This window comes from Ornithorhynchus anatinus, chromosome 4 (genome assembly GCF_004115215.2).
Source record: "Ornithorhynchus anatinus isolate Pmale09 chromosome 4, mOrnAna1.pri.v4, whole genome shotgun sequence".
Classification (NCBI taxonomy): Eukaryota; Metazoa; Chordata; class Mammalia; order Monotremata; family Ornithorhynchidae; genus Ornithorhynchus; species Ornithorhynchus anatinus.
In genome coordinates this window covers 94044320-94621035 of record NC_041731.1, presented here as the reverse complement: position 1 = coordinate 94621035, position 576716 = coordinate 94044320, and the positions used below count along the sequence as shown (strand labels likewise).

At 48.0% G+C, this 576716-nt stretch overlaps 5 protein-coding genes, 1 long non-coding RNA gene and 1 other non-coding gene across 11 annotated transcripts; 3 read left to right on the top strand and 4 right to left on the bottom strand.

Moving 5' to 3' along the window:
• The first annotated feature begins 16223 nt into the window (after window positions 1–16223).
• LOC103168566 lies at window positions 16224–28111 on the top strand. Of its 2 annotated transcripts, none has more exons than XR_003758905.2 (4): window positions 16224–16624; window positions 23760–23792; window positions 24505–24569; window positions 27641–28111. It is a non-coding gene; the product is annotated as an uncharacterized LOC103168566 (long non-coding RNA). The 2 variants fall into 2 exon arrangements; XR_003758906.2 differs by lacking the exon at window positions 27641–28111 and adding an exon at window positions 25063–25584.
• A 2922-nt stretch (window positions 28112–31033) lies between these two features.
• Window positions 31034–31118, top strand: TRNAR-UCU. Its single transcript is given in 2 exon segments — window positions 31034–31070; window positions 31083–31118. It is a non-coding gene; the product is annotated as a tRNA-Arg (tRNA).
• Window positions 31119–43840: 12722 nt separating this feature from the next.
• Window positions 43841–68749, bottom strand: DNTTIP2 (deoxynucleotidyltransferase terminal interacting protein 2). The gene is made up of 7 exons (XM_029063516.1): window positions 68637–68749; window positions 61379–63006; window positions 53548–53686; window positions 50408–50503; window positions 47432–47596; window positions 46501–46610; window positions 43841–44392 (listed from the first exon to the last, which is right to left on the bottom strand). Exons 1-7 carry the CDS (start codon window positions 68679–68681, stop codon window positions 44299–44301), a joined length of 2277 nt encoding a protein of 758 aa, XP_028919349.1. The 5' UTR covers window positions 68682–68749; the 3' UTR covers window positions 43841–44298.
• A 7417-nt stretch (window positions 68750–76166) lies between these two features.
• GCLM (glutamate-cysteine ligase modifier subunit) lies at window positions 76167–104604 on the bottom strand. Of its 2 annotated transcripts, XM_029063020.2 has the most exons (8): window positions 104447–104604; window positions 95933–95998; window positions 95040–95138; window positions 92286–92370; window positions 91258–91314; window positions 88990–89192; window positions 82107–82221; window positions 76167–78873 (listed from the first exon to the last, which is right to left on the bottom strand). In XM_029063020.2, exons 1-8 carry the CDS (start codon window positions 104570–104572, stop codon window positions 78704–78706), a joined length of 921 nt encoding a protein of 306 aa, XP_028918853.1. In that variant the 5' UTR covers window positions 104573–104604; the 3' UTR covers window positions 76167–78703. The 2 variants fall into 2 exon arrangements, with proteins under 2 accessions (XP_028918853.1, XP_028918854.1); XM_029063021.2 differs by lacking the exon at window positions 95040–95138 and having other exon boundaries at window positions 104447–104599.
• Window positions 104605–132316: 27712 nt separating this feature from the next.
• On the top strand, window positions 132317–202597 carry LOC100080249 (very-long-chain enoyl-CoA reductase-like). Of its 2 annotated transcripts, none has more exons than XM_039911860.1 (13): window positions 132317–132416; window positions 171726–171776; window positions 172859–172910; window positions 174629–174673; window positions 176458–176561; window positions 178541–178656; window positions 178790–178895; window positions 198351–198423; window positions 198527–198570; window positions 200024–200081; window positions 201094–201182; window positions 201678–201723; window positions 201899–202597. In XM_039911860.1, exons 3-13 carry the CDS (start codon window positions 172895–172897, stop codon window positions 202006–202008), a joined length of 807 nt encoding a protein of 268 aa, XP_039767794.1. In that variant the 5' UTR covers window positions 132317–132416; window positions 171726–171776; window positions 172859–172894; the 3' UTR covers window positions 202009–202597. The 2 variants fall into 2 exon arrangements, with proteins under 2 accessions (XP_039767794.1, XP_028919180.1); XM_029063347.1 differs by having other exon boundaries at window positions 201867–202597.
• Window positions 202598–203341: 744 nt separating this feature from the next.
• On the bottom strand, window positions 203342–427612 carry ABCA4 (ATP binding cassette subfamily A member 4). The gene is made up of 51 exons (XM_029063580.2): window positions 427547–427612; window positions 418136–418229; window positions 414960–415101; window positions 412810–412949; window positions 408819–408946; window positions 397180–397377; window positions 370665–370754; window positions 364848–365088; window positions 357995–358134; window positions 354179–354295; window positions 349930–350127; window positions 340955–341160; window positions 337893–337954; window positions 336623–336797; window positions 333439–333661; window positions 326132–326353; window positions 317266–317470; window positions 314451–314516; window positions 307904–307993; window positions 305701–305875; window positions 301778–301909; window positions 299739–299878; window positions 295943–296080; window positions 292618–292811; window positions 289977–290061; window positions 283723–283928; window positions 281726–281774; window positions 275442–275698; window positions 273202–273326; window positions 272639–272737; window positions 262251–262437; window positions 258583–258677; window positions 255007–255039; window positions 251714–251819; window positions 251520–251594; window positions 248346–248515; window positions 245479–245656; window positions 241092–241207; window positions 237790–237937; window positions 232698–232821; window positions 231156–231285; window positions 230278–230398; window positions 227767–227829; window positions 224341–224447; window positions 220504–220645; window positions 216831–216965; window positions 214644–214747; window positions 214052–214144; window positions 207545–207809; window positions 205640–205726; window positions 203342–203689 (listed from the first exon to the last, which is right to left on the bottom strand). The coding sequence occupies exons 1-51, from the start codon at window positions 427610–427612 to the stop codon at window positions 203681–203683; spliced, it is 6891 nt and encodes a 2296-aa protein (XP_028919413.1). The 3' UTR covers window positions 203342–203680.
• Window positions 427613–446770: 19158 nt separating this feature from the next.
• Window positions 446771–554640, bottom strand: ARHGAP29 (Rho GTPase activating protein 29). 2 transcript variants are annotated; one of them, XM_007667459.3, is made up of 24 exons: window positions 554517–554640; window positions 545105–545450; window positions 490908–491054; window positions 479967–480063; window positions 479041–479113; window positions 473955–474015; window positions 473342–473479; window positions 473030–473094; window positions 471602–471712; window positions 471389–471469; window positions 471021–471209; window positions 469600–469737; window positions 468162–468358; window positions 460640–460809; window positions 459250–459378; window positions 457571–457669; window positions 456385–456548; window positions 455707–455895; window positions 454866–455003; window positions 451820–452052; window positions 450602–450911; window positions 450141–450237; window positions 449729–449848; window positions 446771–448822 (listed from the first exon to the last, which is right to left on the bottom strand). In XM_007667459.3, exons 2-24 carry the CDS (start codon window positions 545364–545366, stop codon window positions 447960–447962), a joined length of 4071 nt encoding a protein of 1356 aa, XP_007665649.1. In that variant the 5' UTR covers window positions 545367–545450; window positions 554517–554640; the 3' UTR covers window positions 446771–447959. The 2 variants fall into 2 exon arrangements, with proteins under 2 accessions (XP_007665649.1, XP_007665650.1); XM_007667460.3 differs by having other exon boundaries at window positions 459250–459375.
• Window positions 554641–576716: the final 22076 nt, after the last annotated feature.

The window sequence follows — 576716 nt, the reverse complement described above, 5'->3', positions numbered from 1 at the left end:
ACTGTATATATTTTCATCACCCTATTTATTTATTTTGTTAATGAAATGTACATCGCCTCGATTCTATTTAGTCGCCATTGTTTTTACGAGATGTTCTTCCCCTTGACTCTATTTATTGCCGTCGTTCTTGTCTGTCTGTCTCCCCCGATTAGACTGTAAGCCCGTCAAAGGGCAGGGACTGTCTCTATCTGTTGCCGACTTGTTCATTCCAAGCACTTAGTACAGTGCTCTGCACATAGTAAGCGCTCAATAAATATTATTGAATGAATGAATGAAAGTGACTCACCCAAAGTCGCACAGCAGGTAAGTGGCAGAGCCGGGATTAGAACCCAGGGCCTCTCACTCCTAGGCCTGGACTCTTTCAACTAGGCCACACTGCTTCAGCTGAATGGAGACTGGCTCTTAATGGAACAATTTAGCCACCAAAAGTAAACAGATTTGGACTCTTTCCTAGGCTTCGGATACGACTTTGATATGTCGGTTTAATTCTCTGAGCCTCTCGGTGCCTTCATTTGTTTTCTAAGAAGCATAAGTGCCTGGCAGGATTAATAAATTAATGTTGTAGATATTTAAAAGAATCTTAGATGAAAGGCACCATATAACTTCAAAGCACCGATGTTATAATGCTTATTAACTATAGGTATCTGTTGCCTAGAAAAGTCTCAAAAGATCGGGATTTCAATAAAATTTTAAACTTCTTAATATTTTCAGTGATCTGAATAATCCGAGAAAGGGCAAAAATTGTAACAAACTGAAATAAGGGGGCTACTGAAGTTTGTAGTTCTTTGGTGGGTTTGTCACAGAAGGTGTCTTTGACTCCCATTAAGCCCGTGATTAGACTGTAAGCCCGTCAAAGGGCAGGAACTGTCTCTATCTGTTACCAGTTTACACTCCAAGCGCTTAGTACAGTGCTCTGCACGTAGTAAGCGCTCAATAAATACTATTGAATGAGTATTTACTGAAGGCTTACTGTGTGAAGAGCACTGTACTAAACACCTGGGATATCAACCCACTTTCCCCCACTCTCAGAGGGGAGGGTTTGCTTCTTATGTCTTAACCCTCTTAAAAGCCAACCTTTCCAGCTGGATATTTGCTGTTGATATTTACATTAAAATGCTCTTGGTATTTCCTCACTCTGGCCAGGGAAAAGCAATCTTTTTGAAAGAGAGTAATTTCTTAAAGCATCAGAATCGATGCTGAGGATCTGACGGAAGACAGATTAAAGGTTAAAGGAAAAGAAGGTGGAGGGAGGAGAATATAGAGGAAGGAATGAAAACTCAAGGGTGGAGGGCATTTCACCACATGAAAACAAACAAATGTAAAATTATTGCTAATTTTTTTTTGAGAATATACATCTATGTGGTTTATGCTAGAAGGGCTTGTTTTTCATGGTAAGAGGTGCTGGGAAGAGAAGAAATTTTAAGCAATCTCCAGAGGCAAAATTATTTATGTCTTCCAATCTTGTGGTTGGGGATTAGAGAGTCAAGAACTGTTACAGAATTGGGTTGTCAAAAATTGTGGAGGTGGTCAAATACAGGATTGGCAGAAGTCTAGGATTGGGAAGGAGTTCGGTATAGTAGCAAGAACACGGGTCTGGGAGTCACAGGACCTGGTTTCTAATCTCGGCTCTGCCACTTGTCTTCTGTGTGACCTTGGATAAGCTATTTAACATCTCTGTGCCTCAGTTCTCTCATCTGTAAAGTGGGAATTAAGACTGTGAGCCCCATGTGGGACTGGGACTGTGTTCAATCCCATTATCTAGTATCTATCCCAGCATTCAGTACACGGCCTGGCACATAGTAAGCATTTAAATGTCATTAAGAAAAGGTCTATTATGCCAATAATGATTTGCTTTGGAATCAAAATTAATTTCTGCCACTGCATATATTGTCGAGTATCTGCACATTCTACAGAATTTGTGAGCTTTTTGGGGTTGGCAATCCGTGGCAAGAAACTGCTGAAGGTATTTAAATGATTCCCCGCTGTGCTCTTCATTAATGATGTCGAAATAGCAACTATGTCTCTTGCAGAGAAAGTCAGGAATGAGGGGGGAAAGACCTGACTATAATTATAAAAACAGGTGCAAACGTGTTCTGCTGAGGTCGTGAAGATACCTTCAGGGCAAGTAAAAAAAAACGGCAGAGTGAAGATTATCCCCCAACTCCTCAAAAAGTGCATATACATCTTATGACAGAAGCTTTCCCTCAGCAGCTGGCGAAAGCTGTACTTTATCTGCATTGTTCAATAACATTTATGCTTACGCCATCTGTTTTCCTACTCTCTGAACATCCTGTTTATATTTTTAAACTCAGAGTATCCTGATAAGATGACTTTGGGCTATCCTGTGGTACTGGAACTTATATTTTCTACCCTCCCTGTCACACTGCCACAGTCTTTTTTATTAATTTAGTGGTCAGTGGGGCCTCATGGTCAACGGAACTGACAAGACGTCGAGTAAAGCCGGCCCAGGGAGAAGTAAGTCGATCCGTGTGCAGGACATTGTACTGAGTGCTGGGGAGAACACAGTTGGTAGACACGTTCCCTGTCCTCGAGGAGTTTATGGTTAACAGAGGGAGACAGACATTAAAGTAAACTCTAGATAGGGGAATGGCAGCGTATAATAATATGTACATAAGTGCTGTTGGGCTGAGGGTGGGGTATCAAGTACTTAAGGAGTACAGGAGAAGCAGCGTGGCCTAGTGGATAGAGCACAGGCCTGGGAGTCAGAAGGTCTTGGGTTCTAACCCCGGCACCGCACTTGTCTTCTGTGTGACTTTGAGCCAGTCATTTCACTCCTCTGCAACTCAGTCACCTCATCTGTAAAATGGGGATTAAGGCTGCGAGCTCCGGACAGGACAGGGACTCTGCCTAACCCACTTTGCTTGTATTCACCCCGGCACTTAGTTCAGGGCCTTGCATGAAGTAAGCACTTAACAAATACCATTATTATTATTTTTACAGATCCAAATGCATAGAATGGAGGGTCAGGGAAATGAGGACTTAGCCTGGGAAGACCTCATGGAGGAGAAGCAGCGTGGCTCAGTGGAAAGAGCACGGGCCCACAAGTCAGAAGGATGTGGGTTCTAATCCCAACTCGACCATTTGTCTGTTGCATGATGTTGGGCAAGTCCCTTAACTTCTCTGTGCCTCAGTTACCTCATCTATAAAATGTGGATTAAGAGTGTGGGACGTGGACTGTGTTCATTCATTCATTCAGTCGTATTTATTGAGTGCTTACTGGGTGCAGAGCACTGTACTAAGCACTTGGAATGTAGAATTTGGCAACAGATAGAGACAATCCCTGCCCAACAACGGGCTGACAGTCTAAAAGTAACCCCGTCAGTGGGCAGGGATTGGCTCTACCTGTTGCCGAATTGTACGTTCCAAGTGCTTAGTACAGTGCTCTGCACATAGTAAGCGCTCAATAAATACTATTGAATGAATGAATAAAAGTGTTCTACCTGATAAACTTGTATCTACCCCAGGGCTCCACTTGTCAGCTGTGTGACTGTGGGCAAGTCACTTAGCTTTTCTGTGCCTCAGTTACCTCATCTGTAAAATGGGGATAAAGACTGTGAGCCTCATGTGGGACAATCTGATTACCCTGTATCTACCCCAGCGCTTAGAACAGTGCTGTGCACATAGTAAGCGCTTAACAAATACCATCATTATTATTACAGAGCGAGGCGCATAGTAAGCACTTAAATACCATCCAAAAAAAAAAATCTCCAATAGTTGCCCAATCTTCATTAAACAGAAACTCCTCACCCCTGGATTTAAGACGCTCAGTCAGCTTTCTCCCATCTGCCTTACTTTGCTGATCCCACTACTATAACTGAACTCACACACTTTGCTCCTCTAACGCCAACGTTCTCTCTGCACCTCGAACTTATCTATCCTGCCACCGACCCCTTGTCCACATCCTCCCTCAGGCCTGGAACTCTCTTTCCTTTGTGGGCAGGGAACCAACTCTGTTGCACTGTACTCTCCCAAGCACTTAGCACAGTACCCTGTGCTTAGAGAAGCAGCGTGGCTCAGTGGAAAGAGCCCGGGCTTGGGAGTCAGAGGTCATGGGCTCGAATCCCAGCTCCGCCACTTGTCAGCTGTGACTATGGGCAAGTCACTTCACTTCTCTGTGCCTCAGTTCCCTCATCTGTAAAATGGGGATGGAGACTGTGAGCCTCACGTGGGACAACCTGTATCTACCCCAGCGCTTAGAACAGTGCTCAGCACATAGTAAGCGCTTAACAAATATCAAAATTATTATTATTATTATTACACAGTAAGCACTCAGAATATACCACTGATCGACTGATTGACATCCACTCCCCCCACATTCACAACCCTCCTAAAATCATATAGAAAATGCAAGGTCTAGTGGCTAGAGCATAGGCCTGGGAGTCAGAAGGTCGTGGGTTCTAATCCTGACCCCGTCACTTGTCTGCTGTGTGGCCTTGGGCCAGTCACTTTACTTCTCTGGGCCTCAGTTGTCTCATCTGGAAAATGGGGATTAAGACTACGAGCTCTATGTGGGTCAGGGACTCTGTCTGACCTGATTACCTCATGTCTACCACAGGGCTTAGAACCGTGCTTGGCACATTGAAGTGCTTAACAAATACCATAATTATTACTAATAATGTTGGTATTTGTTAAACGATTACTATGTGCCGAGCACTGTTCTAAGCGCTGGGGTAGATGCGGCGTAGTCAGGTTGTCTCACGTGAGGCTCACAGTCTTAATCCCCATTTTACAGATGAGGTAACTGAGGCACCGAGAAGTTAAGCGACTTGCCCAAAGTCACACAGCTGACAGGTGGCGGAGCCGGGATTAGAACCCATGACCTCTGACTCTTAAGCCCGTGCTCTGAAATTTCCTGGTATCCCCTGCCTTCATGCTCTGATGAGATCTGATTCACTGTGCTGGTTGATGTTAGGGAGATTTATTTGCTACTATTTCTTTCCAGTCCAGTGCAGCATAAGAAGGCTGAAAAGCACCAGGGTGAAGTCACGCAGCAGATAATTCCTTTTTTTCTTCGGCCCTGCTGTTGACCAATAGGCAGCTGGTGTCTGCCGTTGTTGGCATCTCCTGGCTACCCCCTCATTGGTCTCAGACTCTAAGGACAGTCCTGAGGATATTCATTCATTCATTCAATAGTATTTATTGAGCGCTTACTATGTGCAGAGCACTGTACTAAGCACTTGGACTGTACAGATCGGCTACAGGGTGGAGGATGGAAAAGAGAGAAAGACCGTCCCTCCGTGAGAAGCAGCGTGACCTAATGGACAGAGCACGGGCCTGGAAGTCAGAAGGGTTCTAACCCTGGCTCTGCCACTTGTCTGCTGAGTGACCTTGGGCAAGTCATTTCCCTACTCTGGGCCTCAGTTACCTCATCTGGAAAAAGGGGATGAAGATTGTGAGTCCCATGTAGGACAGGGACTCTGTCCACCCCGGTTTGCTTATATCCATACCAGCATTTAGTAAGCAAGCACTAAACAAATACCCCAATTATTATTATTAGGAGAGCAGGCTGGCATCAGCCTACCAGGTGGGTACGGGGGGGGGGGGGGTTACTAGAACCACCTGCCTGTCTTTGGATTACAATCCCCACTAAAGTTTAATTGACACTTAATCGCTCAACTTTGAGGGGGGTTCTTGACATTAGCTTTGCCTATTCACATTCAGGCCCTGAGTGGAATTCATGCATTCATTCATTCAGTCACATTTTTTGAGCGCTTATTATGTGCAGAGCCCTTACCACGTGGGCTCTGCTCCCTCTACCCCCCCCCCTTCACCTCTCCGCAGCTAAACCCTCTTCTCCCCCCTTTCCCTCTGCTCCTCCCCCTCTCCCGTCCCACCCCCTCAGCACTGTACTCGTCCGCTCAACTGTATATATCTTCATCACCCTATTTAATGAGATGTACATCACCCTGATTCTATTTGCCATTGTTTTAATGAGATGTTCTTCCCCTTGACTCTATTTATTGCCATTGTTCTCGTCTGCCCGTCTCCCCCGATTAGACCGTAAGCCCATCAAAGGGCAGGGACTGTCTCTATCTGTTGCCGATTTGTACATTCCAAGCGCTTAGTATAGTGCTCTGCACATAGTAAGCGCTCAATACATACTATTGAATGAATGAATGTACTTTCTTTCATACTGTAATTCCTTCCACAGATTATGCCTGGCCCATGTAAAGGGTGGTGAGAAGTCCAGTATTATACAGAATAGACTGGTTTTCAGTTGCCCAGTCTCCTGACCCCTTCCAATAGGGTACCAAAGGATTTTATTTCCATTTTTCTAATTTTCTGGAACTGAACCAACCTCCATCTGAGGGCTCACCAGTGAGTTCTGCAGCTCAGAAGCCCGCCTAAAGGTCCTTTGGGCCTGGGAAGGGAAAGCAGAGGTGGGCAACAATGAGGAGGATCCGGCTATCCCAGAGAAATACTTTAGAGTCAGGCTCATTTGGGTCAAAGTCAGAGGATTTCTACAACATGATGGCCGTGTGATATCATCACAATCAATCAACAGAATTTATTGAGTAGTAATAGTAGTAGTAAATTTATTAAGGGTTTACTGGGCGCAGAGCATTCTGAGAAACCACATGTCTAAAACTGAGCTCCTTATCTTCCCTCTCAAACCCCGTCCTCTCCCTGACTTCTCTGTCACTGTGGATGGTATGACCATCCTTCTGGTCTCACAGCCCGCAACCTTGACTGTAAGCCCATCAAAGGGCAGGGACTGTCTCTATCTGTTACCGATTTGTACATTCCAAGCGCTTAGTACAGTGCTCTGCACATAGTAAGCACTCAATAAATACTATTGAATGAATAAATCCTTGACTCTGCTCTCTCATTCACCCCACACATTCAATCCGTCACCAACACCTGCTGGTCTCACCTTCACAACATCGCCAAGATCCACCCTTTCCTTTCTGTCCAAACGGCTACCGTGCTGGTACAAACTCTCATAATATCCCAACTGGATTATTGCATCAGACTCCTCTCTGATCTCCCTTCCTCCTGTCTCTCCCCTCTCCAGTCTATTCTTCATTCTGCTGTCCGGATCATCTTCCCACAGAAATGCTCTGGGCCTGTCACTCCCCTCCTCAAAGACCTCCAGTAGTTGCCTATTAACCTTTGCACGAAACAAAAACTCCTCACTCTTGGCTTCAAAGCTCTCCATCACTTTGCCCCCTCCTACCTCACCTCCCTTCTCTCTTTCTACTGCCCACCCTGCACGCTCCGCTCCTCTGCCGCTCACCTCCTCACCGTCCCCCGTTCATGCCTGTGCCGCTGCTGTCCTGGATTGCCCTCCCTCCTCACCTCCGTCAAACTAACTCTCTTCCCCTCTTCAAAGCCCTACTGAGAGCTCACCTCCTCCAGGAGGCCTTCCCAGACTGACCCCCCCTTTTCCTCTGCTCCCCTCCCCTCCCCTTCTCCCTACCCTCTGGTCTTTCCCCTTCCCCTCCCCCAGCACTGTGCTCATTTGCATATATTGTTTATTACCCAATTTATTTTGTTTGAATCTCCTTGATTCTATTTATCTTGATGATGTTGTCTTGTTTTTGCCATGTTCCATTTTGCTTTGCTGTCTGTCTCCCCCATTTAGACTGTGAGCCCGTCATTGGGCTGGGATTGTCTCTATCTGTTGCCCAGTTGTACATTCCAAGCATTTAGTGCAGTGCTCTGCACATAGTAGGCACTCAATAAATACTATTGAATGAATGAATGGATAGAGGAAAGAGAATCAGCCTGGGAATTAGGAGACCTGGTTCTAATCCTAGTCTAGGCATTTGCCAGGTGGGTGACCTGGAGCAAACCACAACTTCTTTGTGCCACGGTTTCCTCATGTGTAAAATGGAGATTTAATATTTGTTCTCCCTCCTCCTTAGACTGTGAATGCCATGTGGGACAGAGACTGTGTCTAATTATTCTGTATCTGCCCCAGCACTTAGTACTGAGCTTAGTACGTCCGAAGTGCTTAACAAATATTATTATTGTTATTATTATCATCATCATTATTATTAGAGGAGCAAAACCACGTGTCTTTTGGCCTAGTGTTGTTACTGGCCACTCTCCCCTTGCACACATAATAATAATAACAGTAATTTTAAAGATGAAGAAACTCAGGCACCGGGAAGTTCAATGGCTCGCCTTAGGTCACTCAACAGGCAGGTGGTGGAGTCGGACTTAGAACCCAGGTCTTCTGACATCTGTCTGTCCCTCCTAACTACCCCACCATACTGCAAAATGCTCGATACAGTGCTCTGCAGACAGCAAGCTCTCAATTAAGAGAAATGAATGATTGATTAATAGCTATTATGGAGAAAAGAAATTGGGAATCGCTTTTTGCTAGAACAACCCAGTGTCGGTAGGAAACTCTTTAGTGGCCTAAGAGGAACCGTCTTCAAGCACAGTTGACTAAACACTTTTGTTTTTTGGTAGAAAGGAGGGGGGGTGTTATTTTCAATAATAAAGGACCAGGCCCTCCTCTCCTCCAATCAGCATGGGCCAGCTTGAAGTTTTTCCGGAGTTCCTTTTGAAGTCCAAGGGAGATTTGAACAGAGAGGTGAACTGGGGCTCCACGGCAGAGCCCAGGAGCTGGCCTTTTATCTCTTCATCCAACAGATAAGATGCGGCTGGTGAATGCTTTGAACAAACCCTCCTCCGCTGAATTTCCAACTCCAGATTCGTTGATAGAGAGAACTGTGACGCACAGGGCACTGGGGTACTAGTTTCAAAAAGCACTACTGCACCGTACGATGTACTTAAGGTATCGATTTGGGGTTTTTAGAATATAGCCTGGGGATAATTAATTGGGTTTTACTTTTATGTTTTAAATTTGCAGGTTTAAATTTTATTTTCATTTTAAAAATAATGAATTTCATTTTGTCTTTCTTAAGGATTTGAGCCCCCCACATCCCTCCGTGGATCTCACACCTCAAACCCTCACCCCTGGATCATCATTGCTCCTTCTGCTCCTCGCTCGTGCCATTGAATGCCGCGGGCAGAAATCCAGATATCAGGCTGACCTCTGCCTCCTTTCATTCATTCATTCAATCGTATTTACTGAGCGCTTACTTTGTGCGGAGCACTGTACTAAGGGCTTGGAATGTACAATTCGGCAACAGATAGAGACAATCCTTGCCCAATAACAGGCTCACAGTCTAAACGGGAGAGACAGAAAGCAAAGCAGAACAGAACGAAGCAAAAGAAGTACTCTGGCGACTACTCAAGTTCATCTTCCTTTCCCCTGCCCAGCAACAACACTTCTTCCTTATCCCCCTACTGCCCATTGCCCACTCCAACTCTTCCATACCCGTAACTCCCTCTAGAAATCTCCAATGTCCCCACCTTCTCCCTCTCTCTCCCCCGATGACCTAGCCAACTACTCCCTCGGTGTCTCATTATAGTAATGATAATAATGGTATTTATTAAGCACTTACTTATGTGGGTTATCAGGTTGGATACAGTCCCTGTCCCATATGGGGCTCCCAGTCTTAGGCCCCATTTTCCGGATGAGGTAACGGAGGCCCGAAGAAGTGAAGTGACTCGCCCAAGGTCACACAGCAGACAAGTGGCAGAGCTGGGATTAAAACCCATGACCTTCTGACTCCCAGGCCCGTGCTCTATCCACTACACTACGCTGCTTCTCTACAATATGCTCGAGGCTTAAAAATAAACCCGAAACCTGGGCCAGGGCCAGCTCCCAAACAAGAATTCTCTGGGGAGTTAAAAGAGTATTTTGCCTGAAACACGGTTTGGCTTCCGAACCTGCCAATTCAGCAGACTGAAGCCCTGAGGTCATTCATTCATTCATTCAGTAGTATTTATTGAGTGCTTACTATGTGCAGAGCACTGTACTAAGCGCTTGGAATGTACAATTCGGCAACAGTTAGAGACAATCCCTGCCCACTGATGGGCTTACAATCTAATTGAAGTCTCCGGAGATCTATGGCCCCTTCTGCTCCAAAGGGTAACTCTATCAGGGCCGTGGTGGAAGTCTGGGTGCCCCCTCCCCACAGGCCTGGGTGATTTTAAACCTCTTCCATAATTACAGCCCTCCCCCATGATAATTGTGGGGTCTGCTAAAGGCTTACTAGGAGCCAAGCCCTGGACTAAGCTCTGGGGATCGATAAAAGATAATCAAGTCAGATACAGTCCCTTGTCCCCCATGCGATTCTCAATTTCTAAAGAGGATTGAGACAAGTATTTCATCTCCATTTTACAGATGAGGAAACTGAGTCTGTAAACTCTATGTGGGCAGGGAATTTGTCTACCAACTCTGTTGTTTTGGACTCAGTAAGCGCTCAGTAAAAACCCGACTGATTGAGGCAGACAGAAGTTACGTGACTTGCCTAAGGTCACACACCAGGCAGAGAAGTAGTGTGGCCTAATGGAAAGAGCACCGGCCTGGTAGTCAGAGGACCTGGGTTCTAGTGTTGTTTCTGCCTTTTGTCTGCTGTGTGACTGTGGGCAAGTCACTGCCCTGTACCTCAGTCTCCTCAACTGTAAAATGGAGATTTAATATCTGTTTTCCCCCTCCTACTTAGACTGTGAGCCCCATGTGGGACTGGGACAATGCTCATCTTGATAACCTTATACCTCCCCCAGACCTTAGAACAGTGCTTGGCATATAGTAAGCATTCAAGAAATACCAAAATAATTGCTATCATTAAAGTGGTAGCCAGGATTAGAACTCACAACCCCTGACTCCCAGTCCCATGCTCTTTCCACTAGGTTATACTGCTCCTCCTCCTCATTATAATAATAATGATGATATTTGTTAAGCGCTTACCAGGTGCCAAGCACTGTTCTAAGCACTGGGGTAGATACAAGGTAATCAGGTTGTCGCACTTGAGGCTCACAGTCTTAATCCCCATTTTGCAGATGAGGTAACTGAGGCACAGAGATCCCCTTCCTTGAATCTTACTATGCACGGAGATGTCAGAAGCAGAGGACTTTTAGGAGCATTTTCACCTCCCAGATGGGCACTTCACATACTCCAGGCCTAATCTCCCTTCTTTTCCTGATTTCCTCTCCAAAACTCTCCTTCGCTCTCTCACTACATCCATCAGGACCCTCCTTTATGACTGTAGTAATTGGGGTCCAGCTGGGCCACCCTGGCCTAGGAGCCAGCCTGGGCAGTAATTGGGGGAGGGAGCTCCAGAGAGGATCGGTCCCTCCAGGGGAGGACCGAGCCTTACCCATCTGCGGAAAGTCCAAATCAATCCGCTGATTTGGAGTAAATCCATCTGTGTGGGACACCCTAATCCTCCAATGTCACTGGAGAAGCAACGTGGTCTCGTGGATAGAGCACAGGCCCGGGAATCAGAAGGAGCTGGCTTTTAATCCCGGCTCCGCCACTTGTCTGCTGTGTGACCTTAGGCAAATCGCTTCACTTCTCTGGGCCTCAATTGCCTCATCTGTAAAATGGGGATTAAGCCTTGCGAAACTCATGTGGGATAGGGATTGTGTCCAACCCGATTTGCTTGTATCCAGTGCTTAATACAGTGCCTTGCACACAGGACAGCGTGGCATAGTGGAAAGAACACGGCCTTGGGAGTCAGAGATTGTGGGTTCTAATCCTTGGTTATGCCACTGATCGGCTGGGTGATTTTGGCAAGTCACTTGACTTTTCTGTGCCTCAGTTCCCTCATCTGTAAAATGGGGATTAATAATAATTATGGTATCTGTTAAGCGCTTACTATGCGCAAAGCACTTTTCTAAGCACCGGGGTGGATACAAGGTAATGTGGTTGTCCCACGTGGGGCTCACAGTCTTACTCCCCATTTTACAGATGAGGTAACTGAGGCACAGAGAAGTTAAGCGACTTGCCCAAAATCCCTCAGCTGACAAGCGGCGGAGTCGGGATTAGAACCCACGACCTCTGACTCCCAAGCCTGGGCTCTTTCCACTGAGCCACGCTGCTTCTCAAGACTGTGAGCCCCACGTGGGACGACCTGATTACCTTGTATCTACCCTAGCACTTAGAACAGTGCTCGGCACATAGTAGGCGCTTAACAAATGCTATCATTATTATACTAAATGCTTAACAAAGAAATGATGATGATTGTTATTATTATTATTATTATTAAGTGGTCCCTGGGATAGATACAATGAAAACAGATCACTCCTTTCCTCCCACGCTTCCTTGGCTTGCTGAACTCCATATCTCATTAATGCCCTCGTTGACCCACTCCTCGTATTGTACACCTCCCTCAGGGACAGCCTATCTTTCCATCTCTCCCCAGTTCACCTGGGGCACAATACATGGGATTTATACCAGGGAAAGAATCACGTTCTTAAAATCCATCCTTAGGCTCTGGAGTGGCGGATAAGGAGAGGGGGCCAGTAGGCCCCTGTGACTGGGGCCAAGCTGGGCTTTCTGGGCTAGAAGTAGGACCTGGGAGGTGGGAACACAAGATGGTGCATTCCCAGCTGCACTGGAAGCTCCCGTTACCCTGCCGTGGGTTCTAATCCAGGCTCTGCCACTTGCCTGCTGTGTGACCTTGGACAAGTCATTTCACTTCCTCTGGGCCTCAGTTACCTCATCTGGAAAATGGGGATTAAGACTGTGAGCCGCACGTGGAACGATCAGTTTACTTGTATCCGCCCCAGCGCTTAGAACAGTGCCTGGCACATAGTAAGCACTTAGCGAATACCATTATTATTGTTATTATTATGAGCCTTATTCAATAGAAGACAGGAAAACAACGTTTCCTGATTACGTTGATGTCGCTAAAGTTCGGCGAGCAGAAATCAGACATAGGTGAGATGGTCTTGCCATTTGGATTTTGTTAATGAAATGTACATCGCCTCGATTCTATTTAGTTGCCATTGTTTTTACGAGATGTTCTTCCCCTCGACTCTATTTATCGCCATCGTTCTCGTCTGTCCGTCTCCCCCGATTAGACCGTAAGCCCGTCAAAGGGCAGGGACCGTCTCTATCTGTTGCCGACTTGTTCGTTCCAAGCGCTTAGTACGGTGCTCTGCACATAGTAAGCGCTCAATAAATACTATTGAATGAATGAAAGAGCATGTCTTACCACCCACCAGATAAAAACAATAATAATAACAAATAATAATAATAATCGTATTTGCTAAGTACTTACTATGTGCCAGGCACTGTACTAAGTACTGGGGTAGATACAAGCAAATCGGGTTGGACGGTCCCTGTCCCACAAGGGGCTCACAGTCTCAATCCCATTTTCCAGATGAGGTAAGTGAGGCCCAGAGAAGTGAAGTGACTTGCTCAAGGCCGCACAGCAGACAAGCGGCAGAGCCGGGATTAGGGTAACGGGAGCTTCCAGTGCTGCTGGGAATGCGTCATCTTGTGTTCCCACCTCCCACGTCCCACTTCTAGCCCAGAATGCCCAGCTTGGCCCCAGTCATAGGGGCCTACTGGTCCCCTCTCCAGCCCTTCGCCCCCCCACCACACCTCGCCCCTCACCACTGACTGTCTCCCACCATTGCCGTTTGCTGCTGCTGTTTGTTCTGCCGGCTTCCCCTCAGTCAGTCAGTCTTACCTAGTGAGCACTTACCGTGTGCAGAGCACTGTACTAAGCACTTGAGAGAGTACAGTATAACAATAAACAGATACATTCCCTGCCCCCAACGAGCTTACGGTCTAGAGGGAGAGACAGATGCTCATCACTGAGTGTAGCTGCTAGTTTCAGGCAGCAGCAGGGTCTGAGGGGGGCGGAGGAAGATGGAGAGAGGAGGAGGAAGGGGAGGGGAGGAAGAGAAAACAGCTACTGCTAGCTCCCCATTGCCTCTCTCCTCATTTGTCTAATTCTATTTATTGCTATCTTGATTCTATTTATTGCTATTGTTCTTGTCTGTCCGTCTCCCCCGTTTAGACTGTAAGCTCGTCAAAGGACAGGGACCGTCTCTGTTACCAATTTGTACATTCCAAGCGCTTAGTACAGTGCTCTGCGCATAGTGAGCACTCAATAAATACTATTGAATGAATGAATCTCTCTTTTCTCCCCATTTCTTTATCTCTCTTTCCTTTCTTTCTCTCCTCCTTTACTTTCTTCCACTTCTTCTCCCTTCTTCTCTCTTTCTCTCCATCTCCTCTTCGGTCAGGTCCACCGTAGGCGCTAGGCCTCCCAGACCTTGCTCTCAATCCTCTTTGACCTGCCCCCCCCCCCCCAGATCTGATCATCAACTCCATTGAATTGTGAAAAATTCCTCAATCACATCACCAAAGGGAATGATACCCATCTGGATCGGGGGGGACAAGTTAATTGACTTTTAAGTCCTTGGAATGAACATCACCACATTTCTTGAGGAAAAATCCCAGCCATTTTCTTTTTATGTGGTACTTCTTAGGCACTTACTGTATGCCAGACACTGTACTAAGCCCTGGGGTAGATACAAGGTTGTCAGGTTGGACACAGTCCCTGCCCCACATGGGGCTCACAGTCTTAATCCCCATTTGACAGATGAAGAAACGGAGACACAGAGACGTGCAGTGTCTTGCCCAGTCACACAGCAGACAAGTGGCGGAGCCGGTATTAGAACCCAGATCCTTCTGACTCCCAGGCCCGCGATCTTTCCAGTGGGCCATGCTGCTTAGAGCATTCGTTCATTCAATCGTATTTACCGAGCGCTTACTGTGTTGAGAGCACTGTAGTAAGCGCCTGGGAGACTACAATATAACAATAAACAGACGCATTCCCTGCCCACGATGAGCTCGCAGTCAGGATCGCTCATCTTTCCCACTGAAGTGTTGGCTCTGAAGTTATTTTCTGTCTCTCCAGGACCTTTCCTCAACAATATACCTCGATGGGGCAGATTCTCTGAGGTTTGGGATTGTGGATGTGCTCGTTCCACCAGAACCATCCTCATGCCAGTCCTTTAAAGGGGCAGAGAGCGTGGCATGTATTGGCAAGGCAAAACTTACACACAGTAAGTGCTTAATAAATACGATTGAATGAATCCACGACAAACCTCTTGATCTTTGAAGGTTAATAATAATAATAATAATAATAATAATGTTGGTATTTGTTAAGCACTTACTATGTGCCAAACACTGTTTTAGGCGCTGGGGTAGATACAAGATAATCAAGTTGTCCCACGTAGGGCTCCCAGTCTCCATCCCCATTTTACAGATGAGGTTAGCGAGTAAGTGTGTACTAGCGTGGGTTGCAGTGTGTTCCCCTCCCCCCCCGGCCACCCCTGTCCATTCATTCACTTATTCATTCAATTTGTTTACTCACTGATTCATTCAATAGTATTTATTGAGTACTTACTGTGTGCTGAGCATGTACTAAGCGCTTGGGAGAGTACAATACAACAATAAACAAACACATTCCTGCCACCCTTTGCCACTCGACTCCGACTTTCTGGGACACGGTAGGTGGAGAAGCAGCGTAGGACAGAGCACAGGCCTGGGAGTCAGAAGAACCTGCGTTCTAATCCCGGCTCCGCCACTTGTCCTCTGTGTGACCTTGGGCAAGCCACTTCTCTTCTCTGTGCCTTAGTTACCTCATCTATAAAATGGAAATTTAGACTGTGAGCCCCATGTGGGACAGGGACTGTGTCCAAACTGATTCCCAGGCCCGTGCTCTACCCACTACGTTAGGCTGCTTTTCTACATAAATAAAAAACAGAAATGGCTCCCCGGCCTTGAAAATACAGGAAGAAAGAGTTGGGGTTGGGGAGGGGGTGTCAAAGTTATCACATAAGAGAAAAGAAACTTTGCATCCTCAACTGAGCCCATACCCCAAGTGTCACAAGAACCCACCACCTTCACAATAGCGAACCCCAGCGCTTAGTACAGTGCCTGGCACATAGTAAGTGCTTATCAAATACCACAATTATTATTATTATTGGCAGACTCCAGGTGGCCCAGGAGCCCTCTCCGTGTCTCCCCCTCTAGAATGAAACCTCTCTGCGGGCAGGGGATGTGTCCGTTACGGTGATGTATTGTACTCTCCCCAGTGCTTAGTACAACGCTCGGCACCCAGTATTTGCTCAAGAGAGCATAGCACAGAGCTATCAGTACACCGTAAGAACTCAATAAATATGATTGTATGAATGAATAAATACTGACTGACTGACTCCACAGTGGCAAGGCATTGCCCTCCAGCCTCGGACTCCGGGACCCTCAGTCCTTGAGACCTTGGGCAGACCTCCGGGCTCGTCTCCAGTGGCAGCTGGGAGCCCACGCGGGCTCCTTCCTCTCTGCAGACTCGCCCGGCATGCTCTGCGAAGAGACGCGCTTGCTCCTGCAAAACGCAGCAATTGAGACAGCTCAAATTGGGATGCCTTCCACAAAAAAAGAGCTCCACAGGCTCCCCTGGCAGGAGCTAATAATATTCCCTTTATTAAGCAAACACCGCCCTCGCTCCCCATCTCCCTCCACCCGCTGCAACCCTTTCGCTTGGAGGAAAGAGGAAGGAGCCAGGAGCGGGATGGCACGCTCGGACCACCGGGCCCCCTCGCTGCACTGCACCATAGCCTTCCCGGCCCTGCCGGGGCCGACCGACGGCAGACGGCGAGCGGACGGTTCCCCTAGCTCCTTGGACATGGGGAGAGGAGTGGAGGAGGAGGACGACGACGAGGCCAGGAGCACAGGAGGAGACAGAGAACAGGCGTTTCAAATCTCCCCTGGCAGGTAAGGCTTTGTTCTGGCCGTTGCTTATAACCAGTCAGTCGGTCAATCGTATTTATTGAGCGCTTACGGTGTGCAGAGGACGGTATAATGCGATTGTGAAGGTGGTGGGTCCTTGTGAGATTTAGGGTAGGGGCTCAGTGGAGGATGCAAAGTTTCTTTTCCCTTATGGGATAACTTTGACCCCCCCACACACACCTCTTTCTTCCTGTATTTTTAAGGCTGGGGAGCCATTGCTGTTTTTTATTTATGTAGAAAAGCAGGCTGGCATAGTGCATAGAGCTCGGGCCCGGGAATCAGAAAGTCATGGGTTCTTGTCCCGGCTCTGCCACTTGCCTGCTGGGTGACCTTGGGCCGGTCACTTCACTTCTCTGGGCCTCAGTCACCTCATCTGTAAAACGGGGATTCAGACTGTGAGCCTCATGTGGGACAGGGACTGTGTCCAACCCGATTTGCTTGTATCCACCCCGGTGCTTAGTACAGTGCTTGGAACATAGTAAGCACTTTACAGATAAAACAATAGAAATAATAATAATAATAATACTTCCCCAGTCTGCAGCTCCAGGGCAATCCCTTACAGCCTACTTGCCCCCCATCTTCTCTTCACACCCTCATGCCTGGCAGTTTTGTGGAATGGTGAGAAATGGCGGGGGGCTGCTGGTCTGCCTGGCACCAGTGGGAAGGGGGTTATACCGTGCCAGGGAGAGGCTGGCCTGGGATAATCTAGTCAGTCGTTTGTATTTTTATTGAGCTCCTACCGTGTGCATGGTACTGTACTAAGTGCTTGGGAGAGCACAAGATAACACTGTAACAGACACATTCCCTGTCCACAATGAGCTTACAGTCTCGAGGAGGAGACAGACATTAATATAAATAAATAACATTACGGATATGTACGTAAGTGCTGTGGGGCTGGGAGGGGGGAAGAGTAAAGAAGCAAGTCAGGGAGATGCAGAAGGGAGTGGGAGATGAGGAAAAGTGGGGCTTAGTCTGGGAAGGCCTCTTGGAGGAGATGGGCATTCAGCAGCGTGGCTCAGTGGAAAGAGCACGGGTTTTGGAATCAGAGGTCATGGGTTCGAATCCCGGCTCGGCCACTTGTCAGCTGTGTGATTTTGGACAAGTCACTTGACTTCTCGGTGCCTCAGTCACCTCATCTGTAAAATGGGGATTAAGACTGTGAGCCCCACGTGGGACAGGCTGATTCCCCTATGTCTACCCCAGCGCTTAGAACAGTGCTCGGCACATAGTAGTGCTTAACAAATACCAACATTATTATTATTATAAGGCTTTGAAGAGAGGGAGAGTAATTGTCTGTCAGAGTTGAGGAGGGAGGGCCTTCCAGGCCAGAGGCAGGACGTGGGCAAGAGTGAGATCCTCCTCTAGACTGTAAGCTTGTTATGGGCAGGGAACATGTCTATCAGCTCTGTTATATTGGACTCTTCCAAGCACTTAGTACAGTGCTCTGCGTTCAGTAAGCATTCAATAAATACCTTTGATTGATTTGACTGATTATCTGTGAGCACTCTGCCAGCTTCCAGGGAGGAGGGCTTAGCAGGAGTGGGGAAAGGGATGCAGGGGAGGGGGGCTGAAGAGCCCCCCAGGACCCATCCCTTATCCCACGACCTCCCCCAACCTCCCCTGCAGAACCCAAACCAGGGTAGATTCATGCATTCATTCATTCAATCGTATTTCTTGAGCGTTTACTGTGTGCAGATCACTGTACTAAGCGCTTGGAATGTACAATTCAGCAACAGATAGAGACGATCCCTGCCCAACAAAGGGCTCACATGAGATCAATAAAATCAACTGTATTTAGTGAGCACTTACTACGTAGAGAGCACTGTACTAAGTGTTGGGGAGAGTACAATATAAGAGAGTTGGTGGATTTGTTCCCTGCCCACAAGGGGCCTTAGTTTAGAGGAGATCATCTTCTCTGGGCTCCCAGGAGGCACTGCCCACAGAGGTCAACTGAGGCACCCAAGTCCTCAGGGCATTTCTTACCCTGCTCTTCAGTTCCCACAGGAGAGCTGCCCTCCCCCTTTGCAGGAAGGGACAGCTCTCCACGCAGGTTGTGCGGCAGAAAGTGGGTAAATCTGATAAACCAGGGATGCTCTACCCCCAAAACAAATGACTCTGGACCATCTCCAGGGCTTAGCGCAGTGCCTGGCACGTAGTAAGCGCTTAACAGACACCACTATTATTATTATTATTATCTTCTGCACGATGCCCAGAAGGGAGCCGAGCTAGAGTAACAGCTAGCCGGAAGCCACCAACTCCTACGAATCGAAGAACCAGGGCCGTCCAAGCTTCTCAAGGAGTTACCATCACATATGCGCACCCACATACTCACGGCTCTGCAGGCTGCCTGGCAACAAGGCAAGAACTATGTCGATCCCTCCCGTTGGGAAGGATTTTCCACAGGACAGGAAGCATCCCTGTGCCTGGATGTGTTTTCTGGCCCGAGCGGCATAACTGCGTCAAGCCGGCAGAGGTTTGCTGGGGGACAGGTCAGGCTGCCTGCGCGGCTTCTGACCTGTGGCTCTCTGAAGATGGGGATCAGAGATCATAAGGCCTAATTAAGGGCGCCTTCTTCCCTGCTCTGCCTCTTCCCCCGGCCCTGGGCACAGGTCTAAGCCACGGGAAGCAGCGTGGCCTAGGGATAGAGCAAGGGCCTGGGGTGTCAGAAGGACCTGAGTTCTAATCCCGGCTCTGCCGCGTCTGCTGTGTGATCTTGGATAAGTCACTTCTCTTCTCTAGGTTTCAGTTACTCCATCTTTAAAAGGGGAATTAAGACTGTGAGCTCCATGTGGGATTAGTCTGTATCTACCCCAGCGCTTAGTATTGGCTCAGTGGAAAGAGCACGGGCTTGGGAGTCAGAGGTCACGGGTTCTAATCCCGGCTCTGCCGCTGCTCAGCTGTGTGACCTTGGGCAAGTCACTTAACTTCTCCGTGCCTCAGTTACCTCATCTGTCAAATGGGGATTAAAAAACTGTGAGCCCCACGTGGGACCACCTGATCACCTTGTATCCCCCAGCGCTTAGAACAATGCTTTGCACTTAGTAAGCGCTTAACAAATACCACAATTGATTTTTATTTATGGTTCCTGGCATATAGCAAATGCTTATCAAATACCATTAAAAAAAATGCAGCCAAACCCAGAAGTGACTGAGCCATCATCCATCCACACTGAGTATCCTAGCAACTGGCCAGCAGGGAGGAGCTGGAACGGAATCGAGCAGAGTAGCTAACAGAGACCCCTAAATTTAGCTTTCTTAAAAAAAAAGAGACCATCTTATTGCCAAACATGGTGATAATAATTGTGATATTTGTGAAGCACTTACTCTGTGCCAGGCACTGTAATAAGCACTGGGGTGGATACAGACAAATCGGGTTGGATACAGTCCCTGTCCCACATGGGGTTCACAGCCTCAATCCCCGTTATATAGATGAGAGAACCGAGACCCAGAGAAGTGAAGTGACCTGCCCGTGATCACCCAGGAGACGAGTGGCAGAGTCAGGATTAGAACCCACGACCTTCTGACTTCCAGGTCCATGCTCTATCCACTAGGCCATGCTGTTGCTTTGGTAAGTTGTCGGTACCTGCCTCTTTCAGCTCACAAAGGATGGGGATCCATTCATGGACAGAAAGCTCTTAGGGTTAGAAGTTCGGGGAATTAGAGGTCCAGCCCCGTCTGCATTGTCGAATGCCAGGGTGGCCCCCTTTTCACTCCCTGGGTGGAGGTAGGGTAATAATAATAATAATAATTGTGGTATTTGTTAAGCTCTTACTATGTGCCAGACACTGTTCTAAATGGGCAGGATGCACCTCTGGTCTGATCCTATAATCAGTTTGCTTTGGGCCCCTTTCATGAAACCCAGTTTGGCGATTTTACTGAACTGGTGTTTGGGTTGTCTTTATGGATTTCAATCCGGTGGAAGCCTTGGAAGCCTAGTGTAGTCTAGTTAGAAAGAGCACGGACCCGGGAGTTAGTGGATCTGGGTTCTAATCCCGTTTTTGCCGCTTGTGTGCTCTGTGACCTGGGGCAAGTCACTTCACGTCTCTGGGCCTCAGTTTCCTCATCTGCACAATGGGGATTAAGACTGTGAGCCCCATGAGGGACAGGGACTGCGACCAACCTGATTGTCTTGCATCTACTCCAGCGCCTAGTACAGTGCCTGGCACAAAGTAAGTGCTTAACACACAGTACAATTACAAATGCAGAGTAGCCTCAAGTGACAGTGAACGAAAGGGTTGTGAGGGTGCTCACCTTCTCACTGTGCCTCGGTCTCTCCTGCCTCACTGCCGACCCTCGCCCACGTCCTGCCTCTGGCCTAGAACGCTCTCCCTCCTCGAATCCAACGGACAATGACTCTCCCCCTCTTCGAAGCCTTACTGGACGCCCATCTCCTCCAAGAAGCCTTCCCAGACTAAGCCCCACTTTTCCTCATCTCCCACTCCCTTCTCTATCGCCCTGACTTTCTCACTTTGCTCTTCCCCCACTCCCAGCCCCCCAGCACTTAGGTACGGATCAGTAATTTTATTTATTTGTTCTAATGTCTGCCTCCCCGTCTCTCGACTGGAAGCTCGTCGTGGGCAGGGAATGTCACTCTTTATTGTTGTGTCGTACTTTCCCAAGTGCTTAGTTCAGTGCTCTGCACATAGTGAGTGCTCAATAAATACGATTGAATGAATGAATGAGTGAGGGAGAGAAGAAAGGAACGAGGGCATGGAGTTCCAGGGGCTGGGCCCACCGGGGGGCTGATTGCTCACCAACATGCAAGGGATTTGAGAGGCGGGGTGCTGGATGTTATCACTGTCATCTGGAAGTGGAAGTGGAATGGTCAGTACAAGATAATAATAATAATTATGTGCAGAGCACTGTTCTAAGTGCTGGGGTAGATACAGGGGAATCAGATTGTCCCTCGTGGGGCTCACATTTTTTAATCCCCATTTTTACAGATGAGGTAACTGAGGCACAGGGAAGTTAAGTGACTTGCCCAAGGTCACACAGTAGACAGGTGGCGGAGCCAGGATTAGAACCCATGACCTCTGACTCCCAAGCCCGTGCTCTTTCCACTAAGCCACGCTGCTTCTCTATCCTTGACTATGTCTGGAAGAAATGGCTAAGGGGGGGGTCCCAGGCAGCTCTCAGACATCCGGACAAACACCATCCCCTGGAAATGGAATGGTCAGGACAAGATAGAGAAGCAGCGCGGCTCGGTGGAAAGAGCACGGCCTTGGGAGTCAGAGGTCATGAGTTTGAATCCCAGCTCTGCCGCTTGTCAGCTGTGTGACTGTGGGCAGATCACTTCACTTCTCTGGGCCTCAGTTCCCTCATCTGTAAAATGGGGATTAACTGTGAGCCTCACGTGGGACAACCTGATTACCCTGTATCTACTCCAGCGCTTAGAACAGTGCTCTGCCCATAGTAAACGCTTAACAAATTCCAACATTATTATTATTATTAAGATGCCTAAGGAGTCTCAGTCAGTGCTCAGACATCTGGACAACAGCCCTACTTCCTGGGAAAATATGAAGAAGTGTGGCCCGGGCAGTGAGTAAAATACTGCTGCTGACCAAAGGGTGGATGTGGAAGCATCTCTGACCAACCAAGAACAGATTTCTGCCACATCCAAAGACACACAGTTAGTTGCATGACAAACTCCAGTGAGGTAAGAAGCTTCTCTGTTAGTAATAATAGTATTTGTTAAGCGCTTTCAATCTGCCAAGCACTGGGGTAGACACGAGATAATCAGGTCCCACATGGGGCTCACAGTCTAAGTAGGAGGGAGAACAGTTATTGAATCCCCATTCTGCAGATGAGGAAACTGAGGCACAGAGAAGTTAAGTAACTTGCCCAAGATCACAAAATAGGTACATGGGTTGGGTTGAGGAGCAGCGTGTCTAGTGAAAAGAGTACAGGCTTGGGAATCAGAGGATCGGGGTTCGAATTTGCCTGCCGCGTGACCTGGGACGTCACTTAATTTCTCGGTGCCTCAGTTTCCTCAGCTCAACTCAATCCTTGTTCCCCTTCCTAGTTAGGTTGTGAGCCCTGTGTGGAACAGGTTTTGGGTCCAACCTGATTATGTTGTCTCTACTCCAACATTTAGCACAGTACTTGACAGATAATAACCACTTTTTTATGCTATTTGATAAGCGCTCATTACGTACCAGGTACTGATTTATGCACTGGGGTAGATGCAAGCTAATCAGGTTGGACACAGTCCCACATAGGGCTCACAGTCTTAATCCCCATTTTACAGATGAGGAAACTGAGGCACAGAGAATTGAAATGACTCACCTAAGGTCACGCAGCAGACGAGTGGCGGAGTCGGGATTCAAACCCAGATCCGCTGACTCCCGGGCCTGTGCTCTTTCCACTTAACAAATACCCTTCTTCTTCTTCTTCTTCTTCTTCTTCTTCTAACTCTCCCAAGTGCTTAGTACATTGCTCCGCACATGGTAAGCGCCCAAGAGAGACCACTGATAATTGATAATAAGAGGACGAGCAGCCCATGATAGCCGACAAAGATGGAAAATAATACCGCTGGAGAAAGGTCCCGTTGGGTCTCTTCTCTGAATGAGCTCCCACTTCTGTTCCTTCAGAGCTGTGGCGAACTGTTGGTTGGCCTTGTGTGCTTTTCCAAATGGACAAGTGTATTTGTTAAGCGCTTACTATGTGCAGAGCACTGTTCTAAGTGCTGGGGTAGATACAGGGTAATGTGGGCCCTGTATCTACCCCAGCGCTTAGAACAGTGCTCTGCACATAGTAGGCGCTTAACCAATACCAACATTATTATTATTATTGCCTCCAAATTTCAGACCAGCCCAACTGTGCCCCTGGAATACGGCTCCCAGATAATAGCCAAAACTAAGCGGTTCCAAAGTGACAAGTGCCTTCCCCACATCCCCATGAATTTCTCCAAAGATAGTTTTCTTCCACAGCTTCAAAAACTAAAAGGAGGCTGTAGAAATAGGAATTTTAATCAGTCAATCGATGGTATTTATTGAGCGCTTACTGCGTTTTAAAGCGGCACAAAATTGAAGAAGGAATTACGGTATGCATGAAATGAAATAAATGCCAGTTGAAATGATTGGATCATTCCCCACTAAATGCCCTCTTTGTTTTGCGTTCAGGATTGTTGGTGCCCATGGCCAGTGATGGATATGGTAAGTGTTACACTGGACTTAGAAGTGTAAAGTGACAAAATTCCTGAAGGTCTAAATTGCTTGAAAACCTGCGGGCTCACCCGTTTCTAAAGCAACTCCAAATGGGGATAATACTCTGATTAAGCGCAGGTTGGGGGGAAAATATGCATCTTTAACTTAATAATGTTGGTATTTGTTAAGCGCTTACTATGTGCAGAGCACTGTTCTAAGCGCTGGGGTAAACACAGGGGAATCAGGTTGTCCCACGTGGGGCTCACAGTCTTAATCCCCATTTTTACAGATGAGGGAACTGAGGCCCAGAGAAGTGAAGTGACTCGCCCACAGTCACACAGCTGACAAGTGGCAGAGCTGGGATTCGAACTCATGAGCCCTGACTCCAAAGCCCGTGCTCTTTCCACTGCGCCACGCAACTTGCCCCCTTCCCTCTTCCCCCATTTACCCATTAAATGTGCTTCTTGTTGATTATCGTTGGAACAGGATAAGATCCTTCGCCTTGTTAGCCAACGAGAAGCAAAGGACTCGGGGGGGGGGGGGGGGGGCAGTAAACCAGATGTTCCCTTCCCCTTGGGGCCACTCAGACATTCTCCATTCGGTGGCAACATCCCAGACCCTGAAAACTGATGGATCCTGAGAGTTTTGCCCATCACAATCCCTTATGGAAAGGAAATTAAATGCCCAACCATACTCAACTGATTAAATTCTCAATTACTAGAAAATATGACCACTTAATAGATGGATGTCCAGCGTGGAAGAAGTGATGCTCTTTCTACACTTCAGGTAAGTGAAGAAAGTAAGCTCGCTGTGGGCAGCGAATGTGTCCACCGACATTGTTGTGCTGTACTCTCCCAAGCAGTGAGTATGGTGCTCTGCACACAGTAAGTGCTCAATAAACAATAATAATCATGTTGCTTGTTAAATGTATACTATGTGCCAAGCTCTGTTCCAAGTGACAGAGGCAGGATTAGAACCCACGCCCTCTGACTCCCAAGCCCTTACCACTAAGCCACGCTGCTTCTCAGGTTGCACATATAAAGCCCTCCATATATAAGGGAGAACAACGTTTTGGAGTTTTTCCCTGTGAGCAGAGAATGAAGCGGCACTTGGAACAGTGCCCAGCACTTAGAGCAGTGCTCGGCACGTAGTAATCGCTTAACGAAACCATTCCTGTCATTTTAAACACACAATCAAAACCATGCGGGGCTTCCCTGTCCAAGAGGCGCATGTTGTGGATGGACAGAGACCAACACGGTTTTTTTCCACATCGTTATAGCTAATGCATTGCTGTCATCTGCTGGCCTCAAAAGGAAAAGGCCACTTTCTTGGAGAACAGGAAGTTTTCATCAGTCGTTGCTGTTAGAATACGGTAGAAATGTATATTCATGTGTTGAGTGGGGACGTCCGGACAACGCTACCATCCTCCCTGCCTCCGAAATCCACAGCCTTGGCATTATCGCCGACTCGTCCCTCTCTTTCAAACTCCATATGCAAACCGTTGCCAAATCCTTCCGGAATCTGCCCCTTCTTCTCCATTCAGAAGGCCAAGACCTGGTCAGGTTTTGATTTCATTACTTCAATAGTCATCGCCGAGCTGTATTTTTGTCCTGAAGAGTTTAATGTGAAAATGTGAAGTATCAATGACCTGAGAATGGGGTTTATGATAGTAATACACTTTAAAGATGGTGTGGGAATTGAAATACCTGTTACCAAAAGGTATTAATGAACATTTGAGAAAGAACATTTTATTTCTGAGTCTGAAAACGCTGGGAAAAATTAACAAGCTGATCACAAAGTCTCTCTCTCGCTCTCCTTCTGGTTTCTTCCTAAACATCTTTCGAGACTTACACCTTGAAAGCTGCAGCAGTCACGAGTCCAAAAGTGAGCAGGGCTTCATATTCCCCTGCTCAGAAGCTACTCCGTAATGTTGCTATTTATTGAGCACTTACTGTGCACCAAGCATGGGCTAGACACACGAACCCTGCTTCACGCTGGGGAAGCAGCGTGGCTCAGTGGAAAGAGCCTGAGCTTCGGAATCAGAGGTCGTGAGTTCGACTCCCGGCTCTGCCACTTGTCAGCTGTGTGACTGTGGGCAAGTCACTTCACTTCCTCTGTGCCTCAGTTACCTCATCTCTAAAATGGGGATTAACTGTGATCCTCACATGGGGCAACCTGATTGCCCTCTATCTACCCCAGTGCTTAGAACGGTGCTCTGCACATAGTAAGCGCTTAACAAATACCAACATTATTATTCACAAGAAACTAAGAACTGAAGAGATGAGGAGACCACATATTTTATCCCTCCATCTTACAGGTGGGGAAAATAAGACACAGAGAAGCTAAGAGACTTGTTCAAGGTGATCCAGCAAACCAGTAACAGCCCCATGTTGTGTCCACTAGGCCACACTGACTCCTCTAGTCCCTGCTCCGGCTACCTCACCAGAATAGAAGATCAACAAGGGTGAAGTCTGGCCAAATATGGAACCAAATAAACTTCTCCTCATTGGCTTTAAAGCATTTAATCATCACCTTGCCCCCTCCTACCTCCCCTCGCTACTCTCCTCATACAACCCCGCTCACTCACTTCGCTCCTCTAATGCTCAGCTTCTCGTTATATCTCGATCTCACCTATCTGGCCACCAACCTCTTGCCCACATCCTACCTCTGGCTTGGAACGCCCTCCCTTCTCATATCAGACGGATTATTGCTCTCCCCAACTTCAAGGATTTACCGAAGGCACATCTCCTCCAAAAAGTCTCCCCTGACTAAGCCCTCCTCTCCTCCCACTCCCTTCTGCGCTGCTCTTTCTTGCTCCTTCATTCATCCTCCCTCCCATTCCTATAGAACATATGAATGTATCTATCATTTATTTATTTATTTCTATTAATGACCATCTCCTCCTCTAGACTGTGAGTTTACTGTGGGCAGGAATGTGACTGTTGTTATGCTGTACACTCCCAGGCGCTTAATACAGTGCTGTACCCATAGTAAATCCTCGATAAAAACGATTGAATGAATGAACGAATACCTGAACGAGGGCCTGTAGCGTGAACTTCAGGGTGAGAAGCTCAAAACAAACAAAAGGAAACACCGAAAATCACGTCTCCTCCAAGGCGCCTTTCCCGACTAAGCCATGTTTCCCCTTCAGCACTTGAATCTGTAACTCGAACGCACTCGATATTCCTCTCGCCCCCAGCCCCACTGCACTTATGTACAAATCCTTATACTCTGTCATTCCCCCCGTCTGGAATTTCTTTTAATGGCTACCTCCCTGTAGACTGTAAGCTCCTTGTGGGCAGGGAAGGTGTCTACCAACCCTGTCATGCAGTACTCTCCCAACCGCTCAGTATAGTGCTCTCCACACAGAAAGCGCTCGGTAGATACCACGGATCGATGGCTAGAACAAGAAGCCGCGTAGGCCGAAAATATCCACGGATCCGAGAAGGGTCTGAGCAAAGTAGTGGATGAGTGGCCCGTGATGGGTTTTTAGAGGGGAAGAGTGAGGAATGTTCATAATCTATCTCTCCTCCATTTGAGGGTGGCTCTCGAGGAGGGTAGCCATCTCATGGCTCCTCCAAGAAGCTTTGTAGCCGCTGTTGGCCCGAGAATGCTGGGCTGGATTGATGGAGAAAGGGCATTTCTTGCATTCCTCCAGCCTCGACTAAAGGGCTTCGCCTCCCGCAGTTTCTTCCTGAAATCTGCGGTAAACAAGGGACTTGGGCGCTGATAAGGCAGAAATCACACCCACAGAGCCAAGACGGCGAGGTTTTCAGATTCCTGCAGAATCACCCCACAGAATGCCCATTTTAAATCATGCTGCTGTGCTACCCTTTTCTCTTTTCTCACAACCACAGTGGATTGAGGATTTCTGCCTGGGGGATCGTCTCAGAAAATGCAACCGAAAGGCATCCAGAGTTGAACCAAGCAGAAAAAGAAGGGGGAAGAAAAGCAAACAAACAGGGGGACAGGTTCCCTTAACGGTCTTGTGATCATCACCCTCTTGCTAAGCCCCCCAGCTGTCCGGTTCGGAGTGACGCCGGGACAGCCACCGGGGACTATTCGACTGATTGATCGATTTCCTATGCTAGCAGGAACAACGAGGGGTGTCAGCTCTATGAGGTGCCGAGACCAGACCCCTGGTCAACGCCAACGGCTCTGGGCAACGCCAGGATTTTTCGCTTCCAGGATTCCTTCCTTAATCTGTTTGTTCCGATTTCGGCTCCCGGTCTGAGGTTTTCGCCCCACTGCAGCAGGCGGGAAGGCTGCGGGTTGGGGAGACTCAGTGATGGGAAGAGATGGGATGAGATAGGATGGGGTGGAGATGGGACGGGGGTGGGGATGGGATGGGATAGGGTGCGAGACTTCAGAGAAGCAGCATGGTGTAGGGGATAGACCACGGGCCCGGGAATCAGAGGGACCTGGGTTCTAATCCCAGCTCCGCCACTTGTCTGCTGTGTGACTTTGGACAGGTAACTTCACTTCTCTGGGCCTCAGTTCCCTCGTCTGTAAAATGGGGATTGAGACTGTGACCCCTACATGGGACAGGGACTGCGTTCAACTCAATTTGCTTGTATCCACCCCAGCGCTTAGTACAGTGCCTGGCACCTAGTAAGCACTTAACAAACACCATAACAAATACCATAATCACGGGGTGGGATGGGATGGGAGGGGGTGGGAAGTATCCAACCCAATTTGCTTGTGTCCCCCCTATTACTTAGTACAGTCCCTGCCACACATAGCCCGTCAAACGGCAGGGACCGTCTCTATCTGTTGCCGACTTGTTCATTCCAAGCGCTTAGTACAGTGCTCTGCACATAGTAAGCGCTCAATAAATACTATTGAATGCACATAGTAAGCACTTAACAAACACCATAACAAATCCCACTGTCATGGGATGGGGTGGGGATGAGATGGGGTGGGTTGGAGTGGGAAAGGGTGGGGAGGAGGCCGTTCCTTTTTCTGCTGGAATCATGAAAAGTGGAAAGATCCACAATTGGCACGATCAAACCCCGGGCCGCGGCGGGATCGACCTTTCCAAGATTCCCAGGAGGAGGAGGAGGAGAAGGATGATCTTTCTACGGAAATGCTCTGGGCATGTCACGCCCCTCCTCAAAAACCTCCAGTGGTTGCTTATTATCCTTTGTATGAAGCAAAAACTCCTCACTCTCGGCTTCAAAGCCGTCCAGCCCCTCGCTCCCTCCTACCTCACCTCCCTTCTCTCCTCCTCCATCCCAGCCTGCACACTCCGCTCCTCCACCACCGCTCACCTCCTCACTGGGCCTCTTTCCCGCCTGGCCCACGGTCGAATCCCGGCCCACATCCTACCCCTGGCCTGGAATGCCCTCCCTCCTCAAAACCGACAAACTAGCTCTCTTTCCCCCCTTCAAAGCCCTACTGCGAGCTCACCTCCTCCGGGAGGCCTTCCCTGACTGACCCCTCCCTCTCCCTCTGCTCCTCCCCTCCCCATTCCCCCTACTCCACCCCCTTCCCCTCCCCACAGCACTTGTGTCTATTTGTATATATTATCTGTGACTATTTTTTAATGATGTGTATATATCTGTGATTCTATTCATTTTGATGGTAATGATGCCCGACTACTTGTTTTGTTTTGCTGTCAGTCTTCCCCTTTTAGACTGTGAGCCTCTTGTTGGGTAGGGATTCTCTCTCTCTGTTGCCCAACTGTACAATCCAAGCGCTTAGTACAGTGCTCTGCACACAGTAAGCGTTCAATAAATAAGAGAAGCAGCGTGGCTCAGTGGAAAGAGCACGGGCTTGGGAGTCAGAGGTCATGGGTTCTTATCCCGGCTCCGCCACTCGTCAGCGGTGTGACTTTGGGCAAGTCACTTAACTTTTCTGGGCCTCAGTTCCCTCATCTGTAAAATGGGGATGAAGACTGTGAGCCCCCTGAGGGACAACCTGATCACCTCGTATCCCCCCAGCGCTTAGAACAGTGCTTTGCACATAGTAAGCGCTTAACAAATACCAACATGATGAATAAATACGGTTGACTGAATGAATGGAGGAGGAGGAGAAGGAGGGAGGGGGAGGAGGAGAGGAAGTGCAGGGGGGGGGGGGAAGGGGAGGAGGAGGAGAAGAAGAGGAGGAGGAAGGGGAGGAGAAGGAGAAGAGGAGGAAGGGGGGAGGAGGAATAATAATAATAGTGTTGGTATTCGTTAAGCACAGAGCACTGTTCTAAGCACTGGGGTAGATCAGGTAAGAACCAGGCTAATCAGGTTGTCCCACATGAGGCTCACGGTCGATCCCCATTTTACAGAGGAGGTAACTGAGGCACAGAGAAGTGAAGTGACAACCCAACTGACAAGTGGCAGAGTCAGGATTCGAACCCTCGGCCTCTGACTCCCAAGCCCAGGCTCTTTCCACTGAGCCACGCTGCGGGGGGAGGAGTAGGAGGAGAAGAAGAAAAGGAGGAGGAAGGGGAGGGGAGGTGGAGAAGGAGGAGGAGTAGAAGAAGAGGAGGAGGAAGGGGAGGAGGAGAAAAAGAAGAGGAGGAGGAGAAAAAGGGGGGAAGGGGGAGAAGGAGGAGAAGAGGAGGAGGAAGGGGAGGAGGAGGGGGGTGGAAGGGGGAGGAGGTGGAGAAGGAGGAAAGGGAGGAGGAGGAGGAGGAGAAGAAGAGGACGAGGAGAGGGGAGGAGGAGGAGGAGGAGGAGAAGTGGAGGAGAAGGGGGAGGAGGAAAACGGGGAGGAGAAGGAGAAGAGGAGGAGAAAGGAAGAGGAGGGGGAGGAGGAGAAGAGGAGCAGGAGGAAAGGGGAGAAGGAGGAGGAGGAGGAGAAGAGGAAGAGGTGGAAGGGGGAGAAGGAGGGGCGGGAAGGAGGAGAAGAGGAAAAGGAGGAAGGGAGAAAAGGAGGGGCAGGGAGGAGGAGGAGAAGGGAAGAGGAGGAAGGAGGAGGGGGAGGAGAAGAGGAAAAGGAGGAAGGGGGAAAAGGAGGGGCAGGAAGGAGGAGGAGGAGAAGAGGAGGAAGGGGGAGAAGGCGGGTCAGGGACGAGGAGGGAGGAGGAGGGAGGAGGAGCAGGAGGGCGGGAGGGTCCCGGGGTGTGCGTTGTGTGCTGGGGCGGGTGGCCGGAGCTGTTCCCCCGCGGGGTCACAGTGTGCGGGGTCCGGGGGTCCGGGGGTCCGGGGGTCCGGGGGTCCGGGGGTCCTTTCCCGGGTGTGCTAGTGGGCTCGGTGCGCGGAGTGCGGCGAGCGGCGTCGGGCTGATGGAGGCGCGTCCGGGGCCGTCCAACAGGTGGCTCCGTGGCGCAATGGATAGCGCATTGGACTTCTAGAGGGGGAAGCCATTCAAAGGTTCCGGGTTCGAGTCCCGGCGGAGTCGCGGACGATTTTTGGGGCGGGGGGTGGGGGGTTTTTTTTCTCCGCCCGCCGAAATTTTCCTCCGGGCGCCGCCGCCCTGCTCCCGGGACCCGGCGGGGGCCGCTCTCTGTCCCCGCCTTGCTGCATCCCCTTGCGGCCCCCGGCGGCTCCTTGCCCCCTACCCCAGCCTCGCTGCAGCCCCCTGGCCCCTCCCCGCTGCAGCTACCAGCCCCGGGCCTCGTCGCCTCCCCTTGCCCCTGCAGCCCCCGCCCCAGCTGCAGCCCCCAGCCCTTGCTGCCTGCGGCCCCCCGCCCCCGCCCCCCTTCAGCTCCCTGCCTTGCTGCAGCCCCCCGCCCAGCCTTGCTGCAGCAGCTCCCTCCCCTTGCCCCTGCACTCCGCAGCCTTCTGCCCCTGCCCTGCTGCAGCCCCCGCCCTTGCCTCAGCCCCCTGCCCGGCCTTGCTGCAGCTCCCTCCCCTTGCCCCTGCACCCTGCAGCCCCTGGATCCTGCAGCCCTCTGCCCAGCCTTGCTGCAGCAGCTCCCTCCCCTTGCCCCTGCACTCTGCAGCCCTCTGCCCCTGCCCAACCTTGCTGCAGCTCCCTGCCTCTTCCTTCCTACGGCCCCCTGCCTTGCTGCAGCCTCCTGCCCCTGCAGCCCCTTGCCCCTGCACCCCCCTGCCCCGCTGCAGCCATTTGCACCTCCCCCCCCCCCCCCGCCCAGCCTTGCTGCAGCTCCCTGCCCCTACCCAGCCTTGCTGCAGCCCCCTGCCCCTGCAGCCCCCTGCAGCCATTTGCACCCCCCTGCCCCTGCTCAGCCTTGCTGCAGTTCCCTACCCTTGCCCCTGCAGCCCCTTGCCCCTGCCCCAGCCTTGCTGCAGCCCCCTGCCCCTGCCCAGGCAGGAAAATCTTCCAAGCCGGGCCGCACGACGGGGCCTCGGGCCCATCCCGGCGAATTGTACCGTTGCCCCCGCTTCACACCTTTGCCTCGGTAGATTCACCTCCACTTCGAGTCATTCATTCAATCGTATTTAATGAGCCCTAACTGTGTGCAGAGCACTGGACTAAGCGCTTGGAATGGACAATTCCACGGTAGAGTCGATCCCTGCCCAGCAACAGGCTCGCAGTCGAGAAGGGGGGAGACGGGCCTCAGAACGAAAAATCGGGCATCGGTAGCGTCAGTAGAAATATTCAGTGGTATTTATGGAGCGCTGACTGTGCGCGGAGCGCTGGGCTAAGCGCTCGGAAAGTACCATTTGGCCACAGAGACGATCCCTGCCCGACAACGGGCTTGCCGTCGAAAAGCGGGGAGACGGGCCTCGAAACAACTAAACGGGCATCGGTCGCCTCGACAGAAATAGTCAGTGATATTTGCTGAGGGCTTTCTGTGTGCGGAGCACCGTACTAAGCGCTTGGGAAGTGTAATACGGGGAAGCGGCGTGGCTTAGCGGCAAGAGCCCGGGCTTGCGAGTCGGAGGACGTGGGTTCTAATCCCGGCTCCGCCACTTGTCTGCTGGGTGTCCTTGGGTAAGGCGCTTCGCTTCTCCGGCCCTCAGTGGCCTCATCTGTAAAATGGGGATGAAGACTGGGAGCCCCACGTGGGACAACCTGATCACCTTGTACCAACCCTCCGATGCTTAGAACGGTGCTTTGCACATAGTAAGCGCTTAACGAATACCATCGTCGTCATCCTCCTCTGTGCTTCAGTGACCTCCTCTGTAAAATGAGGATTAAGACTGTGAGCCCCTCGGGGGACAACCTGATTACCTTGTGTCTCCCCCAGTGCTTAGAACAGTGCGCGGCACATAGTAAGCGCTGAATAAATACCATCACTATCATTATTATTATTATTATAGCAGAAAAGAGACAATCCCTGCCTACAATAGGTTTACAATCTGGAGCGGGTTGGGGGGAAGCTGATGACAAAACAAGTAAACAGGCCTTAGTATAAATAAATAGAATGAGAGATATATATATATATCTATCTATGGATATGTATGTGTATGTATAGGTTTATATATGTACACAGACAGCATATATAAACCTATACATACACATATATCTCCATACACACGCACACACACACAAATAACTGTTTCTATTTCCATTACCTTATTTATTTTGTTAATGAGATGTACATCGCCTCGATTCTATTTAGTGGCCATGGTTTTTACGAGACGTTCTTCCCCTCCACTCTATTTATCGCCATCGCTCTCGTCCGTCCGTCTCCCCCGATCAGACCGTGAGCCCGTCAGACGGCAGGGACCGGCTCTATCTGTTGCCGATTTGTAAGTTCCAAGCGCTCAGTACAGTGCTCTGCACATAGTAAGCGCTCAATAAAGACTATTGAATGAATGAATATGTATGTATATGTTTATATATGTACATATACAACGTATATAAACATATACATACGCATAAGTGCTGTGGGGCACACAGAATTACAGTCTAATCGAAGTGACTTGCCCAAGGTCACACAGCTAAGTGGCAGAGCTGGGATTAGAACCCAAGTCCTCTGACTCTCAAGCCCGGGCTCTTGCCACTAAGCCACGCCGCTTCGCTATTGAATCTACATTTTAAAGATGAGGAAATTGAAGCACAGAGAGGTTAAGCGACTTACCCAAGGTCACACAGCAGACTAGAACCCAGACCCTCCAACTCCTACCCCACACCCCTTTCCATTAGGCTTTTAGTGACTTTCTTCTCCTTTAGACTGTAAGGTCCTTCAAGGCAGGGATCTTGTCTACCGTCTCCCTAGCGGGGCACTCTGTGTGACCTTGGGTGAGTCACTTCACTAAGCCTCAGTTCCCTCATCTGTAAAATGGGGATTAAGACCGTGAGCCGCACGTGGGACAACCAGATTCCCCTGTATCTACCCCAGCGCTTAGAACAGTGCTCTGCACATAGGAAGCGCTTAACAAATACCATCGTTATTATTATTACTCCCAAGAGCGCAGAGCTCTTCACAGAGTCTGTGCTTAACGACTGATTGACTGATCCCAGCTCTGCCACTCGTCAGCCGTGTGACTGTGGGCAAGTCACTTCACTTCTCTGTGCCTCAGTTCCCTCATCTGTAAAATGGGGATGAAGACTATGAGCCTCACGTGGGACAACCCGATGACCCTCCATCTCCCCCAGCGCTTAGAACAGTGCTCGGCACATGGTAGGCGCTTAACGAACACCGACATTATCATCATTATGACTCTGTACAAAGTTTGTGTTATTGATTGACTGGCTGAAGCCTCTCCACAGGGGTGTAAAGTTTGTAATATTGAAATGTAACACTGATTAAAAATCTCCTTTTTTAAAATGGTATCTGTTAAGCTCTCACTATAGCCCCGGCACTGTTAAGCACTGGGGTAAATACAAATTAATCAGGTTGGACGCTGTCTATATCCCACACGAGGCTCACGGTCTCAATCCCCATTTTACCGATGAGGTAACTGAGGCCCAGACGAATGAAGCGACTTGCCCGAGGTCACACAGCAGACAAGCGACAGTGCTGGGATTAGAACCCGTGCTCTGAGGTGACTGGGGGCAATATCCTCGTGTCGCTAATATTGGAAATTTAAAACTAGGAAGCCATGATGTACGTGCTTTAGCGAAAATACAGTAAATGTGCCCACCTAATGAGCCGATGCTCTGAATCCTCAGGGACAGGACTATGGCAGGTGAACTGGGGACAGAACCAAGGCTCTCTGTGCCTCAGTTTCCTCACCTGTGAAATGGGGAGCAGCGTGGCTCAGCGGAAAGAGCCCGGGCTTGGGAGTCAGAGGTCGTGAGTTCGAATCCCAGCTTGTCAGCTGTGTGACTTTGGGCAAGTCACTTCACTTCTCTGGGCCTCAGTTCCCTCATCCGTAAAATGGGGATGAAGACTGTGAGCCTCACGTGGGACAACCCGATTACCCTGTATCTACCCCAGCGCTTAGAACAGTGCTCTGCACATAGGAAGCGTAATAATGTGGGCAACATTATTATTAAGACTGTGAACTCTATGAAGGAGAGGGACTGCGTCCAACCTGATTACCTTGTAAAATAATGTTAATAAGAATGTTGGTATTTGTTAAGCGCTTACTATGTGCAGAGCAGTGTTCTAAGCACGGGGGGGGGGGGGGGGAGATACAAGGTGATCGGGTTGTCCCACGTGGGGCTCACAGTCTTCATCCCCATTTTCCAGATGAGGTAACTGAGGCCCAGAAAAGTTAAGTGATTTGCCCAAAGTCACACAGCTGACAAGCGGCGGATCCGGGATTAGAACCCATGACCTCTGACTCCCAAGCCCGGGTTCTTTCCACTGAGCCACGCTGCTTCTACCCCAGCACTTAGAGTAGTGCCTGGCACACAGTAAGTGCCTTAAAAAAAATTATCATTATTAATAGTAGTAATAATGTTGGTATCTGTTAAGCGCTTACTATGTGCAGAGCACTGTTCCAAGCGCTGGGGGAGAGACAGGGTCATCGGGTTGTCCCACGTGAGGCTCACAGTCCTAATCCCCATTTTCCAGATGAGGGAACTGAGGCCCAGAGAAGTGAAGTGACTTGCCCAAAGTCACACAGCTGGCAAGTGCAGAGCTGGGATTAGAACCCATGACCTCTGACTCCCAAGCCCGGGCTCTTTCCATTAAGTGATCAAGTTGTCCCACATGGGGCTCACAATCTTAATCCCCCTTTTACAGATGAGGGAACTGAGGCCCAGAGAAGTGAAGTGACTTGCCCACAGTCACACGGCTGACAAGTGGCAGAGGAATTAAGGCAGTTAATTGGGACATCCTTCAGAACTCTTTCCCTCTCTGCCTCCGCAATCAATCAGTCAATCGATGGTACTTACTGAGTGTTTACTGTGTGCGAGCACTGTACTAAGTACACCGTTCCTACCCACAAGGAGGTTACGGTCTAGAGGGGAAGACAGATATTAAAAAAAAAATCTGAACAGGTATGTAATTGTCCCTTGCGTGGCTTAATGGAAAGAGGCCGGGCTTGGGAGTCAGAGGTCACGGGTTCAAATCCCAGCTCTGCACTTGCCAGCTGTGTGACTTTGGGCAAGTCACTTAACTTCTCTGGGCCTCAGTTACCTCATCTGTAAAAGGGGGATTAAGACTGTGAGCCCCATGTGGGACAACTTGATCACTTTGTATCCCCCCAGCGCTTAGAACAGTGCTTTGCACATAGTAAGCGCTTAACAAATACCATGATGATGATGATGATGATATGGTGGGGTGAATACAAGCGCTTAGTACAGTGCTCTGCACATAGTAAGAGCTCAATAAATACATTTGAATGAATGAATGAATATCGAGGGTGGGGATCCAAGGGCCTAGGGACACAGGAAAGAAAGGGAGTAGGGGAAATGAGGGTTGAATCAGGAAGGCCTTCTGGAGGGGATGGGATTTTCAGCGTGGCTCAGTGGGAAGAGCCCGGGCTTGAGTCAGAGGTCATGGGTTCGAATCCCAGCTCCGCCACTTGTCAGCTGTGTGACTGTGGGCGAGTCACTTCACTTCTCGGTGCCTCAGTGACCTCATCTGTAAAATGGGGATTAACTGTGAGCCTCACGTGGGACGACCCGATGACCCCGTATCTCCCCCAAGCGCTTGGCACAGTGCTCTGCGCATAGTAAGCGCTTAACAAATACCAACATTATTATTATTAGAATCAGGATTAGAAGCCGTGACCTTCTGAAGCTAATCAGGTTGGACACAGTCCATGTTCCATATGGGGCTCAGAGTCTTAATCCCTATTTTACAGGTGAGGTAACTGAGGCCCGGAGAAGTGTAGTGACTTGCTCAAGTGCACACAGCAGACGGGAACCGGGATTAGAACCCAGGGCCTTCTGACTCCTACGCCCATGCTCTATCCACGCTGCTTCTCTGTTTGTCCTCGGTAATCATTGCCAACAGTGGAGACCGGCTTCAGGACTTTGCACCCTGACATGCTCTTCAACTGAGGGGTTCAAGGTTCTGTAGGATTGTTAATCATTAAGTCTCATAATAATGGTGCAGGCAGATGGATTCTGGTTTAACTGACATCTGTAACCCCATCCAAGTCACCCCCATTAGCTAATTCATGGGGAAAATCGTGTGGTTACATTCAAGTCCCTCCCGGAACTCTTTTCAGAAGGCTACATTCATTCAGTCGTATTTATGGAGCACTTACTGTGTGCAGAGCACTGTACTAAGCGCCTGGAAAGTACAATTCGGGGACCCAGAAAGACGATCTCTACCCAACAACGGGCTCACAGTCGAGGAGGGGGAGCTGTACCGTAAGCTTGTATACTTGTAAACTGTAAGCTTGTTATGGGCAGGGAACAAGTTGCCTAATTCGGTTGTGTTGTACTCTCCCAAGTGCTTGGTACAGTGCTCTGCACACAGTAAACGCTCAACAAAATAAATGAAAAAAAAAAAAGTCTGCTCTAAAAGCAGACCTCAATGACCTGGAGAAATTTCCATTTGCACAGTTTACCTTTTACCCATCTGGTCTCCCCCAGAATTCCAGCTGCAAGAAATATTCTCTTTATTACACACCCTAAACCAAGGGAGGCTCACTTCACTGGTTGTGGGCGGGGAACGTAGCGTGGCTCAGTGGAAAGAGCCCGGGCTTCGGAGGCAGAGGTCATGGGTTCGACTCCCGGCTCTGCCACTCGTCGGCTGGGTGACCGTGGGCGAGTCGCTTCACTTCTCTGTGCCTCGGTGACCTCATCTGTAAAATGGGGGTTAAGACTGTGAGCCCCACGTGGGACAACCCGATGACCCTGTGTCTACCCCAGCGCTTAGAACGGTGCTCGGCACATAGTAAGCGCTTAACAAATACCAACATTATTATTATTATTATTATTATTAACGTATTGGCTAACGATATGGTCTTGTACCCTCCCAAGCATTTTAGTGCTGTGCTCTGCCCATAGTAAGCGCTCAATAAATGCCACTGATTCATTCAGAGTTTTCACCCAAATGCTCAATTTTCACCACAGAAAAAAAATCTTAACGTGAATGCGTCTCGGTAATGACACCTTTAAACTGGACACGTGACTCACCAGGTAGCTGCCGCAACGACAACAATAATAACTGTGGTATTTGTTAAATGCTTGCTATGTGCCGAGCACCGTTCTAAGCGCTGGGGGAGATACAAGGTCATCAGGTTGTCCCACGTGGGGCTCACAGTACCTTGTATCTCCCCCAGCGCTTAGAACGGTGCTGGGCACGTAGTGAGTGATTAACGAATACCAACATCATTATTATAATCCCCATTTTCCAGATGAGGTAACCGAAGCACAGAGAAGGGAAGTGGCTTGCCCAAGGTCACAGAGCAGACTAATGGCAGAGGAGAGATTAGAACCCACGTCCCCCGACTCCCGAGCTCTTTCCACTAATCCCAGCTGAATCTTCCTCTCTCCTTCACTTGACTCTCTGAACTACTGGCTGAGGCTCCAATTCGATCAACCGGTGGTGTTTACTGAGCAGCAGCACGGCTTGGTGGACAGAGCCCGGCTCGGGGGTCAGAGGTCACGGGTTCTAATCCTGCCTCCGCCACTTGTCTGCTGTGTGACCGGGGGCAAGTCACTTCCCTCCTCTGTGCCTCAGTTACCTCATCTGGAAAAATGGGGATTAAAAAATGTGAGCCCCACGTGGGACAATCTGATGACCCTCTATCTACCCCAGCGCTTCGAACGGCGCTCCGCACACGGTAAGTGCTTAACGCATACCATAATTATTATTATTTCCTTGGTGCAGGAGAGCACTGTACTGAGATCTGGGGAGAGCGCGATAGTTTTAGTAGCCACAATCCCTGCTCTCAAGGAGCTGACGGTCCAATGAGGAACTGACAGTCTTAACGGTATCCATTCCCTCATCGCTTACATATACCTCTAACAGGTGAACAAACCAACCGATCAAGACAGTGCTCTGCCTCCTCTTCGCTCTGCTTGTTCCGACCCTGCAAAAGATCACCTCTCCTCTGTCAAACACCACTTATTGTCCCCCCCGCCCCCGCCCCCGCCCCAAATCCGATAACTCCTTTCGCCCACATTCGTTGGCACCTGGTGTCAGGCAGAAAGTCACGTGAATAGATTTTCCCATTAGGCCTTAATAATAATAATAATGTAGGTAGCTGTTAAGCGCTTCCTATGTGCAGAGCACCGCGCTAAGCGCTGGGGTAGACACAGGGGAATCGGGTTGTCCCACGTGAGGCTCACAGTCTTCATCCCCATTTTACAGATGAGGTCACCGAGGCCCAGAGCAGTGAAGCGACTCGCCCGCCGTCACACAGCTGCCAAGTGGCAGAGCCGGGAGTCGAACCCATGACTCCCAAGCCCGGGGCTCTTTCCACCGAGCCACGCCGCTTCCCCGAATATCCTTAAATATCCTTAATAGCCTTAAGTATCCTCGTTCCCGCAACCTCGCGCACGACGACGAGATGAGCCGTAAATCCTGGCAGCGTGGCCGAGTGGATAGAGCAGGGGCCTGGGAGTCAGAAGGACCTGGGTTCTAATCCCAACTCTGCCACTTATCTGTTGGGTGACCTTGGACAAGTCACCTACCTTCTCTGTGCCTGTTATCTGTAAAATGGGGATTAAAACTGTGAGCCCCGTGTGGGATAGGGACCGGGTCCAACCACAATTTACTTGTATCCAACCCAGTGCTCAGTACAGTGCCCGGCACATAGTAAGCACTTACTAAATACCACAATGATTATTATTGGTAATAATAAGAACAGCAGTGTCCGAAAACCTCTTTGAGAACTAAACACGCCAACATCCTCAGAGAGATTTTTGCGGGGCATTAGAGGGAAAGATGAAAAACTAGAGAAATCACCACTGCCCAGACGGCGTGGCTCAGCGGAAAGAGCCCGGGTTTGGGAGTCGGAGGTCGTGGGTTCTAATCCCGGCTCCCCCACCTGTCAGCTGTGTGACTTTGGGCAACTCGCTTCACTTCTCTGGGGGAGCTACGGAGTAATCAGGTTGTCCCGCGTGGGGCTCAGTCTTCATTTTACAGATGAGGCAACAGGCCCAGAGAAATTAAGTGACTTGCCCAGAGTCACACAACTGACAAGTGGCGGAGTCGGGATTAGAACCCATGACCTCCGACTTCCAGGCCCGGGCTCTTTCCACTAAGCCACGCTGCTTCTAAGCATGGGAAGCATGGCCTAGTGGAAAGAGCAGGGGCCTCGGAGTCGGAGGACCTTGGGTTCTAATCCCAGCTCCGCCACTCGTCTGGCTGCGTTACCTCGGGCAAGTCACCTAACTTCTCTGTGCCTCAGTTACCCTACCTGTAAAATGGGATTTCAGACTGTGAGCCCGGTGGGGGACAGAAACTGTGCCCAGCCCTATTTTCTTATATCAAACCGACTGTCCAGTACGGTGCCTGGTACATAGAAGTAGATACCAATAAAAAAAGATGCTTTGCTTCAGTTGAATTCTCCCAATTGAACAGTGGTATTTATTGAGCGCTTACTGTGTTCAGAGCACCGTAATGATAATGATAATGATGGCATTTAAGCGCTTACTATGTGCCAAGCACCGTTCTAAGCGCTGGAGAGGATACAAGGCGATCAGGTTGTCCCACGTGGGGCTCACAGTCTTCATCCCCATTTTCCAGATGAGGGGAGAGGAGCAGCGTGGCTCAGTGGAAGGAGACCGGCCTTGGGAGTCTGAGGTCATGGGTTCGAATCCCAGCTCTGCCACTCGACGGCTGTGGGACTGTGGGCAGGTCACAACTTCTCTGGGCCTCAGTGACCTCCTCTGTAAAATGGGGATTAAGACTGAGAGCCTCACGTGGGACAACCTGATTACCTCGTATCTATCCCAGCACTTAAAGCAGTGCTTGGCACACAGTAAGCGCTTAACAAACACCATCACCTTCATTATTATTAAGTGACTTGCCCACTGAGCCGGGATTAGAACCCATGACCTCTGACTCCCAAGCCCGGGCTCTTTCCACCGAGCCACGCCGCTTCTACTTAGCGGTTGGGTGACTCCGAGTTGGTGGACACATTCCCTGCCCACGAGCTTACGGTCTAGAGGACTGTAGTTCTTGGCGCTCAGTACAGTGTCTGCCCTCCATAGGCACTCAGTAATTTACCGGCGATCGACCGGTTGAGGCCCGAGAGGTTTGACCAAGCTTTGGAAGTTGGGCGGTGTGGTTGTAAGCCGGGTCAACTTGTTTCCAGGCTGGCGAGATTGACGCCGGACTAGACAACCTTTTGTGACGCAAATCTGATTGGGTTCTTCCCTGTCCCGGCAAGTTTTTTGCACCTCAATTTTTGGTCTGTTCATTCACTAGTATTTATTGAGCGCCTACTATGGGCAGAGCACTGTACTAAGCGCTTGGAATGGACAAATTGGTGACAGGTAGAGACGGTCCCTGCCCTTTCATTCAATAGTTTTTATTGAGCGCTTACTATGGGCAGAGCACTGTACTAAGCGCTTGGAATGAACAAGTCGGCAACAGACAGAGACGGTCCCTGCCGTTTGACGGGCTTACGGTCTGATCGGGGGAGACGGGCGGACGAGAACGATGGCAATAAAGCCTTTGACGGGCTTACAGTCTGTTAGCCGCCTGTCCTCTCAGTTGATAAGGGGACAATTTAAATAATAATATTAATAATATTGGTATTTGTTAAGCGCTTACTACGTGCAGAGCACTGTTCTAAGCGCTGGGGGAGATACAGGGGAATCAGGTCGTCCCACGTGAGGCTCACGGTCTTCATCCCCATTTTACAGATGAGGGAACTGAGGCCCAGAGAAGTGACTTGCCCACAGTCACACAGCTGACGAGTGGCAGAGCCGGGAGTCGAACCCCTGACCTCTGACCCCGAAGCCCGGGCTCTTTCCACTGAGCCACGCTGCTTCCCTAAACTGGAGAGGTGGGTAGTTGAAGAAAGGGAAAACCCCTGGGGTCGAATACGATTTGTGGGCTATATTTTTGATCTCACTCTGATTGTGTGAAGCACAACTGTCGTACCAATTAAAATGTGCTTCCTTGAGAGGGGCACAGGCCCATCTTCTCGATCTGGGGAAGCGGTGCGGCCTAGGGGAACGTGCATGGGCCTGGGATTCGTAGGACCTGGGTTCTAATCCCAGCTCTCCACCTGCCTGCCGTGGGACTTTGCTTCTCCGTGCCTCCTCTGCAGAACGGGGATTCAATGCCCGTCAGACTGTGAGCCCCGTGTGGGACCTGATTGTCCCGTATCTACCCCAGCGCTTCGTACAGCGCTCGACGCTTAGTAAGCGCTTAAGGAACAGCACGATTATTTTTATTATTATTGATCCGATGTGACCGAGTCGTAGCTGAGCAGTGCGATTACATGAGTGAACATCCACCGCGAGGGAACCGTCACCATATGCAATCACACTGTTCTAACCTGCTCCTTTCATTCATTCATTTTTATTTATTGAGCGCGTACCGTGTGCAGAGCACTGTACTGAGCACTTGGGAGAGTACAACGGAACAAGAAACAGACACACTCCCTGCCCACAACGAGCCTTCCCTCCCTATCGTTTATTATGAATTATTTATTCATATTAATGCCCGTCTCCCCTTCTAGACTGTAAACTCCATTAAGGGCAGGGAACGTGTCCGCTTATTCTCTTGTATTGTACTCTCCCAAGGGTTTAGAACAGTGCTCTGCACACGGTAATCAATACACACCGTCGACTGATTGATCACACCCCACCGAGGAAGCAGCGAGGCCTCGTGGATACGGCCCGGGCCCGGGGGGTCCAAAGGATCTGGGTTCTAATCCCGGCCCTGCCACTCATCGCCTGTGTGATCCCGGGCAAGTTGTTTTATTTCCTCTGTGCCTCGGTTACTTCATCTGTAAAATGGGGATTAAGAATGTGAGCCCCACGAAGGACTCATGAACTGTGTTCGACTTTGTATCTGCCCCGGCGCATAACACAGTGCCTGGCACTTAACGAATACCATAACGAAACAAAAAACAAAACAAAAAACCAACCAAGTCAACGACAAAAAAATCCCAAAGAACTAAGCAAAAAGCCTCCGACAGATAAACAAAACCAACGAAACCCCACGAAAAACCAAACCAACCAGCAGGCGGAATGAGAACTAAGGGGCATCCGTGTCTGGTTTGGGAGGAGGCCCAGCCAAACCAAGTCCTTACGAAGTGGGGAATTCATCCATTCAATCGTATTTACTGAGCGCTTACGATGTGCAGAGCACTGTACTAAGCGCTTGGAATGTGCAATTCGACAACAGACAGAGACAATCCCTGCCCAATGACGGGCTCACGGTCTAAATCGGGGGGAACGTCCCACCTTATGCAGAGCGCTAATGCTAACCTAAAGTCATACATTCAAGGAGACTATGAACTGGAACCCTTGGGTATTAGATACTCACCCCACCCTCAGTCCCAACACCACTTACGTACATATCTATAAATTACACATTATAAGTTATTGATTTACCTTAACGTACGTCTCACTGTGGACCGGAGTGGGGAGAGACTGTAAGCTCACGGTGGGCAGGGCACGTGTCTACCAACTCCGTTGTTCTGTACTCTCCCAGGCGCTTAGTAAGCGTGCACTACACACACGAAGTGCTCGATAAATACCACTGACCCATCACTACGGTAGAAGCTTAGAGTGTGTTAGCCCAGCACTAACCCACAGTGCCTCTTCCTGTGGAAAAGAAGTTAGATTCCTAAAGCAGGAGCTCTGACAGTATCGATTTATAATTTATCATTTAAGTTCCTGGGGACGAAAACAAGTCCTCTTATCCTCTAGAGAAAGAGTATCTCAAATTCACTCCATCAGTTGTGCGCTTTAATATAGATTGCTAAAACAGATCAGTAATTCATTAGGACTACCAGACCCCTTCACGATGCCCTGTGAAAAAGGAGTCCTGGACATAGCGTTTTGTACCGATCGAATATTTTTTAGAGTCTAGGCTAGTTATTTATATAGAAAAGTCCCCCTTATTCTTTTTTTTTATATAACATGTTAATATCATTTTTTTTGGCCCAGATCCACCCGATTTTCTTCCCGCTTCCTTCGCGTGACCGCGTCCGCCCGACGTGGCCCAAGTGGCCTAGAGAGAAAAATCTCATTCTCTCTCAAATCGACTTCCTTCGAAGGCAAACACGAGGCAAAAATGGGGCCGGCCCTATTCCGCATCAATATGCTATTTTTAGTCTTCATTCGACTTGAATGAACGGTTCCGAAAAGATGGACGTGAAGGGTTGGGTGTCTCGCGCCAGTCTTAGTTGCGAAATTTCTTTTTCTTCCTATTCTTCTTGCCCTCTGCGTTAGCCGCCCTCTCGATCATGATCTCCCGGTACTTCTTTTTGTTGTAACTGACAGAAACATTAAAACATTACATGAGAAATATGACAGAACATGAGGTATTCAAATAAAGCAGGCGGGAAGACAATAAAACAATCGCTCTCTCCTAAGTAGCAAACTTTTGCTACTTAGAATCAGAAAAATCTTAGGCATGTAAGAAGACACCGCCTGTGAAACATTACAGAGAAAAAAGGACTCTCGGGTGACAATCACAAATGCAGTATACTGTTGTCAGAATAATTCCTTTTAACACAACAGAGTCATTCATTCAATCGTATTTACTGAGCGCTGACTGTACACGGAGCACTGTATTAAGCGCTTGGTAAGAAGCGTAGCTCGGTGGAAAGAGCCCGGGCTTGGGAATCAGCGGTCGTGGGTTCTAATCCCCGCTCCGCCACTTGTCAGCTGTGTGACTCTGGGCAAGTCACTTCACTTCTCTGTGGCTCAGTTACCTCATCTGTAAAATGGGGATTAAGACCGGGTGCCCCACGAGGGACAACCTGATTACGTTGTAACCCCTCCAGCGCTTAGAACACTGCTTGGCGCATAGTAAGCGCTTAACAAATACCATTATCATTATAATTATTATTACAACACAACAATAAACAGGCACATTCCCCGGCCACTCTAAGACAACTGTCATGATAAAAATCCATTTTAGGGACGGCAACGTGGCCGGGTGGGAAGAAATCGGGCCTGAGAGTTGGGAGACACGGATTTAAGTCGCAACCTCGGCCCCCGGCCTGGTCTACAGCCTTGGGCAACGCACTTTACCTATGCCCCATTGGATATCCGCGAAATGAGACTGACGCTTCCTCTCCTGAACTATTAGGGATGCTCTGTGGAGAATCTGAGCTAATTGAGTGTAAAAGTCCTCCGGAAAAATAGAAAAGCACCATTCAAACGCGTGGCATCGTTCCGTCGGATTTCAAAATCCCAAAAGACGGGCTTGCTAATTCTAGTAATGGTTCGTTTCGGTATCGGTCCTGGAAAATTCGGCCAAAGCTCAGGTGCAAACACATAGCTTTTCACAACCGAATATTTTGTTGTCGATACTGCCGAACATCATTAAATAGGGTTAGTTGTACGGAGATGAATAATTCCATGAGCTCGTAACTCCTTTCTTCTAAAATGCTCACAGCCAACCAACTGCCTCAGTGATGACGTTGATGATGATGGTGTTTGTTAAGCGCTTACTATGTGCGAAGCACTGTTCTAAGCGCTTGGGGGGATACAAGGTGATCAGTTTGTCCCACGTGGGGCTACAGTCTTCACCCCCATTTTCCAGATGAGGTCGCTGAGGCCCAGGGAAGTGAAGTGACTTGCCCAAAGTCACACCGCTGACAGGTGGCGGAGCCGGGATTAGAACCCATGACCTCTGACTCCCAAGCCTGGGCTCTTTCCTCTGTACCACGCTGCTTCTGTCAGTATCCCAGGGAGACAGCCATTTAGCGCAGCATAAGGAGAAGGAACTCGGCCACTGTCCCGGCAAGTCAGAGGCAGAGCCAGAGAGAATCCCAGCGGCTGCATTACGATTAAGTTCATCGGATCTTAGAGAAAACATCTGAACAAGTGCACATTTTCTGTACACCATATTCTCCTCCGTAGCTTTTTATCCCTGAAACATCTATTGAAATGTCACTGCGTTTCAAACATTCAAGCACGTTGTCTTCCCCGCTCACCCATTAGCCCAGACGAGAAATCATCCCTGAGGAAATTCTCCAGGACTTCTGATAATAATGATAATAATATTGGCATTTGTTAAGCGCTTACTATGTGCCGAGCACTGTTCTAAGCGCTGGGGCAGATATAGGGAAATCAGGTGGTACCACGTGGGGCGCACAGACTTAATCCCCATTTTACAGATGAGGTAACTGAGGCACCGAGAAGTCAAGTGACCTGCCCAAAGTCACACAGCTGACGGGTGGCGGAGCCGGGATTAGAACCCATGACCTCTGACTCCTAAGCCGTGCTCTTTCCACTGAGCCACGCTGCTTCTGATGATCTGAACGTTTTAAGCGATCACTCCCCAGTCCTGTCACGTAAAGAAGACCGGCTTGTACCAGCTCCACAGATGCCCCTCTTTTCTAGTGAGGAGATGATAAGCATTTTCCTTTACCTTCTGAACTCAGAATCAGCCAGCAACTCTTCCACGATCGTCCTCTTCCTCTGCTTCTTCGGAATCCGTGCGTGATAGAAGTCAATGGGATTATCGACCACGGTACCAACCTGTGGTAAAAAAAAAAAAAAAAACCAAAACCGGGCTGAAGCGACTTGTCCTGTCGTTCCACGATCTCTGCAATTTTCACAGGGAATTGGAAAAACGAGGCCGAAACCCCTCGATGTAAATGTGATGAGAAAAGCAAATTAGACAGGGCGTGTCTTTTTTTCCTGGGTTTCTGTCTCAAACCACGCTGCTTCTCTACACGATCTGGTCACTGAGGCTTTCATTTACAACTGGAGGGCCAAAGCCTCATACTATACAGATCAAATCACTCAATCAATAGCATTTATTGAGTGCGGGGCACTGTATTCGGGAGAGGACGTAACAATTGTGTTGATAGAAACAATCCCTGTATGAGGAGCTGACCAGAAACCTGCCTTTCTCTGGAGAGGAAGGGTAGATATGCCAAGAAACATAGATAATTTGGCATAAAATTATTCGCTACATCTCAATAGTGACAGACCTAGATTTTGAAAACGTTTCTCAAAAATTAGCCATTTGAAAGCACGGGCGAAACGTACGTTCCGTAGACTTAGGAACTCAATCGAGGCCAAGACGAGGCGAGCTCTGTCCTTGAGATATAATAATAATAATGATGATTACGGTATCTGTTAAGCGCTTACTATGTGCCAAGCACCGTTCTGAGCGCTGGTCCCGAAGGTGACACCTCTGTAATGAGAAGCGGCCCATTTTTAGAGAGATTTGCCCTGGAGATATAATAATGATAATTACGGTATCTGTTAAGCGCTTACTATGTGCCAAGCACCGTTCTGAGCGCTGGTCCCGAAGGCGACGCCTCTGTAAACGAGAAGCGGCCCATTTTTACCTGGAAGTATTTGGGGAAGCCATCTCTATCGTTCTTCTTGTAAAAGCGTTTAGGGTCCATACTCCCTCTCAGCTTCAGGGCTTGCAGGTCGTTTTTCAGTTCAGTTGTCAGCTCGGGGGCTTTCATGCCGTACCAGCCGTCTCCTGCCGTTTTTTCTCGTTCTTGCTGGAGGACAGAATGGAGGAGGACTGTGAGTAGAGCTCCGACGAGTGGATGATGTAGAACACATACGAGATCCTTTTGCGAATCGGCCCCAAGAAGTAGAGCAAGGGGTGGTTAAAGGGAGTCTGGGGCTCTTCGCCCTAGGAACGTACACAACACAGGGCAAAACGGACGCTCGCCTTGAATTCGTCATGTGACAGATGAGGGCATTTTGAATGCTGGACAGTTACCAGAGCAACGGCCTTTGGAGAACGACAGAAAAGGCTGCTACCTGTACCCTTTATCTGCACATGGAAAAAAACCCCCAAATCACCCCCAGGCAACATGTGGATTAGAGAGTCTCGGAAACGAAATCGCTCTAGCTTTGATCAATCACTGCTTTGGGAGCATTTTCTGTGGGCGGAGCACTGTACCGAGCGCTTTGGAGAGGACAAAATGATAAAGTTGGTAGACGTGATCCCTGCCTACGGTCTAGAGGGGGAGACGGACATTTAAATAAATTCCAGCAACGTACCTAAGCGCTGTGGGGCTGAGGGGGGAGTGAATATCAAGTGCTTAAAGGTAACAGATCCAAGTACGGAAGGAAAGCGGATGGGAGAGGGAGTAGGGGAAATGAGAGCTTCGTTGGGGAAGCTGATTTTAATCAGGATTTGAAGGTGAGGAGATGGGTAGCTAGGCATATGTGAAGGGGGAGGGGGTTCTAAAATAGAGAGAGGGCAAGGGGTCAGTGGCGTCGTCTGGTTTTCGTTTCGTTCTGTTTTGCTTTGCTGTCTGTCTCCCCCGATTATTCATTCATTCAATAGTATTTACTGAGCGCTTACTATGTGCAGAGCACTGTACTAAGCGCTTGGAACGGACAAGTCGGCAACAGATAGAGACGGTCCCTGCCCTCTGACGGGTTCACGGTCTAATCGGGGGAGACGGACGGACGAGGACGATGGCGATAAATAGAATCGAGGGGAAGAGCATCTCCTCAAAACCGTAGCAGATAAAACTATTAGACTGTTACTAAAAAACAGTCTAAAAAACGATTAGACTGTGAGCCCGTCAGTGGGCAGGGATGGTCTCTATCTGTTGCCCGACTGTCCATCCCAAGCGCTTGGTACAGTGCTCTGCACAGAGTAAGCGCTCGACAAATACGACCGGACGAATGAGACGGATAAAACCGAGTGGGTACGGCGGGTTGGGCCGCAGTAGGAAGTCAGGAGGGGAAGGCGGGAGGCGGAGAGCTGACCGACAGCTTTAAAGTCGATGGTAAGGAGTCTGATGCAGAGATGGAGGGCCCTTCCCCCTCACAGCCGCGGGACGATCTCTCTCCCCAGCTTCCAAACCTTATTAAAACACGTCTCCTCCAGGAGGCCTTCCCTGATTAAGCCCTTCTCCCACTCCCTCAGGCACGGATTTGCACCCTGTATTCACCCATCCCTGAGCCCCACAGCACTTATGTACACAGCTCTAATTCATTTATATTAACATCTGCCTCCCAATCCAGTCCGTAAACCCACTGTGAGCAGGGAACATGCCTACTAACCCTGTGATATCGCAGTCCCCCAGGGTCTGCACATGAGAAGAGCTCAATAAACACGACTGTTCGAAGCCAAGGGAGAAGCAGCGTGGCACAGTGGAAAGAGCTCGGGAGTCAGAGTTCACGGGTTCGAATCCCGGCTGGGCCGCTGGCCAGCTGTGCGACTGTGGGCAAGTCACTTCTCTGTGCCTCAGTTCCCTCATCTGTAAAATGGGGACTAAAACCGTGAGCCCCACGTGGGACAACCTGATCTCCTTGCCTCCACCGGCGCTCAGAACAGCGCTTTGCACACAGTGAGCGCTTAACGAACCCCACCATTTATAATGTTTCTAGAAGTGGGGGTGGTTCCCAGTGTCAACGGCAAGTTGAGACGGGGACGGTGAGGACGGAGCGGAAGCCGCTGGATTTGGCAAAGAGGTCACCGGTGACCTTAAGGGGACGGTTCGGACCGTGAGCCCGTCGGCGGGCAGGGATCGTCTCTACCCGTTGCCCGACTGTCCATTCCAAGCGCTTGGTACGGTGCTCGGCTCATAGTAAGCGCTCGATAAATACCACCGGACGAACGAATGAGGGAAGGGGGTAGAAACCAGAGCGGAGGGGTCAAGGAGTGCATCGGAGGGGAGGAGGCGGAGGCGGAGGGGGCTGAAAATTCGCCCGGGGAGTTTGGAGAGGAATGGTAGGAGGCGGGGTTGGAGTGATGAGCGGAGGGGGATATGGAGGGTTTCTTTCGGCTAGGGAATAGATGAACGTGCCAGAAGGCAGTGGGGAAGGCGTCGCCCGGAAATGAACGGTTGAAGATGACGGCCGGGGAGGGCAGAAGGGAAGGAGCAAACGTTCTGATAAAGCACGAAGGGACGGGGTCAGAAGCGCAGGTGGAGGGGGTGGATTTTTCAAAGGAAGCAGACGTCCTCCAACTACGCCGGGACCCTGCTGGATCGACTGAGTTCTTTGTACCCGAGTGAGAAACACAGAAGCGATTCAAAAGCTGCTAGCCGTCTGAAAAAAACGGATCGATCTGTACTGTCGACAGGTCTCTGTGTACTTTGCTTTGAACTGGCAGTGGAATTTTCACCTTCTTTTGAGGGGACTTTTTTTTGGATTTTGAATGCTGACTCAAATTTGCCCATAATGGGATAATAGAACTTTTTTTAAAAAAACAAAACTAGAAGCCGGCCCCTGCCCAAGAAGGGGGGGGAAAAAAAAATCCCAATCTCCAAAAACAAAAACTTGTGTCATTCCAAAAGATTTTTACCCACAATACCGTCGAAGGCCAATAGTTCTCAACTTACCCTGCGCTTTTTCTTCAGTTGAACCTTTGACTCCTTGTACGGTGGGACACAGTCTTTTTTTTCAAAATCGGGGCTCACGATACACTTCTCCAAGAGCTGGAAAGGAAGTTGGAATTTGTTTTTAAATGTCGCGACGTTACATTTACATTTTACATTTACTTCTGACACATGGGAAGCATCCTCAGAGGGGAGGGAATGCCCAACATTCACTGCCATACGTCTAATTCGACCCTATCAGCTGAAGTGGGTTTTCCAGAAGAACTGGTCTCTGAGTAGGGCAAACTTCAACGAGTTTTCTTTTTCAAGGAGCCGTTGGCTACCATAAAAATATTCAAATGCGATGAATCACCAAGGAATACCAGTCCTGCTACCAACGACTGTTATTCTGGCAAGACAAGAAGCAATGTAGTCTAGTGGAAAGAGCAAGGGTCTGGGAGTCGGAGGATCCGGGTTCCAATCCCGGGTCTGACATCCCCTCCTGGGACCTTGGGCAAGTCATTTTATTCTGTGCCCGTTTCCTCACCAGCAAAATGGAGATTCAGTGCACGTGAGAAGCGGCGCGGCTCAGTGGAAAGAGCCCGGGCTCGGGAGTCAGAGGTCATGGGTTCTAATCCCGGCTCTGCCGCCTGTCAGCTGTGTGACCCCGGGCAAGTCACTTAACTTCTCTTGGCCTCAGTTCCCTCATCTGTCAAACGGGGATTGAGACTGTGAGCCTCCCGTGGGACAACCTGATCACCTTGTATCTACCCCAGCGCTTCGAACAGTGCCTGGCGCAGAGTAAGCGCTTAACAAATACCAACCCTATTATTACTATGTTCTTCTTTCCCCTTAGACTGAGAGCTCCACGTGGGACGGGGACTGTGCCTGACCTAAGATGGATCTACCCCAGCGCTCAGTATAGTGTTTGGCATATAGTAAGCACCTTACCGATGCCACGGTTCTTATCTGTTTAAAATAAAACCCTGCCTAAAATGGAATAAGGACTTTATTGTGGGCAGGTAACCGTACACTGCTACACTGTACTCTTCCGAGTGCTCAGTCCGGTGCTCCGCACACAGTAAGCCCTCAGTAAATATGACAACGAATGAGAGCCTGGAGAGTTTCCAGTACTTCACCAGTCTCGGCTACGGGAGGGAGAGTCGAGCAGAGGCCCGTCCGTTCCATTCCTAGCTCGGCCGGCGGCTAGCGAGTGGCGGGCCGTCGGCTACAGGTCGAAACTCACCCGTGCCGGGCGGCAGCGGCACGGGAGAGAGTCGAGGGCGGGGACTCGAGTTGACTGCGCGGAAGGAGGCGACGGTACACCGCTTCCGGATTTTTCCCGAGAAAACTCCCCCGGATCCACTACCAGAACGACTGCAGACGGAGGAGGGGCGATCTGGGAGAGATGTGTCCGTGGCGGCGCTATGGGTCGGACACGACTCGACGGCATAAGGCAGGACAAGACCACGGGAAGCTGGCGGGCTAAATCTATCGCTACGTGGAGCTTGGACACATTCACGGATGAGTGTGTCGTTCACAGTCACGGTCGTTTAGACCGTGAGCCCGTCACCGGGCGGGGATCGTCGCTATCTGCTGCCGAACTGTCCATCCCGAGCGCTTAGTACAGTGCTCTGCACGGAGTAAGCGCTCAATAAATACCACTGAATGAGTGGTCCACGATGGGTTACCCGGGACAGTCCCGATTAGCGATTCCCCGGCCCGCCTTGGTAGCAGCGTGGGTCTGGGTCCAGTGGATCCACCCCGGGCCCGGGCGCCAGAAGGACCTAGGTTCCACTCCTGACTCTGCCACGCGCCTGTGTGACCTTGGGCAAGTCACCGTACTTCTCTGGGCCTCGGGTATCTCATCTGTAAAATAGGGATTAAGACCGTGAGCCCAACGTGGGACAGGGCCTTGTGTCCAACCCAGTGACTCTGCATCTACCCCAGCATTTAGTTCGGGGCCCGGCACATCGTAAGCACTTAAATAACCGATTGTCATCATCATGGTCATCCTAAAATTTAGGGAGGCATCTTTCCGTGGTTCCTCCGGCCTCTCCCACTCGGAGGTAAACGTCTCCACTTCCGGCTCCGGGAAGGGGTTATCGGCATTAATGGGAATGTGGTATTTGTTAAGCGCTTACTATGTGCAGAGCACCGTTCTAAGCGCTGGGGGAGATACAGGGTCATCGGGTCGTCCCACGTGAGGCTCGCAGTTAATCCCCATTTTACAGATGAGGGAACCGAGGCCCAGAGAAGGGAAGTGCCTCGCCCACGGTCACCCAGCTGACAAGTGGCAGAGCCGGGAGTCGAACCCACGACCTCGGACTCGGAAGCCCAGGCTCTTTCCACCGAGCCACGCTTTGTAAAGCGCTTACTCTGTGCCTAGCGCTGTTCTGAGGGCTGGGGTAAATACAAGGTAATCAGGTTGTCCCACGTGGGGCTCACGGTCTTAATCCCCATTTTACAGATGAGGTAATAGGCACAGCGAAGTGACTCGCCCCAAGGTCACACAGCAGACGAGCGGCGGAGCCGGGATTAGAACCCACGTCCTCTGACTCCCAAGCCTGGGCTCTTTCCACTGAGCCCCGCTGCTTCTCTTCCTTCTCCACGGTCTAGAAGCGATGGATAATAACCACCTCTTACGTGCTGCGCGCCGGGGTAGATACCAGGTAAATCAGATCACACAGAATCTCTTATCCCCTCCCGGGGTTCACGCCCTAGCGGATCCCCATTAAGAGCCCGGGCCTGGGAGTCAGAGGTCGCGGGTTCGAATCCCGGATCTGCCACTTGTCAGCTGTGGGACTGCGGGCGAGTCACTTCACTTCTCTGGGCCTCAGCTACCCCGTCTGTAAAATGGGGATGAAGACTGGGAGCCTCATGTGGGACGACCTGATTGCCCCGCATACTATGCTCTGCCCAGAGTAAGCGCTTAACAAATACCGACGTCATCCTCATCACTATAATACAAACGAGGCAACTGAGGTAGGTTCAGAAAGGTTAGGTGGCTCGCCCAAAGTCACCCGGCGGCTCACAGCCAGTGCTGGGATTCGAACCTGGGACTCCCGACTGTCTCCCGCACTGTCCACTAAGCCACCCTGACTGTGGGTTTTGGGGGATCTTTTGGGGTCAGAGATGGGAAAGCCGGGCAACGCCCAACTTACCTCTTTTCTCTTTTTCTCCTTAATCTGCGTAAGGGTCTTTTTGTTAGTCACGGCTTCGTCTGCATCAAGATTAACGTACAAGCCTCCGAGTTGCTTGATACTGAGACCGGGGTCTATGGAACTGCTCGACAGCTTCAGCCTGAAATAAAGAGAGACAGTCTTAGAAATGCGGCCCGTGCCGTATTCTGAAAGCGTACACGCAAGTTCCGTTAGACGAGCGTTAACTAAAAGAGGTCAAACAAATCCGAAGCAAACCCAATATACGCAGAAGGAAATTACCCTCTCCAGATATCGGTAACTAAAAAAGGCGTTATTTATACCAGTTTGGAAGAACGATCTCTTCGTGACCAAGAGTCCCACACAAGATTAGAGGAGCAGCGTGGCTCGGTGGAAAGAGCCCGGGCTTGGGAGTCGGGGGCCGTGGCTTCTAATCCCGGCTCTGCCACTTGTCGGCTGCGTGACCTTGGCCGGGTCACTTAACCTCTCCGTGCCCCGGTCACCTCATCCGTGAAATGGGGATTGAGACTGTGAGCCCCACGTGGGACCACCCGATCACCTTGCATCCCCTTCGGCGCTTAGAACACACAGTGAGCGCTCAACAAATGCCATCGTTACCATTATTACGTGCTCCTCCCCACCTACCCTGTTCCTCTTTCTCCGATGCCTCTCCCCACGTTCCCCCATCTCTCCTTTTTTAATCCTCTATCTCCCTCTCCTTTCCGTCCTCCTCCATCACGCGCTCTCACTTCCCGCCTTCCCCGGTTCGACCCTCTTTTTTCCTCGACCCCCAATTCCCTTCTGCGGGGCCGAGGCACTTGGATCCGCATTCTCTTGGCACACGATATCCGCCCCTCCCTCTGCCCCGCGGCACTGACGGACACAACCGCAGTTTATTTATTCAGACTGACGTCTCACTACACCTGTGGGCTAAGGTCCTTCTGTGCAGGGAACGTGCCTACCGACCCTGTCGCGTGACGCTCTCCCCAGCGCTAAGTACGGTGCTCTGCGCCCAGTAAGCGTTCAATAAATACCACTGACTTGACCGATTTCCGCCAAGCAGGGGAAGGCCTGCGACCGGCCAGTCCGGATTGCCGGCGGAGCCTTCCCCGTTCCCACGGCCCTGCCAAATACGGTTTAGGAGCACCGATCTCTCCTTTGCTGGGGGCTTCGCAGGGCGGGAGGAATCGGGAAGCCCAATGAGCACTTCGAAACCATGATGGTTTTTTTCAAATGGCATTTGTGAAGCATCTACTAAGCACTCTGCTATTTATCTTATTTATAAATATTCTATCTGCTACTGCTTTAATGGGACGTTCATCCCCTTGATGCTATTTATTTCTATTCATCGCCATCGTTCTCGTCTGTCCGTCTCCCCCGAGTAGACCGTAAGCCGGTCAAAGGGCAGGGACTGTCTCTGTTACCGACCTGTCCATTCCAAGCGCTCGGTACGGTGCTCTGCCCGTAGTAAGTGCACAATAAATACTATCGAATCAATGAGTACCAGAAGCAGCGTGGCTCAGGGGAAAGAGCCCGGGCTTTGGAGTCCGAGGTCATGGGTTCGAAGCCCGGCTCCGCCGCCTGTCAGCTGTGCGACTGTGGGCGAGTCACTTCACTTCTCTGGGCCTCAGTTACCTCATCTGGAAAATGGGGATGAAGACTGTGAGCCCCACGTGGGACAACCTGATGACCCTGTATCTCCCCCAGTGCTTACAGCAGCGCCATGCACATAGTAAGCGCTTAACGAATACCAACATTATTATTATTATTAGAAGCTAATCAGATTGGACACAGTCCCCGTCCCGCAAAGGGCTCACGGTCTCAAGCCCCATTTTTACGGACGAGGCACTGAGGCCCGGAGAGGTCAGTGATAACGCTGGTATTCGTTAAGCGCTTACTCCGTGCAGAGCACCGTTCTAAGCGCTGGGGTAGACACGGGGTGTCATCAGGTCGTCCCACGTGAGGCTCACGGTTAATCCCCATTTTCCAGATGAGGGAACTGAGGCCCAGAGCAGTGAAGTGACTCGCCCACCGTCCCACGGCTGACGAGTGGCAGAGCTGGGATTCGAACCCGTGACCTCCGACTCCCAAGACCGGGCCCTTTCCACTGAGCCACGCGGCTTCCCCCAGTACACTCGACCAAGGTCACACTAGTGGCCAAGCAGCAGAGCTGGGATTAGGATCCAAGTACTTCGGACTCCCGGGCCCATGTTCTACCCGCTGGACCACGCTGCTTCTACGCCGGTCACTATTGAAAGAGTCACAGAAGAAAAGGGGGAAGTGAAAACCGGGGTGAGACTGAGTAAAAGTGCAGATTTAGCTTTCTTTTCCGGCTATTTTTGTGCGGTGGACACTCCCAGCACCTCAGGTACAGAAAAGCCAAGGGAGGTTGGCCACTTGAGAGGATGGCATTAGCCCGAATACCTCCGATCAGCAACCGGGAACGTGAGCGAATGTGAATTCTACCTTGTCGCAATCGAGACGGTGGCTAACTCAGAGATGACAGTTGAGTTTCTCATCCGCAATGAGCTCCGGCAACGTTCATTCATTCATTCATTCAATGGTGTTTACTGAGCGCTTGCTATGCGCAGAGCACTGTACTGAGCGCTTGGAACGGACAAATCGGCAACAGATGGAGACGATCCCCGCCCCCTGACGGGCTCACGGTCCAGTCGGGGGAGACGGGCGGCCAAAAACAAGACAACTTAATAGCAATAGATATTTCAGTGCTTACTGTGCGCCAAGCTCCGGGGTGGACACAGGCAAATCGAGTTGAACGCAGTCCCTGTACCACGGGGGGCTCGCGGTCTCGTCAACGAATGAGGTGAACGATAACGATAACGATGGTCTCTGTTAAGTGCTTACCATGTGCCAAGGACCCTTCTAAGCGCTGGAATAGATAACAATTAATCGGGTTGTCCCGCACGGCGCTCACAGTCTCAATCCCCATTTTACAGGCGAGGTCACTGAGGCACGGGGAAGTGAAGTGGCTTGCCCGAGGTCACGCAGCAGACGAACGGCGGAGGTGGGATTGGAAAGAGCACGGGCTTTGGAGTCGGGGCTCACGAGTTCGAATCCCGGCTCTGCCACTTGTCGGCCGTGTGACTGTGGGCGAGTCACTTCACTTCTCTGCGCCTCAGCGACCTCCTCTGTAAAATGGGGATGAAGACTGTGAGCCCCACGTGGGACAACCCGATTCCCCTATGTCTACCCCAGCGCTTAGAACGGTGCTCGGCGCACAGTGAGCGCTTAACAAATACCAACATTATTATTATTATTATTATTATTAACCCACGTCCTTCTGACTCCCGTGCTCTTTCCACTGAGCCACGCTGCTTCTCTGGTTAAAATCGTTCTACATTTGGGCCCCACCCTATTTCCAGAGATTTTTCAAGGAGCCGCTACTAGTTAGAATAGAACGAGACGAAACGGTTTACACTGGGAAGTGATTATTCACCAGGAATGAAGCCATTTTTTAAAAACGGTACTGGTCAAGCGCTTACTACGTGCTAAGGGGGAGACGAACACGGTCCACGTCCCACGTGGGGCTCACAGTCTTAGCCCCCGTTTTACAGACGAGGTCGCTGAGGCCCAGAGAAGTGACCTGCCCAAGGTCACGCGGCGGAGCCGGGATTAGAACCCGGGTCCTTCTGACCCCCAGGCCCGGGCTCTATCCGCGGGGCCTTTCACGTTAAAAAAGCAGCTTCGAATTCAGGAGCAGAAGAATCTTCCCCAAGTGCGACCCTAATTGGTAAATTAGCAGAAGCAGCGTGGCTCAGTGGAAAGAGCACGGGCTTTGGAGTCGGGGCTCATGAGTTCGAATCCCGGCTCCGCCACTTGTCGGCCGTGTGACTGTGGGCAAGTCACTTCACTTCTCTGGGCCTCGGTTCCCTCATCTGTAAATGGGGATTAAGACCGTGAGCCCCACGTGGGACGACCCGATTCCCCTGCGTCCACCCCGGCGCTTAGAACGGTGCTCGGCACATAGTAAGCGCTTAACCGATACCAACATTATTATTATTATTATTATTAAATGGGTGCAGACCTGGGGGAGACCCCCAGTCCACAGCTATTCCCGCCTGGAATCGGGTGACGAGCCCGGGAAAACCGCAACTTGCACGTCCCTCTTTAAAGTGACCCTGGAGTGGTTTTCCTGGAAAGCCACGCGGGAGCAGAAGAAAAGGGAAGAAAGGAGCAGGGCACCCACGCTGCTGCTGCTGATGGCACCTGATGAGCGCTTCCTAGGTGCTAAGCACTGTTGCGAGCGCTGGCGAGACACGAGGTCATCGGGTTGTCCCACGTGGGGCTCGCGGTCTTCACCCCCGTTTTCCAGATGAGGTCACCGAGGCCCAGAGAATAATAATGTTGGTATCTGTTAAGCGCTTACTATGTGCAGAGCACTGTTCTAAGCGCTGGGGGAGATCCGGGTCATCGGGCTGTCCCACGTGGGGCTCCCAGTTAATCCCCATTTTAATCATAATAATAATAATCTGGGCATTTGTTAAGCGCTTACTGCGTGCCGGGCACTGCTGTAAGCACTGGGGTAGACAGAGGGGAATCAGGATGTCCCACGTGGGGCTCACAGTCAATCCCCATTTTCCAGATGAGGTAACTGAGGCCCAGAGAAGTGAAGTGACTCGCCCATAGTCACCCAGCTGCCAAGTGGCAGAGCTGGGATTCGAACCCATGCCCTCTGACTCCCAGGCCCGTGCTCCTTCCACTGAGCCACGCTGCTTCTCATTTTGCAGACGAGGGAACTGAGGCACAGAGAAGTGAAGTGACTTGGCCACGGTCACACGGCCGACGAGTGGCAGAGCAGGGATTCGAACCCATGACCTCGGGCTCCAAAGCCCAGGCTCTTGCCACTGAGCCACGCTGCTTGTGAAGTGACCTGCCCAGGGTCACACAGCAGACAGGTGGCAGAGCCGGGATTAGGACCCATGCCCTCCGACTCCCAAGCCCGGGCTCCTTCCACTGAGCCACGCTGCTTCTCAAAAAAGGACACCGCTTATCTTGAACCCAGAGCCTGAGTTCCCTGCATCTCTCTCCCTCCTCCCTGGGTAGCCCCACCCGGAAGGAGCGTGGCTCACTGGGAAGAGCCCGGGTTGGGGAGTCAGAGGTCGTGGGTTCTAATCCCGGCTCCGCCGCCTGTCAGCTGTGCGACCTCGGGCAAGTCTCTGGGCCTCAGTTACCTCCTCTGCAAAATGGGGATTACAAAGTGTGATTAAAAGCGGGGGACAACCCGATTACCTTTTATCTCCCCCAGCGCTTGGAACAGTGCTTGGCACATAGTAAGCGCTTAACAAATACCAACATTATTATTATTATTATTATTATTAATTGTCAGCAAGAAGACTCCCAGAAGCCCTTGAGACCGCCTCGCCCGCAGAGATCGGCCTTCAGAAGACGGCACCCTCGATTTTTGAGCCGGGCATAAATGTACGATTGAATGTTTCTATTCCTATGGATTAGGCTTGATGTTACCAAATTATTACTATGATTATAGTTATTATAGAACAGCATTAAATAATAATAATAACGATGGCATTTAAGTGCTTACTAGGCGCCAAGCGCCGTTCTGATGATAACTAGGGTATTTGTTAAGCGCTTACTATGTGCCGAGCCCCGTTCTAAGCGCCGGGGTTGAGACAGGGTGATCGGGTTGTCCCACGTGGGGCTCCCGGTCTTAATCCCCATTTTCCAGACGAGGGAACTGAAGCCCAGAGAAGTCAAGTGACTCGCCCCAAGTCACACAGCTGGCAAGTGGCGGCGTCGGGATTAGAACCCATGACCTCTGGCTCCCAAGCCGGTGCTCTTTCCACTGAGCCACGCTGCTTCTAAGCGCCGGCGCCGTTCTAAGCTCTTATATCCTATTAATCAATTATATACTATTAAGATTACATAATATATTATTATACCATATGCCAAGCACTGTACTAAGCGCTAGGGAAGATGCAAGATGATCTCCTGGAACACCGTCCCTGTCTCACATGGGAACACTCGGTTTAAGGAGGGAGTAGGATTTAAGCCTCATTTTACAAATGGGGGAATCGGAGGCCCAGAGAGGTGAAGCGACCGGCCCGGGGTCACACGGCAGACGCGTGGCGGAGCCGTCATTAGTAATAATTTTGTTGGTCTCTGTTAAGCGCTTACTATGTGCAGAGCACTGTTCTAAGCGCCGGGGGGGGGGGGGGGGGGACGGGACGACACAGGGGAATCGGGTCGTCCCACGTGAGGCTCACGGTCTTCATCCCCCTTTTACGGATGAGGGAACTGAGGCCCAGGGAAGTGAAGTGACTCGCCCACGGTCACGCAGCTGACAGGCGGCAGAGCCGGGAGTCGAACCCACGACCTCTGACTCCCGAGCCCGGGCTCTTTCCACTGAGCCACCTCGCTCCCCTAAATAATCCACCCCGTCTAACAGAATACCTGGCGTCAACGCTTAAGCGCTCGCCCGATGGTTTAATAAGCGAGCAGCGAACCAAGAGTCCGTGGGTGAGGAAAAAAGGAAAATACAAAGGAACGGGCTGGCAGATGGGAGTGTTGCCTAGGAGACGGAGCCCAGGGCCGGGAGTCAAGAGGATCTGAGTTCTAACCCCGCTTCTGCCACTTTCTTGCCGGGCGACTCTCTCTACGCTTCAGTTCGTTCCGTGCATTCATTCGATCGTATTTATGGAGCGCTTACTATGTGCAGGGCACCGGACTAAGCGCTCGCAACGGACAATTCGGCGACAGACGGAGACGGGTCCCTGCCCAACGACCGGCTCGCGGTCCGATCGGGGGAGACGGACACCGAGAGAGCGCGGGCTTAGGAGTCGGAGGTCGTGGGTTCCGATCCCGGCCCCGCCGCCCGTGCGACTTTGGGCGAGTCGTTTCCCTTCTCGGTGCCCCAGCGACCGCATCTGGAAAACGGGGATGAAGACTGGGAGCCTCACGGGGGACGACCCGATCACCCGGTATCCATTCATTCACTCATTCATTCGTTCGTATTTATTGAGCGCTTACTCGGTGCAGAGCACCGTACTGAGCGCTTGGGATGAACAAGTCGGCAACAGACGGAGACGGTCCCCGCCGTCCGACGGGCTCTCGGTCCGATCGGGGGAGACGGACGGACGAGGACGATGGCGATAAATAGACCCGGCCCTTACAACAGTGCTCGGCACCTAGTAAGCGCTTACAGACACCAACGTTATTATTATTATTCGTCCGGCGTCGAGATCGTCGAGATGAACAGAATCACAGGCGAATAGGAGGCTCCCTTACCCGCAGATGGGAATCCAATTCCTGTTCCCCCTCCCCCTTAGACGGTAAACTCCACATCCAACGGGGACCGCGTCCGACCTGCATTATCTTACGTCCACCTCAGTCTTCGGCACGGTGCTCGGCGCGTAGGAAGCACTTAAAATCCAGCATTGCTATCAAGACTATTATCACTAGTATCGATCACTCTTGAGAAGCAGCGTGGCTCAGCGGCAAGAGCCCGGGCTTGGGAGTCGGAGGTCGCGGGGTCAAATCCCGGCTCTGCCGCCTGTCGGCCGTGGGACTGGGGGCCGGTCACTTCCCTTCTCTGGGCCTCCGCTGCCCCATCTGTAAAACGGGGGTGAAGAGCGGGAACCTCACGTGGGACGACCTGATCCCCGGGGCTCGGAACGGTACTCGGCACGTAGTAAGCGCTTAATTAACAAATGCCATCGTCACGACACGGAGAGCGGAGGTGGAAACCCCCCCCCCCCCCCCCACCAAGCTCACTTGGTGATTTATCTTTGGTCATTTTAAAGACACTTCAGATACACGACGTACCGCTCTAACCTCTCAAAATAATCGCGGGACTTACAGGCTCATCTTTGTATCTTTAAATATGCTTTCATCTTCGTCTACAAAGTCGTCTTCCGCTTCTTCACGATCTGATGGTTCCTCCTCCTCCTCCTCTTCCTCCTCCTCTTCTTCTTCCACCACTTTCTCCTCCTCCTCCTCCTCCATCTTCTCCTCCTCTTCCTCCTCCTCTTCCGCCCCCTCCACTTCGACCTCGCTCTCGCTCCCGTCATCTAAGTAATATTTCCGATCGGCGCGCAACCCCGGAGCGGTGTCGACGACGAAGAGGGCGTCCGGGTGGGAAGCGTCGCCTTCCGAGCCCTCGCCCGAAGACGGGGGCTCCCCGTGACTTTCAACGGAACACGGCGCATCCCCTTCGGCCTCACTGTCTTCGCATTCCCGGTCGTCATCGCTAGCGAGGACTAACCGGAGACCATCCCGCTCATCCCGCGTTGGGCGAAAGCCAGGCGAGCGCGGATGGGCGCCGTTCTCTAAATCTTCTCCTTCCCGGTTTCGGCGACTAGGGGTTTCGCCGTCCGCTTCCGTTTCTCCACCTCCACGGGCGACGGGAGGGCTGCCCGTCTTTTCAGGTCGCCTGTCCGCTTCCAGAAGGTCCACTTCACGGGCCGACGGGTTCGTTACTCCATCGTCGGCATCGAAAACGGATCGATTTCTGTCCGGGGCCGACCGCCTCGGGGACGTCGACGCCTTTCGCGGGCCGCTCCCTTTAGACGGAGAGACTCTCGACCGGAATTCATCCTCCTTTGAGTCGGAACCCTCCCCCGCAACGCGAGGACGCGTCTCCTTCGCCGCCCCTTCACGAGGGGACGCGCCGGCTGAGTTTCTCCCCCTGGCCGTGGATAAAAAGCGGGCGATGGCTTCGCTCAGGATTTCATCCCCGGGGTCCCGCCGGGTTGCATCCGGACCCCTCGGCGAGGGGGCCTTTCCAGGTGAGTTGGAAGCGGCGGCTTCCTCCTCCGCCTCCCCCGGTTGGGGGAACCCGCCGGTGGCGTCCGGCCGGAGGGGGGCGGCGCCTCCCGCCCGCTTCCCGTTCCCGGCCGCGCGTCCCCCCCGCCCCCCCGTGTCGCTCCGCGGCTTTTCCCGGGCGGTCCTCCCGGCCGAGAAGCCCGAGCACCACGATTCGGCGTCGGAAAGGTCTCCCTCCCGGGACTCGGAGTCCGGGTCGGGGAGCCGGCGGGCCCCCCGCCCTCCGGCCGCCCCGGCAGCGCGGGATTCCGCCTCGGAGGCTCCGTCCTCGTGGGATCGGACCGACTCGCTCTGGGAGACGGTCTTCCGTCGGACGCGGGGCCGGGCTTCGGGCGGCTGGACGACGACGATCCGCCGCCTCCTCGTCACCCTGACCGTAGTGATCCCCTGAAACCCGGACGCGGAAGAACAGTTGGACTCCGTCTCGGAGATCTCTCCCTCCGGGGGAGGTTCGACCGTTCCCGGGCCCGCATTTCTACTCCGGCCGTTGGCTCTTTTCGCTTTGGGGAGATCCTTCTCCGGGGAGACGGGGAGATCCTTCTTCGGAAGGACGCCTGGCCCGGAGCCTTCCCCTTCGACGCCCTGCGTCGCGTCGGAGCCGGGTTTTCCCTGCCGTTTCCTTTTGCTCCTCGTCACCCTGGGCCCATCGAGCTCCAGCGAGTTCTGAAAAAAGCGGCAGCGAAAGAAGGGAATCCATCAAGGCGGCTCACGGCAAGACGCGAGGAGCAGCGCGGCTCCGCGGCAAGAGCCCGGGCTCGGGAGCCGGAGGTCGCGGGTTCTAATCCCGGCCCCGCCGCGGGACCCCGGGCGCCTCACGTCGCTTCTCTGGGCCTCAGGGACCTCATCTGGAGAATGGGGGTGAAGACCGCGAGCCCCACGTGGGACCCCCCGATGACCTCGCGTCCCCCACGGCGCTTCGGACGGTGCCCGGCACGTAGTAAGCGCTTAAATACCAGCGTTGTCGCGATCGCGCCGCGCCGCGGGTGCCGAAGTGGGTCTCCCCTCCCCTTTCCAGTCCGAGGCCACCGAATCCCACCCCTGCCCCCCCGAAGAGGATGCCGGCACCCGACCTGAGAAGTAGCGAGGGCTGGTGGGTAGAGCACGGGCCCGGGAGTAAGAAGGACCCGGGTTCTAATTCAGCCTCCGCCAGTCTGCCGGGTGACGGCTCGGCCTCGGTCACCTCCTCTGCAAAATGGGGATTAAGGCGGCAGAACGATTAGGAAGGAAGGGGGCCTCGCTCTCGGGCCCGGCCCGAGAAGCGGCGTGGCTCTGCGGCGGGGGCCCGGGCCTGGGAGTCAGAGGTCGTGGGTTCTAATCCCGGATCCGCCACCCGTCCGCCGGGTGACCTGGGGCAAGCCACTTCGGTTCCCGGTGCCTCAGTTTCCTCATCTGTAAAATGACGATTAGGACTGTGAGCCCCCCCCGGGCGACGAGGACCGGATCCAACCCGACACCCCAGTGACTACCCTGTGTCTACCTCAGCTCTCAGAACGGTGCTTGGCGCGTAAGCACTCGACAGATACTTTATTATTACCATTATTATTTTAATGGGGATGAAGCCTGTGAGCCCCACGTGGGACCACCCGATGACCTCGCATCTCGCCCAGCGCTTAGACCAGCGCTTGGCACATAGTAAGCGCTTAACAAAAGCACTACCAGTATTAGTTGTTATTATTATTAAAAGAGGGACGAAGCCTGTGAGCCCCACGGAGGACAACCCGATTCCCCTGCATCTCCCCCAGCGCTTACAACGGTGCTCGGCACATCGTAAGCGCTTAACGAACACCCCCGTTATGATTATAGTTTTTATTATTGAAATGGGGATTAAAAGCGTGAGCCCACGTGGGCCAACCCGATGACCTGGTAATAATAACGCCGGTATCCGTCAAGCGCTGACTATGTGCCGAGCACCGTTCTAAGCGCTGGGGGAGATACGGGGTGATCGGGTTGTCCCCCGTGAGGCTCACCGTCTTCATCCCCATTTGACAGATGAGGGAACTGAGGCACAGAGAAGCGAAGTCACTTGCCCACAGTCACACAGCCGACAAGTGGCATCTCCCCCGGCGCTTAGCACATAGTAAACGCTTAGCAAATACCATCATCATCATCATTAAAATGGGGATGAAGACCGTGAGCTCCCCGCGGGACGACCTCATCACGGTATTTGTGGAGCGCTTACTATGTGCCAAGCACTGTGCTAAGCGCTGGGGGAGATCCAGGGGAATCGGGTCGGCCCACGCGGGGCTCACGGGCGTCATCCCCGTCTCCCAGACGAGGGAACTGAGGCCCAGAGAAGCGACGGGCCCAAGGACACGCAGCGGACAGGCGGCGGAGCCGGGACCGGCACCCGACGACCTGGTGTCTGCCCCCAGCGCTGAGCACGGTGCTTGGCCCATGATAAGCGCTTATCAGATATATTATCGCTGTTATTATTATTATTATTATTAAAATGGGGGTGAAGCCTGGGAGCCCCACGTGGGCCCCACGATGACCTGGTGTCTCCCCCGGCGCTCAGCACAGTGCTCGGCGCAGGATCAGCGCTGAAGAAACACTAGCATGATCGTTATAGTTATTATTACTATTGTTATTAAAAGGGGGATGAAGACTATAAGCCCCACGTGGGCCAACCTGAGGACCTGGCATCCGCTCCCAGCGCTCAGCACAGCGCTTGGCCCGTACTAAGCGATTCTCAAATATGCTATCGACATCACAGTCATTATCGTCACTATTAAAATGGGGGTGAAGACCGTGAGCCCCACGTGGGCCGACCCGATGACCCGGGATCTGCCCCCAGCGCCGAGCACGGTGTTCGGCCCGTAATAAGCGCTTATCAAATACCCCATCGTTATCATAGTCGTTATCAGGATTATTAAAAGGGGGATGAAGCCTGCGGGCCCCACGTGGGCCAACCGAGGCCCTGGCGTCTCCCTCCCAGCGCTTGGCGCAGAGGGAGCGCTTGACCAATCCCCTCCTGATTATTATAGTTATCGTCATGATTATTCAAAGGGGGATGAAGCCCGGGGGCCCCACGTGGGCCAGCTGAGGACCCGGCTTCTCCCCGCAGCGCTTAACACAATGTTTGGCGCAGAGTAAGCGCTTAAATAATACCATCATTGTTATTATAGTTATTATTATGATCGTTAAAAGGGGGGATGAAGCCTTTGGGCCCCACGTGGGCCAACTGAGGACCTGGCGTCTCCCTCCCGGCGCTCAGCACAGGGCTTGGCGCAGAGTGAGCGCTTGATCAACACCATCGCTGTTATTACAGTTATTGTTATATTTATAATATAATATGATTATTATAATAATGAAAATTATACATTATTTATAGCATTCTAGGATTATTACAGTTATTATTATGATCATTAAAAGGGGGGATGAAGCCTTTGGGCCCCACGTGGACCAACTGAGGCCCTGGCGTCTCCCTCCCGGCGCTCAGCACAGGGCTTGGCGCAGAGTGAGCGCTTGATTAACTCCATCGCGGTTACTACAGTTATTATTACATTTATATTATATGATCGTCATTATAATAATGAATAATTGATAATTCTTATATATGGCTTATAGTACTATAGGATTATTATAGTTATGGTTACGATTATTAAAAGGGGGGATGAAGCCTCTGGGCCCCAAATGGGCCAACTGAGGCCCTGGCCTCTCCCTCCCAGCGCTTAGCATGGCGCTTGGCGCAGAATAAGCGCTTTAACACCATCACTGTTTATTATATGTATAAATTGTATGATTATCATGATAATAACGAATAATTAATAACACCTAGATCATTTATATTATACTATTATTATGGTTATGATTATTAAAAGGGGGGGATGAAGCCTCTGGGCCCCAAATGGGCCAACTGAGGCCCTGGCGTCTCCCTCCCAGCGCTTAGCACGGGGCTTGGCGCAGAGTGAGCGCTTAACACTATTACAGTTATTATTGTATTTGTGATATTATATCATTATTATAATAATGGAAAATTATACATTATTTATACCATTCTAGGATTACTATAGTTATTATTATGATTATTAAAAGGGGGGATGAAGCCTCTGTTTATATGTATATATTACATGATTTTTATAATTCATATATATACTATATATATAAAAATATACCATACTATATATATATAAGTATACCATATTTATAATATTACACGATTATCATGATACTAAGGGGATGAAGCCTTTATTTGTTTATATTTATATATTACCTGGTTTCTATAATTCATATATACTATATATATAAATATACTATACTATATATAAATATAGTATATTTATAACATTACACGATCATGATAATAAGGAATAATTAATAACAATTATATATCATTTATGATATTATGCGATTGGAGAAGCAGCGTGGCTCAGTGGAAAGAGCACGGGCTTTGGAGTCAGGGCTCATGAGTTCGAATCCCAGCTCTGCCACTTGTCGGCTGTGTGACTGTGGGCGAGTCACTTCACTTCTCTGTGCCTCAGTTCCCTCATCTGTAAAATGGGGATGAAGACTGTGAGCCCCACGTGGGACAACCTGATTCCCCTATGTCTACCCCAGCGCTTAGAACAGTGCTCTGCACATAGTAAGCGCTTAACAAATACCAACATTATTATTATTATTATAGTTATTATTACGATTATTAAAAGGGGGTGAAGCCTTTGTTTATAATATTTATCTATTACATGATTTTTATAATTCATATATATACTATATATAAAAATATACTATACCATATATACGATATTTATAATATCACACCATTATCATAATAATGAATAATTAATAACAATTCTATATCATTTATGATATGATGCGATGATTATGGTTATTATTATGATTATTGAAAGGGGGATGGAGCCTTTGTTTATAATAGAGGAGCAGCGTGGCTCAGTGGAAAGAGCCCGGGCTTGGGAGTCAGAGGTCATGGGTTCGACTCCCGGCTCTGCCACTTGTCAGCTGTGTGACTGTGGGCGAGTCACTTCACTTCTCTGGGCCTCAGTTACCCCATCTGTAAAATGGGGATTAACTGTGAGCCCCACGTGGGACAACCTGATTCCCCTGTGTCTACCCCAGCGCTTAGAACAGTGCTCTGCACATAGTAAGCGCTTAACAAATACCAACATTATTATTATTATTATAGTTACTATTACGATTATTAAAAGGGGGTGAAGCCTTTGTTTATAATATTTATCTATTACATGATTTTTATAATTCATATATATACTATATATAAAAATATACTATACCATATATACGATATTTATAATATCACACCATTATCATAATAATGAATAATTAATAACAATTCTATATCATTTATGATATGATGCGATGATTATGGTTATTATTATGATTATTGAAAGGGGGATGGAGCCTTTGTTTATAATAGAGGAGCAGCGTGGCTCAGTGGAAAGAGCCCGGGCTTGGGAGTCAGAGGTCATGGGTTCGACTCCCGGCTCTGCCACTTGTCAGCTGTGTGACTGTGGGCGAGTCACTTCACTTCTCTGGGCCTCAGTTACCCCATCTGTAAAATGGGGATTAACTGTGAGCCCCACGTGGGACAACCTGATTCCCCTGTGTCTACCCCAGCGCTTAGAACAGTGCTCGGCACATAGTAAGCGCTTCACAAATACCAACATTATTATTATAATGTTTACATATTACATGATTTTTATAATTCATATATACTATATATAAAATATACTATACTATATACACTATACTTATAATATTACACGATGATCATAATAAGGAACAATTAATAATAATGTTGGTATTTGTTAAGCGCTTACTAGGTGCCGAGCACTGTTCTAAGCGCTGGGGTAGACACAGGGGAATCAGGTTGTCCCCCGTGGGGCTCCCAGTCTTCATCCCCATTTTCCAGATGAGGGAACTGAGGCCCAGAGAAGTGAAGTGACTTGCCCACAGTCACCCGGCCGACAAGTGGCAGAGCCGGGATTCGAACTCATGAGCCCCGACTCCAAAGCCCGTGCTCTTTCCACTGAGCCACGCTGCTTCACAGTTAATTAATAATATAATTAATTATAATTAACAATTAATAACGATTCTATTTCATTTATGATATTATGCGATGATTATAGTTATGATGATTATTAAAAGGGGGGGGGTGAAGCCTTTGGGCCCCACGTGGGGCAGCTGCGGCCCTGGCGTCCCCTCCCCCTCCTTCCCTCCCTCCCCCCGGCCCGAGCGCTGAGCGCAGCGCTTGGCGCAGAGTGAGCGCCGGGCAAACGCCGCCGTGACCGTGGTGATGAAGACGGCACCGCGGAGCCCACCTGGTCCCGGGTGGCGGCCCCGGCTCCGCTGCGGGTGGCCACCATCTTGTCGTTGCCGGCCGAGTGACGGCCCCCGCCGCCAATCGCCGCCGCCCTAGGGGGCGGGACCGGAAGTGACGACTGCCTCCCCCGAGGGGGAGGGCGGAAGCCGGCTTCACGCACTTCCGGTCTCCCTCCCCCCCCGGGGGAACTTCCGGTTCTGGGGGCGGGGCCGCGGCTGCGCACTGCCGGTCCCGCCCCTTCCCAACCCCCCCCCGCGCGGCCGCTGAGGAGGAGGGGGAAGGGAGCGGGCGGCCTCGGCATTCATTCATTCCTTCCTTCCTTCCTTCCTCCATTCATCCATTCGGCCGTGGCTCAGTGGCAAGAGGCCGGGCTGGGGAGTCAGAGGTCACGGGTTCGAATCCCGGCTCCGCCACTTGGCCGCTGGGGGACTGTGGGCGAGTCACCTCACTTCTCTGGGCCTCAGTGACCCCGTCTGGAAAATGGGGATGAAGACTGGGAGCCCCACGTGGGACCACCTCCTTCCCCTGGATCTACCTCAGCGCTTAGAACAGTGCTCTGCACATAGGAAGCGCTTAACAAATACCAACGTTATTATTATTATCATTATTTTTATTTTTCATTCATCCATCCATCCATTCATTGTCCATCCTTTCGTTCATTCTTTCATCCAGCCACCCTTCATTCATTCATCCATTCTTTCATTCATTTATTCATCCATCCAACCATTCATTCATTCATCTAGCCAACCGTTCATTCGTTCATTCCTTCATTCAATCATTCGTCCATCCATCCATCCATCCATCCATCCATCCATCCATCCATCCATCCATCCATCCATCCGTCCATCCGTCCACCCACCCACCCATCCATTCATCCATCCCTTAGTGGAAAGAGCCCGGGCTTGGGAGTCAGAGGTCATGGGTTCGAATCCCCGCTCTGCCTCTTGGCAGCTGTTTGACTTTGGGCAAGTCACTTCACTTCTCTGGGCCTCAGTGACCTCATCTGGAAAATGGGGATTCAGACCGTGAGCCCCACGTGGGACAACTTGATCACCTTGTATCCCCCCAGCGCTTAGAACAGTGCTTGGCACATAGTAAGCGCTTAACAAATATGATTACTATTCATCCATCCATCCATCCATCCATCCATCCATCCATCCATCCATCCATCCATTCATTCATTCACTCCTTCCTGTGTTCAAGTACTAGGCGCTTGGAAAATACAATGCACAATATTCATTCATTCATTCAATCGTATTTACTGAGCGCTTACTGTGTGCAGAGCACTGGACTGAGCACTTGGAAATTACAATACACAATATTCATTCATTCGTTCAATCAATCGTATTTACTGAGCGCTTACTCTGTGCAGAGCACTGGACTGAGCACTTGGAAATTACAATACACAATATTCATTCATTCGTTCAATCAATCGTATTTACTGAGCGCTTACTCTGTGCAGAGCACTGGACTGAGCACTTGGAAATGACAATACACAATATTCATTCTTTCATCCAATCGTATTTACTGAGCGCTTACTCTGTGCAGAGCACTGGACTGAGCACTTGGAAATGACCATACACAATATTCATTCTTTCATCCAATCGTATTTACTGAGCACTTACTGTGTGCAGAGCACTGGACTGAGCACTTGGAAATGACCATACACAATATTCATTCTTTCATCCAATCGTATTTACTGAGCGCTTACTGTGTGCAGAGCACTGGACTGAGCACTTGGAAATTACAATACACAATATTCATTCTTTCATCCAATCGTATTTACTGAGCACTTACTGTGTGCAGAGCACTGGACTGAGCACTTGGAAATTACAATACACAATATTCATTCTTTCATCCAATCGTATTTACTGAGCGCTTACTCTGTGCAGAGCACTGGACTGAGCACTTGGAAATTACAATACACAATATTCATTCTTTCATCCAATCGTATTTACTGAGCACTGTGTGCAGAGCACTGGACTGAGCACTTGGAAATGACAATACACAATATTCATTCTTTCATCCAATCGTATTTACTGAGCGCTTACTGTGTGCAGAGCACTGGACTGAGCACTTGGAAATGACCATACACAATATTCATTCTTTCATCCAATCGTATTTACTGAGCGCTTACTCTGTGCAGAGCACTGGACTGAACTCTTGGAATGTACAATACACAACATTCATTCATTTTTTCATTCATTCATTCGTATTTATGGAGCGCTTACTATGTGCAGAGCACTGTACTAAGCGCTCGGAATGGACAATTCGGTAACAGATAGAGACGGTCCCTGCCCTCTGACGGGCTCACGGTCTAATCGGGGGAGACGGACGGACGAGAGCGATGGCGATAAATAGAATCGAGGGGATGGACATCTCATTAACAAAATAAATAGGGTAATGAAAATATATACAAACGAGCGGACGAGCACGGTGCCGAGGGGAGGGGAAGGGAGAGGGGGAGGAGCAGAGGGAAAGGGGGGAAAAGAGGGTTTAGCTGAGGAGAGGTGAAGGGGGAGCAGAGAGGGAGCAGAGGGAAAAGGGGAGCTCAGTCTGGGAAGGCCTCTCGGAGGAGGTGAGATTTAAGTAGGGTTTTGAAGAGGGGAACGGAGTGACCACTGACAGTACAACTGGGCAACGGAGAGAGACGATCCCTGCCCAACAACGGGCTCGCAGTCTAAACGGGGGAGACGGACAGCAAAACAGAACAAGTAGTCTGGCATCGACACCAACGAAATAGATAATAATAATAATAATGTTGGTATCTGTTAAGCGCTTCCTGTGGGCCGAGCACCGTTCTAAGCGCTGGGGTAGACACGGGGGAATCGGGTTGTCCCACGTGGGGCTCCCAGTCTTCATCCCCATTTTACAGTTGAGGTCACTGAGGCCCAGAGAAGTGAAGCGACTTGCCCACAGTCACCCAGCTGACAAGTGGCAGAGCCGGGATTCGAACTCATGAGCCCCGACTCCCAAGCCCGTGCTCTTTCCACTGAGCCACGCTGCTTCTCTAAATAGAGATAAATAGATATATACACCTCATTAACAAAATAAATAGGGTGATAAATAATATATACAGGTATACCCAGGTGCTGTGGGGAGGGGAAGAGCAGAGGGTGGGAGAAGGGGGAACGGGGAGGGGAGGAGGGGCAGAGGGAAAAGGGAGGGCTCAGTCTGGAAGGCCTCCTGGAGGAGGTGAGTTTTAAGTAGGGTTTTGAAGAGGGAAAGAGAATGAGTTTGGCGGAGGGGAGGAGGGAGGGCGTTCCGGGACCGCGGGAGGACGTGGCCCGGGGGTCGACGACAGGATGGGCGAGACCGAGGGAAGGTGAGGAGGTGGGCGGCAGAGGAGCGGAGCGTGCGGGGTGGACGGTAGAAAGAGAGAAGGGAGGAGAGGTAGGAAGGGGCGAGGTGATGGAGAGCCTCGAAGCCTAGAGTGAGGAGTGAGTCAATGAAGAGAGACAATCCCGCTACAGGGTCGAGAAGCGTAGTGGAAAGAGCCCGGGCTTGGGGGGTCAGAGGTCGTGGGTTCTAATCCCGGCTCTGCCACTTGTCTGCTGTGTGACCGGGGGCAGGTCATTTCTCCTGTAGTACAGGCCTGGGAGTGCGATGGTCCTGGGTTCTAATCCCGCTCCACCACTTCATTCATTCATTCATTTCACTCGTGTGTGTTGAGCGCTCACTGCGTGCCCAACACCGTATTAAGCCCTTGGGAAAGTACGATACAGACAATCCCTGCCCGCAACGAGCTCACGCTTGTCTGTTGTGTGACCCTGGGCGAGAAGCAGCTTGGCATAACGGAAAGAGAACAGGATTGGGAGTCAGAGGATGCAGATTCTAATCCCGACTCCGCCACTTGTCTGCTGTGTGACTTTGGGCAAGTCACTTTACTTCTCTGTGCCTCAGTCCCCTCATCTGTAAAATGGGGAAGAAGACTGTGAGCCCCACGTGGGACAACCTGATGGCCCTGTATCTACCCCAGAGGTGAGAACAGTGCTCTGCACATAGTAAGCGCTTCACGAATGCCATCGTTATTATTATTAATAATCAATGGTATTTATTGAGCACTTACTATGTGCAGAGCACTGTACTAAGCACTTGGGAGATTAATAATAATAATGTTGGTATTTGTGAAGCGCTCACTATGTGCAGAGCACTGTTCTAAGCGCTGGGATAGATCCGGGGTAATCAGGTTGTCCCACGTGAGGCTCACAGTTAATCCCCATTTTACAGATGAGGTAACAGAGGCACAGAGAAGTGAAGTGATTTGCCCACAGTCACATAGCAGACAGGTGGCAGAGTCGGCATTCGAATCCATGACCTGTGACTCCCAAGCCCGGGCTCTCTCCACTCAGCCACGCTGCTTTTCTATATATTATAGGCTACCCTATAATAGAGTTGGTAGACAGGTTCCCGGCCCACGAGCCAAAAGTCTAGAGGGGGAAAAAGACAGTAATATCAGTAAATAAATTAGGGATATGTACCTAAGGGCCGTGGGGGCTAAGGGGAGGGGGGCGAATAAAGGGATAAAATCAGGATTAAAAAGGGATAAATCGGGGCGACGCAGAGGGATGTAGGAGGAGAAGAAGGCACGACAGTTATTGTTCACGTGGCATCGCAGAGAAGTAATCCTTAAACTATCAGAATGTCTTAAATTCCGGGTCCGTAGTTTGGTCTTCATCCGGGGGGGCAGAGACTTAGTAGAAAAAGGGAAATAGGCACCTAAAACAGTACCTGCAAAAGTTGGTTCTGACTGCCTTGATAGGTTCCCGAACAGAAGCGGGCTCTTCTAACTCCGTTTCACTCTCTTAAGTACTTAGTACGGTGCCCTGCGGAATAAGCATTCAATAAATAATATTGATTCATTGCTTAATTATGATATTCCCGCCACAGAATAACCAGCACCCGGATAAAGGTTTGCGTCAGTGAGAATTCGGAATCTGCCATGGAGAGTCACGGGTATCTATCAGCCCTGACGTTGCAGGACCAAGAAGTCGTGAGAAGGAATTGATTCCGGCATTCGTATTTTGTGCTGTGTCAATCACCCTCTCTCTTCCCTGCCAGGAATATTCCCGCCGAAAGGAATAATGCCGGGATTTATTGTGGTCGAACTTGCCGCTTTGTGCCATGCCCTGTACCGGTTCAGCGGAAGGAACCCGGGCTTTGGAGTCGGGGCTCACGAGTTCGAATCCCGGCTCTGCCACTTGTCGGCTGTGGGACTGTGGGCGAGTCACTTCACTTCTCTGGGCCTCAGTTCCCTCCTCTGTAAAATGGGGATGAAGACTGTGAGCCCCACGTGGGACAACCCGATCCCCCTATGTCTACCCCAGCGCTTAGAACGGTGCTCGGCACACAGTGAGCGCTTAACAAATACCAACATTATTATTATTATTACCAGGCCCTTGGGAGACACGGAACGGAGAAGTGACGTGCTCCCCGCCACAAGGGACTCGCGCTCTTTCCGAAAATATAAATCACTCGTATTTACTGCAGGATTACTGTGTGCAGAGCACTGTACTAAGAGCTTGGGAGAGTGCGGTTGGTAAACCGCGTGGCTGAGTGGAAAGAGCCCGGGCTTGGGGGTCAGAGGTCCTGGCTTCAAATTCCGGCTCTGCCACGCGTCAGCTGTGTGACCGTGGGCAAGTCACTTCACTTCTCTGGGCCTCAGTTCCCTCGTCTGTCAAATGGGGATGAAGACCGTGAGCCTCACGTGGGACAACCTGAATACCCTGTATCTACCCCAGCGCTTACAACGGTGCTCTGCACCTGGTAAGCGCTTAACAAATACCAACATTACTAAACGTGTTTATAGTTTATAGTCTAGTGGGGAAGGCAGACATTTATATACATAAAACAAAGCCCAACATAATTGCCGTGGGTGGGGCGTACTAGATAGGGCCCGGGCCTGAGTCAGAAGGTCACGGGTTCTAATCCCCGTCTTGCCTCTCGTCTGCTGTGACGTTGGGCAAGTCACTTCGCTTCTCTGAGCCTCAGTTACCTCATCTGTAAAATGGGGACTGGGACTGTGAGCCCCACGTGGGACAGGGACTATGGTCAAACCGATTTACTTGTGTCCACGCACATACTAAGCATTTAAATACCACAGTTATTTTTATTATTGAGAGTTTAACGGGTACAGAGAAGCGACACGGCCTAGTGGAAGAAGCCCGGGCCTGGCTATCAGAGGAACTGGGTTCTAATCCTGACTCTATCGCCTGTCTGCTGTATGACCTGGGGCCAGCCAATTTCTCTGGGCTTCAGTTCCCTCATGTGCAAAACGGCGATTCAGTAACTGTTCTTTCTCCTATTTAGATTGTGAGTCCCATGTGGGACAGGGATTAAGTCCATCCTGAGTGTCTAGCATCTACCCCAGCGCTTAGTACAGAGCTTGGCACCTAGTAAGCACTTAAAGAAAACCATTATTACCGGAATTACGGAGCTAAGTGTATCAGCATTGTGGAAGGGAGAGGAAGTTGGGGAAAAGCTGTGGGAAAGCCTCTAGGTGACCCGCCCTGAACGTTTCTGTAGAAAGATAATCCGAGTGAAGCACGGACTGAAGTGGGGAGAGGCGGGAGGTTGGGGGGGGTCAGAAAGGAGGCTGATGCAGAAATCCAGTCGGGGTAGGATGAGAGATTCTACCGACAAGTTAGCGGTTTGGATGGAGAGGAAAGGGCGGATCTTGGTGATGTTGTGAAGGCGAGACCGGCAGGATTTGGTGACAGATTGGATGTGTGGGGGAAAGAGAGGGCGGAGTCGAGGAGGACACCGAGGTTACGGGCTTGTGAGGCGGGAAGGAATGTCGTGCCGTCCACGGTGACGGGAAAGTGCAGGAGAGGACAGGGTGCTTACTACCTGTCAGGCCCTGTACTAAGAGCTGGGGTGAGGTATAAGATAATCAGGTTGGGCACGGTCCCTGTCTCGCATGGGGCTCAGTCGAAGGAGGGAGTTGGATTGAATCCCTTTTTTACAGATGAAATAGCTGAGGTTCAGAGACGCTGAAATGACTTGGCCAAGGTCACAAAGCAGGCGAGGAGCAGAGCCAGGGTTAGAACCCAGGCCGTCTGACTCCCAGGACGTGCTCTTTCAACTAGGATGCACTGCTTCCCAAAGAGCAACCCTTCCTTTGGAATTTGGACAATTTTACGGTCTTTCTTCTGCAAGTTTCACCCTGCATGCTCCACTTAATTCTCCTCTCCTACTTCCATTTGCTCCTTCTCGCCCAAACAGGTTAGGATATTTCAACAAAATATTTTTTTTTTGTGGTGTTAGAAACAAGAGGGCACATTCAAAATATAATCGGTGGACATATGAACTTCCCGAGTTTTGGGGGGGAATACCACTCGTTACTTGAATAAGCCACATGTAAACCAGAGTTTGTTGTATTAAGGACTTAAAAAAAAAATGTACGCTTGAAATATCTGGAAGCATCGTCTGTTTAGAATTATCTAAAACTCTGAGACCTAGGCAAAGGTAGTTTAATGCCATCACTGGCTCTGAGGAAGGAAAGTTCTGAAAAAGGAAACGGCAAGACTCAGGACACAAGCTCACATTTTATTCGAATGGATTAGTGGCAGGGAAAATTATAATATATAAATTTTGTTAATGAATATTTAGCAGTTTGCATTTATTTATATCTCGAGTGAAACGACTCCAAGAAGTGGATGCTTATTTAAAAAATAATAATAATAATAATAAATCACATTTTCCTCTCCTAACAGTAGATTTTTGGGACCTTGAATTTACAAAGTCGGGAAATTCAGAGAGCCAAATTTCTCTCTTTCATTTTAGAATTCCGACGGAAAAAGAGTGACACGTTTTGAAGCGTTAGGCAGTTAACGGTAAACGGAAAAGTTCAGAATAAAAAGCGAATTGTTCCGAGTTTCTCTAAATCTTTCTAGACGGAGAGGAGTTCTTTATCAATACGCCATTCGGTATTAACACATCAGCTGCCGGCATCACTCGTGTGGAAACAGGTGACGGAGGAAATGCTAAAAGCAGATGTTATGAATACACTTAAATACACTTAAGTCATCAGAATTTTTGAAAAAAACACTCAGTACAATCAATGTCAGTCACAATTAGGCACTGAATCAGAAGTCGGATGAGCCATCCACACAAAACAAACGAGGCCTTTGAGACGCTCCGTTCAATCATTACAATTTACTAATAAAACAAGTCTTCCGGTGGCTTTACTTGAAATAGGGACTCTGACTTTTACACGGGAATCTCGGCCCGTCACAGTTAACTTCCACTTCTTTTATAGAAGGAACGGAATAACTTCAGTCATTACTGACCAACAAGTAGCCTTCACCAGAGATTGTTTTATCAATAAAGCACATACGATTTTAGCCAGTAAAAAAAACAGGGTGAATGATAAAAATTCACTTGTAAAATGACATTCATCTTTACCCTTATGGATTTCTATTCTTTGGGGCAATTAAATAAAAAATTGAAGGCAAAGTACAAACAGAATTTGGCATAAGCATTATCAGCCTAAGACTTTTCTCTTTTCCTACCAAAACTTCCTATAAATGCCAGTAATTTCAAGTTTCATTTGAAAAAGTCAACATTTTAGATGTTTAGATTGCTAGAGTGAAAGCTGATTAACTTGTAAACTTTTTTAAAGACTCAAAATTCTAAGAACACAGAGCATTCTCCGAAGTCAAAGAAGCTGTTTATGTGAAAACACCGTAGAAAGTCCATATAAAAATGCTTTCAGCTTCGACAAGCTCAGCGTCTAAATCAAATTAAGATTACACCTTTACTAAGAAAACTAAGTGGCTAAAACCACCTCCACAGTTCCTATCAGATTTCCGATCAGCTTCAAAGTCCATCTGAAACAGGAAAAGCAAACCCTGAAATTTAGAAATATCCTTCCTCATTCTTTTCTCAGTTAAGGGAAAGCCTGTTTTTCTTCCTCTGGACCCAGGGATCAAAAATGCTTGCATATATGCATTGCTGAAGACAACCATTTACCCTCCTTGCGCCTCTTTCTTCATCATCTGTAAAATCTCTACACCTGCTGTCTCTTCCTACCTCAGAGAGATACTGGGATGATAAAAATGAGGGAGGCTTTGAATTCTATGGAACAAAGGCGCTTTATAAAGCCATGATGGTCCTTCTGTCACTTGGAACGAGGCTTAACAGGCCCAGAAGTCTTTAACATGATCTAAAGTGGACACTGACAACTGTTTTTTATAATTTTTGCTTCGATTCTTCAGGTAGTCTTCGCTTCAGAACACTCGGAATACACGTGAAAGGAATGGGAACACTTTCTGGCTATTCAGGGATTCTTTTCACCCCTGCTCGGCTTTTACTTGCTTCAAAAAAAATCCAACACGATATTTAGTGATTTCAAGTTCTCTCTGTTTGTCCACCTATTTTACCCAGCAAGAGGTGAATGCCCGGGAGCCACGGGGCAAACATCTGCAGCTACATTTCAAGAATACATTAAGAGATCACGAGGTCCACGAAAGAGTCAAATTTCCACGCAAGGATTTCAGGACTAATTTTGTCTGTACTGCTTCAAGCGGATTTATCTTAACTTCGCGATGTAACTTTCACTAGTGAATAAAAACCCTAAACTCTGTTCCAGTGTTTGAAGTTCTAAGAACGGTAATTAAACAATCTTTAGTAGTATCAGGGAGCCAAGAAACAATTCATGAAAAAATACTTTTGCAAATCAAAATGAGGGTGCTTAATCCGGCATATGACGAATAAGTGGACACTTATTACTCTGATGCCTGCAGCCCAAATTTATCTAGCAACAATTTTCTCGACTTACTCATAAAAATAAGGAGGAAATAAATTCCAAGTATTTTTTATAGGCAATCTCAATTAGAAAATAATAGCTTCCCCAAAACAATACATTTTATACAATAGAGAACTGGTCTTGAGGCAAGAAAGGATGTATTTAGTACTTGACTACATCCTGCCCGATTCACCTGCAAAAATCTTGCCCTCACGTGTCACTTGTAAAGTTTTGGTCTTGACAGTTTCTGGATTTTCACTTCTTTTGCTCCCCCCACCAAAAAAAGTTACTTTTCCAAAACATGACACCAGAAAGCATTAAGTCCCCCTTCTTTTAGCTTGCAAAATGTAGCCTTTGGATTTGATAATCCCTCTGCTTTTCACAATGACGGAATACCGTAGAAGCCACAGCGGTATCCACTCGTTTGCTTGAATGTCTGGGAAACTTTCCTGAAGAGTTGCTTGGAAATTTGTTTCAGAAAGAAGTTCTGGGGGGAAAAAAAGTTAAAGATAGTCACATAACATTCCGGTATAATCCAAATTTTATGCCGAAGATGTTTTGGCCCATTTGACAGGGGCCAGACTCAGAACCTTACGCTAAGAATGCAAAACAGCCTTAGTGAGTGAGAATATAAGAAAGGCCTAGCCACTGTGGATCAATCAATTGTATTTATTAATCCTACTACTACTACTACTACTGCTAATTACGATGTTCTTTGTTAAGCGCTTACTATATGCCAAGCTGTTCTCAGCACTGGGATAGATACAAGGTAATCAGATTGCCCCACTGGGGGGTTCACAGTCTTAATCCCCATTTTATAGATGAAATAACGGAGGCTCAGAGAAGTGAAACGACTTGCCCGAGGTCACAGAGCGGACAAGTGGCAGAGCCGGGAATAGAACCCACGTCCTCTGACTCCCAAGCCCGTGCTCTTTCCACTAAGCCACGTTGGTGAACGCTTACTATATGCAGAGCACTGTACTAAACATTTGGGAGCGCACAATATAGCGGAATTAGCAAACTCCCTGCCCACAACCAGCTTACACTCTAGAGGGGAAGACAAACACTTTTCTTTGAAAAACTGATCATCCAATAATCCTGGCTCAAGACTTTATTTTTTCCACTAACTGTGCTCTTCGGGAAATTCCACCGAGAGCAAAACCTGCAAAGGAGTGAGGCTTAAAGTGGATTAAAAATAACTGACCGATCTTCTAAGATGCTCATGACAAAATAAATAAGGCAGGGAGGTTAGAATACAGAGAGGAAGATAAGCCATCTGGTAATGTGTTGTAAGGGTACGGTGGGAAAGGAATAGTAAAAAATGATTGAAAAGACAAAAATTAGGGTCTTGTTCTCCTCCTCCACAGTCACAGTATTAGTCAGTTCTCGGATCATGATTTAAGTTGATAAGAGTTGACTGTTTTGCCATTCCGCCTCTAATAGAGTGAACTGAAGGGTAATCAAACTGTAAGCTGTTAAACTAGGGTAAATTCATCTCTAGACTGTAAGCTCGTTGCAGGCAGGGAATGTGTCTCCTACACTGTATTCTTCTTACCGGAGGTAAGTGTTCTGCACTTAGTAAGCGTTCAATAAATACAACTAAAAAAAAAAAAAATCTCCCTCCAAAAGATGGGGTGTGGAAATTGCCTTTGTGTTGGACAGTTCTCAGAGACTCATCTATCAGATACTCATGGGACCAAAATCTTTGCACCTCGTGAATTGGTCACATTATTTCTTCACATAATGGCTTACCCTTTTCTATTGAATTGCGTTCTCTAGTGAGCTACCTCAAAACCAGCAGACAACCCCCTGCCTTATGAATGAACTGCACCCCACCACAGAGCAGATGCGGGCTCAAAGGCACATAGTGAGCCCTTAATAAATGCCATTATTTTTATTATTTATCTTTAAATGGGCCAGAGTGGGTGCACATATGCCCCTAAGTGGCACTGCCAAGGCTGAGGCTTTTGTGGTTGTTGGACTGAGGTCTGCCACAGTCAAGGGGCTCAGCAGGACCTGGGGCCCCCCCAAAAAACCAAACCTCCACCTGTAGCTGTGAGACAGCTGAGTTCCAGGCCCCTAAAATCCAGAAAATCAAATACGGCACTGCAGATTCAGGAGGGCAGCTACGAGCTGACAAAAGGGGCATGAGCAGCCCTGGACAGCTACTTTCTGTGGCCCACCAGAGACCGCCTATGCCCCGTTTAAAAATCAAAATAACCACAGGGGTATCCGCCCGATCGTGGCAACGTTTGGTATGCGTCACCGTCACGACGGACTATTAAATCGCCGAATAAACAGCAGTCGGATGAAATGATCCCCAAATCGAAGCCCAGGCTCAAGTGTTAGGCTTCTTTGGCTGGGCGGGCAGGAATCCTCAAAGAGGGAGAGGGGGATCAGGGTTAACCCCAACCAGAACAGCTCATCTCTGCAACGATTGCCCGGGACGATTCCAGCTAGATAGGTGCTCTTAAGAAGGAAACAAACCTTGTACCTTACACAGGGGCAAATTTGGCAAGGAGGAGGTCATCGGTGACCTCACGTAGGGCAGCCTCTGTGGCGTGAAGGAGGCGGAAGCCGGAACGGAGGAGGTCAAGCAGAGACTCGGGGGAGAGGGGGTGGAAGCAGCTGATGTAGCCAACTCCCTCAAGGAGTTTTGAGGGGAATGGTAGGAGGGAGATGGGGTGATAACTGGAGGATTATTTTTTTTCAGGATAGGGGATACATGAGATACTCATCGTAACCCGACTGGATTACTGCATCAGCATCCTTTCCGGTCTCCCATAATAATAATGTTGGTATTTGTTAAGCGCTTACTATGTGCCGAGCACTGTTCTAAGCGCTGCGGTAGACACAGGGGAATCAGGTTGTCCCACGTGGGGCTCACAGTCTTAATCCCCATTTTACAGATGAGGTAACTGAGGCACTGAGAAGTTAAGTGACTTGCCCACAGTCACACAGCTGACAAGTGGTAGAGCCGGGGTTCGAACCCATGACCTCTGACTCCAAAGCCCGTGCTCTTTCCAGTGAGCCACGCTGCTTCCCATCCTCTTCTCTCTCCCCACTTGAGTCTATACTTCCTTCTGCTGCCCGGATTATCTTTCTACAGAAACGTTCTGGGCACGTCACCCCCCTCCTCGAAAATCTCCAGTCGTTGCCTGTCGACCTCCATATCCAGCAAAAACTCCTCACTCTTGGCTTCCGAGCTCTCCATCCCCTCGCCCCCTCCTACCTCTCCTCCCTTCTCTCTTTCCGCCGCCCACCCCGCACGCTCCGCTCCTCCGCCGCCCACCTCCTCGCCGTCCCCCGTTCTCGCCTGTCCCGCCGTCGACCCCGGCCCACGTCCTCCCGCTGTCCCGGAACGCCCTCCCTCCTCACCTCCGCCAAACTAACTCTCTTCCCCGCTTCAAAGCCCTACTGAGGGCTCGCCTCCTCCAGGAGGCCTTCCCGGACTGAGCCCCCCTTTCCCTCTGCTCCCTCTCCCCTTATCTGTAATTTTTTTTTCACGTCTCTCTCCCCCGTAGAAATTCAGCTCCGTTGTGGGCAGGGATCACGTCTACTACTTATACTGTACCGTACTTTGTCCACACACAACAAGCGCGCAATAAAAGCCACTGCTTGATGGATCACGGTCCAAAAGCCTGTTCTTAACTTTGAAAACGCCACTCTTTACGAGTGGAGATTCTTGCCAGTCGTATTTAAGGGAATGCTCAGTCTCACCTTTGGGATCGTTGTGAGTCAGCAGCTGAATGTCAAACTCTTTAGCAAATGCTGTCAGATCAGGAGGCATCACACAACAAGAAGCAAGGTTAACCTGATTACTGCTCGGCTTTACCTAAAAGAAAGGGAAAAGAACAAGATGCTCGCAAAACTATAAGCACAAAATCTCTAGTTTTGGCACACGCCAACTTGGATATCATCTCGGCATCGTCAATGGTATTTGCTAGGCACCTATTAAGTACAAAGCACCGCAAGTCACTTCCCTTCTCCGTGCCTCAGTTCCCTCATCTGTAAAATGGGGATTAACCGTGAGCCTCACGTGGGACAACCTGATGACCCTGTATCTACCCCAGCGCTTAGAACAGTGCTCGGCACGTAGCAAGCGCTTAACAAATACCAACATTATGTATTCAGCATTTGGGAGAGTTCGAACAGAACCAATCACTGCCCTCCAGGAGTTTCTACAGCCTTCCAGACCGTAAGCTCACTGTGGGCCGGGAACGTGTCTACCAACTCGGGTGCACTGTGCTCTCCCAAGCGCGCGCTTAGCACAGTGCTCTGCACAGAGTAAGTGCTCGAGAGGTTCCACTGACGTCGACAACGGGGTGACCAGACAGACAAAAGTTATTACAAACTGCAGAAGCAAGAGGAAGCACAATTTAACAGAAAATGGGGCAAATCCATCACAGTGAAAGGAGCGAATTGAATATGCAATTAGAAACACTCGATGCTGAGCATAAGATAAACTATGTATGTGCTGGGATTAATTTCAGCCGTCGTAAAGATGATCACTGTAACGGGATAAGAACACTTACAACTGATTTGTCAACCCGTCACCAGTCATTTAGAATCCATCACTGTCTCAAGAATGAAACAAAATGATCTAGCATTACAATAAATTTGAGTCAGAGATCATGGGTTCGAATCCCCGCTCTGCCACTCGTCAGCTGTGTGACTTTGGGCCAGTCACTTCACTTCTCTGTGCCTCAGTTCCCTCATCGGTAAAATGGGGATTAAGACCGTGAGCCCCACGTGGGACAACCTGATTCCCCTGTGTCTACCCCAGCGCTTAGAACAGTGCTCTGCACATAGTAAGCGCTTAACAAATACCAACATTATTAGTATTATTGTTATTATTAAATTTGGTAATGTTCCAACTCTGACTATCGAATCCACAAGCCGAAACCCTCTCCATCTCTAAAGCAGATTATCCGGAGTTTCAATTCTGGTATGATGGCGTCTCACGAATCAGATGGGAAATACAAGCACGTCACGTAAGCGGGGACGGGCTATTTCTACCAAAAGCCACGACGAGTTGCAAGTGTGAGTAGAGGACTAGAATTCACGGCATCATGAAAGGCACGGGGAAGAAGCCAAAATTTAACTTTCAGAAAAAAAGAGTAACTGGAGTAAATAATAATAATAATGTTGGTATTTGTTAAGCGCCTACTACGTGCAGAGCACCGTTCTAAGCGCTGGGGGAGATACAGGGTCATCAGGTTGTCCCACGTGAGGCTCACGGTCTTCATCCCCATTTTACAGATGAGGTAACTGAGGCCCAGAGAAGTGAAGTGACTTGCCCACAGTCACAAAGCTGACAGGTGGCAGAGTCGGGATTCGAACCCATGACCTCTGACTCCCAAGCCTGGCCTCTTTCCACTGAGCCACGCTGCTTCTCTAAAAGGTAACAGGAATGGAAAAAGCAGCGTGGCCTAGTGGATAGAGCACGGGCCTGGTAGTCAGAAGGACCTATGGGGACTAGGCGCTTAGTACAGTGCTCTGCACACAGTAAGCGCTCAATAAATACGACTGAATAAAACTGTGAGCTCCACTGGGGACATGAACGGTGTCCACCCTCATTTGCTTGTCTGGCACATAATATGTGCCAGATAATTCTATATCTAGAATAGTTAAATCAACATTTTTGATAACCCAGCAGCCAAGTCTGCGTAGGGCCAGTCTAATGGTGCACTGGAAAAGGATCTATAATTTTTCCTTAATAACCCTATTCATATGTGGTACAGTGTCTGGCACATGATATGTGCTTAACAAATACCATAAAAAAAGACAAATATACATCGTTACAGGCTTAGCTTTGGAGCACTTTGGCAACAAGGTGCACTTTTTCGAGAATAAGCTGTATTTTTTATTTAACTCTTTCAACGTCAATTTATTGCTTATAAAAATGGGATTCAAAATAAGCAAGCAGGAAAATGGTATTTCCTGACCAAAGTGAATTTTATTAAACACATTAAACAAGGGGTATTCCAGTTATTACCATAATCACCGTATCCAGAGCTCACTCTAGATGCTTGTCTATCCAGTACTGAATATATACATTGGCGAAATAAATGTATTTTGCTGTCTACTAAAGCATCTATATCGAACTCGTCCCATGCATCTTTGAGAAGCAGCGTGGCTCAGTGGAAAGAGCCCAGGCTTGGGAGTCAGAGGTCATGGGTTCGAATTCCGGCTCTGCCACTTCTCAGCTATGTGACTTTGGACAAGTCAATTAACTTCTCTGGGCCTCAGTTACCTCACCTCCTCTGTAAAATGGGGATTAAGACTGTGAGCCTCAGTGGGACAACCTGACCACCCTGTATCTACCCCAGCGCTTAGAACAGTGCTCTGCACATAGTAAGCGCTTAACAAATACCAGCATTATTATTATTAATAAAAGTTTTGGTTCATAATGCCTTACATCTGTAGAGCATTTACGCACCAATCACCTCATTTTCCCCTCACTATTCTTTGTGAATTAGGAGGAGGCAGGCATTATCGTCCCCACTTCACGGCGGGAAAAACTGAGGCGCAGAAGAGTTAAGTGACTTGCCCAAGATAGCAAGTAGGCAAGTGGTAGATTTGGGATCTGAAGCTGTGCGTGCCAGCTCTCGGCCCCTTTACACCAGACCACGCTGACTCCTCACAAAATTACATTTTCAGCAGCAGCTTTTAATATTGGAAGAATGAACATCAATTTGGCACACGGGTGAAAAGAAAAACAAAAAAAACTATTGCTTCCTTAATGTCGGTGGAGAAATTCAATCCTTTGACTACAATTACAAAATTAAAACACTTTGCCTATCCAGATATGGGGCCTTTCAACACACATTTTTCTATTTCACCCAATTACAAAGCCTCAGTGCAGCTGGGCACAGAGAAGCGAGGCGTCATTCCAAGAATATTTCCTAATGGGCAATGTTTCCTGCATCAGTGACTCTATATCTGGAACAGTTAAATCAACATTTTTGACAACCCAGCAGCTTAGGGCCAGTCTGATGGTGCACTGGAAAAATAAAATGAGACGGGATCTATATTTTTTCCTTAATAACCCTAATGATAATTAGCACGCTACCCAGTGAGCTGCAAAAAGATTTGACACCAGTATTTTGGGGGGCAATTTTGCCCGGCAGAAGTCGTGTTGAGACCGGGCTGGCGAGGGTGACCTTTGAGACGAGGTCGGACCCTCGTGCAGGACCTCTGATCGACCTAGGCGTCCGCCTCATTGACGGCCGATAGCCGGGGGTGCCGGCAGCTCCGCGTCGCGCCCCGAGACCCGAGGGCGGCAGAGAGGAAGACGGCCGAGCGCAGCCCTCAGTGCCCTCGGTTACTCAGGTGAATACGCCGACACCAGGGTTTCCGGGGTCACGTGGCTGCGGAAGGATAGACCTCACTGCAGTTTGCAATCTCAACTAATATTTGTCGGGTACGATGTTCAGTTTGCTTTCTGCGGACTGGTCAGAAAGACAAATACGATAAAAAAAAAAAAAACAAAACCCACCCTAAAACCTAAACTCTATCAATGATATATTGAGAGCACTGCCTGCAGAGCACTGCGCTACGCACTTGGGAAAAGTACAAGACTAGAGAGTCCGTAGACACGTTCCCTGCCCACCAAGAACTTACCGTCTAGAAGGAGAGACAGATATCCAAAAAAATGACAGATAAAAAATGTTGGTATTTGTTAAGCGCCATGTGCAGAGCACTGTTCTCAGCGCTGGGGTAATAATAATAATAATAATGTTGGTATTTGTTAAGCGCTTACTATGTGCCGAGCACTGTTCTAAGCGCTGGGGTGGATACAGAGTCATCAGGTTGCCTCACGTAGGGCTCGCAGTCATCCCCCATTTGACAGATGAGGTAACTGAGGCACCGAGAAGGGAAGTGACTCGCCCACAGTCACACAGCTGACAAGTGGGAGAGCCGGGATTCGAACTCATGACCTCTGACTCCCAAGCCCGGGCTCTTTCCACCGAGCCACGTTGATGTTGTGGGACTGAGGGCGGACATCAAGTGCTACTTATTTATTGTTCTAATTATTCTATTTTATTAATGATGTGCATATATTTATAAGTCTATTTATTTACACTGACGCTACCCATGCCTGACCACTTGTTTGGTTGTCTCTCCGCTCCCTTCTAGACCGTGAGCCCGTTGGGTAGGGATTTTCTCAATATGTTGCCGAATTCTACTTTCCAAGCGCTCAGTACAGTGCTCTGCACACAGTAAGCGCTCAAGAGATACCATCAAACGAATGAACCAGGATACAGATCCAAGTGCAACGGTGGAACAGAATGGAGAGGGGATTGGGGCAGTAAGGGGTGAGCGGGGCAGTGTGATTTTAGAAGTGTTTTTATCTGAAGGTGGGGAGAGTGGTGGGCTGTAGGATACGAAAGGGGAGGGAGTTGCACGCCGGAGAGAGGACTTGGGCAAAGGGTTAGTGATTTAATCATAATGTTGGTATTTGTTAAGCGCTTACTATGTGCGGAGCACTTTTCTAAGTGCTGGGGGAGATATAGGATAATCAGGTTGCCCCACGTGAGGCTCACAGTCTTAATCCCCATTTTACAGAGGAGGTCACTGAGGCACCGAGAAGCGAAGTGACTCGCCCACAGTCACCCAGCTGACGGGTGGCAGAGCCGGGATTCGAACCCACGACCCCTGACGCCCAAGCCCGGGCTCTTTCCACTGGGCTGTGCTGCTTCTCTAGGGAGCAGGTTGGTATTAGAGGAGAGAAGTGGGTGGGCTGGATTCTAACAGGAAATCGGTGCGGTAAGGTAGGAGGGGGTGAGCTGATCGAGGGCTTTAAAGCTGATGAAAAGGAGTTTGTTCGATGCTGAGGTGGTTGGGAAGCCACTGGAGGTTCTTGAGTCGGGAGACGTGGAATGAACAGTATTTTAGAAAAAGGAACCTCAGTACCGCGGCACTTAGATATGTATATTTTAATAATGATGTTGGTATTTGTTAAGCGCTTACTACGTGCAGAGCACTGTTCTAAGCGCTGGGGTAGGTACAGGGTCATCAGGTTGTCCCACGTGAGGCTCACCGTTAATCCCCATTTTACAGATGAGGGAACTGAGGCACGGAGAAGGGAAGTGACTCGCCCACCGTCACACAGCTGACAAGTGGCAGAGCCGGGAGTCGAACCCATGACCTCTGACTCCCAAGCCCAGGCTCTTTCCACTGAGCCACGCTGCTTCCCCAGTGCCTGTCTCCCCTTCTAGACTGTGAGCTCCCTGTGGGCAGGGAACGCGTCTACCAATTCTATCGTATCTCCCAGCACTTAGTAGTAGTAATAATAATAATAATAATAATGATAATGATGATGATGGTATTTGTTAAGCGCTTACTATATACCAAGCACCGTTCTAAGCGCTGGGGTAGATACAAGGTCAGCAGCTTGTCCCACATGGAGTTCACAGTCTTCATCCCCATTTTATAGACGAGGTAACTGAGGCACAGAGAAGTGAAGTGACTTGCCCAAAGTCACACAGCTGACAAGTGGCAGAGCCGGGATTAGAATTTACAACCCCTGACTCCCAAGCCCGGGCTCTTTTGATTCTATTTATCGCCATCGCTCTCGTCTGTCCGTCTCCCCCGATCAGACCGTGAGCCCGTCAAAGGGCAGGGACCGTCTCTATCTGTCACCGATTTGTCCATTCCAAGCGCTTAGTACAGTGCTCTGCACACAGTAAGCGCTCAATAAATACTACTGAATGAATGAAACGAACTATACCATACTGCTTCTCTTAAGACAGTGCTCCGCACATAGTAAGCGCTCAATAAACACCATTTTCATTGACCGGAGAGGGGAGAAACAGGAAGGTAAGGAGGCTGAGGCGGAATATGATAAATCCTTGGATCGGCACAGTAGCAGTTCGGATGGGCAGGAGAGGGTGAATTCGACAGACAGGATCCGGTGACAGACCGAACTCGTGGGTTGAATGAGAGGAGTGGAGGATAAGGATAACGTTACGGGCTTGTGAGATGAGGGGGCTGCGTGTACGGGGACCGGAAAAGTCCGTCGGAAGACAGGGTTTGGGCGGGAAGATGAGGAGTTTATTCATTCAATCGTATTTATTCAGCGCTTACTATGTGCAGAGCACTGTACGAAGCGCTTGGAAAGGACAATTCGGCAACAGATAGAGACGGTCCCTGCCCTTTGACGGGCTCGCGGTCTCGTCGGGGGAGACGGATGGACAAAAACAAGGCACCTTAATAGCAATAAACAGAATCAAGGGGATGGACACCTCATTAACAAAATAAATACGGTAGTAAAAATATATACAAATGAGCACAGTACGGAGGGGAAGGGAGAGAGGGAGGAGCAGAGGGAAAGGGGGGGAAAAGGGGGCGGGTAGAGAGGGAGCAGAAGGGAAAAGGGGAAGCTCAGTCGGGGAAGGCCTCTTGAGCTAAAGCGTCGGCCGGACACCCGAGTAGAGATGTCCTGCAGGCGGGCGGAGACGCGAGACCGCAGAGGAGAGAGGTCGGGGCTGGCCTTCCTCAGGCAGGCCTTGGCACGGCGTGTCTGCCAGTGGCCGCTGAGGGCGGAAACAACAACTCGGAAGGCAGTGTCCCCCCGTTGAACCGTTCCCGTCCTTACCTGGGCCCACTGGTACAGTTCCTCCAATTGTGTTTTGTCTAGGTCGGAGGTCCCTATAGTAACAATCTTTTTGTTCTGAACTAGGTTTTCCAGTTCCTCCCAGTACGGCTGCAAGTGTTCCAGGGAGAGACTAACTCCATCTTCGACGGGAGGTGAAGCTACGATTACAGAGTCAAGCTGGGCGATCCCCAGGACAGAGCAGGCTGCGGAGAGAAAGGGGAAAACAGGGTGGTCTGTATCGGGTTCGGAACACGCGCTTCGCTCGCTCGGAAGCTGGGCCACCTAATGAAGCCCACGTCGTTCCCGGTCTGAAAGAAGCTTTTCCTCCACCCTCCTTTGGCGTCCGTTTCCGTGAACCCGCCAGGCAAGTCCGGTGGAGGCTGAGCTCGCTCACAAGCCTGGACTGCGGCAGTCGGAGGGCATTTCTCAAGTTCCCCGTCAGGCTTGGAGAAGCAGGGTGGCCTAGTGGACGGAGCTCAGGCCCGGGAGTCAGAAGGACCTGGGTTCTAATCCCGGCTCTGCCACTTGTCAGCTGTGTGACTTGGGGCGGGGCGCTTAGCTTCTCTGTGCCTCAGTTCCCTCCTCTGTAAAATGGGGATGAAGACCGTGAGCCTCACGTGGGACAACGTGATTACCCTGTATCTCCTCCAGAGCTTAGAACGGTGCTCTGCACCTAGTAAGCGCTTCACAAATACCAACGTTATTCTTACTGTCTCCTGTGGGACTGGGGCCAAGCTGCTTCGCTTCTCTGGGCCTCAGTTACCTCATCTGTGAGATGGGGACTAAGGCCGGGAGCCTCGTGTGGGACGTGGACCGTGACGGACCTTATTAGCTTGTACCTACGCCGGCGCTCGATACAGGGTCTGGCATAGAGTAAGCGCTTAGCAGACACGGTTAAAAAAGAAAATAATCATACTAATGAGGATGGTATTTGTTAAGTGCTTTCTGTGTGTCAAGCACTGTTCTAAATCCAAGGTAATCTGGTTGTCTCTGCTGCCTGCTGCCCCATGGCAGAATTAGAGAGGCACGTCCCCCTCCTCTGACTCCCGAATCTCCGATCCGCTCGGCTTTCCCAGCTCTACTATCTTTCCCAGAGGTCGGGAGAAGACCCAGCTCCTCGCTGCCAGCTCACGGGTGGATCTCGGAGGCCACCGAGGCTGCTGGCTGGACCCAACTTCTCCACCCCTTCCGAATCTCAGCAGGAAGGCTGAGTTGGAGACCTGGTTAAGTAAATTCACTTCTGGCAGTTACACACCTAACCTAGGTTTGTCGGTTAACTATCGTGCGTAGCTTTCGTACGGGTATATTTTCAAATGACAGTTTATTCCCACGCAAGAGATAAACAATCAGTGAATTAAAAAGAAAAACCAAAACCCCAACGAACCACTCAAGTTGGGAGTCAAACTTTAAGAGCATTATAAAATAACGACTCACCGGATTGTACTTCTGGCTAACTGGCAATCAGAAGAAAACCGGGGGGAAAATTAAGCAGGCCAGAGCATATAACAATAATAATAATAATAACTGTGGCCTTTGTTAAACACTATGTGCCAGGCGCTGTACTAAGCGTTGGGGTGGAAACAAAGTGGGTTGGACACAGTCCCTGTCCCGCATGGGGCTCATAGTCTCGATCCCCATTTTACAGATGAGGTAACCGAGGCACAGAGAAGGGAAGTGACTTGCTCAAGGTCACAGAGCAGACAAGTGGCGGAGCCAGGTTTAGAACCCATGACCTTCTGACTCTCAGGCCCATGCTCTCTTCACTACATCATGCTGCTTCTCATAGTAAATGGTTATTTATTGAGAAATTGATACTGGTAAATGCAACATGTAAACTGAATTGGATAAATCAAATTTGGGAAATTATTTTTTCCTCTATACCAAATATATTTTCAAGACAAGACAATAGTCACTTGTTACGAAATTAAGGAGACAAATGTACGAAGTGGCGTTCTTAAAAATGGGACACTAATTCATTATTATTTCTTTGAAACTTCTAAGTGTTTGACTAAATACAAATACTCGGCCTCGAAGACGAGTTCTAAAGATCTCCTGGCCATCAAAATATTCACTAGCCCTTAGTGTTACAGTAATATATCCATTAACTGCAGAGTCAGTAACCTAAGGGAGTTGGGAACCACACTCGTTTATTAAAATTCTTTTCATCTCCCGTTCTTTCAGGTTCTATCAATGAGTGCTAAGTTACTTAGCCGCATTTACTTAAAATTCCATATATCAACGATCAGAGTATCTCAGTTTTGTGCTTACCAATGTCAACTGAATCTTTGATGGATGAAGTATTAGATCCCACAATGAACAGTTTTGCTGGGCACATGGAAAAAACAAAAACAAAAAAAAACCAAAAAAGAATCTGTAAGAATCAACATCTACTACAAAAAGGTAGAGGAATGCACAGAGCATTTCTGACACAATTAGATTTAAATACTACTTCACGTGCTCCACGAGCATCAGTACGAAAGCAGAACGTTAAATGATCCACAGAAACTATTACGTGCTTTTCCTATCCATCCTTCTTCGCGGGTATTTTAAAATACCGAAGGGAAGAATATTTTCCCCTTCATTCTGCTATGAAATTATTCATCATCATGTCGATTTAAAAAAGTTGCGACAAATGTTAATAAAAAACCAAAACATTACACCGTTAACGGAAGTGAAATAATGGAACAGTCCGTTTCTCCGATGTTTCTCAGACTGAGGTCCATCGTCCTTCGGTGGCAGAAGGGGAGTTTTCGGTGGTCCCGGCTCACACCCCCGCCACGCCTGAAGATCTATCTTTTGGGGAGTGGGGTACCCCCTTCCCTTCCCACTGGCACTTGCCCACTCTTCTTCATCTCCAGCTTTTCTTACCTCACAGCTTACGGAGACTCTTAGTTCTTGTGAGCATGGCATCATGCAGGGAACTTTTCCGCTTTTAGAACAAAGCTGCTGCTGGGCATTCCCTTTCTTTCCTTCCTTCATTCATTCAATCGTATTTACTGAACGCTTACTGTGTGCACAGCATTCATTCAATCGTATTTATTTAGCGCTTACTGTGTGCAGAGCACTGGACTAAGCGCTTGGAATGGACAATTCAGCAACAGAGACAATCCCTGCCCAACAATGGGCTCACAGTCTAAAAGTATTCTAAACAATACTTTATATATCATAGACACATTGTTACATCCAACCTAATTATCTTGTCTCTACCCCAGCACTTAATTTCACACACAAATACGATTAGATTTTCTACACGCGCATATACACAATATCATGGGACAGTATACAGATCACTTTACCGGTAACTTTCATCTCTTCTCTCTCGTCGGGATTTATTTTTTCTACTGCCTGAGAAACGGTACATTCCAAGGCATCTGGCAACTCCTATAATGAAAAGACGATGTTTAAAGATATAAGTGAATGTTTCCAAAGAGTTCGATTTAATTCTTCTTCACAGATACCAGTTACTTTACAGGCAGAACAATACAAACCCCACTTGACCTACAAGTGCCAAACTGAAAGTTGCCCCAAGAAACACATTATTTTCAGAGAAAATGAAAATATGCAGACCAAAAAATTCAACGTTTTAAATTCTTCAAAATGAATTAAACCATTACTATGCTGGATAGGGACAGTTGTTGAAATTAGATACATAACTGTCACAATTTAAAAGGTCATTTTATGAAGTAGGATCACTACCTACGACTGAAACCTCCTATGACAGTGACATATATTAGAAAATAGCCAATTTAACCACATTCCCTCATGATAAATTCATGGTATGTACTGAGCGCTTACTGTGTGCAGAGAACTGCACTAAGTGCTTGGAAGAGTACCAAGTTGGCAGTCACGTTCCCTGCCCGCACAGAATTGACGAACTAGAAGGGGAGACAAACATTAAACAGTGATTTGGACATTGTAAGCGCTTAACAAATGCCATCATTATTATTATTATAAATTCAGATATGTACTTAAGTGCTGTGGGGTTGAAGGTAGGGTAAAGAGAGCCAAGTGAATACGCGACGGAGAAGGGACACTTTCCCATCAAAGCCTTATTGAAGGCCCACCTCCTCCAAGAGGTCTTCCCTGACTAATTCCTCCTTTCCTCTTCTCCCACTCCCTTCCGCATCACCCCTGCCCGGGGATTTCATTCATTTATTCATTCAAAAGTATTTATTGAGCGCTTACTATGTGCAGAGCACTGTACTAAGCGCTTGGAATGTACAAATCGACAACAGATAGAGACAGTCCCTGCCGTCTGACGGGCTTACGGTCTAATCGGGGGAGACGGACAGACGAGAACAATGGCAATAGAGTCAAGGGGAAGAACATCTCATAAAAACAATGGCAAATAAATAGATCAGGGTGATGTATAGCTCATTAAACAAAATAAATAGGGATTTGCACCCCTAATTCTCCCCATTCATCCTCAGCCCCACACCACTTATGTACATATCTGTAATTTATTTATATCAATGTCTTCCCCTCTAGACTGTGAGCTCCCTGTGGGCAGGTAACCTGTCTACCAACTCTGTTACACTGCACTCTTCCGCACAGAATAGCGTTCGGCACACATTAAGCGCTCGATAAATGACTGATTGACGGACCGATTGAGAGGGAGAAGGGGAAAAGGGGGATTAAACAGGGACGGCCTCTTGTCCTGTATGTAATCTTTTTTCTATGCTATTTAAGTACTTGCTCTGTGCCAGGCAATGCCTCCAGGTAGATATGAGATAATCAGGTTGGACGCAGATCCCGTCCCACCTGGGGTTCACAGTCTAAACTGAAGGGGGATGGATTTAATCCCCATTTTACAGATGACGCACAGAGAAATTAAGGGACTTGCCCACGGTCACCCCCTCGATTCTATTTATGGCCATTGCTCTTGTCTGTCCGTCTCCCCCGATTAGACCGTAAGCCCGTCAAAGGGCAGGGACCGTCTCTATCTGTTACCGATTTCTCCATTCCAAGCCCTTAGTCCAGTGCTCTGCACATAGTAAGCGCTCAGTAAATACTATTGAATGAATGAATGAATGAAAAGAGGCCGAACCGGGATTAGAACTCAGGTTCTCTGATTCCCAGGCCTGTGCTCTTCCCACTAGGCCACACCGCTCCCCCAGATAAGCCTCAAACAATAAGTCATATATAAAGTAAATGTCATTCTCGGGGTCGAAAGAAAAAGACATCATATAAATAGGGTATTCCAACCACTAAGCTACCAGAATGCAGGTAATCCAGATACGTAGCAGCATGGCCTAGGGGAAAGGGCACAGGCCTGGGAGGCAGAAGGCCTGGGTTCTAATCCTGACACTGCCACTTGTCTGCTGTGCGACCTAGGGCGAGTCGCTTAAATTCCCTGTGCCTCAATTCCCTCGTCTGTAAAATGGGGATTAAGACTGTGAGCCCTATGTGACACACGGACTGGGCCCAACCTGATTATCCTGTATCTCCCTCAGCACTTAGTTCAGTGCCCGGCACATACTAAAGTGCTTCACAAATACAATTTAAAAAAAAAAAAAAAATCACCCCCTTACCAACAAGGGCATGGCATTTTGTAACGTGTGCTATTTATATATAGAGAGAGAAGCAGCGTGGCTCAGTGGAACAAGCCCGGGCTTGGGAGTCAGAGGTCACGGGTTCGAATCCCGGCTTTGCCACTTGTCAGCTGGGTGACTGTGGGCGAGTCACTTCACTTCTCTGTGCCTCAGTTCCCTCATCTGTAAAATGGAGATTAAGACTGTGAGCCTCACGTGGGACAACTTGATTACCCTGTATCTTCCCCAGCGCTTAGAACAGTGCTCTGCACATAGTAGGTGCTTAACAAATACCAACAATATATAAATATATATACATATATATAAATATACGCATATAAGCTTATATTTATTTATAAACAATATATAATTTATTATAATTTATTATATATTTACATATATATATATATATATATATATATATATACACTGAATGCCTTACCATGGCTGGATGATGATCAGCATCTTTCACCAGTTAGTTATACTTATACACAGTTCCCACACCTCAGATTTCTTTACCTCTGTGTTTGCCTTAACTGCTTGATGACTATCAGTACACCTCTGCCTTTCCTGTTCCGTTTGCTCTTTACACTTCTCTTTCCTTGATGACCTTTTCACCTGGTTTACAAGCATATTTCCATCACTCAACAGCACTCACCGAGTGCTTTACCTGTGCAGAGCACAAAATACAACACCGCCACCCAAGAAAATACAATATAACTGAGTTGGGGAAGCCCACAAGGGGCTTACAATTTACAGGGGCAGACTGAACCCTGTTCTTTCATTCAAGCGCATTTATGGAGCGCTTACTGTGCGCTGAGAGCTCTGTCCTAAGCGCTCGGGAAGGTACAATGTTGCCTGATACAGTTGAAACACGATACGTTGTTAAACTGTGTTCTTCTAGAAAGTTATGAAGGAAACCAGAGCAAGGAGAAGCCAGGAAGCTGGTGGAGGGCCACAGTCCAAGCCAAGTCGAGCTGGTCTACTCATCCTTCTGTCTGTCTCGTCTGTCCGTCCCCCCCGATTACGCTGTAAGCCCGTCAAAGGGCAGGGACTGTCTCTGTTACCGATTTGTCCATTCCAAGCGCTTAGTACAGTACTCTGCACGTAGTAAGCGCTCAATAAATACTATTGAATGAATCCTTCGCTCAGCCTATTGAGCCAAACGGTCTTGTCCTGACAATTTCCTACCTAAAGAGATGTGTTGAGGATTCCTTCGATGTCCGTTGTAACAAAAAATGATGATCTCTTCGCCATTTCGCTTCACGGTATTGTTGATCTGTTCCCCCCCCCCCCGTCCTTACCGTACTCCCCACTCCTCCAAAAAAAAAAAAAAAAAATCCAGCAAAATTGAATTTGGGTCACCCTGCTCTTGCTACTCTTTTAAAGACAAAAACATATTATTTACTCACCTGCAGTAGCTCTGGGCTGATTTGGGAACTCCATTCATTCAACGTCTTCTGAATACAATCTCGTAGCTGTAAAGTAATGTCCTTGCATTAAAATGAGTGTATTTACAATACTAGACATGCTAAGATTGCCCACTACTGGGTCACTCATTCATTCAGTCGCATTTACTGAGCGCTTACTGTGTGCAGAGCACTGTACTAAGCGCTTGGGATGTACAATTGGGCCACAATCCCTGCCCGTCGACGGGCTCACAGTCTAGAAGGTGGGGGGGACAGACAACAAAACGAAACAAGTAGACAGGCATCACTACCGCCAAAATAGAGAAATAGAACCATAGATAAATGCACATCATTAATAAAGAGAGCAATAAATATATACAAATATACACAAGGGCTGTGAGGAGGGGCAGGGGGGAGAGCAGAGGGAGGGAGTCGGGGCGATGGGGAGGGGAGGAGGAGCAGAGGGAAAGGGAGGGCTCAGTCTGGGAAGGCCTCCTGGAGGAGGTGAGCTCGCAGTAGGGCTTTGAAGAGGGCTTTTATTGGTAGACGATACCAATACAAATAAATCCCGTTACTCTTTTGAAGTTATGTTTCAATGGGAAGATGAGAAAATTCTGGATTTTCCAACAAGAGAAACTCTCCAGGATGTTCTACCCACTTTTACGTGTAGCTCGCCTGGAAAAAATCCTGAAACCCTCTCATAGGGGGAAGCGGCATGGCCCCGTGAAGAGAGCACAGGCCTGGGAGTCAGGAGGATTTGGGTTCTAATCCTGTCCGCTGTGTGACCTCAGGTAAGTCACTTCCATTCTCTGCGCCTCATTTACCTCAACTGTAAAATGGGAACTGACACTGTGAGCCCCAAGTGGGACATGGCCTGTGTCCAACCTGATTAACTTTTATCTACCCCAACACCCAACACTTAGTACAGTGCTTGGCACATAGGAAGCACTTAAATGCCATAAAAAGAAAAAAAAAGTGTCTGTCATAACTAAAGCTTTTAGCACCAAATTATATAGAGATTTAGGAAGGCACTCGACTTCACTTTGACTAAATTATATAAAAATTTAGGAAGGCACTTGACCTCACTATGACTACAGATAATAAACATAAATAATAAACGAGAAGCAGTGTGGCACAGTGGAAAGAGCACGGGCTTTGGAGTCAGGGCTCATGAGTTCGAATCCCAGCTCTGCCGCTTGTCAGCTGGGTGACTGTGGGCAAGTCACTTCACTTCTCTGTGCCTCAGTGACCTCATCTGTAAAATGGGGATTAAGACTGTGAGCCCCACGTGGGACAACCTGATTCCCGTCTGTCTACCCCAGCGCTTAGAACAGTGCTCTGCACATAGTAAGCGCTTAACAAATACCAACATTATTATTAAATATAATAATAATGTTATTTGTTAAATGCTTACTATGTGCCAGGCACTGTACTAAGCATTGGAGTGGATATAGAGAAGATATATATATCGCAGTGGAAAGATCCTGGGCTTGGGAGTCAGAGGTCATGGGTTCGAATCCCCGCTCTGCCACTTGTCAGCTGTGTGACGGTGGGCAAGTCACTTCACTTCTCTGTGCCTCAGTTCCCTCATCTGTAAAATGGGGATTCAGACTGTGAGCCTCACGTGGGATAACCTGACGACCCTGGATCTCCCCCAGCGCTTAGAACAGTGCTCTGCACATAGTCAGCGCTTAACAAATACCAACATTATTATGATTATAAGCATATCGAGATAAATGCAGTCCCTGTCCCACATGGGGCTCGCAGTCTTAATCCTCCTTTTAAGGATGAGGGAACTGAGGAACAGAGAAGTTAAGTGACTTGCCCGTGGTCACGGCAGACAAGTGGCGGAGCCGAGATTAGAACCCAGGTCCTTCTGACTCCCAGGCCCGTGCTCTACCCACTAAAGGAATCGAGGAATTATAAAAAAAAAAAATTCAAGCTTTCCAGGCATAAATTTTTTCTAAGTATCCAGATTTGATGCCGAACTAGGATCTTGGTTTACCGTCACAATCAAAAGGAATTCAAACGGCAGTGCATCGTTCAACTTCAAGAACACAATAGTTACGAGTCATTCACTCATAGGTGGGAAGAATCAATTAACGGTATTTATCGCGTGCTTACTTTATACAGGGCACTGTGCTAAGCACCTGGGAAAGTCTAACTCTAGAGAGTTGGCACCCACGTTACTTGCCCATCGTGAGCTTACAATCTAGTGGAGGAGGCAGATATTAACATTTTATATTAATATAACATTAATCAACACAATATATTTTATATTTTAATAGGTTATTTACATTAATATAGATACATAGGCCACTAGTGTGGCCTAGTGGGAAGCTTTCATTTATATATAAATATAAATGATATGCAAATATACATTGATATATTAATATAAATTAATATATTAATTTAAATTCTAGATATGTGCCCAGGGTGGAGTGAATATCACGAGCTTGGGGGACACAAATCCAAGTTCAAGGGTAATGTAGAAGGCGAAGGAGAAATGAGGGTTGAGTCAGGGAAGGCCTCTTGGGGGGAGATGTGATTTTAATGTGATTTAATGGGATTGTGGAAGACGGAGCGAGTGGTGACCTATAATAATAATAATGTTGGTATTTGTTAAGCGCTTACTATGTGCCGAGCACTGTTCTAAGCGCTGGGGTAGACACAGGGTCATCAGGTTGTGCCACGTGAGGCTCACAGTTCATCCCCATTTTCCAGATGAGCTGAGGCCCAGAGAAGTGAAGTGACTTGCCCGCAGTCACACAGCTGACAAGTGGCAGAGCTGGGATTCGAACTCATGACCCCTGACTCCAAAGCCCGGGCTCTTTCCACTGAGCCACACCGCCTCTCTAAAATATTTTCAGGGTTGGTCCACGGCGTCCAAGGCGGCCGAGGGGTGGAGGAGGATCAGGAGGGCGAAGAGACTGTTGGAAACGACGAGACGGAGGTCACTGGTGATCTCGGAAAGGACGCTTTCTGTGGCGCGAAGGGGAGAGGAAGCCAGATTACCCTATTTATTTTGTTAATGAGATGTCCATCCCCTTGATCCTATTTATTGCTACTGTTTTTGTCCGTCCGTCTCCCCCGATTAGACTGTGAGCCCGTCAATGGGCAGGGATTGTCTCTATCTGTTGCCCCGTTGTCCGTTCCAAGCGCTCAGTACAGCACTCTGCACATAGTAAGCGCTCAATAAATACTATTGAATGAATGAAAGGGAGAGGAAATGGAAGCAGCACACATAGACAAGCTGCTCAAGGAGTTGGAGAGGTCATCCTTTCTTTTCCCGTGGGTTTTTTTTAAAAAAATACATTCTTACACCTTAAAATTACACCGTCCATAGTCTGCTAGAGTCGCTGAAAATACCATCGCCGAACACCTGAACTCGGAAGGAATCCGGGAAACGGTAGGCTAGCCACGGACTAGGTTTCACATTTCGATTCTTGGGGTGCTCTGCACATAGTAAGCGCTCAATAAATACTATTTGAATGAATGAATGAATGGGATGGTAACCTCATCGAGGGCTGGGATCATGCTTTATTTTTTTATTGTCCTCTCCTACGCCTATTTTAATTGTACACCGTAGTAGCGCCGTTGGTATTTACTGGGCACCTAAGTGGTAGAGCCATCGCTCTGTAGTAAGCTCTTAGGAAATCCAGAATAAGATGCACACGGCGCTCAATAAATAACGTTCTTTTTACATTCAGAGTACCAGGACAGCCACGAAGGAGAGCCGGCCGGTCCGAGTCGGGTAAGATGTATTATCGTCTAGAGTTTATAAGACGCCTGCACGATCGGCGCGCACACAAAAAAAAACACCCCAAACCACACGCCCTTCTGTCAACACGTGTTTTTCCAATAACTGCTTTGGCTAAGACGCTACTAGGGAATTAGGGAATAGTCGGCTAACCAAAAAAAAAGCTTCAGCTCCCCACGTGGCATCAGTCGACGAAATGTAATAATAATAATAATAATAATAATGATGTTGGTATTTGTTAAGCGCTTCCTAGGTGCAGAGCACCGTTCTAAGCGCTGGGGGAGATCCAGGGTCATCAGGTTGTCCCCCGTGAGGCTCACAATCTTAGCCCCCCATTTTACGGAGGAGGTCGCTGAGGCCCAGAGAAGCGAAGTGACTTGCCCCCGGTCACACAGCTGACAAGCGGCAGGGCGGGGATTCGAACCCGTGACCTCTGACTCCCAAGCCCGGGCTCTTCCCACTGAGCCACGCTGCTTCTCTAGGGAGGGAGTATACACCAGGACACCGGGACAGACTAACTACTATAGTAACTAAGTTACTTAGTAACTTAGCCACGGGGAAGCGGCGTGGCTCAGTGGGAAAGAGCCTGGGCTGCGGAGTCAGAGGTCATGAGTTCGACTCCCGGCTCTGCCGCTTGTCAGCTGTGGGACTGTGGGCGAGTCACTTCGCTTCTCTGGGCCTCGGTTACCTCATCTGTAACACGGAGATTAACCGTAGGCCTCACGTGGGACGACCTGATGACCCTGCATCTCCCCCTGCGCTTAGAACAGTGCTCGGCACCTAGTGAGCGCTTAACAAATACCCACGTTACTATTATTATTACTAACTACTAACTACCTAACTAGCGTGGCTCAGTGGAAAGAACCCGGGCTTTGGAGTCAGGGGTCATGGGTCCGAATTCCGGCTCGGCCACTCGTCGGCTGTGTGACTGTGGGCCAGTCACTTCACTTCTCGGTGCCTCAGTGACCTCATCTGTCAAATGGGGATGAAGACCGTGAGCCCCACGTGGGACGACCTGATCCCCCCGTGTCTCCCCCAGCGCTCGGAACAAGTGCTCGGCTCATAGTAAGCGCTTAACAAATACCAACATCATTAACCGACGCGGGCACCGCGGCCGTGAAGGGCAACGCGACTCCTTCTTCACGACGGGATAACTGCCAGAGCCGCTTTTAGGCGCTTCGGGATCGGGTGAACTCTTTCTACTAATGTTTATCAAGCGCTCATTACAGCGCACAGCGCTGGAAAGGAAAGAAAACCAGGCCTCGCCCACAAAGGGCAGGGCTTATCACAACCCCAACGATAAAAAGAAAATCCCACAGTCCAAAATATCAACGGTGAGGCTTCGGATCTCCACTCTGCTGGGCGGGGTAAGTCTTCAGGGTTGGCACTCCGGGCCAACGGCCCTCGCCCGGGGTTCGAATGTTCCGTCATTCGCCCGATCGTATTTATTGAGCGCTTACTACGTGCACAGCACTGTACTAGGCGCTTGGAACGGACAATCCGGCAACAGAGAGAGAGACGGTCCCCGCCCATCGACGGGCTCACGGTCTCATCGGGGGAGAATGGGGCGGGGGGCTCCTAGATCCACCGAGTCCTCCTTCCTGCTTGAAGGGGGGGAGAAAAAGAGGCTCCTGATTATCTGTTAAGCGCGTCGTATGCGCCAAGCATTGGGCTAAGTGCTAGGCTACGTGGCTCGGTGGGAAAAGCCCGGGCTTGGGAGTCAGAGGTCATGGGTTCGAATCCCCACTCTGCCACTGGTCAGCTGTGTGACTGGGCAAGTCACTTCACTTCTCTGGGCCTCGGTTACCTCGTCTGCAAAATGGGGATGAAGACTGTGAGCCTCACGTGGGACACCCTGATGACCCTGGATCTACCCCAGCGCTTAGAACAGTGCTCGGCACATAGTAAGCGCTTAGCAAATACCCACATTATTATTATTATGGGGATGAAGCCTTTGAGCCCTATGAGGGACCAACTGATGACCTTGGATCCCCCACCCCAGCGCTTAGAACAGCGCTTGGCCCCTAGCAAGAGGGGCTTGGGAGTCCGAGGTCGTGGGTTCTAATCCCGGCCCTGCCAATCATCGGCTGTGTGACTTTGGGCAAATCACTTCCCTTCTCTGGGCCCCAGTTCTCTCATCTGTAAAAATGGGGATTTAAAAGCTGCGAGCCCCACGTGGGACAAGCTGAGGACCCTGCATCCCCCCCCCCAGCGCTTAGAAGAGTGCTCGGCACATAGTAAGCGCCTAAGAAACACCATTATTATTATTATTATTATTATGGGGATGAAGCCTGTGAGCCCCATGGGGGTCAACCTAATGACCTTGGATCTCCCCCAGGGCTTAGAACAGTGCTTGGCCCCTAGTAAGTGCTTCACAAATCCATCGTCATCATTATTATTATTATTTTTATAGGGATGAAGCCAGTGAGCCCCACGGGGACAACCTGAGGACCTTGTATCTCCCCTCCCCCAGCGCTGAGAACAGTGCTTGGCCCATAGGAAGCACTTAACAAATGCCATCATTATTAATTATTATTATTATTATGGGGATGAAGCCTGCGAGCTTCCCGGGGGACCACCTGATGACCTTGGATCTCCCCCAGTGTTTAGAACAGTGCTTGGCCCATAGTAAGCCCTTAAATATATCATTATTGTGCCTCAGTGACCTCATCTGTAAAATGGGGATGAAGACTGTGAGCCTCACGTGGGACAACCCGATGACCCTGTATCTCCCCCAGCGCTTAGAACAGTGCTCTGCACATAGTAAGCGCTTAACAAATACCATTATTATTATTATTATGGGGATGAAGCCTGTGAGCCCCATGGGGGTCAACCTGATGACCTTATACCCCCCCCCGCCCCGGTGCTTAGAACAGTGCTTGGCCCATAGTAAGCCCTTAAATACCATTATTATTCTTATTATTCTTATTATTATCACTATGGGGATGAAGACTGTGAGCCCCACGGGGGCCCACCCGATGACCTTGTATCTACCCCAGGGCTTAGCACAGTGCTTGGCCCATAGGAAGCACTTAACTAATACCATCATTATTTCAGAGAAGCAATAGAAGCAGAGAAGCAGAGAAGCTCAGTGGAAAGAGCCCGCGCTTTGGAGTCAGAGATCATGGGTTCGAATCCCGGCTCCGCCGCTCGCCGGCTGTGTGACTGTGAGCAAGTCACTTCTCTGTGCCTCAGTTCCCTCATCTGTAAAATGGGGATTAAGGCTGTGCGCCCCACGTGGGACAACCTCATTCCCTTGTGTCTACCCCAGCGCTTAGAACAGTGCCCTGCACATAGTAAGCGCTTAACAAAGACCAACATTATTTCGTGGGACCACCTGATGACCCTGTATCCCCCCGCTCCCAGCGCTTAGAACAGTGCTTGACACATAGTGAGCACTTAAATACCGTTATTATTATTATTAGGAGGGACCACCCGTTGACCTTGTATCTCCCCCAGCGCTTAGCACATAGGAAGTGTTTAACAAGTGCCATCATTACTATTATTAGGGGGGACCACCCGATGACCTTGTATCCCCCCCAGTGCTCAGAGCAGCGCTTGGCCCATAGTGAGCACTTACATACCACCATTATTAGTATTAGGTGGGACCCCCTAATGACCTCGTATCTCCCCCAGCGCTTCGCCCATACTGAGCACTTAAATACCATAATTATTAGTATTAAGTGGGACCCCCCTAATGACCTCGTTTCTCCCCCCAGCGCTTAGCCCATAGTGAGCCCTTAAATACCATAATTATCAGTATTAAGTGGGACCCCCAATGACCTCGTATCTCTCCCAGCGCTTAGCCCATAATGAGCCCTTAAATGCCACCATTATTAGTATTAAGTGGGACCCCCTAATGACCTCTTATCTCTCCCAGCGCTTAGCCCATAATGAGCACTTAAATACCATCATTATTATCATTAGGTGGGACCCCCTAATGACCTCGTATCTCTCCCAGCGCTTAGCCCATAATGAGCCCTTAAATGCCACCATTATTAGTATTAAGTGGGACCCCCTAATGACCTTGTTTCTCCCCCAGCGCTTAGCCCATAGTAAGCCCTTAAATACCATCATTATTAGTATTAGGTGGGACCCCCTAATGACCTCGTATCTCTCCCAGCGCTTAGCCCACAGTGAGCCCTTAAATACCATAATTATTAGTATTAGGTGGGACCCCCTAATGACCTCGTTGCTCCCCCAGCGCTTAGCCCATAATGAGCACTTAAAATACCATCATTATTAGTATTAAGTGGGACCCCTTAATGACCTCTTATCTCTCCCAGCGCTTAGCCCATAATGAGCACTTAAATACCATCATTATTATCATTAGGTGGGACCCCCTAATGACCTCGTTGCTCCCCCAGCGCTTAGCCCACAGTGAGCCCTTAAATACCATCATTATTAGTATTAGGTTGGGACCCCCTAATGACCTCGTTGCTCCCCCAGCGCTTAGCCCATAATGAGCACTTCAAATACCATCATTATTAGTATTAAGTGGGACCCCCTAATGACCTCTTATCTCTCCCAGCGCTTAGCCCATAGTGAGCCCTTAAATACCATCATTATTAGTATTAGGTGGGACCCCCTAATGACCTCGTTCCTCCCCCCAGCGCTTAGCCCACAGTGAGCACTTAAAGGCCCGGCCGTATCCTCGCCCCCGGCCCCGGCCCCAGCGCTTAGCGCAGCGCTGGCGTGAGAGGGAGCAACGGAGAGACACGTCGTGAGGCCGAAGGCGGGGGGAGGGTCTGACTGACCTCGTCGCTGTGGGATCCGGGGGCCTTGTTCCTCAGGCGGCCCCAGTTGAGCAGGTTGCCGGTGTGGAGGAGCAGGGCGGCGGCCCGCCGCAGGAGGCCCCCGCCGGCGCCGCTCGCCGGGCCCATCGGACGCCCGAAACGCCGGCCGGACGCTGACTCGGCACAAACGCCGCCCAGAAAAACGCTGCGTCACCGGCGGGGGGCGGGCGCGCGGGGCCGAGGGGGGAGCGAGGGCGGGGCCGGAAGTCGGGGGCGCGGGGGCGGGGAGGGGCGGGGCCGAGGGGGAGGGGGGAAGCGAGGTCGGGGGAGGGGAAGGTCCCGTGGGCGGGGAGGGGCGGGGCAGGTGCGCGCGGGGGCGGGGCTGAGGGGGGAGCGGGGCGGGGGAGGAGGGCGGGGCCGGAGGTCGGGGGAGGAGCGCGGGGGCGGGGCGCGTGGTCGCGGGGGGGGCGGGGCCGAGGGGGGGAGCGAGGTCGGGGGAGGGGAAGGTCACGTGGGCGGGGAAGGGCGGGGCAGGGGCGCGCGGGGGCGGGGCTGAGGGGGGAGAGGGGCGGGGGAGGAGGGCGGGGCCGGAAGTCGGGGGAGGAGCGCGGGGGCGGGGCGCGTGGTCGCGGGGGGGGGCGGGGCCGAGGGGGGGAGCGAGGTCGGGGGAGGGGAAGGTCACGTGGGCGGGGAGGGGCGGGGCAGGTGCGCGCGGGGGCGGGGCTGAGGGGGGAGCGGGGCGGGGGAGAAGGGCGGGGCCGGAAGTCGGGGGGAGGAGCGCGTGGGCGGGGCGCGTGGTCGCGGGGGGGCGGGGCCGAGGGGGGGAGCGAGATCGGGGGAGGGGAAGGTCACGTGGGCGGGCAAGGGCGGGGCAAGGGCGCGCGGGGGCGGGGCTGAGGGGGGAGCGGGGCGGGGGAGGAGGGCGGGGCCGGAAGTCGGGGGAGGAGCGCGGGGGCGGTGCGCGTGGTCGCGGGGGGGGGCGGGGCCGAGGGGGGGGAGCGAGGGAGGGAGAGGAAGGTCCCGTGGGCGGGGAGGGGCGGGGCAAGGGCGCGCGGGGGCGGGGCTGAGGAGGGAGAGGGGCGGGGCCGGAAGTCGGGGGCGGGGCACGTGGGCGGGGCGCGTGGTCCGGGAGGGGCGGGGCACGTGCGCGCGGGGGGCGGGGCTCGGAGGGAGGGGGCACGTGGTCAGGGGCAGTGGGGAGGGAGAAGACTGATTTATTCTGTTAATGAGGTGTCCATCCCCTCCATTCTGTTATCGTGATTGAGTTCACTTGTTTTTTGCCCCCCGATTAATAATGATCATGTTGGTATTTGTTAAGCGCTTACTACGTGCAGAGCACTGTTCTAAGCGCTGGGGGAGATACAGAGTCATCGGGTTGTCCCACGTGAGGCTCACAGTTAATCCCCCTTTTACAGATGAGGTCACGGAGGCCCAGAGAAGTGAAGTGACTTGCCCAAAGTCACACAGCTGACAAGCCGTGGGGCAGGGATTAGAACCCATGACCTCCGACTCCCAAGCCCGGGCTCTTTCCACTGAGCCACGCTGTTTCTCCCTGCGAGCCCGTCAAAGGGCAGGCATTGTCTCTATCTGTTGCCGAATTGTCCATTCCGAGCGCTTAGTACAGTGCTCTGCACATAGTAAGCGCTCAATAAATGCTGTTGAATGAATGCATGAATAAATACGTTTGAATGAATGAAACGTCTCTGTTGCCGAACTGTACCTTCCCAAGCGCTTAGTACAGTGCTCTGCACATAGCAAGAACTCGATAAATACGATTGAATGAACTGAATGAATGAATAATCGCTCCATAAAAATGAATGAATGAACGAACGAACGCGGGGTGGGGCACGTGGTCTGGGGGCGGGGCTTGAGAGCCGGCGGGTGACGTAAGCAAAGGGGCGGGGCCGGAAGAGGGTTGGGTCACGTGGTCCGGGGGCGGGGGCTGGGACACCGGCGTGTGACGTAAGCATAGGGGGCGGGGCTTGTAGAGAGTTGGGTCACGCGCCCCGGGGCGGGGCTTGAGAATCGGCGGGTGACGTGCACAGAGGGGGCGGGGCTTGTAGAGGGTTGGGTCACGTGGTCTGGGGCGGGGCTTGAAAAATCGGAGGATGACGTAAAGAGGGGGGCGGGGCTTTGTAGACAGTCGGGTCACGTGGTCTGGGGCGGGGGCTTGGACCGGGTGGGTGACGTAAGAGGAGGGGGCGGGGCTTGTAGAGAGTTGGGTCACGTGGTCTGGGGGCGGGGCTTGGACCGGGTGGGTGACGTAAGAGGGGCGGGGCTCGAGGGTGGGTCACGTGGGCGGGGGCCGAAGGAGGTGGTGGCAGGATTAGAACCCACGTCCTCTGGCCCCCAAGCCCGGGCTCTTGCCACTGAGCCACGCTGGATTATCATTGTTTCTGTACCCACCCCAACAATTAGAAGAGTGCTTGGCCCTTAGCTTAACTTAATTTAGCTTAACAAATACCATTATTATTATTATTATCACATGGGATAAGGACTGTTTCCAACCTGATTAGCTTGTATCCACCCCAGTGCTTTGAACAGTGCTTGGCCCATAGTAAGCGCTTAACAAATACCATTATTATTATTATTATTATCACATGGGATAGGGACTGTTTCCAACCTGATTAGCTTGTATCTTTGAACAGTGCTTGGCCCATAGTAAGCGCTTACTGAATACCATAATTATTATTATCATTTTAGTATGGAGCACACTGTGCTAAACTCTTGCGAGAGAACAATAATCCATCAGTCAGTCGTATTTATTAAAGACTGTACTAAGGGCTTGGGAGAGTACAATCTAACAATATAACAGACACATTCCCCATCCACAACCAAAAGATAGATATAAATGAATAATAATAATAATAATGTTGGTATTTGTTAAGCGCTTACTATGTGCCGAGCACTGTTCTAAGCGCTGGGGTAGATACAGGGTAATCAGGTTGTCCCACGTGAGGCTCACAGTTAATCCCCATTTTACAGATGAGGCCACTGAGGCCCAGAGAAGTGAAGTGACTCGCCCACAGTCACCCAGCTGACAAGTGGCAGAGCCTGGGATTCGAACCCATGACCTCCGACTCCCGAGCCCGGGCTCTATCCACTGAGCCACGATTAAAATGATTATTATGGTATTTGTTAAGCACTTAACTATGCGCTAGGCACTGTACTAAGCGCTGCGTTGGAGACCAGCAGATCGGGTTGGACACAGTCCCTGTCCCACGTGGGGCTCACAGTCTCAATTCTCATTTTACAGATTCATTCATTCATTCATTCATTCATTCATTCATTCATTCATTCATTCATTCATTCATTCATTCATATTTACTGAGCAGAGCGCTCTAGTATTTACGTGCAGAGCACTGTACTAAGCGCTTGGAACGTACAATTGGGCAACAGATAGAGACAATCCCTGCCCACTGACGGGTTCACAGTCTAATCGGGGGAGACAGACGGCAAAGCAAAACAGAACAAAACAAAAAAGCCAGCACCATCAAGATAAATAGAATCATAGAGCTATACATATCATTAACAAAATAAATAGAGTAATAAATAATTTATATAAATATGCACAGTGCTGAGGGGAGGGGAAGGGGGAAGAGCAGAGGGAGGGAGAAGGGGGAATGGGGAGGGGAGGAGGAGCAGAGGGGAAGGGCAGGGGGGCTCAGAGGTGAGGAAACTGAGGCCCAGAGAAGTGAAGTGATTCACCCAAGGTCACCCAGCAGACAAGTGGTGGAGGTGGAATTTGAACCCGTGACCTTCTGACTCCCAGGCTCTATCCACTATTCATTCATTCATTCCTTCAATAGTATTTATTGAGCGCTTACTATGTGCAGAGCACTGTACTAAGCGCTCGGGATGGACAAATGGACAACAGATAGAGACGGTCCCTGCCCTCTGACGGGCTCACGGTCTAATCGGGGGAGACGGACGGACGAGAACGATGGCGATAAATAGAATCGAGGGGAAGAGCATCTCATTAAAACAATAGCAGATAAAGAGAATCAAGGTGACGTACATCTCATCAACAAAATAAATAGGGTGATGAAGATCTATGCAGTTGAGCGGACGAGTACAGTGCTGAGGGGAGGGGAAGGGAGAGGGGGAGGAGCAGAGGGAAAGGGGGGAGAAGAGGATACTCCATCCTACTTCTGACACCCGTTACAGATCTGTACATAAGTGCCGTGGGGCTGGGAGAGGGGATGAATAAAGGCAGCACGTCAGAGTAATGCAGAAGGGAGTTGAAGAAAAGAAAGCTAATAATAGTAATAATAACGTTGGTATTTGTTAAGGCTCATGAGTTCGAATCCCAGCTCTGCCACTTGTCGGCTGTGTGACTGTGGGCAAGTCACTTCACTTCTCTGGGCCTCAGTTCCCTCCTCTGTAAAATGGGGATTAAGACTGTGAGCTCCACGTGGGACAACCTGATTATTATATCTATAATTCTATATAGTCATATTAATGCCTGTTTCCTTGCATTGATGTCCGTCTCCCCACCTCTAGACTGCCAGTGCACCCCAAGATTCAGATCAACCTCTGCCACCATGCCAGCTCTTGAAACCATCCCCTCAAAAAAACACAAGAAGCAATCGGGTTTCCACACTCTGGTCCTGCTCTAAACTGAAGCCAGTTGTCAGCTGTGTGACTGTGGGCAAGTCACTTCACTTCTCTGTGCCTCAGTGACCTCCTCTGTAAAATGGGGATGAAGACTGTGAGCCCCACGTGGGACAACCTGATTCCCCTATGTCTACCCCAGCGCTTAGAACAGTGCTCGGCACATAGTAAGCGCTTAACCAATACCAACGTTATTATTATTATTATTAAGCGCCTTGCTATGTGCCGAGCACTGTTCTAAGCACCGGGGTCGATCCAGGGTCGTCAGGTTGTCCCACGTGAGGCTCACAGTCTTAATCCCCATTTTACAGATGAGGGAACTGAGGCCCAGAGAAGTCACAAGTGACTTGCCCAAAGTCACACAACTGACAAATGACAGAGGGTTAGTCAGGGAAGGCCTCTGGGAGGAGGTGTGTCTTCAGTAAGACTCTGAAGGAAGGGAGAGTCATCGTCTGCCAGCCATGAGGAGGGAGGGCGTTCAGGCCGGAGGCCCGAGGTCGTGAGGCGACTTGTTCTGTTTCGTTGTCTGTCTCCCCCCTCTCGGCGTGGCTCAGTGGAAAGAGCACGGGCTTTGGAGTCAGAGGTCATGGGTTCGAATCCCGGCTCAGCCACTCATCAACTGTGTGACTTTGGGCAAGTCACTTCACTTCTCGGTGCCTCAGTGACCTCCTCTGTAAAATGGGGATGAAGACTGTGAGCCCCACGTGGGACAACCCGATTCCCCTGTGTCTACCCCAGCGCTTAGAACAGTGCTCGGCACATAGTAAGCGCTTTACGAATACCAACGTTATTAACATTATTATTAGACTGTGAGCCCGTTGTTGAGCAGGGATTGTCTCTATCTGTTGCCCAGTTGTACTTTCCAAGCGCTTAGTACGGTGCTCTGCACCCAGTAAGCGCTCAATAAATAGGATTGAATGAAGGAATGAATGTCCCCCCGGCACGTTTCCGAGGAGTGAAACCGCCTGAGAAAGTTCTCCCTCTGTTTCTTGTCGGGTTAGCGCTTCGGACAGGTCGGTGAGGGAGCAGGTGGGTGAGATAGGCGACGAAAGCGTCCGGTTGTTCCTGAGAAATTAATAATAATAATAATAATGGTGGTATTTGTTAAGCGCTTACTATGTGCAGAGCACTGTTCTAAGCGCTGGGGGAGATACAGATTAGATTCTCACATCTCTGCCTTAACAACATTTAGGTGGGCAGAACTTCATTCATTCATTGATCGTATTTATTGAGCGCTTCCCGGGTGCAGAACACTGCACTGGGCACTTGGGAGAGTACGCTATAACAATAAAAGGACGCACTCCCTGCCGACGACAAGCCTAACCTCACGGTGATGACCAGCCGTGATAGTTACTGAGAGTTTTCTACGTGCAGAGCCCTGTGCTAAGCGCTTGAGAGAGTGCGGCACGACGGAGACACATTCCCGGCCCACCGCGAGTTTTCAGTTTATGCTCTTTTCATTCTTGGTCCTCGAGATCAGATCTTCACGATACAGCATAGACCGTAAATGCCCATTTTACATTCTACATTATCGTCGTCTGGAAAATCTCAACCCTTGGCGTTTTTTTTCGGCTTTCCGCCATCGTCCGTGCCAGGGCCTTTGTCATTTTGGTCTTTGGCTCATATTTTTTAATATAGTAATGTTTCTTCCGATTTAAGTTTCTCTCTTTGTTTCTCCCACTCAGCTAAATGAAATGTGGTCTTTGCAAAATCTGTGGAGAAGACACCGATGCTTTCGCTCACAATTACTCAAGCGAGTGCATCCTCCTTTTTGCAAATGCAGCGATTCGGCTCCCTTCATTTTTCATAATGCAGCAACAGCCTCGGGATGTCCAAGAACCTCGGTCCCTCCGCTGGATGGAAATTCACTTTTGTGACGGTGTAAAGAAATAGGGGGAGGCAGGGAAAATTGGGGAAGGAGAAATTCTTCATTAAACCTCACTGTGCAAAGTTCCCTTGCAAGTAAGCCCAAGAATATTAGCGGTCTACAGCTCAGGAGAAAAATCAGCATTTTTTTATTATTCAGCTGGCAGGATTGACATTTGGAATAAGTGAAAGAGCGAGCCAGTTCTCCTCCTCCTCCCTTACCTCGTAGGTTTCCTACTACAGGCTCAGTGGAAAGAGCCCGGGCTTGGGAGTCAGAGGTCATGGGTTCTAATCCCGGCTCCGCCGCTTGCCAGCTGGGTGACTGTGGGCAAGTCACTTCACTTCTCTGGGCCTCAGTTCCCTCATCTGTAAAAGGGGGATTAAAACTACGAGCCCCACGTGGGACATCCTGATCAGCTTGCATCCCCCCAGCGCTTAGAACAGTGCTTTGCACATAGTGAGCGCTTAACAAATACCACCATTATTATTACTACAAACCAACCTGCACATTTCTCTCCTCTGACGCTAACCTACTCTCTGAATCTCATTCTTGTCTAACTCTCCACTCACCCCTCGCCCACAAGCTCCCTCTGGCCTGGAACTCTCTCCCCCACCTCGTATCATTCATTCAATCCTATTTATGGAGCGCTTACTATGTGCAGAGCACTGTACTAAGCGCTTGGAATTGACAATTAGGCAACAGATGGAGACGATCCCTGCCCAATAACGGGCTCACGGTCTAATCTTAGAGAGCCCCACTGTCCCCATCTTCAAAACCCTCCTAAAATCACATCTCCTCCAAGAGGCCGCGGTCCCTGACTACCATCCTTCCCCTCTGTGTCGCCTATGCACTGAGATCTCTCCTGTCCACCCCAGTGCTCAGTACAGTGCCTGGCACACAGTAAGCGCTTAACAAATACCATCATTATTATTACCTGTACTCTTTAAGCGCTTGCTATTGACCCCACCCTCAGCCCCGTTGATTTTATAATTGATTTTATCGTCCGCCCCCCCTCAGTAGGTCGCAGGTTTCTCGTGGGCAGCGATCGTGCCTACCGACTATACTGTATTGTGCTTTCCCAAGCACCTAGAACAGTGCTCTGCACACGTTAACGTTCAATAAGTACCACTGATCGATTCGCTTTTGAAAAGGTATAAGAGAGTTAGGTTGGATGGTTACTACATCTAACATGTTTGCTGTAGGGCCACGGTTCCAGCTGCTGTCTCTCCTTGAGCCTCTGTGACATTCAGTCCTAGAAAGGTCTGTATTTGATGTCTTTGATAATAATAATAATGATGTTGGTATTTGTTAAGCGCTTACTATGTGCCGAGCACTGTTCTAAGCACTGGGTAGATACACTTGTCAGCTGTGTGACTGTGGGCGAGTCACTTCACTTCTCTGTGCCTCAGTGACCTCCTCTGTAAAATGGGGATGAAGACTGTGAGCCCCACGTGGGACGACCTGATTCCCCTGTGTCTACCCCAGCGCTTAGAACAGTGCTCTGCACATAGTAAGCGCTTAACAAATACCAACATTATTATTATTATTACAGGGTCATCAGGTTGTCCCACGTGAGGCTCACAGTTAATCCCCGTTTTACAGATGAGGTAACTGAGGCCCAGAGAAGTGAAGTGACTTGCCCACAGTCACCCAGCTGACGAGTGGCAGAGCCGGGATTCCAACCCATGACCTCTGACTCCCGAGCCCGGGCTCTTTCCACTGAGCCACGCTGCTTGCAAAATTGCAACGTTGAGTTCCCATTTTTATTTCCTTCCTGGTTAGGGTTAGCGAGCCCGACGGAAGGCTCACCTCCTCCCAGAGGCCTTCCCAGACTAAGCCCCCCTTTCCCTCAGCTCCCCCTTCCTTCCGCGTCGCCTCCACTGGCTCCCTTTCCTCTTACCCCCATCTCCCCTCCCCTCAGCACTTACGTATCTGTTCCTATATCTATAATTCTATTTATTTATACTGAGGCCTGTTTACTTGTTTTGATTGCCTGACTCTTTGGTTTTGGTTTTGGTTTGTTGTGTTGCCTGTCTTCCCCTTTTAGACTGTGAGATTGTCTCTATTCATTCAATCGTATTTAGCGAGCGCTTACTATGTGCAGAGCACTGTACTAAGCGCTTGGAATGTACAGATCGGCAACAGATAGAGACGGTCCCTGCCCTTCGACGGGTTTACAGTCTAATCTATCTGTTGCCGAATCGTACATCCCTGCCCAACAACGGGCTCACAGTCTAAAAGGGAGGGACAGACAAAAAACAAAACAAGTACTCAGGCATCAATCCCATCCAGATAAATAGAATCATAGATATATACACATCATTAACAAAATTAATAGAGTAATAAATAATCTATACAAATACGCACCAGTGCTGTGGGGAGGGGAAAGAGGTAAGCAGAGGGAGGGAGTAGGAGGAATAGGGAGGGGAAGAGGGGCAGAGGAAAAGGGAGGGCTCAGTCTGGGAAGGCCCTCCAGTGATTCAAAATCCCAGAAGGTTATGACCTAGAAAGTGAAACTTCTACGTATTCACAGATTCCCTGAGCGCGAGGAATACAGTTTTTGTTTTTAGCCTCACTTTTCAAGACCTAAAGCGGCGACATAGATGGGATATTCACATTAGCACGTTCGTGTTGAGGGAGTGCTTTTCCTAAAATAAAAATAAATGGTGGTATTAGTTAAGCAGCGAAGAATAGAGAAGCAGCGTGGCTCAGTGGAAAGAGCACGGGCTTTGGAGTCAGAGGTCATGAGTTTGAATCCTAGCTCTGCCTCTTGTCAGCTGTGTGACTGTGGGCAAGTCACTTAACTTCTCTGTGCCTCAGTTACCTCATCTGTAAAATAGGGATTAAGACTGTGAGCCCCACGTGGGACAACCCGATTCCCCTGTGTCCACCCCAGCGCTTAGAACAGTGCTCGGCACATAGTAAGCGCTTAACAAATAGCAACATTATTATTATTATTATTATTAAGCCCTTACTATGTGCCAAGAACTGTTCTAAGCGTTGGGGGATAGAAGATGATCAGGTTGTCCCACGTGGGGCTCACAGTCTTCATCCCCATTTTACAGATGAGGTCACTGCGGGCCAGAGAAGTTAAGTGACTTGCCCAAAGTCTCCCAGCTGGCAAGCGGCAGAGCCGGGATTAGAACCGACGACCTCTGACTCCCAAGCTCGGGCTCTTTCCACCGAGCCTCACTGCTTCTCTATTCACAGAAGGATCTGACAGCCCTTATAATAATAATAATAATGTTGGTATTTGTAAAGCGCTTACTACGTGCAGAGCACTGTTCTAAGCGCTGGGGTAGATACAGGGTAATCACAGTGTCCTCTGGAGGCTACCAATTTTCCAAGCAGCGTGGTCCCTAGGGTAAGGCAACTGGGGACCTAAGAGTTGTTTTACCACCTGGTGAGTGGGAGTAATAATAATAATAATTGTGACAGTCGTTAAACACTTACTTGGTGCCAGGCACCGAACTAAGCGCTGGGGTAGATACAGGATAATTAGGTTGAGCACATCCCTGTCCCACAGAGGGCTCCCTGTCTCGATCCCCATTTTACAGATGAGGTAACTGAGGCCCAGAGAAGTTAAGTGACTTGCTCGAGTTCACGCAGGAGACAAGTGCTGGAGCCGGGATTAGAACCCAGATTCTTCTGACTTCCAGGCCTGTGATCTAAAACTGTCACTTCAGGGAACACTTTGTGAGAGGGTGGAGGTTAAAGACATGCAGATCCAAATTTTACTTGACCCAACCCACGGGTAGAGAGGCAGCGTGGCCTAGCAGATAAGTGCACGGGCCTGGGAGTCAGAAGGACCTGGGTTCTAATCTTGGCTCTACCATATGTCTGCTGTGTGACCCTGGGCAAGTCACTTCTATTTATTCACCCCCTTCCCAGCCCCACAGCACTTAGGTAGAGATCTGTAATTTCTGTATTTGTATTAATATCTGTCTCCCGCTCTACAGGCTTGTTAGAGAAGCAGTCTGGCTCAGTGGAAAGACCACGGGCTTAGGAGTCAGAGGTCATGGGTTCCAATCCCCGCTCCGCCACCTGTCAGCTGTGTGACTTTGGACAAGTCACTTAACTTCTCGGTGACTCAGTTACCTCATCTGTAAAATGGGGATAAAGACTGTGAGCCTCATGTGGGACAACCTAATTACCTTGTAGAGAAGCAGCCTGGCTCCGTGGAAAGAGCCCGGGCTTGGGAGTCAGAGGTCATGGCTTCGAATCCCTCTCTGCCACTTGTCAGCTGGGTGACTGTGGGCAAGTCACTTCACTTCTCTGGGCCTCGGTGACCTCATCGGTAAAATGGGGATGAAGACTGTGAGCCTCACGTGGGACAACCTGATTCCCCTGTATCTCCCCCAGCGCTTAGAACAGTGCTCTGCACATAGTAAGCGCTTAACAAATACCAACATTATTATTATTATTATTATTGTTGTGGTCAGGGAATATTGCCGTTTAATGTTAAATTGTACCCTCCCAAGCGCTTAGTACAGTGCTCCGCACACAGTAAGCTCTCAATAAATATGATTAATTGACTGAGCACCTCATTCAGTCAATGAATGCAATTAAGACGGCGAGCCCCACGTGGGACAGGGACTGTGTCCAACCTGAGTTTTTTACATCCATGCCAGCACTTAGAACAGTGCTGACACGTAGTAAGTGCTTAGCAAATGCCGCAGTTCTTATTAATTATTATTATTACCTGCAGCAGAATTGCAAACTGGATCAGACAGGGTCCAGAGGCCAATCTGGGCTAAAGTCGGTGGCCCCGCGTCAGATAAATTGTAAGCCCGTCAAACGGCAGGGACTGTCTCTATCTGTTGCCGACTTGTTCATCCCAAGCGCTTAGTACAGTGCTCTGCACATAGTAAGCGCTCAATAAATACTATTGAATGAATAAATGTGTTAAGGAGTAACTCCCGCTCTTGCCATGAAGATGCCCCGCCTTTTCCTCCATTTTGCCCCTTTCTCCATCCCATTCCAGTCCCGCCCCGGCCTCATCTCATCTCCCCCGAGGAGAGAACGGCAAAGCCATCGTCCGTGTAGCTTCCCGTGGCAAGATTACAGCTGTACGCGGCAGCCACGGCCGCCCTCCGTTCACCAAGAAGCCTCTCTGCCTTCTTCCACCTGGATGTCGACAGCGCGTTTGTGGGCAGAGCAGGGGAAGGAGACTTTCTGTGTGGGTTCGGAGAGGGGTTGGGTTGGTCTGAGGGCCTAGTACTAGGCGAGAACGAGACTTTCCCATCATCTCTAGTGGAGAGAGCTCGGGCTCGGGAGACAAGAGGATCTGGGTTCTAGTTCTGGCTCCGCTGCTTGTGGGCTGTATTGGGAGTTGCTTTGGCTCTCTATGTCTCAGTTACCTCATCTGTTAAAGGGAGATTAAGACCGTGAGACCTACGTGAAGAGCTCTACTCCACCCTAATCCTCCTCGACCTCTCAGCTGTCTTCGACGCTGTCGACCGCCCCCGTCTCCTGGAGGCATTATCCCAACTCTGTCTCCCCCGATCAGACCGTAAGCCCGTCCCAGGGCGGGGACCGTCTCCATCTGTTACCGATTTGTCCATTCCGAGCGCTTAGTACAGTGCTCTGCACACAGTAAGCGCTCAGGAAATACTGCTGAATGAATGAATGAACTCGGCTTCGCGGACACTTTCTTCTTCCGGTTCTCCTTCTGTCTATGAGAAGCGGCGTGGCTCAGTGGAAAGAGCACGGGCTTTGGAGTCAGGGGTGATGGGTTCGAATCCCTGCTCCGCCACTTGTCAGCTGTGTGACTGTGGGCGAGTCACTTCACTTCTCTGGGCCTCAGTGACCTCATCTATGAAATGGGGATGTAGACTGTGAGCCCCACGTGGGACAACCTGATTCCCCTATGTCTACCCCAGCGCTTAGAACAGTGCTCTGCACATAGTAAGCGCTTAACAAACAAATACCAACATTATCTCTGCAGCGTGGCTCAGTGGAAGGAGCCCGGGCTTGGGAGTCAGAGGTCATGGGTTTGAATCCCAGCTCTGCCACTTGTCAGCTGTGTGATCGTGGGCAAGTCACTTCACTGTGCCTCAGTTCCCTCATCTGTAAAATGGGGATTAAGACTGTGAGCCTCACGTGGGACAACCTGATCACCCCGTATCTACCCCAGCGCTTAGAACAGCGCTCGACACATAGTGAGCGCTTAACAAATACCAACATTATTATCTCTCTGATGGCTCATTCTCCGTCTCTTTCGCAGGCTCTTTCTCCGCCTCCCCCCCCGTGAGGGCACCTCAAGGTTCAGTTTTGAATCCTTTTCTATTCTCCATCTACACCCACTCCCTTAGTAAACTCATTCACTTCCATGGCTTCCATTACCACCTCTATGCGGATGAATCCCAAATCTACATCTCCTGCCCCGAATTCTCTCCCTCTCTGCAGTCTCGCATTTCCTCCTGCCTTCAAGACATCTCTACTTAGATGTCCTCCTGTCACCTCAAGCTTAACATGCCCAAAACAGAGCTCCTTATCTTCCCACTCAAACCCTGTCCTCCTCCTGACTTTCCCATCACCATCCTTCCTGTCTCTCAAACCCATCACCGTGGCGTTATCCTTGATTCCAAACCCTCATTCAAGAAAGAGCACGGGCTTGAGACTCAGAGTCTCAGAGTCTCAGAGTCTCCGCCACTTAGTCTGCTGTGTGACCCTGGGCAGGTCACTTAACTTCTCTGCCCCTCCGTTCCCTCATCTGTAAAATGGGGAATAATAATAATAATGTTGGTATTTGTTAAGCGCTTACTATGTGCAGAGCACTGTTCTAAGCGCTGGGGGAGATACAGGGCGATCAGGTTGTCCCACGTGGGGCTCACCGTTTTAATCCCCGTTTTCCAGATGAGGGAACTGAGGCACCGAGAAGTGAAGTGACTTGCCCACAGTCACCCAGCTGACAAGTGGCAGAGCCGGAATTCGAGCCTATGACCCCCGACTCCCAAGCCTGGCGTCTTTCCGCTGAGCCACGTGTGAGCCTCACGTGGGACAACCCGATGACCTTGTATCTACCCCGACGCTTAGGACAGTGCTTGGCACATAGTAAGCGCTTAACAAATGCCATCATTCTTCTTATTATATTCAATCCATCACTAAATCCTGTCAGTTCCACCTTCACAGCATCGCTAAAATCCACCCTCTCCTCTCCGTCCAAATTGCTGCCACATTAATCCAATCACTTATCCCACTTTGATTACTCAATCAGCCTCCCTGCTGATCTCCCTGCCTCCTGTCTCTTCACTCCGCTGCCCGGATCATTTTTCTACGAAAACGTCTGGCCATGCTTCCCCACTCCTCAAGGACCTCCAGGGGTTGCCCACCCACCTCTGCGTCAAACAGAAACTCCTCATCCTTGGGTTTAAAGCAGTCAGTCACCTTGCCCCCTCCTATCTCACCTCGCCACTCTCCTACTACGACTCGGTTCGCGCACTTTGCTCCTCTAATGCCAACCTACTTACTGTCCCGCAATCTCTATCTCGCCGCCGACCTCTCGCCTACATCCTGCCTCTGGCCTGGAACGCCCTCCCTCCTCATATCTGATGGCTGATTACTCTTCCCCCCCCCCTTCAAAGTCTTACTGAAAGCACAACTCCTCCGAAAGGCCTTCCTTAACTCCCTTCTGGGTCTCCCTGACTTACTTCCTTTATTATTGTCAGCTGTACTAAGTTCTGGGGTAGACAGAAGGTGATCGGGTTGTCCCACGTGGGCTCGCAGTCTTAAGCCCCATTTTACAGATGAGGTAACTGAGGCCCAGAGAAGTTAAGTCAATTGCCCAAAGTCGCACAACTGACAATTGGCGGAGCCAGGATTAGAACCCATGGCTTCTGACTCCCAGGCCCGGGCTCTATCCGCTAAACCGCGCTGCTTCTACTTCGTGCCAAGCACTGTACTAAGCACTTGGACGAATACAAGATAATCGGGTCGGACATAGCCCCCGTCCCACCTGGGCCTCACGGGCTAAGGGGAAGGGAGAACAGGCATTGAATTCCCAATTTACAGATGAAGAAATCGAGACCCAGAGAAGTTAAGCCACTCACCCGAGGTCACGTAGCAAGCAATCCCAACTCTGCCACTTGTGTGACTGTGGGCAAGTCACTTAACTTCTCTGTGCCTCAGTTCCCTCATCTGGAAAATGGGGATTAACCGGGAGTCTCACGTGGGACAACCTGATGACCCTGTATCTACCCCAGCGCTTAGAACAGTGCTCGGCACCTAGTAGGCGCTTAACAAATACCAACGGAAGTCACAGGACCTGGATTAGAACCCAGGGCCTTCGACTCCCCGGCCGGTGTTCTTTCCCTCAGGCCACGCGGCTTTGCTTATTGTGCAAACCAGTACGGGTTCCTCGGGGGAAGTTACTGAAGAGCGTCTCACACAACCGCTCTTCCCTTTCACCGTAAAGAGCAACTCAGCCTCCCTCTTAGCCCGTTTCCCGTATCCGTTTCAATTAAGGATCTCGGCTCTGCTGTTTCGTTTAGTCATTCAGTGGTACTTATTGAGCGCTTACTATGTGCAGAGCACCGTTTACGGGGGTGAGACCCAAATCCGGGACCGGCGAGGAGAAGGCAAATGAACCGAAATGAGGAGGCAGGATTTCAGGAGAAGCGTCGTAGGAGGGAGCCATCTATTCCACTCCAGAGAGTTTTGGTGGCTCTCCGAGAGGCAGAAAAGAAGCGTAATCAAGAATCAGCTCCACTGTGCTCTTGGCTCCAGGGTCAGAAAATATTCGAGATCTGATACCATTCCCTTTAAGGAAAACAAAATAGAGAATAGTCCAGAGGGGCAAGTCAAGGAGACACTAAACACAGTAATTACATCCTTTTGTCTCTTAATTTACTATTCCGTTTCCATAGCGATGTGTCCGGGAATCTAGAGAAGCGGCGTGGCTCAGCGGAAAGCGCCCCCCGGCTTGGGAGGCGGAGGTCATGAGTTCGAACCCCGACTCTGCCACTTGTCAGCTGGGTGACCTTGGGCGAGTCGCTTCACGTCTCTGTGCCTCGGTTCCCTCATCTGGAAAATGGGGTTTAACTGGGAGCCTCACGTGGGACGACCCGATTGCCAGTGCTCGGCACATAGTAAGCGCTTAACAAATACCAACGTTATTATTAATATTGAAAAGCCCAGCATTTCTTCCTGGTTAGCCTTTCCGGTTTCAGATGAAAATCGTATTATGGCATTCTCTATCCTTTCTCCACGTTCTCACCTATGGTTTCCTAGATGAGGCGTGAGGGCGGGGAGGAAGGAGTAGAAGAAGTACAGTTTTTTTTCTCTCCACAGCTCCACGGCCATTTTATTAAGCACTTTACTACATGCCGGGCACCGTACTAAGCCCTGGGGTAGATACGGGCTAATCGTATCGGACACAGTCCGTGTCCCACGTGGGGCTCACGGTCTTAATCCCCATTTTACAGAACCGGGGCCCAGAGAAGTTAAGTGGCTGCCCCAAGGTCACACAGCAGACTAGCGGCAGAGAGCCCAGGTCCTCTGACTCCCAGACCCCGCCTCTTTTCACTAGGCCCTGCTGCTTTATTTAACGACTGTGAGCCCGTCATTGTGCAGGGATTGTCACTACCCGTTGCCGACTTGCCCGTTCCAAGCGCTTAGTACAGTGCTCCGCACATAGTAAGCGCTCAATAAATACTTTTGAATGAATGAACGATCCCTTCAGAACTAGGTAAGGGAGGGCGGGCTCTCTAAGCCTTTCCTTGATTTTCTGATCACGGACCAACGGGAAGCACTCCGCATAGGTAGGTAGTGTGCTCAGTGGAAAGAGCCCGGGCTTGGGAGTCAGAGGTCATGGGTTCGAATCCCGGCTCTGCCGCTTGTCAGCTGTGTGACCTTGGGCAAGTCGCTTCGCTTCTCTGTGCCTCAGTGACCTCATCTGTAACATGGGGGTGAAGACTGTGAGCCCTACGTGGGACAACCCGATTACCTTGTATCCACCCCGGCGCTTAGCCCAGTGCTTGGCACCCCTAAGCGCTTAACAAATACCAACGTTATTATGATGATGATTATTATTAGTGGCCCATTGTCCCCCCTTCCCTGCCGCATCAGAGTACTTTGGGCCGGTTGACAGCTCAGACCTGACAAGGAGAAGCCTGCCTTAGATCCTTGGGCATCCCAGGGGGGATCTGGAATGATTCTGGAGACCAGGATGATTCCAGGAAACTTTTCTCTAGTCCTCCCCGACCTGTCCGCCACGGAGCTGTTTGAACTGCATGCCCAGCAGTGAAGGCCCGTAGGTTTTACAGACGGACGTGGGTTCTAACCCTGGCTCCGGGACATGTCTGCTGTGTGACCTTGGACAAATCACTTCACTTCTCTGTGCCTCATCTGTAAAAAATGGGGATGGCTAATTATTGATTTCCTGTAACCCCGTTATTTGGACAGTGAACCCCTTATGGGACGCGGACTGTGTCCAACCTAACTTGTATCTATCCCAGTGCTTGGTACATAGTAAGCACTTCTCATGCACCAGAGAAGCAGCGCGGCTCAGTGGAAAGAGCCCGGGCTTTGGAGTCAGAGGTCATGGGTTCGGATCCCAGCTCGGCCACTTGTCTGCTGTGTGACTGTGGGCGAGTCACTTAACTTCTCTGCGCCTCAGTTCCCTCATCTGTAAAATGGGGATGAAGACTGTGAGCCCCACGTGGGACAACCTGATTCCCCTGTGTCTACCCCAGCGCTTAGAACAGTGCTCTGCACAGAGTAAGTGCTTAACAAATAGAAACATTATTATTATTAATTATTATTTACACGTCTCCAGGCCAGGTACCAGACCTTTCACTCTTACGGTATGCTCTTAAATGCCTACTGCGTTGACTTAGCCGAGGTCACATAGCTGACGTGGCGGGGCCGAGATTAGAACTCAGATCCAACTGTATAAAGTAGCCGCTTGATAATGCCTTGATGATGAAAGCAGCCTCTTCAGGGAGAAGCACAGTTCAGTTGAGCAGTGGTATATAATAGATGCCTCCTGTATATCAAAAGCTGTAGAGAAGCAGCGTGGCTCAGTGGAAAAAGCACTGACTTGAGAGTCAGAGGTCATGGGTTCGAATCCCGGCTCTGTCACTTGTCAGCTGTGTGACTGCGGGCAAGTCACTTCCCTTCTCTGGGCCTCAGTTCCCTCATCTGCAAAATGGGGATGAAGACTGTGAGCCTCACGTGGGGCAACCTGATTCCCCTGTATCTCCCCCAGCGCTTAGAACAGTGCTCTGCCCATAGTAAGCGCTTAACAAATACCAACATTATTATTACTATACGCTTGGGAGAGCACAGTAGAATTGGTGGAAATGATCCCTGCCCTCTACTAACGTACGCTTTAATAGGGAAATAGATAACAGATATGGGAAGAAAGGAATGTCCTTTTTTATGGTATCTGTTAAGCGCTTACTATGCATCAAACACTGTTCTAAGCGCTGAGATAGGTACAAGTTGATTAGGTTAATTAATCGCAGCAACCTGGCGCTGTGGAGAGGAAAAAAAAAATAATGATGGTATCTGTTAAGCGCTCACTATGTGCCAAGCACTGTTCTCAGGGCTGGATGTACTCTTCTAATCCTTCCTCACTGCCCTCAAGCCTCAACGAGGAAACCAGGAATGCTGTAACGCGACCTTCATTTGAAACTCACTGTCGTCGTCTTATGCCGTCGAGTCGTGTCCGACCCATAGCGACGCCACGGACACATCTCTCCCAGACGCCCCATTTCCATCTACAATCGCTCTGGTAGTGGATCCAGAGAGTTTTCTCGGGAAAAATCCGGAAGCGTTTCACCACCTTCTTCCGCGCAGTAAACGAGTCTCCGCCCTCGACTCTCTCCCGTGCCGCTGCTGCCCGGCACAGGGGAGTTTTGACTTGTAGCCGACGGCCTTCCATCGCTAGCCGCTGGCCGAGCTAGGAATGGAACGGACAGGCCCCTGCTTGACTCTCCCTCCCGTAGCCGAGACTGGTAGAGGACTGGAAACTCTCCGGGTGCGACCGGGGTTTGGCCTTCCAAACTGGTTAAAAAGGAAGAAATTCTGGTCTTTTCAACACAAGCCCCAGTCCCACGTGGGGCTCACAGTCTAAGTGATAGGGTATGTAAGGTACGTACTACATAAGAGAAGCAGCGTGGTTTCTTGACTCTTGAGACTTCTTGACTCTATTTATTACCCTTGACTCTATTTATCGCCATCGTCCTCGTCTGTCCGTCTCCCCCGATCAGACCGTAAGCCCGTCAAACGGCAGGGACCGTCTCTATCTGTTGCCGACTTGTTCATCCCAAGTGCTTAGTACAGTGCTCTGCACATAGTAAGCGCTCAATAAATACTATTGAAGGAATAGTAAGCGCTTAACAAACACCAACATTATTATTATTATTATTATTATTGTTATAATAGGGAGGTGAACCTGGAGCCTGAACGGTGCAGTGGGAAAACTGTCCTCTTTTCCTTAAAGGTGGAGAGGATCTGGGTTCTAATCCTGGCTCTGCCGCATGTCTGCAGTGTGGCCTTGGGCAAGTCACTTAACCTCTCTGTGCCTCAGTTATCTGTAAAAAATGGGGAGAAGAGTGTGAGCCCCATGTGGGGATCACGTGTGGGCAACTCCCTGACTATCTTATACCTACCCCAGCGTGGTTCAGTGGAAAGAGCCCGGGCTTTGGAGGCAGAGGTCATGGGTTCGAATCCCAGCTCTGCCACTTGTCAGCTGTGTGACTGTGGGCAAGTCACTTCACTTCTCGGTGCCTCAGTTACCTCATCTGTAAAATGGGGATTAACTGTGAGCCTCATGTGGGACGACCTGATTACCCTGTATCTACCCCAGCGTTTAGAACAGTCCTCTGCAAATGGTAAGCGCTTAACAAATACCAACATTATTATTATTATTATTATTACCCCAGTGCTTAGCACATAGTAAGTGCCAAACAAATACTATTGCTATTATTATGATTATTAAACAAGAGCACTTACAGCTGATGGCTTCGGAGTTTTACTAGCACCTCTTTAAGGATTTTTTTTAAAAATAGTGTTTATTAGATGCTTTCTATGTGACAGGCACTGTACTAAGTTCTGGGGTAGATATAAGATTATCAGGTTGGACACAGTCCTTGTCCCACGTGGGCCTCCCAGCCTTAATCTCCGTTTTACAGAGGAGATAACTGAGGCACGGCGAAGTTAAGTGACTCGTCCAAGGTCACAGAGCAGGGAATCAGGATTAGCACCCAGCTCTTTCTGATTCCCAGGTGTGGGCTCTATCCATTAGGCCCCGCTGCTTCTCTTGGTTAAGTATTTTGTTAAGTGCTCACTATGTGCCAGGCACTGTTCTAAGCACTGGGGTAGATAGATACAGGATCATCAGGCTGGATACAGTCCGTGTCCCACGTGGGGCTCACAGTCGTGATCACCATTTTACAGATGAGGGAACTGAGGCCCAGAGCAGTGAAGTGACTTGCCCAGGATCACACAGAGGACGAATGGCGGAACTGGGATTAAAACCCAGGTCTTCTGACTGCCGGGACTATGCTCTAGCCACTAGGCCATCCTGCTTCCCACCCTCACCTTTTCCAGCCTCTTCGTCTCTCCTTGCCTCCTTTTCTTTCCCTGTTACGGTCCAACTTGCTCACACGCTAAATGTCACTGAATCTTGAAAGCGGATATTAACGCTGCCTCTGCCGCTGTTGGGCTAGTTGGTGCGTGACCAAATAGAAGAAAAGAAACCTTCGTCAATTCCTATTTGTGCTTTCTGGGGCAGAATACCTTCAGATATCTCACAAGGGTGTTTTATCAAGGCAGCTGACATAGGTCCTGTTGGCAGCAGAGTTTCTGAAGACAGAAACTAGGCGAACTGCCCTACCAAGAGTGTTGATTTAAGTATGTTAAAAATAATTCAAAAACCGGCCTTCTCTCTCTTGGGTTCTTGTTTCCACACAAATTCCAAACGGCCTCGCGTGGCCTAGCAGCGTGGCCTGGGGAAAGAGCACGGGCCTGGGAGTCAGAGGACCCGGGTTCTATTTGCGGCTCCGCCGCTCGTCTGCTGTGTGACCCTGGGCAAGTCACTTCACTTCCCCGGGACCTCGGAAAATTGGGGATTGAACCCTACTCCCCCATTCTTAGAGTGTGAGCCCTACGTGAGGCAGGGACTTTGTCCACCCTGATTAACTTGTATCTACCCCCGTGCTTAGTACAGTGCTTGGCACCATTAGAGAAGCAGCGTGGCTCAGTGGAAAGGGCCTGGGCTTCGGAGTCAGAGGTCATGGGTTCGACTCCCGGCTCTGCCACCTGTCAGCTGTGTGACTGTGGGCGAGTCACTTCACTTCTCTGGGCCTCAGTGACCTCATCTGTAAAATGGGGATGAACTGTGAGCCTCACGCGGGACGACCTGATCGCCCTGTATCTACCCCAGCACTTAGAACAGTGCTCTGCACGTAGTAAGCGCTTAACAAATGCCAACATTATTATTAAAAAGAGGGGAGATTGTTAAAGTCTGTGTGTTTGGTGGGTTTTGAAGGTTGCTTGATCAATTGCTGGGCTCTCAGCGTGCCATGGCTCAGGCAGTTCAAAGGTAAAATACTCAACAGAGAGAATTCCCTGCTGGCACTGAAGAGCAAGGAATATTTGACATTTGTCTCTGTGCTAGAATGATATTTAATGAGTACAACGAGATGAAATTCCTAGACCGGTGTACGAATCAAACACGACTGAAAAAAGTCTGCTATCTTCGGGGTGCTTCTAAGTGGATGAATTCGTGTACTCTGTCAATTCTTTTCCGATCAAAGAGACACAACATATTGGCATAGAAGGCTGTCGTGGCCTAGTGGAAAGAGCACGGGCTTGGGGGACAGAGGACGTGAGTTCAAATCCCGGCTCCGCCCCATGTCTGCTGCGTGACCTTGGGCAAGTCACTCATCTGCTCTGTGCCTCAGTTCCCTCATCTGGAAAATGGGGAGGAAGACTGGGAGCCCCATGTGGGACAGAGACTGTGTCCGATCCATTTTGCTCTGGACCCACCCCAGCATTTAGTACCGTGCCTGGCACATAGTAAGCGCTTAACCAATACCATAATTATTGTTCTCATTATTATTATTAATAATAACAATGTTGGTATTGGTTAAGCGCTTACCACGTGTAGAACACTGTTCTAAACGTTGGGGTAGATAGAGGATAATCAGATTGTCCCACATGAGGCTCACAGTCTTAATCCCCATTTTACAGATGAGGTAACTGAGGCACAGAGAAGTGAAGTGGCTTGCCCACAGTCACACAGCTGACAGGTGGCAGAGCCAGGATTCGAACCCATGACCTCTGACTCCCAAGCCCGGGCTCTTTCCACTGAGCCACGCTGCTTCTCTATTACTAAGTTGAAAATAGTGTAGTGATGTTCAACACACAGATTTGATTCGCATCTCTGGTACTTGCATTCCTATGGGGAAAGATCTTTTATATACTGATAACCCTAATGTGGAATAAATTATTTCCACATAGAAAAGAGAGAGTATGAGGATGACAGGACCAAGGAATCCCTTTAATTCATTTTCTGCCTTAACTGCGGAACCCTCTCTAATTGCCGTTACATGATATTTAGAGGATTTCTCCTCATTCTTTCTTATGAAGTTCATAGTCATTCTACCTTCTTCATGTGCCATTCCCAGTCCACTTGGGAATACTAGCTTTTGTAAGAAATGATCCTGTAATGTATTCAAAACTTCTAAATACTGCGCTACTTATTAAAATCTAATTACACAACGAAGCCGACTTTGGGTTTTCACTAAATGGCCCAACGTTAATTTGGATAAAAAGATTTTGTTTCCTTCAGTCCAGGGTCTTTATTCATTTCACCGAAGCCTACACTGTCGCTCTTTCCTGAGGTTGTTGGCGGGTAATGGAATTATATGTCACCAGCTCTCCCTTTCCCTTTTCACATTTGAGGTCTATTTTAATTCCTTGCCATCTAAAAGACCTTTTGTTCCCCAGGGAGCCTCTGACGGGAGTCTTCAGAAAAAACAGCAGAGAAATGGAAAACCTACTAGGGCTACGACAACGGCTGGTACTATCACCGTTCCCGGCCTACATACGTACACGATGCGAAAACGACCGGCAGACTCATAAACCCGTGAATAACAGCACTATTAAAAGCAACGGCAGCATCGACGGCAGTAGTGCTTGGAGGCTTGCGCTCTCTTGCCGTTAAGCTTGGGAAAACCAAAAGACGCCCGTAGGCCAGGCCGAAACCGTTAACAGGCTCGACCGTAGCGGGTTTGGGACAGGACCCTGCCCGTATGTAAGATGCCCCCCACCCCTCATCCCTTTCCCTTCCTCCCCTCCCTCTCCACCTCGCCCCCCTCAATCCCCTCCCACACAAGGGAGCCGGAGGCAGAGGAATAATAACAATAATAATAATAATGATGGCATTTGTTAAGCGCTTACTACACGCAAAGCACTATTCTAAGCGCTGGTGATCAGGTGGTCCCACCTGGGGCTCACCGTCTTTATCCCCATTTTACAAATGAGGTAACTGAGGCCCAGAGACGTTAAGTGACCGCTCAAAGCCGGCAGCTGACAAGTGGCGGAGCCGGGATTAGAACCCCTGACCTCTGACTCCCAAGCCCGGGCTCTCTCCACCGAGCCACGCTGCTTCTCTAAGCGAGAGGGCGAGAAGCGAGAGGGCGATGGCGACGGGGGCTTGTTTACGCATCAACCCCTGCCCTCCCCCAAACTGCCCTGCCTGCACAGTACCATCGCACCGAGGAGGAGGTCCTCCTGTAATCTAATCCTGACTAGGCCCCTACCTTGCTGTTGAGACCTTAGGTAAGTCACTTAACTTCTCTGTGCCTCAGTTCCCTCAGCTGCAAAATGGGGATTCTAAGCCCGGTGTCCCTCCTACTTAGATCGTGAGCCCCATGTGGGACCTGATCAACCTGTGTCTGCCCCGGCATTTACTACCGGGGTTGGTACCTCTTGTCGTACGCTGTGAGTCGTCTCCGACCCGTAGCGACGCCATGGACGCATCTCTCCCAGAACCCCCCACCTCCGTCTACAATCGTTCTGCTAGTGGATCCGGAGAGTTTTCGAGGTCAAAATCCAGAAGTGGTTTACCGTCGCCACCTTCCACACGGTCAACTTGAGTCTCCGCCCTCTAATCTCACTCCCGTGCCGCTGCTGCCCGGCACCGGTGACTTTTGACTTGTAGCAGACGGCCTGCCACTCGCTAGCCACTGCCCAAGCTGGGAATGGAACGGGTAGTCCTCTGCTTGACTCTCCCTCTCGTAGTCGAGACCGGTAGAGGACTGGAAACTCCGGTGCGACCCCGAGAGGGGGCTTGGCACATAACGAGAGCTTAATAAACGTATTATTATTATTATTATTGTCATCATCATCAGTCTAGAGGCCAGGGGCTCACTGGCTAGGGACACAGAGCCCACCAAGCTTTCAACAGCAACGGCAGCAATGACATCTTCCCAACTGTCCCTATCCTAAGGACTCTTTTGCTCCCGGCCTAACCCGGAAGTCTGGAGACAGAGAAAGGGCAGATCCCACCCCCACCGGCAACACCTTAAGGATCCGACACCAGCTGCCTCCCTTCTCATCTCTTAGAACTGGGAAGCTCCAGTCCCTGAACAACTGGGACATCACCACGTCCTTCCCATCCCCACTCAGCTCAACACATCCTTGTTTTCCTCTGTCACCTCCAACCAAATGACCCATCCCGCAACTCACCCCGTATAATAAGGTTAATGATAATAATAATGATGATGTTGGTATTTGTTAAGCACTTACTATGTGCAGAGCACTGTTCTAAGCGCTGGGGGAGATACAGGGGAATCAGGTTGTCCCACGTGAGGCTCACGCTTAATCCCCATTTTACAGATGAGGGAACTGAGGCCCAGAGAAGTGAAGTGACTCGCCCACAGTCACACAGCTGCCAAGTGGCAGAGCCGGGATTCGAACCCCTGACCTCTGACTCCGAAGCCCAGGCTCTTTCCACTGAGCCACGCCGCTTCCCATAAATGCAGTATCTGTTATAAGCACTTACTCTGTGCCCACCACTGTACTAAGCAGTGGGATAGATACAAAATCATCGGGACCCACATGGGGTTCGCAATCTAAGTAGGAGGGAGAACAGGCGTTGGATCCCCATTTTGCAGATGAGGCAACTGAGACGCAGAGAAGTGAAATGCCTTTCCCGAGGACACACAGCAGACAAGTGGTGAAGCCGGAATTAAAACCCAGGTCCCTTGACTCCCAACCCGTGCTCTTTCCCTGTGTTTCTCTCTCTATATTACTATTAATAAGGTATTAATAAGGTTGGAAACCCTCCGTCCTCAATTGAGATATTTTGACGGAAACTATTCATGGGGCAAGAACAGAAGGGGCTGAAATATCTGGTGAACTGAAGCTAACATGTAATTTAGGCTCTAACTATCAGGTACTTGTTAATATAACTGTGACTTCAGAGTCAAAATTAAGCAATAACGGTAGAGGCGTTATTTTTCAAATCTTAATCTAGTTCTTTCAGCCTGTTTTACCTTAGGTGGGGCTATGCAAAAATGAGATAATGTGAGAGAGTTTGGGGAATCAAATATCGGTGGTATTTTTTGAGCATTTACTGTGTACAGAGGATGTACTGTGAGTACAAGAGTACTCTTGCAAGAAGAAATGATCCCTGACCACAAGGACCTTAGAGACTAGCGGGGGAGACAGATATTATACGTAGTATATTCTGTGAGCTCACTGGGAGCCGGGAATGTCTTGTTTGTACTTTCCCAAGAGCTTAGTACAGTCCTCTGCACACAGTAAGCACCCAATAAATACAACTAAATGAATACAGTGCTCTGCATTCATTCATTCAATCATATTTATTGAGCGCTTACTCTGTGCAGAGCGCTGTGCTAAGCGCTTGGAAAGCACTATTTGGCAACAGAGACAATCCCTATCCTCTGCACACAGTAAGCCCTCAATAAATTTGACTGAATGAACATAAGTGCTGTGCGGATTGGTGAAAATCAAAGTGCTTAAGAGGTACAGACCCAAATGAAAAAATTCTGCGGAAGGGAGGGCAACTAGGTGAAGAGAACGCTTAGTCAGGGAGGCTTCTTGGCGACGCGATTTTAGTAGGGTCCTGAAAATAGGGGGAGATCGTGGTCTGTCGTATACGGAGGAGGAGGGAGTTCTGAGTCAGAGGAAGGACGCGGGCAAGGGGATGTTGCTGAGATAGGCAAGATTGAAGTACGGTGAGTAGATTGGCGATAGAAGTGTGCGGGCTGAGTTGTAGGAAATCGGCAAGGTGCGGAAGGAGGGGGAGAGCCGATTGAGTGCTTTAAAACCAGTGGTAGGGAGTTCCTGTTTGACGAGGAGGCTTTTGATCAGTGGAGAGACACAGACTAGAAAAAAAGAATCCCCATTTTACAGATGAGGAAACTGGGGCGCAGAGACGTTAAGTGATTTGCCCAAATCCATCCAGTAGTAAGTGACGGAGCAGGGATCTGAACCCAAGCCTTCCGACTCCTGGGCCCGTGCCCTTTTCATTGGGCCTGACCCAGGACCCCCTCTACCCAGTTTCAGGAGAGGTCAGGTAGCTCGGCCCAGCTGAAGGGAGAGATCGAGAACAAGAGTTCCAACTCTTGAGATCAAGAGATCCAAGGCCCCGGTGTGACCAGGCTCAGAATGGATCTGCAGTGAAATCAGCTTCCCGCGTAGTCCATAATACAAACTTACATAAAAACAAAGATATTATGATTATTCCAAGAATCCAGATCCTCAAGTGTCCAGGCCAAGAGTTCAGGTCCCCGGGCATAACTGGGAAAGGGACATAGGTTTGGACCATTTCCAAAGACCCAGTGGGAAAATGCATGGATACCACTGCATCTTTACTCTGATTTTCCCTCTCTCCGGGTTCTGCTAATTTGGAGAAAAACCCTTTCCTTGCCCTTACACAGCCTTGGCAAAGGATGAAGACGCACTCTGAGGTGGGTACGGTCTCCCCTAGGGACATTCTATATCCTAATGGGAAGAGTAGGCGTGTCCACAGAGGGATCTATAAGGGGTAAAATGAACCCAAGGCAAGCTCGGAGGATCTTTGCCTGTTTACTTGTTTTGCTGTCTGTCTCCCCCCTTCTAATAATAATAATAACGTTGGTATTTGTTAAGCGCTTACTATGTGCAGAGCACTGTTCTAAGCTCTGGGGTAGATACAGGGTAATCAGGTTGTCCTACATGAGGCTCACAGTCTTAATCCCCATTTTACAGTTGAGGTCACTGAGGCACAGAGAAGTGAAGTGACTTGCCCACAGTCACACGGCTGACCAGTGGCAGAGCCTGGAATTGAACCCATGATCTCTGACTCCCAAGCCTGGGCTCTTTCCGCTGAGCCACGCTGCTTCTCACGCTGCTTCTAGACCGTGAGCCCGTTGTTGGGTAGGGATGGGCTCTATCTGTTGCCGAACTGTACTTCCCAAGCGCTTAGCACAGTGCTCCGCGCACGGTAAGCTCTCAATAAATAGGTCCCAACGAATAAATGAATGACAAGCCCGCGACGGGCCTCAGTCCCACTAGCGGCTGGAGAGGTGGGCTCGTCGTCGCCGTCAGCAGCAACGGCAGCGGCCTCGATGGCATCGGCATCGCGGCGTGGCTTAGCGGAAAGGGCCCGGGCTTGGGAGTCAGAGGCCGTGGGTTCTAATCCCGCCTCTGCCACTTGCCTGCTGGGCGACCTTGGGCAAGTCACTTCATTTCTCTGGGCCTCAGTGACCTCATCTGGAAACAAAATGGGGATGAAAAAATGTGAGCATCTGATTTCTCTGTATCTATCCCAGTGCTTAGAACGGTGCTCAGCACATAGTAAGCGCTTAAAAAATACACCATCATCATTATTATTAGCATCGGCGGCATCGGTAGCATCAGCAGTTGGTAACATCAGCATCAGCAGTATCAAGAGCATCAGCATCAATCATCAGCATCAGTAGCATCGGCAGCATCAATCATCACCATCAGCAGCATCAGCAGCATCAATAGCAGCAGCATCAGCAGCAGCAGCATCGACAGCATCAGCAGCATCAATAGCATCAGCAGCAGCAGCGGCATCAATCAGCGGCATCGATAGCATCAGCAGCATCAGCAGCATCAACAGCAACAACATCAATAGCATCAGCAGCATCAATAGCATCAGCCGCATCAATCATCAGCACCAGCAGCATCAATAGCTTCAGCTGCATCAGCAGCATCCGTCAGCAGCATCAGCAGCATCAACAGCATCAGCAGCATCAATAGCATCAGCATCAGTATCAGCAGCATCAACAGCATCAGCAGCATCAATAGCATCAAGGCATCGGCAACATCGATAGCATCAGCAGCATCAACGCATCGGCAGCATCAGCAGCATCAAGAGCATCAGCATCAAGAGCATCAGCAGCATCAGTCGTCAGCATCAGCAGCATCAAGACCATCAGCAGCATCAATCATCGGCATCATCAGCAGTAGCATCGGCATCGTCCACAGCGGCGCGGTCAGACTCCCCGGCTACTCGCTGACGTACGAGCTTTGGTGATGTGGGTGAGGGAGGGTTGCGTGGGTCCCCCCCCCCCCCACACCATTTCCCGCCCCTTCCCCCCCGCCCTTTCCCTTCCCCTCCCATCCTCGGGCACCCGGGCCGCAGGTCTTCAGTACCAGAGGGAGGGAACAGCCGTTCCCATGGAAACCGGATTCGGCTGGGCTGATGGGTGATGGATGGTGGTCCAGGGGTCCGCAGCTCCCGGGGTTCAAATGCGGGTGCCTCTCCTTCTTGGGGCTCCTCATCCGGGGGGGGGGGGTGGGGAGGGAGTGGGACTGGAGGAGGAGGAGGAGGAGGAGGGGGTGGCTGAAAGGGGAGGGGGGCTTGGCCTCCTGACTGGCTGCAGCAAAGCAGCACCGTGCTGGCTGAAGAGGTGGAGGGGGGTGTCCGAGGCAGGGGGCTTCCCAACTTGAAGGGCAGAGGCGCTCAGCTGGGGGAGGAGGAGGAGGAGGAGGAGGAAGAGGAGGAAGAGGAGGAGGAGGAGAAGGAGGCTCCTCCCGTTGGGCTCCGTCAAGCTGAGGAGGGCGCAGCCAAAATGAGCAGCAGAGTGACTTTCTTCGAGGTGGGTAGGTGCATGGCACTTCTCTCTCTCTTTCTTTCTCTCTCTCTTTTTTTTTTTTTTGAGTTGGGAAGGGATGCCCGAAGCAAAGTTGAGCCCTTTCTGTGGGGAGGGGGGTCGGACGGGCAGAGGGAGCCCTGCTGTCGATAGGGATGGACAGGGAGTGGGCAGCTGCCCCTTGGCATCAGAAGGGGCAGAAGCAGGGGCAGCCTGGGCAACCTGGGCAGCCTGGGCAGGGGCCGAAGAGGACGCCTCTGCCCTCGCTCTCCGGCGCCTCCGCACTGGGGATGGTTGGATGGATGGACGGATGGACGGAGCCCCTGGTAGCCACCGCACTGTCCCTCTCGAGCATCTCTGCCTTCACTGGCCCGGAGAACTCCAAAGTGCCCAGAAGGGAAGGCTGAGGAGGGGAACGGATTTCTTTGGTTATTTTCCTTATAAACCACCACCCCTGCCCTCTGCCAAAGCAACAAATCTGTCTGTCTCTCTCTTTCCCTTCTCCCCTCGCCCCTGAGGAAGGCCCCCTTGATGGCTGCAGTTCTCCATCGTTGGACAGGGGCTGGGCAGAGGCAGGGCAGGTTTTTGGCAGAGGCTGGGCAGAGGCTGGGCAAGGGCTGGGCAGGGGCTGGATGGGTTGGCAGGGGTTGGCAGGGGCTGGGCAGGAGCTGGAAAGGGTTGGGAGGGGCTGGGCAGGAGCTGACGGGCTGGCAGGGGTTGGCAGGGGCTGGGCAGGGATGGAAGGGTTGCCCAGGAGATGGCTTATCCCTGGTGTCTTCCTGCAAGGCCACCCATCTCACGGCCGTGGGACCTGGGGAAGGCCCGTGTCCTGGGGTGGAGGCTCCCGGGCCTTTAGTCACTCTGGGTCTAATTTCACCCTGGGGAGTACCAGGGACGCAGGGGTGGGGAGGGTTCGGGGTGATCAGAGAGGCCCGTTTCCATCCCCCCTCCTCCCTCACCCCTTGGCTACACGGGGAGCTGGCCCTTAAGGACCAAAGGACAAGCTCCCACTCGACTCCGTCCCTTCGCTCTCAAAGGTTAGGCACTAAAGAGAAAAATTCCAAAGCCCATCAAGTTCTTGGAAGAGTTTGGAAATTGCCAACTGCTTGGCTGCATGTGGCAGGTCAATACTTTCTTGAAAAAAAAAAGCGAACCTCAACGGACTTGTCCACCGGACGCGTAGTTTATACAGAGTTTGACTCCTGACCTGGGCATTGCTCCGCCAAGGTGAAATTCTCTCTCTTCACTCTGTCGCTTTCCCCCTGAAAGTGCTGTTAAAGATGCGTGTGTGGTTGTGTGCATTACAGGTATATGAACAAAGCGGACAGATAGTCTGTTATTAGAAGCGGAAAATATAAATTTACCGGGGAAGAGTGGGGTTTTGAACTTGTTAAATTCTCTGAAGCATTTTGGAAGGATGGGGATTTTAGTTTCACACAACCCTAACGGAAAATTATCAGGCACAATACGCTACTCCCTTTCACACGCACAAAAAGGACTTCTGTGAGTTAATAAACAAAGTGCTAAATTGGCCCTTTAGCTTCTGTTGTCCAAGTTCTGGAGAAATAATGCAATTGATTTGTTATTCTTTCTTGTTCCATTCACTCATTTACTTGTTCCACTCTAGATCTACAACAGGTGGGAACTCACTGAATCTCATATCTGGTTATTTATTTACTTATCCATCCATCTGTATATTTAGAATCTGAGGTGTCTTTTTGGAAGGCTGAGAGAGAAAAGACTGGAAAAAGCACCATAAAGAAGGAGATTAGGACCTTTAATTCACTATATATATATGTATATATATATGCACATAAAAAAAATTTCCATTGCCAGAATTTTCTAGATTCTCTCAAAGGTAAATGAAGGATGATGTTGGTTTGAAGAAGTAAATTAAGCTTCATGGACCAAATAAACAGAGATCACAAAGGGAAAGATATTGTTTGAAAGGCAAACCTTAAAAATGCAGCTATTCTTTCTTTGCATCTGCCTTGCTGGGCAGTTTCCACTATGTTTCTCCAGACTCCAAGGCAGGATGGGAGGAACACCTCTGATGTGTAATGACATTCCCACGCTCTTGGGATTTTGCAGCAAAAAGGAATCTTGGAACACAAAGCCAAAGAATTAGGACTGGAACTCAAATTATGCAAAAAAAAGGGGTGCAATTATGAGTACAAATATGCAAATAAGTCAATGAGGCAGGGCAAAAAGTAATCAATCAAACCACTTTCACCACTTGGGGATCAGAGTGTAACCTTTTATTAGCAGGTAGATTAAGCTATTTCATTCCTTCTTAGACTTGATCACAGCAATGTGCCGGTGGAGCTTAGAATTGTGAGCAAAAGGAATGGCCACCAAAGAAAAGCTACAGTGAAGATTGTGTGACTGTTATATTGTTATATTGTACTCTCCCAAGCATGTAGTGACAGTGCTCGGCTCACAGTGAACCGGGATTAGAATCCATGACCTGTGACTCTCGGGACCGTGACCTCTCAGTTGTATGTGTGCTCTGAAGACCAATGTTTAGGAGGGAAAGTTAAACGATGGAAAGTTAAACTTCCTGGATTTCTTTCCTTATCTTGCCATCACTTTCCCAGGTGATGTTCCCAGTGTTCCCAGTCCTCTGTGAGGAGGGGCTGGTGCAGCCCCAGCGTTATCACTTTGTTTTAATAAGTTTTCCCCTGATGTCTCAGCTTGTACCGTACATAATAAAATAAACCACGACCCCAGGATTTTTGCTACATCCTGGACCGAAGTGGCCAGACACGGGACTAACTGAAAGGTGGATTCGGTGGTCAGTTCCCCACCGAGGGGCAATCAATCAATGGTATTTACTGAGCGCTTATTTTGTGCAGACCATTTTAGTCAGCGCTCGAAAGAGTACAATGCAACAGAATTAAAAGCCATGTTTCCAGCCCACAGAGAGCTTACAGTCTAGATGGGGAGATAGACATTAACGGAAATAAATACATTTTAAGGGTATGTACAGAAGTCCTGTGAGGCCGCGGGGGGATGAATATCGAGCGATTAAAGGGCACAGGTCCAAGTGCATTGGTGATGCAGAAAGGAGAGGGAGTAGGGGAAAGGAGCTTTTAATCAAGGAAGGTCCCTTGGAGGAGATGTGATTTTAATAAGACTGTGATTTTAATATGATGCAGTGTGCACACTTGCTTTCTGATTGACACATGCTTCAGTTGAGGCTTCTGTAGCTCATCTTCCAACTTACATTAACTGAGTGCCTTCTAGGTAATTAGCACCGTTCAGATGTTGTGGAAGTTTACATTATCTAACCTTGACTTTACTGACACTGCCCGCTCGGTTCTCCTCCTATCTCTCTGACTGTACATTCTGCCCCTTTCGCGGGCTTCTTTTCAGCGTCTCTCCCTCCAACTGTGGGTGTCCCTCAAGATTCAGTTCTGGGGCCCCTTCTATTCTCCATCTACACCCACTCCCTCGGAGAACTCATTCGCTCCCATGGCTTCAACCACCACCTCTACACAGTTGATTCCCAAATCTACCTCTCCAGCTCTGACCTCTCTCCTTCTCTACACTGACACCTCAGATGCTACATATCCAAAGCAGAACTATCATCTTTCCACCCAAACTGCTCCCTGAACTTCCTGTCACTGTAGCCAGCACCTCCATCCTTCCTGTGTCACAAACCCATAACCTGGGCATTATCCTCAACTCATCTCTCGTCTCCCAAGCCCCGCAGCGCTTAGGTACATATCTGTAATTTATTTATTCATTTATTCTTGTCTGTCTGTCTCCCCAACTAGACCGTAAGCTCGTTGTGAGCAGGGGATGTGTCCATTTATTGCTATATTGCATTCCCCCAAGCACGGTCCTCTGCACACAGAAGGCCCTCAATAAATATGATTAACTGAATGAATTCAATCCACACATTCAATATGTTAGGAAATCCTGTTGGTTCCACCTGCACGGCATCTCTAGAATCAAGCAGTCAATAGATTCTATTTATTGAGTGTGGAACACTGTACTAAGTGCTTGGGAGAGTGCAATATAACAGAATTGGTAGACACGTTCCCTGCCCACAGCGAACTTACAGTCTAGAGGGGGAGACAGGTGTTAATATAAATAAATAGATTACAGCTACATACATAAGTACTGTGAGGCTGAGGGAGGGGTGAATAAAGGGTGCAAATCTGAGTGCCAGGATGGCGCAGAAAGGAGTGGGAGAAGAGGAAATGAGGGCTCCGTCAGAGGAGGCCTCTTGGAGGAGATGGGCCTTCAGTACGGCTTGGAAGAGGGGGAGAGTGATCGTCTGTCGGAAGTCTGTTGGACAGAGAGGAAGGACAATCCGGGCCAGAGGCAGGATGTGGGCGAGGAGTCGGGGGTGAGATAGGCGAGATCGAGGTACAGTGAGTAGGCTGGCATTAGAGGACCAAAGTGTGAGCCCTGGGTGGTAGGAGGAGAGTAGCGAGGTGAGGTAGGAGGGGGCAAGGGGATTGACTGCTTTAAAGCCGATGGTGAGGAGTTTCTGTTTGATGCGGAGGTGGATGGGCCTTTCCTCTCCAACCAAACTGCTAGCACTCTGATCCAAGCACTCATTCCTTCCCTCCTTGACTACTGCATCAGCCTCGTCGCTGACCTTCCTGTAGGTTAGAGGTCTCCCTCCACCCCCAAGCCCTCCTCCCGTCCCAGACTGTATGCTCGTTATGGGCAGGGAGCAGGGAATGTGTCAGTTTATTGTTGTATTGTACTCTCTCAAGCGCTTAGTACAGTGCTCTGCACGCAGTAAGCACTCAATAAATATGATTGAACGAATGAATAAATCCTCTCTCCCCACTTTCCAGTCCACACTCTGTTGCCCAGATCATTTTTTTGAAAAAGCATTCAGTCCTCGTCTCCTCACTCCTCTAAAACCTGCAGGGGTTGTCCATCCACCTTTGCATCAAACAGAAACACTTTACCACTTTAAGGCACTTAATAAGCTCCCTCCCCACTTACCTTGCCTCATTTATCTCCTACTTCAACCCAACCCACACACTTCACTTCTCTAACACCAACCTACTTTTTGTCCCTCGATCTCATCTATCTCGCCACTGACATCTTGTCCCTATTTTCCTTGGGCCCGGAACTCCCTCCCCTTGATATCCACCACTCTCCCTATCTCCATTACCCTCTTCAAAGTCACATCTCCTCCAAGAGGCTCTCACAGATTAAACTCTTCATTTCCTCTATCCACCCTCCCCTCTGCGTCAATTATGAACTTGACTGTGTATCCCTCAAGCACTTAGATACTCACCCCAGCCCCATGATATAAATACCATAAAAATACCTATGAAAGCATTCTGATACACTATTTCCCTTACCTATGATCTGTTTAAAATGTCCATCTCCCCTGTAGACAGGAAATGTAGGCAGGAAATGTGTTTACCAACTCTGTTGTACTTTCCAAAGTGTTGAATATAGTGCTCTGCACACAGTCACCGCACAATAAATACTATCGATGGATCCATTGATAGAGAGTTGTTTTAAAAGTTTGGAGCCAAGCATTTTTTTGTTGCCATTATGGATCGTTACCTGGTGATCAGAATCACTGTTCTCTCCCCCTCTAACCACAAGATGAACCATCAAAAAACTCAAATGAATCAAACTTAATTAACAGGAACTTTTCAAACAACCTTGGACAACTCACTCCACTTCTCTATGCTTCGGTTACCTCGTCTGTAAAATGGAGATTAAGTCGGTGATCCCCATGCGGGACACGGATTGTGTCCAACCTGATTAACTTACTACAGTGCTTAGAACGGTGCCTGGCACATAGCAAGAGCTTAACAAATACCATTAAAAACTTAACTCTCTGTTACCACTGACCCACTTGGGTATCAGGAGACTGTCACGGTTAATGATAATAACTGCGGTGTTCGTTAAGCGCTTACTATGTGCCGGGCACTGTACTAAGTACCGGGGTGGTTACAAGCAAATCGGATTGGACACAGTCCCCGTGCCATGTGGTGCTCACAGTCTCAATCCCCATTTTACAGATGAGGTAACTGAGGCCCAGAGAAGTGAAGTGACTTGCCCAGGGTCACACTGCAGACAAGTGGTGGAGCCGGGACTAGAACCCATGACCTTCTGATTCCCAGGCCTGTGCTCTACCCCAAATGCCATGCTGCTTCTCTAAGCAGTTGGTGGCCATTACCCAAGGGAGCCCACCTGGAGATTGTGACTCAAGATGGATCTTTCTAATAAAGAGCCTAACTGGCCCCATGGGCCAAGGTGCCCCATCCCAGCCCAGTTCTGAGAGATGCCCATCTTAGCGGCCAAGGTTTGGGCCTCTTCTATTTTAAGAAACCTCAAATCAATCAATCGATCCTATTTATGGAGCGTTTACTGTGCACAGAGCACTTTACTCTCCACCCAAACTGCTACTGTGCTATTCCAATCCCTCATCCTATACTATCTTGATAACTCTATCGAACTCCTTGCTGACCTCCCTGCCTCCTGTGTCTCCCCACTCCAGTCCATTCTTCACTGGACTGGATCATTTTTCTACAGAAACATTCAGCCCATGCTTCCCCACTCCTCAAGAAATTCCAGTGGTTGTCCATCCACCTCCTCATCCTATCCTGCCTAGATTACTGCATCAGCCTCCTTGCTGACCTCCCAATCTCCTGCCTCTCCCCACTCCAGTCCATACTTCACTCCGCTGCCTGGATCATCTTTTTACAGAAAAGTTCAGGATGTCACCTCCACCCCCGCAACCTCAAAAATCTCCAGCGGTTGCCTATCCGCCTCCGTATCAAACAAAACCTCCTCACCTATGGCTTTAAGGCAGTCCGTCACCTCACCCCCTCCTACCTCACCTCACTTCTCTCTTTCTACGACTCAACCCCCACACTCCAGTCCTCTGGTGCCAACCTTCTCACTGTGTCTCCGTCTCGCTGCCGACCCCTGGACCACGTCCTACCTCTGCCCTGGAGCGCCCTCCCTTCTCAAATCCAACAGACGATCACGCTCCCCTCCTTCAAAGCCTTACTTAAAGAACATCTCCTGCAAGAGGTCTTTCCAGACTAAGCCCCACTTTTCTTCATCTCCCACGCCCTTCTGAGTTGCCCTGACTTGCTCCCTTTGCTCTTCCCCCACCTCCCAGCCCCATAGCACTTTTGTATATATCTGTAATTTAATGTATTCGTTTTAATGTCTATTTGTACTGATGTCTCTCTTCCCCCCTCTAGACCGTGAGCTGGTTATGGGCAGGGATTGTCACTCTTTATTGTCGTACTGTACTTTCCCAAGCGATTAGTACGGTGCTCTGCACACGGTAAGCGCTTAATAAACACAATTGAATTGAAACAAATTAAACATCAAACAGAAACTCCTCACCACTGGCTTTAAAGCACTCAATCACCTTGTCCCCTCTTACCTCACCTAACTATTCTCCTACTACAACCCAGCCCACACACTTCACTCCTCAAATGCCACAGTCTCTTCTATCTCACCACCCACCTCTCGCCCATGTCCTGCTTTTGGCCTGGAACATTCTCCCTCCCCATATCCAGTTACTTTTCCCCACCTTCAAACCCTTGTTGAAGACACATCGCTTCCAAGAAACCTTCTTTAACTTAAGCCCTCCTTTCCTCTTCTCCCATCCCCTTCTGCATTGCCCTGCCTCGTTCCCTTTATTGATCACCCCCCACCCCGCCCAGCTCCACAGCACTTGTGTACATACCTGTAATTTATTTATTTATATCACTGTCTGCCTTTCTCTCTTTCTCTGTGCCAATTACTTGCTGGGTGATCTCGGGCAAGTCACTTCACTTCTCTGGTCTTCAGTTTCCTCAACTATAAGCAATGAGAATTAAATACCCTGTTCCCCCTCCTAGTTAGACTGTGAGCCCCATGTGGGACAGGGACTGCTCTTAGCCTAATTAACTTTTACCTACCCAGTGTCTGACACATAGTAAGTTAGTCAGTCAATTTTTTTTAATGGTATTTGTTAAACGCTTACTATGTACCAGTCATCATTCTAAGCAACGGGGTAGAGACAAGGTCATTCGTTCAAGTGTATTTATTGAGTGCTTACTGTGTGCAGAGCACTGTGTTAACCACTTGGGAGAGTACAATAGAGCAATAAACAGATACATTCCCTACCCACAGTGTATTCAGGATGAACAGTTTAGTTCCCTCATGGGGCTCAGGAACATGTTTATTGCATGCTTACTGTGTGCAGAGCACTGTAGAAAGCACTTTGGAGAGTACAATATAACAATATAAGGGCTTAACAGATACCATAAAAAGGTCTCTGAGAAGTCCCTAGTTGTTTTTTAAGTAGGGTTAATAATTACCCCCTGGTTTTTCCCTGGTTCTAACCCGGGTGGTAATGTTGATGGATGAATTGCCTGTAGTCAGAGTCAGCCCAGAAAGCACCTAATAGGTAGAACTGACTGACCTAACTCATGGGTACCTTTTTAAAAAAATGATATTTGTTACGAGCTTTCTCTGTGCCAGGCACAGAGCTAAGGGGGAGATACAGGATAGTCAGGTTGGCCACGGTCCCTGTCCCACACGGGACTCACAGTCTTATTCCCCATTTTACAGATGAGACAACTGAGGCACAGATAAGTGAAGTGACTTGCTCAAGGTTACACAGAAAAAAAGCTTTGGAGCTAGGATTAGAACCCGAGTCCTCTGACTCCCAGGCCCCTGCTCTAACCACTAGACCACTTTGCTTCTCATGCTCCTGCACTGAGGACTGCCCAAGTGGCAAAAAAGAAACCCCAAAGGGGGAGAAGACAGAGTCCTGAGTGGCTCCAACCTGGGATAATCCAGTCCAGGATAATCCAAGGCCCTCTGGGGAGTTCAGAGTAGACTCACCCCCAGCCTGATTTCCTTTAAGGCCTGGTCCTATGGTGTTATCATCAGTCCTTCCCACCTGCCCCCACTCCACCCTCTTGTAAAAAGGTATAAAAAGAATGGGGTCAGAAGTGCAGGTGGAAAGGGTAGATTTCGAGAGGAGGTGAGTGATTTCATGATGAATTGCTGCAGGGAATACAGGGAGAATTGAAGAGGGGGGGATCGGAAAGCAGCAGGGGCGATTTTAGGGATTTCAAGCCTGATAGCTTCAATTTTGTTGATGAAATGTGTCATTAGGGGAAAGAGGTGATGGGCGTGGGGGGACAGGAGGTTTGAAAAGGGAGTTAAATGTCCCAGTACTTTTCCACTCAGGAATCCCAAAGCACCTTACAACAACCTGATTAACCTAATCTTGAACCCTTGCCTAGGGAGAGAGATGTGGATGTCTTTGTTTCCTTTAAAGAGCAGGCTAGTTGATTCATGGCGTGTCATCCAGAAAAGCAGTGATGGAGTCAGAAATGGAATCCAGGAGTCTTGGGTGCCTTCAACATCCTCTCTAACCCCCAGAACCCTTCAACTTCCCTCTTAGTACCAGCTCCTTCGTGCCAGAGATCTTGTAATTACCCTTTTGAGTCTGTGGTGCAAATGGCTAACATTCTTCGATCGGTATGCGTATGTCCCTGGGCAAGGGGAATGAATTCCAAAGTCCAGGGATTCCAAAGTCCAAACCTCTCTTTGGAAATCATTGGACAAGACTGTTAAAAGGCAGTGTAAAATGATGTAAAAGTCTTCCCCACTGCCAGTTATTCAGTCAAGCTGAGGGAGGAAAAATCGGATTTTATGGCATCAGGAGAGCTAAACCACTGTCAGTTCAGGAATTAGGTCAGAGGATGAGGGTGGAAAAAGAAAATCGGGGGCTGGCAGTTTTTTTTTTTCTTTTCAATTGAATCTCATTGGGATTGAACTAAGACCCTCAGCCCTGCAGCAACTGAAGAAAAGAAAGCCAATGTGGTGGGAGTGATGAGGATGATGATGATGGTATTTGTAAAGCGCTTACCATGTGCCAAGCACTGTTCTAAGCGCTGGGGTAGATACAAGATAATCAGGTTGTCCCACAGTCTTAATCCCCATTTTAGAGATGAGGTAACTAGGGCACTGAGAAGTAAAGTGACGTGCCCAAAGTCACACAGCTGATAAGTGGTGGAGCTGGGATTAGAACCCATGACCTCTGACTCCCAAGCTCGGGCTCTTTCTACAAAGCCATGCTGCTCCTCTGATGAACAGGAATAGCTCAGAAGCAGTGGTGCCTAGTGGAAAGAACACGGATCTGGGAATCAGGTGATTTGGGCTCTCATCTCAGCCTGTTGTGTGACCTCAGGCAAGTAAATTTCACTTCTCTGGGCCTGAATTTTCTTATCCGTATAATAGGAATGTGATGACTGTGAGTCCCATGTGGGACAGGGATTGTGTTGGACATGGTTATATTGTATTTACCCCACCACTTAGTACAGTGCCTGCCTTGTAGTAAATGCTTAAGAAATATTATTATTCATGAAACCTCGCTATTTCTGGTAAGCTTGCATGGTTCAAATCAATCTTTAAGAGTTTACGTCGATCCTGTAGCTACCTTTCTTTAGTACAATATAATACATTTTACTTTTTCAAAAAAAGGGGATGTCTGCTTGTCTGTATTCTGAGAACCCACACGTTACCATTAAAAAGGGATTAATTAAGCCCTTATTATGTGCCAAATACTGTACTAAGCTCTAGGTAGATACAAGATAATCAAGTTGGACACAGTTCTTGCCCAACATAAGCTGGGACGGAGTAGGATTTAATTCCCATTTTACAGATGAGGTAATTGAGGCCAAGAGAAGTAAAGTGACAAAAGTTACATAGTAGACAAGTGGCAGAGCTGGAGTTAGAACCCAGGTCCTCTGACGCCCAGGCCCTCCCTCCAAATAATAATAATGTTGGTATTTGTTAAGCTCTTATTATATGCAGAGCACTGTTCTAAGCGCTGGGGTAGATACAGGGTAATCAGGTTGCCCCACGTGAGGCTCACAGTCTTCCTCCCCATTTTCCAGATGAGGGAACTGAGGCACAGAGAAGTGAAGTGACTTGCCCACAGTCACACAGCTGACAACTGGCTTCAGTTTAGAGCAGGACCAGAGTGTGGAAACCCGATTGCTTCTTGTGTTTTTTGAGGGGATGGTTTCAAGAGCTGGCATGGTGGCAGAGGTTGATCTGAATCTTGGGGTGCACTGGCAGTCTAGAGGTGGGGAGACGGACATCAATGCAAGGAAACAGGCATTAATATGACTATATAGAATTATAGATATAAGCATATAAATAAGTGCTGTGGGGCGGGGAGGGGAGGAAAGAGCAAAGGGAGTCAGTCAAAATTAAACAGACAACCCAGCTCTGCCACTTGTCAGCTGGGTGACTGTGGGCAAGTCACTTAACTTCTCTGGGCCTCAGTTACCTCATCTGTAAAATGGCAATTAAGACTGTGAGTCCCACGTGGGACAACCTGATTCCCCTGTGTCTACCCCAGCGCTTAGAATAGTGCTTTGCACATAGTAAGCGCTTAACAAATGCTAACATTATTATTATTATTATTAATATGACTAAATAGAATTATAGATATAAGCATATATATAAGTGCTGTGGGGCAGGGAGGGGAGGAAAGAGCAAAGGGAGTCAGTCAGGGGGTGGGAGATGAGGAAAAGTGGAGCTTAGTCTGGGAAGACCTCCTGGAGGAGGTACACCTTCAGGAGGGCTTTGAAGAGAGAAGCAGCGTGGCTCAGTGGAAAGAGCACGGGCTTTGAAGTCAGAGGTCATGAGTTCGAATCCCAGCTCTGCCACTTGTCAGCTGTGTAACTGTGGGCAAGTCACTTAACTTCTCTGTGCCTCAGTTCCCTCATCTGTAAAATGGGGATTAAGACTGTGAGCCCCACGTGGGACAACCCGATTCCCCTGTGTCTACCCCAGCGCTTAGAACAGTGCTGTGCACATAGTAAGCGCTTAACAAATACCAACATTATTATTATTATTAAGAGGGGGAGAGCGATTGTCTGGAGGATTTGAGGAGGGTGGGTGTTCCGGGCCAGAGGTAGGACCGGTGCCAGGAGTCGGCGGCCAGATTAAGCGAGAACGAAGCACGGCGAGAAGGTTAGCGCCAGAGGAGCGGAGTGTGCAGGCTGGGATGGAGAAGGAGAGAAGGAAGGTGAGGTAGGAGGGGGCAAGGTGGTGGAGAGCTTTAAAGTCAATAGTGAGGAGTTTTTGTTTGACAACCAGATTAGTTGGTATCTCTCTTAACACTTAAGACGGTGCTTAACACATAGTAGGTGCTTAAATTCTGTGATGATGAAGCCTCATCTAATAATAATTATAGTATTTGTTAAGCGCCTACTATGTGCCAGGCACTGTACAAAGCACGGGGGTGGATACAAGCAAACCAGGTTGAGAACAGCTCCTGTCCCATGTAGGGCTTACAATCTTGATCCCCATTCTACAGATGAGGTAACTGAGGCCCAGAGAATAATAATGATAATGATAATGTTGGTATTCGTTTGGCGCTTACTACGTGCAGAGCACTGTTCTGAGCGCTGGGGTAGATACAGGGTAATCAGGTTGTCCCTCGTGAAGCTCACAGTCTTCATCCCCATTTTCCAGATGAGGGAACTGAGGCCCAGAGAAGTGAAGTGACTTGCCCAAGGTCACACAGCAGACAAGTGGTGGAACTGGGATTAGAACCCATGACCTTCTGACTCCCAGGCCTGTGTTCTAGCCACGACGCCTGGCTGCTCTTCCTGGAGTTTTTCTGGCTGCAGGTTACAGGGGAGCAACTAACTAGTTATCCTTAACACCCCGGGGGGGGAGAAGCAAGCCAAATCATCAGGATTTGGATTCAGAGGTGGGACGGAGGATGATGCTGGGAAATCTTCTTAAACTTCACTTTCTTCCTTTCTAAGTGACCGAGTTGGACGGAGCATAGGGAGAGAGACTATCGGAGAGGTGATTAGACTGTAAGCCCCCCGATTAGACCGTAAGCCCGTCAAACGGCAGGGACCGTCTCTATCTGTTGCCGACTTGTTCATTCCAAGCGCTTAGTACAGTGCTCTGCACATAGTAAGCGCTCAATAAATACTATTGAATGAATGAGAGGTGCCACTCTCCAATTACAGTGAACCTGGATTAAGGATTCCTCCACTGAAAAAGCCCATCAAGAAAATGCCTTTCGCTCCCCCGAAGAATGGGCATGAAAGATCACCGGTAACTAATGATAATAATAATGTTGGTATTTGTTAAGCGCTTACTATGTGCAGAGCACTGTTCTAAGCGCTGGGGTAGACACAGGGGAATCGGGTTGTCCCACGTGGGGCTCACAGTCTTCATCCCCATTTTACAGACGAGGTAACTGAGGCACAGAGAAGTGAAGTGACTTGCCCACAGTCATACAGCTGACAAGTGGCAGACCTGGGATTCGAACCCTTGACCTCTGACTCCAAAGCCCGTGCTCTTTCCACTGAGCCACGCTGCTTCTAGTGCCGTACTGAAGTGGAGGCCACCAGGAACTCTGGTCCCAAGTAAGAAAAAGTTTCCGGGTGAGCTGCGGGGAGGGGGCATGTAGCCCAGACCCTTGGAGAAGCGGCTTGGCTTAGTGGATAGAGCACGGGCCTGGGGGTCAGAGGGACCTGGGTTCTAATCCCGTCTCTGCCGCTTGTCTGCTGTGTGACCTTGGGCAAGTCAGTGGAAAGAGCCTGGACTTGGGAGTCGGAGGTCATGGGTTCTAATCCCGGCTCCGCCTCTTGTCAGCTTCTCTGGGCCTCAGTGACCTCATCTGTAAAATGGGGGAGACTGTGAGCCTATGTGGGACAACCTGATTACCTTGTATCTACCCCAGTGCTTAGAACAGTGCTTGGCACATAGTAAGCACTTAACAAATACCAACATTATTATTATTATTGTTATTTAACTACTCTGTGCCTGTTATCTCATTTGGAAAATGGGGATTTGGAGTGTGAGCCCCATTTGGGACAGAGACCGTGTCCAACCTGATTAACTTATCCTTACCCCAGCACTTAGTGCTTGGCACATAGTAAGTGCTTAACAAGTATCATTTTGATTCCGCTTCACTCATCCCCGAGGCTCAGGGCCGTGTGCCTGGCATTAGCTTTGCCGGCCGGCTAACTGTCTGCTGGCCACTGACCGAGTCCTACGGCGTCGTAAGAGGACCAGGAAGACACAGCAGAATTCGTGCTTCCAAGTCAAGTTCCGGCCGATCCACCCCAAGCTTGCCTTCTGCTTCCCCGTCTCCCCCTTCCCCTCCCAATCCCCTTCTCGCCACACACAAATTCCCCGACTCCAAGCTGCCTAGCTCACCACGTTGTTACTTCCACCATCCCTCTCCCCTAAAAGCCCACTCATCCCCAGTGTTCCTGTTGGAAATGGGTTTTTAAAGATTTGATTTTACTTTTAGCACTGGTTTTAGCATCGCTGTTAAACACCCCAGGGGGCGGGGACGTCGCTGCCGGCAAATATTTGGTGGAGACAAGTTGCATCCGCGATGCAGGGTGATTATCTCGTAGCCACCCCCGAGCTTGGCACGGAATAAGCGCTTTAATAAATGACCTTGTTAGTCCGGCTATAGTTATCTCGGAGTCCGGTGGTGCCGCGAGACATTTTTGAGGTTCTCTGCCCCTCTTCTAAAAGGTGCGGGTGCCTCTTTGATTCCACTCTACATGACAGCTGGTTGCTATTGATAGCCGGAGATCGGGAGAAGTGGCCACGATGTGGAGAGGGACATCATCCCCTCTGTGACTTCTGCTTGCGCGATTATATAGGGGTATCTCGGAGAAGCGGTAAAGAAAAACTCTTCCAACGGATGTGGAGTTTCAGGCTGCATCTGCTCTTGAGATTGACACAGCTGCAGTAAAGCCTGGGAAGCCTGTTTTGTAGCTCAGCGGCATAGTGGATTGTAAAATGGTCAGACTCTTAAACTCCGTCCTCGCCATCTGGGTAATCCGAAGTGAATACTGATCCGAGATGACCTACGTAGCACATCCCTGTAAACTCCTTGAGGACGGGGATCCTGTCTACCAGCTTGATTGTACTGGAGCAGCGTGGCTCGGTGGAAAGAGCATGGGCGAGGGAGTCAGAGGTCGTGGGTTCTAATGCCGGCTCTGCCACTTATCGGTTGTGTGACTTTGGCAAGTCACTTTATTCATTCATTCATTCAATAGTATTTATTGAGCGCTTACTATGTGCAGAGCACTGCACTAAGCGCTTGGAATGGACCAAATCGGTAACAGATAGAGACGGTCCCTGCCCTTTGATGGGCTTACGGTCTAATCGGGGGAGATGGACAGACAAGAACAATAGCAATACTTTACTTCTCTGTGCCTCAGTTACTTTATCTGTAAAATGGGGATTAAGACTGTGAGCCCCACGTGGGACAACCTGATTACCCTGTGTCTACCCCAGTGCTTAGAACAGTGCTTGGTACATAGTGCTTACAAATACCATAATTATTATTAATATTTCCTAAGCACTTAGTACAGTGCTCTGCACACATGAAGTGCTAAATATATACCTTTGATTGATTGCCACCCAGAAACAGAATTGTCCCAAAGGACCCTCTTCTGTGTGCTCACCTACTCTTCTCTCACACACAAGTAAACACAGTTTTAAAACTCCCATCCTCATCTAGATTCCTCCGAATTTGGTGACCTCATTCTCTAATGGATCACACCTCTGGCCCATTGACAGAATCTGGGTTGGATACAACATCAACATCATCTTGAGTGTACACTGTGTCCAGCGCACCGTACTAATTGCTTAGGAGAGTACAATACAACAGGAACCTGGGTGTCAGAAGGATCTGGGTTCTAATCCCAGCTCTGCCACTTGTCTGCTGTGTGACCTTGGGCAAATCACTTAACTTCTCTGTGCCTGTCACCTCATCTGTAAAATGGGGATTAATACCTGGAGCCCCATGTGGGACATGGACTGTGTCCAACTTGATTAGCTTATATCTATCCCAGCGCTTAATTCAGTGCCTGGCTCATAGTAAGTCCTTAGCGAATGCCATAAAACAAAAACAAAAAGCAGAGTTGATAGACACATTCCCCACCCACAATGAGATACGGAGAAAATACGACTCTTGCCAATTAAATACCAATGGGCTTCACCGTGGGTAATGCAGCTCTAGCTGTATAAAATGAGTCACTGCATAATAGCCTGCGGGTGGGAGATTATTCTGTTTTGAAAAGCACAAATAGGAATGTAGAGAGCGGGACTTCTCCATTTCACCGGGCCCATTGCTAATTTCCTACCATTAGATCCAAACCATCCGATCACATTTGTCAGAATTTGTCTGAATTGCTTCTGCCAACAATATAGTTACCTGAAAATTGGCAGGTACAAAAACATTTCCCCAAATCTCAACCTCCAGTAATTTAAAGTATGGTTCAGTGGACACAGATCAATCGATTAATCAATCATGGGCAGGGAACGTGTCCGTTATAGTGTTGTATCGAACTCTCCCAAGCGCTTAGTACAGCCTTTGCACACAGTAAACAGTCAATAAATACATCTGACTGACTGATTTATTGAGCACTCACTGTGTACCAAGCACTAAGCGCCTGGGAAAGTACAAAACAACAGAATTAGCAGACGTGTTCCCTGCTCGTATCTGGAAATCATTTTTGGAGTTTAGGATGTTAGGTATATGAATTTACAACAAAAACTGAACTTATATTTCCAAAACAATGCATTATTTGTTAACCTTTTATCTAGCATGCCATTATATTTGTATTTTGCTGAATTTCTTTTACGTAGCGATTAGCGGGTTACTGCACTTGGAAGAAAAACAAGAATTTAAAGATGACGGCTTTGCTGTGTTCTGCATTTTATAATGCTTTAAAGACAAATTATAGCTTTCAATTGCAGAAGAATATCGCTCTAAAGAGCTTTTGAAGCACCATATAATTAGGATGTTTTAGAACGAGAGTGGGTTTCTGATACCTCATGGCAATAAACACAACCTGAAGAAAGTCTGGAATGCAGAGGTATGGCCTAAACGGAACTTGAAGATGAGTTAGAAAAAATGTTCATGAAAGTACATTATAATTATATACCACTCAGGTTAATTATGTGATGTTCGAATGTTTTTGATCACCCCAAACAAGGAATTTCAGGGATTCCTGATCCTTCGTTCTTCTCTGAGTAAAAGATGAAGGAGAAAGATTTGTCGGAGACTTCTCTTCTTAGGCTTTTGATCCTTTTATCTGGAAGTAAAAGGCCAAATGCCAAAACCTGTGCCTCAAGTATAGTCATGGAACATAGACATAATAATGATAATAACTATGGTATTTGTTAAGCACTTACTATGTGCCGGACACTGTACTAAGCACCTGGGTAGGTAGATACAAGATAATCGGGTCAGACACAGTCCCTGCTCCACATAGGGCTCAGAGTCTTCATCCCCATTTTACAGATGAGGTAACTGAGGCAGAGAGAAGTTGGGACTAGCTCAAGGTCATGCAGGAGGCAAGAGGCAGAGGCAGAATTAGAACCCAGCTCCTCTGACTCCCAGGGCAATGCTGGGACATGCTGTGGTTTACCATTTCAGTAATTACAGTAATTATCTCATCAGAAGATTTTCAGGCATTGCTATGAAACGATTGGCTATGTTAAGGACCTGAGGTTTACCCAGGAGCTAACTTTTGGTGACTACAATCCTTTTTCATTCATTTTTAAATTACTTTTTAATAAGTATTTTGGACAAATGTGTTTTTAATAACTTCTATCCCTACCTAGAATAATAATTTTCCATGAGTCCCCGCTGAGTTTTGGAAGTTTACCCATCCAAGGATAAGTATGCAGAAAAAAAGAAAGTATCAGAGGAGGTTGTAAAGTTATTCAGACGGAATATAGCCAATTAGGCAAATCATGTGGCTGTGTGGAACTTCTTTTTTAATGGTATTTCATTCATTCATATTTACTGAGCGCTTACCGTGTACAGAATTAAGCACTTTAATTAATTAACAATGCCAGGCATTGTTCTAAATGCTGGGGTACAGACAAAGTAATCAGTTCAGACATAGTTCATGCCCCACATGGGGTTCACAGTCTTAATCCCCATTTTACGGATGAGGCACAGAGAAGTGAAGTGACTTGCCCGAGATCACATAGCCGAGAGTGGCAGAGCTGGGATTAGAACCCACAACCTTCTGACTCCCAGGCTCATGCTCTATCCACTAGGCCACGGTGCTTCTCTACTATTTAGGAGTTTCCTATGTACTAAGAGCAATCAAGAAGTGGTTTTAATATTTAAAATTTCTAGTAAAGGGATCTTTGGTACACCAAGCATCTAATAATTGGTCTCCATTATTACAGGAACAGAGCCGGTGAGCTATCTCACTGCTGATCCCTCGCCCACGTCCTGCCTCCGGGCCCGAATGCCCTCTCACCTCCTATCTGACAGGCAATTACTGTCTCCCTTTCAAAGCCTTAATGAAGGCACACCTCCTCCAAGAGGCCTTCCCTGATTAAGCCCTTCTTACTTCTTTCTCTCCCTTTAGAGTCACCCTGATTTGCTCCCTTTATTTCATCTCCCCTCCCAGCCCCACGGCACTTATGTACAGATCTGTCATTTATTTATATCAACGGCTGTCTCCCCCTCTAGACAGTAAACTCATGGTGGGCAGGGAATGTGTCTATTGTAATAATAATGATGGTATTTGTTAAGCGTTTACTATGTGCCAGGCACTGATCTAAACATCGGGGACTGTTCTAGGCGCTGGATTCTCTCCCAAGTGCTTAGTCCAGTGCTCGGTACAGAGTAAGCACTCAATAAATACAATCGAACGAATGAATCTAACGTGGACTGCCGGTAAAAAAAAAAAAAGGAGTTGAGAACGAGTTAGATCTTTCGGAGCTGGGGATCGTGTCTCCTCTTCCCAGTGCACTGGAATTTTTCAGAGTCCAGTTTGGCTCAATCATTAACATCGGATATGGCATTTATTGAGCCCTTGCTGGGCCCTGAGCCCTGGAAACCCCAAGGACAGCACAACTGAGAAAGAGATGATGTTCCTGCCCTTAAAATTGAACAGGAGAGACTGACAGGAACAAGCCCATGCCCCAACTGGATGAGAAAGAAAGAAAAGGCATTTATTAAGCACTTACTATGTGCCAGGCACTGTAGTCAGTCGGTTGTATTTATTAAACACTGTACTAAAAGCTTAGACCCCCTCTCGGGGTCACACCGGGAGAGTTTCCAGGACTCTACCAGTCTCGGCTACGGGAGGGAGAGTCAAGCAGAGACCTGTCCGTTCCATTCCTAGCTCGGCCAGTGGCTAGCGAGTGGCGGGCCATCGGCTACAGGTCAAAACTCACCCGTGCTGTGTGACCTTGGGCAAATCACTTAACCTCTCTGGGCCTCGGTTACCTCATCTGTAAAATGGAGATTAAGACTGTGAGCCCCGCATGGGACAACCTGATTATCTTGTATCTACCCCGGCGCTTAGAACGGTGCCTGGCACATAGCGTTTAACACGTACCATTGTTGTTATTAATACGGTGGGGAGAGTGTTTGTCTGTCGGCTATGAGGAGGGAGGGTGTTCCAGGCCAGAGGCAGGATGTGGGCGAGGGGTCAGCGTCGAGATAGACGAGATTAAGGTACAGTGGGAAGGTTGGCATTAGAGGAGCGAAGTGTGTGGGCTGGGTTGTAGTGGGAGAGCACCAAGGAAACGCCTCGCTCTTGGCTTCAAAGCCGTCCATCCCCTTGCCCTCTCCTACCTCACCTCCCTTCTCTCCTTCTCCAGCCCAGCCCGCACACTCCGCTCCGCTGCCGCCTCTCACCTCCTCACGGGGCCTCCTTCTCGCCTGTCCCGCCGTGGACCCCTGGCCCACGTCCTCCCGCGGTCCCGGAACGCCCTCCCTCCTCACCTCCGCCAAACTAACTCTTCCCCTCTTCAAAGCCTTACTGAGAGCTCACCTCCTCCAGGAGGCCTTCCCACACTGAGCCCTCCCTTTCCCTCCGCTCTTCCTCCCCTCCCCATTCCCCCTTCTCCTTCCCTCTGCTCTTCCCCCTTCCCCTCCCCACAGCGCTTGTGCATATTTGTATATATTATTTATGACTATTTATTTAGTTAATGATGTGTACGGATCTATGATTCTATTTATCTTGATGATATTGACGCCCGACTACTTGTTCTGTTTTGTTTTGTTGTCTGACTCCCCCGTTTAGACTCTGAGCCCATTGTTGGGCAGGGATCATCTCTGTTGCTAAATTGTACATTCCAAGTGCTTAGTACAGTGCTCGACACCTAGTAGGCACTCGATAAATACAATTGAATGAATGAAAGAAGGGAAAGGCGACTGTGTGCTTTAAAGCTAACGGTGAAAAGTTTCTGTTCGACGCGGAGGCGGATGGGCAACCACCGGAAGTTCTTGAGGAGCGGAGAAACGCTTTATTATGCGCTGGAACCGTGCTACAGTTATTGTTAACAGAAGTGTACGAGAATAAGGATCGATATCTCAAATTGAGTGCCAAAGACATCTCCTGGATGGAATGACCTGGTTGGTATTTGTTAAGCGCTTACTATGTGCAGAGCACTGTTCTAAGCGCTGGGGTAGATTCAGGGTATTCAGGTTGGCCCACGTGAGGCTCACAGTCTTCATCCCCATTTGACAGATGAGGGAACTGAGGCACAGAGAAGTGAAGTGACTTGCCCACGGTCACACAGCTGACAAGTGGCGGAGCCGGAATTTGAACCCATGACCTCTGACTCCCAAGCCCGGGCTCTTTCCACTGAGCCACGCTGACCTGGTGAAGGGCTATCAGATGGGGAGACGCTTCCAGTTGGCCTAGTGGATAGAGCACGGGCTTGGGAGTTAGAAGGTCATGGGTTCTAATCCCAGCTCCACCACTCGTCTGCTGTGTGACCTCGGGCAAGTCACTTCACTTCTCTGGGCTTCAGTTACCTCATCTGTAAAATGGGAATTGAGACTGTGAGTCCCACATGGGATAAAGGGACTATTTTCAACCCGATTTGCTTATATCCATCCCAGCACTTAGTACCGTGCCTGGCACATAGTCAGTGCTTAATAAATACAATTATAATTGAGAAGCAGCAAGGCCAGAGAAGCACTGTGGCCTAGTGGATAGAGCACAGGTCTGGGAGTCAGAAGAACCTGAGTTCTAAACCTGACTCTGCCACCTGTCTGTTGTGTGACCTTGGACAAGTCACTTCACTTCTCTGTGCTTCAGTTACCTCTTCTGTAAAACGGCGATTTAGACAGTGAGCCCTATGTGGGACAGGGACTGTGTCTAACCTGATTATCTTCTATCTACCCCAGAGCTTTGAACAGTGCACTTGACCAATATCGTTCTTATTATTATTGTTATGATTCAGTGTGGCTCAGTGGAAAGAGCCCGGGCTTGGGAATCAGAGGTCATGGCTTTGAATCCCGACTCTGCCACTTGTCAGCTGTGGGACTGTGGGCGAATCACTTCCCTTCTCTGTGCTTCAGTTACCTCATCTGTAAAATGGGGATTAAATATGAGTCTCATATGGGACAACCTGATAACTCTGTAACGCCCCCAGCGTTTAGAACAGTGTTCTGCACATAGGGAAGCAGCATGGCTCAGTGGAGAGAGCATGGGCTTGGGAGTCAGAGGTCATGGGTTCTAATCCCAGCTCTGCCGCTTGTCAGCTGTGTGACTTTGGGCAAGTCACTTTACTTCTCTTCTCTGTGCCTCAGTTCCCTCATCTGTAAAATGGGGATTAAGACTGTGAGCCCCACGTGGGACAACCTGATTCCCCTATGTCTACCCCAGCGCTTAGAACAGTGCTCAGCACATAGTAAGCGCTTAACAAATACCAACATTATTATTATTATTCTCTGTGCCTCAGTTACCTCATCTGTAAAATGGGGATTAAGACTGGGAGCCCCGCACGGGACAACCTGATCACCATGTATCCCCCCCCCCCCAGCAGAACAGTGGTTTGCACAGAGTAAGTGCTTAACAAATGCCATTATTATTATTTCCCCCGATTAGACTGTAAGCCCATCAGAGGGCAGGGACTGTCTCTATCTGTTACCGATTTGTACATTCCAAGCGCTTAGGACAGCGTCCTGCACCTAATAAGTGCTCAATAAATACTGTTGAATGAATGAATAGTAAGCGCTTAACAAACGCCGACATTATTATTATTATAATTCACTTTTGCTCAGGTTAGGTTCAGTTCCATAAGGGTTCCGTAGTAGGGGTCATGAAAACTCACATCAAAATGCGGATCCCGGTGAATTGGAAGCAGCTTATCTTTTGGCAATGTGGAGACCTGCCCTTGAACAATGTGCTTATCTCCTCGAGAAGTGCAGAGCTTATTCTTCAACAATAACATCTTACCCGTGATCAGAAGGCCCATTAGGGTAGGCTTCAGCTAAGCTAGTTTTTTGAAGTTCATATTGGCTCCCCTCCTCCTGGGCAGCAAATTCGATTTTCCCAATCTTTTCGAAAAACCTCAAGTTACCGGGAAAGCTCCGTTTGTTTCCAACTGACCCCCTGCTATCTGGATTTTGGGAATGCAGGGCTGATTTTGCTCACAGCTCCTTGTGGACAGGGAACATGTCTACCAATTCTGTTGTACTGTACTCTTCCTCTGCTCTTAGTACAGGGCTCTGCGCACAGTAAGCGCTCAATAAATACCGTTGATGGATTCAGTGCGCTGTAGGAGTGTTGTGCCGGTTACGTGGATCGTGATGAAGTAACTTGCTTTTTTGTGGTTTTAGCCAAGCAGACATAAGCGGGGACAACATTCGCTTTCTGTTCATGATCTCTCTGCCTCTCTTATAGCTCAATACAAGAGAGTTGGTGCCCTTTTATCTGAAAAGCAAGGCGGTGATCACCAAGTCCTCATTTGTCATGGGCTGTTGTCCCAGTTACTCATGAAGGGAACAAGAGATATTGTCCAACGATCAGGAAAGAGTAATAGAAGCAGCTGCAAGGAAACATAAAATGCTTAGATTTATGCCGGGTCACTGCCTGTGACTTGTAAAATCCTTGGCATAAGAAGAGGTGACAATTGATTTAAATAATGTAGGTAGAATTAAATATTTAATGGAACCAACAGGCTTGCATTAGACCCTGTAGTGACTTTAGAGTCTGTGGGAACAGTAGAATATTCTGGATTCGGATCAGGGAGGAGAATTAGGACTGGGTGGTGGATTCTACTTCCTTGTTCAGAAGTAATAATAGCAATTATAATAGAAGTAGTGGTTAGTAGTTGTAATAATAATAATGATGGCATCTGTTAAGCGCTTACTATGTGCAAAGCACTGTTCTAAGCGCTGGGGGGGATGCAAGGTGATCAGGTTGTCCCAAGTGGGGCTCACAGTTTTAATCCCCATTTTACAGATGAGGTAACGGAGGCACAGAGAAGCGAAGTGACTTGCCCAAAGTCACACAGCTGATCAGTGGCGGAGCCGGGATTAGAACCCATGACCTCTGACTCCCAAGCCCGGGCTCGTTCCACTGAGCCAGAGTAACAGTAGTACGAGAAGTGACGTGGCTGTGAGAAGCGGCAAGGCTTAGTGGCTAGAGCATAGGCCTGGGAGTCAGAAGGACCTGGGTTCTAATCCACCTCCACCACATGTCTGCTAGTTGACCATGGCAAGTCACTTCACTTCTCTGCTTCAGTTACCTCAACTGTAAAATGGGGATGAAGACCGTGAGCCCCGTGTGGGACAGGGACTGTGTCCAACCTGATTGACTGAGATCTACTCCAGCTCATCAAACAGTGCTTGGCACATAGTAAGTGCTTAACAAGTCCCGTCTTACGCCGAGTGGTCTCCGACCCATAGTGACACCATAGATGCATCTCTCCCAGAACGGCCCACTCTCCATCTGCAGTCGTTCTGGTAGTGGATCCACAGAGTTTTCTTTGTAAAAATAGGGAAGGGGTTTACCATCGCCTCCTTCTGCGCGATAAGCTTGAGTCTCCACCTTCGCCTCTTTCCCGTGCCGTTGCTGCCCGGCAAGGGTGAGTTTTGACTTGTAGCCCATGGCCCGCCACTCGCTAGCCACTGGCCAATGGAATGGATACTCCGAGACCGGCGGAGTACTGGAAAATCTCCAGGTGCAACCCTAAGAAGGGAGCTTAACAAGTACCATAATTATTATTATCATTATTGTTAGTAGTAGTAGTCATAGTATCAATAAGAATAGCCGTAATATTAGCACTTATTAAGCTTATAAGCTCTTAATACAGTGCTCTGCACACAGTAAGTGCTCAATAAATACGATCAAATGAATAGTATTCGTAGTCATCATTGTCGTAGTCATCGTAGCCAAATTTAGACTCCCCCGTTTCGACTGTGAGCCCGTCATTGGGCAGGGATGGTCTCTATCTGTTGCCGAATTGTACATCCCAAGTGCTTAGTTCAGTGCTCTGCACATAGTAAGCGCTCGATAAATACTTTTGAATGAATGAATACGCTCCCACTCCCCTCGCCATCATCCCAACTCGCTCCCTCTGCTCTACCCCCCTCTCCGGCCCACAGCACTTGTGTATATATGTACCTATATATAATTATAATTCTATTTCTTTTTTATTAATGATGTGTATATATCTCTAATTCTATTTATTCATAATGATGCTACTGAAGCCTGTTTACTTCTTTTGCTGTCTGTCTCCCCTACTTCTAGACTGTGAGTCCGCTGGGGGCAGGGATTGTCTCTATTTGTTGCTGAATTGTACTTCCCAAGCGCTTGGTACAGTGCCCTGCACACAGTAAGGGCTCAATAAATTCAATCGGATGAATTGTAGAAGACATAGTGGCAGCAGTAACAGTCGTTGTCGTAGCAAAAGGTGTTATAAAGATTATGGTATTGGTTAAGCGCTTACTATGTGCTGAGCACTCTTCTGAACGTTGGGGTAGATACAAGGTAAACAGTTTGTCCCACGTGAGGCTCACAGCTTTCAACCCCATTTTACAGATGAGGGAACTGAGGCCCAGAGAAATGAAGTGACTTGCCCAAGGTCACACAGCTGACAAGTGGCAGAGGCGGGATTAGAACCCATGACCTCTGACTCCCAAACCCGGGCTCTTTCCACTAAGCCACGCTGCTTCATAGTAGTAGGAATAGTCATGGTAGTCATGTAATAATAATAATAATGATGATGATGATGATGGTATTTGTTAAGCGCTTACTATGTGCAAAGCACCGTTCTGAGCACTGGGGGGGTATACGAGATGATCGGGTTGTCCCACATGGGGCTCACAGTTTTAATCCTCATTTTACAGATGAGATAGCTGAGGCACAGAGAAGTGAAATGACTCACCCAAAGTCACACAACTGATCAGTGGCAGAGCCGGGAATAGAACCCATGACCTCTGACTCCCAAGCCCGGGCTCTTTCCAATGAGCCACGCTGCTTCTTGATTTCATAATAGCAATGGTGATATTTATTGAGCACTCACTAGTTAGAATACTAAGCCTTTGGGAGGTGCCAAATAAAGAAGCGACATGATCCCCGCCTCGCATCAATCAATCGTATTTATCGAGGACTTACTGTGTGCAGAGCAGTAAACTGAGCGCTTGGGAGAGAACAGTATAACGGAGTTGGTAGACCGTTCCCTGTTGGAGAGATAGACATGACATGAAAATATTTACCGTTAGAAGATTCAAAATAACTGAACGAGCAATTGACAAAATCTGTTTCCCCCCTTCTAGACTGTGAGCCCGTTGTAGGCAGGGATGTCTCTACTTGTCGCTGAATTGTACTTCCCTAGGGCTTAGTACCGTGCTCGGCACACAGTAAGTGCTCAATAAATACGATCGAATGAATAAATGAATGAATGCTGAGTAGAAATTAGTACATGATGGCTGGTGTACTTGGAGTTCGGGGAATTAGAAAAGCACGGTGGAAGAGGTAGAATATGGCGAGGGCCCTGGTCTGTCAAATTTGGACTCGGAAAGAGAGTTTCAAGTCGGGGGAAGAATGGGAGTGAGAGGACAGCAGGCCTGGGGCAGAGCCAGAATTAGAACACAGGTATGCTGACTCCCAGGCCCGTGCTCCATTCATTCACTAGTATTTACTGAGCGCTTACTATGTGCAGAGCACTGTACTAAGAGCTTGGATTGTACAATTCGGCAAGAGATAGAGACAAACCCTGCCCAATGACGGGCTTACAGTCTAATCGGGGGAGACGGATGGACAAAAACAAGACAACTTCATCACGATAAAAAGAATGAAGGGGATGTACACCTCATTAATAAAATAAATAAGGTAATAAAAATCTATACAATGAGCACAGTGCTGAGGGAAGGGAGAGGGGGAGGAGCAGAGGGAAAGGGGGCTTAGCTGAGGAGAGGTGAAGGGGAGAAGGGCAGAGGGGGAGCAGAGACGGAGCAGAGGGAGCAGACTCTACCCACTAGGCTACACTGCTTGTAGCTGCGGGGTGACCGAGCGTTTCCATGCTTTTCGGTGTCTCACTCTGAAAAATGAGGAAATGCCTGACACTGAGGTGGATTAACCCCACAGCGCAAGGATGGTGAGATTAATGCATCCGTGTGCAAGAACATGGAAGAAAGGCTTAATTAAGGCCTCAGTTTTCTGACTTCATTGGGGTCCTCTGAAATTCAAGAATCCTTTCCTGTAAGACGCTCTATTAGTGGCCTGGATTATGGCTAAAGATGGAATTCCAAAAGTAGACAAGATCAGACAGGTGTTTTAAGGCATGTGAAGCAAAGAATTTAGGCAGCAACGTCCTTAGCTTTTTCATGCCTTGGTAAGAAGAGTGATATCGGGAAGAGAATGTAGCCGGAACTTGTTGGAGTAAAATAAATCAGAAGTTTCACGATGCAGTTCAGACAGGCAAAGAAACTTATACAAGCTGCTAAAAGCCCGTAAAATATGCTTTTAAGTTTAACGAGCAAAAGTAATAAAAGTACATGACAAGATTTCATGGTCAAAAGGAATGCTCACACACATTTTTTGACTCTGCTTACCAATTTTCATTTTTGTTTAATTACTAGGTATTAGATTGGATATTTTCCTGGAAAATCAGCAATCGTTTCATTCCCAGTGGAGAGAACACTTCTTAAATTTGGAACCAGTAATGGAACAAAGTGATTGCTCGAGGGTGATAAACAGCTGCCTGATCGGTGTTCTGGGACTAGCGGTCCTATAATTGCTAGAGGCCCAGCAGAGTGGGTCACTGGGGGTCTTGGTTACCCCTTCATCCTTCTTTTTTTAGTTGGGTGAGTCTCCTCCTCTCAGGGCCATTCTCCTTGGGGGGGCAGAAAGAGAAAAATCAATAATTGGTCCTTCATCTTGTCTATCTCAGCACTGACCCCTCACCCACGTCTTGCCTCTGGCCTGGAATGCCCTTCCTCCTCATATCTGCCAGACAATTACGCTCCCCCAGTCCTTCAGAGCCTTATTTGAAAGCCTATCTCCTCCAAGAGGCCTTCCCTGACTAAGCCCCCCTTTCCTCTTCTCCCACTTCCTTCTGCATCTCCCTGACCTGCTTCCTTTGTTCATCCTCCCTCTCAGCCTCTCGGCACTTTTGTAGAGATCTGTAATTTATTTATTCATATTAATGTCTGTCTCCCCCTCTCTAGATTCTAAGCTCATTGTGGGCAGCTAATGTGTCTGTTTATTGATGTATTGTACTCTCCCAAGTGCTTAGTACAGTGCTCTGCACACAGTAAGTGCTCAATAAATACGATTCAATGAAATGCATTTCAATATGAGGATCATTTAAGAGTTGACTGCAGAGTCCCAGGGAGCCAAAATGAAGTTACTGTTTCAGGTCTGGTCCTCCTGATTTTTTTTAATTCATTCAGTCATATTTACTGGGCGCTTACTGTGTGCAGAGCGCTGTATTAAGCACTTGGAAAGTACAATTCAGCAACAAAGAGAGACAATCCCTACCCAACAACGGGGACACAGTCTAGAAGGTTTCTTACACACTCTCACAGGTCCTGAGAACATCTGAGGGAAGATCCGAGCTCAGGGACCTAAATTGACTCTAGCAGAAATGACCACCCTCCTCAAAACCAGCGCAGAGGCTCCACAGGGCCAAGGTGGGGGCCATTGCCTCTATGGGATTGATATGTCAAACATGAAGCCATTAGCTATGTTCCCACAAAGAGGAAACAGCGTGGCCCAGTGGAAAGGGCACGGGCCTGGGAGTGGGAGAACCTGGGTTCTACTTCCGGCTCCGCCATTTGTCTGCTGTGTGACTTTGAGCAAGTCATTTTACTTCTCTGTGTCTCAGTTCCCTCAGCTGTAAAATGGGGATTAAGACCCTGTGCCCATGTGGCTCAGGGACTGTGTCCGACCTGATAAACTCATATCTAACCTAGCACATAGTACATTGCCTAACAGATAGTGAATGATCAACAAATACCATAAAAGAAAAAGAAAACGGGCGATTTCATCTGCTCAACATCCTATCTTGAAGTCTCTCCCAAGGAAGGAGGAAGAGGAGGTATCGGCAGGGAGAAGGGCCAGATGGAAGGCCATTAAGTGGATAATTGGACCTGTCCAAGCATTGAATTTGAAGTTCTCAATGTCCCCTGCCAGAATCCATTCCCAAATTTTGGCTTACACACGATCCAGTCAAGCTCCAATTTTTCCTTCTGTCCAGTAAACTGGGCCTGGTAGTTCACTGGCTACAGTACCTTGTCAGGCTTTGGGGTGATTTGGCGGCATGCGGTTGGCATTTGCGTTTACTCTGTCTCCCTCGTTTCTAATCTTGAGTCTTTTCCCTCCGATTCTCATTTTTGTGTCCTCTCTTTATATGAACTAAGCCTGCAGTCAGTCATTCAGTCAGTCGCATTTATCGAGCACTTACTTTGTGCGGAGCACTGACCTAAGTGCTTGAGAGAGCACAATATAACGGCAAACACATTCCCTGCCCACAACGAGCTTACAATTATTAGCGGATTGATCAGCCACCATTACTTCCTCTTGCTTATGCACCAGAACTGGAATTTGAATCCCTCCTTGGCGTTGGTCCTGGGACAGAGAAATCCATCCAATGTTGCAAATCACAGTGCGTGGCCGAAACGGAGTTGTGTGTGTTCAAACTGTAGCCCTCTTTTCCCCAAATCCCTCTCCCTTCTGCATTATCTTTGCACTTCGATCTTTACCCTTTAAGCCCTTGATATTTACCCCATCCTCGGCCCCACAGCATTTATGTACATATCCGTAGCTTATTTATTTGTATTAATGGTTGTCTCCCTTTCTAGATTGTAAGCTCATGTGGATAGGGAATGCATCTACCAACTCGGTTGTATTGTACTCTCCCCTTAGTTCGGTACCCTGCGTGCAGTAAATGCCCAATAAATACCATTGATTGATTGATTGTAGGTCATCGCCATCGTCGATGGTATTTATTAAGCGCTCACTATGAGCGGAACACTATGCTAAGCACTTGGGAGAATACAATGCAGCAGAGTCGGCAGACACGTTTCCTGCCCACAACGGGCTTACAGTCTGGAGAAGGAAGTACCCCTCCACCTCTGTAGAGAGCCTAAAAAGCTCAAATAAATGAAGGTACTGCTTCATTCGCTGAGAAAATCCTGGTGTACCCGATGCCACTTTCATCTCTCATATATTTGGATGAAATCCTCTGCAGCCAGGGATGAAAGCTAAGCGGAAATGTATAAACAAAACCTCCTGGAAAGATTACACCCGAACCTTGTGCTCCAAAAGTGTTTCTTTAAATTGAAGAAATCCGGGACATCTGGTTTTCTAGATTGAGATTCACGATCTCATCAGAGGCATGTGAGAACAGGCCAAAAAATGGCTAGGAAAATCTTGAGATTTGGGTTGGCCCCACAGTCCCCTGGCCCTGCTTTTCTGTGCTCTTCAGGGTAGGTGAACTGCATGAAGAGTCTATGGCATTTATTAAGGAACTTTTCTGGATTTCTCTGTTAGCTTCTGAAAGAAGTTTGACTTCATGTGGGTTGGGAGGGAAGGGTTAGGGATGGAGAAAAGTGGGGAGGAAAAGAACAGTAGTAGAGTTTTAATGGCGGTGTTCCTAGAGGCTGTAATCAATCATTCGATCAATCACATTTACTGAGCACTTACTGTGTGCAGAGCACTGTTCTAAACTCTTGGAAGAGTACAATAAGTGGCTCAGTGGAAAGAGCCTGGGTTTGGGAGTCAGAGGTCATGGGTTCTAATCCCTACTCTGCCACTCGTCAGCTGTGTGACTGTGGGCAAGTCACTTAACTTCTCTGTGGCTCAGTTACCTCATCTGTAAAATGGGGATTAACTGTGAGCCTCACGTGGGACAACCTGATTACCCTGTATCTCCCCAGTGTTTAGAACAGTGCTCTGCACATAGTAAGCACTTAACAAATGCTAACATTATTATTATTGTTACAATATAACAGAGTTGGTAGACCAGTTCCACAGCAAGCTTACAGCCTAGAGGGACAGACATTAATTTAAAGAAATAAATTACAGACATGTACATAAGTGCACATGTACATAAGTGCTGTGGGGGTGTGGGAGGAGTGAATAAAGGGTGCAAATCCAAATGTGATGGAATAACAATGGAACTTATTGAGCACCCACTGAATGCCATGCACTCGCTTAACTTTTCCGTGCCTCAGTAGTCTTGTCTTACACTGTCGAGTCATCTCCGACCCATAGCAACTCTATGGACACATTGTCTCCCAGAACGCCCCACCTCCATCGGCGACCAAACTGGTAGTGTATCCATAGAGTTTTCTTGGTAAAAATACAGAAGGGGTTTACCATTGTCTTCTTCCGTGCAGTAAACTTGAGTTTCCGCCCTCGACTCTCCCCCATGCCGCTGCTGCCCAGCACGGGTGAGTTTTGACTTGTAGCAGATGGCCTGCCACTCGCTAGCCACTGGCCAAACTAGGAATGGAATGAACAGACCTTTGCTTGATTCTTCCTCCCCTAGCCGAGACCGATAGAGGACTGGAAACTCTCCAGGTGCCATCCGGAAAGGGGTGTGCCTCCGTTACCTCATCTGCAAAATGGGAGTGAGACACTGAGCCCCACGTGGCCGGGGACTGCGTCCAACCCAATTTGCTTGTATCTACCCCTGCTCTTAGTACAGTGCCTGGCACATAGTAAGTACTTAACGAACACCACAATTATTATATTAAATCTGTTCCCTGCTCACAAGGAGCTCACACCAGTATCGGAGTGACATACCAAAAGAATTTACAAATAATGGAATCGGAATCCATAACTGTATATTGAACTGAACAGGTGTATATGAATACTGAGGTTGGGTGGGAATATATAAGTGCAAGAGAAGCAGTGTGGCCTAATGCAAGGAATGTGAGTCTGGGAATCAGAGGATCTGCATTCTAATCCTGGCTCTGCCATTTGTCTGCTGTAGGACCTGGGGCAACTTATTTCTCTCTACCTCAGTTTCCTCATCTGTAAAATGGGGATTCAATATGTGTTCTCCCTTCCCTTAGACTGTGAGTTCCATGTGGGACAGGGACTGTGTCTGACCCGACCATCTTATATTCACCCTTGTGATGAGTACAGTGCTTGGCATAGAATAAGCACTTAAAGATTACAATTATTATCATTATCATTATAATTATTATCAGGTGGCGATTGGGTTGATGCAACTCAAGATTTGGGGGATATACTGGGGGGAGGTTGTTGGATGTAGGGTTTGGGGAGGGCTTTGGCTTTAGAGAGGGCTAAGGTCAAAGAATTTGTGGGTGAGAACTAGAGGAGATTCATTTTATTCGTAAATCTGAAGAAAAGGATTCATGTTCCTCGTTCTGGCAGGAGATCGAGTGTTTTCCTTGGTGTGAAATAGAAGGATTAGAAGAGAGACTTGGGACAACAGAAAAGAAAATAAGCTCAAAATGAATTGCCTTACTTTTCAAATCTACTTTTCTAAAAATGTGCTGACCTCTTTTTAGTTAGTACTAGAGCAGTGAGAAAACAAATCTATATTGGCTTGAAGTCAGGTATTATTAAGGATGATTAAAATGACCAAGGTTAAAACTTTGGGGTAATAACGTAAAGTCATAGTCATTTAACTGGGCAGCTGAACTGAGAACGAACACCTTATTATACTTGCCGAGGAGGTGTTTCATTAGAAAGTGGGTCAGTGAGGCCCAAGTGGAAAGAAGCATGTTTGCCTATTTCCTTTACTTGCTGCAACTGAGCTTTCATATTGCTCTAATATTGTTCTTACTTTCTCCTTTGAAATAATCAACAACTCTTGTTTATATATATATATATTTACATACATAAATATATGCACATATGTATAGATATGTATAAATCTATTTTATGGTATTTGTTAGGCACTTACTATGTGCCAGGCACTGTACTAAGCATTGAGGTAAATACAAGCTAATCAGGTCGGCCAGAGTGTACGTGCCTCGTGGGGCTCAGTCTTAATCCTCATTTTACAGATGAGGTGACCCAGGCAAAGAGAAGTTAAGTGACTTGCCCAAGGTCATTGCAACAGACAAGTGGTGGAGCTGGGGTTAGAACCCAGGTCCTTATGACTCCCAGGCCTGTGCTTTGACTACTAGGCCCTGCTGCTTCTCTAATTCCTAAGAGATCCATTCACAAAAATTCCCAAATCCAAATTCTTACCTCTTTCCTCTTTAAATGTAATAATAATAATGTTGGCATTTGTTAAGCACTTACTATGTGTAAAGCACTGTTCTAAGCCTGGGGGATACAAGGTGATCAGATTGTCCCACATGGGGCTCACAGTCTTAATCCCCATTTTGCACTCCTCATCCAGACCTTATTTTGCTGGGTGTTTAATTCTGCTCTAACCTAAAGGCACTCTTTACTAGCCATTGAGCATTTTGTCAATCAGTAGTATTTACTGAGCACTTACTGTGTGCAGGGTATGGTACTGAACACTTAGGAGAGTACAGTACAATTGAATTGAAAGACATGATCACTGAGCACAAGGAGTTTACAGTCTAGTAAAGGTTTGGTCACTAAAATGAATTTCATCAAGCAAGAGAGTTGAAAGATATGTACATAAATGCTGTTTTGGGAAGGGAGGGATGAATTCTCTTAAGTGTTTAGGGGGTAAGGACTCAAGTGCAAAGTGATGCAGCGATATTGGTTGAAGGAAGATTAGGATGGAGTAGAGTCTGTTAGATTTGGAGAGAAGGTCATTGGTGACTTTCTTTTCAAATGGTATTTATTAAGCACTTACTATGTGGCAGACACTTTTCTAATCTCTGGGGTAGATACAAGTTGATCAAGTTGGACACAGTCCTTGTCCCACATGGGGCTCATAAACTTAATCTTCATTTTACAAATGAGAAAACTGAGGCCCAGAGAAGTAAAATGACTTGCCCAAGGTCACCCAACAGACAAGTGGAGAGCCGGGATTAGAACCCAGGTCCTTCTGACTTTCAGGCCTGGGCTCTCCCCATTTGGCCACACTGCCTCCTTTGCAGAGCAAAGTTTCAACGGAGTGGAGCCGGCTGAAGCGGCTTTGTAGAGGGTTGAGAAGGGAGTTGGAGCAGAAGAGGCAGCGGGTGTAAACAACCTGTTCCAGGAGTTTCGACAAGAAGGAAAGGAAGGAGGTGGGGGTGATCGCTGGATGGAGCAGTAGGGTCTGGAGGGTTTGGGGAAGGAGTATTAACTCTGTCAGAAACATTAGGAGAACACTTACTGTACCGCTAAAAGTACAAATACAATCAATCCATCAATGATTAAGAGCTTTCTGTGGACTGAGCATACATAAGAAAAAGCCCCCTGAGTGGTTTAACTTGATATTACGGGTATAATCATCATCATCATCATCACAATCCTGCGATTTTTCAAGCGCTTACTATGTACCAAGTATTGTACTAAAGCTGAGGTAGGTATAATATTGGACACCGTCCCTACCCTATATGGGTTCAAAGTCTAAATGGGGGGAGTAGGATTTAATCCCCATTTTACAGATGAGGAAGCCGAGGCCCGGAGAAGTGAAATGGTTTGCCCAAGGTCACACAGCAGACAAGTGGCGGAGCCGGGATTAGAACCCAGGGCTTCTGACCCTAGGCCTGTCCTCTGTCCACTAGGTGCTCTTGCACCTTCCGCTGTAAGGTGGTCTGATTATCCGTAAAAGTACCGTGGTGTGAGCGAGTAATAGATTCCCTCTCAGCTACATTTGCAGTCAGAGGTATGATCGTACCGTGAAGTGTCATCCTCGAATTGAAGAACAAATTTATTTTACCTTTAGGCACAGGGACAACTGCCCCTTAGAGGATAATACTAGGGAGGACAGTACACTGAGATGGGTTCTCTCTGAGAAGGTGTAATGCAGAGTAATTAATAATAATAATAATAATAATAATGTTGGTATTTGTTAAGCGCTTACTATGTGCAGAGCACTGTTCTAAGGGGAGATACAGGGTAATCAGGTGGTCCCACATGAGGCTCACAATCTTAGCCCCCATTTTACAGATGAGGTAACTGAGGCACCGAGAAGTGAAGTGACTTGCCCACAGTCACCCAGCTGACAAGTAGTAGAGTCGGGATTCGAACCCATGACCTCTGACTCCAAAGTCCGGGCTCTTTCCACTAAGCCACGCTGCTTCTCGAAAGAAGCTATGCACAGAGCACTGTTCTAAGCGCCGGGGCAGATACAGGGTCATCAGGTTGTCCCACGTGAGGTTCACAGTTAATCCCCATTTTACAGATGAGGTAACTGAGGCACAGAGAAGTGAAGTGACTTGCCCACAGTCACACTGGTGACAAGTGGCAGAGGCAACACCTACTCTGGGCAGAGCACAAGGTAAGGTGGACAGACCACGGGCCTGGGAGTCAGAACGGCCTGGGTTCTAATCCTGGCTCTGCCACTTGTCTGCTATGTGACTTTGGGCGAGTCACTTCATTTCTCTATGCCTCAGTTACTTCATCTGTAAAATGGAGATTGAGGTCGTGAGCCCCAGGTGGGACAGGGCCTGTATCCAACCCGATTTGCTTGTATCCCCCAGTGCTTAGTTCAGTGCCTGGCACATAGTAAGCAGTTAACAAATACCATAATAATAATTAGTAGTAGTAGTAACCGCTGGGAAAGTAGGACCTGGGTGAGATAGAGAAGAGATATAGATGAGCTAGAGAGATATAGATGAGAAGCAGTGTGGCTTAGCGGCAAGAACATGGGTTTTGGGGGTCAGAGGTTGTGGATTCTAATCCCGGCTCCGCCACTTGTCAGCTGTGTGACTTTGAGCAAGTCACTTCACTTCTTTGGGCCTCAATTACCTCAACTGTAAAATGGGGATGAAGACTGTGAGCCCCACGTGGGACAACCTGATGACCTTACATCTACCCCAGCGCTTGGAACAGTGCTCGGCACCTAGTAAGTGCTTAACAGATACCATCATTATTAATTATATTATTATATAGACACGCTTCCTGGTCCCTAAGGGGCTCACAGTCTGAGAATAAGGATCGGAGAGGGGTGGGAGGCCCTTGGTGACAGACGCACAGGAAAGATGAAAGATGAAAAATATAAAACATAGGGATGATGGTAAATATGATAGAAGCAGCAGGATTTCTCGTTGTGGAGAAGGAACGGGTCTATCACCCCCCTTATGCTGTACTCTATGGGCAAGTCGCTTCACTTCTCTTTGCCTCAGTTACCTCATCTGTAAAATGGGGATGAAGACTGCGCGTCTCACATGGGGCAACCTGATGACCCTGGATCTCCCCCAGCGCTTAGAACAGTGCTCTGCACATAGTTAGCGCTTAACAAATACCAACATTATTATTATTACTCTCCCAAGTACTTAATAAAGTGCTCTGCATACAGTAAGAACTCAATAAATACCACCGATTGATTGACTTCAGTCTCCTCACAGCTGAGATGAAGTCATGGTCATCATGACAGTGGCCACCTTCCCAACCTTCTAAACGTTGAGATGGCCTCATGCTGTCGCGGAATTCTTCCTTGGCTGGAGCAGATGGGAGTCCCGAGGCAGCGGGATGGGGCGGCCTCTTTCCCAAGGGAAGGGCCCTGGAGGCCGGAGGTCAGGGGAGCGGCGGACAGCGGATGCCTCTGCTGACCCAGTGACTGACCTTATGTACAATCTCTTAGACTCGGGTGCCATCGTTTTGCACACAGAGTTCAAAAAGGTTATCCTTAGATGGCAAGAACTGGCTCATTAATTGCTTCCTGACAAGCCCAATTGCTGAACCAGTGATGGGCAGATTTCCTGCTCGTTCCAGTACGGAACTGGAGTATATATGTGTTCTTTGCCTGCAGACGGGTCTCTAGCCTGCGGCTGGCAGGACTCCGTTACGCTATTTCACAAAAGATGTTGTTGAGGTATTTTCAGTGGCTTCCAATTGTCGTGGCTATTTTGGTGTCGGTCAGGCCATGCAAGCACCAAGGCGCTGTTCCCAAGTTTGGAGCTTACTTTTATTTTAGAAGTAAAAGAACTCCGAGATGGAGTAGTAAGAAAAAGTGTGGTCTAGTGTACCAATAGTCTCTTCCCCAAAGGAGAGTCTTCTTTTCCCTATGTTCTCCCAAATCTGCTAGAGGTATGGATAATTGGGACTTAGAGGACTGGCGTCCCAATCCTGACTTTGCTAGCTGCCTGCTGTGTGACCTTGGGCAAATCACTTAACATCTCTGTACCTCAGTTATTTGTAAATCTGTTTTGCCTCCTATTTTAGACTGTGGATCTGGGACAGGGATGATAGCCAACTTAATTATCTTGTATGTACCCCAGTGCTCAGTACTGTGGTATTTGTTAAGCTTGTCAAACACTGTTCTTTGTGCTGGGGAAGATACTAAATAGATCAGACACAGGGGTCACAATCTAAGTAGGAAGGAGAACATGTTACAGATGAGGTAACTGATGCCCAGAGAAATTAAACGACTGGCCCAAGGTCACCCAGCAGGCATGTGGTGGAGCTGAGATTAGACACTCAGGCTCCTGTTCTTTCCTCTAGGCCTCGCTCCTTCTCTCAGTAGGGTGCGTGGCACGTAGTAAATCCTTAACAAATACCATCACAGTAGTAAGAAAAACCAGCAGTAAGGTAAGTCTGACGTCTCGGGTGTAAGTTGAGAGAGGTCAGATGGGGAAGCTTGATGCTCTCTGTCTGGCAGTTCTAGAATGTCTAGAATGACAAGACATTCTTGTCTAGAATGACAAGACATCTGTATTTTAAGGAAACAGAGCTTCTCGAGTTAAGCTCTGCCTGTTGTTCCATATATATATCTGTGGCTCAGTGGAAAGAGCACGGGCTCGGGAGTCAGAGGTCATGGGTTCAAATCCTGACTCCACCACCTGTCAGCTGTGTGACTGTGGGCAAGTCACTTCACTTCTCTGTGCCTCAGTTCCCTCATCTGTAAAATGGGGGTTAAGACTGTGAACCTCATATGGGACAACCTGATTACCCTGTACCTACCCCAGCGATTAGAACAATGCTCAGCACATAGTAAGCGCTTAACAAATACCAACATTATTATTATTATTATTATTAAGCTCTTACTATATGCCAGGCATTGTACTAAGCCTAGAGGTAGCTACAAACTAATCAGTTTAGACAAAGTCCGTGTCCTATGTGGGGCTTACAGTCTTAATAACAGGTATTGTTAAGGGCTTACTATTCATTCGTTCAATAGTATTTATTGGGCGCTTACTATGTGCAGAGCACTGTTACTATGTGTTAGGTGCTGTTCTAAATGCTGAGGTGGTTACAAGCAAATCGGGTTGGACGCAGTCCCTTTCCCATATGAGGCTCACAGTCTTAATCCTCAGTTTACAAATGATGTAACTGAGGCACAAAGAAGTGAAGTGACTTGCCCACGGTCACACAGCAGGCAATTGGCAGAGCCAGGATTAGATCCCTGGTCCTCTGACTCCCAGCTCTGTGTTCTTTCCACTAGGCCATGTCGCTTCACTCAGTACGTGCTAGGCACATAGTAAGTGCTCAGCAAATACCATCATAGTAATAAGAAAGACAGCAGTATGGTGAGTCTGAAATGCCGGGTAAAAGTTGAGATCAGTCAGATGAGGAAGCTTGATGCTCTCTATCTGGCAGTTCAACTGAACGACGGGACAGTTGTATATTATGGAAACAGAGTTCCTTGAGTTCAGCTCTGCTTGTTGTTCCTTATGGCCCAGTGTTGTCAAGTGAGGGAGAAGCTGATGCACCAGTAAAAACTCATCACTTCTTCTTCTTCTTTTTATATATTATTATTATTATATTATTATATTGTACTCTTCCAAACACTTAATACGGGGAATTTATATTAATGTCGGTCTCCCCTTCTAGACTGCAAGCTTGTCGAGGGCAGAGAACATGTCTGTTATGTTGTTACATTGTACTCCCAAGCGCTTAGTACAGTGTTCTGCATGCAGTAAGCTCTCAATAAGTAGGACTGACTCCTATTTCTCCTATAACCTGGGGTAGACCTCTGCTGCCCCTTTTACCCCCCCTCACCTCCCCTCAGCTAAGCCCTCTTTTCCCCCCTTTCCCTCTGCTCCTCCCCCTCTCCCTTCCCCGCCTCTCAGCACCGTGCTTGTCCGCTCAATTGTATATATTTTTATTACCCTATTTATTTTGTTAATGATGTGTACATCACCTTGATTCTATTTATTGCTATTGTTTTAATGAGACGTACGTCCCCTTGATTCTATTTATTGCCATTGTTTTTGTCTGTCCGTCTCCCCCGATTAGACTGTAAGCCCGTCAATGGGCAGAGACTGTCTCTATCTGTTGCCGATTTGTACATTCCAAGCACTTAGTACAGTGCTCTGCACATAGTAAGCGCTCAATAAATACTAATGAATGAATGAATATTATTCCTCTTGGTACAGAATATCCTAGCTGAGAGGATGTGAGCTAGACAGCAATAATGAACAGGGGCTTTTTGTTCCCTACAGGTGGAAATTCTCGACTACAAGACGAAGAAACAGCTCTGCTTCTTGGATAAGGTAAACCTGAGCGTTTATGCCCATTTCCCTGTGTATAGTACTAGGAAAAGAAGACAGTTTTGTGTAAAGGTCCAGGTTTGACTGCCTAGGAGACTTCAGAGGCTTGTTTGCCCAGTTTGTCCTGTCCAAGCCCCCCATCCTTCCTCTGGAGGCACCAGCTGAAGCCCAGGCGTCCCGATCTGCTCAGACTTTAATCTCTCTCTGGGACCTCCAGCTCTGTGGATACCTAAGCAGGTCTCCCTTAAGAAATGTGACTGACAGTTCTGGGCTTCTGCCGGGCCACCCAGAAAGGCAAGACTTAGTAGGCAAGCTCAGAAGCAGAGGAGAGGAGTAGAAGAGAGTCTGCCTAGCCTTCGCCTCCTCCTCCTCCTCTCCTTTCTCTTTGTCCTCCTCCTCCTTCTCCTTCTCCTCCCCCTCCTCCTCTTCTTTCTCCTCCTTCTCTTCCCCCTACTCTTTCTCCTCCTCTTTCTCTTCCTCCTCCTCTTTCTCCCGCTCTTTTTTCCTCCTCCTCCTCCTTGGTAATACTAGCCACTGCTCATCCTGCTCCCATAGTCACAGTTGGACTCTCCCTATCTGGGCTATTTCTTTGAGTTTTTAGCCTGGCTTAAATGCTAAGAAACATCTGGATAGAGCCATTTAGCCAGGGTTATTACTGCTGCCAGAATTTCTATTGCCCTTAGGGCCAGACTTGGCCCAGTGGGTACTGCTGGCCGGTGGCCAGTCACAGCCTCCCTTCCTCCACTCACAACAACGCCACTTGCCCGTTTCTCCTTCTCTCCCTCCTTCTCTCCCCTGTCTCTCTACCCTTCTCTGTGGCCCTGTCCAACCTCACCTGGTACCCCAAACAACCTGGTCACTGTAACCCAAGAGGCCTAGCCAACTACATGGTGGTGAGCTAAAGTTATTTCCTTTCAGGACAGGGATTGAAGGCCCATAAAGAAGGAGTTTCCTCATATCCAACCCACTCCTTCAGCCACCTGAGCCCCTTGGATGCAGAATATTTTAGTCATATTGCAGAAAACTACTCATCTCCCTTCATCTTCGCATGCTCTATTCTAATTTGAAATACTTTTGCTACCCAGGTCGAACCTCATGCCTCAATTAATGATATTAGATTGATGTTCCACAAATTTTGTAAGTAACAGGTGCATTTTCTATTCTATGATAATATAATAATAATAACTGTGGTATTTAAGCTCTTACTACATGGCAAACATTGAACTAGTCACTGGGGTAGAAGCAAGAGAATCAGGTCATACATAGTCCCTGTTCCAAATGGTACTTACAGGGAGAAAGAAAACAGGAATTGAATCCCCAATTAACAAATGAGAAACCTGAGACACAGAGAAATGAAGTGACCTGTGCAAGTTCATATCCCAGGCAAATGGCGGAGCCGGGATTAGAAATCGGGTTCCCTGCCTCCCAGTCTCGAGCTCTTTCCACTAGTCCAGGCTGCTTCTCTTTTCAGATTTTTCTGAGAAGGTCACCGAGTGACTGACCGTCCATTTCCCATTACCTGCTCATAAATAATAATAATAATTGTGGTATTTGTTAAGCACTTACAATGTAGCAAGCACTGTACTAAGCACTGGAGTATATACAAGATAATTAGGTCCCACTTGGAGCTCACTGTCTAAGTAGGAGGGAGAAAGCATTGATCCCCCATTTTGCGGATGAGGGAACTGAAGCAGAGAGAAGTTAAGTGATTTGCCTAGGGTCACACAGCACACAAGTGACGTTGCTTCCCTTTTCAGGTTTGGCGGAGAAGGCCCTTGCGTGACTGACCGTCCAATTCCCATTATGTGCACAAAAAGACAATTTCCTGCTGGGCTGACGTGTTAGTTGGGGTTGCCGTGCAACCCAGCCCACACACTTTGCTCCTCTACTGCCAACCTACTCACCACACCTTAGTCTTCTCTATCTCACGCTGACCTCTCACTCGCCTCCTGCCTCTGGCCTGGAAAACCCTCTCTCTGCATAGCTGACAATCACTCTCCCCACCTTCAAAGTCTTAATGAAGGCACATCTCTTCCAAGAGCCCTTCCCTGACTAAGCCCTCTTTTTCCTTTTCTTCTTCTCCCTTCTGCATCTGTCTGACTTGCTCCCTTTATTCACCATCCCCTCAGCCCCGCGGCTGAAATTACATATCCGTAATTTGCTTATTCTTATTATCGTCTGTCGCCCCATAGACTGTTAGCTCATTGCGGATGGGGAATACGTCCATTATATTGTTATAATGTATTTCCCCAATCACTTAGTACAGCGTTCTGCACACAGTAAGCACTCAATAAATACTACTGATTGATTGATCGATTGATAACCTCTGCTTTCAAGATGACTTGGGGCATGCTGATATTTGCAGAGCCTCTTCTTCGGGAGAGCAGTCTCTCTCTTTCTAGCTGCCCACCGGACTGGTCTATTGGCTTTGGTCACCTCCCAATTCCTGCTTCATGTCACTGGAGGCTGTGCCGCTCTTTGGTCTTTAAATAACTTGTTCTTCTCTCCCTGTTTCTCTTTTTTAAAACGGCATTTTTAAAACACTTACTATGTGCCAGGCAATGTATTAACCACTGGGGTAGATACAAGTTAGTCAAGTTGGACACAGTCCTGTCCCACATGGGGCTCATGGTCTTAATCCCCCTTTTACCGATGAGAGAACCAAGGCGAAGAGAAGTGAAGTGTTTTGCCTAAGGTCACACAGCAGACAAGTGGCATAGCCTTGGTTAGACCTAGGTCCTACTAATTCCCAAGCCCGTGCTCTATCCACTTGGCCACACTGCTTCTCCGCTTGCCAGCAGTGGATAGGAGTGTTTGGAATAGGTGAGTGTGATTAATTTTGGCTTTTCTTTCAGATCCCCAGTGGTATCCAGCAAGACAATCGATCAGGCTCGACCCCAGTAAGTGACATTCCTGTCTGGATTCAAGATACCAGGGAAGGGGGCTTGACATTGAAGAAGAGGGGGATAAACCCGCCAGGTGGGAGGAGTCTTTAGGAAGGGAGAGGTCAGCTGTGGGGCATGTTACGGTGGGCAGGTTGGTTTCTGGGGGTGCTTGCTGCTTGAATGTGACCTGCCTATCCTCAGATTCACCCCATCCGCTCCAAGAACACAGATGCTGCAGCCGAACCAGACAGGACATGCTCCTCCCGGCTCAGGATTATGTCTCTCACAGTAACAATTAGGTTGCTTAGCCCATCTTGGAGAAGTAGTGTGGTCTAGTGGATAGAGCATGGACCTGGGAGTCAGAAGTACTTAGGTTCTAGTCCCGGATCTGCCACTTTTCTGCTTTTTGACCTCAGGCAAGTCACTTCACTTTTCTGTGCTTCGGTTACCTCATCTGTAAAATGGGGTTTGAAACTGTGAGCCCCACAGGGACGGGGAGTGTGTCCAACCCGATTTGTTTGTATCCACCCCAGCTGTTAGAACAGTGCCTGAAACATAGTAAGAGGTTAACAAACACGATACAAAATAAATAGCTGTGGGTTGGCTGCTCTCCTTGACACTCATCCTGATGTTTAAGGATGATCCAGCTGACATTCCTGACTTTTCATCTGCATGTCTCTAACTTACCCCCTAGAGACCTCATCAATGACTTTATTCGAACCCCACTTGCCCCTACTGATGTTTTTTGACTACTCTTATCTGGTACTGGGGGGAGTTGGTTTCCAAACAAAGCAGTTGCTTTTCGGCTGTCCCCTGTATGAAAACCGAGGCCATATTTCCAATCCCAGCTCCCTCCACCCTTCTACCAGAGGTTCTAACTTTAAAGAGAAACCTTCTCCCTCCCTCACCAAAGTACACTTAAATGTGAGGGGTATGCCGTTCCACCACAGTATAAAAGAAGGGGCTGGACTAAACAAACATACTAAAGTGTTTCCCCTCTGTTGGAACTAAATTCAGATTTTGTTGGCAAACTGACACCAACTGTTTTCTGTTTTCTGGGGACTGTACCCAAGATGGTTTTGAGAGCTGGAATAGGCAGAGAGATGAGGAGAATAGTCTAGAACACCCAGTCAGGGTTTCAGTCATCCAAAATGCTTTTCCTGACTCAATGTCCAAATCCCGCCAAAACTCGCTGGGTGAGTTTCCTGGGAAATGTTTGAGCAGTGGATTTTTTTTTTTTTGCAAGGCCATAGTAGTCTTGAGTCTAGTCAGCCATATGGGGGCGGGGAATCAGCTGAAAAATGGCATATGGGTGGAGAATCAGCTTGCGGATTAATAGTAATAATAATAATAGATGTGGTACTTGTTAAGTGCTTACTTGTGTCAAGCACTGTTCTAAGCACTGAGATGGATGCAAGATAATCAAGTCGGACACAGTCCCTGTCCTCCATGGGGCTCACAGTCTGAGAAGGAGGGATTAGGATTTAATGGAATCTGGATCGTCAATTAAATGGCCACTTGAAAAGGAAGGCAGTATTCCCCTCTAGGAGAAGGATAGGGCAAACACATCTTTTTGGTTTTTAAACAAAATGAAAGATGATTTTCCCCCCCAAATAGAGAAGTGTGTGATTATACAGATCACACATTGACAGCCTGCAGTTTCCCAAATAAGCCTGAGAAGAATAAAGGGTTTCTGTGGAGTAAACAAGGATCTTCAGAGTGATTTCGGGGATCAGCAGTATGTTCCTGGCCTGTTTTTCTTTAATACTGTTCTCCATGTAAACAATTTTTCTTCTCAGAAGGAAAATCCTTGCGGAATGAGGAAATCCTGCAAAGGCTTCCTGTTGGCACAACGGCTACCCTCTATTTTAAAGATTTGGGGCCACAAATAGGTTGGACAATGGTGAGCTACGCGGTGGGTTTGAGCTTGTTTGTCTTTTCCGCTCGAGTCCGCTCCCGTTGCACTGTTGTGGGCTGGATTCTAATGGGCTGCACAAAGGAGAGTCACGCAGCAGGAGTCTCGCTCAGTGTCTTACCCAAGAAACCAGGAAAAAGCTCAGTGGGGCAGCAGTAACAACGGCAGAGAGCTGCATTTTCTGCAGATTGATGGGAGTGATGCTTCCAGTTCAGAAAGATGGAGAAGATCGATGGGGAGTGACCATTCTGGTCCAGAAGGGTCACAGGAAGGGTCATCATCATCAGTGGAATTTATACCATTGATTAAATGCTTACTGTGTGCAGAGCTCAGTCAGTCAGTCGATTGTATTTACTGAGCACTTACTATGTGCAGAGCACTGTACTAAGCGCTTGTAAAATACAATTTGGCAACAGACACCATCCCTACCCAACAGTGGGCTCACAGTCTAGAAGCGGGGAGACAGATAACAAAACAAAACAAGTAGACAGGTGTCAGGCATAAATACACAAGTAGATAGACACACGGTCCCTGCCCAGGGTGAAGTTAGAGTCTAGATGGTAGAAAGGGGATTAATGTGTATGACTCTTCCAGGCCAGAAAGATTGCCATCATCAGTGTTATTGATTGAGTACTTACTGTGTGCAGAGCACTGTGCTAAGTGCTCAGGAGAGTAAATACAGCAGAGTTGGTAGGCACGTTCCCTGCCCACAACGAGCTTACAGTCCAGAAGGAAGAAAGGAGACTGATGTGGATGACCCTTTCCGACCTGGTTGGATGGCGGGCACGGGGTGCAGGAAGAAGGTGCAGGGAGGGATGGGCAGTTGGTCATTTTACAGAGCACCTAAACGGAGGGTCCACTGAAGGTCTTGGGTCTGGTTCTCAGCCCGAAGTATAGAACTGGAGTCAACAGAGAGACGAAAGCGCTGATCCAGGAATTCGGACAGCGATGAATCAACCAATCAGTCAATTCCATTTATTCAGCTTTTACTCCGAGGAGAGCACTGTATTAAGCACTTGAAAGAGGATAATAGAGATCCCTGGTACTTGGTTTTGAACCTTTAATTCACCCCACCTTCAGCCCCACAGCACTTATTCTTTTACCGCTAATCTCCCCCTCTGGACTGTGAACTTCTTATGGGCAAGGAATGTGTCTCCCTATTGTTACAACTGTACTCTCCCCAGGGCTCACTACGGTCCTCAGCACACAGTAAGCACTCGATAAATACGATTGATATTTATTATACTATGCTCTCCCAGGTGCTTAGTAAGTGCTCCACACACAGATAGTGCTCAATAAATGTGCTTGATTGATTGGCAAGAGTAGGTGGATATGAACCCTGCCCTCACGGAGTGTTCTTGGATGTGTGGTGAGATGCCCTTATTCCCAAAGAAACTCTCCTCGAAACTATGCCCGGGAGGTGGTTTCTCCACTCCCCCGCCCCCCAACTTGTCCTTGCTGCTGGGGTCCAACAGGGCAGGATGTTGGCTCTGCTGGGCCTCTGAACATACCCATTCATTCTTTCATCGGGATTTGTAAAGCGCTTACTGTGTGCAGAGCACTGTACTAAGCACAGCCATGACTGAATCTGCTCATTCTCGCTTTCCTCCCCAAGTCTGTTATTGCTAAGCTGGGCTTTAATGATTAGGAATAAAGATACAGGATCACTCCCTACTCTGACCTCCGGAGAGAAATTTCCAAAACTCTCTTCCCTGTGCTGACCTAAGCAAAGTCTTCTACCTTAAAAGGAGCCGCGCGGCGAGGCTGGGAGAGCCTACATGTATCTGAAGTCTAATTAAGCAACCATTACAAAAGATCTGGGGCTCCCTCTCCCATTCATTCAGTAGTATTTATTGTGCGCTTACAGTGTGCGAAGCAGTGTACTAAGTGCTTGGGCGAGTACACTACAGACACTTTCCTGCACACATCGAGCTCAGGCCTCTAGTGACGCCGTTTGTCTTTTGCAGGTTTTTTTGATAGAGTACACTGGTCCGCTCGTCGTCTATCTCCTATTTTACCTCCGCATGCCTTTCGTCTACAGCCTGGACAAGAAGTTTATGTCGCAATCCCACGCCGTTGTGAAGTGAGTCTCCTTCTAAGCCTTGCACCGACGATCTCGTTAGCGGCCTGATTTTTTTTTTTTTTTTTTTACTCCAAATGTCTTACCCTACCTGTTACTTTAGTCTCCTGAAACCCTTTTGTCTTGCTGTTTCCAGCCTGGCATGTGTCTGCCATTCTTTCCACTACATCAAAAGGTTGATTGAAACAATATTTGTTCATCGATTCTCCCATGGGACTATGCCACTGAGGAGTATTGTGAAGGTAAATTGTCACCTGCCCCGTCTCAGCAGCGCTCACCCCTCTCACCGCCGCCCACCCACCCCTGCCCCGGCCCGGACATTACACACGCCCTCGGTGTGGCTGGCTTTGGGGGTAGGGCCCAGGAGTTCCACAGCTTTTGCAAGCCCTTGTTCGTCCTCCACCCCCTAGCAGAGTCTGGGCCCTAAACTCCCCCATAGTTGGACTTTCCCTGGAACACTTTCCCCTTTGATGTACTAAGCCTTGCGAAGTATCTCATCTCTTCAGTGTCCACTCCCCTTCTCTCTCAGCTCTCTGGATTTAATGTCCGAACCAACGGCCTATATGTGGCGTTCCTCTTCTACTTTATCGGTCCTGTCTGCGGCGCCGTTATCGTTTGTGATGAAAAAGGGGGGTGAGGTCTAACGGTCTGAAAGACCGGTCTCGGCGGCCAAGACCTGAGCTTCCCCTGCTGGCCTTGGGCAGGTCCCCTTTAAATCTTTTCATATCTCCGGGGTCCAACTGAGGCTTGGTGGTGGCTTCTCGGGGGTGTGCTGCACTGGCACGGGGGGCTAAGTGCTAATGGGATATCCTTTGGGTATCCACTCTTTGCCGAACCGCTGTTTCCACCGAGCAAATTCGGGTCTCTCCCTAGCCCTCCTCCCCACCTCAGAGGCCACGCTTCCTGGATGCTCTGCTGTCTGGCTGAGTGTTCAGAGCAAACATAACCAGGTGTTCTCGACACAGACCGGCGGGGCTCCCCCCTAACCCCCGGCTTCCTGTCTCACCTGTGCTTCCTGTTAGCTGAACCCCATCGGTACAGAAGGAAAAGACCAGCACCACATGGTCATCCAGGTGGTCATGCATTTACTGTAGCTGTTTAAAAAAAAAATTGAATGTCAATCCCGGGAAAACGCAGGACTGAAGACTGGTGCTTGGCAGCTGAGATGCTTCTGGGCAGCTGGGTAACCGTATAATAATAATAATATTTGTTAAACACTTATTGTATGTCAAGCACCACTCTAAGCACTGTGGTAGGTATGAGTTAATCAATCAGAGCCTCTTCCACATTCATTCATTCAATCGTATTTATTGAGCACTTACTGTGTGCAGAGCACTGTCCTGAGTGCTTATGGGAGTATAATACAACAATAAGCAGACACATTCCTTGCCCACAACTTGCTTTCAGCTTACAAGGGGGCTTCACACGACCCCTCAAGGCCTAGATTGATCAGGCATCTCTACCCACCCCATTAACCCTGCGGAGGTGAGGAAGGTCCAGTTCTAACACCTCGGTTTTCCTGAGTGCCGGGAATCCCGACCAGGGGTATGGTTGGAGAAACAACTGAAGGTGCTATTTGGCCACCCAGTATGCCCAGTGTGATCTGAGTTCCCTATTAATGGGTAAGCTATGTCCCAGCTAGTGGTATTAATAATAATAATAATGACATTCGTTAAGCGCTTACTTTGTGCAAAGCACTGTTTTAAGCGCTGGGGGGTGGGTACAGTGGTCGGTACAATGCTTTGGACAGAGTAAGTACATTTGTCTCTCATCCTTTTTCTCCATTTATATTCTCAGTGGCAAAAGCATGGGTTTGGGAGTCAGAGGACGTGGGGTCTAATCCCGGCTCTGCCACTTGTCTGCTATGTGACTATGTCACCTTGGGCAAGTCACTTCATGTCTCTTCATCTGTAAAATGGGGATTAAGACTGTGAGTTCCATGTGGGTCAACCTGATTACCTTGTAACCCAGTGCTTAGAACAGTGCTTGCACATAGTAAGCGCTTAACAAATACCATTATTATTATTATTATTGTAAGCCCTCAGAGGCACAGGAACCGTGTCTAATTCCCTCATGTATTCTCTCCCAGTTTTAGTACAGGATTCTACCCACTGTAAGCATTTAATGAATACTATTGCTTCTTTGGCCACTACTAAGTACTCAGTAAATACTATAGACTGGCAGATTGAATAGGACTTTCCAGCAGGGTCAGAAGCCTGAGGCTCAAGTTGTGACTTGTTGCGGTCATGATGGCCGCTGGCATTAGAAAGGAAAAGGAGGAGGTGGAAGAGACTACAAAAATCATGGTGGCTCTGTCCAAAGCAGGAAGAGATGAGGATAGCCGAGTCAGTCTTGGGTGTGGGAAAACACCTGCGGACCTGTATTTAGGGCTGGTGACTCCCGAAGCTCCAGAAGTCTCGCCGCCTTTCCTCTATGAGATCGTACTCTCCCAAGCTCTTAGTACAGTGCTGTGCACACAGTAAGCGCTCAATAAATACCACTGAATGAATGCAAGAGAATGTGTTGACCAGGGCACACTTGGAGAGCCAAACTCCCAAAGCGATTTGCACCTTTAGTTCAATAGGTTGTGTCCTACCGTGAGAGTGTGTGTAGGTAGGAGTGAAAACTCCACCCCACTGCCTTGGTAGGAGGGCTCTCTGAGAACCTCCAATTGTCCACGGTGGCACAGGGATGACTTGGAGAGGAGCAGGGGGCTTGTCTGGGGGTTTTTAGCCCTAAGTCCAGGCCAAAAGAACCCCCAGAGTCCCTTTAGGACTGCCGGAACTCTGGTCAGCCTCCACTCGGTACTTGAGCTCTCCAGTTCTCCCGTTCTTCCACCGTGGGTTTTGGGGCTGCTCTTCAAGTCCCTGATTCTCTATGGCTCCCCTCACCCAACCAGGTCTAGCTGAAGGAAGTCCGCAGATAAAGCATTCCCACCCATGGCTCCTCAGGTCACAGCTCTCCCCGACACCTGGAGCTTCTCTTCCAGCCCCTACCACGGAAAGACACCGACATCTGGGATCCTTACAATATTTAATACGTTCTTAAGATGAATGAAAACAGTTTCGATTTAAGCCGCCTTTCCCTGGATCTGCAGCTTCTCCCTCCAGGACCCTTTGTACTTCCCCATAGGCCCGCTGGGCCTCACGTTCTTCTCCCCCTTCCTTCTCCTCAAGGTCAGGAGCCTCCTTCTTCTGAGTCCTAGCTCCTAGACTCTGAACCTCCGAGGATCCTCTCTGATCCCTCCCTGTGTTCAGTGTTTGTCCAAGGGCCACAGCATGAACTTTCCCACGTCCTGTGGCTCATCTCCCCTCACCTTGAGATGGCCAAGACTCTTCTTTCCTCTAACCTGGCTCTATTCCTCCCCAGACTCTCTGATTCATTCGGCCAAGTGATCGGTTGCCTCACAGTCCCCCACAGTTAGGAGAGGAGGGGAAGAAGTCAGGAGAGTCACTTCATGGTGCCCCTTCCCCACCTCCTAAGGGTGGGTGGACAATGAGGCATCGTTCTGCTTCCAGCTCCCGGGTTTCACGCTCTTCCTGCTTGGCCTGTGCCTTCCAGACTTCTCCTCTAATTCGACAACACGTCCTGGCTTCAGAGCGACCCGCTAAAATAGGCCCCGGGGGAAACAGCGTGCCTCTTGTTAAAATGAATAGGGTTAGTTCATGCAGGGGACAGATGGGAAAGGGCTTGTCTTTTGGCAAAGTTCCGAGTCTTGGTGGAGGTCCGGGTGAGCTTCCCGTTCCCCCTGGAGAACAGAGAAATGAGCACAAGTTCAAACTTGACTGGGTACCTTCCACCGGGTTGGGTAAGATCAACTCCTTGGCCGCAGTGAATTGTGGAAGGAAGTTTGGGGCTTCAGGTTTGTTGCCAGGGTTATCTGTTTCTGGCCAGTCTCACCTCGGGCCCTGTCTAGCTCTGGCAGTGAAAGCTGGTGACCTCAGCAGCACCTTTTACATGATGCTAATCCGGTAAATATCAGGTGCCGCCACATAGCCGGGAGGTGTTGGTTTCCAGAACGGATGATGGTGATGTATTTGGCCAGTGCCCGCAGATTAGATTTGTCTGAGAAGCTTCAGTGGGGAAGCAGCAAGGCGAGGTGGAGAGAGCACGGGCCTGGGAGTCAGAAGGTAATGGGTTCTAACGCCGGCTCTGCCACTTGTCTGCTGTGTGACCTTGGGCAAGTTACTATACTTCTCTGGGCCTCAGTTACCTCATCTGGAAAATGGGGATTGAGACTGTGAACGCTGTGAGGGAAAGGGACTGTGTCCAATCTGATTTACCTGTGTCCATCCAAGTGCTTAGTTCAGTGCCTGGCCCACAGGAAGTGCTGAACAAATGTCACAATTAATTAAAAGGAAAACAACACAGTGCCATACAGATTAAAGACCACAGCTCATTGGGTGCTGTGTGAGACAGGGGACACCTGGTCTATTCCCCAAGCTCAATGAGGACAGCTTTTCCTACCACAGATGCCTTCCCCACTACCCGTAATCCACCCCTGCCCTCCGAACCCTGCCCCTCTGCCCCAATCAGCTTGTCTCCTCCACATCTATTATCCTGAATTCTCTCTTTTTCTCCTGCTTTCCAGCCCAACCTGTCCCATGATGTTTTCTTGCTGCCCCACAGCTTTCCCTTCCTCCCTTTCTTCTGACTTGGTCCCACTCTTCCAGCCCAAAGGGATTTATAGGAAGCCTGGAGGGCTTCTGGAGAACTCACATCAGTCCATCAATCAATCATATTTATTGAGCACTCACTCTATGCCGAACACTGTACTAAGCATTTGGGAGAGTACGATATAGCAGAGTTTGTATTTTTTTTATGGGGTTTGTTAAGACCTGACTGTATGCCAGGCACTGTACTAAGCATTGGGGTAGATACAAGCTAATCAGGTTGGATACAGTTCATGTTCCATATGGGGTTCACGGTCTTAATACCCATTTCATTGAGGCACAGAGAAGTGAAGTGACTTCCCCAAGTCACACACAGCACACAAATGGCAGAACAGGGATTAGAACCCAGGTCCTTCTGACTCCTGTGCCCAAGCAGAGTAGGTAGACATCTTCCCTGCCCACAGCAAGCTTATAGTTTAGAGGGAATACCCATGGCAATCAATCAATCAATCACTGACTTTTACTGAACACTTACTGTGAGCAGAGCACTGTACCAGACACTTGTGAGAGAACAGTACATTCTGTGGACATAGTTCCAGGCTTCCCAGAGTTTAGAGTCTAGTGGGAAAAACAAGTAGAGGAAACGATGGAGTATAAGGATGTGTGCGCAAATGTTGTGGGAGTGGGAAGTGCTAGCAGAAGGCAGTAGAGTGGGCGAATAGGGTGGGAAGGTGGGGGATTAGTCAGGGAAGGCTTCCTGAAGGAGATGAGATTTTAGGAGGGCTTCAGAGATGGGGAGAGTGGCCACCTGTCATAAATGAAGGGAGAAGGAGTTCCTAAGCCTAAGGGGTCAATCTATCAATCAATCAATCAATGCAATTTATTGAGTGCTCACTATGTGCAGAACCCTGTACTAAGAACTTGGGAGAGTGTGCTACAACAGAAATAGCAGATTTTTTTCTTTGACCATAACAAGCTTACAGTCTTGAGGGTCTATGGTGAAAGATTCCCTCCCCCTATTGCTGGGGTGGGAGAAGCAGATGGGGGAGGATGGAGGGAGGGAAGAGGTTCTCTGAGGGGAAGCCAGCTCTTCCCGCTTGGGTTTAGAAAGTGAAGAATTGATCTCCTTATTTCCCCTTACTGTACCCGAACCACAGACAGGAGGGATAAGGTGGAGGTGGGGAGCCGTGGCGGCCTATCTTGCGTCTTGGGTTCCAACGGCAACCGCATGGTAGGTCCTGGTGATCTCTCCTGGTAATTGCTCCTCTCCGGGAGAGGTCGGAGGAGAGAGGTGGCGGAGCGGTTGGGGAAGCCCACTCTGGGGTGACAGAGGATGTGGGAGAGAGCAGGAGCTAAGGTGGAAATTGTTCAGGGAGGAGGACCACTGACAAGGATGGAGATGGAGAAGTGGGGAGGGGCAGCTAATAATAATTATGGTATTTTTAAGCACTTACTATGTGTCTAATAATAATAATAATTACGGTATTTGTTAAGCACTTACTATGTGCCAGGCGCTCTACTAAGCATTGGGGTGGATAAAGCAAATTGGGTTGGACACAGTCCCTGTCTCACTTGGGGCTCACAATCTCAATTCTCATTTTACGGATGAGGTCCCTGAGACACAGAGAAGTGAAGTGACTTGCTCAAAGTCACATGGCGGACACACGACAGGATCGGGATTAGTGTCCCTGACCTCCTAATTCCTAGGCCCGTGTTCTAGCCACGACGCCACGCTGCCTCAGCTGGACGTAGACCAGATATGGCAACGTTCCTCACAGGGGAAGCAACATGGCCTAGTGGAAAGAGCAGTGACCTGGGAATGAGAGGACCTGGGTTCTAATCCCAGCTCCAACAATTATTGCTCTGAGAACTTTTCATTCATTCATTCAATAGTATTTATTGAGCGCTTACTATGTGCAGAGCACTGTACTAAGCGCTTGGAACGAACAAGTCGGCAACAGATAGAGACGGTCCCTGCCGTCTGACGGGCTCACGGTCTAATCGGGGGAGACGGACAGACGAGGACGATGGCGATGAATAGAGTCGAGGGGAAGAACATCTCGTAAAAACAATGGCGACTAAATAGAATCGAGGCGATGTACATTTCATTAACTAAATAAATAGGGTAATGGAAATATATACAGTTGAGTGGACGAATACAGTGCTGTGGGGATGGGAAGGGAGAGGTGGAGGAGCAGAGGGAAAAGGGGAAAATGAGGCTTTAGCTGCGGAGAGGTAAAGGGGGGATGGCAGAGGGAGTAGAGGGGGAAGAGGAGCTCAGTCTGGGAAGGCCTCTTGGAGGAGGTGATTTTTAAGTAAGGTTTTGAAGAGGGAAAGAGAATCAGTTTGGCGGAGGTGAGGAGGGAGGGTGTTCCGGGACCGCGGGAGGACGTGACCCGGGGGTCGACGGTGGGATGGGCGAGACCCAGGGACGGCGAGGAGGTGGGCGGCGGAGGAGCGGAGCGTGCGGGGTGGGCGGTAGAAAGAGAGAAGGGAGGAGAGGTAGGAAGGGGCAAGGTGATGGAGAGCCTCGAAGCCTAGAGGGAGGAGTTTTTGTTTGGAGCGGAGGTTGGTAGGCAAGCACTGGAGGTGTTTAAGAAGGGGAGTGACAGGCCCAGAGCGTTTCTGCAGGAAGAAGAGCCGGGCAGCGGAGTGAAGAATAGACTGGAGCGGGGCGAGAGAGGAAGAAGGGAGATCGGAGAGAAGGCCGACACGGTAGTCTAGCCGGGACATAACGAGAGCCCGTAGCGGTAAGGTAGCCGTTTGGGTGGAGAGGAAAGGGTGGATCTTGGTGATATTGTAAAGAACTTGGGCAAGTCACTTCACTTCTTTGTACCTCAGTTCCCTGAAGCAGCGTGGTTTAATGGAAAGAGCAAGGGCTTGGGAGTCAGAGGTTGTGGGTTCTAATCCCAGCTCCGCCCCTTATCATCTGTGTGACTTTGGGCAAGTCACTTCTCTGTACCTCAGTTACCTCAACTGTAAAATGGGGATTATGACTGTGAGCCCCACGTGGGACAACCTGATTACTTTATGTCTATCCCAGCGCTTAGAACAGTGCTCGGCACAGAGTAAGCGCTTAACAAATACCATTGTTATAATTATTCCTTCATCTGCATAATGGGGCTTCAAAATCTGTTCTCCCTCCTATTTAGGCTGTGAGCCCCTTGTGGGACCTGGTTATCTGGTATCTACCTCAGTGCTTAGTACAGTAGTTGGCATATAGTAAACACCACAATTATAGAGAGCACTGGGCGTGGGAGGGCAGGGAGGAGATGACTATTAAACAAAGCAAAATGCCTTTTTGCTTTCTTCTGAATAGTTCCCATCTGTTTCCAAGAACTGCTGGAGGATTCTTTTTCATCCCTCCTCCTTGACTGTTGCCAACTCCTCTTGATAACTCTTTATAAATCCCTGGCGCAGGTAACAGCCTGCCTGCCTGGCCAGGAATTTATGCTTCCCTCCACTAGTAGTATTTTTTTTTTTTAAGTGGTATTTTTCAAACTCTTACTATGTGTCAGAAACTGTATTAAGCAAGACAGTCAAGTGGACACAGTCCATGTGCCACAAAAGGTTCACACATTTTCCATCGATTGAGGATCAGCTACAGAAGTTATACCTTCTCTCCCCTCCTCCCATGTCCAACTTGGTCTGGCTTACTTAGCTTTGGCCTCCCTTAGTAATAATAATGATAATAATAATAATAGTATCTGTTAAGTGCTTATGATATGTCAAGTCCTCAACTAAGGACTGAGGTAAATACAAGATAATCAGGCCAGACACAGTTTCTGTCCCACTTGGGATTCACAGTCTCAATCAGAGAGAGAACAGATACTTAATCCCCATTTTCCAGATGAGGAGACTGAGCTCAGAGTCGTCAAGTGACTTACCCAAGGTCACCAAGCCAGCTAGTGGCGAAATCAGGATTAAAATCCTGATCTCCTCACTTCTAGTCCTGTGCTCTTTCAGCTAAGCTGCTCTGCTTCCCTGCCTCCTTACTGGGATCCTGAGGAGAAGGGTGGAGGAAATGAAAGTGCCCAGGGTAAACACAGAGCAAATCAGGCAACTGGCCTTAGGGAAGCCAAGAAGACTGAAGCAGCGTGATCTAGTGGGAAGAGCATGGGCCTGGGATCCAGAGGACCTGATTATCTGTTTACCTTGTATTTTCCCAGTGTTTAGACAGTGCTTGGCACACAGTAAATGCTTTACAAGTACCACAATTGTTATTATTATTTTATTTTAATCATTATTATGTTATTATTACCTGGGTTCTAATTGCTCTGCCAAGTGCTGGCTGTGTGACCTTGGACAAGTCATTACCTCAGTTTCCTCAACTGTAAAATGGGGAATCAATACCTGTTCTCCCTTCCATTTCAAACCTTGGGTTCCACGCAGGAAAGAGACTGTGTCCAACCTAATTGACTCTTATCTTTCCCAGTGTTTAGAACAGTGTTTGGCACATAGTACTTAACAGTCAGTCAATCATATTTATTAAGCGCTTACTGTGTGCAGAGCACTGTACTAAATGCTTGGGGGAGTAAACTATAACAATAAACGCTTAAGAAGTACCTTCAAGCAAACAAACATACGAACTCTGTCTCTCTTTCCTGGTTCCCTCCGACCTGCTTTCGATGAGAATCTGTCTCTGGAAATTGTGAGTGTCTGGGAACTGGCCAAAAGTAGATGTTTCTTTGATGAATCAATAGTACTTACTGAGCAGTTACTGTAGGCAGAACACTGTACTAAACCCTTGGGAGAGTTGAACAGCTGCTGCCCTCAAGGGGTACACAGACTAAAGGAGAGACAGTAGGCAGGGCTAAATATGGGTCAAGGTGCATGGCCTAGTGGATAGAGCCTGGACCTGAGAGTCAGAAGGCCATGGGTTCTAATCCCACTTCTTCCACTTGTCTGCTGTGTGACCTTGGGAAAGTCCCTTAACTTCGCTTTGTCCCAGTTTACCTCATCTGGATAATGGAGATTAAGACCGTGAGCCCCACATGGGTCAAGAGAGGCAGTGTCCAACCTGATTAAATTGTAGCAACCTCAGCGGTTACTACAGTGCCTGGCACCTAGTTAGTGCTTAACAGTCAGTCAGTCGTATTTAATGAGCACTTACTGTGTATAGAGCAATGTACTAAATGCTTGGGGGAGTAAACTATAATGATAGATGGACACATTTACTACCCTCATTGAGCTTACAGTCTAGGGAGGAGACAGAGATCAATATAAACAAAAAAAAAATTACAGATTTGGACATAAGTGCTCTGGGGCTGGGAGAGGGGAAGAATAAAGGGAGCAAGTCAGGGTGACGCAGAAGGGAGCAGGAGAAGAGGAAATGAAGGCTTAGTTAGGAAAATCCTTCTGGAGGAGATGTGCCCTCAACAAGGCTTTGAAAGTGGGGAGAGTGATTGTAAAATATGAAAAGGGAGACTGTTCCAGGTCAGAGGCAGAAAGTGGGTGATAATTCATGGTGAGACTGATGAGATCGAGGCACAGTGAGAAGGTTGGCATTAGAGGAACAAAGTGTGAGGGCTGGGTTGTAGTAAGAGAGTAATGAGGTGAGGTAGGAGGAGGCAAGGTGATTAAATGCTTTAAAGCCTGTGGTGAGGAGTTTCTGTTTGATGTGAAGGTGAGATTCTTGAGGAGTGGGGAAACGTGTCCTGAGCATTTTTGTAGAAAAATTATCCAGTCAGCAGTGTGAAGTATGCACTGGAATAGGTAGAGACAGGAGACAGGGAGGTCAACAAGGAGGCTGTTACAATAATCAAGTTGGGATAGGATAAATGCTTGGATTAATGAATATGAATTAATGAATGAGACAGTTTGAATAGAAAAGAAATTGTGGATTTTAGTGATGTTGTGAAGGTGGAACCCACAGGATTTAGTAATGGATTGAATATGTGGGTTGAATGAGAGAGAGGAGTCAAGGATAACACCAAGGTTATGGGCTTGAGTGACCGGAAGGATGGTGATGTCAACTACAGTAATGCGAAAGTCAGAGGGAGAACAGGGTTTGGGTGGGAAGATAAGTTCTGTTTTAGACATGGTAAATGGTATTTTAACAAATACCATTTTTAAAAAAATAGAAAGAGGCTGGAATGCTAAGAGGAGTGTCAGGGGAAAGTGAGACTGGGATCAATGTACATTTGGGGGTGTCTAGGAAGCTCTTCACCTCTCAGGGTAGCACCTGGAGAGTTTCCAGTACCTTACTGGTCTCGGCTACGGGAGGGATAGTCAAGCGGAGGCCTATCCAATTCCTTTCCTAGCTTGAGGAGTGGCTAATGAGTGGCAGGCCATCTGCTCCCCTGTGCTGGGCAGCAGCTGCATGGGAGAGAGTCGAGGGAGGAGACTCAGGTTTACTGCGGAGAAGGAGGCACTGGTAAGCCACTTCTGTATTTTTCTCAAGAGAAATTTGGGGATCCACTACCAGAACGATTGCAGATAGAGGTGGGGCGTTCTGGAAGAGATGTGTCCATGGCGTCGCTATGGGTTGGACATGACTCGACAGCATAAGACAGCAACAACAAGGAAGCTCTTAATTCACTAGGCACCCAGGCTGACAAAAAGCTTTCCAAAGGACTCTCTGAAAAAGCAGGGAAGAAGACTGGGGCTTTTTTGTACCTGAAAAATCATATTTCCTCCTTTGTGCTGCTCCCTCTAGACTCTGAGCTTGCTGTGGGCAGAAAACGTGTCTGCTGACTCTGTTGTACTGTACTCTCCTAAGCACTTAGTACAGACTCTGCACATAGTAAGTGCTCAGTAAATGCCACTGATTGATTGCTTCTCTTTCATAGTGGAAGCAAATGAAATGTGATAATGTCCGTTCTTCTTAGGTTATGGTCTGGTGGGATGGTGTCTACCAACTCTATTCTATGTACTCTCCAAAGAGCTTAGTACAGTGCTCTGCAAACAGTGAGTGCTCAATAAATACCATCGATTGATCCAAAGACCTGGGCCATGGCGAAGGTAGCAGCGGGAGGTTGAGAAAGCTGGAAATGAAGTGTTCTGCGGCACAGAGAACGCACCAATCCTGGCAATAAGTTCTTCTGAATGAGCTCTTCATTGATCTAGATACTCAGTAATTCTTTATAATAAGAAGGACGTGGTAGATGTTATTAAGTCAACACTTGTTGACATGTTAGAAGCAGCGTGGCCTAGTGGAAAGAGCATGGATCTGGGTTCCAGGGGAACTGGGTTCTAATCCAGGGTCCACCATTGCCTGCTGTGTGACCTTGGTCAAGTCACTTAACTTTTCTGTGCCTCAGTTCCCTCATCTGTAAAGTGAGGATTAAGACTGTGCGCCCCATGTGGGACATGGACTGTGTTCAGCCTGATTAGCTGGTATCTACCCCATTGCTTAGTTCAGTTCCTGGAACAAAGTAAGTGCTTAATGAAACAGTACAAAAAAACTCAAGAAACCCTTGTAGGTAGGCTGTTCCAAATCACTGCCTTATGACCAGCCTCACTGTGACCTAGGCTCAAACCATCCTCAATTAAGCAATGGGGAGGATGGAAATAGTGGAAAATCCATTAGCCTTAATGTGAAAAGATGCATCTGTGCAACTGAAGAACAGAACAGGTTCCCTCCCAAACTTGCAACAGTCTCTATTCCTTCCTTTTCTGATTCCATTGGGTAGCTTCTAGGATTCTGAGTTGTTCTTTCTTCATATGCTTCTCCTCTGGAATCCCCTAAACTCAACCACCACCTTCTTCAACCAAGGATGAGATGTGCAGGTTTGAAGCTGTGAAAAATGACTTAACTCTTTATACATTTGAATTACGGATTCAAACCCCCAAACAATTAGAAGGGAATGGATTCAATAAGACACGTTACAAGACATTAATTAGCCCAGCTCTGCTGCTGAGATGCCAGCTTTCTTCCGAGGAGACGTGTACTTAGCAGTGCAATCTGCTGTCAAAGCATTTTACTTGTCCCCAAAGTCAGGCAGAGGAAGAAATCGGGGCCGGGAGCAGCAGGGAATTCAGGTTGCCATGCTCAGAGCCTGGGTCAGCCTGAGGGGTCGGGGAATTTTTTTTTAATGGTATTTGTTAAATTCTTACTTTTTGCCAGGCTCTGTACAAACCACTGGGGGTAGATACAAGCTAATCAGGTTGAACACCGCCCTTGTCCCCGGTCTTAATCCCCATTTTATTCATTCGTTTATTCAATCGTATTTATTGAGTGCTTACTATGTGCAGAGCACTGTACTATGTGTTTGGAATGTACAATTTGGCAACAGAGACAATCCCTGCCCAATAACGGGCTCCCAGTCTAAATGGGGGAGACAGACAGCAAAGCAAAACAGAACAAAACAAAACAACATCAATCAGGATAACTAGAATCATGGAGATATACACCTCATAACAAAATAAATAGGGTAATAATATATACAAATAAGCACAGTGCTGAGGGGAGGGGGAAGAGCAGAGGGTGGAGGGGAAGAAGAGGGGAGGAGGAGCAGAGGGAAAGAGGGGCTCAGTCTGGGAAGGCCTCCTGGAGGAGGTGAGCTCTCAGTAGGGCTTTCAAGAGGGGAAGAGAGTTAGTTTGGCGGAGGTGAGGAGGGAGGGCGTTCCAGGACAGCGGGAGGACGTGGCCCGGGGGTTGACGGCGGGTTAGGCGAGAACGGGGGATGGAGAGGAGGTGGGCGGCAGAGGAGCGGAGCGTGCGGGGTGGGTGGTAGAAAGAGAGAAGGGAGGTGAGGTAGGAGGAGGCAAGGGGATGGAGAGCCTTGAAGCCCAGAGTGAGGAGTTTTTGTTTCGTGCAAAGGTTGATAGGCAACCACTGAAGGTTTTTGAGCAGGGGAATGACATGTCCAGAGCATTTCTGCAGGAAGATGATCCGGGCAGTGGAATATAGAATAGACTGGAGTGTGGAATGAAGAATAGACTGGAGTGGGGAGAGACAGGAGGAAGGGAGATTAGAGAGGAGGCTGACACAATAATTCAGGTGAGATATTTTTTACAGGTGGGATAACTGAGGCACAGAGAAGTGAAGTGACTTGCCCAAAGTCCTAGAGCAGATAGGTGGCAGAGCCGAGTTTAGAACTCAGATCCTTCTGACTCCCAGGCCTTTGGTCTATCCATTAGGCCATGCTGCTTTTGTAGATTGCAGCTGGAACCTGAAACCTGTGGTGTTTAAGACTTTTTTCACTCTTTGGAAGCATTCTTGGGATAAGAAAAAGAGGGTAATTCTTCCCGTTCACCACAGAAGCTTAGTGGACAAGCAAGTGTATGCCTCCACAGTAGTTGTCAATCAATCTAAATCACTGAATCGTACTTATTGAGCATTTACTGTGTGCAGAACACTGTAATAATAATGATGGTATTTGTTAAGCGCTTACTATGTGCCAAGCACTGTTCTAAGCCCCGGGTAGATACAAGGTAATCAGGTTGTCCCACGCGGGGCTCACGGTCTTAATCCCCATTTTCCCGATGAGGTAACTGAGGCAGAGAAGTGAAGTGATTTGCCCAAAGTCACACAGCTGACAAGCGGCGGAGCTAGGATTAGAACCCACGACCTCTGACTCCCAAACCCGGGCTCTTTCCACTAAGCCACACAAGCACTTGGGAGAGTACAATGTAACAGAGTTGGTAGGCATGCTTACTTCCCACAGTGAGTTTAGGGGGGCAGACATTAATATAAATAAATGAATAACGGGATGTGCATAAGTGTCGAGGGGCAGAGGGAGGGGTGACTAAAGTTCGCAAATTCAAGCGCAAGGGCGACGCAGAAGGGAATGGGAGAAGAGGAAATGAGATGCCAAGGGTGTTCAAACTGCGACCCAAGCTGCCCAAATCCCTGGTGTCTGGAAGCCATCTGGATGGCCAGGACCTTCTGCCCGACAGGAGTGAACACTGCCGCTTTCTAAAACAATTCTTTTTTCTCTCCACCCCCTCCAGGCCCCAGGCCCGATTGGATGGAACAAATCAGCCCAGACAGTGGCGTTAGAGAGACGGCATGGCGTAGGGAAGCAGCGTGGCTCAGTGGAAAGAGCCCGGGCTCTGGAGTCAGAGGTCATGGGTTCGAATCCCAGCTCTGCCACTTGTCAGCTGTGTGACCGTGGGCAAGTCACTTAACTTCTCTGTGCCTCAGTTCCCTCATCTGTAAAATGGGGATTAAGACTGTGAGCCCCATGTGGGACAACCTCATTCCCCTGTGTCTACCCCAGCGCTTAGAACAGTGCTTGGCACATAGTAAGCACTTAACAAACACCAACAGTATTATTATTATTAGTGGATAGAGCACAGGCCTGGGAGTCAGAAGGTCACAGGTTCTAATCCTGGGCTCTGCCACAAATCTGCTGTGCGACCCCGGCCAAGTCACTTAACTTCTCTGGATCTCGGTTCCCTCATTTGTAAAATGAAGATTAAGACCGTGAGCCCGATGTGGGACGGGGACTTTGTCCAATCTGCTTATGTTATATCTACCCCAGTGCTTAGAACGGTGCCTGGCACATGATAAACGCTTAACAAATACCATCATTATCATTATTATTATTATTATCAGAGCCATCCCAGGAGCAGGGGGAAGCAGCCCCGACATTTTTCTCAGACTGGCTGCCTGCATGAGTTCACTTATTTGCTGTCTGAGTGCTGAACAGGAGCAAGGTTGCTGTCTTTTTTTAATCATGATATTTGTTAAGCCCTTACTGTGTGCCAGGCACTGTACTAAGCGCTGGGAAAGATACAAGCTAATCAGGTTGGACACATTCATTCATTCAATCAATCGACTGGAGTTATCGAGCGCTTATGTGCAGAGCACTGTACCAAGCACTTGGGAGCGTACACTACAACAAGAAACAGGCACAATCCCAGTCTTCACTAGCAAAGAGTTTACAGTCTAATGGGTGAAAGACACAGAAAACATTCTCATTCATTGAGAAGCAGCAGAAAGAGCCTGGGCTTGGGAGTCAGAGGTCATGGGTTCTAATCCTAGCTCCACCGCTTGTCAGCAATATAACAGACACATGCCCTGGGCACAACAAGTTTACAGTCTAGAGGGGGAGGCAGGCAGTCACATAAATAAATAAATTACGGATATGTACGTAAGTGCTGTGGGGCTGAGGGGTGAATAAAGGGAGCAAATCAGGATGATGTAGAAGGGAGGGGAGAAAAGCAAAGGAGGGTTTAATCAAGGAAGGCCTCCTGGGGGAAATGCGCCTTCAATAAGGCTTTGAAGGTGGGGAGAGTGATAGTCTGTTGGATATGAGGAGGGAGGGTGTTCCAGGCCAGAGGCAGATGTGGGTGAGAAGTCAGTGGAGAGATAGACAAGAACAAGATGGAGAGAATAGATTGGCATTAGAGGAGTAAAGTTTGTAGGCTGGATTGTAGTAAGAGAGTAGTGAGGTGAGGTAGGAGAAGGCAGGGTGATCGAGGGCTTCAAAGCTGACGGTGAGGAGTTTATGTTTTGATGTGGATGTGGATGGGCAACTACTGGAGGTTCTTGAGGAGTGGGGAGACATGTCCTGAATGTGTTTGCAGATGAATGATCCAGGCAGCAGACTGAAGTATGGACTGGAGTGGGGAAAGAGAGAAGGCAGGAAGGTCAGCAAGGAGGCTGATGCAGTCTTCAAGGCGGGGCAGATTGAGTGGATTTACATGGCAGCGGTCTGGATGGAGAGGAAGGAGTGAATTTTAACAATGCTGTGGAGGTTGAACCAACATGATTTAGTGATAGACTGAATATGTGAGTTGAATGAAAGAGATGAATCAAGGATAAAATTTATTCATTCAGTCGTATTCACTGAGCACTTAGTATACACAAAGCACTGCACTAAGCTCTTGGGAAAGCACAAAATAACAATAAACAGGCACATTCCCTGCCCACAATGATCTTTTAGTCTAGAGGGGAAGAAAGACATTAATATAAATAAACTACAGATATGTACATAAGTGATGTGGGGCTGGGAGGGCATGTGAATAAAGAGAACAAGTCAGGCTGAAGCAGAAGAGAGTGGGAGAAGAGGAAAGGAGGGCTCAGTCAGGGAAGCCCTCTTGGAGGAGATGTGCCTTCAATAAGACTTTGAAGGTGGAGAGAGTAATTTTCTGTCGGAGTTGAGGAGGGAGGGCGTTTCGGGCTAGAAGCAGGATGTGAGCGAGGGGTTGGTGGTGAGATAGATGAGATGGAGGTACAGTGAGAAGGTTACCATTAGCGGAGCGAAGTGAGCAGGCTGGGTTGTAGTAGGAGAGTAGTGAGGTGAGGTAGGAGGGAACAAGGTGATTGAGTACTTTGAAGCCAATGGTGAGGGGTTTCTGTTTGATATGGTGTTGGATGGGCAACCGCTGGAGTTTCTTGAAGAATGGGGAAACATGTCCTGAACGTTTTTGTAGAAAAAAGATCCATGCAGCAGAGTGAAGTATGGACTGGAGTAGGGAGAGATAGGAGGCTGGGAGGTCAGCAAGGAGGCTGATACAGTACCCAAGGCGAGATAGGATAAGTGATTGCATTAAAGTGGTAGCAATTTGGATGGGGTGGAACTGAGAGGATTTAGTGATGCATTGAATATGGGGATTGAATGAGAGAGGAGGTCAAGGATAACACCAAGGTTATGGGCTTGTGAGAAAGGAAGGATGGTGATACCATCTAAAATAATAATAATGTTGGTATTTGTTAAGAGCTTACTATGTGCAGAGCACTGTTCTAAGCGCTGGGGTAGATACAGGCTAATCAGGTTGTCCCGTGTGAGGCTCACAGTTAATCCCCATTTTACAGATGAGGTAACTGAGGCCCAGAGAAGTAAAGTGCCTTGCCCACAGTCACCCAGCTGACAAGCGGCGGAGCCGGGATTCGAACCCATGACCTCTGACTCCCAAGCTCGGGATCTTTCCACTGAGCCACGCTGCTATGGGAAAGTGATAGGGAGCACAGGGTTTGGTGGGAAGATAAGGAGTTCTGTTTGGTCCATGTTAAGGTTGAGGTGACGGGAGGACATCCAACTAGAGATGGCTTGAAAGCAGGAGGAAAAATGAAACTACAGAGAGGCAGAGAAGTCAGGGCTGGAGATGTAGATTCGGGTACCATCTACAAAGAGATGGTAGTTGAAACCTTGGGAGTGAATGAGTTCTACTAGGGAGTGGGTGCAGTTGGAGAATTAGAAGAGGACCCAGAACTGAATCTTGAGAGATGCCCCACAGTTAGGGAGTGGGAGGCAGAGGATGAGCCGGCAAAGGAGACTGAAAATCAGCGGCCAGAGAAATGAGGAGAATCGGGAGAGGTCCGTGCCAGTGAAGCCGATGTTGGATAACGTTTCCAAGAGGAGGGGGTGGTCGACAGTGTTGAAGTCACCTGAGAGGTCGAAGAGAATTAGGATGGAGTAGAGGCCGTTGGATTTCACTGGTGACCTTTGAGAGGGTGGTTTCTGTGGAGTGAAGGGGATGGAAGGCAGAATGGAAGGTGTCAAGGAGAGAACTGGAGGAGAGGATTTTGAGACAGCAGGTGTAGATGGCTCACTCAAGGAGTTTGGGGAGGAATGGTAGAAGGGAGATGGGATGATAACTGGAGGAAGCCACAGGGTCAAGGGAGGGTTACGTGATGGTAAGGAGTTATCTTTTGGACATGTTAAGTTTGAGGTGTCGGCAGGACGGCCAAGTAGAGATTTCCTGAAGGCAGAAAGGGAGAGAAATCGGGGCTGGAGATGTAGGTTTGGGTGTCATCTGCACAGAAGCGGTAGTTGAAGCCATGGGAACGAATGAGGCCTTCAAGGGAGTGGGTGTAGTTGGAGAACAGAAGGGGATCCAGAACTGAACCCTGAGGGACTCCCGTGGTTAGGGGTTGAGGGGGAAGCGGAGGAGCACATGAAAAAGGCGAGCAGCCCGAGAGATTGCCCAGCCTTGGGCAAGTCACTTAATTTATCTGTATCCAGTTTCCTCATCTGTAAAATGGTGATTTCGACTGAGAGCCCCATGGGGGTAATGGACTGTGTCCAATCTGATTAGTTTACATCTACAAGTTAAGTGACATGCCCAAGGTCACACAGCAAGCAATTGGCAGAAATGGGACTAGATCCCAGGTCTTCTGATACCCAGGTTTGTGCTCTTTCTTTTTTTTTTGTGGCATTTGCTGCTGCTCTTTTTTGTGTGTGTGTGTGTGGTATTTGTTAAGCACTTACTAGGTGCCAGGCACTGTACTAAATGCTGAGGAAGACACAAGTTAATCAGGTTGGGCAAATTCCCTGTCCCTCATGGGGCTCACAGTCTTAATCCCCGTTTTACAGATGAGGTAACTGGGGTGCAGAGAAGTGAAGTGACTTGCCCAAAGTCACACAGCAGACAAGTGGCAGAGCTGGGTTTAGAATCCAGGTTCTTCTGATTCCGGGCCCATTCTCTATCTACTAGGCCATGCTGCTCTTGGGTGCAGATCTGCTCATGGCCACCAAGTCGTTCAAGACCAGCACACTACTTGGAGACTAGAACACAGTCTGTTCTAGATTGTTTCATCCCCGGGCTGGCCTGGGTTGTCCCTTTTAAAAAAAAATAGTTGTCAGCATTTACTTCATGCAGAGCACTGTATTAAGTACTGGGAAAGAGCACTCAGGTGGGAATCAGATATGGACCCTATCGCTTGAGGGGTTCACAATCTGTGACTATAAGAAGGCAGGGGAGGCCTGGAGACAGACATATTAGGAGTGATGAAACACTAGACCACTAAAGAGCGAGGAAGACAAGAACAAATATGCAATTCACAAAATAAAAACAATATTAAAAACAAAAATTGATTTCAGGAAGCTCATCCCAGCACTGGGTTCCTCTTCTACACTCTGTAGTTTTGTTAAAACTGTTATTTGCAGATGTTTGGTTGGCTGCTTTGGGGCCTTGAAGCGGTCACGTAAATAAATCGACTGGAAGATGAATGCATTATTTAATACTGGGTGCTTATTGAACCAGGAGGAGACATTCACGCTTTCTTTCTCCAAACCCTCGATTTTTTTTTTAAACAGTTACCAAAAGGTGAGTGACCACCCGTGGGAGGGAAGGGGTGTCCAGCAAGAGGCTTATCTTGCCGGGCTCTTTGTGGAGTGGACAGCGGCTAGCTAGGTTTTTATGCTTGAAAATTAAAACTGAAAAAAGAACAAATGACTTATTTTCCAGAACTGCTTCTATTACTGGGGATTTGCTGCTTGGCTTGCTTATTACATCAATCATCCTCTTTACACGCCTCCTTGTAAGTAACCAAATGGCCCTTAGTTCATATGATTTCTGAATGTTGTAGCAGTTCCCAGGCTCTTAATCTTACCTTGTTTTCTGATTGCTTTGCTGGTGTTTAGCCTATGGACAAAAGCAGATCAATTTTTCTTTGATCATGTTTCTTGTAAGTCTTCTACTTTTGACTCTTCTCTCTTTGCATATCCCTTTGCCTCTTTGGAGAATGTTGGTGGGTGGAGGAAGGTGGTGGGTGAGCAGAACCTGGGGTGAGAATAGTTAGGCGGGGGATGAACCTGGGGTCCAGGTTCTCCCCCGCATCGCCATAGCCAGAGACTTCCCGAACTCGGGGTTGGATTTCCCGCAAGCCTGGCGGAGTGGAGGAGTCCAGGTAAAAATTCTGGAGTTAGACCAGAGCTCAATAAACCCGTGGTCCCTTTTGTCAGGGAAGGTGCTAGAAATCTCCCTACCTTTTAACTAAAGTTATAGGTGCAAATGGATTCTGGGTTTCAAGAAGAACTGCCTCAAGTTCTGTGAGGCGGATGGGATGGGACCAGCCCCGTGGACAGTTTAATTAAGGACCTAAATATCCAATTTCCACCGAGACCTATTTTGTCCTTTTGGGCAGGGCTTGTAGCAGAAGTCATCAGAAAGATGAATTCCATCCGTGTTCTCCTTCCACTTGCGTTTGGGTCAATTCTGGTTATGTTTTTGGTTTTTTTCCAACAACTCTCTGGGCCTCTCACCTCCCCTTGAGACTAGGCATTGGCCACTGTCTTGGGCGCAGACCCAACCTCTAAATCACCATCAGGAAAGAAGACATTTGTTGGCTATTTCTTTTGGCCCTCACTATCAATCAATGGCATTTTTTGAGTGCTTACTATGTGCAGAGCACTGTACTGAGCTCTTGGGAGAATACAGTGCAATACAGTTGATAGACAAGACAATAATAATAAATATAATATAACAAGAGAATATATTAATATAAGCACTTACTATGTGCAAGGCACTGTACTAAGCGCTGGTGTAGATACAAGGTAATTGGATTGGACACAGTCCCTGCCCCATACGGGGCTCAGAGTCTTAATCCCCACTTTACAGAGAAGGTGACGGAGGCACAGAGAAGTGAAATGACTTGCCCAAGGTCACAGAGCAGACAAGTGGCAGAGCTGGGATTAGAACCCATGACCTTCTGATTCCCAAGCCTGTGCTCTTATCCATTACGCCAAGCTGCTTCTCGAGATTCCTGCCCTCAAGGAGCTCACATCCTCAGTCTCCCTTCCCGCTCCCAAGTCCCAAGACAGGCCAGCTCCCAAGGGCAAGAGTCCAGATTGAACACTCTCAAGCCTTTTGGCTTGAGGAATTAGTTTGGGAACCAGCCAGATCCCATATGAGCTGGAGTTCTCTTCCCTCTTTCTGCCACCTGGGGAATTCTGTGAAATCAGTGGGAGTGGAAAGAGGTGGTCTTCATCGTTGGCAGCATTAGTTTGCTCTCAGGGTTGAATGACATGAAGCTTTTCCTTACGCTCAGGATAAGCTCTTAAACTCTGAGTTGTCAGAGTCAGGAAGTGATGATGAAAGTAAATATTTCCTCTTATTTTTGTGTGTGTCTTGTAATGCAGTTGTGTGAAGCTGGGAATTTCTCCATTCACGTGGAGCTCAATAACTTAAGCGGCAACGGTAAGGGTTGATTGATTTTCTTTTTCTCTGCCTTTTTAGGAAATACAATATAAAGGATAGTCGGGCGGGTCCGAAATGCCCTAGGCATTTTTCTCTCCTGGGATTTTAACCACCCACCCTGGGTGATGTTGAAAAATCTCCCGTCCACCACCCGAAGGGTTGTAGAAAACGAGGGTGAAACCTCCCTTTAATACATCCCGCACACCCAGCACACAGTCACATGGGCAGAGGCTGCCCAGTGGCCCTCTTGCTTCGATGCCAACTTTAAAGTTGCCCCCCACCACACACACCCAGGGGCAGTGGGGGAGATGGGGGAGACATGAAGAGGACAAGGGCGGCTGCTAGGTAGCCTCAAGGTTTGCCTGTGACTCTTTGGATCTCACTTTCTCAAAGCCTGTCTGTTCTCTTGTCCACATAAGAAAGAGTCTTGGCCTTCCACTGCCATCTTTTGGAAGCTTCTGTTAAAATTAACATGCTGGTGACCTTCCTGGGGCTCTGGGGAAGGCTAGTGTTCGAGCTCCATAGATTTAAAGTACCCAGGGGGTGCTCAGTAAATAGTACTTTTGCCTGGTGAGATGGTGCTCTTGGTGGGGGAAAAGGGTGACCAAACATGCCCATGTTGCACTCTCTCTCTCTTACCGAGGGAATCTCTACACTTAGATTTGTGTCCTTTTTAATTATAATAACTGTTGTATTTATTAAGCACTTACCCTGTGCCAGGCACTGTTCTAAGCACTGGGGAAGATACAAGATAATCAGGTTGGACACAGTCCCTGTCCCACACAGGGATCACAGTCTTAATCCTCGTTTTAGAGATGAGGGAACCGAGGCACAGAGGAATAATACGACTTGCCCAAGGTCACACAAGAGTCAAGTGGAGGAGCCGGGATTAGAATCCAGGCCCACGCTCTATCCACTAGGCAACTCTGCTTCTCTTCAACAGCATCTTTTTACAACAGCATCACAGCCCTGTTTACCAGACTGACTCTTAACGGTTCCTCTCAATCCGTAGGATCCAAGGCTCGTCGGATCCCGTATCCAAACAAGAACCCATTCACCTGGCTCTTTTTCTTTGTCTCTTGTCCTAACTATACCTACGAGGTAGGTGCACGAGGGTGTCCATAAACGAGGCGGGGAGGCTCAGGTGAACAAGTAGGTGTCTCAGAACAGATCCGGGGTGGGTTAATAACCCTCATTTGCAAACCCACGGGCTAGGTTGGCAGTGAGCTTCAGGACTAGCTGGGACCTTTCCACAACTAGCACAGACAGAGAGGCGAGGAAAGCATCCAGCATTGGCAGAGACAACACTCGTAATGCCGTAATGTCTGAAACCCGCAATCAACCACTCAGCCGTGGGGGAGATGAAAGTGCGCTCTTTTGTGTGCGATCGATGCATCGGTGTTTAATTTTCTCCTGTACTTAAAAGGCAGCCCCACGAAACGTGAAATGAGAAACCGATGGTTTGCAGGCCAGACTTGATGCTGGCCTCCGGCCAGGAGAGGGGACGGTTGGGGAATTGGGGGAGGGGGAGGAAGAGAAACGGGATTCCTCCCGAGGCCTGGGTGAAAAGGCGTCTCTGTGTCTGTCCGGTCGTAGGTAGGGACGTGGATCAGTTTCACCATCATGACGCAGTGCGTGCCAGGTGAGTAACGCTTCGATTCTTCACCCCTAAGAACGATCTCTCTGAGGTCTCTACCGCCTGTCGACACCCCCCCCAGTGCCTGACGAGGAATCCCCTGTGTGCGTGTGTGGTGTGTGTGTGTGTGTTTTCTGTTGTTCCTACAGTGGGATTATTCACCCTGATTGGTTTCATTCAGATGACCATCTGGGCCAAGGACAAGCACTGCACCTACATCAAAGAGTTCAAGGATTACCCAAGCTTCAGGACGCCAATCATCCCTTTCTTGCTTTAGGAAGCAAGCAATAGGAGGGCACTTCAGCGGACCTGCAGGAAGGAGATCAGAGGGGCTCTGATCATCTCGGTTTTCTCGTAAGGTGGTGATCTTCTTGGCGGTTTTAAAAATTAATCGATTGGCAATAATTCTCTCAAGACAGCCAAGGCCTGGTGCTGAGGGTAGGGTCCAGAAGCTGGGGTAGTGGAATAAACCATTCACACAGGTGCACTAGATCCATGTAGAGCAGAAAGCTGCACTTCCCCGGGGTAGTTCTAACTCACGGGCTTTTTAGAAGCCCAGATGAGTTGGTGTGGCCTTACTATCTCACAAGAAATGGAAGCTTTCCTGATTCAGGTTCTCTTGGGGGTGAGGAATTTTCTTGAGCACGGGTTGTGAAGGAAGGTGAGGCAGGGAGGAGGCAGAGGGATGCCTGAAGCCAGAGGGAGGAGGACAGCACACTCTAGCCCCAAGGCCACCAGGCCCAGGAGACAGCACGAGCCACGTTAGTTGGCTGACTTGGCTCTCCTCTCTAGGCGGAAGCCAGCCTGGTGGCTAGTGCAAGTGCGGAAGATGGGGGGAGGAAAGACAGATGAGGAGAGAGAAAGAAAAAGGAAGAGAGGGAGAGAGAGAAGGGGGGGGGGAGAGAGAAAGGGAGAAAGAAGTGGGAGGGCAGGGCAGAGAGAGGCAGAGAGGCTCATTTCACCCTGAATAGCTTGTGATGAGCTGAAACCTAAAAGGATGCTGCCATAACCAGACAGGAAACATTTGCCCAGTTATCTAGTTCAGGACCATGTGACGTCTTCACCTGAACAACCTCTGTTGGGATGAATCCAGTTGGCACTGAAATCTGGGGCCTACACCTTTTGGGAGTGAATACACCACTTCATATGGTTATCATTCTGCTGCTGCTAAATTTTGATGCCCATTTGGAAAGTCCATTTTATATATGGAATTGTGTCAAATGCGGTTAAGGGGGATAAGGATTTTGGCAGTTCACAGTCCTGGGGTCACATGGAGAAGGCAAGGGGGGATGGGGAGTTAATGATCTGTCTTCTAAAACTGTGATCCTTGACCGGTTTTCATAAAACAAATCGTGACGAAACTGTCCGTCTGGATCCTCCAAGAGGCCGATATCCGTGCTCTGTTGAACCGCGGCAGATCGATCGCTGGTCTGTGGCCCGACACCTGTCCTCGCTCACAAGGAGATGAAATCCTCCAGTCCGTCAGCCTTTCTGGTTTTCCACCTCTTGTTCAGGGCTTAGTTAGAACGGTTTTGTATAAATCTGTGCAAGAAACTATGGCTATCTTGTCCATAGATCATTTGAAAGAAAAATATTTTAGAATAATGGAAAATGAACCAGGAAGTGTAAGTACGGTTTGTTTCATGACAGATTTATTTACCTACAAGCGCTGTACATGAGAATTTTTGCAATCATTTATAAAGAGAGAAAATATGCAAAAGTCGAAGCTGTGTTATAAACTCAGTAACCAGCTATGGAAACACAAGAAGATACTTCAGCTGCTATTTTGCAGTAGGGGCCTAAATTTTCATAATTCTTTTGTATAATTAAATTCAAAAGTGGGGTCTTACATTTCAAATAAAAAAATAGGTACATCAACTCTGGGAAACCAAAATCCAGAATTCATTGCTGCATATCAAATGCTAGCAGGGTCCCTGGCTTGGTTGGGCCCAAGGGTATTTAGTCATTGATGCTGTAAAAGAAAAAAAGATGAGTGTGGGAATGGTAACAGTTCATGTAAATTCCAGTAAATCCTTTTGGCTGTCAGATGATACGCTTTGAGTTATGAAAGGAATAAAGCACGGTGACTGGCTTTTGGACCTGTTATTCTCTAATGGTTAGAGTGGGGACAGAAAAATCAATATAAGCAAACTAGCAGCTGGCCAACATCAGCCAGAGCTTGGTAGGGCCGGGCTTGTCGGCGGGGCAGGGCAGGAGAGGACAGGGAAGGAGAGGACAGGGAATGGCAGGGCAGGGCAGGGCTTGGCAGGGCCGGGAAGGGCACGGCTTCATGGAAGTTGAGGTCTTGTCTTCCCTGCTACTGCTGGGAACAGATCCTTGGGGTGATAATGAGTTCTTTCCCTCAGAGGACAATCACGGAGAGAAGAAAAGAGTACAGTGGGGAGGGCGCTCAAGACTAGAATTCAAGGGAAAGATTTCATCTTACTTTGGGGGTGCCCGTGGCAACCAGAAAGCTAGTGGAAAGAGCACGGGCCTGGAAGTCAGAGGAACTGGGTTCTAATACCAGCTCAGCCATGTGCCTTCAGTGTGACTTTGTGCGATCTTTTCTGTGGCTTGGTTTCCTCATCTGAAAAATGGGGATTATATCCTATTCCCTCCTACTTAGACTTTAAAGCCGATGTGAACAAGGATTGGTTCCACCCTGATTATCTTGTACCAACCCCGTCGCTTAGTAGTGCTTGTCTCCGCTTTTTCATTTTAAGAAGGCTTTGGTTCATCGGGGGAAGGTAAGACAGGTTTATTCTGTGCATGTGTGAGTTTTTCTACAGAGGAGGTCTCCAGACCACCGACAACCCAGGCTAGCACTGGCTGGGAGCAAAGCATGACAGGGCAGGGCAGGACCTCTCCAGGCTTGGGCCTGAACAGTTGTCGAGGGGTGTCAGGGGCATCTGTTAACACTTCCACCTCCAAACACTTAGCTCTTCCTGCCTGAGATGGTGGCTTTCTTGCCGGGACAGTTGACATGATTGAGTCCCTGGGGATGCCTCCCTCAGCTAAAGCTCTGGAATTTGCATTCCTACAGGAAAAAAAAACTATGGTCTGAAGGCCTGGGCTCGAATTCCTCTGGTCCCAGGAGGAAGCCAGGGGCGGGGGGTGTGGAGAGAACAGGTGGCGAGGTAGGGGGTGGGACAGGGTGCTGAACAGGGGTCCTGACTGTCAGGGAAAGAATGGATGGGGAAGCACATCTGTCCAGCAAGCAGCAGGAGCGAGGAGTTGAATACAATACTGGCAACGGCCAACAAATGGTATGTATTGAGCACCTCCCGTGTGCAAAGCCCTGTACCAAGCACTTGGGAGGGTACAACCCAATGATGGACACGATCCCTGCCCTCAGGATTCATGAAAGTATAAAAACGAAGATCGGGGAAGACATGGAGTGGGGGAGTTCATGAAAGCTTTAGAGGGCTTTTGGTTTTTCTCTAAATCCTGCCGCTGACCGAAATAGCAACATGGAAAAGAACTATGGGGAGGGGTGAGGATATGTGTGTGGGGTGTGGGTGTGGGTGAGTTTTCGATCTCTGCTCCCTGTAGAAAGGCGAGGTGGAGGGGAAGGGAGCCCTCCTTCGGGCCACAAAATGTCCCAAAATGTCAAAAAAAGCTAGTCCCTCAGGGATAAAGCAGCTCCTCTTGTGCTCCTTAAGATCCACTTACCCTGCCCTTTCTCTCCCAGCACGCAATACGTTGACCACGGTTCCACCTGCACGTGTAGATCGTGTGTGTGTGTGTGTGTATGTGTGTGTATCCGCCTCACACCCTGGGCACCTGTGAGGGGGCCGAGACAGTCCTACCGGTTGCCCGCCCACCCCGGGCAGCAGCTCGGCAGGCTGGGGGCCAGTCCCTGGAGGTGCCGGTGCTGGATTTATGCCGGGGCCTGTGCGGGGGCGGGAGAGATCGGGGCTACCTTGGGGTCTCGCCTGGCTCCAGCTACGCGGGGATGCAGGGGGAGGTCATCCTCTTCCATCTGCTGCTTAGCAAAGTTCACAAACACCTGTGGGGAAGGAGGGGAGAGTGAGGGGCCTGACCTGAGGTCCTTTTCAAGGGCCAGTCGCTGAGATTTTCATCCCCCGCATGGGGTGGCCTCAGCGGTCAGTCGACAGGTCGCTCTTCCCGACTGGGGCGGTGCACCCCAAGGGTTCTGCTTCCGGCCCAGTGGCCCTAACCCCCACTCCCACGAGGCCCGGAGGCCCTGACCCCCACCGAAGCCCGGCGGCTCTGCCCTTCCCGAGGCCGTACGGCCCCGCGCCCTCCCCACCCCAGAAGGCCTGGCAGTTCTGCCCACCCTGCCCGGCTCCTGCCAGCTGTGGCCGGGACCCGTAGAGCTCTCGGGGCTGTGTTAGTTGAAGGCCCTGGCTTTCAGCTTCCAGAGCCAAAGGATCAGTCCCCTCTGCCTCTACCAGTTGCAATTTCAGAAGCGGTGAGGCCTAGTGGAAAGAGCAGGGCCTGGGAGTCAGAAGACCTGGGGTCTAATCCCGGCTCCACCACTTCTCTGCTCTGTGACGTTGGGGGTGTCTGTGCCTCAATTTCCTCGAGTGTAAACGGGGATTAAATCCTACTCCCTCCTTCTTAGACCGTGACAGAGACTGGGTCCAGCATGATGATCTTGTATCTACCCCAGCACCTAGTACAGTGTTTGGCATGTGGTAAATGCTTAACAAGTATCATGATAATATTATGATAATAATAATAGTGATAATAGCGATAATATTACGCATTTTGGAGATCAGGACTCAGTGTGACGGTGATTTTTTTTAATGGCATTTGTCAAGCGCTTACTCCGTGCTAAATCCGGGGGTAGATACAAGTTAATTAGGTTGGGCATAATCCATGTCCCACATGGGGCTCACAATCAATCCCCACTTTACAGATGTGGTAACTGAGGCCCAGAGAGGTTAAGTGACTAGCCCAAGGTCACACAGCAGCCAAATGGCTGCACTGGGATTAGGGAAACTGCATGGCCTGGTAGAGAGAGTATTGGCCTGAGAGTTGGAATTCTAATCTTGCCTCTGCCACTTGTCTGCTGTATGAACTTGGACAAATCACTTCACTTCTCTGGGTCTCATTTTAAAAATAGGAGCTAAGACTGTGAGCCTCATATGGGACACGGACTGTATCTAACCTGATTAACTTGTATCTCGACCAGCACCTAGAATAGTGTCTGGCACATATTAAGCATTTAGCAAATACCCCTGGAATAAACCCAAGTCCTTCTGACTCCCAGACCTGTCCTCTATCCACTAGACCACCCTGCTTCTCTAATTTCTCTGACTTTTGTTGGTTCTGCTGCCTCTTTGTCTCTGACAAACCCTTCTTTCCTGCAGCTGAGGCTACCCACTGCCCTACCTTCTTTCAAAGGCAGGGACATCTCACCAAACAAGCCCCCTAGGTACAGAATAGGAGATCATTTCAGTAAATATCAAGCCTACAGATTGAGGGATTCATTTGTTTTCAATAAGGAATAGAATAAACAGCAAAATTCTGATTTTTTCTCCCCAGGGCTTTCTCTGCCCCACTCCGGGGTGAGCGAAGCACATGGTCGGGGAAACCAGAGTGGCTTAATGGAAAGAGCACGGGCTTGGGAGTCAGAGTTCATGGGTTCTAATCCCGGCTCTGCCACTTGTCAGCCGTGTAACTTTGGGGAAGTCACTTAATTTCTCTGTGCCTCTGTTACCTCATCTGTAAAAAATGGGGATTAAGACTGTGAGCCCCATGTGGGACAACCTAATGACCTCGCATCTACCGCAACAGTGCTTGGCACATAGTAAGCACTTAACAAATACCATCATCATTATTATTATTATTCACTCACTTGGTCCAGTGTGGTCTGGGTGAGGGAATACTCCTCGATGTTCAGGCTGTCTTTGTTGGAGATGAGCAGCTGGAAGATACGGGCCAGCGAGGAGGAGGAGGAGGAAGAGGAGGAGATCTGGTACTGCAGTGTGTTGTAGTGTCGCTCCGTCTGGATGCTGCCGGGGAAATGCGTCTGCAGGAACTGCTCCACCGGGTTCAAGTCCGGCAGCAACCCTGGCTTAGGCGGCTTGATTTTCATCGTGACGACGTAGCCGTCTCCGAACCTACGAGGGCATTGCAGAGGAGGGTGGGAACGTGGGTGGAGGGGTGGTGGGGCCCTCTTTTTTATGATATTTGTGAAACGCTTACTATGAGTCAAGCACGGTACCAGCTCATCAGGCTGGCTGCGGGCTCTGTCCTGCATGGGGCTCCCAGTCTAAGTCGGAAGGAGAACAGATATTGAATCCCCATTTTGCAATCAATTGTATTCGTTGAGCACTTGCTGTGTGCAAAGCACTGTGCTGAGCTCTTGGGGGGGTACAGTATAACAGAGTTGGTAGGCATGTTTCCCACAGACGGAGGAACCGCGGCACCGAAAAGTGAAGTGACTTGGCTAAGAAGCAGCATTGCTTAGTGGATAGAGCATGGACGTGGGAGTCAGAAGCACCCGGCTTTGCCACATGGCTGCTGTTGGGCAAGTCACTTAATAATAATAATGATCATATCTGTTAAGTGCTTACTATGTGCCAGGCACTGTACTAAGCACTGAGGAGGATACGAGCAAATTGAGTTGGACACAGACCCCGTCCCATGTGGGGCTGATGATCTCAATCCCCATTTTACAGATGAGGTAACTGAGGCACTGAGAAGAGAAGTGACTTGCCTAAGGTCAAGTTTAACTTCTCTGTGCCTCAGTTACCTCATCTGTAAAACGGGGACAAATCTGTGAGCCCCACGTGGGACAAGGACTGTGTCCAACCTGATTAATTTGTATCTGCCTCAGTGCTTAGAACAGTGCTTGGCACATAGTAAAATGCTTAGCAAGTACAACAACTATTAGGTAGCACAGGAGGCAGTGGCAGAGCTGGAATCAGAACCCAGATCCTTGGACTCTGAAGCTCTATAGGTCACCCTGCTTCGGCTCACGAGAAATCCTTTGTTTTCAACTGGCACTTTCTGTGATCCCGGCATTTAGTATAGTGCCCAGTGCTTAGGACAGTGCCTGGCACATAGTAAGCGCTTAACAAAGACCATAATAATTATTATTATCGCAGCTCTAGCAGGTACCCTGGAGCTACTAGGGGGGGTTGGGCCTGGTTTCCACCTCCAGGCCAGGGGCCCTTAGGAAACATCCAGGTTGCCAGAGAGACTTTGTACACGCAAGGACATGGTTTTTTGGTTTTTGGGTTTTTAACACGGAATTTGTCAAGTGCTTATTATGTTCTAGGCACTACACTAAGCACTAGAGTAGATACAAGCCAAATCAGATCGGACACAGTCTCTGTCTCATGTGGGGCTCACAGTCCCAATCCCCATTTTACAGGTGAGGTAACTGAGGCTGCAAGCCCGTCAAAGGGCAGGGACTGTCTCTATCTGTGACCGATTTGTACATTCCAAGCACTTAGGACAGTGCTCTGCACATAGTAAGCGCTCAATAAATACTATTGAATGAATGAATGAGGCACTGAGAAATGAAGTGACTTGCCCTAGGTCACACAGCAGACAAGTGGCGGAGAAGGGATTAGAACCCATGAACTTCTGACTTCCAAGCCTGTGCACTTTCCTGTAAACGTTGCTGCTTCTCTACATGGATCTTGACATGCCTGATGACAGGCAAACTAATTAATTATGGGCTTTGTTAAGGGCTTACCACATGCCAAGCACATAAACTGAAAACTCGTTTTGGACAGGGAACGTGTCAGCTTCTTTTGTTGCATTGTACTCTCCCCCAGGCACTTAGTACAGCACCCAGTAAACGTTCAAAAAACACGATTGATTGATTAATCGATTGACTGTTAGACTCAAGTTCACCAGGTCGGAAACATAGCAGCGTGGCTTAGTGGAAAGAGCCTGGGCTTGGGAGTCAGAGGTTGTGGGTTCTAATCCCGGCTCTGCCACTCTGCTGCATGACCTTGGGCAAGCCACTTCACTTCTCTGTGCCTCTGTTCCCTCATCTGTAAAATGGGGATTAAGATTGTGAACCTCACATGGGACAACCTGATCACCTTGTATCCCTCCCAGTGTTTAGAACAGTGCTTTGCACATAATAAGCGCTTAACAAATGCCATCATCATCATCTATCTCTTAGAACAGTGCTTGGCACATAGTAAGCACTTAACAAATACCATCATTATTATTATTATAACCGGAGTTCTGGGCGAGTGGTCATCCTAAGAGGCAGCAGCACCAAGTGTTAGAAGCTTGGGTGTCTGATCATTTAGAAACGTATCGCTTGCTCTATATTGGGTTGAGGGGGGAGTAGAAAAGTGGTCCCCGAAAATTGACGGACTCGTCCTAATTAGATTCAGCCGAAGACCAGTGAGGCTTCACCTAGCAGGACAAAAGCCCAAATTCACCTAATGCAAAAAAGAAAAATTAGCATCGGGACGCTGCGTGGGAACGAGAACAGCAGTCATCCACTAAGGAGAATAACAGTTGGTGTCTTTGAGCTACTTGATGGAGTCATCACTGGAGAACTAAGTTAGAACTCCCGGAGGCTCCCGGAGGCTTTCCCAGACTGAGCCTCCCTTTCCTCTGCTCCTCCTCCCCTCCTCATTCCCCCATTCCCTCCCTCCGCTCTACCCCCTTCCCCACCCCACGGCACTGGTGTACATATTTACAATAATACTTATAAATATATATTTAAAAATCTATATAAATTTATATTACAAATATAAATAGATAAATATTGTCTATTTATTTTATTAATGATGTGTACATATCTATAATTCCATTTATCTTATTAATGCTATCGATGCCTGTCTACTTGTTTTGTTTTGTGGTCTGTCTCCCCCTTCTAGACTGTGAGCCCATTGTTGGGGAGGGATTGTCTCTATCTGTTGCTGAATTGCACTTTCCAAGCATTTAGTACAGTGCTCTGCACACAGTAAGCGCTCGATAAATACAACTGAATGAATGAATGAAATGAAACAAGACTTTCTGATAGAGGGAAGCTAGTCACCTGTTTCTGGAGAGACTTTTCATTCGTGCCTACTGTGTGCAGAGCACTGTACTAAGCACTCGGGAATTACAGTTCGGCAACAGATAGAGACGAACCCTGACCACTATAGGTTCGCAGTCTAGAAGAGACAGACATCAGAACAAGTAAACAGCCATCAGTAGCATCATGATAAATAAATAGAATTAGATATATATATATATATACATCATTAATAAAAAGAAATAGAACTGTAATTACAAATAAGCACAAATATACACAAGTGCTGTGAGGTGGGGAGGGGGTAGAGCAAAGGGAGTGAGTTGGAGTGATGGGGATGGGAGGGGTGGAGGAGCAGAGGAAAAGCAGGGCTTTCATTCATTCAATAGTATTTATTGAGCGCTTACTATGTGCAGAGCACTGTACTAAGTGCTTGGACTGTACAAATCGGTAACAGATAGAGACAGTCCCTGCCCTCTGACGGGCTTACGGTCTCCCCCTCTCCCTTCCCATCCCCTCAGCACTGTACTCGTCTGCTCAACTGTATATATTTTCATTATCCTATTTATTTTGTTAATGACATGTACATAGCCTCGATTCTATTTAGTTGCCATCGTTTTTACGAGATGTTCTTCCCCTCGACTCTATTTATCGCCATCGTTCTCGTCCGTCCGTCTCCCCCGATTAGACCGTGAGCCCGTCAAACGGCAGGGACTGTCTCTATCTGTTGCCGGCTTGCTCATTCCAAGCGCTTAGTACAGTGCTCTCCACATAGTAAGCGCTCAAAAAATACTATTGAATGAATGAATGAATAATCGGGGGAGAGGGACAGACAAGAACAATGGCAATAAATAGAATCGAGGGGATGAACATCACATTAAAACAATTGCAAATAAAGAGAATCAAGGTGATGTACATCTCATTAACAAAATAAATAGGGTAATGAAAATATATACAGTTGAGCGGATGAGTACAGTGCTGAGGGGAGGGGAAGGGAGAGGGAGAGGAGGAGAGGGAAAGGGGAGAAAAGAGGGCTTAGCTGAGGAGAGGTGAAGGCAGGGGTAGAGGGAGCAGAGGGCAAAGGGGAGCTCAGTGTGGGAAGGCCTCTTGGAGGAGGTGAGCTTTAAGTAGGCTTTTGAAGAGGGGAAGAGAATTAGTTTGCTTAGTCTGGGAGAGACCTTCCCTCTTCTAATAGTGATAGTAGTTATTAAGCTCTCACTTAATAAAACAGCATGGCTTAGTGGAAAGACCCCGGGCCTGGGAGTCAGAAGATCAGGGTTCTAATCTTGACTTGGGCAAGTCACAACTTCTCTGTGCCTCAGTTCTCCTTCTCTTTCTCACTCACACAGTGGGACAGGGACTGTGTCTAACCTTATTCAATTGAATTTACCCCACTGTTTAGAACAGTGCTTGACACATAGGAAGCACTTTAGTAATACTGAAAAAAACTGCATGCAGAGCACTGTACTAAGCACGCGGAGAGAATACATCTATGGGAAATTTCTTTCGGATCCTTTCTGATCTTCCAACCTCCTGTCTCTCCCCACTTCAGTCTATACTTCCCTCCGCTGCCCGGATTATCTTTCTACAGAAACGCTCTGGGCATGTCACCCTCCTCCTCAAAAACCTCCAGTGATTGCCTATCAACCTTCGCATCAAACAGAAACTCCTCACCATCACCTTTAAAGCCGTCCATCGCCTTGCCCCCTCCTACCTCAACTCCCTTCTCCCCGTGTCCAGCCCAGCCCGCACACTCCGCTCCTCTGCCGCCGCTAACCTCCTCAACTGGGCCTCTTTCTGGCCTGTCCCGCTGTCCACCCCTGACTTACGTCCTACCTCTGGCTCCCTCCTCACATTTGCCAAACTAGCACACTTTCCCCACTTCAAAGCCCTACTGAGAGCTCACCTCCTCCAGGAGGCCTTACCGACTGAGCCCCCCTTTTTCTCTGCTCCTCCTCTCCCCCCCCCCAATCGCCCGACTCCCTCCTTCTGCTCTAACACCCCCCCGCCCCACAGCACTTGTGTATATATGCACATATTTATTATTCTATTTGTTTTCTTAATGATGTGTATATATCTATAATTCTATTTCTATTGATGCTATTGGTGCCTGTCTATTTTTTTGTTTTGTTTTTGTTTTGTTCGGTTGTCTGTTTGTTTTGATTGGTTGAGAAGCAGCGTGGCTCCGTGGAGAGAGCCCGGGCTTGGGAGTCAGAGGTCACGGGTTCGAGTCCCGCCTCTGCCGCTTGTCAGCTGTGTGACTTCGGGCAAGTCACTTCGCTTCTCTGTGCCTCAGTTACCTCATCTGTAAAATGGGGATTAAGACCGTGAGCCTCATGTGGGACAACCTGATTACCCTGTATACTGCAGCGCTTAGAACAGTGCTCTGCACGGAGTAAGTGCTTAACAAATACCAACGTTATTATTATTATTATTGTTAGACTGTGAGCCCATTCTTGGGTAGGGATTGTCTCTGTTGCCGAATTGTACTTTCCAAGTACTTAGGACAGTGCTCTGCACATAGTAAGCGCTCAATAAATACGATTGAATGAATGAATGAAAGGTTGAGGGAGGGAAGTTCACAATCTGTTCTGAAGGAAGACTCACAGACAGAGGGTCTGTAGTCACACCATCCCTTCCAAATCTGCTCAGGGGCATTAGTGAGCATCTGGTGACCCTACAGTTATCACTCAAACCAAAACATTAGGCTCCAGTCATTACATTCTCTCCTCCATCGCTGTCACTCAGAAGGAGAAGGTGATTAAAATCTAGAAGCAGCCTAGCATAGGGGGAAGCACACAGGCCTGGGAGTCAGAAGGTCATAGGTTCTAATCCCATCTCTGCCGCCTCTCTGCTGTGTGACCTTGGGCAAGTCACTTCACTTCTCTGTGCCTCAGTTATCTCATCTGGAAAATGGGTGTTGAGACTGTGAGCCCCACATGGGATAGGGACTGTGTCCAATTCGATCTACCTGTATCCACTCCGGCGCTTAGTATAACGCCTGGCCCAAAGTAAGTGCTTAACAGATATCATTATTCGCAGTAGCATGGCGTAGTGGATAGAGCATGGGCTTGGGAGTCAGAAGGTCATGGGTTCTAATCCCCGTTCCACCACTTATCTCCTGTGTGGCCTTGGGCAAGTCACTTCACTTCTTTGTGCCTCAGTTCCCTCATCTGTAAAATGGGGATTAAGACTGAGAGCTCCATGCGGGACAGGGGCCGTGTCCAACCCAATTTGCTTGTATCCACCTTAGCGCTTAATACAGTGCTTGACACATAGTAAGGGCTTACCAAATACCAAGTACCAAACACTTGGGGCTGACTGACCGATGAGGCGGGCTAAGACTTGCCCCGGTGGCTCTTGCCTTACTTATATTTGAGGTGCTGAATGGTTCCCAGGCACTGGAAGGTCCCTTTCACCATGATGGCCAGTCGCGTGCACAGAGCTTCGCATTCTTCCATGCTGATGGCGGGAGGAAGAGTTTCAGGTGTGAGAGGCAGGTGAAGAGAAGGCAGAGCCCCCCCACCCCCACCCCCACTCCCATCTTCCCTGCCCCACCTCCTGCCTATCTTCCATTTCCTCCCTTTCTCCCATTCATCTTTCCCACCCCTCTCCTCACACCTGACATTTTCTCTGCCCCCCGAATCCCGCCCCCCATCTTCTCTCCCTTCCCTTCTCTCCTCCTCTATGCCCTCCCTCCACATTCCCCACCCTCCCGCCCCACCGTATTCTCCATCCTCCTCAGTGACCATCTCCCCCACCCACCATCTTCTCTGTCTTCCTCCTCCCACCCACCATCTTCTCCCCATTCCCTCCTGTCCTCCTCTTGCCACCCTTCTCCATGCCCTCCTTGCCTCCCTCCCTCCTGCCATCTTCCCCACCCGCCATCCTCCCTGTCCCTCTCCCTCCTCTCCCTCCCATTCCTTGTCATCCAGGGCCCGGCTGGGAAAATGACCGTCACCTGTGGGATGTGAGCACGACCGCTCTCCCTTCCCTGATGATGTTAACGATCGTGTTCCACAGCAAGCGGCGCGACAGCGGATCCATCCCTGTCGTGGGCTCATCCTGTGGATGTTCGAATGAGAATGGGGGGAAAGGGGCTGGAGTGAGTAAATAATCAATCCATCAGTCGATCAATGGCATTTCTTAAGGGCTTACTATGTGCAGAGCACTGTACTAATTGCTTGGGAGAGTACAATACAGCAGGGTTGGTAGGCATGCTCCCTGCCCACAACAAGCTTACAGTCTACAAGGATGGACAGGGATGTAGACTGAACTTCTTTTCAGAAAAATGATCAGGGGAGCAGAGTGAAGTGTGGACTGGAGTGGAGAGAGACAATAATCTGGTTTCTGTTTGTCTGAGGAAAGAGCACAGACTTAGGAGTCAGAGGATCGGGATTCTAATTCAGATTCCCTCACTTTCCTGCTGTGTGACCTTGGGCAATTCTCTTAATTTCTCTGGGCCTCATTTTCCTCATTTGGAAAATGGGGATCAAACGCCTGTTCTCCTTCCTTCTTAGATTACGAAGCTCCAGGTGAGTCAGGGAATTTGTCTGACCTGATTATCTTCTATCCTCTATAGAGATTAGTAGAGGGCTTGGCACATAGCCCGTGCTTAACAAATACGAGTTATTACTCAATTGATCAATCAGTGGTAGCTACTGAACACTCACAGTATGCAGAGCACTGTACTAAGTGCTTGGGAGAGTACAATATAATACTACAACAGACCCATTCCGCACCCACAACGAGCTTACAGTCTAGAGGGGGAGATAGACATTAATATAAATAAACTACAGATACGTACGTAAGTGCCTTGGGGCTAGGTGGGGGGGGGTGAATAAAGGGAGCAAGATAGAATGACACAGAAGGGAATTGGCAAAGAGGAAAGGAGGGCTTAGTCAGGGAAGGCCTCTTGGAGGAGATGAGTCTTTAGTAAGTTTTTAAAGGTGGGAAGGGTGACTGTCTGTTGTTTATAAGGAGGGAGGACGTTCCAGGCCAGAGGCAGGATGTGGGCAAAGAGGTTGGCCATGAGATAGATGAGATCGAGGTACTGTGGGAAGATTAGCATTAGAGGAGCAAAGTGTGTGGGCTGGGTTGTAGTAGGAGAGTAGTGAGGTGAGGTAGGAGGGGGTAAGTTGATTGAGTGCTTTAAACCCAGTGGTGAGGAGTTTCCGTTTTACATGGAGGTGGATGGGCAACCACTGGAGGGTTTTGAGAAGTGGGTAAATAGGCCCCGGGCATTTCTGTAGAAAAATGATCTGGAAAGCAGAGTGAAGTATGGACAGGAATGGGGAGACACAGAAGGCTGGGAGGTCAGCAGCACCATTCGTGGCTAGACAGCACAAGTCTTCCCTCCTCCACTCCATTCCCCACCTGCCCCAGCCCCTAAACCGCTGGGTTCCCACACCGGTCCCACGCGGTCCCTGGAGAATGGCAGACGGGCAGGAGTCGATGCAAGGTCATGGGTGCCCTTTGATCGGTTGGAAAATGTCCCCTTTCTGCTCATTTGGAATTCCACGAGCTAAGTGGAAAAGCATTACGAGCCACGGCACTTTGCTGAGCAAGCTCAGTTTTCTACAGCCTACATCCTGGCACAGAAATGACATTCTTGCGCAGTGCCCTGTCCTCCGTTGCTAAACCAATACCCCCAAAGCTAGGAGAGTTAACTTTCAGTGAGACTTGCAATTTGTGGGAGTTGCATGTGTAGAGCCGTGGGGAGAGGAGCAGGTGTGCAAGACTGAGTGGGGGTGTGCACGGGTTGGGGAGGGTGGAGTGTGTGTAACGGTAAAAAGGGAGGTGCGGAGGGCCCGAGGGTGGGGAAGGGAGAGCCCAGTTGTGATAGAGCACGGGCCTGGGAGTCAGAAGGATCTGGGTTTTAATCCCGGCTCCGCCATGAGCCTGCTGTATGACCTTGGGCAAGTCACTTCACTTCTCTATGCCTCCATTCCCTCATCTGTAAAATAGGGATTCAGATTGTGAGCCTCATGTGGGTCAGGGACTATGTGTCCATCGGGATTTGCCTGTACCTACCCTGGTGCTTAGAACAGTGCCTGACATATAGTAAAAACATCAAATACCCCAATTACTATTATCTTTAGCTGATGCTAGCCGCACCGTTCTAGTGACCGTGGTCGGGGCCCCTTACCAGTAGCACGAGGGGAGGGCAGCCGACCAGAGCAATGGCGGTAGACAGTTTCCGCTTGGTCCCCCCACTGTACGTCCCTGCCAGGTGGTCTGCGTGCAGGCCCAGGCCCAGGCTCTGAATGACTCCGTCTGCCACCTGAGGGAGAGAAAGTCACCCCCCTGAATCTTTCCTCCTCAAAACCAAAGGGAGCTGTCCCACCCAACCCAAAGAAGGAGGAACTGGGAATCAGTTGGGAGAACCCCTGTTCCCATCCACTTGGGCATCCCAGAGAGGACCCGGATTGAGCCTCTGTGAACACTGATGTCTTTCACCTCAGAAGTTTGCTGATGGGGCCCATCTCCACCATCTCACCCTCCAAGCCAAGATCTCCCTGGCTGGCAGACACCCTCCCTCCATCTCTCCTCGCTCCCTCTGGATTTTGGGGAGATGGGACGGAAGGGCCCCATTTAGGGAGTCAAAGCCTCAGCCCCCGGCAACAGGGCAAGAGTTGCGAACCTCCACCTTCCACACTTCTTACCCATCTGTTAACCCGCAACCACATAGTTGTGGTATTTGCTGTACCACGTAATCGTGGTAATTCTGGGAAGCAGCATGTCTAGCGGATAGGGCACGGGCCCGGGAGTCAGGTCATGGGTTCTAATCCCCGCTCAGCCACTCGTCTGCTGTGCGACCTTGGACGAATCACTTTCCTCGGCCTCAGATGACCATGAGGTCATCTGTGAAATGAAAATGGCTTAGTGGAAAGAGCACAGGCTTGGGAGTCAGACGACGTGGGTCCTAATCCCGGCCACTTCACTTCTCTGCACCTCAGTTACCTCATCTGTAAAATGGGGATGAAGACCGTGAGCCCCATATGGGACAGGGACTTTGTCCAACCTGATTTGCTTGTATCCTCCCCAGCACATAGTAAGTGCTTAACAAATACCATCATTATTATACCACCAGCTCACCCTCTAGACCAAGACCTCTCTGCCTGGCAGACACTCTCTCTCCGTCTTTTCCGCTCCATCTGGAATTTGGAGGGGGCTTCAGGATGGAAGGCTCGTTGTAGGCAGGGAATGTGTGTCTTTATTGTTGTTTTGTACTCTCCCAAGTGCTTAGTAAAGCGTCCCGCCCACAATAAGCACTCAAAAAATACAACTGAATGAATGCATGAGAGGGCTCCATTTAGAGATCCAAAGTCTCAACCCCTGGAAGCAGGGCAGGGGTTGTGAAACTGTAAGCCCGTAAAGGGCAGGGACTGTCTCTATCTGTTGCCGATTTGTACATTCCAAGCACGTAGTACAGTGCTCTGCACATAGTAAGCGCTCAATAAATACTATTGAATGAATGAATGAATGAATCTCCACCTTCCATGCTCCCTAATAATAATGTTGGTATTTGTTAAGCGCTTACTATGTGCAGAGCACTGTTCTAAGTGCTGGGGTAGATACAGGGTGATCAGGCTGTCCCACGTGGGGCTCACAGTTTAATCGCCCATTCGCTTACCCGCAATCACATAATTATGGTATTTGTGCAGTGCTTACTATGTGCCAGGCACTGTCCTAAAGTGCTGGGGTAGATAGAAGATTAGTGAATTGGACATAGTCCCTGTTCCACATAGGGCTCACCGTCTTCATCCCCATTTTTCAGATGAGGTAACTGAGGCACAGAGAAGTTGAGTGACTTGCTCAAGGTCACACAACAGACTAGTGCCAGAATAGGGATTAGAACCCAGGTCTTCTCACTCCAAGGCTCTTCCTCTTTCCACCAGGCCATGAATCGGCATCTACACGGTATTCAACCACCAAACCCGGGCTGACGCAGCCCGAAAGAGTCACGGCCTCATGTCAGCACGAGCGCCCAGCTGGGGCTCTTCTTTCGGTCCCATCCGGCAGGCTGCAGCCGGGCCTTTTCCTCCCCCTTCCCCCGGGCTCGCTGGCTAGCAAATAGGATCAAGATGGGAATGTTTGTGCTGTGGAAAAGGTCTCCCTCTTGAGGGAAGAGTGCAGGTAAGGAATTTTAGAATAGTTTGGCAGCTAGTGAGCCCAGAGAAATGGCCACTGACTGGAGAGGGACCAAAGTGAGGTTTTGCCCGTTTGGAGAGTAGAACTGGGTGGCAAGAACTGCACAGAATTCCTCCCCAATTCAGAAGGATTTCTGAAAAGACAACAAAGACTGGGAAAATCATAGCAATCGTGGTGTTCGTTAAGTGCTTACTGTGTACCAGGCAGTGTACTAAGCTCTGGGGGAAGGATACAAGAAAATCAGGTTGGACACAGTCCCTGTCCCATGTGGCAATCTCAAACCCACTTAATAGATGAGGGAACTGAGGCCCAGAGAAGTGAAGTGACTTGCCCAAGGTCACACAACAGACAAGTGGCAGAGCCGGGATTAGAACCTATGATCTTCTGGGTCCCAAGCCCGGGCTCTATTCACTACGCCATGCTGCAAATTCTCTATCACCGTTGATGGCACGACCATCCTTCCCGTCTCTCAGGCCCGCAATCTAGGTGTCATCCTTGACTCGTCTCTCTCGTTCACCCCACGCATCCTATCCGTTACCGAGACCTGCCGGTTTCACCTCTACAATATCGCCAAGATCCGCCCCTTCCTCTCCACCCAGACGGCTACCTTACTGTTACGGGCTCTCGTTATATCCCGGCTAGACTACCGTGTCAGCCTTCTCTCTGACCTCCCTTCCTCCTCTCTCGCCGCGCTCCGGTCTATTCTTCACTCCGCCGCCCGGCTCATCTTCCCGCAGAAACGATCTGGGCCTGTCACTCCCCTTCTTAAACAACTCCAGTGGTTGCCTATCGACCTCCGCTCCAAACAAAAACTCCTCACTCTAGGCTTCGAGGCTCTCCATCACCTCGCCCCTTCCTACCTCTCCTCCCTTCTCTCTTTCTGCCGCCCACCCCGCACGCTCCGCTCCTCCGCCGCCCACCTCCTCGCCGTCCCTCGGTCTCGCCCATCCCGCCGTCGACCCCCGGGTCACGTCCTCCCGCGGTCCCGGAACGCCCTCCCTCCTCACCTCCGCCAAACTGATTCTCTTTCCCTCTTCGAAACCCTACTTAAAACTCACCTCCTCCAAGAGGCCTTCCCAGACTGAGCTCCTCTTCTCCCTCTACTCCCTCTGCCATCCCCCCTTTACCTCTCCGCAGCTAAACCCTCTTTTTCCCCTTTTCCCTCTGCTCCTCCACCTCTCCCTTCCCATCCCCACAGCACCGTACTCGTCCGCTCAACTGTATATATTTTCGTTACCCTATTTATTTTGTTAATGAATTGTACATCGCCTTGACTCTATTTAGTTGCCATTGTTTTTACGAGATGTTCTTCTCCTCGACTCTATTTATCGCCATCGTTCTCGTCTGTCCGTCTCCCCCGATTAGACCGTGAGCCCGTCAAACGGCAGGGACCGTCTCTATCTGTTGCCGACTTGTTCATCCCAAGCGCTTAGTACAGTGCTCTGCACATAGTAAGCGCTCAATAAATACTATTGAATGAATGAATGAATGAAAATCCCCGGCAAGCTTCCAACATGCTGCTTCATCTGGAGAAGTGAGTGAAAAAAGATGACAAATTGGTAGGGTGACGATTCCCTGGCTTTCTTGGCTCAGAACGGAAACACTTTCAAGCAGACCGGCTCTGGGTTCATCACACGCCTCAGCGCCAATAAGTCCAGCCATTTTACCTTGGCTATTTCCTCCATCGGAACCCCCCGCAGACGGGCGTAGAGGTGAAGATGTTCTCGGCCGGTGAGCAGGTCATCGATGGCGTCAAACTGAGGGCAGTACCCCGTAGCTTGGTGGACGTCGGAGATGTGAGTCAGTACACTGCAGGAACAAAAGGGAATCGATGAGTCTCCTTCCGAAAAGCTGTCGCTAGGACAGCTGAGGGTCAGAGCTTAGTGTGCCCTGGGAGAACGTTTTCCCATTCCCAGGGCCAGGTTATTGATTGGGTCCTATTGACGTAGTCTACGGAGCCACGCTGGAATACGCAGTGGGGGACCTGGAAGCAGAATCGTGTTAGAATCGAACTCCATTCATTCACTCGTATGTATTGAGTGCTTACTGTGTGCAAAGCACTGAACTAACTTCTTGGGAGAGAACAATATAACAATAAACAGATACAATCACTGCCCACAGTGAACTTACAGTCTAGAGAGGGAGAATGGAAAGAACACGAGTTTGGGAGTCACAGGTCCTGGATTCTAATCCCGGCTCCACCACTTAGCTGCTGTGTGACCACGGGCAAGTCTCTTAATTTTTCTATGCCTCAGTTCCCTCATCTGCACACTGGGGATTCAATACCTGTTCTCCCTCGTACTTAGACCGTGAGCCCCAAGTTGGACCTGACGATCTTGTATCTCCCCCGGTTCTTGACACACAGTAAATGCTTAAGGGAGTGCTTACCAATTATTATTATAATCAATAGCATTTTGGGGCAAAGCGCTGCTTTTTTTATGGTATTTGTTAAGTGCTTACTATGTGTCAAGCACTGTTCTAAGTGCTGGGGCAGGTAAAGGTTAATCAGGTTAGAGACTGTCCCTGGCCCACCATGGGGTAAGTAGGAGGGAGAACAGGTATCAAATCCCCATTTTATATATGAGGAAACAGAGGCCCAGAAAATTTAAATGACTTGCCCAGGGTCAGATAGCAGGCAAGTGAAGGAGGCAGGATTGGAACCCAAGTCCTCTATTTATTGATCACTTACTGTTCACCGAGAATTGTACTCTGGGAAGCAGCATGGCTCAGGGGAAAGAGCCTGGGCTTCGGAGTCAGAGGTCATGAGTTCGACTCCCAGCTCTGCCACTTGTCAGTTGTGCGACTGTGGGCGAGTCACTTAACTTCTCTGTGCCTCAGTTACCTCATCTGTAAAATTGGGATTAAGATTGTGAGCCTCACGTGGGACAACCTGATGACCCTGTATCTACCCCAGCGCTTAGAACAGTGCTCGGCACATAGTAAGCGCTTAACAAATACCAACATTGTCATTATTATTATTATTACTAAGTTCTTGGGAAAGTACACTATAACAGAGTTGATGGACACATTCCCTGCCCACAGAGCTAGGGAGTGGGAAGGTGGGGAGGGCGGGGAGCTCAGGATGTTGTTGGAGATGCTGGGGAGGCCGGGGAGGGCCGGGAGGGCAGGGATGGTGGAGAAGGTGGGGATGGGAGGGAGTCCAAGGAGCCGGAAGGATGCGGAAGGCAGGGAGGCCAAGGAGGGTGAGGAGGCCCAGGGGTCGGAGAGAGCAGGGAGGCCTGGGAGCTTGGGGAGGCCGGAGAGGGTGGGGAGGGAAGTCCTAGAGAGGGGAGAGGCCTAGGAGAGCAGGGAGGCTGGAGAGGGTGGGGAAGGAGGCCCGAGGAGCTGGAAGGATGGGGAGGACATGAAGGCCAAGAAGCGTGAGGAGGCCCGGGAGTCTGAGAGGGCAGGGGGGCCTGGGCAAGCCCAGGGAGGCTGGAGAAAGTGGGTAAGGCAGGGAGGCCCAAGGGGGGTGAGGAAGATGGGGAGAGGCCGGTGGGAAGAGGCTGGGGAGGGGCCGGGCTGGGGTGGCACTGCTCCGAGACAGCCAGGAAGTGGTCTTTACACAACCCCCAACCCACCCTCACCTCCCACGTACACACACTCACACACACACACAGTGGGAGCCAGGGCCGACGTGTTCTCTTGGTGAGCAGAGCCACAGGGAGCCATGTGGACCCAGGACCTGCTACTAGATCAGGAAGTAAAGCAGCACGGCTTAGTGGAAAGAGCACGGGCTCGGGAGTCAGACGACGTGGGTCCTAATCCCGGCCGTTTAACTTCTCTGCGCCTCAGTTACCTCGTCGGTAAAATGAGGATGAAGACTGTGAGCCCCACGTGGGACAACCTGATCAATTTATATCGACTCCAGCACTTAGAACAGTGCTTAATAAATGCCATCGTTATTACTGTGGTCCCAGTGGGGCTCAAAGACTAAATCCCCTTTTTACAAATGAGGGAACTGAGGCGCAGAGAAGTGACTTGCTCAAAGTCACACAGCCGGTAAGGGGCGGAGGTGGGATTAGAACCCACGACCTCTGACTCCCAGGCCCGTGCTCTTTCCACTGAGAAGAGGGGGAGAGGTCCAAGGACGAGAAACCGCTGACCGCCTCCTGCTGCTGCCTCGAGAGAGGGAGGCCACCATCGAGGGGGTGGACGAAATACCGCTCGGATTCACGGGGCTGCGGTATCCCACAGTTGAAGAGGAGGCTTGGCCTGACCTCAAAAATGCCGATGCCTACAATATCTCAAGCAGACAGAGACTGTCCCCAGAGAACATTTATTTAGACAACCCCATTTAGAAACAGACCCAAATGAGGCCAGTAATTAGCATTTCCCAGCAGTTCGCAGGAATACTTAATGCTCCGAACACCGGCCGGGAAATCACGAGATCGGGCGGTTGTTTTTCCACAGGCTGAGGACGGAGTTCCACGACGGAGCGGCGTATTTTGCCCTACCAATCGTTAATGGGGTGAAATCTGTCAAGCTGATAATAATAATAACGTTGGTGTTTGTTAAGCGCTTACTATGTGCAGAGGACCGTTCTCAGCGCTGGGGTAGACACAGGGTCATCAGGTTGTCCCACGTGAGGCTCACAGTCTCAATCCCCATTTTACCCCAGATGAGGTAACTGAGGCACAGAGACCATAAAAGGAGCAGTTTATTGTTCCTCCTGCTCTGCTGTCTGTGTAGTTAAACCAGTCAATCAATCGATGGCATTTATTGAGCTCTTACTATGCGCAGAGCACTGTTTTAAGCGCTGAGCGGTCAGGTTCCCTGCCCGTAATGAGTTTACAGACTGAAGCCGCCCAATCTTCTGACCGGGGGACGGCGCCGAGGAAGAGGGCGGTGGGATTTTCCTCGGGAGCTGATCCCCGTGGCAAGGGCAGGGGGGACCCCGGTTTGGCTCACCACAGCTGGGGCTGCCGGGCAGAGAGACGCCACGGCCGCCATCGCCGCCACTGTCATGCCCGGGATTGCGGGGGCGGTGGGAGCGGGGCAAGGCTCTCCCGGTGGGGCCGCGCTCGGGGTTGCGGGGGGGGGAGGGAGCCGAGGACGCGTGCATGCCGGGCGGGGGGGGGGGCTTTAGGCCGACATCTGACTGACAGATAGGAAGGGGCGCCATGTTGGGTCAGAGTTCAACCCCTCTGACTCAGGACTGGTAGAACTGATAGAATGTCCAGATAAATTTGTAAGACAAACACCTTTTAGGTAAAGGCAGAGCCCTCATATCTCAACTTAAACTGCCCTGAGCTTTTCCAAGCGCCGGTTCCAGAAGGAGAGGGGCGGGCGGGAGGGGGAAAGTTTCCTCACGCTTCACTCTCCGGGGAGCAACTGGGTGTCCTTCTCTTCCATCTCCTGCTCCCTCCCTCCTCTTTCACGGGGATCACAGGCCGCACTTTCCCTCTCGGGGAAGGTCCTAGCAGGTGGGCGGGAGCGGCCCTTGGGTGGAGGGGCCCGCATCGGGGTGGGAGGAGTCCCGCGTGGCTATTCCAAGAACTCACCTCTTGCCAGCCACCAGGGCATCTCCCGAAGTCACTGCAGCGTCCCCAGTGATCATCTTGAACGTGGTGGTCTTGCCGGCCCCATTCACGCCCAGGAGCCCGAAGCACTGCCCAGGGAGAGATGTCGTCCTAGTTGGTGTTTTCTCCCAGTTTGCCCAGACTTCTAGCTGGACTGGGTCCCTGGGGCACCACCCATAACCCCCCAGATTCACCCACAGCGCTGGGAGAAAGATCTGGGGAGAGAGGGTGGTCCCCTCAGACGGCACCACTCCTTCCCCCAGATCTCGCTCTTCTTTCCCCAGCACCGTGAGGTCCGTGCGGGATAGGGCCTTTCATTCATTCATTCAATAGTATCTATCGAGCGCTTACTAGGCGCAGAGCACTGTACTGAGCGCTTGGAATGGACAAATCGGTAACAGACAGAGACAGTCCCCGCCCTCTGACGGGCTTACGGTCTAATCGGGGGAGACGGACAGACGAGAACGATGGCGATAAATAGGATCGAGGGGGATGAACATCTCATTAAAGAGAAGCAGCGTGGCTCAGTGGAAAGAGCCCGGGCTTGGGAGTCAGAGGTCATGGGTTCGAATCCCGGCGCTGCCACTTGTCAGCTGTGTGACCGTGGGCAAGTCACTTCACTTCTCTGGGCCTCAGTTCCCTCATCTGGAAAATGGGGACTAACTGTGAGCCTCTCGTGGGACAACCTGATGACCCTGTATCTATCCCAGCGCTTAGAGCAGTGCTCTGCACAGAGTAAGCGCTTAACAAATACCAACATTATTATTATTAAAACAATAGCAAATAAATAGAATCTGATCATCCTGCATCTAAAACCAATCTAATAATGTCGGTATTTGTTAAGCGCTTACCTTCTGCAGAGCACTGTTCTAAGCGCTGAGGGAGATACAGGGTCATCAGGTTGTCCCGCGTGTGGCTCACAGTCTTAATCCCCATTTTTCCAGATGAGGGAACTGAGGCCCAGAGAAGTGAAGTGACTTGCCCACGGTCACACAGTTGACAAGCGGCAGAGCAGGAATTCGAACCCATGACCTCTGACTCCCAAGCCCGGGCTCTTTCCACTGAGCCACGCTGCTTCTCTAATCACACTTACTGAGCACTTACTACAGGCGGAGTACTGGACAAAACGTGTGAGAGGGTTCGCTATAACGGAGCTGGGAGAAACGTCCTCTGCCCACAAAGATCTTACAGTCTCACAGCTTACCTCAGTGCTTAGCACATAGCAACCACTTTACACATCCCACTAAACAAGTTCATTAGGGGTAGCCATCCCACTCTGCCTCCGGTTCAAGGGGACATTAGGAATCAGAAGGACCTGCTTAGTGGAAAGAGCCTGGGCTTGGGAGTCAGAGGTCGTGAGTTCGAATCCCTGCTCTGCCACTTGTCAGCTGTGTGACCGTGGGCGAGTCACTTCACTTCTCTGTGCCTCAGTTCCCTCATCTGGAAAATGGGGATTCACTGTGAGCCTCACGTGGGACGACCTGATTCCCCTGTATCTCCCCCAGCGCTTAGAACAGTGCTCTGCACATAGTAAGCGCTTAACAAATACCAACATTATTATTCTAATCCCGACTCTGCCACTTGTTTGCTGTCTGACCTTGGTCAATCACTTAACTTCTCTGTGACACAGTTACTTTATCTGGTAAAAGGAGATTAAGACTGTGAATCCTATGTGGGTCAGGGACTGTGTCCCACCTGATTAACTTGTATCTACCCCAGCGTTTAGTGCAGTGCCCGGGACATAGTAAGCACTTAATAAATACCACGAAAAACAAAAAACCAAAACCAAAAACGCTGGCAGTCTTATTGAATCAATCGATGGTAGAAATCAGCACGGTATAGCTGATAGAGTCAGGGGCTGGGAGTCAGAAGGTCACAGGTTCTAATCCCAGCTCCGCCACTTGTCTGCTCTGTGGCCTTGGGCAAGTCACTTCACTTCTCTGGGCCTCGGTTACCTTGACTGTAGAATGGGGATTAAGACCGTGAGCCCTATGTGGGACAGGGATATTTTCCAATCTGACTATCTTGTCTCCACTCCAGTGCTTAATGCAGTGATTGGCACATAGTAAGCACTTAATAAATACCATTATTATTATAATTATTATTATTTATCGAGGCTTGCTCAAAATTAACTTGTCTAAAACACCGCTCCTTATCTTCCCACCCAAACGCTGTTCTCCTCCTGCCTTTCGCATCATGGCTCAGTGGAAAGAGCCCGGGCCTGGGAGTCAGAGGTCATGGGTTCGAATCCCAGCGCTGCCACCTGTCAGCTGTGTGACTGTGACCGAGTCACTTCACTTCTCTGCGCCTCAGTTACCTCATCTGAAAAATGGAGATGAAGACTGTGAGCCTCATGTGGGACAACCTGATCACCCTGTATCTACCCCAGCGCTTAGAACGGTGCTCTGCACATAGTAAGCGCTCAATAAATACTATTGAATGAATGAATACGCGGGACAGGTGATAATGGAATGGTGACCGGGAGATTGGTGACATGGAGTCCAACCCCATTTAACCAAGCCTTGTCTTCCCCATTCCTCCCACCCCCAGCCCCACTCACCTTCCTACCCCTTTAGGCTCAAGAAACAAGGCTGCAGACACCACCCAGAATTCACCCTGAAAACATCTAACATGTCTACCAACTCTGTTACACTGTACTCTTCCAAGAGCTCCATACAGTGCACTGAACACAGTAAGTGCTCAATAAATATCACTGCTTAGAATAATGTTGGTATTTGTTAAGCGCTTACTATGTGCCGAGCACTGTTCTAAGCGCTGGGGTAGACACAGAGGAATCAGGTTGTCCCACTTGGGGCTCACAATCTTAATCCCCGTTTTACAGATGAGGTAACTGAGGCACCGAGAAGTTAAGTGACTTGCCCAAAGTCACACAGCTGACAAGTGGCCGAGCCGGGAGTCGAACCCATGACCTCTGACTCCAAAGCCCGTGCTCTTTCCACTGAGCCACGCTGCTTCTCTATCTGATCCATTGAAAACCTAACACTAATGTCATAAGGCAGATGGTGGTCAAAGCGGCGTGGCTTATCGGAGAGAGCAGGGGCTTGGAAGTCGGAGGACCTGGGTTCTAATCCCGGCTCCACCACTTGTCTGCTGTGTGACCTTGGGCAAGCTACTTAACTTCTCTGTGCCTCAGTTACCTCAACTGTAAAATGGACATTAAGACTGTGAGCCCCACGTGGGACAATCTGATGACCTTGTACCTACCTCAGCGCTTAGAACAGTGCTTGGCACATAGTAAGCGCTTAACAAATACCATAATTATTAAATTTGCTGTAGGCCCCACCGCCTGGTTTCTTTAGACTAGTGGCTGGTTTCATGTAGGCCCTAAGCAGGCGGGCAGGTGGTGATTGGTGCTGCTGTTCTAGGAGGGGGGTGAAGAAAACCTACCTCCCCAGGACGAACGCCAAGGCACAGCCTGTCCACTGCCGGGCCCGAGCTGCCGGAGTAAACCTGGAAAGCCGGGAAGAATTGACGATGATGCTCTTCGTTAAGCGCTTACTATGTGTCGAGCACTGTTCTAAGTGCTGGGGTGGATATGAGAAAATAGGTTGGACACAGTTCCTGTCCCACGTGGGGCTCACAATCTTAATCCCCATTTTACAGAGGAAGGAACTGAGGCACAGGGAAGTGAAGTGACTTGCCCAAGGTCACACAGCAGACAAGTGGCTTAGGTGGGATCAGAACCCAGGTCCTCGTGCTCTATCCACTACACCACGCTGCTTGGAGCTACCGTTTCCTTTGTGCCTTGACTGAGAGAACGCAGCTTGTCCTCGAAGAATCACTTGGAGAAAGTGGGCAGTGGGAGCCAGGTTCAGGGGTGAAGTACTGGCACAGGGGCTGAGATGGGGGTTCTAAGTCTCTATCTGTTGCCGAATTGTACACTCCAAGCGCTTAGTACGGTGCTCTGCACAGAGTAAGCGCTCAATAAATACTATCGAAGGAATGAATGAATGAATAAGCATTGGAAAAGACAGCTGATCCCCACACCTTATTCCTGCTGTCACCAAATGTTCTAATAATAATAATAATGTTGGTATTTGTTAAGCGCTTACTATGTGCCGAGCACCGTTCTAAGCGCTGGGGTAGACACAGGGGAATCAGGTTGTCCCACGTGGGGCTCACAGTCTTCATCCCCATTTTACAGATGAGGTAACTGAGGCACCGAGAAGTTAAGTGACTTGCCCAAAGTCACACGGCTGACAAGTGGTAGAGCCGGGGTTCGAACCCATGACCTCTGACTCCAAAGCCCGTGCTCTTTCCAGTGAGCCACGTTCTGCCCTGGAACCAAGTTGTCCCCGCTTTGCCAGCAATATCAAGCAGGGAGAGAAAGAGAAAGACTCGGGAAACTCAGATCAGGGCACGCTAGTTTCCAATCTCGGCCCGCTCGCTGATTGCTGGGTGATTCTAAGCTAGTCAATCCCCCTCTCTGTTCCTCCCAAGCGCTTAGTACAGTCCTCTGCACACAGTAAATGCTCAATAAATACCATTGACGGATTGATGGATTGCATATCACGAGACTGGCCTATGGGGCCACACTCTGGCTTTAGGGACGTTGGCTGAGAGGCCGATCTGTTGAAATGCAAACCCAACAAGTATCATCCACGTCCTCCCGCTGGCCTGGAACACCTTCCCTCCTCAGACGATCACTCTCCTCCATTTCGAAGCCTCTTTGAAGGCACATCTCCTCCAAGAGGCCTTCCCTAAGCCCCCCTTTCCTCTTTTTCCCCTCCCCTCAGTGTCACCCGACTTGCTCTTTTATTCATCCCCCTTCCCAGCCCCACAGCACTTACGGCCACATCTGTAAGTTATTTATTTACACTAACGTCCGTCTCCCCCTCTAGACTGTAAGCTCGTCGTGGGCAGGGAATGTGTCCGTTTATTGTTCTAGTATACTCTTCCAAGCATTTAGTACAGCGCTCTGCACACGGAAAGCGTTCAGTAAATACGATCAAATGAATGAATGAATGAAAACCCTGTCGGGCGTGGGAACAGGGTTCGTCTAGTGGGCTGGGGACTGAAGAGTGAAAACAAGGGTCAGTGGGCAAAGGGAAGCAGGGACCGGAGATCGGCCTGGATGTCTGATCCAGCTTCCCCAGAGAGAAGGAAACTCCAAGGCCCGAGAGACTCATTTCTGGGGCAGCTCAGCATCTCCTCCGGCATGCCAGGGGCTCTCTGGACTCCTCCTATTCTCTTGGATCAACCCTTCATTCATTCGATCATATTGATTGAGGGCTTACTGTGTGCAAAGCACTGTGCTAAGCACTTGAAAGAGTACAATATAACAATAGACACATTCCCCGCCCACAATGAGCTTACAGTCTAGAGGGGGAGCTTAGCCAGGAGAGCTTCTAGGCAGAAAAAGTGGGTTGAAATTGGACGGTCAAAGAACACCAAATAGATACTATAAAAAGGGAAGGGCAACCATTTACATGAAGAAAACAGTATTTTCCAGCGTCAAGGAGGTTGGCCTTTTTAGAACATGCTTGGTGCGGCCTAGGGGAAAGAGCACAGGCTTGGGAGTCAGAGGACTTGGGTTCTAATCCCAGCTCTGCCACTTGCCTGTTGGGTGACTTTGGGCAAGTCACTTATTCTCTCTGTGCCTCAGTTTCCTCCACTATAAAATAAGGATACAATACCTGTTCTCCCTCCCACTTAGACCGCACGCTCCACGTGGGACAGGGACCGTGTCCAACTTAATTAACTTGTATCTACCCCAGCGCTTAGAACAGTGCTTGATATATAGTAACTGCTTAACAAATACCAAATACCATAATTATAACACTTCGTTCATCTCTGAAAAAAGAGAGCAAATTACAGATTTCGGGCCCAGTGAGGTTCCGACGAACCCATATTTCCAAACCAACTACATCGACAACATTGAGAAACTCGAACCGTTACCTTAGTCAGTTGATCGAGCGTTAAGATATCAGCTTTATTTCCACCATTAATGATTCTCTGCCTTTCCTCTGCCACGTCATCGTCCTCGTCAGTGATAAGTGCCTTAGCAGGTTCAGAAATCCTAAAGGAGGGAAAGAGATTATACGAGGCGGGTTTGGCGGAGAGAGGAGCTTCAGGGTCTGGAGTTGAGAGGGATGTGGATGTGCCCAGGAAGGTGTGGGAAATGAGGCAGCTTCCACTTGTCCCCAGGACCTGAAGGACCCCGACTCTTGGGAGTGAGCTTCCCTGCCCTGGAACAGGGTGGTTGGGAGGGAGAAGAATCAGATTCAGAATCAAAATCAGAATCAGAAGCATCAGCCAGTGCTCATGACGCCCCTCAGGGTGGCCTTTGGGCGGTAGTGACTTTGGACGCCATCTTTCCCGACACCGGCTGGGCCACGTCCTTCCAGCCGGTGGCTGTGTTAGTCAGAGGCCAGCAACCAGGCCCGGTCGCTCTCTCCCAGATACATTCAGGCCAGAAATGAGGCTGGGTTTTCAGTTTGGGTTCCTGCTGGGGTCAGTCGATCAGTCAGTCATATTTATTGAGCAATTACTACGTGCAAAGCGTCCCTCAGAAATGGCTCAGGCTGCAATTCTGTTATCACCTCAGAAGAACAGGCAAACGGCCCTCCAGTCCTCAGTCAGGAGGGATCCGTGGGACCGTGGGGATGGGGCTGGGAGGGACACCCCTGTCCGTCTTTCCATCTGTCCATCATGTCAGGGAATGAGGCTGCCAGGATTTTTCGCACTGTTGAGACATCTGGGAGAGGCCAGAGCTCACCGGGGAAGGCAGAGATCAGAGGGAGGAGTTGGGGCCTGGCAAGTCTGGGCAGACATACCGGTGGGTGAAGAAGCAGTGATGCTGGATGAGGAGGGTCAGAGTGAAGTAGACCACCCCTTCCACCGCCATGGCGACCATATTCTTCCCAACCAAGTCCCACCGGAACGGATCGGAAGTGTGCACCTCTCCTGGGGAGCGAAGCCGAGGAAACCAGGGTGAATGAGGGCTTAAATCCAACTCCGCCAGTGAAGAGTGGCTATCTCACCTCCCAAACTAATGGACAAACCCTCCAGTGCCCCTCGAGTGCCTTGCCCAGCTGCCCAGGGTACAGTTCCTGGCCCACGCAAGATCGAGGCCTGCTCACCAGACGTTATCCGTCCGGTGCTCGTGAGGGCTAGAGAACGAATCTTCTGTTCTCTCTCCAAAGCAGCGGGCGTCAGGTGGGCCATCAATCAAACAATCAGTTGTAGTCATTAAGCACTTATTATGTGCAGAGTGCTGTATTAAGCACGGGGGAGGGTACTATATAACAGAATTAGCGGGCATGTCCCCTGCCCGTAATGAGCTGACAGTCTAGAACGGGAGACAGACAGCAATAATAATTACGGTACTGAGCTACTATAGTTCGTGCTTGGGAGAGTACAATACGACAGAGTCGATCGACACATTCCCTGCCCACAGTGAGCTCACAGTCTACATCTGGTTTGTTTTGTGCACCTCCAAGACAGAGCCATGTACTCTAAAACTTCCTGAGGCAGTGGCTTTAATAATAATAACTGTGGTATTTGTCGGGCACTGTTATAAGCGCTGGGGTAGGTACACGTTAATCAGGTTGGACTCAGTCCCTGACCCACACGGGGCTCACACTCTTAATCCGCATTTTACAGATGAGGTAACCGAGGTCCAGAGAAGTTAAGTGACTGGCCCAAGGTCACGTTATTCACTATTAATTATTATCGTTATTATTATTATCATTATCATCATTGCGGCCTGAGGATTACAGATGGCCCTTTTTTCCCATTTCACTCTCCCTCCTGCATTGCTTATGCACTTGAAATTTGCACTGTGGGGTGGAGGGATGGGGTAAAAATCAAATATCCAAAGGTCACAAATCTAAGTGTATAGGCGACGCAGAAAGGAAAGCGAAATACGGAAAAAAGGGCCATCAGTAATCCCCAGGCCTGAATGATGATAATGATAATAATGATAATAATAATAATTAATAATTATTGTCGTATTTGTTAAACATTTACAGGTTCTGTTCTAAGAGCTGGGGTAGATACAAGTTAATTGGGTTGGACAAAGTCCCTGTCCCAGATAGAACACACAGTCTTAATCCTATTTTATGGATGGGGGAACCAAGGCACAGAGAAGTCATGTGACTGGCCCAAGGTCACACAACAGACAAGTGGTAGAGCTGGGATTAGAACCCAGGTCCTTCTGATTCCAGGCCCATGCTCTATCCTCGCACAGGGACGGAAATAGGGACAGAATATTCCTCTGAATAGAGACAGATTGTATGTTTGGTAGTGCTGGAAGCCTCAGTCCCTTGCTCAGAAAAAGAATCTAAGAAAGTATGTCCCTCAGCCCCTCTACCTACCGAACCTGGCGTAGACGTCGATCACGGCTTGGCTCACGGCCAGGTCGATGAGCCCCCGGCCCAGGCAGAAATGAGGAAATATCATGAGCAGCGTCCTTAGCCTGGCATTGAAATTCAGCAGCGTCTGCAACACAGAGGGATCGCAGCATCCTAAAATTCATTCATTCAATCACATTTATTGAGCACTTACTGTTGGGTAGAGCACTGTACTAAGCACTTGGAATGTACAGTTTGGCAACAGATAGAGACAGTCCCTGCCCAACAGCTCCCTCCACTTAGCATCCCATCTCCATCCTACCATTCCTCTGTTGTGGGAAGGAAATGAGTCTGTTATATCTTTCTTCCCAAGCACTTAGTACAGTGCACTGCACACAGTAAATGCCCAATAAATACGACCGACTGCCCGACTGATTGATTGGGACAGGGACCATGCCTAATCTCATAACCTTGTATCTACCATGACACTTAGCAAGAATAGCAAGAATAGTATTTATTGTTTACTGTGTGCAGAGCATCGTTCTAAGCGCTGGGAGGGAAGGCACAGATGGGAAATTAGACATGGTCCTTATCCCTCGTGGGGGCTCATAATCTAATTTATTAGCGTGGCTCAGTGGAAAGAGCCCGGGCTTGGGAATCAGAAGTCGTGGGTTCTAATCTCGGCTCTGCCACTTGTCAGCTGTGTGACTCTGGGCAAGTCACTTAACTTCTCTGTGCCTCGGGTACCTCATCTGTAAAATGGGGATGAAGACTGTGAGCCCTACGTGGGACAACCTGATTACCTTGTATCTACCCCAGTGCTTAGAACAGTGCTTGGCACATAGTAAGCGCTTAACAAATACCAACAACCTGATTACCTTGTATCTACTCTAGCACTTAAAACAGTGCTCGGCACATAGTAAGTGCTTAACAAACACCATCATCTTTATCATTATTATTATTATCACCAAGTAAACACTTAATAAATGCCATAGTCATTATTAACAACTAAGGTGGTGTGATTATTATTACTGTTGTTGTGATTATTATTATTATTAACTAAGGTGGTCTTTGTGATTGAAGTGATGATGGGGATCTTCTGGAGGCCAGGGCAATCAAATCAATCAATCGATCATATTTATTTTGTGCTTACTATGTGCAGAGCACTGTACTACGTGGTTGGGAGAGTACAATACAACAGAGTTGGTAGACACATTCCCAGTTCACAACAATTTCACAGTCTAGATCTGAATTGTTTTTTGCTCCTCCAGGACAGGGACATGTACTTGATAGCTTCCTGAGGCAGAGTTACTAATAATAATAATTGTGGCACGTGTTAAGCGCTTACTAGGTGCCAGGAACTGTTTTAAGCACTGGGGTAGATGCAAGCAAATTGGGTTGGACACAATCCCTGTCCCACGTGGGGCTCACAGTCTCAATCCCCATTTTACAGATGAGGCAACTGAGGCACAGAGAAGTGAAATGCCTTGCTCAAGTCTCAGGGCGGAACTAGAATTAGAACCCAGATCCTTCTGACTCCTAGGACCATGCTCTATTTACTAGACCACCCTACTTTCTAACTTCCCCAGAGACATGCAGCGGGGGAGAGCTCCTAGAGGAAAAGGCTTTCTTCTTTATCCAGGAAAAATTTACTTCAGCTAATAAAGCGGAATTACACCCAAGTCGGCTGCCAGAAGCTACCGGGAATGGGAAAGTCAGCAGTTCCCCGTGGCACGCTCCTGCTGTCTGCTGCCTCTCTGCGGCACAGCGGCGTGTCGTCGCCCGGGGCCGACAGAGGCTTTCGTCAGTCACTTCTTGGCCCTGGTGCCGCCTGCCCCAAGAATGGCATCTTGGCGCTCAACTGATTTCTCTTCTCAAAATTTGTACCTTGGTCACATGGCTTTTAGAGAGATTCCTTTAGCTTCTCCCGGAGGCCCTTCCTGCTGCCTCTGCCTCCTGTGTGCATCCCTGGCACCAGAGCCCCGGGACACCTGTCTCCCCCTCTAGCCTGTAAGCTCGGTGCGGGCAGGGAATGTGTCTGTTATACTGTTATATCGTACTCTTATCGAAGGCCCATCTCCTCCAAGAGGCCTTCCCAGACTAAGCCCCCCATTTCCTCTTCTCCCACTCCCTCCTGTATCACCCTGACTTGCTCCCTTTGTTCTTCCCCCTCCCACCAGCCCCCCTGCACTTATGTACCTGTCTGTAATTTAAAGTAATTCATTTGTTTGTATTGACATCTGCCTCCCCTGATTTAGACTGTAAGCTCGTTATGTGTCTGTTTATTGCACTGTACTTTCCCAAGTGCTTAGTACAGTGCTCGGCACACAGTAAGCACTCGATAAATGTGATTGAACGAACGAGTCGAAGGAATAGTAAGGGCTCAGTAAATATGATTAATTGACTGATTGGCAGAGGCCTGCACAAATGTCTGAGAACAGCTACTCTCTGGACCTACTCAACGGGCCTGGCTCCAGGTCTCTGAGAATCCAGCTTCCTTCCTTCCGTCCAACCTCAGATGTCTAACAGGCACCTCTGCAACGAGCTAGATGCTGAAAAATCAGCCCGCGATCACCGCATACCATTTATCGAGTGCTACCGTGTACTACGTGCTTGGTAGAGTTTGGTAGAATTTGTTAGACATGAACATGAAACGGACACGCAAATCATTTTCGGGGAACAGCAAGCAACAGAGTATAGAGACACGTACCTGAATACTACAGAGGAAGGTGGAGGTTAGACTGGGGAGGTTGATAATCCGAGAGCGATGGGATTAATTAATAGGAAAAGGCCTCCATTTATAATAATAATAATGTTGGTATTTGTTAAGCGCTTCTTCTGTGCAGAGCACTGTTCTCCGTGCTGGGGTAGATACAGTGCAATCGGGTTGTCCCACGTGAGGCTCACAGTCTTAATCCCCATTTTACAGATGAGGGAACTGAGGCACAGGGAAGTGAAGTGACTTGCCCACAGTCACACAGCTGACGTGGCAGAGCCGGGGATTCGAACCCATGACCTCTGACTCCCAAGCCCGGCCTCTTTCCACTGAGCCACGCTGCTTCTCTGTTTACTATGTGCAGAACACAGTACTATGGGGTTGGGAGAGCACAATGCAACAGAATTAGCAGACACGGTCCCTGCCCATCCTTCATGTCTTACACGCCCGTTACCTTGGCGTTATCCTTGACTCCTCTTTTTCATTCACCCCACCTACCCAATCTATCACTAAATCCTACCAATTCAACCTTCACAACATCGCTAAAATCCGCCCTCTCCATCCAAACTGCTGCCACGTTAATCCAAGCACCTATCATGGTGCCGTGGTTAGAGCACAGGCCCGAGAGTCAGAAGGTCTTGGTTCTAATATCTGCTCCACCACTCGTCTGATGTGTGACCTTCGGCAAGTCACTTCACTTCTCTGTACCTCAGTTACCTCATCTGTAAGATGGTAACGGACACTGTGAGCCCCAGGTGGGACAGGGACCGTGTCCTAACCAATTTGCTTGTATCCACTCCGGGGCTTAGTACGGTGCCCGGAACCCAGTAAGTGCTTAATGAATACTACAGTTATCATCATAATTATTATTGTGATTTTTATCCCCCCTTGATTACTGTGTCAGCCTCCTCGCTGACCTCCCTACCTCCTATCTCTCCCCACTCCAGTCCATACTTTATCCTGCTATATGGGTCATTTTTCTTCACTCCGCTACATGGGTCATTTTTCTACAGAAACGTTCAGTCCACGTTTCTCCACTCCTCAAGAACCTCCAGTAGTTGCCCATCCACGTCTGCGACAAACAATAACTCCTTTCTAACAGCTTGAAAGCACTCAATCACCTTGCTCTACCCTATCTCCTCTCATTACTCTCCTACTACATTGCAACTCTCCCAAATCCCGATTCTGGCCTGGAATGCCCTCCTTCCTCATATCTGACAGACAATTACCCTTCAAAGCCTCGGTGAAGGCACACGGCCTCCAAGAGGCCTTCCCTGACCGAAGCCCTCATTTCCTCTTCTCCTGCTCCCTTCGGCATCACCCTGATTTGCTCCCTTTATTCATCCCCCAACCAGTCCTACCATTTATGTGCATACCTGTATTTTATTTATTTATATGGTCTGTCTCCTCCTCCAAAGTCACTGTGGGCAGGGAATGTGCCTGTTTACTACCGTATTGCACTCTCCCGAAGTCTACACACAGTAGATGGCTCATAAATACGACTGATTGATTGACCGATCAAGTGAGCCCACTGGGAAGCCGTGTGGCCTAGTGGATAGAGTACAGGCCTGGGAGTCGGATGCGCGTTCTAATCCTGGCTCTGTGTGACTTTGGCACCTTAACTGCTCTGGGCCTCAGTTACCTCATCTGTAAAATGGGCATTAAGACGGTGAGTCCCTTGGGTGACGGACTGTTCAACTTGATTAACTTGTATCTAGGCCGGCATTTAGTACATTGCCCGGCACATAGTAAGCCCATAACAAATACCCTAAAAAAAAAGCTAGGCGTAGTAATGACAAAAGGCTAAAGGGAGAAAAATGGGCAGAAATGAAATGCCTGCAGTGTTAGAATAGTGGAAGAATTTGAGGTCGATAGTAGTGTTGACCCAGAGAAACAGCAGTAGAAAAATCAGAATAAGAGTGGCCAATATCTCCTGTTGTTCCCGCTTGCAAGAAAAGGCGCTTCCTAACCCATCGAGGTGTTTTTGGGTGGGGAGGGAGGCTGAGTCGGTTACCCTGGAATCTTTGTATTTTTGATAGTGGGTGCTAACCCAAGTGAGCCACAGGCCCAGCAAAGCCTCATCCTCAAACCCGAAACCTGAGAGAAGCCATTTCTCTGCATTTCCAGCTCATTTTTCCAAAATAATTCTGAAGGAGAAATCGGACAGGACGGCTGAAAGCCAGGTAGAGTCTTGACAGCTCAGAGGGCCGGGCATATCCAAACGACTCAGGCGGAGCAAGCAAGGGAGCCGCAGAATGCCACTAATCCTCCCGGTCCCTGGGAATTTTCCAAGCCCACAGCACAGGTTTAGTCCCTTGACTGTCCCCCACCCCCCAAGTCCTCCACCGTGCCCCCCGCCAGATGCCCATAAGACAGCCAGACCAGGAAAGTTGCGCTCACCATGTTGTTTTCAAAGAGCCCCAGGATGAATGTGATGGCGCTGCCGTTGATGCCGACGAAGAGATTGATGCAAGACAAGGCCACGTAGGCCGTACTGGGGACGTCAAACAGGAAGGACGCCGGGTACATCATGGGAATCACGGACCAGCTGACGGAGAGACCGAAATACACGACTTGGCACGTTTTCACGTTTCATTTCCTCGCTCCCTCATCCAAAGGGCGGCTCGGTCTTCCTCTGTCGGGCGGCGGGGCGTCGAGCCCGGCCGAGGCTCCGTCCGGGGAACCATCAGGGAAGGTCTGTCTCGTCCACTTCCCGGCTGCTGGTTCCTGCTATATCATCCCTCTCCCCGTTCCCATTCTCTTTACAGTCCCTCTAGAGCGGAAGCTCGCTGTGGGCTGGGAACGCGTCCGCCGATTCTCTTGCATTCTCTCAAGCGCTTAGAAGAATGCTCCGCACATAGTAAGTGCTCAGTAAATACAGTTGATTGAGTGATGACCCACTCTGTTAATATTGTACTCTACCAAACGCTTAATACAGTGATCTGCACACAGTCAGCGCTCAATAAGTACCACTAATTGTGCCCACTCAGAGATGGGGCGGACAGGACCCGGACAAGCCCACTTCCTCAGGGTCCAGACACTGGTAGGATGTTCAGATTCTCCGGCCCCGGAGAGCGTCCCAGGGAACGATTCCGTTCTTGGTCATTTATTTATCTCTGGAATCTAGCTCTGCCTGATTCTAGGCCTGGAGAACCAAGGGGATGTCAAACAGCGTGGCGTAGTGGCTAGAAGAAGCCCGGGCTTGAGAGTCAGAGAAGACTAGAACAGAGAAGGAGCATGGCTCAGTGGAAAGAGCCCGGGCTTGGGAGTCAGAGGTCATGGGTTCGAATCCCTGCTCTGCCCCTTGTCAGCTTTGTGACTGTGGGCAAGTCACTCCACTTCTCTGGGCCTCAGTTTCCTCATCTGTAAAACGGGGGTGAAGGCTGTGAGCCTCACATGGGACAGCCTCATTCCCCTGTATCCACCCCAGCGCTTAGAACAGTGCTCTGCACGTAGTAAGCGCTTAACAAATACCAACGTTATTATTATTAGAGCATGGGCCTGGGAGTCAGACAGACCTGAGTTCTAATCCCGGCTCTGCCACTTGTCGGTTGTGTGACCTCAGGCAAGTCACTTCACTTCTCTGTGCTTCAGTTACCTCATCCGTAAAATGCGGATTAAGACTGTGAGCCCCATGTGGTTCAGGGACTGTGTCCAACCCGACTTGCTTCTATCTCCCCAGCATTTAGTACAGTGCCAGATACACAGTGAGCGCTGAACAAATTCCACACTTATTATTATTATTAATTGGAAGACGGTCTTGAAGACCGTCAATGAACAGCATCTCACCAGCTTGGCTGCCTGGGGAAGAGAAGTGATTCATTCCTCTCTGATTACTTTACACCCAAGGGGATACCGGAGACCAGCATCCCGCAGCCTTTTTATGAGCCTGCTGCAAGTAACATTTGGGAAGCGGTGCAGCCTAGTGGAAAGATCACAGGTCTGGGAGTCAGAGGATCTGGGTTCTAATCCCTACTCTACCCATGGCCTCTGTGTGACCTTGGGCAAGTCACTGAATTGCTTTGTACCTTTGCTCTCTCACCTGTAAAATGGGGATTCAATACATTCAATAGTATTTATTGAGCACTTGGAATGTACACTTCGGCAACAGACAGAGACGATCCCTGCCCGGTAACGGGCTCACAGTCTAAACGACTGTGATTCAATACCCGTTCTCCCTCCTACTTTGATTAGGAGCCTGATAAGGGACAGGAAAGATGTCAGACCTGATTATCATGTGTTTACCTCAGCATCTAGTATGGTGCTTGGTACATAATACTATTATTATTACTATTATTATTATTATTACTATTATTATTATTATTTTCAGTTTCAACCATTGGCCAAGGGCTGTCGGTGAGTTTGCTCACAGAGGGAAAGGAGATTTGGGACCAGGATCAAGAAAAGTCCGAGTCCCTGGCTTCTGTTTGGAGCAGCACGACTTGGTGGATAGAGCAGGGGACCGGGAGTCAGAAGGAGCTCTACCACGTGCCTGCTGTGAGACCTTGGGCAAGTCACTTCACTTCTCTGGGCCTCAGTTACCTCATCTGTAAAATGGGGATTAAGAATCTGAGCTCCACGTGGGACAGGGACTGTGTCCAACCTGATTAACCCCAGTGCCTGGAGCAGTGCGTGGCACACAGTAAGTGCTTAACAAGTACCATAATTATTATTTTTATTATAATTATTATTAGGAAGACAATTGGGGGATGTGAGAGAGCAGGGGTGGCAGGCCAGGATAGTGAGGAAAACTCTCTGAGTCATCTACGCTCACAGCATCATTTTGTTCCACCAGGAACTCCAGGCCCCGAATGGAAAGTTTACTCCCTTCCTGTTGGCAGGATCCAGCTGGCAAGGACCACATTCCCGACAAATTAAGGTGAACTGTTTCTGCCTCATGACCCTTCTATTAATGGCCTGGTGACCTTTAGTCATAACCATGAAAATAATTATGGCACAGTCCTCCAGACTGTAAACTCCTTATGGGTAGGGAACGTGTCTGTGCTTATTATAGTGCTCTGCACCAACTCACAACTTCTCTGTGCCTCAGTTGCCTCATCTGTAAAACGTGTCCAACTCAATCACCTTATATCTACCCTGGAGCTTAGTACAGTGCCTGGCTCACAGCTAGCACTTAAAAACCACAATTACTATTAATAATTAGTAGTAGTGGTAGTCAGCGACCAGTAAATACAATTGATTGACTGGTATTGGTTAAACGCTTACTCTGTGCCAAGCGCTGTACTTACTTCTGGGGTAGATACAAGATAATCAGGTCCCATATGACATTCACAATCTTAAACGGGAGCGAGGACAGGTGTTGAGTCCCCGTTCTGCAGGTGAGGGAACTGAGGCAAAGAGAAGTTAAGAAACTCTCCCAAGGCCACACGGCAGACAAGTGGTAGATAATAATAGTAATGATTATGGTACTTATTAAGTGCTTACTATGTGCCAAGCACTGTTCTAAGGGCTGGGGTAGCCCCTGTCCCACATGGGGTTCACAGTCTTAATCTCCATTTAACAGATGAGGTAACTGGGGCTCAGAGAATTAAGTGACTTACCCAAGGTCTCACATCAGACACGGGGCAGAGGTGGGATTAGAACCAGCCACAGGCCCTCCGACTCCCAGGCCCGTGCTCTTTCCGCTAGGCCGAGCAGCTTCTCCGCTTCTAGGAGAAACGGCCGGCGGTCTGGGAACGTACCCGTAGAGGAGCAGCAGGGCGATCAGAGCAGGGAGATTGCTTGGGGAAGTGTAAGCTTTCTTCTGAAATCCGACGAAGATTCCCACCACCAGGCCCACACTCACCGCATAATTGGTCTGGCCAGGAGAGAAAAAGAGATCTGATTTTGACTGGTCCTTAGCTGGCAGAATGACAGTTTTAGTATTAATAATAATAATGTGGTATTTGTTAAGCGCTTGCTACATGCAAAGCACTGTTCTAAGTGCTGGGGGGATTCAAGGTGATCAGGTTGTCCCACGTGGGGCTCACAGTTTTTAATTTTCCATTTTACAGATGAGGTAACTGAGGCACAGAGAAGCGAAGTGACTTGCCCACGGTCATACAGCTGGCAAGCGGCGGAGCCGGGATTAGAACCTCTGACCTCTGACTCCCAAGCCCGGGCTCTTGCCACTGAGCCACGCCGCTTCTCTTCTCTTCTCTGCTTCTCTTAACAAAATCCCCTCCCTCCACAAGTCACCAGGACCAACGATCCTCTGTTCTCCAGGCTGTTTCTCAAAGAGAAGCAGCGTGACTCAGTGGAAAAGAGCCCGGGCTTTGGAGTCAGAGGTCATGGGTTCGAATCCCGGCTCGGCCGCTTGTCAGCTGTGTGACTGTGGGCGAGTCACTTCACTTCTGTTACCTCATCTGTAAAATGGGGATTCAGACTGTGAGCCCCACGTGGGACAACCTGATTCCCCTGTGTCTACCCCAGCGCTTAGAACAGTGCTCTGCACATAGTAAGCGCTTAACAAATACCAACATTATTATTACTTCTTAGTATCAATCATTTCTCCCCTCACCTCGCTAGGACAGAAGGAAGGAACTGTCACCGGCCCATTCCAGGACTTGGGGATCCTGTGGCATTGGGGTTTGGAGGAAGGGTGTTGGGGAGAGTTTGAGCAGAACCCAGGAGGAAATAGTCTTCTAACTAGTCCCCCCCAACCCGAGGAGACACCAGCCCCTGTCTGCGGGCAAACACATAAAAATTCAAAAGGAACACCTAATAAGAACAGAAAGGGCGAAGGGGTGAGCGAATTATAAATTATTCATCTATATTCCTGTCTGTCTCCCTCTCTAGACTGTAAACTCGTTGTGGGCAGGGAATGTGCTAACCAATTGTACTCTCCCAAGTTCTTCGTACAATACTCTGTACACAGAAAGCACTCAATAAATACCACTGATGACGATGATGATGATGAACTAATTCTCTTCCCCTCTTCAAAACCCTACTTAAAACTCACCTCTTCCAAGAGGCCTTCCCAGACTGAGCTCCCCTTCTCCCTCTACTCCCTCTACCACCCCCCCTTCACCTCTCCGCGGCTTAACCCTCTTTCCCCCCCCTTTCCCTCTGCTCCTCCCCCTCTCCCTTCCCATCCCCTCAGCACTGTACTCGTCTGCTCGACTGTATATATTTTCTTTACCCTATTTATTTTAATGAATTGTACACCGCCTCGATTCTATTTAGTCGCCACTGTTTTTACGAGATGTTCTTCCCCTCGACTCTATTCATCGCCATCGTCCTCGTCCGTCCGTCTCCCCCGATTAGACCGTGAGCCCGTCAAAGGGCAGGGACCGTCTCTATCTGTTGCCGACTTGTTCATTCCAAGCGCTTAGTACAGTGCTCTGCACATAGTAAGCGCTCAATAAATACTATTGAATGAGAGGCCTGAGCTTCCTAGACTTCCAATAGGCTCAGTGGCTGATTTCTTCTATTTATTTGCTATTGTTTTAATGAGATGTCCTTCCCCTTGATTCTATTTATTGCCACTGTTCTTGTCTGTCCGCATCCCCCGATTAGACCGTGAGCCCGTCAAAGGGCAGGGACCGTCTCTATCTGTTACCCATTTGTACAATCCAAGCGCTTAGTACAATGTTCTGCACATAGTAAGCACTCAATAAATACTATTGAATGAATGAATTTCTTTCAAGACTTTGCTCCAGAGGACAAAGACTAATTTACCCAATGGACCATTTTCCCTTTTCTGAGATTTTTCTACGGGGGTGAGGGTGGGGAGACCTGAGGGGCCAGATGGCATTCCTTGAAGGAGACTGCCGCTTCCTAAATAGGCATGATTAAAAGAGAACGGTCTTCAGCTATTTATTCATCAGTACGCCCGCTGCAATTGAAATGAGCCCGGTCTTTATGGAGAGGCATTTGGTGGTACAGAAGAGGAAGAAGATAAAGAGTTCCGCCCACCAAGATCTCTAGTGTTGAGCAGGCACTAAGATCAATCTGTCAATCAGTGGTATTTATTGAGCACTTACTGTGTGCAGAGCACTGTACTGGGCACCTGGGAGAGTACAAGAGAGTTGGTAGACATGTTCCCTGCCCACAGGGAGCTTACAGTCTGCAGGCCATTGTCTTCTTCACCACTGCAGCGGGACTTCATCCCTATCGATCTCTTTACGGTCATACCCCTGGCTTAGTATTCACTTTTTCCAGCTTATCGGACATTTAAGCTCTTCCTCTAAGACTGTGAGCCTCCCGTGGGTGGGAAACACGTCTACCGACTCTGTTGCCTTCAACCAATCAATATTTATTGAGCGCTTACTGTGTGCAGAGCACCGTTCACGTTCCCTGCCCACAATGAGCTTACAGTCTGCAGCCCATTGCCTTCTTCACCACGGCAGCTGGACTTCGCCCCTATCAATCTTTTTAAGGTCCTGAGCTTAGTATTCACTTTTTCCAGGTATTCGGACATTTAAGCTCTTCCTCTAAGACTGTAAGCCCCCTGTGGGTGGGAAACACGGCTACCGACTCTGTTGCCTTCAACCAATCAATATTTATTGAGCGCTTACTGTGTGCAGAGCACTGTACTAGGCACCGGGGAGAATAATAATTACAAAGATGATGGCATTTAAGTGCTTACTATGTGCCAGGCACTGTTCTAAGCGCTGGGGTAGATACAAGGTAATGGGCCTCACAGGCTTAATCCCCATTTGACAGTTGAGGTAACTGAGGCCCAGAGAAGTTAAGCGGCTTGCCCAAGGTCACACAGCAGACAAATGGCGGAGCTGGGATTAGAACCCACGTCCTCTGACTCCCAAGCCTGGACTCTTTCCACTAAGCCACAGTCGACAGACGCGTTCCCTGACCATTCATTCATTCGACGGTATTTATTGAGCGCTTACTATGTGCAGAGCACTGTACTAAGCGCTTGGAACGTACAAATCGGCAATAGATAGAGACAGCCCCTGCCCACTGACGGGTTTACAGTCTAGACTGTAACCACTGTGACCTTACAGTCTAGAGGGGGGAGACAGAGTAAATGTAAATAAATAAATTACAGCTACGTATCTAAGTGCTGTGAAACCGAGGGAGGGGGGAATAAAGGGTACAAATCCGAGAGCGAGCATTATACTATACTCTCCCCAACGCTTAGTACAGTGCTCTGTACAAAAGCAGTCAACAAACGCCATCGATTGATTGATGGATTAACTAAGTACTCTCTATCTCAGTAGGTCATCCCACAGTGTCCTAATGCAATTCAATCGTATTTATTGAGCGCTTACTGTGTGCAAAGCGCTGTACTAAGTGCTTTGGAGAGTACAGTTTATATAGGTCAAACACCTGGAACCTCTCATTGCTCCAGAGTTGAAGAGATAAGTGATGTGGTTCCCGGTCGTTCATTCAATCAGCATGGCTTAGAGGAAAGAGCGCGGGTTTGGGAGTCAGAGGATGTGGGTTCTAATCCCGGATCTGCCCTTTGTCTTCTGTGTGACCTCGGGCAAGTCACTTAACCTCTCTGTGCCCCAGTTCCCTCGACTGTAAAATGGGGATTAAAGACTGTGTGCCCCATGGGGGACAACCTGATTACTTTGTATCTACCCCAGCGCTTAGAATAATAATGTTGGTGTTTGTTAAGCGTTTACTATGTGCAGAGCACCGTTCTGAGGGGCTGGGGTAGACACAGGGGAATCAGGTCGTCCCACGTGGGGCTCACGGTTCATTCATTCATTCATTCAATAGTACTTATTGAGCGCTTACTATGTGCAGAGCACTGTACTAAGCGCTTGGGATGAACAAGTCGGCAACAGATAGAGACAGTCCCTGCCGTTCGACGGGCTTACGGTCTCTTATCCCCATTTTATAGAGGAGGTAACTGAGGCACAGAGAAGTGAAGTGACTTGCCCACAGTCACACAGCTGCCAAGTGGCAGAGCCGGGATTTGAACCCATGACCTCTGACTCCACAGAGTCAGAACAGTTAGAACAAAGAGGTCTAACAAAGAGTTAGAACAAACAGTTAGACTCCAAAGAGTTAGAACGGCGCCCGGCACATAGTAAGCACTTAACAAATACCATCATTATTATTAGGAGCAGTATTTATTAAGCAGTTCCGTACAGGACGGCAGGTGGAGGTACTCACTAAATCCCAGATGAAATTGGTGAGCCAGTAGACGGTGGGGCTCATCCCGCTGACAAACTGCAGGTGCTTGGCCTCGCTCACCCTTTCCTGGATCAGATCCAGTACAAAACTGGCAGGGACGAAGGACATGGCGAAAATCACACAGATGGCCACCACGGCATCCACAGACGTGCTCAGTCTGAAAGGAAACGGAGGAGGGATCCGAGTGGAAGAAGGAACGAAGAGAAGTAGTGTGGCCCAGTGGATAGAGACCGAGCCCCCCTTTTCCTCAGCTCCTCCTCCCCTCCCCATCGCCCCGACTTACTCCCTTTGCTCTATCCGGCCCCCACCCCCCCAGCACTTGCGCATATATGTACATATCTATAATTCTATTTATTTCTATTAATGCCTGTTTACTTGTTTCCATGTGTACATAAAGCTATAATTCTGTTTATTTAGATGGACGCTATGGATGCCCGTTTACTTGTTCGGATGTCTGTCTACCCACTTCTAGACTGCGAGCCTGTTGTGGACCGGGATTGTCTCTTTTTGTTGCTGAATTGTACTTTCCAGGTGCTTAGTACCGTGTTCTGCACGCGGTAAGAACTCAATAAATACAATTGAATGAATGAATGAAGGAATGAATGAATAGAGCACGGGTCTGGGAGGCAGAAAGTCCTGGGTTCTAATCCTGGCCCCATCACCTGTCTGCTGTGATCTTTGGCAAGTCACTTCACTTCTCTGGGCCTCAGTTCCCTCATCTATAAAATGGGGATTAAGCCTGGGTGCCCCATGTGGGACAGTAGAGACGCAGCGTGGCTCAGCGGAAAGAGCCCGAGCTTGGGAGTCAGAGTTCATGGGTTCTAATCCCGGCTCCGCCACTCGTCAGCTGTGGGACTTTGGGCAAGTCACTTAACTTCTCTGGGCCTCAGTTCCCTCATCTGTAAAATGGGGATGAAGACTGTGAGCCCCACGAGGGACAACCTGTTCACCTTGTATCCCCCCAGTGCTTAGAACGGTGCTTTGCACATAGTAAGCGCTTAACAAATACCGACATCATCATGGATTGTATCCAACCTGATTACCTTGTATCTACCCCAGCCGAAGGGAGCGGAATTGGGGGAAATGAGGGCATAGTTAGGGAAGGCTTCTTGGAGAGGATGGGATTTTATAAGACTTTGGAGGTGGGGAGAGTGGTGGTCTATCAGATATGACGTGGGTGGGAGTTCTAGGCCAGAGGGAGAACAAGGCCTAGGCCAGAGTGTTTGAGCACTTGACAGTGGGATGGTATGAAATATAATAATAATAATTGTAGTATTTGTTAAGTACTTACTATGTGCCAAAACACTGTTCTAAACTGTAGGGTAGATGCAAGATAATAATAATAATGTTGGTATTTGTTAAGCGCTTACTATGTGCAGAGCACTGTTCTAAGCGCCGGGGTAGATACAGGGTAATCAGGTTGCCCCACGTGAGGCTCACAGTCTTCATCCCCATTTTCCAGATGAGGTCACTGAGGCCCAGAGAAGTGAAGTGACTCGCCCACAGTCACCCAGCTGACAAGTGGCAGAGCGGGGATTGGAAACCGTGATCTCTGATTCCCAAGCCCGGGCTCTTTCCACTGAGCCACGCTGCGGCCAAGCGCCTTCAGTTTGTCAGCGGGATGAGCCCCACCGTCTACTGGATCACCAATTTCATCCGGGATTTAGTGAGTACCTCCACCTGCCGTCCTGTACGGTGCCTCGTACACGGGAACTGCTTAATAAATACTGCTCCTAATAATAATGATGGTATTTGTTAAGTGCTTACTGTGTGCCGAGCGCCGTTCTAAGAGCTGGGGTAGATACAAGATCATCAGGTTGGATGCAGTCCCTCTCCCTCATGGGGCTCACAGTCTAAATGAGAGGGAGACTGAATCCCCATTTGACGGATGAAGAAACTGAGGCGTTTGGTGGAGATCGCATGGCAGACGAGAGGCAGGGCCAGGATTAAAAGTGAGAAGCAGCCCGGCCGAGTGGAGAGAGCAACGGGCCTGGGAGTCCGAAGGACCTGGGTTTAAATGCCGCTCTGCCACTTGTCCACTGTGTGATCTTGAGCGAATCGGTTCTCTCCTACGGGACTCGGTTCCCTCATCTGTAAAATGGGGAATAAGACTGCGAACCTATGTGGGACAGGGACCGTGTCCAACCTGACAAGCTTCTAAGTACCCCAGTGCTTAGTACAGTGCCTCGCACGTAGTAAACACTTAGCACATACCATAAAAACAAAACCAGGCAAATATGGACTATGTAAAAATGTAAATGTTTCTGTTAAGCGCTTACTATGTGCCGAGCACCGTTCTGAGCGCGGGAGGAGATACAAGGTAATCAGGTTGTCCCACGTGGGGCTCACAGTCTTCATCCCCATTTTACAGATGAGGGAACTGGGGCACAGAGAAGTGAAGTGACTTGCCCAAGGTCACACAGCTGACGAGCGGCAGAGCCGGGATTAGAACCCATGACCTCTGACTCCCAAGCCCGGGCCCTTTCCAGTGAGCCACGCTGCTTCTCTACGTCCAACCCAATAGCTTGTATCTCCCCAGGGCTTAGTACAGTCGCCGGTACATAATAAGCCCTGAGCAAATACCGTAAGAAACGAAAAGAAATAAATACGGACCGTGTCCAATCTGATTAGCTCGTATCCACCCCAGCGTTTAGTACGGCGCCTGGCACAGAGTAAGCACTTGACAAATGCCATTTCAAAAAGTACAAAAAAGCCACCCCCGAACAACTTAGGTTTCCTGACTGTCAGGGCCGTGCTCTTTCCTCTAGGCCCCGCTGCTTCGCCGAAGAAAGGAGGCAGGAGAGGTTTTCGGGCGGGCCGGGGGAATGGCTTAGATGGCGGCTCACACCGTGACGTCCGAGAGCTGCTCCTTGGTGAGGTTCAGCGGGTGGCTGATGAGCGTGATCCCAAAGCGCTCCGGATCCTGGTCTCGCCGCAGGCTGGCTCTCAGAATGGCATTGTTGGCCACGTTGAGGAAGATGGCGAGGGCGTGCCACCCTTTGTTGTTAAACCACACCTGCGACACGGGGAGAGAGAGAGAGAGGCAGCCGCTCCGAGATGGCATCCCACCACACGCTCGGGCCAACAAGGGTCACGGCCAAAAAGACCACCATGGCGATGCGCGGAAACGAGGGAAAGGATCACAGGGGAAGACCGGGGCCCTCTGCCTGGACTTCAAGTATTCATTCATTCATTCATTAGCACTTATCGGGTGCTTACTATGTGCAGAGCACTGGACCAAGCGCTTGGAACGGGCAAATCGGTAACAGATAGAGACGGTCCCTGCCCTCTGACGGGCTTACGGTCTGCTCGGGGGAGACGGACGGACGAGAACAACAGCGATAAATAGAATCGAGGTAGCAATAAATAGAATCAAGGTACTGGATCGGAAGGTGAATGCGGGAAACGCTCACCTGAGACTCTGCTGTATTGGACTCTCCCAAGAGCTTAGTACAGTGTTCTGAACTTAGTAATTTCTCAATAAATATAATCGATTGATTGAAGAGAAAAGGGGCAGGAGACGAAGAGGGAGGGTGTAAGCTCACTGTGGGCAGGGAACATAATAATTATATTAATGACTGTGGTATTTAATAAGTGTTTTCTACGTGCCAGGCACCGTGCTAAGCGCTGGGGCGGATTCAAGCAAATCGGATTGGACACAGTTCCCGTCCCACGTGGGGCTCGCAGTCTCAATCCCCGTTTTACAGATGAGGGACCTGAGGCACAAAGAAGCGAAGTGACTCGCCCAGGGCCACGCAGCAGACAAGTGGAGGATGCGGGATTAGAACCCATGACCTTCTGACTCCCCGGCCTGTGCTCTATCCACCCTACCATGCTGCTTCTCTGTCTACCAGCGTAGCTACCAACTCTCTCCAAGGTTAGTACAGTGCTGCGCGCACAGAAAGCGCTCAGTAAGTATGATTGACAATGATTAAAAAGGAGGAGGAGGGGAGCGGAGGAGAGAAAGGAGAGAGATTGGTGGGAAGAACATGGGAGGAAGGTGGAGGGAGGGAAGGGGATGGCGTGGCTGTTTTGTACTGACATTACCCCTCACTTCCCATCCCTGTCCAGCCTCCAGGGGACCCCTGCCCATAATAATAATAATGTTGGTATTTGTTAAGCGCTTACTATGTGCAGAGCACTGTTCTAAGCGCTGGGGTAGGCACAGGGGAATCAGGTTGTCCCACGTGGGGCTCACAGTCTTCAAATCCCCATTTTACAGATGATGTAACTGAGGCGCAGAGAAGTGAAGTGACTCGCCCACAGTCACAAGTGGCAGAGCCGGGATTCGAACCCATGGCCTCTGACTCCAAAGCCCGCGCTCTTTCCACTGAGCCACGCTGCTTCTCTCCCAGCTCACCTTTCATTCATTCAATCGTATTTATGGAGCGCTTACTATGTGCAGAGCACTGTACTAAGCGCTTGGAATGGACAAATCGATAACAGATAGAGACAGTCCCTGCCCTTGGACGGGCTTACGGGGGAGACGGACGGACGAGAACGATGGCAATAAATAGAATCAAGAATAATAAATAAATAAGAATCACCACCCTTCTCAAGGACCACATTTAGCTTCAAGAACATCTAATAATGTCGGGATTTGTTAAGCGCTTACTATGTGCCGAGCACTGTTCTAAGCGCTGGGGTAGACATAGGGGAATCAGGTTGTCCCACGTGGGGCTCACAGTCTTCATCCCCATTTTACAGATGAGGGAACTGAGGCCCAGAGAAGTTAAGTGACTTGCCCACAGTCACACAGCCGACAAGTGGCAGAGCTGGGATTCGAACTCATGATCCCTGACTCCAAAGCCCGTGCTCTTTCCACTGAGCCACGCTGCTTCTCTATTGAGCCATCGATTCCAGAACCCCGAGTTTGAGAGTTGAGAAGCAGCGTGGCCCAATGGATAGAGCACGGGCCTGGGAGTCAGAGGGACCTGGGTTCTAATCTCAGCTCTACCAATTGCCTGCTGTTCGAACTTAGACAAGTCACTCCACTTCTTTCTGCCTCGGTTCCCTCATCTGTAAAATGGGGATTAAGACTGTGAGCACCATGTGGGACAAGGACCGTGGAGAAGCAGCGTGGCTCAGTGGAAAGAGCCCGGGCTTCGGAGTCAGAGGTCAGGAGTTCGACTCCCGGCTCTGCCCCTTGGCAGCTGTGCGACTGTGGGCGAGTCACTTCACTTCTCTGTGCCTCAGTTCCCTCATCTGGAAAATGGGGATTAAAAGTGTGTGAGCCCCACGTGGGACAACCTGATTCCCCTGTATCTCCCCCAGCGCTTAGGACAGTGCTCGGCACCTAGTAAGCGCTTAACAAATACCAACTTATTTACCTGATTAGCTTGGATCTACCCCAGCGCTTAGAACAGTGCTTGACACATAGGAAGCGCTTAACTCATTCATTCATTCATTCATTCAATCGTGCTTACTGTGTGCAGAGCATTCATTCATTCAATCAATAGCATCTACTGAGCGCTTACTACGTGCAGAGCACTGTGCTAAGCGCTTGGAATGTACAGATCGGTAACAGATAGAGACAGTCCCTGCCCTTTGGCGGGCTCACGGTCTGATCGGGGGAGACGGACAGACAAGTTGGAGAAGCAGCGTGGCTCAGTGGAAAGAGCCCGGGCTTTGGAGTCAGAGGTCATGGGTTCGAATTCTGGCTCTGCTACTTGGCAACTGTGTGACCGTGGGCAAGTCGCTTCACTTCTCTGTTACATCATCTGTAAAATGGGGATTTTAAGACGGTGAGCCCCACGTGGGACAACCTGATTCCCCTGTGTCTACCCCGGCGCTTAGAACGGTGCTCGGCACATAGTAAGCGCTTAACCAATACCGACATTATTAGACAAGAACAATGGCAACAACAATGGCCATAAATGTACTAAGCCCTTGGGAGAGGACAATACCATAACAAACAGTGACATTCCCATTACTATTGATATTTTTACTATTGGAGAGGCTCACGGGGGTCTTAAATCTGGACAATACGTATCCGTTCCGAGAGCCGTTTTCAACTGTACCTTCACGTTGTCTTCAGTTTCCATGTATTTAAGGAAGTTAGAGATTTCCTTGGCGGCCTCCAGGGTGGTGGGACCCTAAAGGGGCGAGACATCAAGTCTCAAACCAACGCTGCCCTTGGGGTTTCTCCTTCCAGGCTTCTTTTCTTCTTGGTCCAACCGGGGAGCCCTTAGAAGGCCCCGCCAGCTCGGCTCACCTTGCTCACGTTCACGATCCGGCCAACGTCGTTCAGAAGGCCCGCAATCCGTTCCCCGGTGACGGTGAGGACCGGCAGCTTCCCTCCGGTGGAAATCCCTCCGTACCTGCCGGGGAGACGCGAGCCCTCCGTCGACCGCGCTGGCGGCTCGAGGGGCCGGGGGCGAGGAGAGCCCCGTAGACACGGGCCGTCGGCCGACAGCAGTCGCCCGCCTTGCCGGCCCTGAAACCCCTCGGGCTGATCTCGGGGCTGACTCTCCAACGGAACACCGTCGTCGTCGCTGATTGGCTCACGGGGCGCGCTGCGGGGGATTCTCCAGCGGCTGTTTCGAGCGACGGTCATCTCCAGCAGGGGCTCAGTAATAATTACGATAATCGTAATGATAATTATGGCATTTGATAAGCACTTACTAAGTGCCAGGCACTGTACCGAGCTCCGAGGCAAATCAGTTTGGACACAGTACCTGTCCCCTGTGGGGCTCGCCGTCTCAATCTCTGTTTTACAGGCGAGGTAACTGAGGCCCAGAGAGGTGAAATGACTTGCCCGAGGTCACACAGCGGACAAGTGGAGGAGCTGGGATTAGAACCTACGATATTCATAATGATAATACTACTGATAATGATATTTGTTAAGCACTTGCTATGTGCCAAGCCGTGCTCTAAGCACTGGGGTAGACACATGGTAATCGGATTGTCCCAGGTGGGGCTCACGGTCTTCATCCCCGTTTTACAGATGAGGCAGTTGAGACAGAGAGAAATTGACTTGGAGAAGCGGCGTGGCTCAGTGGAAAGAGCCCGGGCTTGGGAGTCAGAGGTCATGGGTTCTAATCCCGGCTCCGCCGCTTGTCAGCTGTGTGACTTTGGGCAAGGCGCTTCACTTCTCTGGGCCTCAGTTACCTCGTCTGTTAAATGGGGATTGATTGTGAGCCCCACGTGGGACGACCTGATCGCCTTGCATCCCCCAGCGCTCAGAACAGTGCTTTGCACGTAGTAAGCGCTTAACAAATACCAGAATAAATAAAAAAAGATTGGCCCAACGTCACGCGGCTGACAAGCGGCGGCGCCGGGACTACGGTCTCCGACTCCCAAGCCCAAACTCTTTCTGCTAAGCCTCGCTGCTTGCCCGGCAAGGCCTAGTGGAAGGAGCACGGACCTGGGAGTCAGAGGACTCGGGTTCTAATCTCGGCTCGGCCGATCGCTTGCCGTATCGCCTTGGGCGAATCATTTAGCTTCTCTGGGGCACAGTTCGCGCGACCGTAAAATGGGGATTAAATACCTTGTCTTCCTCCTACGCAGACTGTGAGCCCCACGCGAGATAGGGACCGTGTCCGACCTAATTAATCTGTCCTCCTCCATGCCGCTGGAGAAGCAGCAAGGCCTAGCGGATCGAGTACGGGCCTGGGAGTCGGAAGGTCCCGGGTCCTAACTTCGGCTCTACCACCCACCCGTCTGCTGCGTGACCTTGGGCAAGTCACAGTCGATTGAGACCGTGAGCCCCATGCGGGACAGGGACCGCGTCCGACCCTATTTGCTTGGATCCACCCCAGAGCTTAATACAGTGCCTGGGACGTAATAAGCACTTAAAAAATCGCCACAAACATCATCATCAGGGCCACAAGTTAGAGGGGTCTGACGACGTGTAGTTTTGTCTGGGCTCAGTCTTGGACCTCGGGGATTGGAAGCTCACAGCCTCCGCCCCTCTGGGATTGGAGGTTCACGCTTCATGACTTAGAGAAGCGGCGTGGCTCGGTGGAAAGACCCCGGCCTCGGGAGTCAGAGGTCTTGGGTTCTAATTCCAGCTCCGCCACCTGTCAGCTGTGTGACTCTGGGCGAGTCACTTCACTTCTCTGGGCCTCAGTTACCTCATCTGTAAAAGGGGGATTAAGACTGTGAGCCCCCCGTGGGAAGCCTGATTACCTTGCATTTAAAACAGCGCTTGGCACATAGTGAGCGCTTAACAAACACCATCATTAATGACTGGAGAATTTTGTTGTTGCCCATACATCTAAGTTCGGTGTTCGGCACACAGAAAAAGCATTTAGTAGATATAAATGTAAAATGGGGATTAAGACTGTGAGCCTCACATGGGACAACCTGATTATCCTGTATCTACCCCAGCGCTTAGAACGGTGCCGGGCACATGCTAAGCGCTTAACAAATACCAACATTATTATTATTCTTATTATTATGATGAGGGATCTCCCCTCCTGCGTTGCGATTCAGCACCTGGGCCTGAAAGAGCTGGTCATCGAACTGGGGCTCTAATGTTCCCTAAGATTTTTGACTGACACCGGGTCTACCTAACCAATCAATCAATCAATCAATCTCATGTATTTTTCGAGCACTTACTGCGTTCAGCCCACCGTACCAAATTCTCACCGGAGCCCAATATAACGCAGCTGGTAAACACATTCCCCGCCCACGCCGATCTTACAGACTAGAGGGGTACAGATATTAATATAAATAAACGTATCACGGATATGTACATCCGTGCTGCGGGGCGGGGGGAGCGGGTGAATAAAGGGCGCAATCCCAAGCTCAATCACACATCACAGCTCCCCCCACAAGTCCAAATCTAGCTGTTGAAAAGAGGTTTTACTGCCTTTAGAGCTCAGGTTTGACTCTAGATATGGAATTCTAGACAGATTGCACTTCTGAAGCTCTCCAAGGCGATCGTGCCTGTCAGGTTTAATAAACCCCCACTGAAGGAATGCAAGAGACGATAGGCTGCCCGGCGGTGCAAAATCAGGGCCTTCAAAGGCAACCTGGGGCCTGGGGGGGGCTCGAGTGCGGAATGTGGCGTGTAGACCCTGAACCGTCGCACCCGGAGCCCGGACGTGGGCTTCTGGGGGTCCCTGCGGACACGACCGGGGCAGAGAGTACCCTGAGCTGCCTGGGGACACCTCTCAGATGAGCCCCCGCTGGAGAGCATCCAGTGGGAAGCAGCGTGGCTCAGTGGAAAGAGCCCGAGCTTGGGAGTCAGAGGTCACGGGTTCGAATCCCGGCTCCGCCACTCGTCCGCTGGGTGACTGTGGGCGAGTCACTTCACTTCTCCGGGCCTCAGTTCCCTCATCTGTAAAATGGGGATCAACTGTGAGCCTCACGTGGGGCGACCTGATGACCCCGTATCTGCCCCAGCGCTTAGAACGGTGCTCTGCACCTAGTAAGCGCTTAACAAACACCAACATTATTATCATTCCCGATGGCGGGTCGTGGCTGGGGCCAAGCTTCACTGAGCCAGTCGGGAATCGATTCCACCGGAAGAGTAACGGTTACAAAAAAAAGGTGTCCTACCTCTGTTCGTTGACCCAGAATCTGCCCTTCAAACTGAAAAACAAAACCGAACAAAATTTCTGTTAGACGAACACCCCGGGACTTCCCTTTTCGATTTGACTCTGGAAGTAGGTGGGCGTGAGCCGGGGGAGGATGTGGGAGAGGTGAGAATGAGGCCCAGCGAGTCGGGTAGCTTGAGAGGAAAGAAGAGTGCAAGCCGGGATACGGTGGGAGGAGAGAGTGTCTTAAAGCCAGAGCGGAACGGGTAACCCTTGATGGTTTTCGAGGCGTGGGGAGAAGGGTGCGGAGCGGTGTTTCAGAAAAGTGAATCAGACAGCGCGACCAAGTGCGGACTGCCGAAGGGAGAGGTTGGAGGACCCGTCAAGCCATAAGATTGACGAGCACTGTGGCCTGGTGGATAGAGCACGGGTCTGGAAGTCAGAAGGACCTGGATTCTAATCCCGCCTCCACCTTGGGCAAGCCACTTCGTTACTCTGGCCTCGGTTACCTCATCCGTAAAATGGAGCTGAGGACCGCGAGCCCCATGTGGAACGTGGACTGTGTCCAACCCGATTACCTTGTAATAATGTTGGTATTTGTTAAGCGCTTACTCTGTGCAGAGCGCTGTTCTAAGCGCTGGGGGAGAGACAGGGCAATCAGGTCGTCCCACGTGAGGCTCACAGTTGATCCCCATTTTCCAGATGAAGGGAACTGAGGCCCGGAGAAGTGACGTGACTTGCCCACGGTCACCCAGCTGACGAGCGGCAGAGCAGGGAGTCGAACCCGTGACCTCTGACTCCGAAGCCCAGGCTCTTTCCACTGAGCCACGCTGCTTCTCTACTCCAGGGCTTAGCACACAGCAAGCGCGCCACAAATAGCACAGTTGGTATCATTATCATTATTAGAGAAGCGGCGTAGCTCAGTGGAAAGCAACCGGGCTTGGGAGCCGGAGGTCAGGGGTTCGAATCCCGGCTCTGCCACTCGGCAGCTGTGCGACTGTGGGCAAGTCACCTCACTTCTCTGGGCCTCAGTTACCTCATCTGTAAAATGAGGATGAAGACTGGGAGCCTCACGTGGGACGACCCGGTGACCCTGCATCTACCCCAGCGGTTAGAACAGTGCTCTGCACATAGTAAGCGCTTAACAGATACCAACATTCTTATCATTATTAAGGTCCTGGACCTCAAGGTGGCCATCGGGATGGAGAGGAAGGGGCAGACAGGAGTTAGCGGTGGAGTGAATAGGAGTTGAGAGAGAGAGGGAAGAGTCAAGGATAATGTCGGTATTTAATGTCGGTATTTGTTAAGCGCTCACTAGGTGCCGAGCACTGTCCTAAGCGCTGGGGGAGATACAGGGTCATCAGGTCGCCCCACGTGGGGCTCACTCGTGGGGTCAGGGCTTCAGATTCCGGCAGGCTGGTGATGTTGTCAACTGCGACGGGACAGTTAGGTGGAGGTGAGGATTTCGGGGGGCAGAGGAGGAATTCATTTAAGAAGCAGCGTGGCCTAGCGGATAGAGCACGGGCCTGACCGAAGGACGTGGGTTCTAATTTCGGCCTCCACACCCGTCTGCTGCGGGACCTCGGGCAATTCGCTTCACTTCTCCGTGCCTCGGTTACCTCATCTGTAAAATGGGGATTGGGGCTGTGAGCACTGGGCGGGACGGGGACTGTGTCATTCAATCATTTGTATTTATTGAGCACTTACTACGTGCAGAGCATCTTACTAAGCGCTCTGTGGGAAAGTACACCACCAGAATTACAGACACTTTCCCTGCCGACCATTCATTCATTCAATAGTATTTATTGAGCGCTTATTATGTGCAGAGCACTGTACTAAGCGCTTGGAATGGACAGATCGGCAACAGGTAGAGACAGCCCCTGCCCTTTGACGGGCGCTCAGTCTGATCGGGGGAGACGGACGGACGAGAACGATAGCGATAAATAGAATCGAGGGGATGAACATCTCATTAAAACAATAGCAATAAATAGAATCAAGGGGACGTACATCTCATTAACAAAATTAATAGGGTGATGAAAATGAGCTTACAGTCTAGCGGGGGCTTTACAGTCTAGTCTAGTGCCCAACGTGATTAGGCTGCATCTATCGCAGCGCTTAGTACAGTACTTAGCTCATAGTAAGTGCTTAACAAATACCATTAATCACCCCCCAAAACACAGCAAAAATATTGAACTTGAGATATTGACTGGACCCCCATGGACGTTTGCCGAGGAGGTCAGAGGGTCTGCAGTACAGATTTGGAAATCATCTGCGCAGAGTTATTTGGCTGAATCGCCGTAACTCACACCCAGTGCTTAGAACAGGGCTTTGCGCATAGGAAGCGCTTAATAAATGCCATCGTTATTACATTAATTTTTGATGCGTCATTTCTCACGAGGTTGACATCGATTCATTTGGGAAGCAGCGTGGCCTGGGAGTCAGAAGGCTCTGTGTTCTAATCCCGGCTCTGCCACTTATAATAACAGTGTTGGTATCTGTGAAGCGCTTACTATGTGCCGAGCGCCGTTCTCAGCGCTGGGGGAGATACAGGGTCGTCGGGTCGTCCCACGGGAGGCTCACAGTTAATCCCCATTTTCCAGATGAGGGAAATGAGGCCCAGAGAAGTGCAGTGACTTGCCCACAGTCACCCAGCTGACAAGTGGCGGAGCCGGGATTCGAACTCATGACCTCTGACTCCCAAGCCCGGCTCTTTCCACTGAGCCACGCTGCTTCTCACATGCACTCATCTGCTGCATGGCCTCGGGCAAGCCATTTAACTTCTCTGCGCCTCAGTTCCCTTATTTTTAAAATGGGGATTAAGACTGGGAGTCCAAGTGGGACAGGGAGTGTTTTCGGCTTGATGAGCTTGGACTTACCACAGTGCTTAGTACAGTGTCTGGCACATAGTAAGCGCTTGACAAATGCCATTAAAAATAAAATTGCACTATAGCATCCATTGAGCCCCTTGGTGCGTAGAGAACCGTTCTGCTGCGGGGAATTACAATAGAGGGGACTAGTCAGCCAATCGTATTTACTGAGCGCTTACTATGTACAGAGCAGTACAACAATAAACAGACACATTCTCAGTCTTCACTGCCAAAGAGTTGACGATCTAATGGGTGAAAGACACAAAAAATCATTCTCATTCATTGAGACGCAGCGTGGCTCAGTGGAAAGAGCCCGGGTTTGGGAGTCAGAGGTCATGGGTTCGAATCCCGGCTCCACCACCGTCAGCTGTGTGACCCTGGGCAAGTCACTTGACTTCTCTGTGCTTCAGTTATGTCATCTGTAAAATGGGGATGAAGACTGTGAGCCCTACGTGGGACAACCTGGTTACCTTGTTACCCAGTGCTTAGAACAGCGCTTGGCACATAATAAGCGATTAACACATACCATTCATTCATTCGATAGCATTTATTGGGCGCTTACTCTGTGCAGAGCACCGTACTGAGCGCCTGGAATGGACAATTCGGCAACAGATAGAGACGATCCCTGCCCAGTGACGGACTCACGGTCTAACTGGGGGAGACAGACGGCAGAGCAAAGCAGAATGAAACAAAAACAATATTATTATTATTATTATTATTGTTTTCCTTACCTGCTTCTTATAAGAGCGGGATACGTTTTCATCAGGAAGTCAGAGATGTTTCTGTCCGTCAGGTCTTGGAGAATTTCAGTGCTCCGCTGTATTCTCTGGGAGGCACAGAACGCATTCATTCATTCAATCGTATCTATTGAGCGCTTACCGTGCGCAGAGCCCTGTACTAAGCGCTTGGGACGGACAATTCGGCAACAGATAGAGACGATCTCTGCCCAGTAACGGGGTCACAGCCGTGATTACGTTGTCTTGTTTTTGTCCGTCCGTCTCCCCCGATTAGACCGCGAGCCCGTCGATGGGCAGGGATCGTCTCTATCTGTTGCCGAACCGTCCATTCCAAGCGCTTAGTACAGGGCTCTGCGCGCAGTAAGCGCTCGATCAATACCACCGAATGAACGAATAAACGCAGGAGACAGGCGGCAAAGCAAAACAGAACGAGGCAAAACAACATCATCAAGATATGTCGAATCAGGGAGATATACACCTCATTAACAAAATCATTAGGGTCATAAATAAAATATACAAATAAGCCCAGTGCTGAGGGGAAGGGGGAAGGCCGGGGGGGAAGGGAAGGGGCGGAGGAGCGGAGGGAAAAGGGAGGGCTCGGTGTGGGAAGGCCTCCTGGAGGAGGTGAGCTCCCAGTAATAATAATAATAATGATGTTGGCATTTGTTAAGCGCTTACTATGTGCCGAGCACCGTTCTAAAGCGCTGGGGGGATTACAAGGTGATCAGGTTGTCCCTCGTGGGGCTCACGGTCTTCATCCCCATTTTACAGTTGAGGGAACTGAGGCCCAGAGAAGCGAAGCGACCAGCCCCGAGTCACACAGCCGACAAGTGGCGGAGCCGGGATTAGAACCCACGACCTCTGACTCCCAAGCCCGGGCCTCTTTCCACTGAGCCACGCTGCTTCGCCGCAGGGCTCTGAAGAGGGGAAGAGGGTTAGAACGGCCCAGGAGTCCCGTGGAAATTGAATCCCGCCGGTTCTACGGACTGGAGGTTGCCGGACGACTGCTTTCGGACCAAGGGTAAGGAAACCTCGGCGAACCGTTCCGTCGCTGGCTCCCCCGAGCTGCCCAGCCCACAGAGGAGGCTAGGTTTTCCCACCAGGCGGCAGAGACACCTTAAAGCTGGAAAAGAATCCCGTCCGGCCTTTGGGGAAACAAGGAGTTTTAAAAGATCAGAATTCCTGGCCTTCCCGAAGGCCGTTGCAAGGGCCGGCGCGTCCTGACCGCTACCGCCCGGGAGGGCCCCGCGTAGCAGACGGCGGTCAGGACCGGGGGCAGGAGCCCCACTTTTCCCTTCGGTTCGAGTCAGTCGTATTTCTTGAGCGCCTACTGCGTGCAGGACGCCGTACTGAGCGCCTTCCCTCATCTCCCACTCCCGTGCGCGTCTCCCTGGCTCGCTCCCCTCGCTCCGCCCGCCACGCGGCCCTCACTTCTGTCGTTTTATTCATTTATAATAATAACGATAGTATTTTCTAAGTGCTCACTGCGTGCCAAGCACCCTTTTAAGCACCGGGGTGGAGACCAGGTAAACAGATTGTCCCACTTGGGGCTCGCCGTCTCAATCCCCGTTTTACAGATGAGGCAACCGAGGCCCAGAGAAGTGACTTGCCCAAAGTCACACGGATTTAGAGGTTCACACGGGATTAGAACCCGGGACCTCTGATTCCCACACTAAGCCACGCTGCTTCTCTATATTGATGCCTCTTCACTTGTACTGACGTCTCGACGCCTGTTTATTTTTATTGATGTCTGTCACCCCCCCACCCCCTAATTTAGACTGTAAGCTTGCTGTGGGCGGGGATTCTCTCTCTTTATTGCTGTATCATACTTTCCCAAGCGCTTAGTACAGTGCTCTGCACACAGTGAGCGCTCAATAAATACAATTGAATGATCAGGGTTTGGGGTGTGGCCGAAGGGCCGGGGTCCACGGGAGCAGGGCCGGCTCGGTGGAGCGTGGAGCCGCGTAAATCGGAGAGACGGTGTGGCCTACTGGGTAGGGCACGGGTTTGGGGATCGGAAGGACATGGGTTCTAATCCCGGCTCTTCGACTTGTCCGCGGTGCGACCTTGGGCAAATCTCTTCACTTTTCTGTCCCTCGGTTACCTCTTCTGTAAGACTTCTGAATTGCGGAAGCAGCGTGGCTCAGCGGAAGGAGCCCGGGCTTGGGAGTCGGAGGTCGTGGGTTCAAATCCCGGCTCAGCCACTCGTCAGCTGGGTGACTTTGGGCGAGTCACTTCACTGCTCTGGGCCTCAGTTACCCCATCTGTAAAATGGGGATTAAGTCCGTGAGCCCCACGTGGGACGACCTGAATACCTCGTATCCTCCCCGGTGCTTAGAACAGTGCTCTGCACATAGTAAGCGCTTAACAAATGCCATCATTATTATTATCATTATTACTTTCCGAGCATTTAGTACGGTGCTCTGCACACAGTAAGCGCTCAATAAGTACGATCGAATGAACGAATGAATAAAATGGGGATTAGGACCGTGAGCCCTATGTCCAACCTGATTATTTGGATCTACTCCAGCACTCAGTACCGTCCCTGGCACGTAGTGAACACTTCACCAATATCATTTTTAAAAAAGTTCATTTCATACGCCACAGGGGACACTGCGTCCCGCGTGGATATCTCATAGCCCATTTGAGGAAAAATTGGCCAACAAGTGGGAAATCCATCTACAGCGTCTATAAGTGTAAGCACTTGAATACAATGATTATTATTGTTATTTTCATCGTTATTATTCAGGCCGGGGTCTTCCCGCTCAGGTGCCTCGTTGTCCGCGTGACAGTAAAGCAAGGAAAATGATGTTTCCCGCTTGTCGACGTGTGTGTTTTCCAGGAGGTTGTGGATGGGGGACCTCCCCGCTCCAGGCTCCGTCCATCCCACATCCCACCACGCCGGTTGGCAGCTGCGGTTCACTGCGGGACTGGTTGGGCCGGGGATTCCGACAGGATCAGCTAAGCGTGGCGGACAGAGCCCGGGCTTGTGAGTCGGAAGGACGTGGGTTCCAATTCCGACTTTTCCACTTGTCTGCCGTGTGACCTTGGGCCAGTCACTTCACTTCTCCGGGCCTCCGTAACCTCATCTGAACAATGGGGATTGAGACTGTGAGCCCCACACGGGACTGGGACCCACTTGATTTGCTTAGAGAAGAGCGTGGCTCAGTGGAAAGAGCCGGGGCTTGGGAGTCGGAGGTCATGGGTTCGAATCCCGGCTCCGCCACTTGTCAGCTCCGTGACTGCGGGCGAGTCACTTCGCTTCTCTGGGCCTCCGTTACCTCATCTGTACAATGGGGATTAGGACTGCGAGCCTCACGAGGGACAACCTGATGACCCTGTTTCTACCCCAGCGCTTAGAACAGTGCTCTGCACATAGTAAGCGCTTAACAAATACTAACATTATTATTGTATCCGCCCCAGCGCTTAGTACAGTGCTCTGCACATAGTAAGCACTTAAATACCACAATTGTCATGATGATGACGATGACGATGACTCTCCTGAAGGACCGCTCATCTCTTTCTTACCCGCGGCCCGGAGCGACCCTCTCACTGACTCCTTCTCGCACGTGCCACGGTCCGCCTGGCTCCCAGCGTCCACGGGAGGAGGGGCGGATGGGCGGAGGGGAAGGAGGGCGGGAGGACGGGCGGGGGGCTGGCACCTGGGGAGGGGGCGGCCCCCCGGCCCCCTCGGGGCACTCGGGCAACATGGTGAGCTTCTCCCGTGAGCTGCACTGGCACGAGGGCGAGGGGTGATCCGGCGTCCACCGGTCATCCCGGAACAGCCGGGTGACGTTCCGAGGAACGGGTGGTGTTTCCCAGGTGCTGGAGTTGCCACAGGGATAATTCCTGGATGGCGGAGAAGAGAAAAACTGGAAAAGCCTGGCCACGGAGTGGGTCAGTCGTATTTATTGAGGGCTTACTGTGCGCAGAGCACCGTACTGAGCACTTGGGAGAGTACGCTGGAACAGTGTAACAGGCACGTTCCCCGAGCCGAAAGCAAACTTTGTGACCAGAGTGTTTATGTAAACCCGTAGGAGTCCTCCCGCTCCCTTCTGCTTCGCCTCGATTTGCTCCTTTTATTCACCGTCCCTCAGCCCAACAGCACTCCTGTCCATATTCGTAATTTATTTATATTACTGTCTGTATATAATTTGATTGTAAGCTCTTTCTGGGCAGGGAGTGTGTCCACCAGCTCCGTTATATTGTGAAATTGTGATAATCGTAATAACAACTGTGATATTTATTAAGTGCTTACAGTGTGCCAGGCACTGTACTAAGTGCTGAGGTGAATACAAACAAATCAGGTTGGACACAGTCCCTGTCCCACACAGGGCTCCCGGTCTTAGTCCCCATTTTACCGATGAGGTAACTGAGTCCTAGAGAAGGGAAGTGATTAGCCCGAGGTCACGCAGCAGACGAGTGGCAGAGCCGGGATTAGAACCCAGGTCCTTCTGACTCCCGGGCCCGGGAGACCACTAGGCCGTGCTGCTTCCCTTTTGATAAGGAGCAAAGGGTTGGGTGGAGGTGCAGGTGGAGGGGGTAGAATTTGAGAGGAGGCAGGAGATCGTCTCTTAAGATATTGCCGGGAAAGACGGGAGACTCAAATAAAAGGGGCAAGAGGAAGGAAGGACTGGAGAAGAGCGGTGGAGACTTGAGGAAGGTCCCATCTGTGCCTCAGTCACCTCATCTGTCAAATGGGGATTAAGACTGTGAGCCCCAAGTGGGACACCCTGATAACCTTGCATTTACCCTGGCGCTTAGAACAGTGCTTGGCACATAGTAAGAGCTTTAACGAATACCATCGTCATCGTTATTATTAGTATCTGATGCTTTCAATTTTCTCAGTAAAGCACGTGGCCAGGTCATTAGGGGCGAGAGGTGGGTAGAGGGGGGTTGGGGGCACAGGGCGTTTGAGGGGGGAGTTGAACGATTAGACCGTCAGCCCGTCAAAGGGCGGGGACCGTCTCTATCTGTTACCGATTTGTCCATTCCAAGCGCTTAGTACAGTGCTCCGCGCATAGTAAGCGCTCGATAAATACGACTGAGTGAATGAATGAACATCAGAAACAACTGGTGCGTGGGAGTCAGTAGGGAATGTGTCTGTCTATTGTCGCACTGTACTCTCCCGAGCGCTTAGTACGGTGGTCTGCGCATGGTAAGCGCTCAATAGATACGATTGAATGAATAAGGACGGAGAAGTGATGTCGCTGGGTAGAGGAGAGGGCAGAATCACTCACTCGAATGACTTAGAGAAGCGGCGTGGCTCAGTGGAAAGAGCCCGGGCTTGGGAGTCAGAGTTCATGGGTTCGAATCCCGGCTCTGCCGCTTGGCAGCTGTGTGACTGTGGGCGAGTCACTTCACTTCTCTGTGCCTCAGTTCCCTCATCTGTAAAATGGGGATTAACTGTGAGCCTCCCGTGGGACCACCTGATGACCCTGGATCTCCCCCAGCGCTTAGAACAGTGCTCTGCACGTAGTTAGCGCTTAACAAATACCAATATTATTATTATTCAACTCTGAGTTGCTGTGAGAAGCAGCGTGGCTTGTGAAAAGCAGCTTGGCTTAGCGGAAAGAGCACAGGCTTGGAAGTCGGAGGACATGGGTTCTAATCGGAGCTCCGCCACTCGTCTGCTGTGTGACCTTGAGTCACTTAATCTCTCGGTGCCTCAATTACCTCATCTGTAAAATGGGGATTAAGGGGATTCATTCATTCATCCGACAGTATCTATCGAGCGCTCACTATGCGCAGAGCACTGTACTCAGCGCTTGGAATGTCCAATTCGGCAACAGATAGAGACGATCCCCGCCCAGTGACGGGCTCGCGGTCTAAACGGGGGAGACAGATGGCAAAGCAAAACAGAACAAGACCAAAGCAAGGCGACATCATCAAGATAAATAGAATCAAGGAGATATACACCTCATTAACCAAATAAATAGGGTACTAAATAATATATACAAATGAGCACAGTGCTGAGGGGAGGGGAAGGGGGAAAGAGCAGAGGGTGGGGAGGGATTAAGACTGTGAGACCCACGGGGGACAACCTCATTACCTCTCATCTACTCCAGTGCTTAGAACAGTGCTTGGCACATAGTAAGCGCTTAACAAATACCATAATCGTTATTATTATTATTCAACTCCCGTCTCAATGCGGATGATTCCCCAATCTACCTCTCTTGCCTTGACCTCTCTCCTCTGCAGTGCCACGTTTCATCCTGCCTTCAGGACATCTTTTATTCGGATATCCTGCTGACGACTCAAACTTAACACGTTCAAAACAGAACTCTTCGTCATCCCACCTAAATCGTCCTCCCCTTGGTTTTTGGTCACCGTGGACAAAACCACTACCTTCCCCGTCTCTCATGCTCATCTGTCTCGTTCAATCCACATAGTCAGTGTCAATAAATCCTGTCAGATTTACTCATATAACATCACTAAAATCTACCCTTTTCTCTCCATCCAAAGAGCAGAGGTCGTGGGTTCTAATCCCGGCTCCACCACTGATCAGCTGTGTGACTCTGGGCAAGTCACTTGACTTCTCTGCGCCTCAGTGACCTCATCTGTAAAATGGGGATTAAGACTGTGAGCCCCGCGTGGGACAGCCTGATTACCCTGTATCTATCCCAGCGCTTAGAACTGTGCTCGGCACATAGTAAGTGCTTAACAAATGCCATCGTTATCATTATTATTATTATTGTTCGAGCACTTATTCATTCATTCAATTGTATTTATTGAGCGCTTACCGCGTGCAGAGCACCGTGCTAAGCGCTCGGAAAGTACAATCGGGCAACAGATTGAGACAATCCCCACCCAACAACGTGCTCGCAGTCTAGATGGGGGACCCAGATAACAAAATAAAACAAGTAGACAGGTATCAGTACCATCAAAATAGATGAATAGAACCATAGATAAATGCACATCATTAATAAAAATAGAGCAATAAATCCTATCCCACCTTGACTGCTACATCGGCCTCCTTGCTGACCTCCCTGCCTCTTTTCTCTCCCCACTCCAGTCCTTACTCCACTCCAGTCCAAGATCATTCTTCTAAAAACGGGTTCAGTTCACACCTCTCCGCTCTTTCAAAGCCTTCAGAGCGTCCTCGTTCCCCCCCGCGTCTTATCGTCAGCTTAAGGGGGCTCAATCAGCTCGCCTCTTCCTATTTCGCTTCACCGATTTCAGACGACCACCCGGCTCACGTGCTCGGCTCCTCCAAAGCCAACTCACTCCCCGTACCTCGATCTCACCTCTCCCCACTCCTCAAGAACTTCCCGGGGTTGCCCATCCACCTCCGCAACAAACAGAAACGCCTCACCGTTGGCTTCGAAGCACTCCGTCGTCTTGCCCCTTCCCGCCCCGCCTCTCTACTCTATCGCTGCAACCCGGGCCCCACACTACGCTCCTCTAAGGTTAACCTCCTCACTGGATCGTGATCGGGTCCAGCTCGCCGCCGATCTCTGGCCCACATCCTGCCTCTGGCCTGGACCGCCCTCCCTCCTCATATCCGGTAGACAGTTACTCTCCCCCACCTTCGAAACCTTACTGAAGGCCCATCTCCTCCGAGAGGCCTTCCCCGTCTAAACCCTCCCCTTCCTCCCGCTCCCGGTTCCCAGCTCGGCTTCCCGAACCGTCAGACCCGGGCCCAGGGTCCTGAGCCGTCAGACCCTGCCTCAGGGTCCTGAGTTGTCAGGCGATCATTAATGATATTAATAATAATATAATGATTAATAATAATAACTAAAGGTCCAGGGAGGGGATGAAACAAGGCACTCACACCCACGCCCACCCACCTTCCTCCCTCAAGATTTGAACTTCCCTTACCTCAAGTGCTTTGGGTATTTCATAAATGTGGGCATTTTGTGGCCTGTTTTACGGGTAGTAGTTGTTAGCGATCATGCGGTTGTATTTATTGAATGCTTACTGTGTGCAGAACACTGTCCTGAGTGCTTGGGAGAGGAAGCAGCGTGGCTCAGTGGAAAGAGCACGGGCTTCGGAGTCAGAGGTCATGGGTTCGAATCCCGGCTCTGCCACTTGTCAGCTGGGTGACTGTGGGCGAGTCACTTCACTTCTCTGGGCCTCAGTTACCTCATCTGGAAAATGGGGACGAAGAGTGTGAGCCCCACGTGGGACAATCTGATTCCCCTGTGTCTACCCCAGCGCTTAGAACAGTGCTCTGCACATAGTAAGCGCTTAACAGATACCAACATTATTATTATTATACTATAACGGAGTTGATAGGCACATTTCCTGACCACAGCGAGCTTCCAGTCTAGCACTTACTGTGTGCCAAGCACTGTACTGAGTACTAAGCTGCTTCCAACCAGATGATTTTGATTCACCTTGGCCAGCACATAATGCAGCGTGGCTCAGTGGAAAGAGCCCGGGCTTCGGAGTCCGAGGTCCTGAGTTCGACTCCCGGCTCCGCCACTTGTCAGCTGTGTGACTGTGGGCGAGTCACTTCACTTCTCTGGGCCTCAGTTATGACCGTAAGCCCGTCAAACGGCAGGGACCGTCTCTATCTGTTGCCGACTTGTTCATTCCAAGCGCTTAGTACGGTGCTCTGCACGTAGTAAGCGCTTAACAAATACCAACATTATTATAATGGCTCTTTGGGGAAGGATAAAGGAGATTTTAAACCCCTTCGGGAATGGGGGACCTAAAATTAGCTGAGAGCTGACTCGGATGGGAAGCAGTGCGGTCTGACGGATAGAGCACGGGCTGGGAATCAGGAAGGCCTGGGTTCTAATCCCAGCTCTGCCGTGTGTGACCTTGGGAAAGTCACTTCACTTCTCTGGCCCTCAGTTACCCCATCTGTAAAAGGGGGATTAAGACTGTGAGCCCCATGTGGGACAGGGACTGTGTCCAACCAGATTAGCTTATATCTACTCTAGTGCTTAGTATAGTACCTGGCGCATAGTAAGCGCTTAACAAATACCATTAAAAACAAAAAAAATATAACAAAAAAGGGGGATTCTACGACTGTTCGCTATCCTACTTAGGCCACATGTAGGATGGAGGCTATGTCTATCCTTTTATCTACTAGGTGGTTAGTAGAGTGTTTGACACACAAAGGGTGATTAACAAATCATTATCAATGTTGTTTATTAATAATAATAATAGTAATGGTATTTGTTAAGCGCTTACTCTGTCAGACACGGTACTAAGTGCTGGGGTAGATATAATTTATAAGGAAATTGGGTTGGACACAGTCCCTGTCCCACGCAGGGCTCACAGTCTCATATCTCCATTTTACAGATGAGATAACTGAGGCCCAGAGAAGTGAAGTGACTTGTCCAGGGTCACACAGCAGACAGGTGGAGGAGCCGGCATTAGAACCCATGACCTTCTGACTCTTAGGCCCGTGCAGTATCGAAGGGAAGCAGCGTGGCTCAGTGGAAAGAGCCCGGGCTTCAGAGTCAGAGGTCATGGGTTCGACTCCCGGCTCCGCCACTTGTCAGCTGTGTGACTGTGGGCGAGTCACTTCACTTCTCTGTGTCTCAGTGACCTCATCTTAAAATGGGGATTAACTGCGAGCCTCACGTGGGACAACCTGATGACCCTGGATCTACCCCAGCGCTTAGAACGGTGTTCTGCACATAGTAAGCGCTTAACAAATACCAACATTATTACTCCAGGCCGCTTTACTGAGTACTCACTGTGTGCAGAACACTGTACTAACCCTTAATATTATACCACCACAGTTATTCACCGAGGGCAGAGACAATCTTTTTGGGAAATGGTTCAGTTTGAGAACTGGTTTCTTGGGCCAGAGTCATTATCGTCATCCTCGTCGTTACTAGTATTTAATGGACACCAGTTGTGGAGATAATAAAAATGATAATAATCGGGGTGTTTGTTAAGCACTTGCTAGGTGCCAAACGCTGTAGTAAACTCTGGGGTAAACACAATAATAATAATAATGTTGGTATTTGTTAAGCGCTTACTACGTGCAGAGCTCTGTTCTAAGCGCTGGGGGAGATACAGGGGAATCAGGTTGTCCCTCGTGAGGCTCACGGTCTTAATCCCCATTTTACAGATGAGGTCACTGAGGCGCAGAGAAGTGAAGTGACTCGCCCACGGTCACACAGCCGACAAGTGGCAGAGCAGGGACCTCTAACTCCCAAGGCCGTGCTCTTTCCACCGAGCCACGCACAAGATAACCAGGTCAGACTCAGTCCCCGTCCCACACCACACTGAATAAATGGAGCATACAATAAAACAGGAGACGCAGTCCCGGCCTTCGAAAAGTTAACGGGGGACGTAAGCAGATACAAATCCCGTACACGCGATGAGAACGAGATTGAAAAAAAGATGGACTGGACCGTTAAAAACAAAGGTAAACAAGAAATGAGTAAATAAACGGAACAGCAAAAGAAATAATTGACCAACTGATCCGCTGGATGAGGATTAGTCCGGGCCTGCCTCCTGGAGGAGGCAATGGGAGATCTCCCAGTCGGGATTAGAACTCAGGTCCTTCTGACTCATTCGATAGTATCTAGCGAGCGCTTACTAAGCGCACTGTACTAAGCGCTTGGAAAGTACGATTCGACAACAGATAGAGACGATCCCGGCTCCCAGGCCCGCGTTCTATCCACTAGGCCACGCCGCTTCTTCCCTCAGGAGACCTCGGGTGCGGGAACGGATGTGACGGATCTGAAATTTTACTTACATATCCGTGATTTCATTTATTTGTACTGATGTCCGTCTCCCCCACCTCTAGACCGTAGGCTCGTTGTGGGATGGGAATGTAAATCGTTTATTGTTGTGCTGTACTTTCCCAGAGGGCAGATGTGCGTACGACCTGCCCGGTGTGAGGGAGAAAGATGTTCCACGAAAGGGAAAGAGTGCGTGCAACGGGGAAACGGCGAGAGAGCCGAGAGCGAGATACAGCTGGGAGGTTAGCTCGAGTGTGAGCTGAGGCCCAGTGAGAGAAGCGAGTGGAAAGGAAGGAAAGGTGGTGGGCATCCCCGCGGCCAGTGTCAGGGGTCTGTTTCATATGGAGACAAATGATGATAATAATAATCGCAATAATAATGGTCATGGTATTTGTTAAAATAAATGAAATGGTGGTATTTGTTAAGCGCTTACTATGTGCAGAGCGCCGTTCTAAGCGCTGGGGGATACAAGGTGATCAGGTTGTCCCACGTGGGGCTCACAGTTTTAATCCCCATTTGACAGATGAGGTAACTGAGGCACCGAGAAGTTAAGTGACTTGCCCAGAGTCACACGGCTGGCAAGCGGCGGAGCCGGGATTCGAACCCATGAACTCTTTCCACTGTGCCACGCTGCTTCAGCACTTTCTACGTGCCAGTTGCTGCACTAAGCATTGGGTCTCTAGACTGTGAGCTCGCTTCGGGGAGGGAATGTGTCTGTTTGCTGTGATATTGCACTTTCCCAGGTGCTCAGTACAGCGCTTTGCAGAAATTAAACGCTCAATAAATATGATTGAATGAATGCATGAATGGATACGAGCAACCTGGGTTGGTCTCAGTCCCCGTCGTTCATTCAGTCGTATTTATTGAGTGCTTAATAATAATAATATTATTATTGAGAAGCAGCGTGGCTCAGCGGAAAGAGCCCGGGCTTGGGAGTCAGAGGTCATGGGTTCCAATCCCGGCTCTGCCACTTGTCAGCTGTGTGACTGGGGGCGAGTCACTTCACTTCTCTGGGCCTCAGTGACCTCATCTGGAAGATGGGGATGAAGACTGGGAGCCTCACGTGGGTCAACCTGATTACCCTGTATCTACCCCAGCGCCTAGCACAGTGCTCTGCACATAGTAAGCGCTTAACAAATACCAACATTATTATTATCATCAATAACCAAGAGAAGCAGCGTGGCTCAGTGGCAAGAGCCCGGGCTTGGGAGACAGAGGTCGTGGGTTCTGATCCCGGCTCTGCCGCTTGCCAGCTGTGTGACTTTGGGCAAGTCACTTCACTGGAAACTCAGTTCCCTCATCTGTAAAATGGGGATTAAGACTGTGTGCTCCAAGTGGGACAACCTGATCACCTCGTATCCCCCAGCGCTTAGAACGGTGCTTTGCACATAGTAAGCGCTTAACAAATACCACCATTGTTATTACTGTTTATTGCCATCGTTCTCGTCCGTCCGTCTCCCCCGATCAGACCGTAAGCCCGTCAAACGGCAGGGACCGTCTCTATCCGTTGCCGACTTGTTCATCCCAAGCGCTTAGCACGGCGCTCTGCACATAGTAAGCGCTCAATGAATACCATTGAATGAATGAATGAATTACTGATTACCTGGATAAATGAGTAGCTACTGGACGTTTTTGAGCAGCAGGATTTTAGAAAGATGAGCCAGACACAGAGCATAAATTAAGCCGAGGAGGGACGAATTTAGAGGCCGGATAAGAAAAATCGGGCAACTGAGGCCATACAGTCCGGCTCAGAGGGGGTGAGATTTTACACTGAAGTGGTGATCGTGAGGGTGGGGAAGATCCTGGAAAATGGGGGAGCAAACACCGGCAGCATTTCCAGACATGTGCAGTGTGGGAAGTGAAAGATGGGGCAGCGTGGCTCAGTGGAAAGAGCCCGGGCTTGGGAGTCAGAGGTCATGGGTTCGAATCCCGGCTCCGCCACTCGTCAGCTGGGTGACTGTGGGCGAGTCACTTCACGTCTCTGTGCCTCAGTTACCTCATCTGGAAAATGGGGATTCACTGTGAGCCTCACGTGGGACAACCTGATGACCCTGGATCTACCCCAGCGCTTAGAACAGTGCTCTGCAAGTACAGTGTCTCCCCATGGCCTACAGGAATTTGTTCCCCTGCACGTCACCGCCCCGTCTCTAGTCCGTGAACTCACTGTGGGCAGGGAATGTGTCCGTTTAATGTTGGTCTCTGTTAAGCGCTTACTATGGGCAGAGCACTGTTCTAAGCGCTGGGGTAGATACAGGGTAGTCAGATTGTCCCAGGTGGGGCTCACATTTTTTAATCCCCATTTTTACAGATGAGGTAACTGAGGCACCGAGAAGTGAAGTGACCTGCCCAAGGTCACCCAGCAGACAAGTGGCGGAGTCGGGATTAGAACCCTCGGCCTCTGACTCCCAAGCCCGTGCTCTTTCCACTAAGCCACGCCGCTTCTCTTATTATCTCCATTTGACAGATGAGGTAGCTGAGGCCCAGAGAGGTTAAGAGACTGGCCGAAGGTCACACGGCAGCCTTGTGGTGGAGCCGGGATTAGAATCCAGGTCCTTCTGTCTCCCGGGCCCATGTTCTATCCACTAGGCCACGCTACCTTCCGGGTAGATACGAGCTAATCAGGTTGGACCCAGTCCCTGTTCCACACAGGGCTCACAGTCTAAGCAGGAGGGAGTAGGATTTAATCCCCATTTTACAGATGAGGTCATTTAAGCCCAGAAAAGTGAAGCGACTTTCCCAAGGTCACACAGCAGACGAATGGCGGCGCCGGGATTAGAACCCAGGTACGTACGGTGGGATTAGAACCCACGCTGCGTCTTCCCTCATAGACCTTGGGTGCCGGAAAGGACCTGATGGATCTATAATTTTATTTACAGATCTGTGATTTTATTTGTATTGATGTCTGTCTCCCTCCGCTCTAGACTGTACGCTCGTTGTGGGCAGGGAACGTCATTGTTTACTGTTGGGTTTTACTTTCCCAAGCGCTTAGTACAGTGCTCTGCACACGGTAAGCACTCAATAAATATGACTGAATGAATAAACGCTGGGCCCCCGCGAGCTCCCAGAATGCAAACCCATCGAAGCAGCGTGGCTCAGCGCAAAGAGCCCGGGCTTGGGAGTCAGAGGTCATGGGTTCGACTCCCGGCTCCGCCACTCGTCAGCTGGGTGACTGTGGGCGAGTCACTTCACTTCTCGGTGCCTCAGTGACCTCATCTGTAAAACGGGGATTAAGACTGTGAGCCTCACGTGGGACAACCCGATCACCTTGTATCTCCCCCAGCGCTTAGAACAGTGGTCTGCACATAGTGAGCGCTTAACAGATACCAACATTATTAAACGCTTTAAGCCGGGGTCGGTTCCCAGCGGTTTTTCGGCTCGCACCCCCAGAAACTCACGGAAGCGACTCTTCCTTCAGGCAACGGTTTCCAAATCCGGGTTTGTTCAGGAGAACGTCCGCGAGCGAAGACATCGGCTCACCGCCCGCCTGTTCGGAGCTAAGCGGATCGGGAAAGGTTTCCGCTAGGAAACCGTGTCAGGAACGGGATATACAAAACCACCCGGTGCCAGGGTCACGCGAGGAGAACACCGTCTCTAAAGGATTAGAGTTCCTTTGGGTACTGAACATTTAGGCCCGGAAACGGGGCCGGGTATGTAAAGATTAAAGGGATTTTGAAAGGGGTCAAAAAGGGCAAGGCGACGGTCGTTGTCCTCTGAGGATGCGGCTTCGTCTCCCTTCCCCCTTTCTCTCCGCCCTTTTTATCTCCGTGGTCTGGCCGGGGCTCCTTCGATCCTCTCCGGCAGAGAAAGGAGCCTCCTCATAACCGACCCGTCGAGGGTCAGACACAGGAAAGGGCTCTCACTCCGAGGCGCTATCGCTTCGGGGCCCCGAAGTTAACTGGGGGCGAGGGGCGGACGCGCCGGCGGGCCGTGGGTCCGGGGGGCAAGGCGCAACTCTGACCTGAAGAAGGTATACTGATGTCCGTAGATCCAGGGGTGCAGCGTCAATTCAGGATATTCTCCGAAAGGCGGGACGAGGGTCGAGGAGGTCAGCGCCAGTAACACAAAAGCGGCTGGGAGAACGATCTGAAGGGGAGAAGGGAGAGGACGGAAAATGGGGGATATGCTGCAGTGGATGTACGGCGCTCACAACCCACGGCACTGCCGACGCGTCGGCTAAGGGGATGAGCTCTGCCGGCGAGTCAGTCCTTAGGGCGGGGACCGGGGCAGCCCCCGGGAGGGCCGTGGCCGCCGCCGGGAGGACGGCGGAGCCACTGGGAGGACTGTGGGAACGACCGGGAGGACAGCAGCAACCGCTGGGAAGACCACGACAAACCCCTGGGAGGGCCGTGGCAGCCAACGGGAGGGTCACGGTAGCGATCAGGAGAGCCACGGCAACCACCGGAAGTGTCGAGGCAACCGTTGGAAGGGCTGTGGCAACCACTGGGAGTTCCGCGGCAACCCTTGGGAGAATCATGCCAACCGACAGGAGGGCTGTGGAAGCCGTGGCAACTATTGGAAGGACCATGGCAGCCACTGGGAGGGCTGTTAATAATAATGATACTAATAATAATGATGATGGTTTTTGTTAAGCGCTTACTATGTGCCAAGCACTGTCCTAAACACTGGGGTAGATACAAGGTAATCAGGTTGTCCCACGTGGGGCTCACGGTCTTCATCCCCATTTTCCGGATGAGGTAACCGAGGCACAGAGAAGTGAAGTGACTTGCCCAAAGTCACACAGCTGATCAGCGGCGGAGCTGGGACTAGAACCCAAGACCTCTGATTCCTAAGCCTGGGCTCTTTCCACTAAGCCACGCCGCTTCAACCAGTGGTCTCAAAGCCTCCTTTTCCTTACGTGCAAAAAGAGGCCAACACTGATGTAAGGTGTGAATGTAATAACAGATGACCATACGGTTCACTGCAAACTGTGTGACCTTGGACAAGTCACTTAACTTCTCTGTGCCTCAGTTACCTCATCTGTAAAATGGAGATGAAGACCGTAAGCCCTATGAGGGACAATCCGATTATCTTGTTTCTACCCCAGCACTTGAAACGGTGCTCGGCACAGAGCGAGCACTTAACGAATACCAACGTTATTATTATTATTATTATTATTATTATCTGAGTACACTCGTACTGTTACTACAGTATGTGTTCTAATCCAGGATCCACCACTTCGGCTGTGTGACTTCAGGCAAGTCACTTAAAGTCTCCGTGCCTCCGTTTCCTTATCTATAAAATAGGGATTAAGACTGTGAGTCCCATGTGGGACAGGGACTGAGTCCAACCTGATTTTTTTGTATCTTCCCCACCACTTAAAACAGTGCGTGGCACATTGTGAGCGCTTAACAAGTACCATAATTGTTAATTATTATTACTTGATTGCCCCTCCCGACTCCAGTCTAATTTCCAGCAGTCAGAGGTGGCCATGATACTGAGCTGGGTCGGCCAGCGCGGCTGACTCATTCATTCGATTGTATTTATTGAGCGCTTACTGTGTGCGGAGCACTGTACTGAGCGCTTGGAGTGTACAACTGGGCAACAGATAGAGACAATCCCTGCCCAACAACGGGCTCGTCGCCAGTTCCTTCATTAAAGGATGCATTACGTGAGGAGAGGAAAAGGAGGGGGCAGAGATTGGAAAGCGGGGATGAGCTTGTGTGGTTAAGCACAGACGGAAGGGTGAGTTTGGAGTTTTAAGGACCCTTTCATCCATTCATTCAATCGTATTGATTGAGCGCTTACTACGTGCAGAGCACTGTACTAAGCGCTTGGAAAGGACAAATCGGTAACAGATAGAGACGGTCCCTGCCCTTCGACGGGCTTACGGTCTAATCGGGGGGGAACGGACGGACAAGAACAGCGGCAATAAATAGAATCAAGATGGCATAGGGTCCACCGGACCCCAGGGCTGCCCAAAGGAAGCAGCGTGGCCTAGTGCATAGAAGTCAGAAGGACCTGGGTTCTAATCCCAGCTCCGCCCCTTGTCTCCTGTGTGACCTTGGACAAATCCCTTCACTTCTCCGGGCCCCAGTTCCCTCATCTGTAAAATGGGGATGAAGTGTGAGCCCCATGTGGGACAGGGACTGCGTCCAACCTGATTAGCTTGGATCTACCCCAGAGCTTAGAACAACGCTTGACATATAGGAAGCGCTTAACAAGTACCGTTACTGTTAGTATTAGTAATAATAATATTACCTGGGCCAGGAAGTCCTTCCGGCTCCGGGTGGCCCGGTGGAAGCGCTTGATGAGGAGCGCCTGGATGTGCTGCCAGAGCAGCCGGGGGCCTCGATTGAGCCGGGGCCGCCCCGCCTCAGGCCCGGCTCCGGCCCGGTCCTCGCGGGAGGGAGCCGCTTCTCCGGAAGACCCGTTGGAGACGTGAGGGCCTCGCTCCGCGGGCTCGGCCGGCTCCGGGCTGCCGTTTCGGCAGTCCCCTCCTTCCTGCTGAATGCCTCCTGCTCTCCGGGAAGGGAAAAGACCGTCTGGATCAGATTTATTGCTTTATTGCGGAATCGTACTCTTTATTGCTGAACTGTACTTTCCAAGAGCTTGGCACAGTGCTCTGCACACAGTAAGCGCTCAATACATACGACGGAATGAATGAATCAGACCCCGGAGGGGTCAAGGCACAACCCGAACCAACCCTGCACCCGGTCTATTCTGGAGGTTTTGTGCTGGAGGCTGAGTCGAGTTCCTTGAGGGCAAGGGCAATCCCAGCTCTGCCTCTTATCTGCTGTGTGACCTCGGGCAAGTCACTTCACTACTTTGCGCCTCAGTTATCTCATCTGTAAAATGGGGAGTGAGACTGTGAGCCCCACGTGGGACAGGGGTGTGTCCAACCCCATTTGCTTGTATCAACCCCAGCGTTTAGTACAGTGCTTGGGACATAGTAATCGCTTAACAAATGTCATCATCATCACTTCACTTCTCTGTGCCTCGGTTCCCTCATCTGTAAAATGGGGATTAACCGTGAGCCTCACGTGGGACAACCTGATGACCCTGTATCTACCCCAGTGCTTAGAACAGTGCTCTGCACATAGTAAGCGCTTAACAAATACCAACATTATGGTGATGTGTCCTTACTCTAGGGTACTCTCCCAAGCGCTCAGCACAGCATTCTGGATTTATTTATTTATTTTTATGGTATTTGTTAAGTGCTTACTGTGTGAAACACAGTTTTAAACATTGGGTTTTGTGATAATAACAATAATAATAATAATAATAATGCTATGAAAGAATGAATTTGTTAAGCACTTAATATGTGCCAGGCACTGTTCTAAGCACTGGGGGTGGTACAAGGAGAAGCAGTGTGGCTCATTGGAAAGATCCCGGCCTTGGGAGTCAGAGGTCATGGGTTCTAATCCCGACTCCACCACTTGTCAGCTGTGTGATTTTGGGCAAGTCACTTCACTTCTCTGGGCCTCAGTTACCTCATCTGTAAAATAGGGATTGAGACTGTGATCCCCACATGGGACAGGGACTGTGTCCAACTCAATCTGCTTGTATCCACCCCAGCGCTTAGTACAGTGCCTGGCACATAGTTAAGTGCTTAACAGCTGCCATTATTATTATTATTATTATTATTATTACAAGGTAATCCGTGTCCCACATGGGCTCACAGTCTTATTCTCTATTTTATGGATGAGGTAACTGAGGCACAGAGAAGTGAAGTGACTTGCTCAAGGTCACAGAGCAGACAAGTGGTGGAGCTGGGATTACAACCTAGGTCCTTCTGACTCCCGGGCCCGGGGTCTGCTAATTCCATTGTACTGTGCTTTCCCAAGTGCTTACTACAGTGCTCTGCACATAGTAAGCACCCAATAAATATCATTGGTTGCTTGACTGATTGAGGAAACAGAGACACAGAAAAGTTAAGTTCATCCATTCATTTTTATTAAGCACTGACTGTGTGCGGAGCCCTGTACTAAGCACTCGGGAAAGTACAATCGACAGTAGACAGTGACAGTCCCTGCCCACAGTGAGCTTACATTCTAAACGGTGGTATTTGTTAAGCGCTTACTATGTGCAAAGCACTGTTCTAAGCGCTGGGGGGAACAAGGTGATCAGGTTGTCCCACGTGGGGCTCACGGTTTTAATCCCCATTTTACAGATGAGGTAACTGAGGCACAGAGAAGTTAAGTGACTTGCCCCAAGTCACACAGCTGGCAAGCGGCGGAGTCAGGATTCGAACCCACGAACTCTGACTCTTTCCACTGTACCACGCTTCTAGAGGCGGGGAGATGAACATTAATACAGATAAGTAAATTAGAGCTATGTACAGAAGCGTTGTGGGGTTGGGAGTGGGGAAGAGCAAAGGGAGCAAGTCAGGGAGATGCAGAAGGGAGTGGGAGAAGAGGAAAGCGGGGCTTGGTCAGGGAAGATCTCATTAAGGCTCTGAAGGGAGAGTAATTGCCCGACGGATTTGAGGAGGGAGGGCGTACCAGGTCAGAGGCAGGATGTGGGCGAGGGGTCAGCGGTTAGATCGAAGCACAGTGAGAAGGTTCGCATTAGAGGAGCAAAGTGTCCAAGCTGGGTTGTAGCAGAAGAGTGGGAAGGAGAGGTAGGAGGGGGCAAAATGATTGACTGCTTTAAAGTCAACGGTCTTAGTTCGATGCAGAGGTGGATGGGCAACCCCCGGGGTTTTTTGAGGAGTGGGGTTGACATGTCCTGGAAATTTTGTAGAAAAATGATCGGGGCAGCAGACTTAAGTATGGAGTGGAATGGGTTCTCTCCCCCTCCCTCCAGGCTCATATCTCCTCCTGCCTTCAGGATGTCTCCACCCGGATGTCCGCCCGCCACCTAAAACTCAACATGTCTAAAACTGAGCTCCTTATCTGCCCTCCCAAACCCTGTCCTCTCCCTGACTTCCCCGTCACCGTGGACGGCACGACCATCCTTCCCATCTCCCAACCCCGCAACTTTGGTGTCGTCCTTGACTCTGCTCTCTCATTCACCCCACACATCCGATCTGTCACCAACACCTGCCGGTCTCGCCTTCACGATATCGCCAAGATCCGCCCTCTCCTCTCCATCCAAACTGCTACCGTGCTGGTACAAGCTCTCGTGATATCCCGACCGAATTACTGTGTCAACCTCCTCTCGGATCTCCCTTCCTCCCGTCTCTCCCCGCTCCAGTCTATTTTTCATTCCGCTGCCCGGGTCATCTTCCTACAAAAACGCTCTGGGCCTGTCACTCCCCTCCTCAAAAGCCTCCAGTGGTTGCTTATCAACCTTCGCATGAAACAAAAACTCCTCACTCTTGGCTTCAAAGCTCTCCATCACCTAGCCCCCTCCTACCTCGCTTCCCTTCTCTCTTTCTACTGCCCACTCCGTACACTCCGCTCCTCTGCCGCTGCCCTCCTTACTGTCCCCCGTTCACGCCTATCCCACCGTCGACCCCTGGCCCACATCCTATCACTGGCCCGGAACGCCCTCCCTCCTCACGTCCACCAAACTAACTCTCTTCCCCTCTTCAAAGCCCTACTGAGAGCTCACCTCCTCCGGGAGGCCTTCCCAGACTGAGCCCCCTTTCCCTCTGCTCCTCCTCCCCTCCCCATTCCTCCCTCTCCCGCCTTCTGCTCTTCCCCTTCCCCTCCCCTCAGCACTGTGCATATTTGTATATATTATTTATTACCCTATTCATTTTGTTAACGAGGCGTATATCTCTATGATTCTATTTATCGTGATGATGTCTGCGCTAGACTGCTTGTTTTGTTTCGTTCTGTCTCGCTTTGCTGTCCGTCTCCCCCGTTTAGACTGTGAGCCCGTTATTGGGCAGGGATTTGTATCTATCTGTTGCCCAATTGTACGCCAAGCGCTTAGTACAGTGCTCTGCACATAGTAAGTGCTCAATAAATACTATTGAATGAATGAATGACTGAATGGGAGATACAGGAGGCTGGGAGGTCAGCAAGGAGGCAGATGCAGTAATCCAGGAGGGATAGGATGAGTGATTGGCGAGGAAAGGGTGGATTTTACCGATGTTGTGAAGGTGGGATCGACAGGATTGAATGGATTGAGTACGTGGGATGAATGAGAGAGAGGAGTCAAGGATAACATCAAGTTTACAGGCTTGTGAGGCAGAAAAGATGGTGGTGCCATCTACAGTGATGGGAAAGTCAAAGGGAGGACTGGATTTGGACGGGAAGATAAGGCGTTCTGTTTGGGGAATGTTAAGCTTGAGGCGACGGGAGGACACCCAGGTAGAGACGGCTTGGAGGCAGGAGGAAATGCGAGACTGCAGAGGGAGAGAGATCAGGGCTGGAGATGTAGATTTTGGCATCATCCGCAAAGCGGCGGCAGATGAAGCCATGGGAGTGAATGAGTTCTCCAAGGGAGTGGGGGTAGATGGAGAACAGAAGGAGACCCAGAACTGAACTCTGAGGGATCCCACAGTTAAGACAGGGAGAGGAAGAAGCCGCAAAGCAGTCTGAGAATGAGCAGCCAGAGAGAGAGGAGAACCAGGAGAGGACAGTGATCGGTGAAGCCAAGGTTGGATAATGTTTCCAGGAGAAGGGGGTGGTTGACAGTGTTGAAGGCAGCTGAGAGGTCGAGGACGACTGGGATGAGGTAGAGGCCGTTGGATTTGTCAAGAAGGAGATCACAGGTGACATTTAAGAGAGAGGTTTCTGTGGAGTGAAGGGGATGGAAGCCAGATTGGAGGGAGTCAAGGAGATTTTGAGGAGGGGAATTTAAGACAATTTGCTCAGAGTTTGCAGAGGAACGGTAGGAGAGAGACCGGATGAGGTAACCGAGGCACAGAGAAGTTAAGTGACTTGCCCAAAGTCACACAGCTGATCAGCGGCGGAGCTGGGACTAGAACCCAAGACCTCTGATTCCTAAGCCCGGGCTCTTTCCACTAAGCCACGCCGCTTCAACCAGTGGTCTCAAAGCCTCCTTTTCCTTACGTGTAAAAAGAGGCCAACACTGATGTAAGGTGTGAATGTGACTAGAGGGAGCCATGGGGTCGAGGGAGGGATTTTTTTAGCCTAGAGGAGACACGGGCATGTTTGAAAGCAGTGGGGAAGAAGCCACTGGAGAGCAAACAGTTAAAGATGGTTCTTAGAGAGGAATAATAATAATAATAATGTTGGTATTTGTTAAGCGCTTACTATGTGCCGAGCACTGTTCTAAGCGCTGGGGTAGATACGGGGTAATCAGGTTGTCCCACGTGAGGCTCACAGTTAATCCCCATCTTACAGATGAGGTAACTGAGGCACAGAGAAGTTAAGTGACTCGCCCACAGTCCCACAGCTGCCAAGTGGCGGAGCCGGGATTCGAACCCATGACCTCTGACTCCCAAGCCCAGGCTCTTTCCACTAAGCCACGCTGCTTCCCCATGAAGGAAAGGGTCAAGAGTTTGGATAAGGTTGGAAGAAATGGGGTCGGACGTTCAGGTGGAGGGGTGGATTTTGAGAAGAAGCAGGAGATCTCCTCTTGGGTTACAGCTGAGAAGGATGGGGGAGATGAAGACGGGGCCAGAATGGGGAGGGACTGAGGAAGGGCAGGGGAGATTTTAGGGAGTTCACACCTGGTGATATTGGATCTCTTAATAAAGTAGGTGGCCAGCTCACTGGAGGCAAGGAATGGGGGAGACAGGAGTACAGGGGTCCGGAGGGGGGGGAGTTTAAATTTCTGGAACAACCGGCGAGGGTGATGGGCACGGGTGTCAATCAGGGTGGAGAAATAACTTTGCCGGGCACGGGAGAGGGCGGAGTTAAAGCACGCAAGGATAAACTTGAAGTGGACCAAGTCGGCCCGATATTTAAAATTCCACCAACAGTGTTCTGCAGTATGTGCACAGGAGCGAAGGAGGTGGATTATGCAGGTGATTCTGGGCTCAGGGTTAGTGGCACGAGATCGACGAAGGGATAGGGGAGCGAGTGAGTTGAGTTGAGTAGAGAGGGTGGTGTCAACTTGAAATCTCCCCTCTAGAATGTAAGCTCGTTGTGGGCGGGGCACATCCCTACCAATCGATCAATCATTTATTTATTTATTGAACGCTTACTGTGTGCAGAGCGCTGTACTCTCCCAAGTGCTTAGTACAGTGCTTGGCACCCAGTAAGCGCTCAATAAATACCACTGATTGATTGATGGATCCTCCATGAGCAAACCTTCACTCAGGTCAATGAGCCTCAACTCCCAGGCTCTGGACCAGGCTCCAATAGGATCTCAACTGGGATTTGTGGTTTCTACTCCTAGCCGGCTGAGAGTGAGAGTGATGTTTTGGCAAATCAGTCAATCAGTCATATTTATTGAGCACTTACTGTGTGCAGAGCACCGTACTAAGTGCGTAGGAGAGTCCATTATAACCGACTTGATAGAGATATTTCCTGCACACAGAGAGCTTACAGTTTGGAGGGGGATATCTAGAGTGGCTAGGTAGCCGCTGGGGAGGAAAACACAGTCACCTCGGAGTTTTAAAAGTGATTCTGTACTTAACTGGTTTTCAGAAGGAAAAACAACCCAACTCAGTCTCATACCTATGAACGGTGATCCCGAAGCAGCGTCTTCTGTGACTTTCAGGAAAATCTGCCAAGCGAATTCAGATGGGACGTGGGTTAGAAACCCGTATGGGTGATGGTTGTCTGACTCCCTCGGCCTCCCGGGCCTCCACGTCATTGGCTGATGCTCGGTCGGTAATTGGGCTTGGGGAGGGATGGAGAGAATGCCGAAAGGAATGCCTCTGTCCCGGGACTGTGCCGTAACTCGGCCCAAGCAATCCCTATCTTGGATTTGCATTACAAGGATCCCACGTGGTCATAAGCCCCTTCGAAAGCTCCCATCCGGGAGCTTCCTGCGGGCCCCTCCATGCGGCGTTGGGAAAGGAGGAGTCTGGGTCAGCCCTGTCGTCAAACTCATTCTCTTCCCCTCTTCAAAACCCTACTTAAAGCTCACCTCCTCCAAGAGGCCTTCCCAGACTGAGCTCCCCTTTTCCCTCTGCTCCCTCTACCCTCCCCTTCACCTCTCCGCAGCTAAACCCTCTTCTCCCCCCTTTCCCTCTGCTCCTCCCCCTCTCCCATCCCCTCCCCTCAGCACTGTACTCGTCCGCTCAACTGTATATATCTTCATTACCCTATTTATTTTGTTAATGAGGTGTACATCACCTTTGATTCTATTTGCTATTGTTTTAATGAGATGTTCTTCCCCTCGATTCTATTTACCTTGTTCTTGTCTGTCCGTCTCCCCCGATTAGACCGTAAGCCCGTCAGAGGGCAGGGACTGTCTCTATCTGTTACCGATTTGTACATTCCCAGCGCTTAGTACAGTGCTTGGCACATAGTAAGCGCTCAATAAATACTACTGAATGACCCGCACCACACGGGTGACCTTGCCATTCGTGCCCCTGTAGGTCACGTGTTTCGGTCACTTGCAGAACTGGATTGATGAAATTGCCCCACATACTGGGAATGGTAAGGATGTTGGGACCATATTACCTTATGAACGGTGTTTGGATCCCACCATCACTGGGGCCTGGGCTTTCCTGCTACTATTAGGCCCCGCCTAGGCCCCAGGGAACCCTTCATGAGCATCTGAATGTAATAATAATAAGAATAATTTTGGTATTTGTTAAGCGCTATGTGCCAGACACTGTACTAAGCACTGGGGCCGATACAAACAAACTGAGTTGGACACAGTCCCTGTTCCACATGGGGCTCACTGTCCTGGTCCCCATTTTCCGGATGAAGGAACGGAGGCACAGGGAAGTGAAGTCACTCGCCCAAGGTCACACAGCAGACAAGGGGCGGAACGGGATTTCGAACCCAGGCCCTTCTGACTCCCAGGCCTGTGCTGTTTCCACTAGGCCACGCTGAACAGGGGGCAGCTAAGGCCCTGGCGGGGACTAGGAGGAGGCCTGATAGTTTCGCAAGGCGTTAGGGAATTGGGTTCTGGACCCTTTCTTTTGTAAAAGAACGTTATTTGTTAGCACTTACTATGTGCCAGGCACTGTACTAAGAGCTGAGGAAGATACAGATTAATCAGGTTGGGCACGGTCCACGTCCTACATAGCGTTCACGGTCCTAGTTCCCATTTGACAGATGAGAGAACTGAAGCAAAGAGAAGGGAAGTGACAGGCCCGAGATCACTCAGCAAATTTCATTCCTTCATTCAATAGTATCTATTGAGCGCTTACTATGTGCAGAGCACTGTACTAAGCGCTTGGAATGGACCAATCGGTAACAGATAGAGACGGCCCCTGCCCTTCGACGGGCTTACGGTCTAATCGGGGGAGACGGACAGACGGGAACGATGGCGATAAATAGAATCAAGGGGAAGATAAATAGAATCAAGGGGAAGATAGGGTGGAGTCAGGATTAGAACCCAGGTCCTCTGGCTCCCAGGACCGTGCTCTTTGCACTAGGCCATGCTCTTCTTACATCTATCTAGTCAGCACTGTAGCAGGGTCCATACGTGTCCAATAATTAACGATCCCGCCCAACCCCCAGCCCAACCTGCCCCCTCTTCCCACCTCCCTTACCTCTTCAAGGGGAGTGTCGGAGATTCCAAAGCTGCTGAGCCCCAGGTCAGCTAGGGTCTCTTCTAGCTCCCTGAAGAGACTGGCATAGGCTCTCTGCTTGAAATTCTTATTCGGGAGCAGGTAGATGAGCTCTTGGCCAATGTTTTCCACCAGCTTTGCTTCCGGAACGTGGTGGAGGATCATTTCCGTTAGCCCGCGCGCACTCCCTGGGAACGATCGGACAATCAGTCGATCAATCAAAGGTATTTACTGATTGCTTACTGGGTGTAGAGCACTGGACTAAGCCGTTGGGAGAGTATAAATACCATTATACTGTTCCTCGTTCCTGTTCCTTGCCCACAGTGAGCTTACAGTCTAGTAAGGGAGACAGACGTTAATATAAAGAATCTATAGACAATAATAATAGTAATTATAATAATGATGGTACTCGCTAAGCGCTTACTATGAATTAATAATGATAATTGCGGCATTTGCTACGCGCTTACTATGTGCCACGCAGTGGATACCAGCGAATCGGGCCGGACACAGTCCCTGTCCCACATGGGGCTCACAGTCTCAATCCCATTTTACAGATGAGGTAACTGAGGCACTGAGAAGTGAAATGACTTGCCCAAGGTCACACAGCAGAAAAGTGTCGCGGTCGAGATTAGAACCCGTGAACTTCTGGTTCCCAGTCCCATGCTACGTCCCCTACACCATGGTGCTTAAGCAATGGGTAGATATAAGTGTATTAGGTTCGTTCATTCATTCATTCATTCAATAGCATTTATTGAGCGCTTACTATGTGCCGAGCACTGTACTAAGCGCTTGGAATGGACAAATCGGTAACAGGTAGAGACAGTCCCCGCGCTCACTCATAGATACTCATATCTATTGAGTGCTTACTGTGTGCAGAGCACTGTACTGAGCACTTGGATGAGTACAATATAACAATACAAGAGACACGTCCCCTGCCCACAGTGAGCTTACAGTCTAGAGGGAGAGATAGACATTAATAAAAATAAATAAATGACAGATCTGTACATAAATGCTGTGGGGGGCTGGAAAGGGGGATGAATAAAGGGAGCAAGTCAGGGCGATGCAGAAGGAAGAGGGAGGAGAAGAAAGGAGGGCTTGGTCGGGGAAGGTCTCTTGGAGGAGTTGTGCTTTGAAGCAGGGTAAAGTCATGGTCCGTTGGACAATTACTTGCCCGATGATGGAGAAGAGGCTTTAGGAGGAAGAGAAAGTGACTCGACCGTAAGGTTCGATAAAGGTGGGAATTGCCGGAGAGATCAAAATGAGTCACATGTGGATTTTGATGAGCACTCGCCCCCTGAGGAGACCTAGGACTCTTTGCCCCCACTAAAGCAGACCTTTTTGTCTGTCGGCGAGGACCCCTGCAGTGTCCCGTCTCTAAAAACGCGCTGAGGATCACAGACGTGCTGGTCTGTGGCACTTGCAATATCCCGTGGTCATCCTGGAGAGGATTATTACTATTTGCTCCTCACTCCTAGCGGCTGGTCATAGTTAATCCCATGGCACAGATGAAGGAATTTGGGGACGGGGAGGAGGAGCACTGGGAATGGTGACCGATAGGAGATGAAAACCTGAAATGCCCAGCGGATAGCTTAATGGCTCAGCGTGGCTCAGTGGAAAGAGCACGGGCTTGGGAGCCAGAGGTCATGGGTTCGAATGCCGGATCTGCCACCTGTCAGCTGTGTGACTGTGGGCAAGTCACTTCACTTCTCTGGGCCTCGGTTCCCTCATCTGTAAAAATGGGGATGATAAAATGTGAGCCCCACGTGGGACAATCTGATGACCCTGTATCTACCCCAGCACTTAGAACAGTGCTCTGCACATAGTAAGTGCTTAACAAATACCAACATTATTATTATTATTATTATATTTGGCCAGAAGGAAGGAAAAGGAAGAATTCAGTGCCCTCCCCCGCCGCCCTTCCCGGGGATTTCACTGGGTCTTTCCAACCCAAGGGACAAAATCAGAACCAACTTCCTTATAGTGAAGTGGAAAGGGCTGATTTATTGCAAAGAGAAGCAGTTTGCCTAGTGGAAAGAGTGTGGGCCTGGGAGTCCAGCTCTGCTAGTTGCTTGCTTGGTGACCTTGGGCAAGTCACTTCACTTCTCTGTGCCTCAATTTTTTCACCTGTAAAATGGGGATTAAACACCTGTTCTCCCTCCTACTTAGACTGTGAGCCCTATGTAGGACAGGGACTGTGACCTAATTAACTTGTACCTACCTCAGGGCTTAGGACAGTGATCGACACAAACTAAGTGCTTAATGAATATCATTAAAGCCCTCGCAATTTTCACACTTTGCTCCATTAAGCAATCAGTGGCATTTATTGAGCACTTACTGTGTGCAGAGCACTATACCAAGCGCTTGGGAGAGTACAATGTAACAGAATTGGTAGACGCGTTCCCTGCCCACAATAAACTTACACTCCAGAGGGATTAACACCAAGCCACTCTCTGTACCTCGCTCTCGTCTATCCCACCGTCGACGTCTTGCCTGCGTCCTCCCTCTGGCCTGGAACTCCCTTCCCCTCAAAACCGACAGACCACCACTTTCTCCATCCTCAAGGCTGCACTAAAATCACACCTCCTCCAAGAGGTCTTCCTTGACTAACCACTCATTTCCCCACCCTCCCCTTTCGCATCGCCTCCGGACTTGAGCGTGTACCCCCTAAACACTTTGATATTTCCATCCCAGCCCCACGGCTTTTACGTTCCATGGAAAGCCACTCTTAACCAGCCCTGCTCCATTTTGTGTTCGGACTCCATTCTGTGTTTAATCTAGTTTGTCTTTTCCAAAGGCTTCCGGGAGCTCCCCACATCACCACACCCCCCCACCCGTCGCCAGTTAAGAAATCCGCCGCCATACTCGATGGACCCATTGGGTCGGGAGAATAAAAGCACCAATCATTGATTGGAATCTGTTGATGGCGTGGAGTTCCCACACACCCACCTCGGATTACGTTCCACACACCCACCTCGGATTACGTCTAACCACCTCTCCCAGCTTTCTGCGTTGAGGATGAACTCGCTTTTAGGGCAACAGACTCTGTCTGTCCTCACCCTTACAAATCTGTATTACTAGAGAAGCAGCGTGGCTCAGTAGAAAGAGCCCGGGCTTGAGAGTCAGAGGTCATGAGTTCGAATCCCCGCTCTGCCACTTATCAGCTGTGTGACCGTGGGCAGGTCACTTCACTTCTCTGTGCCTCAGTTCCCTCATCTGTAAAATGGGGATTAACTGTGAGCCTCACATGGGACAACCTGATGACCCTGAATCTACCCCAGCGCTTAGAACAGTGCTCTGCACGAAGTAAGCGCTTAACAAATACCAACATTATTATTATTATTGCGATAATAAACCCCTTGTGCTAGTTTGCTGTGACTTGATTCTTTACAGCATGGTGTAGTGGATAGAGCACGGGCTTGGGAGTCAGAAGGCGATGGGTTCTAATCCCAGCTCAGCCACTGTCTGCTGTGTGACCTTGGGTAAGTCACTTCTTTGGGCCTCAGTTTTCTTTTCTGTAAAATGAGGATTAAAACTGTGAACCCCATGTGGGACGGGGACTGTGTCCGATCCAATTCCCTTGTATCCACCACAGTGCTTAGTGCCTGGCACATAGTAAGCCACCTAACGAACACCATAATTATTATTTTTATTAATAGTAGTAGGAACCTGTCAGTGCACATCCATATACTCTATTATTTCCCCTTTCGACAATTTATTTTAATGTCTGTCTCCCCCTGTAGACTGCAAGCTCCTTTTGGGCAGTGACTTTTATAATTGTTATTCATAATAATAAATAAAAATTGTGGTATTTAAGTGCTTACTGTGTGCCGGCGCTGTACTAAGCAAATTGGGTTGGACGCCGTCCCTGTAGCACGTGGAGCTCGCAGTGTCAACTCCCATTTTACAGATAAGGACACTGAGGAACAGAGAAGTGAAGTGGCTTGCCCAAAGTCCCAAGCAGACAAGTGGTGGAGCAGGTATAATAATGTCGGTATTTGTTAAGCGCTTACTATGTGCAGAGCACTGTTCTAAGCGCTGGGGTAGGCACAGGGGAATCAGGTTGCCCCATGTGGGGCTCACAGTCTTAATCCCCATTTTACAGATGAGGTCACTGAGGCACCGAAAAGTTAAGTGACTTGCCCAAAGTCACACAGCTGACAGGTGGCCGAGCCGGGATTCGAACCCATGACCTCTGACTCCAAAGCCCGTGCTCTTTCCACTGAGCCACGCTGCTTCTTAGAACTCATGACCTTCTGACTCCCAGGACCATGATCCATCCAGTACACACGCTGCTTGAGAGATACAAGCTCATCAGGTCGGACACAGTCTCTGTCCCACATGGGGCTCACAGTCTTAATCCCCTTTTTACAGATGAGGTCACTGAGGCACAGAGAAGTGAAGTGACTTGCCCAAGGTCACACAGCAGGCAAGTGGCAGAGCCGGGATTAGAACCTAGGTCCTTCTGACTCCCAGGCCTGTGCTCTTTCCGCTAGACCAGACTGTTTCTCATAGGCTTAGTACAGTGCTTGGCACATAGTAAGTGCTTAACAAATACCATCGTCATCATCATCGACATTATTATTATAGGCTATGCTGCTTCACATAGTAAGTGCTTAACAAGTACCATAAAATAATAATTTAATGTAAAAATAATAAGTGCCAAGCGCTATTCTGAGCATTGGGGTAGATACCAGGTAATCGGGTTGGACACAGTCCCTGTCCCACATAGAGCTCACAATTTTAATCCCCATTTTACAGATGAGGTAATTGAAGTCCAGAGAAGTGATTGGCCCAAGGTCACACAGCAGGCATGTGGTGGAAACCAGATTAGAACCCAGGTCCTTTTGACCCTCAGGTCCGTGCTGTATCCACTAAACCACGCTGCTTCATAAAATGAACAGAACAAACCATCTCACCACTTTCACTGGGTCATTCATTCATTCAATAGTATTTATTGAGCGCTTACTATGTGCAGAGCACTGTACTAAGCGCTTGGAACGAACAAGTCGGCAACAGATAGAGACGGTCCCTGCCGTCTGACGGGCTCACGGTCTGATCGGGGGAGACGGACGGACGAGGACGATGGCGATGAATAGAGTCGAGGGGAAGAACGTCTCGTAAAAACGACGGCGACTAAACAGAATCGAGGCGATGTACAATTCATTAACAAAATAAATAGGGTAACGGAAATAGATACAGTCGAGCGGACGGGTACGGTGCCGAGGGGATGGGAAGGGAGGGGGGGAGGAGCAGAGGGAGATGGGGGGAGAAGAGGGTTAAGCTGCGGAGAGGTGAAGGGGGGGCGGTAGAGGGAGTAGAGGGACCAGAGGGTCCAGGCCGAGGAGATGCCCGCACCTCCCTGGCAGGAGCTGCTCAAAATGGGAGTGGAGTGGAGGCCTGGCATGGCTCGCACTGGTCCCCCCAGGCAGCCGCCCCCAGAGACACTGCTCCATTGCCCTAGGGCTAATCTTGCCCTCCAGCTGCCCCAGGACCCCCGGAATCTGGCGGTTCTGGGTCCACCCGATTCCCCGGAGACAGTTTCGCCGGGCTGGTGGACAATCCCCCATCACCTGGAGTCCCTGCGGGGAGGGGGAGGCGTTTGGGGTTGTTTTTAAATAGTATCTGTTAAGTCCTCAGTATACTCAGCACTGGGGCAGATACAAGCGTAATCGCACCGGACATAAACCACGTCCCACATGAGACTCACAGTCTTCAATCCCCGTTCTATAGATGAGGTAAACGACGCACGGAGAAGCGACTCGCCCAAGGTCATACAGCGTGGCTTAGTGGAGAGAGCCCGGGCTTTGGAGTCGGAGGTCATGGGTTCGAATCCCGACTCTGCTTCTTGTCAGCTGGGTGACCGTGGGCAAGTCACTCCACTTATTCAGTGCCTCAGTTACCTCGTCTGTAAAACGGGGATTAACTGTGAGCCTCACGTGGGACGACCTGATGACCCTGTATCTCCCCCAGCGCTGAGAACAGTGCTCTGCACATAGTAAGCGCTTAACAAATACCAACATCATGCCTGGCGGAGTCGGGATTAGAACCCAGGTCCTCCGACCCCCAGACCTGGTCTGTTTCCATCGGATGGAGCTGCCCTGACCCGCCGTCCCCCATCCTTTGCCATGACAGCCCCGCGTTGGGTGCGACTACCGAAACACGGGGCTGACAGCCCACTGGCACGCAGATGGGAGGGGGCATGCCGCGGACGACAGGATGACAGGCCCCTCTCTTACCATCCAGCCTTTGCTCCGCGGGCTCCCCTCTGACCTTGGGCGGGCAGTTGGTGCACGGACTCTTGGCCGAGCAGCTGCAGGCGGCCTGAGGAGGAGGAAGACGGAAAGGAGGAGGAGGAAGAAGTGTCATCTGTCTTCTCGGTTCCCCAACTCAGGCAACGTGATCACCCTGCAGACGTCTAAGGACTGTGTCCAATCTGATCTTTTTTTCTTATGGTATTTGCTAATAATAATAATAATGGTATTTGTTAAGCTCTTACTGTGTACCAGACACTACGCTAAGTGCTGGGGCGGAATACAAGGCAAATCAAAGCAAAGCCACATGGGGCTCACAGTCTCAATCCCCATTTTACAGATGAGGTCGCTGAGGCCCAGACAAGTGAAGCGATTTGGCAGATTGTCATCGTTATTTCCCAAGTGCTTAGTACAGTGCTCTGCACCCAGTAAGCGCTTAATAAGTACAGCTGAATGAATGAAAGCAGACAAGTGGCGGAGCTGGGATTAGAACCCATGACCTTAAGCGCTTACTGTGTGCCGAGCGTTGAATTAAGCACGGATATAAAATAATCTCAGGCTGGGATTAGAATCCGATTATCTTGACTCTACCCCAGCGCTTAGCACGGTGCTTGGCTTACAGTAATCACTTAAATATTCTAATCATTTTCATAGTACTATCATTATTATTGAAAGTCACGGCTTTGTGTTACCTTCTCCTGCGTGATCTGACATCTGTGAAATTTAGCGCACCAGATGTTGGGGGATGAAACTAATGTCTCCAAAGGGGACAGTTCAACTCTTTGGAAGCCTGGATTTGCAAATTCTTCAATCAATCAATCAATCAATCAATCAGTGGTATTTACCGAGCACTTACTGTGTGCAGAACACTATACTAAGCACTTGGAAGAGTAAAATGCAACAGAGTCGGTGGATGCATTCCCTGCCCACAATGAGCTTGCAATCTAGGGACTGCCAGAAAGGAAAAGAGATAGTGTCAGTCACCATTTTTATTTCCTTTTGTTTTAATCAGTATTAATATGTACATTTATTAATAATTTTCCAACGTTTCAAGGGTGGCCACAAAAGACTGCGTGGTGGCCCATCATGGGAATGACTTGGACGGTGCTCCTCTGAAGCACACAGAGTTCTTTTCTATATGTTCTCGCTTTCTTCACCAATTCATTGTATTGTACTCTCCCAAGTTAGGGGAGGAGGAGGGAAGGGGAAGGGAGAAAGGGAGAGGAAGAAGAAGAGGAGGAGGAGGAGGAGGAGAAGAATTAGGAGAGGAGGGGAATGGGAATGGGAAGGGAGAGAAGGAGAGGAAGAAGAGGAGAAAGAAGAAGAGGAGGGGGGAAGAGGGAGAGGAAGGAGAAGGAGAAAGAGGAGAAGAAGCACTTACTATGTGCCAAGCACCACACTAAGCGCTCGGGTAGATACAATCTAAGCAGATAGGACACAGTCCCCATCCCACGTTCATTCAATAGTATTTATTGAGTGCTTACTATTCATTCATTCAATAGTATTTATTGAGCGCTTACTATGTGCAGAGCACTGTACTAAGCGCTTGGGATGAACAAGTCGGCAACAGATAGAGACAGTCCCTGCCGTTTGACGGGCTTACGGTCTAATCGATGTGCCGAGCACTGCACTAAGCACTGGGAATGTACAAATCGGTAACAGGTAGAGACAGTCCCTGCCCTTTGACGGGCTTACGGTCTGATCGGGGGAGACGGACAGACGAGAACGATAGCAATAAATAGATTCAAGGGGATGAACATCTCATTAAAACAATAGCAATAAATAGAATCAAGGGGAAGTACATCGCATTAACAAAATAAATAGGGTAATGAAAATATATACAGCTGAGCGGAGGAGTAGAGTGCTGAGGGGATGGGAAGGGAGGGGGGAGGAGCAGAGGGAAAGCGGGGGAAAAGAGGGTTTAGCTGAGGGGAGGTGAAGGGGGTTAGAGGGGGAGCAGAGGGAGCAGAGGGAAAAGGGGACACGGGGCTCACAGTCTAAGTTGGAGGGAGAACAGGTATCTTATCCCCAAGTTGCAGCTGAGAAAACTGAGGCCCGGGGAAGTTAAGTGACCGGCCCGAGGTCACACACCGGGCAAGTGACGGAGCCGGGATTAGAACCCAGGTCCTCTGACTCCCAGGCCCGGGCCCTCGTCACGCGATCAGGCCGGTTCTCCGAGCTTCAGTCACGTCGGTATTGACGAGGCAGTTATTTCATTTGACTCATCCGGAGAAGGCGGCTTGGCTTGGGAAGCGGCGTGGCTCAGCGGAAAGAGCCCGGACTTCGGAGTCAGAGGTCACGGGTTCGACTCCCGGCTCTGCCACTTGGCAGCGGTGTGACCGTGGGCGAGTCACTTCACTTCTCTGTGCCTCAGTGACCTCATCTGTAAAAATGGGGATTAACTGTGAGCCTCACGTGGGACAACCCGATTACCCTGTATCTCCCCCAGCCCTCAGAACAGTGCTCTGCTCACAGTAAGCGCTTAACAAATACCAACATTATTATTATTACCATTATTGTCCATTCGCTGACAACCTCGAAAGGGTCGAGAGGTCAGGTTTCCAAGCCGGGATGGCCCTCCGGGACCCCAAGGCCCCCCCCCCAGCCCCAGGAGCCCGGCGCCTACCTCCTGCAGTCGGCCAGGAACCGGGACGGTCTTCATCTTTCGCACCAACGTGAGGTAGAAGCCGCTGCCGAAGCAGTTCTTCAGGAAGAGGGGTGTGCCTGAGCAGTAGAGCTTTCCTTGGGAGATGATGGCTATCTGGTCCCCCAGCATGTCCGCCTCATCCATGTGATGCGTGGACATGATCAGGGTTCTCCCTGAAGAGAACGTGCATCATGGTTGTCGTCATCATAGTAGTAATAATAATAATGACGTTGGTATTTGTTAAGCGCTTACTATGTGCCGAGCACCGTTTTAAGTGCTGGACAGGGGAATCCCCATTTTCCAGATGAGGGAACTGAGGCACCGAGAAGTTAAGTGACTTGCCCAAAATCACACAGCTGACAAGTGGCCGAGCCGGGATTCGAACCCATGACCTCTGACTCCAAAGCTGCTTCCACTGAGCCACGCCGCTTAACAGTAATGATAATAATGATGGCATTTTTTAAGTGCTTACTATGGGTTAGGCACTGTTCTAAAAGCTGGGGTAGATCCAAGCTAAGCGGGTTCGACACAGTCCCTGCCCCACATGGGGCTCACGGTCTTCATCCCCATTTTACAGATGAGGTAACCGAGGGACGGAGCAGTGAAGTGACGTGCCCTTCCTACCGTCGATCCACGTGTACCGAGGGCCAACGCGAGGCCAGGCTTGGTTTACCTGTGCGATCACCAGATAATGAACCACTTTATAATAATAATGTTGGTATTAGTTAAGCGCTTACTATGTGCAGAGCACTGTTCCAAGCGCTGGGGGAGATCCAGGGTCATCAGGTTGTCCTACGTGAGGCTCACAGTCTTCATCCCCATTTTACAGAAGAGGCAACTGAGGCCCTGAGAAGTTAAGTGACTCGCCCACGGTCACACAGCTGACAAGTGGCAGAGCCGGGAGTCGAACCCGTGACCTCTGACTCCCAAGCCCGGGCTCTTTCCACTGAGCCACGCTGCTTCTATCCCCAGGTCTTTGGAGACGTCACCTCTGTCCTCGGTCGGGATGTCTTTAAAAGTGAAGGGAGGACCTGGACAGCTGGGGTAATAACTACGGTATTTGTTAAGCGCTTACTACGTGTCAAACACTGTACTAAGCGCTGGATGTTGGGAGAATGTGCTCCCGGTCAGAAAATGTTATGTGATGAGTTTAGATAGGATTTGGGTTAGCAGAAATAGAATATGGGCCTAGGAGTCAGAAAGTCATGAAGGTCTAATCTCGGCTCCGTCGCTAGTCTGCTGGGTCACTGAGAAGCAGCGTGGCTCAGTGGAAAGAGCACAGGGTTAGAGTCAGGGGTCGTGTGTTCGAATCCCGGCTCTGCCACTTGGCAGCTGTGTGACTGTGGGCAAGTCACTTCACTTCTCTGGGCCTCAGTGACCTCATCTGTAAAATGGGAGATTAACTGTGAGTCTCACGTGGGACAACCTGATTACCCTGTTATCTACCCCAGCGCTTAGAACAGTGCTCTGCACATAGTAAGCGCTTAACAAATACCAGCATTATTATTATTAATTCCGGCTCCGCCACTTGTCCGCTGTGTGACTTTGGACAAGTCACTTCACTTCTCTGTGCCTCAGTGACCTCATCTGTAAAACGGGGATTAAGACTGTGAACCCCACCTGGGACAACCTGATAACCTTGTACCTCCCCCAGCCTTTAGAACGGCGCTTGACACATAGTAAGCGCTTAACGAATACCAACATTATTATTATTATGACTTCACTTCTCTGGGCATCGGCTAACTCATCTGTAAAATGGGGATTGAGACTGTGAGCCCCATGAGGGACAGGAACCGTATGTAATTTGATTACCTTGCATCTACCCTAGGGCTTAGCGTGGCTCAGTGGAATTAGCCCGGGCTTGGGAGTCAGAGGTCATGGGTTCGAATCCCTGCTCTGCCACTCGTCAGCTCTGTGACGGTGGGCAAGTCACTTCACTTCTCTGGGCCTCAGTTCCCTCATCTGTAAAATGGGGATTAAGACTGTGAGCCTCACCTGGGACAATCTGATTACCCTGTATCTACCCCAGCGCTTAGAACAGTGCTCGGCACATAGTAAGCGCTTAACAAATACAAATACAAAACAGTGCTTGGCACACAGTTAGCACTTAACAAGAACCCTAATTTTCTCTGTGGCTTTCTTCGGTCGAAGTGACGGGCATCGTTCCTTGCACCAAGAGTGCAGAGTGGTTCCGAATCAATACTGTCTCACGGGAAAGTAAGCGAAGCAAGGAGGACAGTAAGTCTTCGATGAGGAACTTCTCTCCTGACGTACGGCTTTTTCCAATTCATTCATTCAACCATATTTATTGAGCGCTTCCTGTGTGCGGGACACTGTACTGAGTGCTCGGGAGAGTCCAGTACAATAAACAGAGCCCCACAGCCCACTGAGAGGCTGTCTTAATTGATCAAAAGAGCTCCCTGGTCGTCTGCCCTTTGGGGAGGGTCAGCAGTGTGCTCTTCCCTTTCCCCCTCCATCCCCAACTAATTCATTCATTCACTCATTCAATAGTATTTATTGAGCGCTTACTATGTGCAGAGCACTGTACTAAGCGCTTGGAATGGACAAATCGGTAACAGATAGAGACGGTCCCTGCCCTCTGACGGGCTTACGGTCTAATCGGGGGTGACGGACGGACGAGAACGATGGCGATAAATAGAATCGAGGGGATGAACATCTCATTAAAACCATAGCAGATAAATAGAATCAAGGCGATGTACATCTCATTAACAAAATAAATAGGGTGATGAAGATCCATACAGTCGAGCGGACGGGTACGGTGCCGAGGGGATGGGAAGGGAGAGGGGGAGGAGCAGAGGGAGATGGGGGGAGAAGAGGGTTTAGCTGTGGAGAGGTGAGGTGGGGGTAGAGGGAGTAGAGGGAGAAGGGGAGCTCAGTGTGGGAAGGCCTCTTGGAGGAGGTGAGTTTTAAGTAGGGTTTCGAAGAGGGGAAGAGAATCAGTTTGGCGGAGGCGAGGAGGGAGGGCGTTCCGGGACCGCGGGAGGACGTGGCCCGGGGGGTCGACGGCGGGACGGGCGAGACCGGGGGACGGCGAGGATTTGGGCGGCGGAGGAGCGGAGCGTGCGGGGTGGGCGGTGGAAAGAGAGAAGGGAGGAGCACAGGCACAAGGTCTGCGGTGGCTTTCTCTATCAGCACAGTTCCCATCCCTGCTGCCCAATTGCTGGTATAAATTCCTCTGGGCAAAAACAATGACCACGCTGACCAGCTGAGAACCGGACAGCCGGAAAAAACCCGGGAAGAATGGCCACCCGCGCATGGGAAAGGTTGTCCCGAGCCCCGTTACCTGGGCGGTACTTCAGCAGCAGATCCCAGATGGACCTCCTCGAGTACGGGTCCACCCCAGAGGTGGGCTCGTCCAAAACCACCACCTTGGCTTCGCCCACAAAGGCCATGGCCACGGACAGTTTCCTCTGCATGCCACCTAGAGACGCCAGCGAGGGGACAAGGTCACGTCCTCGGGGAAGGGCAGGGAGAGGGTCTACCAATTCCTTTCAACTCAGTCCTATTTACTGAGCGTTCACTCGGAAGCAGCGCGGCTCAGTGGAAAGGGCCCGGGCTTCGGAGTCGGGGGTCACGGGTTCGACTCCCGGCTCTGCCACTCGTCAGCTGGGTGACTGTGGGCGAGTCACTTCACTTCCCTGTGCCTCGGTTCCCTCATCAGGAAAATGGGGATTAACTGTGAGCCTCACGTGGGACAACCTGATCTACCCCAGCGCTCAGAACAGTGCTCTGCACATAGTAAGCGCTTAACAAATACCAACATTATTATTATTACTCTGGGTGGAGCACTGTACTAAGTGTACTAAGAGAGTACAGTTTAACAATCAGTGGACACGTTCCCCGCCCACAATGGGTTTACAATCTAGAGGGGCTACAGTTTTAGGGCTTGCAGTCTAGAACTCGGTCAAGAGAAGCAGCGTGGCTCAGCGGAAAGAGCCCGGGCTTGGGAGTCAGAGGTCGTGGGTTCTAATCCCGGCTTCACCATTTGTCAGCTGTGTGACTTTGGGCAAGTCACTTAACTTCTCCGTGCCTCGGTCACCGCATCTGTAAAATGAGGTCTAATACTGTGAGCCCCACGTGGGACAGCCTGGTTTCTACCCCAGTGGTTAGAACAGTGCTTGCCACACGGTAAGCGCTTAACAAATCCCATCATTATTATTATTATTGTGTGGTATTTTCCCGAGCACTTGGTTCAGAGGGTCTGAATACAGTAAGCACTCAATAAATACCATAGATTGATTAATCGATCATAGGCACTTAATAGTTACTATTATTATCATTATGGTGTTCATTAAGAGCTTATTACAGAGAAGTCACAACTTCTCTGTGCCTCAGCTCCTTCATCTATAAAATGGGGATGAAGACTGTGAGGCTCACGTGGGACGACCTGATTATCCTGTATCTACCCCAGCGCTTAGAACAGCGCTCTGCACATAGTAAGCGCTTAACAAATACCAACATTATTATTACGTGCCAGGCCCTGTATTTAGCGCTGGGGTGGATACAAAGCAAATCGGGTTGGGGGACAGTCCCTGTCCCACATGGGGCTCGCAGTCTCAATCTCCATTTTACAGGTGAGGTAACTGAGGCCCAGAGAAGTGAAGCGACTTGCCCAAAGCCTCACAGCAGATAAGTGGCGGAGTCAGGATTAGAACCCATGGCCTTCTGACTCCCAGGCCCGGGCTCTATCCACTAATGTTCTGTACACAGCAAACACTCAATGAATACCACCGATTGATTGATTCATCACAAGCGCTTAGTACAGTGCTATGTACCCAGTAAATACATGATGTGAATGTGTCTTTTTATTGTTATATTATGTTCTCCCAAGTGCTCAGTACAGTGCTCTGCACAGAGAAAGCACTCGGTAAATACAGTTGACTGATGGGCTGAATTCCATTGATTGGTTGACCTCCCCAGTGCTTAGCACAGTGCTCTGCATACAGTAAGTGCTCAATAGATACCACTGATTGATCGGAGTAAGACAAGCAAGCAGCCAGGAAGCTAAGGGAAGGACAGAATACAGGCTAGTGTTGTGATCTTCAGCACCTGTGTATATATCCATAATTTATTTATTTATATTAATATCTGTCTCCCAGTCTAGATTGTAAGCCTGCTGCGGTCAGGGAACGTTTCTGCCACAAGCTCTCAGTTCGGTGCTCTGCACACGGTAAGTGCTCCATAAATACAATCGATCGACTGCTCCATCTTCCCCTCTCAAATTAGCACAGACCCGCCACCCTGTAGGGCGTCTCAAAATATCCTGACGACTAGTACAGCGCTAAGCGCTTAGTACAGTGCTTTGCCCACCGTGAGCGCTCGATAAATATGATCGAAGGAATGAATGGCAAGACCCTTGCCTCGGGAGAGCACTCCCAGGGAAGCCAGTCATTACTGTGGAGCGGCTCGGACCTGATAGCCGAGCTACCAACGGGCTCGGTTTCCCCAGGTGCTCTTCTCCTTTCCCTCTCTCTTCCTCGAAGGAGCAGGAGGTTTAGTCTGAGGTGACCAGCCAGAGGCGGAGGGATCGGGATTAGGTGAGAGGACAGGGAAGCCAAGGGGAAGGAGGAGGAAAATTCATTCCTTCATTCCTTCAATCGCATTTATTGAGCGCTTACTACGTACAGAGCGCTCGGAATGTACAATTGGGCAACAGAGAGAGACGATCCCGGCCCAGTGGCGGGCTCGCAGTCTAAACGGGGGAGACAGCAAAACAAAAGAGAACAAAAAATTAGTAGCCTGGCGTAAATGTCATCAAGATAAATAGAATTATAGATATATACTCATAGTTAAAATAATGAGTGATAAATAATACAGACAAATATGCACAGTTCTGTGGGGAGGGGAAGGGGTAAGAGCAGAGGGCGGGAGAAGGGGGAATGGGGAGGAGAGGAGGAGCAGAGGGAAAGGGAGGGCTCAGTCCGGGAAGGCCTCCTGGAGGAGGTGAGCTCTCAGTAGGGCTTGGAAGAGGGGAAGAGAGCTAGTTAGAGGAGGGGTCAGGTGAGAGGATAGGGAAGCCTAGGGGAAGGAGGAGGAAAAGTGGGAGGGGTCCGAGATGGGTGAGAGGACGGGGAAGCCAAGGGGAAGGGGCAGCAGTTGCCGACTTTCTTGGCCACTGCTTCCGCCCAGTGAGCCCAGCAGAGAAACAGGCCAGGACGGTCAGGTTTCTCGGGACCAGCGCCGTGGCTTCCGCCTGATTTATGGCAACGGCAGCACCCATCTGGATGAATGGCTCCCCGTCCCGTCCCGGAGATATCGGCTCCCTTTATTCACCCCACCCGCAGCCCCACAGCACTTACGTACCTATCTCTAATGTATTTATTCGTATTAATGTCCCTACGGAGAGCTCACCTCCTCCGGGAGGCCTTCCCAGACTGAGCCCCCCCCTTTTCCTCTGCTCCTCCTCTCCTCCCCATTGCCCCGACTCCCTCCCTCTGCTCTATCCTCTTCCCCGCCCCACAGCACCTGTGTGTATGGATACATATTATTCTGTTTGTTAATGAGTAGATCTATAATTCTATTTTTGATGCCATTCATGCCTTTCTACTTGTTTTGTTTGGTTGTCCGTCTCCCCCTTCTAGGCTTTGAGCCCATTGTTGGGTAGGGATTGTCTCTATCTGTTGCCAAATGGTACTTTCCAAGTGCTTAGTACAGTGCACATAATAAGCACTTAATAAATATGAATGAATCTCTCCCTCTAGACCGTGAGGTGGCTGTAGGCAGGGAACCTGACTACCGACTCTGTTGTAGTATACTCTCCCAAGCGCTTAGTACAGTGCCCTGCACACAGTAAGCACTCAATAAAAACAACTGATTGATTGACCCAGGGTTAGCTCAGTCCCGACCCTGAGCTCCTGAAGATGGGTGGGTCCGACAAGATGGTCACTTCCGCCTCTCCGCCTCTCCCGAAGCTCGGGGAAAGAGACGCAGCCGGTCACGGATTCACACGTGCCACCCCCGGGGACGCGACCCGGTGCGTTTCAGTCGGCCGCTCCTCTCCTCGGGTTATTCGGGGAACGGACCCAAAGCGGGAGGCGGGACAGACCCCTAGCTTCGGCTAACCGCCGGCGCCCAGGCACCTGATAGGTTCCGAGCTTCTTCGTTCCTTTTGTGGTGGAGGCCCGTGTCTTCCAACATGGCTTCTGTCTCCAGGAGCGCCTCATCCCACGACTTCCCCTTCAGCTGAGCATAGAACAGGATGTGCTCCGCCACGGTCAGGCTGAGGAAACAGGATGCGGAAAAGATGCGGAGACGATGCCCGCCCGGGGGACGTGAGCTCCGCACAGGCCTCACTTCTGAAGGGAAAGGAGAGAGGCCCTGCCCGCTTAGCCTCCTCGGGCCCCCTCGGACCCCCTCGCATCGCTCAGCCTCTTTGGGTAAATTGGAACTCCCTTCTGCTCATCCTGGATATCCATTCATTGACTCAATCGTATTTATTGAGCGCTTACTACGTGCAGAGCACTGTTCTAAGCGCTTGGAATGTACAATCTGGCGACAGAGACATGGATAATAATAATAATAATAATAGTAATGTTGGTATTTGTTAAGCGCTTACTATGTGCAGGGCACTGTTCTAAGCGCTGGGGTAGATACAGGGTCATCAGGTCATCCCACGTGGGGCTCCCGGTCTTAATCTCCATTTTCCAGATGAGATAACTGAGGCACGGAGAGGTTAACTGACTGGTCCAAAGTCACACAGCTGACCAGTGGCTGAGATGGGATTCGAACCCATGTCCTCTGACTCCCAGGCCCGGGCTCTTTCCACTGAGCCACGTTGCTAGTGAGCAGGCACAGCCCATACATGGATGTCCAAATCTGATGCCCAAACTCACATCTGGAGCATTGCTCCATCCTTTGAGCAACATCTCACGTGGCTCAGTGGAAAGAGCAGGGCTTGGGAGTCCGAGATCATGGGTTCGAATCCCAGCTCTGCCATTTGTCAACTGTGTGACTGTGGACAAGTCACTTCACTTCTCTGTGCCTCAGTTACCTCATCTGTAAAATGGGGATTAACTGTGAACCTCACGTGGGACAGCCTGATGATCCTGTGTCTACCCCAGCGCTTAGAACAGTGCTCTGCACATAGTAAGCGCTTAACAAATACATTATTATCTCAAAAAGAAGCAGCATGGCCTATCGTATAGAGCTCGGACCTGAGAGGCACAAGGATCTGGGTTCTATTCCTGGCTCCGCCACCTGTGTGACGTCGGGCAAGTCACTTTACTTCTCTGGGCCTCAGTTACCTCATCTGCAAAGTGGGGATTAAGACCGTGAGCCCCATGTGGAACTGGAACTCTGCCCAATCTGATTTGCTTGCATCCACCCCGGTGCTTAGTACAGCACCTGGCACATAGTGAGTGCTTAACGAATACCAAAATTATTAATTGCTATTATTATCTCAGACTTAGGAGGGAATCGGTTGGGGGGCAGCCTGGCCTGGCGGAAAGACACGGACCTGGAAGTCAGGAGACCTGGGTTCTAATCCGGATCTGCCACGCCTCTGCTGTATGACCTTGGATAAATCATTTCATTTCTTGGTGCTTCAGTTTCCTAATCTGTAAAATGGGGTTTTCAAATCTGTCCTTCCTCCCGCTTAGGTTGTAAGCCCCATGTGGGCCAGGGATTGTGTCTGATCTGAGTGTATCATGTCTACCCAATGTTTAGCTCAGTACCTGGTGCTTAGTTAGAGCGTAACAAATGCTACCACTAAGGAGAAAGGAGCAAGGAAGTGGACTGGGGGAGGAAAATGAACCAGATATACGACGGAAAACAATGCAATGAGAAGCAGCGTGGCCTGGTGGAAAGAGCCAGGGCCCGGGAGTCAGGGGAGCTGGGTTCTAATCCCGGCTTCATCACTCGTCTGCTATGTGACCTTGGGCATGTCACTTCACTTCTCTGGGCTTCAGTTTCCTCCTCTGTAAAATGGGGATTAAAACTAGGAGCCCTATCTGGGACCTGGACTGTATCCAACGTTGTATCTACCCCAGTGCTTGGCACGGTGCCGGGCACATATTAAGGGCATAATTAATACCATTAAGAAAAAATGGAATGCATTGACATCGTGGGCCTGCCTCCCTTTCAGTTGAGAGGCTGGGGATGGGCCCCAGCCTGTACTTACTGATGGAAGAGGATGTTGTGTTGGGGGCACCAACCGAGGCTCTGCCGGATGGAATCCAGGTCGGTCTCGATGTCCTTGCCACCGATCAGCACCTTGCCGGACGTAGGCGGAAACAGCCCAGTCAGAATAGACCTGGAACAAAGAGGTTGGAAAGGGAAGACAAACGTGGGCAAGTCACTTAACTTCTCTGTGCCTCAGTTCCCTCATCTGTAAAATGGGGATGAAGACTGTGAGCCCCACGTGGGACCACCTGATTCCCCTGTGACTACCCCAGTGCTTAGAACAGTATTCTGCACATAGTAAGAGCTTAACAATTACCAACATTATTAAATGTCTCCTCACAAAGAGGAAAGCTTTCCCCCGGAGAGCAAACACCCTTCACCTGGAGCCACCAGCTCAATCACAGGAATGTTTTCCCATGCTTCCACCTGGAACCCAGAAACAGCGTGGCCTAGTGGATAGAGCATGGGCCTGGGAGTCAGTAAGAAATGGGTTCTAAACCCGGCTCCGCCAATTGCCTGCCACTTGGGCAGGTCACTTGAACCTTCTGGGCCTCAGTTCCCTGATCTGCAAAATGGGGACTAAGACCGTGAGCTCCACTTGGGACACGGGCTGTATCCGAAAAAGAACCCAATGACCGTTTCTCCCCATCTCCCAGACTGTAAGCTCGTTGTGGGAAGGGAATGTGTCCGCTTATTGATGAATCACACTCTCCCAAGTGCTCGGTACAGTGCTTTGCACACAGTAAGTGCTCAATAAATACAATTGAATGAATGAATATGAATGAGTTTCCTGGATCACTAAGGGGTTCACCTTCAGTTCTTAGCCTCAGGAGCCCCAAAACAACTGTTTTTGCAATTGTTTCTCCTTCCATCGATTTTCACTGACAGCTCTACTGTTCCCCTGTCCCCTCTTCTAATTCCTGAGCAGCTGGCAAAGAACTGGAAGGACTTGGAGAGAAACGGCCTTGGCAACTTCTGCCTTCTTTTAGGCTTTGCTGGCTCCTAGGGTCGGGGGGTGAGAGGAGGAAGGTACACGGGGGAGCCAACCCTCACCGCTCTCCACAGCTCAAAGAAGACTCTGACAGAGACGGGCCTCCAGAACTAATAATAATAATAACAATAATGTTGGTATTTGTTAAGCGCTTACTATGTGCCGAGCACCGTTCTAAGCGCTGGGGTAGACTCAGGGGAATCAGGATGTCCCACGTAGAGCTCACAGTCTTAATCCCCATTTTACAGATGAGGGAACTGAGGCACCGAGAAGTGAAGTGACTTGCCCACAGTCACACATCCGACAAGTGGCAGAGCTGGGATTCGAACTCATGACCTCTGACTCCAAAGCCCGTGCTCTTTCCACGCTGCTTCTCCAACTAAGTCTGAACTAAGACTTTATGAGGAGCAGCGAGTCCTAATGGATAGAGCCCAGGCCTGGGAGTCAAAGGACTTGGGTTCTAACCTCGGCTCCGTCACGTTTCTGCTGTGTGATCTTGGGCAAGTCACTTCACTTCCTTGGGCCTCAGTTACCTCTTCTGTCAAATGGGGATTAAGACTGGGAGCCCCATGTGGGACAGGGACTGTGTCCAACCCGATTAGCTTGTACCTACCCCAGCGCTTAGTATAGTGGCTGGCACACAGTAAGCTCTTAACGAGTACCACTAACCAAAAGACAGAGTCCAAGGTTAGCAGCTGTCTGTCCCACCTCGGGCCGCAGATTCGAAGCAGCTGGACTTGCCCCAGGCAGCAGCACCTCTGGGACTCAGGCAGGCCCTCCTATTGATTCCATTCAATTCATTCAATCATATTTATTGAGTGCTTACTGTGTGCAGAGCACTGAACTAGGCTCTTGGGAAGGTACTTGTCAACTGTGTCACTGTGGGCAAGTCACTTCACTTTTCTGTGCCTCAGTTTCCTCATCTGTAAAATGGGGATTAACTGTGAGCCTCACGTGAGACAACCCGATGACCCTGTATCTACCCCAGCGCTTAGAACGGTGCTCGGCACATAGTAAGCGCTTAACAAATACCAACATTATTATTATTAATGAGAGACAGTCCCTGCCCATAACAAACTCACGGTCTAGAGGCGGAGAGACAGACATCAATACGAGTAAACAGACATTAATATAAATGATTTAATAATAATAATAATAATGTTGGTATTTGTTAAGCGCTTACTATGTGCAGAGCACTGTTCTAAGCGCTGGGGTAGACAGGGTAATCAGATTGTCCCACGTGAGGCTCACAGTCTTAATCCCCATTTTACAGATGAGGTAACCGAGGCCCAGAGAAGTGAAGTGACTTGCCCAGAGTCACACAGCTGACAAGCGGCAGAGCCGGGATTTGAGCTGAAGGAGACAATTCTCCTTCAGCGGGCATCAGACCCAGCTCCTGCTGTAGCCATATGCTTGGCCTAGCGGATAGAGCCCGGGCCTGGGAGTCACAAGGACCTGGGTCCTAATCCCGGCTCTGCCACTTATCGGCTGTGTGACCGTGGGCAAATCATTGCACTGCTCTGTGCTTCGGTTCCCTCAGGTGTAAAATGAGGATTAAGACTGTGAGTCTCATGTGGGACAGGTACTGTGTCCAACCCTATTTCCTTGTCTCTACCCCAGCACTTGGAAAAGGGGCTGGCATGTAGTGAGCGCTGAACAGATGACATAAAAAACGTCCTCTTGTCCTAGTTTTTCAAGGAACTTGTCTTAGAGAGCTGTAGCCTCAGCCACCTGCCCACTAGAGGGAAATAAAGCCAAGCACAACAGAGAGACAGAGCCAGAGAAATAAAGACAGACGTGTAACACATGTTATCGCTTCCTCCTTGTGCTTTTCTTGGATCCAAAGATCTGCCTTGTCCAATTAAGCCCTCCTTTACCCACTTCCCTCTCCCTTCTGCATCATCCCCACTCTTGGATCTTTGGGCATCTTGTATTCACCCCATCCCCACCTTCACAGCACTTACATACACATCCATAATTTATTTTTGATCGCAATGTCTCCCCCTCTAGACGGTAAGCTCCCTGTGGGCAGGCAGTGGGTCTCCCAGTTCTGTCGTATTGGACTCTCCCAAGTGCTTAGTAAACACTCAATAAATACCATTTAATGACTGATTGATCCAAAGAAAATACCGTCGTCCAGACAGGTTGCACCGACCTGCTGCCCCCTCAGGGTAGGTCACAAGAGGCTCACCCTTCTACTCCCGGACTCTTTGGTCCCAGAGTTTCCCTCCAAAGACCTCGTGTGGAACAGGATGACATTTATTTTCCCAGAGTCACCTGCCGGCCCCTCTTGGAGTCTCCAATCGTAGCGATTTTCAGCAGCAGGGCTAGAAGTGACCCCGTCTTTTGGAACTCAGAGTAAGGCAGAGTTGAAACCGGTGGTCCAAGCATAAGGGGGTGGGGAGAGGGGACAGTTGGGGAGGCTGGGAAGGAGGAAAAAAGTCAGGAATGGAAGAGCGAGCTCACACAAACACACTCGAGTTCAGAAGAAAAGCTCTGTCTCTTCCGGCTCCACAGGCTCCCGACCGGGCAGCTGCGGCGAGAATGTCAAACGCCCACGGCTGCGTTGGACTGTGGTTTCTTTTGCCTTTCCCTGCCACTGCTGCCTGGTGTGTTCTGGGCGCGGTCCTCGTCTCGCCCGCTGCCAACCGCAGCGGATCCTGCTGCCCTCCTGGCGGGCGATGAGGCTGGGTGGCAAATTTTGGAAAGGCTCTGCCCACTGCGGGGCTTAGTACACTGCTCTGCACACGGTAAGCGTGCAGTGAATACCACGGATTGATGGGTTGTTGGGGGGAGGGAGGGCCGTGTGAGCGGGGGAGAATTGGCCGTCACCCAGGTCTGGAATCTGTTCACGCTGAGACCGGCCGAGGAGATGGGAGGAGGGGGAGGAGCTGGAGGGCTAAGGGCCGAAGACCGGCAGAGACACTCACATGGTAGTGGTCTTCCCAGCTCCGTTATGGCCGAGGAAGGCCGTGATCTGGTTCTCGTAGAAGGTGATGTTGAGACGGTCCAGGGCCGGCTTCGAGTTCGGTTCGAAGATCTTCACCAGGTTCTGCACGGTCACTCCGGGGACCAAGCCTGGGAGTTCCCGCTCAAAGAAGGTGTCTTGAAGGGAAAGAAGTGAAAGGAAATTCCTTGGGAGAAGGATTCCTGTCCCGGATCCACCTTCCAGCGGGGCTCCTTGGAGCCTCCCGTGGGTGACCTGCCCCCATTTTGTGCAGAGGAATGCTTTTATTTGGATTTTCATTTGCTTCATCAACTGCTTAATCAACTGCTTCTTCTTCTATTTAAGAGAAGCAGCGTGGCCTAGTGGAGAGAGCACGGGACCGGGAATCAGATGGGTTCTAATCCCGGCTCTGCCAGTTGCTTTCTGTGTGACCTTGGACAAATCATTTCACTGCTCTGTGCCTCAGTTTTTTCAACTGTAAAATGGGGGTACCTGTTGTTCCTCCTACTTAGACTGTGAGCTCCGTGTGGGTCAGGGACTGTCTGACCTAATTAACTTGTATTTACCCAAGCACTTGACACACTGTCGTTTTTATTGTCACCTCCGACCCATAGCGAAGCCAGGGCGCCCCACCTCCATCTGCAATCATTCTGGTAGTGTATCAGTAGTTTTCTTGGTAAAAATACAGAATGGGTTTACCGTTGCCTCCTCCCGCGCAGTAAACCTGAGTCTCCTCCGTCTTCGACTCTCTCCAATGTCGCCGCTGCCCAGCCCAGGTGAGTTTTTGACACATAGTGAGTGCTTAATAAATACGATAAAAACCCCGAATATCATCATCATCAATGGTACTTGGTATTGTATTTGATATTGATAAAGATATTGTTGAACCACTTCCTTTTATATCCCCCTGTTTTCAGTCTCCGCACATAACTTTTGTCTGTGTCTCCCCTGATAGACTAGAAGTTCCTTGAGGGCAGGGTTTGAGTCTTGCTTCTGTTGTACTCTCCCAGGCGCTGAGCTCAATGCTTCATGTTTGTAGTCAGTCACTGGGCTATGAAAGTGGCTTGTCCCAGACCCCATAAGGCACCCTTGGGGCTGATCTGGGCCTAGAAACCAGGGTTCTTGACTCTCGTCCAGTGCCCTCTCCCACCCCTCCCCCTCCCGATTGCACGGTGTCTCTGAAACGACGGTTGGGCAATAATGAAAAGAACATTTTGGAGCCCACAGATTCCATTATCACGCCAAGGGAACCCAGTTTGAAAAGGGAGTACGCAACTTGTCAGGCACCTCTCCAAGGCGGAGGGGAAAGAACAAGGAGGACATTTTCAAACCCCTGGCGATCATTCAGAAATGATTAGGAAACATCCATTTTGGGGAAAAGGTTTCGGAGACCCGAGCGGCCAGCAGACTAGCCCTCGGCAACTCGATTTCCTGCTGCCCGGTTTAAGCCGAGCAAGCTTCGGTCTAGCTTGCCTCTCCCCGCGACACAGAGTGCAGGCAGGAGATTTATTTTTGCCTTTCCTCCTAGCTCACATCCGCCTGGCGTCTCCGTGACCCAAGCTATTGTTTTCGCTAAATCCTCGGAAGTCGGCCCATTTGTGCAGCTCACTTGGGGATTCGCTTCCACATTATATACTTGGGACTTGCTTTCACCGGGAAACCGGACGAATGTCTAGTCTCCCCTGCTCGATTTGAACATGTGTAAGGGGTCCTTCCTCTACGTACCGAGATTTACATCTGTCATTTTTAAGCTGACAAGTCCTTGTTTGCTTCTTTTTTTTTTTCAGGGTATTTGTTAAGCCTTTTACTATGTGTCACATGCTGTTCTAAGAGCTGGGGAGGGTACAGGTTAATTAGGCCGGACACATCCCTGTCCTGCATGGGGCTCACAGCCTAAGTAGGAGGGAGAATGGGTATTTAATTCCCATTTTACAGTTGAGGGAACTGAGGCACAGAGAAGTTAAATGACTTGCCCAAGGTTCCACAGCAAGCAGTTGGCAGAGCTGGGATTAAAACCCAGTTCCTCCGTCTCCCAGGTCCACGGTCTTCTCACTAGGCCACACCGCTTGCTGGCATGTTTAGGTTTTCTTCCAAGTCCCAAAGAATTTCCCCTGATCCTTTTCCCGTCTGAGAGGCTGCCCCTTCCCCCTGCTTAAGGCCTGGGGTTCGATGGTGGGTTTTTGTACCATTTATTCCCTCTGGGTGTTCCGGATCCTCCGTTTCCTCTGTCAAGGGTTCAGTCTTTTCCAGGTTCTTTTCCTCCCTTGTCGAACAGCCTGCGTGGACCAAAAGATCAACGTTACCCTCAAGGCTGGTTTCTTAGCGGGACTGGTGAGGGAAGGGGTGAGGCCCAGCACGATGCAGAAGCACATCCCGGGAAACGGGAATATACTAATTATGGTACTCCTTAAACGCTCATATGTTCCATGCACTGCTCTAAGCGCTGGGGTACATATAAATGAATCAGATTGAACACAGTCCCTGCCCCACATGGGGGTTACAGTCTTAATCTGTAGAGAAGCAGCGTGGCTCAGTGGAATGAGCACGGGATTGGGAGTCAGAGGTCATGGGTTCGAATCCCGGCTCTGCCACTTGCCAGCTGTGTGACTGTGGGCAAGTCACTTAACTTCTCTGTGCCTCGGTTACCTCATCTGTAAAATGGGGATGAAGACTGTGAGCCTCATGTGGGACAACCTAATTACCCTGTGTACCCCAGCGCTTAGAACAGTGCTCTGCACATAGTAAGCCCTTAATAAATACCAACAACAGCAACAAAAAATCCCGATTTTACAGAGGAGGTAACTGAGGCCCAGAGAATTTAAGTGACTTGCCCAAGGTCACACAGCAGACATGTGGCGGAGCTGGGATTAAAAGCCAGGTCCTTCTGACTCCTAGGCCCATGCTCTAGCCACTAAGCGATGTTGCTTCTCATGCCACGTACATAATAATAATAATAATGTTGGTATTTGTTAAGCGCTTACTATGTGCCGAGCACTGTTCTAAGCGCTGGGGTAGACACAGGGGAATAAGGTTGTCCCACGTGGGGCTCACAGTCTTCATCCCCATTTTACAGATGAGGGATCTGAGGCACCGAGAAGTTAAGTGACTTGCCCAAAGTCACACAGCTGGCAAATGGCAGAGCTGGGGTTCGAACCCATGACCTCTGACTCCACAGCCCGTGCTCTTTCCAGTGAGCCACGTACATAAGCATGCACCCCCTCGTGTACACACACACACGACCCAGCATTATCACAGACCAGCTCCCTTTACACACATTCTGTAACCCTCAGTCTCCCCGGTATCCCCACGTGCCCCACAGAAATCTGGGGCATTTTTAGACCTTCTCTCACAGGCCTAAAGCACCCTTTTTGCCCAGGACCTCACTGCAGTCTTAATAAGCCTCGGAGCAAGAACTTCCAGGTCGGAGGGCTTCATTCCAGCTGCATTCTCCAACCCGACTACCAAAGCCCGGGGGTTAGGAGCAGGCAATCTTCATTTTTCCCTTACGTAAAAGCCCTGGAATGGGCACAGCACAAGCCCCTCCCCATCATCTCCCCAGGACCGAATGGAGACACCCAGACAACTGACCCAGAGCACAGATGGAGGACTGTTTGTGTAGCGAAAACCCTGGTACAGACTTAAACACGTGTTTGTGTGTCGGTGTGACACGAGAAGGGGGTTGGGGGAGAGGAGGTGGAGGAGGAGGAGAGAAGGAGGGGACGTTTCACTAGGGTATCCCTGAACACAAAGAGCTACCCACCCTGGAAGCTTTGCTGGTAATGCCTAAGGGTTAAACAGTTTCTCTCCCACATTCCCTCCTCCTCACCCACCCCCAACCTCTCTTTCATGTTGCCTTCATAGGTAAGAAAAGCAACAATAATAGTAACTAATGATAATAATAATAATATTGGTATTTGTTAAGCGCTTACTATGTGTAGAGCACTGTTCTAAGCGCTGGGGTAGATACAGGGTCATCAGGTTGTCCCACGTGAGGCTCACAGTTAATCCCCATTTTCCAGATGAGGTAACCGAGGCACAGAGAAGTTAAGTGACTTGCCCATGGCCACATAGCTGGCAAGCGGCGGAGCCGGGATTAGAACCCATGACATCTGACTCCCAAGCCCGGGCTCTTTTCACTGAGCCACGCTGCTAAGATATTTGTTAAGCCCTTACTATGTGCCAAACACTGTTCTAAGCACTGGGGTAGAGACAAGGTAATCAGGTTGGACACAGTCCCTGTCCCACATAGGGCTGATAGTCGTAATCCTCATTTTAGAGATGAAGGATCACAGAGCACAGAGAAGTGCGGCGACCTGCCCGAGGTCACACGGGAGACGTGCGGCGGAGCCGGCGTCAGAACCCAGGTCTTCTGACTGCCCAGCTCGTGCCTTGCCACTGGACCGTGCTGCTTCTGACAGGCCTTGATCGAAAAACGCATGCTATTTTCCTCTGACCCAGGGCCTGGATCTTGAGAGAATTTCTGTGGTGAGGTGGAGTCCGTGACGGGATGGGACGGGAAGTGTCTGTGTGGATGCGTGCAGGAAGGGGCTTTCTGGGCTACCGGAGACCTCCCGAAGAGAATTCGGGGGGGATTCCGGAAGGCCAGTCCCCTCCCTCTTCCTAGAATTCTCGAAGTCTGTCCTTTCTGTCTCTGAGGGGATTGTCGGGACAATCCCAGGAGATATTTCCAAAAATCTTTGAAAAAAGCATACGCATTGCAGAAAGAAAAGCCGCCGCTCGGGGTTTATAACATGCCCTTTGTTTGGACCGTGGCTATGGAAGGGCTTAGAGAAAGCTGTAAGAGAAAACTGTGCTCATTTGTATATATTTTTATTACCCTATTTATTTTGTTAATGAGGTGTCCATCCCCTTGATTCTATTTATCGTGATTACGTTGTCTCGTTTTTGTTTCGTTCTGTTTGCCTCTGCCGTCTGTCTCCCCCGATTAGACCGTGAGCCCGTCATTGGGCAGGGTTTGTCTCTGTCGTCGAACTGTACATTCCAAGCGCTCAGTACAGCGCTCTGCACATAGTAAGCGCTCAATAAATACTACTGAATGAATGAAAACGAACAGCTTTCTGAGAGCTCTTAGGGAGAGCCCTCCACAGGCAAAACACTATCAAACCGAACGCTGGGATGGGGTGGGAAGGGAGGGAACAAAGAGAAAGGAAGGAAATTGGGGGTTGGAAAATATTTCCTTTGCCTACAGGATCTCCCAACTGTAAACGAAATAGTCGGGCCATGAGGCCTGTCCATTCCCTCTTTGCCCCACCCCTCGCAGAGCGGAGAGAACTGGCTCCCGGCTGACAGTGCGTTCAGCTGGACAGACGACCCTTCACCTCACGCTGCAGTCCGGGGCCAATGCCCGGCAGTGGGAACTTTGTTCCTCCTTGCCCCGACCTCAACGTGGGCAAACGCCAGAGCCTCCTGAGGTGATTTGCCCTGGGAAGTGGGCCCCTGCAACTCTCTCAGGCAACGTCTTCACCCCCACACCCCCGGGGAACCCCGTCCCCCGAAAATCCCTTGTCTTGGAGGGGGTTGAAGGTTGAAGCAGAGAAGGAAAAGGAGGGAAAATAAAGGAAGCAAATAAGAATGAAGGAAAGAAGCAAGAGGAGAAGGAAGAAAAGCGGGAACAAGAGAAGGAAGAGGTAGAGAAGCTGCACGACTCAGTGGAAAGAGCACGGTTCTGGAAGTCTGAGGACCCGGGGTTTAAATCCGGCTCCACTGCTTGTCTGCTGTGTGACCTTGGGCAAGTCACTTCACTTCTCTGCGCTTCAGTTACCTCAACTATAATATGGGGATGAAGGCTGGGAACGCCATTTGGGACAGGGACTGTGTCCAACCTGATTAGCTTGCATCCACCCCAGCTCTTAGTTCAGTTCCTGGCACATAGTAAGCGCTTAACAAATACCACTTAAAAACAAATAGAGGAGGGGCAGCAGCAGCAAGTTTCACAGAGAGAAAAGAGCCGAGTCCCAGGAACTAATAACGATAATAATAATTTTGGTATTTGTTAAGTGCTTACTCTGTACCAGGGTAGACCCGCCACTCTGGTGTCAACCTCCTCACTGTGCCTCGTTCTCTCCTGTCCCGCCGTCGACCCCTGGCCCACGTCCTATCTCTGGCCTGGAACGCCCTCCCTCCTCACAACCGCCAAACTAGCTCTCTTCCCCCCTTCAAAGCCCTACTGAGAGCTCACCTCCTCCAGGAGGCCTTCCTGGACCGAGCCCCCCTTTTCCTCTGCTCCTCCTCCCCACTGCCCCTACTCCCTTCCTCAGCTCTACCCCCTCCCCCTCCCCACAGCACTTGTGTAATAAATTTGGTATTTGTTAAGTGCTTACTATGTGCAGAGCACTGTTCTAAGCGCTAGAGTAGATACAGGGCAATCAGGTTGTCCCACGTGAGGCTCACAGTTAATCCCCATTTTACAGATGAGGGAACTGAGGCCCAGAGAAGTGAAGTGACATGCCCACAGTCACACAGCTGACAAGTGGCAGAGCCGCATTCGAACCCATGACCTCTGACTCCCAAGCCCGGGCTCTTTCCATTGAGCCAAGCTGCTTCTCTTATATATTTGTACATGTTTATTACTCTATTTTATTAATGATATGTATATACCTATAATTCTATTTATCTATTTTGATGGTAGTGATGTCTACTTGTTTTGTTTTGTTGTCTGTCTCCCCCTTCTAGACTGTAAGTCCGTTGTTGGGTAGGGTTGTCTCTATCTATTGCCGAAAGGTACTTTCCAAACACTTAGTACCGTGCTCTGCACACATTAAGCGCTCAATAAATACTATTGAATGAGTGAATGAATATGATTTAATTAGGTAGGACAAAGCCTCCGTCTCGCATTGGGCTCACAGTCTTAATCCTCGGTTTACAGATGAGGTAACAGACATAGAGAAGTGAAGTGACTGGTCAGAGGTCACACGACAGACAAGTGGTGGAGCCGGAATTAGAACCCAAGTCCTCCTGACTCGCAGGCCCGGGTTCTATCCGCTAGCCCACGTTGCTATGCCCCCGCCCCAATTCTTGTCAGTTTCAAAGGGACAGTTAGTGAGAGCTCACCTGGCCAAGGCCAGCGGACAAAAAGACTGATCAGATTCCATCCGCCCGGACTTTTTGGACCCCTTGCTTACTGGGAGCCCCATGTAGGACAGGGACTATGTCCGCCCTGATTCTATCTTCCCCAGCGCTTGGGGAAGGGCTTGGCACATAGTAAATGCTTAACCAGTACCAGAATTATTAGTTATTATTATCTCGCCTCTACCCCAGTGCTTAGCACATAGTAAGCCCTTAATAAATGGGGACGCAGCGTGGCTCAGGGGAAAGAGCCTGGGCTTCGGAGTCAGGGGTCATGGGTTCGACTCCCGGCTCTGCCACTTGTCAGCTGTGTGACTGTGGGCAAGTGACTTTACTTCTCTGTGCCTCAGTTACCTCATCTGTAAAATGGGGATTAACTGTGAGCCTCACGTGGGACAACCCGATTACCCTGTATCTACCCCAGCGCTTAGAGCAGTGCTCTGCACATAGTAAGTGCTTAACAGATACCAACATTATTATTATTAAATACTATTATCATTATCACTGTTATTATTATTATTCATTCATTCAATTGTATTTATTCAGCGCTTGCAGTGTGCAGAGCCCTGTACTAAGTGCCTAGAAAGTACAATTCGGCAACAGATAGAGAGACAATCCCCGCCCAACAACGGACTCACAGTCTAGAAGGGAGGAGACAGACAAAAAACAAAACAACTAGACAGGCATCAATAGCATCAAAATAGATAAATAGAATTATAGATATATACACATCATTAATAAAATAAATAGAATAAAAATATGTACATATATGCATATGTACATATATACATTTGTACATATTTATATACATATGTACCTATATTCAATAGTATTTATTGAGCACTTACTATGTGCAGAGCTCTGTACTAAGTGCTTGGAATGGACAAATCGGTAACAGATAGAGACGGTCCCTGCCCTCTGACGGGCTTACGGTCTAATCGGGGGAGACGGACGGACGAGAACGATGACAATAAATAGAATCGAGGGGAAGAACATCTCATTAGAACAGTAGCAGGTAAATAGAATCAAGGTGATGTACATCTCATTAACAAAATAAATAGGGTAATGAAGATCTATACAGTTGAGTGGATGAGTACAGTGCTGAGGGGAGGGGACCGGAGAGGGGGAGGAGCAGAGGGAAAGGGGGGAGAAGAGGGTTTAGCTGCGGAGAGGTGAAGGGGGGGCGTAGAGGGAGCAGAGGAAAAAGGGGAGCTCAGTCTGGGAAAGCCTCTTGGAGGAGGCGAGCTGCAAGTAAGGTTTTGAAGAGGGAAAGAGAATGAATTTGGAGGAGTTGAGGAGGGAGGGTGTTTCCGGTGGGAGCCCACCAGGAATGGGGACACTGAGGAATCCCAGCTCACATATACATGTGTGGTTTGGACTGCACGCGGGGCAGGGTGGGGAGGGTGGCTGTTTAGAGGCACCCCCAAGTTGCTGTTGTGGGTGCTTAAGGCCCTTGGGTGGCGAGCTGACTCACCCACTAATAACCCCATTGGAATAATGGGCCACTCGAGGTTCAAAGTCGGAAGCCGAAATTCCCACTGCAATCTCCTCGGATTCTCGAATAATGAACCCGCACAACCCAGTCATATCCTAACCAGTTGAGGGCTCAGGCCCAGCTCCAAACCTGAGGGTTTTCCAACGACTCACCTTCGTGTCCAAGCCAATAGGACTCCTGCAGAAGGAAAAACCAAGGGAGAGGTGTCCCGTATTCTCCTAAAAAGAAGGTACAAAGAAGGATGTAGAGGTTGGAGAAGCAGCTGAATTGTACTTTCCAAGTGCTTAGTACAGTGCTCTGCACACAGTGAGCACTCAATAAATACGATTGAATGAATGAATAAATGAACAGTAGAGAGAATATGGGCCTGGGAGTCAGAGGACCTGAGTTCTAATTCCGGCTCTGCCAACTGCTTGCTGTGTAATCTTGGACAAGTCACTTAACTTCTCTGTGCCTCAGTTTCCTCAACAGTAAAATGGGGGTTAAATACCCGTTCTTCCTCTTACTTAGACTGAGCCCCATTCAGGATAAGGACTGTGTCCCACCTAATTAACCTGGAACTACCCCCCCGGCTTAAAACAATGTGCAACACATAGTAACTATTTAAATATAAAAAGAAGGGTAAGAGATTCCACCAATCCTCAAATAGTCTATGGAAGCCTGACACTGATCTACAAGAAGCTCAGATTGTGATTCAGACATGCAGCTTCATCCTCTACTGGGCAGCAGTAGTAACAGTAATAATCATTGTGGTATTTGTTAAGTGCTTACTATATGCTTACTGTACTAAGCTCCGGGGTGGATACAAGCTAATCAGGTTGGACACGGTCCCTGTCCCACATAGGGCTCAGAGTTTTAATCCCCGTTTTTCAGATGAGGTAACTGAGGTCCATAGGAGTTAAGTGACTTGGCCAAGGTCACGTAGCAGGCAAGTGGTGGAGTAAGGATTAGAAGCGAGGGTCTCTGACTCCCAGGCCTAGGCTCTTTCCACTAGGCCACGCTGCTTCTCATGCCCGTCTGGTTTCAAACCCTTAATTCCGTGGCCGCGACAGGTCCCAGGGCATATCCTGATTTCCAGAGGTGATTTGATTCCAGACCCCAGCTCTGCTTTCATGTTAATGTTCCATCCCCGCTTACCACCCATTTGGTTGAAATCTGATCTCCTCTAGACTGTAAACTCACTGTGGACCTACCAGCTGGATTATACTGGACTCTCCCAAGCACTTAGTACCGTACTCTAAACACGGCAGGCGCTCAATAAATGCAACTGACCGACTGACTCTCCTTTTAATTTTCTGTGCTCCACCGTGGGAAAGTCAGACCAGGTCAATGACCACCCAGGCAATCGGCCCATAGCGAACACTCCCCAGAACCTCCCCAGCCCCTCAAAACCTCAGCCCCCCCCCCCAACAAGCCATCCCACTGAGCTCCTTCCCTAAGAACCCCCGGCCCCCGAGCCACCCCCGCGACCAGGTTCCAGCCCAAGTCACCCCCTAAAGCCCCGGCCCTCAAAACCACCACTCCAGTCCCCACCCAGTAAATACCATCGATTGATTGAAATGCACTACAAATTACTGACTATTTAGTAAGGTCTCTGGTCAAAAGACTGGGGGAAAAGAGACCAAAGTTATACTACTTTGGGGACAAAGTGTACTAAGCGCTTGGAATGAACAAGTCGGCAACAGATAGAGACAGTCCCTGCCGTTTGACGGGCTTACGGTCTGGAGTGCTCAATTAACCAAACTGCTCCTGTCCCCTCCTGCCATGGATAATGGCGAGCTGGCCGGAGCCCAGGAGTTCTTATCTGTCCCATTAACCCACGTAGTTCTGGCTTCTACACTCAGGTGATGAGCTGACCTGGATTCACCCCTCGACTGCAGGGGAAGATGACTTCCCTAATTCAATCTTGGGAAGCAGCATGGGCTTGGGAGTCAGAAGACCTAGGTGTTAATCCCAGCTCTGCCACTTGCCTGTTGCGTGACTTTGGGCAAGTCACTTCACTTCTGTGCCTCAGTTTCCTTAAGTGTAAAATGGTGATTCAATCCCTGTTCTCCCTCCTAGTTAGGCTCCGAGCCCCATGCGGGACAGGAAATGTGATTAACTTGTATCTGTCCCAGTGCTTAGAACGGTGCCTGACACACAGTAAGCGCTTAATAAATACTATTCAAAAAAAATTCTTGCCATTTGGAAAGAAAACTCAACCACACTGTGGCGCATCGTGGCAGTTAGGACTCACGAATCACTTATTTTGTTGTTCTGAATCCTCAACTGTCAGAGAATTGATGTGCTGCAATTCATGGATATTTAGGGAAAAAATGAGCCTACTTATAATGTTGGTATTTGTTAAGCGCTTACTATGTGCAGAGCACTGTTCTAAGCGCTGGGGTAGATACGGGGTAATCAGGTGGTCCCACGTGAGGCTCACAGTTAATCCCCACTTTACAGATGAGGTAACTGAGGCACAGAGAAGTGAAGTGACTCGCCCACAGTCCCACAGCTGACGAGTGGCAGAGCCGGGAGTCAAACCCATGACCTCTGACTCCGAAGCCCAGGCTCTTTCCACTGAGCCACGCTGCCATCTAACCTGAAGAGTTTAGTTATCCACCTGAGAAGCGGCATTGCCTAGTGGATAGAGCCCAGGCCTGAGAGTCATAAGGACCTGGGTTCCAATCCCAGCTCCTCCACCTGCCTGCTGTGTGATCTTGAGCAAGTCATTTCACTCCTCTGTGCCTCAGTTCCATCATCCATAAAATGGGATTAAGACTGTTAGCCCCATGTGGCATACGGACTGTATATGACCTGATTCACTTATATCTATCTCAGCCCTTAGTACGGTGCCCGGCACATAGTTCGCGCTTAACGAACACATTAAAAAAAAAATATTCACCTGTCTGCATTCAGGGAGCTGAAGAAGGGAGCTTCTCCAGCTGTATAATTCCACCTTGGGGTATTGAAAGAGACCCTTACCTGGAAACACCTGGTCCAAGTACCAGGTGAGTCCGATGTAGAGGAGAGTATCGAAGAGCATCATCTCAATGGAGAGCAGGAAGCTGAATTGGTCTCCCTCCACCGGGCTGTTTCCAATGTTTCCCCACTGGAGACCGAGGCCTTGCTCTTCGTAGCGGGACAAATATTCTGTGCCAAATCCAAATGCCACTGGGGACAACAGACTCTGGGATGGAGAAGAGAGACACGGGAGGTTAGGCTGCTGCTCAGGACCCCTGCCACAGGATCCCTGGCTTCTTTCTGCCACGAGACTCCCGACGTGGGCCCAGCGAGGTTGAGATGGGAAAGGAGGCCGGGACCCGTGGGAGAGAACATCTCCCGTCTCTGCCCGCCGGAGAAGTGGGAACTGGGGACACGAGTCAGACGCAGGCTCCTCCCCAGGCTCCATTCGGTCAGTCAGTCTGCACTCACTTGTATTTATTGAGCGCTTACTGTGGGCGGGGCACCGTGCTAAGCACTTGGAAGAGTACAATACAACAATAAACGACACATTCCCTGCCCACATGGAACTTACAGTCCACCCTCCTGTCTAAGCACTCAATAAATTCCACCGATTGACTGACTGAAGTGACGCACGGGGCCCGGGAAACTTTTTTCAGGGAAGGTGGACCTGGGTGAGCAGACTTCTTTGTCCCAGAGTAGGCACCTGGGCAATAAGATCCCAGCTCTCCTGAATTCAACTCAGTTGGCTCTGGGAGGGGTCCGGTTTGGACTGTAAACTAAAATACTTCTCCCCAAATCCGATCTTCTCTCCCCAGATACCTGATAGCACCTGTGCTAACCACCAATCATTCTGGAAACATCCACTCACACATATAAAATAATAATAATTATCACTGTTAAGGTACTCGTTAAGTACTCCCTCTCAGGGTCGCACCTGGAGAGTTTCCAGTACTCTACCGGTCTCGGCTAAGGGGGGGAGAGTCAAGCAGACCCGTTCCATTCCTAGCTTGGGTTGTGTCTAGAGAGCGGAAGGCCATCTGCTAAAAGTCAAAACTCACCTGCAGCAGCGGCATGGGAGAGAGTGGAGGGCGGAGATTCAGGTTTACGGCACGGAAGGAAGCAATGGTAAACCGTTTCTGGATTTTTACCGAGAAAACTCTATGGATACACTACTAGAACGATTGCGGACGGAGAGCGGGCCGTTCTGGGAGAGATGTGTCCGTGGTGTTGTCTGATGGCATCAGACAAGACTTGTTAAGAGCCTACGATGCACAAGCACCGTTCTGAGTGCTGGGGTAGATAAAAGTTCATCAGATTGGATTTATTTGCTATTGTTTTAATGAGATGTTCATCCCCTCGATTCTATTTATTGCTATTGTTCTCGTCTGTCCGTCTCCCCCGATCAGACCGTGAGCCCGTCAAAGGGCAGGGACTGTCTCTGTTACCGATTCGTACATTCCAAGTGCTTAGTACAGTGCTCTGCACATAGTAAGCGCTCAATAAATACTATTGAATGAATGGATGAATGATACAGTCCCTGTCCCACAAGAGGCTCACAGCCTAAGTAGGAAGGAGAAGGATAGAATCCCCATTTTCCAGATGAGGTAACTGAGGCACAGAGAAGTGAAGTGGCTTGCCCAAGGTCACTCAGCAGACAAATAGGAGAGCTGGGATTAACGTGGCTCAATGGAAAGAGCCCGGGCTTGGGAGTCAGAATTCATGGGTTCGAATCCCGACTCTGCCACTTGTCAGCTGGGCAAGTCACTTCACTTCTCTGTGCCTCAGTTCCCTCATCTGTAAAATAGGGATTAACTGTGAGCCTCACGTGGGACAACCTGATTACCCTATGTCTATCCCAGCGCTTAGAACAGTGCTCTGCACATAGTAAGTGCTTAACAAATACCAACATTATTATTATTAGAATCCAGATCCTTTGATCGCAGGCCTATGCTCTTTCCACTAGGTCAGCACCACGGTGGGCAAATCTAGGCCCAAGGAGAGGAGAATTCTTCTGTCCACTGAGACTGCACTTATTGCTGGCAAAGGGATCACAGTCCCAGTAGCCCACGGGAGCGTCGTTTAATCACGAGGCTCCGGTCTCAGGGATTGTGGCTTGATGATGAAGAGATGGGTGGAGTCGCATATCCAGCCTTCAAAAGGCCTGGAGGAAACTGATCTAAAAGTCCAAGCAGCACAGGCTTTTGGGAAGCTTTCAGGCTTGGTTTCTCCCTTACTCGCACCATTCAAGACTCATGGGTGTAGAGGGGCTGCAGATAATTTGGAGAACAAGCCTTCAGGAGAGAATAAATCCAGAGCTACGGATGGGAAATGTGGGGCATCCCACCTTCCCAAGGCAAAGAGGGGGTGCTCTGGATTCACTCTGGTTTCTCTTATGGTATTTGTTAAGTGCTTACCGTGTGCCGAGCATTGTAAGAAGCGCTGGAGTAGATTCAAAACAATCAGATTGGATACAGTTCATGTCTCACAAAGGACTCAAAATCTTAAATCCCTATTTTACAGATGAGGTCAGTGGGGCACAGAGACATGAAGTGACTCGCCCAAAGTCACACAGAGGACGAGTGGAGGATCCGGGATTAAAACCCAGATCCTTCTGACTCCCGGGCCCGTGTTCTATCCACTAGGCCACACTGCTTCTCTGTTGAGTGGCAATAGTGACTACTTCTATAGGAGGCCAGTTGTTTCCAAAGCCTCTACTCCCTATTAGTCAAACTAGTCAAGCTTAAGCACTCAGGGCAGGAAAAGAAGATCTGTGACCTGTCTTTAAGGACCTAAGCACACCAGGAGTCATTAAGGCCCCAAACTATCTTCCCTTTACCTGATTATTACCATAATTGCCTGTAATTGCCTCGCCCTGCCCACACTTTGGGTCATGTGAAAGTTTTGCTACTCAGTCATTGTATGTGTGGTGGAAAATTGGCTGTTATAAAAGGCATCAATTAATCGCCTAATGAACTGCCTGAGTGTCGGCCAGTGCTCGGGTAGCTGTAGATTCATCCTTGTTAGTGATGAACCTGAGGATGTTTTCACAAAACTAAAGCACAGGAGTTTTCTTTCTCTGCTCAATGGAAAAGGGAGACGGAGGGGGAAAGGGCACTGTGGCGTTGAGAGAGGCTCTCCTTCAAGGTCATTCCTTATTATGGTGGCATTTGTTAAACGTTTACTATGTGCAAAGCACTGTTCTAAGCGCTGGGGGGATACAAGGTGATCAGGTTGTCCCACGTGGGGCTCACAGTTTTAATCCCCATTTTAGAGATGAGGGAACTGAGGCACAGAGAAGTTAAGTGATTTGCCCAAAGTCACACAGCTGGCGAGCGGCAGAACCGGGGTTAGAACCCGTGACCTCTGACACACAAGCCCGGGCTCTTTATCACTGCTTACGTTATTCATTCTAGTTTTTGTGATTACTTTCCTCTTTGAGATTCCTCATTTCCAGAGAGGTTATTTTGATTCTGTGCTCGCCTAGCTTTGTGCGGACTGGCTTCCATAAAGGTTTTTTTTGCCTCGTAATTGAGTTCTACGTCAACCCCTCCTCAAAAATCTCCTTTGGCTGCCTATCCACCTCTGTATCAGACAAGAACTCCTCTCGATTGGCTTTAAAGCTCTCCATCACTTTGCCCCTTCTTACCTCACCTCCCTTCTCTCTTCTACTTCTCAGCCTGCACACTCCACTCCACTAGTGCTAACCTTCTCACTGGGTCTCCATCTCGCCTCTCTCGCAGCCGACCCCTGGCCTACGTCCTACCTCTGGCCTGGAACAGCCTCCTTCCTTAAATCCGCCAGATAATCACTCTTCCCCCATTGCTAGCCATACTGAAGGCACACCTCCTCCAAGAGGCCTTCCCAGACTGAGCCCCCTTTTCCTCAGCTGCCCCTCCCTTCCTGGTCACCTCAACTCGCTCCCCTTCCCTCCTCCGACCCCCGTTCCACACCACTTATGTATATATGCATATATCTACAATTCTATTTATTTACACCCAAGTCTGTTTACTTGTTTTGATGTCTGTCTTCCCCCTTCTAGGACTGTAAGCCCATTGTGGGCAGGGATTGTCACTCTTTTTTGCTCTATTGTGTTTTCCAAATGCTTAATACAGTGTTCCGCGCACAGTGACCACTCAATAAATACGATCGAGTGAATGAATTAATTTTTCCTCTTTGAATGAGTCGTTGCTGTAAAGACAGCCCCAGGGAGGTAGATAAGGGACTCACAGTCTGGTGTCACTTCAGTCACAGTGGAATTTATTGAGCGCTTAATCAAATCAAAGTATTTATTGAGCATGTACTGTGTGCAGAGTACAACAGAGTCGGTAGACGCATGCCCTGCCCTTGTTGATTGTGTGCTGAGCACTGTGCTAAGCGCTTGGCAGAGTACAATAGAGCTGATAGACATGATCCCTCCCCTCTTGGGGGTGAAGGGTGACCAGGACATCGTCAATCAATGGTTACGGGAAGCAGCATGGCCTAGTGGATAGAGCACGGGTCTGGGACTCAGAGGGTCATGGGTTTTAATCCCAGTTCCCCCACTTGTGTGCTGTGTGGCCTTGGACAGTCACTTAACTTCTCAGGGCCTCAGTTACCTCATCTGTAAAATGGGGGTTAAGACTGTGAGCCCCATGGGGGACAGGAACTGTGTCCTACCCTATTGGATAGTATCCACCCCTGCGCTTAGTACAGTGCCTGGTCATAGTAAGCACTTAACAAGTGCCATTATTATTATTTTTATGAATTAGTCCCTTATTGTGTGCAGAGCACTGTACTAAGTGCTTGGAAGAGTCCAGTAGAACAGAGTTGGTAGACACGTTCCCCGCCCACAACAAGCTGACGGTCTAGAATGACATAGTCCTTCCGTCGGAGGGCAACTTGAAAACTCTTCCCCTTCCCAGGCCTCTCTGGCAGCGTTTGGAAGGACATCTCCCCCTCTCCCCCCTCCAACCCCAACCAGGTTTGGTTTCTTTGGCATACAAAAGAAAAGAACATTTGGAAATCTCTTTCCAAACAGAGGAGTTGGGCAGGGTTCCCGGAGGCCCTGGTGGATTTTGAACTCAAAGACTAGAAAAACAGAGGAGCCCAGCGGCAGAGATGCAGACCTCCACCCAACCCCCAACCCCTAGCAGGAATAACCCACCGGGCCCCATGCGGATCTTTCAACTTTCCTCCTCAACTGCATCAAAGACTCAAGGCTTCGCCCCCCCCAACACCCGTCCCGAGGGCAGCCCCTTTCCAAGGAGAAACATTTGTCAGCTGTGCTACTCTGGAGACTCCGGGGTCGCCGGACGGGCCGGTCCGAGGCTCCGGGAGTCCGTTAGGGAGCCCCGGGGACGGCCTGGCCAGGCATGGATTCCTGGACACTACCGCTAAACCTCGCGACAGGAAACGTGGACCTCCGACAGACCAAAAGATGAACCGATTCACACCTTTATCACTGACCAACAGCACTTTGAGAAAGATGAGGGAACTGAGGCCCAGAGAAGTGAAGCGACTTGCCCAAGATCATCCAGCAGAAGTGGCAGAGCTGGGATTAGAACCCAGATCCTCTGACTCCCAGGCCTAATCTCTTTCGACTAGACCCACACCGCTTTTTGCCGTTGTGCATTTAAAAAATGTCATTCCTAATGTAAGGTGTCAACCATTCAACTAGATTAGACCGTGAGCCCGTCACTGGGCAGGGATTGTCTCTATCTGTGGCCCAATTGTATATTCCAAGTGCTTAGTACAGTGCTCTGCACATAGGAAGCGCTCCATAAATACTGTTGAATGAATGAATGAAAAACGCTTCCACTTCAGTCGATCAATCAGTCAACTATTGAGCACTTAATCGATCGATGCTATTCATCGAGCGCTTACTGTGTGCAGAGTAAGTGCTCTATCCCAGGAACCCAGGGACAGAGTTGGTAGACACGTTCCCCCCGCAAGCTTACTATGTGCTAAGCACTGCAGTAGGTGCTTGGCACTGTACTGTAGAGAAGAGAAGCAGCGTGAAGCAGCGTGGCTCAGGGGAAAGAGCACGGGCTTTGGAGTCAGGTCATGGGTTCGACTCCCGGCTCGGCCACTTGTCGGCTGTGTGACTCTGGGCAAGTCACTTAACTTCTCTGTGCCTCAGTTACCTCATCTGTAAAATGGGCATTAAGACGGTGAGCCTCATGTCGGACAACCTGATTACCCTGTATCTACCCCAGCGCTTAGAACAGTGCTCTGCACGTAGTAAGCGCTTAACAAATACCAACATTATTATTATTATTATTATTATTCTCTGGGCATCAGTGATCTCATCTGTAAAATGGGGATGAAGACTGTGATCCCCCATGTGGAACATGGACTACGTCCAATCTGATTAGCTTGTATCTACCCCAGAGTTCATTCATTCAATCGTATTTATTGAGCACTTACTAGGTGCAGAGCACTGTACTAAGCGCTTGGAATGTACAATTCGGCAACAGATGGAGACGATCCCTGCCCAACAATGGGCTCACAATCTAGAAGGGGGAGGCAGACAACAAAACAGAACAAAACAAAACAAGTAGTCTGGTGTAAATATCATCAAGATAAATAGAATCAGAGATCTATACGCTTCATTAACAAAATAAATAGAGTAATACATAATATATACAAATATGCACAGTGCTGTGGGTTAGTTTAGAACAGTTTCTGGCACTTCTTGGAAGCACTCAATCCCCTTGCCCCCTCTTACTTCTTCTCGCCACTCTCCTACTACAACCCGTCCCGTACACTTTGCTCCTTTAATTCTAACCCTCTCACTGTACCTCGGTCTCGGCTATCTCGCTGCGACCTCTTGCCCACCTCACTGCCTCTGGCTTGGAACGCCCTCCCCACCCGTCCAACGGACAACTACTCTCCCCGTCTTCAAAGCGTTATCGAAGGCGTTTAGACTGTGAGCCCATTATTGGGCAGCAGCGTGGCTCCGTGGAAAGAACCCGGGCTTGGGAGTCAGAGGTCATGGGTTCGAATCCCGGCCCTGCCACTTGGCAGCTGTGTGGCTGTGGGCGAGTCGCTTCACTTCTCTGGGCCTCAGTTCCCTCATCTGTAAAAGGGGGATTGACTGTGAGCCTCACGGGGGACGACCTGATTACCCTGTTTCTACCCCCGCACTTAGAACAGTGCTCTGCACATGGGGAAGCAGCGTGGCTCAGTGGAAAGAGCCTGGGCTTCGGAGTCAGAGGTCATGAGCTCGACTCCCGGCTCTGCACTTTGTCAGCTGTGGACTGTGGGGCGAGTCACTTCGCTTCTCCGGTGCCTCAGTTCCCTCATCTGTAAAATGAGGATGAAGACTGTGGAGCCCCACGTGGGACAACCTAATTCCCTTGTATCTACCCCAGCGCTTAGAACAGTGCTCCGGCACATAGTAACCGCTTAACAAATCCCACATTATTATTATTATTATTTATTAACAAATACCAACATTATTATCTGTTGCCGAATTGTACATTGCAAGTGCTCAGTACAGTGCTCTGCACATAGTAAGCGCTCAATAAATAGTATTGAATGAATGCGCACGTCCTCCAAGAGACCATCCCTGATTCAGCCCCCCTTTCCTCCTCTCCCACTCCCTTCTGCGTCACCCTGACTTGCTCCCTTTATTCATCCCTCTCCCCTCCCAGCCCCACAGCTCTTATGTCCATATCTATCATTAATTTACATGAACGTCTGTCTCCGTCTTCAGACAGTAAGCTCACTGTGGGCAGGGAAGGCACCGGTTTATTGTTATATCGTAATAATCATAATGACAAAGATGGTATTTGTTAAGCACTTGCTATGTGCCCAGCACTGTTCTAAGCACTGGGGTAGATACAAGGCAAGCAGTTTGTCCCACATGGGGTTCACAGTCTTAATCCTCATTTTACAGATGAGGGAACTGAGGCCCAGTGAAGTGACTTGCCCAAAGTCACACAGCTGACAAGTGGCAGAGCCGGGATTAGAACCCACAACCTCTTACTCCCAAGCCTGTGCTCTTGCCACTAAGCCGTGATGCTTCTAGCCCAAGCGTCTAGTACAATGCTCTGCACACAGTAAACACTAAATACGATCGGCTGACTGATGTAATGATAATAATAACGTTGGTATGTGTTAAGCGCTTACTCTGTGCGGAGCACTGTTCTAAGCGCCGGGTAGATACAGGGTAATCAGGTTGTCCCACGTGGGGCTCGCAGTCTTCATCCCCCATTGGACAGATGAGGTCACTGAGGCCCAGAGAAGTGACCAGAAGAGAAGAGAAGCAGCGCGGCTCAGTGGAAAGAGCACGGGCTTGGGAGTCAGGGCTCACGAGTTCGAATCCGCGGCTCTGCCACTGTCGGCTGTGTGGACTGTGGGCAAGTCATTTAACTTCTCTGGGCCTCAGTTCCCTCATCTGTAAAATGGGGGATGAAGACCGTGAGCCCCACGGGGGACAACCTGATTCCCCTACGTCTACCCCAGCGCTTAGAACAGTGCTCGGCACATAGTAAGCGCTTAACAAATACCGACATTATTATTATTATTATTATTATTCAGTGAAGTGACAGTCACACAGCTGACAAGTGGCAGAGTCGGGATTCGAACCGTGACCTCCGGCTCCCAAGCCCGGGCTCTTTCCCCGGAGCCGCGCTGCTCGCTTTAATAAATACCATTAAAAATAAAGGAGATCCGAGGCTCAGGTTCGTATTGGAGATGCCAGACGTCTAAGCCGGGGTTTCAAATAACAATAATAATAACGTTGGTATCTGTTAAGCGCTTACTATGGGCAGAGCACCGTTCTAAGCGCTGGGGGAGACACAGGGGAATCAGCTTGTCCCAGTCGGGGCTCACAGTCTTAGTCTCCTTAGTCTCCTTCAACTGAGGGAGCAGGGAGAAGAGGAAGAAGAAGAATCCTTACCGCTGCCATCTTCAGCCGCACGGTCAGGCCGTCCTGCCAGGCGAAGCACAGGAGGTGGGGCAGGTAGAGGGTGAAGTGGAGGACACCGCAGCAGGCTGCAGCCAGGTTGGCCTTGGAGAAGAAAGCGCTCAGGAGGAAGCTCTGGGCGACGGTGGCCGTGGAGAACGTCAGCAGGAACAGGAAGAGGATAACGGGATCGCCGTAGTGCAGGATCCTGCCGTGCTGCGAACGGGACAGGTGCGAAGAGTCAGGGAAGCGGGACGGACCGTGTGGCTCTCTGGGGAGGAGCCCCGGGACGGTTGGCCTGGGACACAGAAGCGCCTAAATTCTATCCGGCTCCCCTCTTGTCTGCTGGGTGACCTGGGGCACCACGCTTCACTTTCTGTTTCCGCTTCTGTTGGCTCAGGGGATAGAGCGCGGGCTTTGGACGTCAGGGCTCACGGGGTTCGAATCCCGGCTCTGCCACTTGTCGGCTGGGTGACTGTGGGCGAGTCCACTTCACTTCTCTGGGCCTCGGTTCCCTCATCTGGAAAATGGGGATGAAAGACTGGGAGCCCCACGTGGGACAACCCGATTCCCTGGGTCTACCCCAGCGCTTAGAACAGTGCTCGGCACACAGTAAGCGCTTAACAAATACCAACATCGTCATCATTATTATTATTATTCTCTGTTTCTCAGTTCCCTCATCTGGAAAATGAGGATTGAGACTGTGAGCCCCATATGGGACAGGGACCGTGTTCAACCTGATTTGCTCATATCCACCCCAGTGCTTAGTACACATAGTAATGATAATAATAATGTCGGTATTTGTTAAGCGCTTACTATGTGCAGAGCACTGTTCTAAGCCCCGGGGGAGACACAGGGGAATCAGGTCGTCCCACGTGGGGCTCACGGTCTTAATCCTCATTTTACAGATGAGGTGACTGAGGCCCAGAAGTGAAGTGACTCGCCCACAGTCACACAGCTGACAAGTGGCCGAGCTGGGATTCGAACTCATGACCTCTGATTCCAAAGCCCGTGCTTCATTTACTATTATCATTTAGCTTCTGAAACCTGAGAGCCGACACACAGGGGACCGCGATGTTCCTGATCTATCCAAGTTCCTGGGATGTGAACCAGCCTTATGATGATGTTGGTATTTGTTAAGCGCTTCCTATGTGCAGAGCACTGTTCTAAGCGCTGGGGGAGATACAGGGCGATCAGGTTGTCCCACGGGAGGCTCGCGGTCTTCATCCCCATTTTACAGATGAGGGAACTGAGGCACCGAGAAGCGAAGTGACTTGTCCACAGTCACCCAGCTGACTGGTGGCAGAGCAGGGGTTCGAACCCATGACCTCTGACTCCCAAGCCCATGCTCTTTCCACTGAGCCACGCTGCTTCTCCTTTATGGGTCCTCCTCCTCCCCCAGGGCACATTCAACAATAGATAAGCAGGACCTGGGTTCTAATCCTGCTCTGCCACTTGTCTGCTATGTGACTTTGAGCAAGTCACTTCACTTTTCTATGCTTCAGTGATATCATCCGCAAAATGGGGATTAAGACCGTGAGCCCTATGTGGGACACGGACTGTGTCCGACCTGATTATCTTCTGTCTACCTCGGTGCTTAGCACAGTGCCTGGCAAGTGCTTGGTACCGTACTGTGCACACGGTAAGTGCTCAATAAATAGGATTGGATGAATGAAATATGGGTGACTGAACATAGTATGCGCTTAACAAATACCATTAAAAAAATAGCTCCCTTTGCCCAGGTAGACAACGGGGCCCAAGATAATAATAATAATCATGTTGGTATTTGTTAAGCGCTTACTATGTGCAGAGCACTGCTCTAACCGCTGGGGTCACCAGGTTGTCCCACGTGAGGCTCACAGTTAATCCCCATTTTACAGATGAGGCAACAGAGGCACACAGACGTGAAGTGACTCGGCCACAGTCACACAGCTGACAAGTGGCAGAGCTGGGAGTCGAACCCATGACCCCTGACTCCGAAGCCCAGGCTCTTTCCCCTGAGCCACGCTGCATATTAATGTCCGTCTCCCCATCTAGACTGTAAGCTCATTGTGGACAGGAAATGTGCTAATTTCTATTGCACTATAGTCTAATAATAATGGTGGTATTTATTAAGCGCTTACTATGTGCCTGTTCTAAGCGCTTGGGTAGGTACAAGGTAACACAATATTAATTCCCATTTTCCAGATGAGGTAACTGAGGCACAGAGAAGTGGAGTGTCTTGCCCAAGGTCACTCAGAGAGCGTGCGGCGGAGCTGGGATTAAAACCCACCTCCACTAACTTCCAGGACTGGGTTCTTTCTACTAGGCTGCACTCTATCAAGCGAAGTGCTCTGCACATAGTAAGCGCTCAGTAATACCATCGAATGATTGGTTGATGGATTTTAATAAGGCTTCGAACATGAGGCGAGGAACATCGGTTTGGATAGAAAGGGCGAGGGAGTTCCCAGGCCAGAGGCAGGAGCGGACGAAGGGCCGGCGGTGAGAGAGATGAGATGGAGGTAGGTCAGTAGGTGGGTGGCGTTCGGAAGAGTGAAGTGAAGGTGTTGGGTTGTAATAGTTCTCCAGGGGTCCTCCCTGGTTCCGGAATCAACCTCCTCCAGGGCCTGCGTAGGCAAGCCCATCGCGTCAGTTCGAATCTGTTACCGGATTTTGGTCCTTCCGCAGCGCTTAGCACAGTGCTTCTGCACATAGTAAAGCGCTCAATAAATACACCGAATGAATGAATGAATCAACATTCCCTGCCGCTAATAACCGCACACCGATGAAAGAGAAAATTCCCATCGCTTCTTTCTCCTGCCTCCATATTCCATCTGCCCCTGGGCCCCGGGAAACCGAGTGGGGAGCTTCATTCAAAGGGAAATCCCCGTTTTCCAGTTAGGTGCCGTTCCCTGTCATTATCTCGCGTGGCTCAGTGGAAAGAGCCCGGGCTTGGGAGGCCGGAGGTCAAGGGTTCGAATGCGGCTCTGCCGTCCTGTCAAGCTGTCTGCGTGTGTGACTGTGGGCAAGTCACTTTACCTCTCTGTGCCTCGCGTTCTCTCCGTCTGTAAAATGGGGATGAAGACTGCGAGCTTCACGTGGGATAACCTGATTACCCTGTAACTACCCCAGCACTTAAAACAGTGCTCTGCGCATAGTTTGAACAAATACCAACATTATTGTTATTATCTGCAAAATCTCCACTGGATTCCAAGTGCAGCCAGGACCTCCCTGAAGGAAGCTTCTGCCACTTGTCTGCTATGTGACCTTGGGCAAAGTCACAACTTCTCTGGGCCTCAGTTACCTCAACTGGAAAATTGGGATTGAGACTGTGAGCCCCACGTGGGACAAGGGACTGTGTCCAACCTGATTTGCTTATATCCACCCCAGCACTTAGTCAGCGTCTGGCACATAGTAAGCACTTAGCAAATACTATTATTATCAGTAGTAGTAATAATAATAATAAATGTTTCCGTGTTCTATTGGCCCATTCCCCGGGCAAAAGGATTTTTTTTTTCTTTTTCATGGTATTTAAGCACTTACCGTGTGCCTGGCACTGTACTGAGGGCTGAGGTGGATACAAGCTAATCAGGTCGAACACAGTCCATGTCCCACGTGGGGCTCGCAGTCTTAATCCCCATTTTACAGATGCGGGAACGGAGGTCCAGAGAAGTGAAGTGACTGGCCCAAGGTCACACAGCAGACAAGTGGCATGAGCCGAGGTTAGAACTCCAGTCCTTCTGATTCCCAGGCCTGCGCTCTAGCCACTAGGCTTCAGAGTCGCTTACCAGCACTTGGGCTGGAAAAGGGGGGGATCTCTAGCCAAACCCTGGTTTAAGGGTTTTACAGTCCTTTAATGATGGTGGTATTTGTTAAGCGCTTACTATGTGCAAAGCACTGTTCTAAGCGCTGGGGGGGATACAGGGTGATCAGATTGTCCCACGTGGGGCTCACAGTTTTAATCCCCATTTTACAGATGAGGTATCTGAGGCACAGAGAAGTGAAGTGACTTGCCCAAAGTCACACAGCTAGCAAGCGGCAGAGCTGGGATTCGAACCCATGACCTCTGACTCCCAAGCCCAGGTTCTTTCCACTGAGCCACGTTGCTTCTTTAGACTGTGAGCTCCTCCTCTGGGCTCTAAACTCTTGCGGTCAGGGAACGTCTTTCAACTCTGATGTACTGGACTCTCCCAAGTTCTTAGAACAGTGCTCCGCACACAGGAAGTGCTCAGTAAATACTATTGACTGATGGATTTGACTTTCCAGCCACAGTCTGATGCTGGGAGCTCCAGGGTGGGATCGGCCAGGAATCAAGAAAGAGAGAGAGAGCGGGCAGGGCTGCTGAGGAGCTTTATAGTCTTTGGTGGGAATGGATCCACGGGGACGTTCCGTAGGATGAATCCTTCACTTTGCCTCTCCATGGGTCTGAGCACAGTTTGGATATTAACTGATAATGGCATTTGTTAAGCGCTTACTATGTGCAAAGCACCGTTCTAAGCGCTGAAGAGGATGCAAGATGACGCGATTGTCCCACGTGGGGCTCACAGTCTTAATCCCCATTTTACAGTTCAAAGTGTAGGCCAGTGGTTAGAGCAGCGTGGCTCAGTGGAAAGAGCCCGGGCTTGGGAGTCGGCGGTCATGAGTTCGACTCCCGGCTCTGCCACTCGGCAGCTGTGTGACTGTGGGCAAGTCACTTCACTTCTCTGGGCCTAAGTTACCTCATCTGTAAAATGGGGATTAACTGTGAGCCTCACGTGGGACAACCTGATGACCCTGTATCTCCCCCAGCGCTTAGAACAGTGCTCGGCACATAGTCAGCGCTTAACAAATACCAACATTATTATTATCAGCACGGTCCTGGAAATCAGAGGACGTGGGTTCTAATCTCGGCTCCGCCACTTGTCTGCCGTTTGACCGTGGGCAAGTGACAACTTCTCTGTGCCTCAGTTCCCTCATCTGTAAAATGAGGATTAAGATTGTGAGCCCCACCTGGGATATGGGCTGCATCCAACTTGATTAGTTTGTGTCTGTCAATCGATCAGTCACATTTATTTGAGCACTCACTGTGTGCAGAGCACTTTACTAGGCACTTGGAAGAGAACAATATAACAGATGCAGACCCTGCCTTCACTGAGCTTAACAATCTAGCGAGGACTGTCCCCAAGCTTAATAAGTACGCACGGTAAGCTCTTAATAAATAATTCTCTGTTTCAGAGGGGAATTCCAAATGTCCTCGCTTCCTCATTTCCTAAATTATAAGATATACCTCTGTTAGATACGGTTCTTTCGGGGCACAGTCCAGCAGGAGGAGAGCTGGTGAACACAGTTTTGGAATGGGGAGGAAAATTCAGCAGCTCCATTTCCCGTTACTGCCCAGGCCCAGGGCAGAGAAGGGTGGCCATGACGCAATAGGTGTTGCCCTGGTTTAGGAACAAACGTGGAGAATATTTATCCCGGGCAATGAACGGGGGACATGATCTAGACCGTGAGCTGGTCGAGGGCAGAGAAGACATCAACCATCTCCGTTGTACTGGACTCTACCGAACACTTAGTACAGAGCTCTGCACTCGGAAAGCGCTCGATAAATACGATTGATTGCCAATAGCCTCCAAAATTACACGCTTTGATCTCGATGGTATACGGTCGCCATTCCAATCAATCCATCACCAGGCCATGCCGCTTGGGAGCTCCTCCGCTAGATGGTAAGTTCCTTGAAGACAGGAATCGCGCCTACCAACTCTTTGTATTGTACTCAACGGTTGGTGCGGTGCTCAACACACAGTAGGTGCTCAATAAACACCATTGATTGATTGACAGAAGCCAGTGGAGGGTTTTGAGGAGTGGAGAGATGTTACCGAAAGATGTTTCAATCCATCGGCCAAATGATAAATCGATTTCTTCGCTCTCGGTCCATATATGGTTGTCATTCCGTTCACAGCAACTGTCTGCTGCCTGGGGAAGACTCAGTCACTTGGGGATGTTCAGAGGTTTTGGGGGTTTTTTATGATTATTTGCTAAGCTCTTACTGTGTGTCAAACACTGTTCTAAGTCCTGGAGTAGGTACAGGTTAATTAGGTCAGACACCATCCTTACCCCACACTCTAAGTAGGAAGGAGAACTGGTATGCCCATTTTACATTGAGGAAACTGAGGCCCAGAGAAGTGACTTGTCCAAAGTCACACAGCAAGCGGTTAGCAGAGTCAGAATTAGAACTCAGGTCCTTCTCACTCCCAATCCTGTGCTCTTTCCGTTAGGAACACTGCTTCTCTTTTGCATCCAGGGTTTTCCAAAATACGCCATTTCGGGAACCCGGGATTCGGCGGGCTAGAGGCTGGAGGCTTGGGGAGGCCCCTCTGAGGAATTTCCCTTCTAAAAGGGGAAAGGCTTGAGCGTCAGAGGGCCCCTGCTTTCCCAACGCAGAGACTGCAGGAGTCAGGAAGGAGCAGAGGCCAGGCCGTGGAATGGAGATGAGAAGAATCGTGGCTCTGCCCCGACCAGATAGGAGAGATTTATCCTCCCCACCCAGCTCCGCATTCCTCAGACCTGTGCACTCCTTGGAATGGTGCGTCGAACCATCGGACAGGAATCCTATCATCATTTCAAGCAGCGTGGCTTTGGATAGAGCACTTTCCGGGGGTTCAGAAGGACCTGGATTCTAATCCTGACTCCCCCACTTGTCTGCTGGGCAAGTCGCTTCACTTCTCTGTGCCTCATTTCCCTCATCTGTAAAATGGAGACTGTGAGCCCTGTGTGGGACAGGGACTGTGTACAACCCGATTGTCTTGCACCTCCCCCAGTGCTTAGAACCATGCCTGGCACATAGTGAGTGCTTAACAAAAATCACTATTGTTGTTATTACTGGGAAGGACCTGGTTCCTCAAATTCCAGCCTCTGGGACAGGAAACCCTTCCAAATTTAGGAGGAAGCAGGAGGTTTTGGGTAGTGGGAAGCTGAAAAGTACCTCTGGTCTGTTTATGATTAGCATTAAAGAACACCCCAGGCAGCTTTTCCTAATACCCTCCTAATACCTTAGGAAGGTAATCCAGGGAGGAGGGAATTCCTTGCCTTCTTTCTTCTGGGCTTAGAAGCAGAGACCGCGTTGGAGCAAGCCCACCCTCGGCTCTATTCTGCCTCCGTAGGGTCTTCAGGTTTTTTGGGGAGGGTTGGGGGGGGACTTTATTCCTCATTATCAACAGACTCAGGGGCACCCGGGACTTCCCTCCTCCCTCACTGGGTCATTCTCTCTGTCTTCCCCCCTCCCTGGGTGGTGCCCGGCAGGCTGCCGTCACCCCCCTCCCCGACTCCTGATCCGTCGTACTTACCGTGACTAGTCCTGTGAGGAGCAGCGTGCTGGTCGCCATGATGGAGAAGCTGTCCAGGAACCACGCGCTCCAGATGGCCGCACCGGACACGCCCCGGTTTTTCAAGGTCTCCCTCAGCCTCATCTCCTTCTCCAGCACGATGCTCTTCACGATCATGGAGGCAGAGTAGATCCAGGCCAGCACCGTGAAGATGGGGAAGCAGCGATTCAAAGTGATCATGAAGCTGCCGAGGGAAGACAGAGTGGGAGGACGCCAAGGCCAACGACAAAAGAGGGAGATAGACCATGGCGGAGAGGCCCGATTTCGCGGGCTCCACGGTCACAGGATGCCGGCTTCGCGCCCTCAACCCGAAGAGCCGCCAAACCCCTCTGAGGAGAGAAGAGGCTGCCCCGCTCATCCAGGTGACTGGATATCTGGCCACGTAGTTTTGGGGGGGAAGGCTGACGAGGTGGGGTGGGGAGATGGGGGAGATGAAGGGAGAGGCCGAAGGGTAGGGAAATGGAAGATGAGACACAGAAGGGGGAAGGGAAGAAAGGGGGAAGGAAATGGGAAATAAGGAAGACGAACAGGCAGAGCAAGGGGAAAAAGTAAGAAAGAAGGGAGGGGTCGGAGAGTAAGGAGCACAGAAAAGTGGGGAGCACGGGGCTAAAGAGGATAGACATGGGGGTGGGAGAAAGCAGCTCTTCTTGCATAGACCCCCCTCACCCACAGAGGAGGAAGTTTCAGCCATCGCGGCCAGCAAGTCATTTTAGAACCCCAACTTCTAGCCAACCGGATGGCCACTGTCAGCAGGGCAGGCCAATTTACAAGCCAACAGAAGAAGAGTCAGTCATTCAATTGTATTTCTTGAGTGCTTACTATACACAGAGCACGGTACTGCACTCTTGGGAGAGAACAATACAGCAGAATTGGGAGACAAGTACCCCGCCCACAAGGAGCTTACCGTCTAGGGGGGATGGTGGGGGACACTTATCGAGCAGGGTCTGTTGAGGCTGCCAGCCCAGGGAGAGGACCCTCTCTCCCCTCGCTCTAAGCCCCGTTCTTCCTCCTGCAAGCATCCCAGGAGGCAGCAAGAGTAGGCTCTTCCGAGAAGGTGGCTAAAGTTCATTCATTCAGTCGTATTTATTGAGCGCTTACTACGTGCAGAGCACTGTATCAAGTGCTCCCTCTCGACTCTTAGCCCCTCTCGACTCTAAGCTCATTACGGGTAGGGAATGTGTCTGCCAACTCTGTCGGATGGTGCTCTCCCAAACCCTTCATACAGTGCTCTGCGTACTGTAAGCGCTCAATAAATACAATCGATTGATTGGATTGATTAAAGCCCCCCGACAGCCCCATTAGAGTGCATTCTACTCTGCATTGCGTTTGATGTTTGGGGAGAAACCACTCTGTGGGGTTTTTCATGTGCCTCTCCCACACTTAATGGGCTAGTAAAATCCCAGGTGGTGATAGCCAAGAAAAGCAGGTGGGTGGTGCTACGGGCGGGAGACTTGCAACCACGACTGCCTGCGGAGATCCTTCAGGGCAGAGAGCTTGCCATGGAGGTCCTCCGCTTGGCCCAAGGATGGGGATCTGCTCAGGGAAATGAACGGATCACCAGGCGAAGCCGGCTTGACCCGATCGATTGCACATTTCCCACAGCTCGTTGTGGGCAGGGAACGTGTCTACTAACTCAGCGTGGCTCAGTGGAAAGAGCCCGGGCTTGGGAATCAGAGGTTGTGGGTTCTAATCCCAGCTCCGCGACCTTAGGCAAGCCACTTAACTTCTCTGTGCCTCAGTTACCTCATCTGTAAAATGGGGATGAAGACTGTGAGCCCCACCTGGGACAAACTGATTACCTTGCATCTTCCCCAAGCGCTTTGAACCGTGCTTGGTACATAGTAAGCGCTTAACAAATACCGACATTTATTTTCGATTAGACCGTAAGCCCGTCAGTGGGCAGGGATCGTCTCTATCTGTGGCCGAATTGTACATTCCAAGCTCTTAGTACAGTGCTCTGCACATAGTAAGTGCTCAGTAAATACTATTGAATGTTACAATGTTCTCTCCCGAGCACGCACTACAGTGCTCGGCACACAGTAAGTGCTCAATACACATGACTGATTGATTAGCTCTTTCCCTGGGAAACTCCCTGCTCTGTTTCCTTCCCTGAACACAGTCCCTTTCCAAAGAGGCTCAGAGCCCTAAATCCCTCTCCTCCCTCCTTCCAGGTGTCACCATCCGGCCAGTTCCCTGCTGACCTTCCGGACCTGTGGCAGGACCTCCCACCCGCCCACTCTGGCCAGAGGGCCAAGGGGCTCACTGGGTGGACAGAATGGGAACATTCCTCCACCTTTTCATCCAGCACACATCACTGGAATGTTAATTAGAGAAGGAGCTGCATTATTCAGCGGCTCCTAGAAACCAGGCCTGCTTGGGATGCCGGGTCGATTCTGTGGGGAAGCCTACTTTGACGGGTGCCCTATTAATGCCAAGCTTGCAGCCTGGCCTAGTGGGTAGAGCCTGGGCCTGGAAGTCCGAAGAAACTGGTTTCTAATCCTGGTTCCACCGCTCGAATGTCACTTAACTCCTCTATGCCTCGATCACCTCATCTGTAAAATGGGGCTTAAGACTGTGAGCCCCATATGGGACATGGATGGTGTCCAACCTGATTAAGCTTGTATCTACCCCCAGTGCTTAGTACGGTGGCTGGCGCAAAGTAAGCGCTCCACAAATACCATTAAAAATAAAAAAGCACGCTCTGGGCCCGGGTCCCAATCCCCTCTAAATTACCCAGCACCCCTAGCCACGGCCCGCCCAAGCCTAACTTTGGCGGCAGCTTCAGATCCTCAGGATGTTTCTTCTCTAGCGATCTACCATTTAATTGCATTCTACTACCCCAAGTTCTTAGTCCAGGGCTCTGCACACAGTAAGTGCTCAATAAATACCATTAATGGAGTGAATTAAGCAACTCCACCATTCCTCACCATCAAAAGTGCCTAACACTTTTCTCCCTCCCTTCCTCCCCCGCTTCTTATCTCCATCTCTGAGCAGAAATATTCTCCCAGCCCCCAGCCTTGAGTTTTCTCTCCCTTCCAAGGCAAGATCAAAGGCGAAAGGCTGGGAGCCTCACAAAACCCATAGGCCCTCCCAGCGCCTCAATTAAGATATCAGGGAAGAGGATCACGAAACTGCTCTTACTCACGCATCATCTACAAAGCAGGGATATGGCATCTGCTGGAGGTAGATTCCGGGGGGCACTTCAGTTTTGGTCTGGCTCCTTATAATCCCGTGTTCGATCATGTCCTGAAGATAGGCAAAACCTCCCCAAATGTACCGTAAATCCTCCACTGGGTCAGCTCTGGGCCTGGATCCAGTACCTGGCAAAGGGAAAAGTCAGTGAGGCTTCCATGGGATAGAAACAAGGCCCGTGAATTCCCCTTTTCTCACAGTCTGGGAGTTCCACCTCCTTCAGGCCTTGAGAACGAATGCGAGGATCTTTCTTCTAAAATGGCATTCAGTCTATGCCTCCCCACTCCTCAAAAACCTCCAGTGGTTTCTCCTTACCATTAAAAGTACTCAATCAGCTCTCCCTTCCTGCCTTTTTCCCTCCTGCCTTACCTGACAGATTTCTTCTACAACCCAGCCTACACACTTCACTCTTCTAACGTTACCCTATTCAATGTACTTGCAATCTCATTTATTTCACCGCTCATCCCTTTCCCCCGTTCCCGCCTCCGGCCCGGAAACTCCCTCCTCGTTCATATCTGGCAGACCACCGCTCTCTCCATCTTCAAAGCCTTATTAAAATCACAACTTCTCAAGAGATCTTCCAGTCAATCAATAAATCAGGGGTATTTATTGAGCGCTTCTCTAAGCCCTCATTTCCCTTACCCCCTTTCCCACATGCTTCGCTTACCTACTTGGATCTGTATCCCTTAAGCATTTGATATTCACCCCACCCTCAGTCCCACGGAACTTGCGCACATATTATTATGCTCTGCCATTTCCCCTGTCTAGTAATTTATTTTAATGTCTGTCTCCCCCCCTAGATTATAAATTCCTTATGAGCAAGGGATTGTGTTTGTGTCTACAAATGTTATTCTACTGTACTGTCCCAAGAGCTTAATAATAATAATAATGTTGGTATTTGTTAAGCACTTACTATGTGCAGAGCACTGTTCTAAGTGCTGGGGGAGATACGGGGTAATTAGGTTGTGCCACAGTCTTAATCCCCATTTTACTCGTGAGCTGAGGCACAGAGAAGTGAAGTGGCTTGCCCACAGTCACACAGCTGACAGGTGGCAGAGCAGGATTCGAACCCATGACCCCTGACTCCCAAGGCCATGCTCTTTCCACTGAGCCACGCTGCTTCTCAGAACACAGTAAGCTCTCAATAAATACTACTGCTTAATTGACTGTGGAAGACTCAGGTTGGTTTCAGGCACTGGGGCAACCCACTGCTCTGTTCAAACCGCCATCACTTCCTTGTATGTTGGTCGCCTCACATGGGACTCTCAGAGACTCGGTTTCCCCACTGATGGGCGATATTAAATAACAAGAAGTAGTTCAAGTATATCAGGAAAAAATAGCCGAAAATCTAATTGACTATATCGGGGATGGAGCACGGGACTACGAGGCAGGAGACCCAAGGTTCTAGTCCTGGTTCTGCCACTTAACTTGAGCCAGTCACTTCACTTTTCTGTGTCTCAGTTTTCTCATCTGTAAAATAGGGATAAATGACCTGTTCTTGCTCCCTCTTGGACTCTGAGCCTGCGTGGACAGAGACTGTATCTGATTAGCATGGCATAGTGGTTAGAGCATGGGCCTGGGAGTCAGAAGGTCACGGGTTCTAACTCTGGCTCTGCCACGTGTCTGCTGTGTGACTTGGGGCAAGTTACTTTGCTTCTCTGTGCCTCAGTTACCTCATCTGTAAAATGGGGATTGAGAATGTGAGCCCATAGGGGACAGGGACTGTGTACAACCCCATTGGCTTGTATACACCCCGGCGCTTAGTTCAGCGCTTGGCACATAGTAAGCACTTAAAATACCACAATTATTATTTATTGATATTAATGTCTGTTTCCCCATCTTTAGACTATAATCTCATAGTGGGCAGGGAATATGACTGTTTATTGTTGTATTGTACTCTCCCGAGCAATTAACACAGTAGTCCTCGCAGTGAGTGCTCAGTAAGTACGACTGAATGAATGAACGAATGATCTTGTGTTGATTGCAACGTCTCCTTCTTGGACAGTAACCTTCATGCGGACAGGGACTGTGTCTGATTTGTTTATCTTGTGTCTACCCAGCATTTTGCACAGTGCTTGGCACGTGGTAAGTGTTCAATAAATACCATCATCAGTATTACTACCAGCTGATGGCTAACGTCTGGGGGGTGGGTGGTAATCAGGATGAAAGAATTGCCGTACGAAGACTCTTTCAAAGTCAACACAAGGCCCGTCATTCCTGCCACACTGTTCTAGTTAGGGGAGTTCATTCATTCATTCATGTAATAGCATTTATTGAGCGATTACCATGTGCAGAGCACTGTACTAAGTGCTTGGAATGTACAATTTGGCAACAAATAGAGACAATTCCTGCCCACTGATGGACTTTTAGTCTAATCGGGGGAGACAGATGGACAGAAAACAAGACAACTTAGTCATGATAAATAGAATCAAGGGGATATACACCTCATTATTGAAATAAATAGGATAATAAAAATATATACAAATGAGCACAGTGCTGGGGGGAGGGGAAAGGCGAGGGGGAGAAGCAGAGGGAAAGGGGGGAAAGGGGGCTTAGCTGAGGGAGGTGAAGCAGAAGCAGAGAGGGAGCAGAGGAGCAGAGGGAAAAGGGGAAGCTCAGTCTGGGAAGGCCTCTTGGAGGAGATGAGCTCTCAGTAGGGCTTTGAAGAGGGGAAGAGAGTTAGTTTGGTGGAGGTGAGGAAGGAGGGCCTTCCAGGACAGCGGGAGGACGTGGGCCAGAGGTCGACGGCGGGATAGGCGTGAACCGGGGACGGTGAGGAGGTGAGCAGCAGAGGAGCGGAGAGTGCCGGGTGGGCAGTAGACAGAGAGAAGGGAGGAGAGGTAGGACGGGGCAAGAGTTCAGAGTAAGGCCAAATCAGGTTTCCTATACAAGTGCGCTCCACAGCAAAGGAGGCATTAAGCAAATGTCATTGCCCACAGATAAAGTTAGTATACTTCAGTTTTGCTAGAACACATGTTTTTGCTGCAAACGTTGGCTAGAACTTGGCAGTAGTTCTTTTACTGTATTTGTTAAGCACTTACTATGTGCCGGCACTGTACTAAGCACTAAGCACAGGTGAGGTAACTGAGGCACAGAGAAGTTACGTGACTTGCCCAAGTTCACACAGCAGGAAAATGGGGGAAGTGGGTTTAGAACCCAGGTCCTCCTGACTCCCAGGACCGTGTTAGGGCTCTGCAAAGAGTAGCCCTCAGTAAGTCTGCTCAACTGTATATCGTCCCCTCAACTGTATATATTTTCATTACCCGATTTATTTTGTTAATGAAATGTACATCGCCTTGATTCTATTTATTTGTTATTGTTTTAATGAGACGTTTATCCCCTTGATTCTATTTATTGTTATTGTTCTTGTCTGTCCGTCTCCCCCGAGTAGACTGTAAGCCCGTCAAAGGGCAGGTCTGTATCTGTTACCGATTTGTCCATTCCAAGCGCTTAGTACAGTGCTCTGCACATAGTAAGCGCTCAATAAATACTATTGAATGAATGAATGAATGATAGATTGATGTCAGTAGAAAAGCAGTTGTATGATTGTGCGTGTCCATCAATACGAGTTTTCCTTAACTTTCATTCATTCAACCATACTGAACTGCACTAAGCTCTTGGGAGGGTAACAATAATAATAATAATATTGGTATTTGTTAAATGCTTACTATGAGCCAAGCACTGTTCTAAGCGCTGGGGTAGATACAAGGTCATCAGTTTATCCCACGTGGAGCTCACAGTCTTAATCCCCATTTTCCAGATGAGGTAACTGAGGCACAGAGAAGTTAAGTGACGCCCTGAGTCACACAGCTGATAAGTGGCGGGGCCGGGATTAGAACCCACGACCTCTGATTCCCAAGCCCAGCCTCTTTCAACTAAGCCACACTGCTTCTCAATGCAATACAATACATCATACAATAGAAACATTCCCTGCCCACAACGAGAGCTTACAGTCTAGAGACGTGGGGTTCGGAAAGAATGCAGCCCCCATGCTGCAAAGGATCTGGGTGCATTTTCTTTGGGGTGTAGTAATCGCTTAACAGATACCATCATCATTATTATTATTGTTACTTAATGTGCTTAAAGTGTCTACCATTTCAAACTTGTTCAAAATGTGTTCTCCTGATCACTTTGCCCTAGTGCACAGGCTCAAATTCCAGTCTAGGGTTTAAAAAAGCAAATGATAGTACTGGGCCAATCACTAAGGGTACGAATATTCATTCTATCTTAAAGTCCATCTCCCTTTGGTCGAGGATCTTCCATTCAGCCTGCAATGGATCTTCACCTGTCTTTGATCTTATTGGTTTTCTCCACCGCATCAATGTTCATCCGGATCTTGTACTTGATGTGCGGCGGCAGCGAGCCGGTCCACGGGTACATGTCCGGGAAGATCACTCCAGCCCAGAACTTGTTCTCCTCCAGCAGGTAGAGGGCTCGGTGGATCAGCTGGATTTCGCTCTCAAACCCTTCAAACTTGTCCAGGATCAAACACTGCGGACGAGCAAAGTTATTGTGAGTGTGCAGAGAGCACAGTGACAGCTGGGATTCACACACTGGGGCAGCCCTGGAGTTGTCATGGTGTGGCGGATAGAGCACGGGCCCGGGAGTCAGAAGATCATGGGTTCTAATCCCGGCTCTGCCACTTTGTGTGACCTTGGGTAAGTCCCTTCAATTGCCTGGGCCTCATCTGTGAAAAGGGGATCGGGACTGTGAGCCCCACGTGAGACAGGGCCTGTGTCCAACCTGATGAGCTTGTACCTACCCAGTGCTTAGTACATTGGCTGGCACATAGCTAAGCACTTAACAAATACCAAAAAAACCCCAAAAGATAGCCTTTCTACAACATCATCCTCACCATGTTTCCCCACGCTTCAAAAACCTTCAACCGTTGCCCATTCCTCGCCTGCCTAAAACAGAAACTCCTGACCATTGGCTCTGATCACCTCTCTCCCTACTAGCAAGGGTAGCATTTATTGAGCACCCACTGGGTTCCAGGATCTGTACTAAATGCTTGGGAAATTCAAATTAAGCAAGTGACACATCCCCTATCCACAAAGAGCTTACACTCTAACGGATGAGACAGACATAAAGGATTTACAGAGCACTCAAAATAAATCATCGCATGTACAGTTGAACAAATGTAGATATATATAAGTACAGAGGATGAATATAAATGGGTAAAGTTCAGAAGCACCAGAGATGGCTGATGGGCCTATATGACTCGAAGTACTGAGAATTAACGGAGGAAGACTTTTGGGAGGAGGGGGACTTTCAGGAAAGCTTTAAACATGGGAAGGGCTGTAGTCTGATGGATTTGATGGGAGATGGAGTTTCAAGCTGGTAGCGAGGGAACCAAGGTGGGAGAGTTGAACACGCGATGCAGTTAGAAGGTTGGTTTGGGAAGAATGAAGAGGGTAGGTTATGGTTAGTAGGGAAGTAAAGATGATTTGTAAGGTGGGAGAAGTTGGTGGAGAGTTTTTTTAAAGCTATTTGTTAAGCATTTATTATGTTCTAAGTGCTGGATGGAATAGCTACAAGTTTTTCAGGTTGGACACAGTCTCTGTCACACCTGGGTCTCCCAGCCCAAGTAGAAGGGAGAACGGGCATTTAATCCCTAATTCACAGGTGAGGAAACTCAGGCACAGAGAAGTGAAGTGACTTGTCCAAGGTCACACAGCAAGCACTTGGTAGAGTCGGCATTAGAACCCAGGTCCTTCTGCCTCCCTGGCCTGTGCTCTATCCATTAGGTCACCCTGGTTGGGTTTAACAGCTAAACAGTGGCACCTCAGTGGTTAAACTGTAAGCTTGTTATGGGCAGGGACTGTGTCTATTAATTCTATTGTATTGTACTCTCCCAAGTGCTTAGTACAGTGCTCTGTACATAGTAAGTGCTCAATAAATACCATTGATTAGATCCCAGTGGGGCAGAGAGACTTCAAAGATTGCAGGCCTCATTCATTCATTCAATCGTATTTATTGAGCACTTACTTTGCGCAGAGCACTGTATTAAGCGCTTGGAAAATACAATTCAGCAACAAAGAGAGACAATTCCTGCCCACATTGGGCTCACAGTCTAAAAGGGGGGAGACAGATATCAAAACAAGTCAACAGGCATTAATAGCATCAATATAAACAAATAGAATTAGAGATATATATGCACACATCAGAACAAGTATAAATAAATAGAATTAAAGATATGTACATATATACACAATTGCTGTAGGGAGGGGAGTAGAGCGAAGGGAGCGAGTTGGGGTGAGTTGAGGGGGAGGGGGAGCTGAGGAAAAGGGGGGCTTAGTCAGATCTCCTGATTACTTCAGTCACTCCTAGCCCTGAGAGCTCACCTATTTTAATGTCTGCCTCCCCTGCATAGACCTTAAGCTCCCTGTGGGATAGGATCACCCCTCCCAACTCTGTTGTATCCTCAGCTTCCAAGAGCTTAGGACAGTCATCTGCACACTACGCTCAATAAATACCATCAATTGACTATCAGAAAGTGATTTCCAAACCCTCAGGAGGTCTTCCCAGACTGAGCCCCCCCCCTTTTTCTTCTGCTCCTCCTCCCCTCCCCATTGCCCCTACTCCCTCTGCTCTACCCCCTTCCCCACCCCACAGCATGTGTGTATATTTGTACATATTTATTATTCTATTTATTTTATTGATGATGTGTATATAGCTACAATTCTATTTATCTATTTTGATGCTGTTTTGTTTTGCTGTCTGTCTCCCCCTTCTAGACTGTGAGCCCACTGTGGGGTCGGAATTGTCACTATCTGTTGCCCATTTGTACTTTCCAAGGGTTTAGCAGAGTGCTCTGCATACAGTAAGCGCTCAATAAATATGATTGAATGAATGAATGAAGACCACTTCGGGCCAAGCTCCTGGAAGACGAAAGAGCCCTCTAGCAGTACTTACAGTCCCTCTAGATCCTGGTGAGAGAGAGAGAGGAAAAGCCCATGTGATAACCATAATAATAATGTTGGTATTTGTTAAGCGCTTACTATATGCAGAGCACTGTTCTAAGCGCTGGTGTAGATAAAGGGTAATCAGGTCGTCCCATGTGAGGCTCACAGTTAATCCCCATTTTACAAATGAGGTAACTGAGGCCCAGAGAAGTGAAGTGACTTGCCCACAGTCACACAGCTGACAAGTGGCAGAGCCGGGAGTCGAACCCATGACCTGTGACTCTGAAGCCCAGGCTCTTTCCAAGGAGCCACGCTGCTTCCCGTAAGAACTGGTGAGACTGATGGTTTAGAAGCCCAAAGCTTGTCAACCTCACTGCCAAAAATTCCATGGCCAAACCATTGCCAATCTGAAGATTCCCAAACAATGGAGTAGGTAAATGTCCCCCTAAACAGAGCACGGTACGAATGAAGAAGGCGGATGGCTCAAACTTCTTCATCATCCCAAAACCCTTGGGTTCTAATCCCACCTCCACCCCTTGTCTGCCGTGTGACTTTGGGCAAGCCACTTCATTTCTCTGGGTCTCAATTACCCTCATCTGTAAAAAATGAGGTTTAAGAGTGTGAGCCCAATGTTGGACTGTGTCCAACCTGATAAACCTTTATTTGCCCCGGTACTGAGAACAGTGCTTGGAACACAGTAAGTGCTTAACAAGTACCTTAATTATGGTGGAGCAGTGTGGGCCGGTGAAAAGAGTCCTGATGTTAGGTCCCAACAGGCCTACGGCATTACAAAGGTCAGAAACAGGGTGGGCTAATGGATAGAGCATGGGCCTGGGAGCCAAGAGGACCCGGGTTTGAATCCTATCTCTACCACTTGTCTGCTGTGTGAGTTTGGGCAAGTCACTTCACTTCTCTGGGCTTCAGTTACCTCCTCTGTAAATCGAGCATTAAGATTAGGAGCGCCACGTGGGGCTTAGTCTGTGTCCAACCTGATGATCTTGAGTCTACCCCAGCGCTTAGTACAGTGCCTGGCACATAGTAAGCACTTAACAATACCATTAAAACATAAACAAAAAATTATGTACACACCTTAATAACCCAGTGTTTCCCCTACCTGTATTTCATTTTAGTGCCCATCTTTCCTTTTAGACAGCGGTAAGCTCTTTGAGGCCAGGGGTCATGTTTACTAACTTTCCTGTACCTTCCCAAGCACTTCGTAAATGGCTCTGCACAGAGTAAGCATTTAATAAATGCTATTGATTAATTGAAGGAAGGGTTTAATAAAGAGTATTGATGGATTACTTGAAGGAAAGTTTCACTAAATGCTATTGCTTGTTTAATTGAAGGAAGGAATCCTATATAATAATAATAATAATGATGGTATTTATTAAGCACTTACTATGTGCCAAGCACTGTTCTAAGCGCTGGGGTAGATATAAGGTAATCAGGTTGTCCCCCGTGGGGCTCACAGTCTTAATCCCCATTTTACAGATGAGGGAACTGAGGTCCAGTGAAGTGACTTGTCCAAAGTCACACAGCTGACAAGTGGCGGAGCAGGGATTAGAACCCATAACCTCTGACTCCCAAGCCCACGCTCTTTCCAAAGCAGTATCTATTCTTTGGTAATCTGCAAATAAAACTTTGGAGGAAATCAGAACTGTGAAAAATGGTAAAGCGATTGATCGTGAAGGCATCTCTGCTGAGATTTACAAGCACTAGGGGTGGACAGAGAGGGGTTTTCACCACTTAAGTACTTAAATGGAATTTTCCTCCATATTTAGGTCTTAGGGGACACCCTAGAATTTCAAAGACGCCTCCGTCATCACCATGAACAAGAAGCCAAGTGAGGGAGTAGACGGAGGAGACTGCAATAGCTTCCCCCTGCAGTGAATCAGCTTCGGGCCTGTTGCGTGGCCTTGGGCAGGTCACAACCTCTGGGCATTTCTGTCTTCTCAACTGTAAAATAGGATAAGATCCCTGCACTCCCCAACTCATAGATTATGAACCCCGTGTGGGTCAAGGAGTGAGTTGGATCACGCTCCTCCCCCGGCTCAGAAAGTGCTTAATAAATGCCATAAAAAAAGACTTTCCTCCATGTCCTCCTGGACTGATCCTGAAAAATGTTTCTAACGTGACCACTTGGTTGGGAGACAGACATGATTGCTGTCTCTGTCTCTCTCTCTTGCTCTGTCCTTTCCCCTCTTCTTCCTCTCCCTTTCTCCCCTTCTAATTTGGCCCTGACCCAACCCCATTCCACGTCCACTTCCTAGGATTCTCAGGAAAAAAAAAAAGCAACGTGTCTTGAGTCAGGGAGAGCATGGACTGAACTGTAGCCGTGAAGAAAGTTCTAGAGACGCCAGAGCAAAAAGTAGGTTTGGTGGATTTCAAGAGATGTGAGAGGAAAGAGGGAGGGTTAATGACCTTTCCTCCTTTCCTCCCCCTTCTTCCCCAGCCTCGGGTTCATTCCCTGGAATCTCTTTGCCCCCTACCCCTGACCAGCCTGACCCTCCCACTCTCCATCCAATTTTAGACTTTTACTGTTATCTGCACAGAACAGTCCTTCTTATCACACCACTGCAGATTGGAACAGAAAGGGAATTTTCTTTCCTTCATCATCAGCAGTATTTATCGAGAGCCTATTGTATAGTGCAATGTATTAGACAGTTGGGACAATAACAAGAAAATATCCCGCTTTCATTATTTGTATATTTTTGTCTCCCCCACTAAATTGTAAGCTCCTTGGTGGCATTTCCCACCCAAGCTCTTAATACCCTGCTGACGGCTCAATAATAATAATAATAATAATAATAATGATAATAATAATAATTTTGGCATTAAAGGCTTACTATGTGCCAGGCACTGTACATACAAACAAACTGGGTTGGACACAGACCCTGCCCCACACAGGGCTCACTGGCTCAATTCCCATTTTACAAATGAAGCAACTTAGGGCCTGAGAAGTGAAATGACTCGCCCAAGGCTGCATAATAGACAAGTGGAGGAGCTGGAATTAGAACCCATCATCTTCTGACTCCCAGGGCGTGCTCTGTCCACTGCGCCATGCTGCTTCCGTTACACCTTGCTGCTCAATAAATGCCACAGATTAATTCCCACCTTGTAGGACCTGGGTTCTAATCACAGCTCTGCTACTTGTTGAATGTGTGACGCCCGGGGTAAGTCATTTCACTTCTCTGGGCCTCAGTTACCTCATCTGGCAAATGGTGATTATTACTGTAAGCTCATTGTGGGCAGGGAATATGTCTGCTTACTGCTGTAGTCTACTCTCCCAAGTGCTTACTACAGTGCTCTGCACACAATAAGTGGTCAATAAATGTAATTAAATGAATGAATGAATATGGTAAGCCTATATGGGTCAGGGACTGAGTCCAACCCAATTATCTTGTAACTACCCCAGCACTTAGTACAGTGCCTGGCACATAGCGAGTGCTTCACAAAAACCATTAAGAAGAAGAAGAATCTGAGCTCTGCCAGTTGTCTGCTTGTGTGACCTCGGGCAAGTCGCTTAACTTCGCTGTGCCTCAGTTGTCTCATCTGTAAAATTAATATTGAGAGCCCCTGTGGGACAGGGACTGTGTCCAACCTGATTAGCTTTTATCATCCCATTGCTTAGTACAGTAAGCGTTCAAATCCCGGCTCTGCCGCTTGTCAGCTGTGTGACTTTGGGCAAGTCACTTAACTTCTCTGTGCCTCAGTTACCTCATCTGTAAAATGGGGATTAAGACTGGGAGCCTCATGTGGGACAACCTGAATACCCTGTGTACCCTAGCGCTTAGAACAGTGCTCTGCACATAGTAAGCGCTTAACAAATACTAACAAATACCAACATTACAGTATCTGACACATAGTGAGTGCTTAACAATACCACAGAAAATCCCCCTCAAAGTCATTCTTTCAAGGAACTACACAGAATGCAGTCTTCCCGATAGGCTGGTTCCATGAGGGTTAAATCAGACATCTGCAGGTCTTATGCTTTTAGATCTGGACGATCAATCAATCGGATTTACTGAACGCTTACTGTGTAGAGAGCACTGTGCAAAGAGAAGCAGCTTGGCTCAGTGGAAAGACCCTGGGCTTGGGAGTCAGAGGTCATGGGTTCTAATCCCAGCTCTGCCACTTGTCAGCTGCGTGACCGTGGGCAAGTCACTTAACTTCTCTGTGCCTCAGTGACCTCGTCTGTAAAATGGGGATTAACTGTGAGCCTCATGTGGGACAACCTGATTACCCTGTATCTCCCCCAGTGTTTAGAACAGTGCTCTGCACCTAGTAAGCGCTTAACAAATACCAACATTATTATTATTCTTATTACTAAGTGCTTGGGAGAGCATACTATCCGACTTGTTCATTCCAAGCGCTTAGTACAGTGCTCTGCACATAGTAAGCGCTCAATAAATACTACTGAATGAATGAATAATATAACAGAGTTGGTAGTCATGATCTCTGCTCACAAGGTGCTTACAGACCAAGGAGAGTTTATATATTATATGTGATATTATACTGTCCCAAACGCCTAACACAGGACTCTGCACACAGTTTGCGCTCAATAAATACACTTGATTGAGCTGGCAAATGAGGAGCTGAATTCATTCAGTCAGTCATAGTTACTGAGTGCTTATCGTGTGCAGAACACTGTAATAGGCGCTTGGGAGAGTACAATGTAATAAATAAAAGACACATTCTCTGCTCACCACGAGCTCTAGGAGAAGACCAAAGAGGCAAGAAGAGAGAGCTGAGGAGCCACAGAAGCTAGTCCAGGGCTTCTGTCAAGACAACATCAATAGGGGGAACTATTATTCCAGTCTCTTTGGGGCTCTTTAACTTCTTCAGTCAGAGGGATGGAACTGCCGCTAAATCCCCATCTCAATGGTTTTAGCCCCTAGATTGACCAGGGAGAAAATCTTCTGAATTACCGCCTTGATAGAATGTCAAAGGGCTAACTGTTTGATCTGGATCACCTAGAGCTGTGGTGGCCGACAATTACCTGACATCAAAGTCTTGGGAGAAAACTGCTATTGGCTGGACAGTCATCTTTGTTATTTAAAGGAAGCTTTGTTTAGCCTTCCATAACGAGTTGTGCTTCGGCCACGTCCCTTCCGGCAAGGGAGGCGGGGGAGAGGAGGGGATATCTGCTTTTAAATGGGCCCAGCCCCGCCCTTGGGTCAGGCGAAGGTGGAGTCTGGTGGGGAGAACATTCATTCTTTCCATCGGATTTACTGAGCGCGCACTGTGTGCGGAGCACTGTACTAAGCGCTTGGGACAGTACAGTTGAACAATAAACGGACGCATTCGCAGCCCACAGCAAGGGCAGACTCTTCACGCTCCACCTGAGATGGTGCTGCCCTTAGGCCCCAATCTCAGGTTTTCCTGGGTTCAAAAAAAAAAAAAAGTTTATAAATAAAAAGGCATCTGTTTGCTTGTTTGCTGCTCCCTACATCCTGCCTTTTCCCCGCAGCCTCGTCCTTTCAACTCTTTATGACCTGCCTGGTTGTCTTTTCCCCATGTAGGCAGGAAGACCAATAATAATAATAATGATTGCGGTATTTGCTTAGGGCTTACTTTGTGCCAGGCACTGTACTAAATGCTGGGATGGTTACAAGGAAATCGGATTGGGCACAGTTCCTGTCCCTCATGGGGCTCACAGTCTCAATCTCCATTTTTCAGATGAGGTGACTGAAGCCCAGAGAAGCGAAGTGATTTGACCAAGGTCACACAGCAGAAAAGTGGCGGAGTGGGATTAGTACCCACATCCTCTGACTCCCCAGCCCGTGTCTGTTTATTGTTGTATTAATAATGTTGGTAATGGTTAAGCGCTTACTATGTGCAGACCACTGTTCTAAACTCTGGGGTAAATACAGGGTAATCAGGTTGTCCCACGTGAGGCTCACAGTTAATCCCCATTTTACAGATGAGGTAACTGAGGCACAGAGAAGTTAAGTGACTCGCCCATAGTCACACAGCTGACGAGTGGCAGAGCCGGGAGTCGAACTCATGACCTCTGACTCCAAAGCCCAGGCTCTTTTCCACTGAGCCACGCTGCACTGTACTCTCCCAACCACTTAGTACAGTGCTTTGCACACAGTACATCACCTTGATTCTATTTATTGCTATTGTTTTAATGAGATGTCCATCCCCTTGATTCTATTTATTGCTATTGTTTTTGTCTGTCTGTCTCCCCCGATTAGACTGTAAGCCTGTCAATGGGCAGGGACTGTTTCTATCTGTTACCGATTTGTACATTCCAAGCACTTAGTACAATGCTCTGCACATAGTAAGCGCTCAATAAATACTATTGAATGAATGAATGGATCAGCATACTTCTACACTGACCACCACTCACCTCCATGTACTGATTAAAGGATCGCACTGCACGGTCAGTGAAATTGAAGGCATCCCTCCAGTCAAAATTCACCAGGCCTTCTTCCCTGCTCTCCCGGGGCCCATTGTAGAGAAAGTTCAGCACGTCTTCTGCGGTGAGGCCGGTTCCCCTCAGCTGGTCAACCAAGAAATCTTTCACTGTTGGGTTTGCCAAAGTATCCTGGAAAAGTAATAATAATAATAATGTTAATAATAATGTTGGTATTTGTTAAGCGCTTACTATGTGCCGAGCACTGTTCTAAGCGCTGGGGGAGATACAGGGTGATCAGGTTGACCCATGTGAGGCTCACAGTTAATCCCCATTTTACAGATGAGGTCACTGAGGCACAGAGAAGTGAGGTGACGTGCCCACAGTCACACAGCTGACAAGTGGCAGAGCCGGGAGTCGAACTCATGACCTCTGACTCCGAAGCCCATGCTCTTTTCCACTGAGCCATGCTGCTTCCTTCATTCAAACGTGTTTCTTGAACTCTTACTATGTGCAGGGCACTGTACTAAGCGCTTGGGAGATTACAACACAACAATAACCAGTGACATTCCCTGCCCACAACGACCTTACGAACTAGGGACGGGGAGACAGACATCAATACAAATAAGAATTATGGTATTTGTTAAGTGCTTACCTTGTGCCAGGCACTGGACTAAGCCACGGAGTGGATATAAGCAGTCTCTGTCCCATCTAGGGCTCATAGTCTCAAACCCCATTTTAAAGATGAGGTAACTGAGGCACAGAGAAGTGAAGTGACTTCCCCAAGGTCACTCAGCAAAAGGTGGAACTGGGATTAGAACCCAGGGATTAGAGTCCCAGTCCCAGCATGGCTGCATCTCTAATATAGTAGTAAAACACCATTTTACATCATCATCCTTAATATTTGTTGAGCATTTATGTACATGGAGCACTTGGGAGAGTACATTACAACAGAGTTGGTAGACACATTCCCTGCTCACAACGAGCTTCCAGTCTAGAGGGAATTTACATCTGGAGTACTTGGTCCAAGGGTTTCACCATCCTTTCTATACATTCGCGGGCTCCTGTATTATTCTGGTATTTATTAAGCACTTACTATGTGCTGAGCACCGTTCTAAGTGCCGGGCTAGATGCGATCAAACAATGGCATTTATCGAGTGTTTATTGTGTGCAGGAGATTGTACCAAGTGCTTAGCACCGTGTTCCTCGTGGGCAGGGATCATGTCTACCAACTGCCTTGTAGTGTACTCCCCCAAGCGCCTAGTACAGTGCTCCACACACAGCAAGCGCTCAATAAATACCACTGATCGATCGATAGGAGTGCCGCCTCCGGTTTGTAGCGTCTGCCCCCGCGAACCCATCCGGGACGGCCCCCCGGAAGCACCGCAAGTGGAGGATGGGGTGAGGGGGTGCGCTGTCTGGTCACAGGGCCCGGCCGGGTCCCTTTGGAATTGCCACAGGCAGGGAGTGCCAGGAATTTCCGATAGTCTTCCGGTCCCTAGGCCCAACTGAGCCATGTCCAGTTCGGCCTCCCCGGGGTTCAGAAACTGCACCGCTTGCCCTGACGTCTTGGCAGAAATGCACGCTCTCCTGCTGCATTCACATAAGGTCCTGGTGGGCCGGGAATTTGTCTGTTCTTTCGCTGTACTCTCCCAAGCTCTTAGTACAGTGGTCTACATAGAGTAAGCACTCAGTAAATAAATAGCAGTGTGGCTCAGTGGAAAGAGCCCGGGCTTGGGAGTCAGAGGTCATGGGTTCTAATCCCAGCTCTGCCACTTGTCAACCGTGTGACTCTGGGCAAGTCACTTAACTTCTCTGGGCCTCAGTTACCTCATCTGTAAAATGGACATTAAGTCTGTGAGCTTCACTTGGGACGACCTGATTACCCTGCATCTACTCCAGCGCTTAGAACAGTTCTCAGCACATAGTAGGCACTTAACAAATACCAACATTATCATTATTATTATTATTTAAAAAATGAAAAAGTGAGGCTGGAATACCTTTACTCTGCCTCAGCTAGCAGGTGTTTTCTTGTTTGGCCGTCCAACTTCGGGTGACCCTCCACAGAAAGGGGACCCTCCTCTGAGGAAATTTCTCTTCTCAACCAACCCTGATTCCGTAGAAATTCCCAAAGACCCCAAGGTGTTTATACATATCAAAACATCCACTTTTTCTGGCTGCCTCATCCTCCCTTCCCCCTTCCTTCCTCATTATTATTGTTATATTGTACTCTCCCAAGTGCTTAGTACAGTGCTTGGCAAACAGTAAGTGCTCAATAAATAGACTGAAAGATGAATGATTTTCTCTCTTCCTCACATTTTCATTCTAGTTACCAGGAGCACCAGGCTGGTCTCTTGGCATGAAGAAGTCAGCAGGCAGGGACAACTAAAATGTCACACTTAAACCTCAGACAGCAGAGCAAACTTCCAGGCCTAGGTTCTAATCCCGGCCCCTTCACGTGCCCGCTGTGAGACTTTGGGCAAGTCACTTCACTTCTCTGGGCTTCAGTTCCCTCATCTATAAAATGGGGATGAAGACTGGGAGCCCCATATGGGATGTGAACTGTGTCCAATCTGATTAGCTTATATCTACCCCAGTGTTTAGTACAGTGCCTGGCACATAGTAAGTGCTTAACAAATAGAGAAACAGCATGATCTACTGGATAGATCATGGGCCTGGAAGACAGAAAGACCCGGGTTCTAAACCCGGCTCTGCCACTTGTCTGCTGTGTGACCTTGGGCAAGTCACTTCACTTCTCTGTGCCTCAGTTCCCTCATCTGTAAAATGAGGAATAAGACTTCGAGCCTCTTGTGGATTATAGACTGTGTCCAACCTCACTGACTTGTATCTACCCCAGCACTTAGAACAGTGCCTGGCACATAGTAGGCACTAAACAAATATCATTTAAAGAAAAAAAAAACATTAAAAAACCAGGAGCTTCTAGATCCCCATGGTCCAGATTGGCGGCAGAATCGGCCAAGCCTGGACTTGAACGGTCAGTTCTTCCCTCTAGACTGGAAGCTCCTTGCAGACAGGGAACTATCCTACCAACTCTGTTATACAATGTACTCTCCCGATCACTTAATACAGTGCTCTGCACACAGTAAGTGCTCAGTAATAATAATGATGGTATTTAAGCACAGGCAAGCTTGTCCCACTTGGGGCTCACGGTCTTAATCCCCATTTTACAGATGAGGTAACTGAGGCCCAGAGAAGTGAAGTGACTTGCCCAAAGTCCCCCAGCTGATAAACACCACTGATCGATTCTGGAACAGGCCTAGGAGGGAGTAAATTCTTAAAGATACCCACTTTAAGGAAAACATGTGTTACAGTACAACACAACTTGACAAACGAAGCCCACACGCATACACACATATAAGCACACACACACACAATTGTTTCTCCCCAAAACCATAACCTGTTCTTTCCCATCCAAAATGGGTTATCGCTAAACATCCCCTCATTTCCCAACAGCGCCGTCGCCAAAGCGCCTAGTGAAAGCATGTATTATGAAAACTGAGCGTATAGGTAATTTTCCGCGACCTGCCAGGATGGGCAGAAACCCTCGAGAACTTTAGCCCTCCGCCTGCAAACCCGAAAGAAGGCTCTGGTACTTTTCCTCCCAGGCCTAGTTTGGGGCCCGCAGGCAGACCCAGCAGCCAGCAGCGGAGACAGGAGGTGGTAAGAGTCATGGGTTCGAATCCCTGCTCTGCCACTTGTCTGCTGTGTGACCGTGGGCAAGTCACTTAACTTCTCTGTGCCTCAGTTCCCTCATCTGTAAAATGGGGATGAAGACTGTGAGCCTCACGTGGGACACCCTGATTACCCTGTATCTACCCCAGCGCTTAGAACAGTGCTCTGCACATAGTTAAGCGCTAAACAAATACCAACATTAAGAGGAAAAACAGCTGCCATTTCCACTCATTTCTGCTGCAGCTGCTGAGGATGAAATCCATCGCAGTGGAGGCAGGGAGCCAGTAGAAGCAGCAGCTGCACTCCAACTTTCCCCGGCCGCTGTTCTGCATCATATTCAGAACGGATTCTCTGCCAACAGGTGCATCTCCGTGAGTATCTCGGACTTAATCTCTGCCTCGCTGTGAACTTCTCCGTCTCCCTCCTCATTGGCTTCCACCGCTCCACTCCCCGGCCCTCGGGAATCGGGAAGGGCCAGGAGGAACTACAGGATTTTAGTAAGCACTAAACAAATAGTAAAAAAAAACTAAACAAATATGTCTTAGCATACCCGGATCATGGCCATCTGTGTGCTGTTGTGAAAAAAATCCCAAATCTGGGGTCCCACTTCTTCCCAGACCTTGGCCAAGTTCTTGACACGTTCCAGCTCCTCAAAAGTCTTGTTCGCCTAAAATGAGAGAGCGAGGGAGAGGAGAAAGGAAAAGCAGGGACAGAAAGCGGGAGAATGAGAGAGAGAGCTTGTTTCTAGACTGTAAACTCATCGTGGACAGGGACTGTGTCTATTATATTCATTCATTCATTCAGTAGTATTTATTGAGCGCTTACTATGTACAGAGCACTGTACTAAGCACTTGGAATGTACAAATCGGCAACAGACAGAGACAATCCCTGCCCATTGATGGGTTTACAGTCTAATCGGGGGAGATAGACAAAAACAATTGTTATATATTGTTAAATATTGTTATAATGTACTCTCCCAAGGGCTTAGTAGGGTGCTCTGCACACAGTAAGCACTCAGTAAATACAACTGATTGATTAATTGATTGAAAGAGGGAGGTGTGAGACTGAGAAAGAGAAGCAGCATGGCCTCGTGCCTAAGAGCACAGGCCTGGAAGTCAGAAAGGCCTGGGTTCTAATCCCGGCTCCACCACAAGTTTGCTGTGTGACCACGGTCAAGTCACTTAATTTCTCTGTGCCTCAGTTACCTCAGCTCTAAAATGGGGATTAAGACTGTATCCAACCCCATTTTCTTATATCCACCCTAGCACTTAGAACAGTGCCTGGCACATGGTGAGTGCTTAACGAATACCACAATCATTATTATTATTAGAGAGGCAGACAGACATACCCGCCCCTCAGAACCCTAAACTATCTGGGAGATCCTTTTCAAGTAGAGTATAAGTAGAGACCTGAAGACATCTCATCCTACAGATCTTTTCCAGCATGGAGTTGTGTAGCAAGCTCTTTCTTTGGATCACACAGTATCTGCACTATTATCGATTGCTGTTACCCGATTAGGGCTTCAGGTTTCTCCTTTTGAGCCAGCAAGTAAATGGTCCCATGGCCTAGTAGCTAGAGCACTGACCTGGGAGTTGGAAGGTCTTGGATTCTAATCCTCACACCCTGATTTATCTGCTGTGTGACCTTAGGCAAGTCACTTCACTTCTCTGGGCCTCAGTGACCTCATCTGTAAAATGGGGATTGAGACCGTGAGCCCCACGTGGGACAGGAACTATGTCCAATCCGATTTGCTTGTATTCATCCCAGCATTTCTAACAGTGCCTGGAACAAAGAATGCACTTAAATACCATAATTATTATTATTATGGACTATAAACTCATTATGGGCAGGGAATATATCTGGTATATTGACTGTAAGCTCATCCTTAGACTGTAAACTTGCTGTGGGCAGGGAATGTGTCTTTAATATTATATTGTAATAACTACAATGGTATTTGTTAAGCGCTATGTGCCAGGCACTGTACTAAGTCCTGGGGTAGATAGAAGCAAACTGGGTTGAACACAATCCTTTGTCCCATTTAGGACTCACAGTCTCAATCCTCATTTTACAGATGAGGTAACTGAGGCAGAGAGAAGGGAAGTGACTTTTCCAAGGTCACACAGCAGACATGTTATGGCAGAGGTGGGTTGAGACCTCATGAACATCTGACACCCAGGCCCGTGCCCTATCCACTATGCCTTGCTGCTTCTCTTGGACTCTCCCAAGCTTTCAGTACAGTATAGTACAGTGCTCCCAAGCAGCGTGGCTCAGTGGAAAGAGCACGGGCTTTGGAGTCAGGGCTCATGAGTTCGAATCCCGGCTCTGCCACTTGTCGGCTGTGTGACTGTGGGCAAGTCACTTAACTTCTCTGTGCCTCATCTGTAAAATGGGGATTAAGACTGTGAGCCCCATGTGGGACAACCTGATTCCCCTATGTCTACCCCAGCGTTTAGAACAGTGCTCGGCACATAGTAAGCGCTTAACAAATACCAACATTATTATTATTATTGCTTTGTACACAGTAAGTGCTCAATAAATATGATTGAATGAATATTGTTATATCATACTCTCCCAAGTGCTTAGTACAGTGCTCTGCACACAGTAAATGCTCCATAAATACAATTGACTGATCTGACTGATTGATTGACACCAGCATCTCCCTCTCTCGTCAACAACCCCGTTGCCCAGCACACAAAGTGGTATGAGCAAATCTGCTCTAGCAGCATACTCTCTTCCAACAGGGTGATACTCTGAGGAATAATAATAATAATAATGGTATTTTTTAAGCATTTACTATGTGCCAGGCACTGTAGTAAGTGCTGGATTGGTTACAAGCAAACTGGGTTGAACACAGTCCCTGTCCCGTGTGGGATTCACAGTTTCAATCCCCATTTGACAGAAGAGGTAACTGAGGCCCAGAGAAGTGATTTGCCCACAGTCACACAGCAGACAAGTGGCAGAGCAGAATTAGAACCCATGACCTTCCGCTGGGAAGAAAAACTCTCAGGACTCTCCGACTTACGCTACAACTCCAGATGAGAAGACATTAGAAATAGCTGTGAAGAAAGCAAGTGGGAGCAACAGAAAGGCGTGTGAGCCCCGTGTGGGACAGGGCCTGTGTCCAACCTGATTAACTTGAATCTATCCCAAGGCTTAGTGCTGGGAGCATAGTAACCACTTAACAAGTAAGAGAAGCAGCGTGGCTCAGTGGAAAGAGCACGGGCTTGGGAGTCAGAAGTCATGGGTTCGAATCCTGGCCCTGCCACTTGTCAGCTGTGTGACTGTGGGCGAGTCACTTCACTTCTCTGGGCTTCAGTGAACTCATCTGGAAAATGGGGATGAAGACTGTGAGCCTCACGTGGGACAACCTGATTACCCTGTATCTACCCCAGCGCTTAGAACAGTGCTCTGCACATAGTAAGCGCTTAACAAATATAAACATTATTATAATTCATTAACAAACCAGAGGTGGAGCAGGGGAGAGCACTGCGGGCCGGGGATGTGTCTGTTTACTGTTGTACTCTTCCACGCTCTTAGTACAGTGCTCTGCACACAGTAAGCACTCAATAAATATGATTGAATGAATGAATGAGACAATGGTCTATATCGATCTCTTCGCTGACTACCCTGCCTCTTTTCTCTCCCCACTCCAGTCCATACTTCACTCTGCTGCCCGGATCATTTTTCTCTAGAAACGTTCAGGACATGCCTCCCCACTCCTCAAGAAAATCCAGTGGTTGCCCATCCACCTCCACATCAAACAAAGCCTCCTCACCGTCGGCTTTAAAGCCGTCCATCCCCTTGCCCCCTCCTACTTCACCTGGCTGCTCTCCTACTACAGCGCAACCCGCACACTTCGCTCCTCCAATGCTAACCTTCTCACTCTACCTTGATCTCATCTATCTCACCGCCGACCTCTTGCCAACATCCTGACTCTGGCCTTGAACGTCCTCCCTCCTCACATCTGACAGACTATTACTCTTGCCCCCGTCAAATCCTTACTTAAGGCACATCTCTTCCAAGAGGCCTTCCCTGACTAAGCCCTCCTTTCCTCTTCTCCCATGACTTTATTCATCTCTCCTCCCTGCCCCACGGCACTTATGGACATATCTGTAATTTATTTATTTATATTAATGTCTGTCTCCCCCTCTAGACTGACGCTCGCTAGACTTACGCTTACGCTCACTGTGGGAGGAGAATGTGTCTGTTTACTGTTACACTGTACCCTCCCAAGTGCTTAGTACAGTGCCCTGCACACAGTGAGTGCTCAGTAAATACAACTGACTGACTAGAAAGATGGGCTGGAGCTCCCGGGAGTCCCTGCAGGAGAAAGGGTGGCTGGCGGAGAGTACATTGGGAGTCTTACGTTCTTCAGAATGCGCCACGCTGCAGGAGAAGCGGGAGTAAAGAGGATTTTCCCCATCAGGAGCGGCTTGGCTGCACTCCAGACCAGTTTGGTCACGGGATTCGATTCCACGTTCTGGATCAGTGCGTTACAAAAGGGCGCTGCCAGGAAAGAAGGGACGGAGGTTAGAGGCCCGGATCCACTGCCCGCTCCGCCCTCCGCCCACCAGACCCACCCCCTGAACCCAGCTGGCTCATTCTCGACCTGGCCGCCCTTTGGAAGGTGTTAGAGCGCCCCTTAACCGATCCGTAACGAGAATGTCGTTAATGCCTAACAAAATGCTCAATGTCGAGGCTTCTCCAGTCATTCCATCATTGGTATTTATTGAGCACTTACTGTGTGCAGAGCATCGTACTAAGCGCTTGGGAGAGTACCATTCAGCAGAGTTGGTTGACACGTTCCCTGCCCACAGGGGTCTAGAATGGGTAGGCTTGAGGATTTTCAGCTTTGTCAGAGTGACACTGGAGTGCAAAAAACTCCTCTCCGTTGCCTTTAAAGCAGTCCACCACCTTGCCCCCTCCTACCTCACCTCGCTACTCTCCTTCTACAGCCCAGCCCGCACACTTCACTCCACCTTCTCACGTGCCTTAATCTCGCCTATCTCGCCGCCGCCCCCAGCCCATAAATATCTGTAATTTATTTATTCGTACTGCTGCCTGCCTCTTCTATACCGTAAGTTCATTGTTGGCAGGGAATGTATCTGATTATTGTTGTACTGTGCTCTCCCAAGCGCTTAGTACAGTGCTCTGCACACAGTAAGCTCTCAATAAATACAGCTGAATGAATGAATGAGATTAACAGCAGGAAGAGGGAGCTTTTTCAGCAGAGAGGGGTTCTGGAAAGGCAGGTGACGGCCACACCTCCCTCCCTTGAGAAGCTTAGTTCTCTATCCGATCATCTCCCATCAATTCATCCATTAACATCTTGTCTGTTCATTCATTCACTCAATCGTAATAATAATAATGTTGGTATTTGTTAAGCGCTTACTATGTGCAGAGCACTGTTCTCAGCGCTGGGGTAGAAACAGGGGAATCAGGTTGTCCCACATGGGGCTCACAGTCTTCATCCTCATTTTTACAGATGAGGTAACTGAGGCACAGAGAAGTTAAGTGACTTGCCCACAGTCACACAGCTGACAGGTGGCAGAGCTGGGATTCGAACTCATGAGCTCTGACTCCAAAGCCCAGGCTCTTTCCACTGAGTCACAATCGTATTTATTGAGTGCTTACTGCGTGCCGAGCACTGTACTAAGCGCTTGGAATGTACAATTCGGCAACAGAGACAGACCATCCCTGCCCAACAACTGGCTCACAGTCTAAAAGGGGGAGAGAGACAGCAAAACGAAACCTCCAGAGTTGCCCTGTATCCACCAGCCAGTCAGGTTGCCCATCCACCCCTGCATCAAACAAAAGTTCCTCACCACTGGCTTTAAAGCAGTCCACCATCTTGCCCCCTCCTACCCCACCTTGCTACTCTCCTTCTCCATCCCGGCCCTCATACTTCGCTCCTCTGGTGCTAAACTTCTCACTGGGCCTCCGTCTCCTCTATCACCCCGTCAACCCCTTGCCCTCGTCCTGCCTCTGGCCTGGAACGTCCTCCCTCCTCAAGTCCGACAAACTCCTCTCCCTCCTTCAAAGCCTTATTGAAGGCCCATCTTCTCCAAGAGGCCTTCCCTCATTAAGCCCTCCTTCTCTCTTCTCCCATTCCCTTCTGCATCACCGTGACTTGTTCCCTTTAGTCATCCCCCCTCCCAGGCCCACCGCACTTAGGTGCAAATCTGAATTTATTCATTAAATTAATGTCTTTCTCCCCACTACCTCATCTAGACTGTAACCTCACTGTGGGCACGGAATGTGTCTGCGTATTGTTATATGGAACTCTACAAGCGCTTTCATTCATTCATTCAATAGTATTTATTGAGCACTTACTATGTGCAGAGCACTGTACTAAGCGCTTGGAATGTACAAATCGGCTTGGTAGCTTGGCTCAGTGAAAAGAGCCCGGGCTTAGGAGTCAGGGGTTATGGGTTCTAATCCCCGCTCCGCCACCTGTCAGCTGTGTGACTTTGGGCAAGTCACTGCACTTCTCGGTGCCTCAGTTACCTTTCATTCATTCATTCAATAGTATTTATTGAGCGCTTACTATGTGCAGAGCACTGTACTAAGCGCTTGGGATGAACAGGTCGGCAACAGATAGAGACAGTCCCTGCCGTTTGACGGGCTTACAGTCTGGCCGGTTGGTGGCTCATCTGTAAATTGAGGATGAAGACTGTGAGCCTCATGTGGGACAACCTTTCATTCATTCATTCAATAGTATTTATTGAGCGCTTACTATGTGCAGAGCACTGTACTAAGCGCTTGGGATGAACAAGTCGGCAACAGATAGAGACAGTCCCTGCCGTTTGACGGGCTTACGGTCTAATCGGGGGAGACGGACAGACGAGAACAATGGCACTAAACAGCGTCAAGGGGAAGAACATCTCGTAAAAACAATGGCAACTAAATAGAATCAAGGCGATGTACAATTCATTAACAAAATAAATAGGGTAACGAAAATATATACAGTTGAGCGGACGAGTACGGTGCTGTGGGGATGGGAAGGGAGAGGTGGAGGAGCAGAGGGAAAAGGGGAAAATGAGGCTTTAGCTGCGGAGAGGTAAAGGGGGGATGGCAGAGGGAGTAGAGGGGGAAGAGGAGCTCAGTCTGGGAAGGCCTCTTGGAGGAGGTGATTTTTAAGTAAGGTTTTGAAGAGGGAAAGAGAATCAGTTTGGCGGAGGTGAGGAGGGAGGGCGTTCCGGGACCGCGGGAGGACGTGACCCGGGGGTCGACGGCGGGACGGGCGAGACCGAGGGACGGCGAGGAGGTGGGCGGCGGAGGAGCGGAGCGTGCGGGGTGGGCGGCAGAAAGAGAGAAGGGAGGAGAGGTAGGAAGGGGCGAGGTGATGGAGAGCCTCGAAGCCTAGAGTGAGGAGTTTTTGTTTGGAGCGGAGGTCGATAGGCAACCACTGGAGTTGTTTAAGAAGGGGAGTGACATGCCCAGATCGTCTCTGCAGGAAGATGAGCCGGGCAGCGGAGTGAAGAATAGACCGGAGCGGGGCGAGAGAGGAGGAAGGGAGGTCAGAGAGAAGGCTGACACAGTAGTCTAGCCGGGATATAACGAGAGCCCGTAATAGTAAGGTAGCCGTCTGGGTGGAGAGGAAAGGGCGGATCTTGGCGATATTGTAGAGGTGAAACCGGCAGGTCTCGGTAACGGATAGGATGCGTGGGGTGAACGAGAGGGACGAGTCAAGGATGACACCGAGATCGCGGGCCTGCGGGACGGGAAGGACGGTCGTGCCATCCACGGTGACGGAGAAGTCTGGGAGCGGACCGGGCTTGGGAGGGAAGATGAGGAGCTCAGTCTCGCTCATGTCGAGTTTTAGGTGGCGGGCCGACATCCAGGTGGAGACGTCCCGGAGGCGGGAGGAGATGCGAGCCTGAAGGGATGGGGAGAGGACAGGGGCGGAGATGTAGATCTGCGTGTCATCTGCGTAGAGATGGTAGTCAAAGCCGTGAGAGCGGATGAGTTCACCGAGGGAGTGAGTGTAAATGGAGAACAGAAGAGGGCCGAGAACTGACCCTTGAGGAACTCCAACAGTTAAAGGCTGGGAGGGGGAGGAGGCTCCGGCGTAGGAGACCGAGAATGATCGGCCAGAGAGGTAAGAGGAGAACCAGGAGAGGACAGAGTCCGTGAAGCCAAGGTGAACCTAATTACCTTGTGTCTACCCCAGCGCTTAGAACAGTGCTAGGCACATAGTAAGCGCTTAACAAATACCAACGTTATTACTTAGTACAGTGCTCTGCATACAGAAGTGCTCAATAAATACGATTGAATGAATGAACCACTGGACCTCCTTCTCATCTCTCTCCATCAGTCAGTCACAGTGATATTTATTAAGTGCTTACTCGTGGCTCAGTGGAAAGAGCATGGGCTTGGGAGTGCGCGGTCATGGGTTCGAATCCCAACTCTGCCACTTGTCAGCTATGTGACTGTGGGCAAGTCAAAACTTCTCTGGGTCTCAGTTTTCTCATCTGTAAAATGGGGATTAAGACTGTGAGCCTCACGTGGGACAACCTGATGACCCTGTATCTACCCCAGTCCCTAGAACAGTGCTCTGCACACAGTAAGCGCTTAACAAATACTAACATTATTATTATTACTACTACTAATAATAATTGTAGTATTTGTTAACGCTTTACTATGTGCCAGGCACTGTTAGAAGCACTGGGGTAGATACAAGCTAATCAAGTTGGACACAGTCCCTGTCCCATGTGGGGCTCAAAGTCTCAATCTCCATTTTGCAGATGAGAGAACTGAAGCACAGAGAGAGTGAGGTGACTTGCCTAAGGTCATACAGCAGGCAAGTGGTGGAGCTAGAATTAGAACCCATGTCCTTCTGATTCCCAGATCCATGCTCTATCCACTAGATCACACTACTTACTATGTGTGGAGGACTGTATTAAGCGCTTAAGAAAGTGCAGTAGCAGCATGGCTTAGTGGAAATAGCACGGACTTGGGAGTCGGAGGATTGTGGGTTCTAATCCCAGCTCAGCCACTTGTCTGCTGTGAGACCTTGTGCAAGCCACTTAACTTCTCTGTGCCTCAGTTACCTCATCTGTAAAATAGGGATTAAGACTGTGAGCCCCATTTGGGACAACCTGATTACCTTGTACCAACCTCAGTGCTTAGAACAGTGCTTGGCATACAGTAAGGGCTTAACAAATACCATAATAATAATTATTATTATTATAGTACGATAGAGTTGACAGACACGATCCCTGCCCATAAACATTTGACAGCCTATATGGTGAAACTGATATTAAAATAAATTAGACACAGGAGAAATGATAGAGTATAAAGTGATGTATATAAGCGCTGGAATCGATAGTCAATGATAAAGGAAATAGTAGCCAAGAAATACGCCAGAGATTAATGTTAGGAAGACTACATACGAAGAGCCTGGAAAAAGTCATTAAATGTGCTAATGTAACGATTGTCACAAAAATACAAATTGTTAACTCTATGGTATTTCCAGTCACAATGCGTGAACCCAAAAGCTGGAAATTGAGAAAACAGGATAGAAAGAGCATCGATTCTTTGGAAATGTGGTGTTGGAGAAGGCTTTTGCAAATATCATTGACTGCCCAAAAGATAAACAAATGGATTTTAGTGAAAATTAAACCAAAGTGGTCTTTGGAAGGCCAAATGATTTAGATTAGCATATTTTGGACACATAATCAGGAGGACTCATTTTCTGGAGAAGACACTAATGCTAGGAAAAGTTCAGGGTTCACTGCTTTGCCCACAATAGGCCCTCAGATAATAATAACGATGGTATTTGCTAAATGCTTACTTTGTGCCAAGCACTATTCTAAGTGCTGAAGTAGATACAAAGTGATCGGGTTATCCTACGTGGGGCTCACAGTCTTTAATCCCCGTTTTACAAATGAGGTAACTGAGACATAGAGAAGTTAAGTGACTTGTCCAAGGTCATACAGCAGACAAATGGCAGAACCAGGATTAGAACCCACATCCTCTGACTCCCAAGCCCATGCTCTTTCCTCTAAGCCATGCTGCTTCTTGAATCCCAGCCCCACAGCACTTATGTCCATATCTGTAATTTCTTTATTTACAATAATGTCTGTCTCCCCGTCTTGCCTGTAAGCTTGTTGTGGGCAGGTCATGTGCCTGTTATATTGTACTCTCCCAAGCGCTTAGTGCACTCATTCATTCAATCATATTTATTGAGCATGTAGTGCATTGCAGGGCACTGTACTAAATGCTTGGGAGAGTACAATACAACAATAAACAGACACATTCCCTGCCCACAACAAGCTTACAGTCTAAGAGTGGGGAGACAGACATGAATCCAAAATAATAAAATTACAGATTAGTACATAAGTGGTGTGGGGCTGGCAGGGGGGGAAAAGCAAAGTGCTCTCCACACAGGAAGAGCTCAATAAATTAAACTAACAGACTACTCTGTTATATTGTACTTTTCCAAGCACTTATTACTACTACTACTAATACTTGTGGTACTTAAGTGTTTACTGTGTGCCAGGCACTGTTCTATTTTATTGTTCCCCTTTTACAGATGAAGTAACTGAGGCACAGAGAAGTAATAATAATGAATAATTATGGTAATTGTTAAGCCCTTACCATGTGCCAGGCACTGTTCTAAGTGTTGGGAGAGATACAAGCTAATCAGGTTGGACACAGTCCCTGTCCCACATTGGGCTCCCACTCTTAATCCCCACTGGGTCACTGAGGCCCAGAGAAATGAAGCGTCTTGCCCAAGATCACACAGCAGACAAGGAGCGGAGCTGGGATTTGAACGCCGGTCCTTCTGATTCCCAGCCCATGTTCTCTCCGCTAGGCCACACTGCTTCTCCCACGGTAAGCGCTCAATCAATACGACTGGCTGTCTGACGGACACTGACTGGTCTACGGACACGTTTCCGGTCACGTTAACTCATCCTCCTTCCCTTTCTGAGCCGAACCTTGTCACGGTTCCCGACCACCTGCTGCCGCTGGACACTCGCCAGACTCTGGAATCTAACCCTAATCCAATTCCATCTCCCCACACTCCTCCCGCCTACCCCACCTGTCCCCTCTGCCCGGACCGCAGCTCCGCCTGTGACAGCTCATTCGGAGCCTTTCACCTCCCACTCACTGGCACCTTTTCATCACAGGGAAAACGGAGACTCCAAGAGGACTGCCCAACCGCGCCCCGTTTCCTCCCTGGCAGAAATCGCCGGACCTAGGCCGGAACTCACTGATGCTCTGATCGTAAGAGTAGGCGGGTGCGCTCCTCGTGGAGTCGATGCCCAGGAAGGCCTTGTAGTTGTTGTCTTCGTACCAGTTGAAAGAGAACACCCTGGAGCCACCGCCCTCGGGGTGACCGCACAGGAGGTCGGAAAGGACGCCCGTCAGCTGGCTCGCCGACTCTGGTCCTCCGTCCCTCAGGAGGGGCTGCAGGGCCCACAGTAGATCGCGGACGCTCCGACGCCGAGTCAGCTGTGGAAGGCAAGGGCCGAGGGTTACCGCTCTCGCCAGTGCAATCGCAGGCTGAGTTCCAACCGCTAGGAGGATAATAATAATCATAATGATAATAATAACACTTGTTAAGAGCTTATTATGAGCCAAGCGACAGGGTAGATACAAGTTAGACAGTTTGGACACAGTCCCTATCTCACAATGGGCTCACACTCTTAATCCCCATTTTTTACAGATGAGGGAACTGAGGCACAGAGAAAGTGACTTGCCCAAGGTCACACAGCAGACAGGTGGCAGAGCTGGCATTAGAATCCAGGTCCTTCTGACTTCCAGGCCCGTGCTCTATCCGCTAAGCCACGCTGCTTCTCCATGGATGTCGTCAGATGCTGCTAGTGGATAGGGAGTGGTAGGGCTGTGTCTGGCCTCCCGGGACTGCCAGGGAGTTTGGCATGAGTTCACCTCCTTGGGTCTGTCGAGAAATCACGGGGGTGACAGTGGGCCAGACAACAGCTGAAGATTCACTCTCCGACTTTCCTATTCTTCCTGTTTGGTTAATGGAATAATAATAACGATGGAATTCGTTAAGAGCTTACCATGTGTTAAGCACTGCTGTAAGCGCCGGGGTATTCATTTATTTAAAGGTATTTACTGAGCACTTACTATGTGCAGAGCACTGTACTAAGTGCTTGGAATGTATAATTCAGCAACAGATAGAGACAATCCCTCCCCAATGACAGGCTCACAGTCTAAACGGGGGAGACAGGAAAGCAAAACAGAACAAAACAAAGCAACATCATCGAGATAATTAGAATCATGGAGAACCATGGAGATATACATCTCATAACAAAATAAATAGGGTAATAAATAATGTATACAAATATGCAAAGCACTGAGGGGAGGGGAAAGGGGAAGAGCAGAGGGCTCGGGGGGCAGAGGGGAGGGGAGGAGGAGCAGAGGGAAATGGGGGGGCTCAGGCTGGGAAGGCCTCCTGGAGGAGGTGAGCTCTCAGTAGGGCTTTGAAGAGGGGAAGAGAGTTAGTTTGGCCGAGGTGAGGCGGGAGGGCGTTCCAGGACAGGGGTAGGATGTGGGCCAGGGGTCGATGGCGGGACAGGCGCAAATGGCGAACTGTGAGGAGGTGAGCGACAGAGGAGCGGAGTGTATGGGGTGGGCAGTAGAAAGAGAGAAGGGTGGTGAGGTAGGAGGGGGCAAGGGGACGGGGAGCTTTGAAGCCAAGAGTGAGGAGTTTTTGTTTCATAATAATGTTGGTATTTGTTATGTGCTTACTATGTGCCGAGCACTGTTCTAAGCGCTGGGGTAGACACAAGGGAATCAGGTTGTCCCACGTGGGGCTCACAGTCTTAATCCCCATTTTACAGATGAGGTAACTGAGGCACAGAGAAGTTAAGTGACTTGCCCAGAGTCACACAGCTGACAAGTGGCGGAGCTGGGATTTGAACTCATGACCTCTGACTCCAAAGCCCGTGCTCTTTCCACTGAGCCACGCTGCTTCTCTGTTTCATGCGAAGGTTGATCGGCAACTACTGGAGCTTTTTGAGGAGGGAGGTGACATGCCCAGAGCATTGTAATCAGGTTGTCCCACATGGGGCTCATAGTCTTAATCCTCATTTTGCAGATGAGGTAACTAAGTCACAGAGAAGTTAAGTAACTTGCCCAAAGTCACATAGCTGATAAGTGGCAGAGCGGGGGATTAGAACCCACGACCTCTGACTCCCAAGCCCGGGCTCTTTCCACTAAGCCACACTGCTTCTCTAATGGAATGCCACATTTGTCAGGGGATTCTGAGCAGTGAATTCTGGGTTCTCTTTGACCAGGTACGGCGTGGAGAGCCCACTCTGCGTAACGTCACGATCACACCTTTCGGCAAGCCCATCCATTCATTCAGGCAGTCATTCAAGGGTAGTTATTAAACGCTCACTTTGTGTGGAACTCTCTACTACGTGCTTGGGAGAGTACAATAAACAATAAATAGGAACATTCACTGCCCACAGTGAACTTACACTCTAGAGGGGGAAAAAGACATTAACATCAATAAATAAATTACAGATATTCAATCATATTTATTGAGCACTTACTCTGTGCAAAACACTGTACTAGGTGCTTGGGAGAGTTCTATACGACAACTAACAGACACATTCCCTGCCCAGATTGAGCTCACTCTGGGCCTCAGTTCCCTCATCTGTAAAATGGAGATTGAGACTGTGGGACAGGGACTGGGTCCAACCCGATTTGCTTGTATCCACCCCGCCGCTTAGTAACATGCCTGACACAAAGTAAGCGCTTAACAAATACCATAATGATTATTATTATTACTACGTCAGCATTAGCCCAGCTGGCTCGGTGGGGGGACGAAAATGCCACTCTTGGGTTTGGCTGAGATGAGATGGACAGACAGACGGATGGCCAGACAGATGGACAGATGTCCAGAAATGGACATAATTATTTATGTACTTACTTATCTATTTATATTAATTTCTGTCTCCCCCTCTAGACTGTGAGACAGACAGCAATGGGTAGGAATGTGTCTGTTTGTTGTTACAATGCACTCTCCCAAGTGCTTAGTACAGTGCTAAGCACAGAGTAAGCAGTCAATAAATATGATTGAATGAATGAATAAGTGCTGTGGGACTGGGAGGAGGTGGTGAATGAAGGAGATAAGTCATGGAATTGAAGTAGGGAGAGGGAGAGGAGGAAAAGAGAGCTTAGTCACGGAAGGCCTCTTGGCATCCGAGGATGGTGGTGGTGTTCACAGTGATAATAGTAATAATGGTATTTTGTTAAGTGCTTACTATGTACAGAGCACTGTTCTAAGCTCTGGGATAGATACAAGGTTAACAGATTGTCCTCTACGTGGGGTTTACAGTCTTTATCCCCATTTTACAGATGAGGTAACTGAGGCCCAGAGAATAATAATAATAATAATGTTGGTATTTGTTAAGCGCTTACTATGTGCCGAGCACTGTTCTAAGCGCTGGGGTAGACATAGGGGAATCAGGTTGTCCCACGTGGGGCTCACAGTCTTAATCCCCATTTTACAGATGAGGGAACTGAGGCACAGAGAAGTTAAGTGACTTGCCCACAGTCACACAGCCGACAAGTGGCAGAGCTGGGATTCGAACTCAGAGAATTTAACAGAGAAGTTAAGTGACTTGCCCAAAGTCACCCAGCTGACAAGTGGCGGAGCTGGGATTAGAGCCCATGACAATGATCCGGCCCCTCTTCCCTCCCTCCACTCGGATACCACGTGGTGCAATTGGGCCACGGACAATAACGATAACGTTAGCTTGGGCCAACAGCATGCCAGGCGACGGGGAAGAACGTCTCTGCTCAGGGCCCTCTCCTTCTGCCGCGTGGTCAAAGACACACGGGGAGCCCTTATTCGGCCTAACGCGGTGGTTGTGGGAAGGGAATGTGTCTGTTTTATTGTTATATGAACTCTCCCAAGTGCTCAGTACAGTGCTCTGCACACAGTAAGCGCTCAATACGTACATTTGAATGACTGACTGGAGAGAGCAGAAATACCAGGGGAAAGAGAAGAGAAAGTTGTCACTAGGAATTCAGGGTGGAACCGATGCAAATTTTTGCTACCGATGCAAATTTTTGCTACCGATGAGAATTTTCGTGGCCTCGGTGATTCTGGAAACTCGGCTCTAAGATGACGAGCACACTGCTGAAACCACAACTGTAAAGTGTGGTTTGGAAGACTCTGAACATGTGCAGAGGTCGTGATGTGAAATGGGGAGAGACGGCACAGTCTACAGAAGAGAGGGCAGGATTAGAAGTCAGGAGACTGCGATTCTAGTTCCACTGCCCTGCGGGACGACCTTGGGCAGGTCACTTGTGTCTCGGTATCCTCGTCTGTAAAATGGGGTTAAGATATCTGGTCTTCCTTCTCTTTTAGACTGGGAGTCTAATGTTTAGTAATGTTGGGATTTGTTAAGCGCTTACTATGTGCCGAGCACTGTTCTAAGCGCTGGGGGAGATACAAGGGAATTAGGTTGTCCCACGTGGGGCTCACAGTCTTCATCCTCATTTTACAGATGAGGGAACTGAGGCACCGAGAAGTGAAGTGACTCGCCCACAGTCACACAGCTGACAAGTGGCAGAGCCGGGAGTCGAACTCATGACCTCTGACTCCGAAGCCCAGGCTCTTTCCACTGAGCCACGCTGCTTCCCCATGAGTCCCGTGTGGGATCTCATTATCTTGTATTTACCCCAGTCTTAATTGATCAATCGGTCAGTGGTATTTATTGAGCATTCATTCATTCATTCAATAGTATTTATTGAGCGCTTACTATGTGCAGAGCACTGTACTAAGAGCTTGGAATGTAATAATAATAATAACAATGTTGGGATTTGTTAAGCGCTTACTATGTGCCGGGCACTGTTCTAAGCGCTGGGGTAGATACAGGGTAATCAGGTCCCACGCGGGGCTCACAGTCTTAATCCCCATTTTCCAGATGAGGTAACTGAGGCACAGAGAAGTTAAGTGACTTGCCCAAAGCCACACAGCTGACAAGCGGCGGAGCCGGGAATAGAACCCATGACCTCTGACTCTTTCCACTGAGCCACGCTGCTTCTCTAATGTACACTTCCTGTGGGTGCAGAGTCCTGTACTAAGAGCTTGGAAAAGGACAATATAACAGACTTGGTAGACATGTTCCCTGCCCACAGCGAGCTTATAAATCTAACCCATTGCTCATCATGTAGTAAACACTTTTTTATGGTATTTGTTAAGCGCTGATTATGTGCTGGCAAAGCTGGAATTAGAACCAAGATTCTCTGAGTCTCAGGTCTGTGCTTTTTCCACTAGGCTGCACGATGGGGAGAAAGGTTTTAAGAAGAAAGGATAAGAGTTGAGGGGATTTTTATGCTTTTTGACATTAACCAAAAACACAGATATGCAAAGGAATGCACATATTAGCATAATTGAGGATTCCTTTCTGAGTCACTGAGGCACTTTTTAGAACAGGTCTGAGGCACTGCAGAAAAGGGAATGTGATACAAAAAAGACTTTAATAATAATAATAATGTTGGTATTTGTTAAGCGCTTACTATGTACAGAGTACTGTTCTAAGCGCTGGGGGAGATACAGGGTCATCAGGCTGTTCCACGTGGGGCTCACAGTCTTAATCCCCATTTTACAGATGAGGGAACTGAGGCACAGAGAAGTTAAGTGACTTGCCCACAGTCACACAGCTGACAAGTGGCAGAGCCGGGATTCGAACCCATGACCTCTGACTCCCAAGCCCGTGCTCTTTCTACTGAGCCACGCTGCCATGTTTAATAGAGTTGAATTCCATCTTCCGTTTGTGGTGTTCCACTTAGGCCGATCCACATAGCCTCCCTGGATATGTAAATTCCATAGGTGACTGGTATTTCTGCCTCCAGTCCAGGGTCTGTGAGGTGCTTTAAAACTGCAAGTTGGCAGGATCAGGGTCAGAGTCTTGTGTGCTAGTTCAAAGCCCAGTGAAACTGGATGGTGTTCAAGGGACCCAGGATCCTGGTTAAAATGTGGGGGAAATGGAGGAGTTTATCAGCGAGTTTCATTAGCCTGTATTATCGTAATTACCACTTACCTCTTGCACTCGTGGTGACAGATTAGATATTACTCTTCCCCAGGATTTCAGATCGATACCTTGCGAGCTGCTATCTAAGAGCTTGGGAAGCTGTAAATGATCAGAAGAATGACCACGTATCAATATGCACACCCATATGCCTAGCATCAACAGCAGAGAGTGAGCACATACTGTGTGAAAAATCCTGACCTCTTGGAAACAGACAATTCTAACCCTTAAAGGCCTTACAGTCTAATGAGAGACACAGGTGGACAGACACCAACCAAGCACACAATAGATCAAACAGTTAAGGCGTAGATTGAAATGATAGCAAGCGAAGTGATCGAAGAAATAGTAGCGGAGAGGCAGCATTGGCTTCAAAGCTCTCCATCCTCTTGCCCCTTTTTACCTCACCTCCCTTCTCTCCTTCTCCATCCCAGCCCACAGACTCTGCTCCTCCGGTGCCGCTAACCTTCTCACTGGGGTCTTTCCCGCCTGTTCCGCCAACGACCCCCTGACTCGCGTTCTACCTCTGGCTTGGCACGCCCTCCCTCCTCATATCCATCAAACAACCACGCTTCCCCCCTTCAAAGCCCTACTGAAAGCTCACCTCCTCCAGGAGGCCTTCCCAGACTAAGCCCCCTCTTTCCTCTGCTCCCCCTCCCCTCCCCATTGCCCCCACCCTCTCCCTTTGCTCTACCCCACCCCTGCCCCACAGCACTTGTGTATATTCAGCATTTGTGTATATATTTATAATTCCATTTCTTTTTATTAATGATGTATATATTTCTATTCATTTATAATGATGCTACGGATGCCCGTTTACTTGTTTTGATGTCTGCCGTCCCCCTTCTAGACTGTGAGTCCGTTGTGGGCAGGGATTGTCTGTATTTGTTGCTGAATTGTACTTCCCAAGTGATTAGTAGAGTGCTCTGTACACAGCAAGCGCTCAATAAACACAATCGAATGAATTGAATGAATGGATGAATGAATGAATACAGCATGGACCCGGAATTCAGAAGGACCTGGGTTCAATCCTGGTTCTGCCACTTATCTGCTGTGTGACCTTGGGCAAGTCACTTCACTTCTCTGTGCCTCCGTTACCTCATCTGTAAAATGGGGATTGAGACTGTGAGCCCCATGTGGGGTGGGACTGTGTCCAACTCGATTTGCTTATATCTACCTCAGAGCTTAGTACAGTGCCTGGCACATAGTAAGTGTTTAAAAAATACCATTAAAAAAAAAAGGCTTCTCCATGCCTTACTTTTCCTCATCTATAAAAAGGGGCTACCTCCTGTTCTCCCTCCTACTTAGACTGTGAGCTCCATATGGAACAAAGACTGTGTCCGGCATGACTATCTTGTATTTACTCCAGTGCTTAGTACGGTGTACAATACTAATAAATACCCTCAATTATTATTAAACCAGTGAATTTCCAGAGTTCAGTTCCTAGAGCAACAGTTTATTTTTTCTAGAACTCTTAAAAATTCATTTTCTCACTCCTTTCTCAAAGACTGATTTCTGCAATATTGTTTCCATAAATACTACTTGTAAAAGTCGAATCAAAGGCTATCCGGAGTCACCCAGCTGAGCTAGTCGAGTGTTTAAAAAACTTTAATCACAAATGGTTTCCTGGTGACATTAAATGCAACGGAGTAAAATCTGAGTGCCAGCATGAAGACCCAGAGCAAGACTCCTGGGGAAGCAAAATATTTTTTTTTTAGATAATAGTTTTCAGATAGCAGCTGTTTAAAGAAAAATGTGTGTGAAGAGCTGCCAATTTACTTGCATTCAAAGATAGTCTTGTCTCATCTTCTTAGGGTTCTCTATTTCCAGTTGACTCTTTTCATTCCAACGGTGGTTTTTCGGTCCCTTCTTATGTGATTTCTTCAGTTGTAAAATCTCTCCATACTTGTACAGCAGCCACTAGATTGTAAAATCCTCACTGGACTGTAAGCTCCTTGACAGAAGGAATCATATCTACCAACTTTCTTATCTTGTTCTCTCCCCATCTAGACTCTAAACTCATTGTGGGCAGGGACTGTTCCTGCTGTATTCTTATATTGTACTCTCCCAAGCACTTGGTACAGAGCTCTGCACACAGTGAGCGCTCAACAAATGTGATTGACTGACTGGTAAACGCTTAGTACAGCATTCTCTTACAATACCATTGTAAATACCATTGATTGATCGATTTCTGTAAGCAATAATGATAATAATGTTAATGATGTTGGTATTTGTTAAGCGCTTACTATGTGCCGAGCACTGTTCTAAGCGCTGGGGGAGATGCAGGGTGATCAGGTTGTCCCACGTGAGGCTCACGGTCTTAATCCCCATTTTACAGATGAGGGAACTGAGGCCCAGAGAAGTGAAGTGACTTGCCCACAGTCACACAGCTGAAAAGTGGCAGAGTCGGGATTCGAAACCATGACCTCTGACTCCCAAGCCCGGGCCCTTTCCACTGAGCCACGCAAAATTCTGGTATTTTTTAAGCCCTTACTGTGTTCCAGGCCCTGTATTCCCCTGTGTCTACCCCAGCGCTTAGAACAGTGCTCTGCACATAGTAAGCGCTTAACAAATACCAACATTATTATTATTATTATCAAGCGCTGAGGTGGATGTAATCAAATCAGATTGGACACAGTCCCTGTCCCACGTGTGGCTCGTAGTCTCAATCCCCATTTTACAGATGAGGTAACTTGGGCACGGAGAAGTGATTTGCCCAGGATCACACAGCAGACGAGTTGCACAGGTGGGATTGGAACCCACGACCTTCTGATTCCCACGCCCGTGCACTATCCACTATGCTACTATCATGGTCCAGACTTTCAGAGTCTCTAAAAGCGCAAGGGACTACTACAGTGATGGGCCAAGCGCCATCTTAGTCTATGAGCCAATCTGGCTGGGGCATTGAACGGCCTGAGAATCTCAGCCCAGCTTCAGGCCGGACTCACTCCCTGTTACAGTGGGCAAGTCGTTTAATATCCTATGCTTCCGTTCCCTCATCTGTAAAATAGAGATTAAGACTGTGAGCCCTAGGTGAGAAATGGACTGTATCCTACCCCAGTGCTCAGTACAGTGCCTGACACATAGTGAGCACTTAAGAAGTACCACGAACCGAAACAAAAGATATAAAAAGAAAGGGTGCAGAACTGATGGGGAAAAGTCACCTCTTTCCTCTCTATCTTTGCCGTCACCAACAACTGGAAGCAGACGGCCCTGAGGTGGGGGTAACTGGAGTTAGTCATCGTATTTGCTGAGCGTCTACTCTGCGGAGTGCTGTAATAATCGTAATAATGTTGGTATTTGTTAAGCTCTTACTATGTGCGGTGCACTGTTCTAACCGCTGGGGTAGATACGGGGTGATCAGCTTGTCCCAAGTGGGGCTCACAGTTTTAATCCCCATTGTACAGATGAGGTAAGTGAGGCACAGAGAAGTTAAGTGCAGTGGGCACGATGGCTTGTCTTCAAGGAGTTTACAATCTAGCGGTGGAGGCAGGAGTCAGGGAGAAGCAAGAGAGGACGAAGACGTGTAGATAAGAGTTACTCAGGGGTACAAGTAGTCAAGGGCTTACTTGGCTCAGAAGTGCTGAAGGGGCAGTAGAGGGGGAATGAAAGATTAATCAGGGAAGACCTCCTGGAGGAGATGTGATTTCAAAAGGGCTTCGAAGATGGGGAGAGCTGTGGTGTGCTGGATGTGAAGCCGGAGGGGCTATCAGATAAGAGGGTTGTTAGCATGGTGTGAGGTGAGGGAGAAGTGGGAGAAGCAATGGTGCAGATAGAGCACGGGCCTGGAAGTCCGAAGGTCATGGGTTCGAATCCCGGCTCTGCCACTTGTCATCTGTGGGACTGTGGGCAAGTCACTTCACTGCTCTGTGACTCAGTTACCTCATCCGTAGAAAGGGGATTGAGACTATGAGCCTCAGGTGGGACAGGGATTGTGTCCAACCTGATTTGTTTGTACTTGCCCCCAGCTCAGTTAACAAATACCATAATTATTATTATTACTATTTTATTAATAATAATAGTAGTAATGGTGGTATGTGTTAAGCGCTTACTATGTGCAAAGCACTATTCTAAGCGCTGGGGGGATACAAGATGATCAGGTTGTCCCACGTGGGGCTCCCAGTTTTTAATCCCCATTTTACAGATGAGGTAACTGAGGCACAGAGACATGACGTGACTTGCCCAAAGTCACACAGCTGGTCAGCGGTGGAGGAGGGATTAGAACCCATGACCTCTGACTCCCAAGCCCAGGCTCTTTCCACTGAACCACGCTGCTTATCAAGAGACACAGTGAGTAGGTTTGCTTGAGAGAAATGAAATGTGTGTGAGCTGGGGTAGGGTAGGAGAAGAGAGAGGTTGAATAATAGGGAGGAAGCTGAAGGGCTGACTTGAAGCCAGTGGTCAGGAGGTTCTGCTTGATGAGGAGAAGAATGGGCAGTCACTGCTGGTTTCAAAGAGTGGGGAGACGCGAGGACAGGGGAGAATCTGTAAGTGAGGAGATCAGAGAGGAGGCTAATAAAATAATAATAATAATAATGATAATAACGTTGGTATTTGTTAAGCGCTTACTATGTTCAGAGCACTGTTCTAAGCGCTGGGGTAGACACAGGGGAATCAGATTGTCCCACATGGGGCTCACAGTCTTAATCCCCATTTTCCAGATGAGGTAACTGAGACCCAGAGAAGTGAAGTGACTTGCCCACAGTCACACAGCTGCCAAGTGCAGAGCCGGAATTCGAACCCATGGCCTGTGACTCCAAAGCCCATGCTCTTTCCACTGAGCCACGCTGCTTCTCCAGATAAGATCTGGTAAGCGCTTGGACCAGCCTGATGGCTGCTTGGACGGGGACAGAGAGGCAGGTTCTGAAACACCATGGATGAAGAACTGGTAGGATTTGGTGACAAACAGATATGGGGATTGAAAGAGAGAGAAGCCAATTGCTGTTTGAGAGATGGGAAGGTTGGGATTCCTGCTAACAGTGACGGGAAAGTTGGAAGGAGGAGCCAATGGGAAATAATAATAATTATTATTATAATGGTTATGACATTTGTTAAGCACTTACTAACCACTGAGGTAGATACAAGTTAATGAGTTTGGACAGAGTCCCTGTCCTGTGTGGGGCTCACAGTCCAAGCAGGAAGGAGAGCGGACATTGATTCCCCTATTTTTAACCACTCAATCTCCAAGGGCTCCTTGCCCTCTGCCTTCAAACATGCCCACGTCTCCCCCATCCTAAAAAAACCCGCTCTCGACCCCACTTTCCCCTCCAGTTATCGCCCTATCTCCCTACTACCCTTCCTTTCCAAAATCCTAGAACGAGTCGTCTACGATCGATGCTTAGAATTCCTTAACTCCCATTCTCTCCCAGACCCCCTCCGATCTGGCTTCCGTCCCCTCCGCTCTACCGAGACTGCTCTCTCTAAGGTCACCCGTGACCTCCTTAATGCCAAATCCAATGGCTCCTACTCCATTCTGATCCTCCTCGACCTCTCTGCTGCCTTTGACACTGTCGACCATCCCCTCCTCCTCCATACCTTATCTCACCTTGGCTTCACGGACTCCGTCCTCTCCCGGTTCTCCTCTCACCTCTCTGGCCGGTCGTTCTCGGTCTCCTTCGCCGGAGCCTCCTCCCCCTCCCATCCTTTAACTGTTGGAGTTCCTCAAGGGTCGGTTCTCGGCCCTCTTCTGTTCTCCATTTACACTCACTCCCTCGGTGAACTCGTTCGCTCTCACGGCTTCGACTACCATCTCTACGCAGATGACACGCAGATCTACATCTCCGCCCCCGTCCTCTCCCCCTCCCTTCGGGCTCGCATCTCCTCCCGCCTCCGGGACGTCTCCACCTGGATGTCGGCCCGCCACCTAAAACTCGACATGAGTGAGACTGAGCTCTTCATCTTCCCTCCCAAACCCGGTCCTCTCCCGGACTTCTCTATCACCGTGGATGGCACGACCATCCTTCCCGTCTCTCGGGCCCGCGATCTCGGTGTCATCCTTGACTCGTCCCTCTCGTTCACCCCACGCATCCTATCCGTTACCGAGACCTGCCGGTTTCACCTCTACAATATCGCCAAGATCCGCCCTCTCCTCTCCACCCAGACGGCTACCTTACTGTTACGGGCTCTCGTTATATCCCGGCTAGACTACCGTGTCAGCCTTCTCTCTGACCTCCCTTCCTCCTCTCTCGCCCCGCTCCGGTCTATTCTGCACTCCGCTGCCCGGCTCATCTTCCCGCAGAAACGATCTGGGCCTGTCACTCCCCTTCTTAAACAACTCCAGTGGTTGCCTATCGACCTCCGCTCCAAACAAAAACTCCTCACTCTAGGCTTCGAGGCTCTCCATCACCTTGCCCCTTCCTACCTCTCCTCCCTTCTCTCTTTCTACCGCCCACCCCGCACGCTCCGCTCCTCCGCCGCCCACCTCCTCGCCGTCCCTCGGTCTCGCCTATCCCGCCGTCGACCCCCGGGTCACGTCCTCCCGCGGTCCCGGAATGCCCTCCCACCTCACCTCCGCCAAACTGATTCTCTTTCCCTCTTCGAAACCCTACTTAAAAATCACCTCCTCCAAGAGGCGTTCCCAGACTGAGCTCCTCTTCTCCCTCTACTCCCTCTGCCATCCCCCCTTTACCTCTCCGCAGCTAAAGCCTCATTTTCCCCTTTTCTCTCTGCTCCTCCACCTCTCCCTTCCCATCCCCACAGCACTGTACTCGTCCGCTCAACTGTATATATTTTCGTTACCCTGTTTATTTTGTTAATGAATTGTACATCGCCTCGATTCTATTTAGTCGCCATTGTTTTTACGAGATGTTCTTCCCCTCGACTCTGTTTATCGCCATCGTTCCCGTCTGTCCGTCTCCCCCGATTAGACCGTAAGCCCGTCAAACGGCAGGGACTGTCTCTGTTGCCGACTTGTTCATCCCAAGCGCTTAGTACAGTGCTCTGCACATAGTAAGCGCTCAATAAATACTATTGAATGAATGAATGAATTTTATAGTTGAGGAAACTGAGGCACAGACAACGGAAGTGGCTTGCCCAAGGTAACACAGCAGATAAGTGGCAGAGCCGGGATTAGAAATTAGGTCCTCTGATTCGCAGGCCCATGCTTTTCCCACTAGGTCATGCCCCTTCCTGGAAGCAGCAGGAAATGTGAGATGGCAGAGGAGGAGAGAGGTTGAGGTTAGTTATGTAGATTTGGGAGTCGCTCAAGTAGAGGTGATTTCTCTGGCCTTACTTACAATGGGCCACCGAAGCAAAAAATGATAAAATTCTGCCCCTACGCTTTTTCTCCAAAGGCAAGCTGTTCGCATCCCGCCTCTAGCCGTCTCTACTTGGATGTCCCGCTGGCACCTCACACTTAACAGGCCTAAAACAGAACTCGTATCTTCCCACCTAAACCCTGTCCTTCCCTTAACTTTTCCATCACTATAGATGGCACCACCATCCTTCCTCCCTCACAAGCCCGATAACCTTGGCATCATCCTTGCATCCTCTCCCTCATTCAACCCACACATGCAATCCATCACTAAATCCTATCTGTTCGACCTTCACGACATCACTAAAATCCGCCCTTTCCTCTCCATCCAAACTGCCTCCATGTTAATATAATCACTCATCCTATCCCACCTGGATTACTGTATCAGCCTCCCTGCTGACCTCCCTGCTTTCTGTCTCTCCCCACTCCAGTTCATATAAGCCTGTCGATTAGAGTGTAAGCCCGTCAAAGGGCAGGGACTGTCTCTATCTGTTACCGATTTGTACATTCCAAGCGCTTAGTACAGTGCTCTGCACATAGTAAGCGCTCAATAAATACTATTGAATGAATGAATATATGGAATTTATTCATTTACAGTAATGTCTGTCTCCCCTTCTTGACTGTAAGCTCGTCGCAACAATGTTTACTGTCACACTGTACTCTCCCAAGTGCTTAGTACACCGTACTCTTCTCCGCACACAGCAAGCGCTCAATAAATATGACCGATTGAATGAATAAACGAACCCGATCTTTACCCAGAAGTGTCCCCATGGGGAGGGGGCCATTTTAGGCCGGCACGGATTCGGGGTCAGGCGGTGGACGGTGTGGGGAGCGGAGTCCATCTCCCGGCCCGCCTGCGGCGCCCACTGATCGTCTCTGTGAGATGCTGCTCCAAATTTGGCACGGGGTCACTGCGCACACCACGCTTTTGGAAATTGGAATCGAAAGGACAGACGCACCACGTCCTTTGCACTTCTGGCCGTTGGAACTTTTGGAAAGCGTGATAAACATTTTTGCAGCCACTGCACCCAGGTTGTGGGTGGGGATCTGGGGAGGGTGGGGGGGGGGGGGTGGTCCCCGCTGGACAGGTTCTGCGGCTCTGTGAGGGTGAGCTGACCTCTCCGGGAGCTGGGGAGGAAAGGGGGAAGCAGGAGAGGGGGAGGGCTGCCTTTAGAGCTTCAGTGTGGGTAGGTAAAGTCAAACAAAAGGAAACAGCAGGGGGTAATCTGGTGGAATTTGTTACCACAGAAAGCCGTGCAGGCTGAAAACAGCAGCAGGTTCCAGAGGGCTTGGGATCAACTCATGCAGTAAGAGTCCTTGATGAGTTACAGGGAAAGTCCAGGTTGCAGAGGAGAACTTATATTTGTTAGAACATAATAATCATCATGATGGTAATTGTTAAGCGCTTACTTTGTGTCAAATAACTAATGATGCCATTTGCTAAGAGCTTACTAAGTGCAAAGCACTGCTCTAAGCACTGAGGGGGATAGAAGATGATCAGGTCGTCCTACGTGGGGTTCACACAGTCTTAATCCCCATTTTTACAGATGAGGTAACCGAGGCACTGAGAGGTGAAGTGACTTGCCCATAGTCACACAGCTGACAAGCGGCGGAGCCGGGATTAGAACCCATGACCTCTGGACTCCCAAGCCCATGCTCTTGCCACTGAGCTCAGAAGTACTGTTCTAAACCCTGGGGTAGATACAAGCTAATTAGGTTGGACCCAGTCCATATACCACATGAAGCTCACAGTCTTAATTTCCCAATTTACAGGTGAGGGAACTGAATCCCAGAGAAGTGAAATGACTAGCCCAAGGTCACACAGCAGAGATATGATGGAGCTGGGGTTAGAACCCAGGTCCTTCTGACTTCCAAGTCCGTGCTCTATCCACTAGTTATTGTTATTGTTTTTGTCTGTCTCCCCCGATTAGACTGTAAGCCCGTCAAAGCGCAGGGACTGTCTCTATCTGTTACCGATTAGTACATTCCAAGCGCTTAGTCCAGTGCTCTGCACATAGTAAGCGCTCAATAAATACTATTGAATGAATGAATGAACTAATCAATGCTGCTTCCTTGAACATCAGCTGGGTAACTGGACCTCCCAAGCTCCACTCTTGGTGCTGTTGAAGAATGACTCTTTTGCAGGATGGACCATTCACTTTGTCTAATAAGGCCAGTTCAGATGCCGTTCGCTCATTCGTGGTCAGCATATGGTTCTAGGTGAAACAGAGAAGCAGTGTTGTCCAGTGGAAAGAGCACAGGCTTGGGAGTCAGAGGACCTGGGTTCTAATCTCACTTGCTTTCTGAGGGACCTTGGGCGGGTCACAACATCTCTAAACTGTAAACTCATTGTGGGCGGGGAATATGTCTGCTAATTCTGTTGCATTGTGTTCTCCCAAGCCCTTACTTTAGTGCTGTGCACATTTAGTCGAAAAACACGATGGATCGATTAATTTCTCTGTGCCTCAGTTCCCTCATCTGCTAAATGGGGATTCAAAATGTGTTTTTCCTTCTACTTAGACTGTGAGCCCCATATGGGACCTGATGATCTTATGTCTATCCCAGTGCTTAGTTCAGTGCTTGGCACATAGTGAGCATTTTACAAATACCATCACATTTTTAAAATGATTCAATCGTATTTATTGAGGCCTTACTGTTTGTAGAGCACGGTACTGAGCACTTAGGAGAGTACAGTACAACAATAAACGCATATATTCTGAAATTATTGAAATTTTTAAGCAGTTACTCTGTGCCAGGCATTGTACTAAGCGCTGGGGTAGGTACAAGCTAATCAGGTTGGACATAGTCCCTGTCCCACGTGGGGCTCACAGTGGTAAACCCCATTTTACAGATGAGGTAAGTGAGGCCCAGAGAACTTACGTGACTTGCACGCAGGAGAAAAATGATGGACCTAGGATTAGAACTCAGGTCCTCTGACTCCCAGGCCTGTACTCTATCCACTAGGTCACACTAATTCTCAGTGTCCAGGTGATCTCTTCTAGATACTGGTTCTCTGAAAGGTTTTGCCACCTCAGCTGAAGAAACAATAATCAATCAATTATATTTACTGAGCACTTATTGTGTGCAGAGAAGCGGTATGTGTAGTGGTTAGAGCACAGGCTTGGGAGTCAGAAAGTCATGGGTTCTAATCCTGGCTCCACCAATTGTCTGCTGTGAGATCTTGGGCAAGTCATTTCACTTCTCTGGGCCTCAGTTACCTCATCTGTAAGATGGGGATTGAGACTGTGAGCCCCACCTAGGACAGGGACTGCATCCAACACGATTTTCTTATGTTCACTCCAACCAGATTTGCCTGTATTCACCCCAGAGTTTAGTACAGTACTTGGCATGTAATAATAATAATGATAATGGTATATGTTAAGTGCTTACTGTGTGAAACACACTGTATTTAGCACCGGGGTGGATACAAGCGAATGGAGTTGGACACAGTCCTCGTTCCATGAGAGGCTCACAGTCTCAATCTCCAACAAACCATCATTATTATGAAGAGCTTGGGAGAATGCAATAAAACGGAGTTGGTAGACACGTTCCCTGCCCACAACAAGCTTAGGGCATCAGAGGAGGTGAGAGGAGCCAAGGAGGAAACGTCCTCCCTGCTACAATTTTAACAACCTCTTCCTCTGGGGCCGAGAGCTTGGCAATAGCCCGGCCGGCAAGGGGATCACTTCACAGCCTCGCCCCATATTTCCATCTCACCTCGCGGAGCCTCCCGGGCGGAAGGAGTCCGAGCCCGGGCCCGGGACCGTCTCTAGACGATGGAGCTGGCAGACACGGTGGCTCCGCGGACTTCCCTCACGGGACCTCGGGGGACCCTGGAGCCCCCGCCTCCCTGACCCAGCTGGGCCGTGGTTTTCCTAAGGAGAGGCTGAAGGCAGTCCTTTCTCCAGAAGAGAACTTACTACATTTGCCAGGGCTTTTCCAGGGCAAGTCGCTAGGAGACCCTCCTTTTTCTCAAATACCCTGGCTACATCTCCTCCAAGAGGCCTTCCCAGACTAAGCCCCACTTTCCCTCATCTCCCACTCCCTTCTGCATCACCCTGATTCGCTCCCTTTACTCTTCCCCCATCCCAGCCCCACAGCACTTATGTACATATCTATAATTTTATTTACTTGTAGTAATGTCTGTCTCCCCCTGCCCCCTCCGTCCCCATTCATTCATTCAATAGTATTTATTGAGCACTTACTATGTGCAGAGCACTGTACTAAGCGCTTGGAATGGACAAATCGGTAACAGATAGAGACGGTCCCTGCCCTTTGACGGGCTTACGGTCTAATCGGGGGAGACGGACAAAAACGATAGCAATAAATAGAATCAAGGGGATGAACGTCTCATTAAAACAATAGCCCCCAGACTGTAAGCTTGTTGTGGGCAGGGAATGTCACTGTTTATTGTTGTATTGTACTTTCCCAAGCACTCAGTACAGTGGTCTGCACACAGTAAGCTTTCAATAAATACGAATGAATGATGACTGAATGAATGAATTCAGATCAGAGAGGCAGGCTCCTTCCTAGAGAGATTCCAGGCCTTACATCTTATTCATCAATAACTGTGGCACCCTGGAGTCAAATAATAATAATAATACTAATGTTATCTGTTCAGCGTTTACTTTGTGCCAGGCACTCTACTAAGTGCTGTACTAATCGGGTTAGATACAATCCCTGTCCCATGGGGGGCTCAGAGTTTCAATCCCCATTTTCCAGATGAGGGATGTGAGGCCCAGAGAAGTGAAGTGACTTGCCCAAGTCAAACAGCAGACAAGTGCCAGAGGCAGGATTAGAACCCATGACCTCTGACTCCCAGATCTGTGGTCTATCCACTACACCACGCTGCTTCCCAAAGGAGCCTCTTAGGAGCCTGTGGGCTGATGCAAGAGTTCAAGAGGAAACTGAACTGAATATTTTTAAATTGTGTGCACATATGTGTGGGCACACACCCACCCACCCACAAACACACACACACACCATATACACGCTTTCTCTCATACACGTGGGCAAACTCAGAGCGAGGGAGAGAATGCGCCAATTAATTCTGGGCCCATTGTGACAGGAAAAACAGCTTTATCCGGGCGGGAAATGGGTTGCTGGGTAACCCGGCGAGCTCGGGTTTGGAAGAATGCTCGGGACCATCTGACGGTAGAAAAAGTATCAGATTAAAAGAGAGAGGAAACTGGAGGCAAGAGGGTGAAGGGGTAAAGAGCCAGGAGGCGGCCCCAGTTTTAGGAAATGCATCACGAGCAGGGGATTCGAGACGCAACCACCTGGACACAGAGGCCTTAGGACAGAGAGCCCACTGAGCTATGGAGATGGTAAAACTGGGACTGCTTCTACTGGTCTCACTGGTGCTGGAAGCTCCAAACGACCTTTCCTTTTCAATGCCTTGTCCTTGGAACAGTCGCTTAACTTGCCTGGGCTTCAGGTTCCTTATCTGTACATTGGGAATTCAAGCCCGGCTGTCCCGCCAGGTAGACTGGAAGCCCCGTGTGGAACAGTGACTGTGTCTCATCCGCTTACTCTGTAGCTACTTCAGCTCTTCGTACTGTACTTGGCGTATTGTAATAATGATAACAATGTTGATATTTGTTAAGCGCTTACTATGTGCAGAGCACTCTTCTGAGCGCTGGGGTAGATACAGGGTAATCAGGTTGTCCCACGTGAGGCTCACAGTCTTCAGCTCCATTTTACAGATGAGATGAGTGAGGCACAGAGAAGCTAAGTGTTAAGTGACTTGCCCACAGTCACACAGCTGCCAAGTGGCAGAGCCAGGATTCGAACCCATGACCTCTGACTCCCAAGCCCGGGCTCTTTCCACTGAGCCACGCTGCTTCCCGTTGTATTGTACTGTAATGTCACCCTTATTGTCTCTTTCCTCAAAAGGCTAGGTGTTGAGAGCAACCCTGGGTGAATCAACTCCTAAGCTATCAACACCATCAGCAGCATCAGTGGCGTTTATTGAGTGCTTACTGGATGCAGAGCACTGCACTGTGCCCTGAGAAGCAGCGTGGCTTAGTGGAAAGTGCACGGGATTGGGAGTCAGAGGTCGTGGGTTCAAATCCCCGGTCCGCCACTTGTCAGCTGTGTGACTTTGGGCAAGTCACAACTTCTTGGTCCTTCAGTTATCTGTAAAATGGGGATTAAGACTGTGAGTCCTCTGTAGGACAACCTGATAGCTTAAAACAGCACAGAGTAAGCACTTAATAAATACCATCATTAATATTATTATTATTACTGTACTGTCTAGCCTTGGAACTTTAGCAGAGGGAAGGCACGGAGAAGCAACACGGCCTAGCGGAAAGAGCCCGGACATGGGAGTCAGAGAACTTGGGTTCTAATACCAGCTCTGCCGATTGCTTGCTGTGTGACTTTGGGCAAGCTACTTAACTTCTCGGTGTTTGGGTTCTCCAGTTCTCTCTCCTACTTGGACTGTGAACCCCATGCTGGACCGGGACTGTATCCAACCTGATTCTGATCCATCCCAGTGCTTAGAACGGTGTTTGACACAAAGTAAGCGCTTAACAAACACTATTAAAAAAAAGAATGGCTTTCATTCATTCAGACCTACTTACTGAGTGCTTACTGTGTGCAGACCAGGAGACTAAGAGATTGGGAGAGTACAATGTAACAGTAAAGAGTCACATTCCCTGTCCACATCAAGCTTATCCCAAATTCTCTCCTCTTCTTCTTCAACAATCACAACCCTGATCTAGGCCAGATTGGAATCGATCAATCAATGGCATTTATTAAGCGTTCACTGTATTCGGAGTACTATACCAAATGCTTCCAATACAATGGATTCCCTGGAAATCAGAGAAGAATCTGTTGGCAGAGCTAAGGATGGCTCCCAGGGAAGCTAGTGGTAAGGAAATCAAAAGTTCAATGGATGTTTCCCCAGTGTCTCCCCAAGGAGGCTGGGGGCCTGAGCGGGGAGAGCAGAGTTTGGAATGGAACAGGCTCTCCATCCCACAAGGAAAGCTCCCGCTCCTCAATCGCGGACTTTCCTCCCCTGGACGCAAGCCTGGACTTTCCCAGAAGTAATCAGGAAAATAAAAGGAAGCCAAAGAAGCCATGTGGCCTAATAATAATAATAATGTTGGTATTTGTTAAGCGCTTACTATGTGCAGAGCACCGTTCTTAGCGCTGGGGTGGATACAGGGTAATCAGGTTGTCCCACGTGAGGCTCGCAGTCTTAATCCTCATTTTACAGATGAGGTAACTGAGGCACAGAGAAGTGAAGTGACTTGTCCACAGTCACACAGCTGCCAAGTGGCAGAGCAGGGATTCGAACCCACAACCTCTGACTCCCAAGCCCGTGCTCTTTCCACTGAGCCAGAAGGACCCGGGTTCTAATCCCAGCTCTGCCACTTGTCTGCCTTAGGACTTCACTGTCCTGAAATCACTTCACTTCTTGGGGCCTCAGTTCCCTCATTTGTAAAATGGGGGTTAAGCTTGTGAGTCCCATGTGGAACTTGGACTGGGTCCCACCTGATTAGCTTGTACCGACCCCAGGGCTTAGTACCGTGCCTGACACATAGTAAGAGCTTAACAAATACTGAAATAAAAAAAAGGAAATAGAAAGAAAAGCCAGACGCTGGGATGTGATGGTGTTTCCGGAGAAAGAAAGGACGCTGAATCATGCTCCCCTTAAAGCCAGATTCCCGCCATCCGCTCCTAGAGACAAGTCGCAGAGGGGATAGAGGAGGGAAAGGGGAAATTCAGGCTTCCCAGCAGAAGGAGCAGCAGGGGTGGGAGGTTGAAGGGGGGGAGTTGGCCTTGGGCCACGTTTCCCCTGCTGAACTTTCACAAATAAACATTTGCCACAGAAGGGATGATTTGCTTCTCAGCAAAATTTCAAAGCTGAGCCCCAGAGCCCAAGAGAAAAAGGGAGAGGAGGAGGGAGGAAGGAGGAGGGAGGAAAAAGGAGGGCGAGAGGATGGGAGGGAGAGAGGGAGCAGCTGCAAACCTAGGCCAGATCAGATAGGAAACATCCCAACTCCTCATCCGAAACTAAGACACAAACTTTTTACGAGGTGCGAAACCTCTCCCATGGCAGAGTCGCAGTAATGATACGGTGTGCCCGGCTCCAAGCTCACTGGTTTCAGTTGGGAGCGCGGGTGACGAAACACCAAGGGCAAACTTCTCTCCTCTCCAAGGCTCCCAGCTGGAGACATTATTATAATTATTATTATTGTTGTTATTATTATTACTAATAATGGTAATTAATACTAATAATGACACTTATTAAGTACTTCTTACGAGCCAAGGAAGCACTAGGGTAGGTTCCAGAAGATCAGAACCTCTCTGTCCCATCTGGGGCTCACATTCTAAGGGGGAGGGAGAAGAGGCAATGTATCCCTATTTTACAGATAAGGAGACTGAGGCACAGGGAAGTTTAGTGAATTTCTCACATTCATACACTGGGTGAGAAGCAGTGTGGTGGAGTGGATAGAGCCCGGGCCTGGAAATCAGAAGGTCACTGGGTCTAATCCCTGCTCTGCCACTTAATAATAATAATGTTGGTATTTGTTAAGCGCTTACTATGTGCAGAGCACTGTTCTAAGCGCTGGGGTAGACACAGGGGAATCAGGTTGTCCCACGAGGGGGCTCACAGTCTTAATCCCCATTTTACAGATGAGGGAACTGAGGCACAGAGAAGTGAAGTGACTTGCCCACAGTCACACAGCTAAGTGGCAGAGCTGGGATTCGAACTCATGACCTCTGACTCCAAAGCCTGTGCTCTTTCCACTGAGCCACGCTGCTTCTCTTGTCTGCTGTGTGACCTTGGGCAAGTCACCGCACTTCTCTGTATCTCAGTTACGTCATCTGTAAAATGGGGATCGAGACTGTGAGCCCCAACTGGGACAAGGACTGTTTCCAACCCGATTTGCTTGTATCCACCCCAGAGCTCACTTAGTACAGTGTCTGGTGCATAGTAGCGCTTAACAAATACCACAATTACTATTAAGTGATAGAGCCCAGGACAGAACCGAGGCCTCTTGACTGTCCCAGTCCTGTGGTCTTCACCACCAAGATCCACTGCCTCACTGAAACCTTTTAAGAAGATCCAATCACGTCAGATTCATGATCCTCTCCTAGTGTCCGGCATCTTTGGAGCTCTCCTTTGAAGCGACCCCTGCCATCCATGTCTCTTGAGAGGCACAGAACAATGTTCAGGTACGAGGGTCCGGAAGGAAAACGGAGTTTGTCTCCGATGGCTCTTTGCTTATGGCTGTGACCCTGGCTCTAATCTCCATGTTGGTTCCGAATTACAATCGATGCTTAGAATTCCTTAACTCCCATTCTCTCCCAGATCCCCTCCGATCTGGCTTCCGTCCCCTCCAGTCTACCGAGACTGCTCTCTCTAAGGTCACCCGTGACCTCCTTCTTGCCAAATCCAATGGCTCCTACTCCATTCTGATCCTCCTCGACCTCTCTGTTGCCTTTGACACTGTCGACCATCCCCTCCTCCTCCATACCTTATCTCACCTCGGCTTCACGGACTCCGTCCTCTCCCGGTTCTCCTCTCACCTCTCTGGCCGGTCATTCTCGGTCTCCTTCGCCGGCGCCTCCTCCCCCTCCCGTCCTTTAACTGTTGGAGTTCCTCAAGGGTCGGTTCTCGGCCCTCTTCTGTTCTCCATTTACACTCACTCCCTCGGTGAACTCGTCCGCTCTCACGGCTTCGACTACCATCTCTACGCAGATGACACGCAGAACTACATCTCCGCCCCTGTTCTCTCCCCGTCCCTTCGGGCTCGCATCTCCTCCCGCCTCCGGGACGTCTCCGCCTGGATGTCGGCCCGCCACCTAAAACTCGACGTGAGCGAGACCGAGCTCCTCATCTTCCCTCCCAGACCCGGTCCTCTCCCAGACTTCCCTATCACCGTGGATGGCACGACCATCCTTCCCGTCTCTCGGGCCCGCGATCTCGGTATCATCCTTGACTCGTCTCTCTCGTTCACCCCACGCATCCTATCCGTTACCGAGACCTGCTGGTTTCACCTTTACGATATCGCCAAGATCCACCCTTTCCTCTCCACCCAGACGGCTACCTCACTGCTACGGGCTCTCGTTATATCCCGACTAGACTACTGTGTCAGCCTGCTCTCTGACCTCCCTTCCTCCTCTCTCGCCCCTCTCCGGTCTATTCTTCACTCCGCTGCCCGGCTCATCTTCCCGCAGAAACGATCTGGGCCTGTCACTCCCCTTCTTAAACAACTCCAGTGGTTGCCTATCGACCTCCGCTCCAAACAAAAACTCCTCACTCTAGGCTTCGAGGCTCTATATCACCTCGCCCCTTCCTACCTCTCCTCCCTTCTCTCTTTCCACCGCCCAGCCCGCACGCTCCGCTCCTCCGCCGCCCACCTCCTCGCCGTCCCTGGGTCTCGCCCATCCCGCCGTCGACCCCCGGGCCGCGTCCTCCCGCGGTCCCGGAACGCCCTCCCTCCTCACCTCCGCCAAACTGATTCTCTTCCCCTCTGCAAAACCCTACTTAAAACTCACCTCCTCCAAGAGGCCTTCCCAGACTGAGCTCCTCTTCTCCCTCTACTCCCTCTACCACCCCCCTTCACCTCTCCGCAGCTTAACCCTCTTTTCCCCCCATCTCCCTCTGCTCCTCCCCCTCTCCCTTCCCATCCCCTCGGCACCGTACTCGTCCGCTCGACCGTATCTATTTTCATCACCCTATTTATTTTGTTAATGAAATGTACATCGCCTCGATTCTATTTAGTCGCCGTCGTTTTTACGAGATGTTCTTCCCCTCGACTCTATTCATCGCCATCGTCCTCGTCCGTCCGTCTCCCCCGATCAGACCGTGAGCCCGTCAGACGGCAGGGACCGTCTCTATCTGTTGCCGACTTGTTCGTTCCAAGCGCTTAGTACAGTGCTCTGCACATAGTAAGCGCTCAATAAATACTATTGAATCAATCTATTGGTAATATTTATTGAGTATCCTAAATCCTGGAAAAGAGCAATATAATAGTAATAATAATGATATTAAAGCACTCAGTCACCTTGGCCTCTCCTATCTTACTTCCCTGATTCGCTCCTCTAATGTCAACCTACTCATTGTACCTCGATCTCGTCCGTCTCGCCACTGACCTCTCGCCCACATCCTGCCTCTGGCCTAGAATGTCGCCCCTCTTCATATCTGACAATCACTCTCTCCACCTTCAAAGCCATATTGAAGGCATATCTCCTCTAAGAGACCTTCCCGACTAAGCCCTCATATCCCATTCTCCCACTCCCTTCTGTTTCAACCTTGACATTTGGATTTGCAACCTTCTCTCAGACCCTCAGCACTTATGTACATATCTGTAATTGATTTATTTATATTAATGTCTGTCTCCCTCTCTAGACTGTAAGCTCACTGTGGGCAGGGAACCTGCCTACCAACTACGTTATATTTACTTTCCCGAGTGCTTAGTATAGTGTTCTGCCCACGGTAAGCACTGAATAAATATGATCGATTGATTGGATAATGATAATAATAATAATAATGGTAACAGTGCTAAGCATTTACTATGCATCACACCCTGTTCTAAGCGATGGGGTAAATACAGAGATAATTAGATCAGACAGAGTCCCTGTCCCACTTGGGGCTCACAATCTGAGGGAAGGGGAGAACAAAGTGTGGCTTATTGGAAAGAGCATGAGCTTGGAGGTTGGAGGACGTGGGTTCTAATCCCGGTTCTGCCACTTGTCTGCTGTGTGACCTTGGGCAAGCCACTTAACATTTCTGTGCCTCAGCTTCCTCATCTGTAAAATGGGGATTAAGACTGTGAGTCCCAAGCAGGGCAACCTGATTACCTTGTATCTACCCCAGTGCTTAGAACAGTGCTCGGCACATAGTAAACGCTTAACAAATACCAACATTATTATTATTATTATTATTATTACCCCAGTGCTTAGAACATGCTTAACAAATTCCAACTATTAATCCCCATTTTTGACTTGTCAGCTGTGGGACCTTGGGCAAGTCACTTAACTTCCCTGTGCCTCAGTTACCTCATCTGTAAAATGGGGATTAAGACTGTGAGCCTCACGTGGGACAACCTGATGACCCTGTATCTACCCCAGTGTTTAGAAAAGTGCTCTGCACACGGTAAGCGCTTAACAAATACCAACACCATTATTATTATTATGAGAAAACCAAGGCACAGAGAAGTTTAGTGACTAGCCCAAGGTTACACAGCAGGCAGGGGGTGGAGCCGGGATTACAACCCAGGTCTCTCGGCTCCCAGGCCTGGGCTCCTTAAAAGGGAAAGTTGGAATGTACAGGAGCCTGGGGTCCTTCCACTAGGCCACCAATCAATCAATAGTATTTATTGAGTGCTTACTTTGGGAAGAGTACTGTACTAAGCGTGGGGAAGAGTACAACAGAGTTGGTAATGATAATAATAGTACCTCGATTTCACTGACACGGTCCTCTCCTGGATTTCCTCCTATCTCCCTGGTCACTCATTCTCAGTCTCTTTCGCGGGCCCCTCTTCTGCCTCCCACCCCCTAACTGTGGGGGCCCAGAAAGGCTCAGTTCTGGGTCCCTTTCTATTCTCCATCTAAATCCACTCCCTTGGAGAACTCATTTGTTCCCATGGCTTCAGCTATCACCTCTACGTGGATGATTCCCAAATCTACCTCAGCAACCCTGATTCTTCTCTGCAGTCTTACATTTCCTCCTCCCTTCAGGACATCTCTACTTGAATGTCCTGCCAACACCTCATTTTTAACATGTCCAAAACAGAACTCCTTATTTTTCCACCCAAACCCTGTCCTTCCTCTGATTTTCCCATCACTGTGGACAGCACCGCCAGTCTTTCTGTCTCACAGTCCTGTAACGTTGGCGTTTTCCTCATCATTCAGCCCACATATTCAATCTGTCACTAAATCCTGTACATTCCAACTTTACAACATCGCCAAAATCCGCCTTTTTCTCTCCATCTAAACTAATAATAATAATGCTGGTATTTGTTAAGCGCTTACTATGTGCAGAGCAACTGTTCTAAGCACTGGGGTAGATACAGGGTCATCAGGTTGTCCCACGTGAGGCTCACAGTTAATCCCCATTTTACAGATGAGGGAACTGAGGCATAGAGAAGTGAAGTGACTTGCCCACAGTCACACAGCTGACAAGTGGCAGAGCTGGGATTCGAACTCATGACCTCTGACTCCCAAGCCCAGGCTCTTTCCACTAAGCCACGCTGCTACTGCCATGTTCATCCAAGTACTTATCCTACACTACTTGATTATTGTATCAGCCTCCTTGCTGACCTCCTAGGGTCCCATCTCTCCTTATTCCAGTCCAAACTTTAACTCCGCTGTCAGGATCATTTTTCTACAGAAATGTTCAGTCCGTGTCGCCCCATTCCTCGAGAACTTCCAGTGGTTGCCCATCCTCCTCCTCATCAAACCAAATCGCCTCACCATTAGCTTCAAAGTTCTCCATCACCTTACCCCTTCTTACCTCACCCTCTCTCTTTCTACATCCCAGCCCACACATTTTGCTCTTCTATTGCCAATTTACTCACTGTACCTCCATCTCATCTATCTAGCTGCTGATCTTTCATTCATTCAATCATATTTATTGAGCACTTACTATGTACAGAACACCATATTAAGCACTGGGAAAGTGCAATACAACAATAAATAGTGACAATCCCTGCCCACACTTCACTCATGTCCTGCCTCTGGCCTGGAACGCCCTCCCTCTTCATATCCAACAGATGATCTCTCTCCCCACCTTCAAAGCTTTACTGAAGGCACATCTCCTCCAAGAGGCCTTCCCGGACTAAGCCCCCCTTTTCCGCTGCTCCCCATCCCCCCCCCCATCGCCCAGACTCGGTCCCTTTTCTCCACACACACCACCCCGCCACAGCACTGGTGTATTTATAATTCTAATATTCAGGAAATCCCCCTGAAGGCACACTCACACATCGGAGAGAGTCTGCCAGGGAGAGGAAGAGACCCTGCTGCCTATGCACCGATGACCGACCGGGTCTGGGGTCTGTTAATTGAGAGAGGGTCTTTGTTTTTTGCTTTTTTTTTTAATTTGCTAAGCACTTATTATGTGCCTGGCACTGTACTAAGTGTTGGAGTAGATACAAGATCATCAGTTGGAACATAATCCAGGTCCCACACTGGGCTCACAGTCTTAATCCCTGTTTCACAGATAAATGGGGCCCAGAGGAGTGAAATGACTTAGCCAAGGTCACAAAGCAGACATGTGGGATTAGAACTGGGGTCTTCTGACTTTCAGACCCTTGCTCTCTGCACTACTCCACCCTGCTTCTCAGGCTCCGATGCTTCTCGCTTGGGTGTTTCTCACTCGTCCGTCCACTCATGCTTTCTCGGACTTTAGTTCTGGGGGGCTACCAGATGCGGAACAGGACTCCTCTGCAGCCAGAGGGACAGGCAAACTCTCAATTAGGTCCACAGGTTAGATTATGAAATCTGGCTCTGACAGTCCAGTTTATCAACTTTTCGGGTAAAAGTAAAATAATTACTATTAATTTGAAATGAATAGAAATTAATTACAAAGCAGCATGACCTAATGTAAAGCCTGGGCCTGGAAGTCAAAGGTCTAATCCCAACTCTGTTAACTGGGCAAGTCACTTGGATAAGTCACTTCAATTTTCTGTGTCTCAGTTTCCTCAATCAATCAACCATGGTATTTATTGAGTGCTTACTATGTGCAGAGCACTGTTCTAAGCATTTGGGAAAGTACAATACAATGGAATTAGCAGACCCCAGGCCCAATAGTCAGAAGGACCTGGGTTCTGATCCCTACTCTACCACTTGTCTGCTCTGTGACCTTGAACAAGTCACTTCACTTCTCTGTGCCTCAGTTACCTCATATATAAAATAGGGATTAAGACTGTGAGCCCCATATGAGACAAAGACTGTGTCCAAACTAATTTGTCTGTATCCACCCCAGTGCTTAGTACAGTACTTAACACATAGTAAGTGCTTAATGAAAACCACACTTTTTATTATTATGAGTTTACAGTCTGAAACTGTAAAATGGAGATTAAATACCTGTTATCCCTCCTACTTAGACTATGAGCCCATGTGGGGCAGGGACTGTGTCTAACTGGATTATCTTGTCTCTACCCCAGTGCTTTGAGCAGTGTTTGTCATATAGTAAGTGTTTAAAAGACACCATAAACAGTGACAGTTGAGTATTTGTTAAGCATTTACTGTATTCAACCACTGACCTGGAACGCCCTCCCTCCTCACAGCCGCCAAACTAACTCTCTTCCCCTCTTCAAAGCCCTACTGAAAGCTCACTTCCTCCAGGAAGCCTTCCCAGACTGAGCCCTCCCTCTCCCTCTGCCTGTCCTCCCCTCCCCATTCCCCCTACTCCCTCCCTCTGTTCTACCCCCTTCCCCTCGCACAACACTTGGGTATCTTTGTATATATTATTACTCTATTTTATTAATGATGTGTATATATCTATGATTATTTTTTATCTATTTTGATGGTAGTGATGCCTGTCTACTTGTTTTGTTTTGCTGTCTGTCTCCCCTTTTTAGTCTGTCTCCCCTTTTTAGACTGTGAGCCCATTGTTGGGCAGGGATTGTCTCTATTTGTTGCAGAATTGTACATTCCAAGCGCTTAGTACAGTGCTCTGCACCCACTTCTGCTCAATGAATATGACTGAATGAATGAATTGTAAGCCCTGAAGTAGGTACAATGAGAGCAGAATGGACTTTGTCCCATGTGGGTGGAGGGAAATCACGTATCTCATCCCCATTTTTACACATGAGGAAACTGAGACCTAGAGAAGTTAAGTGACTCATTTGAAGTCACACTCTCGCCAAATGGTAGAGCTGGGATTAGAACCCAGGACTCTTGACTCCCAGACCTGTGCTCTTTCCTGTTGGCAAAGGGGATTCCTAGACCACAAAGCGTAAGGGAGCACAGTGCTCAGGAGGAGTGTGTGGGTGTGTGTCTGTGTGCATGCACACACATGCTTGAGTGTGTGTGTGTTTGTGTCTCTGTGTATGTGTTTGTCCTGCCTAGCTGATTGGTAGGACTAATGATGGAGCTAGTATCCCAACTGAGCTATAATTATTAATTATAATTCTGCATCTGAACTCAAATAATCTAATATTTAAGACTTGTCAGTTGGCCAGAGTAAAAGCAATATGAAATCTGTCTTCTCTAGAAAGTCAGCCTGTGGAGAACCTAGAAACTGCCCTGGGGCCCTGCAGAAATCACAGTGTGTTCCTTTCTACTCTCTTAATCAAGCAGAAACTCTCCTTTGGAGCCCCCAGCTCTCTGTCTTTAATAGCAATAATAATAATTATGACATCTGTTAAGTACTTACTAGGTGCCATTCACTGTACTAAGCACCGAGTTAAATACAAGCAAATCATGTTGGACACAGTCCCTGCCCCATACGAGGGCTCACGGTCTCGATCCCCCTTTCACAGATGAGGTATCTGAGGCCAAGGGAAGTGAAGTGACTTGCCCTGGGTCACATAACAGACAAGTGGTGAAGCCAGGATTAGAACCCATGACCTTCTGACTCCCAGGCCTGTGCTCTGTCCACTATGCCCTGCTGTCTTTGCAACATCCTCTGACACACATCCTGTTCCACGCACGCTTCGGCAGACCCACCGCCCTCTTCTCTAAGGACAATCACATTAGAAGAGAAACTTAACCCCAAAATAAATGAGCGGCCAAGCTCCTTAGACCAGGAACCCAGCGGCCAGCTCAATTAGGAAGATTGATTTCCTCTGATACGCAGATGCTGAAACCAAGCTCCTGTTACATTATACTCTCCCAAGCGTTTAGTACAGTGCTTTGTCGAAAGTAACCGCTCATTAAATTCAATAGAATGACTAAATGAAGTCCTCAGAGAGTAGTTCTACTAACGGAGAGGATGATAAAATGTTAGCACTAATAAGAAAGGTATTGCGGCCAAATCAGATTGTGGATTCTAGAAGCATTTCATCTAACAATTTCTCCTCTTTCTCTCTGTGAAGAATTTCTAACACATTGCAGGCATTCTGTGTGGTCTTTGCTCTCTCAACACCTATGCCCCCATCTCCTCACCTTCCTCAGCCCACAGGAGCAAGAAGGGAAAGACATAATTATCGCTATCTGGGGTGGTTGAATAAATCTTGTCTTATGCCGTCGAGTGGCCTTCGATCCATAGCGACGCCAAGGGCGCATCTACCAAAACACCCTGCCTCCAACTGCCATCGTCTGGTCGTGTAACCATAGAGTTTTCTTGGTAAAAATACAGAATACAGAAGTGGTTTACCACCACCTCTTTCCGCGCAGTTAGCCTAAGTCTCCGCCCTCGACTCTCTCCCGTGCCGCTGCTGCCCAGGACTAGAGGCAAAAGAGTCTTCACTAAATAATCTCTCCAACTTCCTTCCAGCGCAGGAGGAAGGAGGAAGCCCTGATGGGGACTGCCTTTAAGTGGAGACTATTTTCCCTCTTTGAAAAAGAGTCATTTCTGATGGTACCTTTTCTTTTTACACAGAGACCCCAGGGCCCGGCCCAGGACTCACCCCCACTGGCGCCCCGTGGATCCACCCAGGTCTCACCCACCAGGGATCCCAGGGACCCACATAGATCTCTTCCACCAGAGACTCCCCAAACCCACTCAAGACTCACCCCCTGAGTACCCCAGGGACTCACCCAGGATTCACCAACCGGCAACCCAGAGAACCCATCCAGGATTATCAAGCAAAAACTCCTCACTCTTGGCTTCAAAGCTTTCCATCCCCTTGCCTCCTCCTACCTCACCCCCTGCTCTCCTTCTCCAGCCCAGCCCACATGCTCCGCTCCTCTGCCGCCCCTAACCTCCTCACTGGGTCTCCTTCTCGCCTGTCCCGCCGTCGACCCTTGGCCCACGTCTTACCTCTGGCCTGGCATGTCCTCCCTTCTCTCATCCGCCAAAATAGCACACTTCCCCCCTTCAAAGACCTACTGAAAGCTCACCTTCTCCAGGAGGCCTTCCCAGACTGAGTCCCCCCTTTCCTCTGCTCCTCCTCCCCTCCGCATCACCCCAACTCCCTCTCTAAGCTCTACCCTCTTCCCCTCCCCACAGCACTTGAGTATATATGTATATATTTATTATTCTATTAATTTTATTAATGATGTGTATATATCTATAATTCTATTTATTTACATTGATGCTGTTGAGGCCTGTCTACCTGTTTTATTTTGTTTTGTTTGTTTACCCCCTTCTAGACTGTGAGCCCATTGTTGGGTAGAGATTTTCTCTATTTGTTGCTGAATTGTACTTTCCAGCGCTTAGTACAGTGCTTTGCACCACAGTAAGCGCTCAATAAATATGATGGAATGAATGAATTCACCCCCCGGAGACCCCGAGGACACACCCCGAACTCAACCGCTGGAGCCCCATGGATCCAGCACTTAGAACAGTGCTTGGCACATAATAAGCAATAATAATAATAATGATGATGATGATGACATTTGTTAAGCACTTACAATGTGCCAAGCACTGTTCTAAGTGCTGGGGTAGATACAAGGTAATCAGGTTGTCCCACGTGGGGCTCAACGACCTTATCTGTAATATGAGGATTAAGACTGTGGGTCCTAAAACAGTGACTGTGTCCATCCCGATTACCTTGTATCTACCCTAGTGCTTATTACAGGGCCTGGCACATAGTAAGTACCGAACAGATAGCGTTAAAAAAAAAAAAAAAGGAAAGTGGGCCCGAAGCTGAGAGCTCCTCTTTAGCTGGAGAAGAAAAAAATGGAAACTGAGTCCCGACGGTGTGAGACATTTCCCAAATCAAGCCTGCGTGATGGGCAGCCCGTTAAGTTCTGGCCAGACCCCCAGCCATCCCTGCAAAAGACCCGTGATCTTAATCCCCATTTTACAGAGGAGGTTAATGAGGCCCAGAAAAGTGAAGTGACTCGTCCAAAGTCACATAGCTGTTAAGTGGTGGAGCCGGGATTAGAACCTACAATCGCTGACTCTCAAGCCCGTGCTCCTTCCGCTAAACCACACTCCTTCTTCAATCCATCATCATCACCCAGAATTCACCCATCAGGGACCCCACAGACCCACTCAGGCCTTCCCCACCAGGTATCCCCACGGACCCATCCAGGACTCACTCCATGGATCCACCCAGGATTACCCACGAGGGACCATGGAGACCCACCCGGTTCTCACCCACTGGGGACCTCGAGGACCCACCCAGGTCTCGCCCACCGCGGCCCCCATGGACCCACCCAAGACTCACCCAGCGGGGACCCCCACAGATCCACCCAAGGACTCACCAGCCGAAAGAGTTTAAAGATGTCCACGTTGGCGTAGAGCCGGTCCTCCAGTTCCTGCAGGCGGCTCTGGGGCAGGGGACACAGGGCATCCTTCACGGCCAGTGCCCCCCTTCGCCGACTGAAGAGGATGAAGCGCTCCAGCAGGGCCTCGCTGCAGGCGATGGCCTTCAGCTGCAAGTCCGGGACCCCCGAGGCAAACTGCAGTCAAAACCAGCATGGTCCTTTTGCCACCAGGATTTCCTCAAGGAGGGCACAGAGAGTCCAGCCCAGCCCCCTGGATTGGACACAACACCCACCCTGGCCCGCGTCTGCCCCCGCTCTCTTACAGCCTCGGCTGGGATCACGGGTCTTTTGCAGGGATGGGTCTGGCCAGAACCTAACGGGCTGCCCATCACGCAGGCTTGATTTGGGAAATGTCTCACACCGTCGGGACTCAGTTTCCATTTTTTTCTTCTCCAGCTCAAGAGGAGCTCTCAGCTTCGGGCCCACTTTCCTTTTTTTTTTTTTAATGATATCTGTTCGCCACTTACTATGTGCCAGGCCCTATGATAAGCACTAGGGTAGACAAAAGGTAATTGGGATGGACACAGTCGCTGTCCCACATAGGGCCCACAGTCTTAATCCTCATTTTACAGATAAGGTCGTTGAGGCCCAGAAAAGTGAAGTAACTTGCCCAAAGTCACACAACAGACAAGTGACAGAGCTGGGTTTAGAATCCTGGTCCTCTGACTCCTAGACCCACGCTCTTTCCGCTAGACCAGGCTGCTTCTCATCTCAGCCCACTCTGTGGAGCCACGCAGAGCTCAAAAGAGAAGCAGGGCAGTCTAGTGGGGAGAGCACAAGGCTCGGAATCAGAAAGACCTGGGTTCTAATCCTTGCTCTGCCACTTGCCTGCTGTGAGATGTTGGGCAAGTCACTTGGCTTCTCAGGGGCTCCATTCTCTCATCTGTAAAATGGAGATTAAGACGGTGAGCCCCATGAGGGACATGGACAGTGTCTAGCTCAATTGGCTGGTTCCTAGTCCTCTACTCCAGTGTTTAGTACAGTGCCTCATTAGTATACAGTAAGCGCTTAACAAATATCATTTAAAAAATGCCATCAAGCAAAGAGAGGCAGCAGTGATGGGGCTCCGGAGTAGGCTCAGGAAGTCTCTCAATAAATCAATCAACCTATTTATTGAGAACATAATAAAGATGATGATAATAATAATTTTGGTATTTGTTAAGCACTTACTATGCGCCAGGCACTGTACTAAGCGCTGGGTAGATATAAGGTAATCGAGTTGGACACAGTCCCTGTCCCATATAGTGCTCACGGTCTTAATCCCCATTCTACAGATGAGGTAACTGAGGCACAGAGAAGTGAAGTGACTTGTCCAAGGTCACACAGCAGACAAGTGGCATAGCCAAGATTAGAACCCAAGTCCTTTAGTCTCCCAGACCTATGGTCTATCCACCCTGCGCAGAGCACTGTATTACGTTCTTGGGAGAGTACAATATTCAAAATCGGTAGACATATTCCCTGCACAAAGTGAGTTTATAGTCTAGACAGGGAGGAATGGGTCACTCGCAATGGTAGAGTCTTTTCAATGGAATGTAGAGCAGCTGAAGGGGGACCAGAGAAGGGAATACTTGAGTTGAGGACAATCAAAAGGGAATGTTTCCTGGCGAAGGTGGGGATGGGATTTCAAGAAGACTTTGGACGTAGTTTGGAGGTCTCTGTTCTGGAAGCTTAGAAAATCTTGCCTCAGAAGCAAAGTAGAACTGTCACACAATTTGTCTGCCAAAATCTGCATCTGCTGATCTAGGCATCTTGTTCTCAACCTTTTGTCCAATTCCTATTGTAAATGAATGGTTTCATTTCTGAGAAAAATGCCATGGCCCATGCATTTTTCATTCTCTTTCCTTTCTATAAATTGTACAAAATATAAGTTAAGCTTGGTTAAAAATGATGGAAAATTCCTTTTAGAGAAGGAGGAATGTTGCTAGTGTACTTTCAACTTGTGTGATTTGTAAGCAAACTCAAAATTTAAAAAAATCCTAAAATTTCAAAATTGTTTCTCTCCCACATTAGAATATAAACTCCTTTTGGGCAGGGAATGGGTCACTGTATTACCAATTAGACTGTAAGCCCATCAAAGGGCAGGGACTGTATCTGTTGCTGATTTGTACATTCCAAGCGCTTAGTACAGTGCTCTGCACATAGTAATCACTCAATAAATACTATTGAATACCCTGTACTTCTCAGAGCCTCCGACCTGATGGCCACAACAGAGTCCTGGGCTGGTGGCTGTAACAGAGGCCACTCATTCAATCATTCATTCATTCAATTGTATTTATTGAGCGCTTACCGTATGCAAAGCACTCTACTAAACACTTGGGAGAATGCGATATAACAACAGACAGACACATTCCTGTCCACAATGAGATCACAGTCTAGAGGGGGAGACCGGCGTTAAGTAAATAAACGGATAAATAAATTAATAAATTACAGGTACATACATATGTGCTGTGGGGATGGGAGGGAGGATGAATGAAGGAGTGAGGAAGAGCGGCACAGAAGGGAGTGGGAGAAGAGGAGAAGAGAGCTTAGTCAGGGAAGGCTTCTTGGAGGAGATGTGCTTTCAATAAGGTTTTGAAGTGGGGGAGAGTAATTGTCTGTCTGATATGAGGAGGGAGAGCGTTCCAGGACATAGGTAGGACATGAGTGAGAGGTCGTTGGCGAGATAGACGAGATCGAGGTACAGTGAGAAGGCAGGCATTAGAGGAGCAAAGTTTGCTGGCTGGGTTGTAATAGGAGAATAATGAGGTGAGGTAGGAGGCAGCAAGGTGATTAAGTGCTTTAAAGCCAACGGTGAACAGGGGCCCTTGGGTGGAGGCAGAGCACTGGAAGGGGCCAACTCACATTGAGCTACAGCAGTGTGGATTCTCTTCGGGGTTTGCGCTTTAGGATGGGGTCCTCTCATGCTGATTCAGAAATCAAGGGGTGGGAGGGTGAATCGGGAGCCAGGAGCTGGGACCCGGCCACAGACCCCAGCTGACTCCTCAGCAGTCTTAGCACTGCCAGCCCAATTTCCCTGGCACTGAGACTCTTGTTCCTAAAACAGTCAGGGCAGTCATTTGCTCCTGCTCGTCACTCTGTTCTTCCTGGCTAGAAGCTAGGGCTCCCACCTGCCTCAGAAGGTGGTCAGAGACTGGTCTGCAGTTAAGCAGCGTGGCCTAGTGGATAGAGTTCGGGCCTACGCGTCAGAGGACTCAATCTAATTCTAATTCTGACTCAATCATTCAATCAATTGTATTTCCTGAGAGTTTACTGTGCGCAGAGCGCTGTAGTAACCACTTGGAAAAGTACAGCGTAACCATAGACACATTCCTGGACCACAGTGAGCTTAATAATAATAATAATAATGATGGTATTTGTTAAGCACTTACTTTGTGCCAGGCATAGTACTAAGCACTGGAGTGTATACAGCAAATGGACTTGGACACAGTCCCTGTCCCATGTGGGGCTCACAGTCTCAATCCCCATTTTACGGATGAGGTAACTGAGGCACAGGGAAGTGACATGATTTACCCACGGTCATATTGCAGACAAGTGGTGGAGCCAGGATTAGAACCCATGACTTTCTGATTCCCAGTCCCCTCCTCTACCCACTACCGCCATGCTGGTTTTATAGTTACAGTTTACAAGGTCTGCTGTGTGAGCTTGGGCAAGTCACTTCATTGTCAGCTGTGTGACTGTGGGCAAGTCACTTAACTTCTCTGTGCCTCAGTTACCTCATCTGTAAAATGGGGATTAAGACTGTGAGCACCATGTGGGACAACCTGATTCCCCTGTGTCTATCCCAACTCTTAAAACAGTGCTCTGCACATAGTAAGCGCTTAACAGATACCAACATTATTACTTTATTATTCACCGGGGCTCCATTACCTCATCTGTAAAATGGAGATTAAGACTGTGAGCCCCATGTGGGACACGGACCGTGTCCAACTTAATGAGCTTGTCTCTACCTCAGTGCTTAGCAAGTGCCTGGCACAGTGTAAGTGCCCAACAAATACCATAAAAAAGCTACTTCAGGCCAGGATAAAGCAGTCAGAGTGCAGCCTTGGAAAAGAAATAGTTCCCCGGAGACAGATCACGTGCCATCATCTGGGGCACCCTCACCTCCGCTGGTGCCCCCCACTTTTGGGGAGGGTCGTTGTGGGGTGCTCGCTGAGGGCACGGGTCCCAGCCCCTTCACCCAAGGGCTCCAGGCACAGTTTCCCAGATTGAAGGGAAAAAGAGGAAGGAACTTTTCCCCTTATTTTTTCTCTATAGGCTCCTCCCCTCCCCGACCACAAAAAATTTAGGGGAATTTTTAAAATTCAGAAATTGGGAGCCTATCGAAAGTCCCAAGGAAGCTGGCTCCCTCCCTGGCCCCACTGCCCACCCTTGGCTGAAAGGCTGGGCGGCAGGCAAGCAGGTCCTCCCTCCCTTCCTCCCTCTCTCTTTCTCTCCCTCCCAGCTGTGTTGCCTTAGTAAATAGAGCATGAGCCTGGAAGGCTGCAGCCTCAGCTCCTCCACTTTTCTGCCGTGCAAACTTGGGCAAGTCACTTCACTTCTCTGGGTCTGTTACCTCATCTGTGAAATGGGGATCGAGACTGAGCCCCATGTGGGACATGGACTGTGTCAAACCTGAATAACTTGTATCTACCCAAGTGCTTAGAACAGTGATAATAGTGGTAATAATAATAATATTAGTTAAGCGCTTACTCTGTGCCAAGCATTGTGCTTGACACAGAGTAAGCACTTTACAAATACCATAGTTATTATTATTATTCCCTTCCTCAGTCCCTTCTTTCCTCTTCCCCTCCTTCTCTCCCTCTGCTCCTCCCTTCCTCTTTCCCTCCCTCTCTTCCTCCTTTCCTCTCTCCCAGGAAGACCCAGACAGGAGAAGGAGGTAGGCTGGTTCATGGCCCTTCAACTTGAACAGGCTATCCTTAGCTAAAGGAGTTTGAAAAAAATAACCAGCCAAGGCACGCTGAGGTGTAGCTTCACCCCCAGGATTGACCGCTGCTGCCAGGGAGGGGCAGCCAAGCCCCTTGACAGGACTGTCAGGGCACCTGGTCGGGGGTGGCCAGGGAGGTCGGGGTGTTGCTGGGGCATTCGGTGGGCCACTTGGTAGAAAGAGGGCCTGGCAGCGCCCCAGCGCTCTCTTCCCTGAGCCCAGGTGGCCTTTGCTTCACTCCAAAATGCCACCTGGCACCCTCAACTTGTCTCGGGTCTGGATGGCAGTGTGGACAAGCTCCGGCTTCTTCGCTACATCGTGCATTTCTGGGGCTCTGACCAGCTCAGGGGGCAGCTGCTGGCCTCCTGCCCGAGGCACAGACAACTGCAGGCCCCAAACAATCCTTCTTTAGCCAGAAATGGCTCCTCCCCCCAGGCAGCTGCATGCCTTAGGCTGGGGGAGGAGTGGGATGAGAAAGGCTAGCCCACCCACCAGAGTTTTTTTTTTTTAATGGTATGTTAAGTGCTTACTATTTGCCAGGCACTGTACTAAGTATTGGTGTAGATATGAGATCACTCTCTGACCACAACCTCCTCACTTGCCCTTCTCTCCCAAACACCTCCTCCCGCTAAATCTGCATTATTCCTCCATAGAGACCTCCAATCTCTGGACTCCATCCAATTTTCTCAACTCATCATGATTCACTTAGCCTCCATACCCAAACTAATGACCAAAATAGACTTTCTCAACACCACCCTCTCTACTGAACTCAACTCACTCGCTCCCCTATCCCTTTGTCTCTCTCATATTTACAGCCCTGGATCACCTGCACAGTCCACCTCCTTCGCTTCTGTGCTCGAGCTGCAGAGAGCTGCTGGCGGAAATCTAAATATTAGGCTGACTTTGCCCAATTTAAGTTTATCCTTGCATCCTTGAATTCTGCTCTCTCCTCTGCTAGGAAAAAACTATTTCTCCACCCTTATTGACACCCATGCTCATCGTTCTTGCCAGTTGTTCCAGACATTTAACTCCCTCCTCAGGCCCGTCCTCCCGCTTCCACCCTCCCTTCTCCCAGTGAGCTGGCCACCTACTTTACTGAGAAAATTGACATCACCAGGTGTGAGCTCTCTAAAATTGCCCCTGCCCCTCCTCAGTCCTTCCCCATTCTGACCCCCTCTTCAACTCTCCCTTCCGTCCCAGCAGTATCTCCAGAGGAGATTTCCTGCCTCCTCTCAAAACACACCCCCTCCACCTGTGCATCTGACCCCAATCCTTTACACCTTATCAAAACTCTCCCCCACTCCCTTCTTCCCACCTTAATAGCCATCTTCAACCGTTCACTTCCCAGTGACTTCTGTCCCATGCTTTCAAACGTGCGCACTTCTCCCCATCCTAAAAAAAACGCCCTCTTTTGACCTCATGGCTCCCTCCAGTTAATGCCCAATCTCCCTCCTACCGTTCCTTCTCAAACTCCTTGAGCGAGTTGTCTACACTCGTTATCTCAAATTCCTCTACTCCAATTCTCTCCTTGCTCCTCTACAATCTGGCTTTCTTCCCCTTCATTCCACAGAAACAGCCCTCTCAAAGGTCACCAATGATCTCCTTCTTGCCAAATCCAACAGCCTCCACTTCAGCCTAATCCTCCTCAACCTCTCAGCCGCCATCAACACTGTGGACCACCACTTCTCCAGGAAACACTATCCAACCTCGGCTTCACCTACGCTGTCCTCTCTTAGTTCTCCTCTTACCTCTCTGGCCGTCCATTCTCAGTCTCCTGCACAGGCTTCTCCTCTGTCTCTCACGCCCTAACTCTGAGGGTCCCTCAAGATTTAGTTCTGGGTCCCCTTATCTTCTCCATCTACACCCACTCCCTTAGAGAGAACTCATTCACTCCCATGGCTTCTACTGCCACCTCTATCCTGATGGTACCTAAATCTACATCTCCAGCCCTGATCTCTCTCTCCCTTTCTCCTCCTGCCTTCAAGACATGTCTACTTAGATGTCCTCCAGTCACCTCAAGCTTAACATGCCCAAAACAGAGCTCCTTATCTTCCCACTCAAACCCTGTCCTCCCCGTGACTTTCCCATCTCCGTAGATGGCACCGCGAGCCTTCCTGTCTCGGAAGTCACAACCTTGGGGTTACCCTTGTTTCCTCTCTGTCATTTAACCCACATATTGAATCCATCACTAAATTTTGTTGGTCCCAGCTTCACAACATCACTAAAATCCTCCCTTTGTTCTTTATCCAAACTGCTATCACGTTTATACAATCACTCATCCTATGCTTCCTGGGTTACTGCATCAGCCTCCTTGCTGACCTCCCAGCCTTCTGTCTCTCCCCACTCCAGGCCATACTTCACTCCGCTGACCGGATCAGGTTTCTACAAAAACGTTCAGGACATGTCACTCCGCTCCTCAAAAACTCCAGTGGTTGCCCATGCACCTCTGCATCCAACAAAAACTCCTCACCATTGGCTTTAAACCACTCTACCACCTTGTTCCCTCCTACCTCACCTTGCTTTTCTCCTTCTACAACCCAGCCCACACACTTTGCTCCTCTACTGCTTACCTTCTCATTGTGCCTCGATCTTGCCTATCTTGCCACCAACCAGTAGCCCACGTACTGCACCTGGCCTGGAATACCCTCCCTCCTCAAATCCATCAAACAATTACTCTCCCCTCCCTTCAAAGCCTTATCAAAGGCACATGTCTTCCAAAAGGCCTTCCCAGAATAAGCCCCACTATTTCTCATCTCCCACTCCCTTCTGCCTTGCCTTGGCTTGTTCCCCTTTGCTCTTCCTCCCTCCAACTCCACAGCACGTACATACATATTTGTCATTTTATTTAATTATATTCATGTCCATCTCCCCCCATCTAGACTGGAAGCTCACTGTGGGCAGGGAATGCTCTGCACTCAGTAAGCACTCAATAAATACAATTGAATGAATTGAATGAACCAGGTTGGACACAGTCCCTCTCCCATGTGAGGCTCACCATCTTAATCCCCCTTTGACAAATATGGCAACTGAGGCACAGAGAAGTGAAGTGATTTGCCCAAGGTCACACATCAGACACGTGGTGGAGCTGGGGTTAGAACCCAGGTCCTTCTGACTTCCGGGCCCATGCGCTAGCCATTAGGCATGCTGCTTCTCAGCGAAGGTTCTGGGAGGGCTTGCTGGAGTGGCAGGGCCGTGTGTCCACCGACAAGGCAGAGTGCCCCAGGGAACTTCCCCTGGGTCTGAGAGGAAGAGAGGGAAGGTTAACTGATGGATGGTGGATGTAAGAAGGAGACGGGGGGTGGGAAAACCACAAAGAGACCTCTGTGCTTGGCGTGGGACAACATGCATCGCCCAAGCCAATGAAGTCAATGAGAAACAGCATGGCATAGTGGATAGAGCACAGGCCTGGGAATCAGAAGGTCATGGGTTCTAATCCCGCTCTGCCACTCATCTGCTTTGTGACTTTGAGCAAGCCATTTAACTTTTCTGGCTCTCAGTTACCTCATCTGCAAAATGGGGATTAAGACTGTGAGCCCCACAAGGGGTACCTTGTCTCTACCCCAGCGCTTACTTAGAACAGTGCTTGGCACACAGTAAGCTCTTAACAAATGCCATCATTATTATATTACCTCAGTTTCCTCATCTGTAAAATGGGGATTGAGATTGTGATTCCCCACGTGCAACCCAATTTGTTTGCATCCACTGCAATGCTTAGTACGGTGCCTGGCACATAGTAAGCGCTTAACAAATGCCACAATTATTATTAATATCATTATAATGAATCCCGATGGTGCCAGCCAGTCATATGCCATGACTGGTTCTGTTACAACTCACTAAAAATATCCACAAACTTTGCAAGATTCCAGACCTCTGGATTCATAGAGAAGAGATCGATTTCTCCCCCAAAGAAGATTAAAGCCATGCCCCGAATCTTGAAAAGAATTGTGTTGGGGGAGGACAGTGGAGGCAGAGAAGGGAGGGACAGGAAAATGAGAAGAGGGAAGTTACATAGCAAATTACTTTGGGGACCCATAAATGGAATCCAAGCACATGCCTGGAAAACTTTAAGCAGCCTTTAAGCTTGTGATCTTGCTAATCAGTGGAATTTGTGATAACTCTAGCCAGCAGGGCCTGATCCCAAGGCCCTGACTGGTTGTCATCCATGTGAAATGCTTGCGGGGCTGTCCTTCAATGCAGTGGCTGGTACCTGGTGAATTGAGGGAAACAAACTGGTCACGTCAGAGTAGGTTGGGAAAAAGGGTTCCCAAAATCCCTCTCTTCCTCTCGCCCGCCATCTATTTTTCATAAAACCAAAACACTGGAAATGTGTGGAAAGAACAGCAATGTGTAGAGAGCAGAGAAAACAGAGGTGAAGTGAGATATTCTTCCCAACACTGCATTCCACAGGATGGGGCAGAGCAGGACCTGGGACTGCTCAGAAACTCCGAATCTGAGGGTCGGGATGGGGGAATTTACAGCAGTGCTAGGGGGACGAGGCGGGTGGTGGTCAGAAACCAGCTAGTGGGAGGCAGAAAAGTGTTTCTTGACTGTAAGCTCATTAAGGGCAGGGAATGTGTCTGTTTATTGTTGTACTGTACTCTTCCAAGCCCTGAATAGAGTGCTCTGAACACAGTAAGTGCTCAATAATAAGATTGAAGGAATGAATGAAAAGTGGTGTTTGGGGTGGCGGGATGTGGAGGAGAGGAGAGCAGGTGGAAGGAAGAGAGGGAGGATGGAGGAAGGAAGAGAAGAAGAGGAGGAGGAGGGGGAATGAGGGAGAAGAGTCCACCACAGTTCAATTAGAGTATTTCTTTTTTATGGTATTTGTTAAGTGCTTACTATATGCCAGGCACTGCTCTACTCGTTGGGATAGATACAGGTTGGACACAGTCCCTGTCTCACAAGGGTTCACAGTCTTAATCCCCATTTTACAAATGAGGTAACTGAAGCCCTGAGAAGTTAATTGATTTGCCCAAGCTCACACAGCACAAAAGTGGTGGAGCCAGGATTAGAACCCAGGTCCCGCTGACTGCTAGGCTTAGGCTCTATCCACTAGGTCACCGTGCTTTTGCAAGCGTTTGGTCAATCACTCTGGAAAGGAAGGAGTATTGCCCTGCAGCTCCCCCCGCACCCGGCCCCCACAACCCTCTAGGCTACCCCCATGGACAAATGGACCTCAGGCTCTCTCTCTCTCTCTCTGAAAAAGGATTTTACAGCTTCCAGTTCCAGAGTAATAGCTCAGAATAACGGAATTCTAACCAGTTTCACGATGTTCTTCTGAACTTCACCAAGTAAATCTGGATCCCTGAGAAATGAAACTGAGGGGAGAGGGCAAACAAATTCTGCTGGTGTCCTGCTCCAGTGCTGGGTTCCTCTGTCTTCTGTAAGCCCTGTTTTCTCCTTTCTGAGGTCAGTCAGTCAACAAATCAACCAATGGTATTTATTGTTTACTATGCGCAGAGCACTGTACTAAACACTTGGGGAAGTGCAGTCAGTCGGTCAGTCAGTCATATGTATTGAGTGCTTACTACGGAGAACACCATAGTAAGCGCTTGGTAGAGTACAATAAAACAGACACATTCCCTGCCCATGGTGAGCTTACAGTCTAAAAGGGGAGACAGACATTAATATAAAGAAATAAAGTTATAGATATATAGATAAGTGCTGTGGGCCCGGGAGGGGGGGATGGATAATAATCCCCTCAGAACTGTACTCGTCCGCTCAACAGTATATATCTTCATTACCCTATTTATTTTGTTAATGAGATGTACATCACCTTGATTCTATTTATTTGCTATTGTTTTAATGAAATGTTCTTCCCCGTGATTCTATTTATTGCCATTGTTCTTATCTGTCCGTCTCCCCCGATTAGACTGTAAGCCCGTCAAAGGGCAGAGACTGTCTATATCTGTTACTGATTTGTACATTCCAAGTGCTTAGTACAGTGCTCTGCACATAGTAAGTGCTCAATAAATACTATTGAATGAATGAATGAATAATAATAATAGTAATGGTATTTGTTAAGCATTTGCTATGTACAAGGAACTGTAAATAAGAGCTGGTGTGGGCACAGGCTAACGGGGTTGGACATGGTCCCTGTCCCACAGGGTGCCCACAGTCTCGATTCCCATTTTACAGATGAGGTAACAGGCACAGAGACTTGTCCAAGGTCACACAGCAGACACGTGGCACAGCTGGGATTAGAACCCATGACCTTCTTTCACCCAGGCCCATGCCCTTCCCACTACACCATACTGCTTCTCCAAGGGAGAAGAATGAAGGAAGCAAGTTAGAGCGATACAGAAGGGAGAGGGAGAAGAGGAAAGGAGGGCTTAGTCAGGGAAGCCCTCTTGGAGATATGCCTTCAGTAAGGCTTTGACGGTGTGGAGAGTATTTATCTGTTGGACATGAAGAGGGAGGGCGTTCCAGGCCAGAAGCGGGATAGGGGCCGAGAGTAATATAATAGTCGGTGGACACGTTTCCTGCTTACAGCGAGCTCTCCTCTGGGAGCTCAGGTGGCCACTTTGCCCAGCCAGGACATGGCCCCTCCTTCCCTTCCCCTCCACCACCCAACCCATCCCAGCTCAGTCCAGTCCACCCTAGCCCAGCCCAGCCCACCCTGGTCTGGCTAAAGCCATGGTGGCCGCCTTACCTGCTCAGGACGCACTTGTGAATTAACGAGGAGGTACACCACCGAGTCTGGCAGCCCCACCCCATCCACCAGAAACAGGGTCAACGTCTCCTCAGCTTTTAGGATATCCCGGATCCGGATCCCTCTTCCTGAGCATGGGGGAGGGGACAGAACGAGAACCGTGAGGAAGAGGAAATAACCTGTGAGGAGTAGGGGGGAATAACAGAGAATCCAGGAAAGTAAGAAGAGTTAGGAGATGCCATAAGGGTTGGAGATGCCACAAGGGTTGAACCAGACCTCCCAAACCGAGCATCGGGGCAGATGATGTTCCAGGATCTTCTTGGGGTCCCTGGAGAGCGTGGCTGAAGAGGTGGGGCAGATGTGGCCGGGAACACTAGGTTTCTTCGGTCCCCCCTCCCTCGTGGACTGTCCTGAGGCTCAGCGCTGAGGCCGCTGGAAAAATCGGACGGGCCCACGGCTGAAAGAAATCTGGCCAGCGAGCAAAACTTCAAAACCTTCCCGGGTGGTATGGAGTCTCCAGTCTGAGAGGCCTGATAGAGCACGAACCTGGGAGTCAGAAGGCCTGGGTTCTAATCCCGTCTCTGACACTTGCCTGTTGTGTGGCCCGGGGCAAGTCACCACTTTACTTCTCTGTGCCTCAGTTCCCTCAGCTGTAAAATAGGGATTCAACACTTGTTCTCCCTCCTTCCTACAATGTGAGCCTCATGTGGGACCTGATGCTTTTGTTTCTCCTCCAGTGCTTAGAACAGTGCTTAGCGCATAGTAAGCAGTTAACAAATGCCATTATTATTATTATTATCATTATTGTTAGTACCGTTCCCTGCCCATCATTGCGAACTTAGTCGAAGATGAGCAGAAGATAATAATATGAGCAGAATTTGGGGAATCTGGTTAAGAGAACTGAAGTGACTTGCCCAAGGTCACCCAACGGACAAGTGGCAGAGCTGGGATTAGAACCCATGACCTTCTGACTCCCAGGCCCGTCTCTATCCACTACACCACGCGACTCCTCTATGTGCCAGGCTGCACGTCCCCTACAGCCTCCTGCCCTCCTCATTTGTTGGACCCAGGCCCTAGGAGAAAGGACAGGACCCCCGCCCCTGGATACCCTGAAGTTGACCTGGATGGGGGGAGGCTTGGGGGTGGGGAGAATGTGGGGCTGAAACTACCGGAGGGGGCCGATACCACAGCAGCGCTGAAGTGAAGAGTCCTGAGGGAGAAATGTGAGATGCGGGGGGGTCCTGCCGCTGGAAAAAGAATAAAAAGGAGCCCACGTAAATTTAGGTGAAAATGTGGTTCTTCTTGTTCCTCTTCCTGGGAAGCCGGCTGGTGATGGGGTGGGGGTGGGGTCCGACAGGGTTAGAGCTGAGGGAGAGCAGAACTGAGCCGGAAGATGGATAGGAGGTGGGGTAGACTGGAGCTGAGGAAGGGGGGCTGCCGGCTACGGGGCGACGAAGAGACTCTGGAGGTGACGGAGGAAGATCAGGGCGAGAGGGGAGGGGGCTCCCGGCCTTGTCTCTTTACCCTCCCCTGCTGAGAATGCGGTGTGGCAGGTTTGGTCTCTGAAAGGAAGAGTCTACCCGGTTCCAAGTGGTAACTCACTTTCCAGGGCAGGTAGGGGTGACAGGCAAAGCCCCTTCAGTTTCAAAACACTCACTCTCTTTTATGTTCAAATGTCTTAAGATCCTGTGGTTTTTAAACTTGATCCAGATAGGCCTTTGCCTACACGGATCTGACAGACAGGCACTCCAGGCCTTTCAGATGACTGGTGGTGGCCCTTGGGGTTTGGACCACCTGCTGATTTGTCCTTTTTTTCATGGCCAGGGCACTGTACCATGCACCTACCCTGTGCAGGGCACTGTGCTGAGTGCCTTCAGTGTGTAGGGCACGCAAGGCACGGGCTTCGGGCCCTATCTGTCCCAGACCTGCTCAGACCACTTCACGGTTCCCCTGGACCTTTGGATATTTTTTAAAATTTATATTAACATTTGTCTCCCCAGCTAGACTCTAAGCTCGTTACGGGCAGAGAATGTGTCAGTTTATTGTTGGACTGAACTCTCCCAAGCGCTTGGTACAGGGTTCTGCACATAGTAAGCACTCAATACAATTAAATAAATGAATGAATGAAAGGATGACCTTTTCATTCATTCAATCATATTTATTGTGGGTTTACTGTGTGCAGAGCACTGTACTAAGCGCTAGAAAAGTACAATTCGGCAACAGAGAGAGACAATCCCTGCCCATAATTGGTTCACAGTCTAGAATTCTTCCCAGGAAGCACCAGTCAGCTCACTTCCCAGTTTTTCATCCTGAGGAGGACGTTCAGCGGAGACTGTCCACTGCCAGCCTCTGGACGATGGGCAGGGAGGATTTGTGGGAGGTCAATGACCTTTCCAAGTTCTGATTCAACAAATGTAAAGATGAGGAAGGAAGATCTCCAACTTTCTCTCACACAGAATCTAAAGGTGATGATGAAACATCTGGTCCATGTTTCTGTATCACCCACGCTTGGCCTTATTGCTGGGCTGAAAGTCATAGGGGCTGAAGTTAGGTCCCGGCTCTGCCCCTGATTTACCCACCTGACCTCTAGACTGTAAGCACCTTGTGGGTAGGGAACGTGTCTACCAACTCTGCAATACTATACTCGCCCAAACGCTTAGTACAGTGCTCTGCACACAGTAAGCACTCAATAAATACCGTCGATTGATTGACTGACTTTGGGAAAATCACTTCCACTCTCTGCATGTGGAGCTGCACCCTTTGAACACTTCGTTCTATCGTATTTATTAAGCACTCACTGTGTGCAGAGCACCGTATTAAATGCTTGAAGAATAACTGTGGTATTCGTTAAGTGCTTGCTATGTGTCAGGCACTATACTAAGCTCTGGGGTGGATACCAGCAAATCAGGCTGGTCATCATCCCTGTCCCACAGGGGGCTCACAGTCTCGAACCCCATTTTCCAGATGAGGTAACTGAGGCCCAGAGAAGTGAAGTGATTTGCCCAAGGCCACACAGCAGACAAGTGGCAGAGCAGGGATTAGAACCCATGACCTTCTGACTTCCAGGCCCATGATCTATCCATTATGCTTGCTGCTTCCTATTTACCCCACCCTCAGCCGCACAGCACATATGTTCATATCCATAATTTATTTTAATGTCTGTCTCCCTCTGCAAGCTAAGCTCCTTGGGGGCAGGGGAGGGGTCAACCAACTTTGTGGTACTGTATTCTCCCAAACACTTACTACAATGCTCTGCATACAGTAAACACTCTTTAACTCCCATCAATCACACTGAGAGATTTATTGAGCACTTCCTGATTCAACGGTTGATTGAACCTCTGTCTTCCCATTTGTAAAATGGGAACTGAATACCAGAAAGCAGTCACAGAGAGCTTGGAGCCACACCATTGTTAACTACTTGAATATGACGCACTAGCGGTCTGAAAGTTTTCCAGAAAGATTATCCTCACTTTCCGAGTGATGGAGTCCCCGACTGAAATGACTTGACCAAGGCCACGCCTCCAGTTAACAGAAAACCAGGGGACAAACTCGTCCTTAGGATTCCCGGGACCATGCTCAGAATCTGGGGCTTCCCAGGAGCAGCATGGCCTAGTGGATAAATGACGGGACTGGGAGTCAGAACGACCTGTGTTCTAATTCTGGCTCCTCCACTTGTCTGCCAGGTGACCTTGGGTAAGTCATTTCACTATGCCTCTGTTACTTCATCTGTAAAATGGGGATTAAGACCGTGAACTCCACGTGGGACACAGACTGTGTCCAAACTGATTGGCTTGTATCTACCCCAGTTTTTAGAACAGTGACTGGCACAAAGTAAGCCCTATAACAAATACCACATATATATATATGTGTGGTATTTGTTATAGGTTATTTATATATATATAAAGCCCGTTCAGTTTCCCATGATGCTCTCCCAGAGGGTCTAAGGAAGAGGAGCCCCACAGCCGGCAAGGAGAACCAAAATCCACGTTGCCTGCAATGCTTTCTGGATGAGTCCGCAGAGTACTGACGAGGTGGGACAGTGTGCGGAGCTCAGTCCAGACCTGGCCCAAGTCGCGGAGTTCCGAATCGCGCAGCAGGAGCTCTTGAACATCTCGGAGCACCCGGGCCAATCTGGGAGAGACCGAGGATGGAGAAAAACAGCTTAATGTCACTTTGATTTTCATTCTTGCGGCATGCCATAATTTCAGGGGCTTTCTCCCTATCTATGCCACGTCATCCTCTTAGTCTCCCTCAAGGGTTGGGAGGAGCTTATTTGCTATAGAGTTTAGTAAATGGTTTGGTCAAGGTGCCAGTGAATAAGTGGCAGAGACAAGATTAGAATTTAGGCTTTCTGATGCCCCGATCAGCTCTCTGTCCTTGAGACCGTTCTTCCCCCATCTTCACCAACCAGGTCCGGGCCCCGGAGGAGAATTCCGGCTCTCTGCTCGGTTTCCTACAGGATTCGACTCATCTCCTAAGACTCCCTCTCCCTGAGGAAACAGCGATAATAGCAGACAGCTGTTCGCAAGGGATCCTAGACACACGCTGGCAGTTGAGAAACACCATCGCCTTAACGGTCTCAGTGACCGTGCTAACAGAGCCAACAGTGAATAGGATTATTCCCTGGCTTGCCTGTCAGGAAAAGAAGGCTCCTGAGGGGAAGTGATTCACCTCTTGAAATGGAGGAGGAGAGGAATCAGTTCTCTGGCCAGGAGAGCAGGCCGTGGGATGCCCAACTACAGGTTGGGGGAGCGATGTGCCTGTGTGTGTGTAGGGGGGACGTACTTGGCCATGGCCTTGGCTTTGTAGCCTTGGCCATGTCTGAGGGTCAGAGGACCATTCTGAGAGCCATATGCGTGTGTGGTTGCATATAACAATCACCTAATACAGTGCTCTGCGCCACGAGAAGCAGCGTGGCTCAGTGGCAAGAGCCGGGGCTTGGGAGTCAGGGATCATGGGTTTTAATCCCGGCCCTGCCGCCTGTCGGCTATGTGACTCTGGGCAAGTCACTTCACTTCTCGATGCCTCAGTTCCCTCATCTGTAACATGGGGATGAAGACTGTGAGCCCCACATGGGACAACCTGATGACCTTGTATCTACCCCAGCGCTTAGAGCAGTGCTTGGCACATAGTAATGAGATGTACATCCTCTTGATTCTATTTATTGCTATTGTTTTTGTCTGTACGTCTCCCCCAGTTAGACTGTAAGCCCGTCAGTGGGCAGGGACTGTCTCTATCTGTTGCCGATTTGTACATTCCAAGTGCTTAGTACAGTGCTCTGCACCTAGTAAGAGCTCAATAAATACTATTGAATGAATGAATGAATAGTAATAATGTTTGTATTTGTTAAGCGCTTACTATGTGCAGAGCACTGTTCTAAGCATTGGCGTAGATACAGGTAATCAGGTTGTCCCACGTGAGGCTCACAGTCTTCACCCCCATTTTACAGATGAGGTAACTGAGGCACAGAGAAGTTCAGTGACTTGCCCACAGTCACACAGCTGCCAAGTGGCAGAGTCGGGATTCGAACCCATGACCTCTGACTCCCAAGCCCGGGCTCTTTCCACTGAGCCACGCTGCGTTAACAAATACCAACATTATTATTATAAGTGCTCAATAAATACCATCGATTGATTGACTGAACGGGTAGAGAAGCAGCGTGGCCTAACGGACAGAGCTTGGGTCTGGGAGTCAGAAAGACCTGATCTAATCCCGGCTCTGCCATCTGTCTGCTGTGAGACCTTGAGCAAGTCACTTCACTTCCCTGTACCTCCGGTACCTCATGTGTAAAATGGGGATTAAGATCGTGAGCTTGCTGTGGGACAGGGACTCTGTCCAATCTGATTAATTTGTATCTACCCCAGTGCTCAGTACACAGTAAGCGCTTCACAAATACCATAAAGAAATGATGAACAAACGGTTAGCTGGCAGCTGGCCATCCTCAGCCAGGCTGTGAAGAATGCTTGCGCTGTCTGCGTAGGCCTGCAGCTTGGGCGTACACTTCCTCAAGATCTAGGAGTGTGTGTGTACATGCATGTGTGTATGCGTGGGGTATTCCCCCATCTCCCCTCCCCCCCTTCCTCTCCCCTCTGCGGCCCCGGGACCGTGATGGCGCAGTTGGGAGAGGGTTTCAGTACTCACATGGAGTTGTTATAGTTGGACACCACACCAGGAGATTCTCCCGGCGTGGGGTTTCGGAAACAAGGGTTGTTCACGTTGCAGAAAATCCCCTGCAGCCACGGCAACATCCCAGCCGAGGGCATGGCCTTGTTGGGGAAATGACCTTGGAGGAGGGAGAGCAAGACGAGAATGAGGATGCTGCAGGTTGAGACTCAGTTGCACCATGGGGATGGGAATCGGATGGGTGACTAAGGGAACGTCAGCCAATCGTATTTATTGGGCGCTTACTGTGTGCACCTGGGACTTAGCACTTAGGAGAATACAATATAACAATAAACAGACAAATTTGGGGCCCACAAAGAGCTTGCAGTCTAGAAGGGGAAACGGACATTAATAGAAAGAAATTACAGATATGGACATAAGTGCTGCAGGGCTGGGAGGGGAGGATGAATTAAAGGGAGCAAGTCAGGGCTACTCAGAAGGGAGCGGGAGACAAGGAAAGGAAACATTTCCCACACTCCACTCACCACTAGCATTTTCAAGTCGAAGGCTAAAAGTCAAGGTCCTTGCCTAGGAAGTCGGGACAAACACACACACACACACACATAAACATTCTCTCTCTCTTTCGCTCCCCTCTTCTCCTCCCACTCCCCCCGGCCCCTGTGGGCACATGGAAATGTGGCCACTCCACAGGGCGATGCATGCAACCTGCAAGAGCTGAATTCCAAGCTGAAATGAAAGCTTGGAATGAAATGAAACCTCCCTCTCCCCTCCCTTCCCTTCTTTTCCCATTCGTTCATTCAAACGATCGTATTTATTGAGCATTTACTCTGTGCAGAGCCCAGTACTAAGTGCTTGGCAAGTACCATTCGGCAATAAAGAGAGAAAATCCCTGCCCAAACACACTTACAGTCTAGTGGGAGGGGAGATGTGGAAAGGAGGGGGAGCTGAGGAAAAACATCTCCTCTCAGGCTATGGTTGGAGCCTGACTTCCCTACAGGCAATCAACAGCAGGCTGAGAAGGTAAAGAGTTAGTTCTCTTCACCCAGGAGATGGAGCTTAGGGGTGAGGTGCACCTACTGATGTGTGTGTGTGTGCGAGAGAGAGACAGAGAGACAGACAGAGAGACAGAGACACTAGGGCAAGGCTTGAGGACACACGTTATTTCCCCGCACAACCACAGGGCCGACAAGGCTGAGTGGACAAGTTCTCTTCACCCAGAAGATGGAGTTCAGGGGTACAATCAAGCACTGGCATGTATGTATGTGTATGTGTGTGTGTGTGAGAGACAGAGACAGAGACACAGAGACACTCTGGCTGGGTTTGAAGACACACACATATCCCCACACAACCACAAGGCCGGCAAAGCCCGGCCCTAGGCTAGCAGGCCAGGGGGACTGAGGGGGTTCAAGGAGAGGAATCCACCAATCATTCAATCATTGATATTTGTTGGGCGCTCACTGTGTACAGAGCACATGGCTCAGTGGAAAGAGCACGGGCTTTGGAGTGAGAGGTGATGGGTTCGAATCCCGGCTCTGCCACTTGTCAGCTGTGTGACTGTGGGCAAGTCACTTCACTTCTCAGGGCCTCAGTTCCCTCATCTGTAAAATGGGGATTAAGACCGTGAACCCCACTTGGGACAACCTGATTCCCCTGTGTCTACCCCAGTGCTTAGAACAGTGCTCTGTACATAGTAAGCGCTTAACAAATACCAACATTATTAAGTAGTTGGAAGAGAATGATACAACAGAGATGATAGACACGTTCTCTCCCACAAGGAGCTTACGGTCTAGAGGAGACGTCCTGCTCCAGGACTTCCTTTTCCGGTACTGTCCCTTCCCTGGATCTATTAGGGATTCTGGGGTTCTGGGGTGGATTTTGCCCATGGCTTGGTTCAGGAAGGGGTTTCTGAGGAGCAAACGAACTCCAAGAGGGGCAGGTAGTTACACTTTTTAAACTTCTAGTAATAATAATAATAATGACATTTGTGAAGCGCTTACTATGTGTCAGGCACTATACTAACAGCTGGGGTGGATACAATCAAATTGCTTTCAACACAATTCCTGTCCCCTGTGGGGCTCACCGTCTCAATCCCAATTTTACAGATGAGGTAACTGAGGCCCAGAGAAGTGAAGCGACTTGCCCAAGGCCACATAGCAGATAAGTGGTGGAGCCAGGATTAGAACCTGTGATCTGACTCCCGGGCCTGTGCTCTACCCACTAGGCTCACACTTTTTTCTGCATATGACTCCCCGCTCCTTCGGTGTTGCCCATTCCTCTCTGCATGAAGCTTTAAAGACTCAGTCGGCTCTCTCCAACTCTATCCGCTACACCATGCTGCTTCCCAACGGCCACTGCCAGCTGGTCTGGGCTTCCAACTACCCATGCCAGTGGGGCTGGGGAGAGAAGGGCCGCAAAGCCAGGGGGAAGGGGAAGGGGAGAAGGGAATGATGCAGGGAGGTACAGGGTAGGGGGACTCAGGAGGGAGGGGAGAGAGGTGGGAAAGCCTCTCCTCTGCAGCCTCATATTTCCTCCTGCTTTCAGGACATCTTTATGTGGGTGTTCTAATAATAACAATAGCGTTGGTATTTGTTAAGCGCTTATTATGTGCAGAGCACTGTTCTAAGTGCTGGGGTAGATACAGGGTAATTAAGTTGTCCCACGTGAGGCTCACAGTTAATCTCCAATTTACAGATGAGGGAACTGAGGCACAGAGAAGTTAAGGGACTTGCCCACAGTCACACAGCTGACAAGTGGCAGAGCGGGATTCGAACCCATGACCTCTGACTCCCAAGCCCAGGTTCTTTCCACTGAGCCACGCTGCTTCTGCTGACACGTCAACCTTAATATGTCCCCAAAAGAACTCCTTATCTTCCCACTCAGATCCTGTCTTCCCCTTTACTTTCCTCTCACCGTAGGCAAGACCACCATCCTCCCTGTCTCACATTCCAACCCGCACATTCAATCCGTCACCGGATCCGTCAGTTCTACCTTCACAACGTCGCTAAAATCTGCACTTTTCCCTCCTTCCAGCTACTACGGTAATGGAAGCATTTATCCTACACTCCCCAAACTACTATATCTGCCTCCTCTCTGACTTCCCTGTCTCCTGTCTCTCCCCACTCCAGTCCATACTTCACTCTGCTTCCTGGATCACACACACATGAATGCAAAGACATGTACACACACGGGCTTACATTCGTGTTGGCTGTAGAGTGGGTTGGCGCTCCTTAGCCAGACGAGGACCAGAAACAAGGACAAAGGCCACGCAAGTTCCACAAAGAAGCGAAGCTGAAAAACATGAGAAATTGGAGCAGGGTCAGAGAGAGAGTGTGTGTATGTGTGTGAACATTTTGTAATGCAACAGATCCAGGGAGCTCAGCCTATTCCTGCCTGCCAGACTCTTCCTTCTAAGCTGAGGAGCAGCTTGGCCTAGAGAAAAGAGAATGTGCCAGGGAGTCAGAGGACCTGGGTTCTCATTTTGGCTCTGCCAAGTGCCTGCTGTGTGACCTTGGGCAAGTCACTTCCTTTCCTCTGTGCCTCAGTTCCCTCATCTGTAAAACAGGGATTCAGTACCTGTTCTCCTTCCTAATCAGACTCTGGGAAAGGAACTGTGTCTGACCTGATTATCTAGAACCTTCCCCAAGTGCTTAAAACAGTGCCTGACACATAAGTGCTTAACATATATTATTATTATTCTCATTATCATATTCATTCAATCATATTTATTAAGGGTTTACTGTGTTCAGAACACTGTTCTAAATGCTTGGGAAAGTACAGTACAGCAATAAAGAGTGACAATCCCTGCCCACAACAAGCTCACAGTCTAGAGCGGGGAGAAAGACAACAGTACAAATAAACTGGTATCATTATAAATAAAATTACAGATATATACATAAGTGCTGGGGGGTTGGGAGAGTGGGGGAAGAGCCAAAGGAGCAAGTCGGGGTGGCGCAGAAGGTAGTGGGAGAGGAGGAAAAGTGGGGCTTAGTCAGGGAAGGCCTTTTGGAGGAGATGTGCCTTCAGTAAGGCTTTGAGGGGAGGTGGGAGAGTAATTGTCTGGAGGATTTGAGGAGGGAGGGTGTTCCAGGCAAGAGGTAGAGCGAGGGCCAGGAGTCGGCAGCGAGACAATGAGTTGGAGACAAGGGGGAAGGTTAATAGCAAAGTGTGCCAGTTGGGTTGTAGAAGGAGATAAGCGAGTTGAGGTAGGAGGGAGCAAGGTGATGGAGGGCTTTAAAGCCAATAATGAGGAGTTTTTGTTTGATTATCATTATTATTATTATTATTATTATCAAGTGCCGTTGAGTCGTTTCCAATTCATAGCGACTCCATGGATATACTTTCTCCAGAACGTCCTGTCCTCTGCCATAATCCACGACCTTTCTAATGGTTCTTCTGTTATCGTTGTTATGGTCTCTATCCATCTAGCTGCTGATCTGCCTCTTCTACGTTTTCTAGGGACTTTTCCTAGCATTAGTGTTTTCTCCAGAGAATTAGTCCTCCTGATTACGTGCCCAAAATATGCTAATCTAAGACAAGTCATTTGGCCTTCCAAAGACCACTTTGGTTTAATTTGCTCCAAAATCCATGCCACCATTATTATTTGTTTTCGGGCAGTCCATGATACAATAATAATAATGTTGGTATTTGTTAAGCGCTTACTATGTGCAGAGTACTGTTCTAAGCGCTGGGGTAGATACAGGGTAATCAGGTTGTCCCACGTGAGGCTCACGGCCTTAATCCCCATTTTGCAGATGAGGTAACTGAGGCCCAGAGAAGTTAAGTGACTTGCCCACAGTCACACAGCTGACAAGTGGCAGAGCCGGAATTCAAACCCATGACCTCTCACGCCCAAGCCCGTGCTCTTTCCACCGAGCCCTGCTGCAAGCCTTCTCCAACACCACATTTCAAAAGAATCGATGTCCTTTCTATCCTGCTTTTTCACTGTCCAGCTTTTGGATCCATACATAAGGAGGTGGATAGGCAACCACTGGTGATTAAATAATTATGGTATTTGTTAAGTGCTTACTAGGTTCCAAGCACTGTTCTAAGTGCAAGGATAGATACAAGGTAATCAGGTTGTCCCATATGGGGCTCACAGTCTTAATTCCCATTTTACAGATAAGGTGACTGAGGCACAGAGAAGTTAAATGGGTTGCCCAAGGTTACACACCAGACATGTGTTGCTCTCTTTGCTCTATCCCCTCTCCTCGCCCCAAAACACTTGTATATATATGTACATATCTATAATTCTGTTTATTTATATTAAAGCCTGTTCACCTGTTTTGATATGTATATGTATCTATAATTCTATTTATTTATATTGATGCTTTTAATGCCTGTTTAGTTGTTTTAATGTCCGTCTTCCCGCTTCTAATCTGTGAGCCCATTGTGGGCAGGGATTGCCTCTCTTTGTTGCTGAATAGTACTTTCCAAGAGCTTAGTACAGTGCTCTGCACACAGTAAGTGCTCAGTAAATATGAGTGAATGAATGAACCTGTGGCAGAGATGGGATTAGAACCCTTGACCTCAGAGTTCCAAGCCCAAGCTCTTGCCACTAGACCTTGTTGCTTTTCATGGTAGATGCCAGATAATTGGGTTGGTTCTCCTACAAGCCAACCCACACACTCTGCTCCTCTGGTGCTAACCTTCTCATTGTGCCTCCATCTCTCCTGTCTCACCGCTGACCCCTGGCCCACGTCCTACCTCTGGCCCGGAAAACCCTCCCTCCTCCAATCCTCCAGACATTGACTCTCCCTCTTCAAAGCCTTATTGAAGATACATCTCCTCCAAGAGGCCTTCCCAGACTAAACCCAAACTAAGCTTTTCCTCATCTCCCTCTCCCTTCTGGCTCCCTCCCTTTGCTCCTCCCCCTTCTCCCGGCCCCACAACACTTACTTATATATCTGTGATTTTATTTATTTGTATCAATGACTGTTATTTTGTATTGATGTCGGTCTTCCCGCTTCCAACTAGGGAAAGCAACAGGTTAGGATATGCATGTAGCTTCTGTGGGGGTAGGCATTTTTTGTAGAAAAGTGTAGTGGGCAGCAGAGTGAAGTCAGGACTGGAGTGGGGAGAGAAAAGAAGCAGGGAGGTCAGCAAGGAGGCTGATGAAGTAATCAAAGTGGGATAGGATGAGTGTTTGGAATACAGGAGAAGTGCCCTGGTATCCTGGTATCCTTTTAGGAGAGACAAATACCCCTTTAGAGTCATGAGAAGAGAAACCGTGTAACCTGGAGGATACAGTACAGAGCTAGCAGTTAGAAGGACCTGGATTTTAATCTTACTTTAGGCAAGTCACTATACTTCTCTGTACCTCAGTTGCCTCATCTATAAAAGGGGGATTAAGGTTGCATGAGCCTCACGTGGGACATGGACTGTATCCAACCTGATTAGTTTGTATCTACCAAAGCATCTACACAGTGTAATGCCCTTTGCAAGAGCTTAACAAATACCATTTAAAAAAAAAGTGGTTAGAGGAGAAAGAGGGGAGGTGGAGGGACAGAAGAGGAAGTAGGAGGGAGGAAGGGGAAGGGGGGGAGGAGGAAAGGGGATGAGGGAGGAAGAGGAAGGGAGGAGGGGAGGAGGAGGCCCAGAAAGTAATAGGTGTAAGTGCTGAAATGGGAAGCTTGTTAGCCGGGAGGCAGGTGAAGGGGAGATATGGTCAGCCTGATCTGAGCGGCTCTGATTTTGCCCTAAGATCATTGTACATCTTTTTTTCCTTCCCTTCTCCCTCCTGCTACCAGTGAGTCAGGTTCTTGCCAAGCACTCTGCCTCACCTGATCACTGCAGAAGCATTGGACCAGCCTGCTGGCCTTCCCTCTTTTCTCTCCTTTCTTTCTTTCCTTTCATTCTGTCCTTCTACCCTTCCTACCTTCCATCCTTCCTTCCTTCCTGTTTGGTCCCACTTCCTCCACCCAGGACCCACTGACCTGGCTATCCTGAACTCCCAAGGGAACAGGGCCCCTCTGCCCTGAGTGTTCCCCAGGGCACTTCTCCTGTACTCCAAACACTCATCCTATCCCGCTTCGATTACTTCATCAGCCTCCACTGACCTCCCTTCCTCTTTTCTCTCCCCACTCCAATCCAGACTTCACTCTGCTGTCCATTTCATTTTTCTACAAAAACACTGAGTCCATGTTTCCCCTCTCCTCAAGAACCTCCACCAGTTGCCTATCCATCTCCAAATCAAATGGAAACTCAAATGGATATTGGGTTCCACAGCAGGAGGGACAGAAGAAGTGTTTCCTCTGCTTCCTCTTCCCTCCAGCCCAGGATGTCCTTTGCAGGCAGGAGTCTGCAACCCATCACTCTGTTGCCCAGGGAAGCTCCTTGCCCCACTCTCACTGATCAGAGCAGAGGAGGCATCAGAGCAGAGGAGGCATCCCTCTGGCCAGCTGCCTTGCATTTATTCATTCAACCATATTTATTATTTATTGTGTGCAGAGCACTCTGATAAGCGCTTAGGAAAGTACAGTGCAGGAATAAAGAGAGACCACTGTGAGCTCACAGTCTTGAAGAGGGGAGACAGACATCAATACAAGTAAACAGGCATCAATATAAATACATTAAATTACATATATATATAAAAGTGCTGTGGGGCAGGGAGAGGGGGAAAGAGCAAAGACAGTGAATCAGGGTGACGCAGAAGGGAGTGAGCAAGGTGAGCAAAAGTGGGACTTAATCTGGGAAGGCCTCTTGGAGGAGATATGCCTTCAGTATGGCTTTGAAGGGGGACAGAATAATTGCCTGGTGGATTTGAGGAGGGAGGGCACTCCAGGCCAGAGGTAGGACGTGGGCCAGGGTCGGTGGCGAGACAGGGGAGATGGAGGCACCCTCACAGATCCCTAGTGAGTAGCTCTTGCCCGAGTGCCTTGCCCTCCCCTGCCCAGCAGGCCTGTGACCGCCCTGGCTCAGAGCCACTGTTCTGGGAGCGAGATGATGGGGTGAAGTGGAGGGGGTCGTGGCCTGTGGCAGGCTGGGGAACCTGGATGCCTGGAATGTGTGAGAGTCTCCCCTGCCCTGGTGCTCTGTGGAAAATGAGCTGGGTGTGTGCACAAGGGAATTAGTGGGGAGGGTGTGAGCGAATGTGCGTGTGTAAGAATGTGTGTGAATGAGCAAGTGTGTGTGCAGGAGCTAGTGGGTGTGTGTGAGCAAATATGCATTATGAGCAACTGTGTGTGAGCAAGTGGGTGCCTGTAAATTAGCAAGTGTGTGTGAGCGAATGTGTGAGTGAGCGATTGGGTGTGCGTAAGCCAGTGGATATGAGTAAGTAAATGCGTGTGTAGGGATGAGTGTGTTTGCGTGAGCTAGTGTGTGTCCAAGCTTGGTGTGTGCTCATGAGCGAGTGTGTGTGCATGAGCAAGTGTCTGTGCCTGAGCTAGTGTGTAAGCCCATGTGTATGTATATGAATGTGGGTGTGGGTGTGTGTGAGCAAATGTGTGTGTGCACGTGTACGGGAGTGTTCACGTGTGGATGTGGGAACAGGGGTGACCTTTACATTTATTTCATTCCCTAACAGCCGTAGATGACTGTCCCACAGACCCCTGCTAACTTCCCTCCCTCTGGCTTGCCCGCTTCTCTGCAAGTCTCCTTTCCCCCACCCCCATCCCCAAGCCCACCCCCAGCTCCCCAGGGAGCCATTTCCTCAGTGGCCTTGTTCCCAGGGTTAAGCCTTTTAGGGAATACCCTAGGGAGAAATTCCTCAGCATAATTAAAAACTGGTTTCAGAGCAGCCCGCTTTTTTCCCCCCTTTTCTCACTTTAAACCTGTCTGTTAACCTTAATTAAGCCCAGCAGAGAGAGATTGGGGGTGTGGAGTGGAATAATTTCACTCTCTCCTGTCTCCAGATCCCATCCCATCCCATACTGCCAGGACCTGGAAGGTGGACGGAGAAGCTGGTGGGAGGGGGGCTGCAGTCATGCTCACCCCTTTAAAACAGCGCAGAGAGAGGGAGAGGTCCGAGCTGCAGGGATTTTATTTGCCATCCGCAGGGTGCCGTTGCCTGACACCACCTTTTTTATTTTAATGGTATTAGGCACTTACTTGGAGTCAGGTACTGTACTAAACATTGGGTAGATACAAGCTAACCAAGTGAGACCCAATCCATGTCCCAAATGGATCTCACAGCTTAATTCTCATTTTACAGATGAGGGAACTGAGGCACAAAAGAGTGAACTGACTTACCCTCAGTTCCCTCATCTGTAAAAAATGGGAATTAAGAGTGTGATCCCAATGTGGGACAGGCCCTGTGTCCAACCTAACTTGTATCTACCCCAGTGCTTAGAACAGTGCTTGACACATAGTAAGTGCTTAATAAGTACCATTCTTCTTCTTATTATTATTATTACTGCTCCTCCTTTCCCAGTGGCCCCTGGGGGCTCCTTGGCAGCCTGGGAGTGGTTCTAGAAGCTCTCTGAGCTCCTCCTTGGCAGCCCAGGTTGTGCTGACTTCCCCGTCACTATGGACGGCACTACCATCCTTTCCGTCTCACAGGCCCACAACCTTGGTGTCATCCTTGACTCTGCTCTCTCATTCACCCCACACATCCAATCCATCACCAAAACCTGCTGGTCCCACCTTCACAATATTGCCAAGATCCGCCCTTTCCTCTCCATTCAAATGGCGATCGTGCTGGTACAGGCTCTCATAATATCCCGACTGGATTATTGTGTCAGCCTCCTCTCCGATCTCCCTTCCTCCTGTCTCTCCCTGCTCCAGTCTATTCTTCATTCCGCTGCCCGGATCATCTTTCTACAGAAATGCTCTGGGCATGTCACTCCCCTCCTCAAAAATCTCCAGTGGTTGCCTATCAACCTTCACAGGAAGCAAAAACTCCTCACTCTTGGCTTCAAAGCTCTCCATCCCCTTGCCCCCTCCTACCTCACCTCCCTTCTCTCCTTCTCCAGCTCACCTCGTGCACTCTACTCCTCTGCCACCGCTAACCTCCTCATGGTCCCTCGTTTGTGCCTGTCCCACCGTCGACCCCTGAGCCATGTCCTCCCGCTGACCTGGAATGCCCTCCCTCCTCACCTCCGCCAAACTCTCTTCCCCTCTTCAAAGCCCTACTGAGAGCTCACCTCCTCCAGGAGGCCTTCCCAGATGGAGCCCGCCCTTTCTCTCTGCCCCCCCACCCTCCATTCCCCCTACTCCCTCTGCTCTTCCCCTTCCCCTCCCTACAGCACTTGTGTATATTTGTATATATTATTTATTACTCTATTTTATTAATGATGTGTATATATCTATGATTCTATTTATTTTGATGGTATTGATGCCTACTTGTTTTGTTTTGCTGTCTGTCTCCCCCTTTTAGACTGTGAGCCCGTCGTTGGGCAGGGATTGTCTCTTTCTGTTGCCGAATTGTCCATTCCAAGCGCTTAGTACAGTGCTCTGTACACAGTAAGTGCTCAATAAATACGATTGAATGAATGAATGCTGCGGAGATGGTATTCCAGCTTCCCCCTCTATCCCACCAGGTTTCTCCAGCCTCAGCTGGGCAGGATCTTTTGCCTGTTCCCGTCCTTCCCCTCTGGCCACACAAGGCCTGGACAGACAGAAACAGATTGGTCACATTGGCCATGCTGGACCAAGGATGTAGGCTGCCCGGCTGAGCTCCAACAGCTAATTTGATCCTGATTCAAGTGCAGCTTGGAAGCTGCAGGGAAGCTGCAGGGAAGCTGCAAGGTCTTCCCCAGCTGCCATGGAAACTGTTGTTCGGGCAACGAACCGGTCCTGGGTGAGTGGCAGCTATGGAGTGGGGAGCCGTAATAATAATAATAATAATGATGGTATTTGTTAAGTGCTTAGTATGTGCCAGGCACTGTTCTAAGCTTTGGGGTAGACACAAGATCATCAGGTTGGACACAGTCCCTGTCCTACACAGAACTCACAGTTTTAATCCCCATTTTACAGATGAGGTAAATGAGGTACAGAGAATTGAAACAACTTGCCCAAGGTCCCACAGCAGACAAGTGGTGGACCGGGGAATAGAACCCACGTCCTTCTGACTCCCAGACCCGTGCTGATGGTATTTGTTAAGTGCTTACTAGGTGCCAGGCACTGTTCTAAGTACTGGGGTGGATACAAGCAAATCAAGGTGGACACAGTCTCTGTCCCATGCGGGGCTCACAGTATCCACACCCATTTTATTAGATGAGGTAACAGGAGAAGGAGAAGTGAAGTGATTTACCCAAGGTCATACAGCAGATTTGTGGCAGAGCCGGAATTAGAATCCATGACCTTCTGATTCCCAGGCCCGTGCTCTAGCCACTATGCCCTGCTGCTCTGTGGGGAGGTGCCGTGCTGTGAGGAGGTGGGGTGAATGGTGGTAAGTGTGGTCCCAGCAGGACAGACAGGCGGAGGGGAGATGAGGGGGGAAAGGGCACCCCCTTCTCAATCTCCTCCCCACCTCCTCAATCCTGCCCTCTCTTACCTCACATTGCTTCTTTCCACCTACAACCCAGCCCACCCACTTTACTCCTCTAAAGGCTTCCTTCTCACTATACCTTGATCTCTCCTGTCTCGCCACCCACCCCTCTTCCACGTCCTGCCTTAGGCCTGGAATACCCTTCCTCCTCAAATCCGACAGACAATTACTCTTCCCCCCCCTTCAATGCCTTAATGAAGGTGCATCTCCTCCAAGAGGCCCTCTCAGACTAAACCCTCCTTTCCTCTTCTCCCCTTTCCTTCTGCATCACCCTGACTGGCTCCCTTTGTTCATCCCCCCTCCCAGCTCCCTACCACTTACATAAGTATCTGTAATTTACTATTTATATTAATGTCTGTCTCCCTGCCTCTAGGCTGGCAGCTCATTGTAGGCAGGGAGTGTACCTATTTATTGCTGTATTGTACTCTCCCAAGCCCTTAGTACAGTGCTCTGCACCCAGTAAGTGCTCAGTAAATACGACTGAATGAATGGACAAGCCCCGCTGTTTTTCTCTTTTCTAAGGACCCTTCCTCTTCCCCACCTAGAAAGAAAGTCAGACCAGGTACCACTCTTACCATTTATCATGGGCCTTGCCCTAGGCCAGATAATAATAATGATGATGGTATCTGTTAAGAGCTTACTATGTGCCGGGTGCTTTACTAGGCACTGGGATGGATACAAGCAAATCAGGTTGGATATAGTCCTTGTCCCACATGGGGCTCACAGTCTCAATCTTCATTTTTACAGATGAGGTAACTGAAGCCCAGAGAAGTGAAGTCACATTGAAGACCAGTGGGCAGAGCCGGGATTAGAACCCATGACCTTCTGACTCCCAGGTCCGTGCTCTACCCACCACACCAGGCTGCTTCCCAGGTGCCAGATGCTGCATGGACCAGTTAGTGGCTGCTGATTTTCAGGTGGGCCACAGGCCATTTTTAAAAATGATATTTGTTAAACCCTTACTATGTGTCAAGCACTTTTTTAAGCACTGAGGATGTCAATCAGGTTGGACACAGTCCTTGTCCTTGGTGCTCACAGTCTGAATATTCATTTTACAGATGAGGGAACTGAGGCACAGAGAAGTAAAGTGACTTGCCCACGATCACAAAGCAGACAAATGGTAGAGCCGGGGTTAGAATCCAGGCCTAATCCCCATTTTGTCTCCGCCCTCAGTGCTTACCTTTTGCCTCTTCCGGAGGGTCCAGTTTTTCCAGAGCAACAGTCGAAGCTGCCTCAGGAAGCCCATTCCCCCTCCTTGCCCAGCCTGTGTTGCGGATCGAGGATCAAGTTGTCCCCTGCTTCAGCCTCCCTCGTGCCGCCACACCGGGGTCGGGGGTGGAGAAGCCCTCCTCAAACACCAGGCTGCTCGTTCGGGGGCCTCTTCGGCTTGGGGTTGGCTCCTCACCAGCTCTCAAATCTCTTGACCTGGGAGAGGAACATCAAAAATTTGATTGCCCCGACGTCAGGCCAGCAGAATTGACGGGCACAACTCAGAGCACAGGCCCGGTCGAAAGGACTCGGGTTCTCATCTCCGCTCCGCCACTTGTCAGCTGTGTGACATCCCAGCTCCGCCACTTGTCCCCGTCCCATGTGGGGCTCACAGTCTCGATCCCCATTTTACAGATGAGGTAACTGAAGTCCGGAAAGGTAAAGTGACTTGCCTAAAGTCACAGAGCAGACATGTGGCAGAGCTGGGATTAGAATCCAGGTCCTTCTGACTCCCAGGCCTGTGCTCTATCCACTATGCCATGTTACTTCTCTGTACTATCCCAAGTGCTTAGTACAGTGCTCTGCCCAAAAAGGATTGACTGCAGCCCAGTGCCTTGGAGGTTGTGAAATTCACTCCCCCCACACTTAAGCTTCTGTCTTTCTACAACCCAGCCTGCTCAAGTCACTCCTCTAGTACTAACCTTGTCACTGTGCCTCCATCTCACCTGTCTTGTCACTGACCCCTAGTCCACATCCTGCCTCTGCCCTGGAACATCCTCCCTCCTCAAATCTGACAGACAATGACTCTCCCCCCATTCAAAGCCTTATTGAAGGCATATTTCCTGGAAGAAGCCTTCTCAAACTAAGCCCCATTTTTCCCTTTACTCTCCCACCCTCCAGCCCCACAGCACTTACGTGCATATCTGTCATTTTATTTGTATTGACATCTCTCTTCCCACCTCTATAGTGTAAGCTTGTTGTGGGCAGGGAATGTCACTGTTTATTGTTGTATTGTACTTTCTCAAGCGCTTAGGACAGTGCTCTGCACACAGTAAGCGCTCAACAAATATGAATGAATGATTGAATGGAGTTTTTCAAAGTCCAGTTCAAACGGGGCTAAGCAGCCTGGCCGGGCCCACACCGGAAAAATAAAAAATCCAGGGTGGTAATGAGATGTCTTCGGGGCAATCAGTGCAAGGGTTTGCCAGATCGCATTCGGCTTTTGGACGGAGGCCGAGGGTGTTTCATTCCAGACTATCTGTCTGGAGCTGTTATCATCCCAGCCTCGGTTCAGGTTTTTGCTGACTAGGGTGCTTTGCCATCTGATAATTTGTGAGTAATCTCACCAGGGGTAAATCACTTTGGTGTCTATCTGAGGCCATCCCACTCCGCTCCACTCTGTTTAAAAAGATTCACTCTGCCCCGAACCAAGTTCGAGAGCACCGGAGGTGGGGCTGCCATCTGGAGAAGGGGACTACTTAAATGATGATGATGATGGTATTTGTTAAGAGCTATGTGTCAAGCAGTGTTCTAAACAATGGGGTAGATACAAGTTAGTCAGGTTGGACACTGTCTCGGTCCCACATGGGGTTTACAGTCTTAATACCCATTTTACAGATGAGGGAACTGATGCCCAAAGAAGTCAAGTGATTGGCCCAAGGTCACACAGCAGAGATGTGGCAGATCTGGGATTAGAACCCCTGTCCTTTTGACTCTCAGGCCCATGCTTGAAAAGCTGCTTGAGAAACAGCGTGGCTTAGTGGGAAGAGCACAGGACGTGAGGTCTAATCCTGGCTCTGCCACTTATGTGCTGTGTGACATTGGGCAAGCCACTTAACTCCTCTGGGCCTCAGTTACCTCATCTGTAAAATGAGTATTAAGACTGCGAGCCCCATGAGGGACAACCTGATTACCTTGTATATAGTAAGCGCTTAACAAATACCATTATCATCATCATCATCATGCTCCATTCACTTAGCCACACTGCTTCTCTGTCAGAACATACATGAAGTCCCTGAAGGGTGACAGCCCTCTCTAGGTCAAATTCCTTTCCCCAGCATCTTTTTCTTTTTTCTGGTATTTGTTAAGTGCTTACTGTGTGCCAGGCACTGTACTAAACCCTAGGGGAGACACAAGCTATTCAGGTCGGACACGATCCACGGCCCACATGGGGCTCACATTTTATGCCCATTTTACAGATAAGGTAACTGAGGTCCAGAGAAGTAAAGTGACTTGCCCACTCACGCAGCGCATAAGTGGCAGTGCCGGGATTAAGACCCAGGTCTTTCTGACTCCCAAGCCTGTACTCTAGCCACCAAGCCACGCTGCTTCTGGTGACATCTCTTGTGACACCTTGGTAAGGAATGAATGACCAAAGGCCTCGGGGTGGTCTGCGGGTGAACGGGATAGTCAAACGAAGACCATTTCACGTGTCGCTTGCCTGGAAGGAGAGAAAGGCGGACTAGAATTCCCAGGGATGATTTTGTGGAGAAATGAAAAAGCGGGGAAATCCTTCAATGGCTCATCCCTACCAAAAAAAGGTGTCATTTCACTTCAGAGTCCTTCGGCTAAAATGTGTCAAGAGCAGAACTCTCTATCTCTCTTCTGCAAAGGGAACATAGATCTCCAGACAACAGTATGGCCTAGTGGAAAGAGCACAGGCCTGGGAGTCAAAGGACCTGTTTTGCCCCACGCCCACACATACGTTCTGACAAATAAACGTTTCTAACCCTCAAGTATCCTTCAGTTCTATGTACAGTTGTTACTTTAATGCTCTCTGCTCACCAACATTTCTGCCAGGCAAAGCTCAGGATATGGTTCTCCCCATGTGCTAGCTGGCTTTGCTTCTTAACTGCATTAATTCCCCAAGGAAATGCTAGGAGAAACCATATCCATTATTTCCCCATACTCCTGCCCCTGTATCTTTCTGGCTTTTGATCAGAGAGCGGGCAACGGAGGTTCTCAAAGGAGCTGGAACACGTTGCCATTGGACTCCTGATCAAGAGGTGGTCTCCGTTGCCTTGAGCCTCACAGCTGGAGTGCAGGAAGTCCTCACCTCCAGGAGGCCTTCCCAGACTGAGCCCTCTCTTTCCCTGTGGCCTTGCTTCCCTCCCAATGCTCCTACTCCCTCCCTCTGCTCTATCCCCCTTCCCCTCTCCACAGCACTTGTGTATATTTGTATATATTATTTATTACTCTATTTGATTAATAATGTGTATATATCTATGATTCTATTTATTTTGATAGTATTGATGCCTGTCTACTTGTTCTGTTTTGTTGTCTGTCTCCCCCCTTTTAGGCCGTGAGCCCGTTGTTGGGCAGGGATTGTCTCTATCTGTTGTCGAATTGTACATTCTAAGCGCTTAGTACGGGGCTCTGCACACAGTAAGTACTCAGTAAATACGATTGAATGAATGAATAATCCTTGTCTGCTGTTTGACCTTGGCCAAGTCATTTAATAATAATAATAATAATAATGTTGGTATTTGTTAAGCGCTTACTATGTGCAGAGCACTGTTCTAAGCGCTGGGGTAAACACAGGGGAAGCAGGTTGTCCCACGTGGGGCTCACAGTCTTCATCCCCATTTTACAGATGAGGGAACTGAGGCACAGAGAAGTTAAGTGACTTGCCCACAGTCACACAGCTGACAAGTGGCTTTAACTTCTCTGGCCCTCAGTTTTCTCATCTGCAAAATGGGGATTAAATCTTACTCCCTCCTACTTAAGACTGTGAGGCCCATGTGGGACAGGGACCTTGTCTGACCCGAGTTATCTCGTATCTATCCCAGAATTTAGTACAGTGCTTGGCACATAGTAAGCACTTAACAAGCACCATTAAAACAGAAAAAACAAACAAAAGCCTCCAGCCCCTCCCAATGACTCAGACCTTTCACTTGCTTCCCCTCTGCCCATCTGCTGAACTACTCTTCCTTTCTTCTCTGCCCCTTCTCTCCCTGGTTTAGAGTTTGCACTGATCGTCACCCCTCCTCTACACATTTTTAGCTCCCTAGGTGTCTCTCGGCTATAAAAAAGCCTTCCTGGAAAAATCTCCCCCTAGTTTTTCTCTCCCCTCTCCCGGAAAAGGTCTCCTGCTTTGTTGTTCAGGCTGTTCCCAGATCTCTGCATGGATCTCACTGAAACATCAGGTCCCACACCCACGCCAGTCTGACCAAGATGTCCCCCCCGGTCTCTTAATTATTGTTTTGTTAAGCCCTTACTGTGTGCCAAGCACTGCATTAAGTACTGGAGTAGATACAAGATAATCAGGTCCCACATGGGGTTCACAGTCACAGTTCACAGTAAGAGAGAGAACAGGTATTGAATCCCCATTTTGTAGATTGCAGGGAATTGAGGCCCAGAAAAGTTAAGTGACTGGCCCAAGGTCATACAGCAGACGAATGGTGGGGGCAGGATTAGAACCAAGATCCTCCAACTCCCAGGCCCCGGGCTCTGGGACATATAGTGAGTACTTAACAGATACTATAATTATTATGTTTATCACACATCATTTTTATCACACCATGTGCATCTATTACAAATGTGTCATGTTTCTATCGTATGAATGTCAAAAATGATTTACATTTAAAATGGCACAAGGAAAATGCGAATGCTCAGAATATGAAAGAGTTGGTAGGGAAAAAAACTCTCAATCAATTGTATTTATTGAGCACTTACTGTGTGCAGAGCACCGTACTAAACACTCAGGACAGTACCTTATAACCAAGTTGGTAGACACATTCCCAGCTCACAACAGCTCGTTGTGGGCAGGGAATGTGTCTGTTTATTGTTGTATTGTATTCTCCCAAGCGCTTAGTACTGTTCTGCATACAGTAAGTGCCCAATAAATTCGACTGAATACATGAATGGATGAGGAAGCTTAAAGTCTAGAAGGGGCCTGTGAGGATAAAAGAGAATTTTTGTAGAGTGTTTTGGGTTCTCTGGAAAAAGAAAAGGGTAAATGAATTCAAGGAATTAAGGAGGATGATTTCTTTCTTCTTTCTTTTCAGTTGCACATCTGGGGAATCTCCTGGGCTGATGCAGAAGAACGTTGCCCTGCCTTTTATTCCAGATGAAGGAGGGGAGGAGCACACTGGTTTTCCAACAAAGCCTGGAGAAGCCCTTCTTAAGCGAAAGTCTTGTCACCTGAGACAAAAACAAAGCTCCTCTGAGATGTAATCTGGATCTGGATCTAGTGTCTCAGAGCTTTCCCCCCCCACCTGCTGGAAGCCCTTCCCGGAGGATTTAGACCTGCTGAAAGCTCTTCCCAGAGGATTTAGAGCTTGTTGGCTCTCTGGGAGACACTGGAGCGGGGTTGAGGGTGAGAAAGGGAGGGAGCCTCAGGAGGAGCCCAGAATAAACTCTTCTCTTCTCCTTCCTTAACAATGAACGTGGGTTCCATGCCCATGGAGCCCTAGCCCAATGGTAATAATAATAATAATGGTATTTGTTAAGTGCTTTCTATGTGCCAAGCACTGTTCTAAGCACCGGGGTAGATATAGGGTAATCAGGTTGTCCCACATGGGGCTCACACTTTTAATCCCCATTTTACAGTTGAGGTAACTGAGGCACAGAGAAGTTAAATGACTTGCCCAAGATCACACATCAGACAAGTTACAGAGGCGGAATTAGAACCCGTGTGCTCTGACTCCCAAGCCCATGCTCTTTCCACTAAGCTATGCTGCTTTTCTGGTACTCTGTTGGAAGTTGGGGACAGGGACTGTGTCCAACCTAACTTGTACCGACCCCAGCATTTAGAACAGAGTTTGACACATAGTAAGCGTTTAACAAATACCATCTAAGAAAAAAAATAATGGTTAACTTCCCTGAGGCCCAGAGAAGTTAAGTGACTTGCCTAAAGTCACACAGCTGACAAGTGGCGAAGCCGGGATTAGAACCCATGACCTCTGATTCTCAAGCCCGGGCTCTTTCTACTGAGGCATGCATTCAATAAATATGACTTATTTTAAAAAAGGGATGTGAGAGAATTAATTATAATTATTAGTATTGACAAGATTATTATTAATAATAATAGCAGTCTTTGTTAAGCCCTAACTTTATGCCAACTACCGGGCTAAGCACTGGGATAGACACAATCCAATCATATCAGACATTGTTTGGGGTTCATAGTCTAAGAGAGAGGAAAAAAAAGAATTAAAACCCATTGTACTCTCTCCAGTGCTTAGAACTGTGCTCTGCACAAAGTAAGCCCTTGATAAATATCGATTGATTCTACAGATGAGGAAACTTGGGCAGAGAGAAGTTGGGTGACTTACCCATTCATTCAATAGTATTTATTGAGCGCTTACTATGTGCAGAGCACTGTACTAAGCGCTTGGGATGAACAAGTCGGCAACAGATAGAGACGGTCCCTGCCGTTTGACGGGCTTACGGGCTTACGGTCTAATCGGGGGAGACGGACAGACAAGAACAATGGTACCCAAGGTCACATAGCAGGCAAGTGGCTTAGATCAGATTAGAACCCCGGTCCGCTTGATTCCCCAAGCCTCCTTTCTGTCCTCTTGTCCCTTAACAATTAAAGAGTTTTCACCACCTATCCAGAAGGTAAGCAACTGCCTACATCACAATTAATAACTCCTCGAAATATGTAAACTACATAAATGTCACAGTAGATATCATAAATGGTGAGATTTATTGAGCACTTACTGAGTACAGAGCAATGAACTAGGCACTTGAGCGAGCACAACACAACAGAGTTGGTAGACATTTTGGGTTCCCTGCCTACAATGAGCCTGCAATCTACAGTTTAACTCCATAACAATTCCATCTGAGCTTAAGTAAGCAAATACCTAACCTGTGAGAGAAGTTGGTGATTAAAAACAAAACAAAACACTGGGATGATCACTGTTTCTCTTCTAAACACAGGAAACACAGACAAAAAAAGGAGTCTGTACTCTCTCACCCCACCTGCCTCAATGACCCTTGTTGAGTAGATATCTAGAGGGTGAAAAGATAACAGGTTTAAATGACAAAGAGGAAGTGACATTCCTGGGAAGGTCTTGGCCTCCTCCTTGGCTTTTGTCTTTCATCTTTCATCTCCCCTCCTTGGTACTCAAAGGGCACAGGGCATCCAGGGGTCAAGATTTGGACATTTTACATTGAGTCTGTTTTCCACTGACTTTCCACCCAGGAGCCCAATTTGGCCCAGGACAGCGACTGCCTACTGTGCTTTCACTTAGAAGGGGAAATCTGAGGGAGCAGTTAGGGAGCAGAGAGATCCCAGAGAATATTGGGAATGGGGAAATCTGAAGGAGCAGAGAGATTCCAGGGAGTGCTGAGGATGAAACTCTTCACTTCAATCGGGGAAATCTAAGGGAGCAGATACACCAGGGAATGCTGAGAATGGGAAAATCTAAAGGAGCAGAGAGATTCCAGGGAGTGCTGGGGCCGCGACTGTTCACTTTAGTTGGGGAAATCTGAGGGAGCAAAGATAACCCGGTGCTTGGGAGTGGGACTCTTTTCTTAGATGGGGAAATCTGAGGGAGTGCTGGGAACAGGACTGTCCCCTGGGGGATTGGTTTCCCACAAGGAGGAGGGACAGCTGGCTGTCCTTTGACCTGCTGGTTAGTGGCCTATCTATGAGAAGCGTAGCGGGCTCAGCCCAGTTTTTGTAAGCACAAATATCCCCTCTCCTCGCAGCAGCAGAGCTATCCTAGCATCTCAGCTGCCTTTCGCACGGTGAACTAACCCTTCTCCCCCCTTGCTTCACTGACACCTTCCTCTCCTGGTTTGGCTATCTCTCTGGCCTCTCATTGCCTTTTGCAGGCTCTTTCTCTGCCTCCCAGCCACTATCTGTGGGGGTTCCCCAGGATTCAGTTCTGGGTCACCTATTTTCCATCTACTTCCACCCACTCCCTTGGAGAACTAATTCGCTCCCTCCTTTTCAACTAACACCTCTAAGCGGATGATTCCCAAATCTACCTCTCCAGCCCTGATCTTTCTCTGAAGTCTAGCATTTCCTTCTGCCTTTAGGACACACAGCACGCACTCAACATATCCAAAACAAAACCCCTCCTCTTCACACTCAAACCCTATCCTCCACAAGACTTACCCATCACTGTAGATGAACACCAAGAGAGTGTCTCATAAGCCCATAAGCATGGTGCCATTCTTGATTCATCTCGCATTCAACTCATACATTCAGTCTGTCCCTAAATCCTGTCAGTTCTATTTTCACATCTCTCGAATCCACCCTTTCCTCTCCATCCAAACTAGGTTAGTGGAAAGAGCATGGGTTTGGGAGTCAGAGGACGTGGGTTCTAAACCCGACTCCGCCACTTTGCTGTGTGACCTTGGGCAACCCATTTAACTTCTCTGTGACTCAGTACATCTGCAAAATGGGGATTAGGACTGTGAGCCCCATGTGGGACAACCTGATTACCTTGTAACTACCCCAGTGCTTAGAACAGTGCTTGGCACATAGTAATAATAATAATAATGTTGGTATTTGTTAAGTGCTTACTAGGTGCAGAGCACTGTTCTAAGCATTGGGGTAGATACAGGGTCATCACGTTGTCCCAACTGAGGTTCACAGTTAATCCCCATTTTACAGATGAGGTAACTGAGGCACAGAGAAGTGAAGTGACTCACCCACAGTCACACAGCTGACAAGTGGCAGAGCCGGGATTCGAACTCATGACCTCGGACTCCCAAGCCCGTGCTCTTTCCACTGAGCCACGTTGCTTCTCCTAGTAAGCACTTAACAAATACCATAATTATTATTAATTATTATTATTATCACATCGATCCAAGTCCTGACTCGACTTTGCATCAGCCTCTTCACTGTCTTCCCTGCTTTTAGTATCTCCCCACTCTAATCTATTCTTCATTCCGTTGCCCAGTTCATCTTTCTAAAAAAATGATTTTGCTCATGTCTCCCCACTCCTCAAAACCATCCAATGATTGCTCATCTTTCTCTACATCAAACAGAAACTCTTCACCATGGGATTTAAGGCACTCATTCAGCTCTCCCCCGCCGCTTAGCCTTGCTCGTCTCCCACTACAACCAAGCCGACACACTTTGCTCCTCTAACACCGACCTACTCACTGCACCTCCAGCTTGTCTCTCGCTGTCCACCCCCTTGCTCACATGGCCTAATGGATAGAGCCCGGGCCTGGGAGTCAGAAGGTCATGGGTTCTAATTCCAGTCCCCAACTTGTCTGCTGTGTGACCTTGGGTAAATCACATCACTTCTCTGTGCCTTATTTACCTCATCTGTAAAATGGGGATTGAGACCATGAGCTCCATGTGGGACAGGAACCGTGTCCAGCCTGTTTTGCTTATATCCACCCCAGGCCTCCGTACAGTGCCTGGCACACAGTAAAACCTTAACAAATACCGTCATTATTATTATTCCTCTAGACTACGCGTTGTGAGCAGGGAATGTGTCTATTTTTGCATTGGACCCTCCCAAGCGTTTAGTACGATGCTCTGTACACTCTAAGTGTTCAGTAAATACAATTGAACGGTGTCCTCCTTCTGGTCTAGAACTCCCTTCCCAGTCAATCACTCCATGGCATTTCTCCCCACCTTCAAAGACCTACTTCTCTTCCGCCTGTTCCTCTCCATCCAGACTGCTAACGTGTTAATCCAATCACTTATCCTATTTTCCCTTGATAACTGAATCAGCCACCTTGCTGACCTCCCTTCCTCTTGTCTCTCCCCAGTCCAGCTCATACCAAACTCCGCTGCCCAGATCTTTTTGCCACAGAAACGTTCAGGCCACGTTTCCCCACTCCTCAAGAGAGTCCGGTCTTTGCCCACCAGCTCTGCATCTAACAGAAACTCCTCAGCATTGGCTTTAAAGCACTCAATCACCTCGCCTCGTCCTACCTCATCTTGATGCTCTCCTACTACAAGCCAGCGCACACACTTCGTTCCTTCAATGCTAATCTTCTCACTGTACCTCAATCTCATCTACCTTGCAACGGACCTCTCGCCAACGTCCTACTTCTGAACTGGAATGCCTTTCCTTCCCATATCTGACAGACGATTCCCCCCCCCCACTTCAAAACCTTACTGAAGGCACATCTCCTCCAAGAGGGCTTCCCTCCCAGCCCTCCTTTCTTCTTTTCCCACACCCTTCTGTGTCACCCTGACTTGTTCTCTTTATTCATCCCCCTTCCCAGCCCCACAACACTTACATACATATCTGTAATTTATTTATTTACATTAATGTCTGTCTCCCCCTCTAGAATGCAAACTCACTGTGGGCAGGAAACACGTCTGTTTATTGTAAGCACACCATAAATATGATTGACTGACTGATCAAACTAGTCTTCCTTGACTAACCTCTCATTTCCTCACCCTAGTCACTCTCCCTTTTGCAACCTTTTTGCACTTTGGACTGTACCCTTTAATCACGTCACTCACTCCATCCCCAAAGCACATATATCTTTCATGGCCTAGTGGAAAGAACACAGGCCTGAGAATCAGAAGGGCCTGGGCTCTAATCCCGGCTCTGTCATTTGTCTTCTATGTGACCTTAGGCACATCATTTCACTTCTCTGTGCCTCAGTTATCTCATCTGTAACTGTAAAATGGGGATTACCATTGCGGGTCAGGGACTGTGTCCAACCCAATTACCTCGCACCTACCCTGGCACTTAGTACAGTGTCTGACACTTAGTAAGAGCTTAACAAGTATTATTACAATGACAATTATTATTATTGTTATATTATTTTTAATGTGCTTCCCGGACTAGATTGTAAATTCCTTGTAGGCAGGGATTGTTTCTAATAACTCTATGGTAGTGTAATCAATCAATCCTATTGACTGAGTGCTGTGTTCAGAATACTGTACTAAGCGCTTGGGAGAGTGAAATAAAACAGTTGATAGACATGTTCCTTGCCCATAATGAGTTCCCTGCCCTCTCCCAAGCGCTTAGTACATACTGCATACTGCAGGGCCTCCCCATAAATACCACCTGCCTGACTGATTTGGCCACCTAAATGACACTGTCGGTAGAGAGAGTCATCTGGTCAGGCAATGCCCTTCCCCTGGGCTCTGAGGCACTGCAAATGTTCATCTGGAGATTATGGGGGTAGGCTATTTAACAGTAATCTCTCAATTAGATTATGAATTGCATTTTATGATGGGGAGAATTGATTTTGCTTATGCATCTATTTTGGCTTAGTCTGTGACCTACTTCCACTCGGATTAAAGGGGAGGATTTGGGGAAACATTCCTAATGGGCTTTGGCCAAGGTTCTTAATTCACTCAGGGATTGGCCGGTTTTGGTGGCTGTTTGCCGGGGCCTACGGAAGACGACCGAAGACTTGTTTGGGGAAAACATTTCTTAAAATCCTCTTGGCTTTCCACCTGCCGCCAGCAAGGAAACTCAGGCTCTCGCTGCCTCCGGTGCTGATTTCCTCTTCAGCTCCAGGAAGTGATAGCACAAGGACGAGCGGGTCAGAGGCCAGAGTGGTCAGTGAACACCTTTCCCCCGCAGGGATTTTCGGGCACCCGCGAGGGGTCGGCTAAAGGTTTCTTTCCCCTTATCGCTCAGCGGGTTGTTGCTAGCCAACAAAGGCGTTGTATTACTACTATTTGTAAGGAGAGAAAAGCACAGTGTCCAAATCCCAATCCTGGCATTCGTCAGTGTCTGTTTAGGGAATAGGATAGATAAGCGTAGCCTTTCTTTTCCAATAAATCAGATAATTGGGTAACGTGTTTGTGTAAAGATCTCATTTAAATATCACGTTATCGGTCCTCCTTTCTAGCTCAAGGGGGAGCGATGTACCTGCTCGATGTGCTGTTTTTATAATAGACTTCATGTACTCTTTGCCTTCGATTACAGTAAATCCAAATTCTCTTCACAACCTAAACCCGTTTTGGCAGCAGGGACAACTCCCCTCCTGTATCCGTTTGTTTATTGAACCAGAGGAGTCTGGGTTAAATCAATAGAGTCTGGGGACTCAGATGACAACTTGGGCACCGGGTTCCTGCACTGTGGTTCACACCCCGCACACCTTGCTGAGGATGGGGGAGAGGGGGTGGAGGGCAGGGAGGGGTAGGGCTGTGACAGACAATGGCACACAGTGTGGACTCCTGTCTGCCAAGGATACTGACCGCTTTTGGTCAATTAATCCTTGGGTGAAGCAGCATGGCCTAATGGATAGAGCACTTGCCTGGGAGTCAGAAGGACCTGAGCCACTTCTCTGCTGTGTGACCTTGGGCAGGTCACCTCGCTTTTCTGTGCCTCGGTTACTTTTATCTGGAAAATGGGGATTAAGACTGTGAGCCCCAAGTGAGACACAGACTGTGTCCAACTTGATTACCTTGTATCTACCCCGGTGCTCAGAACAGTGCCCGGCCCATAGTAAGAGCTTAAATACCATTAAAAAAAATCAATGGCACTTATCGAACACTTACTGTGTGCAGAGCACTGTACTAAGTGCTTGGGAGACTTGTAAGCAACAGACACGAGGCCCGGATTCCTGTCCACGTAAGCTTATTCTAGAGGGGACTCAATTAGGGGTTATTTTACTTGATGAAATCCCAATGAGGAGATTGAAATCTTTGCATCAAAAGTGACCCAATCATGCTGAGCTTCCACGAGAAAGTGGTCTGCATCGCCTTTGCTCCTTCCTGGCTGAATCACCACCTCAGTGCCAGGGTTCCCGGGGGGCGGGGCTAACAGTGTCTGTCATCCACATTGAGAAGCAGCGTGGCTCAGTGGAAAGAGCACGGGCTTTGGAGTCAGAGCTCATGGGTTCGAATCCAAGCTCTGCCACTTGTCAGCTGTGTGACTGTGGGCAAGTCACTTCACTTCTCTGTGCCTCAGTGACCTCATCTGTAAAATGGGGATTAAGACTGTGAGCCTCATGTGGGACAACCTGATTCCCCTGTGTCTACCCCAGCGCTTAGAATAGTGCTCTGCACATAGTAAGTGCTTAACAAATACCAACATTATTATTATTATCCACAGTGCTCCTGCCCTCCAGTCCCTTCCTGCTGCTGACAGGTTTCCAGCTCCCTGAAAGAAAAACTATAGGCTGGGGGTATAGGGAAGGGGAGAGAGGGTGTGTGGAGACAGAGACAGAAGCACTCCACTCCTCTGGTGCTAACCTTCTCACTGGGCCTCCACCCCGCCTGTCTCGCCACCGACTCCTGGCCCACGTTCCACCTCTGGCTTGGAAAGTCCTCCCCTCCTCAAATCTGCCAATCACTCTTCCCCCCCTTCAAAGCCCTACTGAAGGTGCACCTCCTCCAAGAGGCTTTCCCAGATTAAGTCCCGCTTTTCCTCAGCTCCCCCTCCCTCTGTGTTACCCTGACTCTCTCTTTGCTCTTCCCCACCTTTCCCCGGCCCCAACACTTACATATATATGTATATAACTATAATTTTATGTATTGATATTGATGCCTGTTTACTTATATTGATGTCTGTCTCCTCCCCTCTAGACTGTAAGTCCGTTGTGGGCAGGTATTGTCTCTCTTCACTGCTGTACTGTACATTCCAAGTGCTTAGTACAGTGCTCTGCACACAGTAAACGTTCAATAAGTGCTGTTGAATGAATAATAGAAGCCATTGCCTGGCCAGGAATCAGGCTTCCGCTGAGAATGTCTTCACCCAACCCGGTGATGACACAAGCCAACAAGGCAGTTTTCTTGAGGGTCCCTAAGGGAGCCTGCTGACATCAACCTTGCAAGATTCCAAAAGAGACTAGAGGGGCAGTCACTATCGCTCTATACAGTCCTGTACTTTCCCAAGTGCTTAGTACAGTGTTCTGCATATAGGAAGCCCTCCAATAACACCATTGATCGATTAGTGGAAAGACCTCAGGCTTGAGATTCAGAGAACCTAGGTTCAAATTCCAGCTCTGTCACTTACCTGCTGTGACCTTGGCCAAGTCGCTTAACATCTCAGTGCCTCAGCTTCCTCATCTGTAAAATGGGAATTCCATACTTGTTCTCCTACTTAGACTGAGACTCGCTTGGGAGAGGGACAGTGTCCAACCTAATTTTTCTGGATCTATCCCAGCAGTCAAGCATTACGTGCCAAGCGCTGTACTAGCAAATATAACAAGTTATCATTATTAAAAGACGGCTTGTAGTAAGGAACACTACTAGATAAAAGCCCATTTCCTTTTTTCTTTGAGCCATTTCCACGTGCTCATGGTACAGACAAATACTCCATCATACTACCCACCCCTTCTCACTTAGTTTGTGGCCTAACAGGACCATAAGGGGCACGGCCACAGGACAATTCTGCCTGCTGCACAGAGCCTGGAAAACCAGTGGTCATTTATTCATTCATTCAATTGTATTTATTGAGCACTTACCCTCACTAAGCCCCACTTTTCCTCATCTCTCACTCCCTTCTGCGTCTCCCTAACTTGTTCTCTCCCTAGCCCCAGTCCCACGGCACTTATGTATATATCTGTAATTTTAAGAGCACGGGCTTTGGAGTCAGTGGTCACGGGTTCGAATCGAGGCTCGGCCACTTGTCGGCTGTGTGACTTTGGGCAAGTCACTTAAAATAAATGTTGGTAAAAAAATAAACGTTGGTATTTGTTAAGCGCTTACTATGTGCCGAGCACTGTTCTAAGCGCTGGGGTAGACACAGGGGAATCAGGTTGTCCCACTTGGGGCTCACAATCTTAATCCCCATTTTACAGATGAGGTAACTGAGGCACCGAGAAGTTGAGTGACTTGCCCAAATTCACACAGCTGACAATTGGCCGAACCGGGATTCAAACCCATGACCTCTGACTCCAAAGCCCGTGCTCTTTCCACTGAGCCACGCTGCTTCTCTAAGGGGCACGGCCTTCTCTAAGGGGCACTTCACTTCTCGGTGCCTCAGTTACCTCATCTGTAAACTGGGGATTAAGCCTGTGAGCCCCACGTGGGACGACCTGATTCCCCTGTGTCTATCCCAGTGCTTAGAACAGTGCTCAGCGCATAGTAAGCGCCTAACAAATACCAACATTATTATTATTATTGATGTCTCTCTCCCCCTCTCTAGACTGTGAGCTTGTTGTGGGCAGGGACTGTCACTGTTAACTGTTATATTGTTCTTTCTCAAGCACTTAGTACAGTGTTTACTATTAAGCAGAATGGAAGGGACAATCCAAAGTCTCTCCAAGATTGACAGCAATCTACTCCCTTCATACATGCTCTTTCTTTCTCTCTAGCTCTCCCCATTCTAAAAACCAGTACCAGACTGATTGGATACTGCAATCCCTGGGGAATTTTTTGGACAACAAAGTTTCCAATATTTTTTTTCCCATTAATACCTCTGAACAACTCTAGAATTTGGGGATGGAGCTGCGTAACTGTTCATCCCCCAGACTGGCAATATTCAGGCATTCAAAAAGAGGACACGATAAGCAGGAATCTCATATTTTAGAACTTACCTTCTGCTTTCAAAATGGCTCGAGGCTTCCTTCTTTCAAGTGAGTACCGTTTTGTTCCTCTGATCACAGTTATTCTAAGTGGAAACCTTCTTAGGGAAACATATCTCTGAAATAAACATGGGCTTCGCTTTAAAAAGAAAATACCTTTAAATCTCTTCACTTCAATGGCAAACACTTTTTTAAAATACCAGAAATTTCAAAATTTGAAAGAGAGTACTAATAGCTTTTCTTCTGACAAGCAGTGGCTTAAAGACTTTGAAGGAATGGTCCTTGTAGGGAGGGTAAACTCTTTGGCAAATTATAGACAGGGAACAGGTCTAACAACTGCTATATTATACCTTCCCAAGTGTTTATATGGTGCTCTGCAAACAGTACGCGCTCAAATAATGTGATCGATTGATTCCAGACCGATAGTAAAGGGTAATGGTTTGTATAAGAGACAAAGTCAGTAAGGTAGGCATTTCAATAATTTCCAACAAAATCTGCCAGACAATCTTACCTCAGCTGAAAAGAAGCCAAAGTCTTGCACTGCAGGGCTTCGGATGGGCTGCTGTGAAATGCATTTCAAGGGGCAGTAAGTGACTGCAACATACCCAGCTCAATTGTAAGCAGATTTTTTTCTTTTTAATCCTCAGATCTAAGTGGGTCAGCTGAACTGTAAGCCACTTTGCTCTGCAAATGATCCAGCTGCGATGTGCATTTTCTAGAGAAGTAACATGGTGTAGTGGTTAGAGCCCGGGCCCGGGAGTCAGAAGGCCGTGGGTCTTAATCCCAGCTCTGCCACTTGTCTGTGTGACCTTGGGCAAGTCATTTCACTTCCCTGGGCCTCAGTTACCTCATCGGTAAAATGGGGATTATATGAGCCCCATGTGGGATAGGAACTGTGTCCAACCCGATTTGGTTGTATCTACCCCAGCACTTAGTACAGTACCTGGCCCATAGTAGGTGCTTAACAAATACATTACTATTATTTCACCCACCATTTTTAAAAATTGAAATATGGCATCAAAATTGCATTTGACTCCCTGAAATGGTTCTTTAAAATAGAGGTGCTTGTAGGTATTATTACAAGAAATGGTTGTGTAGCTGATAGAGTTGGGGGGAGGACCCAGATTTTCTGAGCAAGCGGCCAGTGACTGACAGAGCGATTCAGCATTGTCTCTCTTAGGAATTAGAAGCGTGGCTGGTAGATTCTAGTGTGATAATTCAATCGCCTGGATTCCTAGCAAATAGGCACTTTACAACTTAGCAGCATCCTTGGCTTGTCACATGAGACTGAAGCAAGGCCATTACCAAGTTAATAATAATGATGATGATGGTATTTGTTAAGTGCTTACTATGCGTCAATCACTGTTCTAAGTGCTGGAGTAGGCACAAGCTGATCAGTGCCTACATAGTCCCAGTCCCACATGGGGCTCATAGTCTTAATTTCCATTTTACAGATGAGGTAACTGAGGCAAAAGGAAGTGAAGTGACTTGTCCAAGGTCACACAGCAGATAGGTGGCAGAGTCAGGATTAGAACCCAGGTCCCTCTGACTCCCAGGCCCATGCTCTATCCACTAGGGCATGAGCTAATATTCCATTCAGCACAGTAGGATTCTGAGAAACAGAGTCAAGGCTAGCACTCTGATATTCACCGTAACAATTAAGATGGTTCCATTCAGATGGTTCAAAGCACATAATAAGCACTTAAATACCACAATTATTCACTTCATTATTATTATCAGAAAAAGTGCTTTGTTTTTGAAGATGTTCTGAAGATTTTTCCAAGAGCTTCATATCAGTGCCACCAGTAACAGGGTCTCTATTTTCTAGAAGTTATCATGTCAACAACAGACTGCCCAAACTGGTTTTTGGTCATCATTAAACTCACAGTAGGGTCTGTATCATTTTGTTTAGCAAGATCCTTGGGCAAGGCAATTTTCCCTTTGGTAAACTATTATGAACCCCTCATCCATGAATTGCACAAGCCCTTCTTGAACTTACCGATGTTTTCCGATTATTTATATGGCTTCCTGAGAAGGAAAAGCTGAAAATGAGTGCTAGGAATATATGGATTCCTCTCTGAGACAATTTTCAAATTGTATTGGCCCAGGAATGAGTCTATGATGCGAGCGAGAAGGAGGGCCTTACGATCCCAAATCTAAGTGCCCACCTGATCTCCCATCTGTCCTGTTTCCCTTTCCTTTGAAAGAAGGGCTAACTCCAACAATTTACTTCAGCCTGCCCGGAGGAAGCCATTTCCACCAGGCAACTCTTGATTAGAAGGGGCTCGGAAAATTCCAAGCCTCAGCCATCTTTCCACACCAGAAAGGTTTTTGCTTCCTATTTGAGTCATTTACAAGTTCATACGTGATGGACAGTGTGATCCTAGACTAGCGGGGCTCGCTGTAGCTCACACAGATGCTTCCAAGGGGGAAAGGAAAGGGAAACAGAGGTGTCGATTCTCTGCTTTGGCCTCTCTCTTCCCTCCAACTCCCTTTGTCAGAGGAAGGCTTCAGAGCACTGGGATCTTTTTCGGTTACACTACTCCTCCACGTGGAATGAATCTTAGCTAGACGCTTCCCCAGAGATTGTATTTATTTTGCATCTAGGTTTGAGGACATCTTTAAAACAATGGTCTTATTCCACACCGGGAGAGGCCATTTAATAATAATAATAATATGGGTATTTGTTAAGTGCTTACTATATATCAGGCCACAAGCGCTGGCGTAGATACAAGATAATTGGGTTGAACACAGTCTCTTGTGTTCAGAGGGGCTCATGTTCTCAATCCTCATTTTACAGGAGGAAAGTGAGGCCCAGGGAAGTGAAGTGACTTGCCCAAGGTCACAGCAGACAAGTGGTGGAGCCAGGATTAGAACCTACGACCTCTGACTCCCATTCCGGTGCTCTATCCATTATGCCATGGGAAGACCTCCCTACACTTGCCCAACTTTCTCCCTTGTCCCAACCTCTTCAGTGTTCAGCCCTCAGACTAATAATAATAATAATAATGTTGGTATTTGTTAAGCGCTTACTATGTGCCGAGCACTGTTCTAAGCGCTGGGGTAGATACAGGGTAGTCAGGTTGTCCCACGTGAGGCTCACAGTTAATTCCCATTTTACAGATGAGGTAACTGAGACACAGAGAAGTGAAGTGACTTGCCCACAGTCACACAGCTGACAAGTGGCAGAGCCTGGATTCGAACTCATGAACTCTGACTCCCAAGCCCGTGCTCTTTCCACTGAGCCACGCTGCTTCTCAGACTGTGAGCTCCTTGAGGGCAGGTCCGTGTCTGCCAACTCAGTTACATCGTAGTCTCTCAAAGTGCTTGGTCGAGTTCTCTGCCCATGGTAGGTGCTCAATAAATCCCACCGACTAAGCTATCAGCTCAGTTCCAAGTGAACGATAACGAAACGTTCACACGGCTCAATTCAGCTCCTATCACCTCGTGTCTGTCCGTCCCGACACAACGCTACCTCTGAGTCAATAATTATAATAATAACAATAATTATGGTACTTGTTAAGCGCTTACTATGTGACTAGCACTCTTCTGGGGTGGATACAAGATAATCGGGTTGGACACGGTCCCTGCTCTACAGAGGGCTCACAGTCTTAATCTCCATTTTGCAGACGAGGTAGCTGAGGCACTGAGAAGTTACGTGACTTGCCCAAGGCCTCACAGCAAGTGTGTGGTGGAGCCGGGATTAGAACTCAGGATCTTTGACGCCCAGGCCCAGGCTCTTTCCACTAGGATAGTGCATAGTTCACAGAAGAGCTAGGGAACCCAAACAGTCCCTCGTGACTGCGTCAGGAGCTCTCTCCAAACACCTTCAGACCGCTAAATAAAATAAGATTTTAATGGGCGAAGCATCCAATAACTGCGATACATTTCTCAAAAATACACCTTCCGGCAAGTTGGCGTGGCAAGCACAAGTCCAAGTCTTTCAATACAAAACATATTGATGTCAAACTGTAGCATACGCTGGAAACTTTATTTAAGTTAAAAGAAACCACAGGAGGATAGAAGCAACTATCTCTGGAATAGGTTAACGGGTTAATATATTTTGTCGAGCAAATGGAACGCTATATTACAAAAGACATTTCAAACCAAGTGGACGTGAGATGCACCTATTGATGAGGAACTTTTTGGTTATTCTGGCCTGAGCCATACACTTCATTCCAGACACTGGGCAGAAACAACGCTTCACCCCAAGAGGGGAAAGGAAGCGCTGGCATAAAACCTACACCTTCCTTGGGAGCTGGTACAGGTACTTCTTTGAACGGCACCTGAACTGTCAGGTTACCTGCTCTCTGACTTTGGCACCTATTATCTAATGGCAGGGCACTAAGCCTTAGTTTACTTCTGAACAGCACAGCTCGGTAAGTGCATCTTTTCTGTACAATTAAAGTGACGACATAGCAAAAACAAACCTGGCAACCGATAAAAACGCCGGTGTAAGATACATATGATACAGGCCCGTGCCTTTTGGGCTATTATAAAATCTATTCAGAGCAAAGAACTGAATTGCACGGATTGGGAACGGAAGATTTTTATACACTGCGGCAGCCGGAGCCTTACTCTGGGCTCCGAGGCAGCTAAAATATCAAATTCCTTTATCCACTTCAGATCGGAGAGAGTTCTTTTAAGCGCCGCATATGCCAACGCCATTTCCGTCTATAAATATGCGCTTGGTTCCATTAACGAACTAAACCTGGGACTCCAACCGATTGCACCTATTAGCTTGAGAGCTGCCTTTAAGCTGACGAACCGCTTTAAAGAAGCTTGTCGGAAAAAAAAATACAATGACGAATGATTAAAATTCGATTGATTTCACTCCCCCATCTCGCCTTTTTAAACGTCGCCTATAAAAAATGATTCAAATATGGCACAGAAGTGGACCCCTGAAGACCACCCCCTTCCCCAACAATACTATCGGCAGGATCCTGGAGGTCGGGGGCTGGGGGGTGGGGATGTGGGGGAGGTGCGGAGGTTAATCAAGACAGACTGGGGATTTGGCAACCCTATACAAAATGGGCTTCCCGGTGTTCTAACTCCTGCAGTCGCTTCGGTCTTAGTCTCTGGTAAGTCGGCTTGGCCTCGGCGGGCAGGGGCTCCTCCGGGCTGGCTACGGAATGGCCGACGGGCTGCCCGAGCGGGTCCGCCGGCAGGCCGGAACTCAAAACCAATTTCACGGCGGCGCCGTCTTGGGCGAGGGCGGCCGCCGCCCGGGTTTTCAGACTGTCCTCCTCGCCGCCCTTTCCCTTGTTGGACGCAGGCGGCTTATAAAAGGTCCCGGGTGGCGGCTGCAGAGTTCTCGTCGCCCTGAAGGCGGCCAGGCGGTTGGAGTCCGGGGAACCTCCCTCGGACGTCTTTCTCGCCGACCGGCCGGGGACCGTGATCGGCTGGACGGGCTGCCCGGAGGCGGGAACGGCCCCGCCGCCGCCCTCCCGGGCCCTGTTCTCCTGAAGGGCGTTGGTCATGATCATCGCCGTCCGGGCGGTCATGTCGTACTGTTTGTACTGCTTGTCCCAGCTCTTCGGCAGAGTCTGAGGGTCGTAGCAAGAGAGTCGGGAGCACGCGTTATTGGCGGGAAGGGGCTTGGTTTCCGAAACCTCTTCGACGGTGGGGCTCCCGGGGGGCTTGTCGGGATTGAAAGCCCCCGGATTTCTCGAGGTCCGCTCGTTCAAGAGGCTTGAGGGGAGCAACCGATCGATGGGCATGCTCACGGGGCGGACCACCGGTTTGGTCCTTAGGGCCCGCAGCTGGACTTTGGTGGTCTGTCGGTGGGATTTGACGGGCAGCGGGCTACTGGCTTTCCCGCTCCCTTCGGTGGGAGGTGGTGAGGTTCCACTGTCTTTGTGCGAGGCTAGAGCTGTGGTGAGGCCTAGGGTGAGAAATGGAAACAACCGGTATTATCGGGCAATTTTCATGGACCCGCCCCCGGGAGTCATTTAAGGGCAGTGGCCAAGATCACACGTTACAGCAAGTCTAGAAAATAAATAAATCCCAAAAATGACATGGGGACACCAGTTTATGATCAGTGCAGCTTCCTGCAAAGTATCCCCTCGTACAATGAGTATCCATAACCTCTGACGTATTGCTGTGGCTTGGGATTTATGGCCAATGGGTCAAGAGATGTTATCGACTGTCCCGCGACAGAAGATTTGGTCACGATCAATCAGAGCACTGTATTAAGTGCCTGGGAGAGTACAGTCCAACAAAGTTGGTAGACACATTCCCTACCCGCATGGAGCTTCTGGTCTAGAGGGGGTGAAGGGACAGGGATATTCTCTCTTTATTGCTGTATTGTCCTTTCCGGAGCACTTAGTACAGTGCTCTGCACAGGGTAAGCGCTCAATAAATTCGACTGAATGACAGGCAGTAAAATAAATTACGGATAGGGGCAGAAGTGCGGAGGGGCTGAGGACGTGATCAATGTCAAGTGCTTAAAAGGATACAGAGCAAGTGCATAGGTGACGTAGAAGGGGGAGGAAGTAGGAGAAACGAGGGGTTAACTGGGGAAGGCCTCTTGGAGAAGAAAACCTTGCCGGTTTAAGTGTATTCTTGCGAATTTTGTAAATAGCCCTGATGAAAGAAATGTGTTGGCAAGCGCTCCAGCAGTTTGTCGGAATAGTATTTTAGCAAATTCTACCTGTCTACTACACAGTAGGAATAAGGAGTAACCCCACTCTCCTGAGCCTCAAATGCCTGTCCACAGTATTACGGCTCCAGGCAGCGCCCCCGAAAAAGTGTTTGGGATTATCAGTGATACGAGATTAGAAATTCTAACCTGTCCCCTTTTGGGCGGCAGGGTGCGCAGCCGAAACTGAAGCACTGCAAGGTTCTGAGGAGGAACTGCTTTTCTCAATATCCGCCTGCTTCGCTTCAGTGAGTGGCAACAGCATGCACTCTGGAGGATGTACAGGAAAAAAAAGGGTAGGAAATTCAAAGGCCCCTATTCATCGCTCTCATGCGAACAAAACGCACAACTGCCAGGAGGGGTGACGTTTGGCAGCATTCAGACGCCAGGATCGGTGCCGGGCTGGTTCCTCGGAATCGGGCTTAAGGACGGACAAAGATTGGTTTGTAACGGGTTTTCCTCCTCTCGGCAACTCCCCGGGCACCATTTTGTTTTCGTGAGAGGCGTGCGGCCCCGGATGGGACCTCACCCTAGCCAGCGTGTGTGCTAAAGGAATGCTCACCAGTGACGGAGGCATCGGACTTCTCTCTCGAATGGGCGTGACCATCTAAGCGCTCCAGTGATGCAGTTGTTTCCAGAACTTGACTCTCACTATGGGCCTGCAAAATGGAAATGAGGGGAAAAAAATCAAACAAAACAACTGAGAATAAGCAGTTTGAATCTGTTGAAGTGGACAGAGCATGGACCAGGAAGTCAGAAGGACTTGGGCTCTAACCCCAACTCCGCCACTTGACTGCTGTGTGTGACCTTGGGGAAGTCACTTCACTTTCTGGGCCTCGGTTACCTCATCCGAAAAACGGGGACCGAGACTGAGTGGACTGTGTCCAACCCGATCAGCTTACATCTAACCACAGCGCTCAGTCCGGTGCTGTGTCCCCGGCACACAGCACGTGCTTAAACAATAAACGAAACCAACAAAACACCGCTAGGTTCCCACACAATTCCCCACTAGTCACCACTCACTTCCTTTGAAGCAATAAACAACTGTGACTTCCTGTGCTGCTGGGGTCCCTTCTCTTCCGTTGATGAAGCAATTTTCAGGGGGGCGTTTTCATCAGGCTGAGGCGGCACTGCCAGGGCCTGCAGGGAGACGTCGAAGATCTTCTCGTAGTGAGTGATGAGCAGCTCCACCATGCCAGCCTGATGCGGGTAGTCCACAAGCGAGGAAAGGGAAACCGTGGCATCTGTCTGACGAGGCCTGATCAGGGTGGGCCCAAATATTATCCCGAGGTTCCGGGCGGACATCTTGTTTTCTTCATCTTGCTCCGAAACCCTGAAAACACACACAGACACGTTTATATGGTGACATTATGCTAGCCTGTTTGGGGGGGTATTTTGGAGAATGGGGAGCAGGCCAGTAGACGTCTGTAAGAGATCTGCAGCGAGAACAGTTCATTCATTCATTTACTCAATCGTATTTATTGAGTGCTTACTGTGCACAGAGCACTGTAGAAAGTGCTTGGGAGAGTACAATATAACAACCAACAGACACATTCCCCAACCACAATGAGCTTACAGCCTGGAAGTTCTCATTCCCTGCTGCTTTTTGCCCCTCTGGTCTATGCTCCATCTGGTCAATCAATCAATCGTATTTATTGAGAGCTTACTGTGGGCAGAACACTGTACTAAGCGCTTGGGATAGTACAATATAACGGAGTTGGTACACACTTTTCCTGCCCACGATCTCACAAGATCTCACAGTAAGCGCTCAATAAATACGACTGAATGAATGAGTCCCCTGGCACTTGGGGTGTCACTAGGCGCTGTCAAGGCCTCACACCAAGCAATCAATTAATAATATTTATTGAATGCTTATTTCATGCAGAGCACTGTACTAAGTGCTTGGGAGAGTACAATTCAAAAATAGACAGACACATTCCCTGTCCTCAAGGAGCTTACAGTCCAGCGGATCGGAGAAAGAGTGTCTTCATTTTAACATTTAAACAGGAAAGCGACCCCTAAATCCGTCTTTAACCAGCCTTCAGTCAATCACTGGCATTTATTGAGCACTTAGAATGTGCAGAGCACACAACCACAGAATGGGGAGATGCGATCCGTGCACATCTGCCATCTGCTCCAGACCCCAAAACCGTCAGGGGCCTTCAGAACCCAACAGGATTCTTAGCTCGATGAGAACTGGATAGCCAACACCCCTCTAAGCTTCCTGCAAGGTGAACTCACCGATGAAGGTGTCCTATAAGGAACTGGAGAGTATTATAGTTTGGAACGGGGAGCTGTTTGAGGAGATCTTTGATTTTAATGAGGAAGCGGTTCAGGTCGATGGACACCGACTGCCTTTTCTTGGCTTTGGGGCTGGTCTGCTTCAGGTCAAGGTCTTCGTTTATATTCTGGCTCTCTTTTGCCAGACCAATAAATTCATTGTAGAGCCGAAACAATATCAAAGGTTCCGGTAGCTGAGAGAAGAAATAAAAACATCAGTCAGTTGATGGAATTTATTGAGCACTTAACACGTGCAGAGCGCTGTACTAAGTACTTGGGAGAGTACAACAGAGTTCCCTGCCTTCAGTGATCTTATAGTCATGAGGGGAAGACAGACATTAATAAATACATCATGGATACGTGCATAGTGCTGTGGGGCAGAGGGAGGGGTGAAGAGCGTTCAAAAATATGTTCCTCCAACCAGACAGAACACTAACCAACAGAAATGCTTAGTGCCTGACACATAGTAAGCACTTAAGCATGGGTCCGGGAGTCGGAAGGACCTCGGTTCTAGAACCGGCACTGCCATTTGTCTGCTGTGTCACCTTGAGCAAATCACTTCACTTCTCTCAGTCTCTGTTACCTCATCTGTAAAATGGGGATTAATTCTGTGAGCCCATGTGGGCATGAGCTGTGTCTAACCTGATTAGCTTGTATCTACCCCAGCACTTAGAACAGTGCCTGGCATGTAGTAAACACTTAAGTACTATAAAGAAAAAATAAAAAAATAAATTAAAAACAAAACAAAAAACACAAAAAACTTGGCTCAGAAGTGAAACAAATAAGACTGTTTTTTTGCTTCTTCAACTAAGTGTCCAGCCACCTGCACATCCAGTAATACCCTGCCCCACCCTCTGAAGTGGAATCAAGACCAGAGGTACAGCCAAGGTGTTGGTTCTGGTAGTTCCCTCTACCCCAAGTTGGAGTTTCCTGATCTGAGACACGAATAGAAGATGCTGGAGTTGGAGTAGGAGCAGCAGTGGAGGGTATCTTCTCCCTCTTCCTCCCCTGGTTTCCTCTTCCAATCTCCTCATCTCATGTCCCCTAACCTTTTCATTCCCCACCCACTTTAGTCCTCCAGCCTCTGACCTGGCCAGAGGTTTTTCTCTTCTTTACCAGGTCTTGAGACTAGCTGGGGGGTCTCAAAAGAGATTAGCAAGGTTTCCTGCCCCTGGCAACTACACGTCTCCTTCAAAGTTTCACTCCAAGCTCGCCCATAAGCTCCAAATGGCCATGCTGATGCAGGCTTGAACCAAACTGAGCACTGCGGAGTAGCCCAACGCGAAAATAAAACCATTTCTCAACTCAGATCCTAAACTCAAAATATACACAGCCGCCTGGAGGTCTGAAAACCCAGACTGTATTGGATACCTATTTTCTAAATCATTTGGCATTACCTCCACCACCTCTGGTCTACAATTCAGAAGCTCTGAGCAAGCTTTTCTCACTGTGCCAAAACTAATGACGGGCTGTTCTGTTTTGTTTTCCCCAGAAGGCACATGTTTGGGCTTTTTCTTCGTAGGGGGAAAGGATCTCATGAAACCCTGAGTTTGATGGCAACTAAACTTTTAAAAAGAAGCACTGAGAGGAGGTTTACTTTTTAATACTATAGTAACATGCCACAAATTTCATTTAGTTAATTTTTAGACAGAGTTTAAAATGGCTGTAAAAACAGGTTTTACAGTAAAAAGTCTCTCCTACCATCAATGCTGAATGTATACATTCCACTTTGTTTTACCAAAGACCTTTAAGCATTGCTGGTTTCAATGTTCTGTTGCCAAGCGAATGAAATGTTGCCCTGTGGAGTCCTGTGAAGCTCTGAGAGGTGGGTTTTGTCTCTCCTTTAGTTGCTTCTCCATTGCCGTTTACTGCCTCCCACTTCCTTCCCCTTTCCCCAACACATACAAACACACAAACACCAGTCTTATCCCTGATGAACTGTGAATTTGCCAGCAATAGTGTCCAAGTTCCATTTTAGAGCTAAACCACTTCCTGCCATCTTGCCGTGCCTGGAACAGCTCTGCTCAATTTTACCCCCTAGCTAAGCTGAGGCGGAGGAACATCTGGTTGTGGGGCGGGGGTCCTTTGAGATATCCCCATTATCTTGGGAACTGAGGCCCTGTGGACTGAAAATCGTTGAAAACCAAGATACAGCGTACAGGCATCAGTTAGCTGAATGTAAGAAATTCCTGAGTAGGGTGAAGGTACCACATGCCAGTTGTTTAGTCTGGAGTCTGTGGGTCGGGAACATTTTGGGCTGCTGCCTTCATTCATTCAATGTCATATTTATTGAGTGCTTACTGTGTGCAGAGCACTGTACTAAGCGCTTGGAAGGGTACAATATAGCTAACAACAGACGTATTCCTGCCCACAACAACCTTACAGTCTACGGGGGGAGACAGACATTCATATTAATAAATTACAGATATATACATAAGGGATGAATAAAGGGAGCAAATCAGAATGTTGCAGAAGGGAGTGGGAGAAGAGAAAATGAGGGTTTAGTCAGGGAAGGCCTCCTGGAGGAGGCTCTGCTCCCCAGAGTATCCGGTGAGGGATAGGGTGGAGGTCCACCCCGCCCCTTACCCCACGAGCCACTGCCCTTGTGGTTGGGATGTCCTCCAACAAGACACAATGTGAACTAAAATAGCGTGGCTCAGTGGAAAGAGCACGGGCTTTGGAGTCAGGGCTCATGAGTTCGAATCCCAGCTCTGCCACTTGTCGGCTGTGTGACTGTGGGCAAGTCACTTAACTTCTCTGGGCCTCAGTTCCCTCATCTGTAAAATGGGGATTAAGACTGTGAGCCCCACGTGGGACAACCTGATTCCCCTATGTCTACCCCAGCGCTTAGAACAGTGCTCGGCACATAGTAAGCGCTTAACAAATACCAACATTATTATTATTATTATTAAAATTTGGAATGCTTTTCTCAAAAGAGAAGCAAATAAAAGACTTATTTTTTTTGCTTCTTCAACTACACGGAAACCCAAGTTGAGAGAGAATTTACCTGGCGAAGGTACAACTTCAGGACGTTACTGATATCATGGGCAAAGAGTTCTGACAGCTCTACCAAATCCTTTCCATTTTCAAAGGCTTGACAGAGCTTTTCAATTCTTGATTTGCCTCCATTCACGCGGTAGATACCCTTAAATAGGGAGAAAAACAGTAGGTAAGAATTGATTTTGATCAGGGAGAATTTTATGTACTGACGGACAGAGCATAGGCCTGGGAGTCAGAACTGTCATGGGTTCTAATCCCTGTTCTGCCACTTGTCTGCTGTGTGACCTTGGGCATATCATTTCACTTCTCTGGGCCTCAGTTATCTCATCTGTAAAATAGGGATTGAGATTGTGAGCTCCAAACGGGACAGGGACTGTGTCCGACCCGATTTGTTTGTATCCACCTCAGTGCTTAGTACAGTGCCTGGAACACAGTAAGCACTAACAGATACCATTATTATTATTATTATTATATATTAGCTAAAGCACAGTCTACAATGCAATATCTTATTTTGTAATTAAAATGATGGCCATAATTAAAATTAGCATTTCCCAACTTGTGTTTAAATTACTTTCTGGAAAATGGACTTCAAAGTATAGTGTACAATGTCATTTCATAATTAGAATGATGGTCATAATAAAACAAATATTTCCCAGCAGTGTTTAAATCACTATCTGGACAATGTGCTAGCTAAAGCACAGTGTATAATGCAATGTCTCCTTATTTTGTAATTAAAATGATGGCCATAATAAAATGAAAATTTCCCAGCGTGTGTTTAAATCACAATTTTGCCTGTTACCCGAGACCTATTCTGTGGAATTTTTCTTTAAAAAAACATTAAAAGGTACCTTAACATTCAAGGCTCTGCTTTCAATCTCAGAGGTGCACTTTTTGATGATGAAAGGGATGCCGTCAGGAGCATTTTTAGCAGCTTGAGCAAATTCCACTCCAAACAAGTGTAACCTCCCATGCAGCTTTTTGTGCCCACACTGAATGGCTAAGGTTTCTAAACACTTTTTGTGACAAGCAAGAGAGCACTACGAGGAAGAGACATTTTAAAAGCAGTTAAACCACATACTTCAAACCATTCCCCACTCAGGAAGTATCACGGGAAAACTGAATTCTAAGGCACGTGACAAAAATCTAAAGATACACACTTGCTCTTTTGGGCAATGGAACTTATATTTAGTACAGTGCCTGCCACATAGTAAGTACTTAAGAAAGAAATACCCTTAAAAAACTAAACGAAAGCAACAGAACTATGAAAGTTTGGAAGAGACGCTTCCCTACAATCTCTATACTGTAAGCTCCTTCTGGGCAGGGAAAGTCTCTCCCAATCTCCCAACTCTGTTATACTGTACTTTCCCAAGTGCTTAGAACAGTGCTCTGCACGCAGTAAGCGTTCAATAAATACCACAGATTGATTCAAAGCATTCCACATATCCTCAGCCGTTGCACTGATGTGAAATCCCCCACGATGACAAGCGAAGGTAAAATGCGAATCAGCATCACTCGGTGTTTCTTACCTCCTCACACTCTGCGCCATGAAACACCACTAAGCTGTCACACTCTCTGCATTTAGATGGAGCCCTCAGCTTTCGCAGTTTGTGTGTGAGAGCCGCCTTGGACATAACGGTATTCCTGAATGGTCCGGGAGAACTGGCAATTTCGGGCACCAGGTCATTTAACCCTGAAAGTGTACAGCGTACCAGTCTTAGGGCAATGCATTTTCAGTTAGCTCTGTTTTTCATGACATTTATACTTTAAAATGAAATCAGCTAAAAGCTAGGGGCCTTTAATTTTGATGAATAATGGAAATAATGGAAGAAGCCAGTAGCACACATGTGACTGCTCCGATTTCTATGAGACCAGAATTCAAAATACAAAGTAAACAAAATACCAAATACAAAGGTCTAAAACCTGCATTTTCAGATTGGAAGCTTGAGTTTAAATGATAGCTAGTGCAATCATGGGGACCTGGTGGTATTTTATGCAAGACTGACTTAGGAATTCAGTAATTGGCATTCACCTTCTTAATTAAAAGTAGCATTTTATTAAATTACGAATAAAACATTACCCAGGAATATTTTGACATACCTCCCGGGGCATATTTTCATTGTCTAATCACTCTAGACTTTTCAATCCTTTTGACGGCATAAATGCAGCACTGTCACAAGCATGACTCAATCTACATTTCACCCATTCAGACCCCAGGCAACAGACATCATCAAACCAGCCTGAGAATTTTTGAGATAAGATCAGTGCAACTAGAAATCCTCTGCATCTCTCTGGGAAGGCAGTATGGCCTAATGCCTTTGGAATCGGGAACTTAAGAGGTAATCTTATCCTTGCTACCGACTCACCCTATGACCTAGGAAGAGTTAGGGAACATCTGGACCAGTTTCCTCATGGGGAAATGAGGGAATGCATTTTAACTCCCTTGACACAATCTTTGGGGAAGAGCTCAGTTTCCTTATCTGTGAAAGGGGAGTAAAACCTTTCGCCCACTTACTTTACTGGGATGTTTTCCGGATTAGTCACGGTGCAAAAAAAAGTGTTGTGTGTTTTTTCTGTGGAAATGGTGCTCTACCATTTGAGGCATTTGTGTTAACATCTTTGAGCTATTTGTCATCACTACTACTATAATAAATCACCACAGGTTTTTCACAGAGGAGCCTTATTCAAATAAATCAATGTGTGGTGGTGCCATACCAGGGTCTGAAGGGGAAGGTGGTTCTCTCTCATCAAGATCATCTGCAGAGGACATTGTTCCTGTGGAAGGTGTGCGGGGAAGTCGGCGTTTAAAATCTCCTGCAGAAGAAGACAGAAACCTGCTGAGAAATCTTTGCGGAGTCCCAGGGGCTTAGTACAGTGCTCTGGGTGTAGTAAGCACTCGACAAATACCAGTGATTGACACGACTGTCCCTATTTTCCACATGAACACTGAATTTCTTGGTCTAAAGTACAATCTCAGTCCTACCTAACTGGAGCTGGTGGGACATACTTTTGAGAGAGACAACGTTCTGCACGAGTTATATTTGATTAGTTTCAACCTAAGATCTTCCCTTCCTTCCCATCACCTGTGTGCACATCCAGAGTGAGCTGGGGTCTCAAGGGGCCCAGATAAATTCGTGGCTCAGTGGAAAGATCATGGGCTTTGGAGTCAGAGGTCATGGGTTCGAATCCCTGCTCCGCCACTTGTCAGCTGTGTGACTGTGGGCAAGTCACTTAACTTCTTGGTGCCTCAGTTACCTCATCTGTAAAATGGGGATTAAGACTGTGAGCCCCACGTGGGACAACCTGATTCCCTTGTGTCTACCCCAGCGCTTAGAACAGTGCTTTGCACGTAGTAAGTGCTTAACAAATACCAACATTATTATTATTATTCCTCTAGCCCTTAGTTTTCTGGGGTTTGTTTCCTAGAAGGGAGAAGGGGTACTTTGGTGGCTGCAGGATTTCTGGGAGCAGTCAGGCTTGGAAAGACTCACTTATGTGCCCTGCTGCACCTGTGATAGATAGGTTTTTCCATGATTTCTTAAACTTCTAGACTGTAAGCCCCTTACAGGCAGGGATCATGTCTAACAACTGTATTGTACTCCCCAAAGCACTTAGTATAGTGCTCTACCAACAGAAAGTACTGAATAAATAGTGTCTAGCGGAAAGAACTCGGGCCTGAGAGTCAGAGGACATGGGTTCTAATCCCGGCTCTGCCACTTGCCTGATGTATGACCTTGGGCAAGTCAGTCGCTTCGATTCTCTGTGCCTCAGTTCTCTCATCTGTAAAATGGGGATTCAGATCTTGTATCTACCAGAGAACTTAGAAAAGCGCTTGATCCACAGTAAGCACTTAACAAATACCACAATTCTTCTTCTTCTTCTTCTTCTTCTCTGTGCCTCAATTTCCTCATGTATAAAATGGGGATTTAATACTTCTCACTTAGTCTATGAGTCCTATGTGAGACAATCTTGATTATCATGTATCTACCTTAGCACTTATTACAGTGCTTGTCCCATAGTAAGCGCTTAACAAATACCATTCATAAAAGGAAGTGTTAAGTCGGGATCAGAACCCAGGTTCTTCTGATTCCCAGGTCCTTGCTCTATCTGCTAAGCCATGCTCCTTCTCACTATGACATGCGGCTTCTCAAATGCATATACCATAGTCCCTGTCTTTTACATTGCTTCTGACTTTTTACTGTTTCCCTTCCTTATGTGTCTGTTGCCAATCTCCTCCCCAATCTCTTATTCTTAGATCATGAGCACCTTGTAGGTCAGGGAGCATGTCTGATTTTCACCTGTATTATTCCCCCCCGGCTGGCGCTCAGGACAGTGCTCTAAACCAAAGAAGGGCTTAAGAAACACCATCACTGCAACCAAACACACTTACATACCCGGGCTAGCTGATGGAGAGTCCATAGACCGTGATTCACTGCTTCCCCCTGCACTCTCCGAGTCACTCCACATTCCACCGCTTTGGTTGCCAACTGACCACGATCTTAAAGGTGGTGGTCCTCTGACTGCTTTAAAAGACAAAACTATGTTTAAACAACTTTAGAAAAGCATGGTTTCATAGGCAGAACTTTGATTTAAAAAAATGCGACAAGATAATTAAGTCTTATGTGCATTTGGTAACGTTGTCCTCTGGTTTGAAGATGATGCTACCTCTGTGAGTGTGCGTGTCTGGGAGGACTTATACACTTTGTCCACAAAAATGCATCTCCTTTCTTGGGCTAAGCAAATGTAGGAAGTCAAAGGGGTAAAGAGAAGGGAGTGAGAGAGAGAGGAAAGAGAGAGAGGGGAGAAAGAGAGGGTTTACTCTGTTTCCTGCCCTCCTGCTGCCCTGGGTCCAAAGACGGTCTCTCTTCTGTAGCCAGGTTCTCCCCACCTTGCCCAATTTCCCTCCCTGGTGAGAAACTATCCCAAAGTATGAATATAAATACCATCACATGCTTCTCCATGTTAGCCAAAAGGCATGAAAACTAGCTTGCTTTTTTTTTAATGGTACTTGTTAAGTGCTTACTATGGGCCAAACACTGTACTAAACCCTGGGGTAGATCCAGATAATCATGTTGGACACAGTCGCTATCCCGCATGGGGCTCAATTCCAAGTCCAAGGACTTAACCCCCAATTTAGAGATGAGGTAATTGAGGTGTATAGAAAGGAAGCAACTTGCCCAAGGTCACACAGCAGGCAAGTGGTAAAGCTGGAAATAAAATCTAGGTCCTCTGACTCCCAGGATTGGAGTCTTTCCGCTAGACCACACAGCTTCCCCTGAAGTCCTCCTTTCCTGGCCTAATACCAGTGAAGGCACATGGAGGTCAAAAGAAAAAAAATATAATATATATATATTATAAGCAGGAAGAGAGAGGGGGGCCTATCTTGCTGGCTCCAATATAAAGATTAACCCGGTAGAAGCCATATCCATTTGTGCAGCAGGATTTGTCCTTGAGAGCGGACTCAATCAGGGCAATCACTCAGTCTTTTCAGCCATATTTACACAAGGGGATAGGATGGATCTATCTCTCTCTCACACACACTTCCACATAACATACACACACTCTCTCTCTCTCTCTCTCTCTCTCTCTCTCTCTCTCTCATGAAGGACCAGCCTTATTAGCTTTAAAGAACAGACCAGAACTTCCTAAAGCAGACTGCAAAATCTTGGGCAGAGAACGTTATTACCAATTCTGTTGAACTGTGCTCTCCCAAGAGCTTAGTACAGTGTTCCGCATACAGTCAGTACTCAATAAATACCATTGATTGATTGATGAAAAAACTACCTGGGATATCCACGCTGCTACAAGACCTCTTCTCTCCGATCTTTCCAGAACGTCGACGGATCGGGCTCCCAATAACCTCTAAGGGCTGAGATGGGCAATCACCAGAGCCCTGAGATAGGTTTCCATGGGAGGTGTGGGTGCTGTTTGTCAACCGTTGAGTTAAAAAAAGCCTAAGAAGAGCATATACCATGTCAGTGGCCAGGACACTGCATTATTTCATTTTACATTTCCCCCACTCCGTCCCCCAAAAGCAGCATAAGCATACACACTTCAATATAGATAACCACGGACATTTCACTGCTCCATATTAAAACCAACCATGTTAAGCAATATTTAAAGGACTTGTAATTTGGATGGGAATTCCCTCACATTATAAATAAGGATTAGCAGAGTTATATTCAGTAAGTCCATGATCGCTACTGTTTTTTCTATTAAAAAACATCATGATTTTTCTAATTTAAAAATTATTATTCAATAGTAATCGAGCACTAACCATAGGCAGAGCAGTCAATTAAGCATTGGAGTACAGCGGATCGGAAGACATAATCCCTAGCCTCAAGGAGTTACTATCCTCTAGACTGTGAGCTCATTGTGGGCAGGGAATGTGTCTGTTGTTATACTGTGCTCTCCCAAGCAATTAAGTACAGGGCTCTGCACAGTAAGCTCTAAATAAATGACTGAATTTAGTAGAGAGACAAAAAGTTATTTGGATATGAAGGAAAAGAGAACAAAAAGATGGATAGCTGAATAAATAAATGCTTTAGAAGTAGAGGATGGCAAGCTGCATGGCCTGGTGGAAAAAGCACGGAACTGGGAGCCAAAGGACCTGACTTCTAATCCCAGCTTGACCACTTTCCTGCTGTGTGACCTTGGGCAAATCACTTAGCTGCTCTGTGCCTCAGTTTCCTCAACTGCAAAATGGGGACTCAAAACCTGTTCTCCCTCTTACTTAAAGAGCCCCATGTGCGAAAGGGACTGTGACCACCCTGATTAACTTCTATCTACCCCACCACTCAACACAGAGTAAACACTTAACTAGCATTAAAAAAAAATCAATATGTACATAAGTGCTATGGGTGGTGATGAGGGTATAAGCAGGACTGAGCTTGTATTGGCAAGATGTGTGACCTAGGGAAAAGAAAATGAACCAGGGAAGGCCTCCTAGAGAAGGTGGAATTTCAGAAGCATTTTGAAGATGGGGAGAGCTGTGATCTGGCACATTTTCATTCATTTATTCATTCATTCGTATTTATTGAGTGCTTTTTGTGTGCAGAGCACTGTACTACACGCCTGGGAAGTACAACTCAGCAACAGAGACAATCCCTGCCCACAACGGGCTCACAGTCTAGAAGGGGGCAGACAGACATCAAAACAACAGGCATCAGTAGCATCATTATAAATAAATGAAATTATAGGCATATACACATCATTAATAAAAATAGAACTATAATTATAAATATACAAATATAGACACAAGTGTTGTGGGATGGGGGTGGGGGGGCAGAGTAAAGGGAGCAAGTCGGGGCAATAGCAGGGGAGCAGAGGAAAAGGGGGGCTTAGTCCAGGAAAGCCTCCTGGAGGAGGTGAGCTTTCAGTAGGGCTTTGAAGGGGGAAAGTGTGCTAGTTTGGCAGATTTGAGGAGGAGGGCGTTCCAGATCAGAAGTAGGATGTGAGACAGGGGTTGATGGTAGGAGAGACGAGATCGAGGCACAGTGAGAAGGTTAGCAGCAGAGGAACAGAGTGTGCGGGCTGGGATGGAGGAGAAAAGGGAGGTGAGACGGGGCAAGGTAGGTGATGGAGAGCTTGGAAGCCAGTAGTGAGGAGTTTTTGCTTGATATGGAGGTTGATAGGTAATCACTGGTGAGGATTGGAGTGACATGCCCAGGAGGAGGGGGATGACATGCCCAGAATATTTCTGTAGAAAGATAATGGGGAGAAAGACACATATACTAGGGTCCAGAAGTGGGAGAGGTGAGCAGAAGGCACAGTGAAGGGAGTTACCAGGAGTAGGAAGGGGGTGATCAAAGGTGGTGGAGGTCGGCGAGGCGGAATTAGGCAGATTAGAGGCCATGGACTCAGGCTACTCAGACTACACTGGATTATAAGGAGGGCTGTTTCAGTGGAGCCAAATCCTGGTGGCAGTGGTCTTCCCCTACTGCATGGTGTCCTGAACCTGAAAGCTCCCTCTAGACTGGCGGCTCATTATGGGCAAGGAGGGTGTCTACCAGCTCTGTTACACCGGACTCTCCCAAGCATTTAGTACAGTGCTCTGCACACAGTAAGCGCTCAATAAATAAGACTGAATGAATGAATGAGAGCACTTAAGTCCTCTAGACTGTAAACTCATTATGGGCAGGAAACGTGTCTGCCAAATCTATTGTACTGTATTCCCAAGAGCTTAGTACAGTGCTCTGCCCTCAGTAAGCACTCAATAAATATAACTGACATATGTACCAGGCACTGTACTAAGCACTGGAGTAAACAAAAGCTCATCAGGTTGGCTATAGTCCATGTCCCACATGGGGCTGAGAGTCTTAATCCCCATTTTACAGTTGAGGTAACTGAGGCACAGAGAAGTTAAATGATTTGCCCAGGCCTGTGCTTTAACCGCTAGACCCCACTGCCGCTTTCTTTCAACTGTTACATCTGATCTTTTCTGGATCAGTTTTTTCTCTCTGGGTCCATCCTCTCTGCTTCATCCCAAAAGGCCAGCCAGTCAGCACCACTCTCTTCACTGGTCTCCTTGTCTCCAGCCTCTCCCCTCACCGATCTGTACTTCACTTGGCTGCGCAGACCTGCCCCTCTGCCGACACAGCTCTCTGCTCCTCAAAATCCTCCAACAGTTTCCCCGTCTGTCTCAGTCTTTTTCTCTTTGTCTTTCTGCCTGTCCTTCACTCTGTCTCTTTCTCTCTGTCTCAGCCTATTTCTTTTCTCTTTTTGCCTGTCCTTCTCTCTCTGTCTTCCTCTTTCTTTGTCTCAGTCCCTCTCATTTGGTCTCGGCGTATCTCATTTTTTCTCTCTGCATCTCTCTCGCTCTTCTTCCTCTCATTCCTCCCTCCTATCCACTCTCTTCTACTACAGCCCATCTTGTGTATTCTGGTCCTCCCTATTTGGCCTTCACAGTGTGTCTCAAACTCAACTCACCACCGATCCCTGATCCTCGTCCTTCCTCCTGACTAGAACCTCCTCCGCCTTCAAATATACCACCTTCCAACCAGCTACAATCCCACCTCTCCGGAAGGGTTTCCCTGATTCATTTTTCTTCTTCCCAGGTCTCATCATCCATGTTATCATCTTGGCACGTTTGACACACTACTACCTTAGCATTTTTGTACACATTGTTTTAGGTAATCTACTTGAGCACTTCTTCCTCCAATTGGTATATTAGTTTACGCTGCTCTGCTCTGGTAGATTTTGAGCTCCTTATGGACTACGACGGCACCTTCTTCTACTGTCCGCTCCCTAACACTTGGTTTAGTGCTCTGCACCCTACGGAAACTCATCCCAGACTCCTCACTGTCTTTCACTTCTCACACTCCATCTACTGCTAAATACTGCAAGTTCTTCCTACAGATTTCCCAGATCTGCCCCTTCCTCTCCTGCCGGTTACCAGCCTGGTCCAAGTTCTTGTCACGCCATGGTTAGTCTATTGTGTCAACCTCCTCACTGGTCTCTTGCCTCCAGCTTCTCCCCATTCCAAGCTACACTTCATGCTGCTACTGCCTTATCTTTTTGAAACGTCACTAATTGCACATCTTTCTGCTCCTCAAAACTTCCAAATTCCCTCCACGCCAAGCAAAACCACTTGACAACTGGCTTAGGGGCTCTCCCATCAACTCTCCCCGTTCTACATTTTGGCACATCCTTGCCTAGCATGTTCTCTACGTTTCTCCCAAATTCAGCTTCTCACCATAACTCGCTCTCAACGCTCTCATTTCCACCTCCTCTCTCATGCAGTTTCCCCCCACCTGGAACTCGTCCCTCACCCAAAATCCAAATCTTCCCCACCACAGCAGTTGCCATCTTCAAAACCCTCCTCAATGTTCATTTTTCCCTGAAATAATTTGCAGGACCTTAATCATGCCAACCCATCAGTCATGCTCAGTCATTTACTTACTTGATTAAATAATTAAGCGCTCAATAATTGATTCATTAATTTCATTTCCTATCCTTGGGACATTCACACACACTTTAATATGGATTTTTTTTTAAGGTATCTGTTAAGCACTCACTGTGCCAAGCACTATTCTGAGCACTGGGGTAGATACAAGTTCATTGGGTTGAACACAGTCCCTAACCCACAGGAGGCTCTCAGTCTAAGAGAACAAGAACTTGATTTATTAATAATTATAAGGGCACTTACTAAGCACTGCTTACATGTTAAATGCAGGGTACATGCTAAAGGCCGTGAGATTGGATTCAGTCCCTGTCCCACAAGGGGAGATGGTATTTATTGAGCACTTGCTTTGTGGAAAGCACTGTGCTGAGGCCCATAGAGATTAACTGAGTTGCCCAAGATCACATAGGCCAGTGGCCAAGCTATTAGAAGAAGCCCAAATCTCCTGACTTCCAGCATGAGAAGCAGCGTGGTTTAGTGGAAAAAGCACAGGCTTGGAAGTCAGAGGTTGTGGGTTCTAATTTTGACTCCGCCACTTGTCAACTGTATGACTTTGGGTAAGTCACTTCACTGCTCTGTGCCTCAGTTACCTTATCTGTAAAATGGGGATCAAGACTGTGAGTTCCACGTGGGACAACGTGATTATCTTGTATCTACCCCAGTACTTAGTATAGTACTTGGCACATAGTATTATTATTATTCTAGTCCTGTATTTCTACTAGCCATGCTCTCTCCCCTCAATATCCGATTATTTATTCTGCTATTTCATTTGGTATTTTTGAACTACTTCCTGTAATATCTTGTAAAATGGGGAGAAGAGTAGCTTAGTGGAAAGAGCGCAGGCCTGGTAGTCACAGGATCTAGGTTCTAATCCAGGCTCTGCCATTTCTCCACTGTGTGACTTTAGGCTAGTCACTGAACTTCTCTGTGCCTCAGTTACTGTAAAACTGTAAAATGGGAATTAAGATTCAGAGCCCTATATGGGATATGGTTTGTGCTTGGTACAGCACCTGGCAGATGGTCTCTATTTGTTGCCGAATTGTACTTTCCAAGTTCTTAATACAGTGCTTTGCACACAGTAAGTGCTTAATGAATACAATTGAATGAATGAATAGTAAGTGCTTAATAAATACCATTAAAAAAAATGCACATACTGTTTATAAAGTATTTGTGTGCCTGCTTCCCCCTTTCATCGAAAGGAGATCTTTTGAGGGCAAGAAAATATTCTGTTTTGCTTCTGTTGCAACTGTCAAGTATTTAGTACCGTGCTTTGCACTCAGCAAATGTCCAATAAGTACAGTGGAGTGCTTTAAAGCCGATGGTAAGGGGTTTCTGTTGAATGTGGAGGTTGATGGATGACCACCGGAGGATCTTGAGGAGATGGGAGGCAAATTCCCTGCCCTTTCCATTAGGGCCACTCGGTTCCTTTATGGGCAACCTAGTTGTGACGATGCCACAACAAGGGCATCGAATAATACTTCCATTAAATTGGTTCGTAGGCATGCTACTGGAACGTGTTTTAGGAGCAAGTATTGAGACCAACTGAATCTGCTCTTTGACATTCTACTGTTGTTCAGTTTTAGGAATTTTAACAATTTTATGATGTCAAAAATGAATATTAATGACAAAAAATCAAGTAATTATTAAAACTTGCTACCAAGAGCAAGCTGGCAAGTATTTGCAGTGCAATGCTCAATTTTCCCAATATTTCTTTCTCTACGAGGATTTATGGATTAATGTTCATCGACTTAATGAAGTACTGCAATGCTCAACTCCAAAGTTCTGCAAACCTAATTTGACCCCTGAAAAGGAGGAAATTTTAGAGACAAAAACTGGGAATCCCAGTTTCATCTTTGAATTTCCTGGATTTAATTGGCTCAAGTCTGGCTGACTCAGTATTTTCTTTTTGTCTTTCTGTTTCCTGTCAGAAGTAGAATGACATTTTCCTGGAGGACTATAATATAATAATCTAATGAACTGGAATGAATATTGTCTGTGTGACCTTGGGCAAGTCACTTCACTTCTCTGTGTCTCAGTTACTTCATCTGTAAAATGGGAATTACAACTGTAAACTTCATGTGGGACTAGGACTGACTCTAACCTGATTTCCTTTTATCTACCCCAGTGCTTAAAACATTGCCTGGCACATAGTAAGCGCTTAACAAATACCATCAAAAAATATTGGCTCTAAAATGTGAAAATAAGAATAATAATGGTATTTCTTAAGTGCTTACTATGTGTTGAGCACTGTTCTAAGCACTGATGTTAATCATTCCTTTTAAAAAAGCACATTTATGCAACAAATGAGAGTAGATCTTTTTCAGGCCTTCCAACACCACCCACTTATCAATTTAGGAATGCAGGATACATAAAAAGGACTCGTTTCATTCACAGACTTTATGCAAAGTGTCTTAAATGTGGGCATTTTATATTACACCCCTGCACATTCCAAAAGCATTTGATTACACAGCCGTGCAATTCCATGCCCTTATTAACCAAATTTACATATTTGGTGAGTTTTAAGACAGAAGACTTTGCTAATGATAGTTTAACTCATTCCTCAGCCGCCGTGGGATTAATCCTTCAGTGAACAAAGTAAAAATCCCCCAGGTTCTTTGTAGAGAAGATATTTGAAATGGGAGCCACTGTCACTACTGGTTCATTCCACTTGACTATACTTGAATTTTGAACTCCTGATAATTAAGAGGAAAGTTTGATGCAAACTGCAAAACTCAGTAGAGTGAACATACAATAAAATGATATGGAAAACAAAGAACTACACATGAGCGTGAAAAGTCAGTGGTATTTGTTGAGTGCTTACTGTGTGCACAGGCACCGTTCTAAACGTTGGGATAGATACAAGGGAATCAGGTTGAACAGAGTCCATGTCGCACACGGGCTCACGGTCTTAACCCCCATTTTACAGATGGAAGTGAGGCACAGAAAGTGAAGTGACTTGCCCGAGATCACACAGCAGAGTGGTAGAGCTGGGATTAGAACTCAGGTCCTTCGACTCCCAAGCCTGTGTTCTTTCGACTAGGCCACACTGCACCTCAGTGACTTTTGCCTGAACAAGTTCAGGGACCTTTCAGATACCTAAGACCTCATCCACTCTGAGAAAGGACCGTTTAATTAGTCTATGAAGAGCCATCAGTTATACACAATGAAACTGAATATTAATGGAAGCGCTCAATAATCATGACTGATTGACAATGCTCCTCGGGATCGGTTTTTGATCTCAAAGAAAGAATTCAGTTAAATATTACAACTTATATGATCCTTAAAAATGGCAGGAAACTCTCGAATCATCAGAAATCAGAAAAGATCAAATTTAGCTTCCTGAACAGATGTATCAGTCTTGAAATACATCATTTCAAATAACTTCATGGAGACAAACGCTCTCACCCATCAACTTGGGAATTCTGGGCTTCAAATAAACTTGCTTCGATAGGAACGTCTTCCTTAAGGGTACGCTTTGCCTTCACAAATTCCGCATACTGCCGTCCTGGCTCGTATAACTTGGCATTCTCACAGAGCGACTGGTAGTTGACTGGTAAAGACACGACTTGGGCATGGTGCATCTGGAACAGGTTAACCACTACCTGTTGTCAAACAAAGGGAAGTGGAAAGAAGAACTGAGACAACTGAGCAAGCCGATCTTGAAATGCCAAGCACACTCCATGTTTTGCTTTAAGGCAACATCACAGACAACAAGAAAAAAACCCAAATGCTCTTCAAAATAAGACTCGCTGAAGGATGTGTTTGGAAAAATCCGCTTATATAGAATGCGGAAAATGTACGTTGTCCTCACGTGTAAATTAAAGCTTGATTCGGGTACCCAACTTTTCATTCTGAGCTAACAACTTTTCCTCTCTTGATCTCTCCCCTCTTCCATCAGTTACAACTTAGTTTTTTCAAAGATATTCCTTTTACTTCAGGAAGAACACCAACCAAGATGCTTAGCAGATAATAAGGGTCTGTGCAGTGTACAGGGTGAAAGGGTGGGCTTTCCAACAAAGTCTACATGATGAAAATCTACAGCTCAGAATTTCTACATGGCTACGCTACCACAAAGACCTGTTCTCTTTTGGGGTTGGAAAATGGTAACTGAAGGACTGAATGTTTTATTTCCTCACTTTTTTTCAAATTGGATTTGTTAAGTGCTTAATATGTACCGGGCACCGTACTAAGGACTGGGGTAGATACAAGCTAATCAGGTTGGACACACTCCACATCCTACATGGGGCTAACAGTCTTAATCCCAATTTTACAGCTGAGGTAACTGTGGCCCAGAGGAGCTAAGTGACTTGCCCAAGGTCACACAGCAGGATTAGAACCTATATCCTTCTGACTCTAGCTCTTATTTCAATTCAATGTTTTGGGCAAGGGGCATATTTTTCAGAGTCTTTTTTGATGAGATGATTTGGGGGCATACCATTTTGCAATATCAGAATGGTTCCTGAATTCCACAGTTTCTTTACAGCCAGTGGGAATGCAAGACAGAAAGTTCAAGAGTCCCGTAACAGCACCGATTGTACACAGTTCGAAGGTGGCAGAGATCAATGGGAAAAAGAGGACTCCACAAATGATGCCCAAAGCAAAGCAGAGCAGTTACCACATAGTTCCAAATTTGCAAAAAGATCAAGGATGAAAAATTTCTCCAGCTACTCCCTTATTCACCAAAACTGAACACTCTGCAGCAACAGGGATCAAACTTTTCTTAGTCTTCATGTTATTCCTCTTAGCGAAAAGGAAATCAAAGAGCCATCCACCCGCTCTTCTTAACTACCCAGGTTAAAAATGGTCCCTGGAGTTCACAAAGGTGTTTGAAAGAAATCCTTACAGCTTTAAGGGTAAGATCACACTGGAAAACCAGCTCCCTGAGTTGGGCTAAAATTTCACTTTTGGTATTTTCCAGATCATTTCGCTTTTCTTCCACATCTGCCATGCTGGTTTTGTAGTGTTCATTTGCTTCTTCAACCTGTAGGCACACAGAATACATGGCAAATAGAAGAGAAGATAACAATGATATGGTTACAACTCGATAAAGCCTTTTCTAACAGTATACTAGATATTCACAAAAATATATTTCATACGCAAATTCTGCAAGATAAATGATACATTTCTTGAAGGCAGGGACCATGTTGCTTTACCCTAGATGAATAATAATAACAATCACTGTGCTCTTTGTTAAGTGACTATATGTGCCAGGCACCGTATTAAGCGCTGGGGAAGATACAAGATAATCGGGTCGGACACAGGTCCTGTCCTACATGGGGCTCCCCGTCTCAATGCCCATTTTTCAGATGAGGAAAGTGAGGCACAGAGAAGTTAACCCAAGCAGCAGACAAGTGGACAGAGCAGACAAGTGATCCTTCTGATTTCCAGGCCCATATTCTACCCACTAGGCTCCACTGCATTACACTCTAGTACATTTGTTCTGAACATAGTAAGGGTTCAATAAATGCCAGTGACTGAAATTGTAGAAGCATGTTCACTCGCATACCAATGCCTGTAAAATGTAAAAACTTTCATAAAACCCGAATTCATTTTAGGAAAAATCTTCTGCTATGGATTTGAACTGCCACATTAAGAAATAGTCACTGATGCCTTAAAAGTAAATGTCCTGAAAGACTCCTTTCAAATAATCCTAAACAATCCACTAAAGTACTGAGGTAGATACAAGATAATCAGGCTTCACACAGGGCTCATAGTCTAAGTAAGAGGGAGAACAGGTCTTGAATCCCCATTTTGCAGATGAGGGACCCGAGGCACAGAGAAGACAAGTGACTTGCCCAAGATCACATGGCAGACAAGTGGTAGAGCCAGAATTGGAACGCAGGTTCTCTGACTCCCAGGTCCATGTTCTTTCCCTTAGACCAGGTTGCTTCTGTATATTTCAATAACACTTGTCTCTGCACTCTCTTAGAGCCCTGGCCTTGGAGCCAGAAGATCATCCAGGCCTCCGTCACTTGCCTGCTGCGTGACGCTGGGCAAGTCACTTCACTTCTCTGTGCCTCAGTTATCTCATCTGCAAAAGGGGGGGCTTGAGACTGTGAGCCCCACATGGGACAGGGACTGCATCCAACTGGATTTGCTTGTCTCCACCCAGCGCTCAGTAGTGCCTGACACACAGTAAGAACTTACATACCATTATTATTATTACCCGACTTGACCAAGAAAACAGGCAAATTTAGAAGTTTCTTGCATTCAATTGCACTGTGCCTAATTCTGACTTAAAAACCACAGGGGAACTGCTCTTACTTTCTGGAGAGCCTCTTCTTCTAGCCTTCGTTTCTTCTCAACTTGCTTACTGGCATCTTTCATTAGTCCTACACTTGAACTCAAGCGTTCCTCCCCAGCACGGACAGTGGAAGATTTTGCCTTTTCATACTCGTCTTGTCGCTGTACACACAGCTGCTTAGCTTTTTTGAGTGCTGCCTCTGTCTCTTGCTGTCAAGAAAAGCACACTGTTAAACTACTGCCTGGCAGTGGAGAAAAACACACTAACATGACAAAATAAGTCAAAAGAATATGAATGAGCAGTAGAAGAGTTAGGCCAGGCAAGTGAATGTCAAGACACTGCGAGGGCACTATGTACTCTAAACTTAATATTCCATTAAGATACAAACCATTTTCTTTTGCTCTCGCTGCCAAGTCTCTTTGATCTCTTTCCTTTGCTTATCCAATTCATTTTTTCTTCCAATGAGAGGCTATCAAAAAAAAAAAGGACAGTGGGGTTGGGGGGAGAGAGTCTCTTTCAATAAAATCAATATAAATAGCGTGGTAACTAATGAAACAGACTATTGAAGCAAACTGCTCCAAAGATGGATTTTTTTTTTTACCTGCACGAATTTGTTGGCTTGGAGAGCAGCAGCTGTTTGCTGTAAAAGTTGACTGTTTTCAACATCGTTATTAAAAGCATTTATGAAGAGTGCCCGGAATGGCATAAATTCCTAGGGTTTAAAAATGAGTTTAAAAAAGGGAGTCAGAACAGAAATGGAACCAGGGAGTATTCCAGAGCTGTCATCTTAGCTACCTTTTACCTATGGTTCAGGATTAAAAAAAAAATCTGTTTGCTAAATGAAAATATCTTACTTTATATTTAGTGGCCACAAAGCAATTTTTTTAAAACACCTCTCCTTCATGTAATTTTAATCTCATATTCACTTTACATTCCTTCATTTATTCAATCATATTTATTGAGCACTTACTGTGTGCAGAGCACTGTATTAAGTGCTTGGGAAAGTATAATATAAGCTTTTAGATTATGAGCCCGTTGTTGGGCAGGGATTGTTGGGCAGGGATTGCTTAGAGAAGCAGCGTGGCTCAGTGGAAAAAGCCTGGGCTTTGGAGTCAGAGGTCATGAGTTCGAATCCCAGCTCTGCCACTTGTCAGCTGTGTGACTGTGGGCAAGTCACTTCACTTCTCTGGGCCTCAGTTACCTCATCTGTAAAATGGGGATGAAGACTGTGAGCCCCACGTGGGACAATCCGATTCCCCTGTGTCTACCCCAGCGCTTAGAACAGTGCTCTGCACATAGTAAGCGCTTAACAAATACCAACATTATTATTATTATTGTCCCTATCTGTTGCCGAATTGTACATTCATTCATTCATTCAATAGTATTTATTGAGCGCTTACTATGTGCAGAGCACTGTACTAAGCGCTTGGGATGAACAGGTCGGCAACAGATAGAGACAGTCCCTGCCGTTTGACGGGCTTACAGTCTAATCGGGGGAGACGGACAGACAAGAACAATGGCACTAAACAGCGTCAAGGGGAAGAACATCTCGTAAAAACAATGGCAAACATTCCAAGCGCCTAGTACAGTGCTCTGCACATAGTAAACGCTCAATAAATACAATTGAATGAATGAATAAATAAGAATAAACAAACTCCCTGCCCAAACGACTTTAAAGCCTAGAGAAGAAGACAGACTTTCATATGAATAAATACCTAAATTACAGGTACGTACATAAGTGCTGTGGGGCTAGTAGGGAGGGATGAATAAAGAGAGGGGGTCAGGATGATGTGGAAGGGAGAGGGAGAAGAGGGAAAGAAGGGCTTAATCAGGGAAGGCCTCTTGGAGGAGATGTGTCTTCAATAAGGCTTTGCAGCTGGGGAGAGTAATCAGTTGCAATTACTGATTTTCTTCAGGTTTGGAATCAAATACCTTAATCCTCTCTGGATGCTTTACTTTTTACTCAAACAATGAATCTACTACAAGATCTGGTGTTATGAAAATCCCGTCGAGTTCACAATAAGCTTACCTGGAGCCCAATGACTGCTTTAGTTGTCTCAGCCATTTTTGCAATGTTTTTAGCACATTCCAATTCTGTGGGGGGGGGAGAAATTTGGAATTTTGCAAATTATTATCAATACCCATCCATCCAGCAACCCTCTGCTAGAAATAAGACCGGCACACCATCTTGTAGGATAGCTGGGCTATAAGAAATGAGCAGTGTTCGATAAAAGAATTGCTAATTTAGAAATCACATTATGGCCAGTCTGTCACATGAGTTTCATAACAAATTCAAGTCCCACACGACAAAGCTGATTAAGGGCCCCAAAGAGTCACTCACCTAGGCTGAGCTTTTTTTCCACCCATGCAACTATATCCTTGGTATATTTTGACCAAGACTTAGCGTATGACAGAGCCAGTTCAACACCATCATCATTCCTTAGAAGCATGCTATCGAGCTCCCTAGGCTGAAGATGTCCTGAAAATAAAAACACAAAATGCAAAGTGAATCTTTAACGGGGCCAAAGATTGCCAGAAAAATCGGAATTAGCCCTCCCGATGAGGGGGAAAAGCTCAGATCTTGAGATGTTCTCTAAATCCAGTTGACTCTAAATAGAAGTAATGGGGTTTTTAGAAAAACTTAAAGAGTCACAATTTAGGCTCGAACAGTCAAATGGCTAGAATGCTGAGTTCGTTTTCTTCTTTTCTTTATCTTTCCACCACTCCCTCCTTGAATAAATATTTCTCAAATCCCCAAAGGAACCAGTCAGGATCAGTCTAATTGATAACACTTCCAATACCTTACTGATGCATGTGTTAAATGCTGTATTTTAAGATGATTATTTACTCTTATGAGCCAAAGACAAATAAACTTGAAAAGTAACATAAATATGCTAAGTCTAAACTCTTATTTACCCGGATATGTATTAAATGAGACAGCGACTGCCACAAACCTTGAATGTCATCTTTTTCATGGAGCGATCCCACTGATTCCACAGAAATATTTTCAAAAGACTGGCAAAGTAAAAAAAAAAAGTGATATATTGGAACAGAAGAGTAAAACTGCAATTGACAACATCTAACTATGAAAAGAATTTGGATTATATTCACTTCAGAGATTTTTCTTCTTACCCAATTTGTCATTTTGACATTGTAAAAGATTCAGTGAGAATCTAGTCATGCCTAAGAATTTCAAGCATCTAAAACCCACTGGCTCTGAAAGGAATGTTTAAATACTATTTGAGAGCCTTTCTGTACATCCAACATTTACAACGGCAATATTCCAGGACTTGGGATGAACAGTTTAATTGTTTAAACCGAGTCATTAGGGTTTACCAGAGCCTAGACTTTTAAAACTGTTCATTTAAGAAACCTATACATTTCACAACTTTTAAAAAGGTCTGTCCACTAATTCGTGGACGAACTCCAGATAAAACAAGGATAGGTCTACCTCCTCCACCTCTCCCCTTTTTCCTGCTATTCACATAACTTTGGTATTTCTCTGAAATCCTAAAAAGCCATCTGCCATACCGTGAGACCTTAAGGGGATTTCAGCCTAAGGGCTTCACATGTAGAAGATTGCTTCTCCCTGAATTGAGCTTTCCCCCTCATTAATTAGGATTGCATCATTAAAGGTTCTCCTCTTATCTCCTTCAGCCCCACCCGCAATGACCTTTGGAAATGGTTCTTCCAGAGAAAATGAAAAAATATCTTCAAGGAAAATACACTGTAGTGAGAAAAAGGGAAAAATTAAAGGGGCTTAAATCAAGGAATCATCTGTTGGAAAAAAAATGAAGGGATAAGATGAGTTTCAAGGAAACTGATTCCTACCTCTCAACTGAATTAGGCAAATTCTTTTTCTGAAAAGTTACTGTCTGAGCTTAAATGGTTGTCAATTGTCCCCAGAAAGGATACTGCATGTATTGTTACAATCTCTAATGGAACAGAGGCTGTGTAAGAAGAGGAAGAAAAATCGGGATCTTTAGCTGCCAGAAAGAATTTTAGTCATTTCAGGATCTCTTTTACTTCAAATCTGTGGTCAGATGACACAAGTTGAAAACAACATTAATGCTTCGCCTGCCTCCAAAAAAATGATGCCCATCATTTTTCATTTGGAAGGAATTCTGACTGGACCAAACTCATTTCAAATCCACAGTCGGTACTTGTAATTGCCCAGACTCTTATGTAGAGAAACTGCCAACCACTGAAATGTATTTCAATGAAGTGTTTTTCTAGCTGCAATTTTAAGAATATCACCAGGTAAAAGCGAATTCCTTTCCCAGATAACAAGTGGGCTATTATTCCTGGATTTCCAGGTGGCTGAGGCCAGCTGAGCCCCAGGCTGCACCTTAATCATCAGCCTCATGTCGGTGAGGCAGGCAGGCTGCCCGCCCAGTCCTCCCGCCAGCAGGCATGGCTCCACCTGGCCAGGGTGAGAAAGCAGCACCAGGGGGCTGCACAATGTTTAAAACGTTGCGGGGCTGAGGTGGTGGTGGGTGACCTGTCCTCCCCATCTGTGGCAGGAGGGGGTGAGGACCCTGAAACTCTAGTCCTTCAGACATAAAAGCTCCTTTACTGTCATGGCCGTGTCAGTTTTTACCACTAGCATGGCCTAGTGGAAAGAGCATGGGCCAGGGAGTCAGAGGATGTGGGTTCTAATCCTGGCTCTGCCACTTGTCTGCTGTGTGGCCTTGGGCAAGTCACTTAAGTTCTCTGTGCCTCAATTCCCTCATCTGTAAAATGGGGATTAAGACTGTGAGCTCGACTGGGGACAGAGCCCATTGTTGGGTAGGGGTGGTCTCTGTTGCCAAATTGTACTTTCCAAGTGCTTAGTACAGTGCTCTGCGCACAGTAAGCGCTCAATAAATACGATTGAATGAATGAATGAATGAATGACAGGAACTGTATTCAACCTGTTTATCTCTGTATCTCCCCCAGTGCCTGGCATACAGTAAGTGTTTAACAAACACTGCAATTATTATTATTATAATTATTATTTTGCCACTCCTTTTTAAAGACTGTTCCCAAGTGCCCTTTTCCTCTTACTTCTTAAACTGTGGTCACCTTGGAGGTCAGGCATAGGGCCTAATTCTCATCCAAATGTTTGGTGCCTAGCTCGGGGGTCTGCTCCCAATAGAAACTCAATAAATGAATGAAGCAGCATGGCCTAGTGGAAAGAGCAGAGACCTGGAAGTCAGAAGGACCTGAGTTCTAATCCTGGCTCTGCGCATGTCTGTTGTGTGACCTTGGGCAAGCCACTTCACTTCTCCAGGCTCCAGTGACCTCATCTGTAAAATGGGGATTAAGACTGTGAGCCCAATGTGGGACATGAACTGTGTCCAACCTGAGTAATTTGTATCTACCCCAGAATTTAGTACAGTGCCTGGCATATAGCAAGCATTCGACAAATACCATTAAAAAATAATAACCTTTCTAAAAGATGAATGAACGTGCAGTAAGAACGTGCCTGCTCTGTCGTATTGAGCTTAGCACAGTGCTTTACATATCATAGTAAGCACTCAATAAATAACATTGACTGATGGATGGATGATACTGTGGTAAACCTCAGGTAAACACAACCACGCTGGGCAGCATTTTTTCCATACTCTGTAAGTGTGGTCTGAGAAAAAAAAGTCTTGCTCCTTTAAAAGTTTCCATTTCTCCTTAAATTCCAGATTTACCCAAAACATAACATGCCTCATTTCTTTTTACACACAGCTGGATTCTTGTGCAGCGTTACCACTAAGAGGGAAGAATAAAGCTTGACCATATGGCCCTTCTGTGCTCCCTTTCTTTACACCTGAAGCTATCTGGAATCTGGAAGGCACTTTTTCTAGTCCCTCAAATGATAATGGCTTTTCAAACCTCCGGTTTTGCCTCACATGACAAATTTGCCTTTACTTCCATCCTAGGTAGTTTTTCTTTTTACCTTTCTCAGGAAGCAATGTCCCTTACCATGGATTGGATTGATTTTCTTGATGAGAAAATGGGATTGACATCTAACCTCTCCCCCCAACAAAAGGAGGCTGTGAAAATAAAATACCTCACCAGAAGCACTTTAATCAGGATCCTCTTCTCTGAGGAATTCAGACACAAGGTATTTTTTCCACTACTCTCTAACTGCTTCTTACGCTGTAAAACACTGTGAAACAGTGTGGCCTAGTGGAAAGAGCACGGCCCTAGGAGTCAGAGGACTTGGGCTCTAATCCCGGCTCCTCCACTTGTCTTCTGAGTGATCTTGGGCAAATCATTTAACTTCTCCATGCTTAGTTCCTACGTCTGCAAAATGGGGATTCAATGCCTGCCCTCCCTCCAACTGTGTATGGGACCCAATTATCTTTCATCTACAGTGCTTGACACATAGTAAGTGCTTAACAAACACTACAATTATTATTAAACTATCAATTCCACTTTTCATTCATTTTCCTACAGATGACTGAAAGCCTGAGTCTCATCTTCTCTAGAAGTACAAGCAAGATTCACAAAGGATCCATCTCTAACATTAATAAAGGCATGGAATGGCAAATTAAAAAAAACTGGAAGGGGAGAAGTGAAAGAGTTAACTCTCGGTGCCAAAAGTAAGGACCTCAGAAAAGCATTACAAATGGTGCTTTATACATACTTAATAATAATAATTCCAAGCACTGTTCTACATGCTGGAGGAGATAGAAGTTAATCAGGTTGGACACAGTCCCAGTCCCACATGGGGCTCACAGTCTTAATTTCCATTTTGCAGATGAGATAACTGAGGTCCAGAGAAGTGACTTGCCCAAGGTCACACGGCAGACAAATGGTAGAGCCAGGATTAGAACCCAGATCCTTCTGACTCCCAGACCTGTGTTCTATTCACTACGCCACGATGCTTTTACCTAACTCTAAATGACAACACTATACCCACCAGTGGCCGTGTCCTGTGTAGATGATTGATTTCAATGAGGCAATGGGCAAAGAATGCCAGGACATCAACCCATTACTTTCTGTTCTCTCCAACTCCATTCAGCACTGCGGCCTTTTGACTTTGCAAGGCTGCTGTTCAACGGTCTTGATTGTTTCCTCTGAGGCCACTATTTCAAAATTAGAGTCTACAGTTGACCTCCTAATCAGTTTAATCACAGTAATTTCACTCCTCTTTTCTAGGAGAGTGACCATGACAATTTGGCTTCAACTGGTCAGATTTTGGATTCTCACAGTCACGAAACTATTAGAACAGATCAGACTTATGAGGAGCAGCATGGAGTAGTGGATAGAGGACATGGGCCTGCGAATCAGAAGATCATGGGTTCTAATCCTGGCTCTGCCACTTGTCTGCTGTGCGGATTCGGGCTAGTCACTTCACTTCTCTGTGCCTCAGTTACCTCATCAGTAAAATGGGGATGAAGGCAGTGAGCCCCATGCGGGACAGGGACTTTGTCCAACCTGATTTGCTTGTATCCACCCCAGTGCCAGTGTCTGGCACATAGTAAGTGCTGAATAAATACCATTGTTATCATTATTATCTCTTCTTTCCTTCTATAACAAGAACAGTAACAACAATAATGGTAAGTTTATTAACCGCTTATTAAGGCCAGAACACTGTATTAAGCACTGGAATAAGTACAAGATAATCTGATCGGACACAATCCCTAAAAATCCACCCTAAAAAACAATAAGAAAGTTTCCTTTCTTCTCTACAACTTAGAGCAGTTCAGGCAGCACAGGCATCTTCCCTTTTCCAAATTAAAAAGATTTCTTTAAGCCCTTTGAATTTAACAGTCGAAAGGTAACTACTATTCTCTATAGTAGAATGTGCACATAAATGACTCAGATCTTATGTAGCTACGTGAAACAGTATGATTAAAATACCATTCGAGGCAAACTGCAACGCACCATCTTCTAACTGACCCTGCAATATCTGACACTGCAAAATGAATTACTGAGATCAGTAGGTAAACACTCAAGGAGGATTATTTTGGAAGAATGCGAGGTGGAAATATTTGATTGAAAAATTCAGTATTTAAATATCGGACTCCCTTGTCCACCCAATGAATGAAGGCAGCCTACCCGACTTCTCCGAGAGACAGGAAGTTCCAAGGACGAACCATTGTCTACATCTCCCATAAGGAAGTCTGATACACTGTCACAAAAAAAAAAAGACAAAAACTGCTATGTAACTTCATTATTTCATGAGTACGGCATTTGTCGGCATCCTAGCACAAAAATGCAAATCAAAGACGGAACATAAATCAACCAGCAGAGGCCCCAAAAGCTGTTGGTTTTCATTCATTCATTCATTCAATAGTATTTATTGAGCGCTTACTATGTGCAGAGCACTGTACTAAGCGCTTGGAATGAACAAGTCGGCAACAGATAGAGACAGTCCCTGCCCTTTGACGGGGCTTACGGTCTAATCGGGGGAGACGGACGGACGAGAACAATGGCAATAAATAGAGTCGAGGGGAAGAACATCTCGTAAAAACAGTGGCAACTAAATAGAATCGAGGCGATGTACAATTCATTAAAATAAATAGGGTAAAGAAAATATATACAGTTGAAAAGACGAGTACAGTGCTGAGGGGACGGGAAGGGAGAGGGGGAGGAGCAGAGGGAAAGGGGGGGAAAAGAGGGTTAAGCTGCGGAGAGGTGAAGGGGGGGTGGTAGAGGGAGTAGAGGGAGAAGGGGAGCTCAGTGTGGGAAGGCCTCTTGGAGGAGGTGAGTTTTAAGTAGGGTTTTGAAGAGGGGAAGAGAATTAGTTTGGCGGAGGTGAGGAGGGAGGGCGTTCCAGGACCGCGGGAGGACGTGGCCCAGGGTTGGGGAAAATAGTTGTTTGTAATCAATTATAGTGGCAAACCTGAACCTGTAATGACAGTAGAGGATTACTATCTGTGTTATTTACTGCTTTGCTTTCTATGAATTTAATTCTACCAGAAAGCTTGAAAGACTATACAGTGTCACTCAGATCAGGCTAAAGTACAATCTTCTCTACTCACACGTTGCCAAAGGTGAATGCCAATGTTTCAATAGCAGAAAATATTTCACCAAAGAGGTCTCTCTTGTTTTCTTCATTCACTTCTTTGAAGTTCACGGCTGTGGGAACGAGAGAGAGAGAGAGAGAGAGAGAGAGAGAGAGAGAGAGAGAGAAAGAGAGAGAGAGAGAGAGAAAGAGAGAGAGAGGTGACAATGAATACAGGGAGGAAATCCTTGCACGCTAGATATACAAAGGAAGATCAATTTTACCCCTTAAAAAATGCATCTAGTCTCATAACAAAGCATTAAGAGACACAGGGTCATTGTATCTAGCCCTGCAAAATGACCAATTTAAGTGCTTCTTTGTTAGGGAAAAATGGACATTTAAACACACACACACTTCTCCAAAAGGCCTTCAATGACTAAGCCCTCATTTCCTCTTCTCCCACTCCCTTCTGCATCTCCGTTGCACTTGAATTTTCACCCTTTATTCACCCCTCCCTCAGCCTCGAAGCACTTCCATAAATGTTTGAAAATGTATTTATTAATCTTAATGTCTGTCTCCTGCTCTAGACTGTAAGCTTATTGTGGGCAGGGAAGGTGGCTACCTACTCGGTTATATTGGACTCTCCCAAGCTCTTAGTACAGTGCTCTATACACAGTAAGTGCTCAATAAATACCATTCATTGATTGATATATTCTTACACAGGAGGAATTTCACTCTCCCAACACCAGAGCTCTGGATGCTCTGCAGAGAAAGAGCAGTGGATCACAGTTTCACATTTTCAACATGCTTACTAACCCATGCACAGACTTACTGATTTCGGGTCCAGAACTTCAGGCTTTGCCTGATTTGCCTGGCTGCCTCAGGTCAAAACACAGTTTACTTCACACTTGACAGTTTTGGATTAGTCATTTTACAAAGCCAAATATTTAGCCTGGGAAATGGCTGATGATGGAAAGTTTCATTTTTCATCAACTGATCAAAAATAATGCTTAAGACTGAAAATACATTTTTTGCATTGTGGGAGACAATATTTTGGTCAACTGCAAATTGCAGGTTAAATCCATCACTGTCTGGCATTTTTCCTTTGTTAACAATGAAAAAAATTTAAAATGGCTCCCTAGAGCCCTGCTTCACCCACAAAGTGAAAAGTGAGTCACCTCTCTTAAAACTCCATTCTGTCACAAGTTTTTTTTTTTTATGGTGACATCCCCCCAATTTCTTTATCATCATTCTATACTTGGTCTTTCGCTTTTTCTTTTAATGTCTGCATTTCATCTATGGAGTGACATTGAGAAGAAAGAGGATATATGATTTTGGGAAGGCTTTATTAACTTTGGAAGAGAATATTCTAGCCTAAAGTATACACATCCCTACTCCTACCCCCATTTTAGCTGTATGGGATCGAGCACAACTATAAAATTTAAAGTGACTGGGTGTAATGAGTAGAAAGCTTGTTTTCCCAGAGGACTTCTCTCTCCCAAACCTCTGGAGGCCCAACTGATCTGGGCCAGGTGTGGATCTAGCTGGGGGCGGGATGACCCTGTTAGTCTGTCCCAGCTGCACTCCCGGCATTCCTGGTGTCCAGTAAGTAGCAAACTACAGATCCCATTCTACTCTGGGTGGAATCAGGGTGACCAAATTTTTGGGTCCACCTGAGAATGGTGGTAAACTCCTGTTCAACCATGAAATTTTCCTGGCTTGCTTTGACTCCTCTAGACCAGGGAAGACCCAAAGTGAGGGCACTTTCAGACCCTCCCTTTCCTCCTTATCCCTTCAATCCCACCTCTGCCACCCCCAGACTACCTTCCAGGGATCAGGTCCTTAAGTGGAGGCTAACAGCTCTTCAATTTCTTATTTTCTATCATCATTATTATTATTAAGTGCTTACAATGTGCTAGGCACTATATAAAGTGGTGGGAAGCAGCATGGCGTACTGGATAGAGCTCAGGCCTGGGAGTTGGAAGGTCATGAGTTCTAATCCTGGCTCCTCCACTTGTGTGCTGGGTGATCTTGGGCAAATCACTTCACTTCTCTGTGCCTCAGTTACCTCATCTGTAAAATGGGTATTGAGACTGTGAGCCCCACGTGGGACAGGGACTGCGTCTAACCCAATTTGCTCGTATCCACCCCAACACTCAATATAGGGTCTGGCACATAGTATGCATTTAATAAATGCCAGAATTATTATTATTATACAATGTAACTGGCTTGGACACCATCCTTGTCCCACATTGGGTTCTGTCTTAATCCCCATTTTCCAGATGAGGTAACTGAGGTACAGAGAAATGAAGTGACTAGTCCAAGGTCACACAGCAGACAAGTGGCAGAGCTGGGATTAGAACCCAGGTCTTTCTGACTTCCAGGCCCAAGCTCTATTCACTAGGCCACTCTGCGTGGCACTCTTCCTCCCTTCACTATCCAACAGCAGCACAGACCCAAAGAACATTCCATTTTTTTTTTTTAAACAAGCACACACTGCCCCCAGGAAAAGTCAGAGATGGTGTCTTTTCCAGAGGCATCTTATAAATTGAAGTAAAGAATGCGAACAAGTTAGCAGGCATTAAAGAAAATACAAATACCGGCATTATAAGTGAAGGTACAAGATGGTGGAGGTCCGGAAATAAAAGTCACTGGTTCTCCCACTACACCCTCCATGGTACTGCACTGGCAAGCAAATTTCATAGTTGTGGCCCTGAAGTTAGAGGCACATGAATTTCGAAGGTGTGTTCTCAGGAAGTTGCCAAAGCCTGGTTCACCAAAGGCACTATTTATCCGTAAACACCCTTGTCCCTCAAAACCACCATAAAATGTTCCCTCCAAGAAGACTGCAGATGTTTTCCCAGAAAAGAGATGAGTAATTAGTGGACTGATTCGGACTCCATCAAAAGACCATTTTCTAATGGCTCAAAATAACTCTACAAAGTGAAGAGCCTTGATATCTCTCATGCCATACTGCTAATATTGTGTCAGACTGCATTTCCTGCTTGGAATCAGCGTCTCACGGAATATACAATTTACCATCCAAATGAACGGAACACAAGTTTTTTTTTAATAGGTTTACTATTTTAAAAACAGAAAGATAATATAGCAAGGGCTTTGAAAGACTCCATTTTCCCATTCAACATCCACAGGAAGATGATCCATTTCCTGTATGTAAACCTACATCTTCAGACAGACAACAAGACAACTCACTAATTCTAATGTTTCAGACTTAAAAAAAAATCCTTTATGCTCAACTGACGAGGCTTTGAAAGACTTCTGAAAATTAATCTGATTTTCTAAATTAAAGAAACTACAATTCAGATGAATCCTTCTCCCCATTTTCTAATATCCTAGAATATTTGGAGGGAAACTGACTAACCGATCCAAATGTGCCATCGGATCTGTCTCCGGCCAACTGTCTAAAATAACCCATTTCCCATTCATTCCTCTTTCCACAGCTAATGATCTGCGATTAGTCCTTGAAAGTAGAAAATAATGCATTTTACAGGCTATATAATTCAAATAAATTCAATGTCTTAAATGCAATGACGTGAACCAGCATCTCGTTCGTCCTACACAAAATTTTTCTAATGAGTTCATATAGTTGAGACCCTAAACTTCACAAACACCAACTTCCTGCTGGGTGCCTAAATGCTTTACTTGGTAACTAAAAGAAAGAAACTATAGTCAGAGACCTTGTTAGACTTCCTTTGTCAAAGGAAAAGTTTTCACCCCTCAATTAACACAAGCCCAAACCATTAAATCCAGTCCTCCCTTTACATGGTTAAAATAAAACAGGAGAAAAATTAAGCAAGCAAATTTAAAAATCAAATTCCAAACTACATTCTGGTTGGTCCAAAGTAATGGCGTGACACTAACCAATACTATAAACAATAGGCTTGAAGAAGGGTGCCGGCCATATTTAGCTGTAGTTATTCCAAGTGAAGCAACACTGCGGCCACTCTTCACCGGGAGTACAAATTAATTTATGACGGGATGAATTAATTTAAGAGTTTTGCTCTCTGTAATTAAATTATGCAACTGAGAGTTTTGAATGTAGCAAAACCAAACCCTGTAAACAAATTAAATAGCAATTACAAGTGGATTTATCAGTTGCAGAAACCCTTTGAACCATTTCAGAATGGTAAACATGACAATTTTCATTTTCTCCCACTACCAGCTACAAACCTGTGACTCAGAGGCGTACTGATTAGTCCGAGGCGGAGAGATTTTAAAAGTATGAAAACACACAAATCACTACTAATTGGATTCACTTACCACATGAGATCTTGAGAAGCCATTAGTCAAAAATCTTCAACAAAAGGAGATTATTTTTAAATAAATACCTCCCCAAATGAAAACGGGTCTGCACTGAAACAGCCTTCCTGTCTGTCACAGGAAGACTTTTACTGTGCTGGATTAGACCTTTAAAATGTTAAAAAACACCAGAAAATTATTTCTCTTTGGAACGTCATCCCAGGGAGGTAACAAAATGGCAATAATGACCAAGAAGGACAGGGTAGCCATGGAAAAAATTAGATACCTCTTTACCTCCCGGATAAAACGTATCTACAAAGCAACTGGGAAGAGACCATTTTCTTCATGTCTGTTTCTGGAATGTGGATGTTCTTAACATCCACTCTAAACATGCACACTCTTTCCCCAGGACATCCTGACTGTACACAATAGCTACTGACAACAATGAACTTTCCAAGCATGGAAATTGTACTATGTATAGACATAAATTTCCCTATCAAAATGAAATTTGATGGCACTTGTAAACAGTCCCTCTTGAAAGCCAATACGGAGACTATGCTATTTAAAAAAAACACAATTTGCAAGCGTAGTTTTCTGGACTATTTAAAAGATTATTATCTGGCTGGACTCCTTCTTGGAGTCTGAAATGAATAGCTTCAGCACAGAGCAATGGACCAGCAGCTTGCGGTACAGATTCCGGAAACGTTCCGTGGCCAACGCTCAGCCTTGAAATCAACCATTACCTGGCTACAGTGTTTGTTAAGCTTTTACTATGTGCTAAGCACTGGGGTAGATACGAGACAATCAGGTTAGACACAATCTACGTTCCAGTATTCATTCATTTGTATTTACTGAGCGTTTACTGGGTGGAGAGCACTGTAGTAAGCACTTGGGAGAGTTCGATACAAAAATAGACACATTCCCTGACCACAGCGAGCTTATAGTCTTAAGAGTCCTTCTCCCCATTTTACAGATGAGGTAACTGATGCACAGAGAATCAATCAACTGTTTTTGTGAAGAACTTACTGTGTGCAGAGCACTGTACTTCGGAAAAGTACAATGCAACAAAAAAAGAGTGACAATCCCTGCCCACAATGAGCTCACGATCTAGAAGTGAAGTGATTTACCCAAGGTCACACAGCAGATAAGTGGCAGAGCCAGGATTAGAACCCAGGTCCTTCTTACTCCCAGGCTTGTGCTGCATCCACTAGGCCATGCTCCGGGAGACCTCCTAAAATCACTATCCATACTTCTTTGACATTAAGAGGAATCACCGGCAACGTTCTGTACCTAAGTGGTTTTCAAAGCCTAAGTTTAGAGCACCAAGAACAAGACTCCCCCATCTAGACTGTGAGCCCGTTGGGTAGGGATTGTCTCTAATTGTTGCCGAATTGTACTTTCCAAACGCTCAGTACAGTGTTCTGCATAAAGTAAGCACTCAATAAATATGATTGAATGAATGAATGAATGAACAGCATGTGGCTGACATGAGCAGTTCTCTGTTCCTTTCTAAATGAAGAGACAACTTCAATTTGTCTGAGGATTTTAATTGTTGTGAAATAATAAATTGACCATAAATTAACTCTCCCAATTCTCCCCAGATAAACTGCACATGGTAAATGCTCAGTAAATACGAATGATGGATTAACTTTCCCCTCTTAAGTGCCAGACTATAAGTCTCCCCACCTTCAAAGCATTATTAAGGTTACATCTCCTCCAGGAGGCCTTCCAAATTAAGCCTTTTTTCCCCTCCCCTCACTCTCCCTTCTGCATCATCTATGCACTTGGGTATTTGATATTCGTCCCACCTTAAATCCCAGAGCATATATGTTCATATCTTTAAATTATGTATTATAAATTATTCACATTATTACATCTGTCTCTGTAGACTGTAAAGTCTTTGTGGGCAGGGAACTGTCTACTGATTGATTGTACTGTACCCTTTCAAGTGCTTAGAACAGTGCTCTGCCCCCAGGTAATTGATTGACTGATAAAAATCTACGAGTGAGGATAATGGAAAGAGATTCTTGTTCTTCAGGTGATTCTTCAGGGTGGTACTTGCATCTGCCTTTAGGGTAGTTAATAACAAAAACTGTGGTTTTTGCTAAATGCTTACTCCTAAGTGCTAGGGTAGACACAAGCTAATCAAGCAATCATTTGCTGAGTGCTTGCTATGAGTTTGGGAGAGTATAATAAGAGTTGGTAGACACTTTCACGGTGTAATAGATAGAACACGGGCCTGGGAGTCAGGAGGTCATGGGTTCTATCGTGGCTCTGCCACTTGTCAGCTGTGTGACCTTGGGCAAGTCACTTTGCTTCTCTGTGACTCAGTTCTCTCATGTGTAAAATGAGGAGTGAAACTGTGAGCCCGATGTGGGACAAGGACCGTGTCCAACCCGATTTGCCTGTAACAATCCCAACGCTTAGTACAGTGCCTGACACGTAGAGCTTAACCAATATAATGCCGGCTCTGCCACTTAATAATAATAATAATGTTGATATTTATTAAGCGCTTACTATGTGCCGAGCACTGTTCTAAGCGCTGGGGTAGAAACAGGGGAAACAGGTTGTCCCACGTGGGGCTCACAGTCTTCATCCCCATTTTACAGATGAGGTAACTGAGGCACCAAGAAGTTAAGTGACTTGCCCAAAGTCACACAGCTGACAAGTGGCAGAGCCAGGATTCATTCATTCATTCATTCAATAGTATTTATTGAGCGCTTACTATGTGCAGAGCACTGTACTAAGCGCTTGGGATGAACAAGTCGGCAACAGATAGAGAAAGTCCCTGCCGTTTGACGGGCTTACGGTCTAATCGGGGGAGACGGACAGACGAGAACGATGGCAATAAATAGAGTCGAGGGGAAGAACGTCTCGTAAAAACAATGGCGACTAAATAGAATCGAGGCGATGTACAATTCATTAACAAAATAAATAGGGTAACGAAAATATATACAGTTGAGCGGACGAGTACAGTGCTGTGGGGATGGGAAGGGAGAGGTGGAGGAGCAGAGGGAAAAGGGGAAAAAGAGGGTTAAGCTGCGGAGAGGTAAAGGGGGGATGGCAGAGGGAGTAGAGGGAGAAGAGGAGCTCAGTCTGGGAACGCCTCTTGGAGGAGGTGAGTTTTAAGTAGGGTTTTGAAGAGGGAAAGAGAATCAGTTTGGCGGAGGTGAGGAGGGAGGGCGTTCCGGGACCGCGGGAGGACGTGACCCGGGGGTCGACGGCGGGATAGGCGAGACCGAGGGACGGTGAGGAGGTGGGCGGCGGAGGAGCGGAGCGTGCGGGGTGGGCGGTAGAAAGAGAGAAGGGAGGAGAGGTAGGAAGGGGCAAGGTGATGGAGAGCCTCGAAGCCTAGAGTGAGGAGTTTTTGTTTGGAGTGGAGGTCGATAGGCAACCACTGGAGTTGTTTAAGAAGGGGAGTGACATGCCCAGATCGTTTCTGCAGGAAGATGAGCCGGGCAGCGGAGTGAAGAATAGACTGGAACGGGGCGAGAGAGGAGGAAGGGAGGTCAGAGACCTCTGACTCCAAAGCCCATGCTCTTTCCACTGAGCCACGCTATCTGTTGAGTGACCTTGGGCAAGCCACTTAACTTCTCTGTGCTTCAGTTACCTTATTTGTAAAATAGGGTTAAGATTGTGAGCCCCAAGTGGGACAACCTCATTACCTTGTATCTACTCCAGCGCTTAGAACAGTGCTTGGCACATAGTAAGCGCTTAACAAATACCATAATTATTCTTCTGGACTGTAAGCCTGGTGTGGGAAGGGATTGTCTCTTTATTGCTGAATTGTACTTTCCAAGCGATTAGTACAGTGATCTGCACTCAATAAGCGCTTACTAAATACAACTAAATAAATGAATACCGCAATTTTGAATTATAATTATTACAACAGGGTGAGCGGACTCGGTCCCTGCCCCACAAGGGGCTCATTGTCTAAGTGCGTGGGATAGAGAGTGCATCCCCATTTTAAGGATGAGAAAACAGGCACAGAGCAGTCGAGGGACTTGCCCAAGGTCACACCCAGAAGATAAGTGGTAGGGCTGTGATTATAACTCAGGTCCTCTGATTTCTTGTGCTCTTCACGCTAGGCTACGTTACTTGGGGAAATGCTGTATTCCAGCTAAACACTGGGAGTCAGTTGCTGAGGAGAAGGCAACATGGCGTACTGCAATCCAGAAAGGAGCAGCTCTTCTTGAGCCAAAGATTCAGAAGAAAAAAAAAGAGAACTTGCCAACACTAAAAAGACAACGCAGTTAGGACTATGGGAAACAGCATGGCCTAGTGGCTAGAGCACGGGCTGGGGAATCAGAAGGACCTGGGTTCTAATCCCGGCTCCACCACTTGTCTTGTTCGGTGACCTCGGGCAAGTCACTCACTGAGCCTCACTTACCTCATCATAAAATAATAATAATAATAATGACGGGTATTTGTTAAGTGCTTACTTATGTGCCAAACACTGTTCTAAGCGCTGGTGGGGGGGGATAGAAGGTAATTCAGGTTGTCCCACATGGGGCCCGCAGTCCTAATCTTCATTTTCAAATGAGGTAACTGAGGCACAGAGAAGTTAGGTGAGTTGCCCAAAGTTACACAGCAGACAAGTGATGGAGCCAGAATTAGAACCCGTGACCTCTGACTCCCAAGGCCATGCTCTTTTCACTGAGCCAAGCTGCTTCTCTGTGATTAAGACTGAGCTCCCTGTGGGACAGGGACTGTGTCCAACCTGATTAACTTATATCTACCTCAGTGCTTAGAACAGTGCTTGGCACACAGTAAATGCCTAAATACCATTATTATTATATCAGTCTTTTCAATCATACACACTAATAGGTGAATTTCGAGAAGGGCACGCATAATAAGTGCTTAAAAAAAATACCATAAAAAAATTCACCATCCCTGCTGTCTTCTTTGAATAATCAATTAATTAATGTTGTTTACTGCGCATTTACTGGGTGCAGGACACTGTACTAAGTGCTTGGGAATATAAAGGACAACTATATATTTCAGAAAAATAATTGTGTTGACAATTTTGGATCTGGTCCTGAAGTGAACGCATCTCCCAAAATATATCACTGCATTGAAAGCCGATGGATACACACCTTAAAACATCATAGAAAATAGTTTCCTGTTAAACACTGACTTTTAAGAAAAATATTAATAATTCAATGATCATGTGAAGAAAGCTAAAAGCATGGATGAAAACTCTTTGGCCCAGCAATCTATACCATTAGAAACTCAAGAAATGTAAATGTCTTTGGTCATTTCCCAACTAGCCTTTCACACGTCAAGTATGCTAAATGGAAACTCTTTTACCTGAATGCTTGTAAGCATTCATTCTGATCTTCTGGAAAAAAAAAACGAAATCAAGCGACCGGACACAGCATGACCTTGGAATTATTTTTAAACTTCTTCTTGCTTAATGCAAAAGAATTGAACAATTGCAAATTACCCTACATAAAGCAACAATGGGTATTTGTAGTAAAAGATCTTCCTGGGGAATCTAACCAATCAATAGCTAACTTGATGATGATGATGATGATATAAGTTCTTGTTAAACACTTACTATGTATCAAGGACTGTGAATATGAATACTATGAATAGTAAGTAAAATGGACATTTCATTTCCCATTTTATACACGAGGAAACTGAAGTCCAGGCAAGGTAAGTGACTTGTCCGAGGTCTTCCGACTCCCTGATCGCACTGGGCTCACGGCCTATGAATAGTAGGGAAAATGCACATTTTATTTCCCATTTTACACATGAGGAAACTGAAGCCCAGGCAAGGTAAGTGACTTGTTCAAAGTCTTCTGGCTCCTCATCACATACTCTTTCTACTAAGCCACGTGGTTTCTCTTCTAAAGAGATGCTATATTTTCCAACCACCGCATGGAGAGATTTTCAAATTTTAAGGAGTCTGATTTTCCCCATATGTGCTGATTATCTTAAGAACATCCTCATGGGTGGCAGATAAAGGTAAAGGGTGTGATTGCTCCAGCACACGATGGTTAAGTTTATTTGACGGTCTAATGTTTTCCCATGTCCCGGCAATCACTACCTCCAGCCAATGGCCCCATAATGTCTCCAGAAGGGAAAAGATGCTTCCCGGATTAAGTGGCATCACTTTCTCCCTCCGCAACCAGGTGTGTGGCTGTGATGTAGGCTTTAATTTCCTATGTTGACTGTCCTCTCCACATCAGTAAAGTAGGCATATCTTATTGCCCATTGAAAAGAGAAGCAGCATGGTCTAGTGGATAGAGCATGGACCTGGAAGTCAGAGGACCTGGGTTCCAATTCTGGCTCTGCCACTTGTCTGCTGTGTGACCTTGGGTAAGTCACTTCACTTCTCTGGGCCTCAGTTACCCTCATCTGTAAAACGGGGGTGAAGACAGGGACAGTGTCCAACCTGATTACATTGTATCGACCCCAGCACTTAGTAGAGTGTTTAACATATAGTACGAGCTTAACAAAAACTATAAAAAAAAAAAAAGAAAAGGAGAGCCACAGAGCTTAATTACAGAAAAAGGAATGGAATGCAAATAAACGGACATTCACAATATTGATCGTGCTTGGATCAGTTTCCCTTATAAAAGATCGCTTACTACGGTCCAGCGTCTGCAATAGCTTTGGGTACAAGGAGGGATTTGGTACTTAGCATACTCAGAGAACTTAAATCATTTAATAAAGACAGTCGCAGGCTTCCTAAATCCCATGTTCCACTTACCTTTCACTTTTGCGATTACCACTCCAGCAGCACTAAGAATAGCAACTGAGTTGAGAGTCTGATGTTTGTTTATTATCGCCTTCAAGACGCGAAGCAACTCTCCCAAACGCTCGTGAACCACGCGATGCAGACAATCTTGTTGGCTTTCTGAAAGATATGTTTTTATGGAAAAAAAAACAACCTTCAGTTAATTTAGCTATTACATGGTGGATTTACTGACCCATGGTTTCACAACTTCAAATTTGAATTACCATTTTGAAACCTATTAAAGATGCTTTGGCTTCAAAACTGCTGTTCTAATAAGTAGGGAATAAAAGCTCACTTCTCATTTCATTGTATTTATTACTACACTTAAGCATTTAATAAGTACTTTTATGGTTGAAGTCTCCAAGTTTTATGGCCACTGCCAATTTAGCAACATTTGAATTCAGGTTATTAGGTAGAATCTAGTTCTCTCGGTCTAACAGTGTTGCCCTTTATTAATAATTTCTCGCAATGATTTTGAAAGAGATTGAGAGAGTTCTATTTACAAGATGCAAGGTGGGACTATAACAACCAGAAGCTGAATCTAGGACCTAAAATTCCTCATTTACTGCTTCATTATAATAATATTCACAATTGCGGCTGTTAAGACTTACTATGCAACAAATACTCTATTAAGTGCTGGGGTAGATATAATCCATATGGGAGTCACAGTCTAAATAGGAGGGAGAACAGAAAACACATCTTCATTTTACAGATGAGACTCAGAAGCTAAGTGTCTTGCCCAAGGTCACAAAGTTACTTGTGTGTACAGCACTGTACTAAACACTTGGGAGAGTACAATACATTATTATTGCATTATTAAGGTCATGTTTACTGCATTATTGAGGTCATGTCTTTTCTAAGAGACCTTCCCCAATTAAGCCCTCTTTTCCCCAGCTTCCTCTCCCTTCTGCTTTGTCTTTGCACTTTGATCTGTGACCTTTGGACATAATGTAATAATAATAACGGTATCTGTTAAGCGCTTACTTTATGCCAGGCACTGTTCTAAGCGCTGAGGTAGGTACAAGATAATGGGGTTGGACACAGTTTCTTTTCCACCTAGGGCTCACAGTCTTAATCCCAGATGAGGGAACTGTGGCACAGAGAAGAGAAGTGACTTGCCCAAGGTCACACAGCAGATAAGTGGCGGAGCCGGGATTAGAACCCATGACCTTCTGACTCGCAGGCCTGTGTTTTAACCACTAGGCCGTGCAACCCCACCGCATTTGCCAACCTCATCATCTTTAAATTATATTATAAATTACCTATGTATTCATATTAATTTCTGGCTCCCTCTCTAGACTGTCAGCTTGTTATGGGCAGGGAACGTGTCTGCAAATTCTGTTGTATTGTACTCTCTCGAGTGCTTAGTAAAGTGCTCTGCACATAGTAAGCACTCAATAAATATGGATTGATTAAATACAGAGTTGGTAGACCTGCTCCCTACTCGCTAAGAGCTTACAATCTACAGGAGGAGACAGGCATTATTTTGAATTATGAATTACGGATATGTACATAAGCTCGGAGGGGCTGAGGGTGGGGTGAATATCAAGTACTTCAAGGGTACAGATCCAAGTGCATAGGCGATGTTGGAGTGAAAGAAGGAGTAGGGAAAATGAAGGCTTAGTTGTGGAAGGCCTCTTGGAGGAGATGTGATTTTAATAAGATTTTGGGGGTACGGAGAGTGGTGGTCTGTCGGAGATGAAGGGAGAAGAAGATCCAGGCCACAGGAAGGACGTGGGCGAGGGGTCAGTGGTGAGATAGACGAGATCGTGGTCCGGTGACTAGGTTGGCATTAGCGGAGGCCAATACTGAAGTAGATTGAAGGGTTGAAGTAGAAAATCAGAGAGGTAAAGCGGGGGGGGAGAGCTATTATGTGCTGTGAAGCCGACGGTAAGGAGTTTCTGTTTGCCGTGGAAGTACAGGGGGACCAATGGAGGTTCTTGAGGAGTGGGGAGATGTGGGGTGATGTGGACAGAATGTTTTTTTAGAAAAATGATCTGGGCAGCAGAGTGAATTATGGACTGGAGGGGGAAGAGACAGAAGGCAGGGAGGTCAGAGAGGAGGTTCATGCAGTAGTCAAGGCAAAACAGGGTAAGGGCTTGAATCAGCATAGTAACAGTTTGGATGGAGAATAAAGGGCAGATTTTAGCAATGTTATGAAGGTTGAACCAGTAGGACTTGCTGACACTGAATAGGTAGGTTGGATGAGAGAGATGAGTCAAACACACCGCCAAGGTTACGGGCTTGTGAGATGGAGGATGATGGTTCTGTCTCTGGTGATGGGAAGATCAGAGGAGTACAGGGTCTGGGTGGGAATATGAGGAGTTCTGTTTTGGCCATGTTACGTTTGAGGTACCGGTGAAACATCCAAGTAGAGATGTCCTGAAGGCAGGAAGAAATATGAGCCTGCCGAGAAAGGGCGAGATCAGGACTGGAGATGTAGATTTGGGAATTGTCCATGCAGGGATGGTAGTTGAAGCCTTGGGAGCGAATGAGTTCTCCAAGGGAGTGGTGTAGATGGAAAATAGAAGGGCACACAGAACTGAACCTTCAGAGAATAGCAATCTAAAGGGTGGGAGGCAGAGGAGCCTGTGAAAGAGACTGAGAATAAGTGCTCAGAGAGAGGAGGAGAACCAAGAGAGGACTGTGTCAGGGAAGCCAAGGTTGGGGAATGTTTCCAGGGGAAGGGGATGGCCCACAGCGTCGAAGGCAGCTGAGAGGTTGAAGAGGATTAGGATGGAGTAGAGACCATCAAATCTGGCAAGAAGGAAATCAATGGTGAGCTTAGAGAGAGAGGGCAGTTTCCATTGTTTCCATGGGTCCTAATCCCAGCTCCGCCACTTGTCTGCTGTGTGACCTTGGGCAAGCCACTCAACGTCTCTGTGCCTCAGTTACCTCAGCTGTAAAATGGGGATTAAACTGTGACCCCCCGTGGGACAACTTGATTACCCTGTATCTACCCCAGCGCTTAGAACAGTGCTTGGCACATAGTATGCGCTTAACAAATACCATAATAATCAGAACACTTGTTATAGGCTACAGTTATAGGATACAGTAACCAGGAAAAATATCCATTTCAAAACTAGCCAAATTAGCACCAAGACATCAAAAACACTCTCCTATAGGAAATACTTTTTTTCTTCACCTAAAATCCCTGACACCTCTTTAAATTAGCCAGACCATAGCTCCCCCTCCATCTCTACAGTCTGCCTGAAATACTACCTCCTCCAGGAGGCTTTCCCCCAAATTGATTACTCACTCATACATTCAGTCGTATTTATTGAGCACTTACTGTGTGCAGAGCACTGTACTAAGCACTTGAGAGAGCACAATGCAAGAATGAATGAATGAACAATAAACAGACACATTCTCTGCCTGCAATGAGCTTGCGGTCTAGAGGCAAGGGAAGAGAGACATTATTCTTTTCCCCAATTAACACTTCACCATTTTTATGCCACCTCAGTATTTAGGCATTTACACATAAAACTTCTGTACGTACCAACTTATTTTCTCTCCAGTTTAAGCATAATAAAAATAATTATGGTATTTGTTATGCGCTTACTATGTGCCAAGTACTGTTCTAAGCGCTGGGGTATAGTTACAAGGTAATCAGGTTGTCCCACGTGGGGTCCACAATCTTAATCCCCATTTTATAGATGAGGTAACTGAGGCACGGAGAAGTTAATGACTTGCCCAAGGTCACAAAGCAGACAAGTGGCAGAGCCAGAATTAGAACCCACATATTCTAACTCCCAAGCCCGAGCTCTTTTCACTAAGGCATGCTGCTTTTCTCCTCTGATCTGCAAATAAATTGTATATCTGTCACTCCATTAGACTGAAAGTTCCTTGAGGGCAGGGATCATGACTTCTATTTTATTCACTCATTTAACTGTATTTATTGAGTGCTTACTGTGTGCAGAGCACTGTACTAAGCACTTGGGAGAGTACGATACAACAATAAACAGTGACATTCCCTGCCCACAATGAGCTTATAGTCTAGAGGTGGTGAAACAGAAATACAAATAAATAAATTACAGATAGGATGATGGTATTTATTAAGCGCTTACTATGTGCAAAGCACTCTTCTAAGTGCTTGGGGGCGTTTAAGGTGATCAAGTTGTCCCACACGGGGCTCACAGTCTCAATCCCCATTTTACAGATGAGGTCACGGAGGCACAGAGAAGTTAAGTGACTTGCCCAAAGTCACACAATTGACAAGTGGCAGAGCCAGGATTAGAACCCATGACCTCTGACTCCCAAGCCCGTGCTCTTTCCTCTAAACCACGCTGCTTATATAAGGGTTGTGGGGCTGGGAGAGGGGAAGAACCAAGGGAGGAAGTCCGGGTGACGCAGAAGGGAGTGGGAGAAGAGGATAGGTGGGCTTTATCAGGGAAGACCTCTTGGAGGAGACGCATCCTCAGTAAGGCTTGGAAGGGGGGAATAGTAACTGTCGCATTTTAGGAGGGAGGGCATTTCAGGCCTGAGGCAGGACGTGGGCTAGGATGTGGGTGAGACAGGTGAGATGGAGGCAGAGTGAGAAAGTTGGCATTAGAGGAGCCAAGTGTGTGCAAAAGGAGAATAATGAGGTGAGGTAGGAGGGGACACGGTGGTGGAGTGCTTTCAAGCCAATGGTGAGGAGTTCTTGTTTGATGCAGAGGTGGATGGGCAACCACTGGGGTATTTTGAGGAGCAAGGCGACATGTCCTGATCATGTGTAGAAAAATGATCTGGGCAGCAGAGTGAAGTACGGACCGGAGAGAGGAGAGACAGGAGGCTGGGAGCTCAGCAAGGAGGCTGATGCAGTAATCCAGGTGGAAAAGGTTGGGTGATCGCATTAGTATGGTAGCAATTTGGATGGATAACAAAGGGCGGATTTTAGCGATTCTGTGAAGGTGGACCCATGGGATTATTTTACTCTCCTCAAACATTTCGTACAATAGTCCTCATACAGTAGCTGGTCAATAAAGTCAGTGGATTGATTGAATTAGGAAGTGAAGCTCTTTGGGTCTGTGTCATGTATTTACATCACATCCTTTCAATAACCGTATGTTTCTTTATGCAAATAATTTCCTGAATTCACAAGCTAACCCCACAACAAAAAATAAAATGCCTGTGAAAGTTAAGTTCCCCAGACCTTCAATAAAAGAGCTAAAAAGCTTGATGTTCCACTGCCCATTAAAACACTGTGCCCATTATAAAGTGAGCAATGAAATAAGCCTTAAAAAGCAAGCAGGTAAAAAGGATTCTCTTTTGGATGAAGCATATGTGCCAATTTACAATCATACTAATTACTAGTTTTTCTGGAATGTTGGAGAGATTATAATTTACAGTTGTAATTTATCAGTGTCATAAACCATATACAGTGTTCTCAAAGAGTATAAATCTGCCTGGAAACACTGGGCTAAACGGAAAAAAATGTGCTCCAGGGCTTAAAAACAACAACAACAAAAACCACCCAGGCACCTGTCACTACACTCCATACATAATTAACAACGCTTCCGTTGCCTAGTGGATAGAGCATGGGCCTGGGAGTCAGAAGGTTCTGAGTTTTAATCCTGTCTGCCACTTGCCTGCTGTGTGATTGTGGGCAAGCCACTCAACTTCTCTGTGCCTTATTTGCCTCATCTGTAAAATGGGGATTAAAACCGGGAAGCCCCATGTGGGACAGGGACTGTGTCCAAACCGATTTGCTTATATCCACCCCGCCACTCAGTACAATGGTTGGCACGTAGTAAGTGCTTAACAAATACCACAATTATTATTACATTATAATTTTCAGGGGTTGGAGGGGAGAAAGACATTTAAAATTCAAAGAGAAAGCGGAAAGGGTCCAGAGCTCCAAATGACACAGATGAGAGTTTTCACCTTTTCTTTCCAAACACATTTCTAGCTGACCAACGGGCAGGAGAAGCAGCGTGGCTCAGTGGAAAGAGCGTGGGCTTTGGAGTCAGGGCTCATGAGTTCGAATCCCAGCTCTGCCACTTGTCGGCTGTGTGACTGTGGGCAAGTCACTTAACTTCTCTGTGCCTCAGTTCCCTCATCTGTAAAATGGGGATGAAGACTGTGAGCCCCACATGGGACAACCTGATTCCAGTATGTCTACCCCAGCGCTTAGAACAGTGCTCGGCACATAGTAAGCGCTTAACAAATACCAACATTATTATTATTATTATTAAGTGTCTGCCTTCAGGCTGGACAAAAACTAACATATCTCTTGTCGATATGTTGCGGACTCTTGCCCGGGCTTTGGAGAAGCTGCCTGCTCAACCTCACGTTAATTCTGAAATGGACAGTTCTTAAAATCCCATCTCGTGCTAAAAACCAGCCAACTAAATAAAAGCAAAATTACAGGTTGTACAAAGGCCTGGAAGTGAACAACAATCTATGCCTTAAATTACTTCATTCAATGCATTGATGAGCTTTTTACTAGAGGTTTTCTTTCTGAGAAAACAGATGGCTTGTTTCTAGTAGTTCATTAAAAATCTGTAATATTGAAAGTGAAAATAACAAACTGACTTGGAGTATGCTCTGTGGGCTTTCAAATGCTGGCCCAGATTGATCAATTGTATTTATTGAGCACTTACTGTGTACAGAATGCTGTACTAAGCGCTTGGGAGAGTACGATATAACAGAGTTGGTAGATTTGTTCCCTGTCCAAAATGAGTTTACAGTTTAGAGGAGGAGACAGACATTAGTATATATAAATTACAGAGATGTACCAAAATACTATGTGGCTGGGGCACGGAGAATAAAGGGAGCAAATTCACGTGCAAGGTTGATAAAGAAAGAAGTGGGAGAAGAGGAAATAAGGGCTTCAACAGGGAAGGCCTCTTGGAGGAGATACATTAATTAAAATCCATATTGGCTTTAAATTTTTCTATTTTGTGTCCAAGGAAATGCCATTCAGGACAGAATTCAGTAGTTATTTTAAACATAGTTGGTATTCCTCATTGGGTCAGATGTGGTTTCTCTGAAGAAACAGGTCCTGGGAACTCACCTTCAGCCAGCCATTATGAGGTGATGCTAATTTAATCCTTTAAATTGATTTTTCAGTCTAGGGGGGATGTGTTGATATTGGGAAGAAGTCAGAAGTGAGCCTAGTTAGCATAGGAAGAGTAAAATAAAAGCTGCTGATGAGCTGGAGCGGGAAAAGCAGAAGGTCAGAGAAGCAGTGCAGCCTAGGGGGTAGAGCGTGGGCGAAGGAGTCAGTGGACCTGGGTTCTAATCCCACTCTGCCACTTGTCTGCCGTTTGACCTTGGGCAAACCGCTTCACTTCTCTGTGCCTCAGTTACCTCATCTGTAAAATGGAGATTAAGACTGTAAGGCTGTGTCTATCCTGAAACGCTTGTGTCTACCACAGCGCTTACTATGGTGTCTGGCAAATACTGAGCACTTAATAAATACCATTTTAAAAAAAGTTGCTCCACAAAGCAGCGAGCAGGATAACAGGTCAAATCCTCCAGTCTCACAAATGCTCCATCAGCCGGCCCTCAGCGCCTGCGTGGGCCCAGATTCCTGACTTTGGGGACCATCCAGGAGAAACTGCAACGGAGGGGAAGGTCATTCTAGCTCTGGGTCCAACCACTGGGCTAAAGTTCTGGTTGCTAGTCAATAGTATGCATTGAGTGGTTACTTTGTGCGGGACACTGTCCTAAATGCTTGGGAGAGTCAAATATAGCAATAGAACAGATGCAATCCCTCCCAGAGATGATGATGCTGGGCCTTTCACCCCTCAGTTTTATAGTTGAAGAGTAGCATATAATCTGGCCGAATGTCCTGGGTAAAATAGCCTGCCAGAAAGATGAAACAGGCGGGGAAGAGGAGGAAAGCTAATTCAACAGTCAAATCAACACTGAGATCACCTCAGTAAACAGTAAGTGTTCAATAAATGCCACACTGATTGATTGACCTCTGCAGAGGATCTGGCCTTTATTTAAAACATGGAACAAAATGAGCCGCCTTAAAAGGGGCTTTTAAAGATGGTTTTAATAGGTCGGTCACTGTAGAATCAAGTGTTAAAATAACACAATTGACCTGGGAGAAATCTCCAGACTGTCAGCTCATTGTAGGCAGGGTATGTGTCTGCTAATTCTGCTGAGCTTAATGCAGCACTCTGCACATAGTAAGTGCTCAATAAATACCGCTGATTGACGTCCCACCGCTATTTCTATTATATCTGTTACTCTACTAGTTGGATAACCTACCCACAAATGAATAAAAAGGGTTTTACAATTACTCAGCTTAAGGAAGGGTTTATTTATGGCATTAAACAATGTACAAAAGTCAACCTTCTCTTAGGTAAACATTGAACTGTTTTTTTGGCAAGAAGTCACAACCTGTGTGTCACAAGTTTAAAACTTCATTCTCCCTGTTGTTTCATAAGTTCACTTCCACGGTTCAAAAGGCAATTAGTCACGTGACACGGGATCATTTCAGAATATTAACAAGTGTCACAGCTATGAAAATAAGCCTAAAAGAGCTCACATTGAGCCTAAAGCCAATTAGGCAGAGGATCTGGAAAAAACGCAGAAGACCTAAAAATTAATTTTACCTTACTTTTCTTTTTGTGTGTGTGTGTGTGCTTAATATTGATGGGCCTCATTTTCTGTTGAGGATCTCTGTTGAACTAAGCTGCTTTTCTCTTAATTTAGTAAAAAGGGAAATGTCACAAGGGTTGGGGAGGAGGAGGGAGAGAGCCCTGAATATGACCGTTGAGTACACAGCAGTGTACATAACCTGAAGCTGATGTGTGAGGAAATGTGTGATGGCTGAACCAAAGATTTTACCTGTCTTGAGCTGATGAAGTCCATCCCGAGAGTAAACTCTTATTAAGAGTTGAGCTATTCATTAATTACGGTGACTCAACGAACGTGTTTTGATTGGAATGGAATGAACGGCGCTTAGCTTGTAAAGGAGAATTCCTTCCTACGTGCCCAGTTCATGCACTCAGGGTAAGAAGGGCAAACAAATGTAACTGAAAAACAAATACTGTCAGAAAAATTCCCACTCAAAGTAGGTTAAAAAAAATCCACATACTGCACACAAACCAATTTTCGATCTGCGATGAAAATGACAAAAATTATAGCTGTACATTAGAGTACGCTTTGATTTCACTATTTAGGTAATGGTGCTACAAAAAAAAAAGATCAAATATTTAAATCTCATCTCCTCCTAATTCTATGCCCCCAAATTATGCCATACAACAGGCCAGGTGTTTTTATAGATTTATCTGTGGATCTGGGTGTATGAGGTGGATTGTAGGACATTTGTTGAATGTCATGGAAAAAAGAAAATTGGTTAGATTAGGTTCCTCAAATCCAAAGGCATTTATTGAGCTCTTCCCAGGACCACGCATGGTATGTGAGAAGCAGTGTGGCTTAGTGGAAAGAGCACGGGCTTGGGAGTCAGAGGTCGTGGGTTCTAATCCCGACTCCGCTACTTATCTGCTGTGTGACCTTGGGCAAATCACTTAACTTCTCTGGGCCTCAGTTACCTCATCTGTAAAAATGAGGATTAAAAAATGTGAGCCCCACGTGGGACAATCTGATTACCCTGTATCTACCCCAGCACTTAGAACAGTACTCTGCACATAGTACTCGCTTTACAAATATCACAATAATTATTATTATCATTATTATTACATGGTACTTGGGAGAATATCCGGTAGAGTTGATGGTCATGTTCCCCACCCATGAGGATCTCACAGTCCAGAGCTGCCAGAGTCTCAGTGAAATGTGACCAGTACCAAAACAAATGGGAGAAAGAGGGATTTCTTCCTCTACCCAGGCCAGCCGAAAAGTGGTCTTTCCTTCCCCACACTGCTGTTGGGGACTTTGTTCTCAATTGTTCACAGGATGACAACAGTGGTGGAAGCGACTGAAGTTACCGAGAAGTTGGATGGATTTTTCCAAATCAGGATTAAAAGCATACACACACACACAGAGAAACAAACAAACCCCCAAACAGCTGCAGTCCTGCTCTGGAGCCTTTGCACATTCAATTGTAGGAAATCAGCTATTCTTAGTCGATCGAATGCTGCACGTCATTATGAAGACAATACAACTGGAAAATTGGATTATCCAAAACCAACAAACTTTACCTGCCATTAGAATATCTTTGGAAATCTATCTTTTCCAGAAGATTGGATGGGTAGTTCTGCCCAAATCAAGATTATTTATTTAATGAGAGAAGCAGCTTGGCCTTCTGGAAAGAGCACAGGACCATTCATTCATTCAATGGTATTTCCTGAGCACATACTGTGTGCAGAGCACTGTACTAAGTGCTTGGAAAGTACAATTCGGCAACAGAGAGAGAAAATCCCTACCCAACAACGGGCTCACAATCTAGAAGGGGGAAACAGACAACAATACTAGTAAACAGGGATCAATAGTATCAAAATAAATAAATAGAATTATAGGTAAATACACATCATTAATACAATAAACAGAATAACAAATATGTACATATATACACAAGTGCTGTGGGGCGTGGAGGGGATAGAGCAGGGGAAGGGAGTAGGGGCAATGGGGAGGGGAGGAGGAGCAAGACCAGCAGTTAGGGGACCTGGATCCTAATCCTGGTTCCACCATTTGACTGTTGATGTAATCTTGGGTCAATCTCTTAACTTTTCTGTGCCTCAGTTTCCTCATCTGTAAAATGTGAATGAAATACCTGCCTTTTGGGGGGATATTACAAAGTAATCAGGTTGGACACAACGACCCACACGAGACTCATAATCTTCACCGCCATTTTATAGATGAGGTCACTGAGGTACAGAGAAGCGAAGCGACTTGCCCAAGGTCATACAGCAGACAAGTGGCGAGCCGGGATTGGAATAATAATAATGTTGGTATTTGTTAAGCGCTTACTATGTGCCAAGCACTGTCCTAAGCACCGGGTGGATACAAGGTAAGCAGGTTATCCCACGCGGGGCTCACGGTCTTAATCCCCATTTTACAGATGAGGTAACTGAGGCACAGAGAAGTTAAGTGACTTGCCCAAGGTCACACAGCTAAGTGGCGGAGCTAGGATTAGAACCCATGACCTTTGACTCCCAAGCAGGCCATGCTGCTTCTCCGCTCAGCTCTCTGGCCTCTCCCCTCAGCTCTCTGGCCAATTCCACTCTTGTCTCTGCCCCTTAGATCTCTGCTCCTTTTCCCCCTGGCCTCTGCCCATCAACTTTCCAGCATCTTCCACTCAGCCCTCTGGCCTCTGTCCCTCTGCTATCAGAGCTCTGCCCCAAAGCACTCAGTGGAAAAGAGCACGGGCTTTGGATTCAGAGGTCATGAGTTCGAATCCCAGCTCTGCCACTTGTCAGCTGTGTGACTGTGGGCAAGTCACTTAACTTCTCTGTGCCTCAGTTACCTCATCTGCAAAATGGGGATTAAGACTGTGAGCCTCCCGTGGGACAGCCTGATTCCCCTATGTCTACCCCAGCGCTTAGAACAGTGCTCTGCACATAGTAAGCGCTTAACAAATACCAACATCATCATCATCAAAGCACTCTGTACTCTGCTCTCTGGCCTCTTCCCCTGAGTTTAGACTGTGAGCCCGTTACTGTCTCTATTGGTTGCCGAATTGTACATTCCAAGCGCTTAGTACAGTGCTCTGCACATAGTAAGCGCTCAATAATTACTACTGAATCAAAGAATGTTCCTCCCTCCTACTTAGACTGTGAGCCCCACATGGGACAGCACTGTACTGACCTGCATACATTGCATCTACCCGACACTGTTAATGAAATGCAAATGATAATTTGATGATAATAATAATCAGGAGATGGGTGTTTCATAATTGTCCCAAGCCCATGGTGGATGACTTTACACTGGGATAGGATTCAAATGACAGTATTACTCAAGCAGGTAGACCAACACCTTGTCACTGCACAGGCCTACAGATTGATTTACATTCTAGACTGTAAGCTCACTGTGTGCAGGGAACGTGTCAATTAATTCTGGTATATTGAACATTCCCAAGCGCTTAGAAGCAGTGCACACAGCAAGCATTCAATAAATACGATTCACTGATTGACTGACCATCCTGACCATTCAGTACAGTGGTATCCCAAACTCTGCCCAGATGCAGGCCATTTCCAAGTTTAATAAGTCTAGGATAATAACAACAATAAAAATAATAATAGTAATTAGAACTTGAACGTTAGTCTACCTCAAGTACTTAATACAATGCTCTTCACATATTAAGTGCTCAATAAACCCCATTCATTGATCCCTTATCTTTAAGGGCTACTTTCTTAGGCAGGAGAGAAGGACTGGCTGTTTCTCCTTAACCAATGGTGCCTGAGGGGGGCCTTGCTTCCACTGAAATGCAGAAAGGCTCGGTGCAGAAAATGCAGCTGCATGCCACCAATTGGATTTTCCTCCACAGAGTGTCATCTACGGAAGCAGAAAAAGGATTTCCCCAGAAAGAGTGATCCCAAACCCATGATTTCTCTGCTTCATTTTCACTAGAATGGCTTTCTGGTCATATTGCTGTTGCATATTTTATTGTTTTCTGCCTCTTTTCTGTATTACCAACATGGAGCTTTTTTTTGGTATTTATTTCATCTCATTCAAAATGTTTTAGAATTTCTTTTATTTGTTTTTGGTTTGGGGGTTTGTTTGCTTCTAACTGGGGCAATAGCCTCCTCCTGTCTCCTTTCCGATCCTTTAGGTGGAAGAGGTCTGGCCAACAAGAATGGAGGGAGAATGATCAGAGTAGTCCACAGGGGCTGGTAAACCAGAACTGGGGGCAGGGGAGAGGCTTTTCTCCTCCTCCTCCTGGGAGGAGTCTTTCCAGAAAGGTGTGGAGAAGCCTCTCGGGGACTAGTGCTTGTCCCCTGCACCCAGGGGAAGAAATAAATAAAATAAATGGTGCTATTTGTTAAGCGCTTACTATGTGCAAAGCATTGTTCTAAGCCCTGGTACATGGTGATCAGGTAGTCCCACGTGGGGCTCACAGTTTTAATCCCCATTTTACAGATGAGGTAACTGAGGCACAGAGAAGTCACTTGTCCAAAGTCAAACAGCTGGCAAGTGGCAGAGCTGGGATTAGAACCCCTTGACCTCTGACTCCCAAGCTCGGGCTCTTTCCACTGAGCCACGCTGCTTCTCTAGAAGGGGCTTACTTCTTCTGGAAGTTGAAATAGGGTACCACTTTTTTTTAAAATGGTGTTTATTAAGGGCTTACTATGTGCCAGGCGCTGTACTAAGTGCTGGGGTAAGATATAAGCTAATCAGGTTGGACATAGTCCCTTTCCCACATGGGGCTCACAGTCTTCATCACAATTTTACAGATGAGGGAACTGAGGCAACAGAGAAGGGAAGTAACTTGCCCATGGTCCCACAGCAGAAAAGTGGCAGAGTCAGGATTAGAACCCAGGTCCTTCCCCAGGCCCATGATTTAGTCACTAGGCCATGCCACATCTCTTCTTGGCTGATTCCAGCTGAGCAGTAGGAGGTGACAGAAAGACCCTCACCCTCCCCAATGCCATATCGGGTTGGACATAGTCTCTTTTCCACATGGGGCTCACAGCCTTAAACCCCATTTCACGGATGAAGTAACTGAGATGCAGGGAAGTGAAGTGGCTTACTTGGGGTCACACAGTGGACAAGTGGCAGAGCTGGGATTAGAATTCATTTCATTTCAATCGTATTTATTGAGTGCTTACTTTGTGCAGAGCACTGCACTAGGCACTTGGGAGAGTACAATATAACAATAAACAGTCACATTCCCTGCCCACAACAGAACCCAAGTCCTTTTGACACCCAGGCCTGTGCTCTTTCCACTAGGCCTTGCTGCTTCTATATTCTCTTGCACTGCATTTTCCCAAGTGCTTAGTACAGTGTTCTGCACATAGTACGTGCTCAATAAATACTACTGATAAATCGACTGAATAAATATGATTGATGGACTTGGTACCTGCCATACAGGGAATGGAGCTTCCTTTCCCTCTCACAGCCCCACAGCATTTACATATATATCTATAATTTATTTGTATTGATTTCTTTCTCACCCCCTCTAGACTGTAAGCTCATTGTGGGCAGGGAATGTGTCTCTTTATTGTTGTATTGTACTCTCACAAGCCATTAGTACAGTGCCTTGCAGTGGTCAAGTGGAGGCTGATCTGGATGGCGGCCAACCCCAGATGCATGGCCTGAAACTCTAGCCATATTTGACTCTTTCTTGCCTATTTCCTTCCTTGCCAGGGGAAAAGGGCTTCCCGCAGGTAGTCTCCTGCAAAGCCAGGGGCAGGGAATACATCCGTTCATTGTTGTGCTGTACTCTCCCGAGTGTTTAGTACAGTGTTCTCCACAGAGTAAGGGTTCAATAAATATGATTGACTGAATGAAGAATCTTCATTCGGTCCTGAAGTTCCTGAGAAGACTACCTTGGGGGAATGGCAGGAAGAACTTAACTTCCCTTTGACTCAGTTACCTCATCTGTAAAATGGGGACTGAGACCGAGAGCCCCATGTGGGACAGGGACTGTGTCTAACATGATTACCTTGTATCTACCCCAGTGTTTACAACAGTGCTTGACACATAGTAAGTGCTTAACATATACCATACTTATTATTATTATTATAAGCCTCTTCATCTGAGCCAAGACTTTCTGTTTCTGCTGGCAAAACAGTCCCTTCATATTCTGTATGAGAACCTCACACTATGAGAACCTCAGGCACTTGGAGGTGGATAGTTTAGTGATGATTTTGCAACCAAGAGTCAGTGGACCTGAGTTCGTGTCTAGCCTCTGCCAACTGCTTGCTGTGTGACCTTGGGAAAGTCTCATAACTACTCTGGGCCTCAGTTACCTCATCCGTAAAATGGGGACTCAATCCTCCTCCCTCCAACACAGACTGTGAGCTCCATGTGGGACACAGAATGTGTCTGACCTGATATACTTGTATCTACCCCAGTCCTTAGAACGGTTCTTGACACATAGTAAGGGCTTACCACCACAAGAAAAAAAATGGCCCTCTTGCCAACCTTATGAAAGAAAGACTTTCTCTGACAAGAAAGGAGTTCAAAAACATCTCAACAGTGGCTTTAGCTGGAAGAGTCACATTAATTTTAAGAAGTTTGAATCACTCTTGCCTGCTTTTTTCAGAGAGATGGGGGAAACAATCCTTTTTGTTTGGGATCCTGCAAGCAGCCCTAAAAGGCTAAGGGAGAAGAAGTTCCTCAAAACTTATGACAGGAAGGAATGGGCAGCGTAGATTTCTCTCGATCTAGCATGAGAGCGAGAAAGCTTCTCCACCTACTTCTCAGGGTCTACCAGGATGCCTTCCCAAAGGGAAGGGAATGAATGAGGAGAGAGGAAATCAGAAATTAAGGGAAACTGCTCTTGTTGTTAATTTCTGAAATGGGAGTCAGGTCACAACCTCTGGCAGTGAAGATACTGTGCTTTGAAAAGGCAATTCCTTACTCAACCCAGCACATATCAGCACTATCAAAGCGGATCATTAATGCAAATTCTCTTTCTTTCTCCCCCCTCCTCCCTACCCCGCCAGGCTCTATTTTGTTTATTTTTATTTATTAGTTATACTTTTGTTCATTATTTTGTTTAGTTAATATTTTGATTAAACTCCTTCCCTCCTCAGCTTTTCATTGCCCAGATATTAATTAGCGTGATCCATTCATTTTTTGAGCTCTACCGTATATTACCATGGGCCGGTCGCTTACCTCTGCTGGCCTGGGCACTTCTATCTGTAAAAGGACAAAGCAAATTCCCCTCAAAACTTTACAGATGGTTTGAAAATTCAAGAAGGAAGGCTAATTTTTTTAATACTACTTGTTAAGCGCTTACTATTTGCTATGTACTAAGTGCTGGGTTAGCTCAATCAATCACTGGTATCGATTAAGCACTCACTCCCCCCTTCTAGACTGTGAGCATGTTGTTAGGTAGGGATTGTCTCTATTTGTTGCCGAATTGTACTTTCCAAGCGTTTAGTACGTTGCACTGCACACAGTAGGCGCTCAATAAATATGACTGAATGAATGAAAGTGTACTACAAGATAATCAGGTTGAACACAGTCAGTCCCACCCGGGAATCACAGTCAAATTAAGAAAGCGTATGGTTTAATCCCCATTTTACAGATGAGGTAACTATGGCCCAGTGAAGTGATTTGCCCAAGGTCACAGAGAAGACAAGTCGTGGAACCGGGATTAGAACCCACATCCGCTCACTTCAAGGCCTATGCTCTATTCACTAGATCACTCTGCTCTTCAAAAGAATACTATATAAAATAGAAACATTATGAGGAGTAATAACAGTAGTAGTAGTAGTAGTAGTAGCAGAGAACAGAGAAGCAGCGTGGCTCAGTGGAAAGAGCACAGGCTTTAGAGTCAGAGGTCATGGGTTCGAATTCCGGCTCTGCCACTTGTCAGCTGTGTGACTGTGGGCAAGTCACTTAACTTCTCTGGGCCTCAGTTACCTCATCTGTAAAATGGGGATTAAGGCTGTGAGCCCCACGTGGGACAACCTGATTCCCCTGTGTCTACTCCAGCACTTAGAACAGTGCTCTGCACATAGTAAGCGCTTAACAAATACCAACATTATAAAACTAAACTGCCTTCCCTAAATAGGTGAAAAGTTAGGTACAAGTACCTTTTTGTTTTCGTTTTCGTTGAACACTAGTTCAAGAAGTGAAAAATGGTTTAAATTTGCATTTGTACCCGAGTTTAGTCAAACAAAAAAGATTCTTCTGAAGTATTATATTCTGCCAATGTAGAATCAAGCACTGCAGGTGGGCAAACAATGTCTAATTTGAGAAATAAGCAGTACTTAGCATTACAAAATGCAACGGTTAACGAAAATACTTCAGGGCTTTCTGGGAATAAAACATTTACTCAAAAGAATGTGACGATTGCTTAACTCTCTAAGCCACCAAATAGCAGATACTTTCAGAAGACAGACCAGTCATTTGAACCCAGCAATCCAGTTGCTTTTGCGTCACTTTCATATTTAAATTCATAGATCAACTCCCACTTTGGAAAATAAAAAAGGCTACAATGCAGCTTTTCATCAATTTCAATGTCTTGTATGCCACATTCCTTCAATTTTCATATTTGACCTGAGAGTCCAGACTCAACTGGGATATGCTCAGCCATGCATTTCAAATCTTTAGATTACCTACATTATACTTCAGAGTACATTTTTTTCCAAATAGACAAGAGTGAATAGTAAAAATAATTATTTTCCTGATAAGCAACTGAACCCGTGATTAGGATTTGATTAAAAAAGAAAACAAAATGACTTCTGTGAAATAATATTTGGGTTTCTTTACAGGTCTGGGCAACCGACTGATAAAATTATTAAAAATAACCAGGATCAGGGATCCCTAGTAATGATCAGAAGCATTTTAGGAATACGACTACAAGCATTCCAATTGTAATTAGATTTCCTAAGAACAAGGATGTGTTTTGTATTTAAATACAGTAACCACATTTTTAACTTCTTCATCACAACACGGGAATACTAAGTACCATTTAAGTGCAATAAAAACAGCACAGGAATTTTCTTTGCCTCCCCCACAGAGTCTAAAAGATCATTCCAAACAAATACGATTACAAACTCACGGAGTAATGATTAATACTTGTGGTATTTGTTAAGTGCTTACTATGTGCCAAGCACTGTACTGCTCAGCATTGGGGTAGATATAGATCAGACATTGACATATGGGGTTCTCTGTCTAAGGGGAACAGAGAACAGGGGCTTCTTCCCACTTTTACCTATGCAGAAACTGAGGCACAGAGAAGTTTAGTGACTTGCCCAAGGTCACACCAACAGGCAAGCGGTGGAGTCCAGATTAGAACCCAGGTCCTCTGACTCCCAGGTCCATGTTCTTTTCACTAGGCCACTGCTTCACATTTTACAAAGAAACAGCATGGCTAGGTGGAAAGAGCATGGGCTTGGGAATCAGAGGTCCTGGGTTCTAATCCCAGCTCCGTCACTTGTCATCTGTGTGACTTCGGGGAAGTCACTTAACTTTTCTGTGCCTCAGTTACCTCATCTGTAAAATGGGGATAAAGACTGTAAGCCCCACACGGGACAACCTGATTACCTTGTATCCCTCCCAGAGCTTAGAACAGTGCTTGGCACATAGTAAGTGCTTAATAAATACCATTATTATTATTACAGTCTAATATGGGTGGTGTGACAATAATCAGTTTTAGCAGGCTTTTTTTAACATACCTCTGAAAAACTCAATTTAATGGAATAAAAATCTAACAAACGGTACAACAAAATTTATGTAACCAGTCCCAGCTCTAAGCAAGAGAAATAATTCAATCATTTGAAAAAGTCCAACATTTCATTTTCTAACTTTAGTTTAGGCTGTCAATTACTCCACCTCCTGTTCACCTTATCTTACATTTAGTTCGCAGTCGTTCATTCTCTACACCTCTTTTTCTTTCTCCTAAGGCCTGAAAAACTAATTGGAATAATTTATTTCATACCGACAATTCACCTTGTCACAAAAGCCAGGATTGTTTAATTGTTGGGTACTAAAAGAAATATACTGCTAGATTATAAACTCCCTGAGGGAAGGGATGTTTACCTACCTATTGCGTTCTCCCAAGCACTTAAATTTAGTAAGGTACTCGGCACACCGTAAGCACTCAGAGACAAACAGAAAAATTAACTGTGCCCTATCAGTCCCTTTCCCTTTTTCCTGACTTTTGTTAAAGTCATCCACATCACAATCCTTAAGACAACAGCTGGAATGGTGGACTGATGCCTTTTCAGAGGCTCAAACCAAATCCACTTGATTTTTTAACTAAGATTTCAACAGACACACTGGTGCCAGAGTAGAGAGCCTTGAGGCCCGTGTATAAAACAAAACAAGAAAGCAAAAGGATATATTTAATACAAAGCGATATCAAAATTCCTTCTAAGGTTATTTACGGCCTCATGCCTAAACATTCCGAACCGATAAATTCTACACAACCGTGGTATCTGATAACTGTGGTATTTATTAAGAGTTTACTACGTGTCAGGCACTGTAGTAAGCGCTGAGGTAGATACAAGATAAAGTTGGATACAGTCCCTGACCCACAAAGGGCTCACAGCCTTAATCCCCATTTTACAGATGAGGTAACTGAGGCACACAAGTGAAGTTGCCCAAGGTCACATAGTCAAGTCCTAGAGAAGCAGGGTGCCACAGTGGAAAGAGCACGGGCTGGGGAGTCAGAGATCATGGGTTCAAATCCCGGCTCCACTGTGTGTCAGCTGTGTGACTTTGGGCAAGTCACTTAACTTCTCTGTGCCTCAGTTACCTCATCTGTAAAATGGGCACTAAGGCTGTGAGCCCCATGTGGGACAACCTGATCACCTTTTATCCTCCCCAGTGCTTAGAACAGTGCTTTGCACATAGTAAGGGCTTAACAGATGTCATCATTATTATTAAGTGGTGGAGCAGGGATTAGAACTCATGACCTTCTGATTCCCAGGCCTCTGCTCTAACCATTATGCCTTGCTGCTTCTCAACAAACTCTCTCAGCCCCACAGTACTTTTGTACATAACCATAATTTATTCATTTATATAACCCCCTCTGGACGGTAAGCACCTTGTGGGCAGGGAATGTGTCTACCAACTTTTATATTGTGCTCTCCCAAGCACCAAGTGACAGAGTCCATGTCTAATTCCCATCTGTGCTTAGTTCAGTACTTAGTACAGTGCTTGGCATGGTAATAATAATAATAATAATTAGGGTATTTAATTAGGGTATTTGTTAAGTGCTTACTATGTGCCAGGCATTGTTTTAAATGCTGGGGTAGGTCCAAGATAATCAGGTTGGACACAGTCCCTGTCCCACATAGGGCTGTCAGTCTTAATCCCCATTTTACAGATGAAGGAACTGAGGCACAGAGAAGTTAAGTGACTTGCCCAAGATCACAGCAGACAAATGGTGGAGCTGAGATTAGAACCCATGACCCTCTGACTCCCAAGCCCAGGCTCTATCCAATAGGCCATGCTGTTTCTCTGAGTAAGCACTTAATACCACGGCTACTCCAGTGCTCTGCACATAATAAATGCTTAATAAAGACCATTGATTCATTGATCTTTTCAGCCTCTGAGTCAGACAAGGAGACTCTGAGTTTTCCTGAAAGGTTAAGTAGCCAAAATAGATCCTGGGGTCAGGCAAGTTGCTTTCTGCGGAATGCTTCGGGATCCACAGGGAAAAGGAAGCCTTCCTTACAGATGCCAACTTGGGTTGTACAATCAAACCCAGCCTGACCCACGACCTAGTACATCTTCACCCTTTCTGCCCGTCATCACCAGGCAGCCTCCCGTCTCGTCCGGTGTGCCGAAGCAGTATGGCCGAATGGTTAGAATACAGGTCTGGGAGTCAGAAGGACCTGGGTTTTAATCCCAGATTCATGACTCGCCTAATAAGTGACCGTGGGCAAGTCACTTCACTTCTCTGGGCCTCACTTCCCTCATCTGTAAAATGGGGATTAAGACTATGAAACCCATGTGGGACCTGATTAAATTGTATCTACCTCAGCGCTTAGAACAGTGCCTGGCATACAGTAAAGTGCTTCAAAAATGCTATTTAAAAAAAAAAAAAAAAAGAAAAACAACCACCTTCCCACTCCCCCTCTGCCTCCTCCATCCCAGCCGGCAACTGGTAGCCGAGACACAGAAACAGCCCATGTTCCCGAGCTTCCAAATGCTGGGAAGCTGTGACAGTTTGGCTGCAAAGCTCTATCAATCAATCAATCAATGTATTTGAGTGCTGACTCTGTAAAGAGCACTGTATTACGTGCCTGGGAGAGTACAATACAGCAGAATTAGCAGACACCCGAAAGAGGCTGGGCTTCGGAGTCAGAGGTCATGGGTTCGACTCCCGGCTCTGCCACTTGTCAACTGTGTGACTGTGGGCAAGTCACTTAACTTCTCTGCGCCTCAGTTACCTCATCTGTAAAATGGGGATTAACTGTGAGCCTCATGTGGGACAACCTGATGACCCTGTATCCACCCCAGCGCTTAGAACAGTGCTCGGCACATAGTAAGCGCTTAACAAATACCACCAATATTATTATTATTATTACCCATAATGAGCTTACAGAGTAAAGGGGGAGACAGACATTAATATGAATGAGCAATTTATAACATATATTTTAAAAGAACCAAAAAACAGCAAGCAATGGTATTTACTAAGCGTATTACTGTGCACAGAACACTGTATTAAGCGCTTGGGAGAGGCCAAAATAACAGAGTTGGTAGACACATTCCCCGCCCACAACATCTTAGAGAGCAGTACAGTTGCTTCCTTCCAGTCTTGTTCATCTAATCTATTTTGTCCTTCATTCTTATTCTTGTCTTTCCTAAAGCTCCCTTTGTCAGTAACTGATTTGTCTTTCCTTGGAATCCTCCCCCTCCTACCCTGTCAATCGCATGAGGGACAGGGACCATGATAATAATAAATTGTGCCATTTCTTAAGCACTTTTGGCCTGACCACTATAATAATAATAATAATAATGTTGGCATTTGTTAAGTGCAGAGCACTGTTCTAAGCACTGGGGTAGATTTACAGGGTAATCAGATTGTCCCACCTGAGGCTCACAGTCTTAATCCCCATTTTACAGATGAGGTAACTGAAGCACAGAGAAGTTACGTGACTTGCCCACAGTCACACAGTTGACAAGTGGCGGAGCCAGGATTCAAACCCATGACCTCTGACTTCTAAGCCCGGGCTCTTTCCACTGAGCCACGCTGCTTATCAACTGTACTAAGTGCTGGGGTAGATCCAAACTAATCAGGCCCCACTTGGGTTTCACAGTCTAAGCAGGAGGGAGAACAGGAATTAAAGCCCCATTTTGCAGATGAGGGACCTGAAGCACAGAGAACTTAAATGGCTGCCCCAAGGTCACGACACAGGTCTCTGGCAGAGTCGGGATTATTAATAATAATAATGGTATTCATTAAGTGCTTACTAAGTGTCAAGCAATATACTAAGCCTGCGGTGACTACAAACAACGCGGGTTGGACACAGTTCCTATCCCACGTGGTGCTTACAGTGTCGATCCCCATTTTACAGATGAGGTAACTAAGGCCCAGAGAAGTGAAGTGATTTGCCCAAGGTCACACAGCAGACAAATGGCAGAGCCAGGATTAGAACCCAGTCCTCGGACTCCCAGGCCACTTTCCACTAGGCCACGCTGCTTCCCTGCACCACGTGGTGGTTCTTGCATTCACCCCAGTGCTTAGCACAGTGCCTGGAAAATAGTAAGCAGCTGAAATAATCCACAGTTTTGCTTACTGTCGTCTCAGAGGTCTCTCCCTGTGCTATTATGGTTGGGGCTGTTGGCCAGGGTCCAGGATTTCCAAGAAGATTAAGTGCCAGGTCATGGCCTGAACCAGTGGAGGCCTGCTTTCTTCCCCTGGGACACTAAGGGAGGTCACCAAATGGGCCTGCTGCCCAACTGCAGGAGAAGAGGGATCGGATTAACCCACGTTTCTCCCAGAGCAAGGTAAGAGAGCCGGGGGTGAGGGAGTAGACCACCCCCACAACTCGGAGAGAGGGGGGAAGACACTGGGGGAACAGGTGACAGACAGCTGCTGTCTGTGTCACAGCCACCCTTTTGTTGGGAAGCTGTGAATGAAAATTCCAGAAAATGGCCAATAGAACTCCTGGTGGAAAAGCAGATCTTGATAGGTTGGGCTGGGACCTGGCCTTGCAGGGCACTGCCTGTCTGCCTGCATTACGGGGCAAAAAACATACAGAGAACCCAGGGTTGGGACTCAGGAACCCCTGGGTTGGAATCCCAGCTCGCCTACTTGCCTGCTGGGTAGTCTTGGGCAAGTCACTTAACTTCTCTGTGCTTCAGTTTCTTTATTTGTAAAATGGAGATTCAATCCCTGTTCTCTCTCCTCCTAGGCTGAGCCCCATGTGGGACAAGGACTCTGTCTGATCTCATTGTACTGCATCTTTCTTACCTCAGTGCTTAGCCCAAGAAGGCCTAGTTAGACGTGGCATGGTCTAGTGGAAAGAGTCTGGGACTCAGAAGACCTGGGTTCTAATCCTGGCTCTATATCATATCTGCTGCAGGACACTGGGCAAGTCACTTCACTTCTCTGTGCCTCGGTGCCCTCATCTACAAACTGGGGATTCAATACCTGTTCTCCCTCCTACTTACACAGTGAGCCCAAAGCGGGACCCAGTTATCTTGTATCTACCCTAGAGCTTGGCACATTTTTTTGTTTATTTTTATGGTATTTTTTAAGTGCTTACAATCTCCCCCTCTAAACTGTAAGCTCGCTATGGGCAGGGAACGTGTCTAGGGAACTCTGTTGTATTGTACTCTCCCAAGCACCTAGTACAGCATCCTGCACATAAGTGCTCAGTAAATACCATTGATTGCTAGGCACTGTACTAAGTGCTGAGGCAGATACAAGATAAGTTGGTCACAGTCCCTGTCCCACATAGGGCTCACAGTCTTAATCCCCATTTTACAGATGAGGTAACAGAAACACAGAGAAATGAAGTGACTTGCCCAAGGTCACAGAACAGACAAGTAGAGTAGATCTGACTCTCTGGCCCATGCGTTTTCCCCTGAAGCACTTAACAAATGCCACTATTGTTGTGATCGTTATTAGAAGGCATTCAGAGTCCTGAGGGGAATTCATTCTCTCCAGGACTTCTGTTCTTCCAGAATTTAAAGCTTCCAGCACTGGCTTAAGCATTTTGATAGTCAGAGACCCTTTAGGATGGCAGCTCAAGGCTCCTTTGACATCTAGGTTACAGTGAAATGCTTCTTTGTCTTCTGCACAAATAATATGGGTTAGTAATTACCAGGGTTCTAGTTAAAGACTGGGATGAATCTTTGCCCTAGCAGAGACACTAGCAACATGAACCCTTCCCAACCTTTGGCGCATTGGAAAGGTCATGGCTCTGGCTACTTCTCTTGTGACCGGGGGATTTCGGCCACGATGAACCTGCAACGCTGTTTCTCTTGCCACAGCACCCAACTGCTTGGATTCTATTAATCTCTGCTCTTGTCTTTTTTGGTTTTCTTTTCTTTGTTTTTATGTTTTGTTTTCTGGCATTTGTTAAGTGCTTACTATGTGCCAGACTCTGTACTAAGTGCTGGAGTAGATACAAGCTAATCAGACTGGACACAGTCCACGTCCCACATGGGGCTCACAGTCTTAATCCATATTTTACCGATGAGGTCACGGAGGCAAAGAGAAGTTAAAAGACTTCCTCATTGTGAGCAGGGACTGTGTCTAGCCACTCTGTTGTATTCTCCCAAAGTGCTTAGTACAGTGCTCTGTACACCATAAGTGCTCAATAAATATAATAGTGACTTATTGACTTGCCCAAGGTCACAGAGCAGACAAGTGGCAGAGCCAGAACTAGAACCCAGGTCCTTCTGACTCCCAGGCCTGTGTGCTATCCACTAGGCCATGCTGCTTCATGTAGCTTCACCCTCTTACCCATGCATTTTTCCCAGTGCTTAGTACAGTGCTTAGCACACAGTAGGTGCTTAATAAATACCAACACAACTACTATTACTTCCCCTGTCCAAGAACAGCATAACTTGTTGCTGGGTCCAAGAAGCTAGAAAGTTGACAGAATAACTATTTTGCTACCTGAAACTTCACAGGTGCCTAACAAATACCACAATTCTTCTTAATAAATACCATTATTATTATTGTTTCACCAAATTTGTCACCCCCAGGGGTTGTAGAGGGGAACAAAAGCTAAATCCTTCCTCCCTCTTAATCACTCAATGGTATTTATTGGGTGTTTACTGTGAGCAGCACACTGAACTCAGTGCTTGGGAGAGTATGATACAATCCCCTTCTCAGATCCACATCATAAATAGAAACTGGAGAGAAGCAAGAAGGGAAATATTTACCTTAAAATCAGGAAGGGGGATAAACATATAAAGAACAGCTTAATTTTGTCACAGAGGGAGGGAAGGGCAGGCCGGAGAGGCCTTAGAAATGGGCAAACCTCACAGGCTTCAAGAATCTGGGAGAGGCTGATGCTGGAAAGTCTACTTCACGATTTCCAACCTACTGTTCTATCCATCTTTAATAGGAATGATAATAATTATGGTATTTGTTAAGTGCTTACTATGTGCCAGGCATTGTACTACATGCTAGGGTGGATACAAGCAAATCGGGTTGGACACAGTCCGTGTCCCACATGGGGCTCACATTCTCAATCCCTACTTTTCAGATGAGGCAACTGAGGCCTAGAGAAGTGAAGTGGACTTGCCCCAGGTCAAAGAAACTCATTTTAAATATTCCTTTCAACTCCCTCCACCACCAGGCCTTTGTTCAAAACTGAGTATTTTGAATTTTTTCTCCTTCAGCAACAAACTTATTAATATTGTTCTTTTCCTTAAATGGCATTTGTTAAGCACTTACTACTATGTACTACATACTGGAATAACATACAATCTAATCAGGTTGGACACTGTCCATGTACCACATGGGGCTCACAGTATTAATCCTTGTTTTGCAGACGAGCTAACCGAGGCACAGGGAAGTTAAGCAACTTTCCCAAAGTCACACAACGGCAAGTCGAGAAATTGATATCAGAACCCTGGTTCTTCTGACTTCCAGGCCAGTGGTCTATCTAGAAGGCCATGCTGCTTCCCAGGAAATCCTCAAGACTGACAGAAAGGTAAATGAGGAAGAGCCATGGGCCTAAAAAAATCTACAAACTGGATCCTTAACCTGTGGAAGTGGAAAGTTGGGTATGAAATTATAATTATATATATTATATATATAATTATATTATAGTTTCATACTCACTGAAAACTGCCTTTCACAGAAGAATTCCACACAATCACTTCCACCACAGACAACTGATAATGAACTATGTGTGAGTACTTTATAGAAGGAGAGAGGAGAAAAGAGAGGGAAAGGGGCAAACAGAACACAAGGAGGGAGGAATTAGGAATTAGAGCACAGGCCTGGGAGTCAGAGGGCCTGGGTTCTAATCCCAATTCCGCCACTTGTTCGCTGTGTGACCGTAGACAAGTCACTTCCCTTCTCTGGGCCTCAGTTACCTCATCTGTAAAATGGGGATTAAGACTGAGAACCCCAAGTGATACATGGCTGTGCCCAAACCCAGTGCTTAGTACCAAGCCTGGCACATAGTAAGTGCTTAACAAGCATTATTTAAAAAAAAGAAGATGGACTGGAAGGGAGAAAAACAACTATCAGAAGAGAGGGATGGAAAGAGACGGGGACAAAGATAAGAGGAGAGGAAGAAGCGCTGAAAGAAAGGAGTAGAAAGTCACTGGAGAAGTGAAGCATATAGACGGGATTGTAGTAGAAAATCAGTGAGGTAAGGTAGGAAGAGGGGTGATCTAACAGTGTTTGAAAGCCAATGCTAAAGGATTTCTGGTAAACAGTTCTGAATGTAGATGGGCAACAACTAAAGGGTGTTGAGGAGTGGGGAGATGGGAACTGAATCTTTTTTGTTTTTTTTTTTAGTGAAATAAAGTGGGGAGAGGGAGAGGAGGGAGGGAGATCAGCAAGGAGACTGATGCATTAGTCAAAGCAGGATAGGATTCATCCTTGGAGCAGCGTAGGAGCGGTTTGGATGGAGAGGAAAGGACAGATTTTAGTGATACCGTCCAAGTAGAACTGATTAGATTTGGTGGCACTGAATAAGTGGGTTGAATGAGAGAGATGAGTCGAAAATAATGCCAAGATTCGGGGCTTGTGAGACAGTGGTGCTGTCTACAATAATGGGTAAGACAGGTAAGGACAGAGTTTGGGTGAGAAGATGAGGAGCTCCGTTTCGGACCGGTTAAGTTTGAGGTACCGCCAGGACATGTAAGTAGAGATGTCTTGAAGGCAGGGGGAAATGTGAGACTACAGAGGAGAGAGATCTAGGAGGATGGAGAGAGGTCTAGAGAGGATGGTTGCCCATCCACCGCAGCATCAAACAAAAACTCCTCACCATTGGATTTAAAACACTCAATCACCTTTCTCCCTCCTACCTCACCGCACTACTCTCCTACTACAACCCGACTGTAAGCCCGTCAAACGGCAGGGACTGTCTCTATCTGTTGCCGACTTGTTCATCCCAAGTGCTTAGTACAGTGCTCTGCACATAGTAAGCGCTCAATAAATACTATTGAATGAATACAACCGAGGCTGCACACTCTGTTCCTCTAATGCTAATAATAATAATAATGTTGGTATTTGTTAAGCGCTTACTATGTGCAGAGCACTGTTCTAAGCGCTGGGGTAGACACAGGGGAATCAGGTTGTCCCACGTGGGGCTCACAGTCTTCCTCCCCATTTTACAGATGAGGGAACTGAGGCACAGAGAAGTTAAGTGACTTGCCCACAGTCACACAGCTGACAAGTGGCAGAGCTGGGATTCGAACTCATGAGCCCTGACTCCAAAGCCCGTGCTCTTTCCACTGAGCCACGCTATTGTACCTCAATCTCATCTATCTCACCGCCAACCTCTCGCCCACATCCTGCCTCTGGCCTGGAAAGCCCTCCCTCTTCATATCAGATGGACAATTGCACTGCCCTCTTCAAAGCCTTATTGAAAGCACATCTTCTCCGAGAAGCCTTCCCTAAGCCCTCCTCTCCTCTTCTCCCACTCCCTTCTGCATCATCCTGACTTGGTCCATTCATTCATCTCCCCTCCCAGCCCCACTGCACTCATGTATATATCTAAAATTATTTATTTATATATTAAAGTCTGTCTCCCACTCTAGACTCTGAGCTCGTTATAGGAGGGAATGTGTCTGTTTATTGTTATATTATACTCTCCCAAGCGCTTAGTACAGTGCTTTGCACAAAGCAAGTGTTCAATATGATGTGTGACTGTGGGCAAGTCACTTAACTTCTCTGTGCCTCAGTTCCCTCATCTGTAAAATGGGGATTAAGACTGTGAGCCCCACGTGGGACAACCTGATTCCCCTATGTCTACCCCAGCGCTTAGAACAGTGCTCGGCACATAGTAAGCGCTTAACAAATACCAACATTATTATTATTATTAACAGAATGAATGAAAGGTCAACTGGGGGGAATCATCCATATAGAGATGGTAGTTGAAGCTGTGAGAGCGAATGAGTTCTCCAAGGGAGTGGGGGAAGATGGAGAATAGGAGGGGACTCAGCACTAAGCCTTGAGGGACTCCTACAGCTAGAGGATGGGAAGTAATCAATCAATGGTATTTCCTGACTGCTTACTAAGTGCAGAGCACTGTACTAAGCACACAAGAGGATACAACAGAGTTAGCAGATACGTTCCCTGCCCACAACAAGTTTTCAGTTTAGAGGCAGAGGAGGAGTTATTGAAAGAGACTGAGAGGGCACGGCCAGAGATATAGGAGAACAATCTTCACCAACACTGTCTTCTCCCAATAATAACAACAATAATAATGGTATTTATTAAGCACTTATATGTCAAGCACTAAATGCTGGAGTAGACACAATAATAACTATGGGATTTGTTAAGCGTTTACTATGTGCCAGGTATTGTATTAAGCACTGGGGTGGATACATGCAAATCTGGTTGGCATAGTCCCTGTCTCACGTGGGGCTCACAGTCTCAATCCCCATTTTACAGATGAGGTAACTGAGGCCCAGAGAAGTGAGGTGACTTGCCCACGGTCACACAGCGGACACTGCACTTGGGGAGGCAGCATGGCATAGTGGACAGAGTAGGAATCAGAAGGACAAGGGTTCTAATCTCAGCTCCCCCAGCCGTCTGCTGTGTGGCCTTGGGTAAGTCACTTTCTTCTCTGTGCCTCAGTTATCTCGTCTGTAAAATGAGGGATTAAGATTGTGAGCTCCATACGGGATACGGACTATGCGCAACCAAATTAGTTTGTATCTACCCCAGCATTGTGTACAGTGCCTGACACATAGTAAGCGTTTAAATACTGCAATCATTATTATTATTACTAAGCTAATCAGTTGGGACACAGTTGGGGCTCACACAGTCTTAATCCCTATTTTACAAATGAGGAAACTGAGGCCCAGAGAAGTGAAGTGACTCTCCCAAGTTCACACAGACAAGAGACAGAGTCGGGATTACAACCTAGGTCCTCTGACTCCCAGGCCTGGGCTCTATCCACTGAACAACGCTGCTCTCTTGGTCCTGGATCTCCCGTTATTTTTATCCTAAATGACATCTAATTTTTCTTTGGCTGCCGTTTTCCGACTGCCCACTGCTGTATCACCGCTTATCTTTATAAATGTATTTTTAAAATGTTCTTTTGTCTTCTCTGCTGTTACCCCGTGACAGCACACCATAGAAGAGCGGTCTTTACATCCTGCTTAGGCCCCTTCTCTCTCTACTCCTGGACCTCAGCAAGGATGTGATGTGATGAGCATTGCTTTGACGGTGTTGATGATGCACTCACTGCTCTTGATCCTCTCTTGCCATCCGACATTCCATATGACACACACACGAGGCATCTGTGCTCTGCACACAGTAAGCGCTCAATAAATACAACTGAATGAATGAACTGCTTTACAAGGCAAACATGGAGTTGGCGGAAGGTTCATGTAACACAAAGAGGGATGGACCCAGCGGCTTATAGTCTTTCGATTGGGTCTGAATCTCAAAAAAACCTATTAGCCTCCTTGACTGGATCTTCTATCTCTTCGTCTATCGGTGTAGAATTGGAGAGGGAGCTGATTAGGTTGCAAAATTCTGCTCTGGATTGCTCTGCTTTGTTGCACTGATGAGAAAGGCATCATGGCTGTACCATGGAGTAAAACGCATCATAGCTGTATCGTGGAGTACACTTGTACTAAGTCTCACATGATTACATCACTATGTGCTGATATTATATATTAAGTGATTTAGAGGACGGTAAGAAATGACTCTCCAAAAGTCTGGTTTGGGTGAAGAGACTGTTCTCCTTAAGTCTTCTGAATAATCATGCTTATAAATATTTTTTCCTCAAATTGCCTTTATTAAAGCAGAAAATATAAAGGAAGAAACCAGTCTGGGTGGACAAACTAAAGGGGGCAAAAATAATAATATTAATAACAATGGCAATGGTACTTGTTAAGTGCTTAATATGTGCCAAGGACTGTTCTAAACGCTGGGTAATCAAGGTAATCAAGTCAGACACAGTCACTGTCCCACATGGGGCTCACATTCTCAATCCCCATTTTACAGATAAGGTAACTGAGGCAGAGAGAAGTTAAATGACTTGCCCAAGGTCACACAGAATATAAGTGCTGGAGCCGGGATAGAGCCTATGACTTTCTGACTCCCAGGCTCGTGCCCTATCCATGCTGCTTCCCCCAAAAATAAAAATAACAAAGAGTATAAGACGCGATTGATTTACTGGGGCTAATAAGCAGATTAGTCATGGCATATAAATCATCAATTTTTTGGTAAATAAATAATCTCTGAATAGAGGTTAAGCACTTAAATGACTAATCACAGCCACTTAAGCACTAAAGCATGTGAAGCAAAAGTCTGGAGATTGTAGGGAAGCAGCTTAGCCTAGTGGATAAAGCACAGACCTAGGAGCTAAAAGATCTGGATTCTATTTCCAGTACTGCCACTTGCCAGCTGGGTTACCTCAGACAAGTCACTTTGCTTCTCTATGACTCAGTTTCCTCCCCTGCAAAATGGGGATTAATACTCTGAGCCCCACTTGGGGCATGGACTGTGTCCAATCTGATTAGCTCATATGCACCCCAGTGCTTAGTATCTGGAACAAAGTAAGCACTTAAATACTACAATTTTTTTTCAATGGAGATCATCAAATCAGCAGGCAGCAAAAAAGTAACAACAGTGCTAATAGTAATAAGTATTGCTCTCTTCCTAAAACACTATTTTTATGATATCTTTTAAGCACTTGCTTTATGTCAAGCACTGTTCTAAGCACTGAGCTAGTGGCTCCAGTTTTAAGAAATGTGATAACAGTATGGTGCCTTCCCCTCCCCTCAGCACTGTGTTCGTCCACTCATTTGTATATATTTTTATTACCTTATTTATTTCGTTAATGAAATGTAAATCCCCTTGATTCTGTTTATTGCTGTTTTTTAATGAGATGTATATTTATTGCTATTGCTTTTGTCTGTCTCCCCCGATTAGACTGTAAACCTGTCAATGGGGAGGGACTGTCTCTAAGTACATTTCAAGCGCTTAGTACAGTGCTCTGCACATAGTAAGCGCTCAATAAATACTATTGATTGAATGAATTAATGAATGGTGCTATGAATATGCTCCAAGGTTTAAAACAAAATGTGGAGAACAATAATCTTGCCTAAACACCTAAGAGAAGCAGTGTGGCCTAAGAAAAGCAGCATGGTACAGTGGACACAGCACGAGCCTGGGTTCTAATCCCGGCTTTGCTACTTGTCTGCTGCTTGACCTTGAGCAAGTCACTTCACTTCTCTGTGCCTCAGTTACTTCATTTGTAAAATGGGGACTAATACCGTAAGCACCATTTGGTACATGGACTATTAGCTTGTATCTACCTCAGTGCTTAGTACAGTGCCTGGCACATAGTAGGTACTCAACAAATACCATTAAAAAAAGTGTTTCAAGATAGAGAGCAATATGTAGTCCATGCTTACTGCACCTATGTTTCCAGCAGGAAATTGGATACATATTCTCAGGAAGGAAATGGACACTCAATAGTTGCTCACTGGCTTTGAATATTCTAAGCAAAATTAACTTTTCCAATTTCTTTCAATGTTTTGCCTTATGAAATCAAATGGCTATATAATGCAAGGAACGTCTATCCAAAAATGTAATTTGAAACTCAACCCCTCTGTATATTTCAGAAGATCACTCCTCCACTATATTAGTTAAAGATTCTTGTAATTTTATAACTTGCTTTTAAAAAGGGCCAATAAACTACTGAAACAGTATCACCAATTCCAGGGAAAAAAGATAAACTTATTTTACAAGATAAAGTAGTTTGTGTTTATTCAAGAAGTGCTAGTCACTAGATAGTGAAAAAGTATTAAGATTTCAGATCAAAGATGGGTCTCCTGTGGAATGTTTCTGAATCAGCAGTTGAATGACAGTACTGCATTTTTTTAAGGGTATTTGTTTAGTGCTTACTATGTGCCAGGAACTGTACAATCTTAATCCTCATTTTAAGGATGAGGTCCAGAGAAGTTAAATGACTTGCCCAAGATCACACAGAAGCTGCAGGGCCTAATGGATAGAGCACGGGCCAGGGAGTCAGAAAAGGACCTGGGTTCTAATCCCGGCTCCTCCCCATCTGCTGTGTGACCTTGGGTAAGTCACTTCACTTCTTTGGGCCTCAGTTCCCTCATCTGTAAAACGAGTATGAAGACTGTGAGCCTCATGTGGGGCAGGGAATGTGTCCAACCTGATTACTTTTTATCTACCCTAGCAGGCGAACAGTGTCTAGCACATAGAAAGCGCTTACTGAGCATCGTTCTTACTATTCTAGAGGATCCTACCGCATGGCTCAAGGGAAAGATTTTACAGCTCCTACTTAGAATTCACAGATTTATAGATCATGGGTCAAGCAGTCTTTAAACCATCCAAGTTCAGAGGGGTTATTCTGTAGTGGCATGTGGTAGAATGTCAAAATTTGTTGGCTTCCAGAAAAAAACACAGCAAGTCGCCTTTAAATTTTTAAGTCTTTTGAACCAACTATTCCAAGGAAGGGGAGGTAAAGCACACTAACACTACTTATCAAATGACTACTCACTCCTTGTTTTACCAGCTGTAAAATTTCCCCATCTAGACTTTATTTTAAACAGTGGTATCATTAGTTGAAAAATCACAAATTCACAGAGATAAATAACCAGCCCATTAGAACACACACTCCTGAAGGACGTGGACTTCATCTTCTCTTTGTTCTGTAAAAGGCCTTGCTCCTGCGGAACCATCAATCAAGATTAACGACACTTTCTTTTTCAACCATTTTCAACACTTCGTTATCAAATAAATTTTCTTGAAGAAAACACATTTCTACATCAATCTTCACTATAGCTGACACCTTGCCAGCCCTGTAAAATGCTCTTGCCTTTATCCATCAATGGTATTTATGGAGCACTTACTATGTGCAGAGCACTGTACTAAGCACTTGGGAGAGTACAAGATAGCAGAGTTGGTAAACATGTTCCCTGACCATGTTGAGCTTACACTCTAGAGCATTTAGAATAGTTTCGATGTGTTTTGGGATAGTAATCATTTCCTCAAAAGCCCAAGGAAACTCTCTGGTGCGTTAACACTTTTTTTGGACAAATATTTATTTCCCACCCTGAATAAAGAATTGGGATAGGAAATATGTCTCATCAGACTGTCTTGTGTATATCCTAGCGCTTAATAAAACCTGTTATGAGTTACTTTTACAGTTTAACTGCATTTCCAGAATGTCACTGCGGCATGCGAGTGTGAAGTTACGTGACTTGCCCAAGGTCGCATTTGTCTCCTGTGTAACCTTGGGCAAGTCACTTAACTTCTCTGTGCCTCAGTCACATCACCTGTAAAATGGAGATGAAGACTGCCAGCTCCATGTGAGACATGGACTGTGTTCAATCTGATTACCTTGGTACTTGGTACAGTGCCTAGCACATAGTAAGTGCTTAACAAATACCCTAGGAAACAATCAATAATTCATCCAGGCTGATTTACTACCCAAAGAAAACTGCTGGAATTAAAACATTACCCATTCAGGCACTCTTCATTTTTGGCCATAATAGTGTGGCCCGGTGCTAGCAGTTCTGCTGCCAGAAGGTGAAGATTCCCTATCTTTTCTCACCCAGACAACCAGCTCCCCTCCCTCCATTTGAGGCCCAAATGACTGTCCTGCACCATGTCCTTCTGGCCTAGGCGAAAGCACTGAACAAGGCAGCAGCTGTCACAGCCAGAATTGCTGCTCTGAAGCCTATTTCTCATCCTAAGGATGCTTCTCCATCCATTCTTGGGTCCAAAGGCTCTTGGGCTGGAACGGTCTAAGAGCAGGGCACAGACTCACCGGCTGGAAGCACTGAGCTGAACGTTGGATGCCGGTGGGCACGCTCTATTGCCAGGAGCGGACAATGATTTCAGCCAGACAGCCATTTCTCCAATCAATCAATCAATCAATAATAGGATAATAATTCTACCAGTAATCATGGCATTTGTTAAGTGCTTATTATATAATAATAATAATAATGATGATCGTATTTGTTAGGTGCTTACTATCTGCCAAGCACTGTTCTAAGCACTGGGGTAGATACAAGGTTATCAGTTTATCCTATGTGGGGTTCACATTCTTAATCCCCATTTTACAGATGAGGTAACTGAGGCACAGAGAAGTCAAGTGATTTGCCCAAGGTCACACAGCTGATGTGGCGGAGCTGGAATTAGAATAATAATAATGTTGGTATTCATTAAGCGCTTACTGTGTGCCAAGAACAGTTCTAATCTCTGGGGTAGATACAAGGTAATCCGGTTGTCCCATGTAGGGCTCACAGTCTTCATCCCCATTTTACAGATGAGGTAACTGAGGCACAGAGAAGTTAAGTGACTTGCCCAAGGTCACACAGCTGACATTAGAACCCACGACCTCTGACTCCCAAGTCCATGCTCTTTCAATGAAGCCACGCCGCTTCTCATGCTATGAGCCAGGCACTGTACTAAGCACTGAGGTAGATACAAGCTAATCAGTGCAGGCCTGAAAGTCAGAAGGATCTGGGTTCTAACGCCAGCTCTGCCGCTTGTCTGTTGTATGATCCTGTGCCAGTCACTTCACTTCTCTGGGCTTCAGTGACCTCATCTGTAAAATGGGGATCGAGACTGTGAGCCCCAAGTGGGACAGGGACTATGCTCAAGCCAAATTGCTTGTACCCATCCCAATGCTCAATACAGTACCTAGCATACAGTAAGCGCTTCATGAATACCACTCTAACAATAATAATTATAATAATAATTATTATTATTACAGTGGCAACATCGACTTTTGAGGCCTGCTGACCTACTTTCTCTTTATGCTCCCTAATCAGGGGATAGCCCCAGGGTGGGCAGCAATACAGCAGCTTCAGCCAAGCACTGGGTGGAAGAGAAATTACCACCACAATCAGCTCTCGGGAATTTGGACCAGTAGAAGTTCTAGAAGCCCAAATTTGCCAGCCCAAGCTGGGCTCCCTTATTCCTCTGGGAATGTAAGGAGAAGCAGGATGCGGGGAGAAGAAGGCCAGGATACAGTGTGGAGGGAGAGAGGGACACTTCAGGTGACACCTCAAACTGTGGAATGGTTTCTTAAAAAGGCTATAAATCCCCTAGTTGGGATTCTTCTAGACTGGGATAACTGAGATGGAATGGGATAACTTTAGATAATACCTAGGAAAAAAAGCTAACAGGGTGTGCTCATTACTGGGAAGCAGTGACATTTTTGGAACATAATCTACTCAAACCTGTAGCAAAACCAGGAAGGGAGGCCTATCCCTTTATCCACTCCATTTTACGCATTCAATCAATGGTATTTACTGAGCTCTTCCTCTGTGCAGAGCACTGTACTGCACGCTTAGTACAACACAACGGAGTTGGTAGACATGATCCCTGCCCACAAGGAGATTGCTTGCTTTCCTAACCCTTTTTTGCCAATCAAAATGGACATTCAAAAAATAAAATCAGCAGTAATGACAGCAATGGTGTGGCACTTCTTTTCAACTAATTGTGCTTTCCATTAAAATATTTTGAAGGCAGAAGAATGCTCACACTTGATAATGGGGCTGAAATCAGTTTTCTCAGAAAGGATGGTTTGACATTTAGACGGGGACATGCTTTCAAACACATGCGGCTCATGACTTGATCTTACCCATTATATCAACAAGTGAACATTTGTTCGGAAGGAATGCAGTGTATATCTGACTGCTGGGAGGGAGGAAGTCCCGACTACAAACCAATTTGCTAATCAAAAGAGTTCCATTTAATGGATAATTACTCTGAAAACTTATCACAATCCTTATAGTACATTAGCAGTTTATATTAACACAACTAGCAGTCAAGGGGAAAAAAATCTGTTAGCAATTTATATCCCTCTTCTTATTGAACTATGCAAAATAAATTTTTCCACCAATGTTGTGGGGTTTTTTTCCCAACAATATCCAATTCTTAAGGAAATATTTTAGGACAAATGTTTTCCCTTTTTTAAAAAAACAACAACAAATATTCTCTTCTGAGGGGTCACTTTCAAAACTGGGTATGTCAATCATTTATGCAACAGGAAGTGGTTCCAGAAGTTTCTAAATATATAAGTACATAAATTTGAAACAGCTTAGCAAGTCCGACCACATTCAGCCCTGGACTTGTTAGTGGCATCTCTTTCTAGTTGATCAAATTCTATGCATGATTCCAACGAACCAGAACTAATGTCCTTAGTTTTCTTTCAGATTCTCCCTGGATGGTACAATTTGAAGAATACTGGATTGTAAATTTCTCTTCGCCTTCCGAATGGAAGAACCTTAGATTTGATTCCTTTTCGATGGCCTCTTAGCAACATCAGATATACAAAACAGTGGAGGAGGGATTTGGGAGATGGGTTGGAAAAACTTTTCTGTCTGACATGCCGCTGACACAGAAACCTGAGGCCTACAGTTATGAAAAAAGTCTGTACAAAACTTGAGCAGTTCCTATGTCTACCAAGTGTCACAAGTAGCCGAATATGGAAAGTTGACACATGGCTAACTTCGATGTTATTCTAAGCGTGTGTCAGGCATGTATTCATAGTGCTGTGGGTTCTGCCATAATGTGCAAGACATCCTCCCTGTGTGCTTTCACAAGTACACAACAGCAGGCCTCAAGAGCTTTCTTCCAAGCTCACACATTTGGAGTGTTCTTCTGAAAACATCTGGAGCAGTCTTTCAAAAAACACCCATTTGGGTGAATAGGTGAAGAGGGTTGGAAGAAACTGGTATACATAGTGTGTTTGTGTGTACTACTAACGTACCAGTTCTCCTTAATGCAGTGTTAGAGAAGCAGCATGGTCTAATGGAAAGAGCACGGGCCTGGGAGTCAGAGAATTTGTCTGTTGTGTAACCTTGGACAAGTCACTTCTCCATGCCGCAGTTACCTCATCTGTAAAATGGGGATTAAAGCCGTGAAACCCATGTGAGACATGGATTGTGTCTAACCTGATTATGCTTGTATCTACCCCAGCACTTAGTACAATACTCTATATGTGGTAAGTGCTCGATAAATACCACTGATGATTGATTGATTGATTTTTTAAGAACACAACTACCCATTACAGATAAACTGACTGCACTTGGAAAGCGAGAACTTGCATTTTGGTAAAGTTAAGCTCTCACATGTCAATGTAAATATGACAACCATCAGAGAAAATGGAGTCATTTTCCAGGCAGGAGCACCAGTCACTGACCAGACTTTACACTAATCAAGCAGAATTTTTTCCATGAAGGAAACTTTTTCCTTTAGATACTTTCCATCACTTCCTTCGGTAAAGAACAATGTTAATTGCACTGTAAAAGTTTAACCAGCTCACAATTCTGGGCGTGTTTTTTTTAATTGCTCCTTCAAGGGATCCCTTATAAACAGATATTGAGGTCAGCTCAAATTAGCCTACTGAAATACAATAATCCAATTAACAAGTAATGAGTCTTAGCACCTCAAATCCTGAACTGAGAGTATTTATAGAGCAATCTTCCCGGAACAACCCACACTAGGAAAACAAAAATATGGATTAAAAAAGAATACAAGACATATTGGCCTCAGAGCTTGCAAATTATAATTTTAAATTTGCAAAAATGATTTTCAAAGATTTATTTCGACCAATGTTAACGAATCCAGAATACACAACTGTAGTAACTCATGCGGCAAGGCTATCATGTGCCCAAAATACTGTTTAGCAGGGTGGGTAGAATGGCTTAAAAACGTATTTTTATGGGTTTTTTTTCCATTTGGGGGGTTTTTATCCCCAGTTTTCCCATTTCTGTACATCTCCCTTGTAGATTATGGAAACCTAAACTGCAGTTCACTTTGTGTTTCGCCAATGATGCCATTTATTTTGTTTCACTCACCTTATCTGTGAAAACAGATTAGTCAGTTCCACTTTCTGGTTCTCAGGCTAACACAATAGTGCTGTGTTTGGATTGCAAACACTTCATGGAAATGCTTAAATAAATATAAAACCCAAAGTCATTGACTTTCTCAAATGACAATACCATTATTATGTTCAATCTTGTTCATTCAATTCAGACAAAATGCTAGATGTCAGCTTTCTACATTTTGCTAGACTCCAGTAGTGTTCCTTTTAACATTACTTGAAAAATCAATTGACTGCTTCTACGAAACCAAAACGATAAGAAAATCTGGAAATATAAGGGTGGTCCATTCAAGTGGAATCTTGGGAACTAGTAGAATTTGCAGTGTTTTACATTTATGCACCCCATGGTAACCGTGTCAGTGCATTTGGGAAACTGGCTCTTCATTGATGTGGAATACTTTTAAATCCTCCAAGCTCTGCATCTGGAAAGTGTATTTGATATTCCATTTCAGTGACTACCCCTCATAATGGGGGAGGTAAAATATGGCAGGGCAGACCTGCTCTAAATCCAAGCCAGTCACTTCAGCCTGTCACTAGTGACTCCAGTCTCCCCCTCCCACTGCCCCCCAATCTCACCCTTCTCCCCCAAGCCAATGCCTGTACAGTTGATTGGGGGGTCATGGGGAAGAGTGGCCACTCTCATATCCTGTAAGCGCTCCCCCCCACATACATACACACACACACACACACATACATCCTCCCCTTCCCACAACTTCACTGTGGGTTGGCATGGTGACAGAGAAAGGGGCCAAAATAACCATCCACCTCTGCTCCACATGGGCTGTTTAATGGATCCTAAGAGGAAAATGACATGAGCCCTAACTTTTCCTTTATGCCGGGATAACTCTTAATTCCTCACACCTTACTCTATCTTCAAGACCTCAGAACAATCCGTTTGACTGGAATAACTGGAATTTACTGCTCGGCAGAACAGCTGCTGTCGGTGGACGATTCAATGGGAAGCCCTGGGAAACCCAAATATCTGGTAAATAACAGTGATGATGATAATAATTGTATCTGATAAGCACTTATTATGTTTCAGGCACTGTAGTTTGCGCTGGGGTGGATACAAGATAATAGGATTAGACAGAGTCCCTGTCCCACCTGGGGCTCACAGTTTCAAACCCTATTTTACAAATGAGAAAACTGAGGTCCAGAGATGTGAAGTAACTTCCCCAGGATCACAGAGCAGACAAGTGGCAGAGCCAGAATTAGAACCCATGACCTTCTGACTCCCGGGCCCATGCTCTTTCCACTACACCACCTGCTTCTAGGGTCCCACTAATTCATCCCAGTTGTTATACCATACTGTATTTAAATTTCCTCTAAGTTGGTGTCTGAGGGAGGGAGGAAGTTCCATCCTGGCTGTACCTCCATTCTAAGGAAATAAATTGCATATGCCTGGATTTGAAAGTTTTAAATCGTAAGTTCAGCACCAAGATACAAGGGTGCTCAAAAAGCGAAGAAAAACAAACTGAAAAGTGTGTTCTTGAAACAAACGTATGAGTGGCAAACTCCTTTTATCGCACTGATACGGCCAAAAGACCCAAGAGGGGGTCGTTCTCTAATACTACATCTCCTTCAAGGGGCCTTCCCTGACTAATCCCTCATTTCCCCTATCTGCCCTTCCCCTCTGCATCACTTATGCACTTGGCTTGTGCCCCTTATGCACTTGGAAAATAATAATAATGATAATAATGATGTTGGTATTTGTTAAGCACTTACTGTGTGCAGAGCACTGTTCTAAGTGCTGGGGTAGGTATAGGGTAATCAGGTTGTCCCACGTGAGGCTCACAGTCTTCATCCCCATTTTACAGATGAGGGAACTGAGGCACAGAGAAGTGAAGTGACTTGCCCACAGTCACACAGCTGACAGATGGCAGAGCCAGAATTTGAACCCATGACCTCTGGCTCCCAAAGCCGGGCTCTTTCCACTGAGCCACGGGATACAACTCTGCTGTCTTGTACTCTCTCCACACTTAGTACAGTGCTCTTACATAGAAAGCACCCAATAAGACCATTGATTGATATCCTCCCCGGCCCAACAGCACTTCAGTGTAGCGTGTCTACCAACTCTATTGTAATGTACTCCCCAGTGCTCTGCAAACAGTAAATGCTCAATAAACACCATCGATTGATTGACAAAACAGAATTCTAGTAAATAATAATAATTACAGTATTTGTTACACACTTACTATGTGCCAGGCACTGGGGTGGATACACGCAAATCCAGCTGGACACAGTCCCTGTCCCACATGGGGCTCACGGTCTCAATCTCCATTTTACAGATGAGGTAAATGAGTCACAGAGAAGTGAAGTGACTTGCCCAAGATCACACAGCGGGCAGGTGGCGGAGCCAGAATTAGAACCAATGATCTACTGACTCCCAGGTCCGTGCTCTATCTACTATGCCGTGCTCCTTCTTAGCCACCACCCTGCAGAATTTTCCCTCTATTCCTTGCCTAATGCCATGGATGAGTTCATTTTTCCCGTTCTGCAAAATGTGCTGCAGGAGAATCACACTACCATTCTTCACCGCAACTGTTTGCTCCCTCTAGACCGTAAGCTCACTGTGGGCAGAGAATGTGTGTATTGTTGTATTGCACTCTCCAAAGTGCTTAGTACAGTGCTCTGCACATAGTAAGTGCTCAATAAGTATAAATGAATGACTGAATTCCCCAGGCTACTAGAAGAGTACTTGAACTGATGAGTAGATATTATATATGAGAGAATCTGTGTTCCAGCAGTGTTGAAACCCTAACTCATCCTTTTCCAGCAGGAAAGTTCCAGTGACATATGCTGCTTGGCATTTTAGTTTTTCTGTTTCCCCCTCTAGACAATAAGCTCATTATGGGGAGGGAACCTGTCCGCTAATTCTCTTGTATTGCAGAGCTTTGCAATACTAAGTGCTCAGTTAATACCACTGACTGATTGATCTGAAGTAGCTGATTCTCAGAGGCAGAGCCTTATGGACAGTGCCTTACAATGTATTAGAAGAAACACAAAAATGTCAACTCTTTGGCTAAAAAAAAAATCATAGCTCCAAATAGTCTTCCTCAAGATAAGCCTATTCAAAGTCCCATTATAAATCAAGTGTTAACTTGATTTTTCTGTGTTTTGAACTCAGAGAAGCTGCGTGGCCTAATGCCTAGGGCCTGGGAGTCAAAGGACCTGGGTTCTTATCCAACTAAGCTACTTATCTACTGTGTGACCGTGAGCAAGTCACTCATCTTCTTTGGGCTTCAGTTATCTCATCTGTAAAATGGGGGTTAAGACTGTGAGTCACATGTGGGACAAGAATTGTGTCTAATATGCATGTTAGTAGAGTACCTGGGAAATAGTAAGTGCTTAACAAATACCATTAAATAACAAAAAACAAAAAAACCTCTTCTAGAAGGTCTTCACTCGGTAGAAGGCCTAAAGGTACCACTTGCTTCCAAATCATTTTTCCGTATGACGCTGAAATTGAATTGAATAATTATTGAATAATTGAATAATCACCTGAACATAATCTCTTTGAGACAGAAGATTAGTTTCTGCTTAGGATATAGATTGTCCGGTTTCTAACTCGAAGGGTAAATTGAGCTGCTGTGGCCATCTCTTTTTTTGATAAGATTCACACATTTGGTAATATATGCATGGCATGGGTTTATGTCATATTGTCTCCTTTCAGTATCTGCCCAAAACACAAGCAACTTAAATGATAGACTGATACCCCAGTTACCCTGGGAGTTACAAATAATATCAAGGCAGCCAAGGTTAAAATTTAGTATAGCAGACTACTCAGTATATCAATCAGTGGAATTTATTGAACACTTACTGTGTGCAGAGCACTCTATTAAATGCTTAGGAGAGTACAGTAGGGTTAATAGATAAGCTCCCTGACTTCAAGGACCTTATAATCTAGAAGAGGAGACAAACACTAAAATAAACTGCAAGTAACAGGAAGCAATAGAGTACAAAGTTACCTGTAATGGTAGGGAAGGAGTGAGAAGCAGCATGGCCTAGGGGAAAGGGCACAGGTCTGGAAATCAGGGGACCTGGGTTCTAAACCTGACTCCCCCTCTTCTGCCTTTTGTGTGACCTTGTACAAGTCACTTCATTGAACGGTGCCTCAGTTTCCTCATCTGCAAAATGGGGATTCAATACCAGTTCTCCCTTCTACGTAGACTGTGAAGCCTACATGGGCCAGGGACTGCATCTGACCTGATTTCCTTCTCTCTCCCCCACCACTTAGTACAGCGCTTGGCACATAGTAAGTGCTTAACAAATACCATTACGGTTCTTACCCAGTTACTTAGGTGACGCAGAAGTGCTGAGGCAGCAGTTGTGGGAGACGGAGGATGGGGAGATGAGATTAATAAGAGAGGCTTTCTAGGGGAGATGTGATTTCAGGAGAACCTTGAAGATAGGGAGAGCAGAGATGTGGGAGATGTGAAGGGGGAAGGAGATCCAGGAAGCAGAGAGAGTGAGATTGAGAGGTCAGCAGGAAGAGAGGCGAGAAGGAGGTGCAGCGAGTAGGTTGGTTTGAGAGGAATGTAGTAGGATAAGAGTAAGGACAAATAGGCATAAATCATTTAGCATATTGTGCTGCAGAGTGAATCCAATACCCGAATCTGACTTTGGGACACATAAGAGATAAGAAGCATAAGAGAAGCAGCATGGCATGGTGGATAGAGTAGAGGGAGTCAGAAGGTCATGGGTTCTAATCCCGGATCTGCCATTTGTCTGCTGTGTGACCTTGGGCAAATCACTTCACTTCTCTGGGCCTCAGTCACCTCATCTGTAAAATGGGGATTAAGCTGCTCCAACCCACTTCGCTTGTCTCCATTACAAAGCTGAGTACGGCGCCTGGCAAATAGTAATAAATAGCATAATAATCATTATTATTTTTATTATAAGAAAGAATACTCTTTTTACCAGGGGCCAGTTATCCCAGAAGGCGAAGATATGGGAAATTCCCCATATCTATCGCATTCCAATATGTTGATTCTATTGTCCACAGTGGAGATGTTTGCAATTCAACAGTGAGCTGGTTATGGTGCTTTTTCCCCAAACTGGAGTGCTTACCGAGAGTAGTAAGGTGTTCAAGGATATTTCCAGTTTAAGATGGTGGCACTTTCTAAATTACACCTTCCTTTCAGCTTTACCACACATTGGTTCTGACTTTACAACATGAACCTGCTTTATGGCACTACCTCTGAGGTCACAGGCAGTGGAGAGAGGGAGGGAGGAGTCCATAATACACATGGGGAAATGGGAAAATAATTTTAAAAGCCATGGGAGGAAGAGGAAAAGGTGGAGGGAACTTAAGGGAGGACGGGGGAAGCAGAAGACTGTGGGAGAGGGATATTTACCTGACCACCAGGTAGACTCACCTGGGAGAGCTGACCTGCCTTTCTCATTATTAAGTTAAATTATGAGTAAAAGTCAGCTAGCTACCCTGTTGTGGAACGCCTGATTCAACATTCATTCATTCAATAGTATTTATTGAGCACTTACTATGTGCAGAGCACTGTACTAAGCGCTAGGACTGTACAATTCGGCAACAGATAGAGACAATCTCTGCCCATTGATGGGCTTACAGTCTAATCGGGGGAGACAGATGGACAAAAAACAAGACAACCTAATCATGATAAATAGAATCAAGGGGATGTACACCTCATTATCAAAATAAATAGGGTAATAAAAATATATACAAATGAGCACAGTGCTTGGGGGGGAAGGAAGGGGGGAGGAGCAGAGGGAAAGGGGGGAAAGGGGGCTTAGCTGAGGGGAGGTGAAGGGGGGCAGAGAGGCAGTAGAGGGAGCAGAGGGAAAAGGGGAAGCTCAGTCTGGGAAGGCCTCCTGGAGGAGGTGAGCTCTCAGTAGGGCTTTGAAGAGGGGAAGAGAGTTAGTTTGGCGGAGGAGAGGCGGGATCACATACATTCACGTAGCCCTACTACTCACCTGTAACTGACTGAATACACAATTTGGGGTAATTTGGTTAAAAAAGAGACTGCAGTTTCAGTTCAGGACCATGCACTGACAGCATTGTTCCTATAGGAAAACTGCTTCCATCTGTTGCATTTTTTTGTTGTTATTTCAGGAACCAACTGTGAGTCCAAGGACCGGCTCCCGTATTTTAAAGCGTAGCAGAGTCCTTTTAAGAATTTTTGCTGGCGTTCTAATGTATCAGCTTTTCCAAGGTACGGTTCATTTTCATTACGGGCTTTTCAATACGAGTTTGTGAATCCCACCCCCTGTAGACTGTGGGCTCCTTGTGGGCCAGAGACCAGATGTGAATCAATGTTCATTCATCTTCCCCAGCATTTAGAATAGTGCTTCACACATTATCAACACCTAATGAAAGTTATTGATCATCATACAAAGGAGTTAAATTACCTTTGGTCAATTTTTAATTCCTTCGTATTCAATCTTAACTGATCTAAATCAATTAAGTTGATGAAGAGATTAAGAAAAAGCACAAAATTTTTGAATTTTATTTGTTTAATCTTAACTTAAAAAAAATAAAAATATTCAGGGGCTATTCATCTGGCTATTAAACTCTCATGCTCTTCCTCACGCCTCCCTACTTTTTACCAACTTTTTCATCTTGCGGAGACTCCAAATTCAGAGACTGATAGATATGCTTTTCTCCCATCTGCAAAGGGAAAGATTTGGGCAGCTTAACAAGGCCTGCAGCTATGTTGCAGAATTTGAGTTTCACACTTACCCTGTACTAAGGAACAAAGTTTTAAGTTGATATGGGTGCCAGTATTTTAACCCCAAACTATGGCTGGGGTATAGCCAATTAAAGAAAATCACCATTTTGGAAATATGAATCTAGAGAGTAACAAAGTCCTTATTCAAAAAAACAACCAGATCACCCTCTGAAATATATAAAATTATAACCTTGACGGTAGTCGCTAACCGCAAAGTTGAAGTAGTAGTTACAGTGCATTTTAAAAGTGCATTCAGATAGTGTATTATAATTAAACTCAAGCACGTATGGATAATTGAGTGTTTCAGCATTTTAATATAAGATGCAGAATTTACCCTTGTAATTATTCATAATGCACTTTAATAACACTGGATAGAGATCTGAAACTGCAAGTCTCCACATCTGTACAAGAATGAAAGGACTGCAGAGTAACCCTCCAGTGAAAATAACTAGTGTAAGAATGACCAAACCCTGTCATTTGTCCTATCAAAGCAGAAACGGGGGCACTTTTTGTCCTTTACTCCAGCCTCTCACCTCAAATCGTCTTTTACTTTTAATTGGACAAAAGAAAATTAGAGACAACTGACAACTAAAATATCAACTGCTTCGACACTGGATTCCTGCAGCCCTTAAATAATCACAGCTAGAAAGTATGCAGCTCATTAGGATGGAATAATTCAAGAAACTACACCAGTGATTCAAGGCAACGGTCCATCTGACTCTAGGATGGAATAATTCAAGAAACTACACTAGTGATTCAAGGCAACGGTCCATCTGACTCAGAATTCTTTTTTGTTTCCCCTCGGTGGCAAACAGGATGCCTGGAAGAACAGTGTGAGAGCTGCCCTCTTTGACATCCCTCCTAAAGGTTAGGAAGGGGTCAGCTAACATGCTTAACTTTTAAAAGCCCCCCTTTTCCTCAGCTCCCCCTCCCTTCCACATCACCTGGACTCACTCCCTTTGCTCTTGCCCTGCCCCACGGCATTTAGTATGTATGTATATATCTATAATTCTATTTATATTGATTCCTGTTTACTTATTTTGATTGATATATATATCTATAATTCTATTTATTTATACTTTTTATTTGTTTTGATGAGAAGCAGCATGGCTTAGTGGAAAGAGCACAGGCTTGAGAGTCAGAGGACGTGGGTTCTAATCTGAGCTCGGCCACTTGCCTACTGTGTGACCTTGGGCAAACAGCTTAACTTCTCTGCACCTCAGTTACCTCACCTGTAAAATGGGGATTATGACTGTGAGCCCCAAGTGGGACAACCTGCTTACCATGTATCTATCCCAGCGCTTAGAACAGTGCTTGACAAATAGGAAGCACTTAACAAATACTATAATTATTATTTTATGCCTGTCTTCCCCCTTATAAACTATAAACCCGGTGTGGGCAAAGAATGTCTCTATTGCTGAATTGTACTTTCCAAGCATTTAGTACAGTGCTCTGCAAACAGTAAGCACTCAAACAATATGACTGAATGAATGAACTTTTCACCTAACATCCAAGATTTTCCCACTGCCAATGATTATAGACCACTACAGAACACATTTATTCAAAGCTCTCGTAACCTACTGATCTTTTCTTCCTGCACCGCTTCCTGCATTAGTATATCATGTGAGAGAGAGGTTTCCACTTCTTTTCTATCACCAGTGGCATTTATCAACAGTATTTACTGAGTGTTCCCTGAACGCGGAGCAAGAGGACAACAGAGTTGGAGGGCACGTTCCCTGCCCCCGACAAGGTTACGGTCTAGAGGGGGAGACAGATACTGATAAGTAAATCACGCACCTCTCCCAAGCGCCAAGTTCAGTACTCAGCACAATGTAAGTGCTCGGTGAATGTAACTGACTGATGGATCACTTGTTTTGGGGACACGGGATTCGGTGAACAATTCCATGCTGGCCTCACCCACGTCCATCATCATTTTGTAAAATCTGAACACAGTCGGGGCTCAATAAATGCTCTTGATGAGGTCCTCATCCTGAAATCCGCACCTGTTAAAAACAATCTTCCCCCATTCTCCCATTAACCATATGACTATCCATCACCAGAAAATAAAAGCACAGTCCTATGGACTTTGGGATTCCCCTGAGTTAATCTCAAATAAAAGCTGCATTATGAAGTGCAGGGGTCAAACAAGTCTTTATGGTCTTTCCTTATGGTGATTTCTGCACACGGAAATGAGCAGCCAAAATACGGATCGGCGACAAGATCCATAAAGCCTGCGATCCCGAGCACCGGTCGGTATGAGTTTGGCAATACTTTGCAGCTAATATAACACAGATGACATCTCAAAACTTTGGATCGGGTCCAGATGACAATGCATTCTTTCCCTTAAAGTAAAGGGATTCCATCTAAACCTAACACTCACCCTGTTCATTCCAGCCTTCTTGAACTTGCTCGCCTACCTCTTCTCCTCACTGTTTCCTTTAATGCCTCTGAAACTGATCGTAAATCTGGTCTCTGGATCTTAATCATCAGAGTATTACATTGTAAATTCCTCCCTAGATTGTAAACTCCAGTGATGGAGTTTACTAACTCTCCTGCATTCACCCCACAGAGTGTTCTGCCCACTGTAGGGCTCTGCTTAATAAATGCTACTGATTGTCAGATAAAGTCCAGAAAACACAAGGGCATAAAGATAAATACAGACACCTGTCCCAATTGGTACTTCAATCAACTTTTACTGCCAAGTCTCCTATTTCTTCTACCAGTCAGAAAGCAGTGTGTCCCAGTGGAAGAAGCCCGGGTCTGGGAGTCAGAAGGGCCTGGATTCTAAACCCAGCTCCACCGCTTGTCTGCTGTGTGAGCTTGGGCAAAATAATAATAATTATGGTATTTGTTAAGTGGTTACTAAGTGTCAAGCACTGTTCTAAGCACTGGGGTGGATATAGGGAAATCAGATCGTCCCACGTGGGGCTCACGCTTTTAATCCCCATTTTATAGATGAGGTAACTGAGGCACAGAGAAGTTAACTGACTTGCCCAAGGTCACACAGCAGACAAGCGGCGGAGCCGGGATTAGAACCCACATCCTCTGACTCCCGAGCCTGTGCTCTTTCCACTGAGCCACGCTGCTTCTCTTATTCTGCCAATCACCTCACTTCTCTGTGCCTCAGTTATCTCATCTGTAAAATGGGGATTAAGGCTCTATATGGGATAGGGACCGTGTCCAACCTGATTAACTCGTACCAACCCCAGAGTTTAGAACAGTGCTTGGCACATAGTAAGCGCTTAACAAATACAGTAAGAAAAAAACAAAACAAAAATAAAAACACAACCCACCAGAGTGCAAACCAAATCTGACCGTTAAAGCTACTGATGCAATGCCAAGAATCCTACCAGAGCTTTGATCCTGGCTGAGGGCAGGTATCCTAGGAGGCATTAGATTCCCTTTTCACTCTACCCTAGGGTGGTCTAATAGGGGTGCTTTTCTGTAATTAGATGATTACTATTTGTGTCAGGCATGCCACTTGGCATGTGTTTATATGACTAAATTGGGTCTAACAATAGTCACCGCTGCCAGAAATGGGGAGTCAGCAACTTCCTTTCATCTTCTGGAGGAAGGAAAAAAGGCCGAAATTGGTGGTAGCGGGAGCAGTCTTTCCCTTCACCCACCACGCACGGGGTGAAGAGCGAGATCAACTGCTCCCGTTCACAGGCTCCAGTTTAACCTGCTGCCACGACATTCTGGAAACAGAATCCTCCTCCTAGGAATGTCGTGGCTTTTTCCCCAGAAACCTCTGATCCAGACACCAGCACAGAAAGCGCGTGGCTTTTGGTCGAAGCCAAAACCTAGGCCCTCTATGAATGCCAGGTTTCTACGTGGCCCTAAAGTGATTTGCAAAGTACATTTAAGATTAACCCCAAACTACATTTCAAGATGGTTTCCTCCTTTGGACTGCTTTAAAGAGAAGGTGTATTTATTCACGCTTCCATAAAATACTAACCTCAGGTTCTTGGCAGTTATTTCTGAATCCAGTAGTGATCAATCACTAGTAGTGATCACTAGTAATCACTAGTAGTAGTAGTGATCAATCACTAGTGATCAAGTGCATTTATTGAGCACTTACTATGTGCAGAGCACTGTACTGGGCACTTGGGAGAGTACAAAACAACAGAATTAGCAGACACGTTCCCTGCCCATAACGAGCTTACGGTCTGAGTTCCTCAACCATCCCCCAAAGCTGATTTTCTTCGAAAGTGCACTCGGTTATCCTGTGCTCAATCACCGGCATTTCTTGAGGGCTTTCTTTGTGCAGAGCACTGTACTGAGCACCTGGGAGAGTTGGTAGACACGTTCCCTGCCCGCAATAAGCTCAGAGTCTAAAATGCAGGTTGAACAGTCTCGATGAACCTTGCGTGAAGGAAAACTTGTGATGAGAGTTAACCGATGCCAGAAATGCGTAAGCATGCACACGTGTGTACGCATGGGTTTATTCCGACATCACATGTTCTACCAGACGGCCCCTGTTGTTGGAAGAAGGCTTCCTAATTCCCAGCCACTACAAATCCAAAATGTGTAGCGGAAAGGCACACTATGGAAGAACTGAGTGAACCTCATTCCTTGTGCTCTATTTTAAACACGAGCTAAATAAGAGTGGAAAACGGTTGCCATTTCAGGTGGGCCACTTTATGGAACCTCTTAGGATCCCAGTGTGACTGCAGTGACAGAGTGGCCAACAGATCTGAAAAAACCACAAAGTAATTTATCAGCCTTCACCTGCCATTCACACAACCAAAAACACGAACTGGCGACACGAAGCTAGACTTTGCCACTAAGCAGAACCCCGACAAATGATGCACTGGCACAAAGTAGAGTCGAATAGAGAAGTCCATCAAGTGGAGTGCGAAAGAACAGTGACGTTAAAGGTGTACAAAGGGGCAGTCAAGTGGTGAATCCTGGAGTCCCAGAGATGCCATGTCAAATTATTAGAGCAGTGCCAGAAGCATTAAAAGCTACACTTAACATCAAGGCGAGATCACAGAAGATGAAATTCTAGAATGATGTCTGCTTTCGAGTGCTAAAACTGTGCTGTCCCCTTCATAGTTGTGACTGGTGGGGTCATGTGAGGAAAATGGACCAGAGAAGGACACCCAAACAGTCATTGACTAACGAGTTGGGTAACAGAAAGCAGGGTCAATCGATCAATGGTATTTGCCGAGTGCCCACCGTAAGCTGGGCACTTTGGTAGATGCTCGGGAGAGAATACAGTAGAGTTGGTAGACACTTTCCCTGGCCACAAGGATGTCAGATGAAACATTTTAAGAACTCAGTGAAACAACACCTCAGACGTTGCCTCCCAGCTGTAAACTTGGGAGTAAATGACTGCGGAAAACCGAAAATAGGGCCAGGGATTGCAAACGACAAACATCACATCAGAATGGACAGTCTTTGTGTGTGCTCAGTATGTACTGACTGACTCTGCACAGCCCAGGTGAAATGAAAGACATCTTACATTGTATTCTCCTGAGTGCTTAGTGTACAATGCTCTGCCCATGGCAAGTACTCAATAAATACCGTTGGTTTACTGAGCAGGTTTATTTGCACCATGTAGACAGACCAATCAGATAGAGTATTCGAACCAAACAAATGTAATCTGGAGACTAAATTACTTGCTTGCTGTTCCATTTCACTTAGACTGTGCAGACCTAATGATAGTGTGTTGTATGATTTACTATGTTAAATTGACCGACCGTACACTTAGGCAAAACGTTGGAGGTTCCTAATTGTCAGGGATGACATCAAGGAATTAAATTTTCAAGAAAAGAATTCCTCACACCGATCAACATCCTTAAGGGATTTTAAATGAAATTTCAGTGGCTAAACATGCTTCCAAACCTTAATCCCCTCATCTCATGGGATAGTCTCTTCTTGCTGTGCCTCACTATTATTAGGAGCAGTTATGGTGTGCTCTGGATTGTCTACTTAAGACTTATTTAAAAATTTTGTGATTAAAAGTAAATCAGCTTATTTAAAATTTCCAGGAGTCTAGATTTGTGAAATTGTGGGGGATGGAAGAAAGGAGTAAGCATAAATACAGGCAGAAGAGAGACACGAGGATAGTGAAAAGCACTTGGGAAGGAAGCAAGGAAGTGCCACATTATCCACAAGGAACTAACAGTCCAATGGAGGAGCCGGGCTTGAAAATATTTACAGAGTAATGAAAGGGAGTTATCGGAGGTAGAGGAGAATAGTATCCATGAGGATGGGTGTAAATTAAATGTATAAATGCTGGTGATTGCTGGTGGAAAAACACTATAAGAAGCCTGAAGCAGCGTGGCTCAGTGGAAAGAGCACGGGCTTTGGAGTCAGAGGTCATGAGTTCGAATCCCGGCTCTGCCACTTGTCAGCTGTGTGACTGTGGGCAAGTCACTTAACTTCTCAGTGCCTCAGTTACCTCATCTGTAAAATGGGGATTAAGACTGTGAGCCCTACGTGGGACATCCTGATTCCCCTGTGTCTACCCCAGCACTTAGAACAGTGCTCGGCACATAGTAAGCGCTTAACAAATACCAACATTATTATTATTATTATTATATAGACTGGAGTGAGAAGAGGCTGGAGGCAGGGAAGACCAGAAAGGAGGCTGATGCAATAGTCTAGCTGCAACATGTCTACCAGGATGGTAGCTCATTTGGGAAGGGAAAGGGGTAGATCAGGGAGCTATCAAGAAGGAAAAATGAGAAGCAGCGTGGGCCTTGGGGACAGAGCAGGGGCTTGGGAGTCAGAAGGATCTGGGTTCTGCCTCTGCCACTCATCTGTTGTGTGATCTTGGGCAAGTCACTTCATTTCTCTGTGCCTCAGTTACCTCACCTGCAAAATGGGGATTAAGCCTGTGAGCCCCAAGTGGACCAAGGACTGTGCCCAATCTGTTTACCTTGTATCTACCTCGGCGCTTAGAACAGTGCCTGGCAACTAGTAAATGCTTAACAAAATCCATCAAAAAAAAAAAAATTGGCAGGGTTTGGCAGTAGATTGAATATGAGAAATGAAAGACGGCAAGAGGTCCCAAGATGACATTGAGGACCTAAAGCAAAAGGTGAAAATTCTACTGCTCTGACACAAACTGGTTATAACTGATACGCTGAAAGGAACAATTCACTCCGTTTCATGGCGAGGTTTTTTTTTTTTCCCCTTTTAATTGAGAGAAATAAATTGGTCAGGCTACTTTTCTGGCTTCAAGCATTGTCTCCCAATTTAAATAGAAACCAGTTAAGAAAGGTCTGTGTTGGCAGTGTTTCCCGTGAGGTGCCTACTACTCAAAATGAATGGCACATCCGGTCATTTTGGTTGGGCATACTCAACTGCACTTGACAAACAAGTTACTGGATATATCTGGAACATCTCAACTATAAAGAGGTTAACTGAGTTGCCACTGAGTCAGTCATAATTAGGCTTCAAAGTTAAGTTATTAAATGAACAGGAAAGTTAACACCTCTTCTGTCCCTCATAACAATAATAATAATAATGGTATTTGCTAAGTCCTTAGTATGTGCCAAGCATTGTTCTAAACGCTGGGGTAGAGACAAGGTAATCAGGTTGTCCAACGTGGGGCTCACAGTCTTAATCCCTATTTTACAGATGAGGGAACTGAGGCACAGAGAAGTTACGTGATTTGCCCACAGTCACACAGCTGACAATGGTGGAGACGGGATTAGAACCCACGACCTCTGACTCCCAAGCCTGGGCTCTTGCCACTAAGCCAACGCTGCTTCTCTAAGCCACTGAGCCACACTGCTTTTCCAAGCATCTGTTCCACAGAAGAAAACGGGTTACTGTTAGGGAAGTAGAGTATATAAATTCTAATCGTGTTCTAAGTAGTACTCACATCTATAAATCAGCAGCATCACCCGACGAAGCTGATAACATGAAATTTAAATCTGTCAATATCCGCTTTATTTCAGTCATAGCAGAAATAGGCTCTGCAAATAATATAAACAGCAAACTAGCAAAAACTAAATTACCTGGAAAGAGTTTATGCTACAGAAGACATGGGTGTGTCATCATTTTTGCATTTCCCTAACTCAGGCTTATAAACATTAGATGCTGTGTCCCCCAATCCTCCATTCTCTGTTTTGACTGTGGTAAAGCTGAGACCGTGCATTTTCACTTAAAGACAGAATTCTTTGTTATTGTGTGAACAATTGGGCCACAAACAGAAAAGAAACTAGGTACCAAATGATTACACATAAGCCACAGACATTAAATGAGTCAGGAGCTCAGTCACTTGAATCACAGGAATCTTAATATCTCCCCAAGAGATAGAAAGATGAAAAAAAAGCAATTATCTAAGAGCTAGTGCTCCAAACTTCTCAGAAAGAATATGCCTGCCTTTAACAACCAATTAATCTAAAAACTAGATTAGCCCTGATTTATCGATTCATTTGTCAATCGATTTAAAGAGAGGATTCAATTCACTGCTACGGAGAGCAACTGTTCTAAATAGCAAAGATGGCAAAGTTGCTCTTCTAACCTCCCTGTCACATCCACCTGTAATTCGATACTCTTGGCTCAGTCCACAAATGAATGTGCCTCATAAAATAAAAATAAGATGTTTAACTTTAGAGGGAGAGAAATTTCAAGTGTGACTAAAACAAGTTTCGTACTTATGTGTAGGAAACTGAACCTAAACCAAGGTGTCCACGTGTGTGCTTTCGATTTACAAAAACATTAACTGTTAAAGATCAACGGGTTGAGTTGCAGTTAAAGGTAACGTTCAGGTTAGTGTTTCAAATGCCCTCAAAATTTCCTTTAGGTCAAATCGGTCAATCTGAAGAGAACCACAGACCGGCTAGAAAAGCAGTGTGGCTCAGTGCAAAGAGCATAGGCTTGGGAATCAGAGGATCTGGGTCATTCATTCATTCAATCGTATTTAATGAGCGTTTACTGGGTGCAGAACACTGTACTAAGTGCTTGGAAAAGAACAATACAACAGAGGCATTCCCTGCCCGGTTTTGCCACTTGCCTGCTATGTGACCTTGGGCAAGTCGCTTAACTTCACTGTGCCTCAGTTCCTTCACCTGTAAATTCAATACACGTTCTCCCTCCCACTTCGGCTGTGAGTCCCCTTTGGGACAGGGACTCTGTCCAACCTGATTATCTCGTATCTACCCCAGCACTTTGTGTAACAGCAGGCACAGAAGCGCTTAAAAAAAAAAATGCTTTTCATTTTCCAGTTACCTCAAAGACTTACCAAACATATGAGCTCTGGGTTGCGTTATGTCTGATTAGGAAACAGATTACCCTGTGTTTGAGTGAGGAAGCAAAGCACTCCAACTAATAACCGCCACTTCCTGTAAACATCAATCGTGGGCAGAAACAAACCGAACAATAAATGCAGCACAATCCGCCTGAGCTGCAACGGCGTGCAGCCATTCAGAGCTGGGAGATGAAGATTTTAACGTGTCACGCCGGGAGAGGGTTAAAGTAAAATCCAATTCATACGCACCTTCGGAGAGAATCGTTTCTTTCAGGTCGAGTAAAACGTCTGCAAATTTCCGGACGTCGTTCACCAGCCGCATGATGTACTCTGGATCGACGACGGGGTTGTCGCAGCAGTCGGAGTTGGAGCTTATGCTGCTCAAAGAGTTGCTCTTGGTATTGCGCCCCATTCCCCAGTTTCCAGAGTGAGACAGCGAGAAGAAATTGGAGGCCGAGAGCTGAGACAGTGCCGAATCTCGCTGGTTGCTGCCGCTGTTCTGCCGCAACATCCCAGCTGTCGCAGGGCTCCGAAAATCCACCTGGTTAACACTCACACCCACCTAATGTCCCCTTGACGGCACAAAATTGAAATCCTTAAAAAAGAAGGAAGGATCATTAGGAAGGAAATGACTACAAAAGAATTGATTTAGCCCTTTACCATGAGTTACCATGGACTGTAGTGTCCTCTCCCAAGCGCTTAGTACAGTGCTCTGCACATGGTCAGCACAGGGAATTTGTTTACTATCTCCCTGCACGCCTGGTGCCAACTACGACCCATTCCTGCCCACAACGAGCTCACAGTCTAGAGGGGGAGAGTTATCCACAGTGACCGAATGCAAACTGAGCTGAGCAAATAAAATTTACATTAAGCAGTTGATGTAAAAACCTTGCAAGTCACCTAAACTTGTTTTTCTTCCTAGACAGCACATCCATTTGTTAAATGCATTTGTTCACTAATGTGGACAAGAATATATTAATCCTGAGTTGTTATTCAGAAAATGATTTACCTTTATGTTTCTTAAAACTTGGGTTGAAGTGAAATCTCATTCAAATTAAAATATGGTCATAAAGGTAGGATTCCTTAAGATTTCAGGGATCTTGAAACTTTTTTTAAAAGTCCTCTGCTTTGGACAGATATGTCTGCCACTTCAAATTTGAAACATTTGAGCAAACCTGTCTTCTAAACAATAATAATGATGGCATTTATTAAATGCTAAAGCATTGTCTGAAGCCAACTCTGATTGATTTCATTACTGAAAGCAATTGTGCTAAGAGCAGGGTTAAATACAAGCTAATCGGATCAAACACAGTCACTGTCCTACAACGGGGCTCAAGGTCTAAGAGGGAAAGAGAACAGGTATGTTATTCCCACTTGACAGAAGATGAAACCTCCACACAGAGAGGGTTAGACAACATGCCCAAGGTCACCAAGCAGGCAAGTGGCAGAATTAAATTAGAACCAAGGTCTCCTGATTCTCAATCCTGTGTTCTGGTCACTGGGCTGCCAGAATTCCTAATTTAATTATTCAACTTAAATTTTTCAAATAAATCAACAGTACTCAGAGTTCATTGTGTGCATAGCACTGTACTGAGTGCTTGAGATAATATAACAGTCACAAGACACATTTCCTGTCCGCAGTGAGCTTACAATCTAGAGGGGAAGAATTTTCTAATTAATCTGAAATTTGTCCAAAACTGACAGATTTATAGGCAATATATAAACAAAAGTTTAATTATTTTGATTTTTTTTTTACAGATGTCTCACTTAAAATCCATCCTTCCTCTTTTTTGGAGAGAGACAAGAGAACTTGTTGTGGGCAAGGAACATGTCTACCAACTTTGTTGGACTGCACTCTCTCAAACACTTAGTACAGTGTTCTGCGTTCAGTAGACACTCAATAAATACCACTGATTTATTGACTGGATGAGCTTTCCTAAATAACACCTGTCAAGACCTCTACCCCAACCAAAATCATTATTACTCAGGACAAAAATACTCTGAAGGAATCGGAGTGCTGACTAAAAGTCAAAGAAGGTACGAGCACCTGTGAGCCTGAAATATTCATTGATTCAATCGTATTTATTGAATGCTTACTGTGTGCAGAGCTCTGTACTAAGCGCTCCGAATGTACACTTAGGCATCAGATAGAGACAATCCCTGCCCAACAATGGGCTCACAGCCTAAAAGGCAATAGCTCACAGCTCCGCTGAGAGGAAAATAATAAAGATGCAGCATTCAAGAAAAAGTGTGACAATCCTGCACATTTACCAGAGCTAAATTTTAAGACAATGCCAAAAAAAGTGTTTTTTCTTTTACTCTTAAGCTCATTATTTTATTATCTGCCTGCTCCTCTAGATTGCCACATCTTGAGGGCAGGGATTTTGTCTACCAACTCTGTGGAACTGTATTCTCCCAAGCACTGAGCCCTTAATAAATACCATTCATTTACTGAAGAGGTAAAACTTGGTAGCTTCAGAAATTTCATATATTTTTTTACATGTCCAATAGCACTCCTTTAAGAATCTCTTCAGGCTATTAGTGTTAAATCAAGAAGTCTTTCAAAATGCCTGTGTGCAATAGTGAAAAGAGCCCAAAGAATTCTTGGTCAGAAAACTGGACATGATAACCACGTACTATATCTTTTAAGTCTTCTTAGTAAAAACGTGAACAGCTTACATAATTATCTATCATGTATATAAAAATATTATCTTCAGTCTTTTACTTCATAACGGCATCATAAATGTTACTAATTTTATGGGCTATAATAAACCTAATGAGGCCAAGGATTTCTGTGAGGCTTTAAGGAATTCCGACGTAGCAAAGAAGACACGCAGACTCCACAATCCCATTAGTAGAAATCACTGAGGCTAAAACCTTCTTCAGTAAACAGTTTTCCCTCAAATTTAGCTACCTCAGTATATACTTTGTACGCATTAATATTACTTTGATGTAGCAAATGGCTTTTAAAACCTTAGAGAAAAATCATATACGCTGAATTTAGCAGAAAGTGCTATGAGTTAAAATGGGGGAAATATTCATCACCTTTCCCTTTCTGCTTTATAAAACCACTAGATTACTTGCTTTTTCTTTATATTTCTTTTAAATAATCATCTCCAAAAGTTTGATTGATCTCATGGAACCCTTCCAAGGAGCTTGTCAGGTGATGTCTGAACCGAGTAAACAGTCTGGGGAGCCAAAACATTTGTGCAACTGTTCTAAATCCTGCTCAGAAAACCGCTCTGCAGTACAGAATCACCTTTACTATCATACCTTTAAAATCATTTCTTTCTAAAATCCAACAGAGAATGCCCACTAGCCAATATTAAGGGTTCTGACAGTATTCAATGTCCAATAAAGTGCTTCAGGTCAGAAGTCTTTCCTCTCCCAAAAAACACAAAGCGCTTAATTTGCTGTGCAATTCGCTCAGTAGGTGCTTAGTAAAGCAATGAATCGTATGTACTGAGCGCTTGCTACATGCAGAGCACTGTACTAAGTGCTTGGGAGAGTACAATGCGACCGAATTAGCAGACATGTTCCCTGCCCATAAGGAGCATGCCATGATTACTTCAGTCAGCCAATCATATTTATCGAGCGCCTACTGTGTGCAGAACACTGTACTAAGCGCCAGGGAGAGTAGCAGTGTGACTCAGGGGAAAGAGCCCGGGCTTGAGAGTCAGGGGTCATGGGTTCGAGTCCCAGCTCTGCCACTTGTTGGCTGTGTGACTGTGGGCAAGTCACTTCACTTCTCTGTGCCTCAGTTACCTCATCTGTAAAATGGGGATTAAGACTGTGAGCCTCACATGGGACAACCTGATCATTTTGCATCTACCCCAGTGCTTAGAACAGTGCTCTGCACATAGTAAGTGCTTAACAAATACCAACATTATTATTACGATAGAACAATAAACAATAACGATATACTTTTAAAGAGAGTGGCTGTGGCTCCCCAGACAAAGAGGAGAAGGAGAAGACATGGGCTCTGTGGTCCCTCTAAGACGGTAGTACAGTGCTTTGCACACAGTAAGCGCTCAATAAATACGTTTGAATGAAAGCATAGTAGCTGCCGGGAGTAGCCCTACCCGTGGGGGATGTCAAGGAACCAGTCCACGGGGGCGGCGCTTGAGAAATCCTTGCACTTGACCTCACCGCATCGCATTGCTCGCTCACACATGACAACACACTGACGTCATGTACACAAGGCATGCACACAAGGCAAAGTATGACGGCCAGGTGTGGCTCAGTGGAAAGACCCCGGGCCTGGGAGTCACAGGACTTGGGTTCTAAACCCCACTCTGCCACTCGCTTGCTCTGTGACTTTGGGCAAGCCGCTTAACTTCTCTGAGCCTCAGTTACCTCATATGTAAAATGGGGATTAAGACTATAAGCCCCACGTAGGACAAACTGATTACCTTGTATTCATTCATTCAATCGTATTTATTGAGTGCTTACTATGTGCAGAGCACAGTACTAAGTGCTTGGAATGTACAATTGGGCAACAGATAGAAACAATCCCTGCCCAAGGACGGGCTCACGGGGGAGACAGTCAACAAAACAAAACAAGTAGTCTGGCGTCAATATATCTACCCCAGCGCTTAGAACAGTGCTCGGCACATAGTAAGCGCTTACATACCATCATTATTATTATTTGTAGACTACGGCACGCGCACCCACCATTGGCACATTGACATCCCACGGGGCAGGGTGGGGAGAGCTGGCTTTTGTCCCCCCAAACCTCCAAAGAAGGCACGTGCCTGAAGTCCCCTCTGGTTTCACGACTGAAAAGCTTCAAATTTTTCCATCGGCCTGTCTAATTCATTCATTCATTCATTCGATCGTATTTATTGAACGCTTACTAAGTGTAAAACTGCCCTTCGACTTCGTATCCATCCCTCCGGACTCCATGGTTCCGGGGCTGGCCATTTCCACCTCTGAAAAACTGGTCAGACATTTCAGTAATGTGCCTTTTCAGCACAATTTTTGATGAGGCAGGTTCCTTTTATATGAGGTGCCAACCGAGTCTTAAAATTGCATTTGTTCGGGAATCCCGTAACCGCGTTTCTCACAAAACGTAAACAGGCGAGGGGAGCCAGACCCAGACTTGTTTACTGCTGAGGGTCAATTAACTGAGTCCCGTGATTTTCCAAATGCAGAGAAGCAGCGTAGTTTAGTGGGTAGAGCCCGGGCCTGGGCTTTAACCCCAGCTCATGCCACTTGCCTTCTGTGTGACCTTGGACCAGTCACTTAACCTCTCTGTGCCTCAGTTCCCTCATCTGCTACATGGGGATTCAATACCAGGGATTGCAGGAATTGTCTCTGTTGCCGAATTGTACATTCCAAGCGCTTAGTACAGTGCTCTGCACAGAGTAAGCGCTCAATAAATACTATTAGATGAATACCTGTTCTCACTTGTACTCAGGCTGTGAGGCCTGATGATCCTCTATCTAGCCCAGTGCTAAGTACAGTGCTTGACGCGTAGTAAGGGCTTAACAAATCCCACAATTATTATTCACAGAGATCTCATTGTGGGCAGAGAAAGTGTCTACCAATTCTGCTGTAGTGCACTTCCCAAGGGCTTAGTACAGTGCTCTGCACACCGTCAGCGCTCAATAAATATGACTGAAAGGTGGAAAGCGCTTAGTACAGTGCTTTGCACACAAAATAAGCACTCAAACAATACAGCTGAATGAACGAAAACAATCGAGCGCCATGAGAAGCAGCATGGTGTAGTGGATAGAGCACAGGCCTGGGAGTCAGAAGGACCTGGGTTCTCAACCCAGCTCCGCCACTTGACTGCTGTGTGACCTTGGGCAAGTCACCTCACTTCTCTGGGCCTCAGTTAGCTCTTTAAATTGGTGTGAGCCCCAAGTGGGACAGGGACTGTGCTCAACCCGATTTGCACGTATTCCCCCCCAGCGCTTACTACAGTGACTGGCACATAGTGCTTAACAAATACCATAATTATTATTAGAACAGTGCCCAGCACTTAGAACAGTGCCTGACACATAGTAAATGCTTAACAAATATTATCATCCTTAAAATTAAGGGCTTTATTGAGTTTAAAGCATTGGATTAAGCTTTTGAAAAAAGGGCAGCAGAAACATCCCACATGGGCATAGAGAGGTATGGGCAAACAGTAGGCACAGAAATAAGAAAAGCGGCCGGGGGGTGGGGAGGAAAGCAGGCAGTGGGGCACAATAGGCCATACAGTACCTGGCACATAGTAAGCGTTTAATAAATCCTCTAATTATTATTATATGTGGGAAGGAGCGGCCAGTTGGCCCGTCCAGGGGTGTGTGAGTTGGGCAGGTTTGTGAGCAAGGAAAGCAGGGCTGTGGCCTCCCACGCTTCCTGCTCCGAATATCTCGCATTCCTGGCGAGCAGGAGCCCCCCTTGACCGGGCCAACGGAACCCGGGAAAAAACACGGCCTAGTGGCTAGATTACGGGCCTGGGAATCAGAAGGTCATGGGTTCTAATCCCGGCTCTGCCACTTGTCTGCTTTGAGACCTTGGCCGAAGTCACTTCACTGGGCCTCAGTTTCCCTTCTGTAAAATGGGGATTGAGACGGTGAGTCCCACATAGGACAGGGTCTGTGTCCAACCCGATTCGCTAGGATCCACTCCAGCTTTTAGCACACAGTGCCTAGCACACAGTAAGCGTTTAACAAATACTAGAATCACCCGGAATTTTAAAACAACAACAACAACCAAAAAAGATGGGGAGGGTGGCATGGAGCTGCAAGAACGAGAAAGAGCCCGGGGAGGTGGACAGGACAGGAGAGAGAAGGGAGCTTCATATGGGCAGAGACTAGGAGATTAGAGTTCTAATCCGGGCTCTGCCACCTGTCTGCTGGGTGACCTTGGCCAAGTCACTTCCCTTCTCTGGGCCTCAGTTCCCTCACCTGTAAAATGGGGAGTGAGACTGAGAGCCCCATGTGGGACAGGGGCTGTGTCCAACTCCATTTGCTTGGATCCACCCTGGCACTTAGTAAAGCAGCAGCGTGGCTCAGTGGAAAGAGCCCGGGCTTTGGAGTCAGAGGTCATGAGTTCAAATCCCGGCTCTGCCACTTGCCAGCTGTGTGACTGTGGGTAAGTCGCTTCATTTCTCTGTGCCTCAGTTACCTCATCTGTAAAATGGGGATGAAGTCTGTGAGCCCCACGTGGGACAACCTGATTCCCCTGTGTCTACCCCAGCACTTAGAACAGTGCTCTGCACATAGTAAGCGCTTAACAAATACCATCATTATTATTATTATTAAAGCAGCAGTTTCCTCATCTGTAAAATGGGGAATGAGAATGTGAGCCCCATGTGAGACAGGGACTGTGTCCAACTCCATTTGCTTGGATCCACCCCGGCGCTTAATACAGCACCTGACACATAGTAAGTGCTTAACAAATACCATCATTATTAAGTCACTTCTCTGTGCCTCAGTTGCCTCATCTGTAAAATGGGGAGTGAGACCGTGAGGCCCATGTGGAACCTGGGCTATGCCCAACTCCATTTGCTTGGATTAACCCCGGCGCTTAGTATAGTGCCTGGGGGGATAGATGAAAGATTCACTTCCCTGGGCCTCAGTTTCCTCATCTGGAAAATGAGGAATGCGACTGTGAGCTCCATGTGGGCCAGAGTGTGTCCAAATCCATTTGCTTGGATCCACCCTGGCGCTTAAGACAGCGTCTGGCCCATAGTAAGCGCTAAACAAACACCACCTTTATTATTATTGGGGGGGGAAGGAGGGAGCAGGGCTCGGGCATCAGAAGGTCATGGGTTCTAATCCCATCTCCCCCCACCTCGTCTGCTGTGTGACCTTGGGCAAGCCGCTTCTCTGTGCCTCAGTTCCTTCAGTGGTGATTCATTCAATCGGATTTATCGAGCGCTCACTGTGTGCAGAGCACTGTACTAAGCGCTCGGAAAGTCCAATTGGGCAACAGAGACAATCCCAGCCCAACAACGGGCTCACAGTCTAGAAGGAGGGTGAGACAAACAGCAAAAACAAAACTGCGAACCCCACCTGGGACAGGGATTTGTCCAACCTGATTACACCACATCCACCCAGCGCATAGAACAACGCTTGGCACAGAGTAAGCGCTTAACAAACCGTTATTATTATTATCTGGTGATGGGGAAGGGTCTCCGGGGTATTCATTCCTTCATGCAATGGTATTTATTGAGCGCCTTCTGTGTGCAGGGCACCGTACTAAGCGTTTGGGAAAGTACAATTCGGAAATGGGGTCATTCCTTCATTCATATTTTTTGAGCGCTTACTATGTGCAGAGCACTGGACTAAGCGCTTGGAAAAGTACAACTCGGCAAGAAATCCATTCCTTCATTCAATCGTATTTATTGAGCGCTTACTGTGTGCAGAGCACTGGACTAAACGCTTGGGAAAGTACAATTCGCCAATAAACTCATTCATTCCTTCATTCAATCGTATTTATTGAGCACTTACTGTATGCAGAGATTGTCCTAAGCGCTTGGAAAGTACAATTCATTTCTTCCTTCAATCGCATTTATTGAGCGCTTACTGTGCGCAGAGCACTGTCCTAAGCGCTTGGAAAGTACAATTCCTTCCTTCAATCGTATTTATTAAGCTATTACTGTGTGCAGAGCACTGTCCTAAGCGCTTGGAAAGTACAATTCCTTCCTTCAACCCTATTTCTTGAGCAGTTACTGTGTGCAGAACATTGTCCTAAGCGCTTGGAAAGTACAATTCCTTACTTCAACAGTATTTCTTGAGCGCTTACGGTGTGCAGAGCACTGTCCTAAGGGCTTGAAAAGTACAATTCCTTCCTTCAGCCGTATTCACTGAGCGCTTACGGTGTGCACAGCACTGTCCTAAGCGTTTGGAAAGTACAATTCCTTCCTTCAACCCTATTTCTTGAGCAGTTACTGTGTGCAGAACACTGTCCTAAGCGCTTGGAAAGTACAATTCCTTCCTTCAACCCTATTTCTTGAGCAGTTACTGTGTGCAGAACATTGTCCTAAGCGCTTGGAAAGTACAATTCCTTACTTCAACCGTATTTCTTGAGCGCTTACGGTGTGCAGAGCACTGTCCTAAGCGCTTGGAAAGTACAGTTCCTTCCTACAACCGCATTTTTTGAGCGCTTACTGTGTGCAGAGCACTGTCCTAAGCGTTTGGAAAGAACAGTTCCTTCCTTCAACCGTTTTTCTTGAGCGCTTACGGGGTGCAGAGCACTGTCCTAAGCGCTTGGAAAGTACAATCCCTTCCTTCAACCCTATTTCTTGAGCGCTGACGGGGTGCAGAGCACTGTCCTAAGCGCTTGGAAAGTACAATCCCTTCCTTCAATCTTATTAAGCGGTTACGGTGTGCAGAGCACTGTCCTAAGCGCTTGGAAAGTACAATCCCTTCCTTCAACCCTATTTCTTGAGCGCTGACGGGGTGCAGAGCACTGTCCTAAGCGCTTGGAAAGTACAGCTCATTCCAGTGTGCAGAGCACTGTCCTAAGCGCTGAACAATCCAGCACCCGAGACCATCCCGCCCACCGAAAGGAGTTGGGGGTGGAAAGAGACAAGACAAAACCAGCAGCCATCCATCACGAGGGCGGCATCCGTTGGGCGCTTAGGCTGTGCCAAGCACTGTTCTAAGCGCCCGCCGACACAAAGCGGTCCTCGCCCCCTCCCCCCGCGCCGGGCGCTCACCCTTGGTCCAGCCGCGCCGCCGTCGCCCTGGCAACCAGGAGGATGCCGTCGCCTAGGTAACCGGTGGCCCGCGGACTCGGTGGCCCCATGGACCGGACCGGACCGACCGCCGCCTCCGCTCCGGCCGCCGCTCCGGCCGCGACTGCCGCTTCCCCCCCCCCCCGACCACGCCCCCTTCCTCCAGGCCACGCCCCTCCACCCGGCCACGCCCCCCGTCCGCCCTCCCATTGGTCCGCGCTCCGAGGGGGCGGGGCTTAGGGCTCCCCCTTCGAACAGGTGGAGCGCGTGGGGCGGGGCTTGGGGAGAGCGCGTCTGCGCATGCGCCTCTCTCCATTCCCCCCGGTCTGTGGAGGGGCGCGCGCGCATGCGTGGAGGGGCCGTAAATATTCGACCTAATCCGCAGACGCACTGCGCAGGACCGCACCCCGAGCAACGGTACTGCAGGCATTCAGACATTCGATCGCATGCATTCATTCATTCATCGAGCGCTTACTACGCGCTGAGCACTGGGCTAAACGCTGGGAACGGGCAGTGCGGCAACAGATAGAGGCAATCCCTGCCCAACGGCGGGCTCGCAGGTTGAAGGGGGGATAATGATAATGTTGGTATTTGTTAATAATAATAATAATAATAATGTTGGTATTTGTTAAGCGCTTACTATGTGCAGAGCACTGTTCTAAGCGCTGGGGGAGATCCAGGGGAATCAGGTTGTCCCACGTGGGGCTCACAGTCTTCATCCCCATTTTACAGATGAGGGAACTGAGGCACAGAGAAGTTAAGTGACTTGCCCACAGTCACACAGCTGACAAGTGGCAGAGCTGGGATTCGAACTCGTGAGCCCTGACTCCAAAGCCCGTGCCCTTTCCACTGCGCCACGCTGCTTCTCTTTTGTTAAGCGCTTACTATGTGCAGAACACTGTTCTAAGCGCTGGGATAGATCCGGGGTCATCAGGTTGTCCCAAGTGAGGCTCACAGTCTTCATCCCCATTTGACAGATGAGGGAACTAAGGCCCAGAGAAGTGAAGCGACTTGCCCACAGTCACACAACTGACAAGCGGCAGAGCCGGGATTCGAACCCATGACCTCTCACTCCCAAGCCCAGGCTCTTTCCACGCTTACTGTGTACGGGGCACTGTACTAAGCGCTGGGGAAGGGCAATCCACTTCTGCTGAGAAGCAGCGTGGCTCAGGGGCAAGAGCTTGGGCTTGGGAGTCAGAGGTCACGGGTTCTAATCCTGGCTCTGCCACTTGGCAGCTGTGTGACTGTGGGCAAGTCACTTCACTTCTCTGGGCCTCAGTGACCTCATCGGTAAAATGGGGATGAAGACTGTGAGCCTCACGTGGGACAACCTGATTCCCCTGGATCTCCCCCAGCGCTTAGAACAGTGCTCGGCACATAGTAAGCGCTTAACAAATACCAACATTATTATTATTGGGAGTCAGAGGTCGTGGGTTCTAATCCCGCTCTACCGCTTAGCCATGTGACCTTGGGAAAGTCACTTCACTCCTCTGGGCCTCAGTGACCTCAACTGTAAAATGGGGATGAAGACTGTGAGCCCCACGTGGGCCAACCTCATTACCTTGTATCTACCTCAGCACTTAGAACAGGGCTTGGCACTTAGCGCTTAATAATAATGTTGGTATTTGATAAGCACTTAGTATGTGCAGAGCACTGTTCTAAGCACTGGAGGAGGTACAAGGTAATCAGGTTGTCCCACATGAGCCTCCCAGTCTTCATCCCCATTTTACAGATGAGGTAACTGAGGCCCAGGGAAATGAAGTGACTTGCCCACAGTCACACGGCAGGTGGCAGACCGGATTCGAACCCATGACCTCTGACTCCCAAGACCGGGATCTTTCCACTGAGCCACGCTGCTTCTCTAACAAATACCAACATTATTATTATTATCCAGCAACAGAGACAATCCCTGCCCAACAATGAGCATGGCTCAGCGGAAAGAGCCCGGTCTTGGGAGTCAGAGGTCATGGGTTCGAATCCAGGCTCTGCCACCTGTCAGCTGTGTGACTGTGGGCAAGTCACTTCACTTCTCTGGGCTTCAGTTCCCTCATCTGTAAAATGGGGATGAAGACTGTGAGCCTCACGTGGGACAATCTCATTACTCTGGATCTACCCCAGCGCTTAGAACAGTGCTTTGCACATAGTAAGCGCTAGACAAATGCCAACATTATCATTATTATTATTGGGTCAGAGGTCATGGGTTCTAATCCCTACTCCACTGCTTGTCAGCTGTGTGATTTAAAAAGTCACCTCATTCCTCTGTGTCTCAGTGACCACATCTGTAAAATGGGATGAAGACTGTGAGCCCAACATGGGACATCCAGATTACCTTGTATCAACCCCAACGCTTAGAACAGTGCTTGGCATGTAGTAAGCGTTTAACAAATACCAACATTATTATTATTATCCAGCAACAGAGACAATCCCTGCCCACCAACGAGCGTGGTTTAGTGGAAAGAACCCGGGCTTGGGAGTCAGAGGTCGTGGGTTCTAATCCTGGCTCTGCCACTTGTCTGCTGTGTGACCTTGGGCAACTCATTTCACTCCGCTGGGCCTCGGTTCCCTCATCTATAAAATGGGGATGAAGACTGTGAGCCCCACGTGGGACAACCTCATAACCTTGTATATATCCCAGTGCTAAGATCAGTGCTGGGCACATTCATTCATTCATTCAATCATATTTATCGAGCGCTTACTATGTGCAGAGCACTGTACTAAGCGCTTGGAATGTACAACCCGGCAACAGACGGAGACAATCTCTGCCCAACAACTGGCTCACAGTCTAGAAGGGGGAGACAGACAACAAAACAAAACAAAACAAGTAGTATGGAGAAAATATCATCAAGATAAATAGAATCATAGATATAATGTTGGTATTTGGTTAAGCGCTTACTTTGTGCAGAGCACTGTTCTAAGTGCTGGGATAGATACAGGGTAATCAGGTCGTCCCACGTGAGGCTCACAGTTAATCCCCATTTTACAGGTGAGGGAACTGAGGCCCGGAGAAGTGAAATGGCTTGCCCACAGTCACACAGCTGACAGGTGGCAGAGCTGGGATTTGAACGCATGACCTCTGACTCCCTAGCCCGGGCTCTTTCCAATATATACACATCATTAATAAAATAGAATAATAAATAATATTATACAGACACAAGTTCTGTGGGGAAGGGAAGTGGGAAGAGCAGAGGGAGGGAGAAGGGGGAATGGGGAGGGGAGGAGGAGCAGAGGGAAAGGGAGGGCCTTCCATCTGGGAAGGCCTCCTGGAGGAGGTGAGCTCTCAGCAGGGCTTTGAAGAGGGGAAGAGAGTTGGTAGTATGTAGTAGTAATAATAATGGTAATAAATACCATTATTATTATTTGTTAAGCGCTTACAGGACAGGACGGGAGAGAGAAAGGGGCTGCAGATGGGCAGAGACTAAGGGATTAGTGTTCTAATCCCAGCTCTGCCACTTTTCTCTGGGCGACCTTGACTAAATCACTTCCCTTCTCTGGGCCTCCCTCAGTTCCCTCACCTGTAAAACGGGGAATGAGACGGGGAGCCCATGTGGGACAGGGGCTGTATCCAACTCCATTTGCATGGATCCACCCCAACGCTTAGTACAGTGCCTGGCCCCCAGTAAGCGCTTAGCAAATACCATCATTATTAAGTCACTTCACTGGGCCTCAGTTACCTCATCTGTAAAATGGGGAATGAGAATGTTCTAAGAGTTGGGGTAGATACAAGGTAATCCAGGTTGTCCCACGTGGGGCTTGCAATCTTAACCCCCCCATTTTATAGATGAGGGAACTGAGGCCCAGAGAAGTGAAGTGATTTTCATTCACTTCTCATTCACCCCACACAACCAAACCATCACCAACACCTGCCGGTCTCACCTTCACAATATCGCCAAGATCCACCCTTTCCTCTCCATCCAAAGTGTTACCTTGCTTGTACAAGCTCTCATAATATCCCAACTGGATTACTGTGTCAGCCTCCTCTCTGATCTCCCTCCTTCCTGTCTCTCCCTGCTCCAGTCTATTCTTCATTCCGTGCCCGGATCGTCTTCCTACAGAAACGCTCTGGGCCTGTCACTCCCCTCCTCAAAACCCTCCAGTGGTTGCCTATCAACCTCCGCACGAAACAAAAACTCCTCACTCTTGGCTTCAAAGCTGTCCATCCCCTTGCCCCCTCCTACCTCACCTCCCTTCTCTCTTTCTACTGCTAACCCTGTAAACTCCGCTTCTCTGCTGCTCACCTCCTCAACATCCCCCGTTCTCGCCTATTCCGCCGTCGACCCCTGGCCCACGTCCTACCATTGTCCTGGAACGCCCTCCCTCCTCACCTCCACCAAATCAACTCTCTTCCCCTCTTCAAAGCCCTACTGAGAGCTCACCTCCTCCAGGAGGCCTTCCCAGGCTAACTGCTCCCTTTCCCTCTGCTCCTCTGCCCCTCCCCATTTCCCCTTCTCCCCCCCTCTGCTCTTCCCTCTTCCCCTCCCCACAGCACTGTGCATATTTGTATATATTATTATTCTATTTTGTTAATGATGTGTATATATCTATGATTCTATTTATCTTGGTATTTACACCAGACTACTTGTTTTGTTCTGTTTTGTTTTGTTGTCTGTCTCCCCCGTTTAGACTGTGAGCCCGTTATTGGGCAGGGTTTGTCTCTATCTGTTGCCAATCTGTACATTCCAAGTGCTTAGTACAGGGCTCTGCACATAGTACGCGCTCAGTAAATACTATTGAATGAATGAATTTTCCCAAGGTCACATAGCAGAGACATGGCAGAGTGGGGATTAGAACCCATGTCTTCTGACTCCCAAGCCCATGCTCTTTCCACTAAGCCACGTTGCTTCTGCCGCAGATGATCGGGTAACCAACAGGCAGGAACCCGTCTGTTGCTGTACTCTTCTGAGCACTCAGCAAAGTGTTCTGCACACAGTAAGTGCTCGGTAAATACCGTTGAATTGAATGAGTGAATGAAAGTGGGACTGCCTGAAAACTGAGGAGTGTTTTATAGGCAGAGATTGTATAAATGAACAGGAGATGCAAAGTGGGGGCCATCATCAATATCTGGGAGTTGGGGGAGAGGGAGTCTGCTATACTTGAGCTTTGCATCTGCTCCAGAGACATAAGGAGAGGGAAGAATAATATTAATAATAACAATTGTGGTATTTATTAAGCACATACTATGTGCCAGGCACTGTACTAGGCACGGGGGTGAGTATACCTGCCTTCAGGACATCTCCACCTGGTTGTCCTCCCGCCACCTAAAACTCAACATGTCCAAGACTGAGCTCCTTATCTTCCCTCCCAAACCCTGTCCTCTCCCTGACTTTCCCATCACTGTAGACAGCACCACCATTCTTCCTGTCTCTCAAGCCTGTAACCTTGGCACTGTCTTTGACTCTTCTCAACCCGCCTATTCAATCTATTATTTGATTCGACCTTCACAACATCGCTAAAATCCTCCCTTTCCTCTCCATCCATACTCCATGCTACCAAATGAATCCAAGCACTTACCCTGTCCCACTTTGATTACTATATCAGCCTCCTTGCTGACTTCCCTGCCTCCCGTCTCTCCCCACTCCAGTCCATACTTCCACTCCGCTGCCCGGATCATTCTTCCCACTCCTCAAGAATCTCCAGTGGTTGCCCAACCGCCTCCGTACCCAACAGAAGCTCCTCACCATTGGCTTTAAAGCATTCAATCACCTTGCCCCCTTCTACCTCTCCTTCTTGCTCTCCTATGACAACCCAGCCCGTATACTTCACTCCTCTATTGCCAACCTACTCTCTGTACCTCGATCTCGTCTTTCTCACCCCCGACCTCTCACCATGTCTGCCTCTGGCCTGGAACTCCCTCCCTCTTCATAGCCGACAGACAAAATTCTCTCCATCTTCAAACCCTTACTGAAGCCATATCTCCTCCAAGAGGCCTTCCCTGACTTAGCCCTCATTTCATCTTTTCCCTCTCCCTTCTCTTCATAGCCGACAGACAAAATTCTCTCCATCTTCAAAGCCTTACTGAAGCCATATCTCCTCCAAGAGGCCTTCCCTGACTAAGCCCTCATTTCCTCTTTTCCCTCTCCCTTCTGTTTTGCTCGGATTTGCTCCCTTTATTCACCCCTCCCTCAGCCCCACAGGACTTATGTCCATATCCATAATTTATTTATTCATTTACAGCAATGTCTGTCTCCCCCCTCTTGACGGTGAGCTTGTTGTGGACAAGGACTGTGTCTACCAACTCTGCACTCAGTTACCTCATCTGTAAAATGGGGATTGGGACTGCGAGCCCCGTGTGGTGCTCAATAAATAGGATTAATTGATTTTAATCTCTATTATTTACATGAGCAATGTAACTCTTTTGTCAGACATATTTCTTTAAATTTGTCTTTGATTGACTGATAGAGCAGTGATACTTTATAATGGTCACTTTGGCCATAAATGCGACTTGAACATAAAAGCGTTGTTCCAAATCACTGAGAAACAACAGTGGAAAGAAAACAGGCCTGGGAGTCAGAGTCCTTGTCCCATGTGGACTCACAGTCTCAATCCCCAATTTACAGATGAGGTAACTGAGGCACAGAGAAGTGAAGAGACTTGCCCAACTTTACACAGCAGACAAGTGCATGAGGTAACTGAGGCCCCGCGAAGTGAAGTGTCACACAGCAGACGAGTGGCAGAGCCAAAATTAGAAGTCTAACAGTGACATATTTGTGGGGTCCAGATCTCACAGCTGAAGAGAAAGTTAGATGACACTACAGCTCTGTAGATCTTTAGTCTGATCTGGAGTGTGAAACCATGCTGCCAACCACACTCCGACAGACTCCTGTAAGACGTGCCGACCTCCTTGATTCAGTTTTTCTACATCCTTGTCTAGTCTTTTTGCACCGTTGGGCCTTGTGCTGCCTAGATAACATAGCTCTGTGACAACCTTTAACTCTATGTGGCTAATATACATTTTGGGCTGTGGATATAGCTTCCCTGGTGCAGGCTGACACATCACCTCGCTTTCCCTCAGACTTGTCAGCCTGTGGTTCGTGTTTGATTCGGTGAAATGGTTCACAAGCCTGGAACTCCCTCCCTCCTCAAATCCAACAATTACTCTTCCCCCTTTCAAAGCTGTATCGAAGGCACATCTCCTCCAAGAAGCCTTCCCTAAGTCTTCTTTTCCTCTTCTCCCACTCCCTTCTGCCTCACCCTAACTTTCTCCCTTTATTCATCTCCCCTTCCAGCCCCACAGCACTCACGTAAATATCTCTAATTTATTTATTTATATTAATATCTGTATATCTAATATCTTCTAGACTGTAAGCTTGCTGTGGGCAGGGAATGTGTCCGCTTATTTTTGTACTGTACTCTCCCAAGCACTTAGTACAGTGCTCTGCACACAGTAAGCGCTCAATAAATATGATTGAACGAATGAATGAATGAATTCATAGCTGTTTGCAGCCAGGGCACAATCCCCTGCAGATGGTGATTTTTGAAACTCTATTCTTAGGATTTTGAAGACTGCTCAAAGTCTGTTGAGTTAGAAGAGTTTCTCAGAGGTGCGAAGAATGTTCTAACACTTCCACCCACTTCCCTCGTTGCATCTTCCAGCGAAGGTGCAGAGAATAAATGGGTCAAGACCAGGACTCCTGCATATCCTTGCTTTCCTCAGCGCTTAGAACAGTGCTTGGAATATAGTAAGCGCTTAACAAATACCGTAATTATTTATTTATTTACGCCTCTGACAGTGGGGAACAGCTCAGACAGGACACTCTCAAGTCTGGGCAAGTCACTTCACTTCTCTGTGCCTCAGTTGCTTCTTCTGTAAAATGGGGATTAACTGTGAGCCTCACGTGGGACAACCTGATTACCCTGTATCTACCCCAGCGCTTAGAACAGTGCTCTGCACGTAGTAAGCGCTTACCAAATACCAACATTATTAAGTCTGACCCATCCAGCCATGCCTTCGTGAAGTAGGGATAACAACTGTGATGTTTGTCAGGAGCTCATCAAGTGCATAGGCCTGGGCTAAATACAAAATAAAATGAGCACAACTTCTGCCAGTCCCACATGAGGCTCACAGTCTAAAAGGGAGAGAAAACAGATATTTTATCTCCATTGTACAGTTGAGGAAACTGAGGCACCGAGCAGATGATTTGCCCAGGTTAGTAGCAGCGTGATGATTTAAACCACCCTGCCCCATGAGGTGTCAATGCTGGTTGCACATGCCGTAGTCTACAAATAATAATAATAATGATGGCATTTGAACGCTTTCTATGTGCCAAACACTGTTCTAAGCACTGGGGTAGATATATTGACACCAGACTACGTAATGACGCCAAACTACTTGTTTTGCTTTGATTTGTTGTCTGTCTCCCCCGTTTAGACTGTGAGCCCGTTGTTGGGCAGGGATAGAGAAGCAGCGTGACTCAATGGAAAGAGCAAGGGCTTAGGAGTCAGAGGTCATGGGTTCGAATGCCGGCTCCGCCACCTGTCAGCTGTGTGACTTTGGGCAAGTCACTTGACTTCTCGGTGCCTCAGTTACCTCATCTGTAAAATGGGGACTGTGAGCCTCACATGGGACAATCTGATTACCCTGTACCTTCCCCAGCGCTTAGAACAGTGTTCAGCACATAATAAGTGCCTAACAAATACCAACATTATTAGTATTATTATCTGCTGCCAAATTGTACATTCCAAGCGCTTAGTACAGTGCTCTGCACATAGTAAGCACTCAATAAATACGATTGAATGAACTCAGATCTCTGGATTCGCAGTCTTGTATTCCTTCCACTCAGCCATGCCGGATCTCCAAACTTCAGTAGTCTCCAAGCTTTTGTGAGCTCTTCAGGGCAGACAAATTTGCTAGTAAATTCCAGAGTCCAGTTATACTTATGGTATCCAATACATCTTCAACCTTTCCTGTAGTCCCATAATTTTCTGCTTTCCCAACTGTGCCTTGGCCTTGCCCGAGGAAACACTGTGCTGTGCCACTTCTGTCAATTGGATTCCTGCCCTTCGGGGGTCTGGCATAGCTTTTCCTCCCAGCCATATATCACTTGCTTCAAATTCATTTCCAACTCTCCTCAAAATCATAGGCTGTTTTTTTAATGGAGTTCATGTCTGAGAGAGAAGAAAAAAGAATTAAACGTAAGGCCAGGACTCATCGCATATCATTCTGTCATTAGAGCTGCCCTGACCTCATTCCTGAAAAGTTCAGAAAAATTTAGTTCAAAAAAGAAAAAAGCAAGAGGAATAATAAATGCAAAGTCTGGATTTCAGAGTGGACCAAACTAACCAAATGGGTCATTTATCTTGATTCCATAATAGATGGATTTGAGAAACCAGAAGTTAGTGCCAAACAAGGTATGGGTCAGAATGTGAAAGAGATTCACAAACACCCAAGAATTCAATCATGTCCAAATCAGAGGAGCAGCGACCTGGGAAAAAAAGCAGGTCAAAAACATTCATTAAAGATCATTTTAGCTCACCTTAGCTCATCTTGGTTTCTGAATCCAGTTATTTTTGCTATGCTGGGAAGTAGTTTGACCTAGTGGAAAGAACACTGGCCTGGGATCTAATTCTGAGTCTGCCATTTCCCTACTGTGTGATCTTGGTCAAGTCACTTAACTTGTCTCTGCATCAGTTTCCTCATCTGCAAAATTGGGATTCAATGCCTGTCCTCCCTTCAATTTAGACTCTTAGATTATCTTGTATTTATCTCAGCACTTAGTACAGTGCTTGGTGTATAGTAAACCCTTAACAATTACCACAGTCATTATGTGGAAAAGAGCCTGGGCTTCGGAGTCAGAGGTCATGAGTTCGACTCGCGGCTCTGCCACTTGTCAGCTGACTGTGGGCAAGTCACTTCACTTCTCTGTGCCTCAGTTACCTCATCTGTAAAATGGGGATTAACTGTGAGCCTCACGTGGGACAACCTGATTACCCTGTATCATCTACCCCAGCGCTTAGAACAGTGCTCTGCACATAGTAAGCGCTTAACAAATGTCAACATTATTAGATGACACAGGCTGCATGGACTGAGTCTGAATCCCAGGGCTCTGAGCATTTCCTCACACTTCAGAGCAGTGGTGGCCCTCTCACTAAAAAAATTGGTAAAACTAGGGGAAGCTGAAAATCAGGAAGAGGAAGGATATCGACATGAGGCTGTAGAAAAAGATTATCTGTTCCTTCACGTAAAAACTGTACGGATGTACAGAGAACAAAAGTAGTTTCAGCTTGAGGAGGATTCCTTTCTTTTAATGAATGAAATTAGAATTTTAAACATTTAAGAGACAATTAAATGTTAAGAAATTAGAGAGGAAATGCTTGGAAAACCTTCACCGTTTGCTGTGTGCTAGATCTTGAGGCTCCTGTAGAGAAAAGCCAGTTTTGAAAAAGTTTATCAACTCTTAATTATGTTAATTTTGTTGCTTTAGCAAAGGACTTTCCATTACTTTTTTTTTTTAGTAATAATAATAATGCCGGTATTTGTTAAGTGCTTGCTATGTGCCAAACACTGTTCTAAGCGGTAGGATATATACCAGGTTATCAGGTTGTCCCACGTGGGGCTCACAGTCTTCATCCCCATTTTACAGATGAGGTAACTGAGGCACAGAGAAGTTAAGCAGCTTACCCAAGTTCACACAGTACACAAGTAGTACCAGAGTAGATATGAGCTAATCAGGTTGAACATAATCCATATCCCTCATGGGGCTCACAGTTTTAGTCCTTGCTTTTCAGATGGGGTAACTGAGTAACAGAGACATGAAGTGACTTGCCCAAGGTCACACAGTGGATGATTTGAAGACCCAGGTCCTTCTGACTCCCAGGCTCATGCTCTATCCACTGAGCCACACTGCTCAGTGTGTGTGTGCTAAGGTGCGACTTAGTGTGGCTCAGTGGAAAGAGCCAGGGCTTGGGAGTCAGAAGTCTTAGGTTCGAATCCCCGCTCTGCCACTTGTCAGCTGTGTGACTGTGGGCAAGTCACTTCACTTCTCTGTGCCTCAGTTCCCTCATCTGTAAAACGGGGATTAAGACTGTGAGCCTCATGTGGGACAATCTGATTATCCTGTATCTACCCCAGCACTTAGAACAGTGCTCTGCACATAGTAAGTGCTTAACAAATACCAACATTATTATTATTATTTTGCTTATTTTACCAAGAGCTGAGCCAAACCTCCATTGCTTCATCAGAATTTTATCTCAAAGAACTTTGAGCAGTTCTGGAATCTTTCCCCAAGACTGCTTGCTTCCCTCCAGGAGGTGTGGGTTTAAACACTTTCAGCCAAACTATTTCTTTCATCTCTTCCACAGAGTGCTGATTAGGTAAGAAAGCAAGTGATTACGGCAGGATTTTTATGTCTGTCCTTAACACTTTTCTCGTGCTCGGATTTAGTGGTGAGTACTAACAGGAACCCATAGTTATATAATAATAATAATAATAGCAGTTATATAATAATAATAATGTTGGTATTTGTTAAGCGCTTACTATATGCAGAGAACTGTTCTATATAGCAGCTAGCGTATCAAATAAATCCATATCAATGTCTTTAAAATGCACCAGGTTCTGCATACGTCTTCTTAAAATACTTCTTAACAGGGAGGCAACATCTAGGACGATACATGCAGCTTAGAGTGGAGTTGATGAGACCTCTTGCTTTCTCTGGTAGAAACAAGTGACTTCTAATCTCTCTCTTTATCCACTCCCTAGAACAAATATTATTGAACTTCTTAATAGCAGTGCTAGTGCTCCTGATTTTAATGTGTTTACCTATCTAGCTATGTAGTTATACCTCAGTTGATTAAGGTTACAGGGAGGGAGCCATGTCTCTATGTGAGGATGAAGCTGTGACTATAGTATTTGCAAAAAGAAAGCAAAACAGTGCTTCAAATTCTAGGGCAAAACTCACTTAATCTAATATACATTTATATATATTAGAAGAATATAAAATTCAAATAAGAAGCAGTGTGGCCTAGTGGAAAGAGCATGGGCGTAGGAGTCAGAGGACCTGGGTTCTAATCCTGGTTCCACCACTTACCTGCTTCGGGCAAGTCACTTCATTTCTCTCTGCCTTGGTTCCCTCATCTGCAAAATGGGGATTCATTACCCATTCTCCCTCCTACTTATTCATTCATTCAATAGTATTTATTGAGCGCTTACTATGTGCAGAGCACTGTACTAAGTGCTTGGAATGTACAAATCGGCAACAGATAGAGACAATCCCTGCCCTTTGACGGGCTTACAGTCTAATGGGGGGGGGGGTTATGTGAGGCCTCCATTGGGCCTGATTATCTTGCATATCTGGGCCCATTGGTTACCATGGTGTTTGATACATAGTAAGCACTTAATGAATACCACAATTATTATAATTACCATTAACATTATTATTTTAAAATATTGTATAATTCAAAACAATACCTCCCCCTTTCTGATCAACCCAGATCTCATCTCCCTCATCATTTACTTTTTAATTTGTTCTGGATTTATCCGCTTCACTTTTATGGATACCAATTCTCGTACACTGTGATATATTCAGACATGGATATCTGTTTGCCTTCCCCATCATAGTGCAAACAAGTGCTTCAAGAGGAGGATTGGCTTATATACTTCACCAGCCAATGCCCACAGTGCTAATGTGCTCTCTGCACACAGGTGCTCAATCAATACCACTGACGATGATGATGATAAGTTGACTAATGATAATTTTGCTTTCGAAGAGCTGCCTGTCATCCTTTAGTGAAACATCAGAGAATTAACACCTGGTTAAGTCAAGATTTAATTTTTTGATTCCTTGTGTTTCAAAATAAAGAGATTTTCCTGTATAATAATTACAGTATTTGTTAAGCACTTACTATGCGCCAAGCACTGATCTTAGAGCTGGGGTAGATACAAGATAATCAGGTTGTCCCAAGTGGGGCCCACAATCTTAATCCCCATTTTAGAGATGAGGTAACGAGGCACAAAGATGTTAAAGCACAAAGATGTTAAGTGGTTTGCCTGAGGTGACACAGCAGACAAGTGGCAGAGCTGGGATTAGAACCCACATCCTCTGAGTCCCAAGCTTGTGCATTTTCCACTAAGTCACGCTGCTTCTCACTAAGCCATGCTGTATTTTACCAAGCACTAGCACACAGCAAGCAATTCAATCAATCAATCAATTGTATTTATTGAGCATTTACTGTGTGCAGAGCATTGTACTAAGCACTTAGGAGAATATAGTATAACGGAGTTGGTAGACACATTCCCTGCCCACAAAGAGCTTACAGTCTAGTGGGAGATACAGACCCTAATATAGATAAAGAAAGGATTACATGATTAGAAATGCTGTGGATCTGTGGGAGGGGGGAAGAAATCAATCAATCAAATGTATTTATTGAGCATTTACTGTGTGCAGAGCACTGTACTAAGCGCTTAGGAGAGTACAGAGGGTGCAAATCCAAGTTCAGAGGCGATGCAGAAGGGAGTAGGAGAAGGGGATAGGAGGGCTTAGTCGGGGAAGGCCTCATGTGCCTTCCATAAAGCTTTGAAGGTGGAGAGAGCGATCATCTGTCAGATATGAAGAGGGAGGGAGGTCAAGGCCAGAGGCAGGATGTGGGCAAGCAGACAGGCGAGATGAATGTACTGTTAGTAAATTCGCATTAGAGAGGTGAAGTGGGAGGGTGGGCTGGGTTATAGCAGACAATCAGAGAGGTAAGGTAGGAGGGGGTGAGGGGATTGAGTGCTTTAAAGCCAATGCTAAAGAATTTTGTTTGATGCAGAGGTGGACGGGCAACCACTGGAGACTTCTGAGTGAGGAACATTGACTGAACAGTTCTGTAGAAAAATGATCTGGGCAGCAGAGCATAGTATGGACTGAAGAGGGGAGAGATAGGAGGCAGGGATTAGTGATCAATTTTAAAAACCAATCAATCAATGGTATTTGTCAAGTGCTTACTGTGTACAGAGCACTGTACTAAGCACTTGGGAAAATTAAGGAGTAAATAAAGAGGAGCAGCATAATTAAATGATGATCTTTGCAATAATAGTACTTGAGAACTAGTGTGAGCTCTTGAACTTCAGTGTCCTAACCGATTACTGAGGATCACCAGAGAAGAGAGATTATCAAAACAATAGATCAGGTGACATATTCAGAAATGTAAAATGATTTGCCTCCCTAGTGAGGGTTTAAGTTATAGGGAACTGAGAGAACTTTTGTTCCTGCTCAAGTGCTTCGTACAGTGCCGGCACACAGTAAATGTTCAATAAATGCCATCAATAATGGTGAAAAAATCAGCTGATTCTGAATAGGAATTGAAACCATCAACTCTATGCCTGCAGTGGGGAAGGACAAATTAATTGCCCATATTGATCTGTGGTCTGCCCCAAGGAAGCCAAGAGCACTCTAGAGTAGAGAGACAATGCAAGGAAGGAGTAAAGGTTTCCTTAAATTCAACAAGCTAAAGCTGGAAAGACCTGAGCCAAGGAATAAGAATGTTTCACTGCCTGGAAGAAGGTGTGAAAAACACAGCAAAATAGATACTGGAACTCTGGAAGCTGCTTTCTAGGAAGTGGGTTAGGGACCTAACTGGAAATGATAAAAGCTTTAAGAAAGATTACTCTTTTTTTTTTTTTGGTGTGGTACTTGTTAAACAGTTACTACGTGTCAGGCACTGTGATAAGTACTGGGTTAGATACCAGCTAGTCAAGTTGGACATGATTCCTGTGCAATATATGGCTCACAGTCCCGTTTTAATAATAATAATAATAATGTTGGTATATGTTAAGCGCTTACTATCTGCAGAGCACTGTTCTAAGCACTGGAGTAGTTAGAGAAGCAGCGTGGCTCAGTGGAAAGAGCACGGGCTTTGGAGTCAGAGGTCATGGGTTCAAATCTCGGCTCGACCATTTGTCAGCTGTGTGACTTTGGGCAAGTCACTTAACTTCTCGGTGCCTCAGTTACCTCATCTGTAAAATGGGGATGAAGACTGTGAGCCCCACGTGGGACAACCTGCTTCCCCTGTGTCTACCCCAGCGCTTAGACCAGTGCTTGGCACATAGTAAGCGCTTAACAAATACCAACAGTATTATTAAGTGAGTTGCCCATAGTCACACAGCTCACAACTGGCAAAGCCGGGATTCAAACCCATGACCCCTGACTCCCGAGCCCGTGCTCTTTCCACTGAGCCACGCTGCTTCTCGAAAGATGAGGTTACCGAGGCTCAGAGAAGTTAAGTGACTTGCCCGAAGTCACTTGGCAGGCAAGTAAGTGGCAAAGCCGGAATGTGAACCCATGGGCATCTGATTCCCAGGCCCATGTCCTTTCCACTAAAGCACTCTGCTGCGTCTTGATATCTATACTATGTATATATAAATGGTGACTGTTATTGAATACTTCTGGCTGGTTTTCATTTATTTTAATTGTAATGAGTCATAGTGGGCTAATATGTACACTAATCTGGTTGCCTTCATTAGGCTTTTTGCACCATGTTACTGTTGGTGCAGTAACAGTATCCCTCACTGTTATTGTGATGAAAGCTAAAGGGAAAAGACATCACAAACACTGCATTGTCTTCTAGTGAAAGAGGAGAATGTACACACTGAAATATGGTTTAATTTCAAAATATCTGCCTTGATTTTTTTCTCAATGGTCGAAAATCACATGGAGCTTGAAAAAGCAGAAAAGCGATCAATCAGTGGTATTTATCGAGCGCTTACTGTATGCAGAGCACTGTATTAAGCTCTTGGGAGAGTAAAGTATAAAATCACAGACACATTCCTTGTCCACAGTGAGCTTACAGTCTAGAGGGGACACAGATATTAACATAAATAAATAAATTAGTTGGCAGACATATTCCCTACTCACGATGAGCGTACAGTCTAGAGGAGGAAGCTTATAATATAGAGGAGGAACTTATGGTCTAGAGGGGGATTTTATAGTCTAGAGTGGGAGCTTATAGTCTTGAAGGGGAGTTTACATCTAAAGAGGGGAGTTTACATTGTAGAGAGGGAAGTTTACAGTCTAGAGGTGGAGCAGCTCAGCAGTGCTACTGTTAAAGGAAATATTGTGACTGATTTCACTGCTGAAAGGTGGGACTTGGAGGACTTGAGAGTTGCGCTTTGAAACCTGTGGAAGCTCACTGTGCCTTCTTTCTCGGGTAGAAAAAGACAGAGATAGTACTGGAGTCAGCCCAGCAGATCTACTGCCAAAGTGTCCCCCTAAACGAGTGCCCAAGAAGAACCTCATCACAACGTCATCAGTTCACAGCTTGGTCACTATCCAATTGTCAGTGTTTTAGAAGAAAATCAGAACGCAACAAATTGCAACATCAAGTGAAGAGAAAGGCAGGAGGGAAATTCTTCTTGCTTGCATACTCGGAAATGTGGATTTTGGTTTCCTTAATCCTTATAGATGTTAGTCAATCATATTTATTGAGTGCTTCTGCGTGCCAAGCACTGTACTAAGCACTTGGGAGAGTACACTACAACAGTAAACAGACACATTCCCTGCCCACAATAACTACACTTGTAATTCACAGTCAGAGTTAGCCAATGTTTTCTGAGGACAACTTAGTCAAGTAGAGTCTCCACAGGCAAAGGATCGCAATAGTATCGGTCAGTTAACTGAGAAACTTTTTTGTTGGAATTGTCCATTTCATTAATAATAGTAGTAATAATAATGGAACTTGTTAAATGCTTAATCCCGGCTCTGCCACTTGTCAGCTGGGTGACTTTGGGCAAGTCACTTGACTTCTCTGGGCCTCAGTTACCTCATCTGTAAAATGGGGATGAAGACTGTGAGCCCCATGAGGGAAAACCTGATCACCTTGTATCTCCCCAGTACTTAGAACAGTGCTTTGCACATAGTAAGCGCTTTACAAATACCAACATTATTATTATTATTACCAAGCTCTCTTCCAAGTGCTGCGGTAGATACAAGTTAATCGGGTTGAACACATTCCCTGTCCCACATGGGGCTCATAGTAGTGTATCCATTTTACAGATGAGGTAATCGAGGCACAGAGTAGTCATTTGCCCAAGCTCCACAGCAGACAAGTGGTGGAGCCGGGAGTCCCTGGCACAAAGTAAGCACTTAAATACCATAAAAAAGTTGGATTTGTAACGAGGCATAAAAATAATGAAAAAAAGTCTAAATGCTAAGTAGTAGTTGTATTATCTCAGCTTTTTCATTATTAATTGGTGAGATGAGTTCATGAGGTGGGGCCTCTAAGGAAACTTGTTTACAGGGTAGCCATGAAACATTTATTAATATGAGAAGGGTAAACAAGTGTGATTTTATAGTTCTTCAAACCCTTAATGAAACAAGAATCCAGAGCTTTGATATTCTGCAGGAGAGAGCTGACACTTCTCCCTTATCCTCTCCTGGGAAGCTGCTCAGGAGGATTTCACTTCTCTCGCCATTGACCCCTTGCTCCCGCCCTCCCTACCTCAATCAGTTGCATTTATTGAACACTTACTGTGTGCAGAGCACTGTACTAAGTGCTTTGGAGAATAAAATATGACAGTCGGTAGACCTTTTCCCTGTCCACAAGGAGCTTGCAGTCTAAGAATAATAATAATAATTATGGTATCTGTTAAGCACTTACTATGTGCCAAATACTGTTCTAAGCACTGGGATAATAATAATAATGTTGGTATTTGTTAAGTGCTTACTATGTGCAGAGCACTGTTCTAAGCGCTGGGGGAGATACAGGGTAATCAGGTTGTCCCACATGAGGCACACTGTCTTAATCCCCATTTTCCAGATGAGGGAACCGAGGCACAGAGAAGTGAAGTGACTTGCCCAGAGTCACACAGCTGCCAAGTGGCAGAGCGGGGATTCGAACCCATGACCTCTGGCTCCCAAGCCCGGGCATCAGGTTGTCCTACATGAGGCTCACAGTCTTAATCCCCATTTCACAAATGAGATTACTGAGGCACAGAGAAGTTAAGTGACTTGCCCAAGGTCACACAGCAGACAAGTGGCAGAGCCAAATTAGAACCCACGTCCTCTGACTCCCAAGCTCGTGCTCTTGCCACTAAGTCACACTACTTCTCTAAGACTAGAAGAGGAGCTTACTGCCTCACTCTTCATACACGGGCTTGGGAATCAGAGGTCATGGGTTTGAATCCCGGCTCTGCTGCTTGTCAGCTGTGTGACTGTGGGCAAGTCACTTAACTTCTCTGTGCCTCAGTTACGTCCTCTGTAAAATGGGGATTAAGACTGTGAGCCTCACGTGGGACAACCTGATTATCCTGTAACTACTTCAGTGCTTAGAACTGTGCTCTGCACATAGTAAGCACTTAACATATACCAACATTATTATTATTATTATTATTATTAAAACGGGACTGTGAGCCATATCTATCCTGTATCTACCCCAGCGTTTAGAACAGTGCTCTGCACATAGTAAGCGCTTAACAAATACCAACATTACTATTATATCCAGCAGACTGCTATTCTAACATAGTAAGCGCTTAACAAATACCAACATTACTATTATATCCAGCAGACTGCTATTCTAACATAGTAAGCGCTTAACAAATACCAACATTATTATTATATCCAGCAGACTGCTATTCTAACATAATAAGCGCTTAACAAATACCAACATTATTATTATATCCAGCAGACTGCTATTCTCCCCATTTTCAAAGCCCTCCTAAAATCAGACCTCCTCCAGAAAGTCTTCCCCAACTAACCTTTCATCCGCCCCACCCTATTCTCATCCACCCCACCCTCTTCTACATCATCCACGCATCTAATTCTCCTCAAACTCTATGATTCTCATCCCACCCCCACAGTATTTATATACCTATCCTTAACTCTCCTGCTTCCCCTACCTGTAATTTATTTTTAGCGCAGGTTGTAAATTAGAGTGGAAGCTTTTTAAGGGCAGGAAGTATGTCTACTAACTCTTTTATTCTCTTCCTTGGGTTTAGGGTAGTGCTCTGACCATAGTAAGCTCTCAGTAGATACAACTGATGGATAATAATGTTGGTATTTGTTAAGCGCTTACTATGTGCCGAGCACTGTTCTAAGCGCTGGGGTAGACACAGGGGAATCAGGTTGTCCCACGTGGGGCTCACAGTCTTAATCCCCATTTTACAGATGAGGTAACTGAGGCACCGAGAAGTGAAGTGACTCGCCCAAAGTCACACAGCTGACAAATGGCCGAGCCGGGAGTCGAACCCATGACCTCTGACTCCAAAGCCCGTGCTCTTTCCACTGAGCCACGCTGCTTCTCTAGCCACGCTGCTTCTCTGTACTGATCGAGTGAGTGAGTGGGTGGTTCAAACCAGTGAGAAGCTGTCGCTTTGCTGATGCTGGACTTGGCTCCCTCAATTTTCACCGGGTGGAATGTCACTGCTAGTGAGACTACACTAATCTAATCCCTAGACTGGGGAAGCAGCGTGGCTCAGTGGGAAGAGCCTGGACTTCGGAGTCAGAGGTCATGGGTTCGACTCCCGGCTCGGCCACTTGGCAGCTGTGTGACTGTGGGCGAGTCACTTCGCTTCTCTGGGCCTCAGTTACCTCATCTGTAAAATGGGGATCAACTGTGAGCCTCACGTGGGACAACCTGATAACCCTCTATCTCCCCCAGTGCTTAGAACAGTGCTCTGCACCTAGTAAGCGCTTAACAAATACCAACATTATTAGACTGTAAGCTTTTTGTGGGCAGGGAATGTGTCTGCTAATTCTGTTGTATTTTACTCTAGTACAACCCAGCCCGCACACTTCACTCCTCTAATGCCAACCTACTCAGGGTACCTCGATCACGTCTATCTCGCCGCCGACCTCTCGCCACGTCCTGCTTTTGGACTGGAACACCCTCCCTCTTCATATCCGACAGACAATTACTCTCCGTATCTTCAGAGCCTTATCGAAGCCACACCTCCTCCAAGAGGCCTTCCCTGACTAAGGCCTCCTTTCCTCTTCTCCCACTCCCTTCTGCGTCGCTCTGACTTGCTCCCTTTATTCATCCCCCCTCCCTGGCCCTCAGCACTTATGTACATATCCATAATGTATTTCTTTATATTGACATCTGTCTTCCCCTCTGAACTGTAAGCTCACTGTAGGCGGGGAATGTATTTGTTATATTGTTATATTGTACTCTTCCAAGAGCTTAGGACAGTGCTCTGCACAAAGTAAGTGCTCAATAAATACGACTGATTGATTGATTTCAATTCAATTTGATTCAATTCAATCGTATTTATTCAGTGCTTATGGTGTGCACAGCACTGTGCTAATCGATTGGGAAAGTACAATGCAGCAATAAAGAGAGACTACACTGCCCACAAGGAGCTCACAGTCTAGAGGGGGGAGACAGACATCGCTACAAGTACACAGACATCAATATAAATAAATGAAAGGACAGAGATATGCATAAATGCTTCGGGACGGGGCGGGGGAGAGCGAAGGGAGTGAGTCAGGGTGCAACGGAAGGGAGTGGGAGATGAGAAAAAGTGGGGCTTAGTGGGGATCGCACATAGTATGCGCTCAAATTCATTCAATCGTATTTACTGAGCACTTACTGTGTGCAGAGCACTGTACTATAAATACCAATGATTGATAGGTTGGTCGAGTGCTAGTCTCGGGGGCTTTTTTTAATAGAGGGAGAAGGCTAAACTGGGGAGAGGGAGAACAGTTGCTGGGAACTATTTGCCCAACTGACCTTCTGTTTCAACCATTCCTTCCCCTGCATACCCATGGTCCCAACTCAGCCCTCACCCGAGAGCTCTCCTTGCCTGAAATTGAAGGGAGTACCCCCGTCCCACTTGTCTGCTGTGTGACCTTGGGCAAGTCACTTCACTTCTTTGGGCCTCAGTTACCTTATCTGTAAAATGGGGATTAAAGTGTAAGCCCTATGTGATAACTGTGTCCAACCTGACTACGGCAGCGTGGCTTAGTGAAAAGGGCACAGGCTTGGGAGTCATAGGGCACGGGTTCTAATCCGGGCTCCGCCGCTCGTCCGCTGTGTGACCTTAGGCAAGTCGTTTAGCTTCTTGGTGCCTCACTTACCTCATCTGTAAAATGGGGATTAAGACTGTGAGCCCCATTTGGGGCAACCTGATTGCCTCATATCTACCCCGGTGCTTAGAACAGTTCTTGGCACATAGTAAGTGCTTAACAAACACCATCATTATTATTACCTTGTATCTACCCCAGTGCTAGAACAGTGCTTGGCACAGAAGTGGTTAACAAGTACTTATTATTGTTTTTATTAAGGGAATGGATTGAGAAGGGGGATTAGGAAGTGGAGACAGAAATGAGTCTGTCTGTTCTCTGTCTTCCATAGAACTAGCAGCCAGAGGGTTGGCCACTCTTCTGAGAAAGTAGCTGACTGAATCCTTTTGGAGAAGGAGCTGCTGGACGCTTCCATCAGACACCATTTTAGATGAGCTCAGGAATTCATTCATTCAATAGTATTTATTGAGCGCTTACTATGTGCAGAGCACTGTACTAAGCGCTTGGAATGAACAAGTCGGCAACAGATAGAGACAGTCCCTGCCGTCTGACGGGCTTACGGTCTAATCGGGGGAGACGGACGGACGAGAACGATGGCGATAAATAGAGTCGAGGGGAAGAACATCTCGTAAAAACAGTGGCAACTAAATAGAATGAGGGCAATGTACAATTCATTAACAAAATAAATAGGGTAATGGAAATATATACAGTTGAGCATCCCTTCTATCCAGCAGTCAATCAGTATTTATTTAGCACCTATTGTGTGTTGAGCACTGTGCTAAGTGCTTGGGAGAGTAAAATCTAGCAGAGTTGGTAATAGTAATAATAATTATGGTACTTGTTACGTGCTTTCTATGCGCTAAACCCAAGTTAATCAGGTTGGACACAGTCCCTGTCCCACATGGGGCTCTCACTCTTAAATCCCATTTTACAGATGAGATAAGTGAGGCCCAGAGAGGTGAAGTGAAGGTCACGCAGCAGACATGTGCTAGAGCCGGGATTAGAAACCAGATCCTTCTGACTCCCAGGCCTGTGCTCTATCCACTAAGCCACACCACTTAGACATGTTCCCCCTCCCAAAATCTTGTTGTGCTTGTACCTTCCATGGATTGGGGGAACACAGGTGCAGTTTGACAGTTTGACCCGTGCACTTGTCAGCTGTGTGACCTCGGACAAGTCACTTAACTTCTCCGTGCCTCAGTAACCTCATGTATAAAATGGGGACTAAGACTGTGAGTCTCACTTGGGACAGGGA

Bases quoted from the DNA above. Each gene is read 5' to 3' on its own strand.
- ARHGAP29 (XM_007667459.3), bottom strand. From the start codon at position 545,366: ATGTTGCGGCAGAACAGCGGCAGCAACCAGCGAGATTCGGCACTGTCT. The intron at 471,210-471,388 runs GTTTGTATCTTA...TTTTCTTGACAG, and splicing joins AGCGAGAGCAAAAGAAAATG to CAAGAGACAGAGGCAGCACT. The intron at 459,379-460,639 runs GTAGTTTTTTCA...TGTCTTTTAAAG, and splicing joins TAGCAGCGTGGATATCCCAG to CAGTCAGAGGACCACCACCT.
- LOC100080249 (XM_029063347.1), top strand. The intron at 198,424-198,526 runs GTAAGTAACCAA...GCTGGTGTTTAG, and splicing joins TCCTCTTTACACGCCTCCTT to CCTATGGACAAAAGCAGATC. The intron at 200,082-201,093 runs GTAAGGGTTGAT...CTCAATCCGTAG, and splicing joins CAATAACTTAAGCGGCAACG to GATCCAAGGCTCGTCGGATC.
- GCLM (XM_029063020.2), bottom strand. From the start codon at position 104,572: ATGGGCCCGGCGAGCGGCGCCGGCGGGGGCCTCCTGCGGCGGGCCGCC. The intron at 91,315-92,285 runs GTAAAGTGATCT...CCATGTGCCCAG, and splicing joins AGAAGAGATGAAAGTTACCG to CAAAACTGTTCATTGTGGGA. The intron at 78,874-82,106 runs GTGAGACTGAGC...TTTTCCCCCCAG, and splicing joins GACTCACAACGATCCCAAAG to AACTTCTTTCTGAAACAAAT.
- ABCA4 (XM_029063580.2), bottom strand. From the start codon at position 427,612: ATGGGCTTCCTGAGGCAGCTTCGACTGTTGCTCTGGAAAAACTGGACC. The intron at 314,517-317,265 runs GTAAGGGTCTCT...CCTTCTTTTTAG, and splicing joins CTTGGACCAGGTGTTTCCAG to GAGAATACGGGACACCTCTC. The intron at 272,738-273,201 runs GTCAGAGTTGCG...CGATCCGCTTAG, and splicing joins CATCAGTATACCTTCTTCAG to CTCCGAACAGGCGGGCGGTG.
- DNTTIP2 (XM_029063516.1), bottom strand. From the start codon at position 68,681: ATGGTGGCCACCCGCAGCGGAGCCGGGGCCGCCACCCGGGACCAG. The intron at 53,687-61,378 runs GTAAGTCCCGCG...TCTTTATTTCAG, and splicing joins AAAGATACAAAGATGAGCCT to GCTGAAGCTGTCGAGCAGTT. The intron at 47,597-50,407 runs GTAAGTTGAGAA...TCTGTCCTCCAG, and splicing joins AACTGAAGAAAAAGCGCAGG to CAAGAACGAGAAAAAACGGC.